The sequence below is a fragment of the Bacillus rossius genome, chromosome 12 (genome assembly GCF_032445375.1).
Source record: "Bacillus rossius redtenbacheri isolate Brsri chromosome 12, Brsri_v3, whole genome shotgun sequence".
NCBI classification, from domain to species: domain Eukaryota; kingdom Metazoa; phylum Arthropoda; class Insecta; order Phasmatodea; family Bacillidae; genus Bacillus; species Bacillus rossius.
Genome location: NC_086339.1, coordinates 26,254,303 through 26,831,018, shown reverse-complemented (window position 1 = coordinate 26,831,018; position 576,716 = coordinate 26,254,303). Strand labels below are relative to the sequence as shown.

The window sequence follows — 576,716 nt, the reverse complement described above, 5'->3', positions numbered from 1 at the left end:
GAGGGCAGCAGTTAAAAACGCGGACCTCAAAAACGGGAGTCCAAATTGAAATGCATAATTCAGGGGAGGCGATTTTTTTTTTTTAAAAAAAACCCCGTCGGTTTTAATTCACCGCATGTGCCAGGCGCAACCATCATCGAGGGGAGGGTGTTCAGGGGTTGGAGAAGGGATATTGCGATAAGCGTCGAGTGGTTCTGGTTGAATAGTCGACGGGTTGGGGGGGGGGGGGCTTAGGGGGAGGGGATAGGAGGCTGGAAATGACGGAATAAAACGCACGTTGATTTGTGAAACCGAAGGGCATTAATACGCCGGCGTGCTCGATCACGCCGTGGTACGATATATATTTTTTTCTTCTTTCAAATACCTGGTATTTATGTTGGACAGAGGGAGTGGGCAAAGGTTGACAGTCGGAAAAAAAAAAAAATTTCTGTCATCCTTCCCAATACGTCTCGTATCACCACCAATCAGAACGCGTTGACCTCCTTTCCTCTGTTTCCGGACGAGGACGAACATAGCTCGCATAATTCATTGCGCCACTCATACCACCGGGGGGGAGGTCTGGTTCCAAAGGGGGCTTCAACCGCCCGGCTTGCGACCACGAGGCGACCCCTCCTGTCGTAATTGATCTCCTGGGGTCACGCGCTAATTGGAGTGCATCTCGCCGGCCCAGGAGTGTGTGAGCCAGTCAGCGAGCTTCCCGCCCTTCCTCGAGCTAAACCTCCTTGCCATCGTTCCAGGCGTCACTTCCGGGCCGCTCTTAGAAAACAAAAGTTAAAAATTATCTGCAAATTTACTGTTTTTTTGACGTGACAACGTCTAATAAATCGATGAACGCCGGCTGCACGCACGAAAAAGTGTCCCGTTAAGCACATTGTTCCGTTACGCTGTGTCCCGTTACACTCATTGTTCCGTTACGCTGTGTCCCGTTACGCTCATTGTTCCATTACACTGTGTTCCGTTACGCTGTCGGCGAGAGCAGTAATAAATAATAGGTTATGTTGCAATTGACTAAAAAATTATGGTGATTCATATAATTGATGATAGATATTTGATTACAGGTTATTTAATGAAAACTTGTTCATAATTATATTTTAACTTTATAGCTAAACGCCAGTTTTTAAAATTAATTACAAGTCATCTACACGTGAACTGTTTCGTCGACTGTTTATTAAGTGAAGAGAAAAATTAATGTGGTTTTCATTGCTTATTACAACAACAATTTCGGCAATAAAGGTTAATAATTCTTGCATTTTAAAAATCTGATTACTTGTATAATTTCAAGTATTTATTATTTTATTATTAAAATAAAAATGATTCAATTTTATTTATAAAAGTATGCAATCATTTCATCAATGTTTTGTTATGACTTCACGTTAAACTATCGTCCGTAAACCGACGCTACAGAGAACCAATCTTTTTTTTCAAATCAAGAATACTGATGCCGTTCATGCTTATAATGAAATAACACATGAAAAGTTCGTTCATTTTTCAATTTCCCTAAAGTATTGCGTTTGCCAACGTCCACTTGACGTCATAAAGTGTGTTGATTTTTGGGTGTCTGTTTTTAATTGCAGTACAATACTTGAGCATCTCAAAGCATAAAAATATACGTAGTTTGAAAACGTAATCAAATGCTGTAAGTTTTGCTGTTACGGCACAGAACTGTAAAAAAATAAATAAAAATACATTGCCAACTTAGAAAGCTATTTGAGAAAGATAGCTAATTAAAGAATATAAATGTGCTAATTTAGCAAAGTAATTAATTTTACAATGTGAACAATTGAAGTTACCCGATAAAAATTGTTGGGGCATAAGTCGCGCAGATAATTTTTTTTCTCCCAACACTATAGGATGTTTGGATTGATTTTTAATTGTAATCACAAGTCGGGCTATTTATGACCGCGTAAGAAACATGTTTAGTCACAAGTATGTAATATTTTGATAGTGGGTGGGGATTAAAAAGGCCTTTTTGTAAGAGAAAAAAGAAGTCTAAAACTTTTTAGGTTTTTCTTTTATTCAAACCCGTGATGAACTCGCCTATAAACTGTTCTCGGCTTGACGCTGAGTTACGGAACAATTCTTTGGGTTAGTCATGAGAAGGAAAACTTAAATGACCGACGACGGACGTGTTCAGGAACTCGAACCCGGAAACGAACCGAGCCGCTCCGGTAATACACGACCCCGGAAGGGGCCGAGAGACGCGCGTAATTGTGTCTGTTTCTCGTTACGGTAATGCACGGGCGTCACCTCCCACTCCTCCCCTCCCCCACCCCCCCCATCCCTTTTCCCCTACACGTCTCCTGTCCTGATGATGCCCGCGCGCGCGTTCCGCCAAAACAACGGCTGCTAATTCACGTATAAACCCCCTACCCCCCTCCATCCTACACCCCCCGCTAACATACCACCCCCACGGGACACGACAGCACGGAAACAACCCCATGCGCTATTTAATCAGCTAGCGGCATCCGCGCCGCACTCCCCCTGATTACGAGAGAGAGAGGGAGAGAGAGAGAGAGAGAGAGAGAGAGAGAGAGAGAGAGAGAGAGAGAGAGAGTTGCTCTCCCCACGCATCAGGTACGCGTCGACGAGCGTCACCGTAAATACCTACCTCGGCGTGAACAACAAACTTGACACCACACAGAGACGTCCCCTAGATATCCCGGGCACACTATGGACCATTTACTTTCGCGGCGGCACTAGTATTTTAGGACACGGGCCTTATGAGGGGGGGGGGGGGGAAATGCTTGTTCCTGGGAGGTCTGGAATATCATAAGAGAAAAGTGGGAGAGAGATTTCGGGCACTTTACCCGGAAAAATTATTTAATAAACTCCAACTCTATGACGTATTATTTTTATGAAATATTTCTTTTGATTCAGTACTTGTTACGATTTGATTTATATAATTGATTTTTTTTTCTTGATATTATTTATTGTTTTATTATCATTTTTATTTCAATCTACAGTAAATTTTAGTAATATAATCCTTTTTTTAATCTTCTTATTATCTAAAAGCAGTTTACAGCCGTTCAGGACCGTTAATTACCAGTTTTTTTTTAAAACAAGAAAGAGGAATGTGCCCTTTTTTTAAAAAAAATAAAACAATAGAAAATAGGTAAATATATGCTGGAGTCGGCCTTTCGGGGGATTGTAAAAAAAAACTGCGCTATTGCTCTAGGATTAGCCTTTTTACTCTACTTTCACAGTTCAAATTCTCTGTCGTCCAAATCCGAATTTCAGGCGCGAAGCCGGAATTATGTTTACGGCACTGAAATATAATTTTAGTCTCATGAGTGAAGGCTCAAATTATACACATGTGCTCCTCTACATTATTTAAGACATTCCTAGTTCTGCCGTTGTTACTGTTCGTCGAACGAGCCCGTGATATTTCTGTTAAGTGTTGTTCTACAGTATCTGTAAATGTGTTCACTACGGGAGCAATGTGCACAAATTCACTTATCAGGGTAACTGTGCAACTTGGACGCTTTGTTACAGTCCGTTTCCGCTTGAAAGAGGATGCTGCCACCCCGTTGTTTGCCGAGAACACACGAGTAAACTCGTGTTTAATACGACAACTGCACTCATCTGTCGACGAGGAGGGGGGGGGATGCAATGTTTAATTCCGCCCTTCACGGAATAACACGTATTATTACTGAATTCCAGGGTACTGTTGCTCTGACCGCGAAACGGAGTACGCGAGGTTTGATGTGCAGGAATTCCATTTACTTTTGGTTTGCTTTCCAGAATTAAGTTGTAAACGAAATTAAATTGCTGACAATGTCTGCGGTCTACGTCAGGCAGCTCTGTCACTGACTACTTGATATTGCCTTTCCATAGACAGACAATATTAGGTAATCTAGTACTGCTCTGTGCATTTGTTAAAGTAAAATCAAAGATTGACAAGGTAAATTGTAATGGTTCAGTTACTGTAATGTTGCATGTACTCTAATTTTTTTTTACGTGACAACGTCTAATAAATCGATGAACACCGGCTGCACGCACGAAAAAAAGGCCCGTTACGCACATTGTCCCGATACGCTGTGTCCCGTTACGCTCATTGTACGCTTGCGCCGCATCTATCTCTCTTCCACTCGATTGGAACAACCATCGATTTGACTTTTTCGAAGCACATTAAACTTGAAACACTCCCATTCGTTTCCTACTTTTCCTATCATCGTCCTATCCTTAACAGAATAACACAGATTGGAAGAAGTTAAATAGCAAACACGTATAAAAGTTATAGTTAAAATAATATGTTCGTTAAAGTAATAAACATATTTGAATTAATAAGTGCAAATAAAAGTACATTTATCAATTAAATTGTAGATTTCATTTCACTCCTTCTTTGTATCCATACAAATAGTGATAATTCAATAAAAATGATTCAATTTTATTCATAAAAGTATGCAATCATTTCATCAATGATTTGTTATGACGTTGTCACGTTAAACTATCGTCCGTAAACCGACTTTACAGACAACCATTTTTTTTTTTAATTTGCCGAACGTTCCCGTTTTCTTCTGCGTCACCTTGTGTAAAGTCACTGAACGCAAATTGAAGTGGATTATCTTAAGCCGCCGCCTCCTCCGGAGTTGAACTAACTTCCGGGGCTGTTGATGCGACGGAAGGGCGTGCATGTTTATGGGCGGAGACGCTATCGTGCGACGGCCGGCTGGAGGGGATAGCGTGGAGGTTCGCTGGTTAATTCCGACCAGGAAAACTCCCCGCTCGAGCCGCGTGATTAGGAGAGTGCTCGTTAACGCAGGAGGCACGGGGGGGAGTTCTCTCGTCCGACGGCGCAGGGAAAAGGCCACAAAACAACGTCGCCCGCCACGCGCTGTTATCTGTCGCAACCCTACCGGCTTAATTGGAGCCGAAACCCCTCTGCTATCTGTCGGAGGTCCTGCGCCGGTTGACTGTCGTGGAGTCGTGGAGTCGTGGAGTCGTGGAGTCGTGGAGACGGACATTCGCAGTGGGCCTGTTCGACCACGTTCGAGCGCAGAGACCATAGGGTGGACACAGTTATACGGAGTGCGTCTGAACTCAACCAAAAATCTTCGACTGAAGGTTCATTCCTTTATTATTATATATATATATATACACAAACATACATCAACACATCGATACGACTTTTGATCTAAAGTGCTTTCCAAGATACACGTCTCTTAATTCAGGGGTAAACCACAATTTCGTTGCAAATAATAGAGCGAGTATTTAAGATGGATCACTGAAAGCCTGGATAACGTTTAATTGAATGAATTTCTACAACTAACGCCAAATTTTCACAACAGCAAAACTATGTCATTGAAATTATTAAGGATAGAAACACGTTGCAAAAATATGTGGAAAATAAAGATGCTACTCAAAATTTATTATTTCAATTGAAAAAATTTGCTTGCAGTAGTTGTAGAACACCATTCAATGAAACATGATCTAAACGCTTAGTATTTCGTCTTAAACTCTTTCTCTATTAGTTACAAAAAAATTGTTGTACAGCTCAAAATTAAAAGACGCTTAACAGCCTCGGAAATCACTTTATGCCATAAAACGTAAATATGTTTTTCAAATTATTTCGTCCGTGACGAACCTGCAGCCGAAGTTTGTAGGGTTTGAATTCAGACTTTACCCTGCATAGTGTCACGTGCGCACTAGGAGCCAAGCCCGTGAAGTTGTGCCAGGTGCCTGAGCGGGCCTTCTAGCGGTCGTCTGGTCTGGCGGGCCCACACGGCCACAGACGTCACGCGCGCATACCTTTGGGGATTAGGTAGGCCCCACTTCGCAACACCCTGCCCCCGCTCCCTCATTCATCTATACCTTAGTGCAGTAGCTCCCAAACTTTTTTAGCAGGCGACCATGGTTCATGGTGGAGTAAAAAACCTTATTTGTATCGTATCCCTTCCTTATTCATATATAATTGACCAATCAGATATTACACACACACACACACACACATATATATATATATGCTTTCTTGAAGTTACAGATTGATTAATGATACACAATTTGTGTTCTGATTTGAAAATGGTTGACAAAATGTAAGCACTTTGTAGCAAAACAGTTATTTTTTTAACAATATATATATATATATATATATATATATATGTTTGCACACAATTAAATTTGTTTCAAATTTTCTCATATGATGGATTATTCGAAGATTTCTGCAGAGGTGCCCACCCCCCTAAACACTATGACTCACCACACCCCCCCCCCCCAACCTAATGATGCGACCCCCCCCCCCCGAATTTTTTTTTGCCATTTTCTCAATGATTTACTCAATTATTTTATAATATTATACTTTTTAGTATTATATTTTATCACATTTTACATTAATTAAAACTGATTTTCTAATAATAATAATTTTGGTCATATCAGGTAATATTTCCATCCTGAACCGACAGATGCCAAACATTCCTTTTGTTGAGGAAAGTGCGGGGTTGCCAATTTGATTTACAAGATCTCTTTCAATTATCAAAGCACCAGAAACGTATTTTCATATTAGAAGCTATAATTGTGTAAATAATATATACATTTTTCTCGTCTTTTAACCACCCCCCCCCCCCCTGAAATTTTAATGACGCAGTCTGCGTCGTTACCCCCCCTTGTGGGCACCCCTGATTTCTGATAGTTTTAGGATCGAGTCGCGACCCACCGGTTGGGAACCGCTGCCTTAGTGACATGAGAATCCTGAGGGCTTTCAGAGGCCGGCCGCCACGATTTAGAAAGTTTCGTTAAAACTCCAAGACAATTATTTGTGACTCCACGTTTGATGTAAGTAAACTTAGTATCGGAAAAAAATCTTCAAATTTATCCGTAAATCGACGAAGATATCCGGATGATCCTTAACGGGTGTTTTTCTTTTCTTTTTTTTTTTTTCGTGAATTTCGCGCGACTATTTGAACAGTGAGGCCATGGTGAATTCCAAGTCAAGATTTGTGACACTCATTTTCCGATGTTGGATAAGTTAGTGAATAACCTTTCTGACGGAACAATGATAAATATTAAGCTGTTTTAATGCGAAATTTTAGTTGTGTCCCTGTGACTATGGTAACTTTTATAGGTCACATTCCCGCCGTTTTATTTTTCGGTGTTTATCGGCCAAGCGAACTTATCGCATGTTTTCAGGCACCGTAGAGGTTGGTCACTGAAAGACAGGCAGGACTTACGCTGAAGTTGCATTCATCCGTCAATCAAGTGACCTGCAGCCAATCAGATGACATGGGAAATTCCATAAAAACCTTACCAAGCTTTAACTATAGACGGATGGATGAAATTACCTACAAAATGTTAGCAAAATACCTATTGCTGGCAACCTTTACTATCTTAAAAGGTTTACTTTCATGATTTTTTTTTAGCTGCTTCAATTTAAAAAAAAAAAAAAATGTTGAAGCACATTTTTAACAACGGAAAATATTTTGTTAAATAACAGAGCGAACATATTGAGTTTAATGGTGCATTAAGAGTTTTCCTTTCATGTTCGTAAATCCTAAATACACATTGAAGATACATTTTCACCACTTTTTAAGTCTTCTAAGCAGTTTGAAGCGTCAAAAAGTAAGTGGTTTTTGAAGAACGTGTGATCCATTGTGAATCGCTTGGCTTATTGGCGGTCGTACAGAAGTAAAATACTTTGTAGCCTTCACTATAATTTCTTTTTCTACAATTTCTAAATTTATAAAACTGTAGATGTTCTAATAAACAAACATTATATCTCGTTGAACAGTTTAATAGAAATTATAAATTTACAATGATAATATTTAACAGTAATAATTCACAGCATATTATGTGAAACAGCTATGGATATTTGGCTAGCGAGAGGAACAATCTGTTTATGAAACTAATTTCAGAGAAATTAAAAGGGAATTGATGCTTCTGTAAGGTAGATTCTGAAATTTTTTCAGAGGGATTAAAAAATATATAGAGTATGTTTCTGTAAGGTAGATTTCAACGTGAATTACCACAGCGTGAATTCAGGGTGATTCCAAAATTTTATCGTTTCATGATTCCTTTCTGAAATTGATTTCAGAGGGATTAAAAAATATATAGAGGATGTTTATGTAAGGTAGATTTCAACGTGAATTACCACAGCGTGAATTCAGGGTAATTCCAAAATTTTATCGTTTCATGATTCCTAGACCCTAAAACAATTGTTAACTTAATAGTTTATACAGTTTAAATTTTTCTCACATGTTAACTGCTGTAATTTTACACAATTTACGTTCACGATGATACATGATATAGAATAAATGGAAAATGTAGGTTAAATCTGTTAAATGGGAAAAACCGGACCAAAAAAAACGTACGGAAACCGGTTTATCACACTTTCATAGAGTAGTAACAAAAACCTTTGTTCAAAAAGATTTATAACACTGCTGGACCCATCGAATAGAAAACATTACACACACAAATATATATATTTGTGTGTGTAATGTAATGTAATATAAATATATATATATACACACACACATATACACTGCATGGAATATACAACAAAGTTTCACCCATATTTTTTGGAATATTCAAAACCGTATAAAATTAACTTATTCATGAAGTTCCAGAATATTCGAAATTCTATATGAGGTTACAGAAGTTTCTAGAATTTATATATATATATATATATATATATATATATATATATGAACATCTGCACCTGTGTGCCGAGCCGGAACGCAGATAAAATAAAGCGAGAAGGATTGCTCGCTTCCTTAGCATGGAACCTTCTGAAAGGGGTTGTTTTTCTTGCAGATTGCATCTGCGCCTAAGGCAACACTCCGCGCCTCTGCTACGGCAGGAAAATGTGCGATTGCTAGGGTGCTAGCGTACGAGAATAATATGTGCGCGTGAGATAGAGATACATAGATAAAGAGAGATGAAGACCGAGAGAGAGAGAGAGAGAGAGAGAGAGCGCTTGTGTGTGAAACGTAATCTATGAAGATGAGAGGGCTGCATCCTGACTGGAGAAATAAATACACGCCGGCCCGTGTGGCGGTGCCTTGTTTATTCAGCTTCCAGAGTAGTGGGATTGCTGCGAAGGGAAGCTTAGGCGCACACGAACATTCACACTCAGGTTATGTGTGTCTGTGTGTGTGCGCTAGCGTTGTCCATGCGCCGGAAAAGGGGTATTTCGATGCTGGCTGAAGTTAAAAGGCGGAGGTGAACAACCAGGAAAATACCGCCAAAATAGCTCGATACCGCAGGACTGCAGAAAGAATTGATTTTTTTTAATTCGCCACCAGGCAAAGGCAGATATGAGATGAAAATTCACGCAGTTATTAGGGCTAGGGAATGATCGTCTGTTCCAAGTTTTTAGGTAACTATGATTATCAATTGGTTAGAAAAACGAACCATCTACTTAATAAAACTATAACACTGACTGACTGACTGAATGACATACAACGAACAGCCTAAAGCGGTGGACCAACAGATTTATAATTCGGAGTGGAAATATTCCTTCAGTACCCTACGGGTGAACTAAGGCGGGAATTTTTTTAGAAAATCCATTCTTAAAGCGGCGAATTTTGCATGAAGCGAAATACAACTCAATGACACACTCATCACGAATTCTCAGGAGCTGTAAGACACATAGACTTGAAATTTGGCGAGTGTGCTCCTTTTGCTTATGTAGACATACGCTAAAAAAAAAGACTGAACGAAATTCAGGTCCCAAGGAAGGTTGCGGGGTGTTAAAGATTAAAAATGTCCTGTCTTTCAAGTATATGTCGTACAGACTTGGCCTGATGTATGATGTTTAAAGCCCAGGCAGCACTGGGTACTTTAGCTAATAGCTGTATTAAGGCTAACTCTAACAGTGTAACTTTCTGGGAAGAACGCCAAACTGTCATCATGTAGCGAGTGTGGTTAAAATAAATAATGATCTTAGCAACACATTATAAATGGCGTTTTACTTAATTACTACCAAAAAAGATTTTGGCAATCCAGATGGAAAAGTGAGTAGAGGAATTTCTCGTTTTTGCTTCAAATATTAACATGGAAAAGATCGCGCGATTACTATCTCCCTACCTAACTACTTATATTAATGTAAAAAAAAATAACTGGAAAGTTACGTTTTACATTGCCTTGGGGAAAACATGTTAAAATATTGATTAAATTGGTAGGACTTCCGCGCATATTTAATGCACTGTACGTAGTATCTATAATTGTTAATTAAAAATTTACGATTCAATTTTTTATTAGTTATGATCGTAGTTTCTAGCGATAAATCTCTATAGTTTGGTGCAATATGTTTATGGCTTCACATAGTCTGTAACATAATTTAATAAGATTCCAGAATTAATTTTTCCCGTACTAAATAATTTATTCCCGATTGTAAACAGTCAGATAATACAGAAAATATTTGGATTGGTTTCTGTCCAAATGTACTCCGGAAAGTTTTATCTTCACTTAAAAAGAAACTTTTTCCCAAGAACAATAGCTTGAACCAAAGAAATTAGAGCACGAGATCACGATACGTTGCATTTAATGGAGGTAATGACTATAAACCAATGTCAATTAAACTACAAACCAAAATTGTAATATTAAATAGTCAGCAATCACATAAAATCACTAGTGAATACATAAAACAATTGCATCAAAAAATTGCCAAACAAAAAAAAAACACGTCAACAGTGCCACAATCAAAATATCTCAGAAAGGTAGACGTGGATAAACAAGCGAAGCTGCAGGGTACATTGGAAAAACTTCTTCAGACGAGAAACTGGATGCGACCGACAATCTCAGTGGCGTGATTGCAAGCAAGCGGTGATTACGTCAGCGGCAAGATATGTGAAAGCAAGGTCTTCAATCAGCAGGTTATCTGGCGAGAAGGCTTGTCATCTAGAGCTGCATGCTCGCGCGCCTTCGAGTGAGTGAATGGGCTCTACTGGGGCAGCCTGGTGGGAAGCGACGAGTTCCAAAAGCTGGAAGGACAAAGGGGAGAAGGTCTAATGGCCCGTCTACAATAGAAATGTCCTAAACTGTGTCCGAAGGACACTCGTCGCTGATTGGTCCACGTGACCCTCTGACGTCATGCGTCAAGTGGGCGAAGGTCCGAACCTACCTGGTCCGAAGACATTCGTCAATTTGAACCTTTTGTCACAACCTGTGTACTTCAGACACAGAAAAAGAACAGAAAACAGAACACTCACGATATTTGAATTTCCGGTTCCCGTTTGAAAACGTGGTGTTTGTTTCTGTTAAATATCTGAATAAATATATAATATTGAACTCCCACAACTTTCATAAGTTCAATATCAAACTACAAAGCATCAAAACAATAAACAAAAACATTTGGTTTGGCACATTTACTGCGCTCTGGTGACAACTTTAGAAATCAATACATTCGGACATCGGACATCGCAATTGTGGACAGGGCATTTTTCGGTGAGACAATGTGACGTCACTCACATTCGGATAAGAACACGGACCACGCACAGTTTCGGACTATTGTAGACGGGCTCTAAGGGTGACACTAGCTCGGGCATCGCACTCCTTTTCGCCTCTATGTGACATGCACCGCTCTGGCGTGCAGTATTCCCGTCGGCAACGCGCCTATATGAAACTTGCAGCGGTGACTTTGCTATTTTACCTATGATGGAATATTGATGATATAGGCTTATTGCACGTCCCTTGACCACATAGTGTTAGAGACCGGAAAAATTCGCGGATTCCTTTCGCGATAGGCTAGAATCCAAAAACGTTTGCCTTTTTACCGCATCAGTGATTGGGCAACAGTTTATCTGAATGACACTCGGCCAATGAAAAACCTTTAACAAAAGAAGTATCGAATCACTAGCGTCCCAGTTAACAGGTATCACGAGTCAGTAGCCAATGAGCAGATGTCATTTTCCCGCATGCATAGAGGATCATGGAATCTATCCTACAGGTCATTGAAATCGCGAATTTTTCCGGTCTCTACATAGTGTTCAGAATTTTTAATGTCCATGAAGAAATCCGTTTTAGCCTTTTCTTTTACGAAAAAAAAAAAAAAATGTTGAAGACGAAATCATGAAACTTAACTTGTACAGGAATGTACAATGGCTCTGAAATGCTTTTCATTATCAGAGCCTTTTAAGAAACCTTAAGTGATTTATAAATGATGCGTAGACACTCTGAGGCCTGCCCAGCCCGACTCTGTTCAGCTCAAGGGTTCCTCCTACCCGGGTACACTCACAGTGGGCAGATCTTCAGGATGAACAACGGGATTTCAAAACTACTCAAGCTACCCGAGTGGGGTCTGTTCACCAAAAGCAATTTTTTTGGAATTCGCCGAAGGCCGAAAATTACTTTTGATTTCGGATGAAGTATTTTAAACTGTAATTTTAGAAGAGTCAAAATAGCTGAAAGGGATGTTTTCAGAGTAATTTTTAGGCATAAAACCACTGGTACGGATTCTTGAAAGCACTTAAGGGAGTTGCATTACCTTTTTTTATCTTCAATTCTCCGCCATTTAATGCTACGGTCACCGCTCAGATTCCACAGTTGTCCTGTGACGACGAGAAGACTGCGCGATACCGCGCTAGAAGCACCAGAGAGAGTCGCGCTTATCATCGCGCCTCGAGATTATGTTATTGTCAAAGACATCACATATTTTACTTAAATTCGTGCATAGTTTCTATAGCTAAGCGAGACATGGGGAAACAAACTGTAAAAATCTGAATATTAATTAAGAGGGTTCTAAATATCCGTGCTTTAAAAAACATATCTGTTTAAAAATAAAAATATATATAAAACAATAAAACACTATTTTCTTTTCAGATATCTCATTCCGGCATACATTTTTTTTTTTACATATTGTCCGTAAACTTAGGATAAAGTTTTGCCATCACTATTCATTCATTTCACGGAAAAATAAAATATGAACATTGTAAGCATTTTTATATTAAAATTTAGTTTACAAAAAATACTATTTATAAATGGATTGTTGATTAATTATATTTGATATCTAAATGTTATTTTTTTATTGCAGTCTAAAAATTTCACTTTGATAACCTTCAACCACGTCAAAAGTATGCAGTGTTCATTTAATTGGAAACAAAAGGTCGAGCAATCCATTATCCTGTATACGTTCCTAATAGCGGCGGAAAATAGACACCATCTTTTATAAATACCCAAGGGGAAAAAAAACAACACATTCATGGCATTATGAAAGGTGAACGTGGAGGCCAGGGAAAAAAGAGTTGTGTCGTCTCGACCATTACGACCAATCCAAAGGTCAGGGACTTCGAAGTTCAACCACTCTCATACCAAGAGTTTCCAATGGGCAGGGTTCCATCCTGTTGCCAAATAAAGTGTAAAAGTTTACCGTCTACTAATTGGAGCAATTACGCTCAGGAATCGCTATTTTGCGTAGGTGGCTCTGCAAGCCTTGAAAATAAAAAAAAAGCAGTATTCGCGCATGCGCTTATATAGAACTGTTTGAGTTACTCTTAAATTGTGACCTTGAACAAACACTCTACAACGCTTACAGTTGATACTATTGAAATTTACAAATGAGACGTTATTTTATGGATATACTGCACAAAATTTAAGGTATTACAATTTCCCCGCTGAATTTCTCTTAAAATTGTACCATATGAATTTTTTAAAATTTTGTTATGGCTTTCATGTGTTTCAAGGTCGGCCAAACTACTCATGAAAAGTCGTTTATAAGTTAATAAAGTCAAGTTAAAGAATATTCGATTATATATTCGGTGGTTTAAAAAAAATATATATGCTTTGAATTAAACATCAGTTATAATGTAAAATTATGCGCCAATTTTCGTCTAAAAAAAAGTATTTAATGTTTGCAAAACAAACCAATAGGCATGCGTTGTACAAAGTTAGTTTTTTTTGTGTGCCTAGGGTCATTAACCATTCGCGCAATGGTGGCCCCGTGCACAGCCGACAAGGATCCGTCTGCGTGTTCCCTAGTCTATGGCGGGGAAGCCCTGATTGGAGGCGGCCGCACGGTATGCCTCGGTTAAGGAACCCCTGCTCCTGCGGGCAGCCGGGTTGGGGGGGGGGGGGACTTCGGACGTCGGGCGTGATGGACGAGATCGCGAGGAGAAAGCGTAGGGAGTGATAAATGAGCGCAGAAGAGAGAGAAAGAGAGCTCACCTCTCCCAAATACCCGACCATTACCAGGTACGGGCACTTGGGGAGTGCCCTACCCCAGCTTACACGAGAGGAAACGCTTCGGAAGCGAACCCTGGCCTTGAAATCATCTTAAAAATATTTAACACTTCTTTACGGGAAGGAGGAGTGGTGCGACCCGTTTTGAAGAAAAGAAGAATCAATATTCCCCCCTTTCCCTTAACACCAAATGTTTGGAAATTCAGCGGGTCAATAATTCGCGTCTCGAAGGACCTGCGCTCAAATACACGCCCAGTCAAACTGATTCATCGTCAAAAATAATTTACAGAAATAACTTTACGTAAATACCCCGATTACAAAATGTAAAAGATGGACACTCCTCAAATATTTTGATTTAATATAGGTATTATCTTAATATTTTATGACACATCTGGTGGACGAGACAAACACATTTAATGTGATGGATAGCAAACGAAAGATGTCATCTTGGTATCAAGAGTTTGTTAAGCCATAACAATTTTTTCACATCATCTGATTTTCAATTTTTTTTTCTGTTAAGTCATTAGCGTTTAAACTTTAATTCAGTTTGGAATGACTACATCTTTATCATCACTGTAAATACCTTAATGTGCTTAGGGGTAGACAAATATTTTATAATCAGCAATAAAAGTTGGGTAGATTTAAAAAAAAAACTGTTGAAACCATAAAGGGACTTATTTTTTTGTTTCAGGTCATTTCCCTGCCGCTCAAGTCTTGCCTTCCATATATGTTGGATATATATATTTTTTATCACTCCATATCTCTATAAACTATCCAGGTGTTAACGTGTCGTCAACTAGAGCAACAGAGACCAACACATTGGTAGCCGGTCAGGGAAAGTAAGATAAAGAACCAGCCATGGCCTGCTTTGAAAACCATCCCAGAATTTGCCTAATATCAAATATCATAAGAGGGTAATATGGGAAATTCTGGCCAATCAGCATTGGCGAAGCGCGAGACTTTTTACTCTATTTTTTCTAGCTATTATTCACTCCACGCCGCTCAAGCTGCATCTAGTATCACGCACTTTATATATATATATATATATATATATATATATATATATATATATAGTACTGAAATGTAGAATAATTCCACGCCGCCAGGTTTGATGACATCATTTGTCTCGCGTATTTCTTACCAGTTCAGAATATTGTCTCGTTTACAATAAGTATTTGCTAATGTGCAAGTGTTTTGGGGGAAAAAGTGGAAACCTAATTCAAAACGGACAGACCGAAATTCAGTCAGGTTCCTGTAGTAAACGAGTGCAGCATTTAGGAATTCCGTCAAACTGCTTGGTAGATCATGGTTAATATTTTTAAAATGGTAGGTACATTAAAGGTAAAGCTGATGTATTACACAACATAGTAAACAAAACTAATTATCTTCTAGGAAGCGGCAATTGCACATTTAGCCGGACAAAAAAATTAAGTTATGAATATTTGCCTAATTTTTTTAAAATCGAAAGTAAAATTAGTTATAAGTAAAAAACAACAAAAACATTATGTAATATGATGGAAAAATATGATGGAAAAATATGATGGAACTATTTATTCATGGCAATTTGGTTCGCGATGGGGGGCGGGAAACTGTTCTAAAATTGAAGTCAATCTTGATGGAGATTGGTTATCAAGAACAACCGTAGCTGTGTAAAGGCTCATCCTTGAAATTTGCTTAAAAACTTAAATGAACTCAATAGGAAGAATATGAAAATGCCATCACGAAGGAATATATGTTAATAAAATTTATTAAAAGCAAAACTGAAAATAATTCGCATCATAACTGTTTTTCTCCCCAGATGTTAAAAAGAGGTGGGATGATCGTTCTCATTTTAAACTTAATTATTAACATGGTAGATATTGCACCTAACTACTCATCAGCATGGGTGGAAACCACATAAATTACAGTGAAACATAAATTATGAAGTTAAAAAATAATAAAACAAACCATTTGCTAGGATGCGAATATAAACATGTGAGAAAATATTATTTTATGATTATTTTCAATTTAAGTTTTGAAACTGATAGAAGAAATATAAACGTTCCATAGCCAGTATTTAATACTAGGACTGTTAAAGTAATGGAACGATGTAACAACCAAAGTAACAGGTAAACGATTATACTTTGGTACAGATGTTTACTATTATACATAATTTATTCGTTATGTGTAGGGGCAGGCATTTTTCGCGAAAAGATCTGAATGCGTATAAGACTTCAAAAAGGTATACCCGCACCTGTGGTTTCTTCCTTGTGATTGGCGGCCGTCTGCGAGAGAGGTCGTTGCCTTATTTGACCGAGCCACCCAGGACTCGTTTGCTTCCGCACTGAATCACCGTGATTGGTGTTGTTACAATCGATATGTACATGGGATAAACTCACCCAATCACGAAACACAAACGATGCTACAGTGTTTTAACTTCTATCAAGTCTCGATATCTTTTCGCGAAATCTGGATGCCCCTAGTTATGTGACATGATTCAGGATTTTTTTTATTTAAAAGAAAGAAACATTTTCTCTGAGTACTTTCTGGAAAGGGGAAAAATTTAAAACCCGAGGAACGGGTGCCTGAGAACTGGTGCTTCGACAAGCCGCCGCCGTGGAGTTTAAAGACAAAAGCGCCCACGTCACACGTAGTTACGCACTCACGCAAGCGAAGACTTTTCACGCATCGATGCTTCCGCTTCAGGGGACAGTGATTTATCGCAAAAATATTTCCTGCAAAAGTACTTCGTAAAAGCTTTCAACATTTTTTCTCACGAGCTTCATGTTGGGTTAAAGCGGTTCTGACATAACTCGGCCTGTCTTTCCGCCAAACCTCTGGGACAGGTTTGGAATATTTTCTTGACTACCGTAGACAGAAGTAAAATATTTTCACAATTTTTATAAGTAGGGGAAGCCAGGTAGTTCTGGACATAGCCTTAGAGAGGGTGAGGATATTTTTGGAATGGAGAGGGTAATTTTTGTATGGGTAGGGTAATTTTCGGATGGGGAGAGTAATTTTGGGATGGGGAGGGTAATTTTGGGATTGGAGAGGGTAACATAACAAGCGGAACCTTTGTGGGATCCAGAATCCTTTCGATTTCCCTTTTATAATTTTTCAAATTCGATAGATCTCAAGAGTAGTGTCGATAGTCTACCTATCGTTGTCACTATTGTTGTGGCAACAATATTGCGTTCTTAATAGTTTGCGTAGACAAACATCATGTAATGTTTTACAAATGACAGGAAACAGGAACCCCCAGGTACAACTTTTGTCGAGTAGTTTCAAATTCGAGAATTCACATGATGCATATTATTTTGTTATGCAACTTATATTTTTAACGGTGTAGCGAAGCACAGACACGCGCGTGGTAAAAGGATTACGACAGCGCATCCACAGGCGAGATAATCAAAAATTATAATGTACGAGGGTTCTACTATGCTCCGACATAGAGTACCAAGATGTTTAGAGGTGAATATTTCCTGGTCATTGCAAACTCCATCTGCTCACACCACCAGGCTAGCAGGACTGGTCAGAAAATATTTCCTTATTATAGTAGTAGGCTCATATGTTCGATTTATCTCCTAGATTCAAACCCTGGTTAGGGTATTCTGTTCTTGCTTAGTGCTGTACCCCAGGAGGTACAACACCTGACAAGGTTTTTGATTAACGAGCGAGAAAAGTGCTAATCGTTAATATTCATTTATTTTCAAAAACATATGCTCCACAAACATACGTAATGCACATGTTCTCTGGTTCAATAAACTATATCTTGCTTTACATTATTCTGAACTGCTGTAACATACAAGTTTCATAAAATAAATTTCAGGAAATCCTATAATATTAAAACACTTTTTGAATAGAGCCTTCTTTATGATTCAAGAAAGAAAATATTTTTAAAAGACTTCAGAGCCACAAAATATTATACAACTAAATTTAAGTTAGTAAAAATATTTAACAAAATATGACTTTAATTTAAAAATTAATTCAAAATTCTACAGATGCTTGGCATTACTTTTAAATCATATATATCAAACAATATTATAGCAACAGAAAACCAGTACTTTAAGTAATCAACAATTTGTCATTGACCTTCATTCGATCTTACTGTTTCGTTCTTCGCTCAGAAAAATAAAGATGATTTAATGTTAATTAGATTTTCTCTCACCTATTTCATGATGTTTTCATCGTATTTTCTCACCTAATAAATAGCTATCTTCTTTCTACTCTTTAACGTCTCCTTCTTATACCTTTGTTCAGATTTCAAACTCTTTAGTGCATTTTCATCACTCTCGCTTGCTATAGTCTCAATCTTTCATTAAAATGCATATTTATCTTCTTCCTCCTCTTCAACTTCTTTCTCTTGTGCTTTGAACCAGGTTTCGAACTCTTAAGTCTTCTACCCAGTCTGTAAGTTATTTTAATCCTCACACTAAATACATTTTTGTCTTGAGCAATTATTTATATGTCCTCATATCTTAATTTCTATAATTTAGAGTATAAGCATACTTGCTCTGGATATCTTCAGTTTTTCTACATAAATTTATTACATTTGATGCTGTGTCATATTCATCACTTACTGATACATAAGAGAGATGTAACTTTCCTTAGGTGATAAAGCATATTTTAAAGTGTCCACATCCATTTACAAATTTAAAACTGTAATGGTTTTCTGTTAACCATTTACATCTCTTTGTTATCTTTGCATCTGGAAAGATAGAACAAGTGTATCTTCCTTTAAGAGTGAGCGTTAGTAAATTTTTTTGTTGCAGATTGGATTGAAATTTTGTCAAAAGTTTTATTTAGCTACTGTTGTTGTCTGTACGTAGTTTCGAAAATTTTCATAACATTTGAATTGAGACATTAAACCATAAGTTTTAATAATATAAAGCAGTTTTATACAGAATTTTAAAAAGTCTCGTGTCTGACGCGTTAACTATATATGCATGTAACCTTCTTGTTTACTAAAATACAATTTCGTTTTAATAGGTGCAATAATTCTATCATAAAACAATTAAATTATAAATCTCTGCATAATGTAGAAGTGCAGTCTTTTATAAAATCGCCTCTTACACGTTACTAACATATTGTAGAGAGATGGGATGAAGCCCTTATAGAGACAAAGCACCATGGATATTTGTTAAGGCTAAAATATGTCAGAGCTATATCTGGGAAAGCCAAACGATGATCAGCTAATATTACCAATTTTTCACACGTAGCGAGTGCAGGCGTCTGTGAAACTATTTCCACCTAAGTTCGTATTCGACGAATAAAAATGGAAGTTAAACTATTATACAGTAGAAAGAATACTGCATCGTTTGATACCTAACATATGTCTGTGCACTGCCTGGAAACTCTAATCGAAGGTTAGTTGAAAGTCCAATTTAGCGTTGTTTTTGGAATTTTACACGCAGCCGTTTAAAAATAATACGCGCTGAAGAGCGCTGAACAGTGGCTGCTAAGGATTGAGCAGCGGGAACTTCCCTGAACCAGGTACTGTACACCTTGTTATCATTAGGCCCGTTATGTAATGACACAGAAACTTAATAAAACGGTAACGCATTTCGTAAATGCAAGACGATCATTTACGGTACTCCGTCAGCTCGTACTACAGTGTACGGATTTCACGGAAACATTACAAAACTTCAGCGAATAAGCGTAAAAAATACTGACGTCACGCAACATCATTGTAGACAAGCTCAAACGTGAAATTTTAAACATGCATCGGTTTTGATGTTTAGTTTACGTTGAATTGTACATGATGACTCCTGTTTGATGCATTTAACTAGTCAAACGGCTTATAATTACAGACGCATAAATTTCGCGAATAGATTTCGTGACTGGTTGTATTGCATATCACTGCATCTCGTATTCACGTAACTGATTGGGTGCTTGTTACTCTCGCGCGTCTGGGCACTTAAAAAAATATATGTCAATATCGTACCACACGTACGCTAATGTATGAATAATCAGTTACTGTAATTTGTACATCTCGGAATGCATTTATACACAACACATTCGGCTTCGTTTTGATAAAACTTAAACAATTAGCTTGTCTGTATTTCACGGTAAATTTATCAATGTACTGAAATGTCAGTTTTGGTTTTAAAGAAATAAGTTTTATATCAAAACATAATGTGTGAATTAGCACATAACAAACAAGGTAAACAACCTAGATTCCAAAAAATCATTGCTACATCCAACGGTTTTAAAGTCACGATGTATGTAGATTAACCAACATGCCGAAGGCATTACTTGTTGGAATATCGCGCTTAATCTAACTTTAAAACTAAATATTTCCATTCGTTAAAAGTGTGCCGCAAATATACTTCTGTTTGTTTATTGACATTTTTTTTTTACTTGAGCCATCGTCGTTACCCAGCCTTTTTTGGCCGTTCAAAACTGGTATTCCCGAAAGAGAGGTGTAAACCAAACTAGATTTTTTTGATATTCCAGACAGAAGAAATGACGTCTTAAATAATAAAGCGGAAACAACTAGCAAACACATAAATATCGTATGGGGAAGGTACCTGAGGGTAGGGTATCGTACCCCGAGTGCAGACTTGTTATTGGCCTCCTGTAGACATCTGCGTGCACTAAGGGATGAAAGCAATGAAGCCCTGCAATGGCGAAGCGCTTGAATGAGCGGGGCGGTGGAAACGGGAGATCCCCGAGAAAACCCGCCAACCACGAAATCGGAATGATTCCTATATGCGAAATTCCGGGCTTCTGCCCCGCTGAGATCGAACCCAGATCGCTTTGGTGGGAGGCGATGGGTCTGGTCCCTCGACCGCCGCGGACCCTAACATGACTATTCAAAAACAAGAATAAAATGGACATGTACATGGTATACGTAGTGATAAAATAGTGCATTGCTATTAGCTGCATGGAAGAACGCATGTACAAGAGTTCGGCATTGCCCATTTCTCCATCTCTCTTACGCTTGCGGATGCGAATATGAGTACACTGACGTGTGAATGTAGAACGAACTTAGAGTGTCATACGTTTCCCTTTTTGTGATACGTATACGTTTGTGTGTCACGGTCAAACGGGCCTAATCATTACTTGCATAGCCGTTTCATAAATAAGTACTTAAAATTAAATGTACAACTCCTGTGCCCAGAAAAATGCTCGTAACTAAATAGGCACTTCGTAAGCGATGCTAAGACTTTGCTGCAACTATTTTAGTATACAACGTGTATTTTAGTTAAATTTATTAACATTTCTGAATGCGTACTGCTGTATTTTCGTAAAATTAATACCACACACGTGATGTCACGGAAGTTGTAATTATGGCATAGTTGTAATGCACGTGTTACTGAAGTCTCTATTGTTTTATATAATCATCCTAACTACACTATTAATTTCAACCGCAGTTTGTCATTTATTTGGAAAATTTTTTTAATCTTGGTTTTCATCTGAAATAAGTGCATATGGCCTGAACACTGGTGAAGTACATTGCTTTCAAATAACACTACAACAATTTAAATTACAAAAAAATTACAATTAAAACTTTTTTTACCTATCTGGTTATTTACTAAAAATAAGTTAATGGAATTTTAAAGAAAATAGACCCTAGTTAACTTTCAAGAAACCGCGTCTCTATGAAGTTTCGAACCACAAAACACTTTCTATATATAATCTAAACACTGTTAACTAAACATACCCCAGAACAAATGAACAGTAAGCACCAAAACGAAAATATTTAACAGAATTAGCATATAATGCACAAAATAAAAAAGCTTTTTTTACAATAGCATAAAAAATACAATATACAATAAGCGCGGATGTGTCTTATAATGCCTGGTTGTAATACTACTATAACAACCATGATTTAGTGAATTATTTTGGACATACGCCATTTCTGTTTTGTACTGTTAGTCATGAAAACCCTCCGAAAACCAAATAAATAAATAAAATATTAAAAACAGAAAAAAAAAAATTTCCGAAGAAAAACAAGACCGAGTCAGATGTATTCGAACACAGTCTGAACCAGCAAGGAAAAAATAAATAAATATGGACAATACAACGAAAACATCACAGACCAAATATTTAACAGCACAAGAATTCCGTGAAAGGAACTTAGTCAAAAAAAAATAAACACACAGTGAACATACAGTGAGACAGATTGGATGCAAGCAGACAGAAAAACTGGACAACGCAGCAAACACATAAACACAACGATGAAAATAAAAAATTCTATGAACAACACAACGACGACAGTACTAACGAACACAGTAAGGTACAGAGTCTCATACCCCGAGGGCAGACTTGTGTAACTGGGCGCCCGTTGTCATCTGCATGCCCTGAAGGATGCAGAAGCGACGGAATGAGAAGGGCGGGGGAAACAGGAGATCCCCGGCAACGTCCAAATGCAAAAAAATCTCGGATCGCCTTTCGAAGAAATATTGCCTGTTTTGAATAATGTCGCTAAAATAATGACGAAGTCCTCTTCTCTTAACAACTATATTTCCACTTTTGCCTTCATTATTTTCCCTTATGCCTAAACAATTAATATTGAGCGAAATAACTCCAACTGGTTCAAACACAACTTCCAAATATACTTTCAAAATATTTAAGGGTACACATTTTCGTACAAGAATGTTAACATTTGACATCAGTTGTTTTTTTTTTCTGTGTTTTGGTGTCTTCATAACATTTTTCTGCTCTTGAGGTTTTTCTATGACACACAGTGTAAATCGGCAACGGCGTATTTGCATAAAAAATGTTTTCAACTGTTTATTAAGTCAGAGTGTTTAGGTCTGTCATAAATCAGGAAGTTGGTTCCAACCCCAATTCCATCTCCTTTTCCCAAGATTAACTTTACTTTAAACAGACCGACTCCAAACATTACAAAGCCAAGTTCCGTACTTGCTATTTAATTTCATTTTACTCTTTTTCTCATTTTCTGTATCGCCAATAAAAATAACTGATTCCTGGTATTAGGAACCACATATCCCCAATTATAAGGAAGAAAAACTAAATAAAATATAAATTCTTATTGAAAATTTAACCTTTTTTCTTTATTATATTATTTCAAAATTGATTATATACGAAGATTTCAGATAATTGTGTTCGTTTTAAGCGTTTATCCAAGGAAAAAATCTAATATAGATTTGGTATTTAAATGTGACAATTATTAGATTCATATCGCATTCATATATCCTATGCTTTTTTTCCAACTACGATATTTTGTATGGTTTTGGATATTTAACGCCTCGTCAAGTATAAAAGAAAGAAAACTTTTCGCAAAATTTCCCGTTCAAAAAAAAAAATTAAAAAACCCAAATCGTCACATCTACCCCTTAAGTGAGAGAGAGTCCTGTGGTGAATATTCGTCGTTTTCCCCCAACTTTCCCCTCGGTTTCTCGGACAGGAAAGGATTTGACGACGGGTGGGCTAACATCCGTGGAAGGGTGCGGTAGTTAACTTCAAGGGCCGACAAGGAAGTCGGAAGGTGATTGGGGTGGTGGGGAGGGTGGGAGGGGGGGAAGGGTTTGCCGTGAAACATTTGCGCCTGATCGGAAACGACAGCTGACCTCACCAGCTTTCTCGTCTACCCCCTTCCCCCCTCCAAGTATCCTCACCTTCTCCACCCATAGCACAGTTACACCGTCAAACACCCTCCTCCACCACCTTCCAATAAAGTTAGTCAAATAAAGCTGGAAGGTTGTGCCGACACAGAAAACGTCACAAGCGCAGCCATATTTTTATGACAAGTTGAATGATTCAATAAAATATTTCGCATAAACAGGACGTGATCAAACAACCAGCATCATGCCACAGCAATAAACATGGAAATGGCTTGTGTTTCCGTCTCAATGAACATTTAAAGAAAATCAAATAACACAGGGAAGATAAAGATGGTTAATATAAATTCTGTATATAAAGTAGTTAAAAGTAATTTTTCTGTAGAAATAAAATATTGTATCTGTAAACCTTAAATACAGCATAACATAAAACTTAAAATTCAACGAGTATTAATGAAATTTTAATTTTAAAAAAATTTTAATTGTTAAGAAATAGAGAAAACCATATTAAGTTAATTTCCATAATACACTCTGGCGCATTATTTTAATTAAAAAAATACATATTATATCTCACTTTCTGTAATTAACTGTCATAGTGTCAAAGGTTTTAAAAACATGATAGAGGTTGTCTGTCCAACTTTATTTTGATGGAGAAAACTGATGGTCATATATATCACCCCCCCCCCCCAAACTTGGCTGTCAAATATAGTTGGATTGGAAAATTTGACGGCGTGACAGACAGTGCTTTTGCTCCCCAAAACACAACTCCTCCCTTCCCCCCTTTTATCACTCCCTCTCTCTCAACATCTAGGTTCATCTCTCGGTGTAGCCAATTAGCGTCGAGCCGAGTAACAAGTAGTAGCGTGCGGTCTCTGGTGCGCGCGACGGCCAATTACGCGGTTCGGAAGGCTTTTTTACTTTCAGAGGGAGGGGGGGGGGAGTAGGGAGGGGTAGTAACTCTCTGCGATGGCTGACGAGCGCTGGCAGTTGGGAAAGCATCCTTCAAGGGGCCCGCCTCGTCAGGGGTGTATGTGTGTTAGCGAGGCGGGATGATAAGCGCGACGCTCGCTGGTGCTTCCAGCGCGGTATATAGTCTCTGAACTGGCGCGCAGTCTTCTCGTCGTCACAGGACAACCGTGAAATTTTAGCGTTGACCACAACATTATATGGCGGAGAAATGAAGATAAAGGTGTAATGCAAGTCCCTTAAGTGCTTTTAATAATCTGTACTGGTTGTTTTACGCCTAAAAATTACTCTGAAAACACGCGTTTTTAGCCATTTTAACTCTTCTAGAAATACAGTTTGAAAACATGATCCGAAATTAAAAGTACTTTTCGGGCCTCGGCGAACTCTTAAATGCTTTTCGTAAACATACCCCACTAGGATATCTTGAGTAGTTTTGAAATCGCGTTGTTTTTCCTGAAGCTCTGCGCGCCGTCTGTGTGACCAGGTAGGCGGGCCCTTTAAGGGCAGGTAGGGGTTACCAAAGTGTGCGCCGCAACACTCAGGTGCACCTCCGAGCGTCACAAAGGATGCATCGGAATTATTATTATTATTTTGTAACCACACAAACCCCTCGCTTGACTGACTGGCCTGCGTGAATTAAATCGACTAGCAACGCAAGTGTGCCTGTACTAAAACTACCTTGACAAGTAGGTACACTTAGATCCTTCCTATAACATAGCTTTATCCGTTTGCATGAAATAGCTTCAAAGATAAAACATTGTCAATATCCAAATTAAATTACAAAATGAAAAAAGGTTTTAAAACTAGCTGAAGTACTTGGAGTTGCCAGGGCTTTGCGCATCACGAGGAAGTTTAGTTTAGTGAAATGAGGATAGATTTTTAGAAAGCTCATGTAAACAGCAGGTTTATTTACATAGAAAACAAACAACAAAATAAAATTTTTAAAAAATATGTTGAACCTTTTATTTTAATATCGAGCCAATTTCAAATATAGGCTAAACAAATATATTCGAAAAATCTTTATTCCATGATCACTTCACGCCTTACGTACTGCTTGAAGCTGTGTGAGTATGTGTGAGTGACTTGTTTTAAGGTAAAACTACTACTTATTATTATTATTATTATTATTATTATTATTATTATTATTATTATCATCTTGTTTAGGCAACGCCGGATTTTCTAAGTGTAAGTTAATTTCAAGCACGTGTATCCATATACTTAAATTAGTTACCTGTAAATTAACTTTTCGGTTAAATTTTGTAAGGTTTACCTCTTATCGTTGAAATTAAGTTAAAGCTTAATTAACTGTTTTAACAACTATTATGTTTATGTTATGTTTACGTTTGTACAAAATCAATACATGAAGTAATAGCATATGCTGTGGTTAAGTGTATAAGAAAAGTTGTATCGCCTTAAATACGCCACCAATGAAGACGTTGATAAAGAGTCAACTAAATACACGATGCATTCCTGCGTCCATCCAAAAAAAGTAAACAAATAAACATATTGTCTGTCGTGTCGACTCGTGAGCAAGCTACGCATAGTTAGCTGTCCCATGTTAAATAAAACACGGCGTTTCCAAGCTAGCACCGGCCACACAGAGACTTCCCCTGTGCCGTGTTGATACAGCGAATTAAATCCGGATGGGCAATGGCTCTCACTTGAAATCGAAGGTCGTATTTTATTTCTGTGTATTAATGAAATGCGAGCAAAAAAAAAAAATATGCAACAGCCGCTGCCAGAAGATGAAGAAAGCGTCAACAATGCAAAAGCGAAATTTCCATAAATATCGGAGTAAAACTGTCGTTGATTTGTAAAACATAACTAAACACACAAATAAATTTAAGCATTCATTTATAAATAAATATATATATTTATATATAAACTTATTTTAAGTATAACAAATGATGCACCTGGTCTTTGCTACGGCAAAATAGAGGAAGAACACTTCTACATAGCTCAATGTATATGCCCCTCCTCGTGTGTACGTCACTGCCTCGCCTCGAACGAAAAAAAATAATCAAATATGTAATGCCCGTTACCATGAAGAAGCAGAAGGCCAAAATGCAATAGCCGTTGCCATGGATACGAGGAAAGCATCAGAAGTAATAATAATTATCAACATTCTCCTTCAACACAACGGGTGGATTTTCTCGAAATATGTAGACAGTTACCTCTCTCGTGTTTCGAAGGTAAAGTGTGCAAAATTTCATCGAGATCGGAATTAAACTGTAGATTTGTATAACAAAAACAAACAAACGGAAACGATCTCTTCTGTACTATTATTAAACTGTAACTATCTGTTTGTTTGAGCCATCACGAAAAAACTGCTGGACCGATTTTGATGAAATTTTTTTTATTAGTCTACTAGCTAAAAACCCGAGGCTTCGCTCATGCAATGTCAGGGTATTGCTAAAGCCTTATCATAAAAAATTATGCGATAAATTCCAAACCTTTTACTGAATAAAATGCCAAAATAAATTGTCTAATACATAAAATATTTATTTCATAACATAATTGTTTAAGAATGATATTTTTGAAGTAGAAATGCGTAGGCCTTTTCTCCAGGTTAGATTAATTACCCGATTTTAAACACTTATATTTCAGAGAGTTCCTTTTCATTTCATGAGGTAGACGATTAAAAAAAAAAAATTCTTGAACTCGCACCTAAATTATTTTAACAAATTTTATGTTATGGTTTGCACTGAAACTATAATTTACTATGGTTAGAGATAATCTTAGAATTATTAAATAATTGCACCTTGTTGCAATTACCTCTCATTATTTAAGGATATTTGATACAATCATCTTTATTTATTCCTGTTAGGGAATATTTTGTGGTGTTTATATTCTTGTTGACCACAGCAATTTTTTGCTTAATTTTGTGTTTTTTGTCTTTTTTATTATTCAATTATTTATTTTTCATTTTTTAGTTTTTTAGTTTTTCTTCAACAGAAAAAGTTCTTAGCAATGGCGTGTGTCCAAAAACTTACATCAAGTCACAACATATTAGTTGACTTTTAGTTTTCTTAGTATTACTTAAACAAAATCCCCGAATTTTTTACTCCTTACCTCTTTATCCACAGGGATGCCAATGTAAAAATTAAGAACTAAGAAAAAATGGCAATATCTATTAACCAAACAAAAACCAAATCCAACACTTTTCTTTCTTTTAACCGCAGATTTAAACCCCAAAACAATTATAATAAGTTTCTTACATCGAGCTTTATTTGTTACGGAGATAGGAAATTTTCATGATAAAACTTTAATTACTCCCTATTTCCACCCTTAAACCATGAAATCTGGAAAAACTTAAAAAAAAAAAAAAAAAAAAAAAAAATCGTAACTATGTGCTTTTTTGTTGGTTCTTAATTTCTAACAGATTTAGGGTGTAAAACTTGCAATTAAGTAAAATAATAATTTTTAGCTCATTATTGTTACCATATGCGTGAAACAGAGCAAACGCGTTTAAATGTATATTATTATTTTTAAATCTCTCTAACTCTTCAAAAGTTTTGAAAAAAAAATACAAAAAAAATTAATATTTAGTCAAACGAAAAGATTTAAGACATAGAATTTTTTTTCATACGATTAATAACTACGGATTTTACTTTTTTTTATTTGATTTGATATTGCACCTAAATAACAACTACCCCTCTTTTATAAAACTCAAGTATGTTGATTCAAAATTTGAAAAGTTTACTGTCTTTCCAGCAATAAAGAACTGCAGATTTACTGACGAAACAGCAGGTAGATACACAGCCGGACAGTATACCACGAGGCAAAGACCACCCACGGAAATGTGGTTGTTCTCGGCGCCGCAGAGGGCGGCGGTGTGTTCCGCAAAGTGCCGACATGCCTGTGGCCGGGGCTAACACCTTTCCGGTCGGAAGCAATTTCGACTGCGCAAACATTTCCTCGCGCGCTTTTTATTTCGCTCCGGAGACCTTTCGCGGCCTGCGAGGAAGAGCGAGCTATGACCCCGGCTTCAAGGACCGGTTACACTCTAAAAACAAATTGTACTTTTACAAGGGAAATTCTTGGAAACCCTGTTGCCAAGGACATTTCTTGCAAAACTACAAGGCAGAGCCTTGCAAAATCGCACATGGTACAAAGCTCTGCCTTGTAGTTTTACAAGTACCTAATATCCTTGGCAACAGGGTTTCTAAGGATTTTCCTTGTAAAATATACAAAAATTTCTTTCAGTGTACGTGTGCCTTGCTGGTTTTTCTTTTTGTAACATGTTGGTTCTCGGTGTGCGGCATTTAGTAGGAGTAATTTTGTGAATGGAAACGGAAATGTGTAACCACGGTGTTGTTTTTTATGGTGGACTAGCGACCCACCCCGGCTTCGCACGGGTACAATGCTGATACTAAATATACTACAGAATGTCTTTATGTACAACGTTCACAGCTTTTTTTGTCATTAGACAATACAAACATATTTTCTTTAGAGGTTACTCTTGAAAGAGCGACATATAATTGGTAGGGCCATGTAATTTTCGCGAAAAGATTTTCCGACCAGCTGTGTGTTAAAACTCTGTAGCATTGTCTGTGTCTCGTGGTTGGCTGGGTTTATTCCAAGTGCATGTCTACTGTCGGCGCACAGCCATCCAGTGCGGAAGCAAACTCTTCCTGCATGGCCCGGCCAGACAGGGCGATGTCTTCTCTCGCAGACGGCCTCCAATCCTAAGGAAACAATCGCTGGCTCAGGCATACCTCGTTGAAGTCTAACGAGCAATCAGATTATTTCGCGAAAAATGCACGCCCCTAATAATTGGCCATTAATTTATCGTAACGTACTTATAAGTATGGATTACGTTGTAGCGCTGAAAAGCACGTCTTTATTAAGAGGGAGCTCCGATAAACGCGTGCGATCGCTGCTACTGATAAAGTGCTGTAGGGCGAAGCGCGGCCTTCGACGTGCTATTTATAGGCACGCGCCGCCGCGCCGGTCCACCGGCCGTTACCGCCGCAACCGCTATGTCTCTGCATTTTAAATCTGTAATATCTTCAAAAATATTCATTTAAATTACATGCTTTAAAGAGCCATATTGATCTATATTAAATGAACAATGTATTTAAGGTACTTAATTGGATAAGGATTAATGCTGTATTGCTTAAAATCGCTTCGTAAATAAGCCATTATTTATCGTACAAAGATTAAAAAAAAAAAAAGTTATTGTGGGTTATCCCTAAGAGATAGACATATAACATCCCTTACTATTTTGTAGACCTTTTGTAAAGTGTACAATAGTGTAGTACATAATTTTGATCTATCTCGTAGGGTTCAGCCAGTGTTTGCAATGTAAGCGCAAAAATATGTGTTTATTTACGACATCACATTAGAAACCTCTAAAATTATCAGTGTTTATCTAATATATTATGCATGTATTATACATATAAACCTTCCTCTTGAATTACTCCATCTAATAAAAAAAACCGCATCAAAATCCGTTGCGTAGTTTTTAAGATCTAAGCATACATAGGGACAGACGGACAGCGGGAAGCGACTTTGTTTTATACTATGTAGTGATGGCGCGAACCTAAGTTCACAAAGTATTAATGGTTTAGTAAATTTAAACTAGATGGGCAATATTTTGATGAAATTCCTTCTCGAAAACCGGGTTTAAGTTTATTTTCAAATCTTTTTCGCTTTTATCGGAGGCGTTTCATCATATAGTTTAACGTTTTTCTCTGTAAAACGAATGATTTAATAATCAACGTAGCTGTTCCGGCAGAATTTTCTAGCGGCGAGTGCGGAAACTACGTGTGATAAGTGTGAATAAATTTAGTTGAATACACAATTTTTGTATATTTATCATGCTTGGCATTATTTGTATAATGAATTCTACGTTAAATTTCGTTTCCGATTTTCGTATTATAAATGTTTTTAGATTTTCTCGTTATGGAGGTTAGATGTTACACATCTTTGGCGAGTACTAAATGACTCGCTCAAGTGTTTTTAAAAAGCTACTACTGTAAATTTATCACGATAGCTTTGTTGCGTCTTATGTTTGGTGACAAATTTTGTTACCATGGGTCTGTAATCAGATCCAAAAGAGACGGTGTCGTATAAGTAGAACGAAAGTTATTTAACCGACAAGACCTAGACAGAAAGTCATTAAACAGACAAGCCCTAGACTGAAAGTCATTTAACCGACAAGCCCTAGACAGAAAGTCATTTAACCGAAATGCCCTAGACTGAAAGTCATTTAACCGGCAAGCCCTAGACAGAAAGTCATTTAACCGACAAGACCTAGACAGAAAGTCATTTAACCGACAAGCCCTAGACTGAAAGTCATTTAACTGACAAGCCCTAGACTGAAAGTCATTTAACCGACAAGACCTAGACAGAAAGTTCATTAAACAGACAAGCCCTAGACAGAAATTAATTTAACTGACAAGACCTAGACTGAAAGTCATTTAACCGCCAAGCCCTAGACAAAATGTCATTTAACCGACAAGCCCTAGACCGAAGGTCACTTTGCCAAAATTAATTTCACCAACAAGCACTGAATCGAAAACCTGATACTTTAACCTGCTGGAAAAATGTCTTAACTGTCAACAGTAAGTTGTCCGACAGGTACTAAACCGATATTTTGGTCAAATGACTTTCAGCCTTCTGACGTTTTTCCAACAAGACTGAGTCATACTTGCGAAAATTTATCTCAAAGTAAACACAAACACAGCTGTTTCAGTAATATGTACTGCGTGTTCCTTCATCGTCCATTTCTTTGTGACTGGAAAAAACGAAATTATTATTGATTCCTCCCAAATGGAGAAATATTTAAAACAGTTTCAGGTACATAACATTTTAATTGGACTTACGCATGTCTGATTCAACTAAAGCTTTCGATAGTAAACAACTTTTTAAGAAATAATCTGCAATTAGACCAAAATTGTTAATTCGGACTTAAACTCGCTTGGCTGTCAGGTACAGATGTTTACTATGTGTTATCTAACAGCGGTAAATGTCAGGCAATTTTTAATGATTTTTATCACTTGCAAAACAATTTATGGTTCGCAGATATCACTTAGAAAATATGTTTAGGCAGAATTTTCGCACGTATAACTAATGCAAAAAAAAACCCATCGCTTAAATTTACCAGAGTTGCCCTTAAATTATAGTACTGGAAATATATTAAATATACAACAAGTTTGGCGAAACCGGTCCTTAAAGCAGCAACACACACACTTACACACGCCTATATACTATATAAACATATATACCTATATGTTTTGCCTAAAGAACTAATTTAAAGTTTTTATCTTGTTTTAAAGAGAAACAAAAATATTATGGTCATAAATAATCAAAAAAAGTTTTAGCTGAGAAAATTATTATTTTTAGTATTAAATACTTGTCAAACACGAATACTATAGAAATGTTCAATTTCACGTAGAATTAGCCCTGTTAATGAACTTGTACTTCAAAAAAATTAATGCGATGATGATGCTTGATTTCAGGCTTATGTGTATTTAAAATTATTTTCCTGTCCTTTACATATAGTTGATTTTAAATAGTTGAAAATCAATACATGTGTGGATTAAGATACTTTATTAAAATGATTTATCCAGACGCTACAATTCGTTCTGTTTCTATAAATATGACGCAAATCACATTTTTTAAAATTATCCCAAGTAAAAAAGATTACTATCTCCTCGGGAGATATGATGTGATTTGGGTATTTTGCACGCTACGGCTGAGTTAGAACGAGATAAAATTTCTCCTTTCTGAAATATATCACATTTATGTCGCAAAAAAAAAAAAGAAAGCTTCATTAGAGTGAAAGCAGTCATTTTTTACGGAATGCCTTAATGAACGCTCTCTGTCTGGCGACTTGTCTGTGAGGATATTTAGCACTGAGCCATTTCTACCACCCACTTCTATCTCCAGTCCAATGCTCTGTGGGAGAAAACATGCGACTCAAGTTCAGGAAAATAACGGTTTGCCACGACCCTAATCCGCTCGCAATAAACGCGGTTTCCCCATTGCCAATTTGTAAAGGAACGATCTGAGCAAATGTAGTTAGTGGCATCTTCCAGCGATGTGATAGGTACTCGTTAAGGAGTAGGCCAGGAACTGTAATACTAAACATTTTATTTCAAAAGTTTCAATAAAATAATAATTGTTACAACTGAATATTGATAATTTAATTTCGTTAAGGCAGGTATCACGGACAAAGACATTTTTAAAAATAATAAAGTAGCACATATAAAAAGTATTTTACAATTGTAGGCATAATATATTCTTTAACGGAGAAATTTTTTGAAAAATAAACGACAAAAAAAAATTGCAATGCCCTAAAAACTGTCGAATCCAAGATGACGTGTTTTGGTTCGTTGTCTCCCCTTTAAACAAGGAATTATAGTATTCAAAAGTTCATTCCATGTTCAAAACCCGTTCGTCTCAACGGCTTAAAACTATCGATGAATGGCGTAGATGGTAAAAATAAAATATTTAAAGATTTAAAATAAACTTATTTTTACATGAATTTAATTGTATGGAAATTATGTCTGGATTTTATATTTTAACTAAATTATTGAACGGATTTTTCTCTATAAAACTAAAGTAAGCAGATTAAATTTTTGAAAAAAAAAGGATATACATATTTATTTGACGCTCTTGTGTCTGAATATAAATTTATATATAACTCAGAAACAACTTTAAATTTGAAACGCAATTCAAACGTGAGGTGTTTTTCGAACAGATTATAAATTTCGTTATCAATTTAAAGCTTAACTTGTGTAAGTTTCACACATTTATCTATGTCGTGTAGGGGATTAATTTTCCATTTCATACTCACTGGAGTTATGTACGGATTTGGTGCGATTATCTATTAATTTAACACTTGATTTATGTTTGGTTTTTGCAGCATAGCAATAACTCAAGTCTCTGTTTGTTTTTGTATTGGCACCTAATACAATTACAAAGCATGACTATCTATATGATGCAAAATACGAGTATAAAAATAAATTATGTACAATTTACATGATATTAATTTAACAATTCAGGATGCTTATTCGGGTGTGTTTCAGTTTATTTTCATTAGAGAATGTATAATAGATACATAATGAATAATTTTACTTTACGTGGCTGTATAGTAATGATTTTGTTGAAAACAAATCTAATCAGTAAATAGAAATGACAGCTACTAAAATTAAATCACACTTTGTTGTAGGTTAGGTACTTGCTATCATCGTTACAATGGAAGAATCGTTCGAATTCAGTTTCAATTGCAATTGCAGTATATAAAACTATATACAGCTTTTGAGGCACTGAAGCAAGATGATAATGAAGTGAAGTTATCTTCCCATATTACTTCTGAACAAATAACGTACTATATTAACGACACCAATGTGAAGTATTTATGGAAGTATATCAGCATAGTAATAAAATGCTTCGGGGAAACATATTATAAGAAAAATAAGTGTTTACAAAACACTAACATAGGCTGTTATGCACACACTGCCTGTGAAATGAACATGGAATTTGGGACGTGTATGTCTCTCCTTAAATATACTCTGGTGTGTGCTGTTTTTGCACCAATCTGAATTAAGGTACTGTAATATAGGTATGTTATGATTTGTTCCGAAGTGTGTTTTCGAAGCTAAGTTACCGTCAGTAAAGATGGTAAGCATGACTGTCATTAGCATTACGTGATTATATCTCTTTTGTATAATAGTCACGTGTTTGTCCATCTTAAAGGGATTTCATGTAATGTTTAAAAGAATGTAAATGCATTAAAAGTATGCCAACATTAACGGGTAGGGGGCATAGCTCAGTGGCAGAGCATTCGACTGCAGATCGAAAAGTCCCCGGTTCGAATCCAGGTTCCCCCTTTAAGATATTTTTTGCAGTTGATTGTTAAATTTCAAAATTGATGAATTTATTTTCGCAGTAAAAACCAAATTATTTTTCAATTTAATTGACGTTTCTAGAACAAGCCACGTTCTGCTGGTAGATGAAAATCCTCTGCACATAAGTTGATATAAAATGAGCTTTGTCTGAGTGACGACAGTTGGAACTATTCACGGAAACGGTTAACTTTATTTTTATCTACCAGTGAGCTGTGAATTTAATTATTTTAAACAATAACATGACTACAAAATCTTAAATCACTTATTATTGTTAAAGGCTGAAGTTAACATAGCTACTTCCTGGTAAAACGTTTGTATTAAAACAGTTAAATAGAATGTGTGTTTCCTTTTGGACAAAAATTTTGAAGATAGAGTAGAATTTGCTTTCGTAATTTGGACCTTTTTTTGTTAACAGAAAAAAAAATCCCTGTTTATCTGCTTTTTTGGTTACTTACAGAGAGTTCGTTAACTAAGATGTGCCGTACAGAATTTTTGTTTAAGTTGTCCATAAATTCTACTTCAAGTTACATACTACAAACTTATAAATTTACGCAGACATTGATTTACATTGTGCTATAAATCGTATCGTGTAGATAATTCTACTGTACCTATTAAGTTGAAGATTTTGACTTTATTTTTATTTATCAGGTAAGACTTTACGAAAAAAAGTTTTTTTTTTAAGTTATAGTGTCAGATTGTTAAATCTAAAGAAAAAAAATTAATTCTAGGGTGTCATGCATCAATTTTTAGCTACGTTAAAATACAAGTGTAAAGTTTTTCTCACTTGGTTAACATACTAAGAAAGTCAAGTTAAGTTACTAGTCAGTAAATGTTTACGATATCTGAATGATTTTGCAAAACATTTGAAACACGAGCGAAACAAATAAACATCATTTACTCTAATCCTTGCTCAACATCGTACAATCACATTTACCGTGAATATGTTGACAATGAACGACCAAAAATACATATAACGTCAAAAAGTTAAAATAAAGGGCTTGCCATAAGTTGATATACACACCAAGCAGTAAAATGTTTCTTATTTCGGATTCAAAACAGAAGCAAAAGAAGGGGGGGGGGGGGGGGGAGGGAGATGGGTGGTGTCATAAAGACTGTGATTATGATGTGAGCAAGGAAGATATGTAGGGTCGAAAAAGTTATAAAATTCTGAATCATAGGTGTCTTACAACCCCTAATTTCCTCTACCAGCCAGAAGAAAAGAAGAATCTGTATGGAGAAATTAAATTACAGCTCAAAACCCTTCTGAGTTCCAACTCCACAAAGAATAAAGTAACGAAACGGTTTTGGGTCTTCAAAACAAATTTCACTAGGAAAAATGTAGAGAAATTTGGCTGCTTTAACAGAACTACCTAAAAAAATTGCAATTAGCTGACATTATTTATAAATTTACAAACACATGCATATTTCAATTATGAATTTACTGAAAATACAAACAACCAAATAATTTTGCGTCGTGCACATGGTAGGATAAAGTTTGTTTGTAATTAAATGTTTGAAGTGATATTATAGAGATTGACGCAGATATCAAGATACAATTTGGAACATTTATTACATAATATGTCTAACGTTCCTAGAAAGTTAAAAAAAGAGTGACTAACTTTGGATGAAATATTTTCTGACACATGCTTGACCGAAATGTAAATTCAAACGACAAGGATGTCTAGTCAATGAAGAAGTGCCTTTCAGACCCAAACCAGATGTTGATGTTACTGCAGTTTACACCAATTCCCGTTGTACTCTTATGCAAATAGATACATCGTTGTTGCAGCTAAAACTTAATTTTCTTCCGTGCAGCCCGACCTCTGCATGTCTTAAAGTGAGTTTTCATATTTTTTTCTGGCAAACTGCTTAGGGCATTTCTCAAAGCCAAACAGTTTGCGAGGAGGATTCTTAGCACATTCTCTCTTCTCGGGTCGACGAGCATTACTGTTGTTCGTGAATATCTTGACACAGTAATGAAATCGATGCTCGTTAGCTGTTGACTAATCACCAAGCATTGAATTTTCCTTCGCCATCGAGATTTCCTCCTCAGCCAGCACTGCAGGAATTAAAGACTATTTCTGCTGGTGTAACCAAGCCTGTCGAAGTCTCCTTTAGTGTTGTTGCCGTCACTGTCGATGGTACAGCTTCCATAAGGTCTTCGTGGAAGGTCGTCGACGATGATCTGCGTCACCGTCATCGTCGCTGCTGTCAGGATTCCCGTAAACGATGGTACAACTTCCATCGAGTTCGACGTAAAGATGGTCAAGATACCACGAAGATCTCAAAAAATAGGTAATAATGTGATTTATGTATCAAATGAGTCAAAAATAGGTGATTCATACACTATCGTAGCCGGTAACAATTTGAGACTCGCGTCGTCCATACCTCGCTTATATACCTACTCATGGCCGCTGGAATAATATGAGAGTCAAAACAAGAACTGTTTACATTAATACACAGGTAAAATAAAACATTAATGCACTATTAAAAATAATATTTAAAAAGGAAGCGCTACAATAAAAAGGAAACCCAATTAACGAACAGAAAATACATTTGCACATACATTCTACTAAAATTGGATCCCAACAGTAGGATAAGATTGGTCGCAAGATGCGGTAGGATACAATTCCTCCAACTGTCTTTCACTCCAAATGTTTTTGGCTCCAACAGCCTTTGCTCCAAAGCCTTTGGCTTCAACAGTCTTTTGCTTCAACAGTCTTTGGCTCCAAAAGTCATTGAGTCCAAAAATTGTTTGGCTCCAAATGTATTTGGCTCAAACAGTTTTTGGCTCAAACAGTTTTTAGATCAAACAGTCTTTGGCTCCAACAGTCTTTAGATCTAAAAGTCATTGGCTCCAAATGTTCCAAAGATCCAATTGTTAGAAAGGGCTTCAAAGCTCCAAATGCTCCAATTGCTCCATGTGCTTCAATGCTTTAATTGATTCAATTTCCCAATAGCTCCATTCAGAAATGGGAGTTAATGTATCACAAAAAAACTTATCGCAATTATTTCTGTTTTTCAACAACAGATGGCGCCACAAGTTGTGTTGAGATAATTTTTTTTTATGTGGGATGCCTGATGCTCTCTCTCGGTCGCAAGAGAAGGAAGGCTTCCCTAGACATTAATGAGAAGGATGTTCTTCGTGTATGGTAGTGTTTAACAGCTTTTTAAAGGGCATTGTATTTGACAGTAATAAATATTGTTTGTTTGAATTCCAAATGATTAAAATATTGTAAGTGCTGATTTAGTAACAGGAATTCAGCAATTTATACAAACTTTGAATAAAATTGCATGTCTCATTAAGTAAAACGTTTTCCATGCAGGGTTTGATTTATCAGAAATAACTAGAAGCACTCGGAAAACATCAGCAGAAGTCTCGCCTGGAATAACCAGGAGCACACGGAGAAAATCAACAGAATAGTCGCCATGAATTACCAGAAGCACTTGGAAAAACCAATAAAATATTGGCAGAAATAATTAGGAGCATACGGAGAAAACCCATTACATAGGAAAAAAAAAATTGTTCTCTACTTTTACAAAAAATCACCCTGGAAACCAGTTTCCAATAAATGGTTGGTAATACTACAATAAATATATTATAACTTTGTACCATACTTGGCTATGGTTATTTTTGCATAAATTAAATAATTTTTAGGGGTAATACTGAGTATTACTTACGATAATATGCGCGTAATTTTAAATATTAAATTATATCTCATTCCAGCGTAATTTTTTTAAACCATGGAAAAGATAATCGAATATTAAACAAATTTTTATTTTATTTTGTTGTATCATGGTTATTATGTGCGAATTTAATACTGGAAAGCTATTTAGGGAAAGGTTTAGAATAAATAACTTTGATCATTGGAGGTACTGGGACAAAGAAAACCATAAATGGCCGGGTAATAATCCAAACCCAGTATTACTGCGAACTCTATTTTGTAGTGATACAGTTTTTGACTTAAATTTAATAAATTTACATATATCTGTAATTTTACATGAATATTTCTTTTCTACTCACATAAAATAATTTATAGTATAGTGCACCACACAGACGGGTGGTTTCTGGAAACTTCGTCTCACAACAGTATAGAATAATTTAATTGCTGTTAGCAAACATATATTTTACATTTATTTATCAAGGTCTTGCACATAGTAATGTCTGCACTATAATGACCCTGACTACGGGGATTGCTTCTGTTTGTGCTGTTACAGAGTGTGAAAGTGACGCATACGTTACACAATGAACTCACATTCAGAGAACATGGGTTTTGAATTTCAGTCTGAATTTTTATAATTTCAGTTTAAATTTTTTCTATCCTAAAATCACCACAAATCATATGCTAAGATGGTCCAATACTTTATGATATTTCCCTCGAATTTCGTTTAGTTCCGTGTTTCTCTCTTTTGACCTCGATAATTTGGAGACGTAAAACCTCTCAAAAAAAAGAAGTTTATGCTCTTATATAAGAGCCTATCAATATATAAAAAACTAAACTTGAAACTAGATATATACAATATAAATTACTCGGCTTAGCTTTGTTATAGCAGGAAAATTAACTCGTGGATTCTTTTAAACTGAAATATATAGTGAATTAAAAAAAACGTAGTCCATTATTCATTTGTGGTTTCATTTCTAAATCATATCACAAGGTTGAAATACTGGATAAAGTATAACATTGTTCATAATATTATAAATCGAAATAAATTTGTTTACGATGTTAATGAAATCTAAGAACTCATTATTTTTCCTCAATTTCTTTTAAAAAGTATATAAAATTTCTGAACGTCAAAAAAATAAATAAAAGTACTTATATAATGAATGCAAATGTAATAATTTTATTTGTAAAAATATTAAAATACACAAAACAAAGTTTATTAAATAGACAACCTGTAAATATTAGACATATCACGTATTTAATAGTTTAATATTACATTAATGTGCCACCACTATATTTTATCCGTAGCCACACAATTCTTACAATTAAAGTGTTTGCTTTGCAGCTGAAAATAAAAATAATTATTTTCTCTGGAGTAAAGAATTAATGTATCTTTTTATTAAAATACACAAATTACGTTGATTGTTATCGTCTTCCACAGTAACGAAAATAGGTTTTTTTTTATCTTCCCCGGTTGCTCTTCCAAGAGTGAATGAGAAGCTACTGGGTTTGAACAGTAAAGCACATAATACACTTTGTTTCCTTTAATTGGGGACGAAAACCGCTCGGCTTAATTAACAAAGTGCTACGTGGATGCCGAAGTAATTTTACTCTCAAGACGCTGTTTTCCTTTCTTTACTTTTTTCTCTTTCCTTTCTCCGCTTTCTTTTAACGTTATTATGCCCGAAGGCCTCAAAAAAATGTCCAAGAATTGACTCTTCGGTCAAAAATTTTTCTTTGTCTCGGACACTTCGCTTCTCCACTTCATTTTTCTTTCACTGCCTTCCTGCTTAAACTTCCTTTTTTTTTTTTCCTGCCGTCTCTGTCTCACTCCAAGCTTTATTTCATCACGAACACGGGGGCAAGAAATTTGCAGCTTGTTCTAGTAGATGATACGCTAACAATTTTTTTTAAATGTTTTTTTTTTTTTTTTACCCTCCTCCGGGTTATCCTTTCGCCTTCCACGAATTTCCACTTAAGAAAAATTTATTCCGGGGCAGTTTTTAACTTCTGGTCCATCTCGTGTTCCTCGTGGCAAACTTTCGCGCGTATTTTTTTATTCTCCTCCTTTCAGTTGGCAGCCGTGGCAGACAAACGCGCACGCGGCAGCTTCGAAGTTGGTAGTGCGAGGGACCTGGGAGAAACTGGACGAAGTTAAGGGTGGACAAAGCCAGGATGGGGGGAGGAAAAAAAATAAAACTTTCAAAATTTTTTTCCAGCTTCATCCTTGTCACGTTTAAGAAACTTATTTCTCACATGCAATATGGCTCCCGCACCAATATATAAATGTTAACAGATATAATAGAGTTACCTATACACATACGTTAATATTCCGAAATCCACAATATTTGGTATTGAAATATAAACTTGCCTTTAAGTTTATCGAAACCATGAAACGATAAACTGTTAACTAAAGTAACATTATTTATTCAATTCGAAATCACCGGCAATAATATAATAAATTAATATAGATGCAAAATATTTTAGGAAAACACGTCCTTCCACCATCTTGAATTTTCCAAATATTCAGCCACAACTTAGCGCACAGAATCTGTATTTATATTAATGCTACGACAAGATATGGTATTAAACTTTGGGTACTTGTTGAAGATATAATTCGTGGGTTAGGGAATTCATTTTTACAGTTTCAGTCTCTCGTAAGTAACTGCCGGCAGTTACAGGTGGTTTTCCGTTAACCAAATTTATAGTGTAAGAATTTGTGTATAAAAGCTTGGGAATATGTAATTTATACACTGTAGGAATGAATTTTCGGAAGATTGCATGCTATCACGTGGTTGAAGTCAATTTTTAACCAAACACAGCTTATACATCTTTTGAGGAGGTAATTATATTTACTTGAATACTTTAATTTATTTGTTGAACTTTCCTGCTTTAAAAGTTGTATTTTGAGAACATCATAATCTTGAAATTTTCCAAGGCCTATCTATGAATTATTTAATATTATTATTTGCAACTGCATCTTCCATTGTACGATAGCCCCTCACATAAAATCTTTCTGGAACCACTCTTGCGTGATAACATCCAATTTCACAAAAATGCAACACTCAGTGCTAAACTGGTGCCTGACCACTGTTAATGATGGTAATAATGAATTAAACACCACCACATAAAAAAAATTACAGTAATTTAAAAGAGTTTCCACAATGCAAAAACTATATTACAGCCAATGTTTTTGGGTACAGATAATCAAATGGGCAAAAAAATTGGCTTCATGCAGTAGCCATGTAGTATTAAATACATAGTCATCCAACCCTTTTGATATAGGCATATGCCTTGTGATACCAAAATTGTTTGTAAATATATATAAGTTGAAAATACGGCAAAATCGTATATCCACGGAAATAAAATAATTAATTTGTAATTTTTTATCTGAAACATCTTAGTTCTTGGTGTACGGCATTTGGTGGGAGTGATTTCGTATATGCGACGGAAGTCATAGAACGGTTATGTGTAACAAGCACGGTGCTGCCATGTGAAATACAAATACGCTAGACTAATTGAGATCAAATTTTTTAGTAAGTGAAAGTATTTGGCGGATGTCTAGAACCAAAGTTCAAAAAGACATAGGGAAACTTTATTGTAATAACAGTTTAATTAATACTAACAATATTGGCTGTAATTTAATGAAATTACTTGTCAAAAATTAAGTCTTAACCCGGGGCTTAAGTATTTTTCAGGTCCTGCTCACTTATATCGGAGCGGTTTCATTCTATTTTTTAAAATTTCTGTCTGCTAAATAAATGATTCAATAGTAGACGTAACTGCTCCGGCAGCTTCGTCAACTATTTTTCACGGTCGGTATTATTTTAAAGAATTATGCGTTCAATTTCGTGTCCGAGTTTTGCATTATACATATGTGCATTTGCAACGTGAGAACAAATGAATTGGTTCGTAACCCAGGGAGACGTTAGACACCTCTGGTGAGGACTGAAAAACTCATTGACTTTTTTTTTTTTTGCTTACAGAGTTTTTCTGGTCAGCTCGTTTCTCACAGAGGTGAACCGAGTTCGATTCCTATCGGAGTTAAAACAAGGAATCGGTTTTATTTACGAGCGAGAAACTACCTTCTTTTACTGCTGTGAAATAGTAATAATCAGAATGACATTAGCAGTTATTTAGTATCGACTTCACAGCATGGCTTAAGTGAACATAAGGCTACTTATTACCAATAGTCTAGCAATGTAATGAAGTGATTTTTTTTTTTCATTTCAATGTTCAATTTACATGTTTGTACGAAAACCATATACATTCTCATAAGAGTATTATTATACTTGTGAATTTTCTCTCGAAAAAAACCACCAAAGTTTTTTAAATTTAGACATTTCGGGTTTGAAACATTGGCCTGGTTTAAAACAGAAATTTTATTTAATACATTATTTTTTTACATAGCAATATAACATTTTAAGAGACTTTATATATTCAAATAGTATAAAAAAATCGCTATCTGCGACTGTCTATTTGTTCGCTTACTTATATTATACTAAGCTATAAAATGAACTTTGATGGGTGTTTCACCATCATTTAGAGAATTTCTTCCAATAGGTATTTGATGATGAAAATTTGACATTAACTTTAAATGTTAGCAGAAAAATCTTTATGTTTTGTAATGAAGTCGCGAAAACACGCTTTTAGGGCGCTGTCATGGCTTACGCAGTATTTATTATAAATGACTGAAACATCAAATTAATGTACCTACTACAGAATTTCGGGTCTTAAATAGGCCTCCAGAAAAATCCGCAATAGCATATCTTCTAAGGATGACCCGCTGTAACGATTTATATATTTCGAAATTGGTTAAAAAAAAAATAATGACATGAAAGCTGTCAACATTGTTCACAAAGATCTTGCTAATTTTTCGGCAGTAAGTGTTAATAGATGTATAATTTAAAAAAAAAAACACCGGAAACTTACAAGAACTCGACAATTATAAGTACTTACTTATTAAATATAAATGACTCCACATTAGTAGATAGCATCCGTGCAAAGCGAGGCGGGTCGCTAGTTTAATATCAAGCAATATATTTTTTTCCATGAAAAACCTTACCGTAAAGTGTTTTGTACCGTTTCTTGATCACATGTTAATAATTAAAGGATATTTCACAGATAACAACCAGTAGCAATAACAATAAACGGTTGCTACTTGGAACTCACAGTTTTGTCCATATATAGAATGAGTTGACCTTCATTGTTAGCTCAACTTTAAAAGTTTATTTAGGCACTCATAATATAATTTTGTTTTTCTCAATGCTAAAATACTTTCACATTCAGTATTTAAAAAGTTGGATTTTTAATAGTTTACAGTGTTTTGTATTTCACGTGCTTTATAAGTCTATTAAATTATTTTAATAAATGTTTACTCATCGTTGTTAAACATTGTCTACTTTTAGTACGTACATTGTAACACTTAACTATTAGATCAGCATCATGATAAAACTAGTTCCGTGTACTCAAATAACTATAAAAGTCTTGGTTTCACTATCCCAAAAATATTTAACAAGTTATATTATTCACGCAAAATAATTCTTAAATATGAATGAACTATCTCTACAGTTAGGAATGTCAAATGGCGTGTGGTAGTGAAAATCACAACACGTAGGTTTCCTCAGCTTGAATGAATTAATACTTGATATTTTTCGAAGAATAAAAAAAAGAGGTTATGCGACCCAGTCTGCTCTATTTGGCTTCCGTTTGGTAATTTTCCCTCGTATTTACATGTTATTGCTACGAGCTTGACGTTAACTTTAATATACTTCGCCGCGACAGCGCGCTACAATGAAGAAACGGCGAACATATTAATTTGGTCCGAGAATATTTTCTCACAGTCATGAAAGTCAACCACTTTAATATAGGTTAGTTGGACTTTCCTCTGGAATGCGATGGCAGTATTCAGCAGGAGAGATTGTATATTGTACTATTACATGGTAATAGCACAGACATCTTCGTGTTTATTAAGATATCTGCTATGAATGTTTAGTAAATATTTCGCCTTATGACAACCATAAACTTTTCATCTGTGGAACTTTAATAATATTAATATTTTTTTTTCTTTCATCTGCATTGTTGTAATTTTCGTTAATTTTTTTTTACCGTTTATTTTTTTATTCTGACCATCTGTTTAATTTGTAAATTCAATTAATTTTATTCTAGTTCCTTACCGTATTGTTGTAACCAAAGGCCATGAAAGGATGTTATGAACCATATATATTGGGTATACACGTATCTCAGCCACACAGGAACAGGAAGTAACTTAAAAAAGTGTGATTTTTGGCGTTACTACGTGTAGGCTAAGGCCTGACGCCTGAACAATTAAAATTATTAAAAATATGAGTTTAGGGTATCGTCGGTTGTGTACATTAATGAAATTGTTACAACTAAATATCTTAACGAACTGTAAGTAATATTTACTTGGATTTAAAGCAGTTATGTCAAGTATAAGCCAATTTAAGAATTGCTTAGCTAGGGACGCCATAATTAAGCAGTGTCGCCATTGTTCAAGGCTTAAGCGGCCAGTATAAATTTGCTTACATGCTTATAAATACGTGAGATTTCTAGCCAAACAAACTATATTGTTGCAAAAGTTGATAAAACTGAACTTCAATTAGATTGTGTATATAACATAATATAAAGAGAAGTAATTCTACTTAGACACCCAGAAGTCCTACTTTTAAGATAATCGTACTCCCGCTGAACTAAAGCCGTGTAATTCTATTTAAAATAGAATTTAATTTGATATTAAACTCTCTAATTTTTAACTCACTTTGAAATCATTTGATTTATGAACGATATAAATTTTGAAACAACTACTGGACTTAATTAAATCACTTTTGAACTTTTGGGTGTGATCTGTGCCAACATACATCCTAAGACATTTGAACTGCAAATAATCTCCAGGAAAGATTTGTCACAATATAAATTAAGAATTTTTAAGTAAATTCATATTTTATTGTTGAGTATTAAAATTGTTATAACTCCACCAACCTTAAATTCTTATACACACTTGGAAAGGATGAATATATACATTTCTTATAATATTTTCAAACTTACAAAAGATTCCTAATTATATCGTTGAATAATATTGTTAATTTTCATATGTATCAAGAGTCAGGTTCAGGTTATGTATGTCAGTGTATGTTTATTATTGAAAGTGTTGCTGTGTTATGTTTACTATCTATGGTTCAAACTATTAAACTTCAGATTTTTCACCACTCTTTAAATAATCAATTTCCTATCCACATAATATACAAATTTCTTACTCCATAATTAAAATACTATATATTTCCATAGTAAACTACAGATTGGATTCGTCAGTTGTTACCGTCTACTATTGTTTATTTGTTAGAGCATTGTTTCTAAGGTTTTTATGCAATGTTATATTATTAAGTTTACGAAGGTATCAACAACACAGTACCTACACTTTTTTCCTCCACCCTGTACTGCCTTCTCTCCCTACTTCAACAATAAATTAAAGAAAGAGAGAGATAGAATTATTAGTGTAACAAAGGGAGGTGCAGAACAATATTTAAATAATTTTGAATTAGTATTACTATTAAAAATAATTATGTTAGAAAATTAAAAGGCAAGCACTTCAAATCCGTGAATAATTAAAATTTTCCATAATACTTTATGTTTTAAACTAACCTTAATTAAAGCTAAAAGAAAACCATGCTATTAAGAATCATTGCGAAACCAACAGTAAACTGGCAAAAAAGTTTGGTCACTTTCTTAAGCAACGAGTTCTCCGTGAAACGAAAAGTTCCTATGTTTTTCTTGCCGTGGATAAGAACGATACTGCACCGGTGTGATTAAAAATATCCCATGCATTTTATTACCTCCGAAATATGTTATTTAACAATTGTTTATGTACGGGTTGAAACATTAAAAATAATGTAAAACCGTTTAAAAGGTTAAACGTAGGTTAGGTTAGTAACATACAAAATACTGTAAAACAGTTTAAAATGTTGGTTAAGTTAGGTTAGTGACATTAAAATAAATACTGGTTTAAAAGTTTGAACGGTTGGTTTGGTTAGTTTAGGTTAGGTTAGTGGCATCAAAAGTACAGTAAAACAGTTTGCGAGGTTGGTTAGGTTAGCGTAAAGTCACTACTATATGAAATTACCGAAAGTTCCATCTCCGCCTGTGTCACCGAGTTGGTGACAAGAATATCATCATGTGCACGTATTTTCACAGCTGTTGATTGGCTGGTAAACTTAGCCAAAGAACGAGGCTTAAGACAACTGCTCTCAGAAAGGACTGAAAGAAAGATTATATATAAATATATAAATGTTTTTTTTGATGATTTTTATGTTTTTTTTAAATTCATTTTATTTATTTAATTACATTTGAGTACAAATAATTTTATTTCTATTGTATCGAGTGATTTTGTTTGATGTATTAGGTTTCCGACTCATTTCCGTATATTTGGATTTATTTCATTTCCATTTGTATCGTTTAAGATTATTTCGGTTATTTCATGCACATTAAAATGTACATTTAGGAAACATTACCACACGTTTCAGTCCTTACCTTTCATTTATTTCGTTACAAATCATGCATTTAATGTTTGAAATTCGTTTCTATTAAAGTAAATTTATTTCGTTGTGTGTGTATATATATATATATCAGCAAGTCTAGTTACTTTCAGGGTTTCATTTAGTTTAAGTAGGGTCGGTGGACTTTTCCCTTTTGCATGGAAGTTCTCCGAGGTTTGAATTCACTCATCCACACCCAAGGACGGGGAAAAATAAAAGGGAAAAATCATGCAGAAGCAAAGCGTTATTTTCTTTCCTAATTTTCTTTCCTAATTTTATTTTTTGTATTCACCTTCCCAGACCACAACCATCTTCACTCGACCGCAAGCGCGGTCATGGCACTGAAATGACGAAAATAATTTTCCACAAAATACTTCATTAAAAATTCAAAGGAAAGTTCTTTATTTTTATGTGGCTTCTTAAAAAGAGCTTCCGCTAATTACCGGGCACAGTTACTAAGGGAAATACACAGGAAATGTTTTTATAAAGCTATGTCACCAACAATTGAAGAATACTTATTTGGGCGGAAAGCTTCCTTGACCGCAAAAAACCAAACTTTACGTTTTTTATATCATTTTATTATTATTTTAATTAATGCTTATTAACTCTCGAAATTGCTTCTAGCTGGCTGTTTGGTGGCATGATTAAATTTGTGAGATAACCGTTATATAGCATTACTTTTATGTGCAAAAAATACTTCACGGCCAGGGATTTCCTTTAAAATTAAAACTTAAAAAAAATTAATAAACATTAAGGACTCTTAAAAGGAAATAATCTCAGTTGCTACACTATTTATAAAGTTACAATGCATTTTAAAGTATAAAAACATTTCGGATAAAATTAATGAAAAAAAAAAAACCATTCTTTTCACACATCCTTATAGCCAACGACTAAAACCCTGTCTCATCGTGTAACGGACAAAACCTTATAAAATTCGTAAGATCAGATTATCCTGAACCCAACTAGGTGTACAGTAAAGGTCAAATCGTCACACAATCACGTGGCTCCATTTCTGCTGTAAAAAATAAGCCGATTGCACTATAACAATGCGCATGACATTTAAAATGTACATAGATTTTGTCATTTTATTACGATACTGTTTGCTTTCAGACATTTTGCCCGTAGAATTTGGGTTGAGCGTATTTTCAAAAAATTGTAAACGAAATTTCACTGAACTTTATCGTATCCACCAATTCAAATTATTTTTATAAACCATTTCGTGTCCAAAATGTTCATATTTTCAGTTAATTTGCCCCATGAACAACATGGTAAACACATACATTTGCTCGTTGCCTTGGTTTGATGTTTTTACATCACTGGCGATTAATGAAATACTCGCTCTAATTCTATATAAGTTTAAACCAAAAGATTAATAGTGTGGCCAACCCCCCTTATACCGGGGTAGTTACACACGTCCGCACTCGCCACGCCAGTCCCGTGTACGCGTCTCCACTGCCATGCTGATATTGAAAGTGTAGTAAAATTAAATTCAACAGACGCGCATGGACTGGTGTAACATTTGGCCAGTGCGCAAAATAAATCATTAGCATGCTAAATTTACCGACAGTCCTGCATAACCTATTGTGATAGTTATAATAATGAATTACCAAAAATAAGATGCTCAAAATTAAGTACTGTAAAAGGGTAAAGGGATCTAAACGGTTAATTCGAGATATCATTTAAATTGCTATAATTGAATTACAGACACTCTTACACTAAACTTAATTATATTCCAAAGTCCCACAAAGTCTATTACGGAGAAGGGGGGGGGGGGAAACGAAATAGTGACGTCCTTCAGTCCAGATAATTCAACCAACAATTCCCATCGCCGCACTCTGTCTTTCAAACACGTCTTCCATAAGTCATTTCAGCCGGGTAAAAAGTGCAAAATCCAGTTCTCGCATTTACTTGTTACTGAAGCATACCTCTGTAGTTGGTGACTGCCGGGGTCGGGTGTAAACCCCACTCACTTTTTAGCGCCTCTTGCATCGCGCTGTATCGGTGGCCCGTGCATTAGGCCCTCAAATATCGCGTTCTCGTATACCACCACTTATGTTGCTTCGCCCAAGGTGTCGGGCGTTACCGTCATATTAAATCTTATTCACGTAACGTAACACCGGTTACTCATCGCTGGGATGCAAATTCTACTATCCACCGAGTAGTTCCGCGGCCGGCGGTCAAACACACACTCCCGCTCCGCTCGCAAACAGCTGGCCGTCGCCTCCCCTTCTCACGTCAGCTGACGTCACCCCCCTCCTCCACTACCACCCCTCACTCCGCTAGATTGTTCTGGTCACTTCTTGCAGGTCCCACTACAGAATAAGGGTACTTAACGTAAAATAAAAAAAGGTATACGATTAAAAAGTTACAATAAATAAATAATAACATATACCATTAAATAATATAAACACATAAATAATGTTATTAAAAAAATTAACTCATCTTAAAATAAACTTTACGCAAAATAAAGGTAATAATAATAACCAAGACGACTGAGGCCGCCACAAGTGGCCTCAACAGGTAGAGACCTGAAACATTTGCGGGTTCATTTCGTGTTATGCTAAAATTCAAATAATTATACCTTAGTGCTGCTTCTGTCTTTGGTTCACTGTTAATCTGGAGCACCGAGGACCAATTAGAGACCCTCACTCATAGAAGTGTCGAATCACAGGCCACCCAGTCGAGACGACTCAAAAGTCAACAGCCAATGAACAGTTGGCATTTGCCCGAGTGTGTAGAGGATATAGGAGTCTATCCTGGAGGTCATTGAACCCGCGAATTTTTCCTGTCTCTATTAATAGGTATTTGATATTTCTTGACTAAGTTGCCGTGTTTTATAGTGGGTGGCAGTCGGAAACTCGCATCTGTAGAGAGAATTTTTTTTTTGATGTAGAGCTTCGTCTCTCTCTCTCTCTCTCTCTCTCTCTCTCTCTCTCTCTCTCTCTCTCTCTCTCCTTTCACAACCCTTTTACTCGTCACGTTTGGGTGGTAGAAGGAGATGGACTAGGACATCCCCCCCCTTCCTCACCAGGTCACACCCTCGCCTTTGCGTGATCTTCCGGGATCTGCGCCGGCGACGGGATCGCAGAGGCTGATCACGTCCTCCGCGGATCAGTTATTCGCACGAGGAGCCGCGTGCCCCGTTTGACTTATCGCGCGGCGAAGTAGTTACGTCACGCGCCTTCCCCCCTTTTTCCTCGAACACGCGCGCGGAGTATTATACACCTTCGGAGTATTATTCCGCGCTGATGATCGACATGATTCCACCTCTCATTTTGCGTCCCATTCCCCTCTGCGGTTTGTTGACCCCCTCCCCCCCCCATTTCCTTCTGTTCGTGTTATGAACATAAAAATAAAATATTGGTTGTCTGTAAAGTCGGTTTACGGACGATAGTTTAACGTGACACCGTCATAACAAAACATTGATGAAATGATTGCATACTTTTATGAATAAAATTGAATAATTTTTATTGAATTATCACTATTTTGTATGGATACAAAGAAGGAGTGAAATTGAGGGCTTACTTAAGGCGCTCGAGTTTAAAGTCGGGAGCCGCAGAAGGGTGTACCAACTAAATGCAGTGAGAAGTACGGTCCCTAGGCAAAAAAGAATGACCTGGATAATAATTGAAAACATCACTGCCTGTTTACTATTTAATATTCCTGCTTGGCATCGGCTTGGTACATTAAAATACAGAACCATTTACACAAATCTACAGAAGATCTAGATCTCGCATTAAAGAAAAGGACATCTAATGTAATCACATATTATAAACACTATATTACGGGTAATTTTACAAACATTTAGAAAGGTTAAGTTTTTCCCTAACAGGTCCGTTGATTACACTGCTGGATGACGTAATTGTCTATAAATGTTATTTAGGCACAATTCCCAATATTTTGGTCTAACCGGACTCTCGTTTCGACGTAATTTTGCGAGTCTCACATCCCGCACCACAGCAACGTGATAAGTCTGGCTTGCAGTTTACGTAAATTCTCACGTAGCGTAAAAAGGAGAAGTCGAGTTTATTTCGCCACATTACGATTCAAGAAACTAGCAAGATAATGAATTTGAGTTTATGATCAGTCAAGTCTCTCTGCTCATAGCTTTTCCTTAAAAAAAACAACCCGGTGCCCGGTTGTTAATAGCGGTTGCGTCGAGGCTTACTTGTAGTTGCGCAGCATGGTGGACGATAACCCGGGCTGGGCACTGGTCGATGCGTAGGTGAATGGAACAGCCTTTCCATTTTAGCAGCGGCGCAACACGCCTGCACCCGACGAGCCGAAGTCGACTCCACCAGCCGCCAGCACCATCTCCCAGCTCGCCAGCCGCAGACCGTCGCAGGTTAACGCGTCACCATGACGTCATAAGGCTTCGCGCGCCGCGCGGTGTTGGCTCGCGGAAACACACACAAGCGCAGCGCCGTGAATGTCCATAATGCTTTTGTTTTAATCAATCTTCAGGACGAAAATGAACCAAGTGCCAAACAAACTATCATAACATATGATATAATTAATTACCAAATTAAAAGGAGGCGTGGCAAACGCCTCAATATCCCCCCCTTAAAAAAAAACTAAATTAACACCAAAAACCAAAGAAATTTAGGTAGCTTCGAGCCACTATAAGGCGAGAAAACGGGGAAGCACTCAAAACACGCCATTCAAACAAACGACTTTAAAGAAAAGCAAGAAGAAAAAGCACACAGTGAGAAAAAACACGCGAAGAAAAACACAAGAGAGAGACAAAAAAAAACAATGATTAAGACCAAACAATGCTTTGTGCCACTTTCCCGTTTACTCGTTAACATACAACAACATAATTCCTTACTAGGGGGTAGTAACCGTAATCCACCTCTGAGACACGTAAGGCGCAATAAGAAACCTACTCAGCAGCATTAGCCCTATACTTAAGTCGAGCAGCCACCCAAAAAGAAAACAAAAAATTTAAAACCCCAAAAAAAACTAACCAATACGACGATAAAAAAAACTTTTAGACCTCAAGTCAAACCCGACAGTCACGAGCGAAATGCCCTAAACGCCCACACCTAAAACACGTACCTCCCTTCTTAACTTTATTTGGCCCTCGCGAACTTTCACTACTTTTGCCCACCGCGCCTTGCATTAATTGCTTTTTGAACTGGAAACTGGTAAAACAAACGTTTTCCACCGCCACTGCCCACTCTAATAAATCTGACAACTTATGTGGCTTGTTCACGTAACACGACTCATGACGCACCTGTGGACAAACATTTTCGAGAACAAGACTAACCCATTCCTCCTCAGTCTTACTCACTCCTAGTGCCTTCGCATAATCCAAAATCTCCTGCACAAAATGCAAGACGGTTTCATTTAGCTCCTGAAATCTATAAACTTTACTCATAATTAATTGCTCACGAACCCGCCGAGGACAAAGCTTATTCCACAGCGCCTCCTTACAATCAACCCATGACATATGACTCTTATAACCCGCAATGACTATATCGTAAGCTAAGCCTGTGCAACGCGAAGCAACAGCTAAAATTAAATCGCTCTCCTTGGAAAAATAATTTGCGTTAGCTAGCTTGTCTACGGCCATGCAAAACTCTAATATATCCTCTACATTTGCTGACTGCAGTTTCGGAACGTTTTCTAGTGATCGCAAAGCAAACTTATTTTTTAGAAAATTTGTACTAAGCGAGCCACACCCACTCGCTTCTGCCTGTTCCGTTTGCCACGAAACTCTTTCTCCTTTCAAATGCGCCACAAACTTTTGTCTTAAAACCTCTATGCTTTCGTCCGCACTGTGCTCGACTGACGCAGCTTTTAAATTAGTCATTATCTCCTCTTTATGTAATTTATATATCCAAGCCAATGCCATACTGGTGATATAAAAAATCAATAAGTATCTTAAACACCGAAAACTACCGCGTCTGCGACTCTGACTAGCAGAGTAGCGCAGTTTTGAGGCCTTACTTAAGGCGCTCGAGTTTAAAGTCGGGAGCCGCAGAAGGGTGTACCAACTAAATGCAGTGAGAAGTACGGTCCCTAGGCAAAAAAGAATGACCTGGATAATAATTGAAAACATCACTGCCTGTTTACTATTTAATATTCCTGCTTGGCATCGGCTTGGTACATTAAAATACAGAACCATTTACACAAATCTACAGAAGATCTAGATCTCGCATTAAAGAAAAGGACATCTAATGTAATCACATATTATAAACACTATATTACGGGTAATTTTACAAACATTTAGAAAGGTTAAGTTTTTCCCTAACAGGTCCGTTGATTACACTGCTGGATGACGTAATTGTCTATAAATGTTATTTAGGCACAATTCCCAATATTTTGGTCTAACCGGACTCTCGTTTCGACGTAATTTTGCGAGTCTCACATCCCGCACCACAGCAACGTGATAAGTCTGGCTTGCAGTTTACGTAAATTCTCACGTAGCGTAAAAAGGAGAAGTCGAGTTTATTTCGCCACATTACGATTCAAGAAACTAGCAAGATAATGAATTTGAGTTTATGATCAGTCAAGTCTCTCTGCTCATAGCTTTTCCTTAAAAAAAACAACCCGGTGCCCGGTTGTTAATAGCGGTTGCGTCGAGGCTTACTTGTAGTTGCGCAGCATGGTGGACGATAACCCGGGCTGGGCACTGGTCGATGCGTAGGTGAATGGAACAGCCTTTCCATTTTAGCAGCGGCGCAACACGCCTGCACCCGACGAGCCGAAGTCGACTCCACCAGCCGCCAGCACCATCTCCCAGCTCGCCAGCCGCAGACCGTCGCAGGTTAACGCGTCACCATGACGTCATAAGGCTTCGCGCGCCGCGCGGTGTTGGCTCGCGGAAACACACACAAGCGCAGCGCCGTGAATGTCCATAATGCTTTTGTTTTAATCAATCTTCAGGACGAAAATGAACCAAGTGCCAAACAAACTATCATAACATATGATATAATTAATTACCAAATTAAAAGGAGGCGTGGCAAACGCCTCAAAATGAAATCAACAATTTAATTGATAAATATACTTTTATTTGCACTCATTAATTCAAATATGTTTATTACTATTATTGAGCGAGTCTTGCCAAAGATGTGTAACATCTACCATCGGTAACGAGATAATTCACGTGTTCTCAGGTCGCAAATAAACTTATGATACGACGCTCGGGCAAGAAATTTAAAGTATATATATATTTTTTAAATAATGCCGAGTGTGACAAATATATAAGCAAATTGTATTTTCAACTGCATTTCTGGACGTCAATAACAAGTTGTTTTTGCGCCCGCCGCTAGAATTCGCTGCCGGAGCAGCTACGTCGACTACCAAATCTTTCGATTTCCAGGGCGAAAGGTTGAATCGGTTCCTATAAAAGCGAAAAAGATTTAAAAAAATTTTAAACACCGGCTATGTACCTGATAGTAAATTCACAAAAACCTTAGAAGCACTTAGAGCTGTAGTTGCCACGGAAACCGTTGTGCAAGTGATAATAATAATAAATAAGAACACTTACATGACTGTATACACCCAATTTTTTTACACTAAGTGAATATCCATTGAAAATATCTGCGACAGAACAACAAATGAAAAAGAGGTGTACACTTAAATTTAGAGAGACAACCATAAAATAAGAGTAAAAACGAGAAAATTAATTATTTACCTTAACTGTATGTGCATGACCGCGTGATGCAAAATCCTGTAAAAACATACATGCATAATTTCTCCGAATCAATCTTGAATATATATATATATATATATATATATATATATATATATATATATATATATATATATATATATATTTGTAGTTTTACGTGACGAAGTCTTTTGAACAATAAAACTGGGTAAGTCCTGGCGTTGAAATGTTAAAAATCGCCACAGGAAACTACACAACCTACCGGATCTTCAAGTTCTTTCTGTGCCACTATATGAACTAAAATAAAGTAAACCTCAACTACCCACTCACGTACAAGAGAAAAAAAAATATAGGGGCACATCCTGGCCTCCATCGGGAAATTCCACCGGGAAGCGGCTACCTTGGTCGACCTCTAGGGGATTGATGTTTGAGAAGAAAAAGGAGGGGGGGGGGAAGGGTGCTCTTCGAGCGGACGTGAGTGGCCCACTTGGCCTCTAGTCCTCTCCCCCTTCCCCCGAAAATTCAACCACTAGTCCCAAATACGAGCCGATATATTCACGGGGTGTCCCTCCAGGGAAATATTTCTGTAGGATGTTATCAGGAGATGCCTGCACGACCAGCCCGGAGAAGTAGTTAGGTGTGTGTGCGTGTGCGTGTGTGTGGATTTCTCCCCCCGTGGAGAAGGGGGGGGGGAGGGGTATGAGGGTTGTAAGGGGAGAATTCCAAGGGTTCATATCCCTTGCCGCGACCCCAAACACATTCCGGCCCGGTGCCCCCTATCACCCCCTCCCCGCCCCCCAAACCACTCACCATATTTTCGGAGATGGAGGACGGCCTTCTGAACCCTTGTCACACACGCTCCGTACCCACAAGAAGACAACCTCCCTCTTCCCCCTCCCCCTCCACACTTATTTTTCCTCCTACATCTTCCTTCGGCACCGTGATAAGAATATTTCCCCCGAGGTCCCGAGGGGTGTTAAGAGCCGTCCCGGAACTCGCCGCTCGTGAAATTCATTTGTAAGCGACGAAATACGATTCGCGGAGGGAGGGAGGGAGGGGTGGAGGTGGTTGTGTTTGCGAAGTCCTCGCGAGGCGCGAAACGCCCGATGTTCGAGACTAGTGTCCCTCGAAGTGCTTTTCTGCAAAGACATGAAATTATTGGATGGCATTGAAAAAAAAACACAAAAATCAGTATGTCTGAATAACACAACATTGTGAATATTCCGCTGAAACGTCATCTATTAAGATGAATAATCACTCACTTTTTAGAAACAGCTTTACTTATTTTTTTTAAAATTAACGTTCGCCTTAACTTTCGTTCGAACGCTGCAGTGGAGCTACATCGGGCGCAGCGATACTTCCCGTTAGCGGTGGGGCGTATTTCGAAACGCTGCGCTTTGTGAGCCGGAAGGCCGGTAGTTACGATGCGCAGAGTTCGAGCTTTTCCTGCGAACGCAGTACTTGCCAACTTCACGTGTACTACAATGCATTTTTGAGTGTCTCTTACATGGTTACCTGCAACTCAGTTATAGCCAGAGAGGTAAGTCAGCAAGAGACTGGTAACAGCCAGGCCATTTCTACCAGTGACAGATATCACGTGAGTTAAAGAAAGAAGTCAAAGATATTACTAAAACTATTTTTAAATGAAATAAACTATATGTTTATTAGCTAAACTAAAATAATTAAAACTGTTACCACAGCCAAAACCAATAGCTACCTACTATGAAAGAGCGGTTATATAAGTGTACTTAAAAGGCTAATCATTCCTTACTATAATGAATATTCAAATATTTAGCTTTAGCTGTCAGTGCAGGTTCCATACTATACTTAATGGCTCACAGTGAGAGAGAGAGAGCGAGATAATTCAAGGTAACTGCCACGGTTACAATTGCTTGTTTTGCCACGTACTTGTATTTTGAAATAAGTCAGCGCAAAATGATTGACTTTGATGGCGATTGTTTTACTGACGAAATAAAAGTTGAGGCCGTATATTTTGAGCACGTTCTCCGAAGACTATGTATATTTAACTTAAGGAGCCACAGTTGTTGGTATACAGGGCCGTCGATGGGCGGTGATAGGGAGGGGAAAAGGGAGGGGGCCCAGTTGAATTTAAAGAATTTTTGAATGCTTGGATTTACCCTGATAGGACGAATATTTCCAGTATATTGTTAAAAGAATTCATAGGAAACATTTAATGCTAATAAGATACGGCCGGAACACTTTTACATTTATGGCGACAGTAAATTTTAAAACCTTTCGTTTTTTTTTTTGATTGAGGGGTTTGAAAAGCCAGACGAAAGAGTGAATCACAGAGATCTAAGAGGGGAATTTTTTTTCTCGTAAAATTTGCGCAAAAGATAAAAAAAAAAAATAACTGAACTGAGAATTGAATTCGAAAGTGAGTTAATATTTCGTGCTCGCTGCTCCAATGACAGTTCGCGGATGTAGCTTCGTGTAGCCGTCACGGTGTACGCACCGCGTTTCAGCTCCATTAAACGCCCGCCGCAAAAAGCACTCGAACAGGGGTACGTGTTTAGTTCCTCCAGCCACCGACCGCCGCGCAGCGGTATAGTCGGGTCGCTTCGCTCAGGGGCCGATTATGTTACCCGCAACATTCGCCTGCAGTGCAGGGTAGCGTAGCTCCGAGGCGTCGCATTCAGCGGCGTGGCTTCAAAAATATGCTTTAAATAGTCTTCAATTTTTTTTTAAAAATCAAATGGCAGTTTATGCTCAGCTGAAATTTTGTCGGTCGCACTGTAACGTGAAAATATCACCAATACTGTAGCTATGTCTGTTTCTGTAATGAGGATCTGTGTATGGTTATTTTTCTCGCAAACGTTTCATGTTCATATTTGATTTATATATGCCAAAATAATATATTTTAAAATTTGTGAAATACATTTATGACACTAAGAATTCGCAGTGCAAAAATATATATCAATAATGTTAGAAACTAAATAATTTAATTTTAACTTTTGACTTTGCAATTCATTCTTGCATAGGCGAAAAACATAATTGCAAGAAAAATAAGTAAATATATATATCTATTTTTAAATTTTAACTTTACACTTGACACTTTCAAATGCCTAATAAAACAATTTTGAAGCGAGTTTTCCAAATGAACATCAATTAAACGGTTCCTTAGGTTTGACTTGATAGTCTTCGTCTTACTTTAATAGCTGTTCACAGATGTAGTTACTGCTTAAGAGTGATGCTTTGAACAGAACATGATTTCGGAAGTTTGAAAATTATTTTTCAATGTAAAACATAAAACTATTTTTCAGTCCGAGATTTACATTTGTAATGTACATTCTTCCGTAGTTTAGTAACCTTAAATATCATATTATTTGGTGTATCTCAATTTAAAATATTTGGTGTTGGAAAATATTTTGAACCAATTTTCATTTGAAATAGAATTTTTTAAAATGGAGCGAAATACTGGACAATTTTCAAAGTTGTTTTAGCATCTGCACTAATACGTAAATGGGAAGTGAGTAGAGCCAGTAAAAGTTTCACTGATTGAATCATTCCAGCGAGTGGCCGGTGGCCTGCGGACCATACGCTGAATATCTATGTGCTAGAGATTTTTACCGATTACCTCATAGATATTTAAAGGAACCCCATTAACCTTTGAACACCAAACCACACCCAGGAAAATATTTATCGCACTCGTACTACGTTATAAACCTTTCATGTGTACTAGTTGGTTGTACGTAGTGAATAAATTATTATCAATGTTATTAAACTATAATAAAATAATTGAGAAAATTTTAGTGCTACGATTTTATTTCAAAATAGATAAATGCGTTAGAAAGCCAAAAATTTTCAAAACTGAAGTTAAACGTAAACTTTCATTGAGGTCAGGAGCTGCTAGAGTAGTTTTGTAAAATGTTTACGTCAAAGGTTTCATGTTTGCTATAGCAATACATGTGGCTGAAAACAATAACATTGCCAAATTTTAAATGGCATCTTCAATTTGAAACTCATGAAACAACAAAACATTCAAAAATTAAAGTACTTAAAACAGGAAATGTAAATATAAATATAGTAAATATAGTTTAAATATCAGTGAATAAAAAAAATGTTTAACAAAAAAATAGTTTTTTTAAAAAACACACTAAGGTAATTGATTTATAACGGATATTTATATTATTTGACCCACAAATCTCGCAGAATGTAAGGGAATACACACAAAATGTAGATTCGTAATTATTAAATAATTATCCCGCTCGCTATGATGTTACAAAAGTCATATATAGCAGAGGATGAGTCCAGTTTTAACCAATGGTATCGGAAGAGCTACGATTAAGCATGTGCTAGCGAAATTTGAGCTAAAACAATCGGGTTGTTGGGAGACAACGAATGAAAAATTGCTGTCGTAATATCCGCTCAATACTTTATTATGGCAAAAATAGCAACAAAGTTAGCGTGTACTTACATACACGCGTTAGTAGATATACTTTTATGATTAAATGTAACACAATATTTAGAAAATAATATTATACACAATACATCTAATGATACGCTTGGTATGTCCCGAGATGTTCACGAAAGAAAACCTATATGGGTGCATGCAGTAACTTTCGGGTCCGCCATCTTGACTACTCTGGCTCGTTGGCATAGAATAAACACGAAAAAGCTTTTAAGTACACACTATAGTATGTATAAACAAACAAAACGTAGTAAATTTACAACTCTGATTTGTAAATCTAAATTAAAAATTATTTTTGGAGTATGGTTTATTATCATACCTTCAGAACATTTTGAAATATTGCAATCAAATAAGGGCTCAATTTGTCATAATTTACTATTCAGTCTTGCAATAATTTCAAAACTATATCATCAGTAGTTTGAGCTTAATTTTTTTCTAAATACAGACAAACAAAACAAAACAAAACTCACGTCAAAGTATCTATTTTGTTAACAAAATAAATAGTTCATGTATAAAAATTTGAAAATCACAATTATATTGAATTCATTTATTTGTTTAAATGTCTTAACTAATATCGTTAAAGGGGCTCGCCACGTAAAGTGTGTATATGTGTTAGTGCGGCGGGATGATAATTGTGACGCTCCCTGACGCATATAGCGAAGTATTGCGTCCAAGCACAAGGCTCTGAACTGGAGCGCGTTCTTCTTGTCGTACATAAGACAACTATGATACTTGAACGGTAACCATAACGTTATATAGCAAATAAATGAAGACAATGTTGTAATGCAAGTCCCTCGAATGCGTTCAAGAATCGGTATCGGGTGATTTTTTGCCTAGACATTACTCTGAAAACACGCATTTTTAGCAGTTTTTACTCATTTAATAAAATACAGTTTTAAAACGAAATACGGAAACAATACGACTAATCCGTATTCTTAAATGCTTTGCGTAAACAGACGCCACTAGGATATATTTGAGCAGTTTTCAAATCACGTGGTTTCTTCTGAAGTTCTGTACACTGTATGTAAGCTCAGGTAGGCGGCGGCCTTTAATACTTAGACATGGTTTGTGGGGCGTTGCTTTAGACACTGGTTGTTGCCAATCGTCAATTAGTCAGTTTTGTTTTTCTCTCGACGATCATGCTGGAGTCGTTAGTAAATGATAGTCAGGCTGTGAAAAGTTAAAAATATATATTATAGAAAATTCTATTATATCTATCGCCAAGCTAATAATAAATTTGAAATAAATAAGTTCGAAAGAAATCCCAGCGAACACATTCACAAATACAAATTTACTGGGATCAATCTCTCGTGAGAGGCACGACCTTCCGGCCTTGGGAGAATTTGATGGGATTCCCTTCTCTCCTTAGCTCACTGTTCCGTCTTTGAAAACTCTGGGCTCGTGATAAGGAACGTCTTCGACTATTTTTCCGCCCCCTCCACCACCGTCAAAAAGAGATTTCTTTCCTGCTAATGATGCGACGTGACGTTTGAATTTCCAGTCACCTTTGCTCCAATCAACGCGCAAACTTTTACCCCAGTTCGAAAGTCTTTTTTCAACAATCTTTTTTCTTCCTTCTTCTTCTTTTAGCTGTAATTAAATATGATAACTTCTCCGAAACACTGATGACTAAGGAAAAATACTTTTTTTTTTTCACCCCGTTGACACTTCAGCTTGCGTTGATACACTACAATCAATTACTTTGCTGTGCCTTGTTCTGTTAAATAAATTATTGATAGAATTGTCAAATATTACTTAATTTTTCCACGTTGGTTCTAAGTTCAGTTACATAATATCTGTTCATTCATTAATTTTTACTGGTTAAATGTTACCTATATTTCCATCATTGTTAAATTTCATCATTTATTGTCTATATGGTAGTTAGCTATTGCGTACTTCAGAAATAATATTAAAAAATGATTCTGTGTCTAAAATATGTCGCTCTACAAACGAGTGTAATGGTTTTAATGATTGTCGTTAGAGGTTTTGCGTCAATCATACACAGGTACACACGTATTAACAGTAATATTTTGAGATCGGGACTAATTATTACCGTTAATTTTTAGTCATTTAATTGTGAAATTACTTTAGTGAGTTGTGCTAAGCAGAGAAGATAATAAATATATTTTATGTAATGAATCCAAAGATTCAGTAGTTTTTGATTACTTAAATAGAATGTTGTTAGGAAAGTAAGAAAATAAGTTTCCACAATAGGGCTGTTAGATGGAAAAGTAAACTTTGTTAGTCTCAAAGCAATGTAATGTAATATATAATTTGATTTTGACTATTAGATCGTTTATCTTTAATATACGTAGCAACGAGTATTCCTGGTGCATTATTGCAGACGTATTTGCTACCAGTTAACAGTGATTTAGCATTTGAAGGCAGATTGACTTTGGACTATTCCTTTGGTACATGGAAGGACAAACGTTTGCTGAAAAATCTTCAAAACTGTAAGCTACAATATCCTACATTGCAATATAACAAGGTACTTATGTTTGTATTGAAAAATTTATAGATTTCAAATAAATTTTTTATATCCAAACACGTGAAATTTTTAAATTTTAGACAAGTTAAATATCAAAAAATATTAAATGTACTTTCATCACTAACAACCAGTGGTCTGATTTGTAATTTACCTACATAAGAGTCCTCTGCTCAAATAAGCTAATTACATAAACTTGTATGGAAATCATTAATTTAGAAAAGTAAAAAATTATTTTTTTAATAATATTATTAAAATTAGTTGTTTATTGAATTCGTGTTAAAAAATACATATGTCATACATACTATTTTACATATATAGTGTTGATTTATGCATAGCACACATGTGTAGTGTTACATGTTTATTAATTTATTTATAAAATTAATTTGTTTTGATTGAAGAGATTCAATTATTAGAGAAACATCGATTTATTCTCCATTAAGTGGTGTACCAAGCGAGAGACGCATTATCTACATCAAAATGCTCCTACGATTATGAGCACCAAATGTCGTTCTTCTAATGACAACGCTACAATCACTGCAGAAAAAAATTCTTTACTCGATTTCACCAATTTTTCGCAAGTAGTTTTCAAAAAAAATTGTATCAATTCTTAGAAGTGTACACTGAGTTAAAAATTATTAATGTGTTACGAAGAAACCATCAAAATTTTAATTTAATGCTGGTTTTTAATTAAACTTCCGTTCCGTGCAACTTTAGTTCCATTCATTTAAATTACTTCCACCAAATGCCGTATACCAACAGCTAATATGTTTACACATAAAAAAAAACTTTTTCTCATTCACACCTTTCCACAATTTAAGAATATTGGAAGTTCCACTGACCTCAAAAAAATTATTAATTTTTACCAATTTATCCTAGACAGTTTAAAACCTATCCTACCAGGCATGCTACCTACCTCCCTACCCGGCCCATAAAGTCAATTGTGCTTTCAAAATCGTAACTATGAAACGGGAATGACGAACGTTATCCCGCGACCCTACCCTGGGAATCATACAGGTTTTCACCCATGCTAACAAAGAATAAAAAATTAAAGAACAAATTTTGCTGGAACGTTTTGTGAAACAAACAAAACTTAGCCTACCTTTACTATTTTTAATAAAAAAATTGGTTGTCTGTAAAATCGGTTACGGACGACAGTTTAATGTGACGTCATAACAAAACATTGATGAAATGATTGCATACTTGTATGAATAAAATTGAATAATCACTATTTTGTATGTATACAAAGAAGGAGTAAAATGAAATCTACAATTTAATTGATAAATTTACTTTTAATTGCACTCATTAATTCAAATATGTTTATTACTTTAACGAAGAGATTATTTTAACTATAACTTTTATACATGTTTGCTATTTAACTTCTTCCAATCTGTGTTATTCTGTTAAGGATAGGACGATGATAGGAAAAGTAGGAAACGAATGGGAGAGTTTCAAGTTTAATGTGCCTCGAAAAAGTCAAATCGATGGTTGTTCCAATCGAGTGGAAGAGAGATAGGTGCGGCGCAAGCTTACAATGAGCGTAACGTGACAATGCGCGTAACGGGACAATGCGCGTAACGGGACACTTTTTCGTGCGTGCAGCTGGCGTTCATCGATTTATTAGACGTTGTCACGTCAAAAAAAATTCGGGATTCGGGAAGTTGCACGAACGCGCTTTATTTGGGTATCTGACCTGGGGTAAGTGAATCTTGGACGTAGATCTACCGAAATTGAAAGTGTACAAACGGTGACAAAAATGTTTGCTCCGCTGGTCGTTGCGTTCTCAGAGTCACATCTGCGGGCAGGCCCTTCGGTAGGAACTTTGAATATATATATTGTATAGAAGTCGCGAGTGGATAGGATTTACTCTACGTTTTTCAGGAGTGTATGATGAGCAGCTTGGGAACTTCACCGCTGCAGGGCGCTGCCGTAACGCCCTGTATCGTCTTAGGTTGTTATTTACACGTTAGAGCGCAGCACTGTCGCCCGCTGTCATTCCCCGCACCCCCTACCCATAATTCACTGCAGCTCAAGGTCGTTCAGCGGGAGGGGGAAGGGGTGTTTGAAGAGTTCGACACTTGTCCGCTAGGGACCACCACAAGTGGATTCCCTAGAGATGGTGGCGATTGCGGCGGTGAATTAACCAACTACCTCAAACCGTATTAGAAATTTTAACCTGGGCTGGCGACTTCTATACAGTATATATATTCAAAGGTAGGAAGGAGCTCGCAGTTCGCGGTGGAAACTCACAGGCCGGCGGCGGCGAGTCTCGCACTTCGCCATTCATTCCCTCCCCTCTTCCTCTTCCTCTTCTCCTGTGACGAACAGCTCCCTTCCCGCCACGCTACTCCGCGTGGAGTACTAGAACTCCCGAGCGAACAGGGACGTGGCAGGTGTACGAAATCTACCAAAATCTATCATTCCCACCAACAGAAGGCGAGCATTCGGAAGCAAACAGCAGGGCAAAGTGGTTCCATCTTTCCCCTCTCCGCAAAGAAATGAAATCCTGCGTGCTCTCCAGCGGGTGAAGTCTCCTACACACGGCGATAGTAATGCTACTGTACGAGGCCCGGGTCTGTGAAAACGCAGACGTAGCTCAGGCCTGCTTCACACGAGACAGCGCACTTGTTAATAGGTGTAGGCGCGGCAGGCATGATGGATGCAAGATTACCTTTAGATTTCAGTCACGAACCGGATATTTATTTTGGAAAATGATTACCCACTGAATGAGAGAAGGAATTCGGCGTATAAAATAAATATATCTGTATGGGGTACGTCAGGCAGGATCCTGTACGGCCTCCACCACTTAAATAAGTTCCTCCGGCTTACTGGTTCACTCCGAAATACGCGTCTGAAACAAATAAATCTCCCTGCTGAGAATGCACGTGCTTCAAACTCACAACAGCCTTCAAGTAGCGGACTGCGCGCGGGGAACGGCAGCACGAGCCAATGAGCTACTCGCTTCCTGGACTCTGTTGTTTGCATTCTCCTGCGCTGCTCTGAACTGCGCCACTTTACCTCCCAACGTACGTCCGACTGACGGGAAGCCTACAACTCACGTAGTTTCGGTTCCCTGCAAGAATTTCCGATGATTTCCGAAGTTTTGCGTTTTGGTATTAACGCCACTTCAGCCGCTAAATCAGAAGTTCAAGCGTGTTGTGACTGACCTAACATAACCTAACCCTTCGATTTTTTTTTAAATTTCAATTTTTGAGAGAAATCCGAAGTTGCACGAACGTGGTAGGGAACCGTAACTACGTGAGTTGTAGGCTACCGTCCGACTCACAGGCCGCTTCCAGAGTCAGGTAAGAAGTAAACTCCGAGCAAGATCTTGGCAAAGGTTAAAACATACGGATAATACTTCGACTCTCGTGACGTAAAACAACACTGTAGTAACTCCTTAGCGAAATTTAGCCGATATCGAGTGTCAAAAACTCTCTGCTGATGTTCACCTGCGTCTTGTGTTTTTCATCTGAAACATCTTAGCTCTCGATATACGGCATTTTGTCGGAGTAATATCTTGAATGGGACGAAAGGCGCGTGGAACGGAAATGTGTAATCAGGGTGCCAGATTTTCGATAAGGATTTTTATTAAAGGACTCCCTATCTTGTTATAACTCATCAAACAGGTACTACATTTAAGTTTCCATTTTTGCTGTGTGAACTTTGGTTTGCGCCATCCGCCACAGATGGCAGCACAGTGTTTACGAAATTTCCGTTCCATGCGATTTCCGTCGCATACACGAAATTGCTCCTCCTACCAAATGCCGTATACCGAAAGCTAAGATTTTAGAAGTCAAAAATCATAAATAATGCAGGACGAAACATGGTGAGCTAGTAAAACAGCTTCATGTAACTGCGTTAGGACTTCCTTTTTGAGCCAATCTTAGAATAAATATTTTCTTTTTAGTTGTATTTGGCGGGCAAAGTAATTAATCAGAGTTTTCATTTTCTCTTGAAGCATTCCCACATCACGCGCCGGTTGGTTTCGCAGTACATCGTATTGCGAATCCGCTGAATTAAACATATTCAAAACCTTCTTAGCAATAAGTGGTACATACATTGTGACATTTATTATGAATGAGTCAGCACTTGATCGATAAACTTCGGCTGCAAAATCGTCTTTAAAAAACAAAAAACAAAGGGTACTGCTGCAAATTGACATAAGAAACAAGTTTTAGAATGCTTCTCAAGACTGGTGTACGCCTTTGAAGTTGGATCTGAACCACAATTTTTATTGCCAATAATACACTCAGCATAACAATAATGTTTAATTTAACAAAGGCCTAAAACCCTATTTTTTAAATTTTTCGATGTAGTGCGATAATTTTATTAACATAAATGTCGGTAACAACACACCAGAAAAAATGTATGGTCTACCCCCCAATTATTTCAATGAATTCAATCTACGACAGTGACTCGTTTTGTGGGTGGTTTCCATCTTAAAAAAATATTCCCTTTAATTTGAAACAAATCAGTTGGTCAACTTCGTGAGTTCACTTTTGTTTTGACACTTCACGAGCTAGTCCAAACCAATAACAAGTCAGCAGCAACTGAACGGACCTATCACATTCAAGTCGTTTTGAAACGAGAACGTCTTCTCTCAAAGGACTCCTACATTATCACTTTTTCCTCCTTTTCTTACTTCTTGAAATAATTTACTCTACAACACGTGCTTTAATGATTACAGATATGGCTATAACCCTTGAAAATGTATTCACGGAGTATATATACCTTTGTATTAAACTTTTTACAGAGATAAACATTCTCGTTCAAAATTTACGACGTGGAGATTTTTGTTTTTAACTTCTTTATTACAGTCTAGATGCTCTTGCGAAGAAGGTATGCCCAAAAGATCCACTAGTTTTACGTAGCAATCCTAAAATCGTCTATTGTAATTTCAGGCCCCACCCCTGTCGGCAGAAAATGAGTGTACCTAAAGTGAGGAAAGATGCAGGGGCCATTAAATAATCATTGGAACAGGTAATCCGTTAGCAAGAGGACATTCATTCTCATTTAAGCGGTGCACTGGGAAGAAAGAGGTGGCTTGGGGGGGAGGGAGAAGTGGTGTGCAGCTTTGCGAGTTCAGGGAAAGAAAGAGTTTTAACAGTATACAGGGGTGCACAAGCCCCGCATACATATTGTTGCCTTAAATTTCACGAGAAAAAGTTTTTTTTTAATATAAATTTATTTTGTTGTCTGTGGAGACATGGGGAATATTGGAATTATTTTTTTGTGGTTAAATTTTTTTTAAAATTGAAAAATAATTTTATTTTGATACATTAGTTTGCCTTTTAACTATGTGTTTTGTTACTACAAAAAATTTAACAGTACAACCTTGAATAAAAAAAAATACGTGGTTCACTGATTCACCCCATATTACCATATATACAAGAGGTATATTGTACAAACATCCTGTCACACATTTAATTTGTTTATGCTTATTTGTGCGTATTATTTAAGTTTACTTGCGTGCATATACAACGAGCATCTGCCGGTGCGTGTAGTTAAAAATTTATGTCATCAGACAAAACACGTACGCCCCTAAAACTAACTCAATGAAACCGAATGCGGGATACTTTTGAAGTCTAAGTTACCACGACAGAAATTACTTCGTTTCCTTTTTTTTTTTTTTTGGTTGTCGCGTCTCACACCAATTGACAAAAAAAAGAATACACAAAAAATATACTGTAAACTAATGTATTTTTTAAGACTCGATCTTACAGGCCGAGATATTGATTCGATTTTAGTTATTACTATTAATTAAGAGATTCTCAAACGAAAAATTCCAGATAGCTTACTTGCAATTGTTGTTTTGTTAGAAATTTTCCCACCATGTATTTACTGTTTTATATTTTTCAAGTTTTTCAAAACGATCATAAATATGCGTACTCGTGAGTAACTTATTGCAGCTATTAAAATAATATATCAGTGAATACATGTTGAGAAAATTTTCAGACAGAAAATTAACATGCAAGACCGATCTCGACGAGTTTGCAGGAGAATCCCTCAACTAATATAAATGGAAAGAAAATTAGCTAGCCACCTTAGCTTCTGGGGCAGAGCATTAACCTCACGCGCTAAAACATATGCGATTACAACCCCTCGTTCCTCCCTTACCCCAAACCCTGAAAACTAGCAGTTATCAAAAGATACTGGTATACTCTTTCTTTAAGTCATGTCACTTCGTTCAACCTCGTAGCAGATTGTGAGCATGAATAAATAAAAAAAAAATAAAGTTTTTAAAGCCTATTAATGGCAACGTCTGAAATATATATTTTTTACGTGTTGGATAGATGGGATCTTTGATAAATTACAAAGAAGTGGCTAATCCGTGGCTTGCTAAAACCTACCTTCGTGTGACACACTTGGAAATATATATATATATATATATATATATATATATATATAAAGGGTTAATAATTTTTTTTCCCCTCGCGAAGGCATTGTTTGATACATTTTAAAATGCTCAAGAAGATTTTCAGCTATAGAGTTCTTCATAACTCCTGGGGATGTTGTTACACGTTCAAGTTGTTAACCCAGTTGTGGTACCGATTATGGTACCATATATGCTACCTTAATCACACCATAGAAAAAAGTTTTGATAACATTCCTAGTCAAACTGAGCACAGATCACAAATATTTCTCATTATAAGTTAAATATCTAGAAAAACTGAAATTTTAACGTATCCAAACCATACTAGCGAAAGTTTATACAATACTAATTTTTTTTTTAAACAATCAAACTTTCATTTTAAATTATTTAATGCACTATTAATCACAGAAAAGTTTCTTTTTAATGAAACACTAATAAATGTGTAGCTTTAGGGAACACAAGTTTTCCAAAGATTAGAATCATAAATAAATATAATTGTCTTTGCAATTTTTAAGTAGGCTTCTGGGTGGGGCCACGCCCGTAGAAAATATAAATGTACCCGATGTTGCAGCTGTCTTCAGGTTTTTCTAATAATTTTTAAGCAATGGACGTTATCAGATGTGTTACAGACAGATAATATTCTAGACGTAAATGGTCAAACCGCAATTTAATATGGGTTTAAAAGGTTTGCCGTACCATCAGGCACATCAACATTCTTATAGACGCAGCTTTAACCTAGGAGCCAAGAATAAGTTAAAATAAATTGTTTAGGGTTAGATTTTACCAAACATTTTTACTTACAGGATAGAACAAGAAATACAAATTTATTAAATTTTGTATTTTTAATGTTTGGTTTAAAAATCTCTAAGACACCTGTAGTGTGATTATTGGAGCTGTAGTCTGCTGTTACACAAACCATGCTCTTAAATAACAGAAGTTTGTGGATAACTCATTACAGTTGTGCTGTTTCATAACTATGACAGTCCAAACTAACTACAATTTAAAAATGTATTAAGGACGTTTTGTACTCATTTTCAGTGCATAAGCGCTACAAAATTTTCTTACCGCCTGCGAATGCCTTGGTATGGCTGGGGAACTAACCGAACCTTCAATTTATATATTTTTTTCCGAGTCAAGTTGGGTTATTGAATCAAAGTGGTGATTATCAACCTAATAAAAAGAAGCGCAATGCGTTTTAGTGATTGAAATTATTCGTTACAATGAAAAGTGCTGGGTGCAGGAGAGCTCGTTGCGGCAGACGGTTGACTTACGGAAGACGGGAACTAGTTTATCAACTTCACCCGGGAGATGTCGGTGCATTTTTTATTTATATCCCCCCTCCCCCGCCCCACTTCCTCGTCAAGAACCGTCTCTGGGGAAAGTGTTCTGGAGAGAGGCACGGGAAAGCACTTCAAACCTGTGACGACGACGAAGCGACAAGAAGTTATCTAGTAAAGTAGTTAAGATCCACGATAAGGCGTAAGCCAAGCGACTGGCACGCAAATTTTCCCCAATAAAACCAACCACTCCCCACCCCTTTTCCACTATCCCATCAACGTTTTTTTTTTACGCATTCTCTATTTACAGGTTTCATAATTTTTTTAAACGTCATCTCATCTCAAACTTTAACCATCAATTTCTACTTAAGGCCTTAATTGGCAGTTACGGAAAATGAATAATTTATTCTTGTCAAACTGCGTTTGTGCGACTTGTGAGCTTCTCGGCATTTCTTATGATAGTAATTATGTTCAATGCTGCTTTAATATCCACTTTTAAACAAAAACTTTTGTATACAAAAATAAAGGAAGAAAAGTTTGGTTAGTAGTACTAATAAACTATTTAAACATATTGTACTTAACACTTATTTTTTTTAGATTTTCAATAGTGTTAAGATGTAATTAAACATTTAAATTGGACAGATTTAAATAAAAACAAAAAAAACCAAACAGAGCGAATTATATTTCAAGCAGGTGTTAATATGTAAAAAAATTATTTGTGATATCGTTTATTGTTAAGTTATAAAATATCATGTGGTTAAACAAAAGTTTTTTTTAATTTACCACTTTCAATTTAAATGGTGAGGGTATTTATTATATAAAAAGAGATACAATTTTAAAGCTTGAAACCACCTGAACATATTAATTTAATGCTCTCACTTTGCTGATTCACTGATTTTTTATTTTGTTTGGGATGAAAAAAAGAGGTGTGTGGGTACCTCTCTATATGCCAGATTGCTGACCAGCGTGGCGATTTGTATAAATTACAGTGCTGATTTGCGGACTTGCTTGTAAAAAAAAAAAAGGTGCTTCGTACTGCGGCCGGGGAAAACGCCACATTTGTTTTTTTTTACTTTTTAACAAATGAAGTTTTAAATTATATTATCGTATAAAAATTACGTATCTGTTTTCATTATTTTAAGCAGTCCAGCTTCAGTACCATTTTATAAAGATAGTTATTTAAAATTTTTGAAGGAAAAAAAAACAGTTTTAATCGTTGGTTCTTGTTTATTAAATTAGTAAGATCCTTTGGGTTAAAGAGTTAAATGTATTAAAATTAAAAAAAAAAAATGTACGAAGCACAATGGATCGACGGAGCTTTGAAACCGCAACCTTGCAGAGTTTATGTGTAGGTTGGGAACTGTTTCACGGCTTCGACACCAGAGTGCAGGAGTGGCGCGTGACGTCACAACAACAACTGACCCTCGACGGCAGAGGAGAGAGCCGGGACTATTCGACCGGCGGCCGACCGGCGGCCGACCTCCGTTGCGTAGTCGGATGCACACCGGCACACGGTGAGAGGGGTTATGGGTTCGAGTCCCGGGTGAGGCATGTGTGTCAAATCTACGTGCTAATATTTGATTGATGATATGATGGTGAAAAAAAAGGCTTCGACTAAGATGAGGCATCTGGTGCTGGATGTGGGCGGAAGCCAATTAACCACTCAACCATTTTTTTTTAAAAAAAATTGGTTGTCTGTAAAGTCAGTTTACGGACGATAGTTTAACGTGACAACGTCATAACAAAACATTGATGAAATGATTGCATACTTTTATGAATAAAATTGAATCATTTTTATTGAATTATCACTATTTTGTATGGGTTCAAAGAAGGATGAAAGCTACAATTTAATTGATAAATTAACTTTTATTTGCACTCAATAATTAAAATATGTTTATTACTTTAACGAAGAGATTATTTTAATTATAACTTTTATACATGTTTGCTATTTAACTTCTTCCAATCTGTGTTATTCTGTTAAGGATAGGACGATGATAGGAAAAATAGGAAACGAATGGGAGTGTTTCAAGTTTAATGTGCCTCGAAAAAGTCAAATCGATGGTTGTTCCAATCGAGTGGAAGAGAGATAGATGCGGCGCAAGCGTACAATGAGCGTAACGGGACAAAGCGTAACGTGACAAATCGTAACGGGACAATGTGCGTAACGGGACAATGAGTCATCCTTTTTCGTGCGTGCAGCCGGCGTTCATCGATTGATTAGACGTTGTAACGTCAAAAAAAATTCGACTGACCGCTACCAGAGGGCTGTCACTGGACAGGGCCTACCATGCGCTTGTCCACTAACGATTCGTCTGTACCAACATTACAATTCCATTCACATTCAGTGCTAAATTATAAATAATTTTTAATACTGAGACTGACTCATAAAACATTTTATTTTAGAGGAAACCATTTAACATATTTTTTTTTTTTTAAATAACGGTCCTAATCCAACAATTTTACATCGTCATGTTGGAGTTCTTGTTTATTTTATAATTGCGCTCGTCAATAGATCGCTATGTTTTGAATATGCCTGTCTGATGCGTATATTAAAAATAATAAAGAGAATCCGCAGCTATTAAATAAATTTTAACGCCTAAATGCTGAATCTGTAGAATATTGTAAACACCCTAGATCCTAATATCGTTCCGGACAAAACAAAATTTCTTTGGTTTTATGCTGTGTGGTTGGTAGTGTCGGAATCGCTAGTGACCGCTTTCAAAGAAAAAAAAATTATGTTTTAACCTGGGTGTGAAATCTCTATTTACTTCTATAATCCTTGACCGCGACTTGAGTGTGGATGTTGGCGTGCGAAGCGATAAGATGATGATCGGCATTTAATGCCAGCCCAACTGGGCTTAACACATACAAGACCTTCAGCACCGCTACGTAAAGTAAGTCCACCAGGTCCGATTACCATTTCTGATGAAGGAACGAACATTTGGTGAATCGACCGGAGTCGCTCATCGTTTAGTGACTTTGATTACTTTACTGCATTTTGGAGCATTTCACTAACTCCTGGTTTTCTAAGAAGGGGGGAGGGGGCACAAAATGAAATTTTACCAATTTTATTACAAGTCCTCCCTGGAAGTATTAACGGTGATTTGTGGCCCGTTTTATTTGAAATAAATACACTTACGAGTATTGAATTGCGAGTTGAAAGTCTGGTAGCAATTTTACTTAATTTAAACACAGAACTTTGCCGAAACCTTCTGCAGTCGAATCAAGTTACAATTTACTTGCGCAAGTGCACATTTTTTTATTTTTGTTGGAGTTGGAATACAAAAAATTTAGCGTCGGCATTCGCCTTCAGCAGTTTGTAACAAGCCTATGAAAAATACGTCTCCTTTAATAATGAACCTTATGAGATCACTGTGACTATCATATGATTATGAAGATAACCATTGTATTATATTTTTAAAGACTAATTTTCTTTTTGATTTTTAAATATTTAAAAAATATATATTTTAAATAATATTTAATATTCCTATATTTTGGGGACCCACGTTGAACTTAAATCTTCAAATAATTTTGCTGGTTGCCTTCTAGTTAAAAAAAAACACGGTTAATCTAAAACAGTAAATAAAACGATAAATTGCGCTCTTTTCATACCAGAATTGAAATACAAACTATAGATTAATGGCCTTAAAACCATTAAACAAACATTATTTTAAATGCACATAACTATTAATTACCCACTAAAATCAGGATTGTTACTATCATCACAGATTTAAACGTAGAGAAAATACTGAATGAAACAAGAAAAATAATTTAGGAAACTACCCCATTAATTGATAAGTATGCTAAGTTGAGCGGTTAAACGCATAGCATTCACGTTTATGATCAGATTTAATGACAGTAGGGCACTTCCACGGAAGACAACATCCTTCGAACCTCAGACCCTCATTACTTCCATTATATTGCTGCTATTAAAACCATAATGTTTGCGAGATTTCCCATGGGTGTAAGCTTTATGAGTGTTATAACGTCACCGATTGTGAACGTACCTTTGATTATACTAGCAATAAAACTACGTGCCTACATTTCCACGACTTTACGTGGAACACTTTCCTCTTGTAAGTGTGATAGAAAGCTGTACAGAAAAAAAATTGTCTCACATTTTTGTACAGCTTGGTCGTGAGAACATTAAGTAGGCTGGCTATAATGAAACAAACGTGAAAATTTTATTTTATTACTGTTGGCTCCGAGCTACAATTTTATGGTAACATCACATCAGTGAAGACAGCGCGTGCTAGCTTGACATAACCTAAAGGGATATTCACAGTAAGTACGGTCTGAAAGGTTTAAGTGCAAATTACAAGTACTTAAATAGTTTTTCCGAGAATATCACTTGAGAGAATATCCACTGAATTGGAAGTTTATATGAAAGCCAACAGTTTTATAACTGTACTCATGTAAGCTCTTATTTGTAATGTTATAAAAACAGTGATTGTTCAAATTTACTTTTTTAGTTACTTTAATTCTTATAATATGTCTACTGTAGATCACGGCATTATATTTCGTCTGAGCGTAATAATATACTAACATTTGGGTTGATAAAAGGCGAAAATTTTAACACGCATCACTAAAGTAATTTTTATTAAATAATCAAATGATTCCGTACGTTCAATGCATCGTAACAAGACTTGTCCAAAAGTATATAAAATTCATGTTTCATTCACACAGTAAAATTACCATTTAAAAGAAATTTTTGTTAAAATAAGCAGTAACAAATACCTTTTGAAAACCACGATTCCTTTGTAAAGAACTCAAAATGAAATGTAAGATTTATAATTTTTGAAGATAAATACAATTTATTCTCAAACACTCACGTTCATTTCACCCTCAAAACACGAGTTAATAAGTATTCACAATCATTAATACGCCTGTAAAACTCAAGATTTATGTCATATGCAGTAATGGAGTCGTCGGCCAAAAGAAAATGGCATTCATTAGACGGACGTTTTCATTATGACCTATATGTTTGTCGTCATGTGCAGCAAGAGTAGTTTTTGATTACTCCTTTTAATATCCCATCGGTAAAGTTAACTCACTTTAATAAGTCACCAAAAATAAAATTGTATAAATTCACAAAAGTGCTCAGTTCAATTTTTGGGCAACAACATTCAGTCAAAATTACAGCTTAACTTCTTCACTTGCCTTTGATGCTACTTGCCACTTGCAACACTAACTGCATAACTATGTTAGAAATAGTTCTATACACATAGTTTATCACCTGAATTTAAAATGGTGATAATTTCACGTAATAATATCATTACGAGTCAATAAATTTCCTACCAGTGCTTTTTACTACAAAGTCCGCTGCAATAGTTAAAAGAGACAGGGATATCAGCTATGCCGCAAACTACCCCATAGAACAGAGGCCGTGGTAATCTCTCGTCTAGAGCCGTGCGAATAAAGACATTCAAACATAGTCAAAGTGAGACAACCAGCACCGCGTGCTGCCAATAAGGCGCATTTTGCCAAACATAGAACTCCGGTAAAGTTTCGCATAACGCACTGGTAGAAACAGACAATTATGCTTTTATTTTGCGGCACGCATATAAACCATTCACTATTCAAAGCGGTTCCGTTATTCACTGACACCAGAAAATCAACAATATTTGAAAAAAAATAGATAAAAACCAGGACAAAGCCCGTGTCGGGCGTGGCAAAAACTTACTCAAACAAGCGTTGCTGAGGAACAGAGAGAGGGGTTTCTCTCTTCCAAAAGTCCAGCCGCCACATCAGGTCCAGATGAAAGTCTTCATCTGAGGTAGGTACGAATAAAGAGTAGGCTAATTTCATGGTCAAAGTTTCCGCAGCTCGCTTTCAAACGTCTCCCCGGCCGACGTGCTCACACGCTGGTCGTTACCACAACGCCGAAATACCATAACGCCGAATGTCAAAATTGACCACAACGCCGACAGCTAGAAAACTGCTGTGTACCACAACGACGAAATAACAACTGAATGAATTCGTGTGTGTTTCTTAAATGTACCCTAACGCCGAAATACCACAATCAAACCTAACCTTACCTAACCTAACCTAACCTAGCGTAATATAACCTACCCTAACTTAACCTAGCCTATCCTAGCATAGCCTATCCTAGCATAGCCTAACCTAACCTAGCCTAACCTAACCTAGTCTAACCTAACATAGTCTAATCTAACCTAGTCTAACCTAAAATAACCTTTGTGGCAGTCCTGCAATGACATTTTTCGGCGTTAGTGTATTTCGGCGTTGTGGTAATTCGGGGTTGTGGTGCGTCCCCTTCACACGTCTGCTACTCGACACCTTCCCCCGCCTCATGGTCGCTATCCAAGCTTTTCTATCGCCTCACGCATTTGACTGCCGCACCATCATCGCCTCCGGAAAAAAAAGAAGTCCGTCGCGCCAACTTTTGCTTCTCAAATGTTTTGCACAACAGCCCATCGGACCCATCGCGCTGAAGTTTGAACCTAACAAACTTGCTTTTAAGATAGTTAAAAGAGTTTTAACTGTAAAGAGAATAACTTCTGATAGCCATAAAAAAAATTATGGTATTGAAATAATAATAAAAATGTTACATACTAGAAAATATTCCAAACAAAATTAACCAACCGAAACTCGTTACAAAAAGGTAAACAAGACAAATAAAATAATGCTATCACCTCATAAAACAAATCGATATAGATACATTAAGTAAATGATCCAAAAATAGAGGCATTAAGTGCCACAAAAGTAAGCAACAAAATTAAGCATCCTTGATAACACACCTTTGCACCCTCCATAGTTCACGAAACCCGTAACACCAGTGAAATAACTCAAATGGTTTATTGAAATTCTACCTAAAATCAATTTAATAAACACTTATGTGGAGAAAAAAAAATAAAACCCACTGCAAGAAACGGTATTTTAAAAATAAGTTCTTCTATTACATAAAAAAAAAAATCAATTAACTTTAATACCACGGGCTTATACTTGGCATATCTGAGATTTTCAGGACTGCAATGGAAAGGATTAAAAATCGAAATCATGTAGGCATTTTTTGTTGCAAGTAGTGTTGTGGTCTTTTAGCGAACTGTGTTAATGTGGCGCCAAATCAAGATACTGGTAGATCCCCTCTTCTGCGTAGATGAAACACTGGTGATAGGCGTCTACAGCTCCTCGTCACGTAGAGTTTACTTTATAGTTGTGGCGTAACCACAAACACACCGTGAAAACCTCATGACTAGCGACGTGTCCTTATCTTTTCCAAGCCAGTAAACCACACTGCGTAGCTGATCCCCAAAATATAAATCCACTAGCTGCAGTACCCAGCGTTGCCCGGGCTGAACACATGGTGAAGGGAAACTGTTTAGAGATCAGATGTAGTTAGTAATTGTCTTCTTAATTTGAATGTCAAGTGTGCAAAATAATTTATATCACTTTCAGATCTCGACAGACGTTGTTCTGCCAGTGTATAGTTATTTACCTGGTCTGTATGTAATCTAGACTCTATAAAGCAATATAGAAAAAAAAACTGAAAAATAAGGGATTACTAAAATTGAAAAGATTCCATTATCTAGATAATGCTCGGCATGCATTGCAATGCCTCATTCAGTTTTGTTTTGTAATATGTTTGAAGTAGTTACACATATACAAATAATCTATTCATGTCTCTAAATATATATTTATCTCTATCTACATCTATAGTCCTATATATCTATGTATCTCTCTATCTGTATTTATATCTTTATATCTACATATATACCTCACACTATCTCTATGTATTCTATATGAGGGTACTGATTGCTTCGTTGTTAATATCACACGGGTGTTTTTTACTTGTATGGGAAAATTAAGAATGATAAGGCATCTAGTGCGTGGCAATAATGTTAATAGGCAATAGGAAATAAACTTCTAGCGCCTGCGGCATTGTCAACACACACTTCGTACGTGTACTGCATGTTGTATCTAACCCCTCCAACGGATTTTAATTCTAAATTGGACTTTTGGTAAGGATCCCTAATGTTATTGATAGTATAATATAGCTTATAGCCTTCCTCGATAAATGTACTATCCAACACTGAAAGACCAGTGGTTCCTGAGATTAGCGCGTTCAAACAAACAAACAAACAAACAAACAAACTCTTCAGCTTTATAATATTAGTATAGATTAACGGACATGAAATCATTACAAGTGTACTATTATTTTAGGCCAGGAAAGAAATTTACTTATCATTAAAGTGTAAAATTGAGCGTTTGGATTATTATTCGAAGTAAACATATTGAGTTATGTATACATGAGTGTTAACTGTAATTTTTTCATGTGAAGAACCACACAAAAACATCGCGCCGATTTAAAGAACATTTAATCTACTGTCTTTAATATCCTCACGTACTACGTAACGATGATGGAGCGAACTAGTAAAAATCATTTATAAACATATTGATAACTTCAACGCACAGGTTTTTTTAGCTGTCATTGTCGAAAATGTATATGTGTAGCTAACCTAAAGCAATCTTTATTGCCTTAAAAAAAAAGCCACAAATTATATTTTAGATTTAATTTTAAACTCTGTATAGTTTGAGTTCTTTTAACCGTTAAGTAACCTTAATAAGTACGAATTTTTGTTTAATTTTTATGTATCGCTGGTATATTGTTTACCATATATTTTTTTAAGTTTAAGCTTTTATGTCTCGTTAACAGTGAGGTAATTTGGTTTATTTGGACACACACATCAGGAACACATTGCTTTGGGCGAAATGCGAAAAGTATTGACCTTTTCCTATGGCAAGGCACCATCCAAAATTTATCCGTCAGTAATTTCGGGAAGGAATAGATAACCGAAATAATGACAGCCGGTAACCGGGACTCGAACCCGGGACCTCTTGTGCCAACGTAACAGACCGAAGTGAGTTAAACGTTCTACATTCATATTTGAAGTTTGAATGCGAGTGTCGTATATTCTGTCCCACTGCACAAAACGTTTTTTTCTTCCGGTCCTTTAATTTTTGTTTCTCTTCGGTGTTTTTTTGGTGGTGGCGCCAGGTCCGGTTTTTAGATGCGAGTGACAAACCTCTAAAAGAAGTCCCGGACGGTGGCGTTCCACATCAAAGGAGCTCACTGCCGCTCCGGCGGTTGCCAATATCTCTTTGACTTTTTACGTTCACGCTAAGTTATGCAATTCCAGCTTCCACAACCCGCTTTCACCGCTCCGCAAACGGAATGAAATGACAGGTGACAATGGAATGAAAACTTTCAATTGAATTTTGCTTCGTAACAGAGAAAAATTTTATCTATAAATGTTAAAGTTTTTTTTTTTTTTTTTTTTTTTTTTTACGTTTGCCATGGTTTTATTTGAGTACATCTCACTTCAGAAATGCAAAGAATTTTCAGACTGTTTTTAAACTGCATGGGCGTGGAATGAGATTTGGTATAGCTTTTATTTAAGTAAAGTATTTTTTAATATGCTACATTCCAATGCTTGCATTGTTTTACGCTATTGAATTTAACGGAAAAAAAAACTTTACGTCACTAGCCTTTTTACTTTGTGTATATAAAGTTTAATGTTTTATGACTGTAGAAACTGAAAGCAGAAAAGTAAATTTAGATATATACCTTAATGCAATGGTTCTCATTATCCAGATTTTAATTTTAAAAATATTTGACTTCTTTATTGAGTAAATGGAACAAATTAATCAATCTTTCATTGTTTAGAAAACAACAATTATTATGAAAACAGAAATGCGAGACACGCATGAAGTACACATTAAAAGAAAAAAAAGAAAATCTCTTATTAATAATTATTTTACTGGTTTGTATTTGAAGCACTGTGTCTTCCACACAGAGTGAGTAATGAAAGGATTAACCAAGGGAATTGTTACTACATAATGGGAAGGTGTTGCTTCACCATAGTGTTAGTAGCCTAATAAATATAAATAAACAATGAATTGATTATAATAAAGCGTTATTATTAATGCCTCTTTGAAATCAGACCCTGGCACATTTCTTGCAATATCTGACGCTGTCAGTGCTCAAAGATAGATGGACGCCAACGAAGATGTCTAGATGATTGCGAGAAATAAGGATTCGCTGGAGAAAGTAGAACGAGATAACAGACAACGAGAGCAGATGTTTTATTGGCAGCTCATCTGGGAAATAACAGGTAACTGGAAGTCACTGCGTTGTCTTAACCTTGCTGATGGCACATCAATCGATTTGTACACCCAGTAAGTAGAAATTTCTTCGTAATTATGCAAATAAATAAAGCGCCCATATCAAATTACATATAATTAAATCTGCAACCACGGCACAATATTATAATCTTTTTAATGAAAAAATAAAGGAAAGTTACAATTCCAGTGTTAATTTTATGCCATAATTTTGATGGATGAAATAACTTTTAGTTGCTCTTTGCATTTTAATAGAAAATTATTTAAAACAGACCCTAATACCCAATAACTGATAACGTTAACCATCTAGATAACCACAATTGTAACCATAAATAACCATAACTAGTATTGCAAAATAACGATTTCACTCATCCGTAACTGCTATCTGCATTAAATGGTGGCAAGGAACGTTTACGATTCATAAACTGGATTCTAGAGGCGCATAAAGTTTGGGTGTGATTAGCACCCAGGAAATATGGCATTTGAAAAGTGAATATTTTATATATCTGTTTATTTGTCACGCTCGGCAATATCTTAAAGAATTCTAAATCTAAATTTCGTGACCGAGTTTCGTATTTTATGTTTATTTGCAACACGAACAACTTAAGAACACATGAATGTGCTTGCTACCACATGTTAGATGTTTACACGTCACTGGCGGGTACTAAAAGACTCGTTTGCATTTTTTAAAAATTTTATGGTACAATTAAAAATTTGAAAATTTCTATATTTGTAAGTTGTCAATTGTAGAAAAATAATTGGTCCCCGTGTATTGTCAATTTGAAGGAGAGTTATGAGAGTAATCTTTGATTTTTTTTGTTTCGTTTTCTGTGGCAGATATATTTTTTTATGTTTTTATTTTTCAGGGTTTTATATATTTACGAATGTAATAATCAGGTGAACTCTTTCCACGCGTAGATGTGACGTCCTACGACAGCTATATCTGAATCAACACCACCACAAACTCTCGAACAATTCTTTTCTCTGCGTGTCAGCAGGGTTATCTTTTTCGATCACTATGTATTCCGTACCTCAGAAACAAAAGAGCCTAAGTCACAATAGGCGAATTTACATGAGTTTGAAAAAATAAATATTATTTCAATGACACAATTTTTTTTTTCATAACCCTACATATTCATGAGGCTGACAAGGAAGAAATAATGTTAAATTTAACCCTTTAATTGACACATTGTCAATGCCTAAGATATATATATATATAATTTTACCTACACTCTTTTTGAATATTTTGCGTAGTAATAATCTTAAGCGTCAATTATAATGTAAACCAATATTAAATTACAATAAATACATTTTAAAACAAACAATTATAAATTTTTCGTAGCAAGTAATTACGATATCGATTAGACTGTAAACAATGACTCACATATTCAAATTATGAAAAACTCCAGGTATCATTGAGATATAAAGTGCCCACTTCAGTGGACGAATATACTGAAAGGGTTTATCCAAACTATGTACTTTATCCAACAGTTACAGGCTCATACCTTGTAACTGGACATATGTTTGTCCAACTCAATTAAAATTTTGGCTTAAAACGCTTGTAACTCGCTAAAGGTGCTCTAGAACAATTGAAGATTGACTGAAGATATTATGATTTAGTAGAAAACTACATTTTAAGAAGATTATCTGCAATAAAACCGAAATCGACAATTTTGGACTTAGTTTCGTTTGGCTCCGAGGCACAGTTTTTTTTTTCTTCTGTTGCCATCCCCTTTCGCATTCGTCCCGAATCAGCGGCGTTCGAACGGAAATCATCAAGGGGCACATACCTCAGCTACGCGCGAACCGAGTGATATAACAGATAGCCTGCGATATATACAACGAAAACTCGCGGGCCGAATAAATCAAGTCAGGAGCAAATATACAGACAATGCGTAACAAACACATATACCTCCACCTACTATTCCACTCCATCCCTTTTTACGACTGGAAACAAACAAAACGCTAATTACTTTAACCCTCCCCTTACTCTTACACGATCCAAAATACCAAAACCTTCTCACACCAGGGTACGTTGGGGAATTATTTTTTTTTTCCCACATAGCTTTTGCTTTTTCGCGAGGGCTATAAATATTTTTGGTCTCTGTCCGGGATAATGGAACAGGGTGATTGTCTTCTGGGGATGCTCCATCCAGAACTTCCCGTGTTGAAAGCCCAGTACATTGCAATGCACCGTGTGTGGTTGGTTATACAACTGAGAAGTTACCAGGCGTGCGTGTTCACCACTTAGCATTCAGCCCAACGTCCCACCTCTCGCTGTTGCAAAATTTGCCTGGAAGGGGGGGAGGAGGGGAGATCGTTGACAGCACGACTGGGCTTGATCGAGTTAAGAAGACTTGGCTGCTTACTTCTTCTTTATGGGATGCCCTCCAAGTACTGTTGGGTCCCTCAGGAATGGTTGATGAGTCCCGTACATATTTATAACCACATGCAGATACCGAAACACATATAGATTGTCCTGAAAAATTGGTGAATGTAAATTTTTAATAGTAATAAAAATACTTGTTAGGTTCAAAAAAAATCCCTTCCGGCACATATTACAGGCGTAGGTAGATTTATAAGTACCTATTTTTTTCTGGAAATATTTTGGAAATTCCTGAAACCTTTTAAGAACTTAATGTAGCCTACATAATATTTTATATGTTCGCCAATATTCAAAATAGATCGATTTAACATTTTCTCGTATTCCACGCCACGATTTTTTTTGAATGTTTTTAACTAAATGGATCCAGCATTGAATGTCCAAAATAATTTAATATTATGCCCAAAAAGGTAGCTATACATTTATTTTTGATTTTCAAACACTATTTTTCATCCTTTGCACTAATACGTGGTGGTATAAATTTTCCGAGTCGCACCATGGTAACGGCAATAATATGTATTATTTCTTTGAAATCTACCTAAAACGTGCAATCATAAGTAAGGAGTGTAGGAAGTAGCTGTCAAGAAATTTTACGCAACAGTTCATATCATTTGCAGTGCAGTAAAACTCCATGCGGCCCCCCCCCCCCCCCAAGTTTTTCATAGCTATTAAATATTTCCAATAAAAAATTTACGGGACAAATAGTATGGGGTTAGGCATTTTTAAGGGGTATAAATCTGTATGGAGCCAGACTAAAATATTTTATACATTTTAGTTCGTCTAAAAAAGTGGTTAAAAGAAGAATCATTTAAAAATTAAGTATTTCAACTCTTTGTAGTTTCCAGCCGTTCATTCCCTATTTGGCTAACATATTGTCCTGATTTTCCCAGCTTAATTTCACTCGCAAGTTCTCCGTGTGCACGTAAACATCAATAAGCTGGCCGGGGAGGAGTGATGGGCGGCGGAGTGGAATATTGCTGTGTGCGTTTGACCGCACCCCGCGGTAATACAGTACATTCACCCGTATCCGCCTACCCCTGAAACCATACACGTCCGTTCCTAGGGCGATTCGACCCCCCCTCCCCCGCCGCGGCAAACACCAAACTTTACAAAACGCCTATGGCGTAGCAGGAACCACACCTTTCCCAAACCCACCCCAGTTGCGGTCATCATTGTCCGCGACCCATTGCCCTCCGGTTCGCATCAAGCGATGCAATTACGTTCAACCGTCCCTTCTCCGAGCGCTGTTAGACCTCAGCGTCCGCGTACCCTGATCACCGCTCCGCTGACCTCTGTACCAACGCCATCACTGCTGACTTAGTCCGCGTCCACTGATCCCTGCACTGCTGAACTCTGTAGCCATGGCATCACTGCTGACTTCGTCCGCGTCCACTAATCCCTGTACTGCTTAACTCTGTAGCCACGCCATCACTGCTGACTTCGTCCGTGTTCACTGATCCCTGCACCGCTGAACTTTGTAGCCACGTCATCACTGCTGACTTCGTCCGCGTCTACTGATCCCTGCACTGCTGAACTCTGTGGCCACGCTTTCAGTGCTGACATCGTCCGCGAATCCTGACCTCCTGCGCTGCTGAACACTGTAACCACGCCATCACTGCTGACATCGTCTACCGAATCCAACCTCCTGCACTGCTGAACTCTGTAGCCACGTCATCACTGCTACCTTCATCCGCATCCACTGATCCCTGCACTGCTGAACTCTGTGGCCACGTCATCACTGCTGACTTCGTCCGCGTCTACTGATCCCTGCACTGCTGAACTCTGTAGCCACGCTTTCAGTGCTGACATCGTCCGCGAATCCTGACCTCCTGCGCTGCTGAACACTGTAACCACGCCATCACTGCTGACATCGTCTACCGAATCCAACCTCCTGCACTGCTGAACTCTGTAGCCACGTCATCACTGCTACCTTCGTCCGCGTCCACTGATCCCTGCACTGCTGAACTCTGTGGCCACGTCATCACTGCTGACTTCGTCCGCGTCCACTGATCCCTGCACTTCTGAACTCTGTAGCCACGTCATCACTGCTGACTTCGTCCGCGTCCACTGATCCCTGCACTGCTGAACTCTGTGGCCACGTCATCACTGATGACTTCGTCCGCGTCCACTGATCCCTGCACTTCTGAACTCTGTGGCCACGTCATCACTGCTGACTTCGTCCGCGTCCACTGATCCCTGCACTGTTGAACTCTGTGGCCACGCCTTCACTGCTGACTTCGTCCGCGTACACTGATCCCTGCACTGCTGAACAATGTAGCCCCGCTTTCACTGCTGACTTCGTCCGCGTACACTGATCCCTGCACCGCTGAACTCTGTAGCCACGCCATCACTGCTGACTTCGTCCGCGACGTACTTTTACAAAAGATTCCTTTGGAAACCAGCAGCCAAGACGTAGTTATAATACTACAAGTAGTATATTGTTTATTTCTAAAAAAAAAAAAGGCTGTATTTGATGTTTTAATCCAGCATATCTTTTTTAAACCATGGAAAAGAAAATCAAATATTCTATCGTTGAACTTGAATTGGTTTTATTATGCTTTTTTTAATGTGCGCAGTTAATACTGGAAATATATTCAGGGAATAGTTAAAAAAAAATTAACTATTGGAGGTACCGAGACAACACAAAGCATAAATGTCCGAACCCAGTATTACCACTGACTTTATTTTGCAGTGATACAGTAGTTTTGATATAAATTTACAAATTTACAAATATATCTCATTTTCAGTAAGTATTTATGTTTGATTAACAAAAAAAAAAAAAACATTTACTCTGTGGAAATCAGGGAGATGGGAAACAACGAGTATTTACAGAATATTTACTTTGAATTAAAAGCTGTATTGCGGACCAAATGACTGGTGACTTATTAGTGCGCTGGTAAAAGGCAGGTAAGCAATAATAATTAGTATATTAACTTGTTAACTGTGTAACAAAGAGCTGCAAAATACGCAGATTCAAGCAAATCCCCTATTGTTGATTATTAAATATTATTTAGAATCTGTTTAAACAAAAACATTCTATCTAACTTACAAAGTGTAAATTTTCTTTTATAGAGTCGTCACGAAAGTTTACTTATTCAGTTTTCATTTTGTTAGTAGTTGGGAGCCGGATGTTTGCAGGACGGCTGGTATCCTGCCGGCCTGTGACTGTGTGGGTAAGTGATTAGCCCAGCCTGGTGGTTCGTAACGCTGTGTGTGAAGAGAGAGGGAAGCCAGTAAAACCAGAATTTATGATTCTAAGATAAGAAAAACAATGGTTAAACTTTTTTCGTGTATTAAACTGTCATTTTTCTTATTTCATTAAATAAAAGTTAAATTAAAAACAATTTAAGTGACCTTACGTAACGAATATATAAAAGAAAATTTACGTTACGTAAGTTCGATACATGGATTTCTTTAAACTAGAATTTCTTATAAATATTTAATGATAGGAGATTAGCTTAAAAAGTTTTGTTTTTTGCAGCTCTCTCAGATACCATGTTTACAAGTAAAAAGAAAATACTTTCTTCTGACGTCTTTCTGGTAAGTTTCTATTAGACTGCTCGCTCCTTAGTAAGTTTTATTAATGTATGTCTTATTTTTACATGTGGCGCTGACTGCATTGTGTTTTATTCAATCACAGATTAAAATTTTAAAGAGCTATTTCCCTTGAAGATGTTTGGCGTCAACAGTACTTATAAGTTTGGTGTATTGGGAAAAGGGGGGGGGGGGGGCAAGGAGGTTGAAAAATCTCGTTGGAGTGCGGCAAATATTGTTCAAAACATTTTGACCGTGTATCGTTTAAACGGCAAACAACGTATACGTGCACATCAGAGTTTACGATGACTGATAAAATTTTAGACGTGACAATGTCTAATAAATCGATGAACGCCGGCTGCACGCACGAAAAAGGGTCCCATAACGCACATTGTCCCGTTACGCTCATTGTACGCTTGCGTCGCATCTATCTCTCTTCCACTCGATTGGAACAACCATCGATTTGACTTTTTCGAGGCACATTAAACTTGAAACACTCCCATTCGTTTCCTACCTTTCCTATCATCGTCCTATCCTTAACAAAATAACACAGATTGGAAGAAGTTAAATAGCAAACATGTATAAAAGTTACAGTTAAAATAATCTCTTCGTTAAAGTAATAAACATATTTGAATTAATGAGTGCAAATAAAAGTAAATTTATCAATTAAATTGTAGATTTCATTTCACTCCTTCTTTGTATCCATACAAAATAGTGATAATTCAATAAAAATGATTCAATTTTATTCATAAAAGTATGCAATCATTTAATCAATGTTTTGTTCTGACGTTGTCACGTTAAACTATCGTCCGTAAACCGACTTACATACAACCAATTTTTTATTTCAAAAATAAAACAAATAATAATTCTATAAACATCTGTTTTCAATGTTAATTCACTGAATAACGTTTACGTGCAGCATTTATGTTTTCACGTGGTGTGGACAAATTGTGTACACACATTCCATATTTTTTTTTCAACGAAGCTTCAGAGTAATAACCTCACAACTGCTGGTCTACAGAAAAAAATTTCCAACCTAATTTTAGCCGCGAGGCAGCGTTCCAAAATAATATGAGCACTTGAGAGGACTAAAGCCTTTGATCAATATTTTCGACAGGCTATTAACGTTTCGTATAGTGCGGACCAGAAGTATTGCAAAACGTCAGCGCCGCTGGCCCCTCGAGAAGGGGGTGGAGGGGTAGTTTCGGTAGGGATAAGTGGGTCTGTAGGGGAAAGGAATGCACATAACCGTTTATTGCACCCGTTCATGAGATGCTGACCCAACGTCCGTAACAGTAATGGAGCTGCGCGCAAGCGTAGGGAAAGCTACATAGCGATTCACAGTAAAGAAGAACGAACTGTTAAACATACGTTAATAAAAGCGAAAAATTATTTTAGGCATAAATTTCTTTTAGTTGGATTATTAAATAAAATCTTAATAATATCGTACGAGATAAATTAATACGACGAACTTCAGACCTAGTAATATAACTCTCCTTTATTTATGAATTCTATCCATATGATTTAAAAACAGTATTATTGAATTTTTGATATTTAAATTACATATTTTGCACAAAATAAGAAGTCTATATATTGCATTGCCTATAATAATGAGTCTTGTATAGACAGTACAGGTAGATTTGTTGGTTGCACAGTAGTCTGCAATAAATTAAGACACCAATAAAGTATGCAACATGAGTTTAGAGGACAGGAGTTTAAACGCAGAAAGAATCCAGAACTACAATGAAGAATATTACAAAAAAGTGACCAAAAAATATTGTCAGAGGGGAGTTCCATGCGTACATTTATGTCAGTGGAATTCAATGAATCTTACCGACTCTGAAAGAAGGATATTCCTGTTTAATAGTTTATTTTAATAAATATACACACTAGCATCAATACAATTATATGTAGGCCTATATATAAATAAAACAGAGAGTTTGTCTGTCTGTAGTTAGTGTGGCATGGAGACGAGTGAAACCTAGATACGTAAAATTTGGCATTTGGATCCTCCAGAGGGTACCTTTTACAACTTGAAGCTATATATATATATATAATTTTTTAAAATTAGAATTAGATTTTAAATGTAATTTTTAGTAACAATTTCTTATTTCTTTGTTGATGCACCGTTAAGTTTTTGTTCTTAATCCAGTCTTTCTGTAATCATCTTTGTCATCACACCGACGCGGTATTCTTGGTCAAATAAAGGTGAATTTCGAGAAGCTTGAAAACCTTTTAATCAAATATTGGTGTTTTTTGTGAGTTCTCCCTTTTTACCTTAGTTATACCATTTTTTATTCATTAGTTGATTTTAATAATTCGATTTTGTATTTTTTCTTTGCTTTTAAGCGCGACAGTGGCGTAACCACGAGGAAGGTGTCATGTAAAATGACATTCTGTCGTAACCAGGCCACGCCTACTGCTATGTTATGCCAGAATGGAGCACAGTGTTCATAGATTGGGGAACGCAGCTCGCAAAGACTTCTGGTCCGCACTATAAAAACGCTCGTGTTTACCTAAGCTGGTATTTGTGTACGTTCCCCCAGTCCTTCGGGAGCGAAACGATTAATAGCCACGGAGGCGGCGAACGCCGGCAAATCAAAAGATTTTATTTTTGTTCGTTTAGTGTACGCTCTTGAAACGCTTTTCGTCCGGGACATTTATAGGGGTTCGGAAGGAGAGGAAGGGGTAGGGGGGTGGCAGTAAATCGCCTGTCAATACGAAATAAACAGGAGAACGTTCCGGAATGAAGATGAGATCGTGGGAGGCCTTTGGATTCGACAAGACAAAAATCTAGAGCGCAGGCGATAGTAAACACCGTGGAGATCATTCACTTTGTCTTTCCGCTCGACTTGGCTCTCTTGCCCCCCCTTCCCTATGCGCCGGTGATTTATGGGTTACAGTTTTTCCCTTTGGTCCGTTATTTTACACCCCCGGTCTGTTGTTCCCTGGCTTCAATAAACTGGCGGCGTTGCGTCGGCGAAGGCTAGCGTCTAAATGTAGGTGCAACAAAACGTGCGGTTTTGTTTCCTTAAAAAAAAAAAGGGGGTTGTCTGTAAAGTCTGTTTACGGACGATAATTTTACGTGATAAAGTCATAAGAAAAAATTGATGAAAAATCGCATACTTTTTAATTTTCAAATATTATTTACAGTTATTGCAAATTTAATTTAAATAATTTGTTTAAAAATAATCACGAACAATTAGTTATAGAAATAAACTGAAATCAAATCAATGTCAATACATTTTTAATTTGAAATGACGAACTTGGACAAATAAATCAAATTTTTTAAATTGTTGCTTTTAAAAAGCCCGCCTTAACCTGTTTGATATTATAGAAGATTTTCTCGCACGGTGGTTGGCCGGTTCTTGGACGCTCGGCTCAGGCGGAACGTGAAAATGAGTCATGCTTTTTCGTGCGTGCAGCCGGCGTTCATCGATTTATAAGACGTTATCACGTCAAAACTGCTCGCTCATAATACCAGTATGCACGTGAAAAATTAGAGAAGATTTACAGATTTCACCTCCATATAGCGGAAGGCAACGTAGAACCATCTTGGAATCACCTCGCGAAGGATCACTCCAGACGCGCCATGGGTTTCTCATTGAAGCGATGACTGAGAATTCACGAAAGCCTTCGGACTTTCCAACCTATCACCACCTAGGTACCTCTTCTTCATCAATCACCTTCACTATTGTAAATACCATCATTATAAATGATGTCATCATTACGTTATTTGATTGATTCTTGAAATGGGAAATATTCATTTAATCATTTTTTTTTTGCCTGGTGACGGGAAAGAGATCTCAGTTCCTCAAAACGTCACAATTTTTGGTATTGTGAAGTCTTCTGTGTTAGTCTGTGCTGTCGTAGTTGTGTTGTCAGAACATCTGTTTAATTTAATTGCTGGTTTACGCATTTGCGTTGCTGTAATTTTGGTGTCTTGTCCAGATTAACTGTTCAGTATCATCGATGGGTTCCTTAGTCTGTCTCTATGTTGTACTAAGTTGTTGGGTTATCTGTATTTACTGTTTTCGTGTCAACTTCGTCGTTGTCAGCCCACTGTTCGTCTGCGCTGTGATATTGTTTTGACTAATACCTTGCGTGAAAATATCTGTGCTTTCTTTACATTTAACATTTGGCATCGGCTTATTTGAGTTTTTTTTTTTACTGTGTGTTTGTGTATTCATCTTTCTTCTCCGTCCTTCGGGTGTTCTTTAGGACATATACTGTGCACAGACACCATGTCTGCGCATTGATGCGTTCAAACCAAGCGTTCAAGCTTGAGAGTATTCAAGAGTAGCGCCAGTGGTTATATTTCCGAGAAGTCAGCTTGCAAATCGTCACAATGTTTTTTTTGACGCGTGACCTCTAAGCTCTCGGTACGCGGTATTCGACGGGAGCAATTTCACGGTTGCGGCGGAAATCAAGGAACGGAAATGTGCAGTCACAATGCTGCCATCTGTGGTGGATGGCGCGAAACCAAGTTCATAACGACAAAGGGAAACATTATAGTAATAACTGATGAATTTTTAAATGATGGGCAGTATTTTTATGTATTTTATTGTCGCGAATCAGGCCCAAAATTGCTGTTTAGTATTTTTCAAGACTTTTTTTTTTTGCTTTTATCGGAGCCGTTTCATTATCTGGTTTAAAATTTCGGCGTGCTTAAAGAAATTTAGCTTCTCCGGCAGCGAATCCTAGCGGCGGGTGTGGAAGCTACGTGTTATTTGCGTCAAGAAATATAGTTGAAAACAATATTTACGTTTATTTATCACTCACGGTATTATTTTATTTTATTTTTTTACGTACACTGTTGACAGAACAAGAGTGGCGCAGGTAGACCAACGGTACTAATTTTGGGAACTTTCATATTTTTAAGAAAATATAGTTTATACTTACTACACCTTTGTCATGTATACCGCTGGCTTGTATGAATCTCTTCGATAAGCTGGTTCGGGCCTGCTAAACCAAACGTATTATTTTTGAAAACAATAAATAGCTGCAGGGTAAAACTTTAGGCTAAGGTCAATAAAAAAATATTCCACGATTTATCTTAAGTTAAAAATGTGGGGCAAACTTTTCATGCTGTACAATACGCAAAAAAAATAGAGATAACAGAAGTAAGGCGGGGACCTAAATGCAATATTTTGGTTGTAAAAGTTTGTTCTTCATAATTAATCTCTCAAGTGTTTACATGCGTGGATCAGTTGCGTGGAATTTCCCGGGTTTATTCAAGTGATGTGCTGTTCTCTCCTCGAAGAAGTTCGGGCTGACTATGTTAGATAGGTTTGCAACTTGGAATTAGTGCCTGGTTCGTTAACCTTCTTCACGAAGAGCGTTGACACGTACGTGCATATTTGCAATCAACAGCAAGTGTTGGTACCGCCAGCGCGAGTTATCTACCACCCGGGTACGTCGTTCCGGGACAATTAATACGTAGTAATTGCTCGCGTAAAATAAACACGTTAACCCGGGCCGAAGTTGCGACGTCACGGAGGTGCTTCTCTCGCCGTCTGCCGCGGCAGCCGCTCGCGGCGACAGCCATCAGTATGCATGAGTCGCCTGCTGAATACGCGAGTCGACCTTAATGGACCGGCGCGGCGTGCGTGGGCTCCGACGCTGAACTACCTCATCTCCGTCACAACAGGAACACAAGAGTGGCTCACAACAGTTTCAGAGTCCGGGGGCGGGGATGTCCGTCCGGCCAGGTTTTTTTTTTTTTTTTGACGTGACGTCTAATAAATCGATGAACGCCGGCTGCACGCACGAAAAAGGATGACTCATTGTACCGTTACGCTCATTGTACGCTTGCGCCGCATCTATGTATCTCTCTTCCACTCGATTTTGAACAACCATCGATTTGACTTTTTCGAGGCACATTAAACTTGGAACACTCCCGTTCGTTTCCTACTTTTCCTATCATCGTCCTATCCTCAACAGAATAACACAGATTGGAAGAAGTTAAATAGCAAACATGTATAAAAGTTATAGTTAAAATAATCTGTTCGTTAAAGTAATAAACATGTTTGAATTAATGAGTGCAAATAAAAGTAAATTTATGAATTAAATTGTAGATTTCATTTCACTCCTTCTTTGTATCCATACAAAATAGTGATAATTCAAAAAAAATTATTCAATTTTATTCATAAAAGTATGCAATAATTTCATCAATGTTTTGTCATGACGTTGTCACGTTAAACTATCGTCCGTAAACCGACTTTACAGAGAACCAATTTTTTGACGTGAATACATCTTTAAAATTGCTTCCATAGTGGGAGGCAATACAAAAAAACGAATGACAACAAAATCGGGGGGGATAAAGTTTGGTGTTGCAGCTACATATCTATTATCTCCATCCAAAATTTAATTACACCACTGGATAGCTAAAGAATCAAAGAATTCGTTACGCTAAGTGAGGGCTGTGACGCATCGCGCTCGGTGGACGGGGAAGCGCCGCCATTTTGAGGTCATTTTGCTCCGTTTCGATATTTCCATTTAGTATAACTTTTGACTCGGAAAAACTACGACGTTCGTTTAAGTTTCAATCGTTAACTCTCGTCTAAATCTATCGATTGCATAAATAAAACATTAGTGTAAAATAGTTACAGTGAATATATATAGTGTTAAAATAATAAAAACAGTATTATAACATACATAAAATAGCGTATTTTATATTTTGTATAGAAAATATTACCTGTTACGTACAATTAGTCACGTACAGCTCTAGCAGCTCTAAAACTGTTTGTAAAGAAGCCTGAATAAACCTAGAGAATGATTCATTTCATTATTTTTTACACTTTATATTTACCTTAAGAATTTTTAGAACTACTCCCTACCCTAACTCATTGTTTATACGTCAGTAGCCGTCTTACGGTGTGAGATGACGCAATAGTAACCAGTCTCACTAGAACGTCATAGGACCAGGTTGTGAACTACATTCCGACCATCATGATCTAATTCTTTAAAAATTAATTCAACTCACACATGTCTAACTCACGTAAACCCCCATTGTTTTCATTGTCCCGCTATCATTCTGTTTGCGCCGTGATGATGGGAGCAAATATGTCATTACCAAAACGACGAACATTCCCCCCCCCCCCCGTCATAGCAAGCCTACTGGGTTCGTCTGTGCGTCGATGTGTTTGTTTGTATTTACTGTTATTGTCACAAATGTTTCGTTCTTGTCAGCCCTCTGTATTCGTTTGTACTGTAATTTATTTTAATTTTTTTGACATTTCTTCCAATAAATTCTCTGTGCTGTCATATATTTTGAAATTATACGTCAGCTGATTTTAGACTTGATGTCCTTTGTGTTTATGTATTTATCTTTATTGTCCATTATTTAGTTCTATGACATTAAGAGTGAACCAGCAATGGCGTATACCCACGATAGTTGTTAAAATTTCAATTTCAATTCGTTTAAATTGGTGATGAGTTCGATGAATTACTGCGTATCAAGCTACGAGCACTAATTATGTTCATAAGGGGTTCGAAAACCAACATTAATTTTTGGTGTCAAGAATTTTTGAGCATATAGGCACAACTTCATGAACGTTACTGCTGAAATAATGTACTAAAGCTGACCACTAAGTGACGTTTATAGACACGATTTATACTGACACAGAACAGTAGGGAGGCGTCCATCACTTACGCAGCCTTACCAAAGGATCCTTTAGTATGGAGGCAGAATTTATCGAGAAACTAGTGGTGCAAGGATCTCCGAAATCTTTCAACGATAACTGAACCTGGTGTATCATATATTTTTTAACGGTCATTGTTTTGTGTCTGCAGGTCTGTTCCGAACTATGGAGCCCAGCTCACAAGGAGTTTGGCCCAAGATATATAAGTTGAGTGTGAATTCGAGCGATAAACTTTAGCTGCAGGTTCATCACGACAAAAAAACTTGAAAACATGTAATACGACTTATGGTCTAAAATACTTAACAAGGCTGGTACGTAAGTGTCTTTGAAGTTCGAACTAAACAACTATTTTATCGTATAATATAATAGACAAGGTATTTGAGATGGAACACCGCACGTCAGGATTATATTCAAACGTTTGAAGTTTCACAATACCACATACTTTGACGCTGCCACAAAATTATTTCATTGAAATAATTGATGGGTAGCAACACGTCACTAAAATATGATAAAAATAAAAATGTTTCTCCCATTCGCTTCAGTAACGAAATTTGCAATTGTTGTATAGCATCATTCAATTAAACATAATCTAGACTCAATGTTCCATATAAATTACTTTTATGTGTTTGCGATAAAAAATGTTGTTCAGCCTCAACTTCAAAAACTTATATAATACAAGTCTTGGGAAGTACTTTAGAACCATAAGTCGTATACAAGTTTTCAAATTATTTTGTTGTGACGAACCTGCAACTGAAGTTTGTCGGTAGAATTCAAACTCACGCTGTATAGGAGAGTCGTGCCGTGGTTTCGCGCGAGAGAAGGAAGTTGCGGGAGAGGTGTCTTGGAGTCGCGACCGTCGCGTGAGGTGCTGGAGGTTGTTTGAGGGTTGGTTTGGAGGATCGATGTCTCGGGCCGTCCCAATTAGGCCGTCCGGAACAGTTCTTGTCGCCCAGAAGCGTGCACGACCAACGACCTCGTCCGCTTCCGACGGAGTTCGACCTGTCTTATTGGTGACGGACGAGAAAGCACTGAGGTTTGAGAGCAGCGGGAGTGGGCGTATGTTCTGAATGTGACGTCGACCGGTTACTGTTTGTACAGCACGAAAATTCATGGACGTATAAATTTTAATATTATAGAAGTAAGTTTGTTATAGTTTAAAAGTAAATTTTGATGAAGAATGGTAAAAATAGCATCATGAAGAAAGCTTAGTTAAAAATTTAAAGTGGATAGGAAGTGATATTATGGTTTTACACAGCTACTAAATGCTTAAAAGTTCACTCTTATAGTCCCTTTTCAAAAAAAAATTATTAATATAATTATTTTAATTGGAAAGGCCTAGTCCCCCTCAAGGGAAGATTCTAAGTGCACCTTAGGCCAAAGCGTATGTGCCTTATCATTAGGGATTTCAATCATGCAAGAAGGGGAGCATGAATTATGTGCTCTGTTTGAGAATCAGCATCAACTAAGATCATGATTAACTCTCGTAGTTTAACTCTTTGCATTACCTAGTTAAAGTGGGTGCGGATCAAAACGTGAATGGACACAAAGAAGACACTTGGATAAGACACGCAGGGTGAAAATGGGTATGCATTAACCTTCGACAAATCACCTTAGTTTTGTTACATATCTGTGCACTTGGGGCCTTTTGAGACCCCAACTTAAAATGTGGGTAAATGTATATAAGTTGCACATATCTTGTAATGTTACAAATTGCCATGTATTTATTATCTATTTTAATGTTACACTACCCAGTGTTCTAATTACACGTTACAACAACATTTTAGGGCACATGGGGTCTTTTAGGACCCCAATAATATTTGAGATTTTATATATGTAATACGCCATGTAGTGATTTACATATTTGTACTCATAATATTTTACGACATTTTAGATGTTTCACTTTGGAAGAATGTGGACAACCACAGAAAGTTTTAATGATTTTTACATTTTTAGTCATATTTCTCAATCATTTGAAATGTCCCTGTCAAAATAACATATTTATGTCATTATAACACACAATGTTGTTGTTCTTGAAAATGTATGCTCACATAATTATATAGTATGTCTAATTTGCAGACATACAAAACGATTTTTATATTCACAATATAATTTTCAATCACTCTCTGCAGCGCAGCTAGAACACTTGACAAAGTTTTCACTATGCGAGCTGCATACATTGTATCCACAGGAGTTGCACACAGATTTAATTTTTTTATCTTTGGTTCTTGGACACAAGTGACATCGTTTTCTCTTGTTACTTGTAGGAATATATTCACTTGATGTTTGCTTTTTGTAGCCAAGTGCAAGAAGGCCACTTTTCACACCCTTCTGAATGCATTTACCATTCTGCAGCCTTTTTTCTATGTATGGATGAACAAGCTGGCGTCCCAGTTGTAACAAAAAATGACGCCTTTTGTGTTTTACATTTCCAAAATCTTCAGGGTTATAAAATACCCAAACGATAAGTGATGCAATACCAGCAACATCCAGGAGATTATAAAATAACAAAAGTGGCCAGCGCCTTGTGTTACGTTTGCAACTATAAGTAGCCACCATTTTGTCCAGTGTATCTACACCTCCTTTCTTTGAATTGTAGTGCATTATTATCTCCGGCTTCTGTTCAGTTCCTTGTACAGTTGTGGAATGGTGCATTGACGAAATAAGTATAACTGAACTGGATTTTTTAGGCACATATGACACCATAGTTAGATTACCAGCAAAACCAAATACAGATGAATGGATTTCTCTACATTTATGAGGCAACATTTCCTTAGGAATTTCCACCTTATTTTTACGCAGTGTCCCCACGAATGTTGTGTTCTCTTTCAATAACTGTTGAACCAAAGGAATACTAGTAAAAAAATTGTCAGCAACAATGTTTCGTCCTTTGTTTTTCCATTTTCTGACTAGTTCATTGACAACCCTAGAGCCTTGGTTTTGGTCTCTCGTACCGTGTGTGGGCTTGCCCAGATATATTTGGCCATTTAGCGGAAAAGATGTATCAGAGTCACATAACCACCAAATTTTGACGCCATATTTTGCTGGTTTGCTCTTCATGTACTGACGGAAAGGACATTTTCCTCTAAACCCAACTAACTGTTCATCAACTGTCATGTCAAAACCAGGTACATATGACTCTGAAAGTTTCTGTACAAATGTATCCCATATTTCACGCAAAGCTGCAAGTTTATCTTCCTGTTGGCGTGCCACACGTGTTGCCTTATTATCAAAACGAATCATCTTTGTTATCTCTTTGAATCTTTTCAAGGGCATAGTAGCTCGGAATATTGGCCTGCCATGTTCCTCATTCCATAGCTCACTGAGCTCTTCTCTGTTAGCACGATATACACCAGCACACAACAATAGTCCAATGTAAGCCTCAATTTCCATTTCGTTTGTATCTTTCCATATTTTATGTTCAGTGTTCGCATCTGATATATTACAATCATTCATAACTCGTTCCACTTCTCTATTAGTTTCCCTTACAATAGTACTGACCATTTCTGGTGTCACAAATGTCCCAAATGCTTCTTTTACTGAACCCGGGCGATTACACTTCACTCCAGGTTTATCACGAACTATATTGTGCTTCAACGTTTGCCTTTGTGTTGGTGGATCCCTAAACCATTTCATTCCATTTTTAGCTATGTAATACTGGCCAGACAAGTTACTTTCTATTTCCGAGTCATCATCTGATATTTGTAAAGCATCATCTTGATAATCTTCATCTTCAAGTGCATCACTTTCATTTTCAGTTGTTGGATTACTGTCACTTGAACTTGAAATATTTTCACTGTCACTTATCTCTTGCAACATCTTTAGTAATATACTTCTTCCTTCTTCACTGGAGTGGCGTTTGCCTTCAATTCTGAAATAAACAAAAACATTTACCCTTATTTTCAAGGTGAGCGGATGCCCACTGTAGATAGTTACTGTGAACAAAATACAGTATCTTAGTTTTTGCAAGGAAGGAATAAGTGGCATTGTATAATATACCAAAACAAGTTTCTTGTATTTATTACTAATACTCGAATGCAGGGATGGACATTTTTATTGGTCTGTTTATTGCTATTTTTATGCTGTACAATATAAGTGTAATATATATATATATATATATATAATATAAAATAATTTATTTATATTTTGAATTTTTCCTAGAAACAGCATTGGCGTTATAAAAGAACAACAAATTTATGGGCATGGAATTGGAAATATGGACATTGAGGAACTTCAACTATTTTCTGGAATGATAGTTGCAAAAACCACTATAATGCACACGACCGAGAGCAAACACACAACCTCCAGAGTTTGCATCAGATATTGTAAATAGTGAAGTGTTTGAACGTTATTATTGTAAAAAAATTACTGAACACAATGTAGCTAGAGAATACGATTTTTTATGAACTTCCCATGCCTGTGAAAATTAGTAGGCTATACAAAAAAGGTATGAAATGTTTCAAACCGTAGAACATCAAAAACGATCCACCGCCCGAGAAAAGCAAATGGCACTTGAAAAAAACATTGTAGAGTGTAAATGGACGCTTTCTCTATGAGTCAAAACAAGCTCACTTTGTTACATCTGCTTTGAACTTTTATAGGGCACGACGACAAAGATGCCCAAAGCGAACACATCCTATTGATAAAATGTATTGAAAGCACTAGTAAACTTTTGCTCGTAAAATAAAAAATATATAAGCAGCCTAGGCCATCATTTTGAATGATAAAATGCGCACTAAAATTGTACTGCTACTTACATAATTTCTTCATCCATATTTTATGTTTTTCTATATTCTTCTTTTACGATTCATGTTTCGTGGAATATATTGTTCCTAAAGAATATGCAATTTTATAATCACGTCTCCACAACTTGTAAAATATAACGCTAAATAATGATAGTTCAAAACTAGTAACACAATCACTCCACGCAACAAAACTCATGGGTACAAATACAACTGCCGAGCAGTTGCGATAGCTGATGCGCCAAGAGGATACCATTAGCGCTATCTGTTTACTCATTTAGGAACTGCCAGTAGAGTTATTTCTAGCTCCGTTGTCTCAAGCAATAATATAAAGATAAATTTTTTGAAAATTAATTTTATACATTAGATATAAGTTATCTTTGAGTGGGGGTACAAAAGACCCCAAGTGCACTGTGAAAGAGACTTAAAGTTAAAATATTTATTACACAGATATTTTGAAACCAAACATTTCCAGAATTTGAACAAAGCACCTAAAACACATTTTAAAGAAATGTCCTAAAATAACATAAGTCACAGGCTAAACATATGAATGCTACGAAGTGAAACATTTTCGTGGGGTCCAGAAAGACCCCACGTGATGTGTCGAAGGTTAAGCAATCAGGTTGAGTACAGGACAAAAAAAAAAGGACGGTCCAGGGGAATAGTTTGATTGGGCAGCAAATTTCTTACAATGTGTTATTTTGGATCTTAGGCACGAAGTTCTGCTGCAGCTCGCTGAAGTGACACCGTAAAGGAATGCCCGACCCTAGGTATTTGAACACAGTCGTTTACAGTCAGTAGGCAGAAAATATTTTGTCTGAAATGTCTAAGAAACAACTATTAGTGAATCAAATTTCGGTTAAATGACTGTTGGTAAATCAACTGTCGGTATACTGCCTGTCGGTTAACTATCTTCTGGAAGAGTTTAGACATTTTCTTACCGAGATAAATTTTCGGGTTTTTTGTCAAATGAATAGTGGTCAAACGACTTTTCGATTAAATGCTTGTCAGCCAAAATCGCATTTGGAACATTGCTAATACATTGTTAAACTAAAGTGCCACTGCATTGTCACTCAACTGTCTTTTCCAAGGGCTGGGACATTTTTTCCCTGAGAGAAATTTTCGGGATTTTGGTCAAATTGTCAGTCATTCGACTAACTGTCAATTGTATTTTTCGGGTAAATTACTATCTGCAAAATGAATTTTTCTTTCACTGCGTATCAGTCAAACTACTTTTGGTCTACTTCCGCGGTTCCGACATGTACACTTGCGATGCCATAACATTACTTAAATTCCATTACATTTAAAAGTTTCCGGATCAGTTGGAATACGATGCATGTGCGTCGTTGTGAGAAGTGGTTGATGTCCTAAAAAAAAAAACCTACGGCAGCTCTCGGAGCGACCAATCCTGATCACCCAAGTCATCCCAAAAGGGCGGAATCCCTTACGGACCTTTTCTGTCTTCCCTGCGGTCCAAGAACAGCAACCACTGCCCATGGCCTTCCGAACGTGATTTACAATTCCGTTGATCTCTTTCGGACCTTGTCCTCGTCCACTATCCTGCACCCCCGCCATTCCCATCACTCCTGGGAGACATGTCAGCCCCCTTTCGAGGGTGACTGGTGGGGATGCGTGTCCACCCAATCTTTCCCCCGAGGCCCCAGGAGAAGGGGTATGGTGGAGGAAGCCGACCCCGCGACCCCCTCCCCCGAACGTGCAAACAGATAAAATGGAACCGCGACAAGTTCCCGACGAACCCGGAAGCTCGAGGCGAAGTGACGTCGGAAGGGAGGGTCGCCAAAAAAAAAAGAGAGAGAGAGAAAAGTGATCTTTGGGTTCATGAAAGAGTTACGACACCAGAAAAAAAAAAAAGGGAGGGATTGGAGGAGGATTCTGTTTGGATTTCCTCGGGTCGGACGAGACCGTGTGGAGTGTGTTCCCGAAGACTGAAAGTTCCAAAAAAAAAACCACCATCCCATCCCCCCACCCCCTTGAAAATTGCACTCGCATACCCCCTGCGTCGAACGATAAACCAATTTGTCGCTGGAGCTAGTAAATTTTCCCACTATGCCTTACAACATACCCAAACTCCTACCGTTCGAACACGTACAATGGTGAGACATTTCAATTCCGATGAGTGCAGAAGTGATGTTGTGGGGGAAGGGGAGTTGGGGGGTAAGGAATCAGACCAGAAAATAAACGATAGGTTCAGTAGAACTTTTTCACACTCACCTCCCCCCACCACCCCTAATCATACATGAAAGGAAGCGTTGCTGCTATCTGGGGTGATATAAAAAAATAATTTTATTTCCTGCGCTCGAGCGCAAACAAATAATTTCCCTTTTGGAAAATCGAAAGAGAAGCGGAAAGTATTTTGACTCGCCGACGAGTAATGACAGGAAATGGTGGATAATTCAAAATTATTTTTTTTATGTTTCTTTAAAGTGTTTCCTGATTAAGATGCCCCGATGTTTTAGTTCTATGTAAAAACATCCCGCACGTTTTCCAGAAATAACGCAAAGTCAACGTGTGTCGTAGGTATATATAGATTGCCTAAATTCTCCCTGAAGAGATTTCATTGGAAATACCATATTTTTTTTAAATCATAAGAAAGTATATATATAGTATTTTACTTAGAAAATAAGTCACACCGTATTTATGTAAAAACATTAGATTTAAGTAGCACACCTGAAATTCACAGTTACAGTGAATTACAGTAACTAAAAGAATATTAAAAAATTCAGTTACTTTAACAACAATACTAAATAATATAAAAAATCCTTTTGGCACAGCCCAAAGACGAAGGCTGATTAAAAAATATATTTTTCTTCTTGAAATGTTTTGGAAACTTCTATAAACTTCTAGAACAATTTAAGAACTTAATATACATGACGTCTCATATTTTTTTCAATATTCCAAAATGGTTAGTCCAACACTTTCTCATATTTCATGCAGCAAAAATGTTTCCTATGTTTTTAACTCAATGAATGCAAAATTAAATAGTTTTTAAAGAGTTTTATATTATGCCTACAAAAGGAGTTATAAATTTATTTGACCTTCTGAAAAACCTTTTTCATTCTTGCACTAATACGTAGTAGTATATAAATTTAATTTGGACCAATATTAAAAAAATATTAAGATGGTTTAAAATATATTCTAACGAATTGGATATTGAAGTAATTTTTTTTTTCGAACTCACGCTTTTACGCTAATAGTTAGTTTCAATAAAAATAGTTTCAGCCAAATTTTTTGATAGTGTTTAGAATCTTAACAGTTAAATATAACGGATTTTATAGTATACCTAATTAAGAAGTTATAATTTTTTTGGTATATCAACAGTATTTCCACCTCCTTGCAGTAATGGTTGGTTTCATAAAGATTTACTTAAGAAAAACATTTGAGACAATGTTCAGAAAATTTTAAATATATAAGACTGGATTAGATAATGTGCATGATATGTAAATTTTACTGATTTATCCTCCAACCCCGGTTTTTTCAACCCCTTTTAGTAATAGTTCGTCATATTAAAAACTTGTTTTATATCAAAGTTTTAGATTATTATTAGAAGATTTACAATTATTTTTTTTACGTATTTTACCGGTTACCTAATAAGGGTTTAGAATTTTTTTTGTTCTTTAACTCCTATTTTTTTTTCACCCTTGGCGGCAACGGATGTTTGTATAAAAATTGTTTTTGACATATGTTTTAGATAATACTTATATGGTTTACAAAGAATTCGAACGAAACAATTAGTGTGTATATTAAAGGATTTATGAAATTTTTGTCTTCATCCTTGGTATTTTTTCACCCCTTGCAGTAATAGTTGGTGGTATTGAAATGTATTTCCAACAATAGTAATATGTAGTATTTTAAGGTTTTACCATAAGTGAAAACGGATTTAATAGTGTAGGCCTACATGGTACGAAAATTGTTAATTTTTTTATTATACAACTTTTCTTACAACTCTTTGCAATTATGTCCACCTTATAAAAATTGTTTGAGCTAAAAGTGTTAGATAAAAATTATAAGATTTACAAACAATTTGAACGGATTAGATTGTAAGCCTACTAAGGGAGTTACGAATTGTTTTTGTCATCCAACCCTTGTTTTTTCCACCCCTTGCAGTTATGGTTGTTCGTATCAAAAATACAGTTTGACAAAAGTTTTGGTATTGCTCCTACGTGTTATTATACGTCCAAACTGAAGTGATGTTCAACATATTTATGCGTATTTTAACGCTATTTTTTTTAATAAACTATTCATTTGTACTCCTTCCGTTGTATTTTGACCATTAACGAGCTCGTCTGAGATTTTCCATTACTATATTTTGTGCATCAGTTTGGAAGTGATTTGTGCAAAATAACAGCAGAGTTAGTGTCCATAAGAATGTAATATATATATACACTTATTGAGTTGATTATGTTTTTTGGGGTCCATGGAAAATAAAACAAAAACTATAAAATACATTTTCGGAAGTCACACCATGTTAGAGGCTACAATAAATAAGCAGTCTTTCTTTGAAATCTACCTAAAAGTCTATCTTCGAAAGCTACCTAAAACATGCGGAGGATTAAAGACGCCCAAGTGTCCTCCGTGTTGGAGTTCCCCACCAAACAACATGTTGGAGTCGTGTCCGATGTTGTCGGTGTTTCTTGTGGAGTGTTGTGTTGAAGTTAGGAAATCCTAAAATTCACACCAGTCCAGTACCAGGCTCGAACAGCTACGAACTTCACCGAAGTCGCCGCTCGCTCGAGCGAACTTCGATAGCACATGTTACAGGATAAAAACGCGCGGGAAAGTTGTTGAGATCGTCTTTCATAGACTTTTGTGACGGAGAAATTGGAGAGTTCTCAAGCTACATAAAAATATATTTTAAAATAGCGTGGACGGTTTATTGGGTTAGGTTAGCTAATATAAAATTATTGTGAAATCGTGTGAAAGGTTGGTTAGGTTAAATTTAATTCATTATAAATGCTTTATAATAATAAGGGCGATTGGTTACGTTCAGTCAAATTCTTCTTAAACTAGTGATTCTCAACAAGCCAATATATATATATATATATATATATATATATATATATATATAACAGAATTTTTAGTATAGCTAACCTAACCTAACTTAACTGACTATAAACTCTTTTCAATTATTTTCAATGTAGCTATCGTTGCCTAAACAACCATCCACTCATTTTAACTGTTTTAAATAATATATCTTACAATGCCTGACCAATCGTCCACAGTATTAAAAGTATTCTTAATGTAGCTAACCTGACCTTATCACATCACATATTTATAATATTTACACTAAATCTTAAAATGGTAAACTGCTTACAGTTTGGAATTTATATTATTAATTATCAGAAATTTGGCGATCCTTCAGAATTAACACTGTTTTGACCAATCAGCATAAAACTTCTAACCACTGAACAAATAAATTTAATTTATTTAAAAAGAGAGAGGGAGAGAGAGAGAAACCGAGGAGGGAAAGAAAAAAACTAACATGTACGAACGCGGCCTCGGGTTTTTAGATTTACCGTTGTAGTTAATTATTTACGTTACACATTACTTGACGACCCCAGAACACTACGACTGGTCCTCAGCGAATTATAATTATTGTACTCTCATGTTCCCGTTACTTGGTCCCTACAAGCATTGGCACCTGGATTTAATAGGTGCGTGTTCTGCGTGGTTTTGAATAATGTGCCTCGGAATTGGTAAAAGAAATTACAGTATATTCGATATGCATCTCGTAAACCACCTGGTGATATTTAAGTGTTGTCGGTGACAAGGGATGGCCATCGCGTCTGAATGACTACATGAAGCCATGTTTGCGAGACACCTTGAAAATTGCCTGAAGTGTTGTGTTTGCACCGTGGAAATATATATTTTTTTATAACAGCGACTGTGATGACAGGAATTATAATCGGTTCTTATGAACCATCATAGGGCAATACAATTCCTGCAATTTTTTTTACGCTTGCAACATGGCGATGGTAAGGTTAAAAAAATAGTGATCAGTTACGTCACAGAACCTACTCCGTCCCTCTAAAATATTCCTAACTCCTTGATTGGTGATTTTTTTTAAGTATTGAATTCATCTCAACGGTTGCAGCGAAAAAAGGTTACCTTGTTATGCTCAGGTACCTCCAAATTTCACGTTTTCAATTAATTCTACGATGGACTTCACAGTTCTTTGTGTACTGGGGCAAATATCATCTGTTTGGTATATTGGTAACCTGTGATCCGATAATTCTTTGGTTGAGGTATTCTCATTGGCCAATAGTATCTATTTCCCTATACCTAAGCTATGTGCCAAAAGTAAAAGCAGCTTATAGGTATACCATTTTGGAATTTTATGCTATTGTGAAATGGATCCGCGAATTTTTTTCCGGTCGTTAGTTACGTTACAAGTAATATAACCGGTGGCGGCGCATGCACGAACCATCCCTGCAGATTTCCGAGACAAAGGAGAGTAGAATTCTAAGACGTCGACGTCGTAATTAACGTGAAATTAACCTTTCCAGAAAGCTGGTGAAGCGAGAGAAGTAGAGCAGCAGCTGTAAGGAGCGTCGGATTGGAGGACGGAAACAAAAACCCCCATGGCTGGTACACTGTTAAAAAATATTTATTGAAAATTAACAAAACAAAATTATCAATGATAAACCATCCTGATTTTTTTATTAAAAATAATGGTTACGTACTATGTTTTATTTTTATATATCTATTTATTTATTTTTACTTTGAACAAGAATTTCTTGGTGGTTTAAGTCCCCATGCGAACACCCTCTGTTGGGTTCCTTCCATTTGGCCTAAAATAAAATCACACTTTTTTGGGATACACACACATATATATAGGCTACAGGTGCGTAGCCAGGGGGGGGGGTTAGGGGTTCAAACCGCCCCCCCCCCTTAGCACCAAATCTTTAATTAATTTCTTATTTATCACTCAAACGAATTTAATATTAAAATTAATAAAATTTTAACCATTACAATATTTAAATTTAAGTACCGAAAACTGCTCAAATAGCACTATTTTACACCTTAAAATCCAAATTTTTTCGGGGGAGGACCCCGGAACCCCCTGCTTTAATACGGGGGGGGGGGGGGCATGCTTCTTAACACCCTGCATACACAAATCCTGGCTACGCCACTGTATATATATATATAGTCCAAATATGTTTTAAAAATGCGTGCATTTAGGCATTTATATTTTGTCTGAAATCACTGATGATGAACTAACCCATGTTCAAAACTAAATTCAGAAATTTTCATGTGTTGCCGAAAGTTTGTGGGTTTGATCCCAAATCTCAGCCATGACCACAAATTTACGAGGCACCGAGTAGGCAGTGCCGTAGTGCCCCGGGACCCACTGCGCCGAATCTGATGAGGTCCCGTCGCTTTGAAGCCCCTGTGCATGACCACGCGACGCATAACTGTGCCGTCTGTGCACCATGCAACTTGGCTGTCGGTGTCCTTCAACAGTCGCTAAGCGCTGCTTCACAACTGACATTTGGAAGATGGACCACCATTGTGCATTTCTGTTGAGAACTGTCCAAATTCAAGCAAATCTCGTGACAGTTTACATGACGCGGTCTACATCGAAGAAAACAAACAAAACAACTCCGTTCGTTTGCGACCGACGTTCGGTGAAAATTATTTACCAGTTCCACTGCGCTCTCTCAGTACTTTAATTCAATTTATCCACTGTAATGTAGTATTTATATCCCAAACATAAACTAAGTTCACACAGACCTTGAATGCGGTAAATTATAATTGACATCATCCTATATTGCTATGATAGTATTTATTTTTATATTTAGAATAGTGTTGTTATATGAATTATATTTTATAATTTTAATTTAAGGATAAGTTTTATATAAAAAGATTAGTTGAAACCAAATATAGTAAGGTTTTAAATTATATAATAATAAACAGAGACGGAAATTGTTTACGGTGTAAGGGATGAGCAACGTTGAATGGGCGGGAGGTATCCGAGTCTTTGGGGGAGGGGGGAAGGGGGGCGGAAAAAGGGGTGGAGGTGTTAAAGCAGCTCACACGAGAATGAGACCTCTAGCAGCGAGGGTTATTGAGGGGTTGGAAGAGAAAGAGGGGCGGAGAGGGTGGAAATGAATCAAAGGCAACCCCTAATGAGAGTTGCCAGGACGAGTTCCGCCGTGAGCGATGCGGTTTCGCAGTGCGCGCTCGCTATGTTGCCGAGAGCGCGAATCAAATTTTCACGCTACCCCCCCCCCCCCCCCCCCCCCAATTACCCCTTCTCAAGGCACACTGAAAAACCTTCACGAGGATCCGAGGAAGTGACTGTCAGCGCACACTTGCGAAGATAACGAACGAAGGCTTTTCTTTTTGTGTCTTAGCGAGCAGGCGGTAAAACGAACCGAAATCTCAACACGAAACTAAGTTTACATTCCCTACAAGGTACGCTACAAGTTTACATTCCCGCGTGCTACTTAGGCTAATACTTACAAATAAAAAAAAATCGAATAATTTTTTCTCTGTGATTTTCAAATTATCACTCATTAAAAAAAAACATTATCGTTAGAAAATTATATAACTAAACAAAATATAATGTAAAAACTTTATTTTTATTATTTTTTATCTGTATGGATTGATTTAACTCAAAAACTGCCGATGACTTGAACTTCAAAAAAAAAAAATTAAATAGTAACACCAGAATTAATTTAGTCTATATTTCATTGTGACAACTGAAACTGTTCTGAAGATATGATGATAAGTATACATATAAATCTTCTTGTAAGCATCGTGACATGTTTGGATTGTTAAGTTAAAAAAAGTTAACGGTTGATTTTTAAAGAAAATATAAGGAAAACCCATGCGAAACATGTAAACATTGATACAGTGGCTTAGCAAAATGAAATGTTTTTCGAGAACTCGTCGAAACCATTATCAATCAGCTATCGTATCATTCTGTAAAAAAATATGTTACAAAATTCAATAACATAATTAATCTCAACGAAGAATAAAACATGTTAACCTTTAAAATATTTATTTATGATATAAATTTCCCAGAATTTTATTTGTTAAACAAACTGATCGTTCTTCAGAAATATGTACTTTTTTTGTGGTACCAAATCCATGTAATCCAAAAAATAACTACAAGTAACGCATAAAAAAATTTACATTAAGATTTTTCGCATAAGTATTATCTTTAAATTTCTCGAGTACTTATCCAACCACATGTCTGACAAAGAAAACCCTGATTTGTAGTTTAGTAAATTTTTGTACCCTTGTGTTCCCAAAATTCCTATTTTAATGTTATAAATTTTTTTATTCATATTTATAACCAAAAACTTGTTATAAAATGCATATTCAACATGTTCCAGATTCATTGGTACGTTACATTTTCAGTTGTTTTCTGTATCAATGAATTAATACTTACAAAACGTTTTGAAACGTTATACATCTTACTACTTGACTAAACTAATTGTATTAACAATAACAGGCAACGTTTAAATATATCTATAACATAAATTGTTGTCACTGATAAATTCGGATACATTTAACACCAGGTACTTAAGTATGAAGTTCGTTTGGTTTAGTACCCTTTAAACATTGGTTAGGGACTCAACAATTTTGAGAGAAAAAAGAATTTTAAATAAAAAAAACCAACATAACTCACTATTTCTTCAAGTTGTTTTTTTTTAATTTCACAACTATGACTAATCGTTTCTCTGTAGTGCAGTGAGTACCAACAATGTGCCTTCTTAGAAGATATTTATAACAATCTATGCTTTGATAATTTAAATTATCAAAACTATAGGTATTGTGTTGATAAAAATATATTTTGATCCTTTTTTCTTGTCTTTCGCTGGTGCGAGAGAGATTACTTTTACGCAACAGTAGTTATAAAATAATAATCAGAAAGTCATTTCAATAGGAGTAAAAAAAAGGAAATTAAAGCAAAGCGAGTGGCTTGTGTCCCACACGGCAAATTGAGAAGTTTTACATTCAAACATGCACAGTAGTCGCTACAATAAAATGGGAAATCAGAAAAATGTGAACGGAAATGAAAAGTTTGAAATAAATTGAAAGGTATATGGCGCTGACGTTCACGCGATGGGAAGACAAATACTTCCCGGCCAAAATACAACTCTATCTTGTTTAAATATCATAGTTTTGAACAGTTTTATTTCACATTCTACTTTGCTATTTCATAACCAGTTTAAAAGGACCAGATAAACAGAGAAAAGAGAACGACAGAGGGAAGGATAAAAATGACATTCAGACAAATAAAAAAATATAGTGAAAAAGATAAAGGGAGTAGGAGATATCTAATAGAGATAAAGGCAAACAGATAAAAAAAGAGGGCTAAAATACAAACATAAATATAAAGAAAAGTTTAGAGAGATCTTTAGAAGGAGAAATATATAGAGATAGATAAAGAAAGGATAGAAAGGAAGAGATAGATAGAAAGGGACAGTAAAGAGAGAGAGATAAAAATAAAAGGTTAAAGATAAACAGTTGAAAATATAAAAAAATAAAAAGAAATGTTTGAGAGAAAAGAGGGACAAAGATACAGAGAGATGTAGTGAGAAAGGTAGAGAGGAAGATACAGGCAGAAAGCAAGAGATTGAAAGATGGAAATATAAATATAGGTAAAGTAAATTAGAAAGATATAAATAGAAAGAAAGATAAAATTAAGATAAGGATAGAGAAACATGAAAAGAGGAGTAGAGGGTTATTAGGATAAATATAGAAGAAAAGATAGAGGAAGATATAGAAGGGTTAGAAAGAGAGAGGATGATATTAAAATTTTAACTCAGACCTTTTTATCTGTTTTGTGATGGGTTCTAATGACTGGAATATGAAATGTCTATGTGGCAATGTTTTACCGGTCTAATCTATCCAATAATGTTAAAGCTCGAAAGAAACGCGAATTGTACATTCATCATTCCATTAATCCAGCTCAATGAATTTTACTTTTATAAGATTATTAGAATTGGAATAATAATATATTGAGCTTATATCTGTTCCAATTTTGCTAATACAATAAATGTTTTATAAATATGCTAGGCATATTATTATATTAAATATGCAAGCATACATCCAAATGTATTCACTGAGCTTGATTTTTCAAGAATTAGGTTGGTTTTCCTTGTGTGCTCCTGATTTTTTTTTTGTCAAGACTTCTGTTGGTGTTCTCCATGTGCTCCATTCAGGTTATTTCTGAGGAAACAATCGCTGCATGTATTTAAAAAAATTATATATTCAATTGTTTTCAGAGTTTCGTTTAATTGGCAAATTCCTGTTTCCAAATCAGCACTCACAATATTTATCATGTGACATTCAAACGAAATATGATACATTACTAAGTCGATTACTATGCCTAGAGATAGCTAAGAAATACTACCATTCAAGACGGATTTCCTTATCCTTGATGTGTATCGAAGTCCTCTTTCTCTTGCGAGCGTGAGAGAGCATCCCGCATTCCACATAATTAAGAAATATTTACCTCAACACAACAAATGGAGACAACTGTTGGCAATAATACGAACTACTTGCAACAATTTTCTTGTATGAGTTAAATTACTCTAGCTGACGAAATATATATACATATATCTAAGTAATATTCGAATTTAAAACTCTCAGTTTGCATCTGATATTAGTCGTAGAGAATAATATGGATCCCGGTTCGATGCCTGTAACGTTATCGAAAGGATACAGGTGTAATTTCTGCAGCAAGGAATTTGTTCTGAGAAAGAAGGTCAATCATTGCGGTACACCAGGGATGTAGAGGACACTACAATGCAATATATTATTCAGTGTTGATTATTGACCTTTTAACTAAAATTACATACATAATATCTGACCGTAACAACACAACTAAGTTCAAGTAACAATTGTACGTATGTAATAATGATTTACACCAAAGAAACAAATATGTTAAAATACTTATTAAATTATTACGTTTTTATAAGTGATTAACAGTACTCAATTGTCATTACATACATAGGTTAACGTAATGTTTATTTGTAACAAACACATTAATTAAGGGCACAGTGATACTTAAACAAAAGCTATTATTTCACTGAATGTTATTTTTCAATTTAACATACAATTATCGTTATTTTTGGTCGCCAAATGTCGATATAATTTAAGAATTGCTTTCGGGTTTAAATCTCAGGTATTTTTACATGCAAACTTTTACTGGATCTCTGGTTCGCCTCGAGTCATATGGACCAGAAATATATTTCTTAATAAAATATTTAATGTTGTGTATTCCTTATAACTTGAAAGTACTTTTAATATAAAATTGTACGCAGAACACGATAAATAACAATACGTGTCCGTCACATTAATAGTTTCCGTACAGACGCTGTGGTGTCACTATACCTTAACAGTAAGATTGCCTTAGGAGCAGGAAACGAATTTTTAGTTTTCTTACTCCTAAGTTAGATTCCGTGAGTATCCACATCAATTTGTATAATATTCACTTCCAGGCCGCTAAAACACAGTTTTATATCAATTGATACCTAGCTAGCTATACAATTAGTTTAGATATGGCATAGCGTCATTTTTAGATGCAATATGGACGCAGGCCTCTTTGGAAGTTTTTTAAGAGACCGTCAAATCAGTTTACCGTTAACAATAATGATGCACTGACGACGTTATTAAAATAAATTACAGTAATTAAAACATACATATTTTTTAGACATATAGTGTTAGTACTAACAAATTAAAAATTATGGTTTATGGAATAGTAAAATTATGTATAAAATGTTTATATTAATTTAATTCCAAATGTAAGCATAGTCCCATGTATGGACGTGACCATAATTAATTTGCATATCATAGCAACAAATATGTCTCAGTTCAAAATTTATGTTAGTAGTTCAGGTTTAACATGCTTAAATACTTTATTTCATGTCAAGCAAATTTAGTGGTGGCAGTTACGCCCTATTTTTGGTCGTTTCTGTGTGTCTATACCGCACAGTGTTAAAAACCAACTTCGCAAAATGATAAGTTGTGTTCGGTGTAGCAAGTCGTTTACACGAAGAGAAAGCTTAAAAAGACATCGCAGAACTTGTAAAGCTAAGCCCACTTAGAAGGTAAACAAGATAGATAACAACGATGGAGCTACTATTCTAAAGAAGAGTATGCTGCATGACGTAAATAATCTTCCTGATCTTGAACGTAATAATGTGCCTAGCTCTCCTGATCTTGACTAAGAAGCTGACGGTTTAAGGAAGGCTGAAGACATGGGAAGTATCATAATCGTGAAATGTGGGAATACATTCAACCCGATTTCAAGTAGATCCTCCGTACTTCGGGAAAATGATGGAAACTAAAAAAAGATGAAGAAGAAGCTCCGACGTCGAAAATGTTAATGTTTCTTATATAGGTAAGAATGTTATATTACCTTCTTCATTTACAGGATATCCAAGATATATGAATGAAAATAGCCATGATGTCATGACATAAGTTACAAACTTTGGGGGAGCAGATATTTTTATTATCTTCACCTGTAATCGAGAATAACCAGAAATATAAATTGAGTTATTTCCATATCAAAAATCGCAAGATAGACATGATTTGAATACAAGAGTTTTCCAGTTTATTAAGAATTTTCAACGCATACATTAACGTGGAGTTTTGCCAGTCATTTAAAGCTATAAAATATATATGCAAATACATTCATAAATATTCTGATCAAGCCACATTTACTTTGCTCAATAACAACGACGAGGTAGAAAAAATATCTTAATGGTCGCTGTTTTAGCACTTCTGAAGCTATTTTATAGAATTTTTCAATTTCCTATTCATGAACACTTCCCAGCAGTCGTTCATTTAGCAGTCCATTTTAAAAATAGACAAAAAAATTTTTTTTTGAATAATAAAAACCTTCAAGACTGCACCCACCGACTCTCATTGGATTTGTCGAGCTCTGCGGAAACGACGCAATTAAAAAAAAAAAAAAAAAAAAAAAAAAATCTTTGTTATACCACGAAGAAGGTCTGAACATCGCGACAGTCCGACCAAGGGGGTTCCCCTCGCAACTCTCTTAGCTGTCGTCAATGGATCTTCAGGTTGTTCTGGGACATGGGACAACAGCGCACCAACGAAGTCCATCCACGGCGTCGTTAGGGAAGCAGGGCTCTGGATGACCGGTGCACAACCTACAGTGACGGGAATCTTTCTTTTCACAAGACGAGAGAGCCAAACTCCCGATCGCGCATCTTCGGTTTTTTTTTGTTCATTGTAAATAAATATGGCGGTGTTGATAAAAGGATACTAATGGTCAACTATGTTAGGTTAGCTACGTTATAAATACTTTAAAACATCGTGGACGGTTGATTTGGTTAGGATAGCTAGATTAAAGATACGGGAAAAGAAAACATGAACTTCGGGGAACTTCGGGTTTTGGGTCTCTCGTCTGTGAAAAGAAGGCTTCCCTTACAGTGACGACTCGGCGAGAAACGCCCGGAACAGGACGACCCACTGAGTGTTGAGGCGAGGGTCCGGCCACATTGTATCCGGGTAGCACCATGGGTCTCTGTTACATGCAACTATTCTGCTAAGCCGCGCGGCAGGCTTGGAACGTAAAATATTGTGCATAATCACAACCATAATATCCTCTTGTTATATTTTTTCCTTTGTTTTTAGTTGTGCACTAAATATAGGTATTTTGATCATAATCAACTCGTTCCTAATTAACGTAAATACATTGTAACTCGCTCTTGTTCATTTGTTTCAAAGAGTAAAGCGAGCAAAGGAACTTAAAAATATTTACAAGTCTTTTGAAGAGTAATAATAATTAAGTCTGCTGGCATACTTACGCTAACATATGCCTTATTTTTATATTGGCAGCCAGCTGGTGTATTAAAGCGGGTCGTGAAGTTGAAGACCAAAAGTTAATGCTCCCAAGACAACTAGAGTGTGTCGTGTTAACATGTTTATTGTTTTTATTTCATTATTTCGTGTTGATAAATCGTGTTACTCTCACAACACAGTTTTCTTGTGTCGCTCTAACTAAATCCCTTTGTTTTCCCTATCCGGGGGCAACAGTCTAAACTACCAGGTGCCATCATTCACTACCTTACTATTGATACCGTCATCGATCAAGACGACTCCGTACATTACCCTTAAGAATTTTTAAATTCATTGAATCCGCGTGGGCTGCTCCCACATTCGTTGAAATTAAAAATTTGGCATTCCAATTATTTTATTACGTAACTATGGACCACCAAATTCATGTAACGGAACCAGACTTCAAGTGAAATTTCTTCAAAACAATGTCATAGTAGCTACATGTTTGACTGGGCCAGCAGTTGGGAAAACGGTACTAATACCTCGCATTCCGATGCTACCCACAGATTAAACATTTTAATTTTAAAATGTTATAATTTTCTGTGGAGGTATCGATTGCAGTCACTATAAATAAAGCTCGGGGTCAAACTTTTAAGTATGTCGGAATATATTTGAGAGAATACTGTTTTTCCCACGGACAATTATATGTTACCTTATCTAGATCAGGTTGTGGAGAAAACCAGTACATCCCAATACCACACGAAAAAGTGACAAAAAGTATGGTATATGCTGAATTATTCTAAATAATTTATAACTAATCAGATTTCTTTTAAAAAATGTAATATGTGCAAGATATGTGTATTTACTTAGTATGTAAAATATTTATATAAAAATGAAAAAGGATTTGATAAAAGAAAAGTCTTTTAAAACATGTCATTTATACAAAAAAATATTATTATAAAATAACCAAAAAACCAGCGAAGCGGGTACTTACTTGAAGCTAGTACCCTATTAGATTTTATAAATTAACATGGCATGGATTCGCGTTTTTATGTCATCATAATTATAAATAAATCAACAATACGACATTAAGTTTCAGATAACACTATATTAAATAACACCCGTTAGCTGTTTCAGAAAAAAAAATTGTGTAACTTTCCGAATTTCACATTATAATTTAATTGGTAAATGTCAATGGCGTTATTTTAGAAAGCTGGTTATTCAGAGCCTCATCAGCATTTGTTTTTCTGTACTTCAATATAAGTCGTTTTCGAAAACAAAATTAATGGACTTGACTTCCTAACTTACTCATCAGTAAATCAAAGAGCGTCAATTTTTACACTTTATAATGAATCTTTTTTGTTGTTGTTAAAGTACGTGTTTTATAGTTTTTCACTGATCCTAAAAGGAATGGCAGCTCTTATCTCTTCTTTATTTTCACGAGCACGTTTTACATTTAATTTTTTTTTTGTTTTCATCCGTCAGTTTCTCGGTCACTCCCCCCTTCTCCTCCAGTCATTATTGCCTTACGTAGCGCTTTACGTTCATTTCTCTCTTCCTCCCGTCTTACCATCGGACGTGTACTGTTTACGCAGCAATATTTATTTTGTTGAGATGGAAGCTGTCAAGCTACGTGTGCGCTCGAGTGAAGCGGCATTTTTATTTTTTCAGGCCTTCAGCGTTTCGCCGGGGAAAAATTGCAGGTCTCTTTTATGTCTTCTTAAATTATCCCAATAATGCACCATTGAAAGACGCCAAAATTTCAACTTTTCATTGGTTTTCAACTATCAATACTTTATTATTAAAAAAAATTGTAAACATACATTAAGTGGATTTGTAAAACTAAACAAGATTAGAAACATTACTAAATACAGGATTATTTTTTACTTGCCCTACCTATTTCGGGACATTTAATCAAAAATTGTTCCAGCCAAAGGTTTAAGATAAAGTTTAGGAGTGTTAAAATAAATTATAACGAATTTGATAGTAATTCAATTTTAAAAAAAAGTAATGATAATTTTGTCCTTCTACCCTTGTTATTTCCACCACTTGCAATAATGGTTTGTTACACAAAATTTATTTTAGACAAAAGTTTTCAACAATATTTACAAAAATAAACCAAAATAATCTTTAATTCGATAGAGAACATGGTAGGGAAGTTTTATTTATTTTCTTATTTCAACCCCAAGTTTTTTCAAAAAAACCTTGCAGCAATGGCTCGCCTTATCCAAAATTGTTTCAACCAAAAATTTAGATAAAATTTATAAGATTAACAAACAATTTGAACGAGTTTGATAGCGTACCTACTAAGAGACTTATTATTTTAAAATTCTAACCCTATTTTTTTTTCAACCCCTTGCAGCAATGGTTCGTTAATCAAAAATTGTTTCAGAAAAAAGTTTTAGATAAAAAATTATAGCATTTACAAGCAATCTGAACGAATTTTATGGCGTACCTACGAAGGGAGTTATGATTTATTTTTGTCCTCCAACCCTTGTTTATTCCATTCCTTGCAGTTAAGGTTGGTCGTATCCAAAATTTATCAGACAAGTTCTTTTGGTAATACTCCAAAATTATAGTACGTTCACACACATGTGATATTATCCATATTATTGGAAGTTAGAGCGATTTTTATGTTTTTCATAAAACCTTCCGCATTTTTAACCCTTTGGTCGAAAATAAATTGCCTATTAACGAACTCGACCAATATTTTCCACTTCTAGATTTTATGTAACTATCAGTTTGGAAATTATTTGTGAAAAATTGCGGCTGTTATCGTGCTCACAAAATTATGTAAAGTATACTAGCTGCCCGACCCGGCTTCGCACGGCTATACTAATGGGGAAAAAATAAGCCACATCTCCCATTTACAGTAATGGTAAATTTAAAAAAATTCAGTGAAAATTTATTACAATGCTGTATAATATACCGATGGTTTCCCGACTCGTGCACGCAACGTACAACTGATGTACCCGTACTTCGCTACGGCAGTCTACAGGCAGATCACTCTTGCGCCGCTCATTATACATGCCCCTCCTTGTGGGTACGTCACTGCCGCGCGATGCCCGTTGCCATGGAGACGCAGAAGGCATGAACAATGCAAAATCCTGTTCTCATGCAGACAAAGTACCCACTGTTGCCTGGTTTTAACCACCCATGGGATCTAATTTTCGGAAAATGTCATCCTGCGTAACATAAGGAACATTACTGTGAAATTTCAAGTCTGTAAAATATATATACTTGAAAAAAAGGGCAATTTTTGATATTTAAAGTACTTGCAAAATTTCAACGGTGATGAGGACTGCACTAACAATGAAATAGCCGTTGCCATAGAGACGAATGAAGCATCAACAAAGCAACAGCCGTTGCCATGGTGATTTCCTACCAAAAACTGGAAATAAAAAAAAATTTAGGGGTGGACTACCCCTAACATTTAGGGGGATGAAAAATAGATGTTGGCCGATTCTCATAGATACCGGATAAGCAAAAAAAATTTCATCAAAATCGGTCAAGCCGTTTCGGAGGAGTATGGCAACGAAAACTGTGACACGAGAATTTTATATATTAGATATAAGTACATAAATACTTTTGAGTTGACGATGGTTTTGGGTCTATGGGCCATGAAACGAAAACCTGTATAAAATTTTCCTGAAGTCGCACCATGGTAACGGTTGCAATAGTTAGTATTTCTTTGAAATATACCTAAAGAAACTTATTTTGGTTCTTTTGTTGCCCTGTGTAGTTATTACACCATTTTAGGTATTTAATAAATATTTTATTACCCCTTCGTTACAATATAAAATACTTGTTTACTTAAATAACAAACATTAAATTCACGGTTTTGCTTTTAACTTTGCTTTTACCTTCAATTTTGAATATAATGATTGCAATGTCAACAGAAACGGTTTCGACGCAGCTAGTTCCCACAGATCAATGAAACTTCAGATAATTGCGGCGAGGGACTGCGATCCTTATTACTTGTTATTTTAAAATAAGTTTTGTCTTAAAATTGGCAGTAATTAGGTAAATGAACGGGTATACTTTGAATGTTTTCGAGCTAGTGATTCGACAAAAGATCTTTTGCTTGCTTTGAATGTAAGAAAAAGTAGTTTACAAGGAATTCTTAAAGTAACTCCAACTTAAGAAAAGTTTAATAAAAACGACAACTGTTCATTTTTTTCATCTATTTAACCTGTACAAATTACATTCTACAACAAATTTTAACGGTTTTTCTGTCTTTTATATTAAACTATGTGATTATATATAAACAAAGGATGCTTGATTCATATATCCAAACCAAAATGGTCCATCACGTACCTTTTTGTAGGAGACACACTTCTCATATGTATAAATATTGGTTACAGAGAAATGTAACAGGAGCTTGATTTTATAGAAAACACAAACACTTGATTTTTTTGGCCGTTTACTCTTGTAGGCATCTGTTGGTGTGTCCCTGATAACAGACCAGCAATATTAAGCTAGCATACTTCGATTCCTTGGATGTCACAGACTGTGGCTTAACCAAATCGTTAAAATTTTGGCTCGTTCCGGAATTGGTACCTCAGTTTATTGTCGTTACTATTAAATAATATATTATTTTTGTAAATTGATTCCGATATAATTTTTTCATTTGTTGTTGGGAAACGAGTGTTTACCGGATATTTACTTAACATATTACTTTCTAACAGTCAAAGGACACGTAAGTTATCGTAATTATGAACTAGTTCGTTAAATTTTACAACTTTGATATGGTATTGAGTAAATCGTTTCATTTGAGAAATTTGAGAGGAAGCATGAATGGCAAGAGATCTCTCGTTATAAATAAACATGAAAATCCCTAAAAAAAAACAACAATAAAACAGGGAAGAAAATGTGATTACCATAATGGCTTGCGAGAGCGAGATACTGGTGCAGTCTTTAATTAACTTTCCGTCATTCAATTCTGGAAACAGTATTCACAAACGCCGTAAGTGATAATTATGTAGTTTAGAAATTTTTGTCTGTAACAGAGCAGAAATATACGCATTTCTTCAATGTTGGCCTGTTTTCCGGATGAAATTGAGAAAGATGTGTGGCGATTGTACAAGCAGTGAATGTAACCCCTGTTCCAGGGTGAAGATAGCGAATCCTTGTTCCTCCTCCATTTACGCCCCTAATGTTTATTTATATCCAGTTGTTCGTAAAAAATTTTATTACAACTAATTTAAAACATTAATATAACCAGTATTTTAAATTTTAAGGGGAAAAATTAAATTTATAACATGTTTCATGACGAAAAAAAAAGTTTCTCTTTTAGGCTGTATGATGTTAAAATATGAAATAACGTGTTATATGTTTTAAAATGAACGAGTGTATCAAGGCTATGATTACTTTACATTTTGTTTCCGAGACTGTTGAAAATGATTATTGTCCAAAATTCAGTTCATCTGAAACGCATCATTTCCTCCCTTTCCCATCATCCTAGTAAATCGGAGACTAACAAGACCTTGTGCTAGATGCCGTAATGTCATGGTAATGTGTGTACTGGAGTAGTCGGCACACAATGGCAGAGCGTCAAAGCAGCTTGTTAATTCTTGTTCAAACCTTCCACGTGCGGTTAACGTTGTGATCGTTCGCGCCGTTTGCTCGCGTGCCGTTGGCGAGTTGACCGTAGAGCTGTGTTTGATTTCTGCGAGCACATTCGGGTCTGAGTTTGGCTGTGTCCTTTCTGCGCCGGAGTTTGGGTAAGTGTGTTTACCATACATCCTCTTCTACCCGGACGTGTCGATGTTTTGTAGCCCCTTGTCAACAGTCCGGGCGGGATTTAATAACAAACTAGCAACTGACTCATAAAAGAGTAGAATTTGTTCGAAACAGTTTTTTTGACATAAACAAATGTGGCATACAAGAGCCAAGTGTCTGTTTAATAAAAACGAAATTTAAATCATATTTTACATTCAACTTCGTTTGTATTTCTTTAGAGCTATTTCTACATCAGTATTTATTTTTTAATATTATTTTCTGTATTGTATATTTTAGATAAACACAAGGATGTGGCTGTTTGTATTTTCACTATACGAAAAAAAAATTATTTCAAGCAAAATGTATAATTAACATATCATTAAACTGCCAACAATGTCTTTTATATTATTTTAACACTTTCATCACATTCTGTAGATTTCAAATATGAAACTTTACATTTCCTTAAACTTAAAATTCACTTTTGTTCAGATGTTTCAGGGAGCATTAATCCTAAATAATAAATATATATATATACCGTGATAATTTTTAATAGCCATTAAATATCGACTAGATTGTACACCAAGGACCCACTCAGTCAAAGTTTAATAAACTCCACGTATCATTGAAATAGATACATTTTTCACTTCAGTGGACAAATAGACTCAAAGTGTTAGTATCTGTTGCTATCGTGTGCCTTATTTTTGTGTGCTACTTACATGTCAAAATTATCGGCCAAACTCGTGGAAGTACCTGACGAGTTGCGGAAAGCCTTCATTTCACAGACAAGAGAGCCACACCCGAAGTTCCCCGAAGTTCCCCGAAGTTCATGCTCGCTTTTTTTTTTTTACCCCGTTCTATCTCATTGTATAAACCGGCATGGCATTAAATTTTGCGGTCGATTAGGATAGGTTAGCTACATTATAAATACTTTAAAACATTTTGGATGGTTGGTTATATTAGGTTAAGTGTAGCTACATTAAAAAATACTGTAAATTCATTTTATGGTTGCTTAGCAAATAACTTTTTAATGTGTAGCTATCCAGGGCTAGGAAACCGTTTACATGATTTCACAGTAGGCCTAACTTTAATGTAGCCATCCTAACCAAATCAACTGTCCACAATGTTTTAAAGTATTTGTAATGTAGCTAACCTAACCGAATTGACAATTAGTTATCATGAGTTACAATGAACAAAAAAAAAAAAAAAAAAAGAAACCGAAGATGCACGATCAAGCGTTTGGATCTCTCGTCTGTGAAAAGAAGGCTTACCGACGAGTTGCCGGCGCGAGAAGGTTGTTCCTGACGTTTATCAGCCACGAGCGAAGCACGCGCATCTTTCCTCTTCGCCGATCAAGAGTGGACGAGGAGTTTCCCGATCGCTATTTTGTACCGCCACCAAGCGAGCTACGCAGAGGCAGAACCAGTGGCGTAGCCAGGATTTGTGTATGGGGGGTGTTAAGAAGCATGACACCACCCCCCCCCCCCCCCGTATTAAAGTGGGTGGTCCGGGGGTCCTCCCCCGGAAAAATTGGGATTTTAAGGTGTAAAATAGTGCTATTTTAGCAGTTTTCGGTTCTTAAATTTAAAAATTGTATTAATTTTAATATGAAATTTGTCGAGTGATGAATAGGAAATTAATTAAATATTTGGTGCTAAGGAGGGGGGGGGGGGTTGAACCCCTAACCCCCCCCCCCCCCTGGCTACGCCCTTGGGCAGAACCATTTCTGTAGTTTCCTTTTCACTTCCCGTATATTTACGTAGTTCATTCAGATAGAGACAGTTCTACATATGAAGACAGCACCAGAGTTTTGAAACATCCAAGAGCTTCTTAGTTTTTCATTTCAACTGGAACCCCCATGACTTTCTATGTTGACAATAACCTTTTTCGTCCACCATCTTGCAGATCTCCCGGTGACTGTTGAAAGACAAGGTCGTCACCGGAGCTAGCACTCAAATGATGATACAAGGTGTCGCATAATAAAACGGGTACTTTTGGCAAACAAATAAAAATTGAAAACACGCAACAACACAAAATTTTACTGACAGCGATTGAACCATCACAACTTGCCTTTCAAGGAAGAAAAATCAAAATAATCAATTTGATTTATCGGTTTGTGATTTTTCCTTGTGGGGCTGCCTCAAGAGTCGGGTAAACACGACTCGACCAAGGACACTAGATGGATTGAAACAAAGAATTGAAGACGAAATTCATGGAGTCCCAGCTGAGATGTTGCAGCGATAAATGGGGAACCTTAACAACCGATTATAAGAATGTATACGTAGGCAAGGACGCCATCTGCAAGCCGTAATTTTTATTGTCATAATAACTATTACAGTTAATTTTATAATGGCATGAATCTTTTGTTGAAACCTGTAATACATGAGCAGGATTATTTCTCCCAAAAAGTCTTGTTTAAGAGGCGGGGTGAAAAAAATTGACAAACATTAACATGTTTTATCACAAAAGAAATATATACATGTGATAACGTATAAGGTACCTTGACCAAATAAGGCCCGGGTCCAAATAAGGCCCGTCATTGAGTTTACTAGGATAGCAAAGAGGTTTTCACCGGACGAGACATGCTGCGGACAGCCTTCTGGCATCTAGTGGTCAGCGCAGGTACTACTTGTTGGGACGCGAACTGTTCGCCATTTTACACGCATTAGAGACCAGCAAGGAATTCGTATTGGCTGTGGTTACTAATTTCGACGAATCGTGAAAAACGACTTCACATTAAGGTAATGTAACTGACACAAAGTATCTTTATACCATTTTAAAGCCCGTAGTTTACAGAATATGTTAGTATGGATATACATTCTGAACTCTTGTTGTGTATTAAACTGTGATTAAAACACTTAAAGAAAGTGTGTGTTTGCCACAAACTCCAAACAAGGCCCACTTTGGAGAACCAAATAAGGCCCGCCGCGGGCCTTATTTGGAACATCTGTTTTCTGAAATTTTTATCTCATTGTTGCAGCACTAAAGCTTTTTGTAAAACACTGAAACGATTATTTATTGTAGAATAAATATTTTAAAAACCTTCTCAAAAGGTTAAATTAGAAACTATTTTGTAAAAAAATATTAAAAAAAAATAGCGAAATTCAAACCACAAGATAACATTTTGCTTATCTTTGATGGTGCATCATCACACTTGGACATAGGCATTGTGGAAGCTGCTGAAGCCTACGGAATCACAGTATTCTGCTTACCAAGCAACACAATACATGAGCTGCAGCCTTTTGATAAATCTGTTTTAGGTCCTCATGAAACATTTTGGGATGATGAAGTGTTACTACATTGGTCAAAGCAGACAAACATTCAAGACCGCACAATAACCAAAAGGATTTTTCGGAAAATATTTAGTAAGGTTTAGACCAAAGCTGCTATGCCTAGTAATGTAGCAAGTGGGTTTTCTGCAATTGGCATTTACCCATTTGACCCTACTGTTATCCACGAGAGTGCTTACGCTCCTTCAGAACTTACCAGAATAGAAAACCCAGATGAAACAGCACAAGGATCACAGTCTGCAGCCCCAGTTCACCCACAAGAGAGCAAGCATTGGCAGGTAAAAGAGAAAACTTGAAAAATAGCTGACAAAATAGTGTATGTAGAAGACTCATCGTCGGGAACAAGTGATTCAAGTGACTCTTCTCTTGTATCCTGTGATGGCACAGAACCCAGTCTAAACATTTCATTCAAAGATATCCTACGGACACCTGAGGTGATGAAAAAGAATAATGTAGATCGAAAAAAAATCGCTTAGCTACAAAGCTGTTGAGGTAACGAAGACATTATTTGAAGGCAAAATGAAGACTCAGAATGATCAAAATCAAGACAAGCCAGGCAATGCTGCCCCGGGAAGTTCCAATGTTAAAAGAAATAAAAAACACTCTGAACCTGCTACACAAAAACATCTTGCTATTGGATCGAGTGACACGAAGAAGAAAGGAAATGAAGCCTGGTATTGTTTAATTTGCACAGACAGGATTGCTGACATGAGGCTGTGTGTTAAGTGTAGCCACTATGTTCATGAAGAATGTGTGGGGCTTACTGCTGACAAAATACCAAATTTCATTTGCCCAGTTTGTGCTTGTAAGGTTACTTAGTTTCACAGACATATAGCGTACCTACATGTTCATTTTCAGCTGTGACTTTTCTTTAAAATTTCTGGTTTGTGATTAGAGTGCGAACTTTTAGTATTTACATGTTCAGATGTAGAATTTTAATATTTATCGTTAGAGGTTCTAAAATTTGCAATGTAATTCAAATTATCTGAATGTGGACTACCACCATTGCACCTTGTAATGTACAGATAGTTTCATTACACTTTATTGTTATTTGACTTCAATTGGCAGTTATTTAAACATGGGCCTTATTTGGTACTGCTGCTGGGCCTTATTCGGAACAGGTGTTCCTAATATGGCCCTTTGCATCATTTTTGGATAAAGTCTTTTGGAACATACAATTAGCTTACTTTTGGTACTTCTGATCATGTATTATCGAAGTACACATGTTTAAGAAGGCTGCTGTCCAACATTCATAATTTTTAATATCTTCATACTATTTTTATTTTAATTTTATAATTAAGGAGGGCCTTATTTGGTTAACTTACCTTACATTTGTAGATGATTCTTCAAATTTGCATTAATTTGTTGAACATTATACACTTGGATGGAGATTTCAAATTATATATTAAATTTACAAAAAGTGGAACAATAATTCATTTTAAGGAACAGGTTAGCTTAAAAAGTTTACCAGCCAATAACTTATTTTTAATATGGTGGTTTTATTTGCATTGTGTATCTCACAAATTCTTTTATGTCAGCGTCCAGATAATTTTGTTAAGTCACATTGAATCTGTGTTATTTATTTGACTTTACAATGTTACATTTCCAGTAGTTCAAAATACAAGCTCTAATAACAGTTTTTTTTAACCAAGATCGTTCCCAGAGATAGAGCTACAATATTTAGCGAAGTGTTTATACGATCACAGGCAGTTCACCTTGCTCCTTGCCACTAAAAATTACACAAGTATTCGAAAAACCAAGCATGGATTGGTTAAAATGCTCGCGCAGATCACAATTTTTTTTGAAACCAACACTGCACATCGTTGGTTGCCGCTTGCTTCGTCCATGGGCCACTTTCAAAGGTAAGTGGATAAAGAGATTTTTGACAGAGCTAGAGGTATCAGTACACTTGTTGATTTATATGTTCAATAGCTATCACAGTTATGTCCATTAATTTATGACGTTAGGCAGTTGGTGTGTAAGGTCATTCCCACGTTAACGAATTCAAATAAATGTAAGAACGACCGCCATCTTCTTTTTTTTCCATTTGGATGGCAAGACATTTTCTTGGTCATAATGTATTTAAACGCTAATTCCTTGCTAATGTGGTGTTAGCATCTTTGCTTTAAAAATGCTCACTTCATGTTGATATCTTTATGATTCTTTTGTAGTGAGTTCCTTACAAGCTATTAAACAAACTTTTATCACTGCATTTATAGAGCAACTGTGTTTTGCAAACAGATCTATAATCAAGACACTACTCCATAGATTACTACCGCCATGGTTCTGATTTGGTCCGTCCTCACACGAGACCAAAAACTTTTTTTTGAAACACGTTCATCTGTTCAAGCTTCCTCTATGGAAGTAAACATCAGATCAGTTCGCATAAAATAGGTCATTTTGATGTGTAAACATCTTGGCTCTTGGTAAACGGCATTTGGTAGGAGGAATTTCGTGAAAATGGAACCGAAGTCGATGAACAGAAATGAGTCACAAAGATGGCGGACCCACATGTAGCAACATAAACCATATATAGCACTTTAGAAAATGTTATGGGTCATACCAAACATGTTGGTGTGCCAAATGAAAATTTATGTTATTGAAACTACACTGGAATATATTTAGTATACTAAAATAGTCATTGTAAAACGTAATCACAAGTTTTAAAATACCTAAGAAAACTGGCTACACAATGATTAAGCACAATTATTCTTCTAAATTCCTAAGAGACTTAGTAGCACGGCGGTATAGCGGGCGCTTGGAAACCTAAAACGGCGTATTTAAAATATATTTACTGTATATTATTTTTACTTTAGTAACATGTAAATAATGTTGAAAAAGCTAGGATTGTTTGGAGAAAGTAATTACCAACTGTGATTTCAATCGTTTAACCATAAACAAATATACACACATATACTTAGTGTTACAATTTGTGTTTTAAAATGTTTAGCGTGTACAAAAAACTTAAAGTATGAACTGTTTAGTGAATTTTAACAAGGTACAGCATTTTCATAAAATTATTTGTTGAAAATCAGTTCCAAACCGGTGTGTATGATTTTTTCCAAATATGTTTCACTTTTATCGGAGCCGTTTATCTAGTAGTTTACAAGTTCAGTTCTTTAGTGCAGCTATCTGTGAGTGGTGGTGGCAAGCAAAGTTTACAATTCAGGCTGCGAATTCTAGCGTCGGGTGCAGGAACAAAGTGTGTGGTTCGCGTATAGAAATGTTGGTATGTACTTGAAAAGCAAATATTTAATTGATCAGGATATTTATCAGGGTCGGCATAACTTAGAGAATTATACTTTAAATTTCGTTTCCGAGTTTCGTATTATAAGTTTATTTGCAACATGAACAACATGAGAACACATGAAATTGCTCGTTACAGAGATGAGATGTTTGCACATCACTGTCGAGTACTGAAAGTCTCGTTCACATCATTTATATTTAACAATAAATGTTGTTACATGATGCAAGTTTTTAGACTGCAGGAAATCGTACGCGGTACTGCTTGCGAACTATATATTCACCAAGATCTCAACGAGAGAGGGTTCGCATTTAGTGACGACCTGTTAATACGTAATCACTCGTTCCTTTGTGCGAATCGAAAAAACTACCAAAACTCTACCTCTTTTCATTTAACTTCATGATCGGCGAATGAAATACAAGAGAGCAAGTTCTTTTCCGTGTTACAAGATATATGAGCGTTACAGGAGGCTTTCTAGTGCAACAGCGCCTTGTTTCTGTCCGATACTGGTTAATTTCTGAATGCAATGAGCACCATGAAGCATGTTCAAGACGTTACTAAGTACGATGATGGCCTTATTTCTATGTACGAAATCACTGCAACATTCTGCCTAGTTTCTTCCTTCTTCGTGAACATTTAAGTGTGGTTATGAGTGACGTGGTTTCAATAGGACCGTTCAGAATGTGTGAGTTTCCATAGAGGTTACCATTGATTACTATCATGCCTGGCGTCTTGCGTAAGGCGTAGGTACTAGGCCACACGCCTTGAATTTGAAGAACTTCAGTTCCTCTAAATATGTCTTCACCACGAAACAGGTGATGACCAGGTAGAAAATCTGCCTTCTTTCTTTCTTCGTCATACAACGACTTTTGGGACGTCAGGGTGTTGGTTCGTTTTCCAGGCTTATTATGAGCATTGAGTCTTCCACCGCTAACCTTGAAATTTCAGGTATGCCTTCGGGTCTTGCGTTCTGCGGATTAAAATAATTTTTTTTTTGTGAGACACTCAGTTCGCCACTGTACGTACTAGATGTTGGCAGGGCGGTGATTTTGTAGGTCATCAGTGCTTTGACTTATTAAATCTTTTAACGTATACAAAATACCAACGATTTTTTTCCCCTTGTTTCTTTATCCTTCGTGGTCGAAGACTTGTGGATACAAGCGCAGGTTCTATCTCGAGCAACGTTCTGAATTCCGGAGCACCCACAGAGGAGGCCGTTCGACTAGAATCACGCCTTGTGTCATTGCGTTACACGAAATGAAGAGCAAATGTTTTAATGGGCCCCAACATCCAGCGCGCAGATCTTCAAGTTTAAAAACCTTGCTCGAGATATCCAAGCGGGTAGTACTGTTCAAGAAACCACGGGATGGCGGAGGAGTAGCTCAGTTTCACCTATTTAGTTTTCGAACCGTATTTTTAAAAACGGTTAAAAACGCGCGTTCTCAGAATAACGCTTCAGGCGTGGAACACCCGTTAACAGGTTCTTGAAAGCACTCGAGGGACTTGCGTTACACCACGTCGTGTTACGGTTACCGCACATAGTTAGTTGCCCCACGCACGACGAGAAGACTGCGCGCCAGTTACGAAGCACCCACGCAGCGTGGTCTCGGACGGCGCCGGAGGACTTAGGTGACGGCCAGGCAGTAGTACAGCAGCAGAGCCACCGGAGACGACGTCGAGGCGGCGGCGGCCCACCAGGTCGCGCCGGCCCTCGCCACCTGCTGGCCGTCGTCGGCCATGACGCTGCTGGCCACCACGACCACGGCCGGCCCGCCGCCGCCGGCGCCCGCGGACGCCACGCCGCTGGGCTCGGGCGCCGCCCCCGCCGCCGCCGCGACGCCGCAGTGCGCCGGCAGCGAGTAGTTGTCGGCGCCGCCGCCGCTGCAGCGCTGCGCGTGCTCGCCCAGGCACGCCGCGTAGGCGATGGCGTGCGGGATGTAGCTCTGGTCGAACGTGCCGGTGAACAGCACTGCGGTAATAAGAAAAAGGAACACCAACGTGAACTAAAATCGAAGCACTCGTTGCAGAAAAAAAAAATTGTGGTCCCCGTTGCTAGAAGTCATGATGCCCACCCCCCCTTTTTTTTCTAACAGAGATTAAAAAAAAAGTTTTTTTTCTTTTATGTACATTGTTTTAGTTATACCAATTTTTTTTTTTTTAACCTTTTCACAATTATTTTTAAAGCACAGTTTAAAAATTGTTTTAAGTCAGTGTTTCGATTGTCAACGTAAATTTATTTTGAATAATGGCAAATAATTGAGTGCAAGTGTTCTGCACTGTCAACGTGGTGTCACGTCAATTGGTGGTGGTTTTGTTACTCACAGTCGTAGATCCAGACACGTTCTGTACGCACAGCATGTTCCGAATAATATTACTCTGGTGTAATATTTCATCGGTAACTGAATTTAGGCCTTACTGTTTAATTGTTTTCTATGATTTATTTAAAATTGTCTCCTTTTTTGTTTTAAGTTTTTTTTTCTTTTCTTCGCGGGCCCCCTTGACCCATGGGCTCTGTTGCCATAGCAACGGTAGCACCGGCCATGTAGGGGCCCTGCCAGGGGTCCATTTCACAAAAGTAAAACTGTAGTACTTCTACAACAAAGATACAGTTGTTTTATTTATTTATTTATTTCAACTACGCAGTTAAGGTGTGCACGCCTTCTATTACACTGAACCATATAAAAAAACGCCTAATTTGTAATATCTACAAAATAAAACATGTAATTACATACTAACAAATTACAGCTATTACCGATTTATATGTACCAATTTAACATCAGAGTTTAGTACATACATAAACCACATAAAATAATCTATTAAATATATTTAAAGAATTAAAATATTGTTACGACCTATGTGGGGAGAACTGAGTTCGTAGAATGTTCTCTTGTCCAATAGTTGCATTACAGCATTGTCATTCTATCCTGGATCTGTCCTAGTTCTTTGCAGACAAAGCACCACTGTCGTCCCATTGTTCTCAGAAACTGCGATCAATTCAACAGCTTCCTTAGTGTACCGAGTAAAATCTCTTGTTAGCACTCGAGCGGCCATTCGCTTTGTGGTAAGTTTCTAACACAGCCTGTCTCGCTCTGATACTCATATTTCTTGAGGCTATTCAGACACCTTCAATTTCCAGGGCGCGACAAGATCATTGCGGATATTTTTGTGGCGGGCCGACCGAAGAGTTTGTTGAACCTCCGCATCACTGAGTCCGTCTATCAGAGCACTGGTGGCTAGCTGCTGGCGGAACTCCGTTTGTGCTTCTGGGTAGGCGAGATGCATGATTCGCTCAATGTCGGCTCCGAATTTTCGGAGTGTTTCGGAATATCGCTTTTGATGTGTCTTCGGGGCTGTTCTATACACCGCGCACATGCGTCGGTTGCCATATCTAAGCTCAAGGGCATCTACTAATACTCCACAGTCTTTCTGGTCCGTAACTGGTATGGTCTGCAGCAGCTCTAGTGGAGATCCTCGCTGTGCCAAGACGAGTGCCGTAGCCTTTTATGCCTCCTCCCAACCATTCACTTCAGCAGATGCCAAGAACTTTCGCCTGTAAACAGCCCATGATGATTGATGATTGCCCATCAAAGGTGGGTGACCGATTGCGCATTCCACATCCACGTCTCCGGAAAAAAAAAACTATTTCGTTTCGTAGCAGATGTAGCTTCCTTGATCATCCGACTGCACTATTCAGTTACAGCTGCTACTCGCCGTTCGGTGGCCTGCTCGAGCTGAATTAGTTGATGTTCCTGCCTGGAAAGTTGATGTTCCTGATGGGCGAAGTGCTTCTCCAAACTCTGCACTTTACCTTTACCACTTTACCAGCTGGATGCGGGTTCCATAAAACTTCTTCATTTCTTCTTGGTTCTACTTGATGTTCTCTATCTCAGTATTCAGGGCATTATTCACCTCTTCTTAAAATTTCTTCATTTCATTCTTCATATCCTCTTGGTTGCTCTCCATTTTATTATTCAATTCCTTCACTCCCTTCTTCATTTCATCCTGGCTACTCTTCATTTCATTAAGCTTACACTCCATTATCTCTTGGTTACTCCATTTTACTAATCATTTCCTCTTGGTCACTCTTCAGTTTGATCAAGAAAGCAATTATGTTCTTAAGTTCGTGGGCAGCCATATTCCTTGTCTACATACACTATTTTCAGTCACTATCAGTTCTGTCCTTACTCTGTAATCTCACCTCTGATCTAACTTAACTTCTATTTAAAACTAACTACCGATCATTACACTAATTTTAATCTTGAAAATATAAATTCTCTTTTTTTCTTCTTCTGTTTTAAAATAATTCAATCTTAAGCCTATTAAATAGGGCTATAACACTTTTGACACCAAAATGTTACGACTTATGTGGAGAGAACTGGGTTCGTAAGGCATAGTCCAATTAAATTGTATTACAGTTTTATTAATTACCTACTAATATTTACATTAATAATAAATAATTGTAGATAAAAATATCCCATCACCAATCACTGGCACTTAAAAATGTTTAATCGCAAGTCACTCAATGTCTGTCAAGTTGCACAGTTCGCACTCCACACTGGAACTAGGCACAACAGTGGTTCGCCCCTTACCTCACACCTGTCGACACACAGTCTTGCGTCACTCAGTCGCACTCTCTCGATGCCGTCACTCCGCAACGCACCACTCTCGAGGGGAGTCTCTCACTCTCTTCACCGATGTCACACTCCCGTTCACTCGAACTCTCGGAACTAGCTCGAAACCCACGCGGAACTCCCGCGGAGGCCAGCGTCGCTGCTTAAGTACCCGTGGTGCCCTTCTCGAACCGACGAGAGCGGCTGTGACGTGTCGCGTCATCCTGGACCGACCAGAAGCCAGAAAAGTCCAGAAAGTCGGCGGCCGTTCACGCCATTGCGAGCGGCAGCCCGCAGAATTCCCAAGGCTGCTCAGCGATAGATACCAGCGCCAAGGCATGGCTGGGGGAAGAGGGGGGGGGGGGTAACAACGACCCTTGTAATCCGGCCAGGCCCACGTGGAATGCCTTACGTCAGTGGATGAAACGTGAAACGGCGCGTGACACCAGTGGCCTTGCAGGGCCGCCATCCAGCTCCTTAGCTGGCATCGTGGTCTGGTCTGTCGCGTTCGTAACAGTATTATCACATACAAACCTATAAAATATTAAATACTAATCTAAAAAAAATTTCAATATGGTATTATTAGAAAAATTAAAATATAACAAAAATTATAATTATGATGCCATTTCCTTTCTGACACATTTTTTTTTCTTCAGTATTCCCTTGGTTACATGTCTGTGAATTTAGAAAACCAATATTTTTTAATAATATATTTAAATTTCTTGGTTGACTGTGTCTTATCGTCCTGATCCAAGTTGTTCCTGAGTCAAGATGCAGTGACTGTGGATTTCAACATTCTTTTAGTTTTATTAATGGGTGTTAAAATTTCACAATTTTATTTTGATCGGGTATCAAGACCTTTGAAGTAATTTAATGACAAGTGAATTTTTAGAATCAAAAAAGTTATTTACTTGTAGAATAACTAAAAACTGAGGATTATTGACAATTTCAGCTAATAAACTTGTAAACGATACTTGCTGTCTACTCGTACCAATTTCCTACCTACCTCAAAATGTAAAGGAGTCACAGTTACAAATTAAATTGAACATTTTTGTGGTCTAGTTTTCCTCCTTAAGAGTTAAATAAAAAGTATAGGTGAACATAATTAATACATAAACTATGCCGCATCTAAAAATAACAACTGTTACCAATACGTTAATTAAATACGGTATGTTTTTAAAGATTGTTACAAGAGTGGTTATGTCACAAAATATTGTTACTTATAATTGTACGAACTACTTTAGTTTTCACACACATATAAAATTTTTATTTGCTAGTGACAATTTTATACATTATTGTGAAATGCCTGTTCGTAATAACTTGTGACATTTTTTTTTTAAAATTTTTATTTACAAGGCTTGTAGACGTGTGAACTTATACCCTGAATGTGGCCATGAATGATGATATGAGTGAACCCATCTGCTGGCGTGCACCCAAAACCATCGGCAAAGTATAGTGTTTGCATTGTGCTAACAGTTTTAAACGATAAAGTTTAATGGAAAATGTTCGTTATCTACGGAAATCTTTATTCATACCTAACTAAACATCAGCCAGTGTGATGTCAATTTAATTCACATGAGAATAATAGGCAAAAATTGCATCACACTACAAGGTGATATCTAAATGCCAAGGGTTCAATTGTTCATTTACCTATGTTGTATGTATAGGCTTCCCTTAAAAATCCTCTAGACCAAATTACTTTACGAATTACTTTCGAGTTATATTTAATATATGTTTTAGTTCCAACTTTACATTTTATTGTACATATTTACAAGAGAAGACCTTATAATTGAATACAGAACATATTGTTACGATTTATAATGTCGAGAGAAATTGGTTCGTAAGGGATAGCCCAATTAAGTTTTATTACAATTTGATTAATTACTAAAATTTACATTAATAAAAAAATAATTGTACTTAAAAATGTCCCATCGAAAATCACTGGCACTTAAAAATGTCCATTCTCAAGTCACTCAATGACTGTCAAGTTCCGCAGTTCGTACTCCTCACTGGAGCTAGGCTCAACAGTGGTTCGCCCCTTACCTTGCGCCTGTCCACACACACAGTCTCACGCCACTCAGTTGCCGCACTCTCACGATCCAGTCTAACTCCGCGTAGCGCCACTCTCGAGGGGGTCTCTCACTCTCTCCGCCGATGTCACGTTTACCTTTGCTCGCGGAACTCTCGGAACTCCGCACTCACGCGCCACCCAGCCGAAACTCTCGTGGCACTCCTCGCGAAACTCCACCAGAGGCAGGAATCGCTGCGTAAGTACCTGAGGGGCGCCTCTCCCGAACCGACGAGAGCAGCTGTGGCGAGTCACGTCATCCCGAGCCGACCTGACGCCCGAAACATCGAGAATAGCGTCGCTTGTTCACGCAGCGGCTGGCGGACTCCTCCAAGGTCGCTCAGAGATTGATAACAGCATCGTGACAGGAAGATGCGCTAAGAGTCGGTTGATTGAGGAGGGGGGGGGGGGGGGTGCTAGCCACGACCCTTGTAATGCGGCCAGGCGCGCGTGGCATGTCTTACGTCAATGGATGGCGCGTTACGTCAGTGGCCGTGCGGAACCGCCAGCCAGCTCCGAACCTGGCATCGCGGTCTGGTCTCGCGCCTTCGTAACAATATCATTATCATTTGTTGTGTACCTGAACTTAATTTTAAGGTCTAAAGTTAAGTTTGCGTACCCGTAGCGTCTGTAGTGTTAGAGAGAGCTTTTACATGCAAATTTATTTTTTGAATTATCACGTTTTACTTTTCGCGATGTTCACTAATGCAAGCAACAACAATTTAGTTCTCTATGTATCTTTGTAAAATAATATTTAAGAAGCGTTTTATTTTATTCACTTTCTGTGTAAAGTGTTAGGTATAATTTTTTTTAAGACTTCTTCTTGCACCTGATAATTTTTGTTTGTACCTTTTGTACCTATTTTAGCGTTTGCCAGTATAAAGTATATCATGATCTACTTCTGCAAATACCATTTTAAGTAAATTATTAACCACTTCGTTCTCTCCCCTCATTTGCTATTCTCGCAATAGCACAATACGTTCGCGTAATCTGTATTTGTATACAAGAGTTATTTGTACGGTATGTAATTTAATGACTTCATTAGAAACCAATATGTCGCTATGCGATTGTTAATTATATGTGGGATTGCTAACAAATAATAAGTAGACTAAACGTGGTGATGGTTAAACCAAAACACATTGTTTTTAATAAGCTGGATTGTAAAAGGTTTTATTAACCCAACGCGAGTAATGTATTTTTAACGTTAATATTTATTTTTATTATTTTATACCTTGAAAAGTTTTATAAAGTAACACTACCAGTGAAACCTGCTGGAGAAACCAATACTTCAGAAAATCCTGTGCGATTGAAGCCAGTTTGTGAGTGTCGTATAAAATTTACACGCTCCTTTTCGCTTACATTGGTTTCGTCCTGTTTTAAGTAACCTGTTTATTTAAAATCAATAGATGCAAAACATATTAAATTTTACATAGTTTTAGTTTCAGAGAACGTATTCCTTTACAGTGTATTATTTAAGTATTGTGAAGTTTAATTTATCATAAAGTAAGTATTCGTATTAACTGTTGACGACTATCTCGTATACTAAAATGTGGTGTAGTTTTAAATTCACATTCTACGAAGATGGACCTCATGCGAGAAATTTTCGTTGATTGAAGTATTTAAAAAAAAATATTGCTTAAGTTGTTTGGCCTTTGCGTTTACTTGAATTAACGGCACTATACTTCCTTTTGTGGGGCTATTTGAAAGAACTAGTTAACGTAAATAATTTCAAACAGTTCAAGAATAATTTGAGAACATTCGAGCCGAAAATAAAAAGTTTACGTCACGAAAACTTGCGTAAGGCATAGGAAAATCTGTTGAAAGAGCCTGTAGTTGTAAACAGAAAAGTGGTTGTTGTCATTAACAGACATAATAATATTTAAAAAAAAAACTATAAATTTTATTTTTGTTTTAAATCATCCAGTCTTTCAATGACAGATTGTAGGGCTACCTATGTTAAAAATGTTTTTTTATTTCACTCAACGTTTTACATTTGAGGTAGATTTCGAAAACTTCCGGAAAATGTTTATATAATTTTTCATTTCATGTTCCATAAATACTAAATCATCGTCAACTCAAAAGTTTATGTTTATATATTTATATCAATCACATTTTTATTTCATTAAACCCCTATAAATTTACACAAATAACTTCCAAAATGATAAATAAAATGAAAATGAAAAATCTCGGTCAAGTACGCTAATGGGCGAAATTCCAACAAAGGGGTAGGAATAGGAAATATTTTTTGAAAAACAGAAGAATACTTAACTTCCCATAATGATGAATATCACATCCGCTAAAACATAAAATGACTCGTAGGAGTAATACCAAAAACTTTAGTCTAAACACTTTTTTGATACTACCTACCAGAACTGTAAAGGGTGGAATAAACAAGGTTTAGAAGCAAAAAAAAAAAAAAAACTATTATTAGCACACCATCGAATTCGTTAAAATTGTAGTTCTTATATTTTTTCTAAAACATTTTTCTGGATCTTTTTTGATAAGGCAAACATTACTCCAAAGGGTTAGAAAAAAAAAAAAAAAACAGGGGTACAATTTAAAAAAAAATCACTTTTTCCGTAACTTGTTTCCTATTATATCTGTTCCTATTTATTTTAAAAGCCTTACATATTACTTACAACTTTCATTCAAAATTATTTTCAATAAGACCAACCATTATAGTAAGGTAAAAACAATTTCCTTTGTAGGCAGGCTATTAAATCCGTTCGAATTGTTTATAGACCTTTTAAATTCTAGCCGAAACTTTTGTCTGAAACAATTTTTGATACGAACAACCATTTTTCAAAAGGTGAAACAGATGTTAAAGGAAAAAAAAATCATGGCTCCCTTATAATCTATAAGATCTAAATCATTTTCTGAAACTATATTTTATAATACGAGCCATTGCTGCAAGGGGTTGAAAAATTCCGGGGTTAGAATAAAAATATAAAAAAAAACCTTCCATACCATGTATACTATTGAATCCGTTCTTATTTATTTTAACTTACTAAATTGAGTCTAAAACTTTTTCCTGAAGTAAATTTTATGTAACCAACCGTAACTACAAGCGGTGGAAATAACAAAGGTCGTAAGAAAAAAAATCATAAAAAATATTATGTATACAATCAAATCGTTTATAACTTATTTAAAAATCCTAAAAATTATTTAAAATCTTTGGCTGGAAAACGTTTTTATAAGACGAGCTATTACAATGAAAACAGGGCGATTTATAATTAAAAAATATTCAACCTTCCTTACTATCAAATATTAGAATTTTTTGAAAAGGTTAATATTATATTAAGTCTTGGTGCAAAGTAAATTTTTATACGCCCACGCATTAGTGCAAAAGTGTTTGAAGGTTAAAAAAAATTCACTGCTACCTTAGTATGCATAATATGAAAAATATTTCTAAGCTATTCAATACTGGGCGCATTGAGTTAAAAACTTTCGAAATATGTTCGCCGCAAGGAATATGAGAAAATGCTCTATCGATATTTTTGTTATGTTGGAGAACATATAAAATGTTATGCAAATTAATATTTAAAATGTTCTACAAGTTTTACAGTACATTTCCAGAATAAGTATATACTTCAAAATCTAATTACGCCTATAAGCTGTACGAAAGGGATTTTTTTCTCTCAAGGGCAAGCTCTAATTTCCTAATCCTATATTTCGTAAAAATGACATTCTCTCTTTCGTTCCTTTTCATACTCACATTTTTTTTTACTTATTATCTCTATCTCTTACTTCTCGCTCGTTAATTCACCGCCTATTTTTCTCTCTTTTAATTGTCCACGTGATTTTTTTTACACAAAATTAAATTGCCACTTTAATTATTATATTTTAGTTCGCTCGCTATTTCATCCTCTGTTACGACTATGTGTACTTACTCCCTTTCTCGTGTTAGCGTATTCACTCTTGCGCTACATCAATCTTACATATTCACACTCTCACACTCTTAAATATTAATTTCTAAAACACACTTTCACATTCCTTTTTTAAGTCTTCTACTTTTGTTTCCCCGTTCCAAACTTTCACTATTTTAGATGGGTGTATTTTATGGAGCTTAACGCCTCGTCAACATCGGGTTTTAGAGAAAATGATAGGATATAAGTTAATAATAAAGCATTCCACGAAATGAATGTCACACGGGTATTTTATTTGAAAAAAAAAAAAAAAACAACGTTCAATTTAAAATGTAGTTGACTGATAAGACTTTTGACGAAAAGAAGAAATTGCTGGTTTTAAAATCTCTTAACTACAATAATTTATTTTTCTGCTCAGTCAACACTTAACAACCAAACATAATCAAATATAAAAAAAAAACATTTAGAAGTCAAATATGCAAGAAAATAAATCATAAATGTAACATAACAACCACATATAGTTGCTGATGAAACTGCACTTCAATTCTCCTTTTTATAAGTCTGACCACCTTCCGCAAATACGCAGCAAAATTATTTTACTTCGATTCGAACAAATATTCATGTGTGACAAGAAAAGGATTTGGGCTCTTCTGCAGATGCAGGAGTACCAACTGGCATTAAGCTCAAATTCAAGGGTCAGAGTTTCGATCCTTATCACTGGCAAGACTCATCTTACGAGTACCCAGCTAATGGCAAAATCCGCCACGTTTTCCAACTGTGGAAAACCCAAGTTCATCCCGGTCTGTAATCGAAACCTGATATTTTTTATTGAATTATTCTTGCCATGGGGACAACCGATTAATTTTTTTTCTTAGAGTTTCGTTATTTTATGTCATAGAGGAACAAAATGTTTAAGCAAAGAAAGATGAGCACACGAACACACATGAAAGAAGCTAAATCCACCGATATCATTTGTTAAACAGCACAATGAATTTAGTAGACGGGTCTAAGCCGAAAAAAAAACAACTCATTTTACAGCACAGACTAACAGTGGGCTGACAATGACTAACAAGAACGGAAAACACAGACAAGCAGCAACTTTGGAAAACATAGCGACAATCAGTTCAACCCAAAGATGACAAAAAATAGATAATTTGGAGAACACGCACAGGCAAACCCAAACAATGAAACTAAACAAATATTCTAAACACAACGACTTTACAGACGAACAGATATTCTGTCAAATGAGGGGAACAGATGTTAGTTCCCAAAACATCGCACACGTTTGTCTCGGAAAACCTACTGTTGTCGGCTGTGCCGTTGTCGTGTTGTATTTAATATTTGTTTATATTCATCGCTATGTTCACCTATGCGTAGCTGTGTTGCACAGATTATATGTTTTGAATAATCGTCTGTATATCGTTCAGTATTCAGGGTGGCTGTTTATATTTTCTGATGTTAAAACTGTATCATCGTTGTCAGCCCACTGTTTATCGCTGCTGTGATAATATATATATATATATATATATATATATATATATATATATATATATATATATATATACTTCCATCCGCGAAAGTTTCTGTGCTCTGTGTGTTTAATATTTGACATAGGCTGATTTTGTTTTGCTTTCTGTGTGTTTGTGAATTCGTCTTTATTGTTATTCTTGTGGTTTCTCTAAGATATACGGTTGAATCAAGCAATGACATAAGAACATGACATAATTTTTTTATGCATCCAATAACATAGGGGATGCGAGTGATCTGACCAACTAAACACGACTGCTCCACTTTTAACTGCTCTGATTATAAAAATATTTTATTTTATTGGCATCTACTTTTATCTTTTTAAATAGTTATATTTTAAGATGTCGCTTTCATAATAACTCTCTTGCCAAATACTTTTTTTTCTCATATTCTTACTAAAAACACCTCACTTGAAACTAAATTCTCTCAGCTCCCTCGCCCGAAACTCTCTTAAAACTCCCTCACCCGAAACTCCCTCACCCGAAACTCCCTCACCCGAAACTCCCTCACCTAAAACTCCTTTACCTGAAACTCCTTTACCTTAAACTCCCTCACCTAATTTCCCTCACCTGCAACTCCCTCCCTTTTTTGTATTTATCAATTTTTTTTTCATACTTCACAAATTCATTTATAGTTTTAAAGCTATTTTTCACTTTCAATCTTTTTTATATTTGTTTTCAATATCTTTTTTAATATTTTACCTTTCCTTCCCATTTTATTATTTACTTCTTTTGTCTTTTTACTCACATTTTTTAACTCTCCCATTATTAATTTTTCTAAATTTCCTATTTAAGTCTTTTATTCGATCTCCATGTGTTTGCCTGTGTGGTATCTTTGAACATATATACTGTATAGAAGTCGCGAGTGGATAGGATTTACTCTACGTTTTTCAGAAGCGTATGATGAGCAGCTTCGGAACTTCACCGCTGCAGTGCGCTGCCGTAACGTCATGCATCGTCTTAGTTGTTATTTACACGTTAGAGGGCAGCTCTGTCGCCCGCTGTCATTCCCCGCACCACCCATCAAACATTCACTGCAGCTCAAGGTCGTTCAACAGGAGGGGGAAGGGGTGTTTGAAAAGTTCGACACTTGTCCACTAGGGACCACCACAAGTCGATGCCCTAGAGATGGTGGCGATTGCTGCGGTGAATTAACCAACAACCTCAAAACCGTATTAGAAATGTTAACCTGGGCTGGCGACTTCTATACAGTATATATATTCAAAGGTGGTAATGAGGGTCGCACTCACCGGAGGCGAGCGGTCCCTGCGCGTACACCGGCACGTCCTCGCCGCCGTGCGTGGCCCACTGGCGCGGCACCGCCGACCCGTGCACCGAGTTCTTCTCCTCCGCCTCCGAGCTGTAGTTGGAGGGCGCGGCGCGCGGCTGCGCGTGGCCCGGCCCGTTGCCGTACAGCAGCGTCGAGTAGGGCAGCCCGTCCACGTCCGACGGCTTGCTGTCCACCCCTGGCGCAACGACAACAACAATAACACTCGGTGCCGCGCAGCGATGGGAAGCCTACAACTGACGTAGTTTCGGTTCTCTACCACGTTCGTGCAACTTCGGATTTCTCTCAAAAATTGAAATTTAAAAAAAATCGAAGGGTTAGGTTAGGTTAGGTTAGGTCAGTCACAACATGCTTGTTTTTCATTGGAAACTTATGATTTAGCGGCTGAAGTGGCGTTAATACCAAAACGCAAAATTTCGGAAATCTTCTGAAATTCTTGCAGGGAACCGAAACTTCGTGAGCTTCTCGTGCAGTGATACTGAGTAGGGCAGGCCACGCTGACGGCTCCTGGGCTAACAACCACTGTGATAACTCCCAGTGCCGTACAGCAGTGCCGACTTGGGCAGGGCCATCCAAGTCCGACTGCTTGCTGTGCTCTCCTGGTGGAGCCACTATGACAGTTACACTCGAGTAGGGTCTGTCTTCCACATCCGACATCTTGCTTTCTGCTCCTGGTGGAACAACAACAACAACAACATCGTACAGTGGCATCGTCAGACGCGACTAACCACTCTTTTCCGTTCCGTCCTGAATTTTTAATCTTCCAATACATGTTAAAAAAAAATATATATATATATATATTTTGAGAATATATAAATATTCTATATTTTACAGTGTTCTAAATGTCACTGAAAGAGTTAATTTTTTTAATATAGACTACAATAAATTAGACGATCGAAAACCGCCCTACCTGAAAAAAAGGGATTTTTGCGAGTATTATATTACTTTACAACAATTTTACGATTTTTTTTTGAAACTGTATCATTAGCTGATTTTTTAAATTTTTTAACAGCAAAAACAATTCAAAACATAAAATACACTGTGCACGAACAAGGAATATCTTAGAATTTTACTTTAGGGAAGTGAATCTAAGATTTCTCTTAACCACCCATGCATAAACAAAATATGTATAGTTGGTGGTAGAAATATTTAGAATGTATTACTAAACGGCGTACATATATCTGATGGAGTTTGGTTCGTCTATATAATTTGGAGTCAGTCACTAAGAAATATTATGGTTCGATATTTTGTTACTAGTTCATTTAAATACATTGTTATGGGGTGAAGCACATTCCTCTAACTTATCTCAAGTGGACAGGTACTGCATCGAAACGCTCCGACCATGAAGAACGTCACGCTGCCCATCATTGCCATTGCCCATTTGTATATTAGCCAGAAATTTAACTCCATTCTGGACTTCTGTAAGGAAATCGACTTGGTGTCAATATTTTCAGGTGATAGTCCCGCAGCCATAGCTGGAAAATATTCAAAGTCCCGAACGGACATTTAACTCTGGACGAGAGTCGTTTTGTATTTGTAAAATTATGACATGCAACTACGTGGTTGAGTTAGGATATTTCGTGGTTGGCTTACGACGACTAATGCGTTGCCTGGTCGTTGAGCTTGTCGGCGGTCGGTATGGGTGGCTGTGGTGTTCATCCGTTGTTTTGGACAGACTTTTATCGGAGGAGACAACAGAGATACGTTGGTTTACGTGGCTTACGTAAACCACACTTACGGTTACGTTTTTCGAAAACACGACTATACTGAAGCGGCCCCTAGCATGAAGGGGCAAACATGCAAATGACATTTTTTTTCCGGTGAAATTCTAAAGTGCACATTTGTGTGTACGATAGAATACTTGGATACGTATCATGGCACACTCAAGGGAAACATGTACTGAACTCTTGTTATCAGTGGAGTACCGATGTGCGTATATGGTTGATGGAGACTACACCATGTGCTATGATGAATTTTTAAGGGGGATTAATGTAAACAGGTCCCCTACTAATGTCATGTCTACAGTTAAGCCCACCAGAGGCAAAATTCATCGCGGAACGACACCGGACGAGTGCCCAGCGAGTTTGCGGAGGATCCGTCAACTCGCTACCCACTCGCTGCGTGACTTTCCGGAGGAGCGAGTAGCATCGGGTGCTCCGAACCAGTCTCTTCTACTCGTCTGCCGAGCCGCAGGTCGCAAGGCAAGCGTGGCTAGTTACTATCAGCCGCTGGTGACGAGTGATGCTAGCCCGTTCGGCATTTCAGTTTCACGACTTTAGCGAGTATTGGAACCTGTGTCACAATACCTAATTGTAAATTAATTTTCCTTTCACTCTTTTGATGAGACATGACAGTATAATCTTAGGCAGGTACCCGATTGTGCACATATATATTGTGATTTCATTAACAATATTCAGAGCTGAAATATTACTAGGATAAGTTATTTAAAGTATTTGTTAACATACACGTGGACGAATAATTGTCAACTTACTGGCATTGCCATTTGCGCCGAAAACGGCGTGTCCTTTGCAGTTTGAGCAAATGATTTGGTTCATTACGTCGTAAACGTCAATAAAACAGCTTCAAATATCAATAACATTGGAAGGCAGCAATATTTTATACAATAAGACAATGCACACTATTATTTTTATGATAAATAGGAGTGTTATTTAAAGGTCGTTATTAGGTAGAAGAACGAACTCAGTAATTTAAAACACTATCCTCGGAACATAAATTTTGAAGGAATACTTCTTTAGGCGTGCTGAGGGTGAAATTTTAGTACGCGATGGAAATGCAACGAACAAACTGAGCCTGTTCCATACTGCGGAAAATAACAGTTTGATTTCGAACGCGCATGCGTGGAATCGCCGATGTCGACACGATCGGCATATAGCCGACCACATGTCTCGGAATTAACGTGTATAATATTCGTTTGCAAGAACATCGCGGTTCATACCAAGCATGTTGGCGTGGCAAATAAATATTTTAGGTAACGAAAATATCCTTCTATAGATTTAATAAAATTTAAAAGTTACAAAAGAAACAGATCCAACTTTGAAAATACGCTATAATTCTGGGATAAAAAGGTTTTTGATTAACCAATATTCTCCACAATTCAGCGACGAGTTTGTTTAGCTTAGCTGATAAATGCGTGGTTTCCAATACAAGTACCCTGATTTGATGCACACTTGACCTTCAAAGAAAAGTCACAAGTCTAATAATTTTTCGAAAAACAATTTCCACTCCCACTTTCCCACCCTATAAAGTAGAAATTTGGTTCTTCTTGATAACATTTTGCAGAACTGAGTTCAAAAAAGAGGAATATTACCCCCTACTACTGATTTAGTAAAAAAAAAAGATCACTATCTACGAGGGATTTCACAAAAACAACTCCATCCCTCTTTTAAATTCTATAAAGTAGAATTACCACCATATAGCTACCCCTTTCCCATACCCATGAAGAAGAATTTTGTTACTTCCGTATGAAATTTGTCACACTGACAAATAAAATAAAATAAAATTACTATCTATGTCTGTTTCGGAAAAAAAGAGAACACTATCAAAATATGTCGATTAACGGCCGTTCCTACCCCTTAAATTTTGTTACTTCCTGATGAAATGTTTTACACTTGACAAAAATTAATTGTTCCCTGCATGTGATTGAAATAAAAAACACGAAGAAATCACTGTTTGCAATTAGATTTATATAAAAAACAACCTTTACACCTTTCTTATCCCTGAAAATCATTTCACCCTTCATTCCCATCCATTAAAAGTAATTTTTGTAAATTTTCTGCCTACATTTTATTTAAAAAAATTAAATAATTCCACCCTCAGCTCCCAATAGTTTATAGTTCTCAAATAATACATTGTGCTGTAAAATATTTTCTCTTACAAAAGTTATTTAACTTAATTATGATTATTTTTTAAACTAATAATTCTAATATTGTCTAATGTGTTACTTAAAAAAAAAACAAATACAATTTTTTTTAAAATTATTTCCTTTGTTTAGCAATATGACAGTTTATTAAACTGATTTTAATAGTCAATATGTACGAATTAGAAAATACAATATCCGAAAAACAAAACGGTGGGCTCAATTTGGACGACTTCTTTGCGAGAAGATCATTCGATTTGCAATGAACGAAGTGTTCGGAAAGTTTAGAGGTTCCGGATAAAGATTACGAAGTAAAATATGTTACAATTCGTTTAAAATGATAGATCATAATCGTGAATGTGAAATGAATGTTTGGAATAAATTATTTCATCAGTACTACAATTGTGGCGAACAAAAATTTCAATACTAATTCTAGAATTTTTGCTCGCTAAATAATGAGTAGGGCCATGCATATTTCGCGAAAATATTCCGACACTAGTTATAAGTTAAAACTCTGTAGCACCGTCCGTGTTTCGTGATTTTTTTAAGTTCTTTCAGGTACATGTCGAATGATACAACACCAATCACAGTAATTCAGTGCGAAAGCAAACACGTCCTGAGTGGCTCGGTCAAACAAGGCAATGGCTTCTCTCGCAAACGGCCTAAAATCACAAGGAAGAAACTGCTGGTGGGGGGTATACCTTGTTTGCAGTCTAATATGCGTTCATATTTATTCGCGAATAAATGCCTGCCCCTAATAATGAGTGATGTGAAGAAATTGTTTCCATCATCTTCCTTTGCGAAGCGCTGAACTGGAGAAGGATATCCTGGCGAGGCTGTACCGTGGCCAGGGATCAATCGTTCTTATCCTTGGGGGGAGTAGAGCGTGGGTCTCGGTCGGGTACTCTGGGACGGTCAAATGCGGTTGAGGGGTGGGCAGATAAGGAATGGGGGATTAAAATGGGGGGGGGGGGGCATCTGAACGCCTGGAGTTCCCTATCGGCGGGTTCCCAGTGTTTGGTCATTCGCCGCACGGGTCTGTAAGCACTGCGTGCCTCTGGCGGGCATTCTCCGCTAATCACGCGTCTCTCCCCCATTCGACCTTCCCCACGATCCTCTTTTATCGAGACTCATTTGTGTTGCGCCGTCGGGGGTTTCTCCCTTCCTCTTCTCTCTCTTTCGCTTTGCCTGTTTTGTTGCCCCTCTCCGTTCGCCCAGCTGAAGATTGGAGCCACTGAGAAAGTAAATGCGTATACGTTCCTCGGCGCTATAACTGTAAAAAAAGATAGATACTTAAAATGGAAGTTACTATTCACAAGGCTGTGTGTGGTACCCAATCTTCGACGGGTCCGATTTACGTTTTGTCAGGAAGAATTGTGAATAGCTTGCATCCGCAGTATCGTTACCATGTATGGGCACAAAACCAAACAAACGAAATATTCACTTAAGTTTTAAACAAAGGAAGTAAGAAAACACGTATAACTATTGCTATTGTCGCATGTTACCGTAAATAGTAATAAGGTAACCACTATGTTCGTTAATTTGTAACAGTTCACTCAACGAAAACAAAAAAAAAAGGAAAATATGTTTTCTTTTTCAGTTTTTATTCTGAATTAAGCTGTCTTATATTTATCTAACGGAAAATGATTTATTTAAAGTCAAAAATAATTATGTGTCTCTGGAATAACGTAGCTTTGCAGAAGTTAAATATTTTATTTTCCAGCAGTTTTCGAGAATACTTTTTAAAAAAAGAAATAAATAGCAAACTCACAATATTTTTGTAATAATAGTATAAATTACGTTTTATGGGAGTATTTACATTAAAAACCTTGAATATCCTGTAAATTTTGCTTTTCCTCGAGAAATATAGGAGAGATACTGTGAATTCATGGGGAATTCCGTTACTTATTTGTAGCTTATTAATGCGTATAGATAATGCCGCCTACCTGGGCACATGTACGGTGTACACGAATTCAGAAAAACCCATCCCATAAGAAAATGGTTGAGATACCCGAGTGGTGTCGGTTTACGAAAAACATTTGACAACATATGAAGGTGACAACGGCCGTTCTGTTTCCCGATTACTTTTAAAACTCTAATTTTTAGAGAATGAAAATAGATGGAAACATTAAATTTTTTCAGAATAATTTTTAAGCAAGAAACACCTGGTACATAATCTGTAAAGCAATAGAGGTACATGCATTATTACACCTTAATTTTCATTTCCACGTCATAATAATGATAAGGATTGCGTATCAGTGTTTAGCTTTCGGAGGTGACACTGAAACAGAAGCACCAGAGAGCGTCGCACTTCTCATTCCACCGCACTAGTAAAAAAAATGCATAGTGTCTAGTCCAGTGGAAATACAATTAAGGAAATCTTTATAAATACTGGGTTATCTGAAAACATACAGAATTTAATTTTTAAAAACATAATGGTTGTAGCTAGTGTTAGATGAGAAAATTTGGCCTTTAAGCACAATCTTATGATCTAAGGAAAATTATTGTTAGTACTGCCACTGTTAAATAATAATCCCATTCAAATATATAAAAGCTTTGCAGCCTATTTTTACTGGATACTTTCCCCCAAAATTAATTTCCACGTTTAATTAAGGGAAAGGTAGAAATAAAATGTACGAACAACCAGACGATGACAGCGACATGAAACACTGCTATTTGATTGCGGGGCCGCAGCATGCGAATTTTTGTTATTTACTACGCCATAAACACGCGTGCTTCAAATGAAATATCACCTGGAAAAAAAAATGCTTACGCCGGACTGTATTTATCCGAGCAGCCCTTCTCGAAAAAAGAATATTAATAAACATTTGAATGAAGTATTGCGCAGTGTGGTCACTCCTCTTTCTGGGGGCAGAAAGTTTACGGGCCTCTTATCCGCTGCCTCGCACATGGAACCGCAACGAGGCCATAGATTCCGTTTTCAGGTGGACGCATTTGCATAATTACGTTAGCGGGCACGCCTCGTAAATATGGATCCACCTCGAATTACAGCTGCCCTCCGGGTTGCGCCGCATCGCGGCTTTGATTTACGGACGGCGCGGGCGGTAGTTGAGCGTAATGAAAAGTGAGCGGCGGTAGCGCTATTTTTGGTATCAATTCTTGGACCGCACGAAGCCTCGAACTATTGATGCGCAAAAGTCACGCCTCGGGTAGAGCCACTCCCTTACGTAACTCACATTTTGCGATACGAACTGTCTTTTTTGACGTGGATACGTCTCTAAAATTGCTTCCATAGTGGGAAGCAACTGAAAAAAAAAACCTAATGATAACAAAATCGGGGGGATTACAGTTTGGTGTTGCAGCTACATATCTATCACCACCATCCAAAATTTAATCACACCACTGGATAGCTAAAGGATCAAATAATTCGTTACGCCAAGTGAGGACTGTGACGCATCGCGCGAAGATAACACCCTGTCAGGCCGTAGCTTAATACAGAGAGAGATGGATACAGCTGTAGGTCTCTTCACCGGTTTGTAGTTGCCATGTTTACTACAATTGTGAACATCCCTCTATTTTTTTTTATCTTCATAATTTAGTTTCATATGTCAAGTGAATAAGTTGAATATCTTGTTTTATTTTTCAATAAGATCATTAAAGTGTGAAATTGAACTTGTAGGTCACTTGACGGTCATGTAACCCTTTTATTTTTATTTATTTATTTATTTATTTATTTATTTTCCCCCCGACCAAGTAGACTGGAATGGGTTATCGCCGCAACTCGTCGGACGCGCTCTGGGTCTGCCACGCGAATCAATCATCGGGTGATGTTTCCGTCGTCAACGGACTGCGCCACCCAGACCCACGGGAAGCTTTTTTTTCGGTGAGATGGTGGGGTGAGGGGGGGGGGGGGGGGAAGGGGAGAGAGAGAGGAGGAACACATTTGCGTTCGTGCCGCCGCCCGACTCGACCACCGGATCGCTTCCGGACGTCGTTCCACAACGCTGCACTTTCTGAACTCAACTACGCGCACGTTAAAATAACTTTCATCCCAAACATCCGCCAAATATTTACGTTGTCACATATTTCGATCTCCAAGCTACGACGTGAAACGTAATTTTTTTTTCCCGACGTGAAAAAAAAAGTTATGCCTAAGGGAAGTAATACGTGTATGACTAATCAAATCGTTAATAAAATCAAAAGTAAATATTAACGTTTAAAACTAAAACCAAAATGTAATTAAAATTAAAAAAAAAATACCCCAATAATTTCAAACGAGCGACATAAAATGAAATTGTCACGAAAAGTATGAAAAGAAAATTATGTGCTGAAACTACGTATTTAGTATGGAAACTAGGTATTTTATGTAATTAAAAAATATAATGCTGCACAACGTGACTAAGCTATTATCAAAATTTCACAAAATTGCGTTCAGATAATATGAATAAAAAATTACTTAAGTATTTTTCAACGTTTCTTTTTGCAGTGAGACCATTAATGTTCTGTATCCAAAGAATTTTGTTTGAAAGGTTCGTTAAGGGGATTGGTGCACCAGCATCGTATTTAAAAAAACAATATATTTGTTGATGATTCAGCTGCTAGAGAAGATTTGAACCATTCTGGTGTAAAATTTATTTATTTATTTTTTATTTTAATTAAGTTATTGCTGATTTTCGGGAATTTTTTAAATTCAAGCTTTATTAATAAACTATAAAGAATTCAGTGGTAAAACTTTCGCAGATAAATTTTCAGACACGGGAGATATGACTGTGACCATTATTTTATCTGTAATCATTATTAATTTAACGTATTTACAATTTTAATTTTAATAAATGAGCTGCTACGAAATTGCGTGATATTCATTTGCGAATTTAATAACATTCGCGTTTTCATTTGTAATTCAAACGCCAACATATCTGTCGGCTGAATGATTGACTTTATTTTAGTCTTAAGCTTATTGCAGTCGGACCTAAAGTAAAAATGTAGCTGTAGAAATTTGAGCAGCGTGCAAGCTCGGATACGAGAAATTATGGAGCGCGCTGGACAGTAGTGACACCTTGCGACAGTTTCCCCAACTGTTTGCAGCCAGTGTTTTCTCTCGTTCCCACCCAGCCACAGCTGTCTGCTGTTTACGAAGGGGAGACGGGATTTCGCGCGAAACTGATATGAAGGTCAACGTATTCATTTTCAGTAGATAAGAGAACGTGTTTGGTCTATCTCGGCGTATAATTGAATGGTTATTCCCTGTTATTATTTAGCACAGTGATTTAGCGAGATGTTTTTTGTTGTAAGCGTGAGATTTATTCAGGAATAAAATGCCGAAGAAACCTCCACCAAGCAGAGTACACAAAAGAACAAAACTATCGAAAGCCATTAGAGCGCTTAGAAAAAAGAATAAAGAAAGATAAGAGATTATTTTATTATAGCTTTTTTAACATACATTTATTTTTCAGAGTTGCGTATGTACAACGCGATGGACGCGATGCGACAACAATAAGATGTGTGAAATTGTAAACATGCTTTTTTTTTTTCAGCATGCGTGAACCATTCATAAACTATACTCAACATGTATCCGTATAATTACGTTTGAATTTTTTTTATGACAGGCATCAATGTTAAAAAGTTTATTAAGCCACAATAGACTTTTTTTCAGAAAAATAAGTGTAGCAGAAAACACTCAACATAGTCTCACACAAAATCAGTTTACATGAATGCAGTTTTAAGAAGTAAGCTACGTAAATAATAGTTAAACATAATTTAATATCTGCTGGTAACGTTTCCAAAGTATCAGCTTTGTCTTCATTCACGAACAATATTCGTGGCTTTATTTATTTATTTTGCTGGCGTTTCGTTGGTGACTGTTAGGACTGCAAAATTAGTAAACATTTTTCACCCTATCCTGAGTTAAATCTAAGTGTGCGTGGTTAGATGAGGACCTAGATGTGTCTCATGCTTACGCCTTTACACTCTACTCATGCGGGTATTAACCATGCGCGTAAGGGCGCGTTGCCAATGACCTGTACGATAGTCTCAACAATGCTCTACGGACTCGAAAAATGTCACCTGCTCATTGGCTACTTGACTTGTGACAACTGTTTGTTGTAATGCCTGTGATTCATCGTTGATTTTGTTGAGGAGTTTTCAGTGATTCAGATCCTCCCATTTAACTGTAGCCGAATTGAAGAAGCAGTACAAATGTTACATGTTTGAATTCATAGCGAATGGAAACCACAAATATTTACTGATGTAGTGGTTGGTAAAAAAAAATATTATTCGTATCGCGTCCATCGCTTCGCGCCATGCTGGCTCCTATATTATTATGGATTTACAAAATATAACGATTCATTTACGACACTTAAAATAAGTTGTGTAGGATTTTAAGAATTCACTTGAATTAATATTTAAGAACATATTTCAGGATAACTTGTGAAGACGCTCGTACAGACGGCACCGGTTGTGATGAGTCATTGTTACCAGAGCAGGTGTACACGAAGTGGCATGTGAAACCTCAACACAACTCGAAAATCAGTACCGTAAACCGGGGTAACTTTGGGACTAGGGGTGTAAATTTGGGACAGTGAGTAAGTTCTGGCTTTAGGATTTCCTGTCAAGGCAATGTATTTAGAAGTGGTAAGCAATCACCGCTTCTATATTCGCTGGTATGTGCTACTATCTCATGGCATTTATTTGAAGCTGTAGTTGCACTGGTGGGATAGAGGCAGTGGATATGTTTTCAACCACATGTTGTTAATATTTTTGTTTTTGTGTAAACTTTCGTACGCACTTTAAAAACGGCAAATACTTCACGAAAGACAGGTATGTATTTGAAGAAGTACAAGCCTTGACATCCATTTAATGTGATGCTAATGTTTTTGATACTTGCATTTTATTTTATAACCTCAAAATAGTAAATTTTCATCACTTGGTGGGGTAGCTTTGGAACTGTCCCAAAGTTGCCCCAAAGTTGGCGTAATATGTTTTACTGCATTTTTTCTTCATATTTTTCAGAATAAAGCGACCAACCATGCCAATAAATCCCGAACGTGCTCTTGGTACACGGCCATATAAAAATTACACAGAGGAAAACTTGAATGAAGCCTTGCAAGCTGTACGGAACAAAACATTGTCGATTCGCAAAGCTTCAACAAAATATGGTATTCCAAAAAACACTTTGCACCTAAAAAACCAGGAAAAGCATTTTAAAGCTGTCGACCGAGCTCCTGTTTTCACAAATGAAGAGTAGTTGCAATTTGTAAGTCACATTGTAGCCGTGTCTAACTATGGATTTCCTGTGGATATGTTTGACCTTCGATGTGTTGTCAAGTCCTACCTGGACCGCTGTGGAAGAAAGGAGCTACGTTTTTAAAACAATTTACCAGGAAATGATTGGGCGGAAGGGTTCATGCGACGGCACAAAGCAATATTAACTCAGAGAACAGCAAATAAATTTTTTACGCTAGAGCAACAACAGAAGAAAAGGTTGTGAATAAGTTTTTTGATAATTTGTAAAAGGAGCTGATAGGAATTCCAAAAGTGAATATTTGGAATTACGACGAAACAAATCTTGTAGACAATTCTGGAACCAGAAATATCATCACGAAGAGGGGAATTAAGTACCCTGAGAGCAGGGGTGCAACAATTAAATTTCCAAAGGAGGGGGCAATATAACTTTTTATAAAGAATCATCAATCCCCCGTATTGAAGCGGGGGGTCCAGGGGTCCTCCCCCGGGAAAATTTGTATTTCAAGGTGGAAAATGGTGCTATTTAAGCAGTTTTATTATCTAAAAATTGATTACACAGCACTTTCTTTGCCCCCGTTTGCCCCCACTTCAAGGTTTCAGAGGGGGGCAAAATACCCTTGCCTCCCCCTATTGTTGCGCTCCTGCCTGAGAGGATACAAAATTTGTCTAAAGCGTGCACATCTATAATTGTTTGTGGAAATGCAGCAGGGGATGTAGCACCACCTTATGTAAACTATAAGACGGAGAAGATTTGGACAACTTGGACTGAAAACGGACCCTCGGGTACTCGATACAATAGAACTAAATCTGGTTGGTTTGATGGGCATGCTTTTGAAGACTGGTTTACATCTTTAATGTTGCCTGTTCTAAACTGCCAGGAAGGTATGGTAATTCCAGACTGAATTTTACTCTGAAATAATAAAAGTTTCCTAACTACAAGTGATTTTTGCTGCAAACGTAGATCAAAATCTTCCAGGATGCGATTTGCTTAGGTAAAAATGTTAGTATGATCGACTCTTTAATGTCTAAATTATAAATAAATAACAACAATAGAACTTCCCAGAAAGTTGTGATAAACTGACGATATTGCGCGAGTAGCAGACCTGTGCGTGACTACAGAGAAAGGCTATTTTCCTTGACCGTTAAGATTTCTGGGACAAACACCCTCTCACAGCTAGGGTCATAAAATACGGTCAAACTCTTGCAAAAACATCCACCACCGCTCTTTGCCACTAGCAATTTAACGAAGTCAGCTAGGCGCAGCACTCCAATAAATTAACTTAGAAAAAAAAATACTAAATATGTAATTCTATCAATACATTTTACAACACAACTTATGTTTTATTTATTTTCTGGAAAAAATAATATTATCATACGAATTATGTTATAAAAGTGACAAAACTCAATAAGTAAATTTACGGTGTATCGTTTTTTTCAATTGTTATGTAGTAAACTAATTTTATACAATTAAATATATATTTTTTATAATATAGGCCACATTAAAATTTTGCATAGTTCTGATCTAAAATAATATAATGTATTAGAAATAAAAAATAATTATATTTTTGGTATTAAAATAATTTTTAATAATAAAATTTTTGTAACAAAATACGAACACACATATATAAAACTAGAGGTCCTCTAGAATTTTTATTTACAAGTTCCAAGCAGAAATTGTTTAGCTATTGTTAATTTTATTGTATCAAAAATCATTCATATAAGAAAAAAGAATATGTATATCTCAATAGATGTAACATGAATACACCCTATCATATGCATTAAATATATTTTAAGTAATCCTTAAATAAGACCAAGTTTATTGAGTGTCGCAGTACGCAGCGTGTTTCAAAGCACGCCGACCGTGAAAGATCAGTACGGCCGCAGTACACTGCAACGCTCGGGCAGCTTTAATGAGGCAACTAATTATGCTAGACTCTTTATAAATATACTATCTTAAAGCTAAAAGTATAATTATAAACATTTATTTAGACATTTTATCGCATTGGGCTCTTCAAATCGGTGTAAATCGTATTTTTATCTGGGTGGCAAAGATTTAAAAAATATGTCGTGAATTAATCTCTTTATATCATATCTTAAATATTAAAAATTTAATTTTTTCTTACATTAATGGGTGAATTACAGTTTCTCGATTATTTTGGTAAGTTTACGGACAGTCAAAATTAAAAACTGTATAAATGGGTAGCATTTTAATGTTTTTAATTTGCTGTCACCTAGGACTTAAATGCAAATTTTCGGTTATAACGCACAAGGTCTACAGCGGTAAACTTTCGGTATGTTATTAAGCACAGTCAACTCTACCAGAGTACAAAAATCTGGAGTAAAACGAAAGTCTACACGGGGAAGGGCGGCTACCTGATCCGAGAATGAAGGATAGGGCGAGATGGGAAGCGAAGATAAAAGCTGGTTATCGCGGTTCGCTTTCCTTCCGTGTTGGAGAGAGAGAGAGAGAGAGAGAGAGAAAGGCGATATTGTGGAAGACCTTCGAAAGATTCCCGCTAGATGGCAGGCCTCAGAGCTGCAACATTCGACAACCTCCCCTCACAGAAGCTCTCTCGCCACTAACTTGCCAAATCTCACCCGCTAGCTTATATACGTGCTGGCTGGCCTTACAGTAGTAATAAACAAGCATTTATGAAATACTTAAGCTCATTTCCAACAAATTCTGACGAATGACTGTTTTTTGTCCTGCACCAATCCCCTTAAGACCATGTTAGCACATTCATTTTCTGGGCATTACTATTAATTGTAAGTCTATACTTTAATGTTATCAGCATATATTTGTTGCATTTTTATTGTTTTCGAAATATTTGCCACTATTTACTATCTATTATATATAACTGCGGTAAAATGTAGTTCAGTTAATATATGTAGGCGAATCATGCGACCAAACAACCAATGCAAAGGAATTGTCGTAATGATTTTTTTTTTAGAAATAGCCCTTAAATTCGCACAGTTTCCACACATTTGCTTCAGCTTCCCTGATATTTCCCTGATTTCCCTTTCCTCTAGATATTTTCATTCCCGGTATCATTGGTTAATTGGTAAGATAACATATGCATTTGAATGAAAATTACTATCAAAACACATTTCAACAAAAATAAAAACATCTGTCTTGCACAATAATTTATAACTAAAGTTTGCACTGTTATTGTTTTCACCAAACTACTTAACCAAACTAACTGTACCAATCTGAAAAGAATACGACTATATGTACAGACATTTTACTAGCCGTGTGCCCAATGAGATTTCACTTAATTAATCTTTTCTTAATGTTCACCTTCATTGTATAATTAACTACTAAGCAACATTTAATGGTTATAGACCCATCGGTTTTTGCTATGCGATGCATGTCAGTCAGTGTTAAGAATTTTGTTAAGAAGATGTTTGAATAAAAATCAGTTATTTATATCGATGTTATGTTTAGTTAATCAGATTATTATTAACTTACGATGAAATACAATTTAGTTTAATACATAAAGATACCACAGAGATTGAAAAATTATTGATGATATTTTGTTCATAGATATGGTAAATTTCCATGAGTTTTCAGAATTTTGAAGACACTTTTTTTTTTTAAATTTGACTGAGTGTTCCCTGTTCTACACATTTTTTCCAGTCTGCAGGATCTCTTCTGTAGATATGCACGGGAAGCCTTCTTTTCACAGACGAGAGAGCCAAACTCCCGATCGTGCATCTTCGGTTTTTTTTTTGTTCATTGTAACTCGGTTTCCTAGCATGAACTTCGGGGAACTTCGGGTGTGGCTCTCTCGTCTGTGAAATGAAGGCTTCCCGATATGCACACTCGAAGAGAAGCACGCTGCCATGTCGCAGATCAATGGCCCGGAAAGACAAGGCGCGTGAGACGTATACACGAACGGCAAGCCTAAGAACCACATAGACTTTCCGACGCGCCTGAATATTTTTACGTTCGTGTAACTCGGGTGCCCGAACAGTTTCCGAAATTTACCGTTCACCGGTCGTTCGGGAAAGATGTCCAAGTTCGTCTTTCATAGACGGAGATGTTACATCTATAATTGTGAGGCTACATTAAACATGTTTTAAAATAGTTTGTACGGGTTTTAAGGGTAGCTGTGATAAAAATTGTGTGACATCTTGTAAACAGATGGTTATAATAAGTGCAATTTATTATGTTACGTTAGTTACATTTTGAACTTGCAATTCTTATCCACAGTGTTTTCAACGTAACTAACCTAACTTAACCAACCGTCCACTCTTTTAAAGTACAAACAATATCGAAAATATCCACTTTAATGCCAGCGTCATAAAAATATACACAATTTTTTAAAACTACATTTCTTGACGCGGTTCGCACGCAGTTTCCGCAAAACGCAGCTAGAATTCGCTGCCGGAGCAGCTACAGCGACCTATAATCATTCGATTTGCAGAACAAAAGTTTAGACTATAAATAAATGAAACGTCACCGATAAAAGCGAAAGCAACTTGAAACAAAAATTGGTTGTCTGTAAAGTCGGTTGACGGACGATAGTTTAACGTGACGTCATAACAAAACATTGATGAAATGATTGCATGGTACTTTTATGAATAAAATTGAATAATTTTTATTTTAATAATAAAAGAATAAATACTTGAAATTATACTAGTAATCAAACTTTTAAAATGCAAGAATAATGAATCTTTATTGCCGAAATTGTTGTTGTAATAAGCAATGAAAACCACATTAACTTTTCACTTCACTTTATGAACAGTCGACGAAACAGTTCACGTGTAGATGACTTGTAACTAATTTTAAAAACTGGCGTTTAGCTATAAAGTTTAAATATAATTATGAACAAGTTTTCATATAAATAATTTGTAATCAAATCTCTATCATCAATTATATGAATCACCATAACTTTTTAGTCAATTGTAACATAACCTATTATTATTGCACTCGCCGACAGCGTAACGGAACAATGAGCGTAACGGGACACAGCGTAACGGGACACAGCGTAACGGGACACAGCGTAACGGAACAATGTGCGTAACGGGACACTTTTTCGTGCGTGCAGTATGCGTTCATTGATTTATTAGACGTCACGTCAAAAACCCTTTACAGTTTCCCTTTGGCTTTTTGAACATTAGCTCGCGCCATCCGCCACGGATGGCAGCACCGTGGTTACACATTTCCGTTTCATTCACGGAATCACTACCACCAACTGCCGCATTACGAGAGCTAAGATGTTTACACATCAAAACGCCCGAGTTACAAATAGAGATCCACACTCACACACACAACTTACAAACGCACGAATTATAACAGTCATTACTTGAAATTCTCGAAAAAAAATTGGTTGTCTGTAAAGTCGTTTTACGGACGATAGTTTAACGTGACAACGTCATAACAAAACATTGATGAAATGATTGATTCAGAAGAAAAGGAAATATATTCGGCCTGAGACTGAGCCGTAATAGGTTTTTGCAACCAAACCATTTAGACATTAAAAATATTATACCTATTCTTTGAGGAAGAATTTTTTTTTAATTTTTCAATCTTTTGAATGATAAAATCTACCTGTGCATACTTTTATGAATAAAATTGAATCATTTTGATTGAATTATCACTATTTTGTATGGATACAAAGGAGTGAAATGAAATGTGCAATTGAATTAATAAATTTACTTTTATTTGCATTCATTAATTCAAATATATTTATTACTTTTGAAATGTTTCGTTCGCCATATTTATTTTTACAACTACAAAAAAAAAAAAAAAATTTGCAGCTGCTGGGATTAGAACCGACAACCTTTAGTTCAATTCAATTTCAAAGTCTCTTTTATTTTGTCTTTTCAAGTTATTTACAAATACAGTTGAGTTGACATACCAGCACTCAGTGATCTTTTGCCAGGAAATTACATATTTTTCATTTAAGTTACATATACACTCAGATTATTTACAGTTACAATTGTTTCACTTAAGGAAAAAATCTTAAAAACCTTTAGTTCAAGAGTTAGGTACGCTAACCACACGCCCACGAGGCCATACTAAGGTAATGTAGTTTCAAATGTTATATATATATATATATATATATTTATAAAAACTTTGTTCACGGTAGGGGTATAATATTAACACGATTTTATAACAAATACGCATCCCAAATACACCAAATTTATTTATAATGTGTTACAATATTTTTTAAAAAATTGTGCAAAAGATCCCGGGTGTAATTTGAATTACTATGTGTAACTGTAAAACGCCATTGTTGGTTCAAAACATATTTGAATTTTCAACATTACTTTTAAATAACCGTACCGATTGTGCTGAAAATCGGTGGACGATCGTTAAATTACATAATATTAATAATTCAAACGACAAAAATATGATTGAAAAGTCAAATCGATGGTTGTTCCAATCAAGTGGAAGAGAGATGCCACGCATGCGTACAATGAGCATGAAGAGAGATGCCACGCATGCGTACAATGAGCAAACAGAACACATCCGTAGTGGGACACTTTTTCGTGCGTGCAGCCGGCGTTCATCGATTTATTAGACGTCACGTCAAAAAATGCAGATTATTTAGAACTTTCATTAGAACGATCACAGCTTAGAAAACACATAACGTGGAAACACAAAACCTAGAAAATCATACTTAGAACTATCATAACTTAGAAACACTCAACTTTTAACTGCTATAACTTAGAAACACACATCTTAGAACCGTGATAACTTAGGAACACACAACTTAGAACCGTGATAACTTAGAAACACACAACTTAGAACCGTGATAACTTAGACACACTCAACTTAGAAATGTGATATCTTAGAACCGCGATGACTTAGAAACACACAACTTAGAACTGTTATAACGTAGAAACACGTAACTTAGAACCGTGATGACTTAGAAACACGTGACTTAGAACCGTGATGACTTGGAATCACGCAACTCGGACAATGCTATGCAGTGTGTAGTGTGGCGATGCGCGGCTCACCCAGGATGGGGTTGCCGCGCGGCGTGGCCAGGCCGCCCATGGTCATGACGTGCGAGTGGTCGGCGGTGAGCACGACCAGCGTCTCGGCCGGGTTCACCATGGACAGCGCCGCCAGCAGCGCCGCCTCCAGCGCCAGGGTCTCGTCCAGCGCGCGGTACGCGTTGTTGTAGTGGTGCGCGTGGTCGATGCGCCCGCCTGCGAGCAACAACACACCACCGCCACACTGCCAGGAGCCGGCACCTACTGTGGCACACGCCAGGAACAACACACCACCCGGCCGGGTCTGTATGTCAACGACAGCCACTCTCATAACACCTGTTTCCACGCTGCAAACACTACTACACTTCAGCCAATTTTGTGTGCGTTAAGGGGGTGCCTCCCATTTCAGGTCATGATTTTATATTTATATTAATCACTTATCAACTTTTATACATTTCAATTGTTTAACTTTCACGAAATGAAAAAAATAAATTAATAGCGCATATGTTTTGCATAACTAGCTGCCAAAGTTACATTTTTAACGTTTTTGGGTTGTATAAATAAGGAGAATTTAATTTATTGCGGAACTGAAACTTTTAATGCTTAACTGTAATGCCGCTGGCTACTTCATGATATGGTTTGCATTTATATCACAAAAACTCATTTCATGTTTCTTGGCTGTCAAAATCGTCACAAATTTTAGAATTTTGAAATGCCAGGTAAAAATTAGTTAATATTTTCTGAAAGAAATTCAAACCATTTCTTGAAGTAGCCAGTGGTATTGCAGTTAAAGCTAAAAAGTTTCAGTTCAGCAATAAATTTAATTCTCCTTATTTGTACAACCCAATAACGTTAAAAATGTAACTTTGACAGCTAATCGTGCAAACAGTTATGTGCTGTATATATTTTTTTATTTTGGTAAAGTTCAATAATTGAAAAAGTCTTCAAGTTTATCTTAAATTATTGTAAATATGAAATCTTGACCTGAAATGGGAGGCACCCATACCACCAATACGGCGCAGCAATTAACTGAAGGAAGAAAAAAAAGCTTCACGCAGTTAGCATGTAATCACGCAGAACTTCACCACCCCCTGGCCCGATACCACGTGGCAATACCGGTCAACGTCTGCGATCGCCACATCCGCCACACACCACCATGCTAGACACGCCCCCAGCAGACACATTCGAGAAGATAATATAAATTTGTACCTCGGAGGCAGAGAGCAGTTTTAAAGAATTCTAAGTAGTACCTCACTTATATGACCAACTTTCCCCCCCCCCCCCCCACAAATATGTGAATTTTCAACATATCGTAGAGTTTAGTATTGTATGCCACTGCAGAGAACGTTAGACCGTGGTCAATTTTACGGTGGAAAGTTCATTTTTCACGAAATCGGACTTAATTTTGTATGCCCTCGGGGTACATAAATGTTAAAACCACCCTCAAATTTATATTGGCGGTAAAATAGCATTCAAATATAGAATTACACTTTTTTTTTACCTCAAAGCTCACGTAAGTTCTGGAGTATATTATTTTTAACATCGCTCTAGTTTTTTATTACCTATAGGATTATATTTGTTGAAAAAAATAAGGGGGGGGGGGGGGCTGATGGTGAACACCGCCTCTCCCATAGGACCGCCACTGCAAATATAAAACACGAAAATTGTTTCTTTTTTTATAATCAGCAACAGCTATACGGTGCCGACCCCCAAAAAAAACCCTTCCTTTACGGTGCTTGTAACCAAACTTATATTGGCAATATCATAAATAAGGCTGGGACTCAAAACGCCAAGTTAGTTTTTAATTATATATTGTCATTATTTTAATTAAAATATATTCCTGAAAATTATTCCCAGAGTTTCCTTGCAGACGTTGTTGGGTCACGAATTTTATAACCCAATATTTACTTAACTATTTTATTTTTTATTTTTCTAGCTTTGAAATTTCGCTCAGGTGATCATAATTAAGAATACTTGCGTGACACTTTTAAACTCATGAAATACATTTGTGACATACAAACCATTACAATAGAGGAAGAGTGTAAATATTTACAGAAATATTCCACAGGGCTAAGTTATGCCAAAAAAAATAAAATTAAGAACTTCAAATGTGCCATAGAGTATTAACCATACAATTATATTCAGTCTAATCACAAACAGGATTATTGAACACATTCGTGACTAGGAAACACATGAAAACTTACAATAAGTTAAAAAAAATTGAATTTCACCAATTCAACAACACGGCTGACATCATTCAATACAGGAAACGATAAACCAAAGAAACAATATCAATATTTAAACACCTATCAAACATAACACAGGGACGATGGCTACACATTTGAAGCAAACCCTCGAAACCAGGCTCTATTCGGCAAAAGACAGACCGCGTCTGACTGGTCAGATAGTCCAGCCAACCAGAAGAATCGAAGTCGCTTATTGATTAGCCAGGAACCCCAACCAATCAAGGAGACCCATTTCCGATCCGCCAAACCATCCAACCAACCAGAAGGAAAAAAATCTCTGACTGGCCAACAACTGCAACCAATCAGGAAAACTCTCACTTTTCAGGTGAAAGTGTTTGGAGTCCAGATAACCACCGAGTCTCCCAGTAAGAAACTGTAGCCTAAATTATGGCGACTGCATTGTTGACCGAAATATTCCTTTTTGCGTATACAGTTTATATAAAAATTAAATAATTAATATTTTTTAAATCAAATTAATTTTGTTTATGTTACAGTTTCGCGTCACAAATATATTTAACTGTTGCTTTATTTTAATATTAAAAATTAAAATACAATTAGACACTGTACATGGAACAATTGCTCACAGGGACAGTATTCCTTATCGCGTACCCAGATTATATATCAAAACTTTATAATGGATATCTTGAAAAACAAAATTATTTGGTAATTTTACAGTTCCAAATCACAAACACATTCAACTGCCTACTTTATTTTGATATTTTATGTTAAAATACAAGTGGAAACGCAATAAGGAAAAATTAAATAATAGAAAAAGATAAACAGAAAAAAAATGGTACCTACGGAGACACTGCATGTAAGAAAACAACAAATTTACATAATCACACCAAATGACGAAAAAATAAAGAAGAAAAAACAATAGCTGCTCTACAAAATCTTAACAGAAAAGGTAATTGCTAGCATTAATATTAAACTTTATTTTATAACTAGGATTACCCACATCGCCATTTAGTGAAAATTATTTAAAATGCTAATTAAGTGGGATTTTTGTACCACTATGAAAATATGTTAGGATACTACTAACAGTGTATTAATGTGTTTTTATAATGACAATTACGAATACGCGGTAAAAAAAACACAATCTTCCCTTCACCGCAACTAGAAAACTCGTACCACGGGCAAATAAATCTACGAAATTCAACGGCGCAATACAAGCTCTGACGGCAAATACGCCACTAATCACTCAGTAATTGATCATACCGACGGCTGACGCAATCCTAGCCCTCACGAGGGGGGAAGGAGGGTATGGAAACTGGCGAGGTGATACCGTTGTGGTACGCCAATACCATTCGCAGTATCAGGTGAAATAAAATTACCACGAGCGATTAATTCACAAACCTATCGAACGAGGGACCTTTGTCTCACAGGCCACAAGCACCAAGCACTGAATCCAAAAAGGTCGCACTATTTCAGTTCTGACCTTTAAAATTCAAGTTTCATTCAAGAAGCTGAACCTTGATAAGCATTACAAAAATTATTTTATTGCATTTCTGAATTTTTGTTACGTCTATCGGCGACACGCTTTTGCAATGTAAACTTACTTTAAATTAAAGTCTGCGTGTAAGAGGAAAATCGTGTACAATAATTAGGGTGTGTTGCATAAGGTTTTTATAATGATCAGCTTGCATTATAATTAAAGATAATGAAAAGTTAATAAAAATTATTATACACTAATTATATGTGTATAAATATTGGTTTACTGTTTAACGAATTTTTCGGATGCTGGAATGTCCTGCGCAAATTTTCCTTTCCCCGTTGAATTCACATTTAAGAGATACCAAGGGTATTTCAATGAACATATGTTGGTGACACTTTCCTTTTACACAATTATACTACATAATATAACTGAAGGATATTTTTCGGCCACAAAATAACTGCATAATTGCTTGGTAAATGTTACGACTATACGTCTACTTTTTCGTGTTTGGCGGGGGATATTTTAAAATAAGTTTGAAACGACAATAAATGAACCTTGGTTGCCTTCATAAGTTTCCCGCACTGTTCGGTGTCCTTTGTTTTGACGTTGTTTTCTAATACGCGGGCTGTAAAATAAAAATAAAGGTAGTGCAGTCATTGTAAACGAAGCGAGTGCAACGACGCCCTTTTTGCAAATCCGCATCGAAAACACAGTCCGCTGTGACAGTACGAGGGGGAGAAAAAAAAATCAGAGTAGGGGTGTGGAGGGGAGGCGAAGAAGACAATTTATGAGCGCGGAATATGTACGCGAAAAATCCAGGGAGATTTATGGATCCCGAAGGTTTTGTAGCGAACGTAACGCAGAGTCCCATTCTCGCCATCGCTGTGATGGGGGCGTGTAGAGGCTTAACACGTTCCGCCACGCTTGTAAAGGGGTTATGTAGGGGGGCAGGAGGGAGTTCGTAGAGACACAACCTCTGCGAACCTTTTTTATTTATTTTTTTTTAAATTATATAAATGACCGCTGCCCCTTCTACCTTTGGTGAGGTTTAACAGTTCGGGAAGCTTTCATTTCACAGACGAGAGAGCCACACCCGAAGTTCATGCTAGCTTTTTTTTTTTCGTTCTATCTCATTGTATAAACCGGTGTGGCATTAAATTTTGCGGTCGATTAGGATAGGTTAGCTACATTATAAATACTTTAAAACATTGTGGATGGTTGGTTATATTAGGTAAGTATAGCTACATTAAAAATTCTGTAAAATCATTTTATGGTTGCTTAGCAAATAACTTTTTAATATGTAGTTATCCAGGGCTAGGAAACCGTTTACATGATTTCACAGTACCTTTAATGTAGCTATCCTAACCAAATCAACCGTCCACAATGTTTTAAAGTATTTATAATGTAGCTAACCTAACCTAATTGACCATTAGCTATCATGAGTTACAATGAACCAAAAAAAAAAAAAAACCCGAAGATGCACGATCGGACGTTTGGCTCTCTCGTCTGTGAAAAAAAGGCTTCCCGAACAGTTCCCACGGAGTGTTCGAAAATGCTGGCGAGAAACACAGCACTTAAAGGGCCAATCCCCAACTCTAGTAAACATCTTTAGCGCGCTGAGCCAGTGGCCAGGTGATGCAGCTACTGGATCGGCGGTGCTAAATATCTGAGGTTCTCGTTGGGAATGAATAAGAAGAAGCGAGGGGGGAGTCTGAATGGGGCGTTTGTCATATGATGCACAAATCGATTAATATTTTAACACAAACGAACTGGAATCCCGATAAAGAGCTTTGCGAGAGACTGTTTATGTGTGGTATTGATATTTTAGATGTTTCAAAAGCGGACTACAGGTGCATTCAGACGTCACGCTAAAGTCCACCTGAGTTCACATAAATGATCGAAGAAGTTCGGGTGGTATGGAATAACTCTGTATGCACCGACTGTTGTGCTCAAGGTGTCAGTGAATGATAGCTGAAATTAATTTTTAGCCTAAGTACGTTATTTGGTGTGGTATTTAGTCTTTAAAAAAAAAAGGTTCAAAACATGGCTGCAATCATGTTCGATGAGAAATACTTTTTTTGACTGAAAACAAATATCTCCAGCGACACCCCTAAATATACCACTGTTATTGTTGTATTTTTGGTACAAATTTTCTTTCGTCACTGTCATTAGCTTGTCTTGTATCATACCAAATATTGTATGTTTTGTCTATTTATTTACGGCATTCATCTCAGTGTCAAAACGTTAGTCATTGATCGGTCAAAAAAAATAGTTTTATTTAAAAATACAGTGGATAATTTTAACATCTAAAATGCGATAGTGTTTGGTTGCTCATAGAAGTTCAGATTTTTTAATTCGTTTAATTAAGCTTATTAAAAAACTGGTAAAATGGAACAAACTTTTTTCTAAAAGTTAAATAGCGTTTTATATGATCATATTTACACTTTAAGGACTATTTTAACGCCAATATTTCAAATGTATGTTTATTTGTGATAAAATGTAATTTAACTACAGCAATATCCTTACTGTAAATAATACACTACAATTCATGGTTTATTATTTGTTTGTTATTCTGTCAATAATTACACTACACACGAGCAAATTCAATAGACATAAACCTAAAGAAATCCTGCATAATATTTGAAATGTGTGTACACCACTAACAGAAATTAAAAAAAAAATCTTTCAACTTACTCAAAAAGTATATCTCATATGTTCATACAATGTGAACTGTGCTTTCATGTCAATTAAGCTACATTAGTTAAAGAGGAAGTTCAAAATATTCTGCACTAAATGTATTTTGATTCCAAATGGTTAACGTATATGTTTAATATATACTCTCAAAAAATTATGCGTCACACGGAATCGAATGTGTGAGAAACTTACATATTACTGGTAGTGACCTGCAAATATACAAGCAACTGTTGAAAGTGGCGCATACGTGTACCCTTACCCCCCTTTTCTCTCTCTCTATAATATAATATATAATATATATATACACACTGAACTTAATTCTACTAAGAAATGTTTAAATTTAATAACGTTTCCAAATTTATCATATTTTCGCTAAACTCCGTTTTTCAAACTGGCATCTCAATGTATAAGATCAATTAATGTAAAAATTGGTTGTCTGTAAAGTCGGTTTACGGACGATAGTTTAACGTGACAACGTCATAACAAAACAAAACATTGATGAAATGATTGCATACTTTTATGAATAAAATTGAATAATTTTTATTGAATTATCACTATTTTGTATGGATACAAAGAAGGAGTGAAATGAAATCTACAATTTAATTCATAAATTTACTTTTATTTGCACTCATTTATTCAAACATATGTTTATTACTTTAACGAACAAATTATTTTAACTATTACTTTTATACATGTTTGCTATTTAACATTTTTCCAATCTGTGTTGTTCTGTTAAGGATAGGACGATGGTAGGAAAAGTAGGAAACGAGTGGGAGTGTTTCAAGTTTAATGTGCTTCGAAAAAGTCAAATCGATGGTTGTTCCAATCGAGTGGAAGAGAGATGGATGCGGCGCAAGCGTACAATGAGCGTAACGGGACAATGTGTGTAACGGGACAATGTGTGGAACGGGACAATGTGCGTAACGGGACAATGTGCGTAACGGGACAATGAGTCATACTTTTTCGTGCGTGCAGCCGGCGTTCATCGATTTATTAGACGTCACGTCAAAAAAATATAAGTGTGCGTGTGCGAGTCTTTCAGTACGTGTGAACATCAAAATTCATGTGTTCTCATTTTTGCAAATGAAGTTATAACACGAAACTCGGACAGGTTTTGAGGATCTCTCCTCCAATCTATTTGATAACTCAGCCTTCATACCCTATAAGGATGTCCAGGCTGGGGCCCCCATGGGCATGGATGCGGATACGCCGCATACGCAACCACGGAGGGCGTTAGAGCCGTTAGCTATACACAGAGGCTGAGGCTACCCATCCCAGCTTATGCACCACCTCCGGCCCCCTACTCTACTCAGCTCACCAGCAAGTTGGATGCTTCCTAAGCCCTCTGGAGTCATCACTTCTAGTGCCTACCCCAGTCTCCCGCATCACACTGGGTTCCCTCAATCACCCAGCGAACCCGCGGTCCGGTGGAGGCCTACCCAACCTCTTCCAGCTGTCCAGGCTGGTAAACGGAGCTGTCCTCGTCGCTCACGTCAGCACGTCAAAGGGCTAGGAAGCCCTGATACCTGCCCCTAAAACACTCGGGGCACCACTCCCAAAACTCGGACATGAAATTTAACACAGATCTATTCAAAATAATGCCAAGCGTGACAAAATACACGGAAAGTTGTGTCATCAACTACATTTGTTCACCCGCCGCTAGAATTTGCTGCCATAGCAGCTACGTAAAGTACAGAATCATTCGATTTGCAGTGCGAAACGTTGAACTATATAATGAAACGGCTCCGAGAAAAGCAATACAGACTTACAAAGATACTAACCACCCCCCCCCCCCCCCCCCCCCCGGGTTTGGGCCTGATTCACCGACAAGAAATTATATAAAAACACTTCCCATCTTTTAAAATTCCACTAAACAGGTAATACTATAACGTTTCCCTCTGTCGTATGACCTCTTTTCGCGACATCACCACAGATGGCAGCACCGTGGCTACACTTTTTCGTTCCTCGACTTCCGTCGCATCCGTGAAATGACTCCCGACTAATGCCATGTAACGAGAGCTAAGATGTTATGCATCAAAAACACAAGTTTCATGCAGGTCTATAATGATAATCCATTACTTTCTTCGTGCGGGTGGAAGAGTCGTGGTGACAGGAGCTCGGGCGGTTTTGGAACAGTCCGTATTTATTATTCCCTGTCGGCAGTTCGCGCGCGCAAGCTGGGGCTTGTACCAGGCCCGATACCACATCGGCCGTGAAGCCCAGCACAAGAGCATGGCTGTCGACGGAAACACCGCGAAACGTGTTAACTTCCCCGGTGCGTCAGAAGCCACGAGGGCTCACGATGGCGTGTAGCGTGTTGCTCGTTCTAATACCTCTTTCGCGCTCGTGAACCTGTAACATTAACCGAAGCTCCGAGAGCAAACGGTACATAATGCTTTGTCAGGCGCGTCATGTGTCGGCGAGGCGGGATGGTTAAGTGCGGTGTCGCCTCTAAGCGCAAGGCTCTGAACTGGCGCGCAGTCTTCTCGTCGTGCAACTATGAAATCTGCGCGGTAACAATAACATTATCTGGCTGAGAACATAGAAATTTAAATAAAAAAAAATAGCAATGCTAGTCCATCGAGGGCTTTAAACTATCTTTAGAGTATACTTCATGACAAAATATTAATTTTCAAAAAATACAGGTTGAAAACTTAATAGGGCCACTTTAAATTTTCATCGTAAACAATACACCTTTATATCTTGAAAAGTTTTCGAAGCACGTGTTTTTTTCTTTCTGAAGATCTGCACTTAAGGCTCCATTTCAACCGCAGTGATGGATTTTTTAAAAAAATATAATTCCAAATCACTTTGAAGACGTATTTCAGAAATGCAGCTGTGAAAGCAAAGTTATATAAATTATTAAAATTTTGAATCACAGACGATGTGTGTCCTGTAAGTGTCTTAGTCGAGCAAAAATATATAATTTTTTTACTATCTTTTATTTTAAAAAATTTGTTATAAAGAATGTATTGAAATTCTCGGTTCATACATATAAGTGGTGGTGTAACGCAACTATAGAAGCACCAGTCACCATGCAATTTATGCTCGGAACGCAACTACAAAGCGCTTGATATATAAAGGGTTTTCATATGTACTGTGGATCTCCTCGTATAATTACTTGGGATTATACTTTTGATAGTAAGAGCCAAACCTTTTTTCAGGTTAATAAACTATAAAATCTTCACTGTATCAAAAAATAGATATTTAATAAATAAAGTAATAAAAAAAAGGTTTCTATGCACTGATAACCCGATACAAAGAAAACACAAGATATTTTCAAGACGACATACTATCATCGATATCATTCAAACGATGTATCGAAAGGCCGATGTATCGATATTGTCGGGGGGGGGGGGGGGGGGGAATTGGCCATCCCTGGATGCGCCCGCGAACCGAGAGACGGCCGACACACACGACAGGCGCGGGTCAGCGGGCGGCGATGTGAGGGAAGCACAGAGACTAGAGACTGCAGACTGCAGCGAGAACCAGGCGCGTGCCAGATGCAAGAGCCTCTCTGCGGCCACACAGACATCACCGCGGGGGAAAGGCCCTTCTGCTGATTGCAGGCGGAGTGCCGGGGGCGTAGCGAGGCGCGTGCACTGTCAGTCTCTCTCTGTCTGTCTCTCTGTCATTCTCTGTCTCTGTCTCTGACTGTCTGTCATTCTCTGTCTCTGTCTCTGTCTCTCTCTGTCTCTGTCTTTGTCTTTCTCTCTCTCTCTGTCTCTGTCTCTCTCTGTCTCTCTCTCTCTGTCTGTCTCTCTGTCTGTCTCTCTCTCTGTCTCTCTCTCTCTCTCTGACTGTCTCTCTCTCTCTGTCTGTCTGTCTCTCTCTCTGTCTGTCTGTCTCTCTCTCTGTCTCTGTCTGTCTCTCTCTCTGTCTGTCTGTCTCTCTCTCTGTCTGTCTGTCTCTCTCTCTGTCTCTGTCTCTGACTGTCTCGTTCTGTCTTTCTCTGTATCTCTCTGTCTCTCTCTGTCTTTCTCTGTCTGTCTTTCTCTGTCTCTCTCTGTCTCTCTCTCTGTCTCTCTATGTCTATCTCTCTCTGTCTCTCTCTGTCTGTCTGTCTCTCTCTCTGTCTGTCTCTCTCTCTGTCAGTCTCTCTCTGTCTCTCTCTCTGTCTGTCTGTCTGTCTCTCTCTCTCTGTCAGTCTGTCTGTCTCTCTCTGTCTCTCTCTCTGTCTCTCTCTCTGTCTTTCTCTGTCTCTCTCTCTGTCTCTCTGTCTCTCTCTCTCTTGCTCTCTCGCTCTCTTCTGCCTCTAGTAACTTCCACAACACGGCTTCACTTGCTGAGTCCCGAACATATGCTGTGTGGTGACTTGGCTAGTCCGTTCCGCTTCATCATCCCCTGACGCTTGGTCGCACGGAATTTGCAACACAAGGGTTTACACCGGCAAACAAATAAAACAACAAAAAACGCAACATGCAATGTTCATACAGTATCAGATATATGCGGTAATAGCTTTCAACACAAAATATTCCACAGGATAGATAATACGACGTGCAGGGTGGAGCCAATCCTTAATAAGCTTCCCCAGCTATTTAGAAAGCACATCCATTGTCATGGTAACCGGTAATCGAAACTGTGGATACGGAAGTAGGGAGATTCATTCAAGCGTGTACAATAAACCAAAATGCATCCTAGGCAACGTTGGTTTTGTCACAGCACACAACATTTTCGCCGTGGGAAACAACAAAAGCCAATGCTAAAAAAAAAGATCCGCTTACAATCGTAAGACGAAATTAATATCCACTTAATAAAATATGACTGTCACGTCATATGAAAGCTGTTTATTGTGCTACTGGATAATAAACTATAAAGATTTTAAAGTAAAATTATTTATTTAAACGTGAATATATTGAAAGAAGTATATACACTTCCTGGTTTCAGTTATAAAGATTATTATTTGGCAGACAACCAGTAGTAAAATCCTGGATGAATTGAAATATGTAACGTCTTCTGCTTACACCTAAATGATAATTTTATTTCAATGCGTTCCGCTTATATTAAGAACAAATAAATGAACAACATATTAGTAGGGACAGGAAAAATTCGCTGATTCATTCGGCGATAGGCTAGAATTCAAATACATACACCTTTATAATTATTTTTTTATTAGCTTACTGTTCAACAGGACGAATCTCAACCAATTATAAAACCTCAACCAAGAAGGATCTAATCACAGACAAACCAGCTGAGACGACTCACAAATCGGAAGCCAATGAACTTGCTTTATTTGCCCAAGTAAACAGGGGAATGTGCAGTCTATCCTGAAGGCCATCGAAACCACGAATTTTTCCGGCCCCTACATATTAGTTAATGTAAAATAATTTTGCAAATAATACTAAAATTTGTTTTGCTAAAGGTCAAATGTTTTCAAACTCTTATAAGGACTTATAATCGTATTTAAAAATCCAATCAGTTGAATTGAAACGTCACATTTTATTAAGTGATGACATGCGTGTTTTCGGAAAATTTACTAACAAAAAACAACCAATTATTATTAATGATTTTTCAAAAAAGAAATTTATTTAGCTTTTGTGGTTGACATAATAAACACACACGTTACAATTCTTCCATAAATGAAACTTTCCCTTGCACACAGAGACAGCGCATATAAAAACACTAAGGTAAATATTTCCCTCAAAAAATGTATCTCAGCAAAGGTATATATTAAGTTGTTAACTCTGGAATGAACCATTTTCATCCCAACATAAAATTTTAAGTTTTTCCCTGTGCTTTCTTGGAAAATGCGCAGGTCTGGCAATAATAAAAATGTTACCGTGTAAGAAAAACCGTATGCTTTTTTTTTCACGTGGATTATTATACCTTACAGGGAATTGCATGCCGTTGATGCGACAATGCGTCCACTGGGGTAGTTTTTGTGCCCTTATAAATATTTCAGTGGGATCTTTCGGTGCGAAACGGCGGTGGTGAGGGAGAAGATAAAGTGTGAAAAATACGACCTGCAGAGGAAGGAAGCACTGTAAATGTTATTATGGGCATCTTTCTCTCTTTTTCAGAGATGATGCGAACTTGAGTATCAAGACCCACAATAACGTTAGCCTAACGATTATGAGACCCCAATCTCTTGTCTAATTTTTCCATGATTTTTTTTTTAACTTGGCAGGTTCTCAAGTAAACATTCATTTTGAGTAGTGAAGATTGAAGATCGTGATAGATATTCTGACATTTGCATCTTGTACATTTAAGGCGAATGGACAAAGTAAATTACGAAGAATAATAATAGGAACTGTTTGCCTAAAATGGTATGAATTAGTTTTGAAATTCGACATAAAGTTTCACTCTTTAAAATATTTATAAATTCATTTTAATATTAATACATTAAATATTGAGTATAAAACCCACCCGCCCGAAATAAATATTTATTTGGGCAATTATATAGAAAAAAAATTATATTTTAAATTTTTATTATTATGATACAAAAAGTTCATGAGTGTAATGCACAATTTAAAAATGTGTCGATTTTTTCCAACCTGCACTTAAATTTCATAGTTATATTTCATAGAAGCACTTTACCATCAGTTTAATGAAGGTTTTTTTTTAAATATTAAATGTCATAGTCCTTTGAAATTTTTTTAATTTTTTTTACGTATAGATAGATTGTCGTAGTAAACAAAAAAATAATTTTTACCTATTTCTTCATAGCTGCTTCATTATGTTTAGGTGTATTTATAAATCGCTATTATAATTTATAAGTTTTTGTTGTATTATTGTTTACCTATGATTTATTGGTTTTTGTCTTGACTTAATGCATTTGCATAAGAACTTGCAAACATTTAGTTTAAAGAAAATCTACCTACTCATTGAACGACTAAAATACAAAACTATAATTTTTTTGAAACAGTACTAACCGTTAAAAAAGAAGAAATAAATTCTTAACTCACATGAAATATACAAATTACATTCTAGCGAATGTTTTACAAGCTGGTTATTTTTATGTCAAACTATTTGGTGATATTTACATAATGTATTAAGTAGTTAGAGAAATACTTTCAAACCAACGATTGTTTTTCACGAATATCACCAATTGGCTTGTGAAACGCGTTGAAACGTTTGTTCGGAAACATGTTTTTTTTTATGACAAAATATTGAAGATGGTTGGAGAGCACACCTCAGAAAACTAACTTAAGACAATTTGTGATTGCAGCCCAAGAGGAAATACATTTTAAGTTTTAAATTGGTCATAAAATAAGTATGTGAGTAAGTAATTCTCTGCGATCGATGATGACACAGTGAGCAGATGGTTTATACGGTTGCCGCAAGACAGTATTTCACGCGGCCTTCGCCGCCTATCTAATAAATGTTTATAACGACAGAAGAAAGGGTCTGGATGGTGGTAAAGACGATGGTGGCATGGTAGTGCATTTTCTATAGTCACACTAGTGCTCGGAGTGTGAAATGAGTTGTTTTTTTTTCGCCAAAACGCGTGTTAGAGTAGACTTTGCGGCAATCGTACGCTGAAACCATTGATTTAAAAGAAGAAAAAGTAAGTACATAAATTATAGCAAATTTTCTCTAGTTTAATTAATTACACAGCTATTTTTATCGCTGAATGAGTTGGAAAGGTAATATTGTAAAAAAAACTGTTTTTGGGCGCCATTTGTCCAAAATGGTGCGAGCGGCAAAGTTACGGGCTGGAAAAGTGAAAATTCGAAAAGAGCACTTCGAAATCTATAAAGCATACCAATTTTCAAAACTCTCGAAAAATTTTCCAGGCAAAACTCCCAAATGACTGGACTATACGCCGTGCTGCAGTGCGGTGTTAGGACGGTGTCGCGAGAGAAGCCTAAAATGTACATCAAGTTATGTCCCTGCCCGAACACGCCCGACGAATATTCACCTTCGGCCAACCTCGGGATTTGTTTTTTATTTTTGCGCAGGGAAAAATGAATTCAAATAATAAAAGTGGTCGGTTAGGTTAGCTACATTAAAACACATTAAAAACACTATGGACGGTTAGTTAGGTTAGTATAGCCACATTAAAATGAACAGAGAAATATAAATATATAGCCTATAAATAAACCCGAGGTTGGCCGGAGGTGAATATTCGGGCGTGTTCGGGCAGGGACAGAACTTGATGTACGTCTTAGGCTTCCCGTGTCGTGAAGTGATCGGTCCCCGTCGACATCCACCGGCAACCCTCCAACGGCGACGGCGTCGCCTTACTCGGTGTCATCTTCTTATGTTTTCTGTCTTAGTTTCTTAGTTTTTTAGGTGCTGACTGGCGGCGGAGTGAGTGGTCAGTGCAACCACTCTCCACCAGGAACGCTTGCGTCCCTGGTCACTAAATCCAGTACCGGACAATTAGCAAAGCGGACCACGAGTCCAAGTGCCCAACCCCCCGCATGGTAGACTCTTTTCTACTCTGTCCAACACTTCATCCAGACCATCCTCTGTCTCCTGTAAATTCCTACACGTAATGCATGCCAATTTGCATCCCGCATGAATGTGCCCAGGGTTTTCCCTGTGTCTATGCAGGTTTTACCTGGGCCCAACCTATCTCTAGTTATAGTCTAGATTTAAGAGTGAGGGGAGTTAGTCATGGCGCCAATCGCTGCCATGGCTGGCCAATCCCCTCCTAGCACATGATGCATGCGACCCTCTCCCTGCATGGCTAATCTCAGCATGACTAGGCGTATAGGCTTCGGTCTGAGACGCACCTAGGTCCCTCCCTAACCCGGACCCTTCCAAAATACACTTAGTTTTAGTTAGGTTAGGAAAATCGTCATCATCTTCTTCGTCGTGTCGCGGGATGGCCAGTGAAGAAGAGGGGACCGTCGTCGATGAGATCATGATCTTCTTGCTGACTAATTGCTTAGTAGAAGAGATTTAAATTGCACCAAAAAAAAAAACACTTAAGGGGCCAGCCTCGTCAGGAGTTTCAAAATGAAACTTCTTCACAGCGGATACGCCAAGTCGATGCGATGACTCATCAAAAGAGTAACGGGAAAGTGCAAACGCTCAGGAATGGGACGCTTGATGGTGGAAAAAATTATAAAGTTCGTGAACTAAAAGAATCTTTAGCAGGTTTTTTTTTCGGCGCTATTTTTTGTAACGATTGTGAATCCCCAGTGTCAACTGCATTGGTGCCCTTGTTTGCGTTAAAATTAATTATTGAATATTTTATACTATCTTTCAAGTAGATTATTAAGCGTGAAGTCACTTCTAACCTGTGTTGGGGCCACATACTCATTTCGTTCGGATAAAAATATATTCCTTTTCCACAATCACGTGGCTTAAAAAACAAAACAAAAAAAAAACACATGAAAATAAGAGAAATAATTGAAACGTAACATTGGCGTAATTCATACTTCGATCCAGTCCTAATCAGACAGGGCCATTTATTTTTTTATTTTTTTATACAATATTTACATGAAAGGAATGCTGGTTCCGGTGACGGAATTTTTAATTCGTGACCAGTCACGTACGCGAAGGAACGGATGATTCGGCAATTACGTTCCAGCCCATGAGCCCGACGATCCAACGGAACTATTCCGGGTCACGTCCGAACTAACACGCCCGCGTGTCCCGGCGTACATTGCCCGTGGGTTGTCGGGAGTTCACAGGGGTTGAGGAGGGTTGGATGGGTAGGAGCCATCCTTCTATTCCCGTAGCCAACCCACATGAAATTAATGCATAAAATTTGGTATCCCGCATGTAAGTGCCCAGGGTTTTCCCTGTGTCTATGCAGGTTTTACCTGGGCCAAACTTATCTAGTTTATAGTCTAAAATAGTCAGTGAGGGGAGTTAGTCATGGCGCCAATTCGCCGCCTGAGTATTGGAGTGTTCTATGTCCACTTTTTAGGTTTTTTATGCTATGGTCACGAAATTAATATTAGTATTCATTTGTACTATATCCACACACGTATACGCACATAAAAATGTTTGTTCTTAATTTAAGACCAATATTATTTTGTTCTATGTCATGATATTCATAGTTGTTTGAACTAAAAATGCTTATATCTCAGTTCCGACTTCAATGGACATAGAACACTCCAATTCTCAGGCGACGAATTGCTGCCATGGCTGGTCAATACTCCTCCTAGCACATGATGCATGCTCCCTCTCCCGCATGGCTTAAACTCTGCATGATTAGAGCGTATAGGCTTCGGCCTGAGACGCACTTAGAGTCTATCCCTAACCCAGACCCCTCCCAAATACACTTAGTTTTAAATTAGGTTAGGGAAAAAAAATTGGAGGCGTGTCACTTGATGGGTCACGAGGAACCTAAGATTCATTGACACGTAGTCAGAGGGACGCCCGAGTATTTCACGGAAGTCGCTTGGAGCTGAAATTTGTGGCCCATTTGTGCTGCCATCTGTGGTGGATGGCGCGAACCAAAGTTCACAAAGCCAAAGAGAATTTTAAAATATATAACTCTTCAATCAATTTTAACAAGTTGGTTAGTATTTTAATAAAAATCACGTCTAAAGTCGGCGTTTAGTATTCATTCAAGTCTTTTCAGCTTTTATCGGATTAGTTTTCATTATACAGTTTAATCAACGTATTCGATAGTAGACGTAGCTGCTCCGGCAACAAATTCTAGTGGCGAGTGCGGAAACTGCGTGTGCTTCGAGACAAGGAAACATAGTTGAAATCAGACTTTGCGTATATATTTTTCCCGCGCTCGGAACTATTTTAAAGAATACTACGTTAAATTTCGTGTCCCGAGTTCCGTATTACAAGTTTTTTCAGCAACATGAGAACACATGAATTTGCTCGTTACCGAAGTTCAATGTTAAGACATATCTGGCAAGTACTGAAAGACTCGCTCACATGTTTGTTTTTAGTTGTAAACGTGTTAGATAGTTTAGGTTAGGTATGCCACAACAAATGATACTCTTGCAAAAAAAATAAAAAATAATTTTATTTTTCCTCGGAAGGGAAGGTGTGCTTTCATCTAAGCGAACGTAACTAAAACTCTCCGGAGAATTCGGCAGGTTCCCGAAGCCCCGTCACGTTAATTGGCGTAACTAGGACGCCACTGTTCTCGCAGCTTCGAGTGTTTTGTCAGGGAACTTTGATGACGTGATACGGAGGGCTACGATTCCTTTCGTGAAAGCTGTTACAATTTAATTTAGCTGTGAGAGTGTACAAACAGTTCAATAACTACAAATAAATTACATGAATTATAACTACAATTAAGTAGTGACATTTTTTCTAACAGAAATAAAACAAAGTGTATTTTGCATGAAAGTACCGCGTACATCGTGTGCTCTGTTCGAGGATTGGCCAGCCTAGGCATCGATTGAAGACGTAACGAACTGCCATATCTTAAATACAGATTAGTACTATATTATGTTGGGCCTAGTTAAAACCTGTATAGACAAAGGAAAAAATAAAACCTCGAAATGCAGTGATATTGTAGAAGATTACAGGAGACAAGAGGATGGTCTGATGCGGTTCGGCCAACATCGGGTAAGTTCGGGGACTGAAAGGGGGTCGGTTTGAGTAGGTTAGGGGGGGGGGGAAATTGGTGAATCTTAAGTCTTTCCGAAGGGATGCGCCCGCGCTATCTTTAACTACCAGTTTATCAGCCCTCGTCCGCGGAGCCCCTGACGAAAGTTCGCAAATGACCCACACACCCCTCCACACACAGGCAATTAGAATCACACTTCGTCACGTTCCCTGGACGGTTAAGCAGGCAAGCTATCATCTCTCCCCCTCCACCAGATCGTTTGAGGTTACGTCGTTTTCCGCCTCGCGAAGCCGCTTGGTTCGGAATTTCAACGCTTCTACCTCTGGAGCACATTAGCATAATCTCCTGAGCATCTGTCCGCGGTTCGCATGAAAGGCAGAGTATCTCCTACAATGAAAATTATTATTTTCTTCTTCTTACACTACTTACACACTGTCGAAAGTGATTCATTAATCATTTTTTAACAGTGGCGAGCCCTGATTTTATTTTGCGTTAGCCAATAAAAAATATATGAAATTTTTTTGAACGTTTGTTCATTAGTATCTGTAGCTGAATGGAAAGGATGTGTCCTTTACCAATGCAGCCTTAACGAACAATTTAAAAACTAGCCGCGAAGGAATTTATGTATTCTATTGACGCTACCACAAACTGTTTTATGAGCATAAATACATTTTCGGCAAGCGATATTTTTTTCTGGGAGAGGAAGATGGGAAAGTGGGAGTTAAAGTATATATTTTTTTTCATTCTCTATTCTCAGGGAGTGTTCAATATTTACTCGATTAAGTAAAATATTTGACAATGTAGATAAACATAAAAAGGATGTAGACAACAGGAAGCTGGCTCAGTACCTGACTATCTTTACATTTTTACTATAATATAGTGCATCAACAAACCACTCAGAGGTCACAAGGATGCATTAAGAGACACGAGTGAACCAAACTTGCACGAAAACGCTTCAAACGGCGATTATTTGGGTATCATTGCAACTATTTTCGGACGGTCAACAAAAATAACTTACATCCTTGTTTAAGCACTTTTCAAGAATCCTTTGAGCCATGGGCGTACATCAATGGGGGGGGGGGGGGAAATCAGGGAGGGCCCGTAACTGTGAAATGGGAATGATAAAACGTTATTTCGCGGGTCCCCCTGGGAATCCTACAGATTTCCGCCCATGCATTGAGCTGAAGGGTCGTTTAAGAAGGTTTAACCACAGAAGTGTTATGTATTTTGTTAGTAATTGAAGGAATTATTCTTTTTTAAAGGTCTTTAAACATTAAGTATTAAAATAATAACATTGATACTGCTAACTAATGGCAAGCAAAATCTTAAAAAAACACGCATAGAAAATTTCTGTTATTAAGAACGTAGTTTTAAATCTACCGTAGTTTAACACGGTTAAACCAACAGACATTTAAGTAGAATGTTTACGAAAATGTTATGAACTAATAAAAATTTTAAAATCGTACAAGAAACACTTATTCTTCAAAAAAATGCACTTCCATGGCGTGTAATCTGTGTCACGTATTATATACTTCAAATATACTGCAGTCTATTTTAGTTACTAAGGTAAACGCATTGGATGCGATAAATAAAGTTATATTTAACACATGCTTTAAGTCAAATATATAAAAAAATTTATCCAATTTATTTAATCTATTTATAAATTTCTGGCATATCAGGAACTACCGGGGGGAAATATCTGATTACTTATTTACCTGCAGGCAACTAAACGGTTATAATTTTCACACCAGTCAAAGAATGTCGACATAAATTTGCTTACAGCTTTGATTTATTTCATAAATGTGAATAGTTGGCACACACATATTCTCTCGCAAAATCACCGGCACGTTGTATAAAATCAAATTTTGGTAATCACGCCAATATTGTAAATAATAGGTACTATCAACTGCTGTGTTGTATTCTTTGTAAATCTCTGCGTTGACGAAGGCTGATTTTATATACCGAAGGATTTAAATTGTAACGGCGTGAAAAGTGTTGAAATCAACTTGACGTATTTCAGCTGCCTAAAAGTTGTGTTGATACGTTGATGCGCGGTGGATGAACATCCTTTTTTACGCAAAAAAAGCCCCGTTGGAAACAGCGATGTCGCAGCTGCGAAGGAAGTTTCCACCGAGCCACTTTGTGGTTATTGAACATTCTTGTGGAGGGTTCCTGGGCGGTTCCAGGTTCCGTCAAGAGTTCTCGAAGCCGGGCAGGCTGTGCGGGTTTGTTGTCAAACTTCGTCGTCTGCGCAACGCGAAGACGACGCGGTTTCCGACACTTTCCACACTGTCACGAATAACAGCAAATTGATGGATTTCGACGTGGAACATCTTATCTCTCAGTACACGGCATTCGGTAGGAGTAATTTCGTGAATGGAACGAAAGTCGCATGGAACGGAAAATATGCAAGCACGGTGCTGCCTTCTGTCGCGGATGGCGCTATACCCAAGTTCTTAAAGCCAAAGAGAAACTTTATAGTATAAACACTTTAATTATTTTTGACAAGTTGAGTAGTATTTTTAATAAAATTCCGTGTCAAAAAACAAGCCCAAACCCGGAATTTAGTATTTTTTCAGTATTTATTTCGCTTTTATCGGAGCCCTTTCATCGTGCAGATTAAAATTTCGCTCTGCAAAAGGAATGATTCGATTGTCGACGTAGATGCTCCGGCAGCGAATTCTAGCGGTGGGTGCGGAATATACGTGTTATTCACGTCCAGAAATGCAGTTGAGAACACAATTTGCGTACATTTAGCCCGCTCGACATTATTTTAAAGAACTGTAAGTTAAACTTCGTGTCCAAGTTTCGTATTATAAGTGTATTTGACACATGAAAATACATTAATTTTCTCGTTCCCGAGATTAGATGTTACGCATCTCTGGCGAGTACTGACAGATTCGCTCACATTTTTTCATGGACGAAGCGTTTTACGGTAGTCACAGATAACTGGATGTTGATAGAAACGATACCAATATTCCAACTTCATAATCTTATTAAGTAAGGTGTTTACAGCAAGTTTATTTCTAAGATAATTAGACCTCGTATCGTTACCTAAGTATTTTAAAAATATTTACTAATAATTTATAACTAAAGTGTTATGATACTATTAGGGAAAAATTTTTACAGGTGTACAATACAAGCTGTACGGATGAAGGTAATATATTATTTTCCCAAGAGTTTTTCTAAACGTAGGGGTAGGGTAAATAGTAAATAAACTTGGGATGATATTGGAATACGTTTCACTAAAAGACGTTTCTTAAAGTATTAACATAATTTAACACCTTATTATTAATATCAGTTTTAATGTGCGAAGATAATGTCAGAAAAACGTACGTTCGTACCTCATAGAGTTTTAGTTGTACTAAAAATAAATCAGTACTAAAAAAAATGTAATTAAAGAAGCCACATTTGCTACTCCTATGGTGTTATGTACCATAGAAAAAGGTATGAATGAATAAATGCTGACTAATTGATGTGTGTCCTTTAAAAAGGCAGTAAAAGAAACATTTTGTTTCATTCGTGTAATTTAAATCAGTCAACCTTGTAATAAATTACTCCCGAAACATTATTTAACCTAAAGGACCTTCGAAAATTCCACATTAAATGATGTCAGTCATATTTGTTGGCCTCGCGAATCTCAGCTGTTACTGTTAAATGATTAAATTACACGCGTAACATTTTCTGAAAGTAAAAAAACGAAATATTCGTAGACGAAAACAAAGGACTGCCGAAAATACTTCTGTTTTTTTTTTTTTGGACATAGCAGGTTGTGTTAACATCGAAAGAATTCGGCTATCCTTTCACAGGCTAGTTTCACTCTAACTGCAGCCTTGAAATGAAAGCATTGCTTCATTTAGGCTACATCGGTAAAGGAAACAGCGTGAGTCTTCCCTAAGCGGGGAGGATAAATTGTGTCTGTAGGTACGTTTTGCCGCTATGCGGTGCCGGTGCAAGAACACTCCCCTCTTCCTCCTACCTGGTCATTTATGCCCTTCATTACATCTCGCTGCTTCCCCCCCCCCCCCAACTCGGTGAACTGAATCGACAAGATTATAATTTTCGCCGGCAACCCGGTGGCGCGGCTCCAGGTCGGGCCCCTCATCAGCCGAGGAGCTCGCGAATTCGCCGTCGCGGGCGCGCCGCCCACTCCCAAGTTGCCCGTCTCGCCGGAAAGGTGGGGGGGTGGGGGAGAGAGTGGTGGGACTACTACTCTCGGCACCCGAATTTACGCGACTGCCGTGTGGGCCGTTGGTTTGGCGAAGGAAGAAGAGGGGTAGACGTTGCCCCGCGCTCTTCATCAGGGATGCCGAACGAGGCGTCCTCGACTTCCTGACCCGCCTTTCCTTCGCAGCTCTCCTTCTACAGAGGAGGCGGGGAAGGATGGTGTACAGCGACAGAGACTTGGAAGGTTCTCCCCTCTTTGCCTCATCACAAAGTTCCACTCGCGTCTTCCCATCGGGAGACGCGCGAGAGAGAGAAAACGCTCTCTCGCGGCGTAAACGTGCCAACCGGCGACACCCCTCTCCTTCGCCGTACAGTCCCGCGGTGTTGTGACAAATCGGCCTTAAGGGAGTCCTCGCCGCTGTAGTACTGCGGCTCATTACTGCGCGGCGCTGGCGTCGAGGTCTTCCCCCCCCCCCCTTCTGCTTTACTCCTCTCCAACCCCCCCACCGCTCTCCACATTAGGCGCGCCGCCTTGCTGCGTAGGCAAACACGTTGGCAGTCGCGCCGCGTGGGAGACATACCATCCGCTCGGATCGAACCGCCCCCAGCCACTACTACCCATTTTCCACGGTCGCCCTGAAAGGAAATGTTGATTCCTGTTTTTTTTTTTTTTTTTTTTTTTTTTCCTCCATCTTCGAGAGCTCTACGCGGTTCTCGCAAATGCCAGCTCGGGCGAAGTGACGTGACTAGAAGGATGTATCGCTTCGCAATTTCCAGTAAGTGGCAGTCCTTCCATTTCTTACACCGCTCCCCGCACCCCACAATCAATATAAATCCGCAACGTGCGATCTGTAGCACGAGAGATAACACTGAAAACTGCAAAATCGTTTGCATTTGCCCCCAAGTAATCCAAATCAGTCTCAACCGAAAGAAGATCCTGTCATTAACCAGAAACTGTGACATGTTCTTCCATTTCGTCATCGTGGGCAGTAAACACAAGAAATAGGAATATAAAAACTTCATCTTGGTTTCAAAAGTTTTCTTAGCCATGACAATTTTTTACTGTTTTATTTTTATAAATTTGCGTAGTTTAACATAGTTTGTAGTTAAATATAAAAACCTTGCATTAAAAGTGACTCATTGCTACAAATTTTTTAAGTTGTAAAGTGATTGGTGTTTGATATTTGTTTGATATTGAGTTCATTTTTGGAAATGACTATAATTGTGATAATACTATCAATATGCATTATGTCATTGTATTTTAAATCTCTTACGATCTCTGTCTTAATAAAGGCAAATTGTCAATATTAAACGAGAAAAAAATTGATGTCATAAAAATTGTTGAAACCAATATGGTGTCTTTCGGCTCCTTTTCGTTAGGTTAGTGTAGTGATTTCAATGTGAACACGATGCGCCATTTTTTGCGTTAGAATGATGATAATAATAATGCCACTAGGTATCGGAATTCTAATAATGGCCATAAATTTAACTGTGTGTGTGTACTTTGTATTTTGATAGCATGTAATGTTATACGCGATCTGGACTCTTGATTTAAGACTGCTATGGTACACGTCATTACGACACCATCTTGCGTAATGTAATTTTTTAGAAGACTGTAACGTAAAGCTTTGGGGAAGCAAAACATAAGAGATTTAATTAGTTTCCTATGTATGAGAATGGGAATTTTTAGAATGTTATCTTTTTTAATACATGTAAATTTACCACTTAAAGAGGAAAATCTTACTTAATCTCTTGTAAAGTTTTAAAATAAAATTTCTATTTTAATGTTGCCAGTCTGATAATTCGATACAAATCACGATAAATCAAATATGGTAAAAATCCTCAATATTTTAAAGTAATATTTTTTATTCCCTAAATACAACACACACAAACTCATTTTAGATGATAACTTGCTTTCAAGAAACTTTAAAATTCCATTCGTTTCATCCAATTGTCAAAAAATATTCCCATTCACACATCTTTTAATTTGCCTGATCATAATTAGGTATGGCTGAGCTCTTGTTTTGTCTACATAGGAAGGTATTAATTTACATTAAGTAGTTCATCTGAGGTTCAACTATATTTTGGTTAGGTTTTCCAAGTAATTCCATAAAGTTCCATTCTCGTTATCTAATTATTTTTGGTATATTTATGAGTTTTTTTTTTCACTCAACACTGGAATCGCTATATTGTACAATTCTAAGTCAAATCTAGCTAGATAATAATTTCTGTGTGGAGAGTAGTAACGGTCCCCTTATCCACGGCACCGCCACGAAACATTTTATCAAGCCCCAGCTGATTTACTGAGCAACGTCTAACTGCTGCTTTCATAGTGATACCAGAAGACCCATCGGTAAGGGCGGTAACCGATCTGAATGCAAAGTAGCAAGCTAGCGTAGAGCAGAATTAATTTTGTTTATGAAGTGAAACGTTTTGTGCGAGAGGACATGAACAAGTGTGTGTGTATACATAGACACACGTACGCAGCGCCGATTTAATGCTACTGGAGGAAGAAGTCGGCGTAAGGCATGGGATTTACAACCACCAAAACCCCTCGACATTTGACCGGTTCGAAACGGCAGCCCTCCCTTCTTGCAACACGTTTACATGTTTTGCCCATATTTCTACCCACAACCCAAACCCCCTTTCTTCCAACCATCATGCCGGCTCTTTCTTGCGTAGCAGTCATCCTCAGCCTTTACCCCCAACTCCTGCGCCATTCCTTTTGCCCCCCCCCCCCCCCATGAACGTGACCTAACCAACCCCTCTGAACCTAAACTCCTTTAATTCTGATTTATGCCTGGGGTACTTATTTCTCGTGGCCTCGTCCCCTCTCGTCCTAATGATTCCGTAATTAATTTTCCTCTCCAAGCCTCCTTCTTGTTGCAGAACATCATTTACGATTCCCGCCTCTTGTTTAGTAGGCGACTTAGCCCGCATTTTATTATTATTATTTTTTTAATTTCCTTAATGCCTACGAAAATGAAATACACTTGAAATTACTGTAGCACACAGCTGGGACCAAATATATGGGCTTTTGCGAAACTAATGGGAGATGGCGTTTTACATAACAAGCGTCAGAAGCCTTAAATAAAGAGGGAAATACAGTGTACGAACTGCATTAGGGTCTGCAATCACACTATCAACAAAGAGACGCATAAAATTGATAAATAGTGGTAAAAATCTTAGTCAAATTAAATATTAATACGGTGTTGTCTTCTCTGTCACCATACTTCATTTTTAAAATATGTATGGGTCCTATGTGTTTAGATTCGCTTTACGTTGTTTCGTTATTTTGGTTACTATTTTTTTTTACATTAATTTGTTGGCTTGTTGCTTGTCTTTCTTCATTGCTATTTTACTGACAAGGATTTATAGTCTTTATTTAGTTTTGCTGCAAATGTACCTAGTTTTTTGTTTTTATCATTCAGTTATGTGCTACTTTTGCGATACATATATGTCTGCTTAGATAATATCGGTTGATCCCTAAGCATGATGTGTGTTTACTTCGTTTTGCTTTAGTCTTATGGCTTGTTATTTTTGCTGAATTATGATTGGCAATTGTATCTTTTATGACAGTAATGCATCGCCATATTCTTTAAATTTTAAAGTGAGAACGAGTTTTTACTGCAGCACTGTCGATTTTTATTTGTATTATGTTCCATAAATGTCGAATAAACTTTATTTAAAAACTTTCTTATGTCGGAATTCCTGCTTGGTGGAAACTAATACTTAATTAAGTTTAGTTGCTGAAATTTGTTTCCAAACAATAAAGTAAATAATCATCCATTAAAAAATTAATAACATAGCCACAGTAGAACAGAATTTATTGTTATTTTGCTAAAACAACTTGCACATAAACACAATATATCAAATATTTAAAAGCTTTTTTATAACATTTTTAGAAAAATCATTTTAAGTCCATCTGATAAGAGTTTATTATGTAATTATATGAAAACTTACACAAATATACTTAGTAAAATCAATATTTTTTTCCTAATCTGAAGATCAAAGTTATGTTTAAATGAGAAGCTATCTCATGTTGACGTTTGTACACACAATTATTTAATAAAACCAATTTAATAAATAACAAACATATACGTCTGCTTCGTTCTTTACGCTATATAAGCGCACCGACGTAACCAGAACATATACTTTATATCCGTACTAAAAATATGTTTTGCGCAGATTTTGTTTCTAATTCAAGATGAAGTCTCACATTTCAATACTTTAATTGTAATAAAGTGCTAGATAAAGAATTCCTTCATGTTCAACCATACGCTATAATGTATATGTATGTATATATTTTTTTCTTTTCAGTTGGCCAGCTCCCATTACGCTATTCTCGAGTATCGTGTTCAGCGCTACAGTAGGTTCGCGAACTTTCATTTCGCCTTGCAAGCACTGCAAAATGAATCACTGTTAATATTAGCTGGCAGGAAAGCATAAATTGCGACATCCAAGAGAAATAAATTTTTTTTTTTTCCCTTTTGCAAGCGGAAAAAGGAAGAAACGCAAGTCATATTTTGTACAATTCCAGCTGTGTTTTCTTTCTTTTCTGATATCGCAAAATATGTAGGTTTTTAGTGCTGCGGGTTTCCCCCTTAATATTTTAAAAGGCAAATCATTTGACGTTCTAACCAAGTCATTTGAAATTCTAACCAAATCTGAGAGTCCATAAAGATCGGTTGTCTTACTTAACTGTCTATAATTTTATCATCACAGTGCACACATTCATCTACTACTGTTTAAAAAAATCGTGAGGAGTAAATGGCTTTAGATTGGGGACTGACTCAGTCTAAGATATACGAATACACCTTAAATGCGCCATTAAATTTTTTTCGCGTTCTTTACTCGAGTTAAAGCCACGCCCATTTGTGAAAGATTTCTCTCTCTCTCTCTCTCTCTCCCACAACCCACATTCTTTGTAAATCTGTAAAGTAAAGTATACAATGGTTTAGTGAATTTCAACACTAATTCCTTGCTGGTGGTGTAAATATATTTGTTTAAAAATACTAACTTAATGATGACCTTTATACAATTGCGTTATGTTGTTTTGCCAACAATTTCTAACCACAGTCACTTCAGCTAAAGAGCAAGCAACCACTCCATACTGATGGGTAGTTACCTACATGTTTTAAACAGCCGTAAATATCCCGTTAAGGTAAAAAGACGCGACGGTTCTGCAACGAAAATCAGACATAAATAAGTTGTAAAAAATATATTTTCATTATCTAAACGTTAGAATTTGCAGTATTTTGGAATTAAAAATTTAATTTTAGATCGTAAAATAATCAATTTTTGGCTCTGAATACGAAGAATATATTTCCTATCTAAGTTATAATTAATGTGGATTGAGCTTCGATTTCTTTTAAAACAGGAAAAAAATACTGAGGAGTTTGTACACTATTATTATATCTGTACTTCGAGGTCATAAGACACTATGTCACAAAAATAAAATCTTTCATGAGAGTAGTTTTAACCCTAAATATCTGATTTTTGTCATATTGTAGATCTTAGTGTTGTATACCAATAGAAAGAATGTTAAATGGTTCTTATACAAAATATGTACGAATTCGATTATGTACCTGCGAAAGGAGTAACGATTTTCTTGTCCTCCAATACAATTTTTTTTTTCAATCCCTTGAAGTTATGGTTGGTCGTATCAAAAACGTATTCAGTCAACATATTTTGGTATTAATTGTACTAGCCATAATACGTTCAAACGGATGTGATATTTTCCATACTATTGGAGTTACATCGATTTTTCTGTTTTTCAAAAAAACCTTCTCCATTTCTACCCTTTAAGTCGTGTATTGCCATTTAACGAACTCGACCGAGATTTTTCGCTACTAGATTTTATGTATCAGTTTGGAAGTGATTTGTGAAAAATTGCGACAGTTATCGTGTCCACAAAATATTGATGTATATAATATAGGGCCTACTTGAGTGAACGATGGTTTTGTGATCTATGGGCCATGAAACGGAAAACTATAAAAAAAAAAATTTCGAAAGTCGCACCATGGTAACGGCTACAATAGAGAGTATTTCTTTTAATTCTACCTAAAAGACATTAAGTATTACGTGCACAGCCATGAAAACTAGGGGAAAAAGCACGAATATGTCCTCCACGCTGGTTCCAGAGAGTTCCAAGCATCCCGGTGCCTGAAACACGGCCACCAGGAGAAACAATCGAGCACACGGCTTCCACGCTCCTGACGAAGCGATTAAATCCGAGTACCGTCCGGGCAGTTAACTTTGTTTTCATAGTGATAGGGCCAATTATCCCTAAACCCCCCCCCCTCCCTTTCCGAAACCACCCAACACCCGAACGGCTGGTGGGGTGTACCCGAGAAAACGAGGTTACGAGCCGAGTCCAGGCAATCGACATTTGCGTGACCTCATTGGCGAAAGTGAGTGAGAGAGACGGGAAAATAGCGTTGTAAAAGGGGGTACAAAAAAACGGGCACACAATCCCCTATACGCAAAAGCGACTGAAATGTTAACTCGGTGCCGTTATTTCCAAAGCTCCTACTCTCTGGCGGTCTGCCCGCTTGGTACAGTGGAGTCTGCCTCCGTGGCGCAGTCGACAACGCACCGGGCTACGGTGCGGGGGTTCTGGGTTCGAATCCCGGGTAAGACATGGATGTAATTTGTGTTGTCTTAATACACCAACAATCACAACTACAATTTCACAATGACTCGGGGTGACATATCACTACACCATTAAGGGGGTGGGGGGATGATTGGCACACTGGGGACTGTCAAAACGTGCCTGTGTGCCACCCATCTTAAAAAAAAAAAGTGGTTAGCGTGACTGGCTGGTGGTTGACGGGATCCGGGTTCGATTCCCGGCCGGGGAAGGATATTTTCCAAACCGAATCCCTGGGTTCAGAACAGGGTAATTGTGTCGCACCTTTCACCTTATCCCCGCTGAAGGCAATGGCAAACCACCAAGGAACTATCCTGCCCAGGCAAGCAAAGTGATCTGACGGCCGTCATCACACAGAAATGAGTGAAACGACTCATCATGAACTGTCAAGTCCAAGTAGATTATTTTATAGGGTACGAAGTCGGTTTAAGCCGTCGTAAAGGGCCTTTAGAGTACAGCATATTATTGACTGATTACCTACAGACACGTGACTGTAGAAAATGTTAATCCTACAAATATCATAAATGTGAAAGTGTGTTTGTTGGTTAGTCGTAATTTCACGCAGCAACGGAGCAACGTATCGACATGATTTTATTGCGCGGAAATAGCTTATAGGCCGGAGAGTAACATAGGCTGCTTTTAAACCCGGAAAAAATGCACGGTTCCTGTGGTATGGATCTGGAGCTTTATTTGTGTCCACGGTAACGGGCTTTTGCATTGTTGATACCTTCTGAGTCTCCATGGGATCTGTCAATTGGTTATTATTTATATCCATGACAACGGGCATTGCAACGATAGCTTGAAGTTAGGATGGGATCTGTCGATTGGTTATTATTTATATCAATGGCAACGGGCATTGCATCGATAGCTTGAAGTCAGGGTTGGATCTGTCGATTGGTTATTATTTATATCCATGGCAACGGGCATTGCATCGATAGCTTGAAGTCGGGGTTGGATCTGTCGATTGGTTATTATTTATATCCATGGCAACGGGCATTGTATCGATAGCTTGAAGTCAGGGTTGGATCTGTCGATTGGTTAATAATTATATCCATGGCAACGGGCATTGCATCGATAGCTTGAAGTCAGGGTTGGATCTGTCGATTGGTTATTATTTATATCAATGGAAACGGGCATTTCATCGATAGCTTGAAGTCAGGGTTGGATCTGTCGATTGGTTTTTATTTATATCCATGGCAACTGGCATTACATCGATAGCTTGAAGTCAGGGTTGGATCTGTGGATTGGTTATCTATACTAATATTATAAAGGTGAAGAGTTTGTTGTGTTGTTTGTTTGAACGCGCTAATCTCAAGAACCACTGGTCTGATTTTAAAAATTCTTTCAGTGTTGGATAGTAACTTTATCGAGGAAGGCTATAGGCTATATTATATTATCAATAACATTAGGGATCCTTACTAAAAGTCCAATTTAGAATCAAATGCGTTGGAGGGGGTTAGATACAACATGCAGTACATGTACGAAGTGTGTGTTGACAATGCCGCAGGCGCTAGAAGTTTATTTCCTATTGCCTATTAACATTGTTGCCACGCACTAGATGCCTTATCATTCTTAATTTTCCCATACAAGTAAAAAACACCCGTGTGATATTAACAACGAAGCAATCAGTACCCTTATAAAGGATACATAGAGATAGTGTGAGGTATATATGTAGATACAAAGAGATAAATACAGATAGAGAGATACATAAATATATAGGACTATAGATGTAGATAGAGATAAATATATATTTAGAGACATGGATAGATTATTTGTATATGTGTAACTACTTCAAACATATTACAAAACAAAACTGAATGAGGCATTGCAATGCATGCCGAGCATTAGCTAGATAATGGAATCTTTACAATATTAGTAATCCCTTATTTTTCAGTTTTTTTTCTATATTGCTTTATAGAGTCTAGATTACATACAGACCAGGTAAATAACTATAAACTGGCAGAACAACGTCTGTCGGGATCTGAAAGTGATATAAATTATTTTGCACACTTGACATTCAAATTAAGAAGACAATTACTAACTACGTCTGATCTTTAAACAGTTTCCCTTCACCCTGTGTTCAGCCCGGGCAACGCTGGGTACTGCAGCTAGTTATTTATATCCATTGCAACGGGCATTGCATCGATAGCTTGAAGTCAGGTTTGGAAATGTGGATTGGTTATTATTTATAGTCATGGCAACGGGCATTGCATCGTTAGAATTTATATTTTCATTCGTGGCGCGGCATAGGCATACCCACGAGGAGGGGCATGTGTAACGGGCAGTGCGAGTGTGTTCTGTCTGTAGGCTGTCGCAGCGAAGCGCGGATAATTAAGCTATTTTTTGATAAAATAATGTTTCATTACCAATTGTGTATCCTAGATAAATGTTCGTTCTCGAAGTACAACTGTCATTTATGTATTAATATATTCTACTTTTGTGTATTACTTTTGTCAAAATAATCTGTTTGATTAACATCTGATTTGGCAAAACATTTTTGTTGGTGGGTTCTAGCTAGTTTGTTTTATTAAGAACACTTACTTTTCATCGGACGTTCATGACACTAGATGTGTTTTATAGGCAGACCAGTTTTGTTGTATTAAATTGTCGTTCATATTCAAATAAATAAAAGAAATATCCAAATAGTTCTGAATTACTACGTTAATACTATACGAATTTATTCGCAAAGTGGCTTGACTATTTTAGAAATAGTAGTTCGGCAAAAAAAAAAAACCTTTATGATCGACTTGTTTTCTTTGGACAGCAAACGTTCTATCTAGTGACTGAAGTAATGCAACTCCACACATATTGTGCATCGTGAAATTACCAAATAGACGCTTTGCAGTGGAAACTGCAAAGCCCCGTGGAATTTGCTGGCGCTCATTTTGCATGCAAGTAAACGAGTGCTGTATAAGGAAGACAGTAATTACTTTTCAGAGTCATGAAGCGCGTGCATATTAATTACATTAAACGTTTCGGCAAAACAACTAGCAAGAACTAACGTAACAAGCATCCAAATTTGAGTTTAAATTTAAACAATCCTTTAACGTGAATACACACTAACTACAAAAGCCCGTGGAATTATTACGTCAAGAATCCGCAATTCAGAAACATTAAGTTCCACGGCTAGTTGGGAAGCTGTGGCTAGTTCTTCGAAGTTCCGTCAAATTCATCGCGGCGCTCCAGTACGTGGTAACGGCTCGCCGAGGACCAACTAAGCTATCAGCGACGGCTGCGGTCAACCAGAAATTGCCGCCAGGAACTAGCTTCAAAGGAGATTTTCATCGCCCAAACCCTAACATTCTTGCTACAGAGGCTTCAAAAACATGTACCTGTAGGTATTAACTGATGCTAGCACAACTCTTTATCAGAAGAATGGTGAAAATTTAAAATTTTCCGAGTTTTGTTTTAAAATATTAGCACCCAGACTGTAGATAACCTGCTTAGACTTTTGATTAGTACGATTATATAATTTTCTTTCATTTTGCCTTGATAAATTTTGTACAAAATTTTTTAGTTTACTTGTGCTACATTTATTTGCCACTATCGATAAAACTTTATCCTAGAGGATACCCTTCCAGTTGAGAGCACCTAATACTATTTTTCTATCGGTTGACTAGACAAATTAATGTATTCTTCTTCGACTTGAAATAACTAACATTCATTAATACTTGTGTAATAGTTCGAATTTATTCACATTAAAAGATTGTTAAATTCAAACTTGAATTTTGATTCTTATATCGTTAGTTCTTGTAAGTTGTATTGCCGAAAGATTTAACGTAATTAATACACACACTACTTGTCTCTGAAAAATATTTACTATTTTCCTTATAGAGCACTAGCAAGACTCGTTATTTGTATACAAAATGGGCACCAGCATATAGTGAAATTAATTTCACAATAAGAAAAATATTACGGCAAACAAGAAATCATCAGTATAGAAGTTATGCTAACGAAATGTGTCATTTCTGGTTTCTCCAAATCAACAAATTAACAGTTATACCAATCATGTTCATTTCACCTCCCTGTGACACTAGTTTTTGATTCATGTATGTTAAATCATACACTTTGGAAAGGTGATATTTGTTTATTTGTAAGTTTGAATATTTTTTTCCTTAATGGATGAAATTTCATACCGAGATAGGTACGGAACGTAAATTACCCATACGAGCAGTTCATTACAAATATTACTCTAAAATAATCTAACAATTTAAGTATCAGCAGAGGTTTGGAAAAATACAACGTACCAAAAAGAAAACCAAATCCAACCTAAAATACAAAACTAAATGTTTAATACAAAAATTTAAAATATTTACTAGAAGGAAAATCTGTCAATATATTAACGTGGTATATTGGCTGGCTTGCACATTGTGCATCAAAGCAATATCCCCAAAGCTTTGTATTGAAATACAAGAAATAAAAAGAAGGCATTTTTAAGATAGGTACGGAAGTATTGATTCAAATCAAATAATTCAACCTTTGAACTTCGGAAACGAACATTTCTACGTACATAATGAATGTAGTAGCTATACGAAACTTTTATATTTAACCTTTTCATCTACTATCGATTAAGTATCAGTTTACAGCTATGCTGCCTCTATTTTTAAATAAGTAACATTTAATGAGAGGGATAGGCATTGAGAGACACAATGTTCGTTTATATTGATTTTAGGAATCTTTTGATTTTTAAATTCATCTTAAAATTCAGCTTCGTTAAAGCATATTATATAAACTAGAGGACTGCTAATATTTACTTGCTGATACAAATTGTTTCCTCTGTAGAATAATTGGCATGTAGTATTATTTGTTCGGTGGGGAATGGCTAAAACAGTAATAACATCGTTGGTAGACATTATGTTACTCGTGTTTAAAAATCCCTTAATGTGTAGTCTCTGCCTTTACGAAGACAAATTTACAAAGTTAATCGTGAATAAAATATTATATTATAAAAACTGTTGGAACCAAATTTGACATCTTTGAGTGACTTGTCTCTATCCTCTTAAAGTAGAACTCAAATCTATCATGATCCAGGAAGGCAGTAGGCATTCCAAGAGCAATCCAGTTTCTTAAATATTATTTACCGTTGAGAAACGTTTCCAAACATATGAACACCAAGAACACTATAAATGTGTCAAGATGTTAGTTATTACGTTTATCAAATATAAAACAATAATCTATAGGCCTACTTAATATTATTAACGAACATTAAACCACAATGACCATCTATTTTTGAATAGACATATGCTGTAAACTTAATTAAGTTTAGACTGATTTAATATTTCCACTGACTGGTATAGAAAAAAAAAATTCAAAAATGGTTTCTTAATATTATTTTATTTTTGTACTCCTAAAGTTTTTCAAAGACAAACAGTGAAAAACTGCAATTGCGTTTGTCTGAAGAATTATACTAAATGAAAATTAACCATTGCCTGAATCATTAAAAAAAAATCGCAATTGATACTGTTCCAAATAACTGAAAGGTTACTTCTTTAACTGGAAGCCACAGTTTCATTTGTGGATTTCACTAATCCTCTATTTGGTTACACTCTCCAGTCTCCGATTAATGTAAAATGCTAGAAAATGCAACAATTTACTAAACCTTCTATTGATTCCAGTGTTAACTTCTAGAAGCACTTGCACAAAATAAAAATTCTAAGAAATAATACTGTGAATGTGAAAATAAAATTCTTAAGTCCTTAATTTTTTTTTCGCAAGACTTGATTATAAGAACGCGTGTGCAGGAATATGAGGCTAATCTGAGAGTTCGTATCCACCCCCTGTTGTTGAAGGGGAGTAAATTTTATTTTAGGGAAAGTTATCTGGCGTGCGAGCTACTGCTGTAGGCGAAATGGCAAGGGTTGGCTGGCGAGAGAGAGAAAAAAAGTTTCATGTCCCTATTCCGCAGTTTTCATTTCCCTCGGATAATCTGTAGCCGACGTGACTTGGGATACGGAACGTGTTTGTGAACGCGGAGGGAGGTTTGAACTACAATGAAGGAGGGGGAGGGGGAGCCATAGCGGCTGTGTTAGCGACTGTGTGAAACACAATCCCTTCACATGAACCCTCTGGAGAGACGAGGGGGGGTTCGAGTTAAGCCCCGAGTGGAGACGCGTCATTAACGAAACAGGGAGAGGGAGAGAGAGAGAGAGAGAGTATATGGCTTAACGCCACATGGAGTCGTCTGGCTCAAAGAGCAGTCTTCATCTTTCCTCCGAAAATAAGGGACCGAAAATAAGGGACTCCTAGCAAAAACAAAAATATATATATTTGTGAGTTTCTATTTTAAAAAGTGGAGTTCGAAAACGTAAACTCTCTCTCTTATTACATTTTCTGCACGTGCATTTCTTAAGGGTATGTCACACATTTCAGGTCATGATGTTATATTTAGAGTGATCACAGATCAACTTGTAGACTTTTAAAATGGTGTAAATGTCACGAAATGATAAATATATACTCTAAACCCTTTTTTGCATAATTAGCTGCAAAAGTTACATTGTTACCGATTTTTTGGGTTGTAAAAATACGGAGAAGTTAATTAATTATAGAACTGAAACATTTTAGGTTTGACTGCAGTGCTACTGGCTGATTTATGATATGGTTTCCATTTATAACACAAAAACGCATTTTATGTTGCTTGGCTGTCAAAATTCTCACAAATTTGAGGATTTAAATTGGTAAATAAAATTAAATACTATTTTATGAAAGAAAAATCTAAAATATTTCTTGAAGTAACCAGTAGAATTGCAGTTTAACCTAAAATATTTTTAGTCATATTTTCCAGTTGGTTCTTGTTAGTTTTACAGCGGAAAAAAGTTTAAAAATTGTAAATGTGGAAGCTAATTATGCCTAAAGGTGGTGATGTTTATATTTTTAATTTCATGAAAGTTAAACAATTTAAAAATTCTACAAGTTGATATGTGATTACCTTAAATATAAAACCATGATGTGAAATGGGAGGCACCCCCTTAAGAGTGCTTTCTGCCGTGAAAAGTTACAAGGCATGAAGATCTATTTTAGATTTCTGTAAAAAAAAATTTCGCCTCTCCAATATGGATATAACATGATGTACTAATGTGAGAGATCTCTAAACTTATTTTAGCATGTGACGTTCTTAAAGAATTGAAATATTTGGAACAATGCAGAGTAAATAACTCAACTGAAAGTATATTTAAAAATTTGACCTGTAAAAATAGTTCTTAAAAATAAATAATTGTAAAACTTAGAACAATGTTCAAAACCAATTAATATAACTCTTTTTTCATTTGTATATATTGGGGATAGGTAAGTTTTATCTGGATAATCCTGTTTAAAATAATGTGTTAATATTTATAGCACATGCCTTAGGAATAACACAAAATGTTTATATTTCACTCGTTTTAGTGAAATAATTTTTTTAGTCTTAAGAAGAATATTGACATTTAGTGAGTGAGAATTCTGCATCCCACATAAACATTAAATAATATTCACCGCTACGCAACACGTGGCGACATCTGTTGTAAAAAAGCAGAACTACATGGCCCCGAATCTTTTAATTAGCAAATTAACTCTCGCTGATAAAATATTAAAATTTTATTTAAATATATGTTTTTAATTAAAAATCTCAGTATACATCTGATATCAGACACAGAAGCTATTTCGAAAGTGAGAGTATTCGCTAGTGGTCGGATCATATTCTGTTTGATGTATCGAAGATGATTTTGATTGTATATTAAAAACATTCAGCATTGTTCTAAAAACAATAATGTCATCGTCGGCATATGTGTTTCGGTACTGTAGCATCTCTTTCACTAAAATCAACAATGCTCGACGTCATAAGGCAATTGTGCAAAGAGTCCTTCGCGGAAAAGTGCTACGTTGCGATAATTGTGGCTTTCAGTTTGGACGAAGTGATAAAATAAAGAATAAACATAAAAATCTACGAAGGTACACTTTTTTCTTCTACTGAGAAAAAGTCTGTGTTTGAATTAAATATTTGTGGAATTGGCAAAGATCATCATACTTGGGCATCTGCATCGCCTGCATTGAAATGTAATGAGATAGCATCATCGAAGAAACGACAGAAAGAGAACAGTTCTACAGGAAGAAAATGAAGACACGTTTCCTCAGATGAGTCATGAAGGATTTGTTCTTCATACAGAATTATCTGATAGTTTTTCTGTTACTGAAGCTGAAGGATTAAATAATATTAGCAGTAACCGTGACAGAAACAGCAACTATACAGAAAATGAGAGCAATATTGAAGAATTTGAAGCTATCAATGATAATTTCAGAGACCAAAATGATGGAAACAGTGATAAAATTAATTATTCTGATAAAGCTTACGATGATCATTGGGACGATAGTGACATTGAAAATATTTATAATAAACACGCATGGAATATGATAGCAGCGAAAAAGATCATTCCACATCATGGGTAGATCCTAACACATTGATCAATAGTCTGAGATGGCTTCTCTTAGAGGCAGGAAACTATTCGCACCTCAACAAGTAGTCACTATACTAATATAACTAAGAAATGCAGGCTACATACAATGATGACCTGCTTTACCTGTTTGTGTATAAAAATGAAAAAAAAAATTAAATTATTTGGATTTCAAAAATTGTTTTATTATCGTAATCGGATTTTTACTAAGACCCGAGTTCTCATAGTTTTGTACCAGTCGTTATCCTTGTGTCGTATCCCCGTGACGAGATCGTAATTTGAATGAGTTTATACTTTCCAAACCGTATTTATAATATCGCTGTGGTCATTTTATACTTTATTTATATTAATTATTTGCATGCAAAATTAAATTCAGTTTTTTTTTATCATACGCCAAGTAAGTATAACTTCTAAATCGCGTGCATAATTACACACACACCGTTTATTTATTTATTTATTTTGCCTTGGTGGGGTCGTGGTGAGGTATAGTTCGTGATTTCAACTCCTTGATGGTAGCTGAAAGTCGGCAGATGTGTGTGTGTGTAGGCATCAGACGATTCATTAGCTCGATTATTATTAATTTTTTCTTCAGATGCTTCACTATAAATCCGAGCGCTCTTCCCCGACTGTGCGGCCGCGATCCAAGGGCAGTTCTCGCGAGGCACACCAGCGACCATTGTCCCCGGTCCTTTACGACCCGGCGCACAATGGGGACCGTGCAGCACTCGAGTGGAGCGCTGGGACGGGAATGACGCTATCGTTCTAGGGCGGCTCAGCACCGGCCCAATAAAATTCTGCTCGGATACGGCGGTTCTACGAACGAGAGAGGAGAAATAAAAAAAGTCGGTTTGTGGTGCCCAAAGATAATGGGTGTGTATTTACACACTTTTCCTTTCAGTGCCCTTGAAATGGCTGACATTTAACGAGCCCCACAAAAATAAGTGCCTATAAAAATGTTCCTAGAAAATTATTCTGTAAATTATTTCAACGTCAATGATATAATAATTAAATTGACGTATCCTCAGTACTCAAGAAATGGTCATTTTTCAGCTGGCAATAAAATAAAACTGTACCTAATTTTCCCAATGAAGTTGTGGCATTCTGATCGATAATTTAAATGTTCCACTTACAGTACTCTTTCTGTGATTGATGGAAATAATATATAATATATGACTCAGTACAACAAATATTTTACTATTAATCTTTTCCTTTCTACACATATATTTTTATATTACGTTGTAATAATAAGCTCTTGAAGTTCACAGTCCAAACTTTAAACATTTTAACATACAGAAAAACTCGACGTAAAGTATACTTCAAATAAGTTCACTTTCACTACGGAAATTTAATGGTAATTATTATCTTAAATGGGTTCTGAACAAACATATTTTTTTTTCAGTTTATTTTAGAATATAAAAGGAAAACCAGTAACTATATGTTGAAAAAGAAATTATAATTAGAACAATACTTAATGGTGAGAGACAGGAATATAGAGACACCATTTTGGTTTCAACTGAGTTCAGGCGATGTCTTTATTTTGTCGTCTGTAATTAATTGTATTGCCTACAAATGGTTAATGGATACAAGTAGTTTCATTTGTTTAGTAGTTTGCGTTTAGTATTGAATGAAATTTCAGGAACAGTTACTAATGTAAACTGTTATAATTAAAGTAAATTTACGAACTTTTTAAAAAATTATGTGCCTCAAATAAATACAGAGTTCTTCGTAATTTCAAATAACTGAATCTTAGTAGAAACTATGATGGATTCTGAATTTTGAGTTTGGTGGTTTTCAGGGTAAAAAGCTTTTGGAATGAAGAAGAGTGTTGATTGCTCCAGACTAAACACATTTATTATTTTTGGTTGATTTTAACAATATTATTCTTGTGAATTATCAGTCAAAGTACTCGTAAATTCACGAAGATCTTCGGATAGTTTGTTACCAGTATTCTTCACAAATATATAGAGAAAAAGTTTTAACAGTGTACTAATACTGCCAATAAAAATTATATTTACATTTTTAAATAAAACCTTAATCTTTGTCTTAACGATAGAAAATTTCCAATGCTACAAGTAAAAATATTGCAACGGCATAAAATTTGTTGGAACCAATGTGGCGTCTCCACCACTTTTGCACTTTCATCGGCGTTTTTGCGCTCATTTTTATTATGATTTTCAAACATAAAGAAATTTAGGACGCGCAAAATACGGACCACCAATAAAAACTACGTTCAACGGCACTGCTACTGACTATAATGGGACGGTGTGATAAAGCCATAAACACTTCCACTCTCTTCTCGAAGAGGCCATCACTCGCCATTCCGAAATAAAGTTTAACTGCTTACAGGGGGTGCATGAGTGGCGTACACAACTTTTACTCTTTTCCTGATCTCCTGATAGCAGAATGGTTGATGCGTTTATTTATTTCTCTACAAAAAAGCGCGGTCTCAGTACCTAGGTGCTACATCCTGGATTTAAATGTTTTTATTCGCTTGGAAATTTTATGCATACGACTGAATAATAAAATACGGCGCCCACTACCACTGTGACGTGGCTGAGTATCTCAAACAGAGAAAGTTTATCAGAAAATGGCCGCCAAAAGATACAGTTTTCTTTCCTAAATGAAGGCCTATGGAACATGGTGCCTTAAGTCAATAGTTTTGCATATTAGAGTTCAACATACCAAATAATTTCAACGTTTCAGAGGAGAAATATGTAGGCAACATAAAGATTGAAAACTTCTGACCTCCATTACTATATTCCACTGTCCCTCAAATGTTGAATGTAAGGTGATACATAGTGTAGTTTTTTTTTTTACCTCTCACGAGCAAAACTTGTCTGCGCACATTGAACGCGAACGACGCACTGATCGCGTTCCGAAACACATCATTGTTACGCGAGGCGCCTTTCCGCACGAGCGATCGATCGATTGATCGATCGATGGCCCAGGTTCGCCGGGGCGTGCGGTTAGCGGGCGTCCCAAGAGAAAACCTTAGGTTCACTGAATCCAAAGCAGACGCCCAAATAATCCGCTTTCGTTCATCTCCGGACTAGTTTTATTTCTGTTGTTAACTTAAAATGTATATTAGGTAAGATGTTTAACACATCTAAATAAAATTCTAGCAAAATTATATTTTTTTTAGGGAAGGTAAATTTTCGCACGTCTGCTTTATCTAATCTATATAAAAAAAAGTTGGATAATTTCGTTTAAAAGTTACATCAATGTTATTGAAAATCGTTGCTTAAGCCTCGGTCTCGCACTCCCAGTTGATATATTTTGTTTACTTTTTGCATCATTATTTTTATTTAAGCGCTATTTCTTGAAAAAAAAAAATAACTTGGTACCTTCATTGCAATTGTTCTGCCACAGATATTTTCAACAGCTATTCACTTAGTTTAGGAGCCACGGTGGTTGAGTGTTTAGAACACTCGTCTCCCACCAAGGCGACCGGGATTCGATTCCCCACGGGGGTTGAACCCGGATATTTCCCAAGTAGGAAACATGGCGGACGTTGCTGTGGGTTTTCTCGGGGTATTTCCTGTTTCCCCCAACTCGCTGCACCTCACGCAGTATCCAGACTGGCCGGAACGACAGGTCTGTTACTCGGGTAGGGCAGCCTGCTCCTGTTGAGTGTCAGCCCCATTCCATCCATGTAGAAGACCCTGCCTCAGGCTTACTACAGGCTGAGACCCATTCAGGAATCACGCACCACAGGAATGTTGGGTATTCGCTCTAGGTTGAACTCTCCCTCAAAGAAAGAAAGGCCTTCTGCCAACAGTGCCCCACAGGGAGGCAAGAATTTGGGAGCCTTCCCGTATCGGCTCAGCCCCTGCGTCGTTGCCGAAATAAGGGGATTGTCTTCCCAAGGGCCGACACTCTGAAAAGGTAAACCGTCCAAGGAGAGGAGCCACTCCAGGGCTGATCCCCTTATGGCACCTTACCAGTCGGAGCCAGACCACTCCAGCTGCAGAGGCAAGTTCGTAAATCCGGAAATTTCAACGCAAAGAGCATTCCCGCAACAACCTTTAACCGGTGGACCGCAGTAGTATACGAATGTATGTCCGGAAACAGGCTCCAGGCGGTGGAGCCGAGAGCCGGCTCCGCCATCTTGGATTTGTGACGTCACGGCGGCCAAAATTCCTCAAAATTCCTTAAAAATGACTCAAAATGACTCAAAATTTCCCGTTTTAAGAAAAAATTTCCCGTTTTCGAGGGAAAAATTCCCGTTTCGAGGGAAAATCTCCCGTTTTAGTCCTTAAAAATCCCAGCGGCTAGAAATGTCCTGATAGAGGCTTAAGCATCCTTAACTCAAGCCTCTGTTAAGCCTCTATCAGGATGTGACCTTGACCTTTGACCTTGACCCCGACAGCCATCTTGGATCCACCATCTTGGATGACGTCATTTCGTTTTCTCGAACATTCCGGCATTGTGTTATCCGCCATTTTGAATTATGACGTCACCGTTGCAATTTCCGTTACGGCCGCCATCTTTAAATTTATTATCCGATTTTAACGAATTTTTTTTTTAAATTTATAAAAAAATTAAATAATAAAATTTTAATAAATTATTAATAAAAAAATTACATTAACGACATGGAGCTCGGAGTCCTCGGTTCAAACCCGACGAGTGCAAAAAAAAATAAAAATGGCGACCGATCCTTCCCCCCGCGGTGGCTGCAGGCATACTGACTCCCTCCACTTTTTTTTCAAAGCATATATATATCGTCAGGTAGTATGACGTCATGTCCGCCATCTTGTCCTCGTCTGCTGGAAGCCATCATCAGTGTATCGTCGGCGAGAGTGCGCTGACGCCATGTTAGTTTAATTCTTATCCGCTAGAGTGCAGTAATCATTTATTATTGCTGTGACACCCGACATCTTGGATTTGTGACGTCACGGCGGCAAAAATTCCACAAAATTCCTCAAAAATGACTCAAAATGACTCAAAAATTCCCGTTTTAAGAAAAAATTTCCCGTTTTCGAGGGAAAAATTCCCGTTTCGAGGGAAAATTTCCCGATTTATTCCATAAAAATCCCAGCGGCTAGAAATGTCCTGATAGAGGCTTAAGCATCCTTAACTCAAGCCTCAGTTAAGCCTCTATCAGGATGTGACCTTGACCTTTGACCTTGACCCCGACGGCCATCTTGGATCCACCATCTTGGATGACGTCATTTCGTTTTCTCGAACATTCCGGCATTGTGTTATCCTCCATTTTGAATTATGACGTCACCGTTGCAATTTCCGTTACGGCCGCCATCTTTAAATTTATTATCCGATTTTAATGAAAAAAAATTAAAAATTATAAAAAAATTAAATAATAAAATTTTTAATAAAATATTTAAAAAACAAACATTTACGACACGGAGCTCGGAGTCCTCGGTTCAAACCCGATGAGTGCAAAAAAAATTAAAAATGGCGACCAATCCTTCCCCCGCGGTGGCTGCAGGCATACTGACTCCCACCACTTTTTTTTCAAAGCATATATATCGTCAGGTAGTATGACGTCATGTCCGCCATCTTGTCCTCGTCTGCTGGAAGCCATCATCAGTGTATCGTCGGCGAGAGTGCGCTGACACCAAGTTAGTTTAATTCTTATCCGCTAGAGTGCAGTAATCATTTATTATTGCTGTGACACCCGCCATCTTGTCATTTGGCCGCCATCTTGAAAATCTCTAATTATTTAGCTAGAAATTCGGGAAAAATTCCAAAATTCATTAAATAAATTTGTAATCTATATACTGATTGATTAGGTCGACTAAGGTCCTTGGTACGATCTAGGACGATGCAAAAAAATTAAATATAACATCAATTTAACATAATAGTAACAGGTTCGAGGAATTAAACACCACAAGTTCTTTTACGAATATAATATTTATTACATAATTTCTATTCTACTACAGGATCATTTGCGAAAGCCAGCAATCTTATAATCATTTAGTTCCGCAGCGGTGTGAAATGACTAATTCTTAGCTCCAATCGGTTTATACTAGACAGAGTCCAGCCAGAACCTTTACAGACATAGTCCACCTCTTCTTGACAGAGTTTCTGGATACCGTTTTTAACATTTTGCTTCACATCGTTAGAACTGTAAATTACTGCAGCCGATGTCTTGAATGCACACTTCTTCACTTTGTCATCGAACGGATATGGCTTTCCATATATACAGTCCAACCACAAGTTATATTTCAAAGGTCCGTTTGTTGCTACATCATCAGTAAGCTGATTGATTATGTCCTCTCTGATATCATCAAGAAAATTACAAATGTCTTTCGACTCACCTAACGTATTTAAATAATAGTAGTCCTTCAATGTTCCACGAAATGCAGACTGCGCCAAGTAGAAGCCATTATCGTTCACTTGTAATGCGCCGAACACAGTCTTAGGTTTATTTTCCTGTTCAGACGTCATACCAATCGGTTGCTGCACATCGGTTTTCTTGCTTGAACGCTCACGAGCCTTCAACCTAAACCGAGGAGTCGAAATTTCTGCAGGTAGTTCAGCAGTAGGCACACGGACTTCACCTTTACAGTTTTTCGCATGTCGTCGCAAATTATCAATTCTAGTAAACCATTCATGACACTCATCACATCGAAACTTCATGCGAGATGGATTCTTCGTGCATTTGCTCCGCTCATGTCTTCGTGCATCATGAGCAAATGCGAACGACGTATCACAGTAGCTGCAAGGATACCGTGGTGATGAAGACGAACCTTTCAGACCCGATCCAGATACTGACGTTGCCGCAGTTGCACCATCTCCAGGCATACTCTTATGAACATCAATGCATCGTTGTTGCACCGAAACCTTTACTTTCTGCCGAACAGCAGGACCTTTGCATGCCTTCATGTGCGTTTTCATATTATCTTTTCTGGCAAACTGCTTATGACATTTCTCACAAACAAACATTTTACGATATAGGTTCTTGGCACATTCTCTATTCTCATGTCGTCGAGCATTGCTGTTGTTTGAGAAAATCTTGTCGCAGTAACAGCACCGATGTTCGTTAGTTGTTGTCGATTCGGCATCCATTGAAGTCTCCATTGATGGCGAACCAGCGTTCGTCGAGTTTCCCTGTGCAGCCAGCACTAGCGGCATTAAAGTCTCTTCTGCTGGCGGTACCACGTCTGTTGAAGTCTCCTCCAGTGTTGACATCGACGTTGCCAACGGGATATGCTCCACCATCGTCGACGCTGACGTCATGGTTCCCGCAGTCGAATGTACAACCTCCATCGAGTTCGTCGTTAAAGTCGGTAAAGATGCCATAGAGTTCGCATAACAGGTTATTACGTGATTAATGTACCAGAAGAAACAAACTAGGTGATCCTTACACCGACCACGTCAGTAACAAACTAAGCATCCTGTTGTCTAGAGCTCGCTTATATATACATGCACCGTATGGAAAAATACGCTAGTCAAATCAAGAACCATTTACAATAATACTAGAGTCAAAACAACATTAAAAATAGAAGGACCATCAACGAAAAGGCAGCACATTTGGAAGCACCGACAACGAAAAGGCAGCACATTTGGAAGCACCGACAACGAAAAGGCAGCACATTTGGAAGCACCGACAACGAAAAGGCAGCACATTTGGAAGCACCGACAATGAAAAGGCAGCACATATGGAAGCACCGACAACGAAAAGGCAGCACATTTGGAAGCACCGACAACGAAAAGGCAGCACATTTGGAAGCACCGACAACGAAAAGGCAGCACATTTGGAAGCACCTACAACGAAAAGGCAGCACATTTGGAAGCACCGACAACGAAAAGGCAGCACATTTGGAAGCACCGACTACGAAAAGGCAGCACATTTGGAAGCACCGACTACGAAAAGGCAGCACATTTGGAAGCACCGACAACGAAAAGGCAGCACATTTGGAAGCACCGACAACGTAAAGGCAGCACATTTGGAAGCACCGACAACGAAAAGGCAGCACATTTGGAAGCACCGACAACGAAAAGGCAGCACATTTGGAAGCACCGACAACGAAAAGACAGCACATTTGGAAGCACCGCCAACGAAAAGGCAGCACATTTTGGATGCATCATCGAATAAGGAAGCACATTTGGAAGCTCCATCAACTAAAAAAGGCAAAAAGGAAGCACAAGTTACGAGATCTAAGTCTTAGTAAGAAATCATAATACAAGAAATAAAAACTTTACATTCTTATAATTTAAATTATTTATTTTATTGCTTTACATTATACAAATGCAAGTAAAACAAGTCAATATTGTATGTAGCCAGCATTCCTCAGTTCCTTGAGTATGAAGGATATTTCTTTGATGCACGAATAGTTTCCTGCACAAAGCGAACCATGTAGAAGTCTTAGCCGGTCAACCAATATGTTTGGATCTTTCCATGATGTGTAATCATTCTCTTCTACCACCATCTTCCTTGCACCTTTATAATAAATATTATGATCTCTGGTGTCTTCCGTTTTACCACCAACCTCAGGGTAACTTTCATGTTTGAGACGGTGATCATCACAAGCTTGATCAGATTTATTTAATATATCACGTCGTTTCCATCGTTTCGGTCTCAGGACACCGCCACATTCTTCGATCTTGGCAGCTTTAGGTGCTTCATCATAGTCTATGTCTTTGTCAACAGCCTCAGAGTCACTGTAACAATCACCGTAGAAGGAATCGTCTTCACCCAATTTACCGTAATAATTCGATGTTGATGATGTTGAAGTGTCTTCATCGTCTTCATGCTTCCTTTTTAGGAGTCCATCATTTTTACAAAGTAGCAAAGATCTACTTGAATTCGGCTGGAATATATTCTCACTTATCACGTTAAGGATTCTTCCATTGTCTTCATTCTTCCATAAACAGAGCTGCCAACCTCAAATCACACCCATCAGTAATGGCAATTAGGTATATGAAAAAAGTACGCGTAAATCATGCACGATAAATTTTTCCTGGGGCATTATAACACACTCACAAGATAAAACAACGACAATAATATGCAAAAGAAAAAGAAAAATATGAATACAATGCAAATTAATACATAAAAAAATCTATTTGAACAATACAATCATCTGAATATGTAAGAAATATTAATAATTTTACTGGATATTTTGAATCTTCAATTCAATGTATTCAAAGTTAAACTTTAAAACAACTGTCTTTTTATTTGCTTCTTTTATCCTGGTTCGATAAGAAATGTCATGTAAACAAACAAGACAAACACAAGGACTTGTAAACAATAACTGCGTTCGTTACTTTCGTTTCTTCAGATGTAGCGAAAAAACGAAAATATAGATTTATTGCTAGTCACGGCTTTAAAATGTTCTGCATGTTTCTTTGATTCAATATGCCGTGTACAGTCATCCCTTTCACCATGTGCAATCGAAAAGTCACACGCGCATACATTACAAAACCGTGGCGTTCCAAACATTTAAAAACGACAATCATGGCCATTCTTTTGAATATTTAAGTGGAAAGTTCTGAAGTCTTGCGTGTTTTTTCCCACAGATGCACATTATTCTGTCTCACGCTTCATTTCTACAACCGGCACTGAAGAACACAACACTATCGAAAAAAATAAAAACATTTTCACGTCTGTAGACACGACAAAAACCGGACAAAAACACTATGATGAAAAAAATGGCTTTCAAGAAATAAATTAATACAACACAGGTTAGCCAAAGTACCGTACAAAAATTATCGTGATGTAAGTAGCCTTCAAACGATAAGTCCGAGGATATGTACTAGTTGTATCGTACAACGGACGTAATACCATCCCATTATTATTTGAAAACACGAGAATTAATTTACTTATTTCGACAGTACATCGTACATGCGCACACTTACTAGTTCCGTTATTTGAGCAACCAACCGAAGTATTCAAACAGCGTTCACGAAACACGCACAGCAGAAACGTAAATTTTTCCGTTACCATGCAGCACAAAGCCTCGTTTCCGTAATAAACTAGCGATGTTCCGTAATTCCGTAATTCGGGGTTAAAATCCGTAATAATTACGGAAAATCCGTAATGGTTGGCAGCTCTGCATAAATCATCAACCTTCTTCAATTTAAGTTCTTTGTCGAGATCGGAAGAGCCAAGAAAATTATTGTCGTAATGCAGATCACTCTTCCTTAGGCTAGTAGATTCATCGTTGTCCTCTAGCTTGTACGCAGGCTTGGCGCTACAAGTTCTGCCATGTCTTTTTAGGCTCTCTCTCCGCGTAAACGACTTGCTACATCGAACACAACTTATCATATTGCGCAGTGGATTTTTAACACAGTCATTCTTCTCGTGTTGTCTTTTATTCTTTCTCAAGATAAACTCTTTACTGCAAAACTTACACCTATGTTCTTTCGATACAGCGTCAGATCCCAAATCGGAATTCATATTAGTTACTGAGACTAATGCCAGATACCAATTGAGTGTTTTAAATTAGATTCAATACTTAAATAGAAATTTTTTCATATTTCATCATGGAGAATTAATATATCTCATGCAAAAGTACTTTATGCACGTAGTTCTGCTTTTCAACAACAGATGTCGCCACATGTTGCTTGCAGGTAAATAATATTTAGTTATTTTATGCGGGATGCGGGATGCTCACTAAAGATCGCAAAAGAAGGATGGCTTCGTTAGACTCCAAGGAAAAGGAAGTTCGTCTTGCATGTTGGTGCTCCACAGATGTCTCATGGCGTAATATTAATTTGACTGAGTAATGATATTTGTTAATTCCACCTGATAAAAATATTGCAAGTTTTGATTTAGTAGCAGAAATTATAGAATTAAATGTAACTCCAAATAAAATGACATGTCTCATTAGAACAAAAAAAAATCCATGCAGAGAGCGGTTTCTCAGAATAGTCAGAAACACTTGAAGAAACCACAGGAATGATTGCAAGAACACGGGAAAAACCATCAAAATATTGTCAAGAATAATCAGGAGCACACTGAGAAAACCACCATAATATTAACAATAATAATCGGAAGCACACGGAGAAAACCATCATAGTATTGACCAGATTAATCGGAAGCACACAGAGAAAACCACCACATGTTTTCTTTTGTATCATAAAATTACAAGAAAAAATATTTAAAAATAAAAATAAATTAATAAAAAATTTAAAAAAAAATAAAAAAAATGCATAAACAGTTTCTGCTAGCTTGTAAACTTATCATTGTTGAGCAAAGATAGAGTTCTTGTACAAGCCAGAAATTTATGCATTTTTTTTATTTCAAAACTTGCAATATTTTTATCAGGTGGAATTAACAAATATCATTACTCAGTCAAATTAATATTACGCCATGAGATATCTGTGGAGCACCAACATGCAAGACGAACTTCCTTTTCCTTGGAGTCTAACGAAGCCATCCTTCTTTTGCGATCTTTAGTGAGCATCCCGCATCCCGCATAAAATAACTAAATATTATTTACCTGCAAGCAACATGTGGCGACATCTGTTGTTGAAAAGCAGAACTACGTGCATAAAGTACTTTTGCATGAGATATATTAATTCTCCATGATGAAATATGAAAAAATTTCTATTTAAGTATTGAATCTAATTTAAAACACTCAATTGGTATCTGGCATTAGTCTTAGTAACTAATATGAATTCCGATTTGGGATCTGACGCTGTATCGAAAGAACATAGGTGTAAGTTTTGCAGTAAAGAGTTTATCTTGAGAAAGAATAAAAGACAACACGAGAAGAATGACTGTGTTAAAAATCCACTGCGCAATATGATAAGTTGTGTTCGATGTAGCAAGTCGTTTACGCGGAGAGAGAGCCTAAAAAGACATGGCAGAACTTGTAGCGCCAAGCCTGCGTACAAGCTAGAGGACAACGATGAATCTACTAGCCTAAGGAAGAGTGATCTGCATTACGACAATAATTTTCTTGGCTCTTCCGATCTCGACAAAGAACTTAAATTGAAGAAGGTTGATGATTTATGGAAGAATGAAGACAATGGAAGAATCCTTAACGTGATAAGTGAGAATATATTCCAGCCGAATTCAAGTAGATCTTTGCTACTTTGTAAAAATGATGGACTCCTAAAAAGGAAGCATGAAGACGATGAAGACACTTCAACATCATCAACATCGAATTATTACGGTAAATTGGGTGAAGACGATTCCTTCTACGGTGATTGTTACAGTGACTCTGAGGCTGTTGACAAAGACATAGACTATGATGAAGCACCTAAAGCTGCCAAGATCGAAGAATGTGGCGGTGTCCTGAGACCGAAACGATGGAAACGACGTGATATATTAAATAAATCTGATCAAGCTTGTGATGATCACCGTCTCAAACATGAAAGTTACCCTGAGGTTGGTGGTAAAACGGAAGACACCAGAGATCATAATATTTATTATAAAGGTGCAAGGAAGATGGTGGTAGAAGAGAATGATTACACATCATGGAAAGATCCAAACATATTGGTTGACCGGCTAAGACTTCTACATGGTTCGCTTTGTGCAGGAAACTATTCGTGCATCAAAGAAATATCCTTCATACTCAAGGAACTGAGGAATGCTGGCTACATACAATATTGACTTGTTTTACTTGCATTTGTATAATGTAAAGCAATAAAATAAATAATTTAAATTATAAGAATGTAAAGTTTTTATTTCTTGTATTATGATTTCTTACTAAGACTTAGATCTCGTAACTTGTGCTTCCTTTTTGCCTTTTTTAGTTGATGGAGCTTCCAAATGTGCTTCCTTATTCGATGATGCATCCAAAATGTGCTGCCTTTTCGTTGGCGGTGCTTCCAAATGTGCTGTCTTTTCGTTGTCGGTGCTTCCAAATGTGCTGCCTTTTCGTTGTCGGTGCTTCCAAATGTGCTGCCTTTTCGTTGTCGGTGCTTCCAAATGTGCTGCCTTTACGTTGTCGGTGCTTCCAAATGTGCTGCCTTTTCGTTGTTGGTGCTTCCAAATGTGCTGCCTTTTCGTAGTCGGTGCTTCCAAATGTGCTGCCTTTTCGTAGTCGGTGCTTCCAAATGTGCTGCCTTTTCGTTGTCGGTGCTTCCAAATGTGCTGCCTTTTCGTTGTCGGTGCTTCCAAATGTGCTGCCTTTTCGTTGTCGGTGCTTCCAAATGTGCTGCCTTTTCGTTGTCGGTGCTTCCATATGTGCTGCCTTTTCGTTGTCGGTGCTTCCAAATGTGCTGCCTTTTCGTTGTCGGTGCTTCCAAATGTGCTGCCTTTTCGTTGTCGGTGCTTCCAAATGTGCTGCCTTTTCGTAGTCGGTGCTGCCAAATGTGCTGCCTTTTCGTTGTCGGTGCTTCCAAATGTGCTGCCTTTTCGTTGTCGGTGCTTCCAAATGTGCTGCCTTTTCGTAGTCGGTGCTTCCAAATGTGCTGCCTTTTCGTTGTCGGTGCTTCCAAATGTGCTGCCTTTTCGTTGTCGGTGCTTCCAAATGTGCTGCCTTTTCGTTGTCGGTGCGTCCAAAATGTGCTGCCTTTTCGTTGTCGGTGCTTCCAAATGTGCTGCTTTATCGTTGTCGGTGCTTCCAAATGTGCTGCCTTTTCGTTGTCGGTGCTTCCAAATGTGCTGCCTTTTCGTAGTCGGTGCTTCCAAATGTGCTGCCATTTCGTTGTCGGTGCTTCCAAATGTGCTGCCATTTCGTTGTCGGTGCTTCCAAATGTGCTGCCTTTTCGTTGTCGGTGCTTCCAAATGTGCTGCCTTTTCGTTGTCGGTGCTTCCAAATGTGCTGCCTTTTCGTTGTCGGTGCTTCCAAATGTGCTGCCTTTTCGTTGATGGTCCTTCTATTTTTAATGTTGTTTTGACTCTTGTATTATTGTAAATGGTTCTTGATTTGACTAGCGTATTGTTCCATACGGTGCATGTATATATAAGCGAGCTCTAGACAACAGGATGCTTAGTTTGTTACTGACGTGGTCGGTGTAAGGATCACCTAGTTTGTTTCTTCTGGTGCATTAATCACGTAATAACCTGTTATGCGAACTCTATGGCATCTTTACCGACTTTAACGACGAACTCGATGGAGGTTGTACATTCGACTGCGGGAACCATGACGTCAGCGTCGACGATGGTGGAGCATATCCCGTTGGCAACGTCGATGTCAACACTGGAGGAGACTTCAACAGACGTGGTACCGCCAGCAGAAGAGACTAATGCCGCTAGTGCTGGCTGCACAGGGAATCTCGACGAACGCTGGTTCGCCATCAATGGAGACTTCAATGGATGCCGAATCGACAACAACTAACGAACATCGGTGCTGTTACTGCGACAAGATTTTCTCAAACAACAGCAATGCTCGACGACATGAGAATAGAGAATGTGCCAAGAACCTATATCGTAAAATGTTTGTTTGTGAGAAATGTCATAAGCAGTTTGCCAGAAAAGATAATATGAAAACGCACATGAAGGCATGCAAAGGTCCTGCTGTTCGGCAGAAAGTAAAGGTTTCGGTGCAACAACGATGCATTGATGTTCATAAGAGTATGCCTGGAGATGGTGCAACTGCGGCATGGTCAGTATCTGGATCGGGTCTGAAAGGTTCGTCTTCATCACCACGGTATCCTTGCAGCTACTGTGATACGTCGTTCGCATTTGCTCATGATGCACGAAGACATGAGCGGAGCAAATGCACGAAGAATCCATCTCGCATGAAGTTTCGATGTGATGAGTGTCATTAATGGTTTACTAGAATTGATAATTTGCGACGACATGCGAAAAACTGTAAAGGTGAAGTCCGTGTGCCTACTGCTGAACTACCTGCAGAAATTTCGACTCCTCGGTTTAGGTTGAAGGCTCGTGAGCGTACAAGCAAGAAAACCGATGTGCAGCAACCGATTGTTATGACGTCTGAACAGGAAAATAAACCTAAGACTGTGTTCGGCGCATTACAAGTGAACGATAATGGCTTCTACTTGGCGCAGTCTGCATTTCGTGGAACATTGAAGAACTACTATTATTTAAATACGTTAGGTGAGTCGAAAGACATTTGTAATTTTCTTGATGATATCAGAGAGGACATAATCAATCAGCTTACTGATGATGTAGCAACAAACGGACCTTTGAAATATAACTTGTGGTTGGACTGTATATATGGAAAGCCATATCCGTTCGATGACAAAGTGAAGAAGTGTGCATTCAAGACATCGGCTGCAGTAATTTACAGTTCTAACGATGTGAAGCAAACTGTTAAAAACGGTATCCAGAAACTCTGTCAAGAAGAGGTGGACTATGTCTGTAAAGGTTCTGGCTGGACTCTGTCTAGTATAAACCGATTGGAGCTAAGAATTAGTCATTTCACACCGCTGCGGAACTAAATGATTATAAGATTGCTGGCTTTCGCAAATGATCCTGTAGTAGAATAGAAATTATGTAATAAATATTATGTTTGTAAAAGAACTTGTGGTGTTTAATTCCTCGAACCTGTTACTATTATGTTAAATTGATGTTATATTTAATTTTTTTGCATCGTCCTAGATCGTACCAAGGACCTTAGTCGACCTAATCAATCAGTATATAGATTACAAATTTATTTAATGAATTTTGGAATTTTTCCCGAATTTCTAGCTAAATAATTACGGATTTTCAAGATGGCGGCCAAATGACAAGATGGCGGGTGTCACAGCAATAATAAATGATTACTGCACTCTAGCGGATAAGAACTAAACTAACTTGGAGTCAGCGCACTCTCGCCGACGATACACTGATGATGGCTTCCAGCAGACGAGGACAAGATGGCGGACATGACGTCAACTACCTGACGATATATATGCTTTGAAAAAAAAGTGGTGGGAGTCAGTATGCCTGCAGCCACCGCGGGGGAAGGATCGGTCGCCATTTTTAATTTTTTTTTGCACTCATCGGGTTTGAACCGAGGACTCCGAGCTCCGTGTCGTAAATGTTTGTTTTTTAAATATTTTATTAAAAATTTTATTATTTAATTTTTTTATAATTTTTAATTTTTTTTCATTAAAATCGGATAATAAATTTAAAGATGGCGGCCGTAACGGAAATTGCAACGGTGACGTCATAATTCAAAATGGAGGATAACACAATGCCGGAATGTTCGAGAAAACGAAATGACGTCATCCAAGATGGTGGATCCAAGATGGCCGTCGGGGTCAAGGTCAAAGGTCAAGGTCACATCCTGATAGAGGCTTAACTGAGGCTTGAGTTAAGGATGCTTAAGCCTCTATCAGGACATTTCTAGCCGCTGGGATTTTTATGGAATAAATCGGGAAATTTTCCCTCGAAACGGGAATTTTTCCCTCGAAAACGGGAAATTTTTTCTTAAAACGGGAATTTTTGAGTCATTTTGAGTCATTTTTGAGGAATTTTGTGGAATTTTTGCCGCCGTGACGTCACAAATCCAAGATGTCGGGTGTCACAGCAATAATAAATGATTACTGCACTCTAGCGGATAAGAATTAAACTAACATGGCGTCAGCGCACTCTCGCCGACGATACACTGATGATGGCTTCCAGCAGACGAGGACAAGATGGCGGACATGACGTCATACTACCTGACGATATATATATGCTTTGAAAAAAAAGTGGAGGGAGTCAGTATGCCTGCAGCCACCGCAGGGGGAAGGATCGGCCACCATTTTTATTTTTTTTTGCACTCGTCGGGTTTGAACCGAGGACTCCGAGCTCCATGTCGTTAATGTAATTTTTTTATTAATAATTTATTAAAATTTTATTATTTAATTTTTTTATAAATTTAAAAAAAAAATTCGTTAAAATCGGATAATAAATTTAAAGATGGCGGCCGTAACGGAAATTGCAACGGTGACGTCATAATTCAAAATGGCGGATAACACAATGCCGGAATGTTCGAGAAAACGAAATGACGTCATCCAAGATGGTGGATCAAGATGGCTGTCGGGGTCAAGGTCAGAGGTCAAGGTCACATCCTGATAGAGGCTTAACTGAGGCTTGAGTTAAGGATGCTTAAGCCTCTATCAGGACATTTCTAGCCGCTGGGATTTTTAAAGACTAAAACGGGAGATTTTCCCTCGAAACGGGAATTTTTCCCTCGAAAACTGGAAATTTTTTCTTAAAACGGGAAATTTTGAGTCATTTTGAGTCATTTTTAAGGAATTTTGAGGAATTTTTGCCGCAATGATGTCACAAATCCAAGATGGCGGAGCCGGCTCTCGGCTCCACCGCCTGGCGCCTGTTTCCGGACATACATTCGTATACTACTGACCGCACTCCTCGTATAAGCTTTTAGAAAGACTAGGACTCTGCTTTCTATAGCAAAATGGGCAGATCTTGTGCGCCAACCGGAAAGCTAGGATTGTTGTCTCAGTTTTTCACGAAGGTCTTCTATCTAAACACATGAAGTTTGTCACCACAATATAAACAAAGCAGACTTTCTGATAGGCCAAAACGGTGAAGTTATGCCTAAAAGTTGCTATTACCAGGCAGAATCTGGGCAAGACAATAGTTAATCTCAATCTGGTTGTACTCTATACGAGCGTGTGCGAATGTGAAGACCTCACTCAGATGTATCCCATTGTAGCTGAGATTCTCTCACGGTTTTTTCTCGGAACAACTTTGGGTCCTCAGCCACCACCTGATCGATTGGAACTTCACCAGCCAAGACCATGACAGCACCTGCAGCCGCTGGGCTGGAGTACTGTCAACTGCACTGTGTATGACGTGTGTTTCATGCTGAGTATAGGAGAGTTTGTGATCCAGTGCAAGCCTCAAATAGTTGAACGAGGTGACAAACCCGAGACGTTCTCCCTCTAAGGTGACGCTCGGTAATGCCTCCATATCCAATGGAATCTTCCATACTGCATCACGCACTTGGACTTACATGGGAAAAAAATGATGTTTGTTTACTGTGGCCACATTATTATTGCAGCCTTCTGTTCAATGTTAAACTCTGAGGTTAACAGATTCAGGGCATCATCGGTGACCTGAAGGAAGACAGCCTTCAGGAAAATGCAGATGCATGTTATGGTTAAATAGCATATTGCATAAAAGAGAGAGAGAGAGAGAGATCCGAGGACAGAACCCCGAATCAGCCTTTACTGAGTGCCTTATCGTCAAGTGTCAATGCGCAGCTTGATCACGCAAGTTCGTCTGGTGAAGTTATTAGCCAAAAGCGGTGGAGGTTCGGGGAAAACCGCATGTCACAGAGCGAAAGCCTGCGAAAAGGTATTACATAAGAAGTGTTCAGCTGGCAGCAACTCACCCTCGATGAAAAGGAAGAATCCTCTCGGGTTCTTAAGAAGCATGTGCAGGGCTATCCGCGTCATCTCGGTGAGGGACGGGTCACCTTCTGGCCCCGGGTTTCTGTCCGCCTCGAACTCCATGTGCGAGTAGGCGAACAGACCTGGAAAAAGAAGAAAACACACCCTCGATAAACCAAAAGAAAATAAATAAATCAGTGCATGGTTGCCTCGCGCGCTAGAGGCGAAACTTGACACTTCGATGTTCCACTTGTACGATAAAACATCATGTTATAATTTACTCGAACTGTAGGAAACCGAATAATATTAAGTAAAAAAAATGTAGGTTCACACTGGAGGTTCATAAACTTAACACACATGGCAACGAAAAGCCTACAAGTGTCTTGTAGTTGTCAAGACACTCTAGTTTATACCTTCATCCAGCTCTTCTTTCTGAACCATACCTATTTTTCTCGTAACCAACCAGCTTGCTTAATGCGTGATTTTTGCACCCCGCATGAGAGATCCCAGGGTTTTTCCTGTGTCTATGAGGGTTTTACCTGGGCCAAATTTAACCTAGTTTTAGGCTGGCAGCCTGGTAGGAAACTATGAAAGTCGCCCTCAAACAAACCTATAACAACCAACACAATGCGGACAGCAATGTCCAAGTGCCCAACCCCCTCAAGCTGGGATGGGAATCTTGAGTATTTTGCAACATTCTAAATATCTTTAAATGAAATTGTCGGACTGGTATGAAGCTTCTATTCCCCCCAAAGAAGAGTGGGTATATGTTTAGTGGATCTAGTAAACTAGAGAATTTTAAATCTGCAGCTCAATAAAACCATAGCAAACGTGGCTTTAATGAAACCTTAATAAAACACTGAACTAGAGAACTGTCAACAGATAGCTTAGCTTTGTATTTTTATGTATTGTTGATGAATTCTTTGAAATTACTTAACTTACCTCAAAAATATCGAGCTAGTTTTAATAAAGTTAAACTATTATAATAGGAATATTTTGTTTCACAACTATCAGTGTTGTATAGATAAACAAGCGAAAATTTAAATTATGCGCCCTCGCTTTGTTTCTGATACTTTTATAAGGTACTTTAAGGTGGAAATATTTGATTATTACATTAAGTGAATTAAATTAATGAGTTGTATAAAATCATGAAAATTTATTAAATACATACAATAGAATTAGTTCTGAAATAGCGTGATTCAAAAATTATTTTCCATTACCTCTATTTAAAGAATCTGTCTAAGATCATTTATTTACTTACTTTTGTCTAGACATTTTGTTGTGATGACTTAACAGTTAAAATTCTGAGTTACTAACCATTGTGCAATGAGAAATTTCCATAAGAACCAGCCATATTTTATTAACAAATTCAATGCCCTGTTGATAGGAATTGCATACATGCCTATAGTGTATTTCCTTGGTCTTGAAATAGACTCTCTTATGAGAACGAATCCAAATTTATTTTAACTAAACTAAACTAACGGTAACTTTGCACATTATTGGAGAGAAATAAACATGTATCTTTCATTTCTCAATTTTACTTCTTGGTTTCTTCATGTAAGCTTGGTTCAGTTTCATGCTCTGAGCAAGGATTTACAAGGTTCCACAAAGCTAAGAAGAGGAAGGCCAAAATAAAATGCGGAGGCATTTTCTGTCGCTCAATTATGTTGTGTGTGGAGCAAGGGATCATTTGCCTCGGAATTCATTTTCCACGTTTGAAAAGTTAATAATACCAAGAACTGTGCTTTCCCATCCCCGTTTTTTTTTATCGTGGAATATCGAGGTTGATCTTGCTCGCTAGAACCTCGCTAAGAAGGGAGTGAAAAGAAGAGGAGAGAGAGAGAGAGGGAATGGATGGAAATCGGTGTTGGGTAGAAAGGTTTGGAGATTCATTCTCGGCTCCCGGGGGCGGATTCGTCTTTTTTCATTTATCTGTTCGCTTGCAAGTGGCTGGCGACGGGTAAAGAAAAAAAAAATTGCTCCTTTTTTTTTTATCCCTACCTCTTCGCCCTCTTTTACTCTTCCTCTTTTCCTTTCGCCGTATCACCCCTGGAGCGCATTCATCATGGCATAAAGTACTTCTTCGTCGCTTTGAATCTTGCGCTCCGTTTCCTCCTTCACCTGGTTCTCTATTTATTTTTAGTTCCTGGGGCGACCGACGGGGAAAATTTTCCGATACTGCTCTTAAGGAGAAAATTTTCCGTTCTTTTGTCAATTACTCTGCATATGAAATATGCAAAAAATAATAATAAACGTGTTGCACACGGACCCTCGACAGATTTTTTTGGACAGTGGTTCAAATTATAGTGACATTTGTTGTTGCTAATGTACACGAGTCAAAATTGTTGTTAGGGTTGCAGATGCAACAAAACTCTAAACAGCAAATTAAGATTAATTTTATTACAGTGATTTTAAAAATATTCAGATTAAAAAAAATAATATTACAAAACCAATCCGGGAAGACATATTGCAAATGAAATGCTTTAGTGTCCAATCCACACCTAAGCACCGCCAGGGATACACAGCCTGTCACACTTGTATTCTCGTAACTTTTAACATATCCAAAATTCTTCAAGATCCCCACACTAAGGTATGTCAATGTGAGGCTTTAGTATGTTTAAGTTTACTCTCCCATATGAATGCGTTGTTAATTGAAATGATTCAGGTTCGTAAACCGAAGGTAAGCTGCTAGAACATTTAGAACCGGTACATTTTGTACTATAAGATGTATACAATTAAAAAATTTGGGAAATTTTACGGGATTGTGCTACTAATATAAAATGAAATGATTTAAATTTACTCCTACTTTAATACTTTATTAATAAAACTGTGTGTTTTTTTTTGCTAAAGGGTGGATATTGCATGCTCTTTTAAACTTACAATAAAAATATTTTTTGAATTACCTATCTGTATATCTGGCAAATGAGTGCTCATACAATCTATTCTTATGGTTGCAGAAGTTTTATTGGTCCCATGTTAGAATAAAGGTTTCCATATAGCAATTTTCTTGTGGAAATAATTAGTTTTGACATGTGAGCGTAATCTATAGCACAATAACAGCAACAATAGCCAACAACCGTTGATTTCAAGCCGTGGTGTTTAAAGCCACGCTTAAAACCCCAACAGATCAAAGAAGAATTTTTGGCCAAAGCAGTACATCGTATAAAACACACTTTTTGGTGTATTTTTTGAATATGTGGACCATTAGATGTTGTACATCGGTTAGTAAAAATCAGCTTGAAAGTAAGATTAGTTCCTTCCTTACCATTTCATAGTTTCAAATGACACGCGCGTATGTATTTACACTCGTTGAAATTTTAACTCTACCATGAGATTGAAGGACGAATAAAAAAAATTGACTAAAGTTAGATGAGAACCTGTTGTATTAAGTATACAATTTAGTGGTGGGTTACACATTTTTATATGAATGTACACTACATCTTTTTTTCGTTTAGTACTACTAGTATGGCACGTCTCATGAGGATTTTAATTTTTTGTGAGAAAAAAATTATTTTGTTAGCTTTACTTTGGGCTCTTTGCAGGTCTAAGAGTGCAGTACAAAAGGAAGAAAAAACAAGAAGAATTAAGTTCAAGTGGAGAACACGGGTGGTAACAAAGAATATGCGAGGAGTGTGTTTATATAACTTTAATGTAGAACGACGCGTGTTGGCCCAGCTGCGGGACTGACTGTCTCTTTCCCCGAGAGCCAGTAGAAATACAGGGAAGAGCCGCATGGTGGCCACACAGGGACAGCCGTGGCAGTTAATTAACTTAAATTTGCGCTCGTGCGCTCTACGTCGTGTTTACTTTTATTTTTTTTTTTTTCGAGCCTTCGGGGGGATACAGCCACTCGCAAAATAAACCTCAAGCTTCCCCCCCAGTTTTTCAGGTTGTTTGCGAGAACGCAACGCGGTACATTAAAATTACGAGGTTTATAAACGCTGGTCTAATTAAATACAGCTTGTGGCACGTTCTTAACGTTGGTACTCCACAGTCCAGAGAATGAATCCAAACCACAGTGTGACGAGATTGATGTGAGTGGCTTATGAAAGTTTTAACCCGGCTGCGAGAAAAAAATAAATAAATTATACCAGCCAACAAAAGTGTGAAGTTTAAATTTAAGCTCACAAATTCCTTTCCAACAACTTCTCGGGGATGAAAAAGTGGAAAACCAAATTTAATTTAAATGTTTGCAAATTTGTTCGTTCATGAAAAAATTTCAATTTTATTTCCAAACGTTACCTTCCAAATAGGTGGGGAGATTTAATAATAATCTAGTAATAACATAATATTAGTTTTGAAATTTGCTATCATAGTCCACTGATACCCTGAGTAGTTATTTTAAAGTAATATTTTGGTTAATTCGTGTATTTTTAGAAAATTGTCTTTCTTTCTACTTTCTCTCTGTCCTTTTACCCCTTACGGTACACTTACGAGTCTAGGTTTGAATTGAAAATAAATTTCACTTCTATCACGTGTACCTACTGAGTTACATGCGCTTTTTTTAATTCAGAAAGAAAACACCGATGTTTTAAGCTATGAAACCTGTTCCTTTAGGAGACAGCCCGACTTTTTAATATAATTTATCAGCTTTCAATACAAATTATAGAATAGAATTTTTCACTAGAATTCGGGCATGGTCTTAGCTTCTGTCTATTTTGGTAGCTACATATTTTGTGGTGTGGCACACCAGACTTTTTTTTTTGCATCTTCTACTCATTTATATTAAACATAACATTTTTTTATTGAAAAAAAACTGCATCATGTGTTTTTCGCAAATTTGAAATCACTTTTACTAATAAATTATTTGAAAAAATAGATAAATTAACATTATTACCTAAAACATTGTTTATTAGAACCTCTATCCAAAGAGATTTTTTTTTGCTAGTAGTTACGGGCCCACCCAACAGATAGCGTCACATGTCGCGTGGAACATGGTTTCAGTTTCCACTGCAAGAGTCTGACTTCTATACCTCCTTCTTTTTCTGTATATGAAATCACTTTTACTATTGAAATTAGTGGGAAAGTATATAAATTAACATTATTACCTAAAACATTGTATTAGAATCTCTATCCCAAGATTTTTTTTGCTAGTAATATTTAGGGACGAGCCAACAGATAGCGTCAACATGTCGGGAGGGGGGGGGGGGGGGGTGAACATGGTTTCAGTTCCCACTGCGAGAGTCGGGGGACGCACCACAACGCCGAAATACCACAACGCTGAACGTACAATAACGCCGAAAACCATAACGCCGAAATGCCAAATTGACCACAACGCCGACATACGTTAACCCCGAAAAATGTCATTGCAGGACTGCCACAAAGGTTAGGTTAGGTAAGGTTAGGTACACAAATTCATTCAGTTGTTTTTCATTTTGCTCCTGTGCCCCCCCCCCCCCCCTCCACGCAGCAACATTTTTCGGCGTTACTGTATTTCGGTATTTGTGGTACACAGCAGTTTTCTATCTGTCGGCGTTGCGGTCAATTTGGCATTTCGGCGTTATTGTACGTTCGACGTTGTGGTATTTCGGCGTTGTGGTAACGACCCCAAGAGTCGCACGCGTGTGTTCTGTGCGGCGCGTGAGTTACCCAAAAGCTGCTCCACGGAGCGCGTGTTCACTTGCTCCAGCTGCTCCTTGCTCCACACGTACTCGGCGCGCACGCCGCGCCGCTTCTTGTCGCGCAGCCAATCGTCGATGAGGTTGCGGCCGTCCAGGCGACGGCCCTCCTCGTTGGTCATCTCCGGGTCGCGCGCCACCTTGGGCAGCCAATGGCGGCGCCCGCCCCCCAGCAGCACCTGCCGCAGGCACAGCGCCAACTGAGACCCGTTCCGGACCGCGCAGAGAACACAGCATCACCTCCTAGAATACAACAACCAGCTGCACCCAACCCACCCTTGCATGTCGTGTGTTCCCAGGGGTTCGTAGGAGCGGCTCGCACAGCTTTACACTACACACCACACCCGAGTTTAACTAGGTCACTTGAAATTACAGCACACCGACAAGCCTCTAATGCACACCAACACGATACTACATCACACCAGTTAGCCGAATTAGGTACACGTAACTTTTTATAGCATTACACAACCTACCAGCGCACACACAGGCCCGTGTGCCAAACCTATCCAACAAGACACGCACCCCCGCCGTCGATTCAAATGATTCTTCACCAGTGTGGGGTGCACCTGAATTACTATGCACTTGGCGAGTTATAGAAACTTCGGTTTCTGGCCTCGCCCACGCTTAACTGCCCCGGATGGCAATATGATGAATCGGCGGCGGCACCCAACCCAATGCGGACAGAAATGTCCAAGTGCCCTACCCCTCCGCATTGTCGACTCTTTTCTACTCTGTCCAACTCTTCATCCAGATCCATCCTTCTGTTTCCCGTAACCAACCTGCACGCATAGTGCATGACCTTTTGCACCCCGCATGAATGAGCCCAGGGTTTTCCCTGTGTCTATGCAGGTTTTTACCTGGGCCCAACTTATCTAGTTTTAGTCTAGGATAGTCAGCGAGGGGAGTTAGTAATGGCAAAAACGCTGTTATGGCTGGCCAATCCCCTCCTAGCACATGATTCATGCTACCTCTCCTGCATGGTTCTCAACCTGCATGATTAGAGCGTATAAGCTTCGGTCTGAGACGCACTTGGAGTCTTCCCTTCCCAGACCTCTCCCGCACACTCATAGCTTTAAGTTAAGTTAGGAATAAAACTCCTAGAAAAGTCAGATAGTCCCTTCCCTTACCGGTCAGAAAATACGATGAACAACATATCACCTATCCCAGACCGCTCAGATAATATTGTATAATTCTTCATAAGCTACATTAACTCCTATAACGGCCAGGCAGAACTGTGTATTTCGTATGTTAAATCCCTTCCCGGACCGGGCAGAGAATACGATGGACAATTCTAGAACGATTAGGTAACAATGTGTATTACGTAAGTAACTTCCCTTCTCAGACCTGTCAGAGAATACAATGAACAACATACTTTACCACCTGTCAGGGGCAGCTCAGAAAACATTCTATACTTCTACATAAACTACATTACATTCTGGAACGGTCGGGTAACACTGAGTACTTTGTACGTTACTTTACTTTCCAGACTGCTCAGAACATTTTTTATACTTCTTCATATACAACAATACCTCCTAGTCTTCTTCATATACAACACTACCTCCCAGAACAGTCAGGTGACACTGTGTATATCGTATGTTATTTCCTTTCCCGGACCGGTGTGAGAATACAATGGACAACATACTTTACCACCTGTACCGCACCGCTCAGAAAATATTTTATACTTCATATACTACATTACCTCCTAGAAAATTCAGGTAACACTTGGTATATATCGTATGTTACTTATCTTCCCGAACCGGTCAGATAATCCGATGGACAACATACTCTACCACCTGTCCCGCACCGATCAGAAAACCTTTTATAGTTCCTTATTATACTACATTACCTCCTACAACGGTCAGGTAACATTGGGTATTTCGTACATTACTTCCCTTTTCCCAGAGAAAACGACGGACAACTTAATTTCCCACTTGTCCCGGACCGTTTGGAAAACAGGCTTCACTTTGTATAATTTATTTTAGAACTTTCAGGAAAACACTTTGTATTTCGTAAATTAATTCACCTCTCTGAACAGAGAATTAGATGTGCAACATACTCAACCATTTCTCCTGGGTCGCTCAGGAAACATAGTTTAAATTAAAAATTACATTCCTTTCTAGAATATCTTTGTCCTGGATCATGCACAGAATAGTATGTACAATATATTCTACAAGTTGTATTAAACCACTTGGAAAATACTGTACTTTATATACTTATTACATTTCACTCTCGAACGATAAAGGAACGCTGCGTATTTAATCCTGTCCCGGGACGTTAAGAGAATACTGCGTGCCCTCCATTCCTTCTATGAATAAGGTTATAAGGTTTAATAAAAGCTTAAGAATTCAATAAATTTCCTACAAACCAAACTGTTTGTCTATGATTATTAAATTGAAACGGTATGAATGTGTTGCTTATGAAGACAGGTTTTTGTTTCGCACTAGTCAGTGCAACTTTTGAACTAGTTAAATTATAATGACGTCATGACAGAGCGAGACTAGCGATGCCAGGCGTGTAGCAGAGGTTGGCGCGCCCCGCAGAAGGAAAGCCTAAGATTCACAAATCATTTCGTACACCCCAGAACAAATTATTTTCGTGTAGATGCAGATTTATTTTAATTTAAAAAAAAATTCCCGGGTTTTAAAAAGCTAAAATATTTTTTTTGAAGTATCGTGTGACGTAAATATGATAAAGATATTAAAAATTAGAAAAAAAATATTGAGTTGAACATTGCAGCGATCTTTGTAAACCTTAAGCTTCTGATGTTAACTACGGATTTTGTGTGCAGCATTGTTTCTGTAGGAACTTTTTTTAAAAAAATATTTCCAACCTTAAGCCTATTCCCCTCGACATGATCTGAAAAGTGTTTAAAATGTAAGTTGTCATATTTGGTCAGTTCCCAATCTCATTTAAACTTTGAAGCTGTCGAAAAAGAGGACACAAACATGCCTCTAGTGCTAGCAAAAAAAAAAAATTAATAATAATATGCATTGGTATTAGGGCTCAAGATTGATGCCAAAGAGAAATATTCTGGAATATCACAAAGGCTCTTAAAAAGATAAACAATAAAGTTACATGACCGTTATAAATATTTTTAAATTATTAAAGATCTAAAATATAATAATTTTTTTTATTTTAATATTTTTTATCTCTATCATGGTTGTTATATTTTGGTCTCACATCTTTTATCTTTCCCGTAATAGTGCTAGTTAGAAACATCCCACGAAAACCTAAAGTCTTTCTACAGATAAAACATGTCTGTGCGGTCACTTCTCCCCGCGTTTGTTCATGTACACCGCAGCGGGAAGCCTTCTTTTCACAGGCGCGAGAGCAAAACGCCCGATAATGCATCTTCGGTTTTTTTTTGTTCATTTTAAATAAATATGGCGGTGTTGATAAAAGGATACTAATGGTCAATTAGGTTAGGTTAGCTACATTATAAATACTTTAAAACATTGTGGACGGTTGATTTGGTTAGGATAGGTACATTAAAGATACGGAAAAAAAAGCATGTGAACTTCGGGGAACTTCGGGTTTTGGCTCTCTCGTCTGTGAAAAGAAGGCTTCCCCACCGCAGCACTACAGAAACAACCAAACGACAACCTTCTCCGGCGGCGCCCGCGTTGCAACTGTTAACCGAAAAATTGACAATCGATATGTACGCCCGCACGTTCTGATTGGCCCGATTCGGAGTTAAGTCTGATTGGTTGGTGGTCTTGGCCACCCGATGACCTTTTAGTTTCGGATTTATCGCCGAGTGATCTCCACACGGAAAAATTTGATCGACGATCCGAGTGAATTCAAAAATCAAAATGCGTCGTGAAGAATCGGCCCCATACGCGATGAACACAGCCTAAAATTAACTTTTGGTTGAAGAAGTCTTACTGACAAATGGTAAAGTAGCCTGCAGCTCTTTTTTTTTGTTTGCCGGCTGATCGTCGAAGCAAATAAATTAACGGCACCCATGTAGAGCCCGGCAAGGCTAACCACGTAGTAGCACGTAGTAACTGCTTTGCAAATTTTAACTAATGCCGTTACAACGCCCACATCCTTAGAAATGTACAATTTTTCCCTAACAAAACCTCTTTTTTTTCCCCCTATGGTCAGTGTATAGAACTGGCGCCTGTATACAGTATTCGTCTTTCAGTCCTAAAGGGGCTTTTTATGCGACGAATAAATATCAATAAAAATATTTTTGAAGAATATTGCTGTATTAAAAGGTGCTTTGTAGCATTTAACGTATCGTGCCTAATTTTACTTCAAAAACGTTCGGCTGCGTTGTATCTCAAAGAAAAACTTGCAACTGGCGCTATATCTATTATATGTATTAAATTGTTATTTATAAGTAGAGACCTGCAAAATTCGCGGCTTCGATGGCCTTCAGGATAGACTGCACATACCCCTGTACACTGGGGCAAATAACGCAAGTTTATTGGCTGCCGACTTGTAAGTCGTCTCAGCTGGTTTGTCTGTGATTCGATCCTTCTTTGGTTGAGGGATTATAACTCGTTGAGATTCGTCCAGATGAACAGTAAGCCGATAGAAAAATTATCTAAGAGGTATATGTGTTTGAATTCTAGCCTATCATCGAATGAATCCGCGAATTTTGCAGGTCTCTACAAGTTATGCCGAGTCATTTAGTATACAACAGAGCCCTGGTTTCAAAACTATATATTTTTTAAAATTATAAGTCAATATACATGACATTTATAGCAATCTTAATATTTATGAAAATAAGCGTTATTAACATAAAAATATGATATATCACAATATTTTATTTATTCTCAACCTAGGTGCTGACGGAGGTTCCACTCTGCCACTGGAAGAAAAGATATATATTTGTGAAACGTTTATAACATTTAATTTTTTTTCTTCAAAGTGCAAGGAAAACTCAGTTAAATATCAATATATTTTTACTAAAACCCAACTCAGTTATAATGTTCTATATTATACAGGAAATTAAAAATGTTTTCAAAAATGGATGCATGGCCTCTGCGTGCGGTGGAAGGGAAACTTCATAACCAGAGGTAAATTAAATTTTTAGGGTCCACAAATATTAATAAGAAGTGTTAAAAGTGTTAATTTATAGGCGAATGTACATGCATGCGAATGCATGAGAATGTGTGAAAGTATCCGAGTTAACAAGTATACAAGTTTACAAGTTGCCAGTGCGCAAGCATGCAAGAGTGATACAATGCAAACATATGCCGTCGAGGGCTGCTGCTACCATTTTTGTTTTCAGCAAGCTATTTGACAACGAAAAAATGTTTACAGCGGAAATTCAAACAAGAGATTTAAACTAGTAACAAATATTTAAACGAAAATCCTGCAAAACAGTCTTACGATTTTGCGACTCTCGACTTTATTAACTCTGTGTGTTTCCTAGTTTTTCCGTTACGTTTATTTCGTTGCACATTTATGAAAGCTTAGCATAAAGATTGCAGAAAATTTTACTTTAAAAAAAAAGTCCGCACTCTACTTGCGCGTCGTGCCACCTATTGATCAGAGATTTCAACCTATATATAGGTATTTATATGATTATTTTTGAAACATTATGTATTGAAGACCGTTTCAGATAGTGCTCAGTGAAACGGAAAGTATCGAGCATGTATTTCAACTGGAGACATTTGCCGAGTCAGAAAAATAAAATGATGTTAAACACGCCGCGGATTTTCTCGCGTGAAGTTGGCACCGTGTTCGCAGCTGTTGACGTTGATTCACGACCTTGCTTACACGTGGCTGAGCCCCATTGGTTCCTGTCCTTTATTCGACACGACCGAGTAAAACCATTCGTCTCGTTTAAACGTCGACATCGAAGCGCAGGGGAAATGTCAGAAAACCCCTCGACGTGAGTTTCGAATGGCGCAAACAGTCCGTTGTTATATGTAGTTGTATTGTCTTTGCAGTCCTGCAACATAATCGATCAGACAAATAATCCTCTCCCCCCGCACAACTTTATGCACATTCCGTGCCGCGACGAAAATATATTTGAAGCTTTGGGTGAAGTTTTTTTCTCAAGCAGAAATTATGAAATATTAAAATTTGCAAGGTCACCCGGCATGTCCAAAGAGTGATAAAAACAAAACTTTTTGAATTTTCTATGAGATGAGCAAATAATAATCACGCGGTATTTTTTTTTACTTGTAGACTTTCATAAAGACGTTTTTTATTGCATGGAAAAAAAACTTCTGCATAAACAGACCTTTTTAATGTTTTCAAGCAGCGCGCGTATTTTACATAGTCCTATTTCTATATTACTTATGAATCTTTATAGTCACACCTTATTAAATAGATAAATCCAAATCTTGTTTCTCGAAAAGAATTTAATATAAATTTATCCCTTTTAACATCATAGAAGTGCACATTACAAAAAAAAATGGATGAATGAGATATATCTAACTTTCATTTATAATATAGTAATATGCAAAAAATTTCTAATTTTTACTAGCTCTATCACTTTTATCACTTACCTTTGTCAATTCAGCCCTCATATTTATTTATTATTTACTTCATGTTTGATTGATTTCTGAAAATTTCAAAATAAATTTATATTAAGTAGTAAAACTTTCTCATATATATATATATATATATATATATATATATATACACACATATATATATATGTGTGTGTGTGTGTGTTATTCTATTCCTCTAGCAAGTTTTGTGAATGACATCTAACATTCAACTGTTAAACATTCTAAATAAAATGTAGATACCACATTGGAACAAAAAAAAGTGAATTTGCCAAGCATGACACGAAACAAGCTTATTTTTTACAAAATATTTTTAGGGAATTTCTTATTTTTTAATTAACGTTTGATTGCTCATTACACTTTATCCGCTTGTAGGGTTTCGAGATGAATTTTCCACTTATTTCGTCTTAAGCTTCCGTGTTTGAAGAGAAAGAGGGCTATGATGCTTGATGGTGCGGGGGAGGAGGGGTGGTACGCTCTCTCGGGAGACAATTTCCTGCCTTGTAATTAGCTTCGGTTCTGCAGGCTGGCCACAGACCAAAGAGTGCGGGTTGCGGAGCGAGCTATATGGCTTCCCGTCTCCGAGCGAAGCTTCGCTTCAAAAGAGCTAGCCGACAGATACGGAACCAATCATAACGAACACGTATTCCACCAAAAAAAAAAAAAAAAAAAAAAAGGGGGGGGGGGGGGGTTTCCCGCAGAAAAGGCGCCAAAATGACAGAAAGCGCGATGATGCATTTTCTGGTTACATGGTTGAATTTCTAAAACTGGATAATTATTTTCTATATCTTTCTTGGTTTCTTTAATATCCGTTTAAAAATATATATACATATATATTTTTTGTTTTCAGGGTTATATTATTTCGAAAAACCTGTGCTGGGTTTTTTTACAATGCCAGGACAAAAAAAAGGCTACCAAAATTCCCTGCAAATTAAATTGAGCCATGCTTTCGTTTAAATCTCTCTACTCGTCTAAAACATTATCATGGGTAGTGACATGTAGGTTTACGTTGGAGCTACGACAAACTGTTTTATTATTTGAAAAAATGAAAATAAATCCATCAGCTAAATCATATTATTATTAATGAGCAACAAAAACAAAAAAAAATTGAGTGAATTTTTCAATACAGCAAACTCATATGATCTCCTGGTTTTCATGTTGCAAATAAAATTACAATCAGTACTCGGACACTTAATTTAACGTGGAGTTGTTTATAATAACGCCGAGTGTGATAGATGTATTGAAAAACGAAATAGACGTTTTTCAAATACCATAATTTATGGATGCGAATCATACACATGCTTCCTACGCCCGCCGATAGAATTCGCTGCCTGAATCGTAAACCTCAGAAGTTACACTTCCATGGTACTTTTAAAATACTAATGTGAAACATTTTAAAGCACATACTATAAAACAAATTATACGTTAAATATATTTGTTCCAGCTTAAACGACTGATAGTCTGTAAATACTTCCTTCAAACGTACCTGAACCTTATTAAACTGATTCAAAAATATTGTTATGAAAAATGTAAAAAAAAAAAAACAAATCCTTTCAAGCGCGTGCATTACTGCTGATATATTCTCCTCCTAATCATTGCACTGCCACTTTTCTTGTGTATTTTAACTTGGGATTACGTTTTACTATGACTATTTTAGTTAACCATATATATTTCAAGGCAGTTATACTATCGTAGAGTTTAATTTGGAACACCAAAACGTTTGGTATAGACCCAATATTTACGAAAGTGACTATATACGGTTTTGACGTGACAACGCCTAATAAATCGATGAACGCCGGCTGCACACACGAAAAAGTGTCCCGTTACGCACATTGTTCCGTTACGCTGTGTCCCGTTACGCTCATTGTTCCGTTACGCTGTGTTCCGTTACGCTGTCGGGCAGTGCGCGAAAGAATGCGAGTGAACAAGTATGCAAGTGCGCAAGTATGCAAGTTAGCTGTAATGTAAACATGCAATAGAGCGTTGGTGTCGCTATATTTCTTCTGCATTCGTTTTACAGCGAATCAGGTACACAATGGAAGTACCACTTGAAGGTTCTCATTTGTAAAAAAAAAAAAAAAAAATGCTAGAAACCATTTCGCCATCAAAAGGCCACTGTGTTAGTCCATGATATTGTCTTTAAGTCCAGATCATCTGTTTGTTTTCTTTTGCAGCTGAGTTTTTCGGAGTTATTGTTTTATGTACGAATGTTGAAGGCAATGATAGTTGCCACTTACGTCGTCTGCAGTAACCTACGGGCGAAAATTTACTATTTTTTTTTAAGTTTTTTTAATGGCAATAATTTGGGAGCACGTTTTTTAAAAAAAATACTTAAAACATTTAAGTTGTCGGGCAGGTTGATAACCTCTCAAGCGTACGAGTTTTCTCTAAGCGCTTGTACTTCCAGGGACGATAGCACTCCAATTCCAACACCACCTTTTAGTACGCGATGCTTTTCGCAGCGAAACTAGCGCGCACGGTCGCACTCAAAAACGGCGGAACTCCTTAAACTGCGACGACTCCGCCCCGGGCGGGAATTATTTAGCGCTTCCTTCCGGGAAGCGTTACGGAGGTAAAAGGGGAAAAAAAAGGGGGGAGGGGGTTTGTGTGTGTGGCCTACCTGGCCTACCACGTCAAGACTCGTCGCTAGCGAGAATGAGTTCTTTTTTTTTCTTATTTTTTTTTACCCTCCTGCTTTACGAGCTCATGAAGGTCTCGCTTTACGACCCTCGCACGTCCGACGGAGGCGAGGAATACGAGCCGACCCCGGGCGCCGCTAGCAGACGAGTGGAGAGGGGGTGAGAGGAGATGAGCCGTGCTTTCTAGCGCGCCGCGTTTCCCGCTAGCGCAGCGCTCTGGACCCCCGGCGACACTCGTGCGGGGGGAGGGGAAGGAAGAAGAAAAATCCACAAACCTCGTGGGCCCCAGAAAGAGTCAAAAGGGGCGGCAGGCGAGAGCAATTGTCACCGGCTCCGGCTGCTGGAATACTTGAAAAGGGTCCCGGGAAGAGAGAGAGAGACAGAGAGAGAGAGAGAGGGAGAGAGAGAGAATAGAGGGAGCGGATGATCTAGAACCCTTGAGTGGAGTGGTCGGTGTTTTATTTATTCTTCTCCCCCCCCCCCCCCCTACAATTCACCCTTTTCTGGTCGAGCAGCCCCGGGGCTAGCCAGCTGCATTCATTAAAAAAAAAAAAAAAAAAAAAAAAAGACCTCTTTCTCCCCCTGTGATCGAGTCTCTTCGCTACCCGCGTGTCCTTCCACGCATGTTTGCTCTCGGTATACGGCATCCGGTGGGAGTAGTACGTATATTTCACGAATTCTAAAAGTAGGTGAGGTTAAGGATTTTTTGGAAAGCACTGGGAAGCTCTATGATGTTAAAACAATCGCTCGATGTTTATAAGAAACTATCTGGCATCAGCGAGATGACGACAATTGAAATTAGAAAATTTCATGTGTCACTATACTTTGTGAGGTAAAGTGTTAAAAAGTGTGTAGACATGTACACATCGGATTGTTTGAATATGTACATATTAAAATGTAAATATCATATTAGTAAAAAAAAATATTGTAACTAATTATAAGTACTACAGACTCATTTTAATTAATACAATAAATCATGAAATTAAACTATGTGTTGTGTTTTACTATCAAAACCCAACTTGTACACAATGTGTTTCATGATGCTTGTGTTTTGTTACAACTAAACCTGTCATGTCCATATTAAACTGCGTATTAAATTATTACTAACATTACATCAATAAGCAATTTAAGCACAATTTATGCTTATAGTTACAATTTTTTTTTTGTTTTGCGATGAGGTACAGGTTTTTTATATTTATCTCGAAATCATTTTAAAGTGGACTTACCAAGTTTTGTACGAAAGATCCTCATTTGATTTTAAACAAATTGAAGTCACTGTAATTAGCGTTTATAACAAGCTTCAGATGTTTAAAGTTGTAATAAATTAAATTTTTTATTTCACTTTGAACTGCTTTAGGTGCTGTAAAGTTTTACTGTATTTCTTGTTACACGCGAAGCAACTTTAGTTCTAAACTTTTAAGAGTTTTCTTACTTCACATCTTCGCACCACAGGTTTCTCGTGATATTCGATGCTCATCTATTTCCTAAATGAATTTTATAACAGTAAATATAACGAAGGGCTAGGTTTTAGAGTTTACGAGAATTTTGTACGACTAATTAGCAGATGTGAATAATTATCTTCTTCAGGAATACAACACATCACACTGAAGTTCACTAAATACATATGAAAGTGGGATTATCGGGAATTCTTTTGCGTCGTTAAAAAAATTTAATACTTTTTCACTATTCTGGTTTTCTTTAAACTGTCTTACCAACTTCCTAATTCGAACGCATCCGAGAGTACGATACATGACATTAATTCCGTTGCCTCAACTCGCGGTTTCCAAATGATTTTCAAGTTCAAAATTATGACTGTGATAGTGTGGTGGGTGCCACAATTTATTCCTGTTTTCTGTCTCATTTTACAAAAGTCACTAGATCTAGTGACTTATTCCCTCAGTTGGTGACTATCTTGCTTCAAATTTTGGCTGTTTGTTTTAACTTTCTTTTTAAAAAAAATTTAAATTAATTATTCTCTAATATATTACTTTTTTTCCCCTTTGGCCAAATAATTTCGTTTCTCCAATGAATTGACCAGCATTTTTAAAGTAATCATTTTTCTTGATGCCACTAGTTTTTTTTTTTTTGACCCGGCGTTTTGGAAACTCGTTACACGTTACGCCACTGTGAGGCGCTGCTGCCGTGGCCAGCGTGGAGCCAGGAGCGAGCGGTATCGCGGCGCGGCTTCTGTCAGACCGGGGGAAGCCAACATTTCACAGACGAGAGAGCCACACCCGAGGTTCCCCGAAGTTCATGCTAGCTTATTTCCCCCCGTTCTGTCTCATTGTATAAACCATTGTGGCATTAAATTTTGCGGTCGATTAGGATAGGTTAGCTAAATTATAAATACTTAAAAACATTGTGGATGGTTGGTTATATTAGGTAAGTATAGATACATTAAAAAAAATACTGTAAAATCATTTTATTGTTGCTTAGCAAATAACGTTTTTAATATGTAGCTATCCAGGGCTAGGAAACCGTTAACATGATTTCACAGTATCTCCTAACCAAATCAACCGTCCACAATGTTTTAAAGTATTTATAATGTAGTTAACCTAACCTTTTACAATGAACAAAAAAAAAATCCCCGGAGATGCACGATCGGGCGTTTGGCTCGCTCGTCTGTGAAAAGAAGGTTTCCCGTCAGACCGGGACTCGTGCTGAGAAGCTGGCCGAGCGCCGGAGTGCCCGAAACACCGCAGAACTGTTTTATAATGGGGCTGACGAATCGGACTCGGGCAGCGACGTGTTGGGAGAATTGAATGCTGCCTTGTTAAAGCAGTGCTTTTGCTTTGCGTGGTGGTTGCCCACTTAAAGATGGCTACACATCGACACTGGAGGTAAAAAAAACATTTTGATACAATTTGACTTCCTCCCTGCGAGAACCTCATATCACCGGGAAGCCTTCTTTTCACAGACGATAGAGCCAAAACCCGAAGTTCACCGAAGTTCATGTTTTTTTCCCCGTATCTTTTATGTAGCTATCCTAACCAAATCAACCGTCCACAATGTTTTAAAGTATTTATAATGCAGCTAACCTAACCTAATTGACCATTAGTATCCTTTTATCAACACCGCCATATTTATTTGCAATGAACCAAAAAAAAAAAAACCGAAGATGCACGATCGGGAGTTTGGCTCTCTCGTCTGTGACAAGGATTCCCCATATCGCCTGCCCTGAAGGCAGTGAACAAGTTTAGTGACAATTTTTTTAAATTACATGCTTACGTATTGCAATTCACGATTCTGTAGCTACAATTACGTGTTAATTTTTGGCATTTCAAGCACCTAGTCCTTGCATGAAAATATCGTATTATTTTCAGCTGGAATATGAATTTGCTCGTTTACAGTATTGTGTGGCCCACCACTTAACTGCCTTTTTTTTTTTTTTTTTAATGTGACACATGGACTCTCAAATTAAAGGTCACTTGTTTTACGTAACTACAAGGTAGTTACGCAATTTTAAGTAATTTATTCATGCGAATAAAATACATAGTATTTTCAACGTTAATATGCTAATTACTGCAGTATTATGTAACAGTGGTATTAGTATCGCCAGAGTTCTGAATTGAATTTGTTTGCATTCAACGATTGCGTAAAAAAATACCTTTACGTCATCAAATTTTAATGAACTTTAATTCTGGGGGTATGGACATAATAATAATAGTATTTATTTAATTTACTGCCGTTTTATAGGAATTTCCTTTAAAAAATTTATAGAAGATTATAATATCAACTTTTTAACTAACTATTCTCGGGCATATTTATTAGGTACTCTATTATTTTCAAGTGGGAGTTTAGTTTGTATACTTCTGTAAAGTAGTAATTAAGGATAGTTAAATTTCACATTAACGTTCCATTCATACGCTTTTACAGTATACTCTTCTAGGGTATCTTCGATTTTGGCAGTATTTTGGAGTTTTATAGTCTGATCAAATGTTTTCCAAGTTAACTGATATCTGCGCGGTATTGGCGCTATTTAAATTAATTTTATATATTTGCGCGTCTCTTTTCTACTTGCGAAATGGTTTCTTAATTTAGTTAAACATAAATTTATTTCTGAAACAGTTTTCTTGAAAAGTGAAACTGAGCCAGGTATCGCGTTTAAAATAGTTGTCAGGATTGAACTAAAGAAAGGTCACTATTTCAACAACAGTAAAAATAAAACAAATTTACTAGCTAATATCGACAGTGCAGTTGGTTGAAGCAGTCATTTCGTTTCCAGGGGTTGAAATTTTGAATGTTATTTATGACAAAATGACAGATATATACCTGTACAATATATATGTAATTTTTTTAGTTGTAATATTAGATTAGGTTTAGTTTTGTGTAAAATAAAATATCAATAAATTATTAAACGATATGTTTCTTTGGATACTATACATTTCATTAAGGCAACTTAGCACTGAGTACATTAAAAAAGTATTTTTAAACAACTATAAATAGAATGAATGTTCTATGTTTAAATGTATTTTGTACCCTAGGAAACATTTAGGATTAATTACTGGAATTCCGAATTTTTGGTATCTTGGGAGAAAATTTAGTGTGGTAAACATATCTCAGGAAAGTCATTCAACGGGAAAATAAAACAAAAGAACAAACCTTTGCTTAAAAAAACACATGAAACATTGAAATTATACTATGCTAGGATTTTCTTCAAATGTCTTTACAACGACTGAAACGTAAAAAAATGTGCTATAAATTACTTTTGCTTGTGACTTAGGTAACATAATTACTCAAACTTAAATATTGCTTGTACGTATGTATCTGTGTGTGTTTTTCGGGGGGGGGGGGGGGGCAATTCGGTTCAGAGTAAAGGGAAAAGGAGGCGATTGTAAGGCTGCTGAGCCGGCAGCGTAAGAGCAATACAGAAACCACCGGACGAATATTATTCCCACATTTATTCGGCTAACCATATCTTAGAACAACGTACGCCCAACGATGCGACGGACAAAGTCCTTCGCAATACTCCACCCGGGCGTGCTATCAAACACACACTCGACGCGTCGCAAAGGGAACGACAAGGAATGTGATTGGATCCCCGCGTAGGAGAGAAAGAGACTCCAGTATTGACGACGACTCTGAAAAGCGGCAGAGCTTCAGAAGAAAACCACGCGAGTGGAAAACTGCTGAAGATGACAGAGTGTAAACCGTTTACGGAAAGCATTTAAAAATACACTGAGGGTGGATGAGTATTACTGTTTCCGTTTTGTTTTTAAACCGGGTTTTTTTTTCTTTTAAAGAGTGATAAAGGCTGAAGGCTTGTGTTCAGAACGATTTTTTGACATGAAACTCTTGATACAGATTCTTGAAAGCACCCAAGGGACTAGCACTACACATTTATCTTCATTTCTTTGCCATGTGATAGTAGAAATATGCACGACGAGAAGACTGCGCGCCAATTCAGAGCCTTGCGCTAAAAGCAAAAGTTAGCGTCGCACTTATCATCCCGCCTCACTGACGCAAATGCACATCTGACTAGGCTTTCATCTTAACTCTTTGTCTGATGGAGAAAATTTTTTTAAATTGTAAATTGAAAATTAAGTTTTTAGATCAAGTTTCTGGTATCTGGTGTTTCGTAGTAACTAAGGCGAAGAGAAAGTTGATTTATCCAGAAGTCCAAAAGTGTAAAACATAATAATTGTTACAGTTGTTTTGAAAATTATTAAATAAAATTTAGAAAGTAAAATTATGCCTCATTGATAAAAGTAAAATACTTTTGCATAATTTGCTTTCACCAAACTTTTTTCTTAACTATTCGATGGAATTATTTAAGGGAGAGACAGAAAAAAGCAGTTTTGGCTTCAATAGTTTCCATGTCGTAACTTATCATTTACTCCCTCTTTATTTTGTTTTTGAGGCCACGTCCGAGGAAATTATTGTGTATTCTGACGTTTCGGCATGTAATGTTGCAGCCATCTTCAAAATCGATCAACAGCTTTAAGCCTGGTGTTATGTATGGCACGGTAGTATTATGTTAATGTTCCTCTGGAAACTTGTTCATGGTTGTGGATTGTATAGTTGATTCCTCCATCTTGGAATGTGACTTCACGGCCGCCATTTTGATGACCTTCAACCATCAAATCCTAAATATTCCCCAAAAATTCCGTATTTTCGTATTTCCCGTCTTGAGGAAAAAAATTCCCTTCTTCCCCTCAAAACATTTCAGAGGAGCAAATGACTCAAAAGTGGCATAAATTAAAAATCTACAAGCCTACGGTAAGCCTTTAAAGGGGACCTTTGTCCTTGACCTTGATATTTTGGCCCTGATCACGCCTTAAATATGATGCATCAACTGAATTTTGACATCTAGTTTCCATTTTTACCGCAAAAACAAAAAAAATAATAAAAATACCAAATTTATAAAAAAGATGTAATCAAAAATTTGCATAGTGGATTTTAGGGTTCCCTTTCGAACCCAAAGAGTATATTTAATTAAAAGTTAATACATTTAACATTATTAGAAAAATATATTAAAAATTTCAATTTAAAACACGCCATGAACTTGAGAAGAGGTACTGGTTTTATTTACAGGTGCATGAACTTGTAAAAATATATTAACATATCCTTCCATCTTGAACTTTTTTGTCATCTGCTAGTATTAGCCGCCACCATAATGTTTTTTTACCCACTATAAGTGTAAGTGTTCGAAGAAACCTTCTCGTATGAAATTTATCTGTGATAGTGAAATCTATGGTTAACGCGTATTAATCATTTGAGAATATATGCAAAAAACACTGCAAAGGTGAAATCACTTTATATACTCCGGATTTACCTGCGGAAATTTCGACTACACATTTAATGTTGGAGACTCGTTTGTGTACAAGCTCTGGTAGCAAAACTGAAGTGTAGAAACCGATTGAGTTGATGCCTGGTCATGAATCTAAACCTATGTCCAGTACAGGGAAATGATAATGAGTTACACATTGTGAAATTATAATTTGAACTAACTATAACTAAATATTCATTTAAGTAGTCTTGCTGATTGGTTGGGCAAACGGCAGACATGAATGCTTGCTTCAAGAGTTTAGATACTAGTTTTAGTAGATAATATTTCAGAAGTCCATTGTCTAAATCTTGTACATCAAGAATCTGTGCCAATTTCTCGAAGGTTATATAAAACGCAGTATTCGTAACCCGTTTTATACATCATTTCAACAAATGAGCACAGTAAAAAAAAAATGAAGATGAATCGTTTACTTAGGAGTGTAGTACATGGCGCCTGAACAAACCGTGGTTGCTGTTCAGACACATGGGGGCGATTAGTAATTGAGGATAGAGTAACTTATATTTTGGTGCGTGACTTAGCTCCACGACACCGAATGAAAAGTACCAAATCAATTAACGGGTCAGTTCAGTAGTCTCGACGATCAAGCGTTCGGAACACGGAAGTTAAGCTTCCGAGAAAAATGGCGTTTTGCTACCAGGAGGACCCGTAAAACATTTTTTTCCCCTGGTCATAACCAAATGGCTAGTAACACACGCCCAAGTTATTTTCCAAAATAAACGACCGAGTACAAAGAGGAATACCCGCCATGAGGAGAGGGGGAGGAACCCACTAAGCCCGGGGAACTCACTAAAGATATGCAAATACAATAAAAGCTTCAAAGCCAGGCTGCCCCCCCCCCCCCTTTCCACACCGGGTCGGACAGCGCGTACGGCATCGTGTGACAAAGCCTACAGTAATAAAAAAATGTATCACGGTTACGCCTTGAAAAAGGAACTCAATTTTCGGCTCTTATTTACCGGAGGCGACACTAGCTCTCAAAGGTTTTTTTTAATATGCTACTATAAAAAGTAAATTTAAAAATATTACTAGGTGGTAATCACACCACCATACATTTTTGTAATAACAGTTAATTTACAGATATTTCAACTGACAATTTATTAAAAAAGCGACGTATAATGTTTACATTATTTATTTATATACCTAAGCAAGCTTTGTCCAAGGGCTGATTTGTCCAAGGGCTGATTTTTCCACACAGATGACACTAATTCACCTCATTTTTAAATCCTAATATTGAACAATAAAAGTTAATTTAAGAAAGCAAATTCAAAAAAAAACTATACATACATTGACATGGTAAGCTTAGATTTAATTTATATTTAACTTCTGTAACAAGTGCTGATCCAGATAACTGTATCTTCCGACTTCCGAGTGTATGTTCTGTTGTAAAAATAGTAAATTAAACATGAAAGAATAAATAAAACAGTTAATTATCTGTTGACTGAAAAAGTTTTTAAATATGGTTTAGTTTTCCAAAATCTTTACAAGTAAGTCAGTTCAACAACAGTAAATATATGAATATATCCCGACAGTTTATGAACATTTCTGGATAGTTAGCCAACAATGTTCTTACATTTTACATGAATATTTTTTTCGTTGCATTACCTCAAAACGTTGCTGAATACTTAAAAATAATCCAGGTTTAAATTTCAGAACAACATCTAACCTGTGGTACGCATCAGATATCTAGGATATGTATTGGATACTAAACTTCATATTCACCAGCACGTGGATTATCTTCTTAAAAGTCTATCAAGAACCTTTAGGACTTGCCTAATTCAGACCACTTTCTGCAACAACACCCAACTATAAATAGTTTTTATTCCACCTTGATCTGAACCAAATTATAACTGCTGTGTAATTTGGAATTCAATCACAGATGCAGACTGTTATAAACTTGGAGATATAAAGAAATAAATAAGCTCAGAAATATTTTAATTAAAAAAACTGTTTTTTTAAATAAAATATAAAATACTTGCTAGAGATACTGTTCTATTATTTATATTTAAATATACAGGTAACTTAACCAGAAAACTTTGAATATTGCTTTTTTAAAATGTACACCTAAATCAACTAATATCAGATAAAAAAAATTACAAGAGTAATTGATTATATGAGTTTTATAAATATAAAATTAATCATGAAAATTTTAAAAATATTTCCTGTATAATCTTACTTAGCCAACAGCAATAGCTCAGCAGAGGTTATTTTCCCACCCACCGTCACGGAACCTTCATCCGAAGCCATCCAGAATGCTCGTTATTTCAATCGAACCAAAAATTCATCGAGTCCAAGTCAGACGTCCGAATAATACAAGATTGTGCTACAATAAAGGTTAAAGTTAGGCATATGTTAGGTGAGGTAATTTAATAAAATTCTCGCCTAAAATTTGTTCTGAATTTTTTTTTATCTTCTTTCGGGATGAGAGGTTTTAACTCATCGAGCTGTTCGTAACTAGAAACAAAATATGTTTATTACTTTAACGAACAGATTATGTTAACTATAACTTTTATACATGTTTGCTATTTAATTTCATCCAATCTGTGTTATTCTGTTAAGGATAGGACAATGATAGGAAAAGTAGGAAACGAATGGGAGTGTTTCAAGTTTAATGTGCCTCGAAAAAGTCAAATCGATGGTTGTTCCAATCGAGTGGAAGAGAGATAGATGCGGCGCAAGCGTACAATGAGCGTAACGGGACAATGAGTCATCCTTTTTCGTACTTGCAGCCGGCGTTCATCGATTTATTAGATGTTGTCACGTCAAAAATAGTTAAATAGGTAATACAAATTTGAAAATCTCTAACGACTATGAACATGTGTTAAATCTGGCAAAAAAAAAAAATTCTGTTTGTTTATTCCCACCGCGAAGTGCATGGACGAGCGGCGAATTTTCGTGTGTGTTCTGGGACTAATCGGAGTGTCTGAATTGTAGGTTTATTTTCCCTTACCTCACTAATTACCAAGGTATTTTGTTGGGGTGGAGGGGAGGGGGTTCGGGTTAGGGAAGGACCTAGGTGGGGAAGCCTTCTTTTCACAGACGAGAGAGCCAAACGCCCGATCGTGCATCTACGGGTTTTTTTTGTTCATTGTAAATAAATATGGCGGTGTTGATAAAAGGATACTAATGGTCAAGTTGGTAGTCAATGGTGGTAGGTTAGGTTAGTTACATTATAAATACTTTAAAACATTGTGGACGGTTGATTCGGTTAGGATGGCTACATTAAAGATACGGGAAAAAAGCATGAACTTCTAGGAACTACGGGTTTTGGCTCTCTCGTCTGTGAAAAGAAGGCTTCCCGACCTAGGTGCGTCTCAGGCCGAAGCCTATACGCCTATTAACGCTGAGGATTGGCCATGGCAGAGAAGGGTCACGTGCATCGTGTGCTCTGTGCGGATATTGGCCAGCAGTGGCAGCGATTGATGATAGAATATTTGAAAAGAGAGCATTTTTAAGGAGGTTGACCTTCACGAATAGTTACAGAATCAATGATCGATGCAGCCTTTCGTAAAAGGATGAGTTGCTCGCGCCCCTTAATCTTTTTGGCCTCTGAAGGGTTTGAAGCGCTGTCTTCTGGGGAAAATATAACGATAGTCCTTTGGGTCGAGAGATGGAAGCAGATAGAAACCATGTGGATTTAAAAGTTTTTGAGTCATATTTTTTGTACCGTTTAATATTGAAACTTGGCCTTCATTGAAGCATAGCTCGCATGTCATGAAGTTTTAAACCGTAAAATAGTATTTTTACAGTTGTAGTTATTTCCAAATTTAAAATTAAATATCAATGACTTCACAGGTGATATTCTTGTAGTACCCAGTCACTTTTATTTTAAGGTATTCTTTTATATACAAACAATCTTTAAGGAAACGAAAAATAAAATGTAATGCCTGAAAACTGTTGAAATAATATGGTTACCCAGTTCTTTTTTCTTCAACTTAAAATTTAATGAATTATAGACGATTAACTTGGATGAGTAAAAATAAAAATTGAGAACAATGAAAAATAATGTTTCAAAGCAAATAAATGACTGCCGAAAATGTTTCATCTTTAAAACACCAGTTCGTGAATAGATTCCAATGTCTTCTGATGCTAAAACAACTAGGTATTCACTGAATGCAACAGGATCCTTGGATTATGGCCGCATCCTAACTATTCAGAAACAGCTTCAAAACTATGTATGCTAAGTTGGGCTCAGGTAAAACCTGCACAAACACAAGGGGGGAAAAATAAAACCTGGGCACAGACATGCGGGGTGCAGTAGGCATGCATTAATAGGTAGTGTAGGAGAATACAGGAGGCAGAGGATGGCCCGGACGAAGAGTTCGTCAAGAGTAGAAAAAAAAATTTTACCATGCGCGGGTTTGGGCACTTGGACGCTAGGTCAGCTTTGTTCGCATACAGTTCTGGGCTTCTGTGACCAGGGGCACTCACTCACACGGGCCTCCGGTGGTGGGCGGGCACACTCGCCACCCCACCCGGGATCGTAGGCTTCCCCGTCAGTCCAAAAGGTCATGGCGTAGCCACGGGGAGGGACGGGAACGAAAAGAGGAGAGTCGGGGAGGAATGGCGGGTCGTTTATTAACGATCCTCTGGAGTGCGCGGGCTCCAGCCATTCCAGCACTGGAGTCGGGGATCTAGACAGCAAAGCAAACACATCGCCGGTGTTTTCAAGCTCCACCGCTCCCCCCCGGTTCGGCAAAAGGCCTCTTCGAGTGCTTACCGCCAGATCCACTGCCCCTTCGCCTGCCATCCTCCCTTGGTGCTGTTTTTGCACTGACACGCTGCCAAGTTTTCGTCTACGACTACACATTGACAACGAAGTTGGGAGTATTTTGACTAAACATTTACTTCCAATATTCTCCATCAAATGAGGAGGGCCAGATAAACACAAACACGAAAATAAACTGCTCAAAAAAAGTTCTGAATAACATGGGTACGATTATATTGGATCATTACAGTAAAACATTTGGTGGTTTCAGAGCAAATATTTCACATAATAAGCATTTTTCCCTCGGAATTAAACGTTTTGAAAACGAAAAGGCAACTTCTGAAAGTAAGTCAAGACAACACTTTGAAACTATCTTCATCACTCTGTGCTAACTCTCTGTAGTAATGGGTGGGGCAAGCCAGTATTCTTATGAGTTCTTCTACCCTGTTGTGCATACTTGGAATGACATCAACAAATTCGTCTTGGAGCAAACCGTTTCACACCTCTATTGCAGCTTCGATAATTTACTGAAGATTGTCCGATATGTTTGGATGGTCTGAAATGGTAATTTTCAACATGTTCCATGACATTCTCAGTGCCATTCGTGTCTGGGGACTGTGCTGGCCAAATCCATTCGAGTGACGTAGTTTTGTAGATCCCACAAGACTGTCCTAGGATGGTGAGGTCTTGCACTGTCATCTGCTAGGATGAAATGATCGCTGAATGCAGTTCGGGAATGCCACACAAATAGTTGTAGCACCGCTTGAATGTACCCTTTCCATGAACCCCGGATGATAACGAGAAAGGTCCGCGGACCCGGCATTATTACTGTCCCAAACATAACACTTCCGCCAGCATATGGATGGACTTCCTGGTCATACCTAGGTTGCTGACATCTTCCGGAGGTTATCCACATTCTTGTAAGTCGGGTGTCAGATCTAAAACCAATCCTTGTCTCATCGGTATACATGGCATTGCCTCATTCTTCAATGTTGAAATGTTGATGAGCAAGAACCAAGTTACTTCCATAAGCTCGGTTTCGTTGGTTCAGTGCTAAGCCTCTCATTGTCCTTCTGGACTTAAGACCAACTTAAAGTAGTCTACTGCGCACTGTTTGGTCTGCGACACGAACCCCTGTTGTTCTGTAGAGGTCATCCATAAGAGCCTTGGCAGTTGATGTTGGTTGACTGCGAGCCGATACTTGGAGATAACGAACCTGGGCTGGATGGCCAGAACGAGGCATATCGTTCTCATTTACCGTCTCTCTATACGTTTTCTGCACCTTGTGTCATTCACCTATCGGCAACATCTTGCTGTGTATGGCCTGCCGAAAGTAAAGCCACTAAAAAAATCCTGTCAAACGTTTGTATTGGTCTGTGTGGCATGTCACTTCAAGGATGAACACAAACTGACTGTAGTGTTTTGTGATATGGGACAACGCACCATCTGAGACAGTTTTTAGGTTATGTTAATGTGACTAATTTATGAGCAGTTAGCATGCCTGTAGTAAACACTGTCGAATTTAAAGGTTGTGATAGTCTAAATAATAACGTACCTATGTCAATGTGACATGGAATATCACAGAATATCCGTTTTGGCTATATTACAAATATTTTTGAGTTGTTTTTTTGCATCCGCTCACAATACTAAAATTTTATTATTAACAATCTCAAACTTTTCAAATGTAATCCTACTGTTTGAATCCAAATAATTCATCACAGAGCTGGACGGACAATTGGAAATTTTTTTATTATTTGTTCCTTTTTTAACTTTAAAAATCACAACAACAATGGTTATTAGAATATAATTTGTTTTCTTTAAATATACATCACTCTACATACGACACTCATCCTATCATTCTGTAAGTTGCTTTACCTTTGTAACTTCTTGTAGCTAACATATGTATTTTGCCATTTTTTTTTAGATTTCTCTAGTTGATCTTGTTCAAGGTCCAAGAAATTTCAGAACCCATCCTTACAAAATCATGTAATTTCTAATCATCCTACATGTCAAAAAAAATGGTTTTACTATGGAAGTTTTTGTTTCCGTCATGGCCGTCTAAAATTCTTTAACCAAATTTATTGGTAGGTGTTAGAAGCGGAATTTTAACCGTGGGATAGGATCATTTAAAATTTAGTCCCAGCCTTGATTTCATAGAGTTTTCCTTAATATCGGTAATCAGTAGGTAAGTGTTTTGCTCGACTTCTCAGGAATATCTACCGTTCCCGCATTGTTTATGAGGCCGAATTATTCAGGATAAGTTCCATTTAACTGGTTAAATTAAATTGATTTTCTTTTATTTGGGGAGAATGGAGTTATGCTTGAAAAAAAAAGATTCAAGAAGTAATTTTGTTTGTGTCACCCAGCTGTGGTAATCCATAAAATTAACTTTTGTAAGTGACCTCAACACTCTCAGCCATACGGAAATATTAATTTTGTTATATTAGACTTTTTTCAAAATAGAAAAAAACCAGCATACATCTTATGAAAATTTTGAAATACAAAAAAAATTAATTAATGATTTTTACAGTCTATCGTCCGAATAAACAGCCCCAAATAAAATACGAATGGCATGAAAATTCGAAAACCTTACATGAAAGAATTTAGTCTTTGGGGTGGATGTCTAATAAAAAGTTGAGCCACTTGTGGTAAGCAAAACAAACCATAGCTGTATTAGGGCATATGTAAGAAGTTTGTTTAATTGCTTGAAAGAAAATTGCATTGAAGAATCGTAAAAATGTTATTATGAAGTGAGTATTGTTTAACACAGAAGATAACAACACTTCGACAAGAAATAAGCGTTATATTTATTTTTAAACAAAAAAAAATTGTTTGATTCTACCAATATGAAAAAAAGGGCTGAGTTCATTCTCGTGTTTATTTTAATTATTGACATGCCAAGTTTTGCACCAAATCAACAACTTCTTGCATCTATGAGCCTTAGATGTTTTTCACTGTAGATGTTTCATGGCATAAATTCATACACGAAGAAAGAAACAAATTAGAATAAGTGAATATTTTAAGGAGCGAATTCTAACTCTTGCAAAATAATGATAACTCTGTATGCTGCAATTTTAATGGATATTTGTTTTGTGGACGTCAATAGAATTATTTAAACACTACGGGAAATTTAAAGAATACATTGGCTAGTATGTATATTATTAATTAGTCACATTGCGTTGTTTAAATAATTTATAATTGTGCAAATATACCATAAATTATTAAGGACTACGATCAGTCTTATCAGATATGAAAAATCTCATTTGCACACAATATACTCAAACAAAATCCAGGTTATTTTCTCTCATGGCCAAGCTTGCGTAGTTAAAGGATCATGCCAACCTTGCGATAACGTAAATAAATTAAACTACGTGATGATCATAAAAAGTTTTTAGTAGGGGCAGGCATTTTTCGCGAATAAAGCGGAACGCCAATTAGACTGTAACACGGTATACCCGCAGCAGTGGTTTCTTCCTTGTTATTGGCGGCCGTCTGCAAGAGAAGTCGTTGCCTTGTTTTGCTGAGCCACTCAGGACGCGTTTGCTTCCGCAATGAATTACTGTGATTGGTGTTCTAACAAATGTCGTGTACCTTAAAGAAACTCGCCCAATCACGAAACACAGACGATGCTACAGTGTTTTAACTTTCAAATGGTCTCGGAATCTTTTCGCGAAATATGCATGGCCCTAGTTATTAGATTATTAATTTGTGTTTGTTTAGTCACACAAGAACACTAACGGGTTCGCTGCTCCGAGAGATGGTGACTGACAAACTAGGGAATTTACAAGACGCAAAGCTAAGAAACTTTTGTCAAGCATAGCATAGACTGACAACCCGAGCGCTGTTAGCAGCGTCGACGTCGTTTGTGTAACTCGCTAATGTAGGAAATAAGTTGCACACGTTAATGAAAAAAAAAAAAAATCACGTAGACTTCCATATTGTAAATACCATAAGTATCAGTCACATTGCAGAAAATGTGCTTGATGGTGTCTAGTAAATGCTGAATAACTAGGTTTATCCGTCATTAAACGAAAACATGTTTTTTAATATGTAACTTTTTATCTTTCGGTATACGGAATTTTGTGGAAGTATTTCTTGAATGGATCGGTAATGTGCAACTACGGTGCTGCCATCTGTGGCGGATGGCATGCACCAAAAATGTTTAAAGAATTTTAACAAGATGAGCAGTATTTTAATGAAATTTCTTATCGAAAATCAGGTCCACGGCCGAGGTTTCTTTTTTTTTTCAAGTCTTTTTGCTTTTATCGGAGCAGTTTCATTATATGTTTAAAATTTCGGTCCGCTAATCAAACGATTCGATAGTCGACGTATCGATGTGGCTGCTACGGCAGCGAATTCTAGCGGCGTGTGCGAAAACTACGTTGATTGGGGTCATAAAGTTAATTGAAAACACAATTTTTTTTTATGTTTAACACGCATTACTTTTTAAGAATTATACGTTAAATTTCGTGTCCGAGTTTCGTTTTGTAAGTGTATTTGCAACATGAGAACACATGAATTTGCTCGTTACAGAGGTTATATTTTATACATTACTGGCGAGTACTAAAATACTTGTTCACCTTTTTTGTATTCTTTTTAACAGTCTTTGTGTGTTTTATAATAAACTAGCAAGTGTGTGTGTGTGTTGTAAAAATAAGTTAAAAATAATAGAAATACCTGCTAAAAGTTTTTTAAAATGGTTTTTGTGAGAACGATTTACTGAGTCATATGTACTTATGTGTCTCCGGATAGAATATGATTAAATATTTTATCATGATGATATTTTGCATTAATTAAAGGTTTTTCTCCAGTAATATAAAACTTTTATTTATAAACGTCATATCCCAATTTAGCCATTTAAATAAATACTTGGCTATGACTGTTTCCATTTTCTTGTATGCGAAAACAATTCGTGCAAAGTATAAATTACTGAAAAAATTCACATTAAAAAATGTTCTTTCTTGCTGTCATTTACTAGTGGTGTTCTTATCACACATTAAATAGCCCCTTGTGGCTGGTAGTAAATACTATGTGTTTAAAGGATATTCCTGTAGTTTCTAGCATAGGCAACGGGTGTATATTATACATTCATTCTGAAAAGAAGATATAATATTTTTGAAAACCTTTGCACCTGCAATCATACCTAAAGCAGGCGACACTTTAAAATCTACTTAATTCTGTGGTAGAAGATTCAGACTGCATAAAACACTTTATTTATTAATTTATACATCTGAAAATTTAAAACGAAAACATTTATCTATATTATTGTGACATTCCTACCAACATAAGCTTTTATTACTGTTTTTACAATATGTTTAATTTTTTTTTTCAAAATTATTATTAGCTTAATATAAATACGATGACTCTGAGATTTTCTTTAAAAGCGGCTTGTTTTATTTAATTAAATTGAATAAAACATAAACAAAATATTCTTTGAAAATGAGTTAGTGTTTTTATTTTATTATTATTTCGTACGAGTATTATACTACCTCTATGTTTCATAGACAAGCAAACGAAAATTTTACTACAGTTATGTCCGAAAATAGGAAAATTACTATTTAGAATTATAATTATGTTCAAAATAATTTAATAGTAACATGATTTTACAACAATATATTATTCTTTATGATGAATTAAAATCAGGAGGTTTTTTTCAATTAAAAATAATTCTATTGCAGTTGAATTCTAGGAAATATATACCGTAATGCTGTTTAACCAATTCTTACAAAATGCGATACAGTAATTTTGGTTCAAAGAGTAATAGTTTTCCCTACAGTTGGTTTGTTTACTATTTGCAAACGTTTTCTTCAAATGATGAAATATTTTTTGTGTAATGCATGCGGCACTGAATACAAAGAAATATATTACAAACCTCAAATAAGTAATGAGAGTGGGAAAAACAACTTCACAAGCCTGTAACCAAGTAAGTTCATAATTAAATCACAGCAGACGCAATTTACACAAGACTCATATGAGATTAGATTATTTAAAAAAAAACTTTAAAATGGTTGCAAAATATATAAAAATAATTTAGGATGCATTTTGGCCAAATTTCCCTTGCTGTCTCCAACATTCTCTAGTGTCGAAGATAATTTTAACTAGTATTAAAAAAATTACAACCAAAAAATTACATGAAAAAATAAAGTGTTTTCAAATTTAAGCCCACAACCACGCTTATTTGTGTTTCCATTCGCTGTACTAGATTTCTTGTTGACCTAGTTCCCACATTAACCTGGAAATTTCTCAGAGTTATTACATTCGGAAAGGTTCTTCATTAAGTGAAAGGCAGTGCCAACACCCAAATTTATTTAATATAAGTGAACAGCAATGACAAAATGTTGCAAATCGATTGGGAAAAATTTACGACTAGGGAACTAGGAGAGTGTTGCATTAATAAAAAAGATTTTAAAAAACCTGAAAATACATTTATCTACTTCCTGCAGTTTTTCCGAATCATTCTGTTAAACGGCAAAGTTTTAATTGTATTATATCATTTCCTAAGAGCTTTTTTTACAATAGCATAAAAGAATGATACGTTTCCCGCCATGTTTTATATTTGAAACATTATGCTCTCATGATGGGAGTGATTGAATGTAGTTAAAATGACTATATATATTATATATATTTCAAATTTCATAGTATTAGTAATTGGTTTATTAAATTTGTATTGGTTTAAAAGATTATTATTTCGCACGCGTTCGATTCTTGTAAAAAAAAAAATCAAGGTTTGCTTAGTTAGGTTATTTACATCAATACAATGTTTTAATACTAATGCAAACGTAATACGTTCACACGTTTTTATAATATTTTACATGTAGCTAAATTAACTTAACCAATTGTCACATGAACTTATAGTATAACCAACGGAGTTATGCTATAAATTACTAGTTAAATACGGTTAAGTCCATTAAAGAATGTCCCAATTATATATTTTAATAGTATGAACTGTAAGCGTTGTAGAGTTTTGGTACAAGGTCACAATTAAAGAGTTCCTCAAACAATTGCAGATAAGCGCATACGGGAGTAGGTACTGCTTTTTTATTTTATCGCTTGCAGCGCCACATACACAAAATGGCTATTAGAAGAGGGTGAACATGTAAACTTTAATTGGCAACAGGATGGAGTTATTCCCCATTGGAATCTCTTATTACGAGAGTGAATGAACGTCGAAGTCCCTGACCCTTAGATTGGTCGTAATGGTTGAGACGGCAGAGCCCTTTTTTCGCTGGCCTCCGCTTTGACCTGACATAACGGGAGTTTTTTTTTCCTTTGGGGCTTTGTAAAAGATCGTGTCTTCGTTATAGCGCTACCTAATGATACGCCAGAGTTGAGGCATAGAACTGAAGAGGCTATTGCTTCCATTACTCCGGAAGAATTGGACTTTGGATTCTGTGTGTGCCGTATAACTAAAAGTGCACATATGGAACATTAGTAAGAAAAACAATAGGATTGTTTTACCTTCAATTCAATGTATGATTTATTTTAAATAGTCAAAACTAAACTGTTATAGTATATAATTGAAACTGGGACATTATTTTATGGCCATCCTGTATTTGAAATACTGCATTACTCTTTAACGTAATGATTATTAAATATGTAAGGAAGTAAATGAAATACAATTTAGATTTATGTTGTTTTTTTTAGATTTCCCCTCATTGGTTTTAAACTGGAGACCCGCAGGCCACATCTGGTCCGTGACATTGTTCCGCAAGACCCACATAAATAAACTTTCATTAAATTAATATTTTGATAAATACCTACAGTCGTGCATTAGCCAGAAATTTGTTTGCATTTCCGTAAAATCAGTTGTCCACAGAAAGTGTCCGGCAGGAATAGCTTAGGCCCACAGTTCACAGGGAATGAAAAGCCACAATCACAAACCGAACAGTTCCGAAGTAATAAAGTTATGTTCGGTCAGTATAATTGACAAACAGTTATTTATTATTTTTCAAGAAGGTAAGGTAAGGTTAGGTTAGGTTAGGTTATCGTAACTCAAATGATTGTGTTAGGTAAGCGTTATTTAAAATACTCTATGAACGTAAAAACTTTTTCACGAGCGATCGGCAAACTTCGGAGTACTTCGGAACTGTTCGGGCGTGGCTCTCATCCCTTCCCGCCCGGCAGCCATAACCTCAAAGCAATATTGATAAAAAAATTGTTGGTTCTATTTAGCATTACGAACGCAGCACTGTCTTTTCAATGTTTTTTTTAAACTAAAAGTTGCAGTCCAGTAGATACATTAAAACAATAAAGAAATAATGTACATTAGTACTTATGTACAATTATTTTTTGACGTGACGTCTACTAATCGATGAAAGCCGGCTGCACGCACGAAAAAGTGTCCCGTTACGCACATTGTACCGTTACGCTGTGTCCCGTAACGCTCATTGTACGCTTGCTCCGCATCTATCTCTCTTCCACTCGATTGGAACAACCATCGATTTGATTTTTTCGAGGCACATTAAAATTGAAACACTCCCATTATTTTCCTACTTTTCCTATCATCGTCTTATCCTTAACAGAATTACACAGATTGGAAGAAGTTAAATAGCAAACATGTATAAAAGTTATAGTTAAAATAATATGTTCGTTAAAGTAATAAACATATTTGAATTAATGAGTGCAAATAAAAGTAAATTTATCAATTAAATTGTAGATTTCATTTCACTCCTTCTTTGTATCCATACAAAATAGTGATAATTCAATAAAATTGAGTCAATTTTATTCATAAAATTATGCAATCATTTCATCGATGTTTTGTTATGACGTTGTCACGTTAAACTATCGTCACGTTAAGCCGACTTTACAGACAACCAATTATTTTTTTCTGTAACTCTGAGAAGGGTAGGAGTAATCACCGTGTGTCTCGGCAGGTGGACGCGCCGGACCTGGACAGCGCCGTGGCCGAGCTCAGACACGTGTCCCACCAGGCCGTCAGGAAGATGCGCCTGCGCAGGCAGGCCGCCCGCCTCGCGCTCGAAGAGTTCCAGCGCAGCGAGCTGGAGCGACGCGCCGCGCTCAGACCGTGAGACTCCGCTTACCACTGTCTCTCTCTCTCTCTGTGTGCTGCTTCCCAACCATCTCTCTCTCCGTCTGCCTCTGTTCATCTCGGGTCTCTCTCCGACAGTCTTCCTCTGCCTCGTTCTATTCGCCTCTTCTCTGTGCTGCTTCCCGACCGTGCCTCCACTCTCCCTGTTTTTCTCCGTCCGTCTCTCTCGCTGTCTCTCCCAGTCTTCCTCTGTTAAGGGGCCCGCCTCGTCAGGGGTGTATGTGTGTTAGTGAGGCGGTTTGATAAGCGCGACGCTCGATGGTATTTATAGCGCGGTATCGCCTCTAAGCTCAAGGCTCTGAACTGGCGCGCAGTCTTCTCGTCGTCAATTGATAACTGTGAAATTTGTGCGGTGACCGTATTTTTATATTACGGGGAAATGAAGATAAAGGTGTAATGCAAGCCCCTTAAGTGCTTTCAAGAATCTGTACCACTTTTTTTACACCTAAAAATTACTCTGAAAACATGCGTTTCAGCCATTTTAACTCTTCTAGAAATACAGTTTAAAAACATGATCCAAAATTAAAAGTACTTTTCGGGCCTCAGCGAACTCTTAAATGCTTTACGTAAACATACCCCACTCGGATATCTTGAGCAGTTTTGAAATCGCGTTGTTTTTCCTGAAGCTCTGCACACCGTGTGTGTGACCAGGTAGGCGGGCCCCTTAATGTCGGTTTCTCTCCGACCCGTCTTCCTCTGTCTCGTTTCATTTGCCTTTTCTCTGTGCTGCTTTCCCCCACCGTGCCTCGACTCTCCCGTTGTCTTTCTCCGTCAGACCTGTCTCTCCCGCTGTCTCTTTCAGTCTTCCTCTGTTCATCGCGGGTTTCTCTCCGACGGGAAGCTTTATTTTCACAGACGAGAGAGCCAAACGTCCGATCGTGCATCTTCGAGGGTTTTTTTTTTTTTTTGGGGTTCATTGTAAAAGGTTAGGTTACCTGCATTATAAATACTTTAAAACATTGTGGACGGTTGATTTTGTTAGGATAGCTACATTAAAGATACTGTGAAATCATGTAAAAGGTTTCCCAGCCCTGGATAGCTACATATTAAATAGTTATTTGCTAAGCAACCATAAAATGATTTTACAGTAATTTTTAATGTAGCTATACTTACCTAATACAACCAACCATCCAAAATGTTTTAATGTGTTTATAATGTAGCTAAACTATCCTAATAGACCGCAAAATTTAATGCCACACCGGTTTATACAATAAGATAGAACGGGGGGAAAAAAAGTAAGCGTGAACATCGGGGAACTTCGGGTGTGGCTCTCTCGTCTGTGAAATGAAGGATTCCCCTCTACGACAGTCTTCCTCTGTCTCGTTTTATTTGCCTTTCTCTTTGCTGCTTACCGACCGTTCCTCGACACTCCCGTTGTCTTTCTCCGTCCGTCCCGTCTCTCCCGCTGTCACTTTTAGTCTTCCTCTGTTAATGTCGGTTTCTCTCTATTAGTCTCTGTCCATTTCTTATTTGTCTTTCTCTGGGTCTCCTCTCTTTCTGTGTTTCTCTCTCTGCCTTTATCTCTGTAGGTCCGTCTCTTTTTCTGTCTCTCGGTCTCTTTCTTTCAATCTCCCTGTTTATCTTTTTCTTTTTTGTTTTCTGCTTCCATCCTCATGGTTTATATCCCTCTTCGTATCTCCCTGTCTAGCACTGTCTTTCTTTCCCTGTCTCTCATGTCTTTCTCCCATTTTTTTACTTTCGCTATCTCTACTTGTCTCTCAATTTTGTCTCTGTCTCTGCCTCTTATCTTTTGCTATATTCCTATTTCTTATCTCTTTCCTTGTCTCAGTCTCTCTCTCTCTGTGCCTTTGTTCTATCCCCCTTCGAATATCACGCAAAACAAGTGACATTTAATAACGTGAAAATTGGAATAAATGTTTGTCCACATAACCCTTTACAATTTAAAAATTTTTTTTAGGAGAGACAACCTCAACTTTCAAATTTTAAACAGACATTGGAGGTCTTAAACCTGCAAGCGAATTCTCTAGTATTTCTGTAAACACGCGTAGCAGAAAAGTACTAATAGTTGTCATAGCTAAAATTTAATTGTAACTGAGAAAACTAAAATTTTACACAATATATATAATTCACTGCAATTTCACCGATTTACGCATCAGGTAACCATCAGTAACCTCAACCTGAAGTCGTATAAAAATGAGCGCCATTTACTGAATGTTTCGGCTCTCCCTCTTCCACGCTCACTATCCAACATAAAAAAAAAACATTGGTTGTCTGTAAAGTCGGTTTACGGACGATAGTTTAACGTGACGTCATAACAAAACATTGTTGAAATGATTGCATACTTTTATGAATAAAATTGTATAATTTTTATTGAATTATCGCTATTTTGTATGGATACTAAGGAGTGAATTGAAATATAAAATTTAATTGATAAATTTACTTTTATTTGCACTTATTAATTCAAATATGTTTATTACTTTAACGAAGAGATTATATTATCTATAACTTTTATACATGTTTGCTATTTAACTTCTTCCAATCTGTGTTATTCTGTTAAGGATAGGACGATGATAGGAAAGATAGGAAACGAATGTGAGTGTTTCAAGTTTAATGTGACTCGAAAAAGTCAAATCGATGGTTGTTCCAATCGAGTGGAAGAGAGATAGATGCGGTGCAAGCGTACAATGAGAGTAACGGGACACAGCGTACTGGGAAAATGTGCGTAATGGGACACTTTTTCTTGCGTGCAGCCGGCGTTCATCGATTTATTTGACTTTGTCACGTCAAAAAGGTTTTTCCATTAATTTGCAATATGGTAAACCTATAAACCAAAAGTCACGCTATATTACTCCGCCTTCCCCCCCCCCCTCCCCCGCACGACACATCAGCTAACATTTTTTTTGTTGCAAAATAATTTATTAGCCTGCAGATAGTTAAGTTGTGGGATTTTGCTAACTCTTGCCTACATTCTGTAGGAAGTGAATGCTGTTTTTCAGCGGGTAAGACGGTTATTCCGCAATCCATCAGAAGACGGATTTCTAGCCCCGGTTTTTTTAACTTCCCTGATCTCGATTTCCCATTGGTTCCGCGAAGCCAGTCCTCTGCCGAATTCCGGGTTGGCTACTCGTAGTGGCCAGTCGCAGATGACTTCCTAATATCTTTTAACTCGCGTCACTGATGATTTAGCTTCCAACGATGCTTGGTCAAAGTACAATAAAATCAAAATGCACTAATTTGGAACAAACTAATCCTTTTTATGACGTTTCTTGGCTTGTATGTTTTTTTTTCCACCGAGTCAAAAGTGAAGAGTTCACTTGATTACTCCTTTGATGATGGCGAATGCAATATGGACAGAAATATCTTCACAGTTAATGCGACAAAAACCTACACGGCAAGAAACCACAATCAGTTGCCATGAAAGGCTGCGATCCTTAATAATCCATGTCACTTTAGACGTTTAAAATATAAGCTAGCTAACAGTAGCAATTTATCGTTTTTTTTTTTTTTTTGGCTAGAGGAAGAATGTAGGAGCTCAACAATCTGCAAAAAATTTGATTTTTGACACATGTTAAAATCTGGTTGCGAATTCTGCAAATTTTCGAAAAGATGTTGTTAGTTATAAAATGGAGCCTGTTAATTATTGACAGACATCAATATTTTTTAAAGTTTCGGAAAAAAATATTATGAGTGCCACGTCATGATTATTTCGATAGAAATTCTAAATATCACCAGGCCTACCTAAGCAAAAAAAATGTATATTTTCAAAATTGCAGTAAATTATTGTGGCCTGATTATTTTTTATTAGCAGATAGCACTCACTGCATGTGTGGGCAAAATAAAATAGGGTTGGTAGAGAGAGACAAACTAAATTCATTCAAAGGACAGCAAAAAAATAAAAAGTGTTATTTTTTATTAAAATAAATCTCTGCATGTACGTCACACGGCCGTACATTTGCGTGCTGAGGCAGTAAGCTGATTAACGCAGGCTTCGTAATGCAGTTCTAGGGATAGAAACCCGACGAGCAACTGCAAACTCTGGCTTACAAGCCAACATAAATAATCCTTATTTAAGTCTATGTTACATTGAAAACATTAAGAACTACTAACAAATACCATAAATATTTTTTTATCCCCTCTAAGATTATAGTTGACAGTTTCAACGCGTCAAAACTGGTGTTTATTTCATTATATCAACGTGTTTTACCCGTGAAGGCTCAGAATTTAGTTTGAATATTTCCGTATAAACATTTTTTTGTAAACCCATTGAAGTGAATGGTTCGTAATATCTCGAACTAAGGAAAAACCTTTAAGAACATAAAATGGAACAACTCTGAACGCAGATAAAATTTCCTCTGATTATTAACTGGGTGGTGAATTCCTTTGAAAGACTCGTTTTAATTATGAAATAACTTTTCAATCTATTTTAGTTTATTGGACTAGTCTAGGATAAGTTATTTAATAATAAAAGTATTTAAACGCTGCCATTTTTTGCACTGCTCTTTACGTGTTTTTTTTTAAGGCAATACACCGATTTTTCAGGCAAATTTTTTTTATGCTACAGTTCCGTATTCAAAATGTATGAAGTGCGATTTTCAGTAGCATTTTCTTTGAAGCCAAGACAAGCCTGTGAATGCAAAACTTACGTTTCCGTTCAAAGTAGTTCTCAACACTGCTACGTACGCTGTTGGTGAAAGAACAAACATTTTTTTTCAATATTGTAATATACATATATTCACAAATGACGTAAGTATTATGGTTCAAAACCAGATGTTTCCTGAGATTAAAATAAATATTCTGAAGAAATTTTGATACATATTTTGCCAAAACTTCCTTCTACTCCATTATTTTCCTAAATTTATTTAATCCTGTTAAAAAGTAAAACCCAATATTTCACCCAAGACCCATAATAAAAAATTTACTTATTTACGTGAAGTGATTAATTATAAACATTATGTTAAATTATGTTTGGTAATTATGTTAAGGTTTTGTCAATTAAAAGGTGTGTAATTTTTAGTTTACTGATATGAAAACAACAGTTTTAAAGTGAAAGTAGTAAAAAACTCAAAATGATATTCAAAAAATAATGAAGCTAAACACGGAAACTAAAAATTTGTTTTTAAACAGGATCGGTTACACAGCGAGAGACAGTTAAATGTGGTGTTGGCATACGATTATTTTCAGATGAGCAATCTAAATCAATTGCAATAAATGGAATCAAATTTAAACCACGAAAAGTTTATTTAAATTACCTACCTTACAATTTTTTTTCATTGCGTGATTGTCGATGTTAACAGCACAGTGAAGTAGACTTTATAAAGAGCACTTAAAGCTTAATAGAGACCAGGCTTGATATACTGTTACTGTAGTTCCTCAATTTCACAGGTTCTGAAATATGTCTGCAACGCGGATTAAATTACACGAAGAACATGAAACTGCAAACTCGGTTAAATTTATGTAACTCTCCTTTCGATCGCACATTAATTTCCGAAACAAGAGCTCCAGCACATTTATTTCACAAATTGGTTTTCGTTTTATACTAATTAAGTATTTTTATACCATACAATTTTGTATTCTCAAAATACTGGGTTTGACTCGCAAAACATTTTTTTTTTTACAAATATGGCACACCACTCATTTTCACATTATTTCCGATGAAATTTCACAAATTACTGGGGGGAAGGGAAACTTTGGTTTGTTACGGGATAGCATAAGTTTTTTTTTTCCACAGCTGAATGGTGCAATTTTAAAGCCTCGTGTTAATTTAAAAGAAAATGTCGGGGTAAAAAATGTTATACGTTCAATAAATTTATTATTTTTACAATGTTTTAAAACCATTAACGTCGTAAAAAACCCGCAGGATAATACCATTTAAAAACTGCACAATAATTTTTATATTTGGGTAAAATATAAAGTATTTGCTGCAACCTAGTAACTAGTCACATATTTTTTTTTGCCTTGTGAATATTCCTAAAGCTAAAACATCTGTACATATAGCCATAAAACAATAATATCTAAGTAAGACTGAGAAAAATTGCAAGAATTTTATACGGTCGACTACATTTCATATTATAATTACGGGTCTGCACTGAAAGATAAATTTTCATACATTCACAGCCTTATGAGTATGTGTATTCTTGCTGTAAAAATTTAAGTAATGCTCATACCCACTTATATATACGGCAAACCTGATCCAATATTTAAAGTTGTCACTGTCCGAAATGAAATAACTCATATCTGATGTGGTTAGACTTTCTGTTGGATGGTCTGTTGGATGGTCTGTTGAACGTAGTGTAGGACGTAGTGTAGGACGTAGTGTAGGACGTAGTGTAGGACGTAGTGTAGGACGTAGTGTAGGACGTAGTGTAGGACGTAGTGTAGGACGTAGTGTAGGACGATCTCATGGATGTTCTGGGGCTATTTTTAAAGTTGTTGGGCGTTGCTTGATGTTTTATCTGACATTACTTGGTGTTCTGTTGGATGTTACTTGATGTTGCTCAGTGTTGTTAGACTTTAGGATGGATATTCGTTTTGGACGTTGGGTTCGAAGTTCGGTGAGATGTTCTGTTCCGACACATAGTTAGTCGTTTTTCTTTTTTTCGTCGAGTGAATGACTTTTTGTGGAGTGGGCTTCGCCAGCAAGACATTTACCAAGTCAAACACATCAATCTGAAACCTACGTGGCCGAGTTCCCGTGCCTTGTCATTGCCAATTAAAACTTTCTTTTGGAGTTCCCGCTGAAGGGAAAAGTACACCTCTGGCTGTTCGCGTAAGAGGGAAATTCTTGTTTTAAAGCCGGTGCTCAGGTGTGGGCGCTACTCTTGTTTCCCCTCCTTCCCTCCCACTCCCACACCAAACCAAAATCCACACCACCGGGGCTTTTTTTTTTCCTGCGCCTCTTGTGTTGCCCCGCCGCCTGAAAAATGGGCCAATTCCTCACCAGAGGTTAAAGCCTTTCCCCGGCCTGCGATAGCGTGGCTGTCTGCAGCGCCAGAGATCGCTGGATCTCGCTCGCAACCAGGGGCAAGTTTTATATCCGACTTGGATTTTTTTATATATTTTATTCTTCTAGCTGGTTCACGTTACTTACCAACTTTTACACTAAGTGTGATGTGATAAATTGCACAATTTTGTTTTGTTTTTCCCCCTTGAAATTTGCACTTTGGGAATGTTTTTATAGTAAAGTTTGGTCTTATATACGCCAAAGTGATTAATTTTATATTCATTACAATTTATTTAAGGGTTTTTCATTTAATTTACTAAGATAGCTTTATTTTATATTATGTGTTGCCTGACATTTTTTAACACACACTTTCTTAATATATATCTATACAAATCACGCTAGGGTTAGGTAAGTAATGTTATAATCACTTCCATGAAATTTTACACGAGGAAAAAAAAACTTTGGTGAATTATCTGGTTAGAAAAGTTGTGGCCAAAACATATAATGCAAAAAAAAAATATTCTCTCGTGGTAAATAAATACGAAATTTTATTTACAATGTGTCATGAAAAATGATTTGACATGGCACTTGAAGTAAATCCTTAAAAACATGAATAAATAGGTTTTTTATAGGACGATACTGTTTGGTAGGAGAGCTAACAATGATGTGGTTAGTAAAAATTGTATTCATGAAGTATGTTTGTGTCTACGTATTTGATATTTATTACTGTGTCTATGTGTTTACTTATCATAAAAAGCCCGATGGTAAATTTAATCGTAATTAGCTCTGTAATTTATCTGAGTTGAATCATGAATTTTATTTCACTGTTAAATTGAAATCACAACCGTCTACTAATCGGAACTTTATTTATTTGAAACAAAATATTACATCAATTCCTTGCCTCGGGAAGTTTAATGGTAATATATAGGTATTTACAATTCCCAATTCAGCAATATTTAAACATACACCCAAAAAAAACATGTAATAATCATGCAACATTATCTGTATTTCCGTAATCGTGCTCAAAGTAAACAAAAAAAGGATAAAAAGCCCGTTATCTTAAGAAGAAAAAAATTATCTGTTGTAGTTTGGCTTAATAAATCAACAGCTTATGATTAATTTTTTTTCGTAAATTAAAAATATGACATTTCCCTCCTTAAATGAACGTTAGTAAACTTATGACTGCTGATTTATCAATACAAAATTTATAATTAAGGTTTCTTGGTTTGTGTGTCCAAAATGATGCGTCCACGAACTCCTGATCGACATTGCAGCCGAATGTAATATCGACCGGGACGATGGTTGACTTCACTTTTGACGCGGATAAAACCTTAAACCAAGGAAATTCAGGTAATGACCCGTGGTCCTTATAAAAAAAATTACTTTCACTAAAAATAATTAAAATCAAAACATAGTGTAAGTGGGGTTATTTTCTCTACATTCCCAATCTCCATTTATCTACCGACTATTTTTTAACTGCATTAAAAGGGCGCTTTAAAAACAGCGCAATTACTCGATATTTGCCAACTAAACTAGACTAATTGAGTTTACACAAATATGTGACTATTTTTTACAGGAAAACCAGTGCAGTAGAACGTCTCTCTGAGCACAGTGAAGTTATCCTCTTGCTCTTTGCAGTTCTGATGGCAGGGATCACATACTGGTTGGTAATGTGAAAAACCTGCAGACAACGAAAACAAGATATGCAAGATAGTGTGTAAATTAAATTGCTGTTTTTTTTATTTTACAAGATAAATGTCATACAACGAATATAATTTCGTACTTTTCAGATAGAATTATCTTTGTATCGTTTATTTTTATTTGTATGTAATAAAATTATTTTGGTTTCACATGTCTGAAAAAATCTGAAATAGATATACAAAAATACACATTCTACCGTAGTGTGTTTATAATCCCTACTAATATAATAAATTCGAAATTGTTTTTGTGGGTTTGTCCTTTCACGCAGCAAAGGAGCAACGGGACATGATTTTTGCTTAGAGATAGTTTATGATCTGGAGAGTGACATAGGCTACTTTATTTATCCCGGAAAAATTCACGGTCCCTGCGTGATGGATCTGGAGCGTAATTCTGTAATTACCTCTTCATACTAAAAAGGCTGAACCAAGTGCAATAAAAACATTGAGTGATTCCCTATGTCCGCCACACGGTCATATAGTAAGGTCTTCCAACTTCCTATCCTTCTTCTTGGCAAGACCATCCGCTTAGCTTGTGTGTTTATAAGCCATGATAAAAACACAGGGTCTGTACGCAGCTATCTATTGGCAAGTTCGAGAAAGACCGGTCTGTCAGCACGTGCCCCTCCAACCATGCTTCGCTCATCGATGTCTTCGCGGGGGGGGGGGGGGGGGGGGGTTGAAGGTATTCTCACAAACACCTCGTGTTGAGAGAAGCATGGACGCAGCATACAACTAGAGTCGCGACATCGGTCCGTGGGAAATTGTTTGCGTATCAAATAGGCCTTCAGAGAAGACGAAGGACGATGAGGTGAGAACGGAGTTGGAAAAAAAAAAAGGTTTTCATCCGTAGTTTTTAGCGTTTTGTTTTTATTGGGAATTTACTCTGGCTCTTCAACGCACGAAACCCGCAGCTATTTGCGTTGCGCTTATTCCTGTTGTGTTCTGTCGCCAGATATTCGCAAAGAGCACAAGATTTTCGGACACACCTTTATAATGTAACTAAATATTTTTTTAATGTATTAAAAAAAAATTTATGGATGAAAATTTTGAAAGGGAATTTTGAGAATACATTTCTTTGTTGTATTTAATTAAAATCACATGTGATAATATTTAATTCTTACTTCTAAGGAAATGTAGAATTAGACGCTACATTTATTACATAAATTTTGGTCTCGTTTGCCCTTAGCAAATAATTAATACAATGGCTTTAAAATGTGTTTCCTGTAAAATAATAATTGGTTTTTAAAATCGATTTTTTTTTTATCCGGTGTGTAAACGGTACTAATATATGACAAAATAAACCATTTTATGGTCATAGAAAAATTTAAAAATAGTCAAATTTTAAAATATATAATAAAAATTATTATAACTAATAATGGTAAAATAATATTTACATTTTAACAAGTAGGGTAGTATCAATGTGGCAACAGTGAGTGCCTTCTGCTTAGTACTGCAATCCAGGCGAGGGGCAGACTATGGCAAACACAGATTTTTTCGTCGGCCTAGGAGCATACGCGCTTGGGAAATTTCGCGTTGATTTTGCGTCTGGGAAACAATGGAGGTGGTGAGGGTGGTGGTGGCGGTGGGGGGGGGGGGGGGGTGGGGGAAATCTCTGAAGTGCTTTCGTCACGGCTTCTGAAGTTCGTGCTTGGAATTCCGATGGCCGCGTCTCCGGGGCGTTAGTGCTTGTGGACACGACCCGAAACGGGATTACTCCGACTTGAACATCAACTTTCCCTACGAAGTCACCCCCTCCTCCCTTCTGCATGGGGAGGCCTCCTCCTTAAAGTAAAATTAAATTGCGGAATATTCAAGCGCGACTCACGTTCAAATTTTTTCCCTCCCTCTACCTCTCTAACTCCCTCCCCCCCTTCACGCTCTATCTCTATCTCTCTCTCTCTCTCTCGGAGTAGAAACCATCGCGCACGGAGGAGACTTTGTCGAGATACAATGGAGCTCATCAAACGCGCTCACACACAGAGAACAAGAAACTCAGCAAAGGAAATTCCATATTCTCTTTTTCTTTTATCTGATGAAACCTAAAAAAATTCGAGAGATGGTAACAGAAATCACACCATCGTGTGTTCGAAAGTTATTTTTTTAGCCAAAACTGAACATTTAATTGTTTTAATATAAACATTTGGCTTGGTTTAAGCATTATATATATTATTATTATTAACAGGAATTCCTGAAGTTGATTGTGTTTTCCCCTGTGTGCGCATTGGCATTTATTATTGAATTCATTTTTTTTTTTTAACGACTACCGATGTAGTAATATGGTCAATAGACACTATTTGATGGTCAGGAAATATTTCAGTGTGTGCTTTTTGTTTAAGCGAAGGAAAATGGTTAATATTATACAATAAAAAATTTGTTATGGCCTTAGAAATTTCAAAACAAAATAACTTTTTTTTAGATTTTTATCACCCGCTTAAAGAATGTAAGCTTAAATAATTAAATAAATATTATACATAACACGTTTTTAAAACGGACTAAAAAGTATAAAATAAAGTTCTCTAAGACTCATACTGATTTATAACAACATACAGATTCCTAACCCCATAACAGATTTTCCTGACAATTTGTGATTGTCATTTTTTATATTCTGAAAAATAAATTTGAAGATTTACGACGAATAATCGCGATGCGCATGAAATGTAAAATGAATCACATAGGTCACAAAAATTTTTATTGCACTGCAAATGCTATGAACCGGTGTGAGAGTTCAGTTAGGTCATGAAACCTTGAAACCATGAAATCTTTAACAGTTTTAATTTAAGTAAAGGATTTATATATTTTCATTGGCAGGTTACATGTGACTTTAGACATGTAATTTTACAAATAATTCGATATAAATTTCATTTTAATAAAAATAAATGTATTATTGTGTATAAAAGAGTGCCAAGTAAATATGAAACAATAAGAGAACAGGAGCCAAAAAGATCAAATTTATTCTCCTACTTGCCCCAGCATTATATGTGCACCACGATAATTGGCACACTAATAAACCATCAACATATATGAGCGAAAATAGTATTTTATCTAACATTTAGAGACAATTATTTAATCAAGAAAGAAACCAAGAGCTCAAATAACTTGTGGTTTACGGTAAACATTATACTATGCTGAAAAATGTCCATTCTCTTTGTTACTAAAGCATCAAGCTTTGAGGTTCAAGAAGTTGCTGCAAAATAAAGTTTTTTTTTTTTTTTTTAATATCGCAATGAAGGAAACCAGAGGAGCATGGAGATAAAGTCTGTGAAACGTTGTCTCAAAATTAACAGTTTAAAAACATAATGTCAGTTGTATCCATCACCTGCCACTTTGAAGACATCAAGAGCCTAGCCAACCTAGGCCCACGTACGGTGTGCAGAGCTTCAGAAGAAAAAACCACGCCATTTGAAACCTGTTCAAAGATATCCGAGTGGTGTCTGTTTAAGAAAAGCACTTAAAGATGCGCTGAGGGTGGATGGGTAGTTCCGTTTATGTAATTAGTTATTAAATCATATTTTTATAAAAGGTAAAATGGATTAAACGCGAAATTTCAGAAAAAAAATGAAGGCATGAAACTTCCAGTAGAGATTCTTGTTAACATTGAAGGAACTTGCATTACAACTTTATGTTTACCGTCAAAATTTCAAAATTGCCATATGCACGACGGAGAAGTCTTGCGCTTAGAGGTGATACCGCGCTTGAAGCACCAGCGTACGTCGCACTTATTATACCGCCAATATACTTCTTACTAGGTGGTACCCCTTCAATGATGTTTGTTTCCTAAAACTTCCAACAACCTTAAGTTGTTTACAAATGCGGTGACCATTGTCACTACTTTCGGGAAACTGCGTTAAGTATCCGGGACAAGTTAACGTGGCACGGACTATAATGGTCGTGTCCGCGAAGAGGTTCTCGTGTCCCGGCCTGGTGAACATTTCGAAGCGAAGCTCGTCGGCTAAAGCTGTCGTGGGAAGCTGGCAACTCCCAACCCTCCGGCGCTCCGGCGCCTTTCAACCATCCCCGAAGTGCTTAAGCGCTCCCTTCTGGTGTCCTCCGCAGACTTCTGGCACGCGGTCCGCCAAAGAGAGAAGCCCTCGATGTGCTCCGCCAGAGAGCAGAGCAGTTCCCGTCGTCAGCCGGCGGCACTCTTCAACCCGAGGGGATGTCGAGGAAATTGATGTCGAGGAATGGGGAAGAAAAAAAATTCGACACCGACAACCCTTTTGAGTTTGTACCACTGCAAATGGACCACCGTTTCTTGACAGGTCGAGTTGACGGCCAGCTGCTGATGATATAATACGCGAACCAAATCACTAGAGACTTATTTAAGACGTTCCGAAAATAGCAGTTATATAATATATAACTCCCGCGTATATATCAGTACCCTGGAGTTAAAATTAATGACACAGATTTATAAATCTAGTAAAGGGGTTTGCTTTATTAAACTTAAACATATTCAAAATTTATCAGTTACAATCCAAATGTTTTTAACATAGTTATAATTTTAATAACAATTAATTACTTTATTTATATTAATGTTTAAGTACATAGTTTATTTCTGAAAATATAAAATTAATTTTTTATTTATTTAGTTTCATGCATATACATATATATAATATATATGCATGAAACTAAATAAATAAAAAAATAATTTTATATTTTCAGAAATAAACTATGTACTTAAACATTAATCTAAATAAAGTAATTAATTGTTATTAAAATTATAACTGTTAAAAACATTTGGATTGTAACTAATAAATTTTGAATATATTTAAGTTTAAGATATATATATATATATATATATATATATGTATGTATGTGTGTGTGTGTGTGTGTGTGTGTTTAAACAAATAAACTCATAATTCAAATTAATTGCATCGTTGCTAGGTTTATGTTTTTAATATACTGCTTAAAAAATATATTATTTATGTACTTTTTGTGATGTTGGCAGTAAGTATACAGACTAAAAAAAAAAGTTTCTTGCGCGAAAAGGGACAGATAATAGGTATCTACTACTACCAAATACGACGAAACGTTAAATAACACACGTTTGCAACGAATTACAACCATTCAAAACATGCAGACGTCTGTTTTAAAATAATAACTTGGCGTAAATCGTATCCTTCTATGTACGTGCTACTGGAAAGTTATTATTTCTTAGGTAATGAAATATTACGGCTGAAGCTTTGCTGTTATAAAAAAATTGGTTGTCTGTAAAGTCGGTTTACGGACGATAGTTTAACGTGACAACGTCATAACAGAACACTGATGAAATGATTGATCCAGATGAATAGGAAATATCATATTCGGCCTGAGACTGAGCCGTAAAAGGTTTCTGTAACCAAACTATTTAGGCATTAAAAATATTATATTCTTTGAGGAAGGAATTTTTTTAAATTTTTCTATCTTTTGTATGATAAAATCTACCTCTGCATACTTTTATGAATAGAATTGTATAATTTTTATTGAATTATCACTATTTTGTATGGATGCAAAGGAGTGAAATGAATTGTACAATTTAATTAATAAATTTACTTTTATTTGAATTCATTAATTCAAATATATTTATTACTTTTAAAATGTTTCGTGCGCCTTATTTATTTTTACAAGTACAAAATAAATATTTCCTGCTGCCGGGATTCGAACCGACAAACTTAGCATTCAAAGTTAGTCACGCTAACAACAACGCCACGGGGCCATACTTAACAGGTCATAGTTTCAGATGTTATATATATATTTATAAAAATTTTGTTCACGGTAGGGGAATAATATTATTACAATTTTATAACAAATACGCATCCCAAATACACCAAACTTATTTATAATGTGTAACAATATTTTTATTTACATTATGCAAAAGATCCAGGGTGTAATTTGAATTATTATGTGTAACTGTAAAACACCATTGTTGGTTAAAAACGTATTTGAATTTTCAACATTACTTTTAAATGACCGTACCGATTGTGCTGAAAATCGGTGGACGATCGTTAAATTACATAATATTAATAATTTAAACGACGAAAATATGATTGAAAAGTCAAATCGATGGTTGTTCCAATCGAGTGGGAGAGAGATGCCACGCATGCGTACAATGAGCATGAAGAGAGATGCCACGCATGCGTACAATCAGCAAACAGGACACATCGGTAGCGGGACAATTTTTCGTACGTGCAGCCGGCGTTCATCGATTTATTAGACGTCACGTCAAAAAATTCCTGCATTTTTTGTGCTGCTGGGCTTATAGCTATGATGAAAATGCTTTGAAGTTTTAAATACACGCCTATTATCGGCGTAACATGAGAGGTCGTAAAAAATCAATTTAATTCCTCCTAAAGAAGCGCTCCCAAAATTGCCAAACGTCCTCACTGAAAAACATTTGACCAACATTTCGGTCTAGTGCCTTTCGGTCTAGTGCTTTCAAGATGGCTGTCGTAACGATAATTGCAGTAGTTACGTCATAATTCAAGATGGTGGATGCGGTGTAAGAAATTTTAATTATTTTTAAAATTTTTATTTATATGTTTTTAATTTTTAAAATTAATATACTATATTTTTATTTTCGCTGGGAATCAAACCAAGGACCGAAATCGATTAAGTTACGAAACATTTAAAGTAGGCGACTTTTTATATTTAAAAAAAAAAAATCGGAATTTTTGGTCAAAAATTAGAGAATTTGAATTTTATGGTCAAGTTCAAGGTCTTGACCTCTGTGACTTAGGGTGACTTGACCCGTTTATATGCATTTTGGTACTTTATAAGGCAAAGTCTTTTGAGGATTTCGAATTCCGAATTTTGGAATTTTTGAGGAATAAAACGTGAAATTTTCCCTCAAAACGGGGATTTTTTTCCTTTTGAAATAGGGACGATTTCTATGAATTCTGAGTCATTTTTGAGGAAATTTGAGGAAATTTGACATCAAAAATGGCGGCCGTGACGTCACAATTCAAGATGGTGGTCGGCACCACGCACCACAGCCTGAAGCCTAGCGCCGGATTCCCATTTTTATACTACTTCCAATATTTTATTGATTTATGAATGATGTACAAAAATTAAGTGATGCATGTTAAAAGTTACTAACAAACGATTAATAATTTTAAACTATATAACACGTTTACATGCTTTTAATTAATTCTAGGGCTGACATAAAAAATGATTTTTTAAATTTCTAAAAACTATTAAATAAATACGTGTTGAATTCATAAAAGATGACCAACAAAAAAAAAGCAAAATTAAAAACCTATTTTTAATTTAAAAACAAGACAGTTACGAAAACACAACGCGTGAACTGAAAACACCGGCGGCTGAAATGAACAGCTAGAGACACCACTCTGAACGCCGCGCCGGCAGCTATCCGATCGGTGCCGGAGTACAGAACGCGCCGAACCATGGAACGTCTGATCGTATCTTTGGGAACAGTCTATAATCCGGAGACACTAAGCGAGAGCCGGACTGTACCTGCGCCGGGCAAGCGCCGAAGACAATGGGGACGCGCAGCCGAGCGAAGACATCGCGATCGCCAGGCTGTGTGTTTGCTCTGCCGTTGAACGGTACCCAACGAGGTCCCCCCCCCCCCTCGGTTAACCTCCCCCCCCCTACTCCGCCAACCCCCCTTTAGGGGTGCGGCTGAATTGAGTTTGCGGCGGCACGACAGAGGACCTGGTTAATGATGATGGGCGGGGGGGGGGGGGGGGTTGCTCCTTTGATAAACGACGGTGGCTGGGGAGTAGATAACGTCCCCTCTTCAGGGGTCGAAGGCCTCTCTAACTACTGTCTCTCCTCGGGTCCTCCAGAAAACTCTAGCAGGAAACTTAACAGTTGAAAAGGAACAAGCTAAAGATTTTACACAGTGGTAGAGTCGACCTTGCTTATAAGTATGCCCAACGGTTTACCTTCACCTACCGCGAACTTTCGGTAATCTGATTTTGTGCTTAGTCAATTTTCAATAACTGTTTGGCTCTCTGGCCGGGTACCTACCCGACCTGGTAACAAGTCGAGTAAATTGAAGACTAATTTTAGGAATCAAGTTTTGAGATGTTGAATAGGCAGTGAGTCCGAAATGCGGAGGATCTCCTGTGTTCATGTAAGTCTCTCCAGCCTGAAATCATAAGATTTGCTAACTTAATAGTTAGATTAAGTTAACTTAAATTGTTAGTAAGATTAAAGGATGTTAAAGGATATGATGCTCTTTCTCTCTTCCTTAGTTGATCGTGAAGATACGAACAAAATGGGTAACGAAGACGAAAATTAATTTCCTTATAGTGAGCTAATTAAAATTCTGAATGACTGAAATGAAGACTCCAATAAGTTTATTTTTTTGTTTAAATTAAATGGTTTTTTAACTTAGTGTTAATGATTATTTTTAAGTAATGCCTTTGATTAAATCTTTCACCATACATCCTGTACGGGACGCAGAACCTATTCCTTTAGATTGTGGAAGGAGAAATTTTGATTGAATAAATATAAATTTTAAGGTGTAAATACCTATTGTATATTTAAGTGATCGCGGGTGTTGAAAGAGCTACGGAAAGCTAAATGAACCCACAGTATAAATTTCAGAAATTTTGATTTCAAAATTCTATTTCTATGTTTTATTATTTTATTTTCTCCTTTAGAACCATCCCCCAAACATATTGTAAAACTTAAATAATACTATTTACATTAAATCACTCATAAAATTAAAGGTACTGGCCTGGTTTTTCTTATAAACGTTCAATATGTGCACTAAAAACCAATTCTTCTCACACTTTGGTTAAAAAGTCTTCACGTCTGTATCTCCATTCTGACAAATCATTAGCTAGTGGCAGAAAGTAGAACACGGTCTTTTATAAAGCTTCAAAGGAAATTATGGATGGTGTTATGTCAGGTGAACGTGTATGCCAGAAAAAAAGAGCTGAGTTGTCTCAAATTGCCTATACCAACGGGGGGTGTTTTTGTTACATGGGGGATCATCATTTGAACTGAAATTAAAGATTCAATCTTAGCAAATGCCAACTTCTAAGAGTTCTTTATTCTGTTGCTGATAACTTGTACACAAATAATGCTGTTGCTGGTACCTAAGCTTGGTAAATACTACCTTGAGCTGTTATATCGTCAACTCTCTGCTTTTTTTCCCCCATTGTATTATGTTTTCTTTTAAACTACAGACAATTTACGGACATTTTAACGAAGACATCAACTGAAGTAAACGAAAAGTTCTTTGTAATTTTTGAAAGCTGTATCTTGGTATAAACTAAGTCGTATTTCAAATTCTGAGTTTAATTTTTGGATATACCCCAACGTATAAGAAATTAGAGTGTTTAGGCTGGAATCTTAACAGGTTTTTGAAGGTTCTGCTAATATACCGAATTTATTTTTTTTCATAAATGTTATGAGTAATTTTTTTATCTGTAAATTTTACGAAGATAACGGTAAAATTATGAAAATTCCTACATAATTTGTAACCAGCGTCCTTCGTAAACTGATGGTTAAAATTTTTAACAGTGTGATCACAACGCTGCCGAGACTGTTCACGGAACTAGTGACTTTAGCTGTGTACTGATGCCCCTGGTCGAAATTTCAGAACGACTGTCTGGCCTCGAGGTGAGCATCGAGGAGACACAGGATCCCATTATTCGATTGCACCGAATGATGTGCAACTCGGTCCGTGTCGATGCTTCTGTGGGCGGCGAATACCGAAACCCGCACAGTACTTGAGGTCACGTGACCCCGGTTTGGCTCCGGTTCAAAAGAAGATATGGATAGGGCACCAGAGTGCTCCCTCCCTCCCTCCATCTCTCTCTCTCTCTCACTCGAGGAAGTGAGAGAAAGAGGAGAAGAAGAAGAGACCCTCAGCAGCTGTAAAGCTTTGGCCGCACAGAGCGCCATGCTCGCTATGTTTCCTATGTTCGCTGCGTGAGTAAAATACAGCCAGCTGCCATCTCAGGTGTCACTGGCTACACCAAGCTGCGTCCGCAATGTTCGCTGTGTTGGCGAACCTGGTGAAGTCGCTTGGGTTTGGTTCTCAGCTTTTTTGTTCCTAAACGTCGCTGACTTCGCGCGAGTGCAGATAATGAAACCAGCATCGGTTTTCACGCGGAATCGGACTGTACTTCTGCGTCTGCTGCGTTTTGTTTTTCTCAGTATTGGGCTTTAAATAATCATGTTGACGGAAAGTTCAATAATGAAGTACGAAAATATCCATGTTCATGGAATGAACCCACGGGATAAAATATAAGGCAGGAAATGCAGGACAATTTACGGAATTTCATTTCAAGGGAATGCTATCGAACTGAGTTGTAATTATTCTGATATAATCCATAAATTTTGCTTTGTCCACAAACGCAACTGCTTCATCAAATGATGAAATTGTTCGAAATCTTTTCTTTTGCAGATTAACTTCATGAGACCATTTCGTTTTTTTTTTTTTTTTTTTACTTTACGTTTACATACCGTGAGAGACAGCAGAAAATCACGATTGTCAGAAATCGTCACTCGAATCCCACGGCTTACGTCTCTCCACATTGCGAACTAGACTGATTTGTTTGGCAACCAGGCGCAGCGAACATAGAAAACACAGCAAACGTGGCGAACATATCCTAGCTTTCTGTGAGGCCTCACCTTAAGGAAGCAAACTGCTTGTAACCAAGCAGTTTACCAGAGGCGGGACGTTAATTGTCCGTAATGAGGTCTTCGCTGCCCCCGCATATTGCGGGACCTGCTTCGCTCTCCCCCACTGTGCTCATCCTCCTTAACCGCTGTGGTTGGACCGAAGAAACGAACCTCGTCGTCGTGGTCCACTTCTCCGTTGGTGTATATCATGCAAGGTTTAACTTCGGCTTAGCTTACAGTAAGACATTGCAGTTAGTTCCATTTACATTACGAGGACACACTACTGCAGAAAACAAGCATTTAATCACCATTCGAAGCGCCTGCATTTTGTGGTCCTGGCGAAACTATGAGGCTTCAAAACGATCTACGTTATGTTTGGCCCGTAAATGAACGAGATACGCATGACTTCCAGTTAATTATGTCTTCAAGTTGAACAAAATATTTTAATGTTTATCACATATAAAATTAATTTTTTTAACAGCATGTTATCTTGGCATAGGTAGATGGTTTCATAAATAATTTTGCATCAAAAATGTTTGATTTATTGTTCAGTGATTTAAAAATGTTTGATTTATTGTTCAGTGATTTAAAAATGTTTGATTTATTGTTCAGTGATTTCAATCTAAAAATTAAACGACTTCAATTAACAGTCAACAAATATATTTATGAGAAATTTTTTTAATGGTTTTGAGAAACTTAAAAGCCAATTGATTTTTCAATCCTGTTATAAATTTAAATCAAGAAATCACTTGAAACACAGTTTTGAATTAATCGTTTGACATATATAGTTTGTCATAAAACTCTGTTTTTGGTATATTATTTACAAATCAATAAAATAATTTCCCAAAATCCTGAATACCAGGTTTTTATGATTTTAGGAAAACCAAAGCATTATTTGTTTACTAATGATATTCCTGAAACTAAATTGTTTTTACGAAAAAAGCCACATACGAAATGGGGACGAATACATGGTCATAGTTTATGCTAGCGTTGAAATATAAATTTGTTTGAAAACCTTTGATTTACAATTATTTAATTTCTGTAAAAAAATATTTACAGTAAAAATAAATAAAATTTGGATTTATTTAATATACTGAGCAAAAACATAAAATTACAGAGAAAATTACACCCCATAACAATTTTTTGTAATAATAATTTTTTATTCTTATTTCGAAACTTCGTGTTTACAATTCTATCTGCACAATGTACTCTCTCACTAAAGTTAAAATATTGCTGCAGCTTCTAACGACACAGCTTCCTACTAAGTGAGGCCATAGATTTTCAAGTAAATATTTGGAAGTGAAAGAGTTGTTGGAAGATTTGAGGTGTACTATGGTAATAACGTACTTAGAGGATTTTTTTAATTGCTGGTAAATTTGGAGTTAGTTGTAATAAACTTATGAGTAGAGTTAAAAACAAACAAAAATTTTAAGTTGGTTAAAAATAGGTTTGTGATTTGTTTTTATGCGTTTGTAATATTTTTTTACACTAAACTTAATCTAAATTATCTCTAGTATTCGAGTTTGTAAGACGTATATTCAAAAACTACTGTGACGATTTGAAACCATTTTTGATATGTTATAAAGCTACAAGATTCCAGATGGAGAAAGGCTATATTATTAATTAAAAAAAATGGGTTGTTGAACCTACTTAAGTATGCGGGTTATATGTTATACTTACTTGCCGAGTTAAAAATCTAACTAATTTTTAATGCAAATAATTAATAGATATAAAATAATAAAAGGACTTAAGTAATATTATAAATATGGTTGGTGAAGTATAAATTCAATCAAATTGAAAAAAAATTATAAATACTCAGTATTCAATATTAGTGTCAAAACGTGCATGCTGCACGCGCAACGTAAAAATTCATTATCATTTCTTTAAACCCCACTTAAAAAAAGTTATAAACTCACTTATACAAATTCACTTGCAAAGTTTAAAGAGACAATTTTATCACTAATATTCATAATAAATTAATGATTTTAATGATATGAACCAGTATTCTATATCAATCACTAAAGCAGAAGATTTAAAAGCACATATATATTTGTTATTTTTATGTAACCTTTTTCTGTATGTAGTCTTTTCTTCGTCATATGAAAATTTCGTTGCATGGTGCTGGCGCATCGTAAAAATTCAACTTGTATCATTTTTTCATAAAGCGCCTAAAGAAGTATAGGTAACTTCCTAAAAAAAATTATACCCCAAGATACAGAAATGCCTGCAAATAAAACTGACGGAAAAAAAAAGAATGAATTTAGTACTTACATTGTGTTAGTGTTACAGGTGAACCACACTTTTAGAAATTACTCTAAATTTTCGGATCTTTCCAAGAAGAATTCACCTCAAAAAACCAAGAGTTCTTCGTAATTTCAAATAACTGAACTTTCGTGGAAACTAGCCGTATTTCGAATTCCGAGTTGGATGTTTTGTTCTAAGCAAAAGTGGGTAAAAGAAGTGTGCTCTTAATGTATAATGAACCAGTTTTTGAATTTTGTGTTAATATACTAAGAATATCCTTTCGGGTTCAGGTTCAAAATAAGTGAATTTAATTTACGCAGTTATACGTGTTTTACGAATATTGCCTTAAATTGACGATGATTCCTGGATAATTTGTAGCCAACGTTCTTCTTAAAAGTTTTAACAGTGAAATAAAATCATGTCACGTCAGCTCTGGGTGCATACGTACTTTCGAAATATGCTAATATTATACATACTTACATATATCATATACGTATCTCACAAGTTAACAAATGTCTGTATTTAAATCAGTATTTATGAAAATATAATTATTTTCATACGAACACAGTATTGGTTAAATAAATTTGAACTGAAGGTATGTCACGAAAAAAAAATTAACATTAATGTAGATATCCGTTCTGAAAATAAAACATGCTGTGTTAATTATAATCTATACGTGCAGTTTACCTGTGCACAGCCAGTTTCTGACTGGTAAACTATTTTGGAGGTGATTTTAACCGACGTTTTGGCATGCTTTCCGGCAATTATCTTCAGTGTGTGCCAAAGATGGTCTTTGGAATCGAGATGTCTCGAAAATGCCGAACGTTTGTGATCATAATATGCCATATGGTTTATGGCATTCATCAGTATTTGGCCTTGAAAAAAATAAAGGGACAGTTTCAAAAGTGTTTTGGAAGGGAAGTATAAATAAATTGTGAAATAACATATCAGAGAAAAATATGAAGATCTGCCAAAAACAAGTAGTGACAATTTTTTTTTAACTTGTGGGCGTAACATAATTATACCAAGTTTTGAATTTTTAATATTTACATGATATTCGAAAAAATCACCCCAAATATTACACTTTCGAGCAGGAAAAAAAAATTATTTTGAAAGTTCATATGGGCGTCTGTGTCTGCCTTGTAAGAGAAATTGATTCGACCAGCCCTTAAGTTAATTTTACCTCTTTCAAAGTCAGGAGTGAATTTGGTTGGTCAGCTGGGCGAGGCAGCGATGTATTCGCTGCCTGCGACGTGACCCATAACTTTATACCTCTCTCTCTCTCTTTCGCTCTCTTTCTCTCTCTCTTTCTCTCTCTCTCTCTCTCCCGCTCTGTGTTTGTGTGTCTCCCCCTCTCTCACGGAGCAGGTGGCCCGCGGACAGCGACTTAATGAAGGGCCAGCGGGCCGTTAAAGGCGATACTCGATTACGGCGTTCACCTTCGACCTATCGATCCGGGGCCGAGCCTCGCGACTCGCGGAAGAGTTGGGGCCGAGGCCAGGACCTCAAGGAACACAAGCTTCACAGACCCCGAGTCAGACGGCCGGATAAGCCGCGTTTGTGAATCTTCTTTTTTTTTTAATTTTTGAAAGTACAACATACGTGAGATCAGTTAAATTAATAGGAGGTAATATAACTGCCAAAGTAATAAAATGCTTGTAATTTTTTTTTCTTTGGATGAAGGGATCGTACTAAAAACGAAAATATTGCTAGGATATGGAAAGCCAAATTTAAACAATCTGAATTCGTGAAAATTGTAAAATGTATGAATCCTCGGAAGATACCTATCGTTGCGGTTCGCTGAAGCTATACTGGTCTACCAATCATCGTCATGTAAAACATCACAAAATATATATGTAGTAATTATTGTTGTGGCCTATATTATCATAGCCAACACTTAGGTCTAACAGAAAATTTAGTTAGTACGGTATCCATGTTTATACCGATTGAAAAAAAAAATGAGTGCGTTTGTTTGTAAGAAGTTATCTCGAAAACTAAGACTATTGATTTCAGGAAATGCTTTCACTGTAAAAATATCCCATTATTTTAGATAAAAATTGACTATGCTTTAATATTTAAGGCAACTTATTGTTCCGCAAATTATGGCAATATTTCTGACTAAAACTTTAGAAAAACTACCCAATTGACTGCTACTTTGGCATAGGGTGATTAAACTTTTGCATGTATAACAAAACCATGTCGCACTGTTATTGCTGCGCGAAGTATGCTATCTAAAATGCCTTAAATATCTTATTTCACAGCTGAACACAATTTTTGGATCTTAACCTAGGCTTTCTATGTTTTTTTTTTAATTATATAAATAACAATGTATTGGTTAAACACATTTGCATTTAAAGGTCACATACGAATAAAAATAGTTCTTACTTGACATTAATTTAGATAGCCTATCAGTTTTTATTAAAGTGACTTAACAGTAAACTTCCTTTTTTTCAAATTTTAATCCACCCGTGCCAAACAGTATACTACAGATAATCTGCAAATATCGCTTGTGCTCAACTTACAAGTAAACATAATTACATTAATTAGATAACGGCAATGGGTAAATATCAATACCGCGAACAGAGCCAATATTAATTACCCCCAATTTTGCTAATCGCACAAATATTGGTTATCCCGCAAATTACAAAATAATTTTTTGTGGGCAAATCTCACTTTATTTGTTTTTCACCGTATAGCAAGCGTGATATTTATGTTACTTAAAAAAATATTCGTCTGTAGGTAGCACAGCGCTTGAGACAGCGAAGCCTAGTCCGCGAAATTTGATAAAATGGTGGAGGGGCGAGGGTGTTATATTTGAATTTTTGAGAGATTTTTTCTATATCGTCTTAAAGTTTATTAGATAAATATTTTTAACTTTATTCGATCACGTTTTCCCAATAATCTCCATGGTAATGACAACAGTAATGTTGACGATGCAAAGGCCTTTGCATGGTTTCACTAACGGATCTAAATCCAGTCTTTACGGAATCATAACTTCGACATCATATCGACTAACTTTTGTTAATCAAATTAATGACGATTTGGAAGTGTTTGAACTTTTTTAAATTCAAAATGGCATCATTGGTTTATATTTCTATCGTATCTTACTTCCAGTAATTTGTTTTTTCAATAGTTGATTTTCTAAAACCAATTTGTATTATGAACAGTGCGAGTTGTTTACTTCTGTAGACGTCCGTAACGAAGCACGTGTCTAGTACAATATAATACAAAGTGCTTTTTGTCGAAGAAGAATAATTAGCAATGAAGCTGGTGACACTATCTGGAGATAAATTTTGAACCCACATGAAGTGTATTCGCGATACGCGTGAAGTTATGATACCTGTAATTCACAAAAAAGCAACCCATGTAAAACGTGCGTCCTTCTAGTGACAGTATAGTACCGTGACAGACAAAAGATACATAAAACTTTTTTTTAACGTTGAATGTTCTATTTAATTAATGTAAATGTCATACAAGTAACGGAGCAGGTATCTGATGCAATTGGCGCGTTAAATCATGAAACTATCCCCACATTTCGTGTGCCAGATTTTTAAATGCGAAATATGGCTCATGGATAATTTGGCATAATGTGCACTTGACCTAACTGTAAAAATAATCACTTTAAAATTCTAACACATTTTAGAAATAGTGTTGTTTTAAAGTGATCCGTAAAATTTACTGCGGTAATCAATATGCATTTATTTACTATATAAAATTTAAACAAATTTTAACGGAAAATAGGGTCACTGTTTACAAAGTAAATTGTATTTCTGTTAAAATACTTTACATAAACACAATCTAATTATTTTTACAATTCTGTTGCCAGTCCGAATGACATTTTTTCAGTCAAGTTTGTTTAAAAGGGTTTATCATATTATGGTTATGTACAAAAACATAAGGTGATGAGACCTCTCCGATATCGAGTTCCGAACCTCTCGTGTACAGCCGCGGTGTTTGTAAATTAGAGTTTTATAAGCGTTAAGCATAAGCAATCCTGACCGTCGTTTATTTCAATAATTTCATATAAATAAATTCAAATTCTGGGTATAAATCAGTAGTATATTGTTACAGTTTCATATGCAGTATCCTTAAATCATTCTGTACGCAAAAAAAAAAAACTCAGTTTCGTTTGTGTTTTAAGACAAAATGTTTTTTATTTAAAATTTTTTTAATTTAAGACAAAATGGTTTTTAAAATATATATTTTTAGTTACAATATTTGAAAAACTAATTTTTTGAAATAAATGTGTATCGTGTTCATTTAAAAACTTAGAGCTTTATTGACAATCATGTCTAAATTATTATGTCTATTATAACATTGAGATTTATGTACAAACTTGAACAAAATAACATTTAAGATTCTCTGCTTCGTGCAAAACTATGGATTAAAGTCTTAATTTATTTATTTTATGACAGTGTAAACATTCAAACATAGAATTCAATATTTAACAAAGACGTGTCAGAACATTGAACATACTATTAAAAAATGTGTTCTTGGTAATAATAACAGATGTAAAACAATAAATTTGAAATTATTACTGACTTTTAATTTGTTTAGTATCACAGAAAATATTTAATTCGTTTTTATGCAATTCTAAATGATTATAAAACATGTTTTGAATTACAGGTTGTCCATAAAGGACTGTCTCAGTTTGATACATCAAATTGAAGGTAAACTAACCTAGTTTTCCTTACAATTGTTCAATATGTGTACATTTAGGTATGTGGCTCACATACAACCCCAAGTCCAAATTTTTACCACACTTTGGTTAACAATTCTGAAGTAATGTAAGCAATAGCCTCTTCAACTCCGTGTCTAAACTCTGGCAAATCATTAGGTAGCGGCAGAACGTAAACACGATCTTTTATAAAGCTCCAAAGTAAAAAAATATCGCACGGAATTATGTCAGGTGAACGTGGAGGCCAGCGAAAAAGAGCGCTGTCGTCTCGACCATTACAACCAATCAAACGGTCAGGGACTCCTACGTTCAACCACTCTCGTACAAAAAGACTCCAATGAGGAGGGGCTCCATCCTGTCGCCAATAAAGTTTACAGATTCACCTTCTACTAATTGGAGAAATTATGCTCAGGAATCGCCATTTTGCGTAGGTGGCGCTGCAAGCGAGACAACCACAAAGCAGTACTCGCGCGTGGGCTTATCTGAAACTGTTGATAGTTAGTCTTCAGTTGTAACCTTGAACCAAAACTCTATAACGCACACAGTTTATACTATTATAATTTATAACTGGGACATTCTTTCATGGACATACTGTATATTTGAGGTCTCTTTTCATCCCAATAAGTTGAATATTTATCACTAGCGCACAAGCTTTTGACGTGACAACGTCTAATAAATCGATGAACGCCGGCTGCACGCACGAAAAAGGGTCCCGTAACGCACATTGTCCCGTTACGCTCATTGTACGCTTGCGCCGCATCTATCTCTCTTCTACTCGATTGGAACAACCATCGATTTGGCTTTTTCAAGGCACATTAAACTTGAAACACTCCCATTCGTTTCCTACTTTTCCTATCATCGTACTATCCTTAACAGAATAACACAGATTGGAAGAAGTTAAATAGCAAACATGTTTTAGTTAAAAGAATCTCTTCGTTAAAGTAATAAACATATTTGAATTAATACGTGCAAATAAAAGTAAATTAATCAATTAAATTGTAGATTTTATTTCACTCCTTCTTTGTATCCATACAAAATAGTGATAATTCAATAAAAATGATTCAATTTTATTCATAAAAGTATGCAATCATTTCATCAATGTTTTTTATGACGTTGTTACGTTAAACTATAGTCCGTAAACCGACTTTACAGACAACCAATTTTTCTTTAATGCATCGGATTCAACCAACAATCACATGTACGTATGAACTAAAAACGCATCCTTAGTTCCACATAAAAACATTCGTGAACACATCAAGTGTTAAATAACTATATACCTAAACACTGCTAAATATTGAAAGGTGTATAGTGAAATTAATATTAAAGTTTTAAAGTATATTACAATGTTGAAAGGAATTGAGTACTATTTAAAAAATTACTACAAGGGACATGAGAATCAGACTCAGATAGTTCTGCCAGTGTGGACAGTTTAGGTTATAGGCTCTACCATTTTCGTAAAAATAAAACTTTTTTTCTTGTTTTCTGATTTTTGTTTGGTTATCATTTGGTTTCGCAAGGTAATGATAACTGTCAAAGATATATTTTTTAAAAAATACCACTTTTTGTTCCTTCTGCCGAAATATATATATTTAAGTACGACAGCTTTGTAAAATAACTAGAGGAATAAAATATTAAAAGCGTTTCTTTATCCGTTATTCATAAGCAGCTAATACGTATGTTTTGCAAGTTTATAGAAACTTCATAATTGGCCATAAATGAAGTTCGGTTCAGGAATCGACTTTCAAAGTTTAGTTAGTCTACATCGCTTTAACGTGTGCACTAGCAAACTGATTACCTCTCCTTCGGAAGATTCATACGTCTTTAAGATACGCTGCCAAACGATTAATGGGACCGACTCGTTTACTTTCGCTAAAGCACTTCACTGGTAGTTACTTCCGAAAATTCCAACAATTTGGAAGCACAAGTTGAAGTTCACTCAGAGGAGCACTTCCAACTTTTAACGAGAGTTACCATTAAAGTAGAGAATTTACTGTCAATAGACGTATAATATATTGTCCGAATTAAATTTTTTAATTCGATAACGTTACTATATTTACTTTCCGTCACAAAAACGTAATTTATATTTATGGAACAAATTTTATTATTTTTTTATGCCAGTGATTTCAAATTTTTTGCTCACTTCATACGTTTTCACGCAGTTTATTTTCGGAATTTTGTCCAGATACGAAACCAATAAACCTAATTTTTAAATAGTTGATTTCGAATTTCTGTTTGATTGCAATGAGTGAAGTGCGTTTGAAACAGAACATAATTATCAAAACAAAGTATTTACATGTAAATCAACCAAATTTTAAATAATATTTGAATTTAAATGGAAAGACAACTCCCACTTAGTAAGACTGAGTTGCAAATAGATTTCTAACTCATTTGTACTACATTGTGAAACATAACCTAAAATATAGTAAAAAAAGGAGTAAATAAGGTTTATAAAACCATTTATCTTAAGCTAAGTATTAAAATTTGCATGATTAACATACCTGTAGATTAACTTACTGCTTTTTTCTTCTAAACGTAACTACCAAGGGGGATAAATTAAGCCACATCTCGAAGTAAAGATTATGAGTAATATAAGTATTAAATATATCAAAATTTACTCCCTTAAAGACTGTCTAATTTTTAAATCATTTCTTAAGTGTTGTAGAGATTTTTTTAGTAAATAAATAAAAATCCACTAAATTTACTTCATTGGGGGCTAGAAACTGGGCGGGAATAAAATATACAAAAATTTTGTTTACGTATTCAATGATTTACTTTTATACATTTTTTTTATTTTTTAATTATTTGCTATGGACGTTGGTTTAAGAAGGAAAGATATTACTATATTAAAATTAAAATTATGTCGTGAAGTATCCATTATTAATCAAAATTTAAAAAAACTTCACAAATGTATTCAGTGATTTTGAAATCTAACTCTATGAGGTGTTAAAGACGAGACATTGTATGTCTTATTATGGCAACCAATATCTCTTATGCAATGCAAATGTATGTTGACTTAACATTACTACTTTAAACACATATTTTTTTAATTTCATTTTTAGCAAAAAATTACGATGTGGTGAAAATTTTTCAGTACCTTTTTCTTTTATTATTAACACTCTACCAATAGAGAAGATGAGAACTTTGTTCTTTGTAACATATTAAACGTAAATGAGTAAATGTTTTTTTTAACAATATCACAATAACGTATATCCTTATACTATTAGGGACGTGACTGAGTAGACTAACTAAACTCAAACATTTAAAGGTGTACCTATGTCTCGTTCCAGGTCATTATTTTATATTTACATTACACACGGATAAACATGCTGATTTTTTGGGTGGCTGAACATTCACAACATGAAAAATACATATCGCTTCCTTTTTCCATAATTATCTGGCAAAGTTGAATTTTTAACGTTTTTTTGTAGAATGGATAAGGAGAATAAAATAGAATATAAAACTGGAACATTTAGTTTTAAAATTAATTTTACTGCCTGATTTATAATATGGTTTAATATCGTTGAGAAAAAAAATATTTAATTTTACCTGGCCTTTTTAAATCAAACGAATATTAATAATTTAACAAACCAAATAAATAATTTTTTTCTGAATAATTTTAAAACTAACCACGCAGTAGCCACCACCATTGTCTTTAAACCCAAAAATTTTCAATTATTTATTCAATTTGTTTTTCCTTATCCAAAATGCACAAAAATGTGGTAAATTAAACTCTGCCAGCTAATTATGCGAAAAGTATTTTTTTCTTCTTTTGTTTAAGTTATGTCGCACAAAACGTCTTCAGGTTTAACAGTTGTTAAACGCAAAAATAAAATAATGACCTGGAACTGGACATACGCTCTTAAACATTCATGATTATATATTAGTAGTAGGTACACGGATCTAGGTGGCGTGGAGGTTTTCTAATGGTTTCCCACGCAAGTTTTTGTAATTATTCTTACGATACATAGGCCATGGTAAAATTACTTCACAATACCATAGTCTCTGACGTTATGCTTATATAACCACGTTATCCATGGGATTTTAAGACCAAATAATAAAAAAGTAATAATAATTTTGGTCTACCGAAAGGAACACGATAGAAACAGACAACATGGAGTTAGGAATTGTCATTCGAAAGCATGCTGTGACATAGTATAAAATCACTTTCTACCTCACCATCGCCATACTGCAACACCCACAACTTTGCGGAAATGGTGCCTGACCACGCTTGACGATGGAGAGTTAAGTTCGAATTAGAATTTAATTACTTCCATGAATTAGGTTTTTTTTACGGTTTGCAGAAACACTTAACTTCGCTAAATGTTCCGAGTGTTCCGCAAACCCTTAGTCCGAAACACGACTAAAATAATCACTCTTTATTTGTGAAGGGCAACATAAGTTTTGTTGCCAGACGACTTTCATAACATGCGTCGTGAACGCGGATCTCGTAAACCTATTTTCTCTCCCGAGAATTGTGAACTTCTTCGGCATGGCGTCTAAATAAAATTTTTTTTACATGTCGACAGCGGAAGAAGAAACTCTAGCCGAGAGAGAGAGAGAGAGAGAGAGAGAGAGAGAGAGAGAAAAGCACCAAGATTGGAAATTGTATGGCTGTATCACTTGGCCGGAGGGGGAGGGGGGGGGGGGGTATCGGAGAAAATGAAGAGAAAAAAATTCATCGGACGACGGGCGGGGAAAGAAAGTCATTTTGAAGCGTCAGGACGCCTCCTATCACGGCCAGATAGAAACGAGGCGCTGATATTGGCTGGGGGGAAGAGACGAGATGAAACTGTAAAAACTGTGACAGCCAATAAGCGAAAGGGTTCCCGAAAATCATACCCCCCCTCTCAAGTCAAAAACACACACTGCGGCGATAGCGAGTCCCTGCCGAGAGATGATTAATTGGGAAGAGTTCGCTCGCAATGTAAATGCCCTCGCTTATTTTCACAAGAAGAACACTCAGACTGGGAGTCAGAAAGTTATCCGATCTGCCACTCTCCCCACTCGAATACTTTAAAATATCTGAGGTTTTATGAATAATTTTTAGTAAATGTATGCGAACTTCTGTGGTCTACTGTGCAACCAGCTTGGCTTCTGGAGTCGAGGCAGTAAATTATAGTTCGTCAGGCATTGGTGTTTTATAATGTTCTATATTTTAATTTATAAATATATTATATTATTCTTACTTTCGCAAAGTTAATACGTGTACACATTTTCTTATTATACACCAGTAACTAAAATATGACATAAACATAATTAAAGATGACCATTAAAATTTAATTTTAATATTCACAAATTACCAACTATTCTATAATGAATACCTTTGACAATCTTGTGTAATACTAAAACAAACCATAAAATTAGATTTTTAAAAAACTAGAAATGTTTAAATATATACTTGAAAATATAAAAGTTACTCATTTCTCATATTGTCACTTATACTCACACGCAAGATTTACCTAAATATACACGTCAAAACACAAGCCTTGCACAGTAGGTGAAAACGTTTATGAAAATAGGTACGGAAATGCTTCTGTTTTTGTTAGAGTAGTTAGCGTACACAATACTATGCATTAGATCAATTTCACGTGGAATACCATACCGGTGATCGTGTGCACGGTTAACAACACATTATACAGTATAGCTAAACCCGTTCACGCTTCACTGTGGCTCAGTCTGAAATGAAATTAATAGGAAAGTTAATAAAAGTATTCTTGCGAACATAGTTTCACCGAGATAAAACATCCACATAGTATTCTAAAGCTAGTGGATGGACTACATTTTTTGTTTGCCCATTTTGTGCATAAACATATAGATCAAATTGTTTACAGACTCTTGAGCATGTGACGTATAATTGCCCTGAGACAAGCATTCGTTTTCCAAATTCAAACTGCACACTAGCAAAGATTGCCCTTGCGCTTTATTGATAGTCATAGCGAACGCAAGGCGTATTGGAAATTGAAGCCGTTTGAAATCGAAAGCTATGTCGGTCGGAATGAGTGGTATTCGTGGAAGTTGTACGTATTCACCTTTATTAGGTCCAATCAGAACTGTTGCTTCAATTAGATGGATCATTTTTTTAACTACCATTAGTATGGCATTGCATAACTTTGGCTGATTTATGTTTCGGAGTAATATAATTGGCACGAAAATTTTCAAATTCAGAATATGTGACGGTAATCCGGTTAACATCAAGTGAATTTAGAAATTCCGTTGGAAAATTTATTACTTCACTTTGTTTATCATGGATTTGTATGTCATCGTTTCACCTACGATTATGTTTAGAATGATGTTCATTTCGTTTACGTTGACATTTTTAGCCACTTATATAATGGTTCTTTCATTTAACCATGCGTGAATTCGATAATTTGGTTTGATGCTTTGGAAAACCTTGTCTACTAATTCTTTTTTTTAATTCGCTATATTGAAAAAAATAAATGGAAAAGTGAATGATCCTGTTTCTGGATTTGTAGATACAGTGCCGTTACCTACCTCAAGTAATTGTCTTGGAAATGTGTCAGTTGATGGATCGGTTTGAATCTGAACTCTCATATTTGTTGTTAAATGCATTTTTTTACTGTGCTCCTAAAATTCAAATATTTCAAACAGGCATTCAATTCAAGCGAGGTATCACTGAAAACGTTTGCCTGAAGTCACAAGATAGTACCACCAATGCTCCACCAAATTGAATGTGATTTCTCTAATCTTTCAATGTATCGTCTAATGCTTTCATTGACGTCTTGTGTGCCGACTCGTAAAACGCGTACATACTATGGAAAGCGAAATAAAAGATGGTATTAAAACTCGCTTTTTTTTTGCGCGTGCATTCAAAAGAGAATATATTCATTCCGTGAAGAGTAATCTCATTTCTCGGTATACTTTCCAGAGATAATTAGGTACTGAACTACATATTAGCCGAATGTGAATAAAACCTAAAAAAAAAAAAATCAAATTAAAAAACGTATTTTTTTTCTTTTCCGAAAACACTCAGACTCATATGTTTATTTCTAACCAAATACCATAAAATCAAAACTCATGCTTCTAACTTTGAAAATAGCGGACTTCCCAGAAAATTTCGGAATTTTTAATTTCTATTTTTTGAAACATTTACTACAAAAACACTCGCGTATTGAAATGCAACGGTGAGTCAAAATTTCAAGTCAATCGTTTGACAACTTTTCGAGTTTTGCGAGCACAAACACATGGAGGCTGAATTTGTGCATATATTGTCACATCTCAATTTTTTTAAAAAAAGGAGGGGGTAGGTTAGACGATACTACTTGTAGCCCAGACTAAAAAATAATTAAGAACAGTAGAGCATATCTATACCAGAACTCTGAAGTAGGGTGACCCCTGTACAGGGACTGAAGATTATACTGTAAAGAAACATGTAACTTGGAAACATTAACATAGATCTTTTACTATAAAAATAAAATAAGACATAATCCGCAAACAACCAACACACTAAAATAATACAACCATCAAAACTCATAAATGAGGGCCTCGTCACAACAAATCAACTAATACTCCTCTTAAATCGACATTATCACCAGAATATACAAGCAAAACAATAATTATCACCACTGGGTGCAGAAATTACTATCACACCTCACTAACTAAAATACACGTTATCAGGGAAACTACATAAAACCATCGTGATCATGTTAAAACATTCTAAGAAATCTTTACTTTTATCCATGGTTTTCTTACGATCAAAACAAAATTTTCCAATACCGAAATTATAGTAAGTTGCGATCATTTATTGTTAAGTTACAATTTTAATTTTCTACTTCAGTTGTTTTTGCGCCATCTTAACTCTGTACAGTCGTTAGTTATTCCTCACTGTGATAGTGAAATTATTCTGAACAATTATTCTCTTTAAAGGAATACAGAAGTATACAAAAGATTTGGTAGTTTAAAATCAAACTTTAATTCTTAATATTTTACTGAAACACCATGCAGAGGCTAAATAAATGAATAGGGTTCACAAAATTAAAACTTTCAGCTACATTACAGTTAAATACTAACTAAAACTTAAAAGTTTTAAAGGTGACATTAAACAAAAGTTCCGTTAACAAATCTCACTATTTAAATAAAATAATTCAGTGCCTAAATTGAATTTAACATTTAAGAAAGTCATGTTGTGCGGAAAACTAAGACGTAGACGTCATCAAAACGCCATTTCACTCACCAGCAATCACCGTTCATCGCGAGCCGGGCAGCATAACTGTGTCTCGGGTTTACGGCCCCGAGGTTACATTTCGAGCCCCTTACAAACCAATTCCTTGTCCCTGAAACCACTACGGGAAAAACTTCTTTACTTGAAGTTTCACACGAAGTTTTCAAACACGAAAAATTTATTAAAACTAATTGAGCGCAAACACGAAAAATGTATCAAAACAGTTTGGCCGCGCAGCCGCACCTGGGATGCACACGTAGTCACAAACCCGTCCGCCAGATTGCGACACTCGCCGGCGCAGACGGTCGCCTGCGCAAAACGGGTGCGCAGAAAATGCGTCCTCAGCTGGCCTGGAAAGAAAGGCAAATAATGCTTGCGCCGGATTTCCCCAGAACGGTAGAACAACAGCGAGTCAGCTAGGATTCCCAAGGTGGGCCCGTAGGATAACGTTTATCATTCCCATTTCACAGATACTGTTTTGCAAACGCAAGTGGGCCTCCTAAAAAAAGTGGCTTTTTGATTCCATGGAGCCCTCACCCCACCTGCCCCCCCCCCCCCCCTTTTTCCAAACCAACCTCCGGGATATACACTCACAGTTTTAATAAACCCGAATCCTCAACTCCGTGTATTTTCTCCAATATGTTACCAAGTAGGTAATATTGCAAATTCCTGGCTGGTTGATTTTTAACATCTTGACAATACGCCGTTGAGTAAAGTTACTTGTTCCAGCTGTAGATAAACTATTTTAGACTAGTTAAATATTAAAAAATAAAAAATAAAAAAAGTCATCCTTTATCGTATACTCTTGATTTTGTTTGCACTTGACGGATATTTGAGCAGGTTATGAGGATTTGATTTAGCTGAAATTAATTGTGTAACCGAACCCTTGAAAATAGCGTGTGTTCAAAAGAAAGAAAAAGTAGGGGTAGGTAAAGAGAAATCAAATAGAGTTCTAACACTACGTGAATAGATTCCTCGTCCGTACGATTTTAAAACTTGATTTGGCATTGTTCCTCAGTTGGCCCCTCGTACGTCTTCCTCCTCCTTGGGTTATCACACAGAGTTGTTGGAGGGGAGAAGGTTTGTGGAGGGGAGGATAGAAGGCGCCAGCAGTGGCCCATGAAGTTCCCCGGGCAATAAAGACGCGATTCTTCTTCGTTTGGCGTGACCCGGGGTTTTTATCGCGGCATGCAGCTGCTATATTTCACTCCCGGAAGTTCCCGACGTCTCGGGCCGTTCTTGCAATCCATTGCGCGGGTCCCGAACGGCCCTAAACGTTTGTAATGAACGGGCACGGGGAGGGACGAAGAAAAAAAAAATTGGCCCGGGATGAAAAAAAAAATTAAAGGAAGGCTCGATTTTCCGAATTTTGGGTGCTCGTGGTTATTTTCATCGAATCGAATGGGGGGTTCAAGAGGAGGATAATCGGATTACCTGGCTTACTGTCCGTTACGGACGGAAATTTAATAACTCGCTTAAAGGTTTTTAACAGTATTGCTTGCTGTTCGAAGGCACGTGTGCGCTAGGTAGCTCTGGCTGCAGATTTTCAGAGTGGATGACAATGCCACGCAGAGGACGAAATAAACAGACGTAAAACTGCAATGCAAAATTTAAAAAATGAAATAGATGTATGCAGTTTGTTACTTGGACGCATTTGGTTGAAGGTATTTAATATTTACAGCAGATGGATAGTATTAATGTAGTATTAATGTAAGCCAATGAATCCTGAGGATATTCTTTATTATTTTTTTCTTATTATTTATCTATTTGAAGCACAAGGCAAATAAATTATCGTAATTACGATGTGTCAGTGCAAGATGAAAGTTATTATATTAGTACCAACTTGAGAAAAAATGTCTCACTTTACAAAAATATTGAGCAATTTTATTACTCTTCAGGTGTGTATGTGTTTATTTATATATATATATATAAGTATATAGTTCAGGTGTAGAGCAGAGTATAAATAAAAATGTAAACAAACTTTACCTGAATAATTTTACTCTTTCTGCTATAATCAGGGTTGATGGACTGTCTTCATTTAACACTTGGTTTGGTTATAGACATATGCTAAAAATGACCAACCCCACATATTCCACTGTCATGCGGGATCTCTATAGCAAACTTGAGTCCGGAATATTCAGACATCGCTATAGTCAGACACCAAAATCATGCGTAATGAACGACTAGGTACAGCTAATCAACTGGCGGTGTCAGAAGCAATGAAGTGCGATCTTAACACGGATAAAATTGCTTGAATCCTCCCCAACTCACAATATGACAATGACGCACTTTTCTAACGAAAGAGTTTCCTGCAAAAAATATTTTAGACTGCTGTACAACACGAATGTGAACAACGCTTAAAAACAGTACGTTCATATGCAGTGCATGTGGAGAAGGCAGAAATGTCAAATAACGTAGGTAAGGAAATTCTGTCTGTTCATCGCTAGAGCATCTATAGTCAGATGCACAGGTTGTCTGCTATGTGGAATGCTATATCTGTGATCGTGTTCACTAAACCTTACGCATGGTTGTTTTTTTTTGCCTGGACTATGTGGCATTCCAAAAAAAAAAAAAAGAATCCAGTTATCGTATTGTATACATTACAAGGACTCCAGAGATAAGCTGAAGAGTTTACGGACATATCTGCATATCATAAATTCGACGTGTATTTTAGATATAGCCCGTGTGTGTAGATTTATATGTTTCTGCTACGAATTTTATGTCCTCGAAAAATTCCCTTAAATATATGATTCGGTTTCACTGCCGGCATGATCTTGACCGGTTATTTGTCCAAAACAATCCAACAACGGAACTAAAATAAGCTTTGTATAGCGTAACCACGTTTAGAGGCTATTGTTTCAAGTTGTGAAGACCATCTATTTTATAATAACTGCAAGGCACGGCTTAAAAAATATATAGGTAAGTAATAAAAACAAGAGCATACCGAATTAATATAAACAATGAAACATTATTCGTGTGTATGGCTCAAAGTATCTTTTAAAATGTATTCTGCCAGTGTTTGTCGGAAGATTTCCGTTCGCCCAGTTATAATTTAGTCGAGCGCTTTTTCACGTTCAAACCACTTGCGAACGCGAGAAGTTCGGGTGAAGATCGCGTTAGCGATCAGTGGAGACCGGAAAATTTCGCGGGTTCAATGACCTCCAGGATAGACTCCAATATCCTCTAGACAATCTGGCGAATGCCAACTGTTCATTGGTTGCTGACTTGTGAGTCGTCTCGACTGGGTGGCCTGTGTTTCGACAATTCAATGAGTGAGGGTCTCTAATTGGCCCTCAGTCCTCCAGATTAACAGTGAACCAATGACAGAAGCAGCACTAAGGTATAATTATTTGAATTTTACCATAACACGAAATGAACCCGCGAATTTTTCAGGTCTCTAGCGATCAGCACATCGGTGAATTCCCGCCTGCGAGAGTTTTCCCGCGTGGTACTGACGTTCATCCACGAACAACTACCCCGAGCGCGCGTTTTTAAGTTCCTGCGCCTGGACTGACTTTCACCTAATGGTCGTCGGGTAGTTGGCGGGGAAATGAAAACCTCGAGAAAAAAAAAGTATAGGTGATCTAAGAGAAGAGGCTATCCAAGAAGAAAAGTGTAGTGGCAGATAGGTTCCTTTAAATTCCTCGTTCGGAGACCAAATAAAATAGTGATGAATATACAAAGGGCATATGCATGTAAAAAATAATAATATTTTTGATAAACGATCGAATACTGTAATTCTTCACCCGTCAAATTTCGTGAACTGAATTACGCTACATCATAATCCACCGTTAAAAACCAGGGCAATTTTGCGAACGTGAATAAAAAAATCATTAGCCATAAATTCGCGAATTTCCCAAATGCTAAACTTTTATGATGAATTCCCACATACATTTTTAAAATATATCCGAGACCATGCCATTGGACATCCAGACCTACGTAACGGCTACGTGTGACTTTTTATTGTGATAACATAAGAATTACTGGTTTCGAAATAAAAGACATGAGAATAAATTTTAAGATCTTCAAGTTGTTGCGATGAACTACAGAAGAAAGCTGGATAGCAATATCGTGTCTATAATGTTTTTTTTTTTTTTCGGTAGTTTGCCACTCAACCCAGCCAAATGCCCTGAGTGAAGATTTAAATGAGCTTAAGCTATTCTGAGGATAAACTGTAGTTCCTTTAAGGCTGCAACCACACCCTTCATCTCATGCGCCCATTTTTCGTGGAGGGTCAACTTAGGAGTTCTCAGCAATTTAGGTATCCTAAGAGATAAAAATTAAATTACTCTAAAAGGTTAATTTATTTACAGAAAAAAATTCAAGAGTGTCTTTAAATATATCTGAGAACTTCCTGCAAAATCGGTGGTGTTTTCATTCTAAAATTGATTTCTTATGTGTCCTTTTGAGGTCAATCTGTCTTCATTATTCTTCTCTTTAAAGAATATTATTTTTTTCTGACTAATTGTGAATATATAAACAATGCTTTTTATTACAGTGTTTTTTTCATTAGTTTTACTTTTTTGTTCTTATACAAACCTAGTTCCTTCTGCGAAGTAATTTGAGTTCCTTACGTTTATCGAGTATACCGTAGATTGCATGATATATTCACTCCTTCCTTCCCACTGTAAAGGAGTTGGGGGTTAATGGGATGGATACATTTTTGACGAACTAGTGCAAGTGCAAGTGCAAGTGGAAAGCGTGGCGGATGTTTCTAAGCACCGGCACTGCTGTTCCCACGCCGCAAATGCATTCACGCACCGCTCCATCTCAATCTTCCACACCTCATCCGTCAGTGTCTATGAGATATTCAACCAGGTACCATCCGGAGTCTTGTTATATTTTTCGCACTTTCGGTAGCATGTTTGCAGTCCAAAACTGCCTGCCACATGATTGGAACTTTTTGTTTCGTCGGATGTGACGCCTGCTAGTGCAGACTGGTTCTCCACTTGCGCAAACAACATTCCTGGGTCCGGAGCCCAGAACCAGAGGACTGAAACACGCCCGATGGAGGCAGTTGACGATGGGTAGGGCCATGAAAATTTCGCGAAAAGATCCCGAGAGTAGCTGGAAGTTAAAACACTGTAGCATCGTCTGTGTTTCGTGATTGGGTGCGAGTTACTTTGAGGTGCATGTCGATTGTTACAACAACCAATCACACTAATTCAGTGTGGAAGCAAACTCGTCCTTAGTGTCTCGTGCAAAAAAGGCAACGACTTCTCTCGTAGACGGCCGCCAATCACAAGGAAGAAACCGCTGGTAGGCGTTCAGATTTTTTCGCGAAAATTTCCTGCCCCTAACGATAGGGGTTCAGCCGTGACGGTAGAAGTGTTTTGGACTGAAATTGGACACACTGAGCGGCACAACAAGTCGCGGAAGCCCGAGGCGGGTTCTGGAGGTGTCACGGAACTCTCCTTTCCGCGGGCGTAAGTGGCGAAATCGCGGAGGAGAATGTCATGCCGCGTGGGTGACGCGCGAAGCGGGCGATTTGGTGATTTGATTCGTCAACTTATCAGTGAACTTACTCTTGTATTTCCACCGCAACTATCTAGAGGTTTTCACTCCCTGTTTTTGTGTTGTGTTTTGGGATTTCGTTACGTCTCCGTCTCACACGCAGAGTTAGTTATTTCCTGTTCCCGTCGATACATTTTACTAAGGCATTTTCCTGCAAATATATTCATCTGCATTTTTTTTTGGTTGCACCACAGTTCTTTCCCCACTATATATTAACATAAACTTTATTTTCGAGCTGTAAAAAGTCACGTAAGTTATCAGAATTATGAACAATTGCGTGACATTTTTTTTCCGTTATCAGGTAAACTTTAACAAATATCTGTCAAGTAATTTTAAGACGAAATAAAAAAAAAATTCAAGATATATACTACAGGAAAAGCGTCCAAATAAAATTAATGACAAGGAAACGTGAGAACCACGATGACGGGTGATACCGAGCCAAATTTTGCAGCAGTGATTTTCAATGTAGATTTCCCAAAATTTTCGAACTCATCGGATAGGTAGTTAAGGTGATGAAGACGAATAAATGGGAGTCCTTAGATTTTCAGCAAAATGTCCTAGGAATTAGAGGATTAAAGGATCCCCCGGTGTTAACTAATCTCCGGTAGGTCTCTTGGAGCGAAGGTTTTCGTCGCGCCCAATGCTGGAGTTTCTTATCCCCGAGTAGAGGTTGGATGAAGAGGGTTGGTTGCCCACTTGTTACAACCCTCCCCCCTCGGCGTCGTGCGGTTGCCACCGCGACGTCGTTAACGCGCCAAGCACCGTGCTAACTGCCCCTCCAAGTTATCGGGGGAGTTGGTTCCTCAAGGGGGTTACCGGTCTGGGGGCGGCGGCAATGGGAACCTCCCAGGGAAGGTTTCTCTCGGTCGGGGGGGAGTGGCCGAAAATCGTGACCAGTAATTATTTGTAAGTGCGTACTAGAAGAGGGGAAGGGGGGAGGGGGACGAAAGGAAGGGGAACGAGGGACGCCTGGTGAACCCAGGCCTTACGCCGTCTCGCCCTATCTCCACCCGCCACCCCCACCCTCCGCTTTCCGCGCGAGCGAAGGAGCTCCGAATCTAATGAGGGAGGTCGTTAAGATGACGTCGCGCCGCATGCTTCTTCCTGCCGTGATCTTTTGGTGGGGGGGGGGGGGGGTGTGCTAGGACCTCTACCATTTCCTTCGTGGCAGGACCCCTCCGCACCCTGATCCCACCTCGCGATAACCATTAATTATGCTCTCTCTCGCCACCGAACGCCACGGACTCGTCGAGCGAAGGGGGTGGAATCAACCCGGCTCGCGAAATTCTCGACTTCATCCGCCTTCTTCGATTTTCAGGAAACAACAGCACCGCACCAAAAAAAACACATCTACGGAAACACAGAAATATAATTTCAGTGAGTGGCTACGACTTGATTAGCCAGGAAAAAGAATCCATCATTGTAAAATTTTGCCTCGTCTTTGAAAGTTGGAAAGCTAGTTGAAGCTGAACAGGTCCTGGACCGGATCACGGGTAATCTAGGTGATTGAGTGGAAGAAGAAGAATGAAAGTGGAAGTTTTAGGGTGTGCGCTCATCACAGTCGAGTATCGGGACTTCACCTAGGCCTCCTTCTGGTTAGCTGAGTTGGCTGCATGGAACAATTTTTCTGTACTTTTACTGAATAATCTTTGGAAATACTACAATAAATATATTGTAGTTTTTTACTACATATGGCTAGAGACCGGAAAAATTCGCGGATTCAATGACCTTGAGGATGGACTCCAATATCCTCTACACACTCGGGCAAATGCCAACTGTTCATTGGCTGTTGACTTTTGAGTCGTCTCGACTGGGTGGCCTGTGATTCGACACTTCTATGAGCGAGGGTCTCTAATTGGCCCTCAGTCCTCCAGATTAACAGTGGACCAATGGCAGAAGCAGCACTAAGGTATAACTATTTGAATTTTAGCATAGCACGCAATGAACTCGCGAATTTTTCAGGTCTCTGCATATGGCTATAGATACTTTTGCATATCAGAAGTTATTTTTTCTTTATAATACGGAGTATTGAGCACAATTGTATATATTAATAAATTGATATTCAATTCAAGCATACTTTTTAAACAATGAAAAAGATTATCGAATATTAAATAATTAGACTATTTCTTTTTTATTATGCCTTTTACTGTGCGCAATTAATACAAGAAAGCTATTCAGGGAACGGGTTACAAATAACTTTCTACTATTGGAGGTACTGGGACGACACGAAGCTGAAATGCTCGAGAAAGAATCAGAACCCAGTAGTATTACTAAGAACACTTATTTTGTAGTGATGCAGTTGTTTTCCTGTAAATGTAAAAAAAAATGTTCAGATATCTGTAATTTTTTATGAATATATCGTCCATTATCGAAAAAAAAAACAATACCATGTGAGATGATTGGTGGTGTTTAATACAGAGATGTGTTCCTCAAGATCCTCGGCATAGCTTTGTCCCCTGCCGCCTCCAAATCGCTATCAGCCCTATCAGGAGGACAGTAAGCTACTAGGCACGTTAAAGTGTAAAGTAAAGTGTCAAAAGATCTGTGGGTCTAAGGCTATTCCACAAACACACATTTAGGCGGAATTTGAAAAGAACTTTATAATAAATGACAAGTTATTTTTATACGAAAACACACATTAGCCAGGTGAAAATACCAACCCCAAAACATTTAACATGTTAAGTTAATTAGGACAAAATAATCTCTAATAGTTTTTAATGTGTCAGAAATCAGTAGGTACGTGCGATATATTATTCGTAACGTACGGCTGATTTCTGTAAGCCAACTCATGACTAACATTCCGAAAATTTTAGTTTTATAAAATTTTTATAGTATTTGCAGAAAAATACTGGCATAGTTCTATATAATCATGTTATTAGTTTTTCAAATACACAGAAACAATAGAAAACAGTCTAATGGAATCAAAAAAAAAATAAAAGATAAAAGTTTACGTTACGTGACACGATGCTCAAAAAAATCATAATATAGAAGGATTAGGAAAGGAAGGGGGGTAGCTTTTATATGAACGCTCACAGGCATTCAACACAGAAGTTTTTTCGTAAACGACGAACAAATCATTTATTTCTCTTTCACGTTTGGAGTAAACAGTATTTAAAATCTCCAGTAAAAAATATATATATATCCCACATAAATAAAAACGCCACGTAAGAGATTTGTAATCTCATGGGAGCTAGTTTTTTTTATAGCAACTTAAGCTTTACGCATTGATTCTACCCCCTCCCGTTACACCCCACATGTTCGCGGTGCCTTCGATGTTCTAAATGCAGCCAGGCAGTAGTTTACGCAGAGTTGCATACCCAGAACACGTACTGACGCCAAGTTCCGCATCGAAAATGTAAGGCTGACTGCGGGCCATGAAAAGTCTTTGGAAAACGGCAACTTTACATGCCGCGCGCAACCGAAAAGAGGGGAAATATATGTATAGGTGCTACAAGCGTACATTTCTCCCAGAGAACACGAGTTTCCATACAAATACGTTAAAAGGATCCATACAAGAATAACTTTACATCGTGTTATTTGCAGATTATTATATATTATCACATCTTTACTAACATTAAATATAAGGTACGTTTAATGATTTGCTTACATAGTTTGTTTACGGATGAAATCATTATCAGTTGATAATAATGAAACTGCGTTAGTGTACACGAATTTAAAAAAAGTCGCCTAAATACAAAAGCCTTATAGACAAACAAAAACTTCAAGAAGAACTATAAAAATGTTTATTTCTTTTTGAAATGTATTTGTTTTTGCATGGACACCATGTGTGATGAACCCCGAGTATTTGAAGGTATTCCAATGGCCAGTCATGAAACCCGTAGAGTGAAAAAGGTATTTGGTAATGCAAAAGTAATGGTCAAGGTCGGTAAACCGAACAAAATTCATTGCGTTTACTCTATGAATTTTTAATCTGTAGTAAGATTTCGTTTAGTTTGCTTTGGTTTTATCATTATTTTTTTTTCAACTACGTATGTCAAAATCAAACGCCAAGTTCAATTTCTTCGTTACATGTAAATCTAAGCCAGTGTGTATGCTAACCATGTTTTAAATTTTATTAAAATTCATATAGTATTAAAAATATTGTCCAGTTAAATAATATAAAGTTCAAACTTCTATATTTGGGTATAAGTAGGAGAAACTAGACAGTAGAGAAAGTACAACGACAATAAAAAAAGAGCGTAACTGAGAAAAAGTATAGTTAAAAAAGGTTTATGGCTTAAGGGAATGAAAGAGCTTGGGCTTTAAATTTTACATTAGCTAGTAAAACAAAAGAAGGAAAAATCCGAGCAAGGAAATATAAGATAGATGCGGGAATAAAACGTCTCAAAAAATTTTTATTTTCATATACCACAGGTTTGTAATGATACCATTTTTTTTTGCTTAAGAACATTTTATATCAACAATAAAAATATCCGGTAGTTACAAACGGCGAAAGGAAATTATCATGCCATTTATATTTAATTTAAGAGCTTTGAAATACATTTTATCCTTAAATGATGAATATACTTCAATTTGAGAGAAAAAAAATATATATTTAGACTAAGTTGAACTTTGCTCAACTATCGAGACTTTTCACTTACTGATTCAAAAAATTGGGCAGGATAACAATAATCTATGATATGACGGCAAACGTCCCAGTTTTTGGTACCGTCAAACCAACACGAGCACCAGCTCAATCTAAGCAGCCAATCAGATAGCTTCCAGCATTTGGATTCCTTCCGGGAATACTAACGAGTTCCTTGTCCGGCCCCGCTGACTACTAATGAACATCCCTGGGAGGCCAGACAAGAAATATAACGAGGAGGAAAGAGAAAATTGGGAGGTTCTTTGAAGGGAAAGATATGCCAAATGAGAGGCAATGTCTTCCTTGAAGGTTCCTTGAAGGAAGACATTCCTTCCTTTGAATCCCAAATTTACCTTACATGTTCTATAGCAACACAGACTAATTTATGGCCGGGGGGGTGTCTGTTTCTTGAATTATTTTGCTTTTATATATTCGTATTTTTTTCTTTATTATTCTGAAAAAATATATATATATAAAACAATGAACATAATTTTAATAGTTTATACCAAATAAACAAATATTTATTTGATTATTTTTAGTAGCTTTAAGACACAAATTATATTTTAATCGCAGCATGGATTAAGAGCATTAAATCGTATGGCATACAGTTCTTAAATACTCAATTGCGCGTAGCTTTGGTCGGTATGCACTTAATTTTTAGTAAATCATTAAAATTTCATAAAAATTTCGTTTAGTCCCAATACCAAAAAACTTGAAGTTTTCTAGGATTTGAGGAGAGAAAACATTTCTTCATATCAAAATAATTTCGTAAAAAAATAAAATTGTTGTGCCAAATGTACATTTTTAGTTCATGCAAGAGTTAATATGTAATAAATGGGTGGGGGGGGGGGGGGTGGTTTGGGTGGTCAATTTGACTTTAATCATTAAAACTGGTGAATTTTGCACACACACACACACATACACACAAACCAACTCCCTATTTTCTTACCTTCGTTGTTTTGTTGTGCCTTAACTTTAGCTAGCACATGCTCCAGCAGGAGTCTATATATATCTCCGAACAAAAATTACTTAAAATAATCGAATGTTTAACACTCAAAATCGATTCACAATACGATTAGCTCCAAAATCGAACCTTACCAAGATGAGTTTAACAATAATCGATATTTCAATATGATAATTTCATAATCTATTATTATAAACAATAATCGTTTTTCAATTTGATAATTCCATAATCGATTATTATAAACAATAATCGATTTTTCAATTTGATAATTCCATAATCGATTATTATAATGCCATAAATATTCGATTCGTAAAAAAAACCGATTAGCTAGTGACTCGGTTATGGACTCACGTTGATGTTGCGGCCGGGGTCGTCCTCGACCAGCTGGCGCGTGAGGTCCTTGCAGGTCTTGCGCGCCGCCGGCGGCATCTTGCCGTCGTCCTCCCAGTAGCGCGAGGGCGCGTGGCCGTACAGCGCCGCCGGGGTGGCGTGCGTGATGCGCGTGTTGGTCACCACGCCGGTCGCCTTGCCTGCGGGAAGCCGGCGGCCACGTCAGGAGACACACACACACACACACACACACACACACACACACACACACACACACACACAACACACACACAACACACACACAACACACACACAACACACACACAACACACACACAACACACACACAACACACACACAACACACACACAACACACACAAAAACGCGCGCGCACTTCTTCGATTCTCCACTTGACACCAGTGGCTAAGCCAGGGGGGAGGGGGGTTTAGGGGTTCAAACACCCCCCCAACCTTAGCAACAAATCTTTAATTAATTTCTTATTCATCACACAAACAAATTTCATATTAAAATTAATAAAATTTTTACCATTACAATATTTAAATTGAAGTACCGAAAACTGCTAAAATAGCACTATTTTACACCTTAAAATCCTAATTTTCCCGGGGGAGAACCCCCGGACCCCCCGCTTTAATACGGGGGTGCCATGCTTCTTAACACCCCCCCATACACAAATCCTGGCTACGCCACTGCTGGACACATGTTACTCTCGCGTTCTTACAGGGAGTCGTCAGGATCAGGCAAAATATTTTCTGTTACGATCGCATACACAATAGAATTTTTAAATAAGTTAAAATGAGCTTTAAATTTAAAAAAAATATTTAGTTTTTAAGATTTCATTACTATATAGATATTTTGTATGATTTTAATAATTTGTCTATCAAATGTTAGTCATATTTGTTTATATATTTTTTTTTGTTTCAAGACACTTATTTTATTAAAAAAACCATTGGTAATATAAATCCTACACTTTTTTTTACTCTTTCTGTGAATTCAGGTCTCCGTAATTAAAATATCTATCCGACAAAATCAACCCCATATATAGATATTTTGTATGATTTTAATTATTTGTCTATCAAATGTTAGTCATATTTGTTTATATATATTTTTTTTTGTTTCAAGACACTTATTTTATTAAAAAAAACATTGGTAATATAAATCCTACACTTTTTTTTGACTTTCTGTGAATTCAGGTCTCCGTAATTAAAATATCTATCCGACAAAATCAACCCCATAAAATTCTGTCAAGTCGTTCAGATTATATTTCTCTATTAGGTGGATTTCAAAGAAATACTACCTACCGTTGCCGGATCATTGTTTTGCCAATTTTTACAGCAAGACAGATAAAGAATACATTCCACTTCAAAATTAACTAACTTTTAAAAGACTACACAGTCTTGCACATAGTTCACTATTTCTAAACCATTGGGAAATTTAAAATTATTTTCCGGTTTCATATTTTATCTCGCGCATTAAAAAATACCAGTGGAAATGTCTTAGACAAGTAATAATTACATGAAATAATATCCTAAAAGAATATAGTTTAGCTAATGCTATTATTAATTTATTTCCTAGAATAGGAATAAAAAATTAAATACCACCTGCCACGTTTGCGTCATGCATTTATTTCTTATCATTCATGCACACCCACAAAATCAAGGACATAATTTTGGAAAAATAAAAGCGATTGGTCAGTTTTTAGATATTTTTTTTTACAAATATCTGGAATTGTTTGCTATTTAATAATCTATAAAAATAACATCCAAATTGTGAATTTTTGAGAAGGTATTGATTTTTTTTCAGTGCCATTTGTAGAACAAAGTTGTCACGAGTGGTACACTTAATATTCAATTCGATATAAATAATATTCAGTATCCCAATATGTAGTGAGAGCTTATTCGTTCAGAGCATACCTTCTTTTGGGGATTAATTTTCGTTACTGTTGTTCCAGCCAACCTAAGCACTTTCTTATGGGGTAGAGGTGCGTGTAGTGTAGTCTACCTCATGTAAATTCTCACGGAATGTGATGATAATGATCAAAAGAATTACCAACGGTGTACGAATATTTCTGTCACTGTTGTTCTGTCAGCAGTGTTTGTAAATACATTCATGTGGTGATCAGTGCGAGTTGGGCAAGGGGTGACGGGGACGGAAGGAGGAGGGAAAGGAATTGGAGGGAGGAGGAGGAGGGGGAGGAATTGGAGGAGGGGGGAAGAGGAGGGGGAAGGAGGAGGGGGAAGGAGGAGGGGGGAGGGGGGATGAAGGAGGGGGAGGATGGGAAGCGGGGAGAGAAGGAAGGGAGAGGAGGAGGGGGTAGAGGGGGAGGAGGGGGTAGAGGGGGAGGAGGAGGGGGGAGGGGGAGGAGGGGAGGGGGAGGAGGGGGAAGAGGGGGAGGAGGAAGGGGGAGGAGGGGGAGGAGGGAGAGTAGGAGGAGTATGAGGAGGGGCGGTTAGAAGGCCACACCCACCTGCCTGCTGCGCCCAGTCGAACACGGACGGCACGCGCGACGTCAGGCTGGAGAAGCAGTTCTCGAACTTCCCGCGCGAGTCCAGCCCCACCGTCTCGAAGTTGGCCTTGACGCCGCACAGCAGCGCCGTAGCGCACGCCGACGACTCGCCGATCTGCGCGTCGGCGTTGTACGTCTGCGGGCAAAGCGGGCATTCCTCGACCTCAGCGGTCACAGTGCACTATGCCTTAAAGTAATCAAGTTAAAAAAAAATCAAACTATAGGGAAATTACAACGACCTAAAATCATATTGAAACCAAGATGGCGTCTTAAACGCTTTGCCTCCAGAAAGGTCATCAGAAATAGTTTAGTATTTTATAAGTTAAAAGGTTTATTTATTTAGTTTATATGGCACTGTCATCTTTGAGAGGTGTTTTTGTGTTGTTAGTAATAGTTTTGATTTGGGTTAGTTCAGTTTTTATCAACGTTTTGTTTTTTTAGTATTATTATTCTGTTCTTTAAAAACTTTGTGTGGTTTACTAGAAAAGTTTGAAAAATGAAATAAAAATGGTAAATTTGCCAGGAATGTTTTAATACTATATATATCATTGGTTATTTTGAGACTGCAAAATGATTTTTTTGGTCACCACAAAATATTAGTTAGGGCCTGTGGCAGCTGCAAACATTTTTTTATTGGTGAAATTGGATTTGTCCCATTGAAAGACGCACGCTAAGCATTTTCCTCACTGGAGTGGTTTTCACAAAAACCCGGGGATAACAACAAAAAAAATCTGAACCCGTAGTTCAAACCCATTACTCCGAGATGAGAGTTCATTGTCTCACCACTTCTAGCTCCTAGAGGTCTGCAAGTGTACGAAAAATATTTTATATATGTGCATAATTTGATATTCAATTTGAAATTTCATATAAAATATTTTATAAATGTGCATATTTTGATATTCAATTTAAAAATTTTATATAAAAAAATTTTTTATTCGTGAATTCATTCAAGAGAAATTTGAATTAGAAGATTGTAATATGAATGATGCTAAGAAGGTTTATTTAGATTTTTTTATTTTGCAATATATTAGGTACATATAATTATGCCTTTTAATTAGGTACAGCAAATAAAATATTACTAGTGACTATAAATCACTAATATTACTCCTTTTATATATAATATGTCCTGTTTACAAAACCATTCTAGAAATTAAAATTTGCATGGTTTAAAATATTACAATGCCAGTTATTTTTGTATTTGTCACGTTTTATTATGGTTCCATATACATTTCTCTCTTATCATTTTACTGTATCTTCACAACTTTTCCTTGGACTCCTATCAAAAGTAAAAACCAAACTTTTTTAATGAATGTTTAAATTACACTCGTAATAAATTAGATATTCGTGAACAACTTGATATTCTATTTGAATAAAAACGACAGTATTCGCAGAAGCCTACAGTAGCTAGCTCGGAATGGATTGGTAATCACAATCGAATACTTGACCCTGTACACACTTGGCCAAGATAGACTCAAACTGGGATCGATTTGGTACATTCCATTCGAGGCAGTCGATAGCCTGGCAGTAGATACGTGCTACGAAGCTCTTATCTGAAGTTGTACCCTCAGCTTGTGTAGTTTCTATTAAAACATTTTAATGGTAAGAAAACTCTTTAAGTTTAGGTATGACCAAATTATCACCTGTGTTGCTGACATGTATGTAACAATTCGAAATGGTGGTCACACACCGTTACGCAAAATATTGTTTTTGTGACAAATGTTGATTATCGTACGCACGAGTATGTTTTTGCGGTAAGATTACTTAAAATTTCTAACGAAATTCGCTTCAAAAATTGATATTACGTTAGAAAATGTTTTCGAGTTATAATCAAAAATCTATCTGAAAAGAGACTTAAAAAAAAAACACATTTTTTTTATATTTAGAAGTAAAATTTATCTTGAAAAAATAAAAAGTGACCATTTAATAATAAATAATATGTAGGAATACAAAAACAAATTATGCATGAATGCTGCATATTAAATATAAGAAGGCCTACTTATATGTGTTATTTATATATATCACTAAATTTATGGCTAATTTATGCATGGCAATGAGGTGCAGATATGTTATTAAGGGCTGTGTACTAAAACAGTGGAACAGAATACTGAAATATTATGCATTTTTAAACAGCTGCTAAGTTACTTTTTGGCCTCAATATTTTCCATTACGATAATAACGTCCGTACAGTAATATATCTTATTTCAGACATTATTTGTCTAACATTTCAAACTCTGAAGACGTTTATACTGATTGCGTAACATAGCATTGTGTATTTACGGACCCTTTATAAGCATTTTCAGTTGGCATTATGTGATTGGCTGCTGCCTCAGTGGCGCGGCGTTTAAAAAATTTGAACTATTTGATTGTTTGGAAATTCCAGCGTCCGGCCCGTTGCATCATAGGAATTTAAATAATGGAAAGAACTCGGGTTCAGGTCTGGTTAGACTGAACGTCAGCTGTGTCAGCTGGGGTTATATCCGGCTCGAATAACAGCGAAAAAGTTACTGTGGCACATAATTTAATCTGCAAACAACGCATTGTGTTCCTACGTCAATAATTCGAATATCGTTGTGACGTGGTTAACCCTTGCTGCAAAACTACGTGAGTTATTAGATGGTCGATATCAGTAGCATCTCAAGGTGGCCATCTTGAAAAGTCGTTGGATTATGCTTTTTTTATTTTTACAATATTTAGTGACGCTCCCGAGATTTTGTGCTTATAACAAATGTTTAGAGATTTGAAACTTACTTCTAAGTACAGTAAAAACTTCAACGCACGTTTTTACTTTAATTATATGTGGTAACATCAGCATACATACTATACAAAAGTCACTTGAAATTATTATACTATAGAGTATTACAGGTCCACAAGCCAGAGTTAAATAATTTATTGCAATGCTGACCTGAACATTGCCGGAGCTTTAAATAAAATTACATATGTAATTTCTATTTTGAGAAATTTTCGGCAAGTGAGATAATTTATTTTATGTTTGCACATCATACTGGCTGCGCTAGTCAGAGATTATATTATTTTAACTAAATAATTTTTACCAGGAAAATGTTGGAATGTTCTGTCTGATTTTTAATATTTTGGTACAATAAATTTAATTAATTACCAAGAGTGTGTTGTTCATGAATAATTTTTAGGTTTTCATGTTTTGCAAATATATTGTTTAGTCATATATTGGTGATCTATCACACTTTCGTCAGTACAAATATTTCAATTTATTTTATAAATAAATTTACATTTAAAATATATTTTTAATTTAAAATAATAATTTAATTATTTTTTACTAATATAATGCCTAAAGAGTCACACCCCTTCAAGTGAAACTTACGGTAGTAATCATAGTGAAGCCTAAGGGTTATATACAAAGGAGTATACTAATAAAAATAAACGTAGAGTCTAATTTTGAATATGGTTATATCTCAAATTCACTAGTTTATCTACATAGGGCACCCAACGCCTTAGGTAATTGAAACCAATATGGCATCTTTAGGTACAAATCTTTCCCACTTAAAATTTTTCCTCTGTTCCGTTGTAATCTTGCTGTGCTTGGTAAAAAAACTAACTGAACATTTCTTGGCATGTTGCTAGGACAGATTTTGTTTCATACTTTGAACTGTTAATGCAGGGTTACGCATACAATCATTTACGTATCAACCTGCATGTACACAGCCAACTACTACACAAGATAAATTGTGAAAATCAAATGTAGCTGGTAACCTATCGCAGCGATACATAAACGAACAAGTAATCGTTTATTTCGAGAGTAGAGGCCTGGAACGCAGGCAGGATTGAGTAGTAAATCCAATATTCCCGTCATATTTCTCACAATATTGGCATTTCGATTAAAACTTCCAGCAGACACTTGAATTGATGACTGCGTTGCAAAACTTCATCCATTTACCACGTCACAAAATATATTTAAAAAAAAAAAACGTTCGTGCCGTTTAACAAATTGGAGAGGATTTGGTTTGGTTGTTGCTGTTAAAAGCTGTATTTTCAACCAGGTTTATTCGATCCGCAATGGAAACATTTAATATTTAGTTTATGATTGTTTCTAATCCAGCGATGCTTTATTTCAATTTCGGCGGCTTAGTTGCGCATTGCCTTGCTGATAGTTCGTAAAGTTTGCTCTTCATGGAGATTGCTCTTTTAAAATTTTATTCATACCGTCTATACTGCATGAGTTTTCAAACGAATTCATCTTTAATGCCACAGGACATTTAAACGAAAGCATGCCGTCATCAATTGAATGAAAGCTGTTGGTAACCAATCCCATTAGAACTTAAGGCCTGTTATTACACGCGTTATTTGTTGTTCTTTTTTCTTTATTTATTTTATTCAAGGTATATTTCTAAAATTTTGACTCGATACAGTCCTTGCATTTAAAGTTCTGCCACAAATATTTTCAGCACATATTCGCTTAGTGTAACATTTCGGTTGTAAACATTTGCGTATGTGATGATAGTTACGAAGACTTGCGTGCCATTTTTACAACCATGATATTACACTAAGAGAATCATCACTTGAAATATTTGTGGCAGGAAAACAAATCCAAGGGAAGCATCGATTAATTTTTTTATAAATAGCCTTTAAAAATGAATGACAAAAAACCTAAAGAAAAATCAATGCGTGTAGGACCGAGAATGAGGTAAACGGTAACAAAATCGTAGTTTGATGATTAAATTCTTTTTTGAATTGATACCGAATTTGAACATAAAAAATTATAACCTGGTTTTAACTAAGTTTCATCGCGTTAATTTATTAATTATTTAAAAAGGTAAGTAAAAACAACGCAAGCAAAGAAAAAGAAAATGAAGGTGGTAGTATAAGAAACACGAAGGACAAGGATGGACATTTCTCGCATTCCAAGAGGACTGGCTGGAATCCGGCTCTTATTCATCCAGTCTTCGGTGTTTCTTTGTTTTGTCGAAACTCTCAACGCAAATTACAGAATGGTCCCCGACCACAGACTATAGTCGATCCTTTTCCTGCGACCCTGTCTCTGCGTCGTTTTTAACCTCCAAATATAAAAACACGATTTGATTCCAAAATAATCGTTTTTGTAGTGTATTAAGAACACCGGGAGAAATAATATCTCTGCTTCGTAAGCTCGGGTTTGTTAAATACGCAATAAACGCAAACCACACAACGAGACAACACGTAACCAATGCAAAATATTCACAGTCATTAAAAAGGACTTAAGTCGCAAGACGTCACCAACAATACAACTTTTTAGTATAGCTGAAAGTAATAAATATTGCATTAAACATTCAAACGCGACTTAAGCATTGCCTTCAAACTACAAAGATAAAAATGTAACATATTACCTACACAAAATTAAGAGTGGTTAAGAGTTTTTTTGTGTGGGTGTTTTTGGCATACCTTCAATTACGGTTATTGTTTTATAACTACGAAATTCTCAACACACGCAGGCAGACTGATGGATTACCGCACTGTGTTTGTTTTTAATTAAAATGCTTGCTGGGCTTTCAGCAACCAAAGCAAAGGGTGTGTGTTCCCGTGGTTTTGAGTTCTGACTACAGGAAAAAGAAATGCTGATAATTTTTTTTTACCACCGCAATTAAATTTATTTTTATTGCTCCTGTTAAGCTGGCATTGAAACGTTTCTGCAATATATTTTCCTGTACCTTCGTGAGATATAAATAATTGATTTTTGTTTTTACACAAATTCATAAAATGCTGTGAAAAGTAAGTTTCAATTTTAAAAAAAAAAGCAGTTTTATCAATTATTCGTTTCCTTACAGCCTTTTGATTTTATTTTAGAAACTATGCTCTAATCGAAAATAAATTTTCACTTTCTTCACACCTTTAAACCTCTAGTTTCGTGTTTGTGCTACAAAATTTGTGTTTAAAATTTTACCCTTAGAATGATATCAACCATGTCACTGTCAGTAACAAGATATTAAAAAAATAAGTAAAATATAATTTTTTAAACATTAACTCTACTATAAACCAGAAAAGCAGTACAATATTTATTAAAAACACAAAGGGGTAAATTCAAAGATTTAAAATTAAGTTACGTTTTAAATATTTTTCAGAATTTTTGTTACTTAAAAAACGGAAATGGATTCATAAAGCCTTTTTCTTTGCTCATTTAAATGATTAATAATCGATGTGTTTACTACTTTTAAAATTTAATTATTGTAAAAAATTTGATTTAGTGATATTAACAGCTTGTAGAATTCTATAAGAACACGGGATTTGTGCACTTCCAATATTAAAATTATTATAGGTTGATTTTGAATAATGACTAGCAAGTGCAAGGGATTAAAAAATAGTATTTGATGATCAAAAAATACATAACTTATTTAGTAGGCATAATCTTAAATTCGGTGCAAGCTATTCCATGCTGGGATGATTTAAGTTAAAACCATTCGAAAATGTTTCGCTGCGTGGAATATGAGAAAAATTTTTATCAATCATTTTGGAAAATTGCAGAACATATAGGATGTCATGTACATTAATTTTTTTTTTTAATGGTACAGAGGTTTATAGAAGTTCCCAGAACATTTCCATAAGAAAAAAGTACTTCGAAATATACCTACGGCTGTAGGCTGTGCCAAAAGGAATTTGTTATTACAGACTTATCTTTGGAGAAAGTGTTAGTAGTTAAATTTATGTTCAATATTAGCTAATAAATAGTTAAATATTTAAGAACATGATGTTGAAATTTTAATTCCTATTTGATGATTGATAATTGTAGTTAAGCTACAGTGTTATTGTAGCCATTTGACAATAAAAATTAAACACAAATTTACTGGAATTATGTTAATACTATTAATAACTTTACATTTGATGTCGCATGTTAAAAGATACATAATTTAATTTATCTATATAAACATTAACGAAATGTATAAAAAAATCCTTATAAATTGTGATTCATTGTGTATTAAAATTTTCTCATTGCCTTCGCTTATAAAATAAAATGAAAAAAAAAAAAGATTTCTAGCAAACAAAGTAGAAGCTGGTTACTTTCGAAGACAATTTGTATAAAGTCCTAAGAATCCGCCTTGTCACTTTATCAATCAGTCAACTTTAAAGAGAAGAGAGAAGTCGTTCCTGCCACCCAGCAATTACATAGCGCGTTTACTCGAGCGAGGTAGGAGATATCCAGTTCGTCTGTCAAAGCTGCTGATGTTGACACAAGAAGAATGGAATTGGAGAGAGAAAAAAAATACTATCAAACCTCTCCTTTGCAAACATTAGTATTTTTTTTTTTTTTTTAGGAAAGAAGTTTTTTTTTTCCTTCCTCTAAGGAAGAGATTTCTGACTCGGGAATAAACAGACGGAGAAAGTTGGAGACAGAAGTGATTAGGAAATGAAGGGGAGTGTCTCAAAGGTTGACATGAATACGGAAATTTTTAAATCTCGGGATTTCAAGACGTAAGAGCTTTGGTTCAGTGGGAGTGGCTGACGGGTAATTTACCTTCATCAATCCTCTGCCTACATACTATCTTTTATTTAGCACCATAGAGTTTTAAAGCTTCTTTTAATTTAAAATAATTAAATTAATATCTGGTTTTTAATTTTTTTTAAATATCACAACTGTAATCAGACGTAAATAAATAAGTCTAAAGTATAAAACTCCGGATGCAGAATGCAAACCGATCAGTAGGTAGCACATACCAATAATAATAATATTTTATCAAAATTATAGGTATTAGTTTTGGACAAGAATTGGCACATTGTAATTGTTTAAAAAAATCATAAATGTAGATTGATAGATTAATAAGTAATTATAATACTATATGCTAAACGAAATAAGACAAAAATAAATAAAAAACTATTACGGGCATTGTTGTGTTTCGGATTAAATCTGTATTTTTATTTTTCTCTTGTTAGTGTAGGTATTTTTTTGAAGTTGGTTAGTTATTTTTTTTAAGTTTGTTTATGACCAACTGCAGTGTGGCCGTACACTTTCACGTTAGTTAACAATGTTTACTTTTAAACACTGTTCACCTGAAGTGGTTTGGAGTTCCGTGTGACCGCGCCTAAGGGGCCCGCCTCGTCAGGGGTGTATGTGTGATAGTGAGGCGGGATGATAAGCGCGACGCTCGCTGGTGCTTCCAGCGCGGTATCGCCTCTAAGCGCAAGTCTCTGAACTGGCGCGCATTCGTCTCGTCGTCACAGGATAACTGTGAAATTTGAGCGGTGACCGTAACATTATATGGCGGAGAAATGAAGATAAAGGTGTTATGCAAGCCCCTTAAGTGCTTTCAAGAAACTGTACTGATTGTTTTATGCCTAAAAATTACTCTGAAACACGCTTTTTAGGCATTTTAACGCTTCTAAAAATACAGTTTAAAAACTTAATCCGAAATTAAAAGTACTTTTCGGCCCTCAGCGAACTCTTAAATGCTATTCGTAAATAGGCCCCACTCGGATATCTTCAGTAGTTTTGAAATAGCGTTGTTTTTCCTGAAGCTCTGCACACCGTATGTGTGCCCAGGTAGGCGGGACCCTTAAGAGGCCACTCCAGTGTTTCAGGGGCACTACGCAACCCGTGTTAACCTCATAAGATTCAATGTTATTTTCATTTAGCTTATAACTAATTAACTAATATAGATTTCGAAATTATGCTTGCTTGATATGTAAGACAACGATGCTCTTATCAAAGCCTCTTTCTTCAAAAACGTGCATAAATTATGGTTCAAACCTAGGCAATACACTTTTACATTATAGTAAAGATTAGTATAAAACCATAATTTATGCACGTTTTTGAAGAAAGGGGCTTTTATAAGAGCATCGTTGTCTTACATATCAAGCAAGCATCATTTCGAAATCAATATTAGTTAATTAGTTATAAGCAAAATGAAAATAACATTGAATCTTATGAGGTTAACGCAGGTTGCGTAGTGCCCCTGAAACACTGGAGTGGCCTCTTAAGGCGCAAGGATCAAGAGTGAAGCACCGGAGCTTCGATCCCCGCGGATTAATTTTTCCGCTGCGAGATGGCGACAGTGTTGTCGGGAACTGCCGCTGCAAGCTTTGGAGCTTCCTTCATTTTTTAAGTGACGCCAAATCCGGCCTCCATCTCAAGACGCATCTTTCTCTCCCCCACACACCCCTCTCCTCTACCGTCATTTGTTTATGACGACAAACTTGAGAGGGGTTCACAAGCGCATTCTCCTCGTTTTCTCTTTTGAACCGTCCTTTACCTCTCGGCACAAGAGACGACGGCCTCTCGGCAGGTTTACCTCGTATACGGAACCTCTCCGCTTCTAACGTACTGGCGCCTCTCAAGACGCCGACGAAGCCCCGTCATGCATGTTTGTGTGCTTGGACCTGGAGCGGGTAGCGTCAAAGGGGAACCTTCTGGAAGGTGCCGTGTCGTGGCCGAAAACCAAAACTGCTCCCTGATGACGGCGACTGCAACCCCCACCGAAACGTCTGCGATAGCTTCGCCTTCGACGCGGCCACAAGCCAAGCAACTCAATAAAATGGCCGCGGAAGCTTGCGATCCAAAAAAATTTCATAAGCAAATTAAAAAAAACTTAAATTATATTCTCAGCCCTTTTACATTTGTACGTCTAAGTCCCTGACCGTTGGACTGGTCGCAAACGACAGAGCTCTTTTGTGCTGGCCTCCGCGGTTCACCTGACATAAAGCCCTGAGATTTTTTTTCTCCTTTTGGGATATATAAAAGGTCGTGTCTACGTTTCACCGCTAACTACTGATTTGCCAGAGTTGAGACACGTAGTTGAAGAGGCCATTGCTTCCATTACTCCATATATGTTAACCAAATTGTGGGAAGAATTGGACTTCAGGTTGGACGTGTACCATATAACTAAGGTTGCACATAATTTTAAAATTTGTAAAAAAAAAAAACTATGCTAGCTTACCTTCAACTGTTATGTATGATTTGATGTAATTGGTCTAAATTAAACAATTGAAATTTGTATTTTTTTTAATGCCTGGAGTTTCGAAAGGGCGAGACAGAAGGATATCATTTGCGTTAGAATCGAGATGTGTAGGTAGAGGTCAGTGTGTTATGGGGTGAAAGGTGGGGGAAGGGGAGATAAATAATAATTGCGCAACATTAACAGCGGGGGGGGGGGGGGGGTGAAATGATAAATTCTCGCCGGCACGAGCAGGGACTACAGGACAAAAACCCGCGGAGGTCGTAGAGTCAACACCCCCCAGGCCGGCGCGTGGGCTGAACTGCGGGTCATCCATAAGGGCACGCGATGGTCTCACCAGAAACGGCCAACATGCGGAAGGGGAAGTGGCCTCTGATGAATACTTGGTGGTGGAGCGGAGTAGGAGGGTAGGCCTGCAGGTGTCCGGCAATGGTCCAGCGGGGGGAGGGAGAGAGAGAGAGAGGAAGAAGTAAAGAATTGGGTAATTAGCACGAAGAGGAGATAACGCAGGGGGAAAATATGTAAATGGTCCCCAGATGGTCGAGCAGGCACCGCATTGGAACCTCGAGCGGCCAGATATTAAAATTTAAAAAAAAATCCCTTTCGGCACAGCCTAAAGGCGTAGGTAAATTTCGAAGTACCTATTTATTACGGAAATATTCTGGAAACTTCTATACACTTATGGAACATTTTAAGAACTTAATATACATAGCATATCTATGCTCTAAAACATTACAAAATGATCGATTAAATATTTGCTCATTTTCCATGCAGCGAAAATATTACGACTTATTTTTAACAATATATCTACCATTGAATAACTTAGGACGAATTTCATATGATATGCCTATAAAGGTAATTAATTGTTTTAACCTGCAAACACTATTTATGATCCCTTGCACTAAATACGTGGTAGTATAAAAAATTTCTTTGCAACAAGGTTTAAGATAATGTTAACATGGTTTGAAATAAATTCAAATGAAATTAATACTAAAAGGTTTTGATTTTTTTTTTTAAATTTCAACCATGTTTTTATGGTAATAGTTTGTTTCATCAATAACTGTTTCAGCCATTTTGATAAAGTTTAGGATTCATACAATAAATTATAACGGATATGATTAACTATTTAAAAAAAGTAATGGTTACTTTCTACTTTCAAACATTGTTATTTCAACCTCTTGCAGTAATGGTTGGGTCAATAATATTTTTTAAAAAATAGTTTGTCAATATTTAGACAGTTAAAAATAATAACAATATATTCGAAGTGTACCGGGGAAGGGAAGTTTTATTCTTTTTCTTATTCCAACCCCAGGTTTTTTTAATACTTGCTATAATGGCTAGTATTATCAAAAAAAAAAATTCCGACATAAGTTTAAGATAAAAATTATAAGATTTAGAAACATTTTGAACAGAATTGATAGTGTACTTACTAAGGGAGTTATGATTATTTTTCAAACAAACCATGTACAATGTCAGACTTTTAGACCAGACGTCCCCGAACCGCGAGGTTAATCTTGGCCTGACTTCAGTCTCGACTACACACATTCAACAAAATAAAATAAGAAGCAATACACACACTGGACATGCAATGAACACGCAATGAACACACAATACACACAATGGACAAACATTTGACATAAAGGAAGAACTTTAAAAGGAAAAAACCACATATTAGTACGAAAATTCAACTTGGTAGGAAACGATCTCATCGTAAGTATTCGACCTCGCCACATGAATACGATCTCGCCACTATGATACGATCTCATTAGAAGGATACGATAACACAGGCTAGACTACATATATTCAACCAAAAGGATGGAACATTCAACTCAGTAGAATGACATCCTCAATGTATGGTAGGCTACAATGGCTCCAAAAGGTCCTCGGCCCCGAAAGTACTCCGGCCCCGAAAGTAAACTTTAATAGTCATAACAAGAAACAGTCGCAGAACATAGTGTTGGTACTATCATGGAGTCAAAGATGTTAACACTTTATAAGTTCTCTTTAATATTGTATAAATTGTGCTATCAATTTATCAAACTAAAAGTTATAGTAAAAATTATTACATTATTTATTGTGTTTTATGTATTGCATTAATTTCAAAATTTTAAACCTAATTAAAACAAATATTAAATAATAACTTGAAATGCGTGTACATAAATCACCTTTTTTTTTCGTTTTGCTGATGTGGAAGAAAATTTAGGTCAGTTAAGGAAAAAAAATCCTTGCAAATAATATATATATATATTTATTTAATTCTAATTCTCACGTTAAGGTGATCGTGACTAAAATGAAAGGGTGGTTAGGTTAGGACAGCGAAATATAAATACTCTAAAATCAAAAAAAAATGTATGAAATATTGCAATTATATATATATATATATATATATATATATATATATATATATATATATAGGAATTAATAGCAAAGTTTTACGAGTGAGCGGCGAACTTCGGGTATGTTCGGGACTGACCCGGGGGGTAGGCGGGGGGAGGGTCAGTGAAAAACGCACACCTCCCCTAGTTCCCATCAGTAGTTGCTCCCGGTGGTAGAGCGTTGAGCTCCAGAACCGCCGGGAAGTGATTGGGCTTCGGGAAAGGGGGAAGAAGGGGAATCGGGTGTTACGTCACACCGCAAACAAATGACGACGGCGTGTTTGTATCGGTCCCTGTTCCCTCCCCCCCCCCCTCTCTACCAACCAACGCACCTAGGGTAGTTAGATGTTTGAATGGGGAGGTGGGGTGGAAAGGGGGTTGAGGTGCGGTTTTATGCGGAGCTAAACGCAAACACGGCAAGAGACGGAAACTCTGCACAGGCTAGGGGGCGGAGAGAGTGGAAGGGTGGTGGGGGCAATTTCGCGCACCCCACCCCTCCAATGGGACAACTGCATGAGTTTGCGCTAACTCGGCAGGCGAACGATAATGTAGGGTTGCGAGCGCCTGAGCGCGCTAGCCAATAACGGTTTCGACCGAAACTGTCGACGCTGTTCAACGACCATTCAGAATGGGTAACTGCAGTTCAGCGGAAGAAAAAAAAAAAAAGGAAGTGAGCTTCTTTCAGAACTCGCCAAAAGACGTAACCACGGTAACGAGCAAACTCGAACATGAAATAATACTGTTACGACCTATGTGGGGAAAACTGGATATGCTAGGTATAGCCCAACTAAGTTACATTACAGTTTTATTAATTACTAATATTTTAAATAATAATAAATTATTATACTTACAAAAAGTCCAATCACAAATCACTGCCACTTAAAAAATGTTCATTCTCAAGTAACTCAATGTTTGTCAAGTTCCGCAGTTCGCACTCCTCACTGGAGCTAGGCTCAACAGTGGTTCGCCCCTTACCTCGCGCCCGTCCACACACACAGTCTCGCGCCATTCAGTCGCCGCACACTCAAGATCCATTTGAACTCCGTTTCGCGCCATCCGTGGGGTAGGGGGAATTGTTTCTCACCCTCTTCGCCGATGTCACTCTTCCCTTCACTCGAGGAACTCGCTCGGAACTCCCGCGGAGACCGGCGTCGCTGCTTTATGTACTAGCGGGACGTCTTTCCAGAACCGACGAGAGCTGACGTGGCGAGTCACGTTATACCGGGCCGACCCGACGCCCGAACAGTCCAGAAGGGCGGCGTCCATTTGCTCCACTCCACGCGGTAGTCCGCGGAATTCCTAAGACCGCTCAGCGATATATAACCAGCGCAGAGGAAGGACGATTCGTGGAAATCAAAGGGGGGAGGAGGTAACGACGACTCTTATAATCTGGCAAGGCACGCCAGCCAGCTCCAAACCTGGCGCATGTCGCAGTCCTGTCGGCGTTCGTAACAATACGTAAAATTCTTTAAAATAATGCCGAGCGTGATAAATATACGCACTTATAGGGATATCCACTTGATTTTATTACACAAATCAGAAGTACATTCCGCCGCTAGAATTCGTTGCCGGAGCAGCTACATACTATTTTAAACTTCCATTTGGCTCACCAATACGCTTCCTTCGATATTCATGAAAGCGAACACATATATGTTTACGAGTGTAAGCTGCCACACGCTTGACCGCCATCTTGACGACTTCGACTCGAACGCCGTTAAGAAAAACGGACATGCGATTTGGATTATTTAAACCTGTTAAATTACCTTTGCATACAAAAATTGTATTCTCAACATGTCTAAAGAAGTATAATAACTAAAAATGTTAGCAAGTCTTTCAGTGCTAGCCAGAGATTTCTGTGAAGTGATTGATTGGTCTATATACACAATGTAACACTCCATGAAGGTATTGGTCTGTAGACACAATGTAACACTCCATGAATTGACCGGTCTATAGACACAATGCAACACTCTGTGAAGTGACCGGTCTATAGACACAATGCAACACTCTGTGAAGTGACCGGTCTATAGACACAATGTAAAACTCCATGAATTGACCGGTCTATAGACACAATGCAACACTCCGTGAAATGACCGGTCTATAGACACAATGCAACACTCCGTGAAGTGACCGGTCTATACACACAGTGCAACACTCTGTGAAGTGACGGGTCTATACACACAATGCAACACTCTGTGAAGTGACCGGTCTATGGACACAGTACAACACTCTGTGAAGTGACCGGTCTATACACACAATGCAACACTCTGTAAAGTGACCGGTCTATACACAATGCATTACTCTGTGAAGTGACCGGTCTATACACAATGTAACACTCCGTGAAGTGACTGCTATTCCAATGGTGGTTCCTTGAGTTAATAATAATCTCCGTGTTCCAGGAGGCCAGCCCCTCGCAGATTCACGCGCTATTAATCAGAGCAATCACTCGGGAATCAGCGGGACGCCATAGTTTCCTGTTGGGTTTCTGTGGATGAATCGGCCACGTCCAGACGGGCGATATTAACTTGGGCTGATTCATTTGCGGCATGACAAACGAGCGGCGAATTATTCATTGAATGAAACCACTTACTCAACTCTATAGAGAGTACGTCCCCCTACCCTTTTCCCCCCCTCTACCAAACACACACGAATCAATTATACTTCCATCTATCATTCACCATGATGGTTTTTGCTCTTCCTTCGACGATAAAGCATCATTAATACTGAAAATGGTGGTAAATTTAGCAATAAATATTTCATTAAAAATATGATCGGTTACCGGATAAATATTTTTAAAATTTAATTAAATTTATAATTGTGTAATACCCCAAGTTTTTTAAAGAATAATTAAGTACTTAGATAAAAAGATTTGTAAACTCTGAATACTGGGGCCCTCAATTAATAGCTATCAAAGTCAACATCAGAGGCGACACTAGGAGTAAACAAAGAAAATTTAGAGACTCCCTACGAACACTTGGGAGGAAAATGATCGTTATTATATATTAAATAAATAAAAACAACTGTTACGTCTATAGACTTCCTTATTTTATTAAACATTGTTCTTTCTTTTTTTTATAGATTAAATTTTTCTTAGTAACATCTGTTTTTCATTGATAAGTGATCTTACTTAAATTCCTCACAATTACTCTTATTATATTATATTCTTTGAACTTATTTACTATCGGGCCAGCCCTAAATGTTTAACAAAAATAACAATACTTAAGAACATTAATGAAATCAACATTGGTAACTTTAAGGGTTGTACATATAGTCCTTGCAAAACATAATATAAATTTCTTCTCCTCGACTTGCTTTTACTGTCCGCTGTCTTAACTGGGTTACACTATTTCTTTTTTGAGTTCGTCAATAGAATAATAGAATTATGCGGGTATCACCGGGGGCTGTAGGTAGACGGTGATCGAGGTAGTAGGTCTAAAGATGGTGGATTCTGCTCAGGAACCGACTCCAGTGGGTCCTGGCAGAGGATTTTGGCTGCCCCAAACTTGGAACCCTGTCTGAAACAGAGGTCCAAATTCCAAAGAATTAGACCTGTTTCCAGACAGTATACTTAAATGGCGCAAAAGGCCAATAGAAGGAAAATTAAAGGGGGGGATGACGTCAAGACTTACCAAAACAGGGTGTTGGTCCTGGCACTCAGGAGAGGGCGTCTCGTCTCCGAAAACCCGAACCACGATTCGCGGTAGACACGGAAGTCATCATGAGTTAAAAAAATAATGTATATATAATTTAAAAAAACCAAGAAGGTTCTCTACTTTCAACTAAACTACTGACTGGTTAATATTAATTTTAGATAGGGACTTCATCCCTCTAGTCTGAGAAGACTACATAATATACGATGCGATGTCGATGATTCGCCGAAGATCGCAGTTACAAATGGTACCAGTCAGTCAGGAGGCGCGCACCGAAGTAAGTTCAGAGCGGGATATCACCAGAATATCATAAGCGCTGGGTCTCTAGAGAATGGGAGGGGGGGGGGGGTAGGCTCTGAGCCGAAAATTACCGAGTCCACCCGAAGGTGTCCGGCATAAAAAAAATTAGATCTTACTGGAGTGACTGCGCGACTGAGGCGCTATCTTATGGTGTCGAGAAGAAGTACTAATAAATCGACTAGTGACCGACGAGAGTGTCAAGCTAGGTGGTAATGGAGTAACCAGTGGTGCCACCTAGCGGCCTGAGACATAAGGGGGAGAGAGGTTGTCGTTACCTCCGCGCGAGCGCTGGTGTCGGCGCTGCCGACGCCCACAAGTGGCGTTAGTGACCACAGCCGTCGCTAGGTGTCGTTAAAGTCCAGAATCGTAACTGCTGCTGTCAAGCCTGAGATGGCCTTGACTTCGGTTAACGTACCCGAGCGGTCGTCGCTCCTAGCTTCACTTCTGAGAAGAAAGGGTGGGTGAGCAGGAGGGGGATGGCTTCAAAAAACGCATGGTCTGTGGGACGCAAGGCCCACGGGATCCTCCTGTCGTGTCTTGCTGCTAGTGAACCTTATACCGATTCGTGACAGAGTTAGCAGGGCTCAGCACTGCTTCACAAGCTGCTCTAGGCAAAAGTGGTCACGCGAAGAAATAAAGTTACCGGCCCTCGACGTGCCTGGAGGCGGGAGAAATATTAGCCAGAATGCTAGCCTAGCATGAGGCTGGGAAAGAAAATCAGCTCGCCTCTGAGAACAGAGGCTGAGGGCCTGGCCGTAAAGAAAATAAGATGAGAGAGAAAAAAATATTTCCAAAAATATTTAAGATTACAAAATTTTAAATAAAACGTGCCTAAATCCCTAATACACGGCACAATTGATTTTAAAAAAAAAGAAAACGTAGAAAGGAAAATAAACGTAAAATATTGGTTCGGCCATCATTCGCCAGGGTTCTCCTGAAAGGAATAAAACGGGCAATGAGTGCAGCAGGGAGATGCTTATGCAGAAAAAAAAAACTTTTATTGATTTATTTATTTGCTTTGGCTGCGACATCAAACATTTGGTTCTTCTTCAACAACCCTTAAACCAAAGCCTATTTAATATTGTTTCCAGTCCATAACAGCCAACGAAAAAAAAAGAGAAAAAAACCGGGCAGGAGGAAAAGAAAAGAAAGAAAAAAAGAATGGCGTTGCAGACACACGAAAGGGCCAGCAAATATATTTCGCCATATTGCTCGTTGCGAGACGTCGAAAATTGACGCGCCGAGTCCTTCAGGCTCGTTTTCCCGGGCGAAGGATAAGAGGAAAGAGTGGGGAGGGGTGGCCGATAGGTTTTTGGGAGGGGGGGGGAAGGAGAGAAATTTCCCAATGTTCCTCTTCGCTCCGCGCCTACTAGAAGCTACCAGTCGCCTCCGGGTGAGGCGTCAGTTGGCTCGGATAGCCCCGGGAGGCTATTTATTAGAGACGCAAGGAGAACGAGGCGTAAGGGGAGGAGAAAGGGTGTGTTCCACTGTAGGCCAAGCTTCTCTCCCCGCCAACAACCACCCATCTCCTCCACCCCCTTACCCTTGGCTATCCACGTCATCTTCCGAAGGAGAGGGATGGTTTAGCTTCGCGTGCTAGGGTGCCGCGGATGGCAACAGCCACCGTATACCTTCTCACGGCAGCCTGCTCCTGCTCTCGTCCGAGAGTACACTATCATCGTCCCCTCTCTCTCTCTCTCTCTCTCTCTGGTGAACTTCGCAAAGCCCCACACCCGAAACCCCCCAGACCGACGCCCCTGGTACATGGCAGCTACACGGGCCCATTATCCCTCGAACAAACACCGCGATGGAGGCTGATGTGTACGTGAGAGGGGGGGGGGGGGGGGTTTCGTGTTGCGTTGGGAAGTGAATCGGAGCGAAGGGGGTGAAAAGTGGTGGGGGGTAGGAGAATTTGCTATTTAGGACCCCCCCCCCTCCCCCCCTGTTCGGCCGGGGTGGAATCTCTCTCTTCCTACCGCCCGCCGGGGCTGCGACCGTAAAACACTATTCTCCGCCTAGCTGATTCGATACGGCCAGCGTTGCTGCTCCCTGCTTCGCGGTTGACTGTACGAGGTGGCTTTGAACTTCACAATCTTCAACTGTTTATTTTTTTTTTCTAACCTAAGTTAAAACTAAGTGTGTAAGGGAGGGGTCTAGGTAGGGAAGACTAAGTGCGTCTCAGGGCAAGCCCTATACGCTCTAAACATGCGGGTTTTTAACCATGCAGAAAAGGTCACGTGCATCATGTGCTAGGAGGGGATTGGCCAGCCATGGCAGACGTTTTCGCCATGACTAACTCCCCTCACTCTTAATTCTAGACTAAAACTAGATAAGTTGGGCCCAGGTAAAACCTCCATAGACAGAGGGAAAACCCTGGGCACATACATGCGGGATGCAATGGTCATGCATTATTACAAGCAGGTGGATTACAGGAATAGAAGGATGGTCCTGGAAGAAGAGTGGGGCGTGGTAGAAGTTCTACTATGCAAGGGGTGGGGCACTTGGACTTTTAGTCCGCATTGGTTTGGTCAGGTCTGGTCTTTTTGGGGGCGGCTTATGCCGTTTCCCGTCGTGCTGCCAGTTAGCAAAATATATATCGAAAACGTAGGGGCAGGCATTTTTCGCGAAAAGATCTGAACACTTATTAGACTGCAACAAGGTACACCCGCACCTGTGGTTTCTTCCTTGTGATTCGTGGCCGTCGGCGAGAGAAGTCGTTGCCTTATTTGACAGAGCCACTCAGGACGCCTTTACTTCCACACTGAATCACTGTGATTGGTGTCGTTACAATCAATATGTACCTGGGAGAAACTCAACCAATAACGAAACACAGACACACACATAGTGTTTTAACTTTAATCTAGTCTCGAAATCTTTTCGCGAAATATGCATGGCCCTTTGAAAACGTTATAAGGACTAATGGTTTACGCCTTTGAACTTGGAGCTGGTGGATTGCAAAAAATAGAGCAAGTATTTGTAAATGTACTGTTAGCGTCTAGATAATTATTGAAAATTTTGCCACTCACGTACAAGCATTTCATTGAAATACAGGGAGTAACAAATTATGTTTTTCACGGAATTTCAAAGAATTAATTTCACGACATTAATAAATAATTGGGGTTATTGCATGAATATGCTCTATTAAACATTACCCAGGCGATCAGGGTTCTGTTTTTAATCCTTCATTATTTAGCTCCAACTTCATTGGAGGATTTTCACCTTGGCTAGCACTTCAAACCATGAGTCGTAGGTGTGTTTTCAATTTTTTTTTCAATTAGTGATGAACTGGCAGCCAAGGTTTGTCGATAAACTTGATACTAATCCTGTAATGTAATTGTACATGACTTGACCTCGTTGTCCAAAAACACTTGGCTGTATGTCTAGCATTGTACATGAACTTGTTAAAAGGTATTATGTACATCGAAAATTTAACTCCTGTTCAAGATTCTAGTGTTTGAATTAGTTTGCTTCAAATATGTATGTTATTCTTTACAACGCACGGAAAGCTGCATACCAGCATAAACTAACAGAATCGAGTAAAAAATTTGGAAATCTTGGTTTCCAAGCGATTCTTTTTATATTTGCTTCGTATTGATAATAGATACTGCAAAATAAGTAGGCCTATACACTGAACTTGCCCCAACAAAAATAATTCATAAATAATTATGTTTTCTGAAGATAATTTATACATACTTGAATTAAAGTAGTTCTTGATAAGGAAAAATAGATATTAAAATATTGATTGTAAAGTTTAGAAATTTATTTTTCTACGGTTTGTACCTGCAGGTAAGTATGTGTGCACACGCTTGCTAGTGCTTCAATAAATATTGCGAAGAAATACATTTCATAAGCAATGTTTGATTTTTTTTCAAACAAAAAGAGGTATTTCGCAAATGGACAAAATCTTCATGTTGTTTCTTTCAAGATAAGGGAAAATTAGCTCGCTTACGAGTGCAGGTTAGCGTCCGCGTCGGAAATACGCATCCCTCGCGGGTCAAACCGCTATCACCACATGCACCCACCCGGTGATTTATAACTCTCCCCCCCCCCCCTCCACCTTCACCGGCCCAACGGAACTTCCGCCCCCCGGGAACAGTCTTCATGAATAACTGCCGCGGAAGCGTCTTCCAGGATGCCGGTATGCTAAACGTGATCCGTTTTCATATCGCGTCATTAAAATCCGCCGACACACGAACAACCCGCAACGTCAGCCCCGGTGATTGACTGCTATGGATTCTGGCGTGTCGCATCGCACTGAAGCATCCAGTTTGATACCGGAATCGTCAAGAATGATTTCCGGGATTCCAGTACCGTTGCTGCATAATGCGTGTGTGCGATGAATGCACACAATTTTGAGTCTCGCAATGTTCAGAAATGTTTTAAGCTTTTATTTTAATAAGGAGAGGTTTCAGAAAATTTTCAAACCGCAACCCTTATTTAACGTTTGACATTGAAAACTATTTTTTTTTTTTTTTAGGCTCTGTCACACTGTCAAAGATTCTGTTGCAACACCTTCCAATATGTTGTGTCAAATAAATTTGGAAGGTTACGACGTCACCCACGCAGCCACGTTCGTTTGATGACTTGAGTTTCCATAAAATATTTTACAATATGACGGTTTCTAAAATATCTTGGCTTTTGGACGCAATCAGCCATCCGAAATCGTGCCTGGAGAAAACGAAAAAAAAAAAACATAAATAAATAAAATACGTTTCAATCACAACAAATCTTTAAAATGACGGAGAACACGTGCACGATTAAAAAGGTTATAAAGGTGAAATCACTAAAATATTATTAATATGAATGTTGTGTGCAAATGATTTTGTGTGTTAGTAGAAAATTACGTGTCTATAATTTAAAAAAAAATCACTTAATTGTTATTTTTTTATGTAACATGCATTATTACGGGTTAAATTTACAGATGTTTTAAAAAATTTCAAAAGCACAAAAAGTATAACAAAATTAAAAATACCATCCAGAATTTAATTTTAAAAGATGAAAATTGAAAATTTTGAGATAGCTCAAACCAAAAATTAACTTTAAAAATGTGACTTGATGTAAAACAAACAGTAGGTGTTCTGTCCAAATTTATTTTATGAGAGAAAATTGGAACCAATATTATCCCTCCAACTATATTAACAAGAAATAGTTGTAGACAAATATTTGTCAATGTGAAAAGACCTTAAGAAATCAATAGATTTTCAAAGACCTAACAGAGTCTATATAACCGCCACTAAAAGGATAAAGACTACACATGGTAAACAATCTGTAGTATCCAATAGCGGTTATATAGCTACTTTACTTTAACAAAGCTGAACATTGGAAGCTAAATTTAAAAAACTTGTTATACCCAAGAAAAATGTCGAAACCAAGATGGCGTCACTCGGTTTCCCGCCCTCTTTCTTAAATGAGTTGTATGAGAGGTTCCATGTGTCTTGAGTCGGTAGGGGTGGACCAATTGCCTGGGCACAAAAAGACCAGACACAACACCAAGTGGAATCTTTTGTTTTTCCCTGGAGACACGTGAAAAACATCGCGTACGTTGAGAATATAATAATCCACTACCTTACAGAGAGAGTCACCGCATTAATAGCAACTGTTACTGTGGATACCATTCACAAGACGTGGCAGAAGATTTAATACCGTCTGAACAACATGGTAGCTACGAATTGCGCCCATACCGAAGTGTACTAAAACTGCAAACATTTATTTTGAAAATGTTAAGACGGCCACACCTGCATGTACTTTAAATACTCTTTTTATAATAGTAGTTTACAATCCGGGCAATCATTCTTGATAAGCCTGTGTATGAATGTGAAATTTTGAGTATTTGTAACTCAGTCGCGTCTCTATTGTGAAATAAAATTTGGAATACAGGTGTTGCATACAGTTATTTTTTAGATAGTAGGGTATTTTTAATTTCTAATAATATCAAAGAGTTTTAAATGATACCTATTAAATCCCATTTTGAAAGAAAATATTTCGGCAATTTTTTTAAATAAAGTTTATACAATTAAAGTAACGTAAAAAAGGGAGAAAAACAGGAAAATTTAAATAATAGTCTTAAAAAAACACGTAACTTTGTTTATAAGGGCTAACAAAGGCGTTAAAAGCACGGATGTTTAAGGTAAATATAACCGAAAGCGTGAGGCGTGTTTTATTGAGTGTCTTCTGGCATTTCATCACGAAATATGTTACAAATGTTATTTTCGTTTTGAGTAAATATGTTCAGTACATGTAAATTCATTTCAAAATAATTAGCTTCCGCGCGTTCAAATAATCTGTTTTGCAACGCATCGTGTGCAAATTCAAAGATAAGCTATATGAACGTCTACTCTTATAATTTATGTAGGTTATAAAGAATTTCGCTCAAATCTAAAGTCTCCTGTCCCGTACAGTTTGCCAAATCCTTCGTCAAAACGACGCGACAGCAATAAGGGCTTTGGTGAATTTTCGTACGCAGCGAAGGAAAATTCGCCTGAAGCGTTAATAAAGAAAACCAGCTGCACGAAATTTGCTTTCTGAATAAATAAATAAATAAAATTAATATGACCTGGTAAGCACTGCTGAACTGTCTTGTCAGTGCCGCCTCGCTTATCCGTGCGCCCGGAGCGAAGACAATATCGCCGCTGCTTTTCCTAATTTCAAAACTCCCCACCCCCTCCCTGCTCTTTCCTGCTCCCCCGTCTTCTTAAACCTTGAAAGGAATCCCGAAATTAACTGAAGTGTAGTCTGGTGACCTAACAGTTCTGAACTCATCCGAAGTTCACCCATCCCTCGCACGAATAAGTATTCGGAATGGGAAAAAAAAAAAAAAGTGATATTCATTTTTTGATGCGATAACGTCTTATAAATTGATGAAAGCCGGCTGCACGCACGAAAAAGCATGACTCATTGTCACGTTCCGCCTGAGCTGAGCGTGCAAGCGAGAGCGCGGAACAAGCGATAGAGAGGCACGATCGGCTTGTGACGCATCCATCTCGCTTCCACTCCGTCGGCCGATGCGTCCGAGTAGAAGAGAGACAGCGGCAGCACACAACCTACACGTGAACTGTTTTGTCAACTGTTTATAAAGTTAAGTGAATGTAGTTTCCATTGTTTTTACAACAAAAATTTCGGCAAAACAGGTAATTAATTCTTGCATTTTAAGAATTTGATTAGCGATTATACTCATATATTAGATCTTTGATTATTAAAAAAAAAGTAGCATCGATCGGCGAGTACAGTAATAATTGGTTATGTTACAATTTTGACTTAAAAAATTATTATCTCATATAAACGATCGTATAAAAACTCAACTATGCAATTTTTCATCAATGTTTTCTTATGACGTTATCACGTAAAATTATCGTCCGTAAACCGACTTTACAGACAACCTTTTTTTTTTTTTTTTAAATCTTAGCGCATTTTGAATATCAGAGAGCCTATAATAACCAAACGATCACCTAGACGAGCTAATATCTTCCTCCATGGACAAAACAAAATTTTTGAAAAAGTATGAATTTTAGCGAGATTTAATTTGCACCTAGCCTAAACTAGACTGCACTTTTACAACAGTTATGTATACACATGTAAAAACCTTTATTTTCCTTATAATGTTTGTGACTGTACTACTCCAAATTATTTCAATAAAATCATTTTAAAGGCAGCGACCGAAATTAGCGGTGGTCGTAGAGTTTCGTTCAATTAACATAATCCAGACGCGCAGAGACCCATCTTAAATAATTTCCCTAGTATCTGCAATAAAAATTGTTTCTTCGCTACAACTTAAAAAAAAAAAAAAGACTTGTACCAGCCTCGGAAAGCACTTTACCGCCGTAAGTAGTACTATGTACAGTGTTTGAACTTAAGTTATTTCGTCTTGTGTGCACCTGCAGCTGAAAGCTTGTTCGAATTCGAGACTCATCTTGTGTGGTATGCACGTACATATTATCCAAGATGTACGAACGCGATTTATTCGGGATGTCTGACTCCGTGTCAAATTAAACTTGGGTTTCTCTCCTACTGGAGGAAGACCGGGGGAGGGGGGGGGGAGAGAGACGTTTTAAACGGAGCTTCGAAGAGGGGAGGGAGAAAACATTGACATTTTGACGGAAATATGAGAGAGGGGGGATACATTTGAAACTTGCGACCGAGACAAGTTCAAGCGGTGAATGTTCGGCGTTATCAGCCGGGGAAACAAGGTCTGTATTTTTAAAAATTGTGGGGCCGATGTCTTTTGGAAGGGTTTAGAGGGGGGGATGGTGGATGAGGGGGAGGGGGGGGTATGGTTGATGAGGGGGAGGGGGGGGTATGGTTGATGAGGGGGGAGGGGGGGAGAGGGGAGAGGGGAGAGGGTCATGGGAACATTTCTCCCCACTACTTTTCCCTCTTCTTCCTTGCGGCCAACCAGAGCAAGTGGCAAGTCATCTGCGCCGCAAGTTTTCCCAGTGTTGCTAAGCTCATGCCGTTGCTGGAAAAGCGTCGTAGCGAGCTGAGGAAAAACCACGCGCACGCCAATTTCGCGGTGCATTCTATATGCTAAAATTCTCGTCGCAAAATGTTTTTTTCTGCCCTGCCCCATCTCTTCGGTGAAATTACCTCTTTGAATTCCTTTGATGCGACGACAAGGCTCTTTAAACTAAACTTTAGCCTTGGCAAATTATTATTTTTCCAACCCCCATCCCCCACCCCGTTCTCACTGTCTATACTGCTACGAACTTCTTTCGCAGACATTCCATCTTCTACGAAGATTCATACACTGTGATATTAATAAAATTTTGAAAGTTATTTCTTTAAAAAAAATGCTTGCATTGCCATGCTTCCCTTGTGCAAAATTAAATTTTTAACACAACTATTTTTAAAATTTGACTTTAAAATAATGTGTAAATACATCACTTTATTTGCAATGTTAATTTATACATTAAATAACATTCACGTTATTTCATCATTTTGCATTGTTATCAAAACGTTTCGTTAGAATTTAAACATGATTATCATTTATTGTTAACTCGCGCGTAGGTAGCTAGACCAAAACACTCCGTGGTTGCTGAAATCATAATGTATAATGAGTAGGTTATTTCAAACTGCTGAATAAAAAAACGTCAAAATAATTAATGTAATGGAATTGCACGTTTGGTAAACAAACAGAAACAGGTCGTTTCATGCATGTTGGGGAATCGAGGGAAAGTAACTTTTATGACTAGCATAAATTTTCCACAAAAATAATCTGTTTAATTTTTATTAAAAAATGTACTAAGAAATTAGAACAAAAGTTCTATTTTAAAATTTACTTTAAAAGATCAATACCAAATATCAGTTACCATTTTTTTTATAAAATTAATTTTACTAACGACAAATTTTACTCATCGAAAAAAGTTACTATAAGCATATGAATGTAATATATGTTGCTAGTTGAACTAGAAATTGGTAGGTACATATTTGTAATTTAGTCGATACCAAGCAAAAAAAAAAAAGACAAAAAACAAATGCCCCTTGGTAACCACGAATACACATGTAAACGAAACGTCTCATGCAAAATTATAGACAATCAATAACGAATGACAATGAAGAAAAATTTTAATCGATTAATACACACATAAAATTTGGTTTTTTTTTTTGTTAAATTTGGAAGAATAAGAGCTAACCTTCATTCTTATTACATTCTTATTACCTGTTATTCTCTGCTTCACGGCTCTAAAAGATGGGAGCTACAAATTCGTAGAAAACTCTTTAACAACTCCAGTACCATTATAACTTAACAGGTAGGGACATGGTTTTTTCCAAGAAAATAATTCGATACTAGCTAAAACATTGCAGCATCGTCTACGTTGCGTTATTGGATGAGTTTCTCTCAGACACATGTCTACCATTAGTAGAGACTGGAAAAATTCGCGAGTTCAGTGACCTCCAGGATAGATTCCACGATCCTCTGCCTACTTGGGCAAACGGCGCCCGTTTTTAGGGTACCTACTGAATTATGAGGCGTCTTAAGTGGGTAACTTGCGGTTGGATACTTCTTCGATTGATCGTCTCTTTTTTGACCAGGAGTCCTACATATTATAAGTGAACCAATAGCAGAATGCAGCACAACTGTATATAATTATTTGAATTTTTTGCATATCACGAAATGAACCCGCGAATTTTTTCCGGTCTCTAACCATTATCACTGAGAGAAAGGTTTGTTTGCCTCAACAAAATATTTAATTATATATGGTGAAATAATATATATTTTGTTAATTCAAACAAATATTTAGTAGTAGGAAAGATTCTGTCGACCCAACAAAATGATTTTGTCAACTCAGATGTATATTTAGGTTAGATGTAACAAATCATTTTTGTTACTTACCGAGTTTGGTCAAACTAACAACATATTTTGTTCCACCAAGTAAATAATTGTTTTGCCATATATACAGTGGCGTAGCCAGGATTTGTGTATGGGGGGGGGTGTTAAGAAACGTGCCCTCCCCCCCCCCCCCCCCGTGTTGAAGTGGGGTGGTCCGGGGGTTCTCCCCCGGGAAAATTTGGATTTTAAGGTGTAAAATAGTGCTATTTTAGCAGTTTTCGGTTCTTAAATTTAAATATTGCAATGGCAAAATTTTTATTAATTTTAATATGAAATTTTTTTGAGTGATGAATAAGAAATTAATTAAAGATTTGGTGCTAAGGGGGGGGAGGAAGTTTGAACCCCTAAAACCCCTCCCTGGCTACGCCCCTGCATATATAAACAAATATTTGTTTGATTCAAGCAAAACCTTTTTTTTTCTCTGTGAAGGAAACAATCTCAATAGTTCAGTGCGGAAGAAAATGCTTCTTTGAATTGGCCCCGGTAAAACAAAGGCAAATTGTTTTCTTCTTGCGGACGGCGCGACGTCGCTGAGCTCGGGGTCACTGCTCGGCGTGCTGCGATGTCCTCCCTGAAGGAGGAAGATAGAGGAGGAAGGATCAGGACTCACCCTGGCCAGCGCCACGGTCGGGAAGCGGTCCCAGGCCAGCTCCTGCTCCTCGCCCGGCCGCCCCAGGCGCTGCCCGCGCAGGATCCGCGCCGCCGTCACCGTGGCCACTCCCATGCCGTCGCCCACCGCCAGGATCACGTTCTTGGCGTGCGGCCGTGCGCCCTCGTGCTGCAGCAGCCGCCGGCGCAGCGCCTCGCGCGCCTCGTCGTACCACGCGTCCCGCTCTGCGACACACCCCGAGCACACTTGCTGACATGTCCCCCCACTGGCACACTTGCTGACATGTCCTCCCCCGGCACACTTGCTGACATGTCCTCTACCGGCACACTTGCTGACATGTCCCCCCACTGGCACACTTGCTGACATGTCCCCCTCCCGGCACACTTGCTGACATGTCCCCCTCCCGGCACACTTGCTGACATGTCCCCCCCTCCCGGCACACTTGCTGACATGTCCCCCCCCCGGCACACTTGATGACATGTCCCCCTCCCGGCACACTTGATGACATGTCCCCCTCCTGGCACACTTGATGACATGTCCCCCTCCCGGCACACTTGCTGACATGTCCCCCTCCCGGCACACTTGCTGACATGTCCCCCTCCCGGCACACTTGATGACATGTCCCCCTCCCGGCACACTTGATGACATGTCCCCCTCCCGGCACACTTGCTGACATGTCCCCCTCCCGGCACACTTGCTGACATGTCCCCCCCTCCCGGCACACTTGCTGACATGTCCCCCCCCCCGGCACACTTGATGACATGTCCCCCTCCCGGCACACTTGATGACATGTCCCCCTCCCGGCACACTTGATGACATGTCCCCCTCCCGGCACACTTGCTGACATGTCCCCCTCCCGGCACACTTGCTGACATGTCCCCCTCCCGGCACACTTGATGACATGTCCCCCTCCCGGCACACTTGATGACATGTCCCCCTCCCGGCACACTTGATGACATGTCCCCCTCCCGGCACACTTGCTGACATGTCCCCCTCCCGGCACACTTGATGACATGTCCCCCTCCCGGCACACTTGATGACATGTCCCCCTCCCGGCACACTTGCTGACATGTCCCCCTCCCGGCACACTTGCTGACATGTCCCCCTCCCGGCACACTTGCTGACATGTCCCCCTCCCGGCACACTTGCTGACATGTCCCCCTCCCGGCACACTTGCTGACATGTCCCCCTCCCGGCACACTTGCTGACATGTCCCCCTCCCAGCACACTTGCTGACATGTCCCCCTCCCGGCACACTTGCTGACATGTCCTCCTCCCGGCACACTTGCTGACATGTCCTCCTCCCGGCACACTTGCTGACATGTCCCCCTCCCGGCACACTTGCTGACATGTCCCCCTCCCGGCACACTTGCTGACATGTCCTCCCCCGGCACACTTGCTGACATGTCCCCCTCCCGGCACACTTGCTGACATGTCCCCCTCCCGGCACACTTGCTGACATGTCCTCCCCCGGCACACTTGCTGACATGTCCCCCTCCCGGCACACTTGCTGACATGTCCCCCTCCCGGCACACTTGCTGACATGTCCCCCTCCCGGCACACTTGCTGACATGTCCCCCCCCGGCACACTTGCTGACATGTCCTCCCCCGGCACACTTGCTGACATGTCCTCCCCCGGCACACTTGCTGACATGTCCCCCTCCCGGCACACTTGCTGACATGTCCCCCTCCCGGCACACTTGCTGACATGTCCCCCCCCGGCACACTTGCTGACATGTCCCCCCCCGGCACACTTGCTGACATGTCCTCCCCCGGCACACTTGCTGACATGTCCCCCTCCCGGCACACTTGCTGACATGTCCCCCTCCCGGCACACTTGCTGACATGTCCCCCTCCCGGCACACTTGCTGACATGTCCTCCCCCGGCACACTTGCTGACATGTCCCCCTCCCGGCACACTTGCTGACATGTCCCCCTCCCGGCACACTTGCTGACATGTCCTCCCCCGGCACACTTGCTGACATGTCCCCCTCCCGGCACACTTGCTGACATGTCTCCCTCCCGGCACACTTGCTGACATGTCCCCCTCCCGGCACACTTGCTGACATGTCCCCCCCCCGGCACACTTGCTGACATGTCCTCCCCCGGCACACTTGCTGACATGTCCTCCCCCGGCACACTTGCTGACATGTCCCCCTCCCGGCACACTTGCTGACATGTCCCCCTCCCGGCACACTTGCTGACATGTCCCCCCCCGGCACACTTGCTGACATGTCCTCCCCCGGCACACTTGCTGACATGTCCCCCTCCCGGCACACTTGCTGACATGTCCTCTACCGGCACACTTGCTGACATGTCCTCTACCGGCACACTTGCTGACATGTCCTCCTCCCGGCACACTTGCTGACATGTCCCCCTCCCGGCACACTTGCTGACATGTCCTCCCCCGGCACACTTGCTGACATGTCCTCCCCCGGCACACTTGCTGACATGTCCCCCTCCCGGCACACTTGCTGACATGTCCTCCTCCCGGCACACTTGCTGACATGTCCTCTACCGGCACACTTGCTGACATGTCCTCCTCCCGGCACACTTGCTGACATGTCCCCCCCCCGGCACACTTGCTGACATGTCCTCCCCCGGCACACTTGCTGACATGTCCTCCCCCGGCACACTTGCTGACATGTCCCCCTCCCGGCACACTTGCTGACATGTCCCCCTCCCGGCACACTTGCTGACATGTCCTCCCCCGGCACACTTGCTGACATGTCCCCCTCCCGGCACACTTGCTGACATGTCCCCCTCCCGGCACACTTGCTGACATGTCCCCCTCCCGGCACACTTGCTGACATGTCCCCCCCGGCACACTTGCTGACATGTCCTCCCCCGGCACACTTGCTGACATGTCCTCCCCCGGCACACTTGCTGACATGTCCCCCTCCCGGCACACTTGCTGACATGTCCCCCTCCCGGCACACTTGCTGACATGTCCCCCCCCGGCACACTTGCTGACATGTCCTCCCCCGGCACACTTGCTGACATGTCCCCCTCCCGGCACACTTGCTGACATGTCCTCTACCGGCACACTTGCTGACATGTCCTCTACCGGCACACTTGCTGACATGTCCTCCTCCCGGCACACTTGCTGACATGTCCCCCTCCCGGCACACTTGCTGACATGTCCCCCTCCCGGCACACTTGCTGACATGTCCCCCTCCCGGCACACTTGCTGACATGTCCCCCCCGGCACACTTGCTGACATGTCCTCCCCCGGCACACTTGCTGACATGTCCTCCCCCGGCACACTTGCTGACATGTCCCCCTCCCGGCACACTTGCTGACATGTCCCCCTCCCGGCACACTTGCTGACATGTCCCCCCCCGGCACACTTGCTGACATGTCCTCCCCCGGCACACTTGCTGACATGTCCCCCTCCCGGCACACTTGCTGACATGTCCTCTACCGGCACACTTGCTGACATGTCCTCTACCGGCACACTTGCTGACATGTCCTCCTCCCGGCACACTTGCTGACATGTCCCCCTCCCGGCACACTTGCTGACATGTCCCCCTCCCGGCACACTTGCTGACATGTCCCCCTCCCGGCACACTTGCTGACATGTCTTCCCCCGGCACACTTGCTGACATGTCCTCCCCCGGCACACTTGCTGACATGTCCCCCTCCCGGCACACTTGCTGACATGTCCTCTACCGGCACACTTGCTGACATGTCCTCTACCGGCACACTTGCTGACATGTCCCCCCCGGCACACTTGCTGACATGTCCCTCCCCGCACGCTTGCTGACATGTCCTCCCGCCACGCTAGCTGACCTGTCCCCCCTGCATACTTGCTGACATGTCCCCCCTGCACACTTGCCGGCACACCCCTACACATTTGCTGATAATTGCCGGCACACTTGGGATAATCTCGGAACTTACAATATTACACTGATCAGAATTAAGGGGGCCCCGGCCTTTAAAACGTATAGATTACAAATGGATAGTTACTTTTACCTGGAATATGCATTTAACATTCACCTTTGACATAATCAAGGTTTTACAAAAAGAACTAACAAAAATAATTTCAATAAAGTTGAAATGTTTTTTATCCCAACCAGCGCGGGAATATTTATAATTTGATTTGACAATATCTGATCGTTGACTGTTCACTGGCGGTGAACTAGAAGCGGGAGATACTTAATATTTTCCGGAGGGAAAGACGTTAATTTAATTGACTTACGGGATGGACTTGAGCCGGAGGAAACCCTGCACTAATGCACCATCTCTTGGACGCCACTGGAACCGAACGTAAAAGGAAGTCCAGTGGTGAAGAGTAGAAATTAAAGTGCGAAGCAACAAGAATAGAGAAGTTAGGGCAAAAGTTAAATATAGAGCCAACTATAGGATAAAGGGCGTTGAATTTTCCACTCACCAGTCTGGGGGTGGAATGAAGAAAACTGCACGAGTGCTAGCGGTAGCCACGCACGAGTCATGCTAACGAGATCACCTAGTAATCCGAACTAAAACGACTAGCAAACTGGAAAATAAAAATAACTTGTATCACTACCGGACTCTAGGGATCACATCCCTTAAGTTAGTCGGGGCGAGACTGCTTCCGAATAAAGTCGCGGGCGATAAGCACCGGAGAGATGCGACCACGGTGACGACAGAAGGATGAATCCCTCAATGCACCGGGCTGCATGTAGTTAAGAACTTAGGCTAGAGTCCCGGAGGCCTAGGGAAATGGGGGGAACTAGTCTCTGATTGGCTGGAGGTAGCGCGCGGTGGGCTCACTCCATGGGCCAAACGAAAAAAAAAAAATGTGGCTGGTGGCTTTACTTAAGGGGGATCGGAGGTGACTCGCACTCCGAAAGTGGTGCACTCTGTCGGGGAACAGGCGGAACCGACTCGGGATTAGTTCACAAAAAATCCCGCGAGGGGGACTAGTGTAAGCCTGACCCTTATGGGACCAACTGGTTCACGCTCTGTCGAGCTAAATGGGAACTAGAGAGAGGTGAGATTGCGGCTTCTAGAGGTTGCGCTCCAGCACTGAACTAAGTTAAGTTAGTTGGCAGGATTCGCCGGGAGATGGCGAAAGCGGGCCTTTCGCCGGCCAGCAAGATGTCCTTGAGGCCTAGGGAGGTTAACGCCCCCGGTCGTTGCTCTGGATGTTGTCCCTGGAAAAATATGGATGAGGGGGGGTCTTATGGCTCGTGAGAAAAGTCTTAGGCCAGGCGCCAATACTTGCCCGACAGCCCTGGAACAAAAGAATGGGGCATAACTGGAGCTGCCAACCTCAGCCAAGCTCTGGGAAGCGGGCTGCCCTGGGAGATAGCTGAGAAAAGCATTCTTGGTCACGAAGCCGGACACTGTTACTAGTCGCGTTCGTGGCCCGGGGCGGGAAGAAAAGATGATGGCTAAAACTAGCCTGCCGAAATCATATCAGGCTATCATTTGTGGCGCTGGGAAAATGACGCGAGACTCTAGTAGAAAAAATTTCATCAGGATGAACTATGGGCTAACAAAGTTTATATTAGGGCATTTAGGTGAGAAAAAAAAAATTCTGTCAAATATTTCAAATTTGCGGCACAACACCTTAAGTAGAGTTTTGTCATTTTTTAAAAAAATACTTATTGTAATTTAAGTGGCTTATTCAATAGCGCAAAACAATAGAAAATCTAGTACTTTTCTTCAGATCTGGTATCTTTTCCGGTCAGATTTGGTGCGAAATGTTTTCTTCATGGCGGAGACACTGGGCAACGGTCGCTGCTGATTGCAGAGTGCTCAGCCATTCCGTGGCGGGGGGACGGTCAGTTTGGTCACAAGGGGAGGGGGTGGTTCGGGGAAGGCGCGGCCAGGGGGTGCTGTCATAACTTAGTAACACACAACTTAGAAACAAACAACTTAGAAACAAACAACTTAGAAACAAACAACTTAGAAACACACAACTTAGAAACACATAACTTAGAAATACATAACTTAGAATTTTCTAAGTTATGACTTTCTACGTTATGAAGTTTCTAAGTTGTATGGTTTTGCGTTGCGTGTTTCTAAGTTACGTGATTCTAAGTTATGACAGTTCTTAGATGTGTGTCTTTAAGTTGTGATAGTTCTAAATTGTGACTTTCTACGTTATGACGTTTCAAAGTTGTGAGGTTCTGCGTTGCGTGTTTCTAAGTTACGTGTTTCTATGTTATGACAGTTCTAAGTTGTGACAGGTCTAAGTTGTGACTTTCTAAGTTATGTGGTGTTCCCGCGGCCAACAAGGGGTGGATGTGGATGGGAGATGCTCCCACCCACCTCGAAGTGCATGCATGCGAGATGCTCCGGCCGTGGCCGTCACGAGTCCATCAAGAGCGAGGTCGCTCGCACCCGCTGAATGTTTCAGCGCGCCCGAAGATGGAAGCGCCGACGCAATCCTCCCGTCAATCCACCCTCCTCCAACCACGAGGTCGACGGACGGGCCCCAAGTCCGTGATGTCGACGTCGTGTGGTCCAGATCATCCGTTTTGTTTCCTCACTGGGTTGTTCTGTCACGGTGTTTTCCGCATTAGTGAGTGTGCGTGCATTTTTTTTGACGTGACAACGTCTAACAAATCGATGAACGCCGGCTGCACGCACGAAAAAGTGTCCCGTTACGCTCATTGTACGCTTGCGCCGCATCTATCTCTCTCTTCTACTCGATTGGAACAACCATCGATTTGACTTTTTCGAGGCACATTAAGTTTGAAACACTCCCATTCGTTTCCTACTTTTCCTATCATCGTCCTATCCTTAACAGAATAACACAGATAGGAAGAGGTTAAATAGAAAACATGTATAAAATATACAGTTAAAATAATCTCTTCGTTAAAGTAATAAACATATTGGAATTATTGAGTGCAAATAAAAGTAAATTTATCAATTAAATTGTAGATTTCATTTCACTCCTTCTTTGTATCCATACAAAATAGTGATAATTCAATAAAAATGATTCAATTTTATTCATAAAAGTATACAATAATTTCATCAATGTTTTTTTATGACGTCACGTTAAACTATCGTCCGTAAACCGACTTTACAGACAACCAATTTTTTTTTTTTTTTTACGTGTAACATCTTGGCTCTCGGTATACGGAATTTGGTAGAAGTAATTTCGTTATTGAAACTGAATTGTGTAACAACAGTGCTGCCATATATGGAGGATGGTGCGAATCTATGTTCACAAAGCCAAAGGGAAACGTTTTTTTTTTAAGAAGATGGGCAGTAATTAAAGAAAAATTCCTTGTCAAAAATAAGCTTTTATCGGAACCGTTCCATTATAAAGTATAAATTTCAGTCTGCATATCGAATGATTCGATAAGTCGAAATAGCTGCTGCAGCAGCGGTTTCTAACGGCAGGTGCGGAAGCTACGAATCATTCGCGTTCAGAAATGTGGTTAAAAGATCAAACTTGCGTATATTTATCACACTTAGCAGTGTTTTAAAGAATTCTACGTTAAAGTTTGTGTGAGAGTTTCGTATTGTTAGAGTATTTGCAAACATGTGAATGCATTAATTTGCTAGGTATCGTCTCTGGCGAATAATGAGAGACTCGCTCCATTTTTTTTAAAAGTTTTTTTAAGACATATTGATGGAATTTTAGTAGTAACAGAAATGCACGCGCCTTATTGACGGAAGTTTAACGCGATGAATTGAAGCCATCTTGTCAAAAGTGTAAATCTTTGTGAATTTTGTGATAGGTACTTTTAATTTTATCTTAAGATATGTGCATACCAACGAGTTTGTGGTTATCACTAACGACCAGAACTTGATTGTTTGTCGCATTATTTTTTTTTTTGCCTTGGTGGAGAATGTTACATGTAAGTAGTATAATTGACCTTAGTTTTAGTGGTTGTAGGCCCTGTCAAAATATAACTGTGTCGGTGGTGGCTCCTGTGATGTGGTCGGTTAGCCGAATTCCGCATCGTAATATAGATAGTAGGCTATCGTATGTGAATCATACGCTTCATCACACAATAAATTGTCGAAAGTAAAGAAATAAAAGGCAAACTAGTGTTGCTTGAAAAAAAAAAACACTCTGCAAATTTTCACTACGATCCTCGCTATTCAATATTACAAATATGTAATTAATGTAAACATTGGCTTTTATTAGTTTTCGCGCATTCATAAAATACTTGCATATTATGGTTATTTGTAAATATATTTCGTAAAATGTCACTTCCTTTAACTAAATTGCTGCGCATTTAATTCATTTATAAAAAAAAATTCAATGCGTTTTCCTGTGAATTCAGCCAAAATTAAATAATGTACGTAATGAGAGAACAAATAGTGAACATGTAGGTGACAAGAACTGCTTGTTTATGTTCATAATCGCATTTTCAGACAGCGAGTTTTTGTGTGTGAGATTGTTTTAATCTGGCATCATACTTTGTTTATTTCATAGAAAACGCTTTACGTGATAGTATTTTTTTAATGTTGCCAGTCTAACCTAACCAAAAGTTCACATCAATTTATAGTATTTTCAATGGATTAAACTTAAACCAAACTAACTAAACAAAACCTTGAAACAATTTTACAATATTTTAAAACTAAGATAATTTAACCACAGTAATTTGGACAGCATTTTGTTCAGTGTTACAGCTAGTTTAGAATTGAGGACTTGAGAAATAACAGTAAGAATAAGTCAAAAGTGAAAATCTTACAAAACGAACTTAGGTTGAATGGAAGTATCTCATGATTAAAATTGTAATGCTAAAACTAGGGCAAAATAAGGGAACATTTTCGAGGTCACTAATTGTTTTTTTTCTTCTTTCTTTTGTTGTAGAGAGGGAAGGAGGGAGATTTATTAAGTTTCTGAAAACATTTTTATGTTTATTAAAGTGTGGATATTGTTTTCATTATTTTTACCGACGTAACTTGAAATAAAAAAAATAGCAGAGAGAAACGCTGATTACGTGGTCGTTCAGAGACATGACACACCCGCATCACCGCCTAGCCGTGTTTCACCAGGAAGAACACCAGTCAAGTAGTTGCCGATACGTGTCTGTAAAACAGCACACAACGCGGTGCCCACCTGGGGATCAGTTTCGTTCAAAACTTGGCGAAAGAAACTTGTATGGATCGGCTAGAAAACATTCCTACATAAACATGAGAACGAAGGACTCTGTTATCGTGAAATACTAAGACACTTTGGGGGGGGGGGGGGGGGGGGCGGGGGAAATAACACATGGCTGCCTGCACCCAACCTCACCCCTCGAAGAGAATGAAGTAAATGGCGCCGGCGATGTTTATCTCGGCATCTCTGGCGATTATCATCTTCCGCGTACTAACGGCCCGGCGCTCTAGAAACTTTCGTCCATTTCGCCCAAGCATGTAAACATTGGCCAAACAAGTATTACACTTTATTTTAAACTGTACTATATACATATTCTGACATCCCAAAGTGGAGTAGTAAAGCTCGTTTGTCTTATTTCAACGTCCAGCAATTTTTTGAGTGATTCCGAACCAGACAAACCAACATATTATAATAACCACAACTATGCGTAGTTTTTAAAAAAATAATGTAAGAACCCGTTCCTCATTTTTTTTCCTCGTAATTCATTGAATGTGCATGAATTAATGTCGAATGAAGTTTATAGTTAACTTCTTTTGCGTCGTAATATCAAATTCGAAGTTTATTTTCTGGCTTTCCACAGGCAGGCGACGCAGTATTTTTCAGGGGCTGTAGTTTTAAATATTTCTTTAAGAAATCTCAAATGGCAGGCGAATCCTAGTCAAGCGCCTGTAGCAGGGATATTAGTATTCTGCGATGGTGGCACCGAGCTACAACACGAAAACACGGTCCGACTTTGTAATCCAACAAAATTTCGTCGACGTGCCTCTTTTTATCCCGTTTCCCCTGGTTAACATGATACATCTCCTTGTCTTCATCCGTCACTCCGTCACAAAAAAAAATCATCCCTCTCTTTTTTCACTTTTTATCTCGTTGAACCAGATGTTTCGCTCCACAGATATGAATTTTTAACGAACGCCCTCGGAAACATCTGAAACCAAAATCCCACGTCCTCTTTCCGAAATTAAAATTATATATATACACACACTAGCTTCTACCCGCGGTTTCGCTCGCGTTTATGTCCTTAAATAAGTTTCAAATATCATTTTAAAAAAAATAATATAATAAAATAATATGGTAATTGGTATTTTTTATTGCGTGACTGGGATCATCAGTATTTAAAAATTCTAACATACAATTTAGCTCAAAAAACTCTAAACATGCTTTATTGAAATATGCTTCACTATTTAAAAAAATAAATAACTTTAAATACTAACATTTTAAAAAGTTCAAAGTATTAACGTTTGGACATAGCTTAGTATAATTCGATATGTGCGCCAATTTTTTGCTCTGTTGATGTCTAGGCTGTATTCAGTCTCCTAACAAATTTTATAAATCGTGTCCACAATTACAGGTACGCCTTAAATAAGTCTTACACGGGAAAAAATTAAATGTATTTTTACAAAAAAATTCATTTGGAAACCAGTTGCCAAAAAAAAGTTTTTAATATTACAAGATGGATATTGTAACTTTATACAACACGTGTCCATGGTTATTTTTTAATTAACGAATATGTTTTTCAAGATAATATTGAGTATTTCTTACGGAAATTGGCGCATTTAATTATATTTAGTTGATTTTTCACTCAATGACTTTTTTTAAAACACTAGAAAATATAATTGTTAATTCAATCATTTAACTCTATTTAGTTTTATTATGCTTTATAATGTGCGCAGTTAATATTGGAAAGCTATTCGAGGAAAGGTTTACAGGTAACTTTAACTATTGGAGGTACTGGGACTTACACAAAGCCCAGTACTGCAAATACTGTTTTGTAGTGATACAGTTGTTTTCATGTTAATGAACAAATTTACATATATCTGTAATTTTACATGAAAATTTGTTCTTTTTATAAAACAAATTACAGTATAGCGACTATCACTGCTATATTCGTTACCTTTTAGCCATTCACAGTTTGGCATGCCACCACACTAACTAAGCCTTAAGCTGAATGGTCTACATCCTGCTACGCACCATCTCACTCTTAAACGGAGTGAACAGGTGTTCTCGCATGCCTTTGAATTATGCCCTTTCTGTGTGTGTTATAAGAGCAAGACCATTGATGACTATCATTATAAGTCAGAGTGTAGCTTAAAATGCATTCTACAACGACGTGGAGAAATGAATGGGAAGCTTATACGTATAGTTTCATTACGAAACTGTTAGTAAGCTGGCAAGCGACGTGAAGGTACTTACGTAAAATTTCTTCATAGACTACTTCAGGCAGGGAAAATGAAATAAATATAGCCTATATGAAATATATATGGTTTCATAAAAAAATCCCCAGATAAGAGTTTTCCTTAATTGTACATGTTTTATCATCCACAGTTGTCTTCTATTCCCCCCTCCCCCCCCAAAAAAAAAAGCTCAGGCAGGAAAAAACCAATGGGTGAACCAATTCCACGTTATTCTAATTTCTGTGTCATTTAGATTACCTCAGATTTGACATTTCTCACAATAAGTGTCCATGATTAACGCATCCTTCCACTAACGATACTTCGGCTGACAATGTTTGTAAACAACTTCTCGTGATACTTTATTGATGACGTTTGGCAAACGAGTACCACTGGCACAACTATTGAGGATTGTCAAAAATTTGAGCCAAGTTACGTGGCGCAGGCTATACACGGGATTACCCTTCCCCTTCTGTTGTCCCGGAAATGTATTCCAGTCTCCTTTCCCACAACCTCCCAACATCCCAACAAACCACGGATGTCCGATCCCGCGTTTCCCAACAAGCACTGACCGTAGCAGGTTTCTCTCTCTCTCTCTTTCTCTCTTTCTCTCTTTAGCTGCTTCAGCAGAGTGCAAAGGAAGAAACCAAACACAAAAATAAAGCAGTAAAATCCCACCAACGCAAAGGCAAGCAGCAATAAAATGCAAGCGTTATATGCGTCTGTGTGCACTGGGTAAATTTCTCCCCAATAAGTCTAAGCACTCCCTCACAAAAAAAAATATATATATATGTCAGAAACCACAAACCCATAAATAAAAATTAGTTGTTCTTTTTGAGCAAACGCTTTAAAATCTACTACCCCTTAAGTTTAAAGCACCTTTTTTCAGGTGTTGTAACACTTTGTTTATTCTACGGTGACAATTTTTTTTTTACAGTAACTGGAACTTTATTATATCGTGCGAATTTCAGAGTTCACATGCACACTAATTTCCTGAAAATTAAAAAATTAAAGAAAAAGAAAATTAAACCATGAATGTGTTATTTAAAATTTAATAAAATACAAATACAAACACACAATGACAAAACGTTAAGTTACCGATAAAATAAAATAAACTACAATTAAAATTTTGGTTTGCATGGTGTTTCCTTAAAAAAATAAATGTATAAGCTACATTCAATACCCATGACAATTAGAAGACGTATAAAAAAATAGGTCTGGATTAATGTAAATGACACAAATATCACCATGGTTTACAGTGAGTCAATTAGGCTATTATTTCGGTATACCGTCTTAACCTACTTTGCTTTTCAACGCTAATGCGATTAGTCTGTGGAGAATTTCTTTTTTTTTTTTCAAACAATTATTTTTTTAACGGCTACTTGCGTATTTTTTTATGCCGTAGAGAGGTTAATTAAATTTAATTAGCACGTTGTTTGGGAGTTCATTATTGTTTCACGGGACAGGGGAAAAAAAAATTCTGCGGTGGTGGTTTAGCTAGAGGGGAACACACCCTATAGCCGGCCGACGTTCATTTTGGTTTTCGGAGCCCCGTGTGGGTAATGAGTTCGCACTGCCGAGGGAATGCGTGGCGTTGCTGTTCGAAAAAAAAAAAAAAAATAAAGTAAACACGCGCATGCAAACGCCCTAACACTCAACGACCACAAACCTTCACCTCCCTCCCCCCTCCTTTCAAACTATCCGACGTATTCCCCCCTCACCAATCCCCTTGCCATCATTAGTTCCGCGGCAGGACGAAATAATAAAAAAAAGCTAATTAAAAAAAAATTGGAAAAGGAAACCAACGAGTATGTTCGCAGCACACAGGAAAATTTATTTTAAAAAAAAATTCGGTAGGTGTTTTATTTCCATGGAAATAACAATGAAACACATTAATTAACGTGACTTAGTTGTTTCTTTACTGATCCTTTATAATTTCAAGGTCTGCATTCAGTGACAGTATCCAGGCGTTAAACTATTATTCAAATTATTTCAACGCTAACACACATTCGTTTATAATAATAAAAAAAAATTTGTTTACAACTATATTTACTATTAGTTTACAATTTTTAAATAGTCAGGTTAAGGAAAATTAAACCTCCTTATATTGTAATTTCAAATATTTTGATACAGCTTTCAAAATACGATTTTTTTTAGGGACAGTTGAATTATCTAACGGTAAAAAGTTAACACGCGATATAAACCTGCATGATAATGCATAGATAAAAATTTAAAATTTTTTTTATTTTATCGTGAAGCTACTGTCACGAGACTGAAAGAGCAACTATCAATAAGTATACTTATAAGAGGGATGCATTGTAAAAAAAATGCTCGCTATTGCAATAGCAACTCCAAGTGAAACTATGAGACTGTCAAGGGGTGATTTATGTACGTCAATTAATCAACTGGTTCCAGCCCGACTCTCTTCAAATTTTAATTAATCTTTTGTAGAATGGTTTACATATCTATAATAAAGCTGTGCAAACTTTAAATGGCGCATATAACGCTTGCATTTTATTGCTGCTTGCCTTTTCAAATAAGGCATTTGTGTGCATGGCTGTGGACAGCACAGAGGTGATTGAGGTATATTCTGTCAAGGTTGATCCAAGTAAAAAAAATAACAGTTGTCTTCTGCGTAAATATCTATCTAACTCAAATCAAACAAAATTTTAATAAAATATTTTTTTCCAGGTACTGACATTTTGGCATTTAAAAAATCGCCTACATGGCTAAACAATACTGTAGAAACTGCACTCTAGTACACTATATTTTACAATATTGAATCAATATTATGATTTTAAGTAAGAAATGGAAATGTTTCCTCATATTTGGAAGCAAATATCCAAAATAAGTGCCCTCTTATTTTATTGTTATTAGTTTCATTGGAACGAGCTAGTTTTTAACTTTATCGATATTATCATTCCACCGTGGTTCTTGTACCCAGAGGCCTGTACAAGCACTTCGAAGATGATATGGATATACTGATTAACTATAACTGTTTATTTAACTTTTATCCTCCTCTCAGCGGCAGATTGGCCCATAGTAGGTTGTTCCCTAGCCGTAAGGCATTAAAAAGTCTGTATTTCGTCATTATAAAACTAAATTCTTATCTGCTTCTTGTATGCGGCCGTCTTTTAACTGGTGCGGGCAAGACAGCAAGAAAATTGAAGTGCGCGCAGAAGACAGCTGTCATGTGCAAGTCCTTCATTTGTCTTGCTGCCTCGCACACACCAGTTAAAGTTGAATTCTCATAACGTTAGGAAGGGAGCTATTGTTTTTTTTTCCAACCCGTTATAACATGTGGCGACTGTTAGATAGCGTCACACTATACGTTTATGCCGCTACAGCTATAACTTCCGCAGAGATTCTGGTAGAATATTCTTTCGACCGTTTCGTTTAGAGTGCACAATGCATGTATCTCAATAAAGCGCTAAGTTAGTTTACCAAAATGGATCATGCAAACAACTGATCTCGAACAAAACACCGAGTGGAAACTGGTGACCATTAAGTACAACTGTACGGTGCTACACCGGCTAAATAGTCATGATGCATATGTCCGCCAGCGGTAGTAAAACTATCACAAAATTTTAATTCAGCACACGTGATGCATGTTTGTAAGAGAGAAAGACATCGATGGTCGGAAAATATTGGATAAGTTTACAGAACTTATTGAAAAAAATGCTATCAGTGGCTAGCTTTCGTTTATAGTACTTTTATTTTAATATGGCATAAAATCAAATACTGAAATTTTCGACGGATTAAAAATGTATATTTATAAACCGATTAACAAAATGTTGCATAACAAAAGCGGTTATTTTTGTTTTTTATATATTAATTCTTTTTGTACATAATTGAAAGTAAAATTATTCATTCCATTCATGCCAATCGTTATCACAGACAAGCTACATATTTATCAATTTTGGCTTACGCTCCCGAAAAAGAGAACCACGACTTTCAAAAATAGTCTTTAAACACCTATGCTCGTGTTAGGGGTCCAACCCACGACCGCAATGATTTTATTAAGTCAAGTACTCCGATCCTTAGGTCACTGAGACCATCCGAAATGAAATAATTTAGTGGGGCTAAATGTACATAGGGTACGTAGTCTCTTCAAACAACTTAAGGCAGTTTTATTTTTCAATGGTAACAGTGATTTATTACCAACATATGAAATAAAATTAACTTATTTAACTGTTTTTCACGAATACATTGGACATAAACGACTCAAACCTAGGTTAACCATAGTTATAGAAGGCAAGAATTTAGAAATAAAATGTATACACTATGACGGATTAAGTGTGTGGATGAGTTATGGCATTTTAGAAAATGGGCTCTTTGACTTAGGTCTGTCTAGTTTTCATATACTTATGATCCCCAGCCTTTAACTATTATTGCTGAAATTATTTTCGCCAATCGAAAACACACCTATAAATGTACGTTTCTAACTTTTACTCAGCTATTACACTTCCAGCAATAGGAATTTCACCGACTCCAAAACGGATAATTATTCACAAGTTTGACACCTGAGGGATACGGCGAATTAAAAACATTAGTGAATGTTTAATTGCGTTGGGACAGCTGCATTAACGTCCTAACCTATTTGAATCAAGCATTATTAACGTAGCTGACCCAACTTTTCACTTCACTTACTATTCGCTTTACTGCCCAGAAGCAGAACTTGCAAAGAATTGCCTTAAAACGTTCCCGGACCACCGCTTGCCCAGTCTGTGATCCACGATCGTTAAGCCCTAGCCATCGTAACCACCCCCTTTACCCCTCTTGACTCCTTGCGGAAAAATCCTACACTAGCAGTGTATGCAACGTATTGTTCTCTTTCCTTACCTCTCCTAACCCTTTCCTCTGTTCCTTTTTATACCATGGCTTACTTCCTGTGCCCACACATAAAAAATAAACCACAATTATTCTTCGTTAGTTATTCTTTTGTCGCTACAGTCATGTCATTCATCACAGCTACCCCTTTGTTTCGAATTACACATCACCTTTTTCTTATGGTTCATTATAGTTTCCCACACATTCCCCTCTCTTATCCTCATTAGAAAAAGAAAAAAAGGGGTGGGAAGGTTTTTTTACCATGGCCTCTTTTATAAGTGAGCAGGCGTGGAAATAGATTTTTTTATTTTCCTAATGAGTGGTCAAATTATCTGCAATATATTCAGAGAGAATCTGCATCAAAGAAGTATTAAATTAAGCATATCTTAAGGAACATTCTTGGCAAAGTGACTTAACTGGAAGATCAGCTTCATGCTAACAGTGTTAGCTGCCTAATTTTGTCCAAGCATAAGAATCGAAGGGACTAACCGGAAAAATATAGTGAAATGTTTTACAAATGTTTAATTTTGAATGACGCATTTAAACATGGATAGGTAACTTAATGTGGTCAGATTAAATATAATGGTATTTAACACAAATTATTAGAGACCAGAATAGTTCGCGGGATCAGTGTCTTAGATTAGACTCCACAGTCCACTGCATACTTGGACCAATCTCACGTACTCATTGGCTGCTGTGCCTTTGTGACGTCTCAACAGGGTAACTCGTAATTTGGTTATTTGGTTGAAGGATCCTTTTTGACACATATTCACAAAAAAAATTTAGGCACAAATGTATAATGAACATTTAAATTTGAACCTATCAAAAAAATAAATATGCGAATTTTTCCTGTCCTCGCTTACTATCCTTAGACGTGAATGGTAAGTTCAAATAAATGTTTAATGTTAAAACAGCATTGTCATTAACAACTCTTTTGCATTTATTTATATATATAAGATCCCTTTCAGCCATTTATTATATAGAGTTTAAGATTTCTGTTTGCTAATCAAACGATTCGATAGTCGACGTAGCTGCCACGGGGAGAATTCCAGCGGCGGTTGCGGAAACTACGCGTCTTTTAGTTGAAAACACAATTTATTTTTTTTCGTTTGTTTATCACGCTCAGCATTATTTGAAAATAATTCCGCATTAAATTTTCTGTCGGGAGTTTCGCATCAAAAGTGCATTTGCTCGTCACCCGCGGCTAGGTGTTTTTTTTTTTGCATCGCTGACGAGGGCTGAAAAACCAGCTCACATTATTGTTGTTATTTTTGACGTGACAACGTCTAATAAATCGATGAACGCCGGCTGCACGCACGAAAAAGGATGACTCGTTGTCCCGTTACGCACTTTGTCCCGTTGCGCTGTGTCCCGTTACGCTCATTGTACGCTTGCGCCGCATCTATCTCTCTTCCACTCGATTCGAACAACCATCGATTTGACTTTTTCGAGGCACATTAAACTTGAAACACTCCCATTCGTTTCCTACTTTTCCCATCATCGTCCTATCCTTAACAGAACAACACAGATTGGAAGAAGTTAAATAGCAAACATGTATGAAAGTTATAGTTAAAATAATCTCTTCGTTAAAGTAATAAACATATTTGAATTAATGAGTGCAAATAAAATGTAAATTTTTCAATTAAATTGTAGATTTCATTTCACTCCTTCTTTGTATCCATACAAAATGGTGATATTTCAATAAAAATGATTCAATTTTATTGATAAAAGTATGCAATCATTTCATCAATGTTTTGTTATGACGTTGTCACGTTAAACTATCGTCCTGTAAACCGACTTTACAGACAACCAAATTTTTTTTTGTCAACGGAATCGGCCGCTGGTGGCATCGTAGTCCCGGGACCCCATGCCCCTGTCGCCCGGGGTCTCCCGAGGTGGAAAGCACGCGGCCCTACTGACCAGCCGTGTCGAGAGCGGCATCTCTCAGTCATGCCCCTAATGCTGCCCACGGGTGGGCGGGGCGAGCTTCGGGCGAATTAGGCAGCCGTGCCGCAGCGGAGCAGAGCATTATCGCCCGCGGACCGGCCCCACCTGGCGTCGCATACATTATGTACGCCCACACCGTCAACACAAGCTGCTGCAAACTTCACAAAGAACCTCTCTGAATAACCAGTGTCCGAAATGATTTTTTTCCCCCCTTCCCTACAAATCTTAAGATAGATCTTCAAAAATTACATAACCATAAAAAAAAGAAGAAATATTGGTTTTCTGTAAAGTCGGTTTACGGACAATAGTTTAACGTGGCAACGTCATAAAAAACATTGATGAAATTATTGCATACTTTTATGAATAAAATTGAATCATTTTTTATTGAATTATCACTATTTTAGTATGGATACAAAGAAGGAGTGAAATGAAATCTACAATTTAATTGATAAATTTACTTTTATTTGCACTCATTAATTCAAATATGTTTATTACTTTAACGAAGAGATTGTTTTAACTATAACTTTTATACGTGTTTGCTATTTAACTTCTTTCAATCTGTGTTATTCTGTTAAGGATAGGACGATGATAGGAAAAATAGGAAACTAATGGGAGTGTTTCAGGTTTAATGTGCCTCGAAAAAGTCAAATCGATGGTTGTTCCAATCGAGTGGAAGAGAGATAGATGCGGCGCAAGTGTACAAGGAGCGTAACGGGACACAGCATAACGGGACAATGTGCGTAACGGGACACTTTTTCGTGCGTCAGCCGGCGTTCATCGATTTATTAGACGTCACGTCAAAAAAGAGCCTGACGCGATAGAGAAGTTGAGGCTAAACGAATACCACGCAAACTGGGAAACAGCACAAGACAACAAACCTGCCGGACTGTGCAATGTCATGAATGAAAATTAATGGTTGAAGTACATTAATTAGGAACTGTGATTAACGTTATATTTTTGGCTCACGTTAACAGAATTGAATCGGCACATGCTAAAAGGGCCTCAGTCCAAGCAACCCAATTTTGAGAAAAACGAATGAATCTGTCTCTAAGCAACCCTTTTAGCGTACATTAAAAATTTTCCTAGCTAATATAATTAACCCGCGCGTGTGACTCATTCCCTTTTTAGCATGGACAGTTAAAGCTATCCTATAACATGCGATTTTCATGCTTAACTCACTTTGTCATTTTTTTGTGACTGAGGCCCTTTTAGCATGTGCCGTTTCAATTATCGATCGCTTATTCAGGCTTGAAAACTTTTCGAGATATAAATCGCAAATCAACATAACACATTATACATTTACGTATTGACCATGCAGATTGGATCATTTTATTAAATATATATATTGTTAATATCACAGTTATTTTTAGAAGGATCTCCGGTGTGTGATGCTGAAATCCACGTACGTTTTTCCTCTGAATCAGAATATTCAGCTACTTGGATATTCAATGATCACTACACAATACAAACATCTGTTTTTTTTTTTATATTTAATTTATTATTAGACACCGCTACACTTTTATTGAACACCTTACCTTCTATAAGGAATCTTAATATTACTCTATGCAATAGCGATTTATATAAAGCTTTATGAAAACGCCAATATATCACTTTCACTAACCCAATTTACAAAGTATTATACCACTCTGTGTGTGCTCTATATATATATATATGTATTCATTTATAAAATTACTATTTATAGATTTAAGAACAAGCAACACAATACTATTAGGCCAAAATGTTTTCCTTTACTTGAGATTACTTACTCTATACATTTTAAAGTACACTTAATCATTTTCAGCATATAGTTTAACCTTGACTAACCAAGGCAATGAAGTGGGCGGGGGGGGGGGGGGGGGGAGGGAGGTCAACACGGATAAGCGAAAATCACGGATAATCGAATTCAAATTTATTAGGTTATACAATAAAACCCGGACTAGTTTTTATTCTCATGGGCAATTCTAGCCCGTTTCTTTGTCTGTTCGTTACTATTTTTAATACGTAGTTTTTAGTTTTACTTCTTTCTTGTCCCTTCCCTAATGAATTACACTTCGCGGGCTTTGTTTCCCCTCCCCCCCCAAAAAAAAAAGTGTTTAATTTTTTATTGCAACCCGGTTAACCGAATGCCCGGTTAATAGGGTCATGGATAATCGAATCTCTAATATATATATATATATATATATATATATATATATATATATATGTGTGTGTGTGTGTTTATTGTAATTTGCAATTAAATAATAACGCGATTCTGTGCCGCACTTGACCTTAGTTCATTAACCTGCCAGCAAAAGCTGAGAAGGCTGATATATAATTTCAGTCTTTTTTTTTCCTTCGTATTTTTATAGTAAGTACAGTCCATACCACATCCACATGAAAAGTAAACTAAAAATTGTATCAAAGTTAATGCATTAAATAAGCGATATTTTCAGTTACGATGACACATATCATATTTACACGCAGTCACTACAGTAAACATAATTCATTTAGTTTAAAAAAATATATATTTTTTTTTCAACAGATCAAAAGTAATTTAACCTCCACGCACTAGTTTGTAGATAATCATCTCATACTCCACAGAGAGTAAGTAATCTGAAGGTAAATAAACCAAATGCATATGTGAAGTAGGTATGCTGTTGCTTGCACGCTAGCGTTGCAGTAAATTAATTTTGGCAAACAATTTCCTCGTGGCACGTAGTAACGTTCTCTTTTCTACACCACGTGAGTGTTCCAGGCGTCTTGCAGGTTTGGGTGAGCGACGATAAGGAGAAGGGGGGTGGAGTTACATGCTCTGCTATTGTCGCTTTAACAGGCTTGCTTAGAAGCCAGGCCCCAGCCATTGAAAATAATTGCGGGGGACGGGAAAGGGGAACTCAAGAGGCAACGTGCTCATGGAAGAATACCACGTGTGCATTTTCAACGGTGGAGACATTCGCAAACGGTGGGAAACAGGTGTGGTTAAGATCGTGTGCCGAGCGTCTGAAAAGTACCAACTGCCGCCTTTTGAATGCAATTGTCTACGAGTTTATTTTTTTTTTAATACCGTTCACAGTTCCAGTTTGTAGAAATTTAAAATTTTTCTTTCAAAAAATTAAAAACAATACGTCCCTTTTTATGCGCTTTCCTTCTCCTTACAGTTACATACAAATTCCCCCCCTACCCGATTCCCCTTCCAACAACCCCTTTTAAACAAAATAATATTATTAATGTGGTATTTAATAAGTTTTTGCTAGTTAAATATTATTTATAGTAGAGACATCTTTGTTATTTTAATTTATTTCTGAATCGTATTTATTGTTTATTTACGTACCGCAAATTTTTACCCCTCCAACATCTTTTTTTTTCCTGCGAGATTCCTATACTAACGTGTTCCATTAATTTTATGTTTTCAATTAAGTTCGATTATCCCTGATTTTACCGTAGCAACTTAAAAATATTGCTGCACCGTTACAAAAAATTTAAGTTTACTTAAAAAAAATACCATTTCATAGCGATAAGTGCTGTTGTAAACTTGACGCTTTATTTCAGTTTCCTAATGATCAAAGCAAAGATACACTAAATTGATACTTAAAACTGTGATTTCAGTGTTTCGGTACTGAAAATGTGTTCCTATCCTTCACTTAAAAGAGGACTTTACGAATGCCTTGCAACGTTTATAGAATCGTTCCATTTCACTATTTTTACAATTGCTCAGAATTAGAAGGTACATGATGCTCTTCCCGAATACTCGAAAGTGTCCTTTGCTGATGCAGCTAAATCCAAAGTATGCTTATATATGAAGACTGCATTCAGTGGAAAACCAGACGTGAAAATATATTCAAATTCTTTTGGCATAAACACAAACCTGGTGTATAACAATTACTCTTCAGCAGTTGGTTTGGGTTAATCAATTTTTTTTTCACACCTTTTTAAAAATTTTACACTTTCAAGTTCATCGCTTAACAGATGTAGATAAACATTGAAGGCTGTGAACAGCAGTTGACTGACCAAACAACAGACTGACGTTACAATTATTTTTTTCTAAAATACAGCCCTACAAGCCCTCGAAATTAATCGTCCTCTCACGAAAGTCAGCATCGGCGAAGGTCTAGGGAACCTTGGAACTACTAAGAAGGTCAACGAAAATGGGTTATATCATTTAAGGTGCATATTTTAAGTACCATTTAAGCTAATCGGAAGGTTAACAAAAATTTCTTTACATGCTATAAGGTGCACTTTTTGAGGACACTTAAAGCTAAGCAGTTATTTACGGAGGTTTGTGGGAACAGTGTTTATATATATATATATAACGCTGACTCTTTCTGGGGCTACAGGGGCTTAGCTACGCGTTTCCGGCAACATGTTTATTGGCAAAAATGGTTGCAAATAATAAGAGCTTTCTACCCTCAAGCGTTGTAACATGAATTTTGATACATTCTGTATATATATATGTATATATATATATATAGATACATCCTGTATATATATATATATAGATACATCCTGTATATATATATATATATATATATATATATATATATATATATATATGGGCAGGAATTTTTTTTATAGTACCGAGTAGAAACAATGAAGTTACATCTGCCCTAGTATTCAGCTTGCTAATCAACACGTGACAGGTATATAAACACCACTTTTTTTTCCACTTGGTCCTCGGGAATTAACCAAAAACACGTGGGGGGGGGGGGGGGAGGGAATAAAGAGGGTTTATGAACAGTTGTAAAACGCCATGAGGCCTTTTTTTTTTTTTAGCTCTCGTTGAATTGAGACTGCGGAGCGTGTTCGGGACGGATTGGACGCGAAGCTGGTACCAATATTCTGTTCCCTGCGGCCGGGACGGAGCAGGCCTGCTGATGCTGGCGGAGCGGAGAGCTTGAAGCGATGTTCAATTGTTTGCGTCCGGTCAGCTCGTCGGGTCTGACGATTGAATAGCCGGCCTCTGTTGACGGGTAAGGGAGGGGGAGAGAGAGGGGGGGTGGAATTATCAGTTGGGCAGCAGTTCGCGAATTGCAACCCCCACCGAGTTCATTGGTGGTGGTGGTGGGGGGGGGGGGGGAATTAAGGGACGCGGCGGCGAGGCTTGCACGAAAGGGCCACGGCGCGTCAAAGCGTTAACGATCCCAACTCGTCGCTAAATGAGTTCTCCCCGTCTCTTGCCGGCTTTCACCGCGGCGACAGACACTTAATTGCTGCCCGCTGCTGTAGCCCCCAGGCGCTAGCCATGACGCAGCAGGTTGGCGCTTCAATAAACAGTATTTCTTTTTTTTTTTTTAATTCTCAAATTTTTATTTTTACTGACTAGAACGCCATGCGTCAGCGAACTATCGACGTATGGTGAACATGTTATTTTTTCAACCGTTAGAAACTGCAGCAAATTTACGGTGAATTCACCTGGGAATAAACGAAGAGTTCGTAATTCCAGATAACTCGGCCTTCGTAGAAAAACAACGTAGTGTTTCGAATTACGAGTTCTTTTTTTTTCGCGTTATAAACACGGTAAAATACACGTGGAAGAAATAATTGTGTTTTTTTTTTATTTATATCGTTGGCAACTGAGTTTATAAGGACTTTCCTAGTAAGTTCAAACAATTTTTTTTTTTACAGTGTGACATCACGGATGCATCGACTGTGTTTGGTTAATGTCGAGGCCATACAGAAAGCTACGTTATGTTCGCGATGTTCGCTAAGTTCGCTGCGCCAGGTGGCGAGACGGGATAGTCTAGTTCGCGATGTCGGAGAGACGCATGCTGTGGAATTATTCCGAAGATGATAATACACTGCTAGCTCTCGCAGTATGTGAACGTAAAAAGAAATGGGTTCCTGAATTTAATTTGAAAACAAAAGAGTTTGAAGAATTTAATCATTTGATAAAGAATTTGCTAGTGAGGACGAAACAAAATTTATGGATTATTTCAGGAAGAAATTGCACTCAGTTTGATAGCATTCCCTTGGAATCAAATTCCAGGCGTTGTTCTGCATATCCTGCCATCTATATTCTGATTTATTCCTTAATCATGGATATTTTCGTAATCTTTTAATTGACTTTTCCGTCGACTTGACCATTTAAAGCACAATACTGAGAGAAATTAAACTTCCTAAAAAGCAAACGCAGAAGTACAACACAATCCCGCGCGAAAACAGATGTTTCTGTTTATCTGCGCATGCGCAAAGTCAGCGACGTTATAGAAATATAGCCGATAGCCAAAAACACCTGGAGACGCCGCAAACATAGCGAACACAACTATGTGTGGCCAGTGACACCTGAGATGCAGTTGGCTGTATTCTACTCGCGTGGCGAACATCGCGAACATCGCGAGCATAGCGCCCTGTGTGGCCGCAGCGTTAAGACGTGTTTTGTTTCCGTCGCGCTAATTAAGATGAGAAGCCTAAGATGTACATCAAGTTCTATCCCTGCCCGAACACGCCCGAATATTCACCTTCGGCCAACCTCGGTATTCGTTTTATTTTTGCGCAAGGAAAATGAATTCAAATATTAAAAGTGGTCGGTTAGGTTAGCTACATTAAAATAAACAGATAAATAGAAATATATATAAATAAACTCGAGGTTGGCCGAAGGTGAATATACGGGCGTGTTCGGGCAGAACTTGATGTACATCTTAGGCTTCCCTAATTAAGATAGCAGAAAATGACTGATAATTTCATGTTCGAACGGTGGTGTTTCCATATTTCTGTTCATAACCTCCATGTGGTGGTGTGCATCTGTGCGCACTTCGAACAGCAGCTATGCGGTAAAATGATACTTAACGAACACCTCTCATACAACTCCTCTGTTATGCTGATTGAGCAGAAGATATAATCAAATTAAAATAATACGTTCAAATTGCTTTACGCCTAACCTGTAGACTAATCTCCTGATTAAGAGAGAGTTACCAAATTTTATATTTGAAACTTTTATGATATATTTAACGTTTGTAGTTTCAAAGGGCATATATTTATATTATTTAAGAGTTTATCTATTATTTCTATTAAAATACTAGCAAAACTAATTTATTTGTAAGTCCTCAATATTTACTGTAGTGAGAAATTATATTTAGAATACAACTTGCAAAATAGTATTTGTGTTTTATTGATATGTGTAATAAATCAAATGAGTAATGTTTCCTCATAAGTGTATTAGAAACACTACGTTCATGTGCAGATAAAAGTGGGACATGAAATTTGGAGTAATTATATTGATTGAAAATTTTTTCAAAAACACATTTAAATAATAGTTTGTAGTTATCATGTACCAATCAGAGTTTTTATTGATTAAGTTGCTGAAAACTCTTTAATTTATTTATTTAGGCCTTTTGAGGTGTTTATCTTTTGGGGTTTCTAGTCCGTATTCGTATATGTATTCTAATAAGGAGAAAGACCGCAATTTTAAGTAACTATGCGATCACTTTCAATCATAGTATTAAATTGATTCATATAGTCCTAACTCTTTTGTAATAGTCATACAGAATTTATTAAATTTTGTTTACTTATACTTAAATTTAGGTTAAGCACAGAGTTCAGTAAGCTATTCAGTAGTTATCAAGCTACATAAATTGAGATTTTCATACAAGTATTGTTTTTCAGCACATGTTTTTATTCTAGCGTGCAAGAAACAGTTTATTTGTGTAGTTTAAAAAGAGATAAATTTGTGAACGATTTAGGAATGTTTTAATTATGCTCCTACAGTCAAAGGTTTTTTTATCAAATGTTTTATCTTGTATAAAACTAGAATTAAAACTTATATTAGTTTCAATTTACTTCAAGATATGGCTTCAAACCCTATTTTTATCTATGTTAAAGAAAAACTATGATAAACCTTTGCTGAAACAACTGAAATATTTATGTGATAAACCCTTTTTCAATAAAAAAAATCAGGCAACAACATTTTATGGTAAGAATTTATTGGAAATTTAGATTTGCAGTCATATAAAAAATTCAATCAAAATTGTTTTTCGTAACTTTAGTAGATTATTCCACAAAATGTTTTTACTCTGGCCAAATGTATTGTCACATTAAGAAAAATTTTTAAGTTCATTTGACGTAATTAAAGGTGAATTTTTTTAAGTTCACCTTATTCACCCTAATACTGATTTAAAGAAACAGCCTCTATAACGGTAACTAATTATTTAACCTATAATTCAAATGTTTATTTTAAATATTAGCCTGGAAAAAATTTAGAACCAGCTGAAATTTTTCCTTGTGTAGCATTTAGTTATTTAATACAAAATAATGTTGTTTTCGAATCCCTGCGAATGCACCATGTGTCGTCATGACGTGAACGCTGATTTTTTTTTGTATATTCAAATTTTTATTTATAAAAAAAAATACAAATATTGGTGCTGACTACTTGGCGCTTGTCGTGATAGGCCAAGCCGGCTGGTGGCGCGCCAATTGGGAGCACTGCCATAGGCAAGAAAATACCAGGAGAAATAACAGGTTTGGGTAGAGGAGGGTTTAGAGAAGGGGTACTGTTAGCGCTGGGGTGGTGAAACGGAAAGGAAAAAAAACCTAGCCTCTTTTGCGCTGTCACCCCTCCCCTCCCCCGGACATTTACGTTCACCCTAACCGTGCGTGCGATTTTTGGAGCGTATACACCCGATATGTAAATCTGCAGGCAAAAACCCTCCTCCTTTCGTGGGGAAAAAAAGATTCTGCATTTCACAACCAATGCTTTTTTTTTTATCGCCTGGGTGCCTTTCGTATAATTTATCACTTTTTTTTTACAAAGAACGAAATTGAATGTTTTCGAAAACGCATAAATTGAGTAAATCTTCGCGCCATGCCTAGCGCATATATTTTACGCCTAGGAACACAATCTTTTTTTTTTTCACGGCATAAAGAATGCTTATGCCCCAACAGTTATAGAACTATCCTCTCAAACAAATGGCGGCATCCTGGAAAAGGAAAATGCGCACATAAAGGCAAGATTCAATTACTTTGCTTTATTTATGAGCATAGACAGAATCCAGCCAGCAGAAAGGCGAGTGAGCTGGGCTGGGAGACTTCTCCGCCAATTGCGCTGGAGAATAATGCCTGACAACTCTATACTAACAACACAGGGCGAGAAAGTGAAAAATAACCTAGAGGCAAGAGGTGTGACTACATTAATTCCTACATAAATTGTTAATATACGTATTCTATTGTCTGGTGTCAAACGATAAACCTCTTTCTTTAAAAATAAATTTGAACCAACGGAGTTTAATTTTCTTTTATAAGACAGTGCATATATTATTTAAAAGGGTTTTTCTGAGAGAAGAGGAATTTATTTTCATTGTCATAACATTGGTACCATATGTGTTAAACAGATACATTGTTCTTACCGGGAATACCGTCTGCCATCTATCGGACTAACGTGAAAACAACGCAATGTTTTCACAAAAAAAAATCTTAGAGCTTTCGGATATTAGTCGCTAGTGTGTTTGACTGCAACCATATATAGCATTCACTTTACTGAACCACTCTATTGAACAGTTCTGTTCGCTAGGTTACTCGTCACTCGACTAAATTACATACTAGCCTGGTTTAGACCAGACGTTATCCAAGTCCATTCATCGACCCTTACACCTCCCACGGCTAATTCAGGCAACGCATACCCGAGTTTTAAATGCCAGCGCTTATTAGCTGTTGAAACAATTTTTTTTTGTTAAAGGGAATCAAGACTAGATACATTATTTCCTAAAGGCAATACAACATCACGGAAATTATTAAACTATTTAAAGTATATGTTATACTAACACTCAACACCAAAAAATGTTTTAGTGATTGTCACCAAATACAAGGGTGTTTCGGAAAACTATAAATTAAACTAATTTATTTTTTTAACTTAATCGACATACACATTTACACATGTTTAAAAAGTTTGAGAAGTCTTAAAAAAAATAAGCCGCTTGTGAATGAAGTTACCATGAAACAGAATCACGAAGTTTATTGTTGTCGTGTGCCTGAAGAGGTGTCCATCACTTGGGACTAAATCTGGTCCATGAGGGTGTATGAACAAAAACATCCCAGCGGAACTGCTGCAGTAGTTCTTGGGTGAGTCTAGAGCTGTGTGGTCGAGCGTTATCACGAAACAACACGATACAGAAAGTCAGCATGCCCCAAATCTTGTTCTGGATGACTTGTTTGAGTTTTTTTTTTTCACATTTGGCGGGACTGTCTAAGACCACACCAATTTCCAACTGATGTAGCGGGCGAGTCAACTGAAACACCATATTCCAATTTTACTCCTCAATGTACAGGTTGAGTCTGAATTCGAACGACAAATTTAAGCTGCAAGTTCATCACGACAAAATAAATTGAAAAACCTCTAAACGACATAAAGTGATTCCCAAGTCTTTGATACTTCTTTGAAGTTGAAGCGAAACAACAATTTTATTTCAAATAATAGAGATAATATTTGAGCGTCTGGAATATGTTTAATTGAATGAATTTTTTCAACCACTGCAAATTTTGTTGGTGTTGCAAAATTATTTCACTGAAATAATTGAAGATAACACGTTTGTTTTTCACAGACTTTAGTGAAGTGTTACCACAACCAATCATTACAATGAATTAATTTTGCGAAAGCCACAAAATAGGTGGTTGTTGTAAAAATATTCAATTAAATATAATTCAGATATTCGATGTTCCATTTTAAATATTTTGTATATTATTTATTATAAAAATGTATTTTAACTTCGAACAAAAAATGGCGTGTAGCAGACTTGGGAAGCATTTAGACCATAAGTCGTATAGAGATTTTTGACATATTTATCTTAATGAAACTGCATCCAAAGAATGTCAGTCGAATTCAGACTCACTATGTATACTGAACACCTGCTCACAGCACTAAAATATTGATGCTATCTCCGTCTAAAAGTTACAAAAATACTAGTAGGAACCCATTTTATGCCAGAAAAAAATATATAAACAGCCAAAAATAACCTGGGAGGCGGTAGGTACCACACTTCAAATGTACATGAGGAGTCGCACTATTTCGGAATTTTTGCTGGAGCGAATGCAGCCTGTTGTAAGATGGCTGAATCCCCCACAAGAAAACACAATATGCTCGCTTCACTACCTCATAAAAAACACACTAAGGCCAGCAAAAAAAAAACTGCCATAGTTCTTATTTAAAGTAGTTCCAATCGGGAGCAGTCAGCCGAAAATGGCTGTTCACCACTCAACGCTATGCCACTGACACCCAAACTTATGCTTTTTTTTCGGGAAAGGTTCTTCGTAAGCAGTTGCAACTAGAGGGAGAGGTGTTTTTTCCTTGGGTCAATAATTTTAAGAAGGCACAAATTTGAAGTGTAATATGAGGGTGATACCTAATATTATATATATAAAAATTGTCAATAGAGTGGAGAACTCATATTCTTAAAGCACTTTCCCCTGAAATTAATTTGAATTTTTAAAAAAATGTTTTATATATTTAGAAAAAGTTTTTTTAATAAACCAGGTTCTTAGAAACTTATATTATCTACCTAATTTTCTTTAACAATCCTCCTTAAATATTTTGGGTTAAATTTTAAACATGTTTATACAGCATCTATTTACTCATTTCAGTCCAGTAAAAAAAAAATTCTGAAGATGCTTATAGAAATGTACGGCAAAATGTCAGTTAAACAACAAAACGGGTCTCGTATACACAGTGTTACATTTTAAGGACAGGACTAATTATTACTGTTAAAATTTTGTTCCCAAACTTTAACTAGTCTTTAAAGAAAATTGATTTTTTAAGTAAAAAATTAATACTGTACGTGAATGCATGTCTTTTTTTTTAAGATAAAGTAATTATCACAGATCCAGTTTTACAACTTCACTCCCTTAACGTATTTCATTCTGTATGACATAAAATGGACAGTAACCGCTTTAACCGCTGTTTACTTTCAATTTCTTTACTTTTATTTCGGAGAATGTTGAATATTTTTGGATAACCGGTGGTGGGGAGGGGTTTATCGTCACCCCTCATTGCGTACGCCCCTGTATGGTATTTAAAACTTTTACGACTTTGTTTTATCCTTCCGTTGCAATTTTTTCGATATTTGCTATGCAAATTTAATGCTTCATAACTGCTGACAAACAAAATGTCATGGGGATTTATTTTCATCTTATTTATTCCCTGGAGGATTCTTAAACAGTTTTAGGTATGGGTAGTTTTGAACTCTTGAACTAAGGCAACGCGAGTCTAGTTTTTTGAAGGAAAGGGGAAAAAGATAGAAGAAAGTAGCTTTAAAGGGGGTAGTTTTCTGAATTATTTTCAATTTTGGTAGGCCATTTTAATTCAATGCGTAATACATTGATTGTAAGTTTTAAAATGTTTTATTCAATACAGCAAGTGTTAATTTAATGATTTGCGAGAACTTAAAGGCTATTTCACACTTCAATCTTTATATAAATCGAGAGCTCTAAAACGTTGGTAATAAAACTTTGCACTAGGCAATTGTATGTGTATTCTTTATTTTGACGAAATATTTGTCAAAGCGGAGAAAATAGGTTTTGCCAAAATATTAAAATAATCAAAGGTTCATAATATTTTGGGAAAACCAAATGTGTATTTAGGTTTCAATAATATTCTAAAATTAAAGAGTTTTACTGCAAAGGCTTTATATTAACGGTTAATTAAAACCAGTTTACAGCGATACATTCTTTAAATGAGTCACGTAGTGGGGAATTTTTATTGAATATAATATCTTGGACATCTGCCAAAACATTTTTTCCACGATAAACAGTGCAAAACTGCAATGACTTATGTGTATGTCTAATAAATTGTATTGAAACATCAATATACAGCAAAATTACATGACTTGAGTTCATGCAAGGTTTAAAATATAATAAGGCCCAACGATTTTCAAAAAAGATAAAATAATAAATAAAACCATTTTAAAAATAACTAACTCTCGTTAATAAATAAATATATACACCAAAGAAATCAAAATAATCAAGGAAACTATTCCTTGATAATGGTAAAAATTAGTTTTAGTAAAGACGAGAATTTGGAGAATTTGTCCAATACGGAGTAGCTAAGGATGTAGAAAGGCGTCGATTCCTTTAAAGATAGCATTCGCAATATCAGCTCCTTTTACGACTTCCAGATTTCCAGCAGTGAAAAATAAATTTACGACGTATATAAAAGGACAAAACAGATAAACAGGAACATAAAAATTTATCATACAACAGCATACACACACATTATATATATATATATATATATATATATATATATATATAGCTCTTTATTCCTCTGTCTCACGAAAGAAAAATGAGGGAAGTAAAATTTGTCCTAAGAAAAATTTCGTACAATTATATAATTAGTTTTTATTCATGTCATATTCCATTCAGATTGGGACTTCATACAATTCCTTATCATTCGTTTACTAAATAAACAAAATAACTTTACCTGCTATTTGGAATTCTATCTTTCGTATCTACTCAAAGATGCTTGTTTCTTCCTCGCATAAAATCCAGTAAACCTGTTTCACTGTCACGTTTGTTCTGGGCTACAGTATCTGGCTTATGAAGGGAATTCAATTTCACCAGTACTAGGTCTGACGGTAGCTAGTTGTGTGACTAGCTTTGTCCCAAAAATACTTTTGTAACAGATTTTTATCTTATTTAAATAATCTTTAAATTATTTGGTGCGTTTTTAAGTATTTGCATGACAGAACGTTTATACAGCAAACGTACTTCGGAAAAATAATGCACCCCTTGTTATCAGTAGAGATTACATTCGGTCTTATGCAAACTTTCTTTTATTTGTCTGCCATGATGGATTTCCCTGCGGTTATTTACTGTTGCCAATTTTGGAAATTACAAGTTTGTGTAATGTTAAAACATGTTGGGGACAAATGTCATTGGTTTGAGAACCTATTTTATCTATTTTAAAATATATTATTTAATATACGCTGCAATATGTTATTTTTACGAAGTTACTCTAGTTCAATTAAATTTGCCTATCAAAAACTGATAATTAAAGGTAGTCAAAAACTGACATGCAGCTAAATATAACATGACTACGTGTAACAAACACGAATATGTTGCAACATAATATTTAATTATAGATTCAGTTTGTGGATAAACAAAATATAATCATGTAAACTATTTTAGTAAAGAAAAATTAATTCACATTTAAATTTTAAAAACACTAGTGTCTTGTATCTAACCATTCTAAAAGACCAATTTACAGTTTTCGCTCAATGGCATATTCCCCTCGAGAACACACGTTCAGTAAACATTAGAAAATTCGGCTATGACCGATGAGTATCAAATAAAGCGTGTGTCATTTATTATATGACCACGTAATTTTATCAAACTGATGCAACAACGTAATCACTTAAGAAATTTGCTATACCCAAAAAGAGAACGAATGCGGTCTTTATTTTCCAGTCTGAATTCATTGAGAAATAAGCAGGGTAAAAAATATTCACATTCTTTTGACAGTGACAAATTATCGCATCTACAAAGAAATTATTTTGTTTTCATCAATTGTTTATTTACGTTAAGAAAATTTTTTCTACACAAATTATCAAACAATTTTCAAATTTACGCACACGAATTAACTATCTGATGGTAACAGATACTCACCAATTGGTAAAAACAGCAGTTGGCTGGATAAGCAACGTACTAAAGTTATAATTTCACTATAAAGATAGCGCCACAAACCCCTCAGAGTTCACAAGGGTGCATTTAAGTAAGCGAGTGACTTGTCTTCTCACGTTAGGCTGCATCGGTGATAATACAAAGATCCTTGTGACTATTCCGAAGGTCAACAAAAATGGCTGACATCCTTCCAAGATGAACTTATCAAAGATTATTTATGATAAAGGAACCCTTAATGAGGTATTCGGAAACAGCAATTCAGTGACATAAATTGTATTTATTTTTCCGGTAAAACTTGGTAACTGCACCTTTGGGTACCACGCTTGCCAAGAGAGTCATGATCACGAGGTGAACAGTTCGAACATTTACATACTGTTCTTGGTTCAAGAGACAAGTCTTTACAAAACGTTCTTGGACTTCACCGCTAGCAATGTCATGAGGCGTGCACTAATGCCGATGGTTGATTATTCTCGAGAAAAATGTTAGGACTCTTGTTGGCGTGACATTAAAAATCTTTAAAAAAATTCTCTTATTTTCAGAATGAAATAATTGTTCTCGTAGCCTGGCCACTAACAGCTCTACTAGTCGTCAAACATGGGGCCGTCAGGTGAGGGGTTGAATCCGGTATTTTTCGCGATTAGGAACCATGGCTGACGTTGCTCGGTTTTCTCAGGATACTTTTTCCCCCCTCCCATACATTTTGTCAAAGCTTCTTTAGCATATCTTTATGTCTAATAGCCTTTAATGATCTTGATTTCGACGATATCTGAGGCTATTCATTAGTCTTTATCTATTACTTCGTGGCAATAAAATTTTTTAACTCATTTAATACTTTGTTATAGATTGATTTGACAAAGCATTTTATAAACGGCAAAACAAACAAATTGTAAGACATCAAGAGATATTAACTAACTCCCACTAAATCTCATAAATCATTCAATTAAAAAAATATATGTAATTTCATTTTAGTGTTTTTTTACTCTAATTATCATCCTTGTATGTGTAATGTTACTTCATATTTTTTCTGATTTGATAAGGAAATAGAATTAGAATGGATACAACCAAAGTATTGATAGTGGAAGAGACTGTATATACAGTAAGTCTGTAACTATGTAAATATATGTATATACGTTTTTTTTATTGTTCCAATATACCATTGTGTATTATCGCAAATGATGTAATCATATTCTGTCGATGAAATAACATTTACAACTAAACATATTTCGCGTCTTTTGTTTAAGCTTGGAATAAATTTCTGTAATTTTCAACACTGAAGCATCGCAGACAAGATAAGGCGTCGGTGGGGATGATTAAGGAAACGGCTTACCCTCGATGCCGACGGAACCTCATCTTGCAGTAGCGTGAAGCATCCGGTGAACAATAACACCCCGTCCTGAATTCCTCGCGCTAGTCACAGCCAGGCGCCTTCGGGCTTGCTTCTACGTCTCCTCGGCTGTCGCGTCATAGCTCCAAGTGTGTTTTCCTTTCATTTTCGAGCAAAACGCAGCTCTTTGAACAAAAAAAAAATCGGAATGGAAACTGCAAGGCGGGATTCCGCGGCGCGTCGAGAATAGTTTTGGCTACTAAAAATTTTCATTTGGTACACCAATACGATTGGTACGCCCCCTACAGTTTACGAACTGGTAATTATATATATATATATATATGTTTATGCTGCAACACAATGGGTCAGTCATATTGACGACTTCGGTTCTGCAGTAGCGATTACGGGTTATCCTGCCTGTTGGCCTCATTGTGGCGTTCTGAAATACTAACTACTAGCCACAGGCGGGAGTTTGACCGTAGCTAGTCGCTCATGACAACAGTTTGTCAATTTCCAATCTCCTGTGCACGAGGCTACAATGACTGGCCACATGAATGAACTGGTCAGACGGCAGGCACTATCATTAACGGGCATAGCCTCGCAACTGGGGAGCTTGTGAAATGACGCTCTGGTATTAGAGATTACCACGACAGGGCCCTCAGGCGGGGAACTCGACAACACTCCCGCCTAAAGCCTACTCGCTGTGCGCTTTTCAGAATCCAGCCCCTGGCTACGTACGCTAAAACATGTTTCAGCGCTACAGGTTGTCCTTGTCTGGCCGCTACAGTTTGTCCTTGTCTGGTCGCTACAGGTTGTCATTGACTGGTTGTTAGAAGTTGTCCTTGACTGGTCGTTACAAGTTGTCCTTGACTGGTCGTTACAAGTTGTCCTTGACTGGTCGTTACAAGTTGTCCTTGACAGGTCGTTACAAGTTGTCCTTGACTGGTCGTTACAAGTTGTCCTTGACTAGTCGTTACAAATTGTCCTTGACTGGCCGCTACAGGTTGTCCATGACTGATCGCTACAGGTTGTCCTTGACTGGCCGCTACAGGTTGTCCATGACTGGCCGCTACAGGTTGTCCATGACTGGCCGCTACAGGTTGTCCATGACTGATCGCTACAGGTTGTCCTTGACTGGCCGCTACAGGTTGTCCATGACTGATCGCTACAGGTTGTCCTTGACTGATCGCTACAGGTTGTCCTTGACTGATCGCTACAGGTTGTCCTTGACTGGCCGCTACAGGTTGTCCACGACTGATCGCTACAGGTTGTTCTTGACTGATCGCTACAGGTTGTCCTTGACTGATCGCTACAGGTTGTCCTTGACTGGCCGCTACAGGTAGTCTACGACTGATCGCTACAGGTTGTCCTTGACTGGCCGCTACAGGTTGTCCTTGACTGGCCGCTACAGGTTGTCCTTGACTGGCCGCTACAGGTTGTCCTTGACTGATCGCTACAGGTTGTCCTTGACTGATCGTTACAGGTTGTCCTTGACTGGCCGCTACAGGTTGTCCATGACTGATCGCTACAGGTTGTCCTTGACTGATCGCTACAGGTTGTCCTTGACTGGCCGCTACAGGTTTTCCTTGACTGATCGCTACAGGTTGTCCTTGACTGGCCGCTACAGGTTGTCCACGACTGATCGCTACAAGTTGTCCTTGACTGGCCGCTACAGGTTGTCCTTGACTGATCGCTACAGGTTGTCCTTGACTGGCCGCTACAGGTTGTCCTTGACTGGCCGCTACAGGTTGTCCACGACTGATCGCTACAGGTTGTCCACGACTGATCGCTACAGGTTGTCCACGACTGATCGCTACAGGTTGTCCTTGACTGGCCGCTACAGGTTGTCCATGACTGATCGCTACAGGTTGTCCTTGACTGATCGCTACAGGTTGTCCTTGACTGGCCGCTACAGGTTGTCCACGACTGATCGCTACAGGTTGTCCTTGACTGGCCGCTACAGGTTGTCCTTGACTGGCCGCTACAGGTTGTCCTTGACTGGCCGCTACAGGTTGTCCACGACTGATCGCTACAGGTTGTCCTTGACTGGCCGCTACAGGTTGTCCATGACTGATCGCTACAGGTTGTCCTTGACTGATCGCTACAGGTTGTCCTTGACTGGCCGCTACAGGTTGTCCACGACTGATCGCTACAGGTTGTCCTTGACTGGCCGCTACAGGTTGTCCACGACTGATCGCTACAGGTTGTCCTTGACTGGCCGCTACAGGTTGTCCTTGACTGATCGCTACAGGTTGTCCTTGACTGGCCGCTACAGGTTGTCCACGACTGATCGCTACAGGTTGTCCTTGACTGGCCGCTACAGGTTGTCCACGACTGATCGCTACAGGTTGTCCTTGACTGGCCGCTACAGGTTGTCCATGACTGATCGCTACAGGTTGTCCTTGACTGATCGCTACAGGTTGTCCTTGACTGGCCGCTACAGGTTGTCCACGACTGATCGCTACAGGTTGTCCTTGACTGATCGCTACAGGTTGTCCTTGACTGGCCGCTACAGGTTGTCCTTGACTGGCCGCTACAGGTTGTCCACGACTGATCGCTACAGGTTGTCCTTGTTAGGTCGCTACAGGTTGTCCTTGTCAGGTCGCTACAGGTTGTCCTTGTCAGGTCGCTACAGGTTGTCCTTGTCAGGTCGCTACAGGTTGTCCTTGTCTGGTAGCGGCGGCACGTACACCAGAGAGCGGATAGGGCACGGTTCAATGACCCCGTCTGTGCAATTTGTCGTCGCAGTGCGCCCGGGGACGCCGAGTGCCATTTGAATGCAAATAAGCCGCGCAAGAGCCACTGGACGTTCGGAACAGGATCCGCCCCCCTGCCTGCTGAGTGTCGAAGTAGAAGCTGCCAGTTCATCACTTTGTACTCGTATCTGCTGATACTTTAGCTGGAAATTAGCGTTATTTTAATTATCAGGACACAAAGAAAATTATCAACATGTTTTAATAAAGACTGGGATATTTATTCAATATAATTGTGTTAAGGTAAAAGTTGTATTGAAGATGACTAAGAATACTTTAAAATTTGGTTTTGCAATGACTTAGGTATAGGAAAGAAATTTTAATTCATAACGCAGTACATATCAATACATAGTTTTTGGTTTTTGAAATTTATTAATATTTCAGAACTGTGTATCTAACATTTCTAACTAAAACTACAAAATAAATTGTTTAATACAACATTGTACTGCTTGTAAAAATTGCTTATCTCGCAGTAATTAGACATTATCTTTTAGGAAAGCTGCACGTAAATATCTGAGAAAGTAGGATTTAGTTCGGTGTTTTGTAGGAAAAAAATATAAGAAAATTTGCAAATAATTAAATGAAATTTGCTAGAATAACGTACTTATCTGCCAGCAATACCGATTTTTTAGTGTGTAGATAAAATTATTTTAAGTTAAATTTTTTATTTTGTTTTTATTATGGCATAGAAATAACTTGAGATAAAATGTCTAAAGTTGTTTCTGACAGGACACGCAAAATATCAACCCCTCTCAAATAATTTGTGTTTCTGTATAAAACTTACTGTTAATTTTTGTGATGTATATTTTTACAATCGCTTCAAAATGTATTTATTTTCTGCGTTTGTTAATTCCATGATGTATATTTCTGCATATTACTGAAAGTAATACTAAAATAAGGTTCTCAATTTTATAAGGTCTTAACCCTTGTCATGAACATCATACTTTCTTAATTTATGGTAGTAGAAAATATTTAATTTGTGAGCATAAATAAAAATAAAAACGAATTATGAGCTAATTACCAATTATGATGTTTTTATCTTAGAGTATTTAAGATTCTAGAGAAGAATAAATTTCATTAAGTCAAGATTTTTTGCATATTCCACAGTTTTAATTAGGCCTTTAAAAAATTCACAATAACTTCCAAACAAAAAATCGCATAAAAAGCGTTACATGAACATTAAGTTTTTATTTTTATTTTCTTATAAGAATAATACTTATTCCATTAAGTGTACTGTAACAATTTTGTGATTTTAGCTGTACAAATAAAACTATCTCAATGAAGTTACGTTTTTTAATATATGAATGTGTCTTCAATAAAACGATGTTTAGTAAAATTATGTTTGATAAAAACTGGTTTGTAACTAAGTGAAAGGTCACAATCAACAATATCGAATGCACTTTAAAATAAATAATTTCACAACATAACTTTTTAAAAATAAATATTTAGGTAAATATCGAAGAATGATAACCTATTATATCCATTACCATTGTGCGACTGAAAGGTTATATATATATATATATATATATATATATATATACCTATATATATATATATATATATATATATATATATATATACCTATATATATATATATAATTTATCACATGTTTATGGACATGATTACATCCGTAATTTTGCACACATCGTATACAAACTAATACATAAAAAGAATTGAAAATCTCGGCCGAGTTCGTTAATGGGCAAAATCCGACTAAAAGTTCATAAATGGGGGAAGGTTTTTGAAAAACAGAAATATCGCTTTAATTATTTTAGTATGACAATTATTTACATCCGTATGAACACATTATACCTCGCTAGAGAAATAGAGAAATACTAAAATATTTTGTCTAAATAAAATTTGAATACGACCAACTATAACTACAAGGGGTAGAAAAAACATGAGTTTGAGGACAAAAAATATCATAGCTCCATAAGTAAATAAACTTTAAAATCTGTTTGATATTTTGTAAACATAATAAACATTAAATCAATATTTTGTCTGAAATAAAGCGTGTGTCATTTATTATATGACCACGTAATTTTATCAAACTGATGCAACAACGTAATCACTTAAGAAATTTGCTATACCCAAAAAGAGAACGAATGCGGTCTTTATTTTCCAGTCTGAATTCATTGAGAAATAAGCAGGGTAAAAAATATTCACATTCTTTTGACAGTGACAAATTATCGCATCTACAAAGAAATTATTTTGTTTTCATCAATTGTTTATTTACGTTAAGAAAATTTTTTCTACACAAATTATCAAACAATTTTCAAATTTACGCACACGAATTAACTATCTGATGGTAACAGATACTCACCAATTGGTAAAAACAGCAGTTGGCTGGATAAGCAACGTACTAAAGTTATAATTTCACTATAAAGATAGCGCCACAAACCCCTCAGAGTTCACAAGGGTGCATTTAAGTAAGCGAGTGACTTGTCTTCTCACGTTAGGCTGCATCGGTGATAATACAAAGATCCTTGTGACTATTCCGAAGGTCAACAAAAATGGCTGACATCCTTCCAAGATGAACTTATCAAAGATTATTTATGATAAAGGAACCCTTAATGAGGTATTCGGAAACAGCAATTCAGTGACATAAATTGTATTTATTTTTCCGGTAAAACTTGGTAACTGCACCTTTGGGTACCACGCTTGCCAAGAGAGTCATGATCACGAGGTGAACAGTTCGAACATTTACATACTGTTCTTGGTTCAAGAGACAAGTCTTTACAAAACGTTCTTGGACTTCACCGCTAGCAATGTCATGAGGCGTGCACTAATGCCGATGGTTGATTATTCTCGAGAAAAATGTTAGGACTCTTGTTGGCGTGACATTAAAAATCTTTAAAAAAATTCTCTTATTTTCAGAATGAAATAATTGTTCTCGTAGCCTGGCCACTAACAGCTCTACTAGTCGTCAAACATGGGGCCGTCAGGTGAGGGGTTGAATCCGGTATTTTTCGCGATTAGGAACCATGGCTGACGTTGCTCGGTTTTCTCAGGATACTTTTTCCCCCCTCCCATACATTTTGTCAAAGCTTCTTTAGCATATCTTTATGTCTAATAGCCTTTAATGATCTTGATTTCGACGATATCTGAGGCTATTCATTAGTCTTTATCTATTACTTCGTGGCAATAAAAAATTTTAACTCATTTAATACTTTGTTATAGATTGATTTGACAAAGCATTTTATAAACGGCAAAACAAACAAATTGTAAGACATCAAGAGATATTAACTAACTCCCACTAAATCTCATAAATCATTCAATTAAAAAAATATATGTAATTTCATTTTAGTGTTTTTTTACTCTAATTATCATCCTTGTATGTGTAATGTTACTTCATATTTTTTCTGATTTGATAAGGAAATAGAATTAGAATGGATACAACCAAAGTATTGATAGTGGAAGAGACTGTATATACAGTAAGTCTGTAACTATGTAAATATATGTATATACGTTTTTTTTATTGTTCCAATATACCATTGTGTATTATCGCAAATGATGTAATCATATTCTGTCGATGAAATAACATTTACAACTAAACATATTTCGCGTCTTTTGTTTAAGCTTGGAATAAATTTCTGTAATTTTCAACACTGAAGCATCGCAGACAAGATAAGGCGTCGGTGGGGATGATTAAGGAAACGGCTTACCCTCGCTGCCGACGGAACCTCATCTTGCAGTAGCGTGAAGCATCCGGTGAACAATAACACCCCGTCCTGAATTCCTCGCGCTAGTCACAGCCAGGCGCCTTCGGGCTTGCTTCTACGTCTCCTCGGCTGTCGCGTCAGAGCTCCAAGTGTGTTTTCCTTTCATTTTCGAGCAAAACGCAGCTCTTTGAACAAAAAAAAAATCGGAATGGAAACTGCAAGGCGGGATTCCGCGGTGCGTCGAGAATAGTTTTGGCTACTAAAAATTTTCATTTGGTACACCAATACGATTGGTACGCCCCCTACAGTTTACGAACTGGTAATTATATATATATATATATATATATATATATATATATATATGTTTATGCTGCAACACAATGGGTCAGTCATATTGACGACTTCGGTTCTGCAGTAGCGATTACGGGTTATCCTGCCTGTTGGCCTCATTGTGGCGTTCTGAAATACTAACTACTAGCCACAGGCGGGAGTTTGACCGTAGCTAGTCGCTCATGACAACAGTTTGTCAATTTCCAATCTCCTGTGCACGAGGCTACAATGACTGGCCACATGAATGAACTGGTCAGACGGCAGGCACTATCATTAACGGGCATAGCCTCGCAACTGGGGAGCTTGTGAAATGACGCTCTGGTATTAGAGATTACCACGACAGGGCCCTCAGGCGGGGAACTCGACAACACTCCCGCCTAAAGCCTACTCGCTGTGCGCTTTTCAGAATCCAGCCCCTGGCTACGTACGCTAAAACATGTTTCAGCGCTACAGGTTGTCCTTGTCTGGCCGCTACAGTTTGTCCTTGTCTGGTCGCTACAGGTTGTCATTGACTGGTTGTTAGAAGTTGTCCTTGACTGGTCGTTACAAGTTGTCCTTGACTGGTCGTTACAAGTTGTCCTTGACTGGTCGTTACAAGTCGTCCTTGACTGGTCGTTACAAGTTGTCCTTGACAGGTCGTTACAAGTTGTCCTTGACTGGTCGTTACAAGTTGTCCTTGACTAGTCGTTACAAATTGTCCTTGACTGGCCGCTACAGGTTGTCCATGACTGATCGCTACAGGTTGTCCTTGACTGGCCGCTACAGGTTGTCCATGACTGGCCGCTACAGGTTGTCCATGACTGGCCGCTACAGGTTGTCCATGACTGATCGCTACAGGTTGTCCTTGACTGGCCGCTACAGGTTGTCCATGACTGATCGCTACAGGTTGTCCTTGACTGATCGCTACAGGTTGTCCTTGACTGATCGCTACAGGTTGTCCTTGACTGGCCGCTACAGGTTGTCCACGACTGATCGCTACAGGTTGTTCTTGACTGATCGCTACAGGTTGTCCTTGACTGATCGCTACAGGTTGTCCTTGACTGGCCGCTACAGGTAGTCCACGACTGATCGCTACAGGTTGTCCACGACTGGCCGCTACAGGTAGTCCACGACTGATCGCTACAGGTTGTCCACGACTGATCGCTACAGGTTGTCCTTGACTGGCCGCTACAGGTTGTCCTTGACTGGCCGCTACAGGTTGTCCTTGACTGGCCGCTACAGGTTGTCCTTGACTGATCGCTACAGGTTGTCCTTGACTGATCGTTACAGGTTGTCCTTGACTGGCCGCTACAGGTTGTCCATGACTGATCGCTACAGGTTGTCCTTGACTGATCGCTACAGGTTGTCCTTGACTGGCCGCTACAGGTTTTCCTTGACTGATCGCTACAGGTTGTCCTTGACTGGCCGCTACAGGTTGTCCACGACTGATCGCTACAAGTTGTCCTTGACTGGCCGCTATAGGTTGTCCTTGACTGATCGCTACAGGTTGTCCTTGACTGGCCGCTACAGGTTGTCCTTGACTGGCCGCTACAGGTTGTCCACGACTGATCGCTACAGGTTGTCCACGACTGATCGCTACAGGTTGTCCACGACTGATCGCTACAGGTTGTCCTTGACTGGCCGCTACAGGTTGTCCATGACTGATCGCTACAGGTTGTCCTTGACTGATCGCTACAGGTTGTCCTTGACTGGCCGCTACAGGTTGTCCACGACTGATCGCTACAGGTTGTCCTTGACTGGCCGCTACAGGTTGTCCTTGACTGGCCGCTACAGGTTGTCCTTGACTGGCCGCTACAGGTTGTCCACGACTGATCGCTACAGGTTGTCCTTGACTGGCCGCTACAGGTTGTCCATGACTGATCGCTACAGGTTGTCCTTGACTGATCGCTACAGGTTGTCCTTGACTGGCCGCTACAGGTTGTCCACGACTGATCGCTACAGGTTGTCCTTGACTGGCCGCTACAGGTTGTCCACGACTGATCGCTACAGGTTGTCCTTGACTGGCCGCTACAGGTTGTCCTTGACTGATCGCTACAGGTTGTCCTTGACTGGCCGCTACAGGTTGTCCACGACTGATCGCTACAGGTTGTCCTTGACTGGCCGCTACAGGTTGTCCACGACTGATCGCTACAGGTTGTCCTTGACTGGCCGCTACAGGTTGTCCATGACTGATCGCTACAGGTTGTCCTTGACTGATCGCTACAGGTTGTCCTTGACTGGCCGCTACAGGTTGTCCACGACTGATCGCTACAGGTTGTCCTTGACTGATCGCTACAGGTTGTCCTTGACTGATCGCTACAGGTTGTCCTTGACTGGCCGCTACAGGTTGTCCTTGACTGGCCGCTACAGGTTGTCCACGACTGATCGCTACAGGTTGTCCTTGTTAGGTCGCTACAGGTTGTCCTTGTCAGGTCGCTACAGGTTGTCCTTGTCAGGTCGCTACAGGTTGTCCTTGTCAGGTCGCTACAGGTTGTCCTTGTCTGGTAGCGGCGGCACGTACACCAGAGAGCGGATAGGGCACGGTTCAATGACCCCGTCTGTGCAATTTGTCGTCGCAGTGCGCCCGGGGACGCCGAGTGCCATTTGAATGCAAATAAGCCGCGCAAGAGCCACTGGACGTTCGGAACAGGATCCGCCCCCCTGCCTGCTGAGTGTCGAAGTAGAAGCTGCCAGTTCATCACTTTGTACTCGTATCTGCTGATACTTTAGCTGGAAATTAGCGTTATTTTAATTATCAGGACACAAAGAAAATTATCAACATGTTTTAATAAAGACTGGGATATTTATTCAATATAATTGTGTTAAGGTAAAAGTTGTATTGAAGATGACTAAGAATACTTTAAAATTTGGTTTTGCAATGACTTAGGTATAGGAAAGAAATTTTAATTCATAACGCAGTACATATCAATACATAGTTTTTGGTTTTTGAAATTTATTAATATTTCAGAACTGTGTATCTATCATTTCTAACTAAAACTACAAAATAAATTGTTTAATACAACATTGTACTGCTTGTAAAAATTGCTTATCTCGCAGTAATTAGACATTATCTTTTAGGAAAGCTGCACGTAAATATCTGAGAAAGTAGGATTTAGTTCGGTGTTTTGTAGGAAAAAAATATAAGAAAATTTGCAAATAATTAAATGAAATTTGCTAGAATAACGTACTTATCTGCCAGCAATACCGATTTTTTAGTGTGTAGATAAAATTATTTTAAGTTAAATTTTTTATTTTGTTTTTATTATGGCATAGAAATAACTTGAGATAAAATGTCTAAAGTTGTTTCTGACAGGACACGCAAAATATCAACCCCTCTCAAATAATTTGTGTTTCTGTATAAAACTTACTGTTAATTTTTGTGATGTATATTTTTACAATCGCTTCAAAATGTATTTATTTTCTGCGTTTGTTAATTCCATGATGTATATTTCTGCATATTACTGAAAGTAATACTAAAATAAGGTTCTCAATTTTATAAGGTCTTAACCCTTGTCATGAACATCATACTTTCTTAATTTATGGTAGTAGAAAATATTTAATTTGTGAGCATAAATAAAAATAAAAACGAATTATGAGCTAATTACCAATTATGATGTTTTTATCTTAGAGTATTTAAGATTCTAGAGAAGAATAAATTTCATTAAGTCAAGATTTTTTGCATATTCCACAGTTTTAATTAGGCCTTTAAAAAATTCACAATAACTTCCAAACAAAAAATCGCATAAAAAGCGTTACATGAACATTAAGTTTTTATTTTTATTTTCTTATAAGAATAATACTTATTCCATTAAGTGTACTGTAACAATTTTGTGATTTTAGCTGTACAAATAAAACTATCTCAATGAAGTTACGTTTTTTAATATATGAATGTGTCTTCAATAAAACGATGTTTAGTAAAATTATGTTTGATAAAAACTGGTTTGTAACTAAGTGAAAGGTCACAATCAACAATATCGAATGCACTTTAAAATAAATAATTTCACAACATAACTTTTTAAAAATAAATATTTAGGTAAATATCGAAGAATGATAACCTATTATATCCATTACCATTGTGCGACTGAAAGGTTATATATATATATATACCTATATATATATATATATATATATATATATATATATATATATATACCTATATATATATATATATAATTTATCACATGTTTATGGACATGATTACATCCGTAATTTTGCACACATCGTATACAAACTAATACATAAAAAGAATTGAAAATCTCGGCCGAGTTCGTTAATGGGCAAAATCCGACTAAAAGTTCATAAATGGGGGAAGGTTTTTGAAAAACAGAAATATCGCTTTAATTATTTTAGTATGACAATTATTTACATCCGTATGAACACATTATACCTCGCTAGAGAAATAGAGAAATACTAAAATATTTTGTCTAAATAAAATTTGAATACGACCAACTATAACTACAAGGGGTAGAAAAAACATGAGTTTGAGGACAAAAAATATCATAGCTCCATAAGTAAATAAACTTTAAAATCTGTTTGATATTTTGTAAACATAATAAACATTAAATCAATATTTTGTCTGAAACTATTTATTATACGACCACCCATTCCTGCAAGGGGTAGCATAATAATTAATTTTTCACGCATGTTAGGCTTTAGTCGCACGAAGTAGTTTAAGACGCAAGCAACACGTGTGGTTGCAAGTGAGTTAATTTTCACTCTAGTTCTACTTCAGCACGCCAACAGCGCTGCAACTGACATGTGCGTTAACGGTTTTAAAAAAGTTTCACTTCAAAAACCATTACTGCCAACTGCACACTGATATACGTTAATATTTTGTTTAAAGTCTGAATTACATCAAATAATTTTTAATTCCAATGAAATACAACCCTCTTCATTGCGAAGAGGAAAAACAAAACGTGTTACATTATTAGTAAGTTTTAAACATTTACCGACGTCAAATCACTTGAAAACTTATGTGTGTATTTGCGCTATGTGTTTTATCTACAATTGATTTAATTTTCTGCTCCACACACACAGATGAAACAAAAATTGAATGAAGCATATAATATCTTGTTAAATAGCTGTTGTTTTTAACACTTCATGCCCTCTCTACTATATTATGCAGATGACAATATGAATGATTATTGCACCAGTGGCCAAATTGGGCTCTATATTAAGAGTTAATGACATTTGCCTTCTGTTGCTTATTGTGTGAGGCCATTATTTCAGCACGCAAAATATTTATGACATTATAAAAGTCAATTGAAAATGACATTTCATTAAAACAAGAAGATAAAAATTATCAGCGCTTTCATTGAACGGCGGTCACCCGACTGTGGTGGTGTTTATGGAGCTCTGGCTGACTACTTCGCGCAGTTTCCAGAGAGACGCGACGGCGCATGCGCGCGCCGAAGGGCTCCGCCGCACAATAGTCATCTCGACGGGCGGCGGACTGACTAATGCGATTGTCGGCCACGTCTGGCTCGGTTCTTCGCACCCCGTCAGGCCTGTTGGAGGGGGGGGGGGGGGGGGGGGGTTGGCGGCCCTGGATTCCATTACCAGCCCGGCGCGCCTGCGGGCGGAAAGGTCCGCAACCCGCTTCGCGTCGCTGCTCGGCGAAAGGACGAACCTCGCGCGGACTAGGCGAAGCTTCCAAAGAGCGTTCGCTGTACATGTTCTAGCAGCATCGTGCACCGCTCGCTTTATCATCACCCTTATCAAATATTCACGTGAAGAGGCGAAAAGTTAAAAAAAAACCATTGCAATTGTTTTATCTATTGTTATTTGCATAACGTCGAAGCGAAAAATATTGCGGATAAACATTTATTTAACTGTAGAAATACATTTACGATTTTACAAAATTAAGGGAATCTCGCCGCCACAACCATGACATTTATTGAGGGTATACTCAATGTTACCTATATTTTCCAGGTGTAAGTAGTTATGAAAACAATTTCCTTTAAATTTCTCAGCTACAAGTAATAATTAATGATATTTCGTACAAAAAAAGGCGCACTAACACAGTACACGTGGTAGAAGTGAAACTTCTTTAGGAATTAAAACCTTGTCTCGTAATTCAAGGGATAAAACAGCAGATATAGGAGAGAAAGAGAAGGGAGAAAGTGGAGTCAATTTTCTAAATTAAGACGAATTAACCAAATTATTATACACTTCAAGATAACTGCTCGGGATATCAATATTTAATCAACAATAAATATTACTCACTGTTGAAATAATCACACCATAAGGATAAACTGCGCTTGTTACAGTTAATTTCAAACAATTCTGTAATTTGGAACTCGCTAAATGTCTGAATGAAATATCAACTTCATAACAGGTAGCGCCATCCATGTGGGAAATTCAGGGACTGTATCAACAGCACACTCTACGCTGCTGGTTGAAGGAGGAGGAACGAGAGCACGCTGGATACAAATATAAAATTCAAGGCATTTACAGCTGACTGCATAGGATACTTATATATATTTTCTGAAACAAGCGCATGCGCACAATCTGTCTTATATGTACTTTCGTTCATCTATCTCACTTGGATTTTTTTTTTGACTGGGTACGAATCATCGCACATTGAGAACGAAAACGAACCCGGTAACGTATATAGCGTAGTGCACTCTTTATATCTCTTTGGCCAAGTACCTATTCTCTGTCCTTTTCGCGTCAGAAACGTTTGACAGCAATGTCTCACGAAAACGTTGCATTGAAATCAGGCCTTGAAATTTTACCCTCATCGCGCCCAAAGAAGTTTCACTTAAAAAACGTATACAGCCTTCGTATCAAATTTGTAAATCTGTAAAAATCACATCGGGCAGAAAAAAGTTGTAGATACATGCTGATCATTCTTTTTCGCAACGGATCACATAAAAACATTAATAAATAATCATGCCTCATAAAGTAATTAGTTTATTCTGGAGAAAACACAATCGCTGAACTTGAAAATGTTGCAAAACCATTGGAGTCGCAATCAGGAGGCGACGTGTTCGAATCCCCTGTCCAAATATATTTTCCTATTTCTTTTCAAACTGTTTTACGTTAAAATAATTTCGTGGCAAAATCTGATATTTTACGAAACGTCGTTAACTTTTTCCAATATATATTACCATCTATATATTCTAAATTGTAACTATTTATACATTCAATAAGTTTCGTAACTGTAGCGTCCTCACGTGTTGATCGACATAGGTCTTTGAAAGCCGTTTACTTATCCTTACACCCACGTAACCATTCTGTAACATGGAACACGCAACAGGGATTTATATATACAGTGAAGCCTTTACCAAACCTAAGTGGTTTATACATTCTACCATTTATACAAATTTATAAATTAAAAGTCCACATAACATAAAATTGTTTAGAATAAGAGGAAAATACACGTGAGGTCAACATTGCTAAAAAAAACAGTTTGAAATTTACTTAAGTTATAACATTTTTCATACATAACGGGAATACCACAGATAAGTAGTGGTAGAGAGAAACTGAGAAACCATGTAAATTGGTTGTTCCAGAATAGTGTGAAATCGAATATATCGAAATATATAATGATATGTATTCTCTTTGTATTAACTTAATAAAAGATCAGGAACGAGAAGAAACTATAATTTTCAAAAAAAGGAGGGGGGGGGAATTTTTGGTTCACAAAAAGAAAGCTTTGCACTGTTATGGTGAGCATACCTGTCTCATTAAAATATAATTGCCAGGTTAGGAGTGGTTTATGGGTAAGGTAGCACAAAAAAACTTGTATTAAATGAAGTCGGAAAAAATTTACAGGCTTAGTTATTAAAACGGATGTTTTAAATGTGTTGTACATGTTTTTGGTTGCTCGCTTTGAATAACGTACCATGTTAATAAGAACCTGCCAACAGACATCTTGAAGAGGTAGGTAAAAAATGTATGTAAGATAGCAAAGTTTTGTCATAATTAAGTAACTGTACAAAATAAGAGAAAGAGGTATTATATCACAGATAATATGTAGCTTATATATTAAAACAATTACTGAAATTGAAATAAAAAAAGAGGAAATATAATGGCAGTCATACAATGTTGTAACATTTCACCTTAAATTTACGAAGAACCCTGGTAACTAATTATTCAGTGATATTCGTAGATTAACTTCTATCTTCGTAAATTAACGGACACTACCGGAATCCAAAAGAATTCTTGGTAAAATAACAAACCATAATTGTTTGTGCACGTATGTGTTGTACCTTTGTTTAAAACGAAACATGCCACCCGCAAGTCAAAACCCGGCGTAGTTGAGGTTCAGTTATTTGAAAATTATAAAGAACTAACTCCTTGTTCATTTGAGTTGTGATTCTTTGGCTGAAAAACTCGCAAATAATGATGTACATTTATTAACAGTGGAGTTTGGGAAAGACGAATAAACAGCCCTGCGCATGCGACATTTTGGTCGCGCGGCGATGAATGGATGGCATTTAAAGCCTTTGGTCGTTTACTTGAAATCGTGTACGGTAGTGGAATTTGTTTGCCGACAAGCGGTGGGATCCAAGTGGTGCGGAGGGTCTCAGAGAGAGAGAGAGAGAGAGAGAGAGAGAGAGAGAGAGAGAGAGAGAGAGAGAGAGATATGCTGCCACGGGTCGCGAACCCGGCCAATTATCTGGTTCCTGTGGGTTTTGTCGTTGCCCCCCCACCCACCGGCCGGCACCCACCGCTATCGCACGCACGATTGAGAGCCAGCACTCTCGACACCAGAATGGACCTATGCATATTCAATGGAGGGATCACGGCGAATAAGTAACGAGCCGCTGTGGGAACCGCGACGGAGACACTAAGGGCGCTTAGAGGAAGCTTCAAGTGCACCGGATGCTCTGCTGAGAAGTGCAACCTACTGAATGGAACACACAGAAAAAAAAATGGTTGTCTGTAAAGTCGGTTTAAGGATATTTCAACGTGACAACGTCATAACAAAACATTGATAAAAGTATTGCATACTTTTATGAATTTAATCATTTTTATTTTAATAATAAAACAATAAATATTGAAATTATACTAGTAATAAGATTTTTAAAACGCTAGAATAATTAACCTTTATTGCCGAAATTGCTGTTGTAATAAGCAATGAAAACCACATTAACTTTTCACTTCACTTTATAAACAGTCGACGAAACAGTTCACGTGTAGATGTAAGTTGTGTGCTGCCGCTGTCTTTCTTCTCCTCGAACGCATAGGCCAATCGAGTGGAAGAGAGATAGATGCGGCGCAAGCGTACAATGAGCGTAACGGGACACAGCGTAACGGAACAATGTGCGTAACGGGGCACAGCGTAACGGAACAATTTTTTTAACGGGACACTTTTTCGTGCATGCAGCCGGCGTTCATCGATTTATTAGACGTTGTCACGTCAAAAAATTTACAAAATAAGTTTGTAACACTACAAAAAAACGTTTTGGTGATTAATCACCGAATGCGTGATTTTCTGGCAAGTATATTTATTCATGTATGCGACACTCGCAGCTGAGCTGTGGTTGGTCGTGATTGGATGAAGGTCTGGCCAATCAGGGTAGATTTCATCCGATCGACTGTTATCAGTAACTACTTCCCGTACTAAGATGATTATAACCATCCTTTGCCCCTTTGCCCATGCTTCTTTCAAATATTTAGAAAATAATGCGGACCTGAATATGAGCCTTGAGATCGTCGTGTTTTTTTTATGCGTCATCTTGTTTATGTCTTCTAGAATATGCTGTAAAAACAATAAGTAATCAAAGTTACAACATATGTATTTTACATCTGGTCATCGATTTAGTAAACAAAGTTAAAAACGTCGTTATGAGAGTGATATTCCGGTATACCAAAGAAAAATTGTGAACAAGATCTCTCAGAGGTTAAGGCACTGTTCTGTTGACCAATATATCGTGGCTCTGTACTCCTACAGTTTGTGATGTTAAAGAAAATTGCAGGAAACTTCAGTAAAATCAACTAGCATACATAATATGAATTAATACTACCAGTAAGTACATCAAGATCTCTATGGCATGTCTATCAAATGAATGCAGTTTTAAATGTCTTTTTACACCAACTATAGCCCTGCTGTTATATAAGATTATTAGTTTTACAGAGTGCGTGAAAACTTTTTCTTTATTGTGAATTCAATATCAGGGACTCCAGTAAATAGTGGTACAAGTAAAATAAAATTGGCAGCGTTGAGTTAGCTACAAATTAAATCTATGAAACTTTAAAAGTCGTCACCGGCACCAATGCCTCAGAACAGTCTACGAAATTTAATACTTCATTTTGCTTGGAACACATGCACATTACCTTTATCGTAGAGATTGCGTCTACACTGACCGGTAAAGCGTTGTGGTTCCGAATAATATCCCGTCCGTCCGTCCATTCATCGTCAATGCTTGCTTGCTTCCGGTTTTTCATGGCCTCCGTTGGGTTGTGCAATGTCTGGCGGTCTCTGATCAACGAAAAGTATTCACATGCCATGCAGGAGGTAAAAAAAAAAATGAAACATCTCTGAAGGTTCTGGAAATACCGGTCGAAGAATGAAAGCAACTTCCGCTTTGGCAATAACAACTCGAGGTTCCTCACTTCCGTGCCACAGAGCTATAAAACGATGATAAAGTTTTATTAGCTTCTCCCCCGACTGCGGTGCCAGGACGAAGGTTTAACTGCGGACAAACACTACACGACGACGTCTCTACCGAAGTAACAAGTCTTCCCTCAAATTTGTGATGGATGAGTTCTCCAATGTTTATTTTTTGCCATTAAGATTAAAGTAATACTCAGTGCACCTTCAGGGAAAAAAAATGTTATTAAATGAAAAAAAAAAAAACAGTATGGGTGGTCAAAAGCCACTAATATGTAGTTTTAAAAAAGATTTGATTTTAAGAAGAAAATTTTAACCATAAAATATTATTTTATTAACTGTTTCTAATGGTCTTAAAACACCAACAGTATGCGTGGTCGTGGCGAACGGGTGGACTCTGTACGCGAAAAGAGATTTTTTTTTTTTGGTGGGGGGAGGGGAGGGAGGGAGACAGTGTAAACACAGGAGATCAGTCAGCTCTCCCTGTGCAGTCTGTGCTGGTGTTTACGAGCACGCATTTGTTTATGCAAGCCCCGGCTATTGACATCCGACGAGTATGGCAGTGCCATTTGGGGGGCCGGTGGGGGGGGGGGGGGAGGAGGCGGTCCCCCCAGACACGAACGCGAGCGAGCTAGAACAAGGCAAACACGACGTGTGCCGAAGGCAAAGCTTCAGGGAGCATGTGCTGCCCCTTCCCCCTTTCCCCCCCCCCTCCCCCACCCGTGAAGCAGCAGGAAGCTCCACTGCGCTTTTGAACTGGTAATCGAAAGCACACAGATGAGGCGAAAAAAAATTTATTTCACGTGAATACAGCCGATGAACGTTCAGGGTTTCATTATCACTTGTTCATTATTCCTGAATATTTAATCAGAAGATTTTAATTTTCTTACACAACAATTTGGGAATCAAATATAATAAAAATGTAACAATAATAAAATATCTTATATATAAAAATTAATTTTTGTTTGTATTTTATGCGCTACAAGGACGTTCATCCAACTAAGATTAAATGTTGTACACTTAACCTTCGAAACACAAGGGAAGGTCACTGTCCAGGTGAAATTAAAGCGTCCACAATTAAATGACGACATTTGGTCAAAAAATTCGTTTCTGTGAAACGGGGCTCATCTCCGTTAACGTCAGAACTATGTTTCATGGATAAATTTCTGTATATTTCAAAGTTTTATGCTTATTACCTGCATATAGGCCAAACAAGGGTCCTACACAACACACGAGCACCGTATCCGAACATTACTTGTGTCGGTTAAAAAAACGCGTGCAACTCTCAGGACACTTGGGATCCCCTGGCGAATCTTACAAAAAAAATTTAACATTACATTTTTTTTTTAAATTAGTTGTCAATATTTTTATTTTTTTGTTAGAATTCAAGAAAAAATGCTGTTATTTCTACACCATATCTCTGGGGGGAAACACGAATAAAATTATGCTGCATTGTTATGGTTTAAATGTGGTTGTGTTTTTTATGGTTTCCGTGCAACTGCTACCATTCAGGAACTGGAACCCACGAAACATGTTACTCAGAAGTAACTGTTTGTCCCTCCGCTAGGTTCGAAGGCTCTGCAGGCAATGTTCTGCAAAGTTAAAATAAATGGTTTGCGATGTCACAAGTACCGCGAGGGTCGCTCTCTCCACTTGATGAAATATCGAATAGGCTGCTTGTCACTTAGAATTTTTTATTCGTCAGTTTTCCACCGGAATATAGTCCAAAAAATTGGTTGTCTGTAAAGTCTGTTTACGGACGATAGTTTAACGTGACAACGTCATACCAAAACATTGATGAAATGATTGCATACTTTTATGAATAAAATTGAATCATTTTTATTGAATTATCACTATTGTGTATGGATACAAAGAAGGAGTGAAATGAAATCTACAATTCAATTGATGAATTCACTTTTATTTGCACGCATTAATTCAAATATGTTTATTACTTTAACTAAGAGATTATTTTAACTATAACTTTTATACATTTTTGCTATTTAACTTCTTCCAATGTGTGTTATTCTGTTACGGATAGGGCGATGATAGGAAAAGTAGGAAACGAATGGGAGTGTTTCAAGTTTAATTTGCCTTGAAAAAGTCAAATCGATGGTTGTTCCAATCGAGTGGAAGACAGATTGATGCGGCGCAAGCGTACAATGAGCGTAACGGGACACAGCGTAACGGTATAATGTGCCTAACGGGACACTTTTGCGTGCGTGCAGCCGGCGTTCATCGATTTATTAGACGTTGTCACGTCAAAAAATCTTTACACTTGTCCGGTACATACACACAAGGAAAATTGAGTTTACATGAACCTAGTAGGTGTGACTACCAAGTCCATGGAGCACGCTGGGTTTGGCTGGCGACAATGCACAAAAAATTACAATATAGCTATGTTGATCGTTTTAACATTTAGGTGCCATCTATCGGAAAATGTCCCAACTTTGAGTCCACTGGACATTGTATGAGCACTTACAGAAGTTCTGTATAAATACAATTTTTTTGTGATTATTCTGTTACTTTTTTGTAATTGGGCAGAAAATAAACATTGCAGAAAAAAAATTGTAACTTTACAAACTTTTTTAACTTAAAAATACTTCATTTTTAATCACGATTATGTTTTAACTGTGTAATGTTGGTGACACACAAGTAACATCGAAGAAATGAATTGTCCATGGTCTACAAGTAAGAAACCATCCCAGCATTATGCCAAATGCAGTTGGAGCAGTTGGAACTATTGTGTCCAGTTAGAGCCATTTAATCCAGTTGGATCAATTGTTTCCATTTAGAGCCATTGTATCAATTTAGAGCCATTGTATCAATTTAGAGCCATTTAATCCAGTCGGAGCCTTTTAATCCAGTCGGAGCCTTTTCATCCAGTCGGAGCCATTTTATGCAGTTGGAAACATTGTAGCAGTTGGATACATTTTATCCCATTGGAGCCATTGTATCCAGTTGGAGCAATTTTTTCCAGTTAAAAGCCATTTTATCCACTTGAAGCCCTTTTATCCTTGTTGGAGCCATTTAGTCTTTGTGGAGACATTTAATCCAGTTGGAGAAATGGTATCCAGTTGGATCCATTACATTCAGTTGGAGCTACTGTATCCAGTAGGAGAAGTTGGAGCAGTAGGAGCCATTATACCCTTTTGGAGAAATTTGTTCGGAATTCGAACTGGGTTACTCTGGAACGTTTTTTCCGGTGTCTTATCACTGTCCAAACTCTATCCATTGTTGTTGTTTTTTTCAAGACCTATCTCCGTGCATAGCCAACGTGGTCATCGATTATCTACCGTGGTGTTCCAAGCAATTTATTTTTTTCCGCCCCGTTTGACGTAACCTGATTTTACTTTGTTGGTCTCCCGTACATCTTTTATCGACATCTCCAACGGAAACCGCGCGCGCGGAGACGTAATCAAACGCGGGGCTTCGACTGGCATCGATTTTTGGACAAAGAGAGGAAAGAGTTTGGTAGTTATCGGCAGCTCCCGCGAGCGAAGGGCTGTCAAGACACTCGCAATGGAAGCTGTATTCGGGCGCCAGTTGGTGGGGAAAAAAGGGGAGGATGGAGCATGTTCACACAGAATATTTTTTTCTGTACTTTTAACAAAAGATAACTTCGAAAATCTGTTGCCAATAAATTGTATGTAATATCACAAGAAATATACTGTAAAATTATGCAACACATTGCACGTGGATAGTTTTGCATAACAAAATATTTTTTTTTGGAAACAACACTGAATATTTCTTGTCGTGCTTAAGAAAATCGGCAAATAATTTTGAAATTGTAATTTATTTTCAGCACGCAATTTTTAAACCACGGAAAAGATGATCGATTATCAAACGATTGGAAATTATTTGGTTTTATTATGCATAATTATGTGCGCAGTTATTATTGAAAAGCTTTTCTAAGAACCGCTTATAAAAACCTTCAACTACGAAGCATAAATTCCCGGGGAAAAATCTGAACCCAGTATTACTACGAACATTTTTCTGTAGCGATACTGTGGCTTTCGTTTAAACGTACAAATGTACAAATATCTGTAATTTTACAGGATTATTTCAGTTCCGTTTACTAAAATAATTCACATCGTAGGAAAGATAAACAGGGTAGCGTTTGACTTCTGCCTGTGCAAACTAGATAGATACTGAGGACCTCGAATTTTGAGCAGGGGGAGAGTGTCCACATATCACTACAGTACATCTGGGATGACCGTACACGGGGGTGAAATGTTTTCTTTATGAATAGTAAGGACACATCCTTTTCTTTTGCAGCCTTAAAACAAACCATCCTTTATTTTCAAGACCGCATTAAGAGAGAAGCTAACCGTTAAACGATATTCGAGCTCTTTCGATGCTAACACAATCCTAATAAATTATTCAGTAAGTCATTCGTTTCCAGCTATAAATATTTTCACCCTATAATTTTAAGGCATTTATAATTTCCATAATTAAAATTATCATTTATTAGTCTTATACGTAAAAATTAATGTTTGTGTGTTTGTCTTCTGTGCGTTTGCAAATCTTCCATACGAGTTTTTTCAAACTTTGTACTTACAGTTTTTGCTGGCACTTTCGCGAAATTTTCTGACATAGTACCATCAACTTACAATAGGTGTCGCGAGTGTTAACGGATGATAATATTTTTATAGTTTCGCTATTTCATCGTTGAAGCTTTGTTTGTATACATGGCAACGGGCTTTTGCTTTGTTGATTCCTTCTGCGTCCACATGGCAACGGAAATACCATCGTTTTTTTTATTCGAGGTGCGGCCGTGAACTGTGTGTGTGTGATCCATAGAAAAGAGAGGGAGGGATAGAAAGGCCACTCTCTGAATAACAGCTAGAACGCTATTTGCAGCGCTGTTGTGGCCGTGCACCGTACTAACCGTATAAACATTGGTGGAAGAATTACCTAAGTAGTTATTTATGCTAAAACTACCTATGACACAAGCTAGCAATACTATTGAAGTTTGCAATCACATCTACAGCATTAAGAGGGTGGAGAGTTTTCAGCTTCTCGACGTTTATTCTCTGTATCCATTCATTGTATACCGTTTCTTCGTAAACTGGGAAGCGGTGTCTAACAGCAAATTTATCATCGCAACCAGGCACACAGCATTTTCGTTCACGTGGCGGCATTGTATTTTACTTAATACGTAATTTTATACTCAATTTAACAATCTTACCTCAATGAAAATATGACCACTAAATAATTGAATAAATAAACGTCAGATATTTTCCAGTTTCCACCTACGAAGCAATAAGCAAGTAGCACGCAAATAACCTAAAGTCCTAAACAAAAATACGAAAGAAAAATTGCCGCAATTACAAATGAGCCTTGGCAACGAATCGTAAACAAACATTGAGCTGTGAGCACACTAGCGCTCTTACGGCCGTGCACACAAACAAAACGTTGTTCAAGCATCTCTCTAATGAGTGCACATCCCGTGGTGTGTTCTGCTTGTAGACTACCGTGGCCAAGCAAGGGTACGTCAACTAGTCATAGGTGAACATAAATGTAGGAGACAGCAGCTAGCCGGCTAAGCATTTTCACTAAACGAAAGCGCCACAAATCCCTCAGTATTCACAAGGATGCGTGAAAGGAGGCGAGCGAAAAGCTGGAGTGGCAATTTTGTAAGGATTCCTGCAAAATAATCATACGGTAAAAAAAAGTTGCGTGTATTTATTTACGGGCGTTAGAAGTTTTACTTACTTGGCGTAATAATAAAATAATTTTGATTATACATTATAATAATTGTAAAAATATTTATAATAAAAGGACTGGAGTGATTATAATAACATACGGTTAGTAAAATATTAATTTAATAAAATTTTAAAAATTTAATACTCTGTATATAATATTAATATAAATACGTGCATAAGTAAAATAAGAGATAAATTTCTATTCAATAATGAAAATGAATAAATATTTGTAATTAATATTGTAATTTATTAATTTTAATTAATTATTAAATTATAATGATTGATTAAATTTATAATGCAAATAAAGTATACAGACAGGAAAATAACCTCACAAAACATATAACAATAACAATAACCTCTCATGAAAACACTGTAGGCTTAAAGTGAGGCCTTTTTATATTCCTTTGCAGAGATGTTAGTTATTCGTTTTGCAATGTAATCTTCTAGTTGTAGCTGTAAGTGTTAAATTGCGGTGTGTAGCAATCTCAAATAATAACTTTTTAATGTCTTCTTGTCAATTTATAAACCACATAAAATGTTCAATAAACAAAATTGTAAGTACACATTGTTTGTTACTAAATTACCAAATCTGACTCCGTTGCTGCCTAGAGCTTCTGCGTGAAGTCGTGCGACATGTCGACGTGTCTATGTTAACACCGACATGCTAGGCATTTCGATGTGGACGATATTACTCCTGAAATTAATTTGTCATATGCAGAGCAAACTCGAGGGTGACATGTCAAGTAGCAACCTGTTCGTATTTAAAAATACGCTAAGGTTTTCCATTGAGAGGTGCATTAAAAATTAAAATCTTAAAAGCGAAACTTCGCATGTCGGTGTCTAAAAAAAAATACATGGAAATCTATGTAGAATGTTCTCATATTTTAATGGGCAACAACTTGGAATCAATTTTACATTTCAAAACAAAACAAAAGGCACCTTATAAGTACCTATATTCGTACATCCTTTGCTGTCTGTCCTTGGCCTCTATGTTAGGTCTTTGGTTCTGTGTTAGGTCTTTTGTCTTTGTATCAGGCCATTGGTATCTATGTTAGTCTCTAAACACTGTTATAAATTACAGGAAACTAAGAGACTTACCAAAAAAGAAATTAATTCAAATAAACGAAAATTTCTTCGTTATTTCAAGTAACAGAATCTTCGTAAATACTACGCCATATTTCGACTTCTGAGTTGCATATTTCGTTCTGAACAAATGTGAACACACGCTCGGACAAAATAAAAGTGTTTTTTACTGTAGAATTTACCAGTTTGGGAATTTTAGTTAATATACAAATAATATTGTTTTGGACTCATGTTTAAAGTAAGTCACCTCAAAGTCCGTAAATTCACGAAGATAGCGGTAAACTTACGAAGATACCTGAACAATTTGTAACCAGATTTTTTTTTTGTAAATTAAAGGTGAAAACATTTAACAGTGTAGTAAGCCATTGGTCTCTATCAGTCTCTGGGTCTTTATGCCAGTAACTGTGTCTTTACGCCAGTCACTAGGTATTTATGCCAATCCCTGTGTCTTTACGCCAGTCCAGTTCTGGGATTTTATGCGAGTCCCTGTGGCTTTAATCCATTCCCTAGGTGCATATTGGTGTGTATGCCAGTCCCTGTGTCTTTGTGCCAGTCCCTGTGTCTTTGTGCCAGTTCATGGGTCTTTATATCAGTCACTGTGTCTTTAAGACAGTCACTGTGTCTTTAAGCCAGTCTCTGGGTCTTTACACCAGTATCTGGGTCTTTACACCAGTCCCTGGGTCTTTACACCAGTCCCTGGGTCTTTACGCCAGTCCCTGGGTCTTTACGCCAGTCCCTGGGTCTTTACGCCAGTCCCTGGGTCTTTACGCCAGTCCCTGGGTCTTTACGCCAGTCCCTGGGTCTTTACGCCAGTCCCTGGGTCTTTACGCCAGTCCCTGGGTCTTTATGCCAGTCCCTGGGTCTTTACGCCAGTCCCTGGGTCTTTACGCCAGTCCCTGGGTCTTTACGCCAGTCCCTGGGTCTTTACGCCAGTCCCTGGGTCTTTACGCCAGTCCCTGGGTCTTTACGCCAGTCCCTGGGTCTTTACGCCAGTCCCTGGGTCTTTACGCCAGTCCCTGGGTCTTTACGCCAGTCCCTGGGTCTTTACGCCAGTCCCTGGGTCTTTACGCCAGTCCCTGGGTCTTTACGCCAGTCCCTGGGTCTTTACGCCAGTCTCTGGGTCTTTACACCAGTCCCTGGGTCTTTACGCCAGTCCCTGGGTCTTTACGCCAGTCCCTGGGTCTTTACGCCAGTCCCTGGGTCTTTACACCAGTCTCTGGGTCTTTACACCAGTCTCTGGGTCTTTACGCCAGTCCCTGGGTCTTTACGCCAGTCCCTGGGTCTTTACGCCAGTCCCTGGGTCTTTACGCCAGTCCCTGGGTCTTTACGCCAGTCCCTGGGTCTTTGCGCCAGTCCCTGGGTCTTTACGCCAGTCCCTGGGTCTTTACGCCAGTCCCTGGGTCTTTACGCCAGTCCCTGGGTCTTTACGCCAGTCCCTGGGTCTTTACGCCAGTCCCTGGGTCTTTACGCCAGTCTCTGGGTCTTTACACCAGTCCCTGGGTCTTTACGCCAGTCCCTGGGTCTTTACGCCAGTCTCTGGGTCTTTACGCCAGTCCCTGGGTCTTTACGCCAGTCTCTGGGTCTTTACACCAGTCTCTGGGTCCTTACACCAGTCTCTGGGTCTTTACGCCAGTCCCTGGGTCTTTACACCAGTCCCTGGGTCTTTACGCCAGTCCCTGGGTCTTTACGCCAGTCCCTGGGTCTTTACACCAGTCTCTGGGTCTTTACGCCAGTCCCTGGGTCTTTACACCAGTCCCTGGGTCTTTACGCCAGTCCCTGGGTCTTTACGCCAGTCCCTGGGTCTTTACGCCAGTCCCTGGGTCTTTACGCCAGTCCCTGGGTCTTTACGCCAGTCCCTGGGTCTTTACGCCAGTCCCTGGGTCTTTACGCCAGTCCATGGGTCTTTACGCCAGTCCCTCGGTCTTTACGCCAGTTCCAGGGATCTTTATGCCAGTCCCTGAGTCTCTATTATCATTCCCTGTGTAGGAGCGTTGCACGGCTTTGCGCGAATTTCCATAGGTGATTGCCGACTTTCACCCGTGCCAGGTCGATAAGCTCGTTAAAATCCCGCATGACAAATTTTCCCTTTTTGGTGATCAATGGAATTTCATTCCTTTTCCTTTCCGTGACGTTGGCATCGATGGCAGATCCACCCCTCCCCTGTGAGCCCCCCTCAACACACCCCGACATCAGGACTTACGGAACGGCATAATTATCCATTCTGCGAGGATTCCGTGGGCGCTCGTATCTCGCCATTATTTTCTTTTTCCTTTCGTCTCTCCTTCCCCTCGTCTATTTTTTTTTCGCAAACATCTTCATTTCTCTTGCTGTCTTTCTACTCGATTTTTTTTTTTTTTTTCCCGTATCCTCATGTTGTACCTTTTTCACTTCACGAGAAACGAACTGAAATTTTTCCATGTCAGGGGAAGAGATTAAGTAAAAAGTGCCCGAAGTCAGGTATTTTCGTGTGACCTAGTTTTTTTTTCTGTTCCCGATGCTACATGGCTCCTGCTTTCGCAGAGAATGATTAAAACATATCCAATAAACGTCTTTTTAGGTTTATTTGTTGTTCCTCTCAGTCTCTCTGTGCAAGGAGATTGCTGCAGTAAAAAAGTAACACATTATAAATATCCATGCTTTCAGAATTTCTCTTTGGCAGTTCAAATATTTAACTGACTAGCGATCCACCCCGGGTTTCGCACGTATGCGATATATTAATGTAGTTCATTTAGATTTAATAATTCAGCACATTCAAGCAACAAATGTCTTCTTTACGAGTTTATTACAAAACACCAAGATTTCTCTACTATTTTTAAAATTTTGTATGAATGCATTATACACGTAACCCTTCCGGAAGAATTTCTCTAATTTATTGTTAAAACAGCCATCAAAATCCATTGTGAAGTTAAGAAGAAGTAAGCAAACAGACAGACGCGATTAGCGACTTTGCTTTATTCTATTTATAGATTAAAAATGAGAATCTTAGTTCATTGCATGATTCAATTTATTTGTCCACAAATTAATCGCGCTCTGAGATCTATATCTATCCATGTCATTACTAAAACGAATTTCACGTTCAATGGAGGATTCTCTGGCTCTCTGTTTCCTATGTTTAACACGGTCAAGACTAAGACGTAACTCACATTCAACAGACGTTTTTCTATTTCTTCTTATAGAATTACTTTCATTTCTATTATTCAACCTGATTTCTTTTTCTTATTAGATTTTATCATTAAGACGTAAACGTTTTCTATTTTTTGCATATTTGGTACTACAACCTATATTTGGGCGACTTTTTCGTGGCATAATTTCAATGGAGAAAACTTTAAAATTAGAAGAAATGAAGTTTTATTTGAAAAAAAATTGTAACTTAAGTCCACAAATAACCAACATTACCTCTCGTAAATCAATAACCTGACATTTGAAGAAATTCACTATGTAAATAAATACACAAAATAAAAAACAAACTCAACTTCGAACTAAAATGAGCTATTACTCGGATTATTTACAACTGGGACAATAAATATGCAGCTACTTTTTTATACTATTAAGAGAGTAAATGAATAAATGAACAAAATAAGAAATCGTGTTATCTTTACTAATCGTTCGTTGATATATGGTGAAGCGCTGCTTTATTGAAAATACTAAGTCATAGTACAGATATTTTTCAAAAGATATCTACAAATTATATATTGAAACCTTCCTTGTTTAACGCTCTTTGCATTGGTGAAAACCGTATCGAATTTCGTGGCGTGGTTTAGAAGACGTGGAGAAACAGACAGAAACAGACAGCTACTTTGTTTTATACTATTTAGAGATATGTAGGTACCGATATAACTGATAATGCTATACTGTAATGATAAAAATTGCGCTTGATTCGCTTGTACATAAATTGCTTTCAAATCCAAATAAAAAAAAATTAAAAATTATTTTCGAACCTACATATTTTATTTCGTTACACATGTCGCATATCTAGGACTATACGCAGCAACCTACGCATGAGTATTTGTTCCATTTATGTTGATAGCCCACATTCTGAATAAGCATAATTTAAAAATCAGTATCATATCTATTGCTGATAGTTTTTTAGTCTGTGAAATTTAATTTATTGCCAAAACAAAACGCCACTATCTAACGAAGGCAGGTAAAATTGGTTTCAGTAGACCACAGACTTATATCAATGACATAAGGCTGTTTCTATACAATTCGTGTTCAACCTGATGACCAAAGAAATTAAGAAATTAAAATGGAATGCATTATTAGCATTCTTATACTACAGCTTTACGATTAACTAACACATGTCCCTTAATATTCCCAAAGTTATCGGTGAAAGTAAGAATAAAAATAATTTTTTCACATCAACAAAAAAAATTGTGAATGTATGTTACAGAATAAGAAATGCAAGGGAAGTATTGACGTTGAAAGTTGTAGGAATAGACTTTAAATAAATTAGAGACGAAAAATAAAAAATTAAAATCAACATAGCATGTGTGAGACTTAACCTTAAGGAATAACATAATTCATTTTAGTTCATGTTCGCGTACAAAAAAAAATAAAGATACTTACATAATGTCATTCAACGCAGATATCCGCAAATTAACGAAGATCTCAGGGTAACAATTGTTTCTAGTTCAATGTTATAAATTACAGTTAATTTACGGCCTTTTCAACGAATAATAAACCTCAAATAAATGAAGAAGAGTTCTTAGCAGTTTCCAATGAGCGGATCTCTGTGGAAACTACGTGGTATTTCAACTTCCAAGATCTGTTTCTCGGTATAAACAAGATGTGAAAGAAATAAGCGTGTGTGCGCATGAGTGTTATTCAGTTATTAGTTTTTTTATTTTATTTTATACTTGTGGGCTCATTATCGAAAAAATTAAACATTTTTCCCGTAAATTTACGAACATAAAGATAATTTTGTGAAGATCCCTGGATAATTTGTAACCAGCATTCATCGTGAATTTCAAGTGAAAATTACTAACAGTGTAATTATTTAAAAGTGTATATTTTCACAGTGTGTTTTAGGAGCTGAACTGTCACATTACAGACTTCCAGGCCTGGGATTTCCGTCGTCTGTGGACATCGGGACCCGGGCAGAGAAGGAAACATTGTCCAACGAGAATAATAGCCACTTAACCGTTTCCCCGTTTGCTTCCCTCCTCAGTTATGCGCGCTCTACGCTCTACGCTCTACGCTTCACGCTCTACAACGCGCGCGCCCGCGCATATTTCATGAAGCCAGGCGGTGGATTCGCCGACGATACTGCTTCGTGAATAATAGCTGCGGAACACTGGGAACGGAATGATTCGTCCTACTCCCGCTGTAGCCGTGCGAAAAAAAAAAGCAAGGCCTGAGGCATTAATAAAATATTACCTGCCTCGATAATTTATTCCTGTCTGTTACAGTCACCTCGGAGCACGTTAAAATCAACAAGTTACATAGGCAGACCTAAGTGATAATTAAAAAAAATAGTACTTTACGGTAAAATGTAAGAATTTAAAAGAAAAAAATATTAGATATTTAATATTACGACCGTTTTTAATTCCGATACATAAAATAACAAACTTCATAAATTTACTTTAAGCTTGTGTTGCCTTGATAATCGTTTAAAAAAATTCAGGTTTTAAAAATAATATGTTTGGAAAATATGTTGTGATTTTTTAGTTACAAGTCATTTTTAATTAATTTTATTTATGTCACAATCTCTGTTTTGTTTCACAACATAAAATAATTGGCATGAGGAGCCTAAAATAATCTTCTTTACTACGTAGGCCTAGTTAATGAATGTCAATCACCAGACCCCAGCACAACCACCGAGGTTAAACAGCTGCTTATTTTACGTGGACTTCTGCAGACCACTTAAATGTTAAACTACACCTCGAGCGTTGGCTACAAAAAGGGTCTAAAGCTATAATTAGCGTGGCTTTTGAAACATTAAAATGAAATCAATTATCTTTAACCGCTAAGTGAAGGACACGTCATCAAATTTTTATTTCAGAACAGCAAGTTTTTGTTTTTTTCTCTTTGTTTTAGTTTATTTGTTCTCTGGTAATAGGTATTTATTTGTTAAACTTTAACACGTAAACGGTATATATTTTTATTTATTTATTTATAACAACTTACTATGTTTTTTTTAGTTTTTGGGAATAGGTACATGCAAGTTTTTTCATTATATTATTTTAAATAATCATATTAATGCGTTATTTATGTATTAGACAAATTATTTTTTTGATTTGCTTAGTATTTATATTATTATAATTTTTGTGACTCCATACGCGGTAATACAATAAATTTTAATTTATCGATACAATATGTTTATTAGGGAAAAAAAATTCAGTATAATTATTGTTTTAACTATGAAAACTCCATTCCATAAAAAAATACCTCCGAGGATACAACCATCTGAATTGCAGGCTTTTGTTTATTTATTATTTTGTTATTAATTCCAACTTGTCATAAACGAAACACCCTTTAACGGAGCTGCCTAACTTGAAGACTCAACAGTTCACCGTGATAGGATTTCACGTGTTTAATATCACTGAACGCAAACTCGGCAGTTCAACACAATATGACAATCAAACAAAAACCGCACTTCTTATGTAATTTAAGTGAAAGAGTGCCAATAAGTTAATGTATGTGTTTCTGAGTGTCACGTATACACACTCCGGAATGGGTGGTTTGTTCTTATGTAGAATTTATCCTGGTTTATTAATTGATAAGCAAATCAAACTGTATGTAGCTGATTTATGTAGACTAATGCTAGCATAGTTGAATATCTCGAAAGTAACTCGCAAGGAAAGATCATGTATATGCCATCATGGAATATTGTTACACAAAGAAGCAAACAACAGATCAGCTAGGGACCAACTTTATACTTCATTCAGACTAAAAATAAAAATGATCCAATTTGGAAAAATCTGTGAGAATTCGTTCTCATTTCGAAATTAATTATTAACACGTCAACGATTGCACACACCAACTTTTTAACGTCTTTCCTCCTTGAGTTTTACAGCGCTTAACTGCATGAACCATAGAAACGCAAATTACCGTGACTTTATATATATATATATATATATATATATATATATATATATATATATATATATATATATATATTTCTTTTTAAGTACGGTTGTAGTATTTTCAATAAACAGTGCATGTTTTATTTTGTTTCAAATCTATATTGTGAAAAAAAATTGCTGAATGGCCAACGGAAAACTATTTTTTTTACGAATTTGAGTTGGTATGATCAAAAAATCAAACCTTTTACTTCTTAAATATTATTTTTATCCACTAAAAATATTGTATCAATAATTAAAATTTATTGTTAACCCATGTAAGCTGGCACAAACATTTACACTATCATAAATAATTCGGAAATAAAAAATTATATTTGATGCAAAATAAAAGGATTTTCAGGTATAGGCAGGGCCCGTCAAGACCAATGCTAAATTTAAAAACTACACAAGAAACGCAAGACCCCACAAAAATAAAGAGGTAAAAAATTAAATAACGACGTTTTCAAACACCCCTTTATTAATTACTTAACATGCAAAAAAAAAGTAATGCAAAAGTCAGCCAACTTTAAATGACTTGCGTTTCTACTTTGACGAGAAGTTTTCCGAAAATTTTCGAAGTTGCGAACTTTTATTTTTTAATAAGGCTACGATTATATTTTTATCACAATAATCACTTTTAAACTTATCAAGCTACTGCAAAATGAAAGCAAATTAGGGACTTTTAAAACAATTTTTTTAAGAATTTATGAAGAAACCTAATTATAGTTTCAAGTTTTAGTTTGTGTGACATTTAGAGACTTGCGTGTTTTAAAAAATGTTTTTGTTGCTGTTGCGTCTTTCCGTTCTTGCGTTCGTTGCGAAATTCGTAAAGCTCGGCTAAAGTTATGCTAAGTTCGGCTTAAGCTACGTCCACACAGGGCGCAATGCTCGCTATGTTCGCGATGTTCGCCACGCGAGTAAAAGACAGCTGGCTGCATCTCAGATGTCGCTGTGTTCGCTATGTTGGCGATTTCACCTGGTTTTTCTAAAATGTCGCTGACTTCGCGCATGCGCAGATAAACAGAAACATCGTTTTTGCGCGGAATTGTGCTTTATTTCGTTGTTTACTTTAAATTATTATCATTCCGATGGAAAAAGTTCATTGAAGAAATACAAAAATATCCATTTTTATGGAATAAATCAATAGAAGTGTATAGAAAGCGAGTAGTGATGCGAGATAACGCCTGGTATTTTATTTCATAGGAAGTTATTAAGAAAATAATAATTATTGTCATGAATCCCATTGCTCTTAATTTTCCTTTTATTTCGTTGACGATTAATCGTTAAAGAATTACATCGTCATGAAATCATTGTTTACTGACCTCAAGCAAATAGTCAATCGTTCTTCTGCTGAACTGCTTTCTCTGTAGTTTAGATTTTTCTTCTCGATTTTATTATTGATAAGAAATAAAATGCTATCAAACTGAGTTGTATTTCTTCTGAAATCTATACTAATATTATAAAGCTGAAGAGTTTGTTTGTTTTTTTGAACCCGCTAATCTCAGGAACCACTAGTCCGATTTGAAAAATTATTTCAGTGTTGGATAGTACATTTATCGAGGAAGGCTATAGGCTATATTATATTATCAATAACATTAGGGATCCTTACTAAAAGTCCAATTTAGAATCAAATGCGTTGGAGGGGGTTAGATACAACATGCAGTACACGTACTAAGTGTGTGTTGACAATGCCGCACGCGCTAGAAGTTTATTTCCTATTGCCTATTAACATTGTTGCCACGCACTAGATGCTTTATCATTCTTAATTTTCCCATACAAGTAAAAAACACCCGTGTGATATTAACATCATAAGAGTTTAATTAGTATTTAAATACTTTTTATTACTTTAAATCGCAAACCTAAATTATTGTTTTTTTTCCCTCTCTCTGTGTTTAATTTGTTTTTTTCTTTTACTAGAATTATTTTTATTATTTTTATTTCATTTTCATTTTTCGGACCATCAATTATTTTCCTCTCCCGTTTCAATTCTGACAAGGACTTGTCTCTCTCTCTCTCTCTCTCTCTCTCTCTCTCTCTCTCTCTCTATATATATATATATATATATATATATATAAGCAAAATACCACTCACTGACTCACTCATCACGAGATCTCTAAAACTATACACCCGATTGACTTTAAATGTAGCATAGTTACTCATTTTGTGATGTAAACGCTCACTAAGAACGGATTCTGCGTAAATCCCATCCCAAGGGGAGTTTAGGGGGCGTAATATATCAAAATTTCCAGTTTTTGGTAGGAAATCACCATGGCAACGGCTGTTGCTTTGTTGATGCTTCATTCGTCTCTATGGCAACGACTATTTCATTGTTAGTGCAGTCATCACCGTTGAAATTTTGCGGGTACTTTAAATATCAAAAATTGCCCTTTTTCTCAAGTATATATATATTTTACAGACTTGAAACTTCACAGTAATGTTCCTTATGTTACGTAGGATGACATTTTCCGAAAATTATATCCCATGGGTGGTTAAAACCAGGCAACAGTGGGTACTTTGTCTGCATGAGAACAGGATTTTGCATTGTTCATGCCTTCTGCGTCTCCATGGCAACGGGCATCGCACGGCAGTGGCGTACCCACAAGGAGGGGCATGTATAATGAGCGGCGCAAGAGTGATCTGCCTGTAGACTGCCGTAGCGAAGTACGGGTACATCAGTTGTACGTTTCGTGCACGAGTCTGGAAACCATCGGTGCTATTCATTTTCTCTCCGGTACATTATACAGCATTGTAATAAATTTTCACTGAATTTTTTTTTATTTACCATCACTGTAAATGGGAGATGTGGCTTAATTTTTTTCCATTAGTATAGCCGTGCAAAGCCGGGTCGGGCAGCTAGTAATTCATAAATTTGTCTTCGTCCTCACGCGCCTGCTTAATCAAATGATATTCTACAAATTAACTTCTTTTTTAATTGACTTCATGAAACCATTTCTTTTTTTCGTCTTTTTTGACGTGACAACGTCTAATAAATCGATGAACGCCGGCTGCACGCACGAAAAAGAATGACTCATTATTCCGTTACGCTTTGTCCCATTACGCTCATTGTACGCTTGCGCCGCATCGATCTCTCGTCCCCTAGATTGGAACAACCATCAATTTGACTTTTTCGAGACACATTAAACTTGAAACACTCCCATTCGTTTACTACTTTTCCTATCATCGTCCTATCTTTAACAGAATAACACAGATTGGAAGAAGTTAAATAGCAAACATGTATAAAATATATAGTTAAAATAATCTGTTCGTTAAATTAATTAACATATTTGATTGAATTAGTGCAAATAAAGTAAATTTATCAATTAAATTGTAGATTTCGTTTCACTCCTTTTTATCCATACAAAATAGTGATAATTCAATAAAAATGATTCCATTTTATTCATAAAAGTATGCAATCATTTCATCAATGTTATGTTATGACGTTGTCACGTTAAACTATCGTCCGTAAACCGACTTTACAGACAACCAATTTTTTTTACGTTCACATGCTATGAGAGCCAGCTGAATATCATCATCGTCGGAATCATCACTTAAATCCCACGACATACATCTCTCCGACATCGCGAACTAGACTATCCCTGTCTGGCCACCTGGCGCAGCGAACATAGCGAACATAGCGAACATAGCGAACACGGCGTAGCTTTCTGTGTGGCCTCGCCTTCACAGCCCTGCAGTGCTAGACCCGACACAAGTTGCACAGTGTCGAAAAGGCGAGCTGTTGCCTCACAGACGAATAGAAAGTACGTCCATGACAAAACTGTGCCTTCTCCTGCCTGTGTCCGTTTGGATTTACAAGTTTCAAAAGAAGCTCCTCTTCACCCAAACTGGTTCCGCGGATAGCAAAGTCCGGTTGACGAAACGATCAAACATAATACAAAATTTAAAAAAAAAAACTTTCAAATGTTCATCAGTATGATCGGTGCTAAATTTAATTCCGTGTATAGATTTTTGCTCTACACAGTAAAAGTCATAACACATATTCATTACCTTTCGAATCAAAATTCGACAATGTATTTTTTGTCGTTTTTGTAATAATTTATTCAGTGTTCCGTTCCACTGCAGTATAAAGTTAATAATGAACTTGATGCAAATGTGCGTGCGTGATTATTACACATACGTTTATGCATATTTATATGTGCCCATCGGCGTAATGCTAGCGTTGTCAGGCCATCGAGTAGTCAATAGTAATAATATGCATATTCAATATGTTTCAAAAGAACTCCTGCAACCCCGAGAAGAAAAAATAAACCGAAAATAACTGAATTTTTTCGCGTAAAGTACTTTCTAACGGAGTTATGAACCGTTGAAATAAATTGTTGATACTATTTTAGTTAAATATCAAAGTAAACTTGCAGCCAAGAAATAAATCAACGTTCTGAATCCCGTGAAAATAAAATATCATTACCCTTTTCTGATAAAAATAAAGGTTGCTTTTAAATATAAAAGAACACAAAACAAGTATTAAAGGATGTAGATGGTATTTTCTCTGTTGTCACAGGTGTAACATTCCTGTTGTAAGAAACTTTAGTCGTCAGTTTGTTTCTTGGCTGCAATTACACAAATTTTGTATGAAATGATGAAATATGCTTTAACTTTAATTTTTTAAGGAACACGAATCGTTATTAGTGTAAGCTTAAAGGAATACTAATTGTGCATAGTTTATCATAATTTATAACACAATATTTTTCTCTGCGTTTTACAGAAACATCCTATAAACTGATTATTCTTTAATAATATCCTAAATATGCATTTACTGTTTTAGTGTTTGTTTCTGTTTGTTAATTGTTAGAATAACTTTAGACTGTCACTGCAAGCAGAGAGAGTACATTATTTGTTAGCGAAAACTAAGAAGTTACGTTATTATAAAAAAAATTCCATACTCTTGATGGCGAGAATGATATGAGGTAAATCCTATACATATACATTTTCTGTACAATAATTGAACATAAATTATGGCATTTATTACATAAAGGCAAAAACTTAAACATAGGTACTTATATAAAGAAAAAATATAAGTATTTAAAATATCACAAAAATTGCACGAATAAAAACATGTACGTTCTTCACAAAAAAATTATGTGATATAAATATACACTGTAAATGTTTTACTTTTAACCAAAATCCCGTGTAAAAGTTAAACGGAGTAAAGCTTTCACTTAGGGCACCAAAATCTGACCTCGAACAGTTATTATTGAAGCAATAAATTGTTAATTCCTAGGTATCCTTGCATTCGAGCAAATAAATATTTCAATTTGATTCTTAATTGAAACGAACCAAACGTGTTATTCACGAACAAGTGAGCAACCATTCAGCCACAAACGTTGTTTTAAGTGATGTCTTTGTTGGTTCGTAGAGATACGTCGCAGCTCAGGGGAGGGAGAGCGTTAGAATAGATGATGTGAGTGCAGCATTTAGCTAAATGAAATACTCTCAGCACCTCGGACATCCAGCCATTTGCAGCGGCGAAATGATTATCCCGCGCATTGATTTGTGCCCTCGGCTCTAATTGGCCCGCAAACGTAACTGTTTTTTTGCCACCCACCCCTCGCTGCACGTATGCCATCCATCAACACCGTTCCGTTATTGTGATACGTGACAAGAGTAGGTTGCAACAGCAATTGTCTCGTTGTTCAATAAATCCCGTGGAATGGGGTCGTCGCCATCGATGGTTTCTCCCCCCCCCCCCCCCCACCCAAACCACCCCTCCATAAACACCCCCCCCCCCCCCCACCAAAACAACAACACGCGCCAAGTTTACGAGGCGTTTTGTGTTTCGAAATGGAAACTGCGATAGAAAATGGCGCACGAGTTTTATTCACAGAGGTGATATAGCTCTGGCCAAAACTCGTGATGATAAAAGAAAAAGTATTTTTTTACTGTAATTTATTAATCACAGAAAATAAATTTCATTACTGAATTAACATATTTTTGCACTTAACCGTTGTTACAAAATCTCAATCATACTGATTAATTTTACCACCTATAGTCATCGCAGAAACGTTTGTACGCGTGTAATCACGTGAGAAATTTGTCTCGAACTCGGCGAGTATCAATTATTATGCTGACAAGAAAATTACCTACATATATTTTGTTTTCGAATCGTCAGGATTTTACTGAAGGCATAACTACGTAAAATTAACAGTTATCCCACACAATAAAAACCAATACCGTACAGCTTATGTGCTATCAACACAGACAATTGACTCAGTTGCATTAAGTGACACTACAATAATTATTCGATAAGGTTAAATTAAGAAAAGGTATTTTATTATCTGGCAACAAACATTTTCCATTTTAGAGGGAAATTTTAAGCTCTGGGTGTTTACTTAAACAATAAATTTGTAAAAAAAAAAAAAAAAAGGGGGGGGGTGTGTTTCTTTTCCGAGCAAAGAAGATTTTAATATCATAATGTTGGTATCGTAACTTTTAAACAAATGTTATGTTAATACTGCATAAATCTTCTTTCATCTACTGGATCTGGAATATATTAAATTGGATTCTGAATCTATTCTGTTTTCGATTCCAGTGAATTTCAAGAATAAAGCTGTGCTTTATTTATTCTTCTAACTTTTATTTACCTCTTTCACATGGTTGGTTTAATGTGTAAAGTGACGTGAAGAATATAAATTTATCTTGTACTTCAAAACCCTAAAGACACGAGAGTTAATTGTTTCGTAAACTTTATTTTTTTTAAAATAACATACGTTTTATTACTTATTGACAACAAAATTTAGCAATACATATTTTAATTTTTTGAAACAGTTTTTGGAAGAACATTTCATTTCTCGTGTACAAGGGAAAGAAAATGATATCGGAATCAAAGCTTATTTTACTTGAAGAAACCCAGTGTTAAGCAATCATTCCCATTTTAAGAGGAACCGGAAGAGGGCAATAGTACGTCTGCCACGTAAAAATATGTATCAATTTTTTAATCAAAGGTTGTCGGTGTGCCCTTTTTTCGACGTGACAAGGTCTAATAAATCGATGAACGCCGTCTGCACGCACGAAAAAGTGTCCCGTTGCGCACATTGTCCCATTTCGCTGTACCCCGTTACGCTGATTTTATATTGCTCTTTGCTAACCTGAACCTCCAAGCATTGCGACCGAGTCCATGACGTAATTCTGTTTTCATGAATAAATTTCAATGTAACATTTTCATCGCTCTTTGCTAACCCGTTCCTCCTAGCATTGCTGCAGAGTCCGTGGCGCAAATATATTATTTTTGACTGCATCTTGGTGTTGGGTAAGCCATTTTCCTTCACATCATCCTTGAAACACTCCCATTAGTTTCCTACTTTTCCTATCATCGTCCTATCCTTAACAGAATAACACAGATTGGAAGAAGTTAAATAGCAAACATGTATAAAAGTTTTAGTTAAAAGAATATCTTCGTTAAAGTAATAAACATATTTGAATTAATGAGTGCAAATAAAAGTAAATTTATCAATTAAATTGTAGATTTCATTTCACTCCTTCTTTGTATACATACAAAATAGTGATAATGCAATAAAAATGATTTAATTTTATTCATAAAGTATGCAATCATTTCATTAATGTTTTGTTATGACGTTGTCACGTTAAACTATCGTCCGTAAAACGACTTTACAGACAGCCAATTTTTTTACTTAAAAATTTCACAAACAAAACCCAGGAAACAGCAATACCCTTATACATTTTCTCAGAAAAACTTTAAGACTTGGCAATATAGTCTAGATTTTAAAAAAAATGCACACATAAAAGCAACTGGTTGAATAAAAAATTCAAGAAAACCATTGCGAAACGAAATCAGGTTGGCCGTAACTCGGATCTAACCTTGAACCCTTTCAGAAGGCGAGTCAAGAGGTGCCTTGCCACGCTACCCCGCTTCGTGACAGACCCATGTTTGGTTCACACACGTCCTCGTACTCGCTTCCCGACCAAGGTGATCCCGTTTGCATCCCCCGATGGGGTCTTATCACGGAAGGGAAGCCTTCATCTCACAGACGAGAGAGCCACACTCGAAGTTCCCCGAAGTTCATGCTCGCTTTTTTTTCTACGTTCTATCTCATTGTGTAAACCGGTGTGGAATTTAATTTTGCGGTCGATTAGGATAGGTTAGCTACATTATAAATACTTTAAAACATTGTGGATGGTTGGTTATATTAGGTAAGTATAGCTACATTATAAATACTTTAAAACATCGTGGATGGTTGGTTAAGTTAGGTAAGTATAGCTACATTAAAAATACTGTAAAATCATTTTATGGTTGCTTAGCAAATAACTAGGAAACCGTTTACATGATTTCACAGTATCTTTAATGTAGCTATCCTAACCAAATCAACTGTCCACAATGTTTTAAAGTATTTATAATGTGGCTAACCTAACCTTTTACAATGAACAAAAAAAAAACCGAAGATGCACGATCGGGCGTTTGGCTCTCTCGTCTGTGAATAGAAGGCTTCCCATCACGGACCCTACAACACCCTCCCCTGCTGGGCAGCGTGGCGGCGTGTCTTCATAAGGGCTCTTCGCGTTTTATCCCTCCACAAAATATGTACATCCCCGTCGCTTCATCCTTCGCGACACCATAACGACACAGTCGTCGATGATACAACAGTAATAAAGATGAGCTAGTCAAAATCCTCAATACCTCAAACACCATCAAATATTTAGTATTCCGAGGGGGAAAAATAATAAACGAATAGTAATATTTTTTCAGAAATACCAATTCCGTAATTCAAACACTAACACCTAAGTAGTTGAAAAAGACAATTTTTTTTTTAATAGATACTCTACAAAAGCTATCAAAGAAATGTTTGTGTTTGGCACAAGCTACGTTTCTCTCGAGAAATGGTTTGTACCCTAAATACGTAAATATTTTAATAATTTAGAAAATAAAAGATTGCGTATCTTGAGTTTTTTTTTCTAGCTTAAACTACGTGGTATTAAAGGCTCACTTTTAAGAATCGAATTCAAGATTCTGATTTGAGAAAAAGTGAATTAGATTTAAAATTGATTAAAACCTATTAATTCTAAGTATATACTTATTTTTTAAATATATAATTATCTGCCGGTTGCTCGGCTAAGTGAAACCAACGCATATGAGTTGTTGTAATAAGGTATGTAATTAAGGGCAGGGATATTCGAGAGAAAAAAAAACGTTTATTCCGAGAACGTTCCGATAGCGATAATGCATAGTAATCGGTGTTCATGTCTGCTTCTCTGTGAGCGAATCGAGCGAGATATTCCGGAGTGATTACAGCCGCTCTGCACCGAGAGATTGCCGGTTGGCGTGACCTTTTCGATACCGCAACCCTGGAAAAAATGAAAAGAAAAAAAAATCCTTTCGCCTTCATGTTTTCTTCCAAGATTTTAGAGTGCCTGCTTCGCTCTTACGCTTACAAAACAGTTTATTACCCGCTCGTAGCGGGTTAATGACTTAGTCAAGCTGATTACGTCGCTATAGCAGCGAGACCTTTACATAATTCCTCAACCCCAGCTTTATTTATTGCTTGTATCACTGTAACAATGTTTCTTATGCAAATATAAAGTTTTACTCCGCTCTCGACGAAATTTTGTACACTTGACCTTCTAAACAAGAGGAAGGTCTACTTACCTATGTTCGAAGGTTTTTCTTAAAACCACTTCATCCTACTCAGAATTTTAGTAGTTCTATATGAAAATTTCGCTTTTGTTGAAGCTTCCTTCATCTCCTGGAAACGGGTGATCCTTTATTAATTTTTTGGATGTTAATATTATGACATAAGATATCGAAATCTATATAAATGAAAATGTAAATGTTCATGCGTTCAAAATATTTAAATCTTCGAAAGTTCTTCACCGTCTGCTTTGAAATTTTGACAACGCTGTATTCGAATACGCGCGTATGTCACAACTGTGACAGGTAAGAAGATAGATAAAAAATATAGGTATGTAAAAACATATATTTTTAATATTTTTATTGATATAGTATGACATATATATACATATATAGGTATTAAGAGGAAGGGATATAGGGGGATATAAGGATATATAGAGGAATAGAGAGAGATAGAGGCATATATGTGTGTATATAGAGATAGATAGAGGTATATGTGTGTATATAGAGATATAGAGAGATAGATAGAGGGATAGATATATAGCGAGATAGAGATTTGAAAAGATATAGAGATGCTTTGTGTATGTGTACCTACTTAAAAAAAAAGGGTGCGTGTACTTATGTACGCGCGTGAGAAGTTATACTTCTTTGACATTATTAAAAATAGTTTTTAATTGCATGCAAATAATTAATTACAATAAAATAATAAAAGGGCTGGAAAAAGATAGTCAACACAGTCAATAAAGTTCAGTTTAAATTTGAAAAATTAAATAAATAAAATTTAGAGAATAATAAATATATGACATAATTTGTACTAAATATTGTAAGATTCTTAATCTAAAATACTTATTATCGATTATTTAATATTTTAAAAGAAAAAATAATATATAATAATAAATTCAAAAATTTAATTTAAGTTTATTCATTTTTTTTAAATATTTATTATTTTCTTAATTTAATATTCACTTTTCATTTTTATAAAAAAAATTTCATAAAATTTGTTCATTAATTTTTATAAATATTTATCATTTATTCAATTTAATAATGAATATTAAAATTAATTTTTTAATTTGATTATCGATTTTAATTTTTATCACAAATTTTTTAATTAAATGTTTTATTAAATTTATTATTTTATTTTGTAAATATTAAATAACCAATAATATATATTTAACAATAATAATTTAATAATATTTATTATTAAGTATATTAAATAATATTTTAATTTATATCAATAAATAATACATACGGATAGTTAACCTCAATTATATTGGAGCACTTGAAAAAGTATAAAGGTACAATTTTTTTACTAATATTTACGAATAGCAAATAATATTAATCAAAATATTCAATTTAAATCACTACTGAATATAATTTATTAGCTCATATATAATTCGCACTTGTATGAAACTAAAACACGTGTTGTAAATGTAGCAACTAGAAACATGTGGATAAATATTATAAATATGAAAACAGTGATCAGAGGCGACGAGCGTGCCAACATGCGTGACTAATCGAGGTTCTATTTCTATTTTTTTTGGTAGCTTTTTTTTCGAGACTTAATGAGTGGTTTAGCGGGCAGCTTCAATCTGTTAATTTTGTGCGCGCGCATCTCAAAATTTCACTCTCATCATTTTTTCATACCGCGCCTAAAGAAGTATAACTTCAAAAAAAATGATTGAGGCAATGCAATGCATGCTGGGCTTTTATAGTTATCAATATATTTTATAATCAATTTAGCCTCTTCACAATGCGTGTAGCCCGAGCAACGCCGGATATAAAATAATCCCTTTCGGCACAGCCTACAAGCGTAGGTAGATTTCGAAGTTCCTATTTATTCTAGAAATATTTAGGAAACTTCTATAAACTTTTGGAAATTTTAAAGACCATAATTATGTTCTTCAATATTACAAAATGGTGGATTAAATATTTACCCATTATCCATGCGAAATTGTTACGAATATTTTTAACTCAATGTATCCAGCATTGAATAGTTTACAAAGCAAGCTTTGAATAGCTTAGAAAGAATAGCATATTATATGACAACTACGGTAATAATTTAATTTTTTTTGACCATCAAACACTATTTTTCATCCCTTGCACTAAATACGTGGTCGTATAAAAATTTTCTTGTACCAAGGTTTAAGATAACAATAAGATGATTTAAAATAAATTTAAACGAAATTAATACTAAGAAAGTTTTGAATTTTTTTCAATTTCATCCAATGTTTTTATGGTAATAATTCGTTTCATGAAAAACTGTTTCAACCAAAGTTTTAGATGAAGTTAGTATTCATATGATAAATTATTACGGATATGATAGTATATATTAAAAAAAGTAATAATTATTTTTTACTTTTAAACTTTGTTAGGTAGTGAAGTTTTATTTATTTTCTCATTCTAACACCATGTTATTTTAAACCCTTCCAATAATGGCTTGTATTATCAAAAATTGATTCAGATAAAAGTTTTAGATAAAAAATTTAACATCAATGCAAAAATTTGCATTAATTTTGTTTTGTCTCTATGAAGGGAGTTACGATATTTTTTGTCCTCCAACCTTAGTATTTTCAACCCCTTGCAGTTATGGGTGGTCGTTTAAAAAATGTATTCAGACAAAATATTTTGGTATTACTCCTACGAGTTATAATTCGTTCAAACGGATGTTATATTGTCCATATTATGGGAGCTACAGCGATTTTTAGGTTTCCCAAAAAAACCTTTCCCATTTCTAACCCTTGGTCAGATATTGCCCATTAACGAACTCGACCGGATTTCCACTACTAGATTTGATGTATCAGTTTGGAAGTGATTTGTGAAAAATTGTGTGTAAAAGTTATACAAAAAAGGTTATATATATAATTATATGAATATATATTAACTTTTGAGTTGACGATGGTTTTTGGGTCTATGGACTATTATCAGGAAAACTATTGTAACATTTTACGGAAATGGTAACAGCTACAATAGGTAGTCTTTCTTCGAAATCTAACAAACAGCTCCTAGCTAACAAGTTGAAACGTACTCACCAAAGCTGGATATATTGCACTAAATGCTGACTAAGTGCACTAAAAATTCCAAATAGTGCAAATGTTTCCAAACCAGTAGAACTTGTAAGAAAAAATTTTAAAACTCTCTGTTTGAAGCTATGGGTACTTACAGTTATTTCTGCCATTATAACTCATCGTTTTCAACCAAATTTCTCCACTGACATAGTAAATGTGTTTTCGTGTATAACATAATTATGTGATAAATACGTTATAGTCAGTATTTAAGATGATATTCGTGGCAGATGCTAAACACTCGACAAAAAAAAAACATAAAATAAAAAGGTCAGACAATGATGGAGCATCATACATTACTGGGGTATTTAATTTGAAACTATAATATGTCGTGAGAAAACTGGTTTTCGTTTTTCAAAGGAAATTCTTGTATTATAAAATCTCTGAAAAAGTATTTTCTACCAAATTCCTCAAAACTGATCTCAATAACGGAACTTTACAAAAATCCTAAATTGGAGGTTTAATATCAACACGAGAACACCTTTCCCAAATAAATTACTAGCTAAATGTTACTGCCTTTCCTAGTTAAAGATCACCATACATAAATAATATACGGTAAACTGAAAGTAAATATTTATTTCACGTCAAAAAAATATTATTTTTCATTCAAGTGGTAAAAGAGCATTCATTAATATTCTGAATGGTACCACACCATTTCAGCCAGATATTTCAATAACTTAAATTAGTTACTAGGATACATTAGATTCCGTAACGTTGAACATGATTTAACTCAATGGTTCCCAACCTTTTTTTGATCAGGGACCACTTTAATTTCATTATTATTAGCAGGGACCACAAGGTTAAAAAATAATCTGTATCAATCTAAAAATAAATTTTAAGTCTAATCGTTCAATGTTAATCCAAACGTTTAACATAAGCAATCTAAAAAACCAAAATAAACATTTATTAACAGTGTTATGATTGAAAAAATATATTTTTAGTACACAATTCAATTTGTATCAATGAGATTTTTGAGCTCGCATCTTCTGAACAAGATCTTGAATTTTTGGGGTAATATTTTTGCTCAAAGCTACACGCATATCATCACTTACTTTCAGTCAATTCCTGGATTTTTTTTTTTAATGATCAGTATGCAGAAAATGCTTGTTCGCATTAATAAGTTGTTGAGAAAAGCATAAGAGAGCGCAAAGCAATTTATCGAATTTTAGTATATGAAATTTCTTTCTTATACCAAAACGTCTCCAAAGAATCAGATTCAAAAGCGTCCTTACAGTTCCTGTCATTTTGTAATTCAATAAGTTATTCTTGGATTTCTTCTGCAACTTCTCTAGCGTTAGTGCCAAAAGGGTTGCGTATCAGTTTTTGGTCCACATTAGCTTCTGTATTGTTATATTCTGGGAAGTAACTGTTGAATTCATCAACTAACATTTGCAAATGACATTTGCTGTTTTTTTGTATGCTTTCCCTAAACATGACATACTTTTTGTCGTCAAGGAGTGCCTTCAATGTTGCAAACGCAATCTAATTGCTCTCGCCAACTTGACTAATCCATAACTTATGTTTGCAAATAAAAGCACAAAGTTTATCTTCAAAATTAAAAATATTTGCAACACCTTCTAATTGTCTGTTTCCTGAACCTTGCATTTGCAAGTTAAACTTATTTAAGTGTGTAAAAATATCCACAAGATATGCCAAATGCATCTGGGATGACAAATCAGAAAACTGTACTAGTAAGTCTTCCATTTTATTCTCACCTAGAAACAACTCAATCTCTCCTCTCAGCTCGTATAATCTTTGCAGCATATTGCCTTTCGACAACCAACGAACCTATGTGTGAAAGAGGAGGTTCTCATGGTTGGAGTCCATTTCAGTGCACAGTTTTTTTAAAAAAGGCGTTTCATTAAGGCACTGCTTTTAATGACATTTTCTACTTTTATGGCCAATTTCATTGTATCATTAAGGCATTTAGGAAGAGTCTTGGAAAGCTAACGCCTGGCAATGAAGGATACAATGCGATGTTAATGTTGACGGATTCCTCTGTTTGATTAACTTTTTTAGACCGGAATGTGATCCTAACATCGCAGGAGCACCATCCGTACAGAAACCGACTAGTTATATTCACGACGTCGATACCTCTTGATGTCATTTCCAGTTCCTGAGAAAACAACAGTTCTTCTTTGATTACGTTGTCGTCCAAAAAGCGGACAAAAACAAGTAACTGAGCACAACTAGAAATGTCAGTGGATCCATCGCACTGCAAAGCGAAGCATGGCAACATATTAATTCTCGAAACAAGTTGCTCCTCGATATCATTTGACATGAGTTCAATTCTAGATTTCACCGTGTTGTTCGACAAAGGTATATATATTTTTCTTTTTTTTCTTCTAACCCTAAAACTTCTTCGACGGCTTTGATCAAACAAGGTTTCACAAGAGTGTCTCCTATGTGTGAGGCTTTTTTGATTGTGCTTTATTAATTTCGATATCTCAAACGATGCTATTAATGTTTTTTTCAGATGATACATATCTTTTACCACTAGGCTCAGGTTTCTTTCTTTTTTTTTTTTTTTTTTTTTTTAAATTCTCCAATTTTCCTTGAAAGAACTCTGGTGGTCAGTCAGAAAAATTTGTTGAATCGTTTCTAGGTGACGTTTTAATTTCGCTGGCTTCAAGGCTTCGTTCGCGAGAACAGTTGCGCATATAACACATTGTGGTTTTATTCCTCCATTACTTTCTATTGATGTAAATCCAAATTTAATGTAGGCCTAACTATTATCATATTTTTTCTTAGGCGGCATTTTCTGAAAACAAAACCAAAATGCAATAGAATTTACCTACACTGTTATGCTTATATTATGTTTTATGCCAAGTAAAAGAATAAAAAATAATATAGCTAAATTTTTTTCATAATTCATAAAATATATCATTAAATAAATAAATAAATATAAACTGGCTTCCAAAAAATTATAACCTCGCTAAAAAAATTTTACAAACTTAAATCTTTACTACACAATTTAAAAAATAATGTATAATCGTTAAAAACAAGGGTCTTGGTAGGAACCTTAAATTTCCCTTAACCCTCTTGGTGACAGCCTCAAATTGTCTAATTCTATGACGGTTATACTATAAGTGCCAAGTCATTTTTAAATTAATTACATATCTGGAGTTAAATATTAATAACTTTTTACCTTTAGTAACTTTTTACCTTTACTTACTTTCTACCTTCAATAACTTTTTTACCTTTACCTAAGTATGAAAGTATAAATTTTTTACATCTTATAAATAAATTATTCTTTGTCATTTTTTAAGATTAAATAAAACTTATTCCTAATGCATTTTTATTTATTTTATTTTAAAGTTCTCGTGAAAAAGTTATATTATTTTTAATGGATTGGCGTGCGTCGTTGAAAGAAAAAAATATTCAGGCCGATTTTTCGATCCTCCAATTTTTCGCACGACACAGAAAAGGCGATTTATCCGACTTTGGCATTAAAAGAGTTAACGGTGTTTTTATTTCATTATGAAAAACCTAAAACAGCATAATAACAATTCAAAAATTTTATGATAGCATTTTTAAAGGATTTTTGTGGCTGGCTCCACTTTTTAATTTGGGAGGCCAGTGTTCTTTTACTATCTTAATTTTTAATTTCATATCGCTTTATTTTATATATAATTAGGTTTTCAAATAACTGTACCCAACTGTTTTGAACATTTGTAATACACAAACACAAGAATCATACGTAAACTAACGTCCACATTCTGTTTTGTAATTGCATGTTTTTATTAAAAACGTTTAACAGAGAAAAAAGCCTACTTACCCTGTTCATATTTTATCAAAATATCCATAAGAATTTTGAGGAGTTACAGATGTTGACCCACTAAACATCTAAACAGAATCACTAACACAACACTGCTGAGCAAAACAAAAGAAAACGTACGATTGACTGACCGGCTTGCGCCATAATGTTTAGTCAGTTGCTTGCCCTTCCCCCGGTCGCCCGCGCGCCGCGCTTGCTTTTGTTCACCGACGCGCGTTCATTCAAAGTATGAAATCTTTCACGGACCATATTTTAGCTCTCGCGGACCACTGATGGTCCGCGGACCACTGGTTGGGAACCACTGATTTAACTGAATATTTTTTTTTGGTTTAGCTAAAGTGAAGAAATAATAACGTTTAATATTGAAAGATAAAAAAGCACATTTTCTGACATTTTCATGCTTCGTGTGCACTGAAGAGTTTGCCGATAAGCGATATGTCTTGCTCGGCATGGTTCAAGAAATCGTTCACCCTCAAGTGGAAGGAAATCAACTAAACCGTCCAATGAAAAGGTTTTTTTTTTTTTTTGGTTGGATTTCTCGAAGAGAACTTCCGAGTTCACATCCATCGCCCTCGCTTGGTCATCAACGGAGACCAGGTCTGATCTTCCCGTGCGCCGCTGACTTGCATTCAGCTCAAGAGTGGAAACGATCGAAATTTTATTGCCAGACATCCCAAAGGGAGAGTCCTAGAAAGGATTTTCCCACTTGCAGCGTACAGTTCTCCAAGAGGGCGGACCACGCCTGCACGCGGGACGAAGAAGACATCGCGTGCCATATATTTAACCCGGAGGGAAGTTGGCCGGGAAGAGATTGGATAGAGTTGCCGCACGAGTGCGCAATCGAACAGCCATATCGACCTGAAACTTTCCGATAGCGACCCGAACCTACACCACTGCGTGCCCACCGATCCAAGGAGAGAAAATTCGGTTATAAGTTCGGGGACATTTTGAAATAAATCATGCGCTGGGGGGGGGGGGGGGTGGATATCTTACCCCCTCTAACCCCTTCTTCTTACAGGATTAAAGGAGGATTGGGCAGTGGCGCGCTCAGAAATCGCGAAATGGTGCGGACTCATGCACACACGAGGACGAGACTCCCTTTCCAAAATCAATACCGTGCTTGAAACTACTGGCTATAAATTTTTTTTTGTGTAAAACCGAGACTTCAATTCGTTTATCAAACTATTGCATTTAACAGAAGCTCGGCTTGTAATGCTCTGACTAAAAACTAAATAACAACATTAGGAATTTTAAAAAAAATTTGTAACTTCATATGTTCAAATTCTAGATCCTGACGTAGAAGAAACTGTGTATTTATTGGATTTTTTCTCACTCGATTAATTGATTAATTTATTCAGGTCTTGAATACATACCTAAATTAATAAGTTATTTTATATATGTTTTGCTCAAAATTTTAAGGCATGAATGATAAATAAAATAAAACAATGTTTGTGCTGTGGGTTATGCATCATTAATGTTTGAAGTTACTTGTCCTTTCTAGACGATAGGTAAAGTGTGAAGGCGAAAGACCTAAAATTCTAACAAAGGCAAATAAATAACAGTCATTGAGCATTTCTGTCCAGCATAACTAAATTAAATTATTGAACATATTGTCATCACTTAGGTCAGTTTAGACAATGCAGGATTATTGCATGAAAATAAGAAAAAAGGTTCTTAAATAGTGAATGCAAAAGGAAAATATTCAGTGATACCCTAGTAAAAAACCATATAACACACCAGTATCTTAACCCTGATTGTATAACATAGCGTGACCTCCCATGAGGCACAGTAAAATAGTGAATGCTTGAGGGAAAATATTCACTGTTAACCCAGCAGAGAATCTTAAAACACACAAGTAATCAAACCCTGAGGGTATAAACCCAGCATGACCTCTCATGAGGCCTGTAGGCAGAATATCACCTTCCCTAAACACGAGAGAGCAAGGTTATCTAATCAAATAGGTTGACCACATCACATCCCAGATGGTGAATGAAGTGAGCTGCTGCTCGCACTGCTAGCCTGAGACCCTCCACTCAGATCGTGCCAACATCAACCCTGATGCCTTATCGAGAAGTGGGAATGAGGCATGTTTGCCACCTTTCCACCAGCACTTTATTCGGAAGGGGATAAATGCTCATTTTTTAAAATAATTTTGTGTAACCTAGTTTTTAATTTAAATATTGTAGTTTTAGACATTTTTGTTAGTACTTTGAAAAAGGTCAGATTTTGAGTTAGAAAATAACAAAAATTAGTAACAATTATAACATCCAGTCTATTTAAAAAACCGAATGTGCTCTATATAATTATATATGGCTAAGTTATGAAAAGTTTTCAACGATCATAAACTAGGCCGGCGTATACTAATTTTCTGTAGCAAAAAAAAAACACTTTCGCACTGTTAAGTTAAAAGAAAAATATATTTTATTGAATAAATAGAAACGTATAGCTGTATATAAGAGAAAGTTTCAGAAAAAAGAATTAAATTTGTGTTTTATCTACTTTAGTTCGCAGTTTCATTTTCATAAAACATTAAAAAATTTAATCTAAAAATTTGTATTTGCATGCACTCTATAATTCCAAAAAAGAAAAAAAATAATAATCATTTCTCCCGTCCCTCGAAAATACCGGAAAAAAAGTCGCTTTCCTTGAGAGCAAACTGAAAACCCGCTCAAGTTTTTTTTTTTACAAAAAAAAAACTCTTGCGTGTTTGCTTTACTTCGCAGTCGGACTAGAAGAAGACAGACGATAATTTATCATTTATATTCATCGATACCCGCGCGTTGGAGATTCATCCAGGATGTTCTTTTCCTAAAAGAAGAAGGAACAAAAGTAAAGTAGAAGCTGGAAATGTGGAAATACGTACACGAATGAGCACTTGTTAGAGTATGCCCCCACCCCCTTAACTTTCGGGCGCTGGGAGCAAAGGAAAATAGGCCGAAAGAGGAATCTCAACCAGGGCATTAGGAATAAAAGGAGGTCCTTGAAGTATTGGCCTAGAAATGGAAAAAAAGACCCGGGGGAATCTAAAGCAGAAAAGGCCAAGTTGGTATCCGGATTGCGCCGGTGGGATAGCAGAAATCTCCGAACTCACAACTCCCCCCCCCCCCCCCTTCCCCACCTGCTTACCTTAACACTATATTGTAAATTATAAAAGCATGCACGTTTGAAACTCGGCGCCAAACAGTTCCGGCGTTCACGGACGAGGGCGAAAAGCCAGAGAGATTCCAGGAAAACCAACTTTTTTTTTGTAGAAGTTTCGTGTCGAGCGAGGTGGAGTGTGTTCCCGATCAGCTATCCGCCTGGCTGAATCCTCTCTCCCTTCCCCCCCCTTTTTCTCCCCTTCTGTGTTATCGTCGCGTGAATTATTGAATACTGTCCGCTGCTGGCCGTGGGCTTGGAGATTGCGAGACAGCCTCTCGTAACGTGAATACTTAAACAAGGGGACTAAACCCATTCCGATCCTGGAATCACAAGAGCGCGACAAACGCGATGAGTTAAAAGTTTAAAATGTTTCTGGCATTTACGCACAAATACTAAACACTTTGGGCGTACATCCCTTGGGGAGGGGCAGTGGGCTACCAGCCCCCCTCCCCTGGAATCACGAAGCCCCTCACTGAGGGGGCCCGCTTACGCTTGCAAAATGCTGACTGTGAAACTGAGTTGATTAAGACTCAAACCACAATATTGTTACGATTTACCGCGTGTTCGTAAAGGATAGCCCAATTAATGATTTTTATCACACACAGTTTTTTTTATTGCCACTATTTACATTACTAGCTAATAATCTAAAATTGCCAATTAATCAATCGCTCTTAAAAATGTTGCTTCCTCCAGTCACTCGTTTCTCACAATCCACACGCCTCGCTGGGCCGCACCTCTAGCGCAACTCTCGCCGCGGGACTCCGTCACCGCACTCCGCCGCCGCCGACGCACTTCCCCTTCGCCGAGATCCCACTCGACGCCTCGCTCGGAACTTCGCTCGGGACTCCGCCGCATCCACGGCACTATCGCCCAGAAACTTCGCTGCGGGAAAACTCCCGACTCCACTCACTCACTCACTCACTCACTCCCTGCCCTGGAACCTTCGTCCGAGGACTTCGCCACTCTGCCGCACCCGCGGCACTATCGCCCCGGAAGCTCCGCCGCGGGAAGGCTGCCGCCTGAACTCTCTCTCTCTCTCTCTCTGAACTCCGACTGACTCCCTCGAGGCCGCCTTCCTCGTTTTATCTATCAGCCGCAATTTCCAGAACTCGCTAGCGCGGCCGGGGCCAGTCGCGTCATTCCGCGCCGACCCGACGGCAGAAATCTCTCGAAACACGTGTCGGCGGCTCGCGTAACTCCACAGCTGTCAGGTTTCAGTTACGTGTCAAAGGCAGGGCGCCGCGCGGGGAGTGGTGAAAAGGAGGGGGGAAAGCGACAATCCTTGTTATCTTCCAGGCGCGCGCGCGGCGCATATCATGTTGCGGCAGTCGCCAGCCAACTCTGCATCTGCACGTGTCCCGGCCTTGCTCTCGTTCGTAACATTATTATTTTTATGGGAAACTTTCTGTGTATTTTAAAAATTTACTTTCCGCATGCATATAGGCCAACATATTGGCAGTGTACAGCATACGTGCACCCGATCCGGAGCTGACTAAGTTAGTTAAAACCCACGCGCCAAAATCTCGGGCAGTGCAAACACCCCCCCCCCTCCCAAATCAGACTGAATTACGCGGGCCTCCCCCTGCGTGTACGACAGCTATCTATGCTGAAATCACAAGAGAGTGAAGGGCGCAATGCTGTGGACACGAAGATTTTTTTTTTCTTTTTCCAATCAATCACGTTCGAACACGTCCGTGACGTCAGTGCAATGAAAATAGAAAAATAGTGGACCCGGCCGACTTAATGGTTACAAATATTTTCTATTTCCATCGCGTCGCGGTCGTGAAGTTACTGAAATGATCGTCAGAATTCAGTTTTCAAAAGATTTTTGCAAAGTGGTTTGTTTGTAAGACTATTATTATTGGCGTATTTATTTTAATGTTTTTTGTTCTTGGTTTATTTGTGAAATCTCTGAAGCGTGATCACAATTTCCCATTTGAGTGTATGATTTTAAATAAACGTGTTTTTCAAAAAAAAATTATATCGATTTAAAAAAACCTGAAAATAATTTGTGGCTTTCGTATATTTTAGCATATATAATGGCAAAACAATGTTTATTTAACATGCGATCAACATATTTGGCGTCATTAAAATGTATTAAGCAAGGTCTTGTAAATATAAAGTTCTATTAAGTGTCCGGTGTTTTCAAAAATTATATACTTCCTTTAAAAAGATTTCATTTATATGCTATGTTACAGTCGTTCAGACCAGTTTGTCTAGGTTAATGTTTCTCTTAGTATATTCTCTGTTGGACTCATTTAAATATAAATGTGAAAACATGTTTCTTTTTCCTCGTTGCTTTGTATAATGCATTTACATGCAAAAACATTTTCCCGGTTGCGTCCATTGCTGCAAGTAATATGTTTTTTTCCTTCTTTTTTAATTTTTTCACTAGCTACGCCATTATTCCTGCACTTTAAAAATTAAATTAAATTATTTTATACCAGGTCAGTGAAGGACATTTTACATACAGCTTGCCGCACTTCCGAGAACATTTATTACCCAAGGACGACGAAATAAATACAAATTGGAAGAGACGGTTAAACCTTTTTACCTACTCCATATAACTCTTGCTCTCTATCAATTGAAATAAATGCAGTAACGAGAAATTTTCCTAAGAGAACTAATAAAGGAAAGACCTGATTAATATAACGGTAATTTCATAGTTTCTTAAAGCTCTCTGGCGTTCTGAAACCATAAATATAATGCCTATCAGGACTGATGAATACATATAGGTACCTGAAAAACATGCTCAATTATTCCAGGTTGCAATCGCGTGATCTCCTCGCAAATCGGAAGAGAACACAATGCAGCGATACGAGTTGTAGTCAAGAGGATAGTCACGCATGCATTACTATATAGATACCGGATGAAGCCACATTTGCCCATTTGTCCTTCGCCATATTTTTGGGGCACCGACAAGATTAGATTACATGTAGTGTTTGTTTGGTGTAAACCGTTTTAGAGTACTTTATTCTATGGGAACGACTGTTTTAGTAACATAAATTCTAATTCATAATAATAAACCTTCACAAGGTATGGCCAAGCTTTATTTTTCGCAATGTTTCGAGTGTTTGTTGCAATATGGCGATAGGTAAAGTGGAAAGTGACTTCAAAAACGTCTCAGCATGATGCAGTCTTCTGAAAATTCCTAACTCCGTGTTTTTTTTTTGACGTGACATCGTCTAATAAATCGATGAACGCTGGCTGCACGCACGAAAAAGGATGACTCGGTGTCCCGTTACGCTCATTGTCCCGTTACGCTCATTGTACGCTTGCGCCACATCTCTCTCTCTTCCACTCGATTGGAACCACCATCGATTTGACTTTTTCGAGCCACATTAAACTTGAAACACTCCCATTCGTTTCCTACTTTTCCTATCATCGTTCTATCCTTAACAAAATAACAGAATGGAAGAAGTTAAATAGCAAAAATGTATAAACGTTATAGTTAAAATAATCTGTTCGTTAAAGTAATAAACATATTTGAATTAATGAGTGCAAATAAAAGTAAATTTATCAATTAAATTGTAGATTTCATTTCACTCCTTCTTTGTATCCATACGAAATAGTGATAATTCAATAAAAATGATTCAATTTTATTCATAAAAGTATGCAATCATTTCATCAATGGTTTGTTATGACGTTGTCACGTTAAACTATCGTCCGTAAACCGACTTTACAGACAACCAATTATTTTGTCTTTGTGAACTTTGGTTCGCGCCATCCGTCACAGATGGCAGCACCGTGGTTTTTTTTGGTGATTATGTGCGGTCGCAGGGTACAAGGGTTAACGTCATCTAGATGGATTAAGCACATGCCCCTTGGTCGTGGTGGAGGGATAAATGGATTTTCGAGACGCGATCATCAAAAGGAAACACCCGGTGATTCGAGAAGGCAACGACGAAAACGCACATTGTTGGTTCCGAGAACACAGTGTAGATCCCTTCGGGCCGCTGAAACGAACCGTGCACGAGATAAAGACAATGTTACGGCGCACAGAGGAGTGGAATAACGCGAAACACGAGAAAGCGGCCAGTGTAATCCGTCCCGCCATTCTTCCTTTCGACCCAGCAGAGTATTATTGAACGTAGTCCCTAATGGCCTCATTTGGACGACTCTCTTTTGCGCTCGCGGAAAATTTCGTGAGGACTATCCAGTCCCACGCTGTTCTCTTGGAGTGAATGGCAGTAGGGACCCATTACAACTTGTCGTTTTGCTGCATGGAAAAATTTTTTAACGACATTAATACCGCTATTAGGCGATATTATTCTCACAGTGATAAGGAGTTCCACTGCTCGCTCATTGTAATGAAACTTTATAAATAAATCACATTTAGCTTTTCTCTAACGAATTCACTTGGAGACAAGACTAATTTTTCTGCTTCTTGCACGACAGTAACTTAATGTGCATAACTCATCAGAATACAAAAAAAATGGAAAATACTTTTGCCTGCAAACATTTTGTTGAAGTAAAACTAAAATGCTACATTTCCAAAATACATTAACAACCCTTTAGATAAAAAAAATTAATTGTGTGGATTAAAATTAAGTTATCAAAGTTATTTTGTAAGATTTTGTATGACCAGTGAAAGTTTAATCCCCAATATATATGCGAAATATAAGTGCTACACAGCTAGAGAAAATTAAATTAAATATGCGAGATATTTCAAGGTTAAATAAAAATTACATATTTCCCCAAAGATATATATATATTTTTTTCAACTTTTCAATATGAAGTCAATTATTTATGATTGTTTCTGTGTTCTACAAATTCTTAACGCGAGTTATGTTTAAACAATACCGTTGCGATTGGTGCAATCACTGCGAATCGTTGATCTACATATGTCATAAAGCATATCAGAACAGTGGGAAGTCCTTAGAGAAATCGATAATCGCTAGTTACATCCTGTTGGGGGGGGGGGGGAAGTTGCAACTCAGAGGAGCCCCCTGTGAATACATGAGCAAGATGTACCCACTAAATATCACATCAGCTTACAGCAAAAATTTCAAAAATGAGATGTCATTAACAATCATAAATGTTTCGCTATCAGCTATGATAACCCGGAAAATGAACTTTAAGAGAGTGATCACTACTTAAATAGTCAGGTAAAGTTTTTAAATACAAAGATTTAATCGGCTTTGCCCGCAATGTGGAAATTTTTTGTTTGAAAGCGATAGTGTGAAAAATGTCTAAACAGTGCCAACTAGTATTTAACAGGTAAAACCGTCTGTAGAAATTGTCCTAGATAAAAATCACAGAAGAGCTACTTCATTGACTGGGATTGTAATGTAAACGGTGAGGTCACTCTGGCTATCAATTGGTTAGCAAAATAAGCAGTTTCAGCATACTTAAGTTAGTTAAATGTTTTTAAAATGAAGTAACAGCCAGGAATTAAAATTAAACTAAACTGTTACCACAAAAAATATATTTTTCAATACAAAGGTATAATACTGGCTTCAATTATTAACACTATAAAGATGCGCACAACTACTCTTATAACAAGGATTTTAAAAACCTGTGCATGGCCATTACCCACGTTAAGAGTGAAAATTCACAATTATAGATATAATAATGTGAGGGAGGTATGCGAATAATCAAATATGAAATTGTGCTATAATGAAAACTTGCTATCGATCTCCCCACTCCCCCTCTTCACTCCAGAGTTACCCAACTCCTGATCGTTGCACTTTTGTTGCCCTCCGAGCGTAACAATGTCGTTATGCCATGCATGAGACAGTTGATGGGATCAGGTGTAATTTCCCGAAACGTCGCATCTGTTTTGACACAAAGCGCCCACTCTGTTTGTCCATGCTGCCCACGTTGTTTCATCCATATTATCTGTTCAGTTTCAGCACTGGGCTCATCTGTGCGTCAAAGGTTGTCCAACGTTGTTGTTTATCTGCATATATTGATCTTGCTGCAACTGTCACGTTTTGTCATTCCACTGTATTTGCCTGTTCTGTAATTATTTTTCTGACTAATTTACTTTCACGAAATTCTGCTGTCTAGGCATGAAGCATTTCGCATCAACTGATTTTGGATTGTTCTCTGTTTTTTTAATTTATTCGTGTCTCTCTTGTCCATTCTTGAAGTTTTTCTCTGACAACCAGTGTAAACCAGCAGAGAATTATATCCATAAACGCCAGGATGGCAACTATCGTAGGAAGGTGCTCAATTGAATAGAGTTCGCAATAACATTATCATGTTCAAATGTGCCTAAACATATATTTGCAATCAATTTAATTCTACCATAAGCGCTGGAAAATTGACACAAAAGTGATTGGTAGGTTCATATTAAGTATTATATTTGCAAGAATTATATTAAACAGATACACGCAGCCAAAACATGGCAAACTAAGCCACGGCTCTCTACTCGGATCACTGAAATATGCTGAAACTATTGGTCTCGTCAAAAAAATGACTCTATGCCCCCAAGAATATGGTCTTTGAATCATGGACTCGGCAGCAAAACTAAGAAGAATGGGTTATATAATTACAATGAAAATGTTACACTCTAAGCACATGAAAAAAGAATTCATACAGCGTTACTGAGTCAGTAATGAGACTGTTTATATTATTCAGTTTATATTTTTGCACATGATATTAAATGAAATCATAATATAACTATATTATATTGTTTATAGAAGGTGTTTTGTACTTAACTTTTCATATTTTATTGATTTAATGAACTTAAAGGTAAATTTTTATGTCAGTCGTAGCACGTATACTACTGATAGCATGAAATGATCTGGTTCACAGTTTTGGTTTAACAATTATTATGCAGCCTTTGTCTTCAAATTCTAAATTTTTATTATGTCACTAATTAAATCAATAAAAAATGATCCCAAAACCCTGAAAAATTAGAATTCTATTGTTTTTGTAGAATCTATATTTTGTGTACCAAATTATATACAAAAAATTAAAAATATTGAAGGGACACTCTACATACGAATGGTTAGTACAAAATTGAATACATCACTATTTCATGCTTTCAGTACATGCTAGAACTCAAACATAAATTTATTCTCTAGGGTTAATTTAAAAAAAAAGTTAAATAAAGGCACGTTCAAAGTTTTATAAATATTTAAATATGGTTATATTACAAATTTATTTGAGAAACATGTCCAAAAAAATTTTTATGATAGTTCTTCCGCTTCAAAAAGTCCTGAAAAATGCGGTGAACAAACATGGCGGGTGAAGTATTGGCTCCACCCGCCAAACTCTACATTCAACGGCGGTGGGTACCTACAGTAGAGCGGCGGTTCCTGAAAGATGTTCCGTGTAACACTATGCGCGGGAGGAACATTTTCATGCTACTATTATTTATTCATTATTTTTCATTGTTCATTAATCACACAATCAAATATTCTTAAGAACAAAATTCGCAAAGTAAGGCATCATCATCATCATCATAACATGAGCATGCTTCATGATCCCATCCTTTACACATAAAAACACTGCATCTAGCCATCTTTCATGTTTTTGACTTGGACCAAACTTACTCGCAGTAAAAGCATTCAGTGTAGTCATCCACATAATCAATTTTCGTGTTTCTTAATTTTAGTTTAAAAATTTTTTTTGGAGGTTTTTGTTGGAACAGTAGCAGGTTTGGATACCCACATTGGTGCTTTCTTTTGTTGTTCCCTTTGTTTATTTTCTTCTTGCAAATCTTGTTTATACTGACTGCTAGTTAAGATTGCTCTACGACCCCTCTTTCTGTTGTTTTTTTTAGGTAATGCCTTGGGAATCGGAAACAAGTCTTTAGGCGTGTCGTAGTCTGGGGTCCCGTAGCAGGGTCACGTGGTTCCTTCATGTCTTACTGAGGAACTGCTAGCGCGCGCGGAACACACGAGACCAATCTGAGCGAACGGCTGCATCCACCAACGATCAGAAAAAGTATTTTAGATATTTGATCCTTAACGCACATTTCGCATTTCTTACATTACCTTCCCTGGTGTAACCTGGAAAGAATAATATCCATCGATAACGAATAATGTACCAAATCATCTTCCTAACCTTAAAAACCACCGTGTAGTATTATTACAGAACATTACTACATGAAGACAATCAGATACCAGGGGGTCATTTAACAATAAGTTATAAATGAAACACATTTTGTTGTTCACGGTTATTGACGAATAACTTTCTTGGGAAGGAGTTGGGGTTCCGCCAAAAAAGAAAATCAATCATAGGATTCCCTGGCCGAAAAAGTAAATAAATAAATTGGGAACCGCTGCAATGGAGGTGGTTATCGGGAGGAGCCTGGGGTCACGGTGGAATCCGGCCTCTGCCGCGCGCGACGATCGCTCAGCATTACGGCGTCGCGTCGCACGGGCCCTGCTCCGGTGACTGATGGTGCTCGCCTCGCGTCCGTCGGATGCGCATTCCGGAGCCTCCGCGCGAGCGCCCGAACCAATCGGCGGCGTGCATTTCGACACACCGAAACAAAAAGTTTCATCCCGCGAGTTGACTGGTTGGTTTCTTCCATAGCCGAAGTGCTCAATTTTTTTTTTTTTTTGACGTGACGTCTAATAAATCGATGAACGCCGGCTGCACGCACGGAAAAGTGTCCCGTTACGCACATTGTCCCGTTACGCACATTTTACGCTTGCGCCGCATCTGTCTCTCTGCCACTCGATTGGAACAACCATCGATTTGACTTTTTCATCGTCCTATCAATAACAGAATAACACGGATTGGAAGAAGTTAAATAGCAAACACGCATAAAAGTTATAGTTAAAATAATCTCTTCGTTAAAGTAATAAACATATTTGAATTAATGCGCGCAAATAAAAGTAAATTTATCAATTAAATTGTAGATTTCATTTCACTCCTCCTTTGTATCCATGCAAAATAGTGATAATTCAATAAAAATGATTCAATTTTATTCATAAAAGTATGCAATCATTTCACCAATGTTTTGTTATGACGTTGTCACGTTAAACTATCGTCCGTAAACCGACTTTACAGACAACCAATTTTTTTGGTGTGTAAAATCTCAGCTCTGGGTACACGGGCATTCGGTATGAGTAATACCGTGAACGGAACGGAAGTCGCGTGGAACGGGAACGTGTAACCAACATGGGTGCTGCCATCTGCGGCGAGTGATGCGAACCAAAGTTCGCAAAGCCCAAAGTAAACTTTGTAATATTAACAGTTTAATGAATTTTTAACAAGCTGGGCAATATTTTATTAAAAATTGCTTGTCCAAATCAGATCCGATGCCAGCGTTCTGTTGTTGTTTTTTTTTTTCAAGTATTTTTTTCGCTTTTGTGGGAGGTGTTTCATTATATAGTTTATAATTTCGGTATCCTGAAAAAAATTATTCAGTAATTGACGTATCTGCTCAGACAGCGAATTCTAGCGGTGGGTACAAATAAACTACGTGGAAAAAAAACGTAAAAAAAAAATAACTAGTTTCAGAGATTTTTAGGCAGGTATCACATGTTAAGAGATTTAATGGGTACTACGTAGTGTCAATTAACTCGTTTCTGTCATTCCAAATAATTAATGTTTTATTAAACATAAATAACTTCATGTGTAACTATTTTTAGCAGCCAGTAGACATTATATTAAATGATATTTTACGCTCAAACAGTGAAAAACATTTAAAACCAAACGAAACATAAAATATATTTTTCGCTTCAGTAATTTTGAAACCGGTGTTCTTTGGTTCCTTTAGGGTCGGTCTAAAAATCATATTTCTTCATTGTATCGTCGTTACTGTTATTTAAGCGCACTTTCTAAATTCTAACTCGATACCTTTCATGCTTTTTTTGTTCTGTCACCAAGAATTTTTAACACTTATTAACTTACCTGGAAATAAGGGTGTAAAAATTTGCATAGTTTTTGTAATTATTATTACTCGCACGATTTTTTTACACCCATTGGATTTCAACGAACTCTTACTGTAGTTACTAACAGTGGAATAATAGCTAAGAAATTTGATTTCTCTCCATCTCATTTTATGGCGGTTGTCGCCAGTGAATTTGAATAAAAATAAATTTGCAATTCTAACACAGTCATAAAATGGCACCGTAACAAAATTGATTTTACTGAAAATATATGTACAAAAATCACTTTTGCTAACGTGTAAAATAAAATTAATTTCACTCGCTCCAAACTGTACATCATATTAAAAAATCAGGTTTTATTTGCGTTTTTCTAACTATTTTTATAATTGTAGTCGCATTGTTAAGCAATAGAAATGTGGGTATCACATTTTATATACTTGAAAATATTCACAAATGTTACATTTCCCAATGGCGCGAAAGTACTAAAGAGTAATCATATGCATTGTTTGAAAACTGAAAACGTTGAATGTATAACGATGTTCAGGCTTAGTACGTAAAATAATCTTGGCAAAGGGAACAAAAATTATTTAAAAACTATCAATGTGCAGTGTTAGTTACTTGTTTACAATACCAACAGGAAAAGAATAGATAATATTTTACGGCAACAAAAATTATACAAAAATATTATTTAATACCAATGATCTGCATCTGTTTCAATGAAACTCCTGGCAAGCCATGCAATACAAAAAAAACTATTTTTAAAAATTAATCTAATGGAATAGTGTGCTTAACTGGCTATCGGTTATTTCAGCACTTATCCTAAAATTCCGATTTTCGCAAACCGTGATAACAGAAAAATAATAATAATAAAAGAAATAAGCTATTTTATCATTGAACTTTTCGTTCCACTGCGCGCCAGTTGTTTAACAGAAATTCATTAATTCTGCGTTGCATTATACTGCAATTGCGGTATTATCTACGAGTAGATGGAAATAAAACAGTTCCATTCAAATTTTTTTAGATTCACAGGCAAATCGAATTAATTTTATCCCAGTCGTGCGGAAAACTACGACTAACCCAACCCTTTTTAATTATTCCACGCGATGCACATGAAAGAGTTAAACGGGTTTGGTTTACCGCTGGAAGGACGAAAAAAATTAAATCTACAAGTTGCCAGTGATAGGTCCCACTGCAGACAAATAATCTGACATGGTTTGAAACAACACAAACGGAACGGGACCATGGGAAAAAAAACGCTCCAAAACAGGGAAATTGTTTTGTGGTGCGATTTCGGTCAGAATGTTTCACGGATAGCCCTACTGTCATCTGATCAATGCGTGTGAAACTCCGTCGTTTTTGCGGTACCCACAATGCACCGATTCAGCATTCTAAACATGCACATTTTAAATCACCATTTGGCAGTCGAGATAAAGACATCATCGATAACCGCGCTCGTAAAACAAAAAAAAATGAATATATATATATATCTGCTCTGAACACATGTGCGTTTTAATATAAAATTTCCAAAAGTTCCATCTAATGTGATCACTATTATAAACTTTCGATCTTATAATATACCGACAAAAATGTTACAGTTTTAAGCATTGCACTCAAATAAAAAAATGACAAAAAGAGTTGTTTCGTGCATTTAGCTTTCCAACTTAATTCTTGATAAATCTAATATGTGCATAGTCTACCTTACACTTTTCCGAACTGACGACATGAAATGACAAAACTTTAATATTTTCTTTCACTTTTTTATTTAAGAAATTTACTTCCAATGAACCCATCGAAAGTTCAGTAGATACTGTTTACATTAGCTGGAATGAAATTGTGAAAATTCAGCGATATTCACGACATTCTACCATTTTCAATGTTATTTCGTGTTTACCTGCAGTTTCAAGAAATGTGACCACATTCCAAAAAAAAAAGTGTTTCTCATTTTCTTGTTACAGCAAATTCTCTCACTGTCCATTCGTTTCTTTGCCCCTTCGATTGGTCTGGCTGCTTGCAAAAAGTATTGAAATAGTTCCCTGAGTATCATATATAAAAATAAAGACTGAGATATTAAGTAAAGTTACATTTTTTTTTTTGGGAGCTTGAAAGCGCCTGGTAAAAGTTGTCGCCGACGAAATGTGTCTGGCAGTATTGATTATTATTTTTAGCAATATTTTCTAAAACATACGTAAAAATCAGCACTGAGACTTTAAGAAATGTAAGTAGATACTGTTTTTACCTACCTACTAACTCAAAACATATATATATATATTTTTTTCGTTCCGCCTAGAAATAATAAATTTCTAACTTCTAGGAATGAATATTCTTGACAGTAAAAGCAATTAATATTGTCATACTCACAAAGTTGTCAAGAACTGAAATTTCTCGTGACAGAGCCCAAAAACTAATTGAGATTTTTTTTTTTACTTATGATCACATGATACAGGTAGTTTTAATAAATAAATATTTTGAGTTCAAAAATCTTCTGTGTTAAAAAAAAGTACTTTGCAAAGTAGATTTATATGTTTTTATTTTATTTTCTAAACACATATGGCAATTTAAAGAGTTAAAAATAGCCTAAACAGTTGAAATAAACAAAATTGAATATTTTTTTTTGGAAGTACGGAGTATTAAGGAACGCTACGCTCTGTCATTTTAATGGTCAATTCAACCTTTCCCTGGTGAATGAATTTACGACATGAGAAATGTTTCTCACGGTGGATGTCCGTGTAACGGTTCATTGTTCAGGGCTAACGAGTTTCCCAGAGTTTCCCAGCGCATTGTATGGCCTCTACAACACATCATACAACAAGCGGGGACCCCCACGCCTCCCGCACGAAGCAGCTATACTGTGTCGTTGCCAACTTGAACAATGCCACACACACCCCGTTCTAATTTTTTTCTCTCTCTTCAGTGGTGGCGGCATTGTCCGAGTTCGGGTCACTGCTTCGCCGCGGACGGCAAAGGGGTCGAGCAAACAAATTTTGTAAATTTACACGTCTGTGTGGTTTCCGGCCCTGACGGCACGACGGCTCGAAACGGAACAGGTCAAAACTGCAACACGTGTGGTTTCTTTCCCTTCGTGACGCATGCCAAGCAAGAGGAAATGGGATATTCATGCCAAGCAAGAGGAAATGGGATATTCATGCCAAGCAAGAGGAAATGGGATATTCATGCCAAGCAAGAGGAAATGGGAGATTCATGCCAAGCAAGCGGTAAACCATATTGTACTTTTATTTATATCATTACTTGATCAAAACTAAAACATCTTTGGGAAATGGTAACAGGATAGGCATTAATAAAAAAAATTGACCTAGTAAACATTAGAGGTTATCAGTGGTCAATTGTTTAATTTACTTAATTTCCTGTGTTTTTCTTCGAATCATTTTCCTCAAATATAGAAACCTTCGAATACTAAGGATTTGATGGCATTTGAGGATTTCATTGGCTTATCCTTATTTAGGACACATTAGGGTCGTCCTTAGAAAGCGCAGTCTACTCTCAGTCACCTGGCAGCCTCTCTGTCTCACGTACTTCATAAACTCCTTTCGAGTGACTGCCAGCTGGTAGCCTGTTACCACCCGCTCTCGACAGACATCTGGCAATACCGCGCAACATATATATATACATATACACATATATATACATATACACACATATATATTTATCGGATGAACTGCTAAAAGTATTTATGTGAAAACGCCCTATCTAATTTTGATTGTCTTTTGCCCGATGTCCCGCCGAAAATACCACGCTTGTTTTGTTTACTGAAGTTAGATCTAACCTAAGATTGTAGCAATTACTCCCGATCAGAAAACGGTTATTTTTGATTTGGTAAAAAAATACTAAAAAGTATTCGAAAACAAAAAAAAAATAATCGAAGAGATTTTTAAACTGCTGTAAGTGTTGTACCTGAAGATATAGCACGTCTCTAAAAATTGTTTTGGTAAAACAGTACCTTTCTTTTTTTCCAAAATCTCGATCCCGATACACATTAAAGAGGTCTGACATTCAGGTTCCTCAACAGCTATGGTGATAGGCCAGCTGCAGCTAGCGGGAAGCCTTCATTTCACAAACGAGAGAGCCACACCCGAAGTTCCCCGAAGTTCATGCTCGCTTATTTTTTCGTTCTATCTCATTGTATAAACCGGCCTCCAGGTTCCTGTGAAGCCACTCTTCTAGCCCAGCGGGTGCTGTAGTGGTGGAGGGGACATGTTTTCTGGATCTGGTAGCTTCAGAAGGCGGGGCTCTGGACTATACAGATCTGCAAGCAGACTCCCAATCTACCCTTAAAGGGCGCACATTTGGGAGGGGCGGAAGGAGGGTGCGTTGGCCTTCGGGCCTCCGAAAACATGTATAAACCGGCGAGGCATTATATTTTGCGGTCGATTAGGATAGGTTAGCTACATTATAAATACTTTAAAACATTGTGGATGGTTGATTATATTAGATAAGTATAGCTACATTAAAAAATACTGTAAAATCATTTTATGGTTGCTTAGCAAATAACTTTTTAATATGTAGTTATCCAGGGCTAGGAAATTGTTTTTCACAGTATCTTTAATGTAGCTATCCTAACAAAATCAACAGTCCACAATGTTTTAAAGTATTTATAATGTAGCTAACCTAACCTTTTACAATGAACAAAAAAAATCCGAAGATGCACGATCGGGCGTTTGTCTCTCTCGTCTGTGAAAAAGAAGGCTTTCCTGCAGCTAGCAGTGGCTGAGAGAGGGCTGTTTGATTAAGAGACCCGCCTAGTCAGAGGCTCGCCAAAGCTTCGAGCACGTCATTGCCTATGGACCAGCACGCAGTCTTCATTCCATGCACGGGGTGGCTATTAGACTGAGCGGCAAGGTTTAATGCAAATCCCTTGGGTGCTTTCAAGAATCTGTACCAGACCTTTCGTATCTAAAAATTGCCCCCTAGCCATATTTTCACTCTTCTGCGAACACAATTTTTAAAACTAGGTGTAATCTCTCGGCGTATTCTTAAAATATTTTCCTCGTTAACAGACACCACTCGGATATCTCTAGCAGTTTTCCAATCGCGTTGTTGTTGACACACCGGCCGATGACTTCCTGTGAGGGTTGTCCAGCCTGCAATACAGATTATTCCGACCAACGACCAAGCGCGGCTCCAGAAGGGGGGTGGTCAGGGCGATAGCCCCTCCCGAGACCAATTTTATTGATAAGTGTATATTTATGTTTACTTAAATATTTAATTTCATATGTTAAAACTTTTATCTCATCAAAAGTTTTGCATGGAGCTACTAAGATTCTGTATTTGAAACCTGTAACTTGTAAATAATATTCCAAGGCCAATATCTGACCACTTTCATTTTTTGCAACCGCGACCTTTCTTTCGGCGATAGCCCCTCCCGAAAAGTCATCCTGAAGCCGCCATTGCCAACGACCGGCATTCTCACGGTCCCTCCCACATGTTCACCCTATCAGGGTAGAGTGGGAAAAATTCCAGTTCGTTTTTTTTTTTTTTAACATTCCAGAGCTATATAAATTAAACAGGACTGCTAGGGATCACTCCCTTCTTTTTGATCGGGAAGGTGTCAGAGCTTCGGCAATGACCAGCAGCTAGGGGGCCTGCAAGACAACGGGCCGCCCGTGAGCCTGTGGAACGAGAGATCGCTAGACATTACTCGCGCAATTTTACTTTTTCTTTCCCTAACCTAAATTAAAACTAAGTGTATTTGGGAGGGGTCTGGGTTAGGGATAGACTCTAAGTGCGACTCAGGCCGAAGCCTATACGCTCTAATCATGAAGGGTTCAAGTCATGCGGGAGAGGGAGCATGCGTAATGTGCTAGGAGGGGGATTGGCCAGCCATGGCAGCAATTGGCACCATGACTAACTCCCCTCACGGACTATTCTAGACTATAAACTATAAGTTGGGCCCAGGTAAAACCTGCATAGACACAGGGAAAACCCTGGGCACGTACATGCGGGATGCAAAATTTGATGCATTAATTACATGCGGGTTGGCTACGGGAATAGGATCGCTCAGGAAGAAGAGTTGGAAGAGTAGAAAATATCTACTAAGCAAGGGCGGGCACTTGGACATTTTTGTCAGCATTGGGGGTTTTGGGCATAACTGGTTGTTAGGGGGCGACTATCGTCGTTTCCCGCCAGGCTGCCAGCCAGCCAAAGCGGAAAAGCGTCGACGTGATAAACGCACGGACATCCCCCCCCCCCCCCTTGTACACCATTGGCTGTTGCCTCCCCCCCCCCCCCCCCCCCCACCCAAACTTTTCTATCGCGGTCGAAGCGACGGACGTACGCGCGGTGGCTCACCAGCGGTTCCTCAACCAGGGTTCATCAGTCCCGCGCGAGATTCGGCCAAAAAGTCGCGATGTACAACCGTCGATCGTTTTCCTATGAAACGAAACTGCGTCTAAGTCTGAAGGTAACATCAGTAACGACGGAAAAGCAATCAAACTTTTTTTCAGTTTGCGGCGCCCTACATAGTTGAAATATGTGTAGAATAAAAAAATAAAGATAATTTTTTCTGATACTAGTCACATAAATTAAAATAACTATAATCTAAGGCTCAAACAGGCGTTTATATATGTATATATATAAATTTACACATTTCTTAATACTACCCGAACGTTTGAGTACCGACGAACGCAGCAAGTGGTGCCTGTAGCGCGCGCTAAATTGTCTATCGCGAATGTAAGCAAGTTAAGTTTTATGGAGAAGAGAGGAGAAACGCTTCGCGGGGCACACTTTGGGAACCCCTGGAGTGAGGAATTATGAGGAGACGGAATTATGTTACTCGGTCGAATTCGCTTGTTTATATATATATATATATATATATATATATATATATATATACCTATTTATATATACACACACATACATATAGCTCGCCATCACCATATTTTCACGCCAAAAAAAAATGCGGAAATGAAATGCTTGACCAAGTATAATGATAGTAAGTATGAATTAGAATCTCCGTCATTAAACAGTCACTTCCACGTCCTACAGTCATTTAAAACAGTTTCCACAGTACGAACACACTTCAGCCAATGTTTTGGGCGTCTAACCATGAGCTAAAAAAAATTGGTTGTCTGTAAAGTCGGTTTACGGACGATAGTTTAACGTGACAACGTCATAACAAAACATTGATGAAATGATTGCATACTTTTATGAACAGAATTGAATCATTTTAATTTTAATAATAAAATAATACATACTTGAAATTATACTAGTAATCATATTTTTAAAATGCAAGAATAATAAACATTTATTGCCAAAATTGTTGTTGTAATAAGCAATGGAAACCACATCAACTTTTCACTTCACTTTATAAACAGTCGACGAAAACATTCACGTGTAGATGACTTGTAATTAGTTTTAAAAACTGGCGTTTAGCAATAAAGTTTAAATATAATTATGAACAAGTTTTCATATTAATAAACTGTAATCAAATATCTATCATCAATTATATGAATCACCATAGTTTTTTAGTCAATTTTAACATAACCTATTATTACTGCACTGTACTCGCCGACAGATGCTACTTTTTTAATAATAAAATAATAAATACTTGAAATTATACTAGTAAACAGATTTTTAAAATGCAAAAATAATTAACCTTTATTGTCGAAATTGTTGTTGTAATAAGCAAGGAAAACCACAGATTAAAATTCGTTGAGAATATTTTACGTTTTTATGTCTTCCAGTGCTCAAAATTATATGCAATTGTGGCCCCGGGCACGAAATTTTATTTATAATTCATTAATAATAACGCCCCTCACGATAAACAAAGGAAAATATGTATTAACGAGTGCCTGGTTTCCGTGGAAGCGGATAGAGAGCACGATTCGTTCGGTTCTCGTCCGTTACCATAGATGGCAGCACCGTAGGGTAATAATATTATTTCGTTTTTATAATACGATTTTATAACCAATACGCATCCCAAATACACAAAACTTATTTATAATGTGTTACAATATTTTTTTAAAACATTGTGCAAAAGATCCCGGGGGTAATTTGAATTATTATGTGTAACTGTAAAACACCATTGTTGGTTCCAAACGTATTTGAATATTCAACATTACTTTTAAATAACCGTACCGATTGTGCTGAATATCGGTGGACGATCGTTAAATTATATAATATTAATAATTCAAACGACGAAAACATGATTGAAAATTTAAATCGATTGTTGTACCAATCGAGTGGAAGATGCGGCGCAAGCGTACAATGAGCGTAACAGGACACAGCGAAACGGGACAATGTGCGTGAAGCCGGCGTTCATCGATTTATTAAACGTCACGTAAAAAAAAAAGTTACCACGTAATCATGCAGCTGTGGTCACCCCCTTGAACCTACACTGTTTGAAAATTTTCAGTTTTAATTTACGAAGAACGATGCGTTACAAATTATCTAGGGATCTTTGTAAGTTTACGGGTTCAAAGTTTAAATTATTTGAACATGAATCAACCACAATAATATTGGTTTGTAAACATACTAGAGCTGGCTAAGGCTCGTGCATAAACACACTTATTTCTTCCACGTTTGCGTTTACTCTGTTTAAACCAAAAAAACAGAATTCGAAAGTTGAAGCACGGTTTTTTATTCTACGAAGATCCGGTTATCTTAAATTACAAAGAACTCGTAGTTAATTTTGGTGCATTCTTCGTTGAAAAGTCCGAAAAAATTACTGTAATTTCTAACAGGGTACCGTTTATGGTGAAAATATATTTTAATCTAGCATTTTATGGTCCAGAAAATTCTGTAATCCGGCACCAATAGATCCACACGCGTTCAGATTTTTTTCTCTCCCCCCTGTTGTGTATTCACGCCACTGCCGTCGTTTCAAGTTCGCTGAGAGTTCATCGTTACTGTGGGATTTCATTTCAGTACGGGGGGGGGGGGGGGGGGTTCCTGCTTTCTAGCGGGTTACATTTCACATTCCACAGCAAGCATCACATTTCACATGGCACATACTGAAATGAAATTTCGAAGAAGAGACCCGAATCACGGACGCAACGTGACATCAGACACATTTTTTAAAACATGTGCTCTGATGCGAATTTTTTTACTGTGTGTTAATATTTATTTTTGTATTCCCGTTTGAACTGTATTGATGTACGGTAATACTGAAAAAATCGCTCATCCAGCTACGTGCTGGATTAATGTGTATTTTCGGATAAAACATGAGAGTAACATAAACCTTACAGGATAATCGGAAATGTACATCAAATTACCGAACTTAAAAGATATTCTCGGGCTTGCCCATATATAGAATGAAATTACAAATTTAATGCTAAGTGAGTTCATAGAATCATTGAAAATTATTCCGAAAAATTTAGTTTTCTTTTTCTTTTCCAAAAATAAACTTTGACTTTTCTCCCGCCGGCTACAAGTTTTTCTTCTTTGAAAAGCATTTGGTAACGTAAAACTTTGAAGAAAAATTTTAAAAAAGTAGTTTATAAATTGGAAAATTAATTATTTTGGTTTCTTACGGTGATAGGAAATCTTCTCTTTGAAAAGCAGAGTCCATAATTTAAGTGGTTTGGAGTTTACTACTACTTGAGAAGTTCTATAGGCTAAAAAAAAAAAAAAAAAAAAAAAAAAATCTGTAAACAACCATGCGAAGAGAAAAATTAACTTAAACATTTTGAATTGTATGGTTGGTCAGTAGTCGTAACGTATGTGGCAGATTTTATGTGCACAAAATGGTTTAGGGCTCTCGATAAAGGGTAGGTACATTGGCAATAATTCTACTTGCATTTCGATGAAAAGCAAAACCCTAAGTTCATTTTTCTTATGCTTAATTGACATTAATAAAAGAATAAAAAAGATTCACCATTTTCTTTTAAATTTTAAGAAAGTAAAATTCTTAATGACAGTATTAAATACGAATTTTAAGGCTAGATTTAAGAGAATTTCCCTACGAAAGTAGTGATATTCACATAAGTTTAAAAACTATGCTGACCACGATTAGTCAAGGGAGACTCCAATCCTGCCAGTGGACATACGTACCAGGCGATCTTCTACAGGATCCCTTTTGTTTGTAATTTTAGAAGCATTTTTCAGTTTAAGGGAATACACACTTGATTGCATGGTAAATAACAAGCCTAGTTACATGTTGAAACAACATGAATCATAAGCTGAAGCAAACAAAAAAATCATATAAAGGAATAACATATTGCTCACAATAAAAACAATTGAAATGCGTGCTATCAGATGCTCGCGAGGGTATGTAAAGACAACGATAACACATTCTAAAATATTTTGCGTGATCTCAAAAGACTGAAAAGTTTACCATCTTACATTTACAGGGAATTTTTCAATAATACAAAGGCCTGAGCGAATATTCAGCTAGTTTATGGTACAGTGATTATAGGAAGGAAAAGACAGAATAAATACGATTGCATAATGATCCAGGAAAAGATCAAAATAATAACTCAAAAAAGGGCCAAAAGAGACTCAATCAGTTAGAACAATATTATTCAACATGCTTAATCAAAGAACCCGAGAGTGCGGCATTACTCACGAACTCTAAACAAAGAGTAGATACCTACTAAAAACAATTAAGGCTATTTCAGGGAAAAATCTCAACGAGTGTTGGCGAAGGATCTGATCATGGTGCTGAGGTACGCTCAAAAAATTTCAGAAGGCCAAGAAAATTAAAGATGAATAGCAATAATTTTGAAGATTGCATCCATGACAAAATTTTCATTAATTAAAAAAAAAAACTAACCAGTTTACGCGAAGAGGTGTCGCCACCAGATACCTCGTACCAATGCAAATTAAGACACTAACTTACATGCGCCCATGACCAGTCACGCACGAGTCCATCCCTACCCGGGAAACATAATATTCACACCAATCCATTCCCAGGCCGCATTCGTGCATGCTCAGTTTTTATTTTCTCCTCTTCTTTAGTCTCTTTGCCTAAACATAACACCGTGAGGATTTGAATTTGTGGTTCCATTTATACTAATGAGTGGTTATTTGGTTAGAATTTTTATGACGAATGGTTAAATCATTGGTAATTCTGTAGGGAAAAAAAATTTATTCAAATAAAATTTTAGATTCCAAAACTTTAGTAGTTTACAATTTTCACGAGTGGTTAAGTTAGGTCAATTGAACATATTTCACATTTGTGATATTGTGAGAATGGTTCGTTAGATTATCTGCATTAAGAAAACTTTTAATATTATGCATGGTTGGTAGTATTGGTTTAGATACATTTAAATACTTTAAAAATATTGGTGTTTGGTTTAGTTTGGTTCGATTAGATTAGTTCATATTACTTTAAAAGAATAGACGGTTGGTTAGGTTATGTTAGCTACATTAAAAATACTGTAAACTTATCTTAATGGTTGGTTAGGAATTGCCCATTAAAAATCTATCTAACTTACCAACCGTATACACTATTTTAAAGGGTTTTTTTTTAATGCAGCGTGACAATTCTGTAATTTATCCGTCACTAGAGTCTATGAAAAACTACATTGACCTCTTTCCCGCACCTTCTTTTTATCCTATAATAGGTGCTAAGTTGCACGAGCGAGTCGGTGAACTTAGAAACTGTTCGGGCCACGGAATTAACTGGTGCGAACATTAGGTTTGCCGTCGCTGCCCTGGGGAGGGGCAATCACACTCTCACTTTGTGGAGGGAGGGGGGAGGAAGCAAAGTGAAAAAGGAACCGCGAGCGCCCAAAACGAAGTCCAACGATCGCCTATGAACCTTTGGGCAGCACCAACGTTCAGCGACGGTGCAACGTGACAGCATAAATATTGAAATAATTTATCTCCAGACGAGATTCGTACACAAAATTACAAAAAAAGGACTTGACTAAAATCTAAAAATAAGTGCACTTATAAAATATTAATAATATACATTAATATGTATAATACATTAGGTGTATAAGATATATTTTGCGCGCATCTCGTGTCAGCACGCGTGGCAGTGTTCGGCCGACGTGGTTACTTGGTTAGATCTCAAACGGTTTTAGTTGGCGTACGTCAAGAAAGCAGTCAATTTCATCGTTTCACTAAGGGTTTTATTTTCAAAATTGCTTAAAACCTAGGGAATGGTAACTTAAAAAAGTAATACTTTTCATGTCCAGCTGGAATAAGTTTTGTTACACCAACGAAAACAGATTTGAAATCAATCATGTGGTTTTTTTTAGAGAACTTCTTACAAAAAACTCACACTCTCTTTCTGTCTCTCGGTATAACTCTGAGATTAGATAATGTTCTCGCCTTATATCGGAGGGGCTACTGTAGGATGGCTTGCACACCTAAGAGTCTTTACAATTTCCAGTTTTGCTGTTCTCTCAATACCTGAGGCTGGAAATAACATTCCTTATGACGCACTTCGCCGAGAAAACATTACTGATTAACGCAACCAAAAATAAGTACCCAAAACTCTCTTTAGGCTTATTAATACAATGACGAAAATCAAACTGCCTAGCAAAAAAATTATGGGTTTAACATTGAACGCCTTGTTTGTCCATATAATTGTAAAAAAAAAAAAAAAAAACATGTCATCACAACGAGGATAATGTCACATTAATTAGTTTGTAGATCCTTGAATAACATTTTATCTTATCTTCTATGGTGTAAATTGAAATATGCACAGCTTCAAAATATCACATTAGCTTCATTACTTTAGCAATTCAGTTGTGTAAGTAGCCTAACATTCACTTATAATGGATCTGCTGATTATGAAAGTTTATTATTTTTTTTAATCTTTCACCAGTGTTGGAACCACGAACCCGAAAACGAAATTATCAATCCGAGGGAGGTATCCGATGACCGTCGTTCCTGTGACGCACAGAACTGGCTTTGGCGGTTTCCAGTTACACGGGGTTTTCATTACAGAACAGTCCCTCTACTTATTTCTCAGCTTAATCCTCTCCTCGGAGATACACCATTGACTAATGATGGAAATGGACCATGGATTTTGGAATTGTCAGGAGAGGGCACGTGGAGTGACGAAGTTCGAGTCTTTTTTTTTACCTCACCGTCACCATGTTACAGTTCTCATATCATTGCGGGAAAAACGCTCTGTCACGCCCTGCTGATGGTTTACAATTTTAAATCAGGACTTCTATCATCAAAGACAGACCCTTCAATAAAACACAGTCCTTTAAAACTTCTCCCACAATACATACCCTACGCAAAAAAAAATATATTTTTAATAGAAACATTTTTTTAAAGGTGGTGTAGATAGAGCAGCAAACGTTACTCCAGCAGACAGTATTTAATATGAGATAATGATTTTATGCAGACAATTTTGAAATTTGCTAGTAATAAAATATCGAATCATCAGCGCGCATTAAAACTAGGATATATAAAGTGCTTTCTTATACACTACTGCGTTTGCCACGACACACTTTTTTTTGTGTGTAACGTCTTAGCTCTCGGTATACTGTATTTGGTAAATTGATTAATTAATTTCGTGAATGGAATAAGTCGCATGGGAAGGAAATATGTAACCACGGTGCTGCCATCTACGGAGGGTGGCGCGAACCATATTTCTAATAGTCAAAGAAAGACTTTATAGTTTTAACTGTTTAATGAATTTCTACACGATACACAACATTTTAATAAAATTCCTTGTCAAATATCAGGTTCACAGCCGGGGTTTGTTTTTTTTCCAGTATTTGCTTTTTCGGAGCCGTTTCATTTTCAAGTTTAAAATATCGATCTGCAAATCAAATGATTCGATTTGTCGACTTATCTGCTCCGGCAGCGAGTCCTAGTGGCGGGTGCGCAAACTACGTGTGATTCGCGTCAAGTATGGGAAGCCTTCATTTCACAGACGAGAGAGCCACACCCGAAGTTCCCCGAAGTTCATGCTCGCTTTTTTTTATTTTTTATTTCACAGTATCTTTAATTTAGCTATCCTAACCAAATCAACCGTCCACAATGTTTTAAAGTATTTATAATGTAGCTAACCTAACCTAATTGACCATAGTTATGAGTTACAATGAACAAAAAAAAACCGAAGATGCACGATCGGGCGTTTGGCTCTCTCGTCTGTGAAAAGAAGGCTTCTCGTCAAGTACTGCAGTTGAAAACACAATTTGGAGCGCACATTTATCAAGCTCGGCATTACTTTAAAGGATTATAACGTTTAATTTCCATGTCCTTGTTTCGTGTCAAAAGTGTACTTGTGACGTGAGAAGACATTCATTCAATTCGCTGGTCCACCGAGGTTAGATGTCACGCATCACTGACGAGTAATGAAAAGACTCATTCACAATTTTTTTTCTTTTCTTTGACAGATCCACCGGGGGAAATAAGCCATTCTGTGCTTTGGGTGAAACAATTTGTTTACTGTTTGTTACAGCTTTCTCGCGCAGGTTTCCCTCGTATCGCTGGCGTTGAAGGGTTTTTTGGCCGCCGGCACCACGCGGAGGTTTTTGTCGTATTAACATTTGCGCAGTCCTTTGTCTTGACAAACGAATCTCGAGGACCCGTCGAGAGATGGTCGATCAGAGACGATCAGGGCTGGCAGGAAGAATATTCAAGTGGGTTTGGAGAGGAAGGTAAAAGGAAGGGATAACCATGAGAAATCTTTACAGCTCACGACGACGACGACAACAACCGACAATTTTTTTTTTCTCCTCTCGTCACCAAAAACCACGAGTGGCCCCGGTGGAAGGGAAGAAAGGAGGCCCTTTGCGCTTCTCCAGTGTCCCAGCGAGGAAGGTGTTTGCCGGAAGCCCGAACGTAGTCCTCGGAGGGATGTTGAATGAGAGCCTGGAATAGACGGGCAGAGAGAAGTGGAGGAGGAGGTGGAGGTGGTGGTGGTAGAAGGAAGCTCGTCGCGCCACTGAATGAACACACAAGTCTCCGGAGAACTGCACCGGCAGACGTCTGTACCCTTTTTTTTTCTCTCCCCTCTCTCTCTCTTCGCACCTTCCCTCCTTTTTTTTTTATCATCCAGGTTTCCGCTAGTTCCCCTCCCCTCACCAATAATCCCAGCCCAACAACCCGTCGCCAAGCGTCGCGGCGTTTTTATTTTGTCCTGCCTCTTGTCGCCGGCGGGCCGCGGGCCAAGTTGGCCCCCGGGACCCCGTGTGGGCGGGCGGGCGGGCGGGCAGGCGGGAAGGCGGGCGGGCGGGCGGGTTCTCCCCCCCCCCCCCCCGGGTACAGGGGGTCTGTCGCCGGAGACGCGACAACACCACCTCGGGATCTCGCCGTAGGGACCGCGTCTCGCTGTCCAGTCCTCGCTGTCCGACCAGAGAACGCGTCCACATCACAACTGAACGCATTATATATTTACAGGATGGGCACAAAAGAAGTATACAAAATCAAAAAATTCATAAAATCTAAACGGTACAACATACAGGCTTCTAACCTTATATAGTTCATAGAGAATTTCTGGAAGTTTTTTAAACATATTACAGGGACTCGATGTGTGCTCCTCTTGTCACACGGCAAACTTCGAGACGATATTCGAACTCATCCCACACCCTGTACAACATGTCGGTAGTGATGGACTCTACCGCAACTGCAATTCACTGTCTTAGCTGTGGTAAGGATTGTGGTAGGGGCGGGACAAACGCCACGTCTTTGATGTAACCCCACAAGGGGTTAGGTCTGGTGATCGTGGTGGCCACCTGCACCACACGTCATCACCAGCACCTGCTCGACCGAGCCATCGCCCAGGCAGATGTGTGTTGAGGTGGAAGTGTGGAGGTGCACCATCTTGTTGAAAGATAAAGTTGTCGGAGTCGTCTTGCAATTGAGGCAGCAACCACAAAGAAAGCATGTCGAGGTATGTAGTGCCCGTGACAGTCTTCTCAAAGAAAAATAAGGGGCCGCAAATCTTCTCCCTCGACACTGCGCAGAAGACATTGACCTTTGGCGAATATAGTTCATGTGCGATGGTTTCATGGGGGTGTTGTGTTCCCCAATTCAACCTCATTCGTAAGGCGCCTAAGGCGATGAATATAACAATCACTTTAGTTTAATAATGTTCGCAGGCTTTAACGGGCCATTGTCTGAAGTAGCTTATTGGCTTCTGGGTTTGTAGCCGTGTCCTTGGCGAATAATTCACCGGCGTTTAGGTCGACATTGCAATCGCCATAATCAGGGAGCAGTTTACCTACTGCCAAAGCTACTTTAGTATAATAACTAACGCGTGTTACATTTATGAAGCTGTACTTCAAATGATATTCTTTCGTAACACTTCCATTCTCTATTTTATACGCATCTCCATTAAGTAGGATAATATTTTTGCTTCATGATACGCTTGTCTCCAAGATATACATGTCTCTTTGGCGTGATGAGCGTAACTATGTATAGGAAGCCTGTAACGGGACATACACCCTCAAAGTCTTATTAGACTACACCACATCGCCACTAGTGACCTTGAGGCCAATAAGACAGTCCTAAATTCTTCAGTTATTCATTCAATTAAGTATATAATTACAAGAGAATAAATAATTGTAAATGTAAAGCACTGTGCAAACTAAACTGAAATTCCATTATACATACGGAAATTAAAAAAAAAACACTAATTATTAGGAAGTTATGCCGTAAAACTGTATAATTTAAAATTATTTACAATGTAAGCTTAAGTGATAGAATGTTAAGGATGCGAGCTTGGTTCAAAAAATTGTTTAGGAACTAACCAAAAAAAAAAACATTTATTTTTCGAATTTTTTTAAAGCATTGTATATAATTGACTTGAATGCCTGAAGAAAATAATAGCTGGCTGCTACATATAAATCTCCCTGTGAAGTAATTGGCGTTTAGTATTGAATTTATTTGAGTTTGGCAATAACTGAAATAATAGTATCAATAGACTATGGTATAGTCATTGTGAATAATTTAGTTTGTGATATTTGTTTTGACGAACCAAAATTTTTAATAGTTAATTTCAAAGAAATTTCTTTAGTTAAAAACTGTTGAAAACAATATGGCTTATTTTGTTTGCGGTACCGTACCCCCCCGTTAACAAATATTTCGCAAAAAAATTAAAAATTCAATTATCCAGCGATTTCTGGAATCTGCAGGACAGCAGACATTTATAATCAGTTAATGGGATGATTGAGCAGTGAAAAACGGGATTAAGTTAAAGATATACGAAACTGAATGTACGTTAAGAGATTTAAAATGTATTTAATTTATGATATTTCATTGAAGTGAACACTTCTTTAGCCGAGTTGAGCGATTTTTAGTAGGGGCAAAACTTGATGGGTCCTCGTCACCGACATGCTAGTGACGTGTTGCGCCAGACTGGTGACGCGCAGTGGCCTGTGTACATGTATACTCATATATACATTAATACATTGTATATACTCGAGTGTATCATGTGCGTGTTGGACTCTTTTTGGATTGGTAAAGTCTTGTGAGTTCGCGTCACCGACATGCTGTAGTGAAGTTAAATTGACCACGTGAGAAGTTTAATTTATGTATACTGTGTATTTCCCAGTGAACACATGACCTAGGTCTGACATCATTGGTAAGGCATAGCTAGGTAATGAATGTTTATGTAATTTTGACATACTTCTGACATCTGTTGCGACTAAAATGGTTGTAAGGATAAATGCTATCATGCTGACATCATACTGATATAATACCCAAATAATTTTCTTATGTACATTTGACGTAGAAATGATCTTATATAACACTTCTAAAAATAAGTTTTAAGTTTACACTTCTGTCGACAGTTCCCGTGACTGCCTTTTAGTTTTTCCTAGGACAGTTTATCAGCAAACATCTGTTGGAATGTATACGTATAAATGTGTGAGTATTATTAAACTATCTGCCCGACCCGGCTTCGCATGGCTATACTAATGGAAAAAATTAAGCCACATCTCCCATTTACAGTAATGGTATATAAAAAAAATTCATTGAAAATTTATTACAATGCTGTATAATGTACCGGAGAGAAAATGAATAGCACCGATGGTTTCCCGACTCGTGCACGCAAAGTACAACTGATGTACCCGTACTTCGCTACGGCAGTCTACAGGCAGATCACTCTTGCGCCGCTCATTATACATGCCCCTCCTTGTGGGTACGCCACTGCCGCGCGATGCCCGTTGCCATGGAGACGCAGAAGGCATTTACAATACAAAATCCTGTACTCATGCAGACAAAGTACCCACTGTTGCCTGGTTTTAACCACCCATGAGATCAAATTTTTGGAAAATGTCATCCTGCGTAACATAAGGAACATTACTGTGAAGTTTCAAGTCTATAAAATATATATACTTGAAAAAAAAGGGCAATAAAAAAAACAAATTAAACACAGAGAGAGGAAAAAAACAAAAGTTTAGGTTTGCGATTTAAAGTGATAAAAAGTATTTAAATACTAATTGAACTCTTATGAGGGTACTGATTGCTTTGTTGTTAATATCACACGGGTGTTTTTTACTTGTATGGGAAAATTAAGAATGATAAGGCATCTAGTGCGTGGCAACAATGTTAATAGGCAATAGGAAATAAACTTCTAGCACCTGCGGCATTGTCAACACACACTTCGTACGTGTACTGCATGTTGTATCTAACCCCCTCCAACGCATTTGATTCTAAATTGGACTTTTAGTAAGGATCCCCAATGATATTGATAATATAATATAGCCTACAGCCTTCCTCGATAAATGTACTATCCAACACTGAAAGAATTTTTCAAATCGGACTAGTGGTTCCTGAGATTAGCGCGTTCAAACAAACAAACAAACAAACAAACTCTTCAGCTTTATAATATTAGTATAGATTATTATAGATAAACCGTCAATAAACGAGCCTCCGTACACAAAAATGAATCTCAGTTTTCGTTATGTCGTCGCTCATTTTGTTTTGAACATAAAACGAGTATTTTAACTGGCTGCAGTCAAAAGTATTCACCTATTTAAATTTCGCATATTTTAAGAAAAAATACCCAATGTAAAATTGTGTAGACATATTTAGTGGTTTATAAACGTATTTTGATTATCATAATTTTGTCTTAAAATATTAATAATATAGGTTCTTTAAGTAAAAGAATAATATTTTCTTAATACTTCCAAAAAAGTGGATATGCATAAATATAAATACACGTATATATAGAGCTTAATGTCACGTTACTAGTACAAAGGCAAACATGTAGGTATTAGAATATTTGTTGTGAACAAAATATTGCAAATTATTATTTGATATGAAAATGTTTACGGCCACAAATTTACTTGATCGAAATATAAAAAGAAATTTTAATCTAAGTAATTCCAGATTATAATTTTTAAAAGATTGGTTTTGTTCGTTCCCATTAAATAATTTTCACTGTCCTAATAAATCATCGCTTGTACCATCAACATTCTCGATCAAGATGAATTTCCCTGCAAACCATGTCATATCCTGTTATTTTGTGAGGAATTATAAGCCATGCCGAGAGCTTTTAAAAGAAATTCAATTACGATTCGTATCATCAAAGCGAATTCAATTCCCTGGTTGTTCGCTGACGAAGCCTGGACCAGTTTAAGTGGATGAAGTACCGCTTCATTCTGAACCGAAGTCAAGGTCTGCATTGGCCACGCGGCACGATAAAAAAAATTCGATTAAAACCACTCCAATTATTAGGCTTCGGAGCTACGTCCTTGATTCGAACGATAAAAGTGGTAGTCTCTCTACGGTACGGGCACGTTTTTTGTCTGGATATTTAAAAATAAAGATGCAAAGATATTTACGTGGTTGCCGTCCTAGTTTGTAAGCTGATTCTAAACTACACTGTTAATAATTTTTTTACACCGATGTAGGAGGCAGCTGTATCCCCACCGACGTAGGTGTATTTTTACCTCTTAGTGTGCGAGTGTATTTTAACCTACGCAGTCGTGTGTAAAGACACAGCTTAGTCGTTAAATAATGCCAAAGAAGTGTGCAAGTTTAGTAATAACTGACAGGTAATTTAACGATGAAGCATTAAAAATCACATGTTGTTTCAAGTTTGAATGAGTAATTCTATTAATTTCATTGTTTATCTACACACACATTATTCATGTTACCATACATAAAAATGTATGTGTAAAATTATTAATGATTTTACAAAATTACATTTATTTTATATGAAGAACGACACTGCTGTATTGAGTGCTTTTATCATTCAAGAAAAGTTATTCACACACTACTTATACAAAATATTTAATATTATATGTAATTGTATGTCATTACATGTAAACCACATCTTTTTAATGTGTAAATTTACCACCTCGCACAGGTCATCTAGTCACCGTTGCTCTGACGATTTGCTTCCAATGACAGATGAATTCTCAAATGTTACTTACATAGACAATTTAAATAGTTATTGTTTACTTATATGTACCTACACTAAATTTTTAAGTTGTAGTGAAACTTCCTCGTAAACTACATTTATTGCTTTTACGTTCAGGAGAAAGCACAAAATATTCAATAGAACCACTAGTTTGAAAACATGCTACCTACATCTAATCCTTCTCCTACTTAATCCCAAGTTGAATACAAAACTATATTTATTTTAAAATGCCTATAAAATAATAATTTAGAAATTCAAATTAAATTAAACCTAAGTAATTTATAGTATTTTTAAACTTACAAATCAATTTTTATTCATTGCGAAAAATGTATTTAAAAGTTTACAAATCACTCGTCATTTCTCATTTTCATCTTCACAGTCTAATCATAGGTTATAATGCTCGATTTTATGTTATGGTATGTAATAATTCTTGTAATATCCTTGAACCGTTTGAGGTATCACGATAAAATTAAAACTCAATTCTAGGATTACAAATTAAATTTTGTTAATAATTTTAAGTCATTAACATCAGCGGGTATGAGTTAAATCATTTTGTACAAATATAAAGACGAAACTATTGTAGCGATAGATTTGGTTAAAGTATCGTATTTTCTAACAGTTAATATATTGAATTTTTTTTATTCCAAATTCATAGATTTTCTTCGATTATATTTATTTGTATTACTGCAAAACGTTTGTTACTAATACATTAAACTATTAGAAATCAGCTATAAAAATTTTTATTTATTCAAAACTATTATAAAATCAAATAAATAAATGAATAAATGTAATAAAAATAATATTCTTAAGTAAATTCAATTTCAACATTGATAATATTCATTCAGTGCTTGTATTTCTCATCTGATGCTATTTATTAAATTGTAACACTTTTACAAACGATTTAAAATATTGGATTATCTAATGAAAATAACAAAATTATTTGATAAAAAGCTTTCATAAATAAATACTGATTTTTAATGAAAAAAAAAAAAAACGTTAATCAAAAGATCTAAACATAGCTTCTAATGTAACTGGTAACGTAAATAGTACTTAATGTGAGGTTTAAGAGGCGATTTTTTGGATGAATGTACGAACTAATTATCAGCATCAGATGTACTCCGTGGGCGTGATTCCATGTAGGTACGTGGCTGGGATTACAGATGTCGGATGAAAATTTATATTTTCGCCCTACGAGTTGCTTTGTGAAGTATTATTTTTTTGAGATTAATTAATGGTTTCAGATTTTTGATTTTATTAAATATTAAATAAAGTAAATATAGGTATCACGGACATCGAATACACAATGCATATCCTAATAACAGGCACAGTAAACATCTCCGGAACAAAGCAATCTCCGTACGCGAGTCTAAAAATGATGATTACTGTTTTTTTGGGACGAAAATGTGTTTCATAACTCTACAAATTCATAAAAGTTTTTTTTTCTTTAGTTTATCTACGTTTCCGAGGGCTTATCTTGCAACTTTTAAATTCAACTAAAAAAAAAAAAAAAAAAAAAAATTTTAACTAAAAAACTTTTAAATATCAAAACATAAATACTTTTATAGGTACAACTAAGTAAAAAACTAGACATTTATTTATTTCGGGGACTAATTTTTGTGGCAAAGTGAAGGCATTCTACCTTGTCTATCGCTTACCAACACACATGTTTGCAAAGTACAGAAAAATAGTACACCATATTTTATATTACCAAGCTAACCTGAACAGAAACAATTGCCCAGAATATGAAAACACTACGAAAACTAAAAGAAATTACTAAGAAGTAAAAATCACATATTTACAAAATACAAGATAGCTACTATTGCTTGATGTTCTCAAAGCAAGTACCATCGTTCTAGCCAATATTTTTCAATTAAAATTATTTAGTATTTAAAAAATAAAATTAAAAGTTGATTTCGCTTTTGTACTGATTTCATTCCGCCTTTAAGGATTTTAAAATGTTTGAATCCTTACTTTAGTTCTGTACAGTTTATCTATAATAATGACACTGGTCGCTTACAAAACATTATTTCATCAGAAAAAAAAGGTTGGGGCATAAAAAACTATCATCTACCGTTCCGTTTGCAAAATTTATTTAAACTCAATAAAAAATTTGGGTTCTGAGGCTTGGTGAATACAAAAAAATGTTTTTTTTTTTTCACTACATGAAACTCTGTACGGCTGCAACAGAACCGATATCGTATTTAGACTATCAATAGATTCCTTGGCAATCGTCTATTATAGCTCATTCCACAACTTATAGTCAATTCAAATTTGTCAACAGTGATTGTAGTGTGATTTGCCGATATAATCATTTCTGATCAGTAGGGACCGGAAAAATTCGCGGGTTCAATGACCTCTAGGATGAACTCCAAAGTTCTACGTACACTCGGTCAAATGCCATCCACTCATTGGTTGCTGTCTTGTGAGACGTCCCAGCGTAGCAGCCTGTGATTCGATAAAGCTTTGGTGGGGCTTTTCTCATTGGCCCAGAGTCACCCAAGTGAGTTGTGAACCAATAGCAGAGGCAGCACTGAGGTATAACGATTTGTATTTTAGCCTATCGCGAAATGAATTCGCGAATTTTTCCGGTCTCTACTGATCAGTAATTTACGATGACGTTAATATGTCTTTACTTTAGAGTGATGAAAGTTATTAAAGTGGATTGCGGGTTATCGAGACTGTTGTGTAGTAAACAGGGCAATGTACTTGTTTTTTTTTTTTTGTTTTTTTTTTTTTGCGAAAATAATTATTCCAGAATAGCTTTTGTCAACAACTTTGTAGCATTCTTTGTGTATCGTGGTTGGCTGGGTTCATTTCAGTGTACATGTATAATGATCGCTAGGGATCGGAAAAATTCACGGGTTCAGTTACCTGTAGAATGAACTCCATGATTCTACGTACACTCGGTCAAATGCCACCCACTCATTGGCTGCTGTCTTGTGAGACGTCTCACGGTAGCAGCCTGTGATTCGATAAAGCTTTGGTTTGGTGTTTCTAATTGGCCCAGAGTCATCCAGGTGAGTTGCGAGCCAATAGCAGAGGCAGCACTGGGGTATAACTATTTGTATTTTAGCCTATCGCGAAATGAATTCGCGAATTTTTCCGGTCTCTAATGATGGCACACCGAACTCATCCCCCCTGAACGGCCCGGTCAAACAGGGCGATGGCTTCTCTTGCAGACTGTCACCAATCACAAGTAAGCAACCGCTAGCACAATGGATGCCTCCTGGTAGTCTAATTGAGAGGACTTTTTCGCTAAAAATACACGCTCCTGATAATAAACGCTGCAACGCAGAGCGAAACGTCGATGAACCACTTCAAACGTGGCTCGACTTCCGTCTTGCAATAACCAAGCAAATCATCCATTACATCAAATGCCATCAAAATCACAGGAATGTTTAATAAATATATATTATTAAAAATAACCGTGAACTCATGTGGACAAAATTTTTTTTTAATTAAAAGTTTGTTGAAGGTTTTGTGTTATGGACAAAACTAAGATTTTTTTTTAAAAAAAATGTGAATAAATTTAAAAAAATGTTTTTAAAGAACATTGATTTGAACCATTTGTGATTCTGGAAGCACAACGGACGCGAAGCACAGGACGTGATTCGACAGTCAAACATCGCTAAGTACGTTACAAAGAAAATTTATAACGAAGGAAGAGATGGCCCTTGCTCAGCTGGTGTTAAAACACTGATCTCACCTTGGAGATCGCAGGTACAGGATGGAGGATCTGAAAACGGCGAAGGGGGAAGCAATGTTTCTCCCGGAGAAGGGATCACACCGCTCCGACGGCGGGCCAAGTCAAACAGCTCTCGCAACCGCGGCGTCTGCTCTCTTCGGCCTTCAGTCACCGCCGCCCGCGTGTGACGCGGCGGGGGTTCAGCGCCGACAGGAGGAGGCGAACCCGAGGTAGCTCGCACACCCTAAGGCCGGGCGAGCTGTGGACGTCCCACTATCACTAATGCGCTCCCTTTTGTTTTTGTTTGTCTTTCGGGAAACCCCCCCCCCCCCCCCTCGTCAAAGACCTCCTGCCGAGTTTTTACCAGGAGTCAAAAAAAAAAGAGAGGGAGGAGAAGAGGGAAAACAGAAACTCGTCCAACGGATGTAAGGAAAGAGACAGAGAGAGAGAGAGAGAGAGAGAGAGAGAGATTGGGCTCAGGCCATATCATCTTTTGATCTCCCAGCCGTGTATTAGTTGTTGAAAAGTGCGTAGCGCGGAGTCGCCACCGCGCGTAGAAGATTATTTCTTCTTTTTCTTCGTCTCTCTTTTTTTTAGTTTATTTCTCCGTCCGAACGAGTGGCAGACGTCCAAGCAACATTTTAGTATATCGGCTTTTCCACAGGAAGTCGGCGAACCCTAAATTTAGCCCCTCCGGTACGGGAAGAGAGGTGCGTGGTCGGGGAGTGTAAAAGGAGTTGAGAAACTCCGTGGAAGGGGGGTAACCCCCACCCCCAGGAGGTGGGAAAGAAAGCTGGGGGGAAATGGGAGGTGAGGAAGGATAGCAGGTCATGGTGTCAGACGCACCCCCCGCGTGCTCGCGACGTAACTCACGCCTCCCCCTTCCCGACAGCGTCTCGAGTAAATAACGTCCCAGCGACCTTCCAGATAGCGGACTTTCCACGCGCGACCCGTCTAATGCAGGAATTACAACAGTCCGTCGCCTCCGTTCGTCCGTCCGTCAAATCACGTGACCGTCCGTCGATGGCTTGGTGACATCGTCCATATTGACTGAAACACGGATGAAATTATAACCTCCAAATGTCTCCAAGGGTTTTTTTTTTGACGTGACAACGTCTAATAAATCGATGAACGCCAGCTGCACGCACGAAAAAGTGTCCCGTTATGCACATTGTCCCGTTACGCTGTGTCCCGTTACGCTCATTGTACGCTTGCGCCGCATCTATCTCTCTTCCACTCGATTGGAACAACCATCGATTTGACTTTTTCGAGGCACATTAAACTTGAAACACTTCCATTCATTTCCTACTTTTCCCATCATCGTCCTATCCTTAACAGAATAACACAGATTGGAAGAAGTTAAATAGAAAACATGTATAAAAGTTATAGTTAAAATAATCTCTTCGTTCAAGTAATAAACATATTTGAATTAGGCCTAATGAGTGCAAATAAAAGTAAATTTATTAATTAAATTGTAGATTTCATTTCACTCCTTCTTTGTATCCACACAAAATAGTGATAATTCAATCAAAATGATTAAATTTTATTCATAAAAGTATGCAATCATTTCATCAATGTTTTGTAATGACTGTCACGTTAAACTATCGTCCGTAAACCGACTTTACAGACAACCAATTTTTTTGCGTGTCCAATTTTCATTATGTTGTAAGTTTGTTTAATTATTTAAATGCTCACTTTGTAATTATATGAATCATCTTTGAACGCGTTTTTAAGTTCTGGGTTTTATAACAAAAAATCGTCCGATTCACTCAAGTGTAATTAATTACGCACGGCAACTCTGAAAATGTTGAAATAAATACAAGAGTGAGAAAAAATAGTTTTTATTTGTTATAAGTGCATATTTTACATGATTGTCAAACAAATATAATTTTACATTATAGTGCTCTCCAAAATTTCTGTATTTTTCACAGTCGGCGGAGTATACTTGTCTTGAAAAATATATATATTTTTTTGACAGACGAACGGAGTGTTTTACCATAAATGACAAACGTACGGGTGACGTACGGATGAAACGGGCTATTGTTATTCCGGCTTAACGTGCACACTTCTATGAAATTTTTTTAAAAAGTTATCCATGTTTTTTTCACTGAGTCTACGGCTTAGCATTCCCAGTGCTGCAGATATCATAGATCTATTGAGATCTTTGGTCTGTAAAAAAAAAGTTACGCTACACAAAATTTTAAATGAAAAAAAAAATTATTTATTACTTTAAAAATTTGGTTTGAAAATAAACAACGGCATACCACGAAAGAAAAGTTTTTATAATGTTTTGGTTTGTAATCCCGATCGAAACATTTGAATAACATAACCATATTTGTATTTTATATTTTCAGCGGAAGTGTAAACATGTTACCGGCAATTTCCTAACGGCAAATTTCCTTCACAAAAAGCGATATAAATCTTAATAAATGTCTGTTATAAACGAGTTTATAAATCTTATGTGACGCATCCTGTCTAGCTAAGACTGCGACATTGATATGGGTCTCTTTATCCATTGAAAAAAATAATTGTATTACTGGGCTCTTATGTTGGATCATATTATCCAAATCCCACGTGTGCATAACATGGGACAGAGGTCATACAAAATTTTATTTGTTAGGTTACTTGTAAGCAATCGAGCAAAGGTGATAAACAATAAATGCTCATCATAAAATATTTAATCCAACAATGGTAGTAAACCATAAAAGCGTGCTAATAAATAATCTCTTTATATTTCAATTGTATTTGCAATAAAAATTAAAACCCTGAAATCATTGCGTATGAGGAATGTAGGCAATTAAAATGATTAAAATAACTCATCGAGATTTAAACATCATTGACAAAGATTTCATAATCAATTTAATTATGTTAATTCACGTGTTGTGATTTTATACTACACTTATGTCAGTGATTAAAAAAATCTGTTTTTCACTTTGGCCATTCTGTGTTGCGTGAGAAATAAAACAGTATAAAATGTAATGTGTTTGATATTATATATTTTGGCACTATTCGCGTATTTTCAGCGGGGAATTATATAATTACGATAGCTCATTGTAATTAGTTTCCATTCATGTTCAGAGTCTGAACTCGTTAGTATTCGCGATATTTTTATGGCCTTATCCTGACTAATCAAGAAGAAAATTTATCATTTTACATGAACAAATAAATACATTTGCGAGTAATGTTATTTAGTTAAATAATTCTGATCCACTGTTCCATGATGTGATTCAAAATTATACCAACTTCACCCTTAGTATTCAAACCAGATATTAAAACCACATAATTGTAACAAGTCCTGGATTCATCTATAGTTTTTTTGTTCATAGCTAAGGCACGGTTGGCCAACCTAATGAAGTTGTTGAGCTTTAAGTTGCAATAACGCAGGCATGACAATAGTGCCTCACGCGTGACAAGTTAAACAAAAGGCAAGTAAAATAATTGTATATAACCAACTTTTAAACTGGTAAATCGGTAATCTAATATTCGTATAATTTCTGATGTGTGTAACATCTTAGCTATCGGTTCACCAATCATGGCCCCCAAAAAGGATGGGGCTGGGTGGACCCCTGGGTACAGTGCCCAGCCCTGTTTATTTTTAGATGTTTAACTATTATAGTTTTTTATAAACTAAAAAAAAAATTTTTATCCAATGAAATTTTATTAGATTTTACACACCTACAACTAATTTTATTTTTTCTGTAACTATTTTCATTTTTATCTTAGTGTGTTAAATAAATATAAATACATGCTGTGATTATTTTAAAGTAAAATAATTTTGTAAACAAAGCTTAGTTTGGACTTATAAAATAGTAACCATAATTATATCCTGTATTTTCAGGTTAAATAACATTCTAAAAAAAAGGGTAGGTAAGAAATAACTATTCTATTGTAAAGCAGCGCGTAACTGCAAAATTGGGGGGGGGGGGGGGGGTTGTGATCTCCGATCCTGAATCCAGGACCAGTAATCGAATGTGGGGGGCCATGCACGGCATTTGGTAGAAGTAATTTCATTAATGGATCGAAAGTCACGTGGAATGGAAATGTTTATCTAGGGTGCTGCGGATGGCGCGAACCGAAGTTTTTAGAGCCAAAGATAAACTTTATAGCATTAACTGTTCAATGATTTTTTTTTTTAAAAATGGGCAGTAATTTAATTTAATTAATTGTCAGAAATCAGGTCAAGTGCCGAGGATTAAAATTTTATCAAGTCTTTTTTTCGCTTTTATAGGGGCCGTTTCGTTAGCTTAAAACTTCGGTCTGCAAATTAAATTATTCAATAGTCGACGTAGCTGCTTCGAAAACGAATTCTAGTGGCGGGTGTGGAAACTACGTGTGATTTGCGTCACTTAATGTAGTTAAGAACACACACAATCTGCATAAGATATTTATCACGCTGGGCATTATTTTTAAGAATTCTACGTTTAATTTCGTGTCTGATTTCCGTATTATAAATGTATTTTCAAAATAAAAACACATGAATTTTCTCGTTATCTAAGTTAGATGTTACACATCTCTGGCAAGTGCTAAGAGACACGCTTACATGTTTTTTTAGTATGTTTTCTTCGTTACTGTTAAATTTCTTCATTTTGGTTCATGTAAAGTAATTTACAATTTAAAATTTATATTTCTTATTAACATACATGGTTGTCCTAAAGGTGGGGCGTATGCAAAAGGCAGACATAGGTTAAATCTATAATTCTACTTTTTTGTCCAGATAGAAAAATAATTTACAATAACGCGATATTTTACCGTCGTATCACGTCCTTGGTGTCGCATCCATTGGTCATTGTGATTTCAGAATGACTTTAAGGACCAAAAGTTTTCATTCTTTATATGGCATGAACAAAGATTTTGTGTAGAAACTGGATTCAACAATTAATAATACCTAATATATATTTGTAAATTTTGTGGTTGAACAATTCTAACTGAATTTAAATGCATTTTTCTATGTTTTCCGTTATTCAAAAAATGTATTTAACTACGTTATATTTAATTGTAATTAAAACGCAGTTAGCACTAAACATTGCTATGCATGTACTCGTATTTGGCAGAAGTGTTTAAAAGAAGAAGTTTTTTCCCCCAGCTGCGACGTGGCTGTGCAAGCGTCTGAAACTGTGTCATCACTTTAAACATATTAACTGAACTTTACGTGTACATCACTTTCTGAACTGAACAAATGAACATGGCAGCAGCAGCGCTCTCGGCTCGGAGCGCCAGCCGCGCCACTGAAACTTCCGTCCCATCGTTCATATCCGTTAGCACTGAACACGGAACCTTACTTAGTTACAAGCATGAATCTCGAATCGCAAACGGGAGGGCCCTTTCGCGTAGTTTACTCCGCACACAAACCTAACTTCCTCAAACCAGGGTTTCTGGAGTTTCTCTTCCAGCCAATGTTACGAACGTTCTTGTTAAGGGGGCGGTATCGTTAAATTATTACGCTTGTATGATTTAATGCTTTTTTTTTGACGTGACGTTTAATAAATCGATGAACGCCGGCTACACGCACGAAAAAGTGTCCCGTTACGCACATTGTTCTGTTACGCTGTGTCCCGTTACACTCATTGTTCCGTTACGCTGTGTACCGTTACGCTGTCGGCGAGTGCAGTAATAATAGGTTATGTTACAATTGACTAAAAAATTATGGTGATTCATATAATTGATGATAGATATTTGATTACAGATTATTTATATGAAAACGTGTTCATATTTATATTTAAACTTTATAGCTAAACGCCAGTTTTTAAAATTAATTACAAGTTATCTACACGTGAACTGTTTCGTCGACTGTTTATAAAGTGAAGTGAAAAGTTAATGTGTTTCTCATTGCTTATTACAACAACAATTTCGGCAATAAAGGTTAATTATTCTTTCATTTTAAAAATCTTGATTACTAGTATAATTTCAAGTACCTATTTATTCTTTTATTATTAAAATAAAAATGATTCAATTTTATTCATAAAAGTATGCACACATTTCATCAATGTTTTGTTATGACGTTGTCACGTTAAACTATCGTCCGTAAACCGACTTTACAGACAACCAATTTTTTTTGCACTTTAATGTTATGTAAACATATTTTCTCTCGGTACACGGCATTTGATAGGAGAAATTTCGTGAAAATAGAACAGACGTCGATGAACAGAAATGCGACACAAAGATTACGGACCCACGTGTAGCAACATAAACCCGTATGCAGTCACTTTCGTAAACATTGCGGTACCAACCAAATGAAACTTAATGATAGTGAAGATACCCCGGAATATATTTGGTAAACTATAAATGGTCATAGTAAAAAAGGTAATCTCAAGTTTTAAAATATTAATATAACTTGCATTATAATAATTATAACCTATTCTCTTTGCTATATGTAAACGGTTTTGGTAACACCAAGGTAAAACGCGCGCTTGTTAACCTCATGGGACGTGGTTCTAATCTTGTCACAGGATTTGTTTTACTGTTTTAAATTACATTAAAATATATTATTACATAATCATGTTGAATCATCTCATAAGGATAAGGCGTGTTTGTAGTAATTATTAACATACCTTATCAGTATGTTAATGTATGTATATACAAATATGCATATACTTAGTGTTAAAATATGTGTTTTAAGAATGTTTCCGGTTAATATTTTAGTAATGGTATAGAAGTACTACTTATAACATGTGCGGAAAATTCAATACACTAAATTTGTAGTGAATTTTTACAAGATGCACAGTAATTTAATCAAAATCTTTCTAGAAAAATTTAATTGCAACATGAACAACATGAGAACCCGTGAACTTGCTCTCGTTTCATGGGCTTGTATCACTGGGGGCCACAACCTTTGGAATTAAGAAGACCCTCTCTGAGCGGGAGGGGGCCCGCTTACGTTTGCAAAATCGTAACTTTGAAACGGGGTTGAAAAACGTCAACGTCAAAACTGTGTTTTATGGATAATTTTCTGTATATTTTAAAGTTTTCTACTAATTTTATGCGTATAGGCCATGGGGCGACTGAAATCTGCCCCTTGGAAGGGCAGCCCTTCAGGATATTTCTGACAGTAGTGTTTTTGAAAGGTTGTCTGAATTGTTGCCCCTTGGATGGGCAGCCCTTCAAAATTTTTCTGACATTAGTTAGTTTGTAAAGTGACCTAACCTAACCTAACCTAACCTAACCACTGTCAGAAAAATCCTGAAGGGCTGCCCTTCCAAGGGGCAACAATTCAGCTCCCCGTAGGCCAAGATATGGGCACTATACAACATGTAAGCACCCTATCCACTGATTACTTGTGTTTGGTCAAAACCCACGTGCATAACACTCGGACCGCCTGCCCCCTCCCCCTAATTTCTTTGGGGCCACCCTTGAGAATTTTGCAGACTTGCGCCCTTGGCTCTTTACAGAAGTTACATGTTTACTCATCACTGGTGTGCACTGACAAAGTTGCTAACATTTTTTTAATGTATAAATACATGTAAAAGTTTACAAAATGTTTTTCTACGAACTTAAATTCAAATAATTGTGTCTGTACTAGCATGTACTGAAAGCATGAAATAATTTAGTTTTCAGTTTTGGATTAACCTTTCTATGTAGCCATCGTATTTTAAAGTCTTAACTTCTAGTTTATTGTTTATAAATCAATGAAAATTAGGTCTTCCCAAAAAAAAATAGAAACCTCAGTCTTATGTTTATTGATTTATTAAAAAAAAAATACAGGTTTAAGACAAAAGATACAAGCGAACGGTTAGTATCGTACTAATCACAAGATTTCTCGCTTTCGTACATGCTGGGACTGAATAAAAAAAATTGGCTGTATAAGTTCCTTAACACCATTACCGGGTAAAAATCCGAACCCAGTATTACTGCGAATGCTATTTAGTAGTGATACAGTAGTTTTGTACAAGTTTACAAATATCTGTTATTTTCACATTATTATATTTTTGTTTAATTTAAAAATAAATAAATTTCAGCGTATCTCGCGAAGTGACCTGAGTTAATACCCGATGTAAACTGAGGCAAAGGTATATAGTGGAAGCTCGTTGGATCGAATAGACTTCCTGTATGCACGCCCCCGCGTCATCTATGACCGTCACAGGCCCACGAGTTGAGAATAGGGGAGGGGTGGAGGGGGGGAATGCCATCAATCTGGCCGGCCGATGGCTTTGATGGGACCCCGGTGGACGTCGGCTTCAGGTTTCAACAACCCCCCCCCCTCCTTCTCCCCATTTACCCCCCTTTTACACCCAGGTCCTTAATCCCTTTTGCGATACAACCACTCGTGCCACACTCCCCGGGCGGGTTTCAGACACCGAATTACCAGCACAACCCCCCCCTTCCCCCCTAACCATACAAGTACCTGGTCGCCACGCACAGCAGCCGACGGAACGGTTCACACCCAGAGACTGCCCGGATCCATCACGCCTCGCCCCAATAGCCTCGGACATGCGCTGGCGTAGATAGCCACGCCCATTCCCACGAGCTTTTCCCCCTCCCCCCTCCTTTTTTTCCAGGATATACAGGTGAAAGTCGACTCTCGTACAATATTCACGCGAAAAAAAAATATCTACATCTGAACTTTTTTTTTTTTTTTAGTTAAATGTCATTTCAGTAGAGTTATAATACACATATTCGTACATCGGATGCAAAGGAAAATTATTCAAAAAATTTTAACTTTTCAGATGACCAAGTTTTCGATTTTTTTTTTCTTCAGGTTTCTTCTACAGCAGTAGGGATTGCCTAGCGAAACCATAACACGTTTGATTATTTTATACGTAAAAATATTTTTAAGATAATAGTTCATTGTTAACGTTTGTGCATAAAAATACTTACGAAAAATTATTGTCGTAAGCCTGTATAAAAAAAACTGCACTTCGGACGTAATGCTGTGAATGCTATATACCAAAACATACAACGAAAACTGTAAATTATGGACTTGTTGCCTACTCTATTTAAAAAAAAACAGGGTATTGTGATCTTGAATACTGAGGTACAAATACATCATTCACAAATACATTGCAAATTAGTTTATAAAGCCTCATATTTAGAGACCCGGAAATTTTGCGGATTCTTCTGGCCTCAGGATAGAATTCAAAGTTATAGGTGTGCTCGACCCATGTTTACTTTCCCATTGGTTGATTTCTTAGCGAGAACATTTTTATCCTTGTTATTTGACACTTCCTGATTCGCTTACTTCTCTCCTAGCTGGGCATCGTTGGCTCACGGTCGTAGATGGGCGTGTCCAAACAACTGCGTGCCAATCATTAACACAGTGCGAGAGTGTGAAGGTTTGCATTCTAGCTTGCGACTAAATGAATCCGCGAAATTTCCGGGTCTCTACTCATATTAGACACATTTTGATGTTGGAAACTTAAATTTCCAGACATTTCAATTAAAATCTTAATTAAATATTCCCAGGTTTAAATGTAAATGGAAACCACTGGCTTTTCACGATATTACTCTTGATATAAGTGCATGTTCCGATGCCGTTTACCATCGATTCCTTCACTGACGCTCGAATCCGAAGCCTCGCGACGTGAGAACCGTGAGTTCCACCAGTGTCCGTGACTTGCGAACGGAACCACGTGGCACAGCGCTGCAGCGGTAAGATGCTGGATTCGCATTCCAGAACATTCCGAGGCTGGAATTCCTGTCCAGCCAACCTGATTGTAGGTAGAGTTCCAAGAAAGACTACCTATTGTAGCCGTTATCTTGGTGCGACTTCGAGAAAATTACATAAAGGTAGAGACCCGGAAAATTCGCGGGTTCATTGACCTCCAGGATAGACTCCAATATCCTCTATACACTCGGGCAAATGCCAACGGTTCATTGGCTGCTGACTTGTGAGTCGTCTCGACTGGGTGGCCTGTGATTCGACACTTCTATGAGTGAGGGTCTGTAATTGGCCCTCAGTCCTCCAGATTAACAGTGAAACAATGACACAAGCAGCACTAAGTTATAATTATTTGAATTTTAGCATAACACGAAATGAACCCGCGAATTTTCCGGGTCTCTACTTATGGGTAATTTTTTGTTTCATGTTCCGTAGACCCCAAAACCATCGTCAGTAGTATAGGATAGCCGGTCCGGGGACAGGGTCCAGGGTCCGGAGCCGAGAGCCGAGCCACATCTCTGACGTCACGTCCATCTGTGACATCACGGCGGCCATCTTGGACGAGCGTAACGGGACAAGTAGGACATTGACCTTTGACCCTCAAAATCCGCCAAAATTGGGCAAAATTTGCCCAAAATTCCTCAAAATTCGCCAAAATTAATATTTCTGTGGAAAAAAGTTCCACCAAAAAATCTCAAAAAATTCCACAAATTAAAAATTTCTCTTTTCGAGGAAAAATTTCCCGTTTCGAGGGAAAAATTCCCGTTTTTAGTCCTTAAAAATCCCAGCGGCTGAAAATTCCTAAAACTGGCTTAAGCATCCTTAACTCAAGCCTCAGTTAAGCCATTTCTAGGAATAAGGATACCATGACCGCCATATTGGATTGTGACGTCACGGCAGCCATCTCGGACGGTTGTGACCATGACCCCGGCGGCCATTTTGGATCCGCCATCTTGGATCCGTTATCTTGGACACAGCGTAACGGGACACAGCGAAACGGGACATAACGTAACGGGACATGTAGATCACGGCGGCCATTTTGGTTCCGCCATTTTGGATGACGTCATTTTGTGTTCTCGAAAATTCCGGTGTTGTGTTTTCCGCCATATTAGATGATGACTTCACCGTTGCAATTTTCGTTACGGCCGCCATCTTTAACTTTTATTTTATTATCCGATTTTAACGAAAAAAATTTAAAATTTATAAAAAAAATTAAATAATAAAATTTTAATAAATTTTTTATAAAAAACAAACATTTACGACACGGAGTTCGGAGTCCTCGGTTCGAACCCGGTGAGGGTAAAAAAATAAAAATAGCGACCGATCCTACCCCCATTGTGACTGCTGGCAGACTGACTCCCACCACTTTTTTTCAAAGCATATATAACATCATTTAGTATGACGTCATGACCGCCATCTTGTCTTCGATGCTGGAAGCCATCACCATTGTATCGTCGGCTACAGTGCACCGACGCCATGTTAGTTTAATTCGTATCCGATAGAGTGCAGTAATCATTTATTATTGCTGTGACACCCGCCATCTTGTCATTTGGACGCCATCTTGAAAATCCGTAATTATTTAGCTAGAAATTCGGGAAGAATTCCAAAATTCATTACATAACTCACGCATTAATTTACATATTGATTCGATCGATTCCCGTCCTCGTTTCGATACCCGATCGATGCAAAAACGTTTAATTTTATGTAAAAAATAATAATTTCAATAAACCATGTTCAACATTCGTAAAGAGACTTTAAATCTTCTACTACCGTCATCCTATCAGACATCAAGACCACCATCTTTTAAATGTGTAATTTTAATGCTAGAGATTCGGGAAAAAGTTCAAAATTCATTAAATAAATTTGTAATCCATATAATGATCTGAATGGATCGACTAAGGTCCTTGGTTCGATCCCTGGCCATTACAAAACCATTTTAATTAAAAAAAATACGAAAAAGTGTTAGGTTTGAGAAAATAAAACCACAAGTTCTTTTAAAAAAATTTTATTACATAAATTCAATACACTAAAACAAGTACAAAAAAAAACACTGACAAATTACCAAAGCCTTTTGGATTCCTCGATTCAAACAGTCTTCTTATTGCACGGACTAAGTCTTTTACATGACTTTAAATGTCTATCCGATCCGGTCATCACCGCAGCCAGAGACGGACTGAAGTTCATATCTCTTATATAGTCTCATTAGCCGGTACAACACATGAGTCAAATCAATAACCATGTTCATTATACGTCTCGGAGCATATTTTTATTATGACGATGTAAGCTATCGAGACATGAAATTAGTTTATTGCACTTATTGCACTGAAATTGCATTATTTGAACATTATTAGAACAACCGCTTCTTTCATGTCTGCGAGCATTTGAGGTGATAGTAAATGATGCACCACAGTATTTGCACTGATGCGAAGTACGCTCTTCATTAATTGAAGTATTCAATGCTGATGAAACTTCAGCAGATGGTGGAACAGCACATATCGAAGGCTCCTCCAGTGTTGTCAGAGGCGTTGCCAACGGGATCTGCTCCAACATCGTCGGCGCCGACGTCATGGTTCCCGTAGTCGATGGTACATCCTCCATCGAGTACGACGTTAAAGTCGGTAAAGATGCCATCGAAGTCTCAAGAACAGGCAATTACACAACTTATGCACCAGAAGAAACAAACTAGGTGATCCGTACACCATCGACGGCAGTAACAAACTGATCGTTAATATGCTAGTCAAATAAAGAACAATTAACTAAAATACTAGAGTCAAAACAACATTAAAAAAATAGAAGCACCATCAAAAAAGGAAGAACAATAGGAAGCACTGACTACGAAAAGGCAGCACATTTGGAAGCACCAACAATGAAAAGATAGCACCACCATCGAAATGGCAGCACATTTGGAAGCACCGACTACGAAAAGGAAGCACATTTGGAAGCACCGTCATCGAAAAGGAAGCACATTTGGAAGCACCGACTACGAAAAGACAGCACATTTGGCAGCACCGTAAACGAAAAGGCAGCACATTTGGAAGCACCGACAAAGAAAAGGCAGCACATTTGGAAGCACCGACAACGAAAAGACAGCACATTTGGAAGCACCGACAACGAAAAGGCAGCACATTTGGAAGCACAGACAACGAAAAGGCAGCACATTTGGAAGCACCGACAACGAAAAGGCAGCACATTTGGAAGCACCGACAACGAAAAGGCAGCACATTTGGAAGCACCACCAACGAAAAGGCAGCACATTTTGGAAGAACCGACTACGAAAAGGCATCACATTTGGCAGCACCGACAACGAAAAGGGGGCACATTTGGAAGCACCGACTACGAAAAGGCAGCACATTTGGAAGCACCGTCAACGAAAAGGCAGCACATTTGGAAGCACCGACAACGAAAAGGCAGCACATTTGGCAGCACCGACAACGAAAAGGCAGCACATTTGGAAGCACCAACTTCGAAAAGGCAGCACATTTGGAAGCACCACCAACGAAAAGGCAGCACATTTTGGAAGCACCGACTACGAAAAGGCAGCAAATTTGGCAGCACCGACAACGAAAAGGGAGCACATTTGGAAGCAACGCCTCTGACAACACTGGAGGAGCCTTCGATATGTGCTGTTCCACCATCAGCTGAAGTTTCATCAGCATTGAATACTTCAATTAATGAAGAGCGTACTTCGCATCAGTGCAAATACTGTGGTGCATCATTTACTATCACCTCAAATGCTCGCAGACATGAAAGAAGCGGTTGTTCTAATAATGTCCAAAGAATACAATTTCAGTGCAATAAGTGTAATAAACTAATTTCATGTCTCGATAGCTTACATTGTCATTATAAAAAATGCTCCGAGACGTATAATGAACATGGTTATTGATTTGTCTCATGTGTTGTACCGGCTAATGAGACTATATAAGTGATATGAACTTCAGTCCGTCTCTGGCTGCGGTGATGACCGGATCGGATAGACATTTAAAGTCATGTAAAAGGTTTAGTCCGTACAATAAGAAGACTGTTTGAATCGAGGAATCCAAAAGGCTTTGGTAATTTGTCAGTTTTTTTTATACTTGTAGTAGTGTATTGAATTTATGTAATAAAATGATTTTAAAAGAACTTGTGGTTTTATTTTCTCAAACCTAACACTTTTTTCGTATTTTTTTAATTAAAGTTGTTTTGTATCGGCCAGGGATTGAACCAAGGACCTTAGTCGATCCAATCAATCAGTATATAGATTACACATTTATTTAATGAATTTTGAACTTTTTCCCGAATCTCTAGCATTAAAATTACACATTTCAAAGATGGTGGTCTTGATGTCTGATAGGATGACGGTAGTAGAAGATTTAAAGTCTCTTTACGAATGTTGAACATGGTTTATTGAAATTATTATTTTTTACATAAAATTAAACATTATTGCATCGATCGGGTATCGAACCGAGGACGGGAATCGATCGAATCAATATGTAAATTAATGCGTTAGTTATGTAATGAATTTTGGAATTCTTCCCGAATTTCTAGCTAAATAATTACGGATTTTCAAGATGGCGTCCAAATGACAAGATGGCGGGTGTCACAGCAATAATAAATGATTACTGCACTCTAGCGGATACGAATTAAACTAACATGGCGTCGGTGCACTGTAGCCGACGATACAATGGTGATGGCTTCCAGCATCGAAGACAAGATGGCGGTCATGACGTCATACTAGAATATGTCATATATGCTTTGAAAAAAAGTGGTGGGAGTCAGTCTGCCAGCAGTCACAATGGGGGAAGGATCGGTCGCTATTTTTATTTTTTTTTACCCTCACCAGGTTCGAACCGAGGACTCCGAACTCCGTGTCGTAAATGTTTGTTTTTTATAAAAAATTTATTAAAATTTTATTATTTAATTTTTTTTATAAATTTTAAATTTTTTTCGTTAAAATCAGATAATAAAATAAAAGTTAAAGATGGCAGCCGTAACGAAAATTGCAACGGTGAAGTCATCATCTAATATGGCGGAAAACACAACACCGGAATTTTCGAGAACACAAAATGACGTCATCCAAAATGGCGGAACCAAAATGGCCGCCGTGATCTACATGTCCCGTTACGTTATGTCCCGTTACGCTGTGTCCCGTTACGCTGTGTCGTTACGCCGTGTCCCGTTAAGCCCGTCCAAGATGGCGGATCCAAAATGGCCGCCGGGGTCAAGGTCAATGTCATAACCGTCCGAGATGGCTGCCGTGATGACACAATCCAATATGGCTGTCATGGTATCCTTATTCCTAGAAATGGCTTAACTGAGGCTTGAGTTAAGGATGCTTAAGCCAGTTTTAGGAATGTTCAGCCGCTGGGATTTTTAAGGACTAAAAACGGGAATTTTTCCCTCGAAACGGGAAATATTTCCTCGAAAAGAGAAATTTTTAATTTGTGGAATTTTTTGAGATTTTTTGGTGGAACTTTTTTCCACAGAAATGGAAATTTTGGCGAATTTTGAGGGTCAAAGGTCAATGTCCTACTTGTCCCGTTACGCTGTGTCCCGTTATGCTCGTCCAAGATGGCCGCCGTGACGTCACAGATGGACGTGACGTCAGAGATGTGGCTCGGCTCTCGGCTCCGGACCCTGGACCCTGTCCCCGGACCGGTTATCCTATACTACTATCGTCAACTCAGTATTATATATATATGTATATAAAGCATATATATATATATATTCACTCAAATTTTTATAAATACAATAACTGCCGTAATTTATCACAAAACACTTCCAATTTTAAACACAGAATATAGCAATGAAAAATCTCGGTCGAATTCGTTATTGAGCATAATCCGACCAAAGAGGTATAAATGGGGGAAGGTTTTTTTTTTTTTTTTTTTGTTTTCAATGGTTTCCTGCAACTACTCCATGCTAACTCTTGGATGGTTTCTTACTATATACAATAGTCGATTTCTAGCCAAATTTGTTTAATCATGATATTGAGTACTTCTTTATTTAATGACTTTGCTGTTAAAAATAATTTAAGCCCAAATCAGATGAAAATCAAATTAAATGAACTCATATGAAAAATGAAACCCTGCACGGTTGTATATTGAAAATAATAGAGGAAGTATTGAAGATCAAATAATGAGCGTTTGCATAATGAAACATGTCAGGAAACATGTATAGTTAATAATTATATCGCTAATAATTTCAATTATATCATTTTACGATACCACCAAATATTTTGAAAGATATAAATTTTCGTTTAATAATACATTAACCAGACAGAAATTATTTAAACTTGAACGCGTAAACTATCATATGTATTATAAAAAATATTTAAGCTCCATTTCAAAGGCGTATACCAGAGTTAGGAAACATTGTTTACCAACTTCATTGTATAATTATGTTATGAACTTATTTTCTTTATAATATACCTACACCTGTATGTCAGACGAATTCTGACTACCTATAGCCTATAAAAATATAATAATATTTTCAGTGATAAAAATTTATGTTTTAAGTTTCTTAGTAAAATGTTGAAACGTTTCAAGAGAGTATGATGTTAATGCAGGTATCCACACACACTTTTGATAGTATCCGGTATACCTAATGGAACCACGTTTGTGGAGTATTCAGCTGTCATGTTGAACTTAAAAATCCATAGCTATTTTAAAAAAATGGGTGCATGTACTTATGTACGCGCGTGAGAAATTATACTTCTTTGGAATCATTAAAAAATAGTTTTTATTGCATGCAAATAATTAATTACAATAAAATAATAAAAGGGATAAAAAAGATAGTCAACACAGTCAATAAAGTTCAGTTTAAATTTTAAAAAAATAAAATAAAATTTAGAGAATAATAAATATATGTGACATAATTTGTACTAAATGTTATAAGATTCTTAATTTTAAATATTTATTATTGATTATTTAATATTTTTTTAAAGAAAATAAATAAGTTTAATAATAAATTCAAAAATTTTATTTAAGTTTATTCATTTTTAAATATTTATTATTTTCTTAATTTAAAATACACTTTCAATTTTATCAAAAGATTTTCATTAAATTTGTTCATTATTTTTATAAATATATTCTTATTTATTCAATTTAATAATAAATATTAAAAATTAATATTTTAATTTGATGTTCGATTTTAATTTTTATCACATATTTTTTATTAAATGTTTTATTAAATTTATTTATTTATTTTTAAATATTAAATAACCAATAATAAACATTTAACATTAATAATTTCATAATATTTAGTATTAATTATATTAAATAATAATATTTTAATTTATATCAATAAATAATACATAATGATAGATTACCTCAGTTATATTGGAGCACTTGAAAAAGTATAACGGCACAATTTTTTTACTATTAATCAAAATATTCAATTTAAATAACTACTGAATATAATTTATTAGAACATATATAATTCGCACTTGTATAAAACTTAAACACGTGTTGTGAATGTAGAAACTAGAAACATGTGGATAAATATTATAAATATGAAAACAGTGATCAGAGGCGACGAGCGTGCCAACATGCGCGACTAATAGAGGTTCTATTTCTATTTTGTTGGTAACTTTTTTTCGAGACTAAATGAGCGATTTAGCGGGCAGCTTCAACCTGTTAATTTTGTGTTACAGTGATGTGCGCGCATCTTAAAATTTCACTCTCATCATTTTTTCATAACGCGCCTAAAGAAGTATAACTTCAAATAAAGTAAGAAAAATAATACCTACCGCCTAGTTTTGAACCACGGCCCTTCAGCATATTGACTGCGCAGTATAACCACTGCTGTGACAGAAGGTTACGAGGAAATTGTGCATTATATTTGATGTAATAACAAAATAATGTGTTTTTTTTTTTAAATCTTGGAATTTACTCATTACTTTGATTGTATTTTATTTTACCAAAATAAATTACATGGTAATTTCACTATCACAAAGTTTCATTTGGCACACCAATACGTTTGATATGTCCCCTAATGTGGGTTTATGTTCATACATGTGGGTCCGCCATCTTCCTGTGAAAATGTCGTTACATGGTGCGCGCGCAGCTTCAACCTGTTAAATTGTGTTACAGTGATGTGCACGCATCTTAAAATTTCACTCTCATCATTTTTTCATAACGCGCCTAGAAAGTATAACTTCAAAAACAGTTATTCGTTATAACTCACAGTCAGCATCCCAGGGGATGTGAACAAGTTTTCTTTGCCAAATCTAAACGAGCGTGAACTAGATTTTGCGCGGAGCTGTTGACTAGAGGCAATTTATTTATTTTTTTTTGCAGACTCCGCCATGATGGTCAGCATGGCGGGTCTGAAAACGAGGTTCGTTTGTCGTGAGTCGTCCTTAATTATTTGAGGTCGTTACAGAAAGCTGCTTCAAACGAGTGAGAAAAGGATTTGTGGGGAGGGGGTTAGGTTTATCTAAATGAGGTTCCCGCTTTTAACTGGAAGCGTCATTGCGAAGGCATGAATGCAGACCCCCCCCCCCCCCCAACCACCCCCCCCCCCCCGCATCCGAAAACCAGGATCGAATAGGTGTGGCCACAGAGGAGAGGTCCTTTTCATGACTTTGAAATGGACGCCCTTCTGAGCCGGGGCCCCATTTTACACACGCGACAGGCGGGGGTGTGTGACGAGAAGAAACGTTCTGGGAGGGAGGGAAAGGTAAGGCAGCCGAACCCAGGTTGCAGCCTGGGCTCACTTTGTTGCCCAGTGAGAGCGGAGAACGAGAGAAGACAGAAGGCGGTCGAAAGGGGGAGTTGAATCGGACGAGTTGGGCATCGGGAAAACGTGGAGAGGGTTGCAAGGGTTTTCAAAGAGAGAGAGAGAGAGAGAGAGAGAGAGAGACGAGACGAGACATTCTCTAGATTTAAGGGGCCCCCCACCCGCACAAACCATTGGTTGAGTTATCCCCTTAGCCAGAGCTCGAACGTGTGTGTGTGGGGGGGGGGGGGGGGAAAGAAGTGAAGAAATGGTGAGGGGGGGAGGGAGCACCATTCAATTCTGTGTATGAGGCCCGAAGCGGAGTCAGGAGAAGTTACGAGGTCAGCGCTGATAGCAACCGGAATGTTTACGAGGAAGCGGTTTTAACTGCACGGCGGGCGAGCATTCGGAAGAGTTAGCCCTTGTAAAGTTTACTGCCCCTTGCGGTTTTTCGGGAATTAGCGCCGAGTCCAGCAGCGGCGCAAGTGGGAAGGCGGAGGGGATTTTTTTTTTTAAAGAGGCACGCGAGGTTGGCACACTGTAAAATCAAGCAGCTCAAATTTGTTCTATGGGTATAACATGTTAGCAAATGTGTTATTTTTTAACACAAATTTTGCCTTACGAATATAATAAATAAGATACTGACACGAAACCATACATGAACTTCGCGAAAATTCAGGCAAATGTGAGGTCCTCTAATAACAAATTAAAGTCAATTCGAAAAAAAAACCTTTTGAGGATATTAACGTCAAATGTCAAAAATTTATCAGTTATAAAACACATTACATGTTTGCATAGTTTATCACGTAAAAATTTTGATGTATGGCAAAATTAACATGTTATACGTAATTTCGCCACATATTTACATAGTATATAATGATCATTCTCAAAGCGAAGTTGATTTTTTAAATCCTGATTTAAGATATTTTCAAGCAAATATGTTGAACCTTATTCATTATGAACTAAGGGCAGTACTTCCCCCTGCGCCTGGCTTCGTTTTGAGGTGGAGGTGCCGACCGACCTCTGACAACACGGCGGCCATCTTTGATCCGCCATTTTGTTTTCTAGAACTTTCCGCCCTCTTGGAATCGAAAGCCCCACTCCATATGATGAAACAAAAACAGACTTACTATCGATAAAAACAATTACAAGCATTTAGACCAACGAAACATGTTTTACGGTTACTAAAGAACCAAGAATCCCTGAAAAATGTTTTTTCAAGATCAAGAGATTTGAACAAGTAAATATTCAGACCTACTACAAATGTGACAATGTGACTAAGCATATTTAACCAAAACAAACATTCAACAAAATAAAAGAACACACATAACACACACGCACTCACAGTACACACAGTGCACACTCTGGACACGCAAAAGACACACAGTACACAAAGTACTCACAGTACTCACAGTACACACAGTACACACAGTACACACAATACACACAGTACACACAGTACACACAGTACACACAGTACACACAGTACACACAATACACACAGTACACACAGTACACACAGTACACACAGTACACACAGTACACACAGTACTCACAGTACTCACAGTACTCACAGTACAACACTGGACACGCAATGGACACTCAGTACACACGATGAGCATGCATGGACACACAGTATACGTAACGAACACACACAACACATTAATACAGGACACGCATTTGACTAAAAGAAAGCACAATCGGAAGCATAATCAACGAAAAAGAAGCACAATCAACAAAAAGGTAGCACAATCAACAAAAAGGTAGCACAATCAACAAAAAGGTAGCACAATTAACAAAAATAAAGAACAATTGGAAGCACAATAATCGAAAAGGAAGCACAATCAGAAGCACATTCGACAAAGAGGAAGCATAATCCAAAAAAGGAAGCCTCTTACTGCCTGTCTCTCTCTCTCTCTATCTATCTCTCGGGACTACTTAGGACCATGCAGGAACAATTTTGCAGTCTCCGGTCGATGAGCAGACTTCCTTTTTTCCGCCCTTGGCATCTCTTCCATTGTGAAGGAAGACGTCTCCGGGTAAGATTTACGGTTCGTCGTCTCGTAGGCCCGCCATGAAATCCACCCCCTTGACACGGGCATCCCACCCCTCTTCTATCGGTCCCAAAGTGAAGAGCGGGAGGAATCCGCGCTCTGAAAAGTGGCTACGCGAGTGAGAGCTCGTGTGATGGCGTTTGGTTCCTTGAGGAGGGGGGGAGGACACCAGATGTGGTCCCGTGCATAGAACAAGGAGGGACATAGAGAAGCGAGACTCTCAGAGTGGAAACTGAAACCATGTTTCGCGCGACATGTGACGCTATCTGTTGGGTGGGCCCATAACATCTAAAAATAAACTTGAGGTTGAGGTTAAAACTCTAAGTTTTAGGTTTTACAATGTTAATTTAACTTATTGACAACCAATTTATTATTAAAAGAGGTTTAAACTGTGCGAACAAACCTGTGAACAAACCCTTAATGCTATTTTGTAATGAAAAAAGTCCCTTTCTGAACAGCCTTCATGCGTAGGTAGATTTCGAATTACTTATTTCTTCTGGAAATATTTGGAAAATTCTATAATTTTGGAACATTTTTAGAACTTAAAGTAGCCTACGTGTCACCCTATGTGTTCAAAAATATTTAAAAAAAGACTGATTTAACATTTTTTTATTATTCCATGCAGCCAAAACATTGAATGTTTTTAACTTATTGCATTCAGCATCTGTTTAAACGAATTTCTATTATGAAACAAGCTGACCCGGCAAACGTTGTTTTGCCATATAAATTATTTCTAGGGAATTTCTAGCTGCAGTTCCCGGAGTTGCCCGGGCTAAACACAGGGCGAAGGGTACCTTTTTCGAAATCAGATGTATTTAGTAAATTGTCTTCTTAATTTGAATGTCAAGTGTGCAAAATAATTTATATCACTTTCAGATCCCGACAGACGTTATTCTTCCAGTGTATAGTTATTTACCTGTATATATCTAAAAATTGGTGGTCTGTATGTAGTCTAGACTCTATAAAGCACTATAGAAAAAAGCTGAAAAATAAGAGATTACTAATATTGAAAAGATTCCATTATCTAGCTAATGCTCGGCATGCATTGCAATGCCTCATTCAGTTTTGTTTTGTAATATGTTTGAAGTAGTTAGACATATACAAATCATACATCCATCTCTCTAAACATATATTTATCTCTATCTACATATTTATATATCTATGTATCTCTCTATCACTATTTATCTCTTTATATATACATATTTACATATATACCTCACACTATCTCTATCTCTTCTATATATAAATCTCTATATAGCTCTATACATCTATGTATCTCTTTATCTAACCCATTTCATTCTCTATACCTCGCTCTATCTCAACTTATCTCTGTCTCTCTCTCTATCTCACTATATATATCACTATCTCTGTCTCTCTTTTATATTTAAATAAATTGTCTCATGCGTGCGTACTTAAACAACAAAAACAGACGAAGTGCCTCTATATAATATGAAAAAAAAAATACATTTTTTGAAACGATTTGTGCTCCAACTATTGCAAAATAGTTATAGCATCTCAGAAACCTTCACGGGCATGCGCATAACAACTCACCAAAATTTCATAGCAATCGGATGCATGGTATAGGAATGCATACGGCACAAACAAACGAAAATTAAAGACATGACAAACGCATCAAACGATGATGCGTTTAAAATTCAAGGCAACTAACTCTATCTATTGACGAAGTTAAGAACTAAACTGTTATGAGCACCTTTATTTTGCTAGCCGCTGCGAGCTCCACTAAGCGGGCTGGTCTCACCAAGGAGAAAAATATGAATTTGCCAGACCTACTTATGTGTATGATTGTGTGGCAGACAGAGAAATGACACTCACTCACTATTTGTATATCTATGACCTATGATTTTTTCTGTTATAAAATGAAATTATCACTTTTTCACTCCCTTAGGGATGGAATTTCATATTAATATGTGGTCTATGTGTTAATCCAGGTAATGAGCTCGCTGTAGGCGGGGAAAGTTGATCAAGTGTTAATTGATCAGCTATCGAACGGGGTTGAAAAATATAAAATTCTATTAAAAATTAGGGGTTGGTGATAGAAGGGTGAAAATTTAGGGTTGTATGCATATTTTTATGCCACATTATAAAATAATAAAATAATAAAATTTTGTCCAAAAAATAAAACAAAAAATGTTAGGGGTGGACAACCCTTATCACTTAGGGGTATGAAAAATAGATAGTAGCCGATTCTCAGACCTACTGAATATGCATACAAAATTTCATCAAAATCGGTCAAGCCGTTTCGGAGGAGTAGGGCAACGAAAACTGTGACACGAGAATTTTATATATTAGATTATTTTTGATCTTCAAACACTGTGTAACTTTTAGAGAGAGAAAATAAAAGAGCAACAATCAGGAGTATGAACTAAATAAAAAAAAAATATTTGTGTTGAAAAAAATTAACTTATTTGAAATGCATAGTCAAAATCGTTAAAAAAAAAAAATCCGGATACAACCTGTTGTGTTGATTTTAAGGTGTATATATTTTAACACAGATGTGTTTTTTTTTTATTGTTTCTTAATATGTAGCTAGGTATCATTGAAGGCCACTTAATATTAATAGAAGGTATTTCAAAAGGGTTTATAGGTATAACTTTGTTTTTTCCCACGCAAATTTGTACTCCCGATCTACTCCGTCTGACCCGAGTCCCTGCCTTGCATCATTCAAGAGGTGGAACCAGTAAGCGGTGCGGTTTAAGCTCGTGGCGTTACGTCAGTGACCTTCTGCCGTGGCGAGGAAGGGTGGTAGGGAGGGGGAGGAGGAATATTCCTCTCTTCGGAGCCGGTCGTCGAGAGGATATTAATTCCTCTTCCCGCAGAGGTCGTTCTCGTTCCCCCGGGGGGCGTGCGGTCTTCCCAGGGCTCCGACCGGGGGAAACTTCGTGACCCCTGACACGTCCAGGGGAGAGGCCTGCTGTGGTGCGGTGCGCGCGTTTCTGTGTGCGGGCAAAGGTGGGAAAGGGGAGGGGGAGAAAAAAAAGTATTACGCGGCATGCAAAACTACTTAGCCGTGACGCAAAGCGCACGCAACCCGAATACGTTCTCTGGCGAATCCGCTCCTCTTCCCTAACACACACTCTCTCTCTCTCTCTCTCTCTCTCTCTCTCTCTCTCATGCATAAACATTAATGTTCGCGCACAGAGGGCCGCACCTCAGCGGTTCGCTCTCTGAGCCGTTTTTGATTTCGCCTCGCCGGAGCTACCGTGGCCCGAAAAGTTAAGGGGGGGGGGGGGGTTGTGTTTAGGGAGAAGTCGTGGCGTGGATTTAACGACGCATATCCCAGCTTCGCTTTTTTATTTTTATTTTATTAAAGGAGGGATTGAATATGAATATGATTGGAAAATTATAATAAATCACGTTACAGAATCATACGTTTATGCGGTTTTCTCGCTTCGCACAACGGTAAGGCATACTTGATAAATGTGATGTTCATTTCTGAACGGTTAAATATGTATAAATTTATAACAGTTCAAGATAGACTATTTTATTCGTCCCGACTATCAAAATCAATAGATTTTTTTTCCTAAGAAAAAATACGCTTCTCTCATATTATTCTTTATAACGAATAGTATTATCTAACCGCCGCCAACATTTAGATGGCATTTAACTGTATACGTAAAACGAGGCCTAAAAAATGTGCAATCGAGTTTGCCAAATATTTTCAAATTAAAACACAATACAAATGTCACAATTTTACATAAATTCAGACCAAAATAAATGTATTTATATTATATCGCTACACATAAAGAGTCGTTGGTGATCTTTAATCAGTGTTTGTATTTCAGAAAATTTAATATCTAAATTTTAACTTATTAAAACATGCGATACAAAAATGTAAACACTTATAGACTCATTTACTATAAATCCACTTTAGAAATTCTTTTTAATGTGACAAAGTGACGCGATTTGAAATTTAAAAAAAAAATCATTTAAAAAAATTTAGTTTATAGTATTTAAATTCTTCCAGAAATTTAAACTTTGTTATTACTGTTTAAAATTTGTTGCATTTCCTGATAAAAACTAATTCGACAGAAAAGATTGTCATAACTTTAATAAATGTTTGTTGAAAATTCAGCTTTATTTTTTTTGTGCGCGATTGACAGCCTGAAAAACCTAATTTTTTTTTTTGGAAAATAACGCTACACGAACTATTTTATACATTTAGTAATTAAGACTGTTGACCATGTTTTTAAGACAGAAATCTCAATTAAAATTCAGAAAAATATAAAAAGGGTATCGTTAAACTTTTCTATTTAATTTTTCAAACGTTATTTTTGTATCGGCACTCCGTAAAAATGCGAATTGCATGTATCTACATACGTTAACACTTATTAAAATGAAACAGTCTAATCACAACCTCAAAATCCTGGAAACGTATCATGACAGTGCCACCGAAATATTACATATCATATCTGAAATACAGCGTGGAATAATGTTTATTTATTTAAAATTTAGTCGTGCTTTAATGTATTTCTCCTCTAAATAAAAAGTTAGCATTAATTAGGTACGAAAAAATAACCTTTAGTTATAGTAGGACACACATAAAAAGGAATAGTACATCAATAACAAATCCGTCCCTAGTATGAAAATTTTTCAAGGGGAAAAAAACTATTATTTGACCATAAAAACACCACACACACACACACACACCTTCACACACACTACTTCACACACACACACATACTGTTAAATATTTTCACTTAAAATTTAAGGATATAATTGGCTGCAAATTATTCAGGGGTCTTCGTAATCTCACGGATATCTTCATTAACATACGGGTACTGAGTTTACTTACTTGGCTCATTAACTCACAAAATATTACGTTTACAAAATCTTACAAATTTTGTTAAGTCTACATCCAAAACTCTCTTCGTCCATCTGCGCGCATATTTACCTCTTTTATTTTACATCACAACAGAAATGGGAATTCGGAATAGACAATTAATTTATATAAATTCAGTTATCTGTGACTATGAAGAACTTTTCGTTAATTTCAAGTGCATTCTTCTTTGAAAAAATCCGTTAATTTACTCAAAATTTAAACGGGTGCGCACTTTCACACAGCAGGATGACAATTACTTCAAACATGTGTTTTCACTGCGCTTGCACTGTGAAGCACAATGGCGACGAATATCATGATATATATTAGCCGGGGGAGGATTGGAAGGGGGGATAGTTGACAAGGCTTCATGCATGTCAAAGATGGGCAGTGCTCGGTGCACATCCAAACAGATATTGAGTTGCTGTTAGTCCCTTCGCGTAAAAACTGTATCAGACTTACGTTATAAAAAAAATTTAAATCAGAGAAATAATATTTTAAATTTTATTTTATATCACTATGTGTCATTGAAACCGAAATAATTTAATTATTAGTACTATGAGTTTAATATTTAAATACATTAGTACAGTGTTTCTGTCTGTAACTCATCTGTTATTAATTTTCATCGTAACAAGAATGACAGTCATTATAACTGCAACATTGATAATTTTGGTATATAGTTTAACAAAAAATAGTATGATAAAAATTAAAACTTACGCGAAAAATAACAATCGTCCTTGTTCTTAAACACTGTTATTACCATGTGTAACAAAAATTAATTTTTATACTATAAGCAGTACACTCTTAAATGTTAATCGGTTATCCGAGAGCATTAAATGATCGTAGCTGAAAATTCTGTTTGTGCGCTGTAAACTGGTGAATCATTTGAATTCAATAGTTATCTGTGCTGAGGCTAATATAATTTCACTGGGACGTCAATGGTAATTTACTGTAATATTAGCATGAGAGAGAGTGTGTGTTTTCTGTTTTTTAAAAGTACTAAAAATACTCGACATATTAAAAAAATAACTTTTATAAAGCAATGTTTTTCAGACATACATCAACTATGCTGTATATTAAAAGAAAGTTTTAGTTTTACTTAATATATAGCAATATTTTAAAATAAAACAGGAAAAAAAATACACCAAATTGACTACTGTAGAATACAGGTTTTTACAGTGCAATATATTTCCACTGTAACGTCAACAAGTGTTTCACCATCTCCCTGCGTGAAATACCATTCTGAATCTAACATGTCCAAAGACAGCAGGCTAAGATGTCCAAAGACAGCAGGCTAAGAAGTCCGAGCGTAGAAACAGCTATGTATACCTTGAATACGCGAACCATCTAACGAAGTGTACTATGCATGGAGAAGGGACCAAGTAATATACATTTTTTCCTGCCTAGCCATCCAATATATTTCCCTACAAGTTGCGTCGATCTCTCCTCGAGTGAAGGGCAAGCCGCCCCCCCCCCCCCCCCAACATCCCTCCTTTACCACGAGTGTGCAAACACTCGAGCGAAACCGCAGAAGCGTATACGCACATACGGCCACCTTTCGAAAACGGAACTCTCCAACCGTACAATTTGGGTCATGTTTGCCTTTTGTTACTGTAGGTAGAAAAAAATAGGGTGGGGAGGGTGGTTGAACAATGTAGCTACTATTTCATAAGGGAAGAGACCTGCAGTTCACTAACCCCTAGTCAGTAGCTCATATAATCCGTGTTCGTGCAACTTCGGATCCCCCTTCCCCCCCAAAAAATGGTTACCTCTGTTAATATTGAGTTAGGTTAAGTGTGTTACAGGGATAAAATTCTCACAAATATTCGTAATTTTTTTTTTATTTGAAGTTACGCGTCTGGAGTCCGTGCTGAGGGTGCATTTTTATCATGCGACGGGAATGCGACGGAAATACGCGTGCACATCATGCCAAGGAAGTCAAACAGGTAGGAAGTTCTCAGCGCCCATGGGCGTATCTGCCACGCCCGCGAGCTGAAGGCGCCAAGATGGCGATCCCGCGAGTGTGCGACACGCACCAGTACATGTTCGCTCACGTGAACGTCGGGGTACGTACCAAGTGTGTCGGTGAGCCAAATTGAAACTTTTTGACAGTGTAATTATCTTGGAATACACCTTGTAAACGCTAATAGTCGTTAAGATATAACTAGGGACTGGAAAAATTCGGGTTTTCGATGACCGTCAGGATAGACTACACAGTCCTCAGTATATTCGGGAAAATAACGCCTGTTCATTGGCTGCTGACTTGTGAGTCGTCTCGACTAAGTTCGCTTGTGATACGATACTTCTTTGGTTGAGTGTTTCCCATTGACCCAGAGTCGTCCGGAAGATCAGTTAACCAAGGTATGTGTATTTGAATTTTAGCGTATCGCGAAATGATTCCACGAATTTTTCCGGTCTCTAGATATAACTGCAACCTAAAAGCATATTTAACTAGCCAAGAAATTTGTGTTGACACAAACATGGCGTAAAAATAAATTATTTATAATATAAGTGATTCTCTTTAATACTACGAACACTGCCAATTATTTAATGTATTTATCAAACTAACGACTGCAATCCAAAAGATACATTGAAACTATAAATGTATAACTTCTAACGCACTATCTTCCCTCCCCAACCCCCTCTGGAGGTCTTTTTTTGTTTCGCACATCTAAGTAATCCTAACTAAATTAAAGGTTGTTTCTAAATAATCTGAAACAATAAAAATGTACGAAATCTCTAAAATAACAATAATAATACAATTTTCTGACCGAACATTTTTACGAGCGTGGACTGATCCAAGGTCATTTAAACCGGTGGTGTTTCCGGCTCTTACGAGATGGGGCTTAATATACTCGGCCGTTCAATTTTTTTTTTCGAAAAAAATAAAAACAACAGTGAACCATTCTTGCTGAACTATTACTTCAAAACCTCAAACAAAAGTAAATAAATTGGTTCCAAAGTTTTGGTCCCTCTTTTTCGATACAAAATTCTTATCGTTTCACATGGCTGAAAGCTATTGACAGTTTTAAAGCTTATGTATAGAGAGTAAACCATTTCATAAAATTTTCCAACGAATAAAATCTTCGATCTAAGTTGAATTCTGTCCACAAACCTTTTCGACTGGAGAATGGTATTAATTAATGGAACTTATAAATAAATGTGTTTAATATCACTTTAATAGCCTACTTAAGCAAATAAGCCCCGTAAATTGCACATTTAAATATCACTCCAAAATATTTCTTTGATGTTTCCAATCAAAGCAAGAGAGTTACAAACCTATACGATTGTTTGGGATACTTACTTAAAAAAATCGAATACCTCATAAATTTAATTAATAAATAGTTCAAATGCATAGGAATTTTACACTGTGTATTTCATTGATTAATTTAACATATAAATTCAAAGTTTAACTAGGTTTCACATACAGCCTCTTTCACGCAATATTAAAACATTATAAATTTCAAGCATCCTTTGTTAATGCAATAAATGGAATAGAATGTTGAGTGTAAATAAGTTTTTATAAATACCAAAACAATTCTGGTTTGGGATTTCATTGGTTGTGTATCTTTTTAATTATATATATATTTTTTCTATATGTCATGAATCAGTTTCTTATTTCCTGGTTCTGTTTTTAAATAAATATTTAACCTTCATTTAATCGCACTCGCCTTCGTTCCACTCTATAAAGAAAACAATATTTTTCAAATGGTAAAACAATTGCACATATGTTTTTTTTTATTTAGATAATACAAACTTCATTTCCAGTTTCATTTTTTATTAGTCTTAGACTAAATAAAACAAGACCATATATTTCTCTATCGTATTAGCAATATAAATATTCTGTAAAGCTTTAAATTATTTAGAATATATTACATATATTTTTTTTCCTTACACTTCTCATCCCTTACATGTTTGCTTACAGGGGTAAAAAACAAATTATAATTTTTATTTATGTTTAAAATATGTATTTGAGAATTTACATCCTCGCTTTTGAGTATTCATTGAGACTCGATACGCTAAAATACCAAAATGAATCTGGGAAGAATATATGTCTGTGATAACGAGTGTTCAACTGATCGCGACTACTAGCGCTCTCCAGCGGGACAGAATCACAACCGTGACCTTGAACCGAGCCCTTAAAATTAAAAAAAAAAACTTTTTTTCATGAGCATTAATGTATATTTAAATAACTTTTTAAAGTAATTTTCAACCTTAAAGCTGTAAAATGGAGAAAAATGGAAAAATCATTCTGTGTTTCTTTTTATGCACGTTATTCTTGATGAGTTTCTTATCTCCTTCGCTAGTAGATTTGAAGGTGTAAATATTTGTCCATTACACCAAATTTATCTCATTTATCCTTATCATGTTTGTACCTTCAGAAAATAATAAAAATAAGTTTTTGTTTGTTTACTATCCATACCTAATATTCAAAACTAATGCTTGATTAAATAATAAGAAAAAAATTGTCATCGTTAAAAACAATTTTTACCTCTATTCTCACCAGTTATGACTTACACCTAAAGACGTTACAAACAAAAACCCGTTTCAGAAACAAAATGACGTTCAATTATTTTACGAGTAAAAACTTTTTTCATCCGTTTCAAGCTACTAACGAGAAACACATAAAAATACAAAAGAAGTGCCCAAGACCAAAAAATAAAAAACCTAAAGAGCAGACAAATGTTTGCACGAATTTACAGTTTTGTTTGTACTCCTCGTATTTCTGATTGGCGAACATTTGCTCTTGGCATCAGATGCAGGTGGTGCTGACTAACCTGCCTGACCTCAAAGGTTGAAGTTGGACAACTCTGGTCGGACGTATCCGCTCCACGAAACTGCACCATGGACACCTGACTGACACGTCAGACGGACACAACTGCTTTGACGCGGCAGTTCCTTGTAACCTGCTGGCAGAACTTTGTGCTGCTTCACCGCACACTGTAGCATTTTGGGGTGTTTATAATCACATACCTAATGAAACAAAAAAATTTACAGACAGTTTAAACTTTTATTTGTAGGGCTTTCTCATTTGTAGGGACAGGAAAAATTCGCGGGTTCAATGACCTGCAGGATGAACTCCATAGTTCTACATACACTCGGTCAAATGCCACCCACTCATTGGCTGCTGTCTTGTGAGACATCCCAACGTAGGAGCCTGTGATTTGATAAAGATTTGGTCGGGTGTTTCTCATTGGGCCAGAGTCATTCAGGTGAGTTTTAAGCCAATAGCAGAGGCAGCACTGAGGTATAACTATTTGTATTTTAGCCTATCGCGAAATGAAATCGCGAATTTTTCCGGTCTCTACTAATTTTGGTAGTTCTTCCTTATTGCGCACTTAGATTATATCAAAGCCTCATAATGAAAAATATTCAAAGTTAAATTTATTTTCGTTATAGTATATATTTCGAACCATAAACACATTCAACTGTTTAATTTATTTCAAGTTTTTACGTTAAAATGCAGTTTGATGTGTTGCACAAGGCAACTGCTCTCGGGAAAAAAAATGTTTCTTAGAGTTTTATATCTATGTACATATTTTCCAAAACAAATAAATGTTGGTACTTCTAAAGCTTTTCATTAAAAAAAACATCTAATTACTTTATTTTAATAGGTTACGTTGAAATATAAACCAGGATACGCAATATGGAACAATTACACCTATTTAATTCTTAAATTTAAATCCTAATTATTTTCTAAAATTTTATGGGGAGTTCATGAACTACTCTCAAAATATATTAAGTTATTTTTCACGTCACTTATCCTTTGCACGATGACGCGAGCACGTTATGTCCGTAAGCTCGTCAAAGTGATTGATCACGTTATCGTGCAGGGGTTGGTGGGGGTGATAAAGTATCGTCTCCGACACCCACGTTAGCCATGGTGAGAGAGAGAGAGAGAGAGAGAGAGAGCGTGAGAGTAAAGAGAAGGAAAATCCTGTTCGGTAACGTACGATTTTCATTAATTACGTGCGCGCCTCATATCACACACAACACAGCCGCAGTCACTCTCCCTTCCACCTCCCCCCTCCTTCATAAACACGGGTTTACGTCATCATCGTTGACAGAAAATACAGGATGTTTCACGTGATTTTACACTGCTGTGTATGGGAGAAATGTTAAACAGGAAACTCACGCATACATAACGTTCCAAAAAATAATCATATGATTGCACAGGATTTTTTTTTATAAAATACAAACATTAATTTCACTATAAAATGAGATTAACCTAGAAAACAATATAATTTTTTAAGTCTTCATCTGCAATAAAACGAAATTTCTTGAATGGAGGAATGTGTGTTCTGAATTTTCCCAAAAGGAATACTTTTCTTTCTGACGTAACCATGTTTGTATGCTGTATGAATACGCCTGAAAAATTTCTCACACCCATATACAGTTTGTTTAGATTATTATATTTTTAATCAAGCATGGTAAAAGAGCCAGAAAACTTTCTTAATTTATAATAAATATTTTTTTTTAAATATTTCTTAAGCAGACTAAACTGAAAAATAATATTTTACATTGGTGTGACTCAGGGGTATGTGTTTTTGGCAATACATTTGTGGTTGTTCTTACAACTTTACAAGGCCGATGAATTATTTTAGTGTTTAAAAAAGGTATATTTTAAGGATTCGTACGTGGAAAATTAGTTTTCTAGTTTTCCCCATTATGTATCATTCTATTTATCCATTTCTAATAGCCTCGCTATCATGGATAAAATAAAATAATCATTGTCAGATATTGTCTTATTATATTTACAATATTATAATACTTCTCGTTAATATTGTTTAGGAATTTATAAATAACAAGATTTAATGATTTTAATTAAGTCGTTTTTTAAAGAATATTCCAGTGGTATCGTTTTAATTTTTATAAATATTTTTTTGAATACTTATTCCACCAAAACAGTGCATGCTGACATGCTGCATTTTTATGATACAATATGTTTGTAATAAGTTATTTCTGAACCAAACACATTAAGAATAATGATAAATCGCAGAGCTTTTGTAGTCTAAAAGTGATTCAATAAGAGATACACGATCAAGGAATTAATTTTTTTTCTGATTTATGTTTTTTGGTACAAACAATGTACAGAAAACATGACATACCTTGAATTTTAAACGTTAAATATTACTTTATTTATGATTTTAATTAAGTTTTAGTAAAATTATACTTATTTCCATGAACTAACTTGCAGTGTATTGCTATATGGTGAATTATCTTGTAAATGGGGGTTTTATAAGGTGAACCGAAATTCTTTTTAAAGTTAATAGGTTTTACTGCAATTTAACATATATTCTTGATACTATTTATAAATAATGTAGTAAAAATAAACTGATGTTATACAATTAATGTTTATTATATTACTAACGTCGTTGCTCTATACCGTAAGTCTTACAAAGTAATTATTCTAACACCGGTGCCCTATACTGAGGCACATACGAAGTTGTTTTTTTTTTTCATTATTTTTGGCGCAGTTTTTAATTAATCTATATTTATGTAAAAACTGCGAAAGCTTTTTTCTTAATTTTTTTGTTTGATGAAAAAAAATTTTCAACAGACGTTTATTAAACGTTATTTGCTAACTGTCACGCAATCGCATCTATAAACATTTGCATCACTGATTACCGCTGTGAAAAAAAACACTGAAGAAATATTTAATGAAAAAAATTGGCAAACAAGCAGCAAATTAAAAAAAAAAATAGGTACGGTGGTAAACGTGCAGAAATAGCCGTTTGATAAAAGCAACGGGGAGACAAATAAAATAACCAACATTGCGTGTGAAACCAAGACTTGATGTGGGACTCGAACTCACGACATCGTGGATAAGACGACAAGCCCACTGAAGGGGGTAGTGAAGTGCTGATTCGCACAGCCTTAACGCGAAAAAGCTCACCGGAAGATAAAATATGGTGAAAATCGCGCGAATTTGCGGATTAATTATTTCCCGCCGAGGGTCCGCTCTTTAGGAAAGCTGACGCAGAGAGGAGAAAACAACGGAATTAATTTGAAATGCAAATCCAACGCGGCCGGGAGCTCAAAATTAAGGAACATTTTTGCACAGGAGCACGGTTCCAGATTTGTTGTTATTAATATCATTTTGCGGCGGGAAGAGCCAGCTCTGGCGAACAAACCACAGGGAATTGGATCCGACTCCCGAAAGTGGGGGAAATTAATCCACACGGAGCGTGGAAGCGTTCGGGAATAGGAAACGGCTGAAGGATTACAAAAGGAAAATGAAATGCATAGCGGTGGAATCAAGCGTGCTTGTGGCTACAGGAGGAATGAATACTTAACGCTGAAGCGGTGAAATATTCCACGATCTCCGGATAAGAGAGGCGTGCCAAACAAGGCTAATCCAATTGTTTAGACCATTTGTCTCTTTCCCCGAATTCCATAGGCTTTACCCTCGTAAACAATTTAAGAAGACATATTTACAGTTTCGGTAAATCTGGGGGTAGTTTACGTTTGATAAGTTCTCTCCTATTCTTTGTATTATTATGTAATATCTTCTTATTCGGAAATGATGTCCAATGATGACTTATCGAAATTTATCAAATTGGACCTTGGTAATGTCTTAAGTAATATTATTTGTTTGCTTTTCGGTTTGGATACGGTACATGGCTTTCCCATATAGCTGACGTAAGAACATGTAATATTGGGAATAGTAGGAAGTGAAATGACTGGTTATCCTTAACAGTGGCATTCGAGTAAGCATATATTTCGGCCTAAGAACAGTTTATGCATGGAAATAAATACCGATGCCTTCATTGTGTTGGAGCAATTGGTTTCCATTGAGTGTAAATGATTGTGTGAAGAATGATAACTGGGATATCAAACAATTAGAAAACTATGTAATGGTATGAGTTTTTTTTATGTTATGTGGGTATAGTACAATTTTTTTATAAACATGTGGATTATTCAAAGTGAAAATAAATACTCCCCTGTAGATTATTAACTCCCCAACTTCCATGCAAAGCTAGTTATGTAAGGTGATATGGTTTCAACAACCCCTAATACGACTAAATATGTAGAAATTTATTTAACTCCACATTTAATAAGTAAGTTGATATATTAGAGCTGAAGCTTTTTTTATTTTTTTTATATTTAACGATTTACACTTTTAAACTGTAACTACTTTTGTTTGTTATGGGTACCTTTTGTTTTCAAATGATTTAGTTGAGAAATTAATCTGTACTATATACTTATATTTTACGTAATAAAATTTAAATAATTCTGGGTTAAATTAGTGAGAGATAACTTAAAACCGAAATTATGTTTTTCCTTCAGTAGCATGATGGTTGATAATGTTTAAAATTAAACTCCGAAATAATATTGCTTAGCGGAGTGTTTCTTATTCCTGCAAGGAAACTTACTTTTTTGTTCAGGCTCCCTAAATGTGAAATGATTTCTGCGATTAGAAGGATTTATTCATGCTAGTTTATTCTATAATAATTCAACTGGCCTTATTATTTGAAGTTTGCCACGTTTAAATTAGAGACGGAATGCATGACATCCTAAAACCTCGCATTTGTGAGGGTAGATTAGCTATTATAGAATACCAGTATATTTGGTTTCATGTCTTTAAGTGGTCGTATATAGGAACGAGGAAGTAATTATTGCTTCAGTTGTCATTCAGACTACGAAGCGTGAAAATTGCTTTGGAGCTCTCTCTTTCTGTAACTGCAGTGTCATCTGAAGAAATTATTGTTATGGAACCTATCAGAGTTCTTCGGAATCCTCTATGAGGCCAACATCTTCATTGAAGCATCTGCGCCGATACTGCAACAAGTCGTTCTCAACAAGCTTTAGCATGCGACGTCATAAGAAGAGTAATTGTGCGAATAATCAATCTCGCATAATAGTTTGTTTTGATAATAAATTGTCACAAGAATTTTACTCGCATTGATAATTTGAAAATGTATATGATAAAAATTGTGTGCATGGAGTCTACGCACGTTAAATAATTACTATATTTTTATCGAACAAGAAAAATAATAATTGAGAATAGCATTAGTGATGAATCACAAGTGATGGTGATGGTGTCATATAGATCGGTGATGTCATGGGTTAAATGTGGTGATGTAATACAAGATGGTGGCGGTGATATCAAAAGGTCACATAATGAAAACTCAAAATAGTCGCTCTGCTCCTCCTAAAATATTTATAAAATATCAAATAATGCATATAAGGGTGATATTAGTGCAAGCATCATATGATACATTCAACCTGATGTTCAACTCAAGTGCATACTAACTAATATCGTTGTCAGTGATGCTAGCACACTTTAGCATATGACGCATGAATTAAATATATTATATTTAGTAATTTAGTAATAAAAGTAAAAGACATAGCTTGTGACTATATAATCTAAGATGATGGTTGCATATGTTAATGCATTATCAAATCCTAATTCCAAAGCCTTAAGCTACAGGTCTCGTCAGTAGTGATCAAATATGAATATAGAATAAATGATTGAGCATGAGAAAAAATTAAATTCAATATGAAGGTGGTGATTTCATTGGTTAAAAGTTACAATTTAATCTAAGATGGCGGTGGTGATACGATAGAACAAGAAGTGATGATATAATACATCTTGGTGTCTGCTTAAGTGGAATGATAGAGCATGATAAAACCAAATAAACATCAAGAATGGTGGTTACATAACAGTAATGAGAAAAACCGAATCCCGTACCCTCAAGCCACTTCAAATGTCAGTGGTGACGTAATCGAAGATTGCGGCGATTATATCATGGATAAAAGGTTATGACGACATCTAAGATGGTGACCTTAAATTATGTAATCCCACATGGCGGCCAGAAATGGATAAAATCCAAGATGGCTGTGATGTCAGAGCTCAAAGGTCACACGATTACGTCAGAGGTCAAAGGTTACAAAATCATTCATTCGAATCCCGGCTCCCAGCTCCCCTGTTCCCGGAGCACCATAATCCAACTACTGTTCTAATTGAATTCTCACGAAACACGGAAACAGAATTAATTTCGTAAACTGACACCATTTGATATACTGAGCAGTTTTCTAATAACGCATTTTTTGACGTGACAACGTCTAATAAATCGATGAACGACGGCTGCACGCACAAAAAACTGTCCCGTTACGCTATGTCCCGTTACGCTCATTGTACGCTTGCGGCGCATCTATCACTCTTCCACTCGATTGGAAAAACCATCGATTTGACTTTTTTCGAGGCACATTAAACTTGAAACACTCCCATTAGTTTCCTACTTCTCCAATCATCGTCCTATCCTTAACAGAATAACACAGATTGAAAGAAGTTAAATAGCAAACATGTATAAAAGTTACATGAGTGCAAATAAAAGAAAATTTATCAATTAAATTGTAGATTTCATTTCACTCATTCTTTGAGTCCATACAAAATGGTGATAATTCCATAAAAAATGATTCAATTTTATTCATAAAAATATGCAATAATTTCATCGATGTTTTGTTATGACGTTGTCACGTTAAACTATTGTCCGTAAACCGACTTTACAGACAACCAAATTATTTTTTTCTTTTGCGAAGTTCTGCACACCGTGCTTTGCGTCGTGCTATTGCGTCACTCATTTTACCCCCTCTCTCGTGGGGGGCGGAGAGGCCAGTTGTGAATCGATGCGCCCGGCGGGTCGCTGGCCAGCACGATAACTCGCTATACTATAGGTAGCGACCGGAAAAATTCGCGAATTAATTTCGCGATAGGCTAATATACAAATAGTTATACCTCAGTGCTGACTCTGATTCGGCTCATAACTCACCTGGATGACTCTTGGGCCAATGAGATACGCCCGACCAAAGCTTTATCGAATCACAGGCTGCTACGTTGGGACGTCTCACAATACAGCAGCCAATGAGTGGGGGTGACATTTGACCGAGTGTACGTAGAACTGTGGAGTTCGTCCTGCAGGTCATTGAACCTGCGAATTTTTCCGGTCCATAGCTATGGGTAAAAAATAAAATAAAATAAAAAGACCGGCGAAAGGCGCTGGAACACCCGTAGTGTGGCGACGTGAGGGTGTGTTCAGCTAAAAACAAAAGCCAACCTAATATAGAGCCGCGATGCATCACGGGACAGAGAGAGTGAGGGGGGGGGGGTTTAAGGGGTGGTGAAGAGAAGCAATCTTCTGGGGGCAAGTCACGCCCCTGGGGTGAGCGATAAGCCCTTCACGTAGCCGATGAACGAGCGCCTTTTCTCGGCCGAGCACTCTGCTCGAATCACGTCATTTTGAACATTTGAGATTTCGTATATATTGCAGCCTACTTGATCCCCTGTCCTAAATCTTCCCCATTCAGTTACTACTAATCTATTGTCTTGTGGGGGTCAGTAAAATTAAAATTTAATATCTCGTGGGTTATTTATTTGTGTGTGTAAAATATGCAAACATGTCAATAAAACAAATCCGTAAAACAAATTTAATTTATGATATATTTATTAATCTTAATATGTAGGGTACAAAATGAAAATAAATTATAACTACTATAAGTGTTATTTGTTTTACATTTTTCTATTGTATAATGCTGTGTATTGGGTGCCACTGAAAAGTTTTAAAAGTGAAATTATGAAATGTGAAACTAAAAATATATATATATATTATCGTTTTAATTTGATGAAGCAGTAGGTTTCTTCCAAAAAATTTAATTTAGGCCGTCGTTGTTCAGATACATTCATCACACTTTAATTAGGAAATGTTTCACTTATGATTGTCAAACGGAAATGAACGATGCCATTTTAGTTTGAAGGTTTCTAGACCGTAACAATTTTCTGTTTTTCGTTTTCTTTTTTGGCTATGATTAAGCAATGTCTATAGTTTAATAGAATGGTTGATGTTAATAGAAACCGGCTTCTATAAATAATTTGCTATGTTAAATAATTGGAGTTTGGTACTGAATTGATGTTTGGAATTTTCTTAACCTGCAATTATACTTACAAATAGTATCTCTTAAGAAACTTACATTTTGAATATTAAGCGTTAAAAAAATTTACGGCCTTAAAAAAATTATATTGAAACTATGTACACCGACTTTGGGTCTTTTTCTACCTCGTATTTCGATTTCATCTTCTGAAAATAAAAAGACGCAATTTTTTTTTTTTAGCTTTAGTTTTTGACTTTATAACAAATTTTTTGGGTCCCTCTGCACGCATTGTGTTTCAGGTTGCATTTTAAACGTCAGTTTCATTTCATTTACGTTTATCCGACCTCAGGAGAAAAGCGGGCAGCAGTTTTTAAAAGATAATGATTTTTAAATTATAATCATTTTTTTTGTTTGAAACGTTTCTTCCAGATATATAAATATACAAATTAATTTTATAATGATAAAATGTAAGTTAGTTTATAAGAATAAACTGGAAAAGATCTATATAGATTTTCAAAATTATTTCGCTTAATTATTATACCAATACATGCTAGGTTTTATTTTTTTATTTTGGTTCTGTTCGATACACAAATTCTTTAAAACTAAAACTGGATAAATAATCTTAATTGACTACTTTATTGGTTTACACCGATCAAACCTTTACAGGTATAACAGAATAACAATACGAGAAGCCACGTGTCACACTTGCATTCGTACGGACGAAATATGCTATATCGTATATCCTTATATCTGTTCTTCTAAATAGTATAAAACAATGTCGCTATCCGCTTCTGTCCGTTCATTTACTTCTTCGAAACTACAAAATGGAAATATGATGCGGTAGTCACATCATTTAGAGAATTTCTTCGGAAAGGTTTATGCAAATCTCGCAAGTGAACATATTGTTACGAACGAGAGCAAGGCCGGGACACGTGCAGGTGCAGAGTTGGCTGGCGACTGCCGCAACATGATATGCGCCGCGCGCGCGCCTGGAAGATAACAAGGATTGTCGCTTTCCCCCCTCCACCCCACCACTCCCCGCGCGGCGCCCTGCCTTTGACACGTAACTGAAACCTGACAGCTGTGGAGTTACGCGAGCCGCCGACACGTGTTTTCGAGAGATTTCTGGCGTCGGGTCGGCGCGGAATTACACGACTGGCCCCGGCCGCGCTAGCGAGTTCTAGAAATTGCGGCTGATAGATAAAACGAGGAAGGCGGCCTCGAGGGAGTCAGTCGGAGTTCAGAGAGAGAGAGAGAGAGAGAGAGTTCAGGCGGGAGCCTTCCCGCGGCGGAGCTTCCGGGGCGATAGTGCCGCGGGTAGTGGCGAAGCCCTTGGACGAAGGTTCCAAGGCAGGGAGTGAGTGAGTCAGTGGAGTTCAGAGTGAAGTCGGGAGTTTTCCCGCGGTGGAGTTTCCGGGCGATAGAGTGGTGAAGTCCCTGGACAATGGTTCCAGGGTGAAGAGTTCAGTTCCGGGCGATAGTGTCGTGGGCGCGGCGGAGTTCCGAGCGAAGTTCCGAGTGAGGCGTCGAGTGGGATCTCGGCGAAGGGGAAGTGCGACGGTGGCGGCGGAGTGCGGCGACGGAGTCCCGCGGCGGAGATCCACGAGGGGTGCTGCGGCGAGAGTTGCGCCAGGGGTGCGGCCCAGCGAGGCGTGTGGATTGTGAGAAACGAGTGACTGGAGGAAGCAACATTTTTTTTAAGTACAATTGATTAATTGGCATTTTTAGATTATTAGCTATTAATGTAAATAGTGGCAATAAATAAAACTGTGTGTGATAAAAATCTTTAATTGGGCTATCCTTTACGAACCCGCAGTAAATCGTAACAATATTTACAGATATTAATTCAATATTTATTTTGGTAGCTTTGATACTATAGCGACTTATAATTTGTTTAAAAAAAATTAATTTGTATAGCAGATACAGAAAAAGTTTATACATATGTGTTCTATACTTTTTTCTTGAAGCAAAAGTTTCTCTATTAAAAATATTTATCAGACTGTGAAATGCCTGGTAACTATAAATGTGACAATATTTTTTTTTGTTGGAGAGTTCTCACAAGTGCATTATTCCGTTTCCAATTCAATGCATTTAATCTGTTAAGATATTATTTCAATTTTAATGCAACTTAACAAATGGTTAATTTTTATACCAAGTATACAAGATCACTTAAATTTATTTGGTAGTATTTTATTCGAGCCCTTCACTTAATGAACAAGCTTTTATGCTGACAAAATAATATATATATATCATGTTACCTGTTTAATTGCCTATATTTAACTCAATTTTTGTTGCATTAAGATTTAATGAAACGTTAAAACATGTATATATATTACTTTTATTTACTGCTGCAAGTAAAAATTAATACAGAGTTTTTAAAAGAAGATAGTTTCATTTAAATAATATATACCTTACGTTATGACTGTTGGGTGTCAATTTTAAAATGTCTGGTCTCTTTATTTTTGAAACGCTCCCCTTTACAAGATAGCTAATACCGTTTCTTACTTAAAAGTACAATCTTATTCTTACTTTAATTTTTTTTTACGAAAAAAAGACCCATCTGCGTGAAAAAAATACGGCGAAGTTGGATAACACATTTTTCAAACGCAGTGAAACTGAAGTATCTTCAGACACCGGTAAGAATCATGTCTGACAGCATTCGAAAAATCAGAATTGTAAATGACTCGCGCAGTAACATCTCCAAACCAAATGAGGTGTTCCTTCCTCGTTTAAATTATACAATAAAATTTACAAAAAAATTTTCAACAAAGTAAATACAAAAAAATTAATTTCTCCTTGCATATTCCGTGTCCTTATAATTCAGGTTCAATTCGTATTTCCTTAGTGTGCCTTCGGTAAAACCTTCGGAAAAACCAAGGTTCATGATTCATCCGTAAGTAATTTGGCTATTAAAATGTCTTCAATATGCTTGGTATTACTTTATTTAATTCATTTGATTGATAAGCTAATTTAAATAAAGGAATAAACAAACTAAACACATTAGGTTATAAGTATTGTATTTATTATAAATATTTTATGTACTTATTTGAAAACAAATAGCGTTTTACCATGGAATTTAAATTCCAAACAATTTATAACTTTGTCAAAAATATTCGGAGGAAAACAATATCCTGCAAACATATGTAAATTATAATAAATTATGTTTGGATGGTAGCAAAAATGAAATGAAAGTTATATTTCCCATTGTGGTAAGGTCAATGTATAAGTTTAAAAAAGAAGACATTTATTCAATATTCACGTACTTAACAGACTTCAAACACGCTTTTTTCGTTAAAGAATAAAACTGCTATGTAGAAGAGAGAGAAGGGGGGGGGGGGGGCGACCAGGACGAAATCACGAAACCACCAAACTTGTTACGGAACAGCATTGGTTGTTTTACAAAGAAATTAATTGACTAATAAATTGACGCTCTTTTCAAATAAAATGCATCAAAGCATGTTGTTTAATTACATTCGATTGAGAAGTTTTGTAATTCCCCTTGATAATTACTCTACTTCTTGCTTTACGACAATAATAATAACTAAGAAAACGTTGTTAAAACTTAATGCAAAATGCTGTATAAATGAAACTCACGTACAAAAGGATCCTCAAATTGACTTTAATTATATTGACTTATAATTTAATTTACACACATTTTTTAATCATTAATTAATATTTTTCAGTTACGTTTACTTGAATTCTACTGAAAACACTTATTTCAAAAGACTTTTGTATAAATTCAAAGATAGCAGAAAAAATATTTCATGGAATATATGTCGAAAACAATATCATAATAATCACACTTACTGTATTTTTTAAAAAGTACATATTGGGTGTATCGGAATACATAGGGATGCGTTCGTAGCACACACATCCCTAAATCCGTTAGCAAATGCAGTCCCAGTGTAAAGAACACATTTCTAAGGGATAGATAGTATCCTAATTATTTTATTGCTAGCACCACCTGTTGACATTTGGTCGTACTAATTGTTCACGTAGCCATTCTGAGTCATGATATCTACGAATATTCAGCAAAACGAAAGAAAAAAATCGACCAATTTAAAATATTTAATGTTGTGTGGATGTTATAAATGTTAATGATCAAAATAAAAAATATAATGAAACCAAAATTATAAAAAATACCTATAATGACCATTGAATACGCCTATCAGTTTAAAATCGCTTTTCGATTAATTAACATCTTTAGTTGTCCCTATTTGAGTTTTTATTTGCGCTTATAACATTATAAACAAAAATATGCCAAAAATCTGAAGTAATATTAACCATAAACAAAATATAATACGATACCTAAGATAATGGATATATGGACGCATCGGTGGATGCGAGTGTCGCATTCCTAGAAATCTTGAAGTAGTGGCTGCATGTAAAGACGCATCGAAATCCCTAGTGATAATTTGGAAACAACGCAAAGATGGCCGCATCCGCTACCATGAACTTTTACTATTCAAATGCAGCTGTTTGTACGATATATATATATATATGTATTATAATCAATCCTAGCTTTGATATTTACTAAAAAAAAATTCTTATGGTTTGAGTATTTCAAAAATGAGTAATATTTATTGTTAATTAATCAATATTGATTGATTAATAATTTTTTATATCCTGACCTGTTATTTTGTAGCGAGTAATAATTTTATTAATTCATATTTATTTATTTCTATTTGAAATAAATTAATAATAATTATTACATAAAGTTATGATTCTTAAATAATTGAAAAAGAAATGAAAGCCAAAATTCCCGCGCTGCGTTATCTTATTAAATTATATAAATGGGTTTGCTGAGTAATAAATACTAAGTAGTATCTTAAATGTAGTTGAGGGTAAAATTTATCGAAATTAAGTTACTTTTTAAAATGTGTAAAATTGTAGCTAAAATTGTTTGCGTAGACTATATTTGGGGTCCTGCAAATCTTAATATACCATTTTATGGTTTGATTATTTTACCTGTGAGTAATATTTATTGTCAATTAATAATTATTGATTGACCAATAATTATAATTATTTATATCCAGAGCCGTTATTTTGAAATGAGTAATAATTTTGTTAGTTCGTGTTCATTCAAAAAAATTGTCTTTTTTCTCTATTTTTCTCACGCTACCGTTTTATCCCTTACAATATACTTAAGAGTCGAGGTTTGAATTCCAAAAGAAGTTTCACTTTTATCACACGTACTGAGTTAGAAGCGCTCTTTTTATTTAAGTTAGAGTTCGCTTTTCTATCTACATTAAATTGTTTTCTGTATCTTTGATGGTAATATATCTTTAAATTTATCTCTCCTTTTTGCTGGAGAAGTTTTTTTTATACGCTTGGGATTATTGTAAGCTACTCCTGAAACTGCTTTAGATAAGATGAAAATAAAGAGGGTCATGCAAAAAAAATATCAAGATAATAATTGAGACAAACTTATGTTATGAATATCCTTTCTCTGCAGCAATGAAATGAACAATAAAAAGGAAAGCTGAGAACTCTTTAAAATCTATATTATTTTATCAGAAAACTCCATTGCAATGTTTGACCCAGATACACGTCAGCTGCATGGTTTCTGCTTGTTTGGTTAGTATGGATTTCAAGCTCGCCTTTCTATCTCTGAGAACGTTTTATTTAGTGTAACTCAACTTGTAGGCTTGTATATTTACCAAACAGTTCACTAAACAATTCCATCATCATTACCGAAATTTTGCATTTTGGCTGGCTTAAAAGCAACTCAGCAATATTTGTTTGCTAATGCTCCATCGTTATTCATTAAAAACAAACAAGGGATGTTAATTTTTTTCTCCGTGACAATAAAGTCTTATAAAAATGGGTCGTGTAGTTTCAAAGAACCAACAAGTAATTTCATTTTTTTTAAAATCCAATTACTACTTTTATACTGCATGAGATAAGCTCTCAACTAGTTAAAAGTCATCTTTGAACCTTAGATCTTTAGAAAAAGCTGCATTTTATCCCGTGCACTTCTCACCAACGCAAACAGTTTGAATGAGTCTGCCACGAACAAAAATAAATTTTACGAGCGAGGAAACATCTTCTATATCCCTTACCGTACATTTACGCTCGTTAACGGGCAACGTATTCTCTCCCGCTCTCTCTCTCTCTCTCTCTCTTTCCAGAAACATAACTGCGCATATTTTCGTATCCCCAGCAAACTTTCGTTAAATTTAGGTGTAATGTATGTATTTCGGAAGCCGTGAAGCAATAAAACGTGTTACGCGAAGCGGAATTTCAAACCCAGTGACCCCCCCCCCCCCCCCCCAACATCCCCACCGCAACGCTTTTCAACCCCAACCAACCCCAGGAAGTTCAAGGCACACGGAAAACTCCTTCGTCGCTGAAAAGGGGATTTTGCAATACATTTCGAGGGGAATTAGATATGCCGGAGAAATTCATACCATGTCTGTTCGTTCACGCTTCGCTTCTGTCATTCTCTGTCCAAGCCAAAACCTCACTTCCTCCCCCCCCCCCCCCCCTTTTGACCCTTTCAAAATGAGGGTCGGGACCAGACGTACGCGTCCAACTGAAGCGACGAGACAAACTTTCCAGCCGCTGAGAACACGGCATGCATACGCGCAGCAGTTCCGCTGTTCTCCGTGACCCACGGGTGCGCCGCTGGTAACATCTCCTGCCTCGACGGCATCAAGCACGGCCCGTCGGCGAAGGACATCTCGAACGTGCAAAGCTCCGTGCCATTCGTTCAACTTTTCTTACATACAACACGAATATGCAAAAAACAAATTGTATCTGGGATTCTTCTTTTTTTTTTTTAATCCCTTCAATATATTACATTAAATTTATTTGGGAGGGTTGTTAAGACTTTGATAAAAGATGTAATTTTTCCATCAAGTAACCATAACTAGAATATCATTAAGTATTCCTTACCTAATTAATTATTGAAATATAATATCACTCTAAAAGTTAAAAAAAAAGGGGGGGTTTGTAAAGTCGGTTTACGGACGATAATTTTACATGATAACGTCATAAGAAAACATTGATGAAAAATTACATACTTTTTAAATTTTCAAATATTATTTACAGTTTTTGCAAATTAAATTTTAAATTATTTGTTTAAATATAATCACGAACAATTAGTTAAAAAGCCCGCCTTAACCTGCTTGATATAATAGAAGATTTTCTCGCACATTGGTTTGGCCGGTTCTTGCACGCTCAGCTCAGGCGGAACGTGATAATTTTTCGTGCGTGCAGCCGGCGTTCATCGATTTATAAGATGTTATCACGTCAAAAATGGGTTTTGTTGAAATGTCGAAATATCGAAATGTCGAAATGTCGAAATATGCTTTATTTTGTAGGTAATCTTATGCAACTTTTAGACATACGTTCTTTTGAAATTTTAGGGACTATATATAAACCATAATTATAGAACGAGAAAGATATAAATAAGTTGTATCTCATTAAATAATATTTGCTTATTCTTTATACGGATTAGATTAATCAAGACTGAGCTACCTCGTGGCCAGAGCGTCGCACAGGATGAGTCATAAGTTTCCATAAAAATTTTTAAAGCGGTGATTTAATGTTTATTTCGTACAAAGGGTATCACATGATGCAACAGTTACAGGATATGTTCCACATGTCTCCCTCTAATGTCGACACACAATGACAGCCGCACACTAAAAAATGTTAGCGGTCTCGGGACAATGTTTCTCCTGTTGTTTGTTGGCAATGTGTGGCAAGTTATCAAATTGACGAATTGACAACGCACAGCGTAAAACGATACAATATCGTGAGCGTAAATGACACAAACGTCGCTTTGACAAAGAAAAAGGAAATGAATGGCCTACAGTTGAACAGTATACAAAACGAAAACAACAAAAAATACTCTTTTCGTTTCACCCTCAACTTCCTGAAATTACACTTCATAAAACATAATTTGAGACGTTGGACTTGCGTTACAAGAGTAACCGTGTTATCGAACGCCCCAGTCCGGCCATTTTTCCCATTGTTTTCCTGACTAACATAAGACAAATTGGATGGTAACTCACCATAAGCCATGTATTTTTCGAGCAGGGGGGGGGGGGGGAAGAGATAAAAAAATATATATTTAATCTGTGTTTAAAATAAATTTACGCCAAAAAGAGAGGTGTGGATGAAAATGCTTCGGCTCCAATTTTTTACACCCACTGAGGTCACTAGGTGAACCAATCAGGACAAAAAAATTGTGAGTTTTGGTGTCATGACAATCATGTTGTTCAAGGCATCTAGACCCGGCCCCGATTTCAGGCAGCTAACGCTCTGGGCAGATAATCGTCAGCCTCTCTTCTTTCTTTTCTAGCTCCATCAGGGACATCATACAAATTTACATGTTCAAGCTTATTTATCATCATTTTTAAAACAGCACATTATGCAACTAAGGTTTTTGAAAGACATAGGCGGTTTGTCCCTTTTCCTATTTAAATTTAATACTTTTTATTTGCAGTTTTATACGACTGTTTAACTACCGTAATAAAATACCGTATATTGTCAAATGAGTTTTAAATATTTTTCTAAAGTATTTTAAGTAATTTTAAGCGCACTGTAATTGCAAGTGTAAACTAATATTTTCCCTTGACATGTATTTTAGAAAATCAAGTCATTATTACACGTTAAAAAATTTCTTTTTTTTTTCCATATCTCAATTTTTTGTCAATATTTTTTTTTGCTCCTAAAATTCATCCGCTTCTCAAAAACCGGCGCTCTCTGCAAATTGGCTCGTTTGTAAATCTGGGCCTGGTTGTGACAGCTGAACCTACATTCTCAGAAAAATACCGCCAACTCCGAAATATAGAAATTGTTTTATAACTTCGGGAAAGGGGGGGGGGGGGGGCATATATTTACCCAAACCCTTTTTTTATTTTTCGTTCGCCACTGATCATTACCAATTCCTTCTTCAGTATCTCTGGTCTACATCTTTTTTTTTTGTTACTTTCCCTATAAAACTCGCTCGACAAGACATTAAGAACATGCAAAATAAAATCTGTTCGTTAATGTGGCATGGTTGATGATGTATTTTGCATTAAATAAAGCTCACACCCAATTTAAAGCTCAATTCATCAGGTCCAAATGAGTGGGTGGACGATTTTTCTCGCGTGCAATTTTTTTTCCCCCCATTTAATTTAAACTCGTCGATCTATTCTGTGCGTTTTATTCATTCCCGTGCTTTTTGCCTGCGGAGTATTTGTAGTGGTGAATTTTTCTTCTTCTTTTTCTTCTTTTGGTGGATTTTACGACGGCGAGGAAGAACGAGTCGCGGCAAGCCTCTACCGCGGGCAATTTGCTCCAGAGACAAAATGTTCCTTCCCTAATTTCACTACCCCGGGTTGTGGCGACCGTAAACTTCCTTCCTTCATTGTCTAGTCCCCACTACCCACCTTTCTCTCTCTCTCTCTCTCTCTCTCTCTCTCTCTCTCTCTCTCTCTCTCTCTCTCTCTCTCTTTTGTCTCTAATCCCGGCTGCAAGCTATTATCGTCTCTATTGAGCTTCGAGAGAGGTCGGCCCCATAAATGTGTAAGCGCGCGACTTTGGGAGTCGCCGAATGAGGAGTTTGTGGAGGAGGGGTGAGGAAGGCGTCAAGGAAAAGAAGAAGAGGAAGAGAGGGGTTTGAAGCAGCAGGATAAAATACACTTGCAGAGGACCGAAGAAGTATCGGAACCCGGATCCCACGTCGAAGCGAGAAAAGAACGGGAGAACGAAAAGGTTGATGGTGGAGGAGGGGTAGGGGTTTATTGGCACCAACGCAAACTCATGAATACCATTACTAGCTTCAGGGGGGGGGGGATGACTTCGCAGTCGATGCTACAGTTTATAAAACCCGGGGCCGTTTGTGAAGTCTCGAGATGGCTGCGGGAGAAACACTGTAGACGGCCCCCCCTCTCAAACCACCCACCAACCCCTAGGTTTTCTCAGGGGGAAATTGCAAATACTTGCGCTGCACCTTATACAGGCTCGTACCCCAAGCGAAGGCATGCTCACAAGGAAATTACACCCTTTATTTTTTTTATAGTTCCTCATTCCATTCAATGATTATGAGGACCTTTATTCATCTTGCTACGAAAACCTTAATGTAGAAACTTCACCGTTTGTTTGAACTGCAGAAGATATGATGTTAGTTATAAACATATTATTAGATACGTAAAATTTTGAAAAAATTAAATGTTTTCCTTCAGTAACTTAAAAATTAATAAACTCGTAAGATTTCCCCAAAGTAATACATAGTACTTGAAAATTATATAAGTCACTTGGCTATAATTTGAATTTAAATCTATAATATATATTTTTTAACTTGGAAATTTTTTTGAATGAATAATTGAATTAATTATGTTAGCATCTCGTCGACAACTGTCATCAGAGACGATAAGAGGTGATTAGATGAAAATGGGAGCACTGACTAAATACTAAATAATTGGGGGGTAATGAAGTACTCTGAGAAAACCTACCTGCTAACGCAACATTTCCCAAAACCCCCCAAAAAAAATTTTTTAGAATACATATATACATATATGTTTAAAAATTGAAGTGAAGGTTATTTTTTGTTTTATATAGTTTTGTTTTAATTGTATGTAACTCACATGCGAGTTATTTAATTTTATTGTGTACAATTATTACAATCACAAATTTTCTCTTCAGATATTAAATAAACGTTATTTTCGAGCTGTGCAATGGCATGCCTGACTTTTCACCGCTATAGGATATCGTTTAGTAAATATATGTTTGAAACATCTGAGAAGAAACATTAAAATGCAATAGAGCTACGTTGATAAATTTTAGGAAAAGAAGTAACATAATATATAGTAATAAGAAAATGAAATCAACCTGAAGGCGACGGTACTTTGAGGATTTCAGAAGGCGCCGGACTACTTGACTACAAACTTTGGTCGGGTCAGGTTGTTGGGTTCTAACCGACGACCCTCGATATGCGAGCGTGACGTGTTAATAAACACGATCATAGTTGACTTTCTGGGTAAGTACTATTTGATAAAATAAGATCCCAGCAGAAAAAAATTATAATTTTGAAGCATTCATTATATCCCATTATATCATCATAAAATTGCACTAAATCATGTTTTTTTTTCACTATTGAATTATTATTATTTTTTTGTTCAATAATGGGTTTTGTATCGTCTATAGTTTTATCCGCATTGCGGAAGTCAGTTCCTAACCATCGCAGGATAAACTATGACAGTCTCAGCGGCGTTGCATCTTTCACGCTCAGGAATGAGCATTACGACTCGTTACCTGCACGTTTGCTTTAAATTCACGTTAGGCAGCCATTTTTAACTCACCTCTTTGAGCTTATACTGCTATTGATCTCGAAGATTTCTCTTTAAGGCTATTCATGCCCTGCTCTCTTTTTAACGTACAAGTGCATTCAAATTAAACAAAAATAACTCTCACACAAATTTCCACATAATTTTTGTATGGTTTCAGAATTTTTTTTTCTAAATTAACATGATTCAGCAGCAATGGGTCATAGGACCAGCATTTGATAAGTTTTGTTTCAGTGGCTCTATAATGTACATTTGTCGTCGCAGTGATATCATTTGCGAACTTGTTCAACGAAGATTCGTTTCGTTCAAATAGCGATAACTAATGTAGGTTGAATATACGAATGGAGTGGAGAAAATAAAATGAAAAATTCCCAAGCCAATGCTGTGAATAACATGATTGCTTCTACATCTTGATATTCGTTCTTCCCCGTTTCTTTTCATCTTCAATTCAGGGCCCGGAAGGAAAATGCTATCGGTAAAAGGGACATTTCTTGCGTGAGAATTGCGTCCCCACCACTGTAGCTTTGTCTTCTGTTCTCTTCCTCTTCCTCTCTCTCTCTCTCTCTCTCTATCTCTCTCTCTCTATCTCTCTCTCTTCTCTCGCTCTCGTGATTCTTCATCCTTCTATTTCACCGTCAAAGGCGCTGTTCAAAGTAAACCTTAGCCCTGAACATCGTTTAAGACTTAGTCGAGTATTCTGCACTGTTGGTGATGGCCTGAATTTCTACAACCTACCTCCTAGAGTAATGAATAGAGAAAAGACACTTAAAGGAACTAGAACTGACTGTGATTTTCGTATAGTGACATATAAAATATTTTTAATTTAAATAAATGAGCTACCAAAACTAAATCTGACGTAAACTCTTTTTATCTAACTCCACGAAATAAACCTCTAAATCTACTGATTCTACTGACTTAAAATTCAAAGATATTCTGGATAGTAATTCCAGGATTATTTAGTCATTATTTCTATGTTGGTACATCAAGAGGTTTCTAATATAATATGAGAACTACACATTTAAAATTTGTTTCCAAAAAGCAAAATAATGAGGAGCTATAACTTCAGTGCTTTTTTCTCGATTTTACTTAAATTATTAATTGGTAAAGAGGGTGCACGTTCACTTTATGATGTTTTACCTTAATGGCGTACAACTATCGGGAGTTTAAAATATAATATATGTATATTTTCGACTGATTGGCATTATTTTCTAACAAAAAAACGTTGAAATACCAGTAAATTGTGTTTCATCCCAAAATCCGATTGGATGGCAAGATATTAATTTTTCGGATCGCGTGAAAAATTTTGATCACTGCTGGCAAAATTTTGTGATAGATATTTTCTCCACAACCACGAAAGCCACGGTTACACATTGATATTTCCCCAACTACGTTTAGAAAGAAAAAATAAATTTAAATGAATGATCTAACTCTAAGATTTACTAATGAATACTATCATTCGTACGGACATATTATGTTACAAACCAATATACGAGTTATTGGAGAAACTACCTAGAATTTTCGAGGTTGGGCCACGTTGCAGGAGTAGTTTTGTAACGACGTTTCACTCTTCATTGCAGCAGCAATCTTCAAAGTTGAGAACAAATAATTTAGTTTATTCTTAACCCTGAAGATGCCTGCAGCATTCCAGAACGAAATTCTGGTAAAAACTAACCACTGTGACGTGGCACCAATTGTAAAGCCAAGATATCTCATCACACAACACCAGGGAAGTCCTCAATCTAATTGCTAGTAAATCTGTAAACAATGAATAATTTCATTAAAGTCCCGTGGAATATCGTAAAAATTTTACTTTCGTGTATTTCCAATATAAAATCTTCAGAACGCTATGCGCTTCATTTTACTGAACACCTCACACCACCAGTCGAAGAACCTATAGGACGCCCACCACAAAATGGACTGCCAAAGCCATTTTTCCTCTCTTTCAGACGTAATTTATTTTAATTTTTTTTCACTCGGTCCAGGTACGTTAATTATCCTCGCCTGAAACAGAGCCAGAGAGGAAGGATGTTAAAGGATTTACCGCGGGCGTCTCGCCCAGATATTCCCGCTCCCGCCCAGTTGTTATTTAAAAACCATTAATAATTGAGAAGGATTATGGGCATGGGGAGGGGATGCTCCCATTATAACTTGATTTAGAGGAAAATTCCACCCCCACCCCCCCTTTCTCTTCGCGGCGATGCCAGCGCGAGTGAACAAAAGCCTCCTGCGAACAGCTCGTGGGGATGAACGACTGTTCGTCTGCCGCGGGCGGCTAATTATCCGTGGCGCCTCGCCCCACCGGGTAAGGGGGGGGGGTGGAGAGAGGAAACAATTGGTGCGGCTTTCGGCCTTCCCACCAGGTGCTCATTTATTCAATTACCTGCGCGCCACTTCCTGTTCCTGGGAAAATCCTAGATGCTGGCTCTGGGAGACGAGCTAGGAATAAATAATCAGCCTTTGCTGATGGGAAGGGTGGGGGGGGCGGGTCCTTTTGTTTGTCTGTATGCTCTGCAATAAGCGCACAATGGGCTGAGTGAATGGCGGCAGCAGAGGAGAAGGGAAGGTAAACGCTGGTGCTGATAAATTGCTTCCCACTATCGCCTCAGAAAGCCGAAGCTTCTTTTTTTTTTTTTCCAGCGGCGCAAGAGCTTGGGAACAGTTCTATCTCACGCAGAATTTCTCCCGTTTTGTTGGTTTTCGTCCGTCTCTCTCTCTTTCTCTCTTTCTCTCTTCCTCTCGTCTGCGCAAATGGAGCAGGCGATTAATTTCATTTAAACGAGTCTACAGTGTCTCGAGAAATGCTTTTAAAAGCTCCCCGGCAGTGTCTTGCAACCCACTCCCCCCCTCCGCAACTTCTTAGGTCCGTTCCAGGAAGCTGAAGAACAGCGTTAATTTCGGTGCGGATATTTTCCCTAACACGCCGCCAAGTCGTAAATTCAAATTATTTACCAAATTCTTTGCAGTCAGGAAATATTGAACAGCAATTGATAGAGACCGGAAAATTTCGCGAATACATTTCGCGATAGGCTAAAATACAAATCGTTATACCTCAGTGCTGCATCTGCTATTGGTTCACAACTCACCTGGATGACTCTGGGCCAATGAGAAACACCCAACCAAAGCTTTATCGAATCACAGGCTGCTACGCTGGAACGTCTCACAAGACAGCAGCCAATGAGTGGGTGGCATTTGACCGAGTGTACGTAGAACTATGGAGTTCATCCTGCAGGTCATTGAACCCTCGAATTTTTCCGGTCTCTAGCAATTGATTGTGGTAGTAAGTTATTTTTCCCCCCTTCCTTGGGTCATAAATATGTGCGCAGTTTGCAAGCAGGCCCTAAGCAGACTCATCCTGATTAACGAGACACGCCGTCCACCGGGACCAATCACAGCTCGGCTGTTTTAAGGCCCAATTACAAATAATGCTGCTGCCGGAACACCAGGCCTCCAGTTGAAGATGGTTGCAACAAGGTGCGATGAAACGTCGTCGGGAACACCATCATTTCCACAGACGTGGCCTCAATTTGGAAGCCAAGTAGCAGGTTATGTACCTACTTCAGTATGCAAGCGTGTGCTAGTTATATATAAATATACTAGCTGAAGAACCCGGCGTTGCTAGGGGTAAACACATCATAATATAAGGAACATCACTACCGAGTTTAAAAGATGTAGGACATACATTTGGAAAACGAGATACTTTGATTTTGAAGTCCAATTGATTGCACAGTATCAGTGTATCAAGGCTACGCATCAGAGAAACAGGGACGCTAATCTTCAAATTCATTTTGTGGGAAGACATGTAATTGCTTGGCAAGACGTGACGGACGCACCAAACGATAGTGCGTTACAAATTCAAGACAACGCCATCCATCTATTAACGAAGTTCTGAACTAAACTGTTATCAGCTCCTTTAGTCTGCTAGCTTCCACGAATTTTAAATATAATATTTCATCCTTACATTCCTAAACAATGCGAGGGTTTTATTGCCGAAATATAATAAATACTATCGATTAATTTGTTTGTTCAGAGATAAATATAAGTCAATTAATAACATAAACTATTTTAATTACTAACAATTGGAATGTTTTTACATATGCTAATAACTACAAACAAACTACAACTACAACAAAATTTAAACATATCTAAAATCATAACCCATTAAACCTAACATCAGATTATAGATGCAAAATTTTTTTTTAGTATGCATCCAAGAAACTACTTTGCTATACTTGCATTTGATAAACTGATCTAATATAATCAATTTGGAAAATTTTGTCAAACCTTAAAGCGAAACATCTATTTTAAATTTCATGTTTGTGCTGTCTATGGTTGAATATACTTTACATTCAATTAATTAAATATTAGTTTCTAAGTTACAACATTATTTTGATTTCAATAACAATGAATTATTTTAGAAGACATTTCTCCATACTAAAAACACAATTTTATTTCTCCCAAATAATTTCTAATTTTTTCCGTATTTCGATATTCGTTTGATTTTCATTTAAAATAATTTAAAATTGATACATTTTTTTAACGAACAAGATGTGATTTATGGGAGCTTCGAACACTGAGATGAAAGCACGAATGTGATACATGAATGCCAGTTATTGTAAAATATAACTTAGCTTTTTACTCGATGCATTCATTTCTTATCGACGATTGATGTCCTGCAGTGGAATAAAGTCTGTCGCGATAAAGAGGCAGCCAAAAACAGTTTATTTTCTATACATCGAATTTGCTCTTCCATCTCCCCCCTCCCCACAGAACCCATTTTTCCGATCTTCCTCGTCCCAACGCACTTTGTTTTTATTGTAGTTCTCGTTTGCCTTCATCACCAATGAAACACGCTCATGTAATAAGATGATGATGATGATATCAAAACCACCAGCAGCACTTAAATAAAGTGATCTGGATCACTATAAAGCTGAGTTTCCCATTACAGCAAGCCTTTGTGCATAATCACGTAAAATAAAACCATTACTTCAAGTACGTTAATATGATTGATAAAATGCTACGTTTTATTTAAAAATTGACACACACTTGTTTTAATTCCAGTATTTTAGTTAATTACATAGGCCTACAGTAAAGAAAACGCAATTAAATCTGATTAGCTTCAGTGCATTGATAACAAATAATAAGGAAAATATATTGTCAGAGAAGGTACGAGTAATCCTGGATATCAGACTGCGAAAATAATTTTACACATAAATATTGTTGGATTGTGTTCCCTAAGTTTAACGAGATGTTTTTCAATAATATATAAAATAAATAATGTAAGTTTAATGTTATTTGCGTGAAAAACAAACTGTTATTTTCCGTTAAGCATTAAACACTTAATTTATAGTCATTTTAAAAGTCATTATTTTCGTGGTTAAGATGTTTTTGAAATATTCGTGAGGTTTTATTCATACAAAAATAAATTTTAATTCAATAAGAAATTAACATTAATGTGGATGCCATCTGAAAATTTTTTTTAAGGGAAATCAGTAAACTATATATATATAAATATCTCTAACACCTATCTCCCTCTATCTCTATATATCTCTAATAATATCCTTATTTTTGCATCTCTCTTTATCCTCCTATACATCTCTCTACCTCTCGTTCTTCCTATCTCGCGTAGTTTCGATCACGCATTCTTTATATATTTTGTTCTTTCTATCTATCTATCTTTCTATCTCTCGTTCTTTCTATCTCTGGTTATAGCTTTACCTCTCGTTTTTTCTATATCCAAATTTTCTCTACACCTTGTTTTCTCTACATCTTGTTTTCTCTATCTATTGTTTTATCTACCTATTGTTTTATCTACCTCTTGTTTTATCTACCTCTTGTTTTATCTACCTCTTGTTTTATCTACCTGTTGTTTTATCTACCTGTTGTTTTATCTACCTGTTGTTTTATCTACCTGTTGTTTTATCTACCTCTTGTTTTATCTACCTCTTGTTTTATCTACCTCTTGTTTTATCTACCTCTTGTTTTATCTACCTCTTGTTTTATCTACCTCTTGTTTTATCTACCTCTTGTTTTATCTACCTCTTGTTTTATCTACCTCTTGTTTTATCTACCTCTTGTTTTATCTACCTCTTGTTTTATCTACCTCTTGTTTTATCTACCTCTTGTTTTATCTACCTCTTGTTTTATCTACCTCTTGTTTTATCTACCTCTTGTTTTATCTACCTCTTGTTTTATCTACCTCTTGTTTTATCTACCTCTTGTTTTATCTACCTCTTGTTTTATCTACCTCTTGTTTTATCTACCTCTTGTTTTATCTACCTCTTGTTTTATCTACCTCTTGTTTTATCTACCTCTTGTTTTATCTACCTCTTGTTTTATCTACCTCTTGTTTTATCTACCTCTTGTTTTATCTACCTCTTGTTTTATCTACCTCTTGTTTTATCTACCTCTTGTTTTATCTACCTCTAGTTTTCTTTACCTCTAGTTTTCTTTATCGCTAATTTTCTTTATCTCTCTTTTTTATTTCACTCATTCACTATGTCTCACCCCTAAATCTCTTGTATCTCTTTATATTTCTATATCTCTAAAGCTAGAGAATCTGAGGCTCTTTGCCCCTTTGTTTGAGTCGTACGCAGGACACTTAAAACACCGAGGAACCGTTAAGCCCGAGCATCATTTTCCGAAGGGACGATTGGAAATTATTATGAGCATCGCCCCGCCACCCGTTTCCGGTTTTCTTTTGTTTTCGCCGCGCGATAGTGGAATTAGTTCAAAAACAGGCAGGGGAATGAGAAGATGTTGCTGCTCTGAAGCGGCACTAACGACCGTATAACCCCTCCTCCCCTTTATTTCTTTCCTTAAAACCCTCTTCCCATCCTTGTTGAAGCCACAAACGTACCGCTCACACTCCACCGCCTACAGAGACAATGAGGCCAGCGCTCATTAATTAATAGCGAGAGACTTGCCAAATCCGTGTCGGATAAAACGACTGCCTTCTTCCCCTTCCACACCTATCGAAACACTTTCCGCTCGTACTTCGCTACATCGCTTAGATCAAATTTGTCATTACAAATTTGCATCGAACCTGGTTATTGAAGGTTTTATGACTTCGGGGTGATATTTAATTTCCTTTTTTTTTCTATCAAAATATACTTCGAGTCCATTATTCTAGGCCGTACCGCGACCCTCGGGTTATTCAGAGATTTCGCTCTCTCAAGAAACCATTCATTTCGAAATATTTCTTGTAAATTATTATTTTTTATTAACTTTCCACAACTTAAAAGGGGATAAATTAATAAAAATACTTACTTTCGATTCAGAAATGCCATAGTTATTCGAATTGGTGAAAAAATTTAATGTATCATTGAATGAGACATGTAACTTTACATAAGGTTAGTAACATCAAGTTGTTATCAGCTAACTCCAAAACACTCGAACGATCATAAGAATTGTATAGTTCTTATTCAATAAGCCTGTAACAATACCCAAACGACTAGGGACAAATTTCTTTATCTCAAAAAAATCAAAGTCCGTTTACCCTTGCTGCGTGGTACTTTATTTATGTTCGGAGGGATCATTATATAAGATAAGAAGGGTTTAAGATTTTAATTTTGAAATTATTTTCTTGCATTTCTAACATTCAGTGATACATCTGATGGGTCCACTCTAAGCTCAGAATATTTAAGACAGTGTAGTACAGAGACGTGTTAAGTTACGTGTACATTTTAAGTGCGTAAATAAAGAGTTAGTTTCAATTTAATGAAACATAAACATAATCAGCTACCAACTGCCTTCCGCGATTTTAAACTTTACGCCTGACGACACATTATGTGATTGAGCCTTTCGCCTTCAGATTTTGGAAGGGGCCAAAATAAAAACCACTATTAAAAAAAACAATGGTTTTGCCTCTGCGGGTCACAAATCATGCCCTTGTGTATTTAAACAGCTTTCTCGGGAAAGCTTCTGGGTCAAACTGGTGATCCGGATTGTCAACTTTCAGTTGATTGGGTTGCATTAAAATATAGTGTGCCCATAAAATAATGTCCGAGATATGAAATTTAATAGTATAACCTGTAAGCGTTGTAGGGTGTTGGTTCAAGGTTACAGTTAAAGAGTAACTCAAACAGTGTATAGATAAGCGAACGCGCGAATACCGCTTTCTTGCTTCTTCGCTTGCAGCGCGAAAGCATGACTCTTTCCCCAATAAGTAGAGGGTAAACACGTAAATTTTATTTGGCAACAGTATGGAGTCCCTCTCCATTGGAATCTCTTTGTGCGAGAGTGGTCGAACGTCGGAAGTCCCTGCCCTTTGGACTGGTCGTAATGGTCGAGACGACAGAATATTTCGGTGGTCTCCACGTTCACCTGTCATAACGACGTGCGATTTTTTGGGGCTTTATAAAAGATCGCGCCTACGTTTCGCCGCTACCTAATGATTTGCCAGAGTTGGGACACAGAGTTGAAGAGGCTATTGCTTCCATTACTCTGGACGTTTTAACCAAAGTGTGGGCAGAATTGGACTTCAGGTTGGATGTGTGCCGTATAGCCAAAGGTGCATAATTAGAAATTTTTTTAATAAAAACTAGGTTAGTTTAACTTTAATTTAATGTATGACTTGCTGTAAACAGTCTTAATTAAACTTTTAAAAGATACCATTAAAACTGTGAGATTATTTTATGAACATTCGGTACAACCAATTAGAAATAAATTAATTGGCCAGAGGTAGTGGCAGCCTTTTACTTTGGAGATCTGAGCCATTTACTTTTTTCGGTGCCCTCTGAATTTGGAGATGGGACTTACCGACGCGCCTGGGGAGCATAGAGTAGCCTTCCATAGAGTAAAAGATAAGATTATGGGCCCTCCCCTGGAAAATTAAAAAAATAAATAAATAAAACGTTTAAAACAATGATTTTAAGTCAACACGAACTTAAATTTTGAGTATGTATTTGCTAATTTTTTTTTAAATTTATATTGTGATTAGAATTTGAATAAATGAAGTTCACGTTATAAAGTGAATAAGGGTTTTCAATCGAATGACAAATTCGGCGTATATACTATATTAATTACAGGTGCGTTGGTAGTAAAAAAAGAAAAGCGTGGGGTTATAGGTTCTTGCCAGTCCGAACGAATACACAACTTTAACTAGACAGAAGTAATAGGTTCATATTTCTATTTATTTCATTTTTTAATTAATTTAATTATTTTTTTAGACGGTAGGAACGTTTTAATAATATTTTCGTGGCACTAACAGCAACTTCGCGGGTAAAAATTCACGTTACTAAAGCACACCAAAATGTATTGACTCGCCAGAGAATAAATTTGAACACAAAGGTCAACCCGAGGAATCGGAGGTCAAAAACTTTACATCAGAGGAACCAGCCCACGCAGAAGCTAAAAGTACAAATTTAGCGAGAATATACGGAGATGTTTTTAGAAGGAAGAATCTGGCTAATGGGTGATAATTGCGACACCGTACCAATTAGGCAAATTTGAGCTCTCGGAGCCCTCGTGTTTCGCCTGGAGAAAACTCGGCAAAGAGATTTCTCTTTGTCCTTGTGAAAACTTCCCGTCTTCAATTTGCATTTTTTTTTTCCGCAAGCTGATTTCACTTACTTGACATTTTGCCCATCGAAATTTCCACGAATGTTCTTCCATGATTAATGATGCAATTCCATCGCCTTCGTGCATGAAGTGGAGTACTCGCCCTGCATAAATCATAGAAATTCCACTCACCATTCTCTAAATCCGTCTAGCCTTACTCATGGGAAATCACAGACCATTCTTTATGCATGCTCTCCTGACCTAACGATAGGAAATTTTAAATTATTCATACGGGTTCGAGCAACTATTTGCGTTGTTACAAAGATATACTCAAATGCAATACAGTTGAGAACATTTCAAAATAATAATAAAAACATCCCTCATTAATAAAACATATTTTAACTATGTTCATCTCTTTAACTCGACTCAATTGTCTGATTTCAAAGTAAACGCCGCTTAATAATTACCCTAACGACTCGTAATAGCTTTCATATAATACTCTCATAACTTTGTAACATTAAGGTAACTCAAAGATTTTTTTCAAACTTATTTACGCAATAATTTATAACTAGCCAACAAATCGCAAATTTTAAGAGTCCGTTTAGTAATAAATTTATCATCTTTTGATACAAAAAACTTCTTTTAAATGTGTGTAAAAAGTTATCCATAGGGTATTTTTTATTTTATTTTACAGGATAAATTATAAACATTCAATAAGTTGACAAACATTAAAAAGTAAGCATTATTTAAATTACCATATTGACGAAAAATATTTTGACATTAAATGTTTCAAAAATGTTTTTGGGGATAATCGTAAGGGAAAAAAGGGAAGTAAAAAAATAATACAGTACTAGATACCTAAATTCTCCTACTAAAGAAACCAAAAAAGCAAAAGGTTAAAATATATATATATATTTCTTTCATTTCTTGTTTAGCTTCAAACACATCAAATAAGTCAAAATTCGTCTGACAAAATTCGGTTACATGTTCATCGCCAAAAAATAAATTGAAAACGTGTAACGACTTATGTTCTAAAGTGCTTCCTAAGACTGATATACAAATTTTCAAGCTAGAGGCGGGAGAAAAATGGGAACAAGGACTTATGTACGCGTGTTATATGTTATAATTTCTAGGAGTTATTAAAAAAACTAATTTTGCATGTGAATAATTAATAGCAATAAAATCAGAGAAGGACTTGAGAAATATTATAAATACGGTTGATAAAGTATTCATTCAATCAAATTAAAACTTCCGTAAGCGAGCATACCATAGTCAGTGAACGTGCCTAAGACAGTTGTATTGCAATTTATTGTGCTCTTCGCCAGCTTAACCCAGCGGGTATCTTAATGTTTGCTCTCTGGACTTTAGAACTATTATTTGTTGTATCACAAATTTTCTCACTAGATATTTAGTAAAAACGCTATTTTCGTAATTATGAACACTTGCATGAATATGTTTTACATGACACAATGTTTATAAAACATCTATTGAAAAAATTTGAGACAAAACTTAAAATGCAAGAGAGGTGTATATAGGAATAAACTTACCCGAAAAGCCTTGAAATACAATTAATGAGAAATGAATGGAAAAAAAAAACCAACCCTGCATTTGATAAAGAGCCTTAAGGAAAATTAAGCCCCGCCATCTTGGTTTTTCCCCATATTTTTGCTATTAATCCCAATATTTGGCATGTCAAGGCATAAATCACATTTCCCACACCTTTCATACCATGTTGCAATCACATATTTACTAGTCTGAGCTCTAGTATAACTTACAATTTCACGCGGGCGACTTACAACTATCATGAGATAACCTCGCCAGTTCAAAAAGTTTTGACTTCAACAAAAGTGTCCAAAGCTAAATCCCATTCAATGTCGACCAAAAAATTCCGCGCAGAAACTTTATTGAGTGCAGTATCGAAATATTGTAAATTGCAAGATGGTGAGGCCCAAGCCCCGTTAAGATTATTTGGGTTGGGTAGAGAGGGGGGAAGTACATGGACACGGTTGTTTGAGTGTGGAGGTGACGACTATGCCCTTCGTCGCGGTTTGTTACTCGCCCAAGTTTGAAACACGACGAAGGACTTTCAGACGTAGGGTCACGAACACTTTCCGTTATGAACGATTGGGTTGTCCCTTTGCGCCACCTTCTGAAAGGAAAGTTTCTCACAGAGGAACTTCCAACTCGGATTACGCGCTGAGAATCCCATTCGGTGGGGGAACTTTGGGAATCTCTAGAGAGAGAGGGAGGTGAAAAGGCCACATGACACCGTCTACTTCCCGTGTTTCTCTCTCTCTCTCTTTCTTTTCCCCTCGCACTATCTTTGTCACTCCCGCGTGTCCTTCTCCCCCTCCCAGCCCCAACCAATTCTCCTTTTCGTTCGGTTGTTTTAGTTGAAATCGATGGGGAATGCAGAGAGGAGCGGAAAACTGGTAAAAACGAAAATCACGTAACTGCCGATTAAGTAGGACTAGAATCTCTGCGTTCCCCGATCCCCAATTTCACTTCTCGGCACTGAAATGCAATAAACGTGTCTCAACCTCTCGAGCATATTTGATTTCACAGTAATGTAAACAGACTTTGGGAAGCGTTTCAGAAAGCTTTCAATACACATAGCTTAAAATGTAATATAGTAAAATGCTGCATTAAGTTATTTTTTTCCCTGCAAATATGCATGTCCTTATTTCGTGGAAGAATCAAAATATTGCCGTTGAATATTTCAGAATTTATTCAAATAAAAATAAACAGTGAAAACTAACATGCGATGATTGAAGCCCGGCCATTAAAGTTTAATATACACTTTTGTGTTTGAACACTGACAATTTAGGTGGAAATAAATGTCACAGGATTTCCAAACCGTTTAAGCCCTAAATTAAAGGAAAATTCCAACCAGTTTTTATTAATTAAATCATGCTTGTAAAAAATTACTATTTTTCGTTTTGACGATTCCCTACATAATTAAATACCCCAAAATAATACATTATATATTTTCATGCATTTTAATTTTAATATTGTATTTTTCATGTTTCTTAAGTAAAAAGCTGCGATAGCTTTCAATTTTAGCTACTGGAATTTGCAGTGTACTTTCCTACAAAATTATATTATGACTGTTGACAAATAAAAGGTTTATAAACAGATAAAGAAATGTTATTGGGGTTTTAGAACACTTTTTTTTCAAAAGCGAACGCTTAAAAATACATTCCAGGAATTCTCCTTCAAATATGTACAATTTTTCCTTAGGTCTAAATAGGCCTAAACAAAACTCAAAAAGGAAAATTGAAGTTTGGTGGAATATTTTAAGTTTTATTACAGGTGTTTTTTTTTTTGCAAATAATTATTGTCCGGAAAATAAGTGTATATACTTTACCATTCTGTCACTCAAAATCCTTGAAAAAGAAAATTGATGAACTGTCGTCCCTACCAACCAGGGGTAAATTGGCGCTGTCAGAGAGTCATTGCGGATTTATTTTCGCAGTTGTAGTACCTAACCCTTAAAAATGGTGTTCAAACTTTATAAACCCCGTTATTCTTAAAATGATGTAACTCTAGCGGCCAATCTTTATGGCGATCGCGGGAAAAAAAATCCAGCTATGCGATATGCATTGGTGCAGTTTTTTTTTTACGTAAACGAGTAGGTTCTCTGTTATTTCTGAAAAAAAATTGATAGTCCAAGATAGTTTCCATCTCTCTTCCTTAATGCCTGTACGTCAAACGAAATAAATTCTTTTCCAAAAGAAACGTTTCACGAAGCAGCGTTCTTAAAAAAATAAGAGATTTTGTGGAAGATTGCTGATGTTATCCTAGAGGTAAAATAAGCCCGAAAAGTTTTATTTAACAAACGTAGCGTGACCGAACATTACTTGGTTCGAATGACGTTCAGTGTTATATGTGGGTGGTGGTTTTAATTCTGAGATTAAATTGCGCTTGTCAGCGTCCTCCCAAATAACTGACTAACAGCAAGGATGTCAGTAATCCTAATAAATGGAACACGAGAATGCTATGCTAAGCTGAATAAAATAGTATTCTTGGTATAAACTATCTTGGCTTTTGAGATTCAGCTGCGTCGCAGTGGTACATTGTTACGACGTTTCGCTCTTCATTGCAGCAGGCATCTTCAGACTTGAGAAAAAAACACTACCACCATTTTTGAAAGCCACGATATTTAATTATAAAATGACCGCAAAAGCCTGCTCTATAATCTAGAATCCTTGTAAATGGGTCCGGCCACCTGAAGATTCTATAGGAAACTACTGAACATGTTCACAAATCCGTTTCTGATGGAAAAGAAAAAATAAATGGTGCCAAAACGGACGTGTTCCATAAAGAAATTTGGCGTTTGGTAAAAAATTATTAGAGGCTATTAAACGTGGTCATAACAGCAGTATCTTAAATTTTTTTAAATAATATCAAGGTCGACAACATCAATCCAGACGTGTGCATTGAACTTTGATACACACTTTCTCAACAAAATATTGTCGCGTAACCGCCTGAAGTCTCATGGGTGCACGCAGCACTACGAGAAGACTGCATGCTCACTCATCGCTTCGAGAGTAAAGGCGTTTCTACATTTCATGCGTGTCCCATTGTAACCTTTATGTATTCCTGGTTTCTGTGTAAATAATAATATTTAATAATTATAGCTTCATTTCTCAGGAACCCGACGTCGACGGGAAGATAAAATCTAACTTATTAATTTAATTCGTGTACTCTTAGCTTAATGATAGACACCCAAGCTCCATAAAACATTTTTTTTATGTCGAGAAGACTTCAAAAAATGAAATTCCTTTTTTTATGTGTACTAAATAGTTTTAGGACACGCAACGTCTGATATAAATTTGTGCTGTTGTTGAAAAAATTACTTTTAAAAGTCATGCTTAGTTAAACTTATAATAAATAATTCCTGCACATAGTGAGTCAGATTTAAACCAATAAACTTTGGCTTCAGTACCTCGCGAAAAAAAAAAACCTTTATTTTCCATACATTTTTCTGATGTGTTTTTATCCCAAATTATTTCTACAAAAATAAATCATTTTATGGTAGCAAAACTTTTTCAGTATATCAAAACTTTTATTAAGTTGAACATGATTCAGACACTCAGGGTTACATTTCAAAAACAAACTGTGTGTTTTCAACTTATTTTCTTGTGATGAACCTGCTACCAAAGTTTGTCACTCCAAATATGACTTATCCTGTATACATTTATGTAAATATGTCACACAAACAAACACTTTTTTTTAAATAAGGATCTAAACTTCAAAAAGTATAAACGTTCTTTTATTTTAATTTTATTTTAATATAATGTAGTTTTTTGGAAATACGCCATTGCAATGGCGTATGTCCAAAAACTGCATTAAATAAAAATGGTAAACGTTTAAACGTGATTTCACTTGAGTGAAAGGTGGAACCGATGCCTAGAGACCCGTGAAATTCGCGGGTTCATTTCGTGTTATGCTAAAATCCAAATACTTATACCTTAGTGTTGCTTCTGTCATTGGTTCACTGTTAATCTGGAGGACTGAGGGCCAATTAGAGACCCTCACTCATAGAAGTGTCGAAACACAGGCCACCCAGTCGAGACGACTCACAAGTCAGCAGCCAATGAACAGTTGGCATTTGCCCGAGTGTGTAGAGGATATTGGAGTCTATCCTGGAGGTCATTGAACCCGCGAATTTCACGGGTCTCTACCGATGCCAAATAATTGAAGCAATAAAATTTCTCTGTAATCGATGCACAGAGTCTTCAAGGAAAAATAAATATATATATATATATATTTTTTTTTTTCCTTCTCTCCTCCGAAACCTCTCAGACCAGACTTTACATTACTATTCTTTGCTATTTCACAGAATATACATGTATATACATATTCCATGGCCAAATGCTTAATCAGTAAAATACAAAGATAAACTGTCGGCAATTTAAAAGCATGTGTCTTTCTTTCAGATTATAGAACGGAAAAAGTATTTGTTTGATATATTTCCATTGGTTTTTTTTTCTGATTTAGCAAAGCAATTTTTAATGACGTCAGGAAAACCGTCGTTCTATCACAGATAACGAGAGAACGAACTTGCTTCCGAATGAGTGATGCAGGATAAAATAAAAGTAATCCGAGATTACCCTGCATGCAAATGTATTACAGAAGTACAAAATAACTGTTCAGATTTCTAGTGCAGCATACGTTTTCCTCTCCCGTGAATCAGCCAACCGATTATCAAAATCACAAACAACCCATTATTAAAATGATACATTGACCTTCATAAGTTCACATGCAGGCCATTTTGGACTAAGGACTAATTGGCTACATACAGGCAAGTAAAGTGGATCAGAGATTCGCGTCTAAACGGTGGGTAAATACGCGGGACACATAGATGAGGCAGAAATGTCAAAGATACACAGCTAACCTACACGTATGGTGTGTTGTATACTGTGCTCGCGATCGCCGATATGACATTCCACATAAAAGAGATTCAGTGTATAAAGAGTAAACGAAACCATGCCACAGGGTGAAGCGGCGCGGCGGGGAAAAAAAACGCATCAACGCGAGTTAAGCTTACGTAGTTTCAATGAAATATGTAGAGCGCAGCATATGGTAAAAAAAATAGTGTTTATCGCCAATTATTAAAACCATTTGTTTTGTAGTGGTATTTCTATGATACCACTTTATAAATATGTTACTATTCGCAATGTTTCAGTGTTATTGCCGAAATACCTCGCGTGAGTAAGCCTTGTGCTGCTATCTGGCGATCCTAACAAGAACAAGCATCATTGGCTGCTTTAATTTTTCCTTCCGCCACGTCTGCTAAAAGTTACACAATAGATTCTAATTAATTTTAATATATTTCTGTGTGCCTCAAAGGGTTAAATCTAGTACATACATTTTACATATTGATAAATTATTTAAGTGTAAAATTTTATTAATACATTACGCAATTTAATGGTAAGAATACATATCAAACAAAATCTGGTCCTAAAATCACTAAACTCTCTTATAAATGCATTAATATAAATATTTGATACACCTTTCACGACTAACAAAAAAACGTATTTTACGACAATGCTGAGGGCTCATTAATACAATTCATTTAGTATAGGTATATAAACAAATAACTGACAGCAAAATTAATTTATGTAACCTTTTTAATATTTATTAAATAAATAATGTGTGTACAATGATTTTATATACAAGATTTAAAGCAGAAATCACTAGAAATAAAATTTGATACATGACCCAACGGACGCGCTTTTCGGATCTACGCCTTTATGACTTCTCTACATGCCCTAAGTGTGTATGTGCCCAAAGGTTTTGTTTGACGTGTCTGTTAAGATTTGGATACAAACTATCTTTGAAAGATTTGTGCTTTGGGAGTGCATGACTTGATGTAAGCTTTTGGACATACGCCATTGCTAAGCACATTTATGTCTGTAGAAGAAAACTACAAAAAACACAAATTAAGCAAAACATTGCTGTTTTCAACAGGATATATATACCACATTATATTCCATAACAGGAATATGGTCAACAGACAAAAAAAAACAAAGAAAAATGGACTAAGAGAATGGAAAAAAAAAACACAAACGATGAATTGTTTGTTTCGTCTTTTCGTTTGGTTGTGTTTATGTCTCGTTTCAACTGTTGTGCTGGCTTGTTTCTGTTTTGGAAAACTATTGTGTTTGTTTCGTCTTTTCGTTTTGTTGTTTTTTTGTCTCGTTTCAACTGTTGTGCTGAATTTTTTTGGAGTTCAAATCATTATTTGTGTTTTTTTTTTCTTTCTCTTAGTCCATTTTTCTTTGTTTTTCTTTGTTTGATGACCATACATATTCCTGTTATGGAATATTATGTGGTGTATATATACATATATATATATATATATATATATATATATATATATATATATATATATCCTGTTGACAACAGCAATTTTTTGCTTAGTTTGTGTTTCTTTTCTTTTTTTTTTTTTGTAGTTTTCTTCTACACACATACATGTGCTTAGCAATGGCGTATGTCCAAAAGCTTACTTCAATTGGATACAAACTGTATGTGATGGAGGTATCGAACAATATTTTATATCTTCTGGTAAACAAGATATGTTCGTCTGTTTTTTTGTTCGTTTTTTTTTTTTTTCATTGCTGCTCTCCATGCCAAACGGACGCAAGAAAAACCGAGAAGAATAAAAATTTGAAAAAAGAAAAAAAAGGAAGCGTGCGTGTGGCTCGCGGCGGACGTGACGAATAAAAAACGGACACCGCGTCGTTTGTGGGTGGGGAGGGGGGTTGGTGTGGGGAGGGGAGCGTATTCGCCGCGGAGATATCCTCGCCGGACGGGGTGGATGTCCGGGTGGGGGGGGGGGGGGGGGAGGCGTTCACGGCGTGGCTATGGGGGCGGACGTACGGAGTGTGGTGGCTTCGGCCAGTTAGTTAGGAGTCCTGCGGCACTGCGATTTGTGGGCGTGTCTGGAAGTGGTCCAATTTCGTATTTCATTTGTTTATGATTTTTTATTTTATTTCCTACCTTCCCTTACCACATCCTCCCACCTTCCCCCCCCCCCCCCCCTCCCACCTAAACACCAAACGAGCATTCAAATCGGTCAGCGAAATACAGATAAAGAGACAAACGCAAAAACCATGATGTATAGTTGTTTTTTTTTAGATTGATAACTTGAATGTGTAATTTTTTTTTGTTTACGCATAACTCGATTTAAAAAAAAAAAAGCGATTTATTGTTATATCGAACTGCTGGTTTTCCTTTTCTTTTGTTTATTCTTTCGCATAACGCTAGACAGCACGAAACATATTGTTAAAAAAAAAACCAAGCCACTTAGTAACTCGTCGTAAAATCCGACTAAGGCACTACTATATATGTATTCTTTCATGAAAATTTAAGGGGAAAAAATACTACAAATAAATGCCAGGATAAATCACTTCTGCGAGAGAGTCGTTTTACTAGTGGTTTAATTGGCTTCATTGCTACAACTACCGCCGCTGTAACTTGGCTGCTGGCTTAGTCGCAAGCTTATCTGTGCTTCCAGAACAAATGCTTGTGTAGACAAGCACTTGAAATTAAATCTCTTCCAGAACAAATGCTTGTGTAGACAATAACTCGAAAATTAAATCTAACGGGGAAAAAATTACTTCTTAAAAAAAAAACAATTTACTTGTGTATACTTGAAGTACTTGAAATATTATAGACTGCATTTGAAAATGTAATCATATTATTGAGAAACACTTCTTTATAGCTTTCAAATCGGAGACTATAAACTTTCGTAAAATAATGATTTTTTTTAGCATTTGTTATGAAACATACATTGCAATTTAATTTTTTTGAGATTCTTGTGGTTCCATTATTAAACAGATTTTTATTCCTCGCTTTTTCACTACTGATTACTTACTAACGTTTCTGGTCTTTAACGAGCACAACAAACTCATCTTGCCTTGAATGTGTCCGAAATTATTTTAAGTAAGTATGATTATCTTAAATAACCTAATTATTTAATGTTTAAATGAAAAATCACTCTGTCAATTTTTAAGCAAACATGTCAGTTACCTATTTATTTTTTAACCATCCGACAAAATTACATTTTTAACGTTCATACTGCCTACCAAATAAAATAACTACATGCATAAGAGAACTGATATTTTCCGATATCAAAGTCAATGCTGTTGGCTGATTTTTATAACATAGTTGAAACATCTAAAATATATATAAGAAAATATTATTTTATATTTTAATTAATATTCGTTAATTAGCCAGAAGCATCGTATTTCAGACTGAAAAGTTTCAAATAATGTAATAAAAAAAATTATTTTGGGTACGCTACCAAAATGGTAAATAGGACGCTCAAAACTAAATATGGACAAAACATTCATGCTTATATAAATAAACAATTAGTTTCAGAATATCTAAACTATTTTATTTTCTTACAATCAGAGCATACCGTTACGTAAATATTAAATAACGTAATTATAGATGGTTAACACAACTTGATTCAGCATACGTGAAGTTGATATCATCATTGAGTAAAAAGAAAATTTAAAAAAAAAACATAACAAGAGAAAAACAACCAACACGTAACAACTTACTCTTAAAAACACATTTATCGCATTTGATGTGAGGTTGTTCAGTAAGGGGTTTCGGGTGTGTTCAAACTTTCAAAAACTACTTCGAGCCCTCAGGTCTAACGATACGGGACTTTTGAAAAGAACAAGAAAGTCGCAAACTCGTTTACCTTGTGCTTGAAGTTTTGACCTCTCGCTGCATTAGTTGGAGAAGGGAGTGGTGAGGGATGCAGAGCTAGAGAGAGAGAGAGAGAGAGAGTGAGTGAGTGACTTGTGATACGACCCCCTTGCCGCATGACCCCAGACGTCACACTCGGCGGAAGGGTTGGTGTTTGTGTGTGTGTGTGCGTGGGCTCGAAACCGTGACAAAGTTTACCCTCCCTCAAAAAAGAAAACTAGGTCGGTCCAGGGGGTAGGAAGCTTGCGGCTGCCCGCTTAATGACCGGTTAGAGGTAAGTTGCCGCTTTTCGAAAGGAAAGTGGTGGGTGGGGAGGAAGGGGGTGGATATTTCGGTCGGCAAATACCAGGAGTCGCGGAACTTCCCTAACAAACGGCCAACTCCTGCCAGCCAGTCCCTTTCGTATACCCCACACTCCACGGGGAACACAAACAAGCAGAGTGTTGCCTAGAAGCTCTCCGGTAAGAGTGTCTGTCTGTTTTCTTTTCGCCCCACCACCACCGCCACTTCCAACCAAACACAGTCGACCGATCAGCTTCACAGGGTCGCACCGCAATTTCACCGAGTGTCTCCCGCGACACCGCGTATGAATCCCGGCTTACCCGACCCCCACCTCTCCGGGAAACCGGTGTTACACGACTCGCCGCGAACCCAGCGTCCAATGGGGGCACCGCGAACCCAATGAACTACGGCCGGTTGGCAGCATTTTTGATCTTCGATCCCTCCGATCCAACGATCCTAGCTTGAAAGAACGATCCAAGTGTCGTTCCTCTGAACGTTGCGCACAGCGCTTAGTGGGACTTCGTTCGCGTGAACTACACTTCGTGCACTTGCAGCCTGCAACGACAGGCAGCAGCAGCAGCAGCAGCAGCGTCGAAGAAATGTTAGGTTCATTTATGTTGGGAATTTGGAACGATACGGGGTTGCTAAAATCGATTGTGGCACATCGACGAAACGGTTGATGCGGTTGCAACAAGATAGCGGCACATACAGACACTAAATCTTCTCTTGAGTTTTAAACACTTAGGTACTGGTATTTAAAAATTCATACAAAACGAAGCAGTCGGATATATATATATATAGGTTTTCACAAAAAAAAACCTATATTAAGTATGTAAAGTAATCATGACTAAATAAAATATTAAAACTTTAAACTGAAACAACAAGCATTTCAAATATAAAACAATATATATTATTAAAAATAATCATATTTCATCAGCTGTTCACAAAACACAGAAATTTCACATAGAAGCTATGCAGGTTGTCTTAGTAACAATATGAATTAAATTTATATTTTTGAAAAAAATATGTAATTTTACACTTAAAAAATTAGGGTGCTTATAAGGATATACGTGGTGCAGGCGCTTTAACCTGATATCCGTGGGTATACGTACATGGTTATTACCCATTTCTTAAAAAAAAAGAAGAAAGAAACCTTGTTTGAGTCATATCAAAAAAATTTGTAACTTTCTTAAGCAAGAATTCTATTGAGTAACCCATTTTACAAACTATTCCACCTCCCTCTAACTGAAAATGACAAACCCTGAAAAAGAATATATCAAAATATCTTCGCTAAATCTTTTTTTATGTATTTTTCCTTGTTATTTTTGAACTGAATTATATAAAAAAAATTCTCAGTGGCTTATACTAATTATTTAAATAAATCTCAAGAGTTTTTATGTAACATTTGTGTTTCCGATGAATAAATTCTAAGAACATTCAACAACTTGCAAAGTCAATTCAAAAACAAGAAATGAAAAAAAAAATGTTTTAATAAATGACAAAACACTAGCACACTGTTTACATATTTCTGGAAATTTACTTTTCACAAACTCCGGAAGAAAAAAAACTCAAAAAATAAATTTATACTGTTAAAAATTTGTTATAAAATGAAACTGTGTGTTTGAATTAGTATGTATTTAACTTCGATGTGTAATCGAGCTTATTCAAATCCAACAATTAACTATGTTGTAAAATTATATGTATAAATGTAATGATTAAACAAACTTATTAATAAGTTCTCTTGTTTTCATTGATTTTATTCAATTTTCATCAACATTGCAATCAGTGATATTTTGTAAAAACATTTTTATGGAAAGTGTTTAACATATTGTTGATTATATCTTTATATACATATTTCTTGTGTGCGTGTGTATGTCACTGAACTCCTCCTAGACGGCTGGACCGATTTTGATGAAATCTTTTGTGTGAGTTCACGGGGATTCGAGGATGGTTTAGATTCACAATTTGATATTTTATCTCGATTCTGAGTTAAGAAAAAACTAAAAAAAAAAAAACACGCTTTAAAAGCAAAAAAACTAAGCATTGTTGATAATTAGCCTCCATGGCAACGGGCTTTTGCATTGTTGTTGCCTTCTGCGTAAACATGGGAAAGGTTTTTGGTAACGGCAGTGGCGTGCCCAAGAGGAGGGGTATGTATAATGAGAAGATACAAAATGTCCAGCGTAGAAATACTTACCGCCATATCCATATCTCACAAAAAGTACAGTTTGGCAGGACAATGTCTGTCGGGTCCGCTAGAAAGATATATAGAGATATATATGTAGAAAGATATATAGAGATAGAGATATAAATAGAATGATAGAGAGAATTAGAGAGATAAACATAGAGAGATAGAGAGAATTAGAGAGATAAACATAGAGAGATAGAGAATTAGAGAGATAGAGAATTAGAGAGATAAAGAGAGATGCTTAATATACGTTTAAAAAATTACAAAAAAAAATTGATTGAGGCATTGCAACGCATGCCGGGCATTATCTAGTCCATTTATATATTTCTACACTATTCATGGTGATTTTCGAATTTCAGGAAATATTATTTTAAATACAGGGAAATGTTAAATTTCTGATTTGCAGGCACCATGGAAATGTTCATATGAAATAAGTCAATCTAGGTTTTTAAAACTTAATGCCACATTGCTAGAAGTTAACTTTTAACAAAATATAATTTTTACATAATTTATAGACGAAGTAATAAAAATTTCGTAAATGTAATTTTTTTTTCATACACTTATAGCCATTAAGTTCATAACAGTTACTAGAGGAGGAATGGAGGAAGTAATAAAGACATTGCAGATTCTCACGGAACTTTAAAATTTTCCTTGGTAATATTCACTGTGCTGCTGTGCTGTTGAATTTCAACCCCTTCCACCACTTACCTAGCAAATGGGCGCACTTCCTCCCTTAAGTGGCGATAGCCAGTACCAGAGTGCATTAAGTCGAAGAAAAATTCTGGAGTGGCTAATCTTTTTATTACTTAACGACCGTCTAGTGTCTTTATAGTGGATTAGATGTACAATGCATAATTTTGTGTAGGAATACTTTGTATAAACCACATTTTTGATAAGTCACATTTTCTTAAGAAGTTTGAGAACCAAACAAATCTCCTCCCATCAAGACGTATGAAAGAAGGAATTTTTGGCCAGTGGGAAGCGTAACGGACGTTACAGCAAGTAAAACGGCTGTATCGAGAAATATATATGATAATCTCAAAACAGATATGTCCTTTTCTATTCCATTATTTTAATTTGTTTTATGTAGATATTGTCAGATCAGTAAATTCACGACCTGCGATAACATTACTTACACTTAGAAGTAAGCTAATAAATGTCAACTCAGTGGACAAATGAGTTTTGTTCAATCATTCTCATGCAGTTGACATTGTTTTGTTTACAAATGTCTTTTACAGAAGGAGAGTACACTAATTCATAAAAACCAAAATTTAAAATATATATAAAATTACAAATATTTACCTCTCATTTAGTTAAAATGGTGTAATTTGGAGATTTGTCTCCAACCGTGATTTTAAAAAGCTGGGGCAAATTTTTACTCAAACAAAAAATAAACTTTTAAGGAAACAAAAATAAATCAATTATAAACTGAGATTCAGAAATTTTAAAATAAGGGAAAAAATTTATTTCGATAATTATATAGTACGTATTCGAATATAAGATTTTTTATTGTTACCAAATAAATTAAGAAACAATCTGGCTTATTTTAAATTCATTTAAGTATATTCAGAATGCAAAAATTTTAACATTTACCCCACCCCGCTGATTTACACCAACTTAACGTAAAACAAAATGTGTTGTTGAAACAATGCGGCAATTTTTTTATGCCAGAAAGAAAATATCCCCTTCCCGTGTGAACACGCGTGAGAGAACGTTGCCACAATATTGCCGAAGGGTTTTTCACATACTTCGATTTCCGTTAATTAAGCTATGCAACGTTGTTTTCCTTGTGTACGCGTGGCGACTATATTAAGCTCGGCCAGGTTTCCGTTGGAACTTTGTGATGCCAATTTCTCGATATTATTAATTAAAACTCGAAGCGTACCTGAAGCGAAATTCCTTGAACAGCCAGCGGGGCTGCTTTCACATCTTGTTCAGCTGAATAAAATTACTGGCGTATGAATATTTAAACTAGAATAATGATAAAAATATACAGCACTCTGGTTAAAATATAATTTAAAAATAAATAAATGTTTTAGCACCTTAAAATTAAACATTGTCGTTCAAGAAATATCTGTGTTTTCTATTTCGACTAACAACAATGAGTATCTGTGTTTGTTAAATTATTCCATATTAAATAATTTTACAGCCAACAAATTAGATACCTAAACAGAATCTAAAGTTAAAAAATAGTTGTCTGTCTTTATGAAACTACTAATGCTGTTGACTGAAATTCAGACAATTTTTTTTACAATAATACTGGGATCAATTAGGGGTGTATGTTTTTGTGATAAATGAAATGGTTCCGGTGATATGATGATAATCCTAAACGAAAATTCTAAAAGTGAGTATCGCTAAAATCAATCTTTACCATAAAGTTAAAGCAATGAGGATTAAATTGTAAAATCTATAAATAAATCACAAGCTATAGCTAGAGTAACTGTGTATTTTTTCTTTATTTTTTAGATTATATTTCAGTTGTTATGAAAATAATTTCCTTAATGCCATCAGGTACACGTACTATGTTGTAGAAAGAAGTAATTCCACTTTCTCCTTAACATTACACCAAAAAAATTATTTTACAGGGATGTTTTTAATGTAAATTTAACTTTGGTGTAAATATTTATTAACTATAGTTGTCACTACAGTAGCTGTGTCACAAATCAGTCATAATTTAATAAAATAATCTATTAATGAATACGATTACATAATATATAAGTTTGTAACTACCTCGATTGATACGGCTGATCTCTCTTTTAGCATGCATAACATATGTAGCAATAAGTATTTAGTATTTTAATGTCATTCCGCATAGTATAGATTTCGAAACTCCCAAACGGTTCATGATCCTAGACTGATAATATTATCAGACAACAGATTGTATTTTTTCATTAAGTAAATATACCTGAAAACTAAATTAATTATTATAGTTTCAAAATAACAACATTAAAACATGCTTCCAACTCAGGGAATAAGTTCGTGCCTAGTTTGTTTTAAAGAGTTTTGCCATTAAGAAAATTACATGGACGAAACTCAGTTCGGGAGTTTAAAGAGGGGAGATAGAAAATGATATATAACTCCATGACACGAACACACAAATTCCCAAGCATATTTAATGGCTGAACATTCCGCTTCGGAAAATAAATACATAGGTTTATCCATATATATAAAAATTTAGCTTCCGTATGTATTTGGCCGCAAAACTCGGAAAGTATACGATGGTTTGGATTGAAATTTTTACAGAACATTGCATCTTAACAGAAGAGTGTTTATATGAAATAAAAGTTTGGGAAAATCCACCGGAAAAGTCGGAAGAAAACGTTTCTATAACTAAATATCATGGTCACCCAACTAAGTTGTGACCACGCTCGACGATGCTGTACCATATTGTCGAAGTTCAATCACATTAGGCTACTCGACCATTGTGCCTTGACGACTTTAATTTACACAAATATGTATATATATATATATATATATATATATTTCAAGAAAGAATAAAAAACTTTATTTAATTTGAAAGTATATTCTTTCGACTCTATTGATAAAAATACGTTTAAATTAAAAAATACATTTCGTACAATACATTTGAAAATTAAATAATTCTTATCTTATAGCTTATATCTTATATATTGCTATTATAATTTGTTATAATCACGTACGTTGTTATGATAATTGTTGATATATCAAACCGGTTGTCATATCAACCCTGTTGTCATAGCAAAATGTGTTTGTTGATTTTTCCAACAATAATCTTTTAACACTTTTGTTTTGTTTTCTAATAAGCCAAATATTGATTAAGCACAAAATGTGTCACTGTGACCAGTTTATGTGTATGGTATCATTTATAAATGTTTAATTAAAGAATGGAATTGGTTGGATTTCATCTGTAAAGTGAGTAAACTTATGTTTTATAAAAAAATTGTGATTTAATGAAACACTATTTTCAGAATTTTGTATTCATATTTTTTTTTATCTTGGAAATAATTTAACTTTATTTTTTCACTGGAAATATGAATTATGTAGGCTACTATCATTAAACCTTATGGTGCCAAAGTATGAAAAATCGTGTTTTCTGTGTTGTGCGAAAATTGTCAAGGCCGAAAAATCCTCTTAAAGTATATATATTAACTAAGACACGTTTTTCGACACTTAACCACATTCTATCGTTGTGAGTTGAGCTACCCTATTATTAGCTGCTTTTTCTCATAAAATATTGCAGAAGTTTTATGTTTCTGGGCATCGCACAGCATGTGACACTGGAAATGTGTTTTTCATATTTATTTGTTTACAATAAAAACTTCACATTTTAATTAATTTAATTACATGTTTTAAAAGTATACATTTGTTTATTTTGAGTTTATTTTGGTTAATTATAAATTTTTATTCTCTTTTAAAACTTATATTTTTTTATATATTTCTTAGTAATTTTATCAATGAAACAGTCAGTATAACTTTCATAGAAGTAATTTATTATCATTATTATTAATATTATTGGTGTGTTTTTAGTTCGTCTTTAATGTGATAGAATGTAAAAAGGAGTTTGTGGTTTCGATTTGAGACTTTCTGATATATGTATGATATATATATCGTTATATATATAGATATAGAGAGAAATAAAGAGAGAAATAGAGAGGGACAGAGATAGTGGGAGAGAGATAGATAACGAGATATATAGATATAGAGATAAATAAAAAGAGAGAAATAGAGAGGGACAGAGATGGAGAGAGATAGGAAGATAAAGAGAGATTAATATACACACATGAAAAGGAAGAGAGATAAAGTGATATAGAGAAATATAGATTGAGAGGGACAAAATTATATGGAAAGAGACACAAGGAAGTAGGGAGATAAAGAGATATAGAGAAATTTAGAGGGATGGAGAGACATATAGTGAGATAGAAAAATTGAGAGATAAAGAGATAGATGTAGAGATGCAGAGATAAATGGATAGAGAGAAAGAGATAGTGATATGGATATATATAGATAGATAAAGAGAGATATAGATATTGTTATACAAAGGAAGAGATATATAGGAAGAGTTAGAGATACGTAGGGAGATATATGGGAAGGTATAGAGAGATATAGAGATGCTTTGTATATGTGTATCTATTTAAAATTTATTACAAAAAAAAATTGAAAGAGGCATTGCAACGCATGCCGGGCATGAGCTAGTAAACGATAAAGATAGGGATATTTTAAGAGCAGATTTCTTTTTAAAAATATATTATCTCTAAAAGATTATTGTAAAGGACAAACTCGTAATATGGCAGTGATAGAAAAAAAATGACGCATTTGTGTAAACAGTTAGATACTAAAGAAAGTTTATTTCGAACATATTTGAGTTATACTGTGTAAATGTTCTGTTTTAATTCACGAAACATGACACTACCTGGCCATACCGTAAAAAAAATCAAACCATTTAACTAATTCTGTTCACATCTTCAGATATAGACGAAGTAACGATTTTAAAAACTGAAACATTTCCTTTTGTACTGGTATGATGATCGGTGATCACCTAGTTTAAAAAAAAAAAAATTGGTTGTCTGTAAAGTCGGTTTACGGACGATAGTTTAACGTCACAACGTCATAACAAAACATTGATGAAATAATTGCATACTTTCATGAATAAAATTTAATCATTTTTATTGAATTATCACTATTTTGTATGGATACAAAGAAGGAGTGAAATGAAATCTACAATTTAATTGATACATTTACTTTAATTTGCACTCAATTCAAATATGTTTATTACTTTAACTAAGAGATTATTTTAACTATAACTTTTATACATGTTTGCTATTTAACTTCTTCCAATCTGTGTTATTCTGTTAAGGATAGGACGATTATAGGTAAAGTGGGAAATGAATGGGAGTGTTTCAAGTTTAATGTGCCTCGAAAAAGTCAAATCGATGGTTGATCCAATCGAGTGGAAGAGAGATAGATGCGGCGCAAGCGTACAATGAGTGTAACGGGACACAGCGTAACAGGACATTGTGCGTAACGGGACACTTTTTCGTGCGTGCAGCCAGCGTTCATTGATTTATTAGACGTTGTCACGTCAAAAATTACTCCCGAACTTCCGTTGTGAGACACACTCCCGATTTATTCCCCAGGATTCTCACTCTATCGTGAACTCAACTACATCCGGAACCTCCGCGGGCATCTCTGTACACTGTTATAAATGTTCACCTTAAATTTACGAAGACCACTGTTTACAAATTATCCAGGGATCTTCGAAAATACACGCATGTCTTCGTAGATTTACGGGTGCTTATTTCACTTACATCTAACATGAATCCTCAAGAGTCATATTGGTATGCCAACAAAAATATAAAAAAAAAATGGGTTAAATTCAACAGCAACAGCAACGGTAATAGTGCCATGTTGAACTACTAGGGTACGGGATCGTAAAAATAAACTGTCGCTCATTGTTGTTGTTGTGAGCTACGTCTGGTCTTTAGCCGCGTCTGGGTGTAACTATCAGCAATGTAAGGATGGCGGTGTAAAATATTTCCTACAAGCCTAATGTGTTTCTTTGTTTCTTGTGACCCATACAAATTGTATAGGCTTGCTCGTTTGAGGCTGTTTTTGTATTTGAATATTTCTTACCGTGTGATCTGTGCTTTGGTAAAAATAAAAATTTTCAAATTTAGATTACTTAAAACTGTTACGCCATAAAAAAACTTGTACTTAGGTCGCTTCCACTCACGCTTAAACTAACACAAGAACATACATCGGCGAAATTGTTCATGTCATGTTCACGGGCTACGATGTGCTGTCGGTGCAGGCCAGAAGGAAATGCATCCGCATTGACGAGATAACGCCGACTAATTATTGTTTGTCAAGGGGGTCGGGCTTTATCTGTTTCCCAACCAATGACGTGATGCGAGCACTTATGACTTGGCGGGATAATCCCGCGGGAAGCCTATGATGTACATTCTGTATTGCACAGACCCGAACAAGCCCGAATATCTACCTTCGGCCAAACGTCGGCATTAAAATGATTTGACAGTATTTTTAATGTAGCTATACTAACCTAACATATCCAACCATCCACAATTTTGTAAAGTAATAAACAAAAAAAACTGACGAAGTTGGCCGAAGGTAGATATTCGGGCTTGTTCGGGTATGTGCAATACAGAATGTACATCATAGGCTCTTCATAATCCCGCACCTCGCATCACGTGACGGGCTGAGGGCTCGCGAGGAAATGTGAGGCTGGTGCGAGAGGTCGCCAATCAGCGGAATGTGTTTTGTGTTTGTTGCGACCAGCAGGGCCGGCAACCGAAAAAAATAATTTTCCCACGCCTAAAAGGTGGCAATGTAATTTCCATCATTTTTTTGTCGTGACAACGTCTAATAAATCGATGTACGCCGGCTGCACGCACGAAAAAGGATGACTCAAAGTCCCGTTACGCTCTTTGTCCCGTTACACTCATTGTCCCGTTACACTCATTGCACGCTTGCGCCGAATCTCTCTCTCTTCCACTCGATTGGAACAACCATCGATTTGACTTTTTCGAGGCACATTAAACTTGAAACACTCCCATTCGTTTCCTACTTTTCCTATCATCGTCCTATCCTTAACAGAATTACACAGATTGGAAGAAGTTAAATAGCAAACATGTATAAAAGTTGTAGTTAAAATAATCTCTTCGTTAAAGTAATAAACATATTTGAATTAATGAGTGCAAATAAAAGTAAATTTATCAATTAAATTGTTGAATTCATTTCACTCCTTCTTTGTATCCATACAAAATAGTGATAATTCAATAAAAATGATTCAATTTTATTCATAAAAGTATGCAATCATTTCATCAATGTTTTGTTATGACGTTGTCACGTTAAACTATCGTCCGTAAATCGACTTTAGAGACAACCAAATTTTTTTTGTCTTTTATGTCCGTGCTGTTTGACCCCACGGTAAAACTTTCTGAATGTTTTAGAGAACACACAAAAATATCTTTTTCTTGTTATATTACAACTTAAAGTGAACATGTTATACTAAAACAAAGAGTTTTTATTTTAACTGTTTCGTTTATAGTAAGACCAATTAAGAAAAAATTTGGCAAGCATTTATGTAAGTGGGTTTTGGTGATAGAAAAACACTGAATGAGTTCACATTCATAGACATAATGGTAATTTGGTTTTGAAATATAAAAGTTTAAATAAATAATGAATACTTCTTGGTAAATAAAAAGTTTAAATATCAAAGTACATTAATTTACGTCTGTGCTTTGATCGTAAAAAGGCTTTTTATTCTTAATTGAAACGTCAAGCATTTGCTTTCGAAACTGATTTAATTTAATGAGCCACTTCTTATGAATCGCTGATACGAGGGAATAAAATTCTATATTCTTTTTAATGCCAACAGGTCAAAATGAGATCTTATTAATAAATATTACTTATTTACTTAACGGCTAAAATTTAATCGCTTTCTGTGCAATACGGAAATAGTTTGTTTCTTAAAACCGCTCATTTTTGTATTAAGTTCATTTTCTACTAAATATTAATTATAATTTAAAACATCTCAATAGATTTTTTTAATTTGTCAATTAATTTCCGACAAAACACGATGTTGTATTACCAAATTTTTGTTTGCTGCAATTATAAACCTTAAAATGGCGAACTATATCAGGATACTAATTTAAGACCAAATGCTTACTCTTTAAAATATTAGCGAAATAATGTTAAGTAGAAAGAAAATTATTAAAAATAAATTATTTTCATGAGAACCTTTGACTTGCAATGAAAAATTGTTCGTTGCTGAAAATAATGCTTAATTTTAGCATTAATTTTTATTTTGTCCTAAAAGTACTGGTAGTGACGTTTATTATCGGGAATATATTTATGTACAACTTTCATAGGGCTATTAATATATTATTTTCCACATTTACATCTATATATATAAAAATTTAGTTTCCGTATGTATTTGGCCGCAAAACTCGGAAAGTATACGATGGTTTGGATTGAAATTTTTACAGAACATTGCATCTTAACAGAAGAGTGTTTATATGAAATAAAAGTTTGGGAAAATCCACCGGAAAAGTCGGAAAAAAAAGTTTCTATAACTAAATATCATGGTCACCCAACTTAGTTGTGACCCCGCTCGACGATGCTGTACCATATTGTCGAAGTTCAAGCACATCAGGCTACTCGACCATTGTGCCTTGACGACTATAATTTACACAAATATGTATGTATATATATATATATTTCAAGAAAGAATAAAAAAACTTTATTTAATTTGAAAGTATATTCTTTCGACTCTATTGATAAAAATACGTTTAAATTAAAAAATACATTTCGTACAATACATTTGAAAATTAAATAATTCTTATCTTATAGCTTATATCTTATATATTGCTATTATAATTTGTTATAATCACGTACGTTGTTATGATAATTGTTGATATATCAAACCGGTTGTCATATCAACCCTGTTGTCATAGCAAAATGTGTTTGTTGATTTTTCCAACAATAATCTTTTAACACTTTTGTTTTGTTTTCTAATAAGCCAAATATTGATTAAGCACAAAATGTGTCACTGTGACCAGTTTATGTGTATGGTATCATTTATAAATGTTTAATTAAAGAATGGAATTGGTTGGATTTCATCTGTAAAGTGAGTAAACTTATGTTTTATAAAAAAATTGTGATTTAATGAAACACTATTTTCAGAATTTTGTATTCATATTTTTTTTTATCTTGGAAATAATTTAACTTTATTTTTTCACTGGAAATATGAATTATGTAGGCTACTATCATTAAACCTTATGGTGCCAAAGTATGAAAAATCGTGTTTTCTGTGTTGTGCGAAAATTGTCAAGGCCGAAAAATCCTCTTAAAGTATATATATTAACTAAGACACGTTTTTCGACACTTAACCACATTCTATCGTTGTGAGTTGAGCTACCCTATTATTAGCTGCTTTTTCTCATAAAATATTGCAGAAGTTTTATGTTTCTGGGCATCGCACAGCATGTGACACTGGAAATGTGTTTTTCATATTTATTTGTTTACAATAAAAACTTCACATTTTAATTAATTTAATTACATGTTTTAAAAGTATACATTTGTTTATTTTGAGTTTATTTTGGTTAATTATAAATTTTTATTCTCTTTTAAAACTTATATTTTTTTATATATTTCTTAGTAATTTTATCAATGAAACAGTCAGTATAACTTTCATAGAAGTAATTTATTATCATTATTATTAATATTATTGGTGTGTTTTTAGTTCGTCTTTAATGTGATAGAATGTAAAAAGGAGTTTGTGGTTTCGATTTGAGACTTTCTGATATATGTATGATATATATATCGTTATATATATAGATATAGAGAGAAATAAAGAGAGAAATAGAGAGGGACAGAGATAGTGGGAGAGAGATAGATAACGAGATATATAGATATAGAGATAAATAAAAAGAGAGAAATAGAGAGGGACAGAGATGGAGAGAGATAGGAAGATAAAGAGAGATTAATATACACACATGAAAAGGAAGAGAGATAAAGTGATATAGAGAAATATAGATTGAGAGGGACAAAATTATATGGAAAGAGACACAAGGAAGTAGGGAGATAAAGAGATATAGAGAAATTTAGAGGGATGGAGAGACATATAGTGAGATAGAAAAATTGAGAGATAAAGAGATAGATGTAGAGATGCAGAGATAAATGGATAGAGAGAAAGAGATAGTGATATGGATATATATAGATAGATAAAGAGAGATATAGATATTGTTATACAAAGGAAGAGATATATAGGAAGAGTTAGAGATACGTAGGGAGATATATGGGAAGGTATAGAGAGATATAGAGATGCTTTGTATATGTGTATCTATTTAAAATTTATTACAAAAAAAAATTGAAAGAGGCATTGCAACGCATGCCGGGCATGAGCTAGTAAACGATAAAGATAGGGATATTTTAAGAGCAGATTTCTTTTTAAAAATATATTATCTCTAAAAGATTATTGTAAAGGACAAACTCGTAATATGGCAGTGATAGAAAAAAAATGACGCATTTGTGTAAACAGTTAGATACTAAAGAAAGTTTATTTCGAACATATTTGAGTTATACTGTGTAAATGTTCTGTTTTAATTCACGAAACATGACACTACCTGGCCATACCGTAAAAAAAATCAAACCATTTAACTAATTCTGTTCACATCTTCAGATATAGACGAAGTAACGATTTTAAAAACTGAAACATTTCCTTTTGTACTGGTATGATGATCGGTGATCACCTAGTTTAAAAAAAAAAAAATTGGTTGTCTGTAAAGTCGGTTTACGGACGATAGTTTAACGTCACAACGTCATAACAAAACATTGATGAAATAATTGCATACTTTCATGAATAAAATTTAATCATTTTTATTGAATTATCACTATTTTGTATGGATACAAAGAAGGAGTGAAATGAAATCTACAATTTAATTGATACATTTACTTTAATTTGCACTCAATTCAAATATGTTTATTACTTTAACTAAGAGATTATTTTAACTATAACTTTTATACATGTTTGCTATTTAACTTCTTCCAATCTGTGTTATTCTGTTAAGGATAGGACGATTATAGGTAAAGTGGGAAATGAATGGGAGTGTTTCAAGTTTAATGTGCCTCGAAAAAGTCAAATCGATGGTTGATCCAATCGAGTGGAAGAGAGATAGATGCGGCGCAAGCGTACAATGAGTGTAACGGGACACAGCGTAACAGGACATTGTGCGTAACGGGACACTTTTTCGTGCGTGCAGCCAGCGTTCATTGATTTATTAGACGTTGTCACGTCAAAAATTACTCCCGAACTTCCGTTGTGAGACACACTCCCGATTTATTCCCCAGGATTCTCACTCTATCGTGAACTCAACTACATCCGGAACCTCCGCGGGCATCTCTGTACACTGTTATAAATGTTCACCTTAAATTTACGAAGACCACTGTTTACAAATTATCCAGGGATCTTCGAAAATACACGCATGTCTTCGTAGATTTACGGGTGCTTATTTCACTTACATCTAACATGAATCCTCAAGAGTCATATTGGTATGCCAACAAAAATATAAAAAAAAAATGGGTTAAATTCAACAGCAACAGCAACGGTAATAGTGCCATGTTGAACTACTAGGGTACGGGATCGTAAAAATAAACTGTCGCTCATTGTTGTTGTTGTGAGCTACGTCTGGTCTTTAGCCGCGTCTGGGTGTAACTATCAGCAATGTAAGGATGGCGGTGTAAAATATTTCCTACAAGCCTAATGTGTTTCTTTGTTTCTTGTGACCCATACAAATTGTATAGGCTTGCTCGTTTGAGGCTGTTTTTGTATTTGAATATTTCTTACCGTGTGATCTGTGCTTTGGTAAAAATAAAAATTTTCAAATTTAGATTACTTAAAACTGTTACGCCATAAAAAAACTTGTACTTAGGTCGCTTCCACTCACGCTTAAACTAACACAAGAACATACATCGGCGAAATTGTTCATGTCATGTTCACGGGCTACGATGTGCTGTCGGTGCAGGCCAGAAGGAAATGCATCCGCATTGACGAGATAACGCCGACTAATTATTGTTTGTCAAGGGGGTCGGGCTTTATCTGTTTCCCAACCAATGACGTGATGCGAGCACTTATGACTTGGCGGGATAATCCCGCGGGAAGCCTATGATGTACATTCTGTATTGCACAGACCCGAACAAGCCCGAATATCTACCTTCGGCCAAACGTCGGCATTAAAATGATTTGACAGTATTTTTAATGTAGCTATACTAACCTAACATATCCAACCATCCACAATTTTGTAAAGTAATAAACAAAAAAAACTGACGAAGTTGGCCGAAGGTAGATATTCGGGCTTGTTCGGGTATGTGCAATACAGAATGTACATCATAGGCTCTTCATAATCCCGCACCTCGCATCACGTGACGGGCTGAGGGCTCGCGAGGAAATGTGAGGCTGGTGCGAGAGGTCGCCAATCAGCGGAATGTGTTTTGTGTTTGTTGCGACCAGCAGGGCCGGCAACCGAAAAAAATAATTTTCCCACGCCTAAAAGGTGGCAATGTAATTTCCATCATTTTTTTGTCGTGACAACGTCTAATAAATCGATGTACGCCGGCTGCACGCACGAAAAAGGATGACTCAAAGTCCCGTTACGCTCTTTGTCCCGTTACACTCATTGTCCCGTTACACTCATTGCACGCTTGCGCCGAATCTCTCTCTCTTCCACTCGATTGGAACAACCATCGATTTGACTTTTTCGAGGCACATTAAACTTGAAACACTCCCATTCGTTTCCTACTTTTCCTATCATCGTCCTATCCTTAACAGAATTACACAGATTGGAAGAAGTTAAATAGCAAACATGTATAAAAGTTGTAGTTAAAATAATCTCTTCGTTAAAGTAATAAACATATTTGAATTAATGAGTGCAAATAAAAGTAAATTTATCAATTAAATTGTTGAATTCATTTCACTCCTTCTTTGTATCCATACAAAATAGTGATAATTCAATAAAAATGATTCAATTTTATTCATAAAAGTATGCAATCATTTCATCAATGTTTTGTTATGACGTTGTCACGTTAAACTATCGTCCGTAAATCGACTTTAGAGACAACCAAATTTTTTTTGTCTTTTATGTCCGTGCTGTTTGACCCCACGGTAAAACTTTCTGAATGTTTTAGAGAACACACAAAAATATCTTTTTCTTGTTATATTACAACTTAAAGTGAACATGTTATACTAAAACAAAGAGTTTTTATTTTAACTGTTTCGTTTATAGTAAGACCAATTAAGAAAAAATTTGGCAAGCATTTATGTAAGTGGGTTTTGGTGATAGAAAAACACTGAATGAGTTCACATTCATAGACATAATGGTAATTTGGTTTTGAAATATAAAAGTTTAAATAAATAATGAATACTTCTTGGTAAATAAAAAGTTTAAATATCAAAGTACATTAATTTACGTCTGTGCTTTGATCGTAAAAAGGCTTTTTATTCTTAATTGAAACGTCAAGCATTTGCTTTCGAAACTGATTTAATTTAATGAGCCACTTCTTATGAATCGCTGATACGAGGGAATAAAATTCTATATTCTTTTTAATGCCAACAGGTCAAAATGAGATCTTATTAATAAATATTACTTATTTACTTAACGGCTAAAATTTAATCGCTTTCTGTGCAATACGGAAATAGTTTGTTTCTTAAAACCGCTCATTTTTGTATTAAGTTCATTTTCTACTAAATATTAATTATAATTTAAAACATCTCAATAGATTTTTTTTAATTTGTCAATTAATTTCCGACAAAACACGATGTTGTATTACCAAATTTTTGTTTGCTGCAATTATAAACCTTAAAATGGCGAACTATATCAGGATACTAATTTAAGACCAAATGCTTACTCTTTAAAATATTAGCGAAATAATGTTAAGTAGAAAGAAAATTATTAAAAATAAATTATTTTCATGAGAACCTTTGACTTGCAATGAAAAATTGTTCGTTGCTGAAAATAATGCTTAATTTTAGCATTAATTTTTATTTTGTCCTAAAAGTACTGGTAGTGACGTTTATTATCGGGAATATATTTATGTACAACTTTCATAGGGCTATTAATATATTATTTTCCACATTTACATCTATATATATAAAAATTTAGTTTCCGTATGTATTTGGCCGCAAAACTCGGAAAGTATACGATGGTTTGGATTGAAATTTTTACAGAACATTGCATCTTAACAGAAGAGTGTTTATATGAAATAAAAGTTTGGGAAAATCCACCGGAAAAGTCGGAAAAAAAAGTTTCTATAACTAAATATCATGGTCACCCAACTTAGTTGTGACCCCGCTCGACGATGCTGTACCATATTGTCGAAGTTCAAGCACATCAGGCTACTCGACCATTGTGCCTTGACGACTATAATTTACACAAATATGTATGTATATATATATATATTTCAAGAAAGAATAAAAAAACTTTATTTAATTTGAAAGTATATTCTTTCGACTCTATTGATAAAAATACGTTTAAATTAAAAAATACATTTCGTACATTACATTTGAAAATTTAATAATTCTTATCTTATAGCTTATATCTTATATATTGCTATTATTATTTGTTATAATCACGTACGTTGTTATGATAATTGTTCGTCCAGGAAAATACACCGAGACTCCTTCAAGAACAAAATATAGTATATAATACTATCATACAAGCTGTGGCCAACCAATCCGGTGGATTGTACTTTTTGGATGCTCCAGGTGGAACTGGAAAAACATTCTTAATTTCCTTAATCCTTGCTACGATCCGTTCAAATGGCTATATTGCATTAGCTCTTGCTTCCTCGGGTATTGCTGCAACATTAATGGAAGGAGGTAGAACAGCGCATTCAGCTCTTAAACTATCACTAAACATGCAATGCACAGAAAGTCCAACATGTAATTTTCAAAAACATCAGGAAGGGGAAAAGTTCTTCAGACGTGCAAAATCATTGTATGGGATGAGTGTACAATGGCTCACAAAAAGTCATTGGAAGCATTAGACCATACACTGAAATATTTGCGAAATAATCCAGATCCATTTGGGGGAGTGTTGGTATTACTATCCGGTGATTTCAGGCAAACGCTCCCAGTGATACCTCGCTCAACACCTGCTGATGAATTGCATGCCTGCTTAAAATATTCAAATTTTTGGAGCACAGTAAAAAAAATGCATTTAACCACGAATATGCGAGTTAAACTTCAGAACGATCCAACAGCAGTCATATTTTCAAGACAATTAATTGAAGTTGGTAACGGCACTGTACCTACAAATCCAGAAACAGGAAAAATCAGCTTATCATCTGATTTATGCAACATCGTAGATTCAAAAGAGGAATTAGTAGACAAGGTATTCCAAAACATCGAAACAAAATTCAAAAATTCATGCATGGTTGAGCGAAAGAGCCATTCTAGCGGCTAAAAATGTTGACGTACACGATATGAACAATAGTATTATAAACAGAATCGAAGGTGAAACAATGACATACAAATCTATTGATTCAGTAGTGCACCAAAATGAAGCAGTGAACTTTCCAACGGAATTTCTCAATTCACTCGATGTTCCAGGATTACCACCACATATTTTGAATTTGAAAATTGGTGTGTCAATTATATTGCTTCGAAATATCTGTCAGCCTAAATTATGTAATGGTACACGATTAGTAGTTAAAAAATTAATGGATAATCTTATTGAAGCAACAATTTTGATTGGACTTCATAAAGGTGAAGACGTATTACTTCCACGAATGCCACTTATTCCGACAGATATGGCGTTCGAGTTCAAACGACTTCAATTTCCAATACGCCTTGCGTTCGCTATTACCATCAATAAAGCACAAGGACAATCTTTGCAAGTGTGCGGTTTGAATTTAGAAAATGAATGCTTCTCTCATGGACAGTTATATGTCGGGTGCTCCAGAGTCGGTAAACCATCTGATCTATATGTTTATGCAAAAAATGGGAAAACAAGGAATGTAGTCCTTCCATTAGCTTTACAATAAAAATATTTAAGCTAAACACATTTTTATTTCTTCTATTACATTCCACAGCCATGCACAGTAAAATATTAAATTAAACAATGAATTAATATTAAACTGTGCCACAGCAAAGCGTGGCCGGGTTTAGGTAGTAATCTATAATATAAAAATGAATCGCAAAATGTGTTGGTAAGCGCATAACTCAACAACGCCTGAACTAATTTGGCCATTTTTTTTTAAATGTTCGTTGAAGTTCAAAGATGGATTTTACGGCGAGAAAAATTCGATTAATTGCCGGAAAAACCCTAAAACCAGCCCTTTTCTTTTTCCCATACAAACGTTTTCTAACTAAAACGAGCACTCATTGTTGTTTAAACAATGTAGGTATGTTCCTAACGTCAAAGAGTCAATTTGCACTTTATTACCTCTGTACAAAGTTCAATCATATCTATCAAAACAGTTTGCGTTGGAGCACAGATAAACAAAAAAATAATAAACCGAAATCGAATAGTTCAATTTGGTCGGCTTCGCGATATTATTTCATTTGTTTTATTTTAAAATGCATCAGTTTTCAAGTCATTACATCAGTCAAACAAAACCAGCGTTACCAAAAGTATTTCATAAGTTTAAGTTTTTATTATTTCATTTCCCTATTTTAAATACGGCTTGAAGGATTTGACTCCAAGTCATATCAAATTAAAAAAAAAGTTGAAACGACAAACTGTCAATGTCAGTGTGTTTTTTTTCTTGGATTTTAGGTTACCTACCCTAATGAGTTTGCTTTTGTCAACTTGTACACGAAACAAATTCTTACCTATATAGTGTTTTGTGCAGTGTTTATTTACCTATAATCGTTAATTATTGCATGTGACAAAATAATCTATAATATAGATATGCCTCCTATTAGACGAATCAATTTAGGTAGAAGAACCCGAAATGCTACAAACCAAGCTAATTACCGATCTAATCATGCACTACAATGAAAATAAAAATTATTATGTTTCACATGATTAACAATAATGAGATTATTTTTTTATTTATCTTTTTATTTATATGTTTTATTTAATTATATTTCTTATTCACAACACCCTACCACCAGGGTGACGGTTCTGTTCAGGAGAATTTTTTTCCCCGACTATAAAATATGTAGGAACAAAAAAATGTCACATTACAAATCATTTTGACAGGACTTTATTGCAATTTCATTAGGCAGTACGAAGTCTGCCGGGTCAGTTAGTTGATAATATATTCATGCCGATTTTATGTATTTTGGAATCAGTCAACTAGAACACATTGTATATACTAGACAAATAAAAGTAAACTTAAGCTAAATAAAGTTTTACAAATATTGGACAAGGTTTTACATAAATGTCTATTAAAGCATGCTTTTAAATTATATTATTCTATATTACATATTCACTCGTGGAAATATATACTATCTACTAACTAAAGTACAACTATATGTTACACCCATAAATATTATATAGCCAAAAAAGCAATTATTGTTTCTAAATACTGCCGTACTCAAAAACGGCTTTAAAAAGTCCCTTTAAATTAACAGAATAGCTGTATCCGAACGAACTATATCTAAGTTCAAAATTTTCACGTACTTTTTAGTAAAGTAATCTAAACAGTAAACAAATATTACAGAAAACTATGTTTATTACTGAGACAAGCATATTGAGAAAAACAATTTGCCCTCCAAAAATGATCGGTGTTAATTTATAAATAGGGATAGGAAAAATTCGCGGGTTCATTTCGCGACAGGCTAAAATCCAAATAGTTACACCTCAGTGCTGCCTCTGCTATTGGCTCACAACTCACCTGGATGACTCTGGGCCAATTAGAAACGCCCGACCAATGCTTTATCGAATCACAGGCTGCTACGTTGGGACGTCTCACAAGACGGCAGCCAATGGGTGGGTGGCATTTGACCGAGTGTACGTAGAACTATGGAGTTCATCCTGCAGGTCATTGAACCCGCGAATTTTTCCTATCCCTATTTATAAAGTATGTGATTCACCTTTATCATAGAGTAATAAATTAAAAACACTTCTACAAATAAAAAACACGTTTCTACCATACTGTTGATAATACTGCATTAAAATCAGGGGATACCATTTTTACTAACTTTCTTACGATCATATTTTCGTAAAATAACCTAACTATTATATTGTTATATTAGTATGCCTCAGTCATTTTTTACTTAAATAAGTGTAAACAACATTTTACTTTTAATTTAAAACATTTAAGCTTAATTTCTTTGAAATATTACACTTTCAGCTGTTATGAAAATACCGAGCAACCTAACGATCAACACAGGATAGTGTATTATAATAACATAATTGAGTTAAATGAATTTTTCGCAGCACTACCATAGTTTTGATGGTATATTTGGAAAAAAAAATTAATAAAGTATTTCTAGAGCCGAATTATTGATGAGAGAAACGCTATATTTTTTCAAAAAGCTATTGAAAATTTATTTCCTAGAAAAATTCCTGTGTCGATCCACAATATTCTTTCAATTATGGCATATATAGAGGTTATATGGGTCACAACAAAAATATTTACTGCTGCAATAAAAACATTTTTGTTGTTTTTGATTACTTTTGTCTATATAACAATATTTGAATCTACAGTTTACATTATTCTTAACTTTAGTAGCTTATGAATATGAGATGTACACCAAACATTTTTACATCTATCGAAAACATGTATTTCTTACGTTTTATTTCTTTTACCCTTTAATAATTGCAATATTTAATAATAAAGTTGGCATTCGAGTAGCTTTCAATAGCATTTTTTTAGGACGTAAAAAATGTCATTTTAATATAAAATAAATCTTTATAATTTTATAATACATTGCACTGGCTACAGCGGCCAGTGTAAGAACGCCAGTATGTTTAAATAAAATAAAAGGGCAACCCTCGCTTATATTTGATGGTATATCGAAGAAGATTTTTTAAAAATTGTGTTATATACAAAACTGTTGATAAATGAAACGCTTTATTTCTCAGAAAGCTCCCAAATTTTTATTTTAAAGAATATGTCTGTTTTAATCCACAAACCTGTTCAAATTATTAATTTTTTGAGCGCTCACAAACCACGACACTTCACATAAAATATTGTACGAGCTGCAGAGAGTGTACTTTTGTTATTTTCGATTACTTTCACTTGAAATTAAAATATCAATACAAATAGTTTTAAACGAAATTTCTATTAGTTTCAAATGTTTATACATAACCGGTTTTTAATGTAATCAGATTATGTAGTTAATAATATAACATAAGAAAATTTTTAGTCTGTCCATGCGAATAAATGCAATTCAAAAACGTTTGATTGTATTGGATTATTATCTACTGTTAGCGTTTTACAGAGACATGAAACCATAAATAGAGCACGAAGTTACTTTCTTAGTAAGATTATAACAACATATGTATTTATAAGTAGTGTAATTTAGTTTAAATATTTTTTATATTAACTTGCAACAAATATTTTTATTTCTTTTTTGTATGGATACATTTTTTTTTATTCACTACGAAATATAATTTGATTCTTTCGAGAGAAGCTCGGTCCACTAAATATTAAAAACTTAAAATTACTTGGAAAATGTTGATTTCAAATTTTATAATTTTTTTTGTGAGAGTATTAACCTACTGATCTAGACTGTGTCACGTGTAGTAACTTGTGATGTTTATTTTTTTTTCAATCCTTTCTATCATGGTAGTATTTTGTTTTATCTATAATACATGAGAGTTTGGTCGTAATGTTGTTTTAATAGAAACTAAAAATATTACAAACATTTGTTATTCAGTAAATGAAATTCATTTAAGTTTCACAGAAAGTTTTAACAAAAATATATTAAAAATTATATACGTGTAATTACATTGTAAATATACCATGCTTACAGATAAATAACTTGTGTGTAGGTAATAGTCACTAGCACTAGTTCAGTTACGTTGTGAAAATTATATTAAAAATTTTTAGTGAGAAAGGAAATTATTTTATTACTTATGTTTTTGTAAAATAGTTTTACAAAATTAATAACAAGATTCCTTGCTATTAAAAAAAATATGTTCCTTTCATTTCAAATTAAGAATTCCTTCTCAGATTTTTAGCTGGTTCCTCAACACTAGAAAAGAATAAACTTCTTAATAACTTATCTTAGCCATTCTAAAACACAGAGAACTAACGAATAGTTACACATTTGTAGCCTTTAATCGACCGAGCATTGGTCAGAGTTCCTGGCTCGGAGGCAAAACATCCGCGGTTCGATTTCCGGTCGGATCAGGACTGGGAGATGATGTCCTTTGTACTGCGAAAGGCAACAGAGATCCATGACGGTTTCACCTCACCTGTTTCGTCCCTGACACCCCTTTGGTCACCAACCAAAATTAAGATCATTTTGGCATACAGTACACTCCCGATTATCCGCGAAATTAAGTGGCAGGGCTAACGCGGATAGTGAAAATCGCGGATAATCCGCAAAATAGCTGAAATTGGGAAACAAAAAAGGAAACAATTTCAAATTAAAAATTTAAAAAATTTGTGTACAGTGAAAGTTAGAATTAAGAGTAATTTTTTTTTTAAATAATGGTAAATTTTTGTATTTTACTGAATAATTAACATACAATACATTTCAGTAATCTAAACATAAAAGTGGTCGGTACTTACTTCGTAACAAGGATACAATTTAGAGAAGGCCTGTGGCGTTTTACTGTATACTGCACACAATACACTCGTCAGTAGATTTCAAATTTGCTCAGTTGTAACAAAATACAGATTTACATATGTGCTGTATTTTTTCGTAGCATGCGCGGATAATCCGCACCGCGGGTCATCCGCCCGCGGATAATAGGGAGTTTACTGTACTTGCCCGATATTTCTAAAGTATTAAAAAAAAAAGCACGTTTCTCGTCGGTTTAGAGGTTTTGAGTTAATAATTCTTTATGTGACTCAATCGTAAACCCACCTTTAAGCCTATACGTGCTTAATCTATTTACAACGTTTAACTCCAACCTTATCTTTAAAAACACAAAGTTATATATATATATATATATATATATATATATATATATATATATACATATTTCAACCGTGGACATTTAATCCTGTCATTCGGTTGAAATATATCGGATTATCCGGTGCCGTCACGCATTCGTAATTTTCCCCAGCTACCTATCCTCCCCTCCCCCCGCAAAAAAAAAAGTCCACCACCGGACCGTCCGTATTTTTATCTCAACCCCTAATTGGACTAATTAGCTACCTCCTTTCACGGAGCAGATACAGCTACGTGACAGACACAACGGCAGCCTGCGAACGACAGGCGCTATCGTCAACGGCAGCCTGCTAACGACAGGCGCTATCGTACATCCCATCCACCCGCTAGGCGCTGTCAGTCACCGAAGGGCGTAGTGCATGAGCGGATCCAGAAGAGGGGGGAAGGGGCATAGCAGCATCCCCCTCCCCGAACCATCCTCCTAATTCCTTACCAAAGTTTACCAAACTTTCTTAAGCATTATTTTACTGCAGAGCTATAGATAACAGGACTTTTTGAACTACAAATAAGATGTATTAAATATTTAAATTCTGATTGCACAAAAATTGAATTGGAAAAATTTTATTTGGCTCTCTCATGACCCTAATTTTGGTTCCGCCCTTTGGCGTAGTGACAACCTACAGCTGCTGCTAGGATCTCTATTGAATGTTAACCTCGTCTCTAAAGCCCCGAGTTAAACGACTGTGCGACGCTCAATAATATTTTTCAAGACACACGTGGTCACCCAGCTGACACAGAAAGCTTGCTTGTTAAGATTTGCAGTAAGTTTCTTTGAATGTTATCACAGCGCAGTTACTAGGCCTGTGCATGTATAAGTTATATACCTAGTTAGAGACGTATCCAAGTTTATCCTTTCATCCTGACGAATTTTCGTGTGTATATGTTGATCCTGTGGTACATTATGCTTGCTGTTTTAATTGATCACGTCAAAAAAATCCTCGACATAAAAAAACGAATATAAAAATACAAAAAAATATTTAATGTATTGTAGAAAAATGTTTTCATACGTATTAACCGACGATGTTAATTCATTGTTATCACAAGTTATGTCCCGAATATGTCGCCACACTACATTAAAACATCAAACATCATGTTTTACAGTATCAGTGTATACTGGATCATGTCATTAGGATGAAGAGATGAATTTGGAACTTTCATCATATTATATTACATTTTTAAGTGTTTTTTTTATTTTTAACGGTAACACATACATGGAATTCTTCAATGGCAATGAACATTTTACGCTAATGCAATACATTCTCGTGAACATTTTTGGGATTACTTTTAGTGGTGGTTTCAAACTGTTAGTGTTTACTTATTTTAAGGGTATATTTTTTTTTATTGTTGACTATTCATCACTCTTAACTTCAGCTATTCTGCTGCTCACTGTGCATAAGTATGTTAAATTAAACTATAGGTATTTAAACCAGAAGCATAAAGAAAGCAAAATTTAACTGTGTGTATGGTGGCACAGTTTTATTCAAAAGCATTACATAGGATAACTTCAGCCATCGCTATGAATGTGTAAAAAAGAGAGAAATTATGTTACCGAAAGTGGGTCTGTTGAAACAAAACACTAACTCATTCTTTGATCAGCTAATATAAATGAATGTGACAATTCTGCACAACATTACATCATGATTTGTAGAGAAACCCAGGCAAAAAAAAAAGTATCACAACATAAAGTAAAGAGAAAAATAGTGAAAATAATTTAATTTTAGTGAAACTTTATTATTCTTATTACTTTTTTTTTGGCAACAAGGATCAGCTTGCACGTCACGCCTACGTGGTTTTGAAAATTCGTCGTAATTTTTTTGTATGGATAACCGCCCCTCTCCCCCCCCCCTTTTTTTTTCCTTCAGCGATGGCTTCTTGGGAAAGCCGGACTGCATCCTTCCTGTCTACTCTTCTTCCCATCTTTCTCGTTACTTTCACTTTCGTTACTTCTGCCTCCTCCCCTTCCTTGCGGGAGGGGCAGAACACGCAACCCTCCCTGATTGGTCCTGTGCTCTTGACGGGAGTGGTAGCTCGTGCGGCTTCCTGAACACCGAGTGGTTCGGAGCCTGGTTTGACCGCGTATCTCCTGCAGGCCTTTATAGAGTATAGAAAAGGTCGCATCGTGCCTGAATTACGTGAGCGAGTCTTTCACAACTCGCCAGAGATGTTTAACGTATATTCTCGGTTGAGAAGCAAACACACGTGTTCTCATTTAGCCAATACACTTGTAATACGAAACCCGGACACGAAATTCAACGAAAAATTAATCAAGATAATGCCGAGCTGATAAATATAAGCAAATAGTTTTTTTTTAATAAATTTCCGGACGCGAATCAGGCGTGGTTTTTGCACCCACCGCTAGAATTCGCTGCCGGAGCAGCTACGGCGACTATCGAATCATTAGATTTGTAGAGCGAAATTTTGAACTATATCATGAAACGGCTCCGCAGAAAGCGAAAACTATTTGAAAAAAATACTAACCGCTGGCTTTGTGCCTGATTTTCGAACAGCGATTTTATTAAAACATTGTTCATGTTGTTTAAGTTCGTTTAACAGTTAACACTATAAAATTCCCCTTTGGCTTTGTGAACTTTGTTTCGCGCCATCCACCACAGATGGCAGCACCGTGGTTACACATTTCCGTTCATTGACCTCCGTTACATTCATGAAATTACTCCCACCAAATGCCGTTTAACGAGAGACAAGATGATACACATTAAAAATTACTGTCCTCAAAAGCAAACATCACACATCGAAGTTATGTGTGTTCTACGACGAATTACAGGCGTCCCACATTCCCCGCTATGAAGTTAGGGGTTTGGTGTATGCAATATATGCCATGTTAACAATTGAAGTCTTAATGAGTATGGCTAACCATTCCCCTTACCAATCTGTACAGCAAAACTTAATTTTCCTTTTTGTTTAAAATGTGTTTGTAAACTTCTTTGTTTAGCAGTAGTCGCTTCATGAAGGCATTATTTTTACGACTACTTAAAGCAAAGTTTATTTTAATTTATCAAACAAAACTCTAAGCCCTTGTGTAGCCTCGGTTTGTTGTGCCAACAAGAGTGACTTGAACTTCAGAGAAGACTCATGGCTAGAGACCTGCAAAATTCGCGGTTTCGATGACCTTCATGGATAGACTGCACATACCCCTGTACACTCGGGCAAATAACGCAAGTTCATTGGCTGCCGACTCGTGAGTCGTCTCAGCTGGTTTGTCTGTGATTCGATCCTTCTTTGGTTGAGGGTTTATAACTGGTTGAGATTCGTCCAGATGAACAGTAAGCCAATAGAAAAATTATCTGAGAGGTATATGTGTTTGAATTCTAGCCTATGAGCGAATTCTGCAGGTCTCTACTCATGGCTCATGACGGACTGACAACTCCGCGCGGGGACGTACCGCGCTGGTTCGGCGGTATGCCACAGCAGGAAGAACCACGCCTGCTGGAACCACCGGTGAACGGACTACTCCAAAGTGCTTCAAACGCCGCTTGAAAACCGCGGGTCGGTTCATCAACTGAAACACCCGCCGCGTAACGAACCCCTAGATGGCGTCCCGTGATTCGCTGATCACTTAACTGCCCTTGCGCTGGGCGCCTCCCTCTTTGGGCCTTTCATTAACTCTTAGCCCTTTGGCTCTTTGTTTTATCTTTCAGTTTCTCCAACCACCGAGAGATTTTTTTTTCTCTCTCTTTTACTCTTTTTTAGCAGCTCGCTCCTTTCCTTTCCTCCAGAGAACAATTTTTTTTTTTTTTTCACCTGCGTGTTCTACAACGTCTGTAATTTATGTTCTCCTGACCGCTGACTTCTGTGGCTACTGCGCAAACTCGCGGCGCCTTTTAAATCATCCCTTTTCTTACCCCCCCCCCCTCCTTCCCTTTTTTTATAAAAGCCATTTCAACGAAGAAACTACCCTTGCATCAGATATCAGGGGGAATAGAGACTTCACGGGTGATGCTTGGAAAGAGCGCGTGTGACTCAGTACATGCGATTGAAGTGAAACCGCTTTGGCGATTCAAACCTCGACTTGTGAGTATATCGTAAGGTGTAAAATGACCGAGAGAGAACTTAAAATGGCAGAAATTCCCGAATGACTTAACGGAATGCTGCTCTTTTTTCAACTTTGGTATTCCCTTGTATGTCGGAGTTTTTCGAATGTCACCGAGCCCCTTAAGCGCGTTTTATCACATGACTATAGACTTTCGCCCTTCGCAATGAAGAACTTCTGGTTTTAAATACTGAAATCACTTACAATCGAGAATTTCACTGAACGCAATCAAAAAAGAATTTTTAAATATGTTGAAACTTCAGGGAGCTGAGCAACTAAAAGCACCGTTGATTCTAAACACCCACAAAACCTAGATAGCAGTTTAAACTTTCCCTGGAACAAAGCAGGCAAGCCAGCTGTAGCACACACAATACAGACGGGGTAAAAAAAAAATTCACTTCATTATGCAGAAGCTTTTACCGTGCAGCTATCGATCCACAGCTTCCGCAGCTTTCGTGCTTTGCAAAGTCAATGAACGAAAACGGACTCAAAAGGTCTTGTTATGGAAATGCCGATGCCCGCTTGCTGGTTTTCAGACAAAAAAAAAGGACCGTGTGTAGGCCAAAAACACTGTGTGTATGGTGGCACACTTTTATTCAAAAGCATTACATACGATTACTTCAGCGATCGCTATGAACATTGAATATATATATTCAATGCTATGAATGTGTAAGAGAGTGAGAGAGAGAGAGAGAGATTATGTTACCGAAAGTGGGTCTGCTGAAACAAAACACTTTAACTCACTCTTTGATCAGCTAAGATTATTGACTGTGACAATCCTGCACAACATTACATCATGATTTGTAGAGAATCCCAGGCAAAATATAATTACAACATAAAGTTAAAAGGAACATAATTAAATAATTAAATTTTAATGAAATTGTTTAATTCTTATTAATTTTTTTTTTAAAATTGTGGTAACAGAGAAAGATGGAGTTGTTACCTGTATTCATAAAAATTGTTAAATGTATTAATCGAAAAATTTACTCTGAAGAGTTTAGCCTTTACTAAGCTTTCTTCTCGATTTTACGAAGCTTTCTATTGTTACCTTGTAATATCCTCTTCTCACTGAATACTGGAGGTGAAAATAATGCATTACTATGTTTATTACTCACGGAATCAGCGTTAACTACAATATTTTTTTTCTAGAACTAATCCCAATCAGGGTAGACTAGAAGAATGATGTTTCCTCTATCCATTTTTAATCTTCAATTTACGTGTTTTATCCTTTAGTAACCTTAATATTTTTACGTTTATAATCAGGGGCGTTACTTATTGAAACAGTAAGCTTCATACTAGGTGCTGATGACGACTCTTCCCTTCAGATATTTGCTTAAAACTCTATCACTTGCCGGTTTGCCATTTCCCAGCTATTTCTCATCCACTTCTTTCCTGACCTCAAAAACGCATCGTGGAAACATACTATCGCGTGGCTGAGACCCGAGGTCCATCTTGCTTACACAGATAAATATTAAGAAAAGCTGCCATGAAATAATATGTAATAATACGAGAAATGAATTGTAAACTTGCACAACACATTTGTATGGTTATTATATCGTATATAAAATACGTTTTTCGCAAATAATACTGCATATTTCTTTCCGCGCTTACGAAAACTGACGAATAATTTTCAATTTTGATTTATTAATTTTACAATAATTATTAATATTTTAACCACAGAAAAAATGTCTAATAATCTCAATTTGGCCTTATTTGCTTTTAATGTGCTAACTAATGTGTGCAAATAATCCTGGAAAATTATTCAGGGAACGGTTTACAAATAAAATGGGTTACTTAAAGTACTGGACATCACAAAGCATAAATTCCTGAGAAAGACTCCGAACCAATGGTTTTTTTTTCCTGTGAAAATTTTTTTTAGCAGTAAATGTGAATTCGTGTAAATATAAAAATTTACTAATATGTGTAATTTTAAATATGTAAAAATATTTAGCATCACAACAGCGCGAGGGCATGACGCGTAAGACGATATTTGCCTCCATTACTCCGGACGTGTTCTGCAAAGTGTGGGAAGAATTGGACTAGATAAACTAGGTTAGTTTACCTTCAATTTTATGTATGATTTGTTGTAAATATTCTAAATTAAACTGTTATAATATACCATTTAAACTATGACATTATTTTATAGACATCCATTGGTCCACCTTTAAATACAATAAACCTTACCAAGCTGAAAGGCTTTCAGTACTGATTCAGACAGTTCGATTGCACCTTTCATTTTATTCGTCCTAAACAAAACCCTTTAAGATACCGTTCTTACGAATCACTATGATCTTTTAATAAAGAAAACCGCTTGCTGAAGAAATACGACTCTTATAAAAATACATTTTCATAGTTTTGTTTCAGAATTAGCATTCACCAAAATGGTTCATATTCATTTATATAAAAATGAATGTCAGACACAGAATCGGCGTGGTAATTCAATTTTACGTTCACTTCCACAGATGAAAGAATGTTTGCATGGATAAAATGTCACTTTACCCTCGTCAACGTAAAATTTTATTTTGGATTAAGAGAAAAAATTAAGGGTAAGAGAGATAAAGGCATAAAGTAGAACTCCCGAATACGAGGCAACATTTAGGCCTACCTGTGCTTAGATAATTGCGTAAACTAATATATATATATATATATATATATATATATATATATATATATATATATATATATACCTACTAGCGGATTCAACAGACGTTGTTTTGTTCAAACGTTTTAAATTTGAAAATTTACAGGAAATTTCCCTGAATATAATCGCAGCACCATCTGCCGGGTCGAACTGAAATAAAAATAAAATATTTTTGAATATTCGATAACGCGACCACAGCGCTTCAGACCGGATCCTATGTAAAACATCAAACGTTCAACAACAACATTAATTTAATTAATTAATTAATTACAAATATTATTTATCGGCTTGAATTGTGAATCTAAACAATTTTTAAATCCACCTGAACACACACTTTAAAGTGGACCCGACAGACGGTGTCCTGTTCAAACGTTGTAAATCCAAAAATCATAATTTAAAAAAAACTATAAATTAAAAAATACAAAACTTCAATTTTAAATATACTTTAAACTATAATTACTATAAGTAATTTAAATTATATAAATTTTATAATTTATTTTACAAACTTATATTTTTATTTTCAAAGAGACATCAATACGTCATAAGTTGCATAGAATAAAATGAGAATTAACAATTTAAAATTGTAGGTTAAGTTGATTGTTATTGAATGCACGTCTATACATAATTAAAAGTAATGAAAAATCGTGTTAAATACTCACTTTTATACTGCACCTTACATATTTTGCACAATGTATATTTTTTATTACATTTTAATATGTAGAATAAAATGAGAACTGACAATTTAAATTTGGAGGTTAAGTTGATTGGTATTGAATTCACGTGTATACATAATTAAAATCACGAAATAACATATAAAATACTCACTTCAATACTGCACCTCACAAATTTGCACCTATATTTTTAATTACACTTTAAAATGTTATTTCAATAAATAATAATATAATAATCTCAATAACCAATTCTATTTTAATTTTAATGTAATAACAACAATTCATAAAATCCATCCTAAGATTAACAACAACACATAAATAAATACACAACACACACATATATATGCTGTAAACCTAAACCATTCAAAGATCAACAACAATTTATAAATAAAAAATTAATTAAATAAACACTTTCCAGTGGACCAAATTGTAAATTTAAACCATCCTCGAATCCCCGTGAACTCACACAAAAAATTTCATCAAAATCGGTCCAGCCGTCTAGGAGGAGTTCAGTGACATACACACGCACACAAGAAATATATATATATATATATAAAGACTATATAATGCCCGGCATGCGTTGCAATGCCTCAATCAATTTTTTTTTGTAGTTTTTTAAACGTATACTAAGCATCTCTCTTTATCTCTCTAATTCTCTATCTCTCTATGTATATCTCTATAACTCTCTATATCTTTCTATTTATATCTCTATCTCTCTATATATCTTTCTACATATATATCTCTATATATCTTTCTAGCGGACCCGACAGACATTGTCCTGCCCAAACGTACTTTTTGTGAGATATGGTATGGCGGTAAATATTTCTACGCTGGAAATTTTGTATCTTCTCATTATACATACCCCTCCTCTTAGGCACGCCACTGCCGTTACCAAAAACCTTTCCCATGGTTACGCAGAAGGCAACAACAATGCAAAAGCCCGTTGCCATTGAGGCTAATTATCAACAATGCAAAAGCCCGTTGCCATTGAGGCTAATTATCAACAATGCTTAGTTTTTTTGCCTTTAAAGCGTGTTTTTTTAGTTTTTTCTTAACTCAGAATCGAGATTAAATATCCAATTGTGAATCTAAACCATCCTCGAATCCCCGTGAACTCACACAAAAAATTTCATCAAAATCGGTCCAACCGTCTAGGAGGAGTTCAGTGACATACACACGCACACAAGAAATATATATATATATATAAAGATATATATATTAATGTCTCATAGAATGCGTATGAAAATTTAACTTATATGTTTTAAGACATTCTTCTAATAAACATTTTCAAAATAAATTTTGTCAAAATATTGCAACCTTAAATACAGTGCTGCCATTGTTGGCTATTAAATTATTCGGGATCACTGTATCTGAATTCTTTGTGAGACGTGTCGTGTTGGGGACATATTTTTTCATGGTATTTCCCGTTACCACGATAAACATCGTTCTTCAGTTGGTCTGTCTCAGGGGCTCCTCCTACCCGGGCACATACACGGTGTGCAGGGATTCCGGAAAATCCACGCGATTTGAAAACTCCTGAAACATATCCGAGTGGGGTCTGTATAAGAAAAGCATTTAAGAATTCTCTGAGGGACGGAAAGTAGTTTGGTTTCCGGAAGAAGTTTTTTAATGAATTTTTAGAGGAGTTAAAATGGCTAAAAAAAAAAAAAAATTGGTTGTCTGTAAAGTCGGTTTACGGACGATAGTTTAACGTGACAACGTCATAATTAAACATTGATGAAATGATTGCATTATTTTATGAATAAAATTGAATCATTTTTATTGAATTATCACTATTTTGTATGGATGCAAAGAATGAGTAAAATGAAATCTATAATTTAATTCATAAATTCACTTTTATTTGCACTCATTAATTCAAATATGTTCATTACTTTAACGAAGAGATTATTTTAACTTTAACTTTTATACATGTTTGCTATTTAACTTCTTCCAATCTGTGTTATTCTGTTGAGGATAGGACGATGATAGGAAAAGTGGGAAACGAATGGGAGTGTTTAAAGTTTAATGTGCCTCGAAAAAGTCAAATCGATGGTTGTTCCAATCGAGTGGAAGAGAGATAGTTGCGGCGCAAGCGTACAATGAGCGTAACGGGACACAGCGTAACGGGACAATGTGCGTTACGGGACATTTTTTCGTGCGTGCAGCCGGCGTTCATTAATTTTATTAGACGTCACGTCAAAATTTTGTGGCGGGAAAAAAAACAGTTACGATCACCGCTCAAATTTCATAGTTATACTATGCACGACGAGAAGACTGTGCGCCAAATCGAAGCCTTGCGCTTAGAGGCGATATTGCGCTAGAAGCACCAGCGAGCGTCGCACTCGTCATCCTGCCTCATTGACACAGGTGAAACCATGAGCTCGCTCATGGGGGGGGGGGGGGGGTGTGTGCAGATCACGACACACATTAAGCAGGCAGTCTTAACACGCGTCAAGAGGATTGCCTTCTAGAAAAGTCGGGGGAAGGGCAGAATAGATCAAGTGCGTGGGTAACTCGGTTCATGCAGCCCGTCCTTTTCATTTTTATTTCTTCTCGTACGACTGAGTAACCCGGGTAGCTTATGCGGCTACTGGCGGTGGACGACTACTGAGAACGACTCCTTCGAACACGACAGTGTCCCGGACTACCCTGCTCTTCATACGGGAGGTCGAGGGTCGGGTATCGCTACTCACGAAATAAAAAAAAATTAGTTTTAATCAAAATTACCACGGGTTTATCCTTCCTTATTTATTTCACACATTATTTTCCCCAAACACCTAAAATCCCCGGAAAAAAATTTAATTTCTCGACTCTAAGCTCCATCGTTTCCGATTTTACGCAATCGACAAGACAGATAAAGACAGACAAACTCTAAAATTTATAGATATATGCACATACATATACGTGTGTGTGTGTGTGTGTGTGTGTAACAGACCGGAGAAGGGATGGTCTCAACGTGTCAACGGCGAGATCGCTGTAGCCGGTCACACACGACGGACACAGACCCCGGACACAAGAGACAAGGCATCGGCGCGCGGCCAATCAATTAGCAAGGGCTCAACGTGTCTCGTCAACCTCCCGCGTCATCGGAGATCACGACAGCTGATGAGTTGAGAATGGAGCTTTGAGAGATGGAAGAATGGATTGATGTGAGGGGGGGGGGGGGGATAGGATAGGTGAGGCCAGACAAAACACGTCAGTCATGGTTTCTCCAACAGTAAAAAAAATGTAAAAAGAAAATAGCGCGTGTTCTTATGTACGCCCGTTATCACTTGGCGTTATAAATTCTTACTTTAATATTGCATGCAATTTATTAATAGACATAAAATAATAAAAGGACTAGTGTAATATTATAAATACTATTGATAAAGTATAAATTCAAACCATTTAAATATTTTAATAAATTATCAGTTTCCAGTATTAAAATCAACACGTGTAAGAAACGTAATTATTTAATTTATTAAAAATAATTGAGAAAAATTTGAATTAATTATGAAATCAATCAATAAGGTGAATATGTTTTTTGGGTATGTAACATTCTATATTTTTGATGTGTAACATCTCAGGACTAGGGATGAGGCATATTCGGTGGAATAAATTTCGTGAATACGACGAAATTTAAGAGACGGAATTGCATTAAAACCACGGTGCTGCCATCTTTGGCAGATGACAAAAACCGAAGTTCACAAAACCAAAAAGGAAACAAAGTAATATCGGTACAATGAATTTGTAGATGATGGGGAGTATTTTAATGAAATTCCTGGTCATAAATCAGATACAAAACTGGGTTTCCGTATTTTTTTTCAAGTCTTTATCGCTTTCATCAGAGCCGTTTCATAATATAGTATAATTTTCGGTCCGCTAATCAAATGATTCAATAGTTGACGTAATGCTCCGACTGCGAATTATTGTGGCGATTGCGGAAACCACTTGCGATTCTCGTCAAGCAATTTACTTGAAACCCCGATTTACGTATACTTAACCCGCTCGGCATTTTTTTAAAAGATGAACTATACGTTTGGTTTGGTGTCTGATTGTTGTATTGTAAGTGTATTTTCAACATTAAAACACATTAATTCTCTCGTTGCCGAGGTCCGATGTTAACACATATCTGGCGGGTACTGAAAAGACTCACCCACGTGTTTATTTTTTTATGACGTGACAACGTCTAATAAATCGATGAGCGCCGGCTGCACGCACGAAAAAGTGTCCCGTCACGCACATTGTTCCGTTACGCTGTGTCCCGTTACGCTCATTGTACGCTTGCGCCGCATCTATCTATCTTCCACTCGATTGGCCTACGCGTCCGAGGAGAAGAAAGACAGCGGCAGCACACAACTTACGTGAACTGTTTCGTCAACTGGTTATAAAGTGAAGTGAACAGTTAATGTGGTTTTCATTGCTTATTACAACAACAATTTCGGCAAAGGTTAATTATTCTTGCATTTTAAAAATCTGGTTACCAGTATAATTTCAAGTATTTATTTTTTTATTGTTAAAATAAAGATAATTCAATTGTATTCATAAAAGTATGCAATCATTTCATCAATGTTTTGTTATGACGTTGTCACGTTAAACTATCGTCCGTAAACCGACTTTACAGACACCCAATTTTTTTTTTATCGTCTTATTTGTGCTTGTCGCGTGGGTAAGAACAGCAGTGTTTGCAATAATGCGCTTGTTTTGTCGACGCGTCTCGTCGCGCTGTCCTGCTATTGTGATCCCGGTACGAAGGGCCGGGTACGGGCGCACCTCAGCCTACACTGGAGGGGCCTGCAGTCCGACAGCCGCTCCATCACGGTCGCCGGGTGCACTCGTCCAGAAACAGCTACATGCGTCTCCCCTCCCTCCTCGCCCCTCTGAGTCAAGCTGGGCCCAGGTCCGCCAGGACTAGAAGCCCAGGACTTCCTCTTCCGAAAAAAAAAAACTTCGGCTCCTACGTGAAGAACGCTAAAAGATCGAGTGGCGCCGTGGTAAAACAACCTCAAGCGACGCCGTGGTAACATACCTCAAGCGACGCCGTGGTAACATACCTCAAGCGACGCCGTGGTAACATACCTCAAGCGACGCCGCGGTAACATACCTCAAGCGACGCCGCGGTAACATACCTCAAGCGACGCCGCGGTAACATACCTCAAGCGTCGCCGCGGTAACATACCTCAAGCGACGCCGTGGTAACATACCTCAAGCGACGCCGTGGTAGAAGACCTCAAGCGACGCCGTGGTAACATACCTCAAGCGACGCCGTGGTAACATACCTCTAGCGACGCCGTGGTAAAATACCTCTAGCGACGTCGTGGTAACATACCTCAAGCGACGCCGTGGTAACATACCTCAAGCGACGCCGTGGTAACATACCTCAAGCGACGCCGTGGTAACATACCTCAAGCGATGCCGTGGTAACATACCTCTAGCGACGCCGTGGTAACATACCTCAAGCGACGCCGTGGTAACATACCTCAAGCGACGCCGTGGTAACATACCTCAAGCGACGCCGTGGTAACATACCTCTAGCGACGCCGTGGTAACCTACCTCTAGCGACGCCGTGGTAAAATACCTCAAGCGACGTCGTGGTAACATACCTCAAGCGACGCCGTGGTAACATACCTCAAGCGACGCCGTGGTAACATACCTCAAGCGACGCCGTGGTAACATACCTCAAGCGACGCCGTGGTAACATACCTCAAGCGACGCCGTGGTAACATACCTCAAGCCAAGCCGGGTAGTATACCTCGAGCGGTGCCGTGGTAGAAGACTTTCTTCAGCGACCATGCAAAGATTTTAAAAGGTGGATTAGGCCTCTCCATCTTGTAATTTTAAATATTTCGCCACCGCTTGCGATGATGCTTCTGTACCAATTTTTTTTTTTTTGGTTCCTCCACGTCCAGAAACAGAACACGTCTCTTAGCCAGAAACTGCGTCTTTTGTGGCACTTGGATAGACGCGTGCCGTCACAACAGGCGTCAAATCAACGCCTTGCTTACTTCGCAGATACAGGAGACTCTCACATTTATGAGCACAAAGGCGCATACAAGCAGCGTACTTCAGCAAGTGACTATTAAAAAAATAAGTTATTTTAAGTGGACTATACCTGTAAGCATTATTGCATTTTATAATTTCAAAATGTTGATAACCATGTATGTAGAAGATATTGCGTTAGGACTAAAAAGACTGCTAGATATGCTTTCACCCCCGTGACCGAGTTGGCATGATCTGGTATTTTTGTTGGTGTGGCACAGCACCAGAGGAAACTGTGGAACATTCCTGAGCCAACGTTTTCCGAGCAAACACTTCTCCCCCCCCCCCCCCCCAAAAAAAAATACCTTTTTTTTTTCCCCTTTCGGTGCTTTCTCCCATTCTGCCCGTCTCAAACAAGCGTCGCGGCTGGTGCGAAGCAAAGCCCCTAACCAATCATCGCGTTCGGAAGGCGCGCGGGCGTGTCTTTTGCGCACGCGCCGCGCTTGAAGGTAAACAAATGCTAAGCGGGCGCCGCTGCAAGGCGGCGGCCCGGATATTCCGACCGCCGTGAGTTGGGGGGTGGGGGAGCCCACTTTTCACAGACGAGAGAGCCACACCCGAAGTTCCCCGAAGTTCAGTCTTTTTTTTTTCCGTATCTTTCATGTAGCTATACTAACCAAGTCAATTGTCCACAATGTTTTAAAGTATTTATAATGTAGCTAACCTAACCTAATTGACCATTAGTATCCTTTTATCAACACCGCCATATTTATTTTCAATGAACACAAAAAAAAACCGAAGATGCACGATCGGGCGTTTGGCTCTCTCGTCTGTGAAAAGACGGCTTCCCGTGAGCTGGGAGTTGCACACGGCCAGACTAGGCACCTCCGACAAATAACAAGGGCGTTTCGAAAATACGCCGTGCGTACGCAACCAGACAGGCGCACACGCAACACGTGCGACGCGTGCTCGGAACTCAACCCGCGGAGCGCTGGAAGGCGCTTGAGACACACGCGTCGATAGCAGAAAACCTCAGCCATCTTTGCTGCGGATCTCCTTACGACGTGGATGCGTAGAGGGATGGCAACAATATATCGAATTATGGAAAAAAAAAAATGACACATCAGGTCAAAATAACGATATTTCAATGCTGATAAATTTGAAAGTATCTACATTTATAAATTTTTTTTCCTCACAGATTAGAAAAAATTTGGTTGTATGTAAAGTCGGTTTACGGACGATTGTTTAACGTGACAACGTCATAACAAAACATTGATGAAATGATTGAATACTTTTATGAATTAAAATTGAAGCATTTTTATTGAATTATCACTATTTTGTATAGATACAAAGGAGTGAAATGAAATATAAAATTTAATTGATAAATTTACTTTTATTTGCACTCGTTATTTCAAATATGTTTATTACTTTAACGAACAGATTATTTTAATTATAACTTTTATACAAAGAAGGAGTGAAATGAAATCTACAATTTAATTGATAAATTTACTTTTATTTGCACTCATTAGTTCAAATATGTTTATTACTTTAACGAAGAGATTATTATAACTACAACTTTTATACATGTTTTCCATTTAACTTCTTCCAATCTGTGTTATTCTATTAAAGATAGGACGATGATAAAAAAGTAGGAAACGAATGGGAGTGTTTCAAGTTTAATGTGCCTCGAAAAAGTCAAATCAATGGTTGTTCCAATCGAGTGGAAGAGAGATAGATGCGGCGCAAGCGTAGAATGGGCGTAACGGGACAATGTGCGTAACGGGACAATGAGTCATCCTTTTTCGTGTGTGCAGCCGGCGTTCATCGATTTATTTAACGTTGTCACGTCAAAAACACATGATACCACTTCGACTGAACATCCCTTACAATGTAAATACCCCTTAAAAGGCAACGAGAATAGTGGATCTTTATGTGTTCATAATTACTCAGTAGTGTACTTTTGAAAGTAAGAGCTAAATGTTATAAACCGCGCGCGATAGCGTATGCCCGTGGCGTAAGGGTGATTCGCGCAGTGCTGGCGCCTGGCTCCTTTTATCGCTCTCCTTGGAGCAATTACCGTTGAATGGCGCAGCCAGCGTCGAACAGTTTAGACGGCGGCGCTACTAAAAACGCTATAAGTAGGGACCGGAAAAATTCGCGGGTTCAATGACCTCCAGGGTAGACTCCACTATCCTCTACACACTCGGGCAAATGCCAACTGTTCATTGGCTGTCGACTTGTGATTCGTCTCGACTGGGCAGCCTGTGATTCGACACTTCAATGAGTGAGGGTCTCTAATTGGCCCTCAGTCCTCCTGATTAACAATGGACCAATGGCAGAAGCAGCACTAAGGTATAATTATTTTAATTGTAGCATTTCACGAAATGAATCCACGAATTTTTCAGGTCTCTAGCTATAAGACGCCAGCGTTCGTACAGAAGTTTCGTGGGAACGTATGTTACGTGCGAAATGAAATGGCTTCACACACACACAGTACTTGTTTCAAGTATTATATATTCACTGTATCGAAAACTAAATATTTTATACTTTAAGTAATTGCAAAAGTATCGATGCACTGATATCCCGAGAAACAAACTGTCGAGATTTGTTTTAATAAGTTTTTATGGGCGCTTTTAATTATTAAAATCATTAAAATTACCCTCTGAAACTATTTATCATATCCTCCGGACAGCTTACAGGCTGGAGTCTGTTAGTAAACATACAATGTTAACAGTGTTCGTATTAAGCGCGGAAAGGTATCGATCAAACCCATTTCATGCCAAAAGTTTTGACATATAACGAAAAATTACAACTGTAAAAATATAATTTAAAAGATCAAAGATTGCCGCTTTAAATGCACCAATAGGCTTAACAAGATCACGAATGTAAAGAACGCAAAACGCATGTTACTGAACGCTACACTCAGATATTTTATAAGCCCATAATGAGACCAAACATCTAATGTTCATCTAAAAAGTGTTCCTGGTTTTGCAATGAGAATGTGTTAATATAAGACACATTCATGCAAAAGTTGAATTATTTAACAGACGCGAAATGGGATTCACATCACCCCCCCCCCCTCAAAAAATATAATAAACCAATACTGGGCAGTAGGCTACTATGCTATCAACACAACGGAGCAGATGTTAAATAACCTACTGACATGGATTGAAAACACAAGATATTTTCAAGATGAAATGCAATCATCGATTTCATTCAAACTATGTATCGAAAGGCCGATGTATCGATATGTGGGGGGGGGGGGGCAATTTACCATCCCTGGATGCGCCCGGGAAGCCTTCATTTCACAGACGAGAGAGCCACACCCGAAGTTCCCCGAAGTTCATTCTAGGAAACCGTTTACATTATTTCACAGTATCTTTAATGTAGCTATCCTAACCAAATCAACCGTCCACAATGTTTTAAAGTATTTATAATGTAGCTAACCTGACCTAATTGACCATTAGTTATCATGAGTTACAATGAACAAAAAATAAAAACCGAAGATGCACGATCGGGCGTTTGGCTCGCTCGTCTGTGTAAAGAAGACTTCCTGGATGCGCCCGCGAACCGAGAGACGGCCGACAACTCACGACAGGCGCGGGTCAGCGGGCGGCGCCGCGAGGTGAAGCACAGAGACCGGAGACTGCAGCGAGAACAAGGCTCGTGCCAGATGCAAGAACCTCTCTGCGGCCACACAGACATACACAGTCTTCTCCGCGGGGGAAAGGCCCTTCTGCTGATTGCAGGCGGAGTTCCTGGGGCGTAGCGAGGCGCGTGCACTGTCAGTCCGTCTCTCTCCCTCTCCTGCCTCTAGTAACTTCCACAACACGGCTTCACTTGCCGAGTCCCAAGCGCACATCCTTTTGGTAATCTGTAACTCGTCTTTGTTCTATCACCTCTCTAAAGAATGCACCGTGGATTTTGAAAATACCACTTGCACGCACTAAATTTACAAGTGCCAGCGTTTGCCAGCGTGAAGATTTATTGTTTCGGTCCGTAGGTGGATGATTCTTCACAGCAAGTTGCAATAACATTCCCAATCCCCGCGCGTTTTTTTTAAATTATTTTTTTTTTTCAGCGCTGAAACGCCATCAGTTTGTGGGGAGCTCGCTGGAAAAAAAAATGATTTCGTCGCATTCCATTCCTGAATGAATTAAGAGGAGTATGAAAAACGACCTGATTTTTATCCGCAATCAACAATAAAACACGTAGATTGCGTTTACTTGCATTCCTATTTAAAAAACGCGGAAAAAGTGTAAACACCCAAAGTAAACACCGTAAATTGGAAAAAAATTATCTCGTAATGTGTCACTCGTTAAACTTTTTTTTTTAAATGCCATGTTATAAAGACCTAAATATACTAAAATAATTTCATAAATATTATTTTAAATATAATATTATATGAGATGTAGAAAACTCCCAAATATATTTTCATTAATACAAATACTAAACATAAAAGAAATATTTCTGGGCCTCTTTTTATGAGGCAAGAGAAATTTTTGAGTTCGCCATATACATCAATAAATAGTATTATTTATATAAATATTGTTAATGTACTGAAATAAAGTCTAAGGGGGCAAAAAAATATCAAACAACAAACATTATCTACAAATTTAGGGATGGGAATTATCAAACACTCTATAAAAGTGAATAATAATAATAATAATAATAATAATAATAACAGAAAATTAGATTTTTTTTTTCAAAACTTAAATTTTTAATGTGATTCTTTTAAATTTTACACCTTGGTTATTTATATGGTCGTAGGGATATAGTTAGTTATTTTGTAAATACCTATATAAATTACTATCCCTTTAAGGCGTTGATTTTGAGAAGTTAAAAAAACTATGTACAAAAACAATATATGATATTACATATTACTCTACACGACACACTATACAATTCAAATAACAGACTGGTAGTAAACCTCCAATTAAATAATCCCAAAGTTAAATATAATTGCTTGGCTGAATACTTCAAGTCCTCAAGAAACTACAATATTTCCATGTACCAAAAAAAAATTTAAGTTAGTAAGTGTGTTAGATATTTGGCAAAGGTTAGCAAATCATAGACACTAGCAGTTGTAGAAAACCATGATGCTCGTTTCGTGTGAAAATAACCAATTATTGGGTGAGTTTCAAATTACACATTTTCATAAAAAACAACAAATATTTACATAACTATTCAATTAAATTACTAATTTATTTTCAAGTTTATTTCACACGTAGCAAAATTTAAGTAATGCAATCTCGAAAGACGGCCTTGTGAAAAAAAGTAAAACTTCTGCCCGAACAAGACATGAGTTCAAACCCAGATAAATTATTTTAAAGGATTATTTGTTAATTCAATGTTAGTTTTTTCAATTAAATTTGCTAACACTTTGGTTTCATGTGAGCGTCTTTCAGTACTCGCTAGAGATGTTTAACATCTAACCTCGGTAAGGAGCCAATTTGTTTGTTATCGTGTTTCAGATACACTTATAACACGAAACTCGGACACAAATATTAACGTGGATTTCTTTAAAATAAACCCGGTTGTGATAAACATGTAAGAAACTTGTGTTGTAACTTAATATTTTGACGCGATTCACAAGTACTTTCCGCACCTGCGGCTAAAATTCGTTGCCAGAGCAGCTGCTACGAGTATTAAATCGTTTGATTATCAGAAATTTTAAACTATGAAATGAAATGTCTGCTATAACACCGGAACAACTTGAAAAAATTACAAAACCCCGGTTTTTAACCTGATTTTCGGCAAGTAATTTTATTAAAATACTGCCCATTTTGTTCGATATTCATTAAACAATTAAAACTATAAATTTTTCCTTTGGCTTTATGAAATTTGGTTCGCACCATTCGCCACAGATGGCAGCACCGTGGCTACACATTTCCGTTACATGAGACTTCCGCTCCATTCACGAAATTAGTCATACCAAATGCCGTATACCAAAAGCTAAGCTGTTACTCGTTAGTAAACAATTATTTAACATAGAATAAGCATAAAATATTAGTAATTGTTTAATCGCCATGTGAGTATATTGGTAATTCACTATTTTCTAGACAATAGCTAAGAAGTAAAAAGTGTGCTATTTTATGAGTCGTTCGCTGAAAATATAATTTATTTATTAAACCAAATATCAGGGTATCATTAAAAACTCAAATAATAAATCATTAAAAATTTTATTTTGGAATGTAATTTATATATATATTTATCTTATATGTATCTTATATCTATATCTTATATATAAATATATATACATACATGCGTTCACATTACCGGTGGTAAAAATACCATTATTTTAAGTGGAAGGTGTGTCGTTTAAATTTTTATGTTTCTAGGCTCAGAGTTTTAATATTTTTTATTTCTAGAGTGGCTGCTAATGTGACTTTATTTAGTCCTCCGAGGATCAGTAAAAGCTTCCTACGCCGTGAGTGGCATTTTCCTATCGTCCTATAAAACGAGAAGCGTTTAAATATTAAAGATCCATTTTGAAATCCTCTGCCTGATGTCAATCGTGTCTGACGTAAAAGGCAAAATAAAAAAGCTAATACGCCTTTTTTTAAACCTCTTTACATTTTAAAATGTAAAGAGTTTTCTCGGCCCACAATACTTTAAAAACTTCTGATTATTTTTTCATAATAAACTACTTTCAAAAATTGTAGTACTATTTGCGTTAATGAATTAGTTTAAGTTTCATGACGTTCTCTATTATAATGATGTAAAAAAATACGTGAACTAACCGACACCAAAATAAAAAATATATTTACAAAACACACCCGTTCTAACGATACCTTATTATACAGAAAGGATTTAGATTTTTTTTAAACATGTTTAATAAAAATTATCCATCACAGTCGTGGATAATTCTGAACTTTAAGCCAAAACTTGCAATGCAGCTTCCGTATCAAAATGTATGGCTTGACATAGCATGAGAACCAAACTGTCGAGATTATTTCAAATAAATGTTTATGGACTCTTTTAATTATTAAAGCCATTAGTTACTCTCTGAAACTATTAATCACATACTCAGGACAGCTTACGGACTGGAGCCTGTTAGTAAACATACAATGTTAACAGTGTTCGTATTAAGCGCGGGAAGGTATCGATCAATCCCATTTCATGACAAAAGTTTTGACATATAACAAAACAATTATAACTGTAAAAATATAATTTTAAAAATCAAAGATTGTGGGGTATAATCGCCCCTTTAAATGCACCAATAGGCTTAACAAGATCACGAATGTAAAGAACGCAAAACACATGGTACTAATCGCTACATCAGATATTTTATAAGCCCGTAATGAGACCAAATATCTAATGTCTATCTTTAAGGTGTTCCTGGTTTTGCAATGAGAATGTGTCAATAAAATACACATTCATGCAAAAGTTTATTTAACAGACGCGAAATGGGATTCACTTCCCCCCCCCCCCCCCCCCCAAACAAACACATTCCTGGATAAAATTCATATCTCTACATATATTTCAGCATAAACGTGGTAACTACGCTACCGGATATTTAAAGTACCTAAACCACAATTTTCAAATATTTCAACGTCTTTTCAATTAAATATATTTTTTTGTTATGTATAATTTTATGCAGGCGCTTACTTTATTATTTGCCAAAAAAAAATAAAAAATTCTTCAGATCCGACTTCAAATGCGTATACCAGCCTTTGGAAGTACTTTTGACCATAAGTGTTGTTCAGGAGTTTTTAACTCATTTTATTTTTACTGATGAACTGGCAGCCGAATTCAAACTTAAGGAAATTTCCTTTGAATCCATACATATATTAACTTATTATTGGTTCAATGTTCGGTTGATATAGAACGTTAAAGAGTTAGTTCAAGTCTACGAACTTAATTACTGCAGGCTTGTGAATGTTCGCAAATAAAACAAAATTTATTGCGATATATTAGTTCTTGTTTTCACAGGGGGAAAATGAAAATCATACCACTCGCACCATATGGGTAGTTTAGTTTTTTTCTAAAAAATTGTTTGAAAATTTTCTTACTTGCATAAATTTGTTTTTTTAACATATTAAAGCGTCGTATAAAACGAATGGTGGAGGGAGAGGAGAAAAGGACTCTTCAACTACGAATTACGAAAAGACACGTACAGTTCTTTGCTCTGATTCAGCACTTACGACCCCATTGTTTTAGTTTGATTTCCAAAACTAACGTGAAAAGGGTACACGCGCGCTGGTTACAAGGGCGAATATGTGTTTAGTAAAAGCTTTTAGGTCGATCTTATAGGCATCCTCCCCGATAAAAGTTCCTGGATACCACTACTAGGAAATAATTAACGATACAGGAAATTATGTTTTCTAACGAAGTTAAAACTCTAAGTATTAAATACTACTTGTATTGATATCATGATTTTGATTCCGTTATTAACAAAAGATATGATAAAATTATTTCTAGTAAAATAAATTCAAAGTTGAGTATCAGGAAACGTTATGGCAAGAGAAGTAAAATCTGTGAACGACTAAGTATTTTATTGTACTCACGTTCATAATGCTGAAATTTCTCCTATTATATATATATTTTTTTCATATTATATATTGTTTTTAACTAGAAAAATACACTAATGTATCAGACTAGAATTTTTTTCAAACTCAAATTAAGTATTTTAACTATAAACATTTTAAATATTTTTAGACCGTATTTACCCAACTGTGGTAGTTTTGAGTTGTGTCTATAAAACTTTAATTTGATTTACGTAAAAAAAAAAAATAGGGTTCGTTGTTGACTACCAAAAACTTCACATTAAGCATTCATTCACTGTAAAAAAAATTTCAAACAGGCAACAGAATGTTTTATGGTAATAATATTAATTTATAATTAAATTATAAAAAAATCGGCAACAATTTTATTGTTAATACCGAAGAATTATTTAATAGAAAATTTTATATTTTTACCAAAATCATAAGCGACGTTGTGTATTTTAAATTAGTTAACCCAATTGTTTTAATTTTTTTGAATATGTTTATTTATTTGACCTTAAATTCACTACACTACATGTTTATTCCATTTCCCCCAAAATTATAAGTTGAATGCTACATTACCTTTGGATCCAACACAATGGCTGACGCACGTGGCGATGATCAAGTAATACATTCCCAACACTGATGTCTTCATGGCGCAATGTGTGCTGCGGTCTTCGGGATCTTCCAACACTGTATTCACACAATCTTACAGTTCATTTTTTTCGCAGTCATTAGATGGCATTTCACTTCCGTACGTTTAATGCGGCTGCTTGAAGTTGAATCTCTTCAACTTTCCCAGTGAACAGATAAGTTGAATTTCAATATTTGCAGCCATGACGTCGTGTTTGGATGTTTTCGTTTGATTTTAACTGTAATATAATTAAAGCAAATATTCAATCAATGTAGACAAGCTTAAGGAAAAATCTATAACATAAAATTTGTATTTCTTGTGAATGTTAATTTTGGCATTTTACCTTCCCTCTTCGATTATATACATACATATATACACAAACATGCATATATATACATATATATCGCTGATATTCAGGTAACGTACGAGAAAAAAATAGTAAATTTAAATCATGCATGCTTTTGCTTTTAGTTCTAAAATCTTGCAATTATAGTGTGGAACGTAAACATTGATTTCTTGTCTTGCAGTAAACGTATAAACATTCTTACCTGTTTCATTGATTAAAGTTTTCATTATGCTAAAAAAGCAAAAGAGTAAAAAATACTTTCCAAAGTTTGTGCACACAAGGCATACTCAATTTTAATACAAAATAAATATGTTGGCAACAACACATGTTGAAATTTTTAACAGGTTCGTTTTCATGTATAAGCCTACAGCATACATCACAATAAAAAGTGAATGTAGAAAATAAACGCATATTGCTACTAGCATTTCGGAACAACTTTGTCCGTCCCATGTTGTAAGGAGACCCCTGGCGAAGCCGCTCAAAACAACGTTAAAAAAGTTACGGCCGAAGGATACAATTAGGTTATACTTGGCATGCAGGGCCTAACTACATTACGAACCCTGTCTTACCGCCGTGCTGGTGAAATAGCTGAGCCCTTTTTTTTCTCCCCGCGCCAAGTTATAAAATTACCCGCGCAAACACTGCTTCTCTATTAAAACTTTGCCCTCAAGAGTTCCTGAATTTCAATGAGCTCGCGGCAGATACGTCATAAGGAACATTTGCAGCACGTATGAATTTAAAACTGTTATGAAAGTTAACGCAGTGTTGCTTACAACTGCTTATTACTTCTGCAATAAAATAATAAGCTTTCACGCGCGCTAAATAAAACAAAATTTTTTTTTAATAAATTGAAAGTCAAACTATATATTTATATTTTAAAAAAGGTTTTACCAAAGGTGGTTTTATTTACAGGGCATAAAAAGTATGCTTCATTATGATTTTTACTCTTCGTTGTCTTTTTTTTTTTTTTTTTGCTTTTGCTTAGTGTGTTTGGTGTTAGCTTTCTGAATGTGGGATCATACGTTACGTTCATTCAATAATTATTACGACCGTGTGAAATTTGGCTGGGTAATAAAGCTCAAATTGCTTACGATAAGCGCATTTATTTTACATTTTATATTGAATTTTGCTTTAAAACTTGTCGGAATAGATGCAGTAGTAACTAATGGGCAGTGAAAAACTCAATTAAGACGACACATCTTTACCAAAATACGATAAATTTCAGTAATACAAAAAAAAATGTAAATTAATTTATATAAAATTCATTAATTCACAAAATTCATTTGCAAACCTGTTATATGCATGTTTTATATCGGACTCCAAAATGTGGTCACTATTGACAAAAAAAATGTATGATACTACAAATGTGAGTTCGCGAGATAACGCACCTAATTAAAATTTTATTTATATTACAATAATTTTCTTTGTAGCTCTGATATTTTACAAGCTATTTATCTGCTTATTATTTTATCATTTGATCAAGTAGGTTTCCACATGTACGTGTGAAATACACATCAGTATGCCTGAAACCACGTGCGGTCACGGATTCATCCCTTCACTTTCAGAGGTGCGTACGTCAAAGAGGTTATTGGAACGGAAGTTGTTACGAGAAAGGTGCAGCCACTCGCTGTGTCGTCACATCCTGCTAGCTGACCTGCCAACCTATTGTTCCAGCTCGCCGAAGACAGCTGGTTATCATCGCCTTCGCTGACAACGTATACACGCACACGCTATGCACGTGCATAGTCTGTGTCTGCAACAGGGTTGAAAAAAAATACTTTTATTTGTTTTAAACCAGTTTTTTTTTGTCGAAACCAACTTTTTTTTAATATAATATTTGTTATTTTGGTTCTCGGCATGTTCAAATGAAAGCCATGAAACAATCACGCTCTCTGCCACTCACGTTGAACCAGAAAAGTTGAAACATCAGAGAACTGAAGTCCGGCAAACCTTCATGTCTAACCGGGACTTAATTACAGAAAGGGTATTTCCCCTCAGGAGGCGGATTCTACGTAGAATTGGTGTTTCACACAGAATGGGGATTTACAGTACAGTCGCAGATTTTTCTCACGGAATAGATTTTTTTTAAAATGATAAAATTTATTTCCTCTTTTTTTACTCTTTGGCTACTATTCACTAATTAATTTAATTTTAGAGGAGTATTTGGCTGGGTATAATTTCAACTTATTCAGATAATTTAAGTAGGATCAATATTAGTATATAATTTTTTGTTCCTGTAAATCACATAAAACATTAATGAACAAACTATTGTGGTTATAATAAAGGTATTAACCTTTCATTAAAAATGTATTAATATATTGTATTTAAAAATTCTTTATTTAAAAATTGTTTTAAAGCGTGATTTAAACTATTATGGTCCAAATAAGCCAACCCTGGTCTAAAAGATCTCTTCAATCAAGTGACATCGGTTATTACAAAACCAATCATCCACTATTTACGAGAAACACACCACCACTTGGTGTATGAGTATAAAATGCCTTTTTAATTTTCTAAATAACTTAATTATATTGCAAATACGAGGAAATTTTTTTCTTGTACTTTTACGAAAGATTCCTTTGGAATGCAATTTCCAAGAAATACGTTTGTAAATCTACAAAAATGAGTGGTCAGAAAGGAACTGGAGTTCACAAATTTTACTGAGTTTATAAGAAAATAGAACCTTTTTGCATTAACTAGTCAAGCCCAATGTTATTCATCAAAATTTTTGAAAAAATGTTTTTGGAAATAATAATTGGTTTGGCTTTGGAGGAAAAGATTGTATATTTCGTAGAAACTCTAAATACAGTTTACAAGGTAAACAGTTTTCAATTATTTATTAATACCTTGGTTCAATGAACTAAAAAATCTGTAGGGATAACAAAAAATAATCTACTTCACATCTTAGATAATGAATTTGGACGTGAGAAATTATGATAAATATAATTTTAATGAGACTGTTACTTTTCACAATTTCAGTATTTTCATTAAAAATGTTAAAATTCATTAAACACTTATTACTATAAAGTTTCCCTTTGTCTTTGTGAACTTTGGTTCGAGCCATCAGCCACAGATGGCAGCACCATGTTTACAAATTTCCGTTCGATGCCACTTCACGAAATAACTGGCACCAAATGTCGTATAACGAGAGCTAAGGTGTTTTACACATCAAAAAATGTAACGAACTACACAGAGTGTATGCGATTCAGAGCAGAAATATTCGGCAAAAACTCGTAATTTATTTATTTATTTGCTATTGTCTGCGAACACAGCATTTATAGAGGGGGCGAAAACTGAACTAATGGGAAGTAATCCCCGCAAGATGGCGTTGATTAAAGTCCCACGAAACGGTCGGATACGGGAAGCATTATATTTGCATACCAATTACCGACTAACGATTACTAACGATTTTTCTGCGGCGGGTGGTTATGTGATGGGTTGGATTTAGAAGGGGGGGGGGGGCGGGGGGAGAATTAGTTTTTTTGTTCGGCGATGGCGAAAACCGAGATTGTACGGGATCGTAAAAAATTGGAGGGGGGTAGGAGGAATATTAAATTTTCACCATTAACCCTTTCCGAAGCCACCTATGGATTCAGAAGTATAAAACTGCGTGTTTAAAGGGGATGGGCTGGAATTGATTGAGTTTTTTTTGGGGTGGTGATGTATCCGAGGGGGGTGTGCGGGGGAGGGGGGTTGTTTCTGGTTTGAGGTCGAGCTTGTTTTTGGTGCCTGCAAGTATCGTTGTAGTGCCGCAACGGCAAAACAAGCTTTTTAACGTGATGGCTAGTAGTTGTTGATAAACGCGGTATCCAAAATACCCTACAACCACCACCATTTTATTTCTCCACCCCTTAAAAAAAACACAACATTGAGGATGGCAGGGACATTAGCAAATAAACAAATGAGACCTAACGGTACCAAATAAAATTAATGGGACAAACTTAGGCATAGCGTGATTTCGAGCGAGGAAAGATGGTTGAGTAAGCTATGGGTCCATATGAACTGAAATTAATTACTAACGTAATAGTACCGGAATTGCTTTAAAAAATAATATTACTATATAATCAATACTTAAATAAATGAAACCGATTTGTGTGTCTGTATCTATCTGTTTGTACAAAATTATTAAACATAAAAAAACTCTGATGCTATTGTATTGGAAATTCTAGCAAGTCTGAGCAGTAAACCCAATATATAGTATTTAGTCTATTTTGAGGCGCCTCAAATCGTTTGAATAAATGACGATTGTTATTTTTTGAATCTAATAGTAAAAATAGTTGCTTCTTTCTTGATTTCTGAGTGGAAATCGATAAGTGATTTTCACACAAAAATTTGTGGCATTATGGAATCATATTTTTTTTAATTAGATCGTAATGTTGTATTTACCTTGGTGGGAATTACCACCGACAATAAAATGTTACGCCTATACTAGATGAAGCGACAGGTTTTTTATACAACTTATCACACAAAATACGAACTTCAATTTCGATAGTTGTCTATTCTTGTCTAAATAAGCTATAATACTTTTTTTGAGGTTTATTTCCAAGGAAAGTGACAAATAAACTTAGCTGGTATAATTTTAGACCTAAAAACGAAATGTATTAAATAACACACGTTGTTTAAGCTTGTTGTAATAAAATCTTCTTGATATGGAATCAAAAACCACAGCAGCTGAACAAAAAATTAAAAACAATTTTCTTAATTGAAAGAAACCGAGCTTTTGTAATCAGTAACTAATTTTTGTCCACAAAATATTTTTTTTTTTTCGTTATTAAAAATTTCCAGAGGGAATCCTAACGAAATCTTTTATGGTGGAAAATTTTTTGTCCCCAGAGTACACGTGGTAAATTTCAATAACGGGGGAAAAAATAAAACTCCGGAAGCTAACGCATTAATTACTTAATTAGCTGATGTTGCACGCGGATGAGGTGGGGGCTTGTTACGAGTGCAGCGGTTCGAACATCCGGTTCGTGACCTCTTTTGTGACCTTGACCTCGCGACGCGAACAAAACAAAAACCGTCGGCGGCGAGCGACCACGTGGCAGCCTGAATCGCCCAGACCAACGAGAGCGGGGGTGCCGCTGAACATTTCAATTCCGTTGCAGCGCGCGGTCGCGTAAAGTAGTGCGCGGTTTCCGGAATAAAGAAGAGATGATTTCACCGCCGGGAGTGAACTGCTGGTGGAAATTACTCCGACGATTACGAGAACGAGTTTTGAAACCCCGCTCGACTGCCGGTTTCATTCACACAGGAACAACAGACCAGAAAAAAAAAATTCGCGAGGACCGGTATTCCAAGAAACAAAAATTACCCTAACCTTCATTCCCAGTGCTCGATAGGATACGGCCAGTCCCTTTGTTTTCAGCGAACGGATTTCGGTGTCCTGTCCGTTGCCGATCTGTTGCCCAAATTCCGCGCATGCGCAGAGCTCACTTGATCGTTTATTCCGTCCAGATGGCGGACCGACGTCCGGCGCCATTAACTCGTAAAAAGTCACTTTTTTGTGATCATCGGGGAACGTACCAAGCGTGTTGGTGTGCCAAATGAAATTTTTACGATCGCGAAACTATCCTGGAATACATCTTGATCCCTTTAATAGTAATAACATGAAATAATTTAAACTTAAAAAGTACTTGAGAAAACAAGGACAACGATTCTACTTTTTGTGCGATGGTGCTGCTGTCTCAATTTTTTTTCTCGTAACAATTGCATCAATAGTCCGCTAGAGTGCGATGGAACCAGTTTGTTACCTCGCGCAGAACACCGATTATTAAAACAGTTGCCAATTTGGTTCCTTACTGGGATTCGTTTTGGACACGTTCTGGAATACGGCCCGCGAGTTAGAAAACGGTTGTAACCCAACAAGTCAATGCTTATTCCCTATATTTTCCAAACGTCTTTGAAAACAACTCTAAGACCCAAAAAGAATTACTTTTTTAATTAAAAATCGATCTCACATGCCATGGTTTTTTTCTTCTTCGTTTTATCACCTTTCTTTTTTTTGGGGGGGGGGGGGGGAGGAGGTCTAGTTCTAAAATTTTAACTCAATACCTACCTTACATTTGTTCTGCCACAAATATTTTTAATGGATATTCAATGTATAAAACGTCGCGCAAGAGATGATAATTACGAAGTCTTGCTCACATTTTCACTCCCATAACATTACATTAAGTGAATGTGTGTTAAAAATATTTGTGGCAAAACAATAATGAAACGGGAGTTATCGAGTTAACATTTTAGTGATATCCAGTGATAAAAGTTATGATGATAAAACAAAAAATAATCAACATGGTTATAACCAGACCTTAAGTTGTGAATGCAGAGTAGCGTAATTAAAAATCCAATCAAGAACTTCACAATCAAATGGAGAAATCGTGACTTTTCGTTTGCCTCAATTCAAGACAGTGAAAACCTTTAAATTTTTTTCATGTGATTAAAGTAACAAAATATTAAATTTCATCTAGCTTTTATTTATCAAATTTTATTCTTATTTTATGTAGGCCTATATGCAGCCTGTTTAAAGACATATTCGAATCATTTTGTATGGTGATACCTTACAAAAAGTTTAAACGAAAATAGACCTACAATTTTTTAGTAAATTAACGTTGAAGGCGTTTAAACAGAATAAAATCCACAATTTCACGATTTTAAACATGTCAATAATGCATGAATTTAGAGAATAAATGTTTGCAAATTGTTTAACAATCTCAATTTATCAATTAATTTGAATCGGTACTATCGCCCATAATTTCGACTTCTTTGTGCAGTTCACATATTTTTAATTACTTTAAAAAATATATTAAGTACCACGCAACAGCTGGTGTGTGTCCCACTTAATCTATAATTTAAAACAGTTCTACATTATTTTAATAACTTCACCAAATTCATGTCAAACATAGCCTATTCTTACATTTGTTTTAACTGAACACAGTTTAGGATGATTGGCTTTATAATACAGTACAGTTACTTGTTAAATTGAAATTGAATACTTGTCAAGAATTGAAATGTATAGTATTTTGATTAACTATGGTTTTATCTATCAAATAACATTAATGAGGGAAAATATTTTTTTTCTTTTTGAATTTTAATTAATAATTCGCTGTAGAAAAAACATTATTTAAGAGAATATATTTAAGTGTATTAAACCTCATCAACATAGTGAATGAAAAATTTCACTTGAGTTCCACTTCAATTTTAGTCACTGAAAAAAAAATTGTTAATTGCCTCAATATCTTGCCTTACGAGAGATAACAGTACCGTTATCAGTTTCGATTTTCAGGTGCTCAAACATGATTTACTATTTATTTAAGAACAAAACGACAGATACAGTTAAACTTAGTTTTAATTAGGATATACCTCACGAAAATGTTAATACTTATTTTTTTATACTGAAGTTAGTGAGATTAAAAAATGTATTAATTTGTAAAGTTGTGTGCGTAAAACTATACATTATTATATTTTGTATCTTTTTGAATATATCAGTAATTAATACAAAATCTTTGAGAGAGAAAAAAACGGTTTATCTGTAAAAGTATAGTTCTTGAGATATAGCTTAGCTTAAAGCTTTATACGACTTTCTAAGACATACAATTGAAAGCAACTTTTAAACTGGGCTCGTGTTAACACGTTCAATAAAGTGCGAGTTTTTAATGTGTGCCAAGTCTTACACGACAAATTATTATTTAAAAAAATATATATTTAAGCTTAATATGGAAAATTACAAAATTTACTAAAGTGCTTATTCTGTGAGAGTTTTAGATTTCCTTCGCAATAGTTGCGGTATTGTTTAAAGTATGCAACTTTGTAAAAAAAAATATGTTGACTCTTTAAAATCTTTAATTTTAACTTATTAGTTAAGGCTACAAAGACTGAGTAGAAATACTGCAATATTCTTATTCGGTAATAACTCCGGTGCGAAAACCAAAAATAAATCTTAACGCCGACCTAAACAATTCTACATCAAAAACTGTTATGTATAAACACACGCATAAATTATGGACACCGGTCAAAAATAATTAGGGTATCAGGTAAGAGGTGTTTTCAGCAGGAGTATGAGCTATGTACTGGCAGCGTCTATCGACAACCAGTCGGCACAGCGAGCAGAAAATGCAGCGCTACTGCATCGTGGCCTTGCGAACAGCAAACAGGACTCAGGGTTGTCATCTCGGACTGTCCTTAAGGGCGTGCCTCCCATTTAAGGTCATGATTTTATATTTATATTAATCACTGATCAACTTTTAGACCTTTTTTAATTGTTTAACTTTCACGAAATGAAAAATATGTACAGCGCATACTTTTTGCATAATTAGCTGCCGAAGTTACATGTTTAACGTTTTTAGGTTGTACAAATAAGGAGAATTTAATTTATTGCAGAAATGAAACTTTTTAGGTTTAACTACAATGCCACTGGCTACTTCATGATATAGTTTGCATTTCTATCACAAAAACTTATTTCATGTTTCTTGGCTGTCAAATCGTAACAAATTTGAGAACTTTGAAATGTCAGGTAAAATTAATTAATATTTTCTGGAAGAAACTCAAACCATTTTTTGAAGTAGCCAGTGGCATTGCAGTTAAACCTAAAAAGTTTCAGTTCAATAAATTAAATTCTCCTTATTTTTACAACCCAAAAACGTTTAAAAATGTAACTTTAACAGCTAATTATGCAAAAAGTATGCGCTGTATATATTTTTCATTTCATGAAAGTTAAACAATTGAAAAAGTCTACAAGTTTATCTGTAATTACTTTAAATATAAAATCTTTACCTGAAATGGGAGGCACCCCCTTAACACAGTCTCCAAGCAGGCGCCACTATGCAGTTAGGCCCGTGGCGTGCGTCCCAGAGGCGAGATAGCACCGCGCAGCCTGTAGAAACATCGTGGACGGGTTCAGATCCGTCCTGTTCTCCGATGAGCAGCGATTCAGGTTGAAACATGATGAACTGTGTGTTCTCACCCGTAGGAAACGTGGAACGCGAAACAACCCAGAACTAATCTAATATTAATACTCCTAATTTTTTAATTTGTCTGATTACACTGTTATTCCCGTCTGGTTTCTTAATTACTTTGGTATGATACCCTAATTTTTTTGACAAGATTAGATAAGTTATGCACAATATATATATATATATTTTTAAACCAATGTTTTATCTTGGACTGCGGTTAGCAACGAAACACTAGAAAACGTTCTATCATGTTGCCCACGCTCAAATATTCGTAATATTCCCTTTAATTTATTTTACAACATTCAAATTTACTGAACAATCCTTCGCTGTTAACACGTTTACGCTTTCAAAGTGAAGCGACAATATTCATGGACGCATATCTGTGACCTGGTTGGTGCCTGTGTTATTTTTTTTTTAAATGTTTTTTTCACTTTTCCGCTATAAACAAAATACAAAACAAAAACAAATATTAATATGCATTTAAAAGCTACTTTAAATGGAATGATACAATTCTACAGAAATCATTTTAACATACTATCCTTTCTTTTTGATTTAATGTAAACTTGTCTGAGCCAACGTTAAATTTTTTACATTAATTTTGTTGTGGAAAGACTAAACTATAGAAAAAAATGCGAAACTATTTCAAACAATGATATATAGAAAAACATTAATCAAGATTTCTGAATTATTATTTTTTTCTTTTTGGAGCATGTCGTCTATAATTGCAAGATTTTAGAAATCGAAAGCATCAACACGCCATCAGTAATTTCACCAACGCCCATATTTCACGTGGGAAACATGGTAAGCTATTTGAAACTCTTACAAGCCATGCATGCTAAGTATTTCATCACTTGTACTCCAGAAATGAACGTAAGAAGCAAACTGGCCTTATTTTTTTTCCCAGTATGAATTGTGTGACGTGTGGATTAATCCTACTTCCACTGTGATCACAACATTACCGGGTCTGAAAATTCAAGTTTTATCAGAAATTCGTTTCGATTCATTTAACATATCTTCATCCTAGAGTAAAAAAAAAAAAAATATGGTGCGTTCGACTAACCAGATTACAAGTGACCGCGGAAGACCCCGCACTTTTTTTTTTTCGTTCCAGTCGGGAGCTGGGAAAGCGAATTCCACTCGGAACCCCGCACGTCGAACGCGATACGCGGCGAAGGGGAAGGGAAAAAAGATATCGTTTCGACAAGCGGGCGAAAAAAAGAAAAGAATAAATGGAAACAAGATTAAATACGCGCGCGTGGAGCCGAGCGGTCGTTTCGGTTTTTTGTTTCGAGATGAGTACGGAAGAAGTCGGAGACAAGCGACAAAGACGACGCCGGCGTTAAGAGCAGATACCGACGCGGCGACGGCGTCCGGGAAGCTACTGAAAGAGAATCGTGGGCGCTCCCCGTTCCTTCTACCCCTCCCTCTGCCCCCACCAATTCCTCCTGCGACCACCCCTCCACAAGACCCCCGCCCTCCCCTCCTTCGTTTTTCCTTGTCTCTCTGCGCACGCGCAATAGCCTCCCGTCTCGTGCGCGCGCATAAGTACACACGGGGCTAGGGCAGAGGAAACCCAGCGTTCATTTAACTCAAGTCAGGCGTCCGAATATTCCACGTTCACGCATCTTCAGATTATTTTTATTATATATATTTTTTAAAATTATTGAATTAACCATCGGTTAAATCTGCTGAGTACATAAATTACATTCTATAAAAAAAATAAAACACGTGAGGGAAGTCTTTTAAATACTCGCCAGTGATGTGTAAACATTTAACCTTGGTAACGAGCAAAATAATGTGTTCTCGTGATGCAAATAAACTTGTAATTCGCATCTCTGACACAGAAATTTTAACTTAGAATTCTTTAAAATAATGCCGAGCGTGATAAATATGTACGGATATTGTGTTTTCAACTACATACCACACCCGCCGCTAGGATTCGTTGCCGCGGCAGCTACGTTCACTATAGAATCATTTGATTAGAAGTCTGAAATTTTAAACTATATAAAGAAACGGTTCCGATAAAATCGAAAAATACTCTGGAAAAATACCACACTCTGGCTTTGGACCTGATTTTCGAAAAGGAATTTTTTTTAAAAAAATATTGCCTAACTGGTTAAAATTCCCATTGGCTTTGTGAACTTTGATTCGCACCATCCGCTGCAGATGGCAGCACCGTGGTTGCACATTTCCGTTCCTTGCGACTTCCGTTCCATTCACGAACAAATGCCGTATACCGTATGCATAAATTCTGTTTTAAATTTTATTTTTCCAGGAGAGTGCGTTTGGCGCACGCCTAGATGATCGTAGCTAGAATGAAATAATGTTGATCAGGTTAGCTCAGTGACATTCAAAATACTCCAAACACAATGAAAATTTGCGTATTTTGCTAAAATGGTGTTTTTTTAATAATGTATGTACTGCCGATACTGTAAGTCACGGTGATAACACAAAAAAAAGGTAAGTTAATCTGCTAAGATCAGGAGAGTGGGGCACTCGATATCAGAGAGGAGGGTAAGCGTTCGTGAAGCGACGCAACAGTGATTCATTTTACGTAACGCTGGAAACTAAAAAGAATTTTCTTTAATCTTATTATTTTCTTCATTATTTCCACTGAATACCTGGACACAAGAATTTTAAAGATTTTTTTAAACCCACGATAGTGTTTTTCAAACATTTCCCATTATTCTCTCTGTAAAGTTTCACTACTTCTTACGCGTGTGGCCGACATGCATCCATTTTCAATGTGTAACATCTGAGCTCTGTGTACAGGGCATTCGGCAGGAGTAATTTCGTGAATGGAACGGAAGTCCCATGGAACGGGAATGTGTAACCACAGTGCTGCCATCTGTGACACATGGCCCGAACCAAAGTTTACAAAGCTAAAGGGAAACTTTATTGTATTAACTGTTTAACATGCTGGGCCTTTTTTCAATTTTTTTTTCGCTTTTTTTTTTTAGCAGGTTAATTATTTAGTTTAAAATTTCTGTATTAATATTGAATGATTCAATAAACGACATAGCTGCTACGTCGGAGAAATCCAGCGGCAGGTGCGTGGAAACTGCGTGTGATTTAACGTCCATACATTTAGATATCAAGTTATTTTTAAGAATGCAACGTTTAGTTTCTTGTCAGAGTTGCGTATCATAAGCGTATTTGCGAAATGAGAGCACGTGAATTGGCGCGTTACCGAGGTTAGGTGTTGCGCCATCTTTGGTAAGCACTGAGTTGGACACATTACTGGCTCGTTTTTTTTTTTAATTTTTTTTATTCCGACCGCGAAGCTGCACGTTGTAGCGGTTGAACTTGGAATGTGATGGACTTACTCGTGGAAGCGTCCGTACAGTCCACCTTGCCCCAAGACCGGCGGAAATGCTTTGCCGTGCCAATTAGGGCCAGATACTACCGCGTCGCCACATCGCTCCAATCCCTTCCCCCTTCCACCATCTCTCTTAATCCCCCCTTTCCCCCCCGTCCAGACCGCTTCCTCCCCCCCCTCCTGCCATTGCTGCTGCTAATCAGGCTACCCCGCAACAGCAACCCTGCGCTCGCGGTCACGTCATGTGACCACCTAACACTCCCCAAAGTACTTCCCCCGTTGAATTAAATAGATGAAGACTCCCCCCACCTGCGCTGTTTCGAAACTAGTTGCTTAACGTCGGACCAGCTCGCGGCTTTAGAGAAACTGTAAAAAAAAAAAAATTGTTTTTAACTAAGAACCTCTTGAAAAACTACACTGCGTGTTTAATTGTCTCTGGTCATTAAGTAATATTCCTTTCCAGGGTGGCAAACATATTGGCAAATGAAGGTTCTCAATTTAATAAGAGTTCGCAAAAACCTTCGCATGCTACAATCTGCCATTTTGAGAAATATTGTAAGTAGCGTCCTCCTTGGCAAAACGAAATATGTTAGACCCAAGTGGTATTTGAATGGTCATTTAGTTATGTACATTTCGAAGAAGGGCTGCATATTTCAATGTTAATCAAAACGCGGCTTCCGATTAATGTCGGCCTAGTTTTTCGTAACATTTGTACCTAGACTAAAAAAAAAGTAAATATAAATAAAGAATTTTTCATACAAGTGATAACTGCCGTGTTTTTTAAACAAATTACTTCCAGACCTATTAATAATATAAAATTATGGAAAATTTTAAACGATTACGTTAATGAGCAAAATCTAACTAAAGAGGTAGAAATAGGAAAGTTTTTTTTTCGTTTTTGAAAAATAAATATTACATTGGCTTGTGTTATTATTACAATATACCTTGTCCACTCAAATTAACATTTTTCAATTTTCCTGGTCTCTGTTGCTGTTTTTGATTACGTCATTGTCAAGTAAAATAGATAAATAAATTATTTCCACTTAGCGTATTTTTAGGAAATAATATTATTACAATACTTCAAGTTAAAATGATTTTATTAAATTCACAAAACCGTTTATTATATTTGTGTTGGTTTGTCTAATGTAACAGAACAATTACAATAGCAGTATTCGAATTAAAAACAAACGCGTAATTTTAAACCACTATGTACACCTTTAATATTATAAAGTTTTAATTTAGAAATCTGAAAAAAAAATGTGCAAGAACACGCTTCATTCCAAACAAGGGTTTTGTATTTTCCTAATAATAATGTATTTTTTATCTAATTAATTAAGAGTACATAAGGGAGTAGTTCAACTAGAACACTGTCTGTATTTGCTTTACTTTTATGAAGACATGAGGCTATTACTAAAAAATAGTTTTATCTTCAATATTTTTTGCCGGTCATCTGTTTTAATTTTACTATATTAATTAATCTGCATTTACAGAAGGTAATTCCAAAAACAACCACAAATTTTAAGAGGTTGCTGGCTTTGAAATAGCCAAAATTATCAACGCCTTCAGTAGTGTAACCCTCAGTTGTACTGCAGGAATGCATGTTGTATAATTAATGTATTTTTGCATGATGATATAAAACTGTCGTTCGTTTCGACATGGTGGTCTTTTGTTGAGGTTTTGCATTGAATGTGCTTTGTAAAATAAGATACTGATTTAAGAGAATACAAAGGCAGAACTAATATGTTGACTAAAATTGCATAAATGCATACAATTCTTCTAGTGTACAATACAAATAAGAGTTATTTTGTAAGCCTACTTTATAATGTGCATTTAAATAGAATACTATTTCAAGTGTAAAGTAAATTATGTGGTAACGGTTTGATAAAATCTTATACATGTATCTATTTAATATATGGTGTCATAATTGCTTTAAAAATGGAAGTTTTTTTTATATTTTCCAATTTTAATTAGTTTTGAGTGTGGTCACAAATATTCAGAATATATATATATATATTTCTGGTTAATATACCTCAACATTCAAGTGCAATCTTAAAAAACATATTTTTAGTTCATTCTAGTACATTCCAGAATATTCTAGTACATTTTCATTCAATGTAGTATATTCAATGAGGTTTGATGTTTGGTGGTCGATACTGGGAGTTCGGTGGCCGCTTTATTCTACTACATTCAAGAACATTCAATGTGCATTCAATGTTGGGTGGTCGGTTGCAACACCCATGTTTTAAGAGTTTGATATGATCTTTATAATAATTCAATCCTTAAATAGGACTGCGTTTATTTCATCGGAATAAATTTCCTCTTTAAATCATGAATATTTAAATACGAAATCAATTCATTTATCAGACTGCTTCGTTGTGTAAAAAAGTTAAACATTAAGAACACCAGCATTTGTTTTCAGTCGTTATTGAAAATCAACAGAGACGAGGCAATGTTCCTAAAGAAAGAGTTGTTCACCCCCCCCCCCCCCCCCCCCCCCCGAGTTCAAACAACGCCATCAAATGCGACCTTGGACTTCTGAAAGGCCCTGGGCTCTCAGAACTGATAAGTCCCGCTGCAGCTGAAAGCCGCGCGCCTCTAGGCACGTCGGAGAGAGACATAGCACGTGCCGCGACAGGTAATCCGTGGCTGGGTCTCTTTGGCGCGCTGCGGGCACGCGTCAACAAGAGTCCCGCGCCAAGACGGGAGAGACAGCAATCACTGCCGGCACAGCACAGGCCGAGACGATGCGTCCAGACGTCAGGAGCACTCCCGGGAACGACCACTTGTTGGTAACACCGCGTCAAGTGGCAGCATCCTTAATTACTTTGCTTCTATAAATTCGTGTCTTGCTCATTTTTTTTCTCTCTCAATAAATTCATGATGTTAAACCCGCTATTAGGCGTGACGACTTTATTCTAAAAATCAAATATTAAGTTGACCTTCAGATATGAAACCAACTGCATGGAGTTGAGAAAATAAGGAAAAAAACTCTCTCTTTCTGGGCCTTTATCAAAAAAAAAAAACTGGATGGTTACGCATTTAACATCACAAGTTCATGACTATACATTTAGCCTTGAATTAAATTAAATAACCCCTACCCTCTGAATTGTCTACCTCTGTGTATGTTTTTTTTTTGGAGGGGGGGGGGGGGGTTGGCTCCCATTTTAAAATCGACGTTATCCAGACGCCCGTTACAAAGGTTTATGTTGCGGCCACCGGCTCCTGACGTCACTCCGCTGGCAAAACTTTCAAACGGAGGAGTCCGATATAAGTATCGTTAATTTTCATAAAGTATTCCATAAATTTAATACGTATTTATTTTATGGTTATTAGAAAATTTAAGGCCAATATTTGTGTCAACCCTAGGATTAACTAAAGGCATTTAATGTTGCTGTACACAGTTTAAAAATAATCGTTTGTGTGTAGCCTTTTAAATGTATTAGTTTTTCTGTACAACAACCAGACATCAATAAAAATTCGGATTCCCGGAAACTCTGAAAAACCCAAGTTTGTAGCATTGTGTGACAAACCATTTTTTTTTTTTGTTGATGTATTCATTTGTGCCGTGATATTTTTTTCCGACTTATTCTGTGCTGTCTATTAATATTCACATTTGACATCGGATGACTGTGGCTTGTTTTTATGTTGTTTGGTGTATTCATATTTCTTGTTAATTATTGTGGTTTCTCTATGACACACAGAGAAAACAATGCAATGGTGTGCTCGTATGTGCAAAATAATGTTTTTAAAAAATTCTTCTCCCGTTCAAAGAATAATTCAAAGAGCGTAAAGAATTGTTGCTGTGTTTTAAACATTAATCCACCCCTGCAAAGCCAGTGTCGTTTATTAAGGGGGGAGAAAAACATAACATGAATTTAGCAAAACTATTACATCAAAATTATAAAATATTTAAGAGCGGGGGAATATAAATTTGTCCTTTTATTTCCAGGATAAAATTATCGGGAGATTATCTGAATGATTATCAGGTTTTTCGTGTATGCTTGTGAAAGTGGAACACTAAAAGTTTTTAACTGCTAGAAACTTGGCAGAAGGTACCGTGGTTAAACTTTATCTAGTCCACGAATTTTATTTTAAAATCAACTTATTACTTTCAGTTTAATTACTTCATTACCGAATGATTAATTTTTTTACTAAACATTTCTAAAGAAAAGTTTCTCCCCTTTCACATTCTTTATCACTACAAGAAAAAACATCTCCTCCATTAATAATTTAATGCTGACAGATGAATTGATGTATTTTTTTTTAAATTAATTTCAGTTAAATTTCGTTTTAATAGCTGCGTACTAAAGAGATATCAACATGCATTATAAAAGCAGATTATAAGCGATTTTTTTTCCTAACCTATTTGGGAGGAGCCTGGGTAGGAAAGCATCTAAGTGCGTCTCAGGCCGAAGCTTATACGCCTAATCATGCAGGGTTTTAGCCATGCAGGAGGGGTGACATGCATCATGTGCTAGGAGGGGATTGGCCAGACATGGCAGCGATTGGCGCCATGACTAACTCCTCTAGCTTAACTGCAGATTATAACAAGATAAGTTGGGCCCAGTTAAAACCCGCATGGACACACGGCAAACCCTGGGCTCTTTCTTGCGGGTGCAAGAATCATGCATTAAGCAAGGAAGTTGTTACAGGAAACATAGCTATGGATCTGGACGAAAGATACTACTAAGGACGGGGCGGGAATCAGGACAATGCTGCACGTATTAATTTTGGGTGATGTTGAAGATTTATAAGCAGTGCATATTATACAAAAGAAATTCCTTTTAATCTGTACCCCAGAACAAAACAAGCCTAAGTTACACTCATGCAACTTTACACGATACTGTGTCATCCGTCAACATTTATATTAGTGTGGCTAACAAAATTGTGCTTATGATTCATTAATGTATTTAAATGTTGACCTTTTTTCAATCAGCCACAGGTACGTAACACTGAAACTGGACATTACGTTTTGTCTAACTCACCTATAGGTTGTTTTGATGTTATGATTCGATGGAAAACGAACTTAAAATACATATTCTGTAGCAAGAGCGTAATTCTGAATGAAAGGTAAAAAGAAAAGAAGAAGTTTATTGGGTTGAATCTTCGGCCCAAGGTTTTTGCGCGTGGGGTTAACAGACACAACATCTCACCATGTGGTCTAAGCCTATCTATATGCATGCAATAAGCAGGAATCGTTAAAATATTGTTTTCCTTAAAACCAAGCTTTGTTGTTATTGGTTGGCATATCATCCCAGTTTCCAAGGTTAGGTTGCCTTTACAGTGAAGAGGGGAGGCGGCTTTTTAATTCCAAGTGGACTCATTTTTTAACCCCCCTCTCATTTTCTTTTTCTTTCACTCTAAATCATTGATCAACGATCAGTCCCGAACATATCCTAAATTCATTTTTTGCTCGTACTACCTTTCGGTCCAAATCAAAAATAAATAACTATAAATAACTATCCTCTTTGCGAGATTTAATATATATTTTCACGATATTTTTTTAATTTTCTGATCAAACCTAACAAACATATCATTTTAGTTACGATCGCCTAGACAACCTACAATCCTGAAATAAATATGACGTACAAAATGATGTGATAATTTAATTTATGTAGCAGAAACTAATCTGAATAACCTGCGTCAAAACATTTCAAGGATGCAGGAACAGAGATTATTTGGTCATCCGATTCGGGTCTAGTGAATCTTTAAGTATCTCGTCCAAATACCCTTACCTCCTCCCTTAGCTCTTTTTTTTTTTTTTTTTTCGGAAAAGTTCTTCGCTATTGTTAATTTACTTACTTTCTGATTATGATTCACAATTTTTAAAACTTGGTTCTTCGTCCTGGCTCTCTGGCCGGCCGTGACTTTGCAAATTACCACGTAGCGCACACCCCTGCCCCCCAACGGGTCCGCAAAAGGATATGGCATTGTTATGTCATCCAGTGGCGAGCCGAAAATAACCACACCGTCACGCTGGATTAATTAAATCCCACGGGGAACCATTTTTTTTTGGTCCCTCGCGACCGAGCAACGCGGTCCATTAACCCTCCCCCCCTTTTTTTCCCCCTTTATAAAATCCACAGCGGTGTAGTATTGTTCGGTGCGTGGGGAAAATCTCGCTTGAATTTCGCGCGGGGAAATTCAGAGCTCTGGCTACACGGACACAGTTTAACGAGTTTGAGTAAATATGTTTAGGAAGCCATTAAAAAAAATTTCTCTCAATTGAGAAGAAAATGCTTGTCAGGTTACACGGCAATCGATTGTTTAGAGCTCAAATGGATTGCAATGTTTTTTTTTCTTTATGTTTCGGTGTTAACTAGGCTAATTCTTTTGTTGCATGCTAATCACAATTTTTTTTTTTTGCAGTAACATTCACTTACGCGCAATAAATTGGATGGAATATTGAACGTTGAGATTATACAAAATAATTGAAAAATCCAAGGTAAAGGATTTCTTTTTACCTATCAAAAGCTGTGATTCGGGCAGGTGAACTGTTAAAAAAAAGTAAAAATCATTACGAGTCCAATTTTCAGGCCACAATCCCCTAATTATGTTTCGCGTTAACAGCTTGTAGGCTACTAAAAGGATACTCAAAATCAAAAGTGAACTTTTTTTTATGTATACGGCATTTCGCAGGAGTAATTTCATGAATGTAACAATAAAGTCGCAAGGAACGTAAATGTGTAACAACCACAATGCTGCCATCTGTGGCGGATGGCGCAAACCAAAGTTCAAGAAGGCAAACGAAACTTTATGATATTAGCTGTTTAATGAATATTTACAAGATGGGCAGTATTTGAATAAATTTCCTCGTCGAAAATCAGGTCCAAATCCGGGGTTAGTAATTCTTTTTGAAAGTTTTTTTCGCTTTCATCGGAACCGTTCCATTATGTAGTTTAAAATTTCAGTCCGCTAATCAAATTATTCAATATTCAACGTAGCTGTTCCGGCGGTCGCGGAAATTGCGTGCGATTCGCCTGAATAAAATTAGTTGAAAACACAAATAACGTATGTATTTATCACGCTCGGCATTATTTTAAAGAGTTCTACGAGAAATTTCGAGTCCAAGTTTCGTGTATTTGCGACATGAGAACACATGAGTTTGCTTGTTACCGAGGTTATATGTTACACATCTCTGACGATCACTGAAACACTCACACTGTTTTGTTTAACTTGGGCATTAAATCTCGTCACATTTGATGTTTGAAATTTTCAAAAAAACCTTTCAAACATATTTAGTTTTGAAAGATTTCATATTCGCAGAAAAAAATTATTCCAATGAAAATATTTGAAAACGAAAAATTCAGAATTATTTTAAACACCATTTTTTCTACCTGATAAGGCATGCATTAATTTGCTCTACAATAATATACAGCAGCTTTGTGTTAAACACCAGCTACTGTGCACATCATAAAAATTATTTGACTAAAAATTGTTTTTATTATATATATAATGTATGTATTTTTAATTTTGGAATTTCTGTGTTATCCCCCTATTATAGTTTATTCTCGACTTTTGAGTTATATATTAATATTAGATGCACTATTTCAATAATCTAATTCAAGATTCCTGCTATTTAAAAGTTAAAAAAAAAATGTATTCGACCCATAACCGACATAAGGTGTAATGAAATAGCTGTTTTCGAACATTTTTAATAAGAGCTGTTAAATTCCCAAATTTTAATTTATCCGAACGCTCTCCGAACAGGAGCATTAATTAATTGTAGAATACCTTTTTTAAGCTCTTTTTTCTCCCTTGGGTAGTTAATCACTGCGGAACAGTTTTTTTTCCAGTAATCAATTGAATATGGAAATAAAATGCATTTGGTCTTGCTTGCGCAGTGAGACTTAAGGCCGGCTTGCACAGTCGTGACTTTGAGGCGAAGCGGAGCATTCTTCCATTTGATTATAACCTGCCAAGTTTTTGCTCGGACTTGACTCTCGCCCGTCTCTGCAAGCGGCCCCAAAAGAGACGCCTTAATTACGTCAGCAGCACGTTCGCACTCAGCAGGAAGCGTCTGGACGGAACATACCGCTGGGGGGGGGGGGGGAGGGGGATGGAGGGCTTGAAATGGGGCGTGTTTATTGACGCGGGTCCTCGGTTGAACTTGGAACGAACGCCCTGCTGGCTGCCTCGAACGACCTCGAAAACTGCCGTGTCGATCGAGTGATGAATCCGGCGGGTGTACACCCACTCAGAGTGATTGCATCCCCTGCGGCCAGACGGGGCGTCATTGTTCCGAAGGGGGGCAGACTCTCTCGACACGTCTGAGCAGCCTTCAGTGTGTGTGTGTGCTTTCTTTCTGTTTCCCGAGGAGGAAAGAACGATGAAAGAAAAGAAAAAAAATATATTGTCCGCGACAGACAAAAGGCGCAGTGGTTATTTGGGAGAGGAAGAGAGAGAGAGACAGACATAGAGTTGGTTGAGCCAATTTTAATTAAGTAAATGGCGCCAGAGATTCCCCTTCCCCAAACCACCCCCCCCCCCCCCCACCACCACCCCACCCGTTCCCGCTACAACCACGGGTAGAAACTATGCTGCCCGACTTCTGTCCGCCCCTCAGCGACGCGAACGCCAGGCAAACGGGTCTGGTGCGAAACCAATCAATCTCGCTGTGGATGCGGAGCTCGCGTGAGAATTCCCGAAGCAAACCTTGTTTCCCCCCCCCCCCCCCCCCCCAACACAAACCC

The 576,716-nt window shown here is 36.8% G+C and overlaps 1 protein-coding gene and 1 non-coding gene across 2 annotated transcripts; one reads left to right on the top strand and one right to left on the bottom strand.

Annotated features, from left to right (window-relative positions):
* The first annotated feature begins 34,351 nt into the window (after window positions 1-34,351).
* On the top strand, window positions 34,352-34,423 carry Trnac-gca (transfer RNA cysteine (anticodon GCA)). Its single transcript has one exon. It is a non-coding gene; the product is annotated as a tRNA-Cys (tRNA).
* Window positions 34,424-125,943: 91,520 nt separating this feature from the next.
* LOC134537276 (alkaline phosphatase, tissue-nonspecific isozyme-like) lies at window positions 125,944-566,067 on the bottom strand. Its single transcript, XM_063377549.1, has 10 exons — window positions 565,765-566,067; window positions 555,365-555,654; window positions 321,535-321,758; window positions 294,350-294,524; window positions 291,886-292,064; window positions 216,504-216,711; window positions 210,917-211,057; window positions 155,726-155,920; window positions 137,639-137,854; window positions 125,944-126,287 (listed from the first exon to the last, which is right to left on the bottom strand). Exons 2-10 carry the CDS (start codon window positions 555,435-555,437, stop codon window positions 125,944-125,946), a joined length of 1,755 nt encoding a protein of 584 aa, XP_063233619.1. The 5' UTR covers window positions 555,438-555,654; window positions 565,765-566,067.
* Between the last annotated feature and the right edge of the window lie 10,649 nt (window positions 566,068-576,716).

Bases quoted from the DNA above. Each gene is read 5' to 3' on its own strand.
- LOC134537276 (XM_063377549.1), bottom strand. From the start codon at position 555,437: ATGAAGACATCAGTGTTGGGAATGTATTACTTGATCATCGCCACGTGC. The intron at 292,065-294,349 runs GTGGGTGTGGCC...GGCTTCCCGCAG, and splicing joins CGACTGGGCGCAGCAGGCAG to GCAAGGCGACCGGCGTGGTG. The intron at 211,058-216,503 runs GTAACTCACGCG...TTCTTTTTCCAG, and splicing joins CTCCGTGGAGCAGCTTTTGG to GTCTGTTCGCCTACTCGCAC.